Consider the following 576,716-nt stretch of genomic DNA (forward strand, 5'->3'; position numbering starts at 1 on the left):
AAAAACTTAAATTAAATATAATAATAATAAATACAAAAACTTAAATTAAATATCATAATAAAGAATATTTTATAGATTTTTTCCTGTGTCCCAGAGATTATGTTCCTTATTATTTCACCTATCCCTACTAATATTATAAATGTCAATGTAAGTTTGTTTGTTACGCTTTCACGCAAAAACTACATAACCGATCCTCTTGAAACTTTGTACACATATTCTAGGAAGTGTTAGAATTAATATATACTTTTTATCCCGACATTAAGCTCGGTTCCTTTGGTAGAGGGGATGAGAGTGATTGACGATTTTACACCATAACTCAGACAAATTATAACCGATTTAAATAATTATTTTTGTACCATAGAGGTTATAATATGTGTTTAATTTTGCCAAATTTTGTGCAGATCTGATGAATGTGGTTGGAGATAGAGGACAGAACTCCTCAGCGGACTAGCAAACCCCTCATTTAAGGCTTAGCGATACTGAATACTTGAATGCCACATCAAGAAACAAAATCAAACGCAGACGAAGTCGCGGGCAACAGCTAGTATAATATACTTACAGGGTGGTAATAATAGAAGACCGACTCTAGTTTTCTTCAGACGGTAGATCATTTTTAACTAGATTGACTGCGGCCAATGGGCATTCGTGTACAACTGTAGGCTCGAAAAGTAAGCTCCGCCATTGGCTAGACCAGATTACCCAAAGAAAAATATAAGTACTAATAAACAATACTGTTTCCCAGTATCATACAAATCGTAGGTAAAAAATCATGCAAGTAGACTAATTTATTTGTTTTATTTTAATCCACTACAAGTTAGCCCTTGACTGCAATCTCACCTGGAAGTAAGTGATGATGCAGTCTAAGATGGTAGCGGGCTAACCTGTTAATGTAGTCATATTCGATTTCTACGCGAGATCGCACCAGAACACATCATCGCTTATAGCGGCACGTCTTTGTCGGTAGGGTGGTAACTAGCCACGGCCAAAGCCTCCCACCAGGCCAGACCAGAGAAAATTCGAAATTGGAAATTATAAATTCCCCTGCCGGGAATCGAACCTGGGATCTCCTACATAAATTCACAGCGCTTACCGTTGCGCCAGGATGGTCGTCAACGTCTTCGTCGTCAAGACGTCGGTAGACATACATAACAAAAGATTAACGTCCGTTTTCAATTAGTATTCAATCAATCTGTAATCTATTGATAATTTGCCTAGCAATAATAAAATAATAAATAAAAAAAAAAAAAAAAAACATTTTATTTCAGGTCGGGGCCCATATACAAAATTTAACACAAAATAAATATACATATAAGACAGATTTTAAAAATAAACACAAAATAAATATAAGACCGATTTTAAAAATAAATAAATAAAGAGAAAAAAAAAATTAATTAAAACCTACAATTAAAAATGACAATAAATTAAATTTCAATTAAAAAATAAATTAAATTTCAATTAAAATTAAAATTAAAATCCAACTATTTTAACTATTTTATATCATTATAATGTTATTTGTTACAAGTTGTATAGATATTTTTTGACAATAACAACGTTGCTAAGTAATCGTCATCATCAACCCATTACCGGCCCACTACAGAGCACGGGTCTCCTCCCACAATGAGAAGGGGTTAAGGCCGTAGTCCACCACGCTTCCCCAATGCGGATTGGTGGACTCCACACACCTTTGGGAACATTATGGATAACTCTCAGGCATACAGGTTTCTTCACTATGTCTTCTTTCACAGTTGAAGTAAGTTATATTTAAATTGCTAAAAACGCTAAGAAAAGTTTGTGTTACAGTAATTTTATAAAGATGGTAAATAATTAAACATTTGATTACTAACCAATGTTCATGACATGGAATTGGTGGGTACTTTGATATAAATACGACTTCATTATCGATATACTGCAGTCCTACATGGACTCGAAAGATGTAAAGATACCTCCAGGTGTCTTAGTCGTTTATCATTTGAGTTGCGTACCGGGATTCGAACTCGCCCTCGAAGGTGAAGACAAAGTCCTACTCACTGGGCTATCACCGCTCTAAGTAATACATCTGTAGATAACGGATAGATTCAATATTGAAAATGGACGTAGGACATTTACAATAGCACCATTCGTTTTCGCGTCAGGATTTAAAATAATTGCTTGTCATTGCGGTGGTACGTGTGCAACCACACCGCAGATATTTAGCGTTTAGATCCAACGTGTTGCGACAAGGCGTATGCCAAGTTACTTGACGGATACTCTGTACTGCTGAGTTTAACTATGCATTTACTGCCTAGAAATGGTCTGTTACTATGTGAGAAGGAATACATATAGTGCTTTTTGAGTCAAGCTCGTCCGGGATTGAATGAATGAATGAGTACACTTTCATTGTACACCGCAGAGAAAGTTCATAGAGATACAAATACAGAAGGTACAATTTGGCGGCCTTATATACCTAAGCTATCTCTTCAAGGCAGGCAAAGGCGTACGAGAAAGTGCTAAAGACAATTGGTAGATAACATAAAAAAAATAAAAAAGGGTTCAAAAGCGGTTCATCCGTTCACGAAATATGAAGACACACACACACACACACGTCAAACTTAAACACCTCGTTGTTTTTGCGTCGGGTGTTATAAAGGCCATTACAGAAAACAAGATAAATAAGCAAATAAACATAGCAAACAAAAAATTTCTGGAATTTCTGTGAAGAAATAACGAGTAAAAATGAAATATTGGTACGAAGTATTTCGGGATATCACCTTGAAGAATAGTAGATAAATATAGAAAAGAAATGGATATATATATTTTTTTTTTACGACAATACACACATCGCCATCTAGCCCCAAAGTAAGCGTAGCTTGTGTTATAGGTACTAAGATGACTGATGAAAATGTTTATGAATAATATACATACATTCTTATAATATAAAGATAAACACTCAGACACTGAAAAACAATCATGTTCATCACACAAACGTTTTCCAGTTGTGGGAATCGAACCCACGGGCTTGGACTCAGAAAGCGGGGTCGCTGACCACTGCGCCAGTCGGCCGTCAAAATCTACTTTAATCATGTTGAAATTCCCCATTTATCTAATTATTTACCAAGACAGCTACAGATTCAAATTCAAATTATTGACAAGTCAAAATACGAGAAAAGTTAACTACTACAAACTTAAATTACTTCATGTTTAAAAATAAAAATATTCTCAAAGTTAATTCGTTTAACGGCTAGCCCACCCACAAGAAGATACGGTTATGTGAACCGCCATTTTGTGAGCGAAGCAAATGGCCGACATTTATGGCGGGAAAATATATTTGCTTTAGAAATTAAAAGTCAGGGAATTTTATAATGTGAATATAAACGAAACGTGTTGCTCGGATTATTTTATACGGGAACGCATATTTACAATTTATAAAAAGCCGAATTAGGAAAATAAATGGTAGGTAGTTTGTTAATCGAGGGTGAAAAGTACGGGGGGGGGGGTGGGTGAGTTCAAATCCCTCTAACTTTTCTAAGTTATGTGCATTTTAAGCAATAAAAATATCACTTGCGGTGAAGGAAAACATCGCGAGGAAACCTGCATACCTGAGAGTTCTCCATAATGTTCTCAAAGGTGTGTGAAGTCCACCAATCACTGGACCAGCTTGGTGGACTACGGCCTTAACCCCTTCTCATTGTGGGATGAGACCCGTGCTCTGTAGTGGGCCAGTAATGGGTTGATATGATGATGATGATTAAGTGAGAAATCCGAATTCAAAATTCATTTATTTCAAGTACTTAGGCCTAATATAAGCACTTTTGAAACGTCAAGTCTGTCTGTTTGTAGTGACTACCAACGGTTCGGAAGGCAGATTCTACCGAGAAGAAGCCGGCAAGTAAATCACATAACTACATACTCTCCTTTTTATGTGGGTGGTTAAAAAGGGAACTAATTAAAGCATCACAAGTAAACGGTAGCAGGAGGCATTATTGCGTAGCTTCATTAAGCAGCTACGCCTTTGTTTTATATTGGGTCATTAAAAGGCTATTAACTGTAGAACAGCTCCCAAACAAAAGGCGAGCTTAATCCAGCCGAATCAAAGATCCCTTATCTTAAGAAACGAGAGTAAACAAGTGCAATGAACTTTGTAGAAAACTGTCTAGGTACCGCTCTTGTCTGTACACTTAGTACTGGATTTGCACGCTCGCAATTGAGTAGTCGTTATCGAGTATCGAAACACTTGAACTTCAGAGTAAAATGGATCTTACCAACATTGAATTAAAGTCCATCCTTTCTCAGAACTATGTGCCCTGCCAATTGCCACTACAGCTTGAGGCCCGTTGAGCTACGTCGGTAACTGTGGTTCTTCGAATCTGCACATTTCTGATTTGATCACGTAGAGATACTCCGAGCATAGCTTTCTCCATCGCCCGCTGAGTGACTTTGAGCCTTCTTATGAGGCCCACAGTAAGCGACCACGTCTCAGATCCGTAAGTCGTCACTAGCAACTCGCACTGTTCGCAGGCTCTAGTCTTCAGGCACTGAGGGATTTTGGAAGAGAAGATGTCACGAAGCTTTCCGAACGCTGCCCATCCGAGTAGGATTCGGCGGTTCACCTCCTTCTCAAAATTGGACTTACCTAACTGGACCGTGTGTCCTAGGTACACGTATTCGACGACAATTTCGAGTGCAGTGCTCTCAACGATTACTGGTTGAAGCGGAATATGAGCATTTACATAACAATCTTACTTGGAATATAAATAATAACTTTTTAATACATGAAACATATTTTTCAGTAAATAAATACAATACTTTACCGATTCTTTGTTACTATCACCATGCTTATTCTGTGACGAAGCCACTAAGTCTACTCTTTGGAGTGAATCAATCAACAAGTGACAAATCACAATGTAGATTGATTAACTGTGATCCAATTCGTCGACGGATCCGATTTGCCGGCTATTACTGATTAAACGCCGAGCTTAGTGTTATAGTGTAGTGTAGTGTGCATACACTTACATTGATTGACTACACAACCACTGACATATATATACAGTACGAATATTATAAATCTGAAGAGTTTGTTCTCTTGAACGCTCTAATCTCAGGAACTAAAGATTAAAAACAACTTTTTGTGTTGGATATCTATCACTATTCCTTTTATCGAGAAAGGCTTTAGGATATATAACATTACGCTACGCTCAATAGGAGCGGAGCTACAATGATAATTTTGCTATATTAAACAAATTCAAAATTACAACCCTTACAAACCCTTGACTTATGTATCTTTTGTAAGTACTTAAATTATTCTACCACCATGTTGAAAAAATAGAATTTGCCAATATGCGGTGGCGGCCATATTGGAATTAAAAATTTGTCATATTATGGTAAGATGAAATAAACCAGCTCACGAACTAATTAATTTTAGTCAATTTATTATTTCCATCATTATGTATTACTAGATTTACTTATAACACTTATAAACTTGTTCTAATCGGAATACCTTTCTCAATCAAGCTCTTAGAATGCCCCATCTTTCTCTTTCCCCCCATTTACGACTCCCCCAGCAATCCCACCGCCAACTCACGTTTACCAATCAGAAGAGAGTTAGGAAATAGCGGTCAACTGACTTGACTAAAATTATACAATAAAACTAAAATTATTTCCGTTTTAAGTCAATACACCATATTAATATTATTTACAAAATAATTACGAAATTAAAGAAATCATTACAATATTATACTTTGATACTAGCTAAGCCCTTTATTTGAAACTCATATAGAGGGAACAACACACACACACACAGAGAGAGAGAGAGAGAGAGAGAGAGACACACAAACACACAGACACGTTAAACGTTTTTGAGTCGGAGAATAAAAAAAATCCGCCAAAAATTATTGCTCTTTTCTATTTTTCTCTCAGAATAACAACAGAATGCCTAATGTGTCTATCTTTTAAAGTTGATCATACGCGGACGTAGGTAGTCGCGGCCCGGGGGGGGGGGGGGGGGGGGCAGCATATTTATGTCTCGGAAAACAATAATCCATCTCAAACATCTATCCGATTGATTAACCGTAAAAGCAAACTATCCCTCCGTCTCAAGGTAACCTTTTATAAAACGTGCCTACGTCCCATAATGACATACGCCAGCGTCGTATTCGCCCATCGCCCTCACAGCTCTTACAAGAGCTTTCAAATCCTACAGAACAGTCCGTGGTTCGTGCGCAACGTAGATCTCCACCGGGACCTCGATCTTCCCACCATAGCCCAGTATATGAAATTATTATCAAAGACCTACTTTGAAAACGCAGTCCGTAACCCCAACCCCCTAGTGCTCGAGGGAGGCGTCCACTTATACCCCCGTCCCCGACGTCGAGGTTAAGCGGCGACGTCCGAGCATGTCCTTGAAGACTCTGACGATAAAATAACTACCAACAACGTGTCCCAACAACACTCACACACACGCAACAAACACAGCGTCACCGAGTCCTGGGGCTCTTCTCATGGCGAGCACTCGCCGTGGTTGGGTGGCGCCGTAGCAACCCCTCAGGTGGTTAGCGGCAAGTGTCCATACGAAAAAGAAAATACAATGATCGAATAATTCAATCACACTAAAATGAATAAAAAAGCTGGCTACATTAATTTTATCCTTTAAGAGCCGAGCCGAGAGGAATGTCCAACAGTCCACTGTTGGACATTCCGATAACACCACAACGCCATCTGTCGGTGGGTCATTAAAAGAAAAGTATATATACGTAAGCGGATCAAAGTTTGTATAGAAAAACATCACTTAAAAGAAGCTCTATACAGACGGAGACGCGGTGAACGGCCAGTATTCAATAAACAAACCTAATCAAAATCAGCCCGACCTTTCAAAGAGCTACAATGCCATCGACAAACTAATAAAAGAACTATTCCATCAAACTTTTACTATAAAATCTCGCCTATTGCGTCAAACGAAAATAGTGAGGATCCTACGTGTTATACTAATAAATGTATATCGATAGAACGATACGAGCTTAGTCAAGTCGATATCTAAACAGTCAATTTCTATGCATCTTCACAGCGCATTTATTATAGAGATGGGATTATATCGAATATCGATGCATAGTAATTTCTCTTGATGTTATTGCAACTGTGTTGTACTGAATAGTTTAAGTAGGGTAATTTCAGTTTTTTTATGGATTTATTTTTATTAAAAAAATATTTGAAGTGAAACTACGACTTTTCTTTAACCGAGATTTGAGAGTGGGGTTTCGTTACTTGTGCGACAAGAAATATATTACTTAGAGAGAAGGAAAAGTATGAAACCTACTTAACGTATATCTACTGTAATTACTCACGAAAGAGATTTAAGTGTGATTTAATTACAGGCATTCACAGAGCGTTTATACATATATGTTACCATTTACGTAGCTGAAAGCTACATTCGTTAAATTCAAACTAAAGCTAGGAGAGTTCCCTAGTCTAAGAAGAGCCCAAAACAAACTTAACCGCCTATTTTTTTTGTTATAACCATTTCACAATCAATTCATATTTAGCTATGAAGTTAGAGCAATTCATACCGAAGCCTTTTATCATTTAAATAGTACTAGTCAATGCAATGTTCAGCGAGAGTTCAATTTCATTATTAAATTAAATTAAAAAAAAACATGCAAGTTGGTTACTAAAAAAACAAAAATAATACCGGTAATTTATTATGGACTTAGTGACTCACAAACTCTATAATTATTAATCATCGATAGTCTCAGATATGCCATCACTAGCCACCTCAAGAAAACAGTCGACAAATAAGCGGATGCAGACGGGTCGAGACAGGGCAGTTAGCATAATTGACTCGCTCGAGGCGCTACTAACTCTTTTGTTTTACACCATAGCCAACTGTGCAGCGATCCGCGCGTTTAGTAGCATTTTAGAACGTGGTGTTTATATCCTCATTGACATATAACTATAGCCAAAAGTGCTACCTTTTTGGGTTGAACACGAATTTCCCTACACCTACAAATTGAAGGTCTCCTATTCATCAATCATAAATATATCAGTCCACTGCTGGACCAAATGCCTCTCCCAACGGGGGGTTTCCCCATAATCACCATTATTCCTATGACATCCCAACGTGGACAGGGTGGTGATCCCAGTAGATGGTAGTATAACAGAGGAAGCTTCAATTTTAATTTCAATTTCAAGCTGCTGCCCGTTCTTCGTTTTATTCCCTAAGTCACCTCGTACGACGCCAAAGAGGAGTTGTGTTGACAACTGTATACTGATCTACTGTCACCACATGGCAATTCCTGCTGCCTACATTTATTATGACTGCTGGTAAGTACTGTTGTTTATAAGTGGGTGATACCGCGTTCGATACTCGGCTGGGCAATTTGGGAATTTAATTGGGAAATAATTTTTGAATTTTCTCTGATCTGATCTGGTTTCAGCTTTGGGCTGTGACTAGTTACAACCCCAATAAGTTATTTTTATTTTTAATAGAATTTTATATATTACACTTCTTCAATGGACTTTATGAATTAGAAAAGCGACACTTAATATAAGCATATTACACCATGTACGCCTGTGATAAGTCCACATGAATAAAATATATTTGAAATTGAGTTTGAATTCTTTTAATTAGTAACCCGTTCCAATGGATGTATTTTTAATGGCTCAACGGATAAGACAATTTTAATGCTATTATATATGCTGCAACTTTAATTGCTGCAAAGACGAGCGTAATGTTACTTTAAAATTAACAAATAAATGCAACTGACGGTATTTCCAATTTATTTGCAGATACTTACTACCACTATTGATTTTTTCTACCAGCAGTTAGCATTAAATCATATTCAAAATTTTTTTCCTAATAAAAATATTATCGAATCGCCGCGCGCCGCCGCTTATGAAGTATTACAACAAAAAGATGAAGACATACTTGTAATTTTAATAATATTATTTTCTTATTTGTCCGAAGTAGTATTATACATGTGAGTGTGTTTGTTTGTCTGTCTTTCTTTCACGCATTTATCAAGCAGACAATGAATTTGATATTGCCATAGAGTTAATTAATAGGACGGAGAGTAACATTACACTGCTTTTTATCCCAGCTAAAAACGGGCTAGTTAATAATAATGATAACTAATAGAACAGTTCGCGCAGACCGTTTCATAACATTCCTATAGCTACTTAAGTTTTACTTCTTTTGTTTTGCCCGTTCTTTAGTACGCTGCTAGATTCCCATTGAAACTAAACTATTGTACGATGAGGGTCCGACTTTAAACGTTCAAGTTGCTCGGGAATAAATGATTTTACGATTTCCAATATCGATGTCTCGCATATTGCATTTGTAATTAGAGTCTCGATAAAGCTTTTTTAGTGCCAAGGAATATCCAGGATGTATAATGGTAATATTTTTTTTGTTTTTTTGTCTGTAGCCTGCAAGCGGTTTTGGATTCGGAGTTTTCGATTTTAAATTGGAGAAAAATAATTCTCAAAATAAATGTGAACTCTTTCTTGTAGTAGTCAAGTCAAACAGACTAACAAGAGCAAATTACTAGTAAATGAAATCTGTCAATTCTTTGTCGCGCTTAAAAATTCTGATGAAGCTGTTCGGTAGGGTAGTCCGTTAGAAGGATGAATAGATGTAATGTTACTTTACATAAAAAGTTACTCTGATGCCCGTTTTAACTACCTAACCTAAGAATCGCCTTAATCGGATGCCTAGAAATTTAGGTGATTCCTTTTAAAACTTTTTACTGTCAAAATTTACTACACCGATCTTGAAAGGTGGAAAAAATAATTCTTTTTTTTAAGGTTATTAAATCATACGAAAAAACGACAACGTTAGGCTTTATTAATTGCCTAGTATAAATCGATTGATGAAAGGTAAATTTAGGCTTTACTTATTATTTAGGCATTGCCTTGTTCTTCGTTACTGAAAAATGGGCATAGGACGGATTACTAAAGAACCTCAGATACAACGAATATTTTGCATAATTTTTGCTATTATCAGTATACTCATATACTCATAGAATTTTACAATCAATATATTTTCTGAACTTTAACGTCAAAACCCAGTGACATTGACAACTTCAACTTATTTGTCAATTCTCAAATTCACTAGCGCGGGGTCTCTCAAAACTTTCTGTAATAGAACAGTCTTGTGAAAAGTTGTGAATAATTACATAAATAAACAAGTGCAATGAACTACCAGATGTCTCCTGTAAAGCTTTACATACAAGATGTATTTAGAGCGAAGCAAACTGAAGAGAACCGTTATATTTACGAAATGTTCGGCTTGCAGTTCAAGAATATCATGATACACGGTGTAGTAACCGCTGTATACAATAAAACTAGTGAAACTACGAATTTCGAGCTAAGTGACCCAACAGGCTGCATCCAAATTTACTATGATACTAAAAAAAACAACTACAAATTGCCTGATGGCACTATGAATGACCTAGTAAAATCTTTTGCGCTTAAATCTCAATCTGCACATGATAAAATACTTACAATGTCTGCAATGCTGAATTCTATAGAAAATAATTATAAAAACAAGTTTAATTTTGATAGTGGTTCGCATGTTTGTGTTGTTGGTGATATTTTTGTGGATGATTTTAGGAATGCAAGAATGATTTGTGCCTATAGCTGTAAAACTACTTCTGTTGAAAGAGACATAGTATGGTTAGAAGAACTAAGATATATATATGATAGGTATTATCTTCAAACTAAAGGAATCAGTACCTAGGGATATGTTATCATAGTCGTTATCAATATATATGTATGTTGCTGGGCTAGGTCTCTATAGTCTTAAACTATTCAACTATTCAATTTTTATATTTATTTTTTCTGGCTATATTAGAATGGATTTTCCAGTTCAGTGTTAAGTTTGCACCATCTTAAGACCCTATTTATCTTTTGAGTGAGCTACTCCATATTTAGCCACTTAAGCTTCAAAAGCACTTGGCAACAAATAAAAACTCTATTTTCTGTGTGTTTGTATTATTTATTTATAATATTTTAACTCTGTTTAACAGATATAAAGTAATGGGTTGAAGTAACAAACTCACAATTAACTATTCTGAGTTTATTGCTTTAACCACATATTAAAAAGGAATAAAACTTCAAGTTTTGCCATAATACAGAAATCTATTTTTGCTGCTTTACAAAATAAAAACATTTCTTACCTATCAATCCAAAGCATTCATTTAAGTAATTGCTTTAAGACATACTAGGTATGTATAATGTAATTGCTATTTTTAATGCGATTATAATAATGATAGTCGTCACATAAAACGATTAATAAATACTGAAATAATAATTATATTCGTGATTATGAAGAAGTATAAATAATTTCATTTTTTTTTATAAAACCGTTGTTCCTTAAAACAACGATAAATGAGAAGTTCCAAATACCCTTCTATCGTAGTGTTTATATTCTCATTGCAGCTGAGAAAAAATACTGTCAATGTCAAATTCAAAAAGTTTGGTTGTATCATAGTTGTATCTAATCGTAATACCTATCATGTTAGTCTGTGGCAAAAATTTTCCCTATTGTTTTCATCGTCGTTTCCTCCGGTAGAAAGGTAATTTATTTATCAGATTATACATAACAGAGCTGTTATCCTTCCCGCATTGACTTAATAAAAGCTGTACTGACTTGTCCAGCTTATAGGTAAATTTTACTCATTGTTAATTGTAATACGCCAAGCTTAAGATTTTGATGAAAGGTTATTAAGTGCTCATAAAAAATAAATGTGGGGAAATAGATGCTCATAAAACATTAATACTTAAAAAATATTTATTATTTTCAGCAACATGGCTAATGAAGGGATTTCTCCTCAAGAAATTGAGGCGTTATGCCAAACACCAGGCCCGTCCACGAAGGCAAGTATTTTTTTCTGTAATTGTTATTGACCTTTGTCATTCGATAAGAAAATTCGACCGTACCGATATAAATCACTTGCTGAACCGTTATCTCGTTTATAAAGATTCAGCTTTTAATTAAAAGTAAATCATCATTAATTTTCAACAATGTGTTGAAGTTATAGGCAGCTAACCTGCATCGCAGCAGTATGTTGGGTCTATGCTCTAAAACCTTCTCCTATCAGAGAAGAAACAAGCCCAGCACTGGTACATTAAAAGGCTAAGAATGGCTGATGTTGTTATAATAATTATTTAGATGTTTAGTTGTGAAATCTAGAACAATCAAAAAACAACAAAATGCAACAACCAGTGCAGCCTATTAACGTCATACTACTGGGAAACTGCCCTCCACTTTCATAGAAGAGATGGTTTTAGCCCACCAGGCTGTTCCAATGCATGTTGGTGGGCTCTAACAACTAGTGCCACAAGTCAGTGATTATACTTTTAAAGAACACTGTGGCAATGTTGGTGTCAGTAATTTCAAAATGTTGGTCATAAGCAATAAGAAATATAAGAAATAAAAATAATAAGTCACTACTATACTATTTATTTTTACAATAACGTAACTTTCTTTTTCAAATGTGTAGCCCTATTTATTCAATATAAGTAAAATCATTTTTGGACAATAATGTGAATAAGTCAATTCTGTTATTTTTATGCATTACTGTTTGTTGTCTGTAATAAATAAAAGATACAACTGGGATTGACTGCTTAATGTGCTCTCCAATTTGGCTGGCTGGCATGGCTTTTACTTAAAATTCTTTAATAGAAAAAAACCTTACAAATTTTGGTGCAACTCAGATTTGAACCCAGGAAGTAACCAGTAGCCAGCTTGTCTCTATGCCAGTTTATATTTTATGGGATATACTTTGGAAAGTGTGCTCGGGAACTAATAAACCTCATCCCCTCCTCACCATTCTACCAACACGCTGCAAGATACCCAGCATGTTTTCTTCCCTATGTTGTCGATATCCCAAGAACTCGCACAAAGCAATTTGCATCTTCTTTAGCACACCCTTCCGAGTTCTGTGTTTCCTTATTCTTACAACCTTGGTATCTTTAAAGCAAGTGTGAATAGGCATCATCCAGGCCACCGCACTCCATCTGCACTTTCCATCAGGTGAGATTGTGGTCAAGTGCTTGTTTATTAATTTAAAAAAAAAAAACAAGTTAATGTATATAAAAAAGTCAAAAATATCTTTATTCAAGTAGGCCTATAGGTGGCACTTTTGAGGCGTACATTACAAGAGAAGTACACGGTAGTGAGATGATGGCGATAGCCATATTCGTAACTTAAAAAGTAAAGGTACGAGGGTTCCAAACGCATGTTTTTTTTTTGTTATCACCATCTCACATTGTCATTTTAAATTATTAGCAGAGCAACCTGGTTAGATTGACACCCAAGCTTTTTAATCGATTCCGTAGTCCTTTATACTATAGTAGGACATTATAGATAAGCTTATTTTTTATTACAAACCTTAGTATTTAAGAGATATTTCCATACAATGTTAAGCATGCTGTTCTATTAAAGGACTCTCATATTATAAAAATGATTTCTCCTTTTTCCAGGACTTCATGTTCCAACAAACGATGTACAGGATCAAAGACCCACGCAAATCCATCCCATTCTACACAGGTGTCCTCGGAATGACTCTATTGAAACAACTTCACTTCCCGGAAATGAAGTTTTCACTATTCTTCATGGGTTACGAAGACCCCTCTGAAGTGCCTAAGGATGAAGCCCAAAGATCAACCTGGGCTATGACGAGAAAAGCTACTTTGGAATTAACACAGTAAGTTCACCTATTTTGTCTCTAAATCGACCTTAACTAATTTAAATTATAAGTTTCAAAATTATTACGGTTCTATTGTCAAATAATATTGTACTTCTATAACCACAGGTATCGCCTGGGCTAGACTATCGATTTGCCTGTTTTTTTTTCAAACAATACACATATACACTTATATATAGATATAAGCGTTAGGCAGGCACATAGATGGCACTTTTGATGCGTTATTATATACAAAATGTGTACATAGCAGTGAGTAGTTATGGCGATAACTACAATCGTAAACTTAAAACTAAAGCTACGAGGGTTCCAAACGCGCCTTGGTCTAACAAGAAGCCCACAACAAACTTAGCCGGGTGTTCTTTTTGTTATCACCATCACATTGTCATTAGAAAATATTTATAAAAATAAATATAAATGTATATAATATATAGATTATTATTTTTATTATTCATAATAGAATAAGAAGTTTTCACTCATGATCCTACCACATTTCTTAAGCGTATCGTCCTTTTGATGTTTACACAGTCTATCCTTGAACTTATTCAGTGTTACTGCAGTCACTTATACCTCTGGCAATCTTGATATATGTTTTAAACTACCAGTTCTATTAGAAGTTAGATGTAGAATTCTTTTATATTTCAATATTAATGGTAATTTATTCTACTAATTACAGCAACTGGGGCACGGAGAGTGACGATTCAAGCTACCACAACGGGAACTCTGAACCACGAGGGTTTGGTCACATTGGCATACTCGTGCCCGACGTCGATGAGGCTTGTGCTAGGTAAGAGACCAAATACCGGCCAAGTGCGAGTCGGACCCGCGCAAGAAGGGTTCCTCGTACCATAGTCTATAAAAACTGCAACAAATTCATCATATCTGTTGTACCGGAGCACGCTTGAATATTTATTTTGTTCAGTTTTTTAAGTATTTGTCGATATAGTGGTAACAGAAATACATCACGTGTCTTAACTATCACGGTTTATGAGTTTATAGCTTGGTAACAGATATAGACAGATAGACAGAATGCTGTTTGGGTACGGAACCCTAAACATAATTATCACCCTGTTGCTGACTCCCTACGGAGTACAGGTATCCTCTCAGAATGAGAAAGGTTAAGGCTGTAGTTCACCACTCTAGCGTAGTTCGGATCGATGGACTTAACACTGCTTTGAGAACATTATGGAGAACTCTCAGGCATGCAGGTTTCCTCACAATGTTTTCCTTCACCGTTGGAGCAAGTGTTATTTTAATTACATAAAATGCTTAGTAAAGTGAGAGGTGCGTGCTGGGATACGAACTCAGCCCCCCGAAAGTAAAGCCGAAGTCCTAACCACTGGGCTATCAACTTAAAATCTAATTTGCTTTAACTGTGAACGAAAACATCGCGAGGAAACCTGCATGCCTGAGAGTTTTACATGATGTTCTCAAAGGTTTGTGGAGTCCACCGATCCGCACTGGGCCAGCGTTGTGGACAACGGTCTTAACCCCTCTTCACTGTGGGAGCCCGTGCTCTGTAGCGGGCCGGTAATGGGTTGATATGTCAAAGTCAAAGTCAAAAATATCTTAATTCAAGTAGGCCCATAGGTGGCACTTTTGATGCGTACATTACATGAGAATTACACGGTAGTGAGATGATGGCGATAACCATATTCGTAAACTTAAAACTAAAGCTACGAGGGTTCCAAATGCGTCCTGGTCAAAGAACAAGCCCACAACAAACTTAGCCGGGTGTTTTTGTTATCACCATCTGACATTGTCATTTAAAGCTATTAGAAGAGCAACCTGGTTAGAGAAATCATTCACATCTGAGCTTTTTTTATCGATTACGTAGTTCTTTATACTATAATAGGACTTTTCTATAAGCTCACGTTTAATACAAACTTTAAACTTTTTAAGAGACATCTCCAAGATGTCAATGGGTAGTTTATTGTAGAATTGTATGCAATTTCCTTTAAAAGAATTACCAATTTTATGTAACCTAGTATATTGTACTGTAAGTTTATTCCTACTTCTAATGTTTAAATTATTGCAGTCACATTATTTCTGATTATTGAACATGACTCCCGTATCATTGAGATTATTAATTAATAGTGAAAACTTTATTAATAGTCTTTACTAATATTATACATTGTGACAATTAATTTATAGCCGTTTGATTCAAAAAAAAAAACATGCGTTTACAATCTCATCACGTCAGTCCAGCGCTGGACTGTTATAGACTATTCTATAATGCCATTTGCTTCGCCCTTAAATAATTATTTGTACATTAAAAAAAAACTAACTTCTTTGTTAATTATTTTACAGATTTGAGCAGCAAGACGTCAAGTTCATCAAACGCCCTCAAGACGGCAAAATGAAGGGACTTGCTTTCATCCAAGACCCCGATGGTTATTGGATCGAGATTTTCACCTCCAAAGTGGTCTCCTAACCAAAAAAAAAAGCAAACGTGTATAATGTTGAATATTTTCTGTAAAAACCCAAGGTGCCTTGTTAATAACGTGGCATAACGTCTGAAACGTTACGCAGTGTTTATGGCATATGAAAGGTGCTGTCAAACTGGCAACACTGCATAACGATTCCGAGGTTATGCACATGTATAAAATGTGAAAAACCTAAAGTCGCGGCGCTAAGTGCGTTTTTGTATTTAAAGTTGTATAAAAAAATATGTGGAAATATATGTGAGTAAGAAATTCTTATAAAAACCCGTTATTATAGTGTTTATAATTTTATTATTATATTGTTGCCATTTATTGTTGTTTTTTTTTTGTTTTAATACTGAATGGAAGCTGGCGTTACCTTGCGTAATTCCTACTTATACAATAAACATTAAATTTATTTGCCTAATATTTTTAGCCGCATAAAACCTGTTTGTTGGTTAAAAAAGAGAATTTTATTTCCCGGTTAAATTAAAAATGTTATATCTTCATAACTTGTAGTAAGTAACTTGATCGGGATATCATAAATAAAGCACAAGTACAGAAATTAAAAAAAAAAACGTGCGTGTCTAATTATCAGACTAATATATTGGATTATGAGCCTTAAATCAATGGAATAAGGTACACGTTACGAGCAAGTGTGATGAAATAGTAGATTATGAATCAAGTAATGTTACATTGATATGAGCTAAAAGCGAATACGCTAAGAAAGCAGAGTGTAACAACCAGCAGTAGGCAGCCACTCTGCTTTCCGAGTCCAAGGCCGTGGGTTCGATTCCCACTACTGGAAAAATGTTTGTGTGATGAGCATTAAATATTTTCATTTTCATTTCATTTATTCAGAATATTGGTAAGGGTACTGAATTGATACAATAAACATGGTGCCACGATAACTGTTGCAGTAGTATAAACTGTGTCGCAACAATTAACGCCCACCTCCAGCAATAAATGTATAGGTACCAATAAGACAAAAATAGAACATAGTAAATGCCAATAAAAAAAAGAGAATAAGAGTCAATTAAATTAATAAAAACATGCAGCACTTATTTAGTGCGGGTGTGTGTGTGTGTGTGCAATTGTGTGTGAGTGTGTGTGTGTGTATATGCATGTGTGTTATGTGAATGTCTATTGTTTGGGCCTATTTTAAAAAATCTGTTGAACTAGGAAGAATCATTTTATTATCTTTTCTACATCACTGTAGGATAGATTCCTAAGCCAATGTATAATAGCACTTCTACATTTATGGACTAACTGTCCATAAATGTAGAAGTGCTTGCGTGAAAAGGATATATTTAATGTAAAATTAATTTTGTTATAAAGGGTACAGCTAGCATTGTGAAATTGTCTTTTAGCAAGCATAGTGCGGCATGGTTTAATCTGACAGACGCGATCAGATCTTCTCCTTTCTGTATAGACACTTGGATTAAAATGCAATTCACGGTGTTTCCTTAAAATGACATGAAGGATATATATTTTCCTGACTGAAAGTACTTCAGTAATGTTGTATAGTTCGACCGATGGGAACCTAACCGGCTTACCTAACATAACTTTTAGAACAGCTTTCTGTGTTCTTTCTAGTCTCAGCAGTAAGGTTTTGCTACAATTACCACACAAAGTGATACAGTAAGATAAGATTGATTGGGCCAGAGAATAGTACACCATTTTTAGAGTTTTGTAATCAAGAATTGATCGCAGATTCCTAAACACGAAGATCAATTTTCTGACTTGACCAACGAGGGATTCTATTTGTGGCATCCAAGAGAGTGTACTATCTATTTTAACTCCTAAATACTTTATGACATCAACACGATCCAGGATACAACACCCGCAAGCAATGTTTTGTATATTCTAAGTATTTATGTATATTATTCATAAAATTATTCATCAGTCATCTTAGTACCCATAACACAAGGTACGCTTACTTTGCGGCTAGATGGCGATGTGTGTATTGTCGTAGTATATTTATTATTATTTATTAATGTAAAACACGCGTTTCATACGACGATTTTCATTACACTTGCGATTAAAATAACAGGATAAACACACATTTTAAAATTATTATCAACACAACACACCCAAACGGAAATATTAACAAAATATGAATTACGGAAAATAATATAGAATAAATAATTGAGGTCAAAATATTTGGCTATTTAAGGAAATGCCTATTATTTACATAAGGTTTTATGTAAAATTGGTTAAAAAAGAACCTGTATTACCCGGCGAAATTTATAATGGTCCATCTGTGTACATATAACTTGCAGTGAGGTACAAACCAAACTTAATCGGGTCTTCATAAATAAAGCACAAGTAATTGTAAATAAAACACGTGTGTCGCAATATTATCTTATATTAGGTTGGGGAAAAAGTTTCTTCGCATTTTTTAAGAAAATTCAAAACATTTTTTAATATAGTTTAACTAGAGTATGTAGGTACCATTTTGTTCGATAACTTTTTGCTATCTTGTAGGTAGGGACGTAATCCCTTTGATATATAAATTTTGACGCTTCTGATCAAAAAACCCCGAAAAGTAGTTTTGGCAGTCCTCTCGTGATGACACTGCTAAAGAATTCTGAAGAGACCGAAACAGGTGGAAATTTGAAGGTCAGAACTATACGGCGGATGTATTAACACCTCCCAGCCAAACTATCTCAATTTTTGCTGAGTGGCTAAAGATGTGTGAGGTTTAGCGTTATCATGATGAAAAACCACAACCCTTCTGTTGATTAATTCCGGCCGCTTTCTCTCAACTTCTTGCTTTAATCTCATCAGTTGTTCGCAGTAGAGTTCAGAATCGATAGTCCTGCCTGGCGGTAACAGCTCATAATGAATAATGCCCTTCCGATCTCACCACACACTCAGCATCACCTTGTTGCGAGTTAACCCGGGTTTCCCCACAGTCTGTGAAGCCTGACCGGCCTTTGACCACTACCTTTTTCGCACGTTCTTGTTGTACATGATCCACTTCTCATCACCAGCTATCAGTTTCTTCAGAAGTAGTTCGGTTTCATTACGTCGTAATAAAGAATCACAAATGAGTACACGGTTCATTAGGTTTCTTTCAGTGAGCTCGTGAGGTACCCAAATATCCAGCTTTTTTGTGTACCGTTTTTTTTAAATGCGCCAAAACTGTTTTGTGGTCAATTCCCAGTTCTTCAGCTACGTTGTAACTACTGATATGCCGATCTTGCTCCACTTCAAAAATGGCATCCATTTTATCCATAATAGGGTGACCAGAGTGAGGTGCATCTTTGACATCAAAATTTCCGGATTGAAAACGCTTAAACCAAATTTGTGCTACTCTTACAGACGCTGAACTACGACTAGGTCCATCATCAAACATCAAACATCCCAAACTTTTTTTTCGCGGATTACTTTGCATTTTTACCTTCTTTGTAGTAAAATTTTAAAATGTATCGAATTTCTTTATTAGGTTAATCTAATCATCTTCACAGTACGAAAAACAAATAAAAATCACACATTTTACTAATTTGAATTTGGAATTATCTTCTTTAAAATTTAAACTTTTAATGAAACCAAAACCAGCCAGATACAAATAGTATAGCCATAGAGATTTTATTACAAGTTCATACATACTATAATGCGAAAAGACTTTTTCCCCAACCTATTATTGTGAGCCTTATATAGGGACCACGTTACGAGCAAGTGTGATGAAAAAATGTAAAAATATCAAGTATAATAAAATAAATAAAAAAAAAAAATTGTTTATGTAAGTGTTTTTATTATTTTCTTCTTCTTTGTTACCTTAATGTTAAATAGTTATTTTTAAACATTAAGGTAACGAAAAGATTAATTTGAAACATTATAAGACAGTTTAGAAAAAATAGACATTTGATTGCATATGATACACGATTTTTTTACATAGTAGCTTATAATAATATTTTTGAATGAAATTAAATAAATGAAAAATTAATCAATTTCCTACTTACCTAATTATATTAATGCAACAATTTCACACCTTCTAATTGGACACCATCTTGGTTGGAAAGCAGTTAGGTATTTACCTAGTCATTTGCAGCTGAACCGATTTGAAGAATGTTGGCGATATGGATTTTATGTTCCGGCTTCTCGTTTATGGTTTCAGGTGCTATGGTAATTATGTAGTTTTGTTTAAAAATCCAATACAAATCAACCCTTGCCTGCAAATATAAAAAAAAAAATGGAATGCTGGTGTATCAGCAGAATATGATGGAACTTTATATCCTAAACACCCGTATTTAACAAAATAAATATTTAATTTCATTTCAAACAACCCAGTGGTATTTTCAACTGCTTAAAAAAAAAAAGAAGACGTTCTCAATTAGACAAAGGTTTTTTTTACTCGATTTTGATGATTCTTTTTTTATACTTCAGAGATGTTTTAATTTATACTCGTCACAATAAAATCGCTGATGGTGAAGTGCTGGGAGAACCCAACCCACCCCGGCCTCGGGAATAGCAATATTCATAAGGGTTATGAGCAGTCACAAAAAAGCGGGAAAGTTTTTTTTTTTTTTTTTAAAAAAACGACTTTGTTAATCAACTAATGAATAAAAAAAAGGCTGCTTCAATTGTGTTTTTATTTTTTACTATTTTTCTGAATACTAGTGGCCAGTGGAATTCACTGGGTTTTTACCAGGGTATGCATAAAGAAGGAAAATGGCATAAAATGGAAAAATCCTTCCCCTTTACGAGTAATACAAAATTTTTAGGATATGCAGTGCTTTTGTGCATGTATGAAGTGCACGGCACTGCTAGTGGCTTGTTTTTGATGTGGTTGGTTGCCCCACCTATTTCTTGTTTTCGAGCAGGTTCCTAAATATAACTTTTTTTGCTATCATTTCATTAATGAATTGATTAACTGTTTCCTACAGATCAACGATTTAGTCCAGTCTGGACAGCAAGCAATGGTGCCGCAGAATCTTGTGCTACCTTTCCTGAATTACAATATGGGAAACAAAGGCACTCTAAATGACCCCGTAAGTAGTATGTAATAAATATAGCAAGGTTTCCTTGAATTGAGTAGGTAGCAACCGATATTTAGAATATAGACAAAAAAGGGTGTTCCAATTGTGTTTTTATTTAATTTTTACTATTTTCTGAAAACTTATGTGACTTTTTTGCAAAATTATTGGATCGAAGCAGGCGTTACTATGCGGAATTCTATGATATATAATCTGTATTTAAAGTTTATAATTTCTTCAATCCTTATACTCCACACCAAACAGGTCAGGCAATGTATCCTCTCCGCACGTTTCGCTCCGAAGCCCAAAACGAAACGAAGCGAAACTGCACAATGAATAATTGTTAAGTCAACATCTCCTTAGGATGCTGGATCGAAATTATCAATTACACCATACAGATTCTCCTGCTTTTCGCGGAGTATAGCAAATGAAGCTTAATTTTCATAATTAATAAATTATAATTAATAATTATAAGGGGGTTAAGGGGGTATATGACAACAACAGCTAGTCGACCTCAACTGTCAACCTCACCTGCTCGCGGTTTCCCCTGCTAGATAACGGACGAGGCTCTGGCGACCGACCAATGGCGGTATATCCATACACCCATCCGGACAACTGGGTGAAGAGGCTTCAGCCTTGGGGTTCTAAATGACTCCTTAAATGTCTGGTGTAGAAGGCAAGGGGAAACCACTACACTATTTTCCCAAGAAAGTCGTCATAATGGAAAAAAGTTATAAAGTAAAGAAGTGGCCATGCGATCCGCTTAGCAACCGGCGCCATACTGTGTCCCGGACAGATGGTGAGAAATTGGCTACGGGCCATGTGGGTGCAGGAAACCAGGCACCCCACGGAAATCATACTACTGGAATATCCGTAAAGATGCAGCAGATCCAGAAGATAGGAACATGGAATGTCCGCGGATTACTACAACCAGGGAACCGAGGAACACCGGCATTAACAGCCATGAGGTCAGAAGAGTGACCATCAACAACCACTCGAAAAGACCGTTCCCTCAAAAAATCAGATATCCAACTGCAAAGGCCAGCAGGTATTCCGTAAGCAGAAAGCTTACTGAGAAGGCCGCCGTGCCAGACCCGATCAAAAGCCTTGGAGATATCCAGAGAGACAGCAAGTGCCTCACCGTGTTTCTCAATGGCTTCGCCCCATGTATGAGTGGCATACACTAGAAGATCACCAGTAGACCGGTTCTTACGGAAACCATACTGTCGGTCTGATATAAGATCGTTTCCTTCTAGGTATGTGAGGAGCTTGTTATTGAGTACACGTTCCATAGTTTTACAGAGTATGGACGTGATGGCAATAGGTCTGTAATTGGCCGGGTCCGCACGACTCCCTTTCTTGGGTACTGGCTGCACATTCGCAATCTTCCAAGATTTTGGGACTTGAGCAGAATTTAGAGAGAGTCGAAACAAGCGTGTCAGCACAGGAGACAACTCAGGAGCACAGTTCCGCAGGACAACTGCAGATATACCATCTGGGCCACTGGCTTTACTCACGTCAAGGTTGCGAAGTGTTTTTAAGACCTCGTGCTGGTGTATATGGACCTCAGACATGACTGAGTCGCACGGTAGAAGGCGCGGTGGGGGGGTACTTCCAGCATCCAGTTTTCCGCAAACAGAGATGCAAGGAGATTTGCTTTTTCTGCTGCAGACACTGCCAATGACCCGTCAGGTTTCTGCAAGGGCGGCAGCGAAGAACGACAAAAGTTTGCCTCGACCGACTTCGCGAGTGAACAGAAAGCTTTACTACCACTGGGAAGTGTAGCTAGTTTACGTCCAATGCGATTGGTGCGGCCGAAGCGAGACTTTTTGAGGACCCGCTTGTAGGATTTGGCGGCAATATTGAATTCTTTTTTCTTTTCCTTGACGTCCAAAGCCTTATGAACACGAGCGTCCGCCCAAGCTACAAACGCAGACTGTTTTCGTGCCTCTGCACTGGCACATTCAGCGTTGTACCACGGGGGAGTTTTGCCAGCTAGTGATACGTCAGAGAATGGTATGAAGAACTCCATTGCCTGACGTATCACGCCTGATACAGCTTTCTCACAGCTCGAAGGGTCTTTGGAAGAGAAACAAATTTGCCGCCAAGGATAGGATGCAAAGAAATGACGCATCTCATCCCAATCTGCCAACCCGTATCGCCACACTCGTCTCTTAACAGTGGAATCAGAGGCGGGAGGGTAGTAGTTAGATACAGACTTCACCAGACAGTGGTCGGAAGTACCTAAGGGAGCTGAAACTGACACCGAAAAACTGTCTGGGTCGGTTGTTAGCAGAAGGTCCAAACAATTGGGTGTATGACCGTCAACATCAGGTATCCGCGTGGCTACGTGAACGAGCTGAGAGAGATCTAACGATAATGCAAATTTGCGCGCCTCTCTCCCAGCATGATCGGTTTTCTGGTACGGGTATAGCCACTCTTGGTGGTGGGCATTAAAATCCCCCAGAAATACAAGCCTAGCAGTCGGATACCGACGCTGAACGGTATCTGCCCTTTCGCAGAGATAGTTGAACAGCTGAGTGGTCTCCTGGTCGCCGCTATGCGAACGATAAACGCACGCATAAATCGTAAGCTCTAAACCCGTATCTACCAAGCACCACAGAACAAAGAAGTTTGGTACCTCCAAATTACGGAGACGTTGGCAGCAGATGTTGTCTCGAACGTACATGCAGACCCCTGCGCGAGTCTCTTGCAAAAGATGGAAAGCATCAGTCTAGAATTTGGCCTGAAGATCAACCGCGCTAAAACCAAAATGATGATTGTCGACCGTATCAACAACAACACGCCGGAAGTAACACAAATTGCGAACTGTGATGTAGTTCAATCGTACATCTATTTAGGTGCGCAGATCTCCAATAATGGTGGCTGCATTGACGAGATCAAGAGACGAATGGCAATGTCTAGATCGGCTATGGACAAGTTGCAAAGGATATGGAGGAATCGTAATATAACGAAAGCCACAAAGATCCGGCTAGTTAAAGCACTGATATTCCCCATATTTTTCTACGCTTCGGAGACGTTGACCCTGAGGGAGACTGAGAAGAAAAGAATAGATGCTCTTGAGATGTGGTGCTGGAGGAGAATGTTGGGAGTGACCTGGAACATGTTCCGTACTAATGAATCAATTCTTGACGAACTCAGCATCAAACAGTGCCTTTCTTCTGCAGTTCAAGTGCGAATTCTTAGTTTCTTCGGTCACGTGTCCAGGCGTAATGACGTATCCATTGAGCGACTTGTGGTTCAAGGTAAAGTAGAAGGTACCAGAGCACGCGGAAGATCACCGATGAGATGGACGGACCAAGTGAAGGCTACAATCGAGGCTCCTCTACATGAATGCGCAAGAAAGGCAACCGTTAGAGAAGAGTGGCGAAGTATTGTCAAGCGAGCCACAACACCGAGATGACGACCACGACCAGTCTGTCAAGACTGAAACGACTAAGAAGAAGAAGAATAATCTATATTTAATATAGATTCAAATTTTTTTTAAGAAGGCCCAACGTCAAATCATTCTGTTTGTAGTGACTCTACCAACGGTTCGGAAGGCAGAGACCACCGAGAAGAGCCGGCAAGGAACTCAGCAGATTGATCATTTTCACCATAATTTTAAAATTTTACAAACGTAATGTGCTTACAGTTTAACGGATGTAACATCATTAATAAATTAATTACCTGTCATCAACAGATCAATGATTTGATCGCGGCTGGACAACAAGCATGGGTACCACAGAATGTTGTGCCACTCTCACCAAATCACAAAATAGGAAACATAGTTACACCAAACAACCCTGTAAGTGCTCATAATGTACCATCTAAGTTTTTTATGGATATGGATATGAATAGAGAAAGGGTAGCTGCAATCGCGTTTCTGACATTGTATTGTTCCTATTTTTCAGTAGCTCTCTGGGAGAGTTCATGAAGGCAACTATGAACAGTATAGAATATAATAGTAAACTTGTCTATCGCATTAGGGTAACCTGTAAGATAGATTTTAGTAGTTTTATACTTAATTTTATGAATGTAATGGATTAATTACGATGAGATTTTTTAATTTAACAAATACTTAATCAATCAATCAATCAAAAATACTTTATTGCACACAAGAAAAAAAAAATAAAAGAGACAAAAACAACAAAGGTACAATTAAATGTGTGTAACAAAGGCGGCCTTATCACTTATAGTGATTTCTTCCAGGCAACCATTATGAGGAATTGGCTCACATATGAATCCTCATAGCGGTGCGCAAAACTCTAAGAATATACATACATATTAATAATTACAAAAATAACAAAAACAGTACATATATAAAATAAAATAAAATACTATATGGTAAAATAACTAATATTAAAACTATATATAATAATGTTATCGGGACAGAAAGTAAATGTGGAATATAATAATCAAACTTACAGTGTTAAATAATAATTCTTTAGAAGAGTCTTAAAAATACTGTGTGATTTAGCGTAACGAATGTCACGTGGAAGATCATTCCACAATTTAACTGCCTTGATAGTAAATGACTCATTGTAACAGTGCGTACGGCTGATTGCTGAACTTAGTTACAGGTTCTTAGATATGTTTTCGGCTATAACCTTCAAAAAGGCGCTGCAGTAAAGTTGTATTTCTTACTATTTTTTAAAGCTAATGTGTCGGATTTGATATAATATTTGCATATCATTAGATTTTTTGGTTTTCTTGATGGGTTTGTTTATATTCATAAATTTAATACCTGATGTCAACAGATCAATGGTTTAGCCGTGGCTGGACAACCAGCGATGCCACAGAATCTCGTGCACCCTTTTTTAAATAACAACATAGGGAACAGAGGAACTTCAAAGAACCCTGTAAGTGAGCAATAATATATCTTAACTCTTCTAAGTGTTCCACCTTAAAGCAAAAAGGTATTACGTGCAGGCGATCAAAATAACTAATATTAAAACCGAAAATTCATCATCAGAAGATGCTCTGGTAACACACCAAATCATCTTCTGATGACGAACACTCCAAATAAGTTACAGTTAATCTTTTACAGCCACTGCAAGCGACAGATACTCCGAAAAATCTAGAAAATTGTCCAAATGCAGCCATTTTGTTCAATATCCTTAACATACTGACCAACTCATTACCAAAAGATGGTAAATCGATGTCGGAACCCGAAAAATTCAAGTACGTATTAACAGTTGTTAAGAATTTTCTAGAAACAGCACCTTTTGATCCAGCAAATCTAGAATTATATACAAGATTCAGTAATATAGAAACAAAGGTGGATACAATTTATGGTACTTTAAAAAAATCAAGTTTACGAGCACAATATGATTTGCCACTGGCACAAAGTGATTTTAATTGTAAGGATATATTCCACAATCTTATCAATTTTATTAATACAGCTTATTCTCAAGTATTGAAATATTGTTTAGAAAATGAAAAATGTAATAATAAAAATGAAAATACTCATTTTCCATACATATCAACTGGAGTTAATCAATTAAATCCTAATATGCCACATCAAAGAAATTTAACGCATAATATTTGGTCAGAACATCACAATTTGCCACACTCGACTAAAGATGGGACTGGAAATAGTATTATGCCTAATCTTCAACATTACAGACTAAGTGGAGTTACTTATACACCCGGAAATAACTTGAAGAATCCCCATGGTATGCAATATCCTCTACTTTATGCTAATCCAGAAAGCATTCAAGTGCCAAGCTTTAAGCCGCCTATGGAAGTTATTAATGGAAAAAATCCGAATTTACAACCAAATATCAACTATATTAACACAATTGGACTTAAAGGATTGCCAGGAATTGCGTATGAAAATCAACAAAACGTAAAATTCTTAACGCAAAAGTTTTATGAAGGAAACAACCTAGCTGTATCGAATTCCATAAATCCCAGTGTCAAAAAGTCATTGTATTTTGCTAATGGAAATACAGTTCCATTTAACACTGGTGTGCCGAATGCAGATCCATATGAAATGATCAACAGTAACCCAAATATTATAAAGAACCCGAACCTTCTTATAGATCCTACAAAGCAAAACTTTAATCAGCAGAAAAATTTACTTGATACAAATATAAAGATAATCCAGACAGAAATGGCCAGCCCAATAAATAAAGTACCGAATTCTGTTGAGAACAATGGTATATCGAATATGCAAAATCTTCAAGATTTGCACAATCTAAAGATCCAATCTAGTTTGCAGCAGAATGTTCCGTATACAAACCCTAATTTTCCGCAACAATCATTTGATCTTAATCAGTACCGGCCTGCATTGCAAGTAAACAATCAATTCCATGGACAAGGTTTAGGTTTTAACCAAATTTCTCCATTTGTTTCTTACGATGCAAATTATAATAATGGACAAAGCATGATTACTGATAACACAAATTATGGTGGAATGTTTGATTTAAATAGCTTATTAGGTGTAACGAATTTAAGTAAATTGAATGCGATCCCACATAAAAACGGTGTTGTAGAACTGACTTACATGCTTAAAAAACCGAAGCCAGTTTATGAATCCCAATATTATGTCAAATATCGGCTGCCCTATCAGACTTTCCTTTATAACTTACAAAATATATTAGCAAAGAAGCCAAATTTGAGAAATGAACCTAGCAACCCAAACCAAGATTTATTAGTGGGATCTAATGTAACGGATGCATCAAAAGATTTGAAAGGGTTAAATTACGAGGACATACTTGAACTAACTGCAACTAATGGTACTTTGGTTACTGCGAAAATTTTGGAAAGTAATGACACTGAAGCTGACAAAACTCTGAAGCTTGTTCAGGAATTAAATTCTAAACTACCGGTGGAGAAAATTATTAGTTTGAACGTTAATGCCACTAGGAATCTACGTTTGGAAACTCAGAAAAATATAAATGGTAGTGAAAACAATTCAAAAGCTGGCAATAATTTATTGAATAATGTTAATCATATATCACCTGATGTACAAAGAAGGGGTGTTTATCCCCAATATCCGTTCAATACGTTTGTTCAAAATCCCTCGAGGCTTCAGATCAATCCATATACTGTTTATCAAAATAAACCAGTGGGATATCTTGGGATGCCACTTTTAAAATACGGCACTGGCTTAAGAGCAAACATTATGAATAATCCCATATTGAACCCCACATACATAGCTAATCGACAATTTGGAAGATAATTCTTTGGAAGTCTGCTGCTGCATATCTTACCATAATGTTTATTTTTTAATAAATAAAGTTTTGACGATAAGTTAACTCCTGCTTTAAGACCATAATAAAATTATTGACGAAATTTTTATTTTTTATTTTTTGCAAGATACCACGTCTTTTCTAGTTAGCGTGAAAGGAAGAATCAGCATAAAATTAAGAGAAATGCTTAGAATTTAAACTATCGGTAACAATACTTCAGGTTTCGTTCAAAAATATTAAAAAAAAAACTATCCCTAACAGCTATCGAGTCATCATCATCATCATCACAACATGATATCGCATTGGGTAGAAGCTCGACTTCACTTTCGGGCGGCTGAGTTCTAATCCCAGCACGCACCTCTAACTTTTCTAAGTTATGTTTGTTTTAAGTAATTAAAATATCACTTGCTTAAACGGTGAAGAAAAACATCGTGAGGAAACGTGCATGCATGAGAGTTCTACATAATGTTCTCAAAGGTGTGTGAGTCCACCAATCCACACTGGGCCAGCGCGGCGTGGAATGCCGTAGGGCCTTAACCTCTTCTCATTTAAGCAGGAAACCCGTGCTCTGTAGTGGGCCGGTTATAGGTTGATATGATGATGATTAAACACTAAAGACATAGCTTTATGCCCTACAATAAAAAATATATTTTTATCAAACACTGAAGACATGGCTGTACGGTGATATACCTTTGCCTAAAAATAAAAAATTAATACGATCCGCCGATTGTCACTGTCGAAAATCAAAATAAACTTTGTTTTCCCTAATTATTACGCGCTTAATTCCTACTTTTTCATAATTTTAAGTGTTATTAGTGTATTATAGTGACTTGATTTCAGAAACAAACTATGTATCGTTTTAAGGAACGCTTTAACTTACAAAAACAGTTGTATGTGTAGAAATACTGTTGATACGTACATTTCGGGTGCTTACAAAATATATTTTTCAAAATGTTTTCAAGGAAACCTGTGTTTATCAGACCGGGTAAGTAGCTAAACCAAGTTCTTAGTAAGGTGTTGAATTATATGCATTAGGTTGTAGTTACCTTTAAAGTCTGCATAAGAATATGGGCCCAATAAGTAGAAGTTTCCTAAGAAGCCGACAAGTCTAAACTGTGTATGGATACAACAACTAGGCCTTATATTCCGTAGTTTAGCAGTAGCATAAGTGTAGTACAAATAGTATACCTACTACCCATTAAAAGCAGATGTGAGCACTTCAAAGTGTTAATAAATCTTAAATAGTTTTTATAATAGTAAAGGTTACATAAACAATAAAAAACCTCAGGTTTGAATTTCTCTAGATATCAGACTAGTGTATTAAGCGACTCTGAGATGGTCATAACATTTAGGATACCAATATATGTTCATTGTGCACTTTGTCTTAAAACAGGTCACATTAAGAACCTGTAGCTTTTAATTTTTGATGACCTCCGTGGTGCAATGTTGAGTTCTTAATTTTTATGAGTCTGGGAATCTAGAAAAGTCCCGGCAGGGGAAAATCGAGAATTAAATTTTCTGTAATGTGATCTAGTGGGAGGCTTTGGTTGTGGATTGGCATTCCTGTACGATGCTGTCTAGAACCTGTTTAGGGTTATGGGTTTAAACATAACTGCTATAACCCAGAAGTGGTTAAAGCCCAGTGGGTAGGACTTCATTTTCGGTGGGGGCCAGTTAGAATATAACTTTTCAAAGTTATTCAAATTCAAATATCACTTGCTTCAACAGTGTAGGAAAACAACGTGAGTATCATGTATTAATAATACAATATTTGATAGCTAGATAGAGCTAGGTAGCAAAACATGACAGTATGTATACATGTAATAATTAAACTACCCACTTGGTTTTACTTTTGTTAAGAAAAGGTAAACAAATGGTATGTCATATAAATTAACTAAAGTTTAACAATTTAAATCAAGAAGTAAACAGCACATTATTAAAAATATAACAGTGAGGAACCTGCATGGCTGAGAGTTCTCCACAATGTTCTCAAATTTGTGAGGAGTCCAATAATAACCAATCCGCACTGGGCCAGCATAGTGGGGCCTTACCCCTTCTCATTGCGGGAGGAGACCCGTGCCCTGCAGTGGTCCAGTAATGGTTTGATATGATGATGATGATAACTCTTACAGGTTAGCCGGCCAACATCTTAAACTGCATCATTGCTTACCACCAGGTGAGGTGGCAATCTAGGGCTAACTTGTAGTGGCTAAATTGTAATCTCTATTAAATTGTTCTATTTTGTAGATGATGACTCATTATATCCAATCAAAAACAAAGATGGTGCCATAGAGACGCTTATCAACCCTAACATTGACACCGCATTAACCATAGACAAGGATGCACAGACAAACTTTGTGTACAACAGATACCACCATTTACCACTACAGGCCCAAAGGCAGAAGCTACCAGTGTTTCAATATAGAAATCACATTCTGTATCTGCTTGAAAAGTATCAGACTTTGATATTGATTGGTGAAACTGGATGCGGGAAGTCTACGCAAGTTCCTCAGGTGAGTGTTTGAAATTAATCTTATAACTTTCCCAGACAGACAGAGCACATTCTTAGATAGGAGGTATTGGAGGTGTTGGATAGAATTTATCTGTTAACAAACTATTGACAGGTAGCGCGGGAGCCCCAGCAATCGGTTGGGGTGGTTAGTAGACATCCTGTAGGTATGCAATGGGTTCCCCGGGCGTCTAACAAAGCCCACAAGAGGGACATGCCATGGTGGTTTTTAGTTTAGGTATACCCCTTTTAGAAGGGAGAGTCCCACATAACCTCTGTCCATCATGCCAAAAAAAAAAGGTTGTTCGCTTACTGAAGGGCAAACAACATTGTGGTCTTCTGTAAAAATTAAAAAAAAAAAATTGTTTACCCCTTTAACACTTAAACAAAGTAATCTAAAATGCACTAGGCAAACAAGCCGTCATTTGTTTGTTTACATTTCATCCGCGATAAATTGGCCGTACTTTATATTATCTGGTGGTCGATATACCGCGGACGCGTACGAAGCGCTTCGCATCTTCGTTTCTGATCCGCACCTGGATCTGGAATGCTCTTCCAGCTTCCATTTTTTCCAGTTCATACAATATGAGTACCTTCAAATCAAGAGTGAATAGGCATCTTCTAGGCAAGCGCGCTCCACCTTAGGCTGCATCATCGCTTAACATCTTGGTGATTGCAGACAAGCGCTCGAAAAAAAAAAAAAACAATAGCCTAGTTCACTGCTGGACTAATGGCCTCTCCCAACAAGAGGGTTTGCCCACAGTCACCATGCTGGGCAGACGGGTTATCCGTTATATTCCTATGGAGGAGATACTCTGGAGATGTTGACTTTACAATCAATAATTATTAAGTTGTTAGTTTTGTTGTTGTTGTTGTTGCACTTAACAATTATTCATTGTAAAGACAACATCTCCTGAGGATGTTCCGGTTTCGGAGAGAAACGTGCGTTAAGGTTACATTACCGAAGATTTGTTCGGTGTGGAGTATAAAGATTGAATATATTACAAATTAAACCGTACAGATTCTTCTGCTTTTCGCGGAGTATAGCAAATTAAGCTTGATTTTCATAATAAAGATAGAGATATGCAAACGCGCACTTCTCTATGGGACTTTAGAAAAACTACAACACTCTAGCACATTATTTTTAAGAACCTATTCAACATATAGATTTTACGGTGCTTTTGCTGCAACATATTCGTTTTTAACTCTCCACGTAAAAACTACGGGGTGTTAAAAGTTTGACGTGTGTTTTTGTGCGATATTGATTCTGTTTCTTTTTTGTTCGAAAAGTAAATTAGTCGGGAGTTTTCTGAGCTATACTTTTTAACAACAATAAATGGTTGTCTAATGAAAGGGCTTGACTAGTAAAACCGCCGCCACCCACAGAAACAGTGCCAAGTTTATCATTAACGCCTCGAAAAGATAAAATGATATTCGAAATTCGAAAGATAATTATTTTCAAAATTAACGTCTGCAAATTGTTGGTTAAGTTTAGCTTTGGACATATTCCAAAATTTCATCTATTATTATTGTAATGTTTGATTATACATGGTATACTTATTATTTAATTTAAATTAAATAATAAGTATACCACGACAATACACACATCGCCATCTAGCCCCAAAGTAAGCGTAGCTTTTGTTATGGGTACTAAGATGACTGATGAATATTTTTATGAATAATACACATAAATACTTATAATATACAGATATACACCCAGACACTGAAAAGCATTTGTTCAACACACAGGCATTTTCCAGTTGTGGGAATCGAACCCACGGCCTTGGACTCAGAAAGCCAGTCGGCCGTCATACCATTTAGCAGTTGAAAGTAATTATTTTACGTCTAATGTTCTAACCGTTTACCATATAATGGAATAATGAGAAAAAGTTTGTGGGCTAGCAACATTCCGCGGGTGTAAAGTGAGAGGTGCGCGGGGCGTTGTAAGCATTGTAAGGGTTGTACTCTTTAAATATAAATTCCTAGCGTACGCACAGCCCGCTTCGCCGGGCTAGATTTTGCTTTATTTTATTCAACATTAAATTTTTAATTTAAGTCTCATAATATATTAAATCATTTATTTCTCTCCGTATTCATTCTCTTCTATTCTCTTCTCGAGCCGGTGAAGATCATTATCTACACCCATGTACACCCAACAATGGAATATCATTATAGTAAATAAAAGCTGTATTTGACAGTTTGACAGTTCAAAAATAGGAGTGCTCCGATCATCACCAAACTTTACAAGATTACTCGCCAATTCAATCCGGAGATTCCCTGAAAGTTTCATTGAAATCGATGCAGCCGTTTCGGAGCCTATACGGAACATACCCACACACTTTCTCTTTTATATACAGTCAAAATCTGTTATAACGACATCGAAGGGACTACTCGTATTTAGTCGTAAAAACCGATAGTTGTAACAACCGGTGACAGGTTTTAATAGGAAAGATAATTGTAATATGCGATTTTTCTTCGATATTGATTTGTTTTCTTTTTTGCGACATGTTACAATTTTCAACAATACTACATACAACATAACTCAACAATATGTTTTGGTGCGTCTGGTGTAAAGATAAGTAACAAACTGACTTAAGAGATATGACAGAGCGGGCCTTGAGGATACGGCATGCGTGTGTTTTGTTTCTAAGAATTATAAAAGACCCTAAACTTAGTTTACTTTTACAATAATAGCCATTGACCATTATACTGTGCCAGATATGTTCAAATTCAAATTCAAATTCAAATTCAAATTCAAATTCAAATTCAAATTTTCTTTATTCATGTAGGCCTATCACAGGCACTTATGAAGCGTTCATACATATTTGTTTACATAATTGTAACGGGATGGTGATAACTTCGTTCGCCAACTTAAATCTAAAGCTACGAGGGTTCCAAACGCGCCCTGGTCTAAGAAGAGCCCACAACAAACTTAGCCGGGTAAATTTATTTTTTTGTTATCACCATCTTCCAGTAAATTTAAATTAAGCTATGAAGCTAGAGCAATTCACACCCAAGTTTTTTTATCGTTTAAATAATCCTTAATGTTATAATAGGATTTTTCTGTAAGCTTACGTTTTATATAAACTTTGAATACTGTGGATACTGTTACCTATTCAAATTGTTTACAATACAGCTTAACCGTTCGTTCTACAGATATAATTTTCCGAAAACATTAACCAAATGTGGTCGCTTAATGCGGTATGTCGTAGTAAACAATGTCGTAAAAACCAATGTTTTCCGATAAGGCGTTCATATAGCATTCAGCCAGGACCTTCGATTTTGGTCAATTTAACCGGTTTTGACTGTATATAGATATCTTTGTACGGGAGCTATGGTGAAACGCTCGACCGTAACAATCTGTGTAAACTTCAACCTTGTTACTAATCATAGTTCATGGGATACCCATTGGGAACCAAAAAAAAGAGACCTGTGTACCACCGCCGCTTTGACAAAGACCGCCACCCGATTTCTTAACAGTAGCTTCCACACTTCTATTGTTGTCTCGTAATTTTAAAGCGAATCTTTAAATTTATGTGGGTTAAGACTTTAATTTTTTTTTTCAAATTCAAGTCCTCTGTTATAAATAGTAAATGACTATTCTCGTTTATAAAGAATGCGTTACTCTAGCGACAGCATTCTTCAGGTAAATAAATAAGAAAAATAAAATTCCAAATTCAAAAATTCTTTATTCATACGCCTATCACTTATGAAGCGTTCATACAAATATGTTTACTAAATTGTAAAGGGATGGTGAGGGGATGGGAGGGGGTAGCTCTTGACTGCAATCTCACCTGATGGTAAGTGATGATGCAGTCTAAGATGGTAGCGGGCTGACCTGCTAGTGAGTATGCGAGATATATTTAAACCATACTCATAACTTTTAAGAGTCTTATTTTTTAATTATATAATAGTTTAAATTGTATTATTTTACCCATAGTTTTTAAGCGTCGCTCTGACAGTGCCTACCGTCCAAACATCACGTCTGGCTTCACGGAAGATCAGCGCTGTGTCTTAACAGGCACTGCAAACATGCTGAGTGAAGACCATTTTGGGATCACACCGTTCCTATAATTGTTGTGTAGACTATTAAGTTGTATTTTAATTCTAGTGTGTGTATATCCAAATAAAGTTTTCTTTCTTTCTTTCTTTTTAGAGTATGTTTTAAAAATATATAAATAAAGAGATTTTCTATATGTACTTAAGACCCCAAGTGTGTTTTCGTTATTTTTTAAACAATTTAAAATAAACTTGACACTAAAAAGTAAAGGTAATACGTATCTACTTCATATTATATAATATATTTTTAAAAATAATTAATTGTGCATAATTTCTTACATGCTTTATTAATAAGGTTTTAATCCCCGTTTTATTATGACTTCTTTTTTTTTTATTTCACTTAGTTTTATTTCTATTGAATGTCTTGTTTACTACTTCATAATATTGCCTTGAGATGTAGTATTATGGTTTCTGAGGGCCTATAAATATAATAATAATAATATTTAATCTTATTCAAGTGAGGAGGTTTACATTACGATTTTAGCAGCGATTGCTCGGCTTTCTTTTCGGGGGGACCGAGTTCGATTCACGGCACACACCCTCTAATTTTCCAGAGTAATGTGCGTTTTAAGCAATTAAATTTCCCGGTTGGAAGGCGACGGCCGTGGCTTGTTACCGACAAAAATTGTCCCGCTAAGCGATTTAGCGTTTTAGTACCATCTCGTGTCGAAACCGATTAGGAGTATGAGTTTTATAAAACTGCTATACCCTAAACTGGTTTGCCCTTTACCATCTTAGACTGCATCATCACTTACCAGAAGGTGAGATTGTAGTCGAGAGCCAACGACTTTTCCGACATCACTCACTTTGTGAATATATAGTTCATATCTGTGTACCTAATGCAAAATACTAATATTATAAATAGGGGAGATTTTTTGTTTCTTTGTACCCAATAGGCTCCAGAACAACTGGACCGAAATCTGAAAATGTCAATAGAAAGCCAAAGATATTAACTTTGAGATCCTTTAGAAAATTGCAATTATTTAATGTAAATTACCTAGCAAAACGTGCCTAAAACTTATGTACCTAAAAATCCTCGGGAAATATGACGATTCTCGCAGGATTCGTAAAAAAAACGTTAATTAACGCGGACGAAGTCGTTAACAACAGAAATATTTATATATAAAGATTTCACGGCTAAACCTGTGAGTCCTTACATTTATTGAAGCTCCGCAATTGAAGCAAATCAAGCAAAAAAATCTTATAATCGGTCCGGCAATTTTAGAATTAGACACGTGCATTCAAATTCATTTTTATATTATACTATCTGCACCCTGCCACGCTACGCTGTGGTACATTGTGATTGAATGGTTAGAAAAATAGATAAAAAACAATGCTTTATACGTATTATATATCATGCTAAAATTTCAGCCCGATCGGTGCAGAACTTTTTGAGTTTTTGAAGCGTACACAAACCAACATAACATTTTTATATCCCTACTAATATAAATGTCAATGTAAGTTTGTTTGTTACGCTTTCACTCAAAAACTACTTAACCGATCCTCATGAAACTTTGTACACATATTCTTGGAAGTGTTAGAAGTAATATAGGATACTTTTTATCCTGACATTAAGCTCGGTTCCTTTGGGAGAGGGGATGAGTGTGTGACGATTATACACCATAAATCCGACAAATTATAACCGATTTAAATAATTATTTTTGTACTATAGAGGTTATAATATGTGTTTAATTTTGCCCAACCTGTGGTTGGAGATAGAGGACAGAATTCCTCAGCGGATAGCAGCAAACCCCTCATTTAAGGTTTAGCGATACTGAATACGTAATTTTTTTTTAGATGAACAACTAAATTTAATGCCACATCAAAAAACAAAATCAAACGCAGACGAAATCGCGGGCAACAGCTAGTATATAGATAAGTATGGGAATCCCGTTACTTATTTTATTTAATTCGTCAACGCACCTTGAATAAAGCAATGGCTTCAGAGTCGAACAGTTTATAAGTACAAGGTTGGTTGTACAGCTGATGTGGGCTCCGTTACGCCGTTCACGATACATTGGTCGGGACAACTCCGCAGTCTCATTCAGTCAGAATGACGTCTGGGAGAAATGCGCACGCATCCGGTCGCTCCGCAAACTAAATCGCGACAAAGTTATGTAAACATTGGTGTTTACAATCGCTGTTATCAAAGAAAAAAGTGCTAAACAATATTATAAATTTTAACAGCGCCTTTGTTAACTCAAAACCCTCGTCGGTAGCAGTGCGTTGACTGTTTTGATACCGGTATCCGTTCTACAAAATCGCTGCATCGATTTTATCAAGTCGCCAACACTTTTATGTGCTGCGAGTCCAAAACAAGTTTTTACGAGAGCATTCGGAATAACTTAAAGTGATGTGACACTGTCGTTGAGTGGAGTGAACTAAAAACAATGGATTTATTTGTCTGCATCTGGTTGAATAGCAAGTTTCGTTAACTGTTTATGTTTACACACAAGCCCGCGTGTGATAATTATAACTTTCATAGTTTGAGGACGTCGCGATTGCCGTTAAAATTGTTGTATAGTGGGAAGCGTGATCCCATGGAGTTATAAATAGAAGGGCGTCGTAGATTCAAAACCCCCGACCCACGCATTAACACACATACGTTTTGGGGATTACGAGATGTTGTAAACGTCCCGCGCGATGTTTGTGTACTGATTTTCGAAGCCCCACCGATCCGTGGATACTCTGGGTATCACCGCGCACGCTTAATCCCTATATTGAATCAAGATGATGTGGCCTTCGTCTCAAGCGAGTAAAATTCTCACATTTCTACTGTTCATAGTGGTGGTTTACTGCATATACATGGACACTTTCCTGTTCCTACGTATACAGAATTACAGAATCGACATATACGAGAGTGTAGAGAATGCCACCCAAGAATCCTCGACACACAAGTCGATAAAACAGCAGAATTACGAAGATGTGGTATGGGTGCCCTGCACAATAAATCCACTCTGCCATCCAACTGTGAAAGCTTTAATGGTTGACCACATTAATCATTACATTTATGGCCCGCTGTGCGCGATACTCGATATAGGATTAGGTATATCCGAGAGAATGCTATTTCTAACGCCGAATATGATTTCTTTCTTCCACGTGCTCATAGCTTGTTTGGGAGCGAAACTGTTAACGTGTCAGAGTTTAGTGGCCCGTCGATCAGCTATCGTCCTATTCCAGATACGAATGTTTTTGGACGACTTGGACGGTCACGTCGCTAGAGAAAGGAAGCATATTAAAGGTGAGAGATCAGAGGTCGGCAGCCTCGGTTATTGGGTCGATGGAATATGTGATTTGCTAGGCGTCACTGCTATGATTATAGGAATACTGTTCTATTTGAAAAACAATCCGCCGAGACGAGGTTACAAAGGAACTCCAGTCAGCACTTTGCCCTATCATCAATTAAAGGAAATCAATTCGAGCGAGGATATAGAGAAGGAGCACACCGATGTGGGTATATCTTACAAAACTAAAGTGACATTTCAAAGGATCGTCCAGGTCCTTGGATTGTTCTCCGGCCAAATGGTGCTATCTTCGTTAGCTTGGAATAGATATATAGATATGTATCAAGATATGTTAGAGAACTGCACTGGATACGATGCGTGGAGAAGGGAGGATACCTTCAGATCTGGGACGTTTTTCTTCGCCACCAGTTTGTGGAGGATAGTCAATCCGCACAGTTATTTGCATTTGCTGTCACTTGCGGTGTTCTGTGATAAGATGTGGGTGTTCTTGAAGACTGTTCATTATAGCGGTTACGTGGGTTTAGTTATAACGGTGGGTGCGTCTGAGTATTTGGTCGAGAGCATTAGAGCGTTCGTTGTCAACGGCTGAAGTTTTGTGCCATGGGTGCTGGTGACAATTGCGGTATTACTTCATCCTAACGAGTGTGGGTGATGACTGATTGGGTATTGAAGATTGCGAATAGGTTGAACGCAGTGACACAATAGTGGCCTTCGTAAACCATATCGACTCGGCTGGGATTAAAGCTTTGGAATATGATCTTTATGTTTTGTGACATATAGCAAACTTTTCATCAATTTGTGAACAACGAATGGTCCACTTATTTCAAACAAACCCTTTATGTGACATGACATAAAGTGCATATTTCAATGCACTAATGATATGTGACATATAGCAAACTGGTCAATATTTTTATGTCAGTACTATGATAGGTCCGTCACGTCCAGGTCCAGTCGTCGCACATTTAATGTCACATAATATGTGAACCAACATTTCAATACTTTAATGGAGTCTGTGTCGAGTCGATACGATCTTAGCCTGTTTAGTTACTTTTCTGGTGCCTATCTGTGGCGATCTGTTATTTTAGTGTATAACCGGCGCTGTCATATATTGCGTTTTGTTTAAAGACGGCCGGTAAGTAACTTGTTGGATAAGTTCCTGAGGTTTCAGAGTCTTTTCTGATAGTTAAATAACAGCCCGCCACTGGTAAACAACCAGTGACGGGTTGTAATTTTAGTGAACAACTGGCATTTGCATATTATCTAGAGACGACCGGTTGGTATCTTGGAAAAGTTACTGAAACGGTGTAAAATTAAAAAAAAAAAAATGGTGGCCTTATTTTAGTCGTTCGTGCTTGGAATTTGGATATAATAACTGCGATTTATTTTAATGTTATATATCCATTACCCGTCCATGACTTGCTTTTGCTCAGTCTTCTTAAATGTAAATGAATATTATGGAAAGCGTGTTTGGTACTTTAACGTGTAACAGAGTTTAGATATAGCCTATTCTATTAACGTCCCACTGCTGGGGAGAGGTTTTCTCTCTCATAGGAGATAGGGTTTTTTAGAGTATAGACCCAATACGCTGCTCCAATGTGGATTGGTGGGCTATCAAATTAAAATAAAAAGCAGATTTTTTTTTTTGACGGCCACTGCCAAAGCCGGACCGGACCAGGCCAAAGAAAATTCTGAAATTATAAATTCCCGAAAGGCCCCTGCCAGGAATCCAACCCGGGACCTCCTACTTAAATTCAAAGCGCTCACCGTTGCGCCATGGAGGTCGTCAAAAGGGAAAGAACGAGAGAAGAGTTTTTTAAATTAAATCAAAGGGGTTCTAACTTTCTATATTAAGACACTCTTATCATATTGTTTGAAATTGATCCATTGAAAGACACTTTACTTTGTATAAAGATTCATCCAAATTGTTTTATTACCCAAAATCATAAATATTAATGCAGTGCGATAGAAGTTTCTAAACCAGATTAATTTAGAAATCTTTTTGAGTAGTTTGACCAGTTGTGGACTTAGCGCCAGATGTTAGAGGTTTAGCTGTTATGTAGCTTTTGCCCGCGACTTTGTCCGCGTAGACTTAGCAATTAATCGTTGTAAAGTCAACATTTGAGGATGCTCCGTGAGAGAGAGTTTATGTTTATTTTGTTTATTGTTCAATAAAACATAGGTACAATTTACATTACATCTGCACAATAGGTATAACTTATATTAATGTTAAAATTAACACGGATAGACAGAAATCAACTGTCCCTAAGCTAGGTATAAACCTGTGTTATAGGCGACAGTGCTCTCCTTATAAATATGGCTCGTTTAAAACAAAAAGTAAAAAAATAAAGATATCAATTCGCAGGTAACGCTGGTAATCATATTTGTACTATGTTTTGAACATATGTGTGTGTGTGTGTGCGTGCGTGAGGGTATATTGCGGAAGATCTGTTTGGCGTACAAAAATTAAAAAGAATTGTAATTTGCAGTGTAGGTACAGATTATCCTGCTTTTCGCGGATTATAGCAAATTCAACTTAATGTTCATTTTATATCCCGCGAGAATTAATAAATTTTCCGGGATTTGAAGTTTCGGTCGCGAATATTTCGGAACGCACGAAAAACTAAAGCACGGGAACAGGCAATCGGAGAAGTTCACCCCCGTTTATTATTACACATATATTATTTGGATATTAAATAAATAAATAAATATACTTCGACATTACACACATCGCCGCCCAGCCCCAAATTATGTGTGTTATGGGTACTAAGATGACTGATGAATATTTTTATGAATAATATACATAAATACTTAGAATATACATATAAACACCCAGACACTGAAAAACATTCATGCTCATCACACAAACATTTTCCAGTAGTGGGAATCGAACCCACGGTCGTGGACTCAGAAAGCAGGGTCGCTGCAAACTGCGCCAATCGGCCGTCCATTATAATATTATTGTTAATATTATTTCCAATTGTGCGGCCAGTGCTCTGAGAGTTGATAAAGCTGTAGGAGAAGATAAATTTTCATTCTGTCCCCGGGGATATAATTGTCTTCTGCCCATGTTAGCCGTGGTTGATGGGTCTGGGACCTGGTCTTGTTTGATGGGAGGCATCGACTGAAGTTGGGTACGACCCAACTGAAAGCCTAGCGATAAGAAACTCATTTATATCGGGCGGGTTCTACTTCCCTTGTTGTCAATTCAGTCAATATCCCAAAAACTCTCACGAAACCATTTGCATCTTTTCTTATACGCTGGGGTTTTGAACGCCCTTCCGAGTTCTCTGTTTCCTAACTCTTACAACTTGAGTATCTTTAAAACAAGAGTGAATAGGCATCTTCTAGGCAAGCGCGTCCCAACTTAGGCCGCATCTACACTTTCCATTAGGCGAGATGGCGGTCAAGCGCTAGTCGCTATTATAGCTAAAAAATAAATACGACCCTACTGAAAACCTAGCGACAAAAAACTCATTTATACCGGGCGGGTTCTCATCCTTATTGTCAATATCTATAAAACTCGCACGAAGCGATTTAGATCTCATTTTCTTATGCGCATTTCTAAGGTTTGCAACGCCCGTCAGAGTTCTTTGTTTTTCCTAATTCTCACAACCTGGTTATCTTAAAAAAAAAAAAAAACAAAAAAATTCAAAATTAATTTATTTCAAGTAGGCCCAGTTTATAAGCACTTTGAAACGTCAAGTCATCTTAGACCACATGTACACTTTCCATCAGGTGACATGATGGTCAATGCCTAGTCTATTAAAGTAAAAAAAAAATTGGATTAGGTGGAGTGAAGTGATTGAGGAAAAATGAGCGGGAATGTCAAAAATATGCCCAATTTCTGCAAACATAGCATACTTTTTCCCTGTTTCGGAAACCATTCGACATACATACCTATGGCTACGATAAGATTAAATTGTTACAAATTCAATTTGCCTACCACATACATAAACGGTAATAATTTTGAAAAGTGAGTTCACCAGTTATGAAACAACGACTGTTTTTTTTTCCACTACAAGTTAGCCCTTGACTGCAATCTCACCTGGTGGTAAGTGACGATGCAGTCTAAGATGGTAGCGGGCTAACCTGTTAGGGAGTATGGTAGTCATACATATCCCTAATCGGTTTCCACGCGACATCGCACCGGAACACTAAATCGCTTAGCGGCACGTCTTTGTCGGTAGGGTAACTAGCAAACCAGACCAGAGAGAATTCAGAAAGTATAAATTCCCAAATTTCCCCTGCCGGCAATCGAACCCGGAACCTCCTACTTAAATTCACAGCGCTTTAATAATAATTATTGTTATTTTATATACTAAGTAATAAAAATACTACTCTATCTGCGGTTATTCACAAAATGGTTTTTAGATTTGTTAAACTGTTAATGTTATACGAAAAATTTTTGGTAAGTTGTAAATGAAGAATAAAAAGCTGACGTTTCTACGTCCGTCTTATTTATACTTTATCTATTGATATGATGATAGTATTTAACACATGTTTTATGGATTTGTCGAGGCAGTTTCTGAAAGCGCTGTCAAATTAATTCGTAGTTTAATCGATGATTAACAAAAATACATAAAGTGGTAAAAAATTCAAATTCAAAAATTCTTTATTCATGTAGGCCTATCACAGGCACTTATGACGCGTTTATACATATATGTTTACATAATTTTGAGGTGCTATTTACGTCCGCCAACTTAAACCCAGAACTACGAAGTTTCCAAACGCGCTCTTGTCTGAGGAGAGCCCACAAAAAACTTAGCATGGTATTTTTTTTGTTATCACCATAACATATCTGAAATTCCTGTTGTTCGGTTATTTAAGAAGTGATACTCTAATTATCAAATTAGTAAGCAAGTCAAATGATTACTATATTAACGAATTCATCGATAGGAAACACAATTTCCCGAAAAACTTAACGATTAATATCGTAGGCTGATACTAAAGCGAATTTAGCAGACACCTTTGACGGCCGATTGGCGCAGTTTGCAGCGGCCCGGCTTTCTGAGTCCAAGGCCGTGGGTTCGATTCCCACAGCTGTTTGTGTGATGAGCATGAATGTTTTTCGTTGTCTGGGTGTTAATATTGTATATTCTAAGTATTTATGTATATTATTTATAAAAATAATCAACAGTCATCTTAGTGCCCATAACACCAGCTACGCTTACTTGTCGTAATATGTTTATTTATACCTTGGGGACCAAGTGGGTTAAAAATGCAGATCAGTACCTGTGTTGGAGAATTTGGCGTTTCTGATACACCGTGCTTAAGTCTCGGCTAAACGTGTCAATACTCGTTGAAGTCCAAGTTCCAAGTTGGAAGGTCTGAGCTACCTCCCTCTTATACATGTGCCTATGAGAGAGGACGCGTATTTACAGCAGTGGGAGAGTCGTTGGATGATACTGATAATGTTAGTATATTGATCATTGATTAGCGAGTCAGAAACTGACCGATAATGCGTTAAAACTGAATTTATTGTTAATACTTCCATAAATATAAAAGAATATAATGTCTTTGACTAAAGATTTCAATCGCAGATATTTTCGCATTTTAGACCGAATTTCAAAAGTGAAATCGAATGCGAGCGGTCAATCAACTCAATCAATGGTCACACTCAAATCCGTTCACTAACCCGTTAATTGAATTCGTTTCCAAATATTAAAACATTAAATTATATTAAAGATTATTCAGCTATAATATATCTACGAATGAAATCTTTGGTTTTGATTGTATAAATGTAAAATTACGAAGAAAACAGGTTAAATTACCTCGTGATATATAGGATCCAATGTGCCAATGAAAAAGTTATTCGTATTAGTAAATCGAATCAGTATTTTTCTATAGTAACTAAAAATTAAATCGAATAATAGTATATAAAGAAAGTTTTACTGTATATATATCCAGATCCATAGTACAAAGTTAATCAACCATTCCCTCCGAAATGCTTCTTTAATATACGTGTGCTGAATTAATGTAATTATTTTATATTTGAATTATACTATAAGTAGATATTAAAATCTATTTTGTGTATGCTGCAAATATCCTGTGAGTCGCAAAATATTTGTAATTGTAAAAAATATTTACGTAGGTACATTCCATGTTTTGCAAACAAAATAGGTATTAATAAATCGATCATCGTACATTTTATAATATGTTAGTTCACAATATTGTTCACTTATTGTTAACAAATTGTTGTCATTCATAAATTCTTTAATTTTTATCGAAATAAATTATTTATTCACAGTTTTTACATAATAGATTTTACTTATAAAATTTAGCTGCAAATTATTTTTTACACAAATAATTACGTATATTCAGTGGCGTGCATATAGGGTATGCACATGATATAAAATGAAGATAATCTCGATTACGAGATATAAATACAAAAGGGTAGGCTTTTTATACCTCCAGGGTAGGCTCCATCGTACTGGAGATTTTATTCATTTCATATCATCTGCATACCCTGTGCATACCCTCTAAAGTCAAAGTCAAAGTCAAAAATATCTTTATTCAAGTAGGCCCATAGGTGGCACTTTTGATGCGTACATAAGAATTACACGGTAGTGAGATGATGGCGATAACCACATTCGTAAACTTAAAACTAAAGCTACGAGGGTTCCAAACGCGTCCTGGTCTAAGAAGAAGCCCACAACAAACTTAGCCGGTTGTTTTTTTTGCTATCACCATCTCACAATGTAATTTTAAACTATTAGAAAAGCAACCTGGTTAGGGCAATAATTTACACCTAAGCTTTTTTATCGACTCTATGCACGCCACTGCGTATATTACAATCACATTGGTATCTGTATTCTCAAGCCAACTCGTGGGGGGCATTATTAATCGTTAACGTAACCTAGTCATCACCAACATCATCATCATCATCACCACCTCAGCCGATTGATGTCCACAGCTGGTATGACGTATCATGTTGCAGTTCCAAAACCCACGATCCTGGGCCGCTTGTTTCCAGCGGCACCCAGCGACTCGCTTGGTGTGGATTGCATCGAATACATTTGTCGTCCACAAATCCATTAGTTGACAAAAATAAAAATAATTTATCAAATCAATCGATTTAATTCATAAGAACGCCCGCTAAACAAATGCAATGAATATTAAAAAAAAATATATGTCTAATAAAATAAGAATATATAGAACGTAATCGCTAGAACCTTGACTGATTTTCGCATAGCTTGGAATACGAATGTTAAGAGAGATAAAAATAACTATTTTGTGTATGATAACATCGAAACATGTTGTATGTCTTGTAACTGTTGAGAGTAGTTTATTGTTAAAAAATGATCTTATGTATTTGAAGTCGAGTACCTGCAGTCAGTGGCAGGTAGGTTTTGACTGCCGATTGGCGCAGTAGGCAGTGATTCTGCTCTCTGAGTCTATGGCTGTGGGTTCGAATGTTTGTGTGATAAACATGAATGTTTTTCAGTGTCTGGATGTTCATCTGTATATTATAAGTATTTATGTATCTTATTCATAAAGAATATTTGTCATGTTAGTACACATATATAACAAGCAACGCTTATTTTGGAGCTACATGGCGATGTGTGTATTGTCGATATATATTTATTAGTTATTTATTTTGAGTGCTGTACTTTTAGTACGAGTTTTGCCCGCTCGCAATCGAGGAGTCGTTTTCGAGTATCAAAATACATGAAACTCAGGTTAAAATGCAATTCTTCAGCGGGTGTTTTTGGAAGCACGTACAATCAGAAGTCTAGGATTTTTATTCCACTACACGTTAGCCCTCGACTGCAATCTCACCTGGTGGTAAGTGATAATGCAGTCTAAGATGGTAGCGGGCTAACCTTTTAGAGACTATGGTAGTCATACCCATAATCGGTTTCTACGCCACATCGCAGCGGTACACTAATTCGCTTCTTTCTAGCTCTGAACTCCCAGAACCCCTATATCCTTCTGAACTCCATCACTCCAAGGGCCCCTAGGTCGTCCTCTTCCTCTACGCTCCTCCAAAGTGCCCTCCATCAACCTCTTTGGGGCTCTCGTGCCTTCCATGCGTTGCACATGCCCTGCCCATTGCATTCTTAACAGTTTAATAGTCTTGACGACATTTGGTTCTTTATTAATTTCGTATAGTTCGTGATTATACCGAATGCGCCAAAAACCATTATCCTGCAGAGCACCAAATACTTTGACAATGCATAGTTAAATACTCGAAAACGGCTCCTCGGTTGTGAGAGATGAAATTTTGTACTAAGGCTACTTACTGGTATTGAAATCATACATCGTCTGGTGTTTAAGCGACATAATTATATTACAGATACTTAATCTGATCGAAGTTTTTTTTAATTGCTCCAATCCTAATTTCAATATGTTGCTAATTAGGTATAATTTTAATATGTTAACCGTTATTTGTTTACGTAGCTAAAGATTTTAGATATCAGTTTTAAAATCTCAGGTACGTTAAAAAATAATCCCATAAGATAATAATATTATCTATTATATACGTATGTTTTTTTTTAAATTTTTTTTTATTTTTTTTATACGTATGTTTGCATTCGATTATAAGATTTATTTATTTTACGAGAAAATTGAAATTATAATTTTTAACATGCCATACCAAACAAATACTGAAATTCTTTTAATTAAAATAAAAGGCATTTTAAATTTTAACGTGTTTTTGACGTTGAACATGTTACTGTAACTTAAATAAAATAAAATGCAATAATAGTTCAGAATCATAATTTATTTATTTGCTTGAAATATTAGATTACATTTACAGTTCGATTAACTATTTATTGATATAAAGTAGGTATGTACTGTCTCTAAAAGATATATGGACGTAAGCAGATATGTATATTTAAGAACAAATTAATTTCATAACAAAAATTTATAATTATTTACACCGTTGTTTCCTTGATTTATTTCATTTACAATTTACAAGATTTTATATGTTTCATATTTGTAAAAGTCACTTAATATCTTTAATATTTATGGACAGATAGAAAAAATATCCGGTAACAATTACGTACGACTTAACGTACTTGCGTTATGAGAGCGTTTTTTTATTAAGAGTTTTAATTATGTTTAATAACCAACATATTTAATTATATATGTACGCATATTTTGTTATACTTTAAAGTATTTTTTACATTGAGGCAAGGTTCATTAAAGATAATAAATTATATTAATATTATACAATGCCATATTTTTATGAATAACATTCACCCATGATTGTTTGTGATTGGATTATTTATTATGTGTTGTAACTGAAAACATAAATTGCGAAGTAAGAAAACTATTTTTTATGTTTTCCCAACTTAATTGCACACCTCTAATCCACTATCCAAGATTGAAATCAATCCAGTATTATGGCTTGAAGCAAGCCATATCAGAATCACCACGTCTGTGCCATAGCCATCTCAATTAGGTCAGAGAAATCTTTAGATCTAAAGACAGAAGACTTTTGACACCTACGCATGCCCTGCGATATGCCCATGTTTATAGGCAATGGTATTTAACTTACCATCGGATGAATAATCTCTGGTTGGTCAGTTAACGAGTACAAAAAACAAATTAATAAAAGTCGTACAAAACGATTAAAATTCAATAATTTTATCGGACTCACTGCCGTCAACTAATGACAGAACTATTTAACACTAGCTGTCCCGGCGAACTTCGTACCGCGTCACATTATTTTTTTTAATAATGCAGGTACTCATAATATAATAATTGTGATTACCCGCTAATCTTAACTAGTAGTAAATGCAAATAGTTGGTAGAGTAGAGAGAGAAAAAAAATCGATTGTCTGTAAATTCGGTTTACTGACGATAGTTAAACGTGACAACGTCATAAGATAATACTGATGGAATGGTTGCATTTTTCAAAAGAAAATTTAAATTTTATTTGTATGATAGATATATTGTATGGATATAGAAAGTAGATAGATCGAAATCACAATTGAATTGATCAAGTTACATTTATTTGTACGCATGAATACAATTATGTAATTTTTTTTACAATGTACATAGTTTCTATCATCATCGTTGCTATAAACAATTGACACCACATTCACTTTTCACTGCACTTCATACTTGACGAAAACATGTAAATGTATTATTGTATAGCAGCTGTCCACGCGGACGCATCGCACACTCAAGTAAGAGAGAGACAGATGTCGAACGCTACCGAGCGCGGAGGCCGATTGTGCCTCTTTGTCGCTCGTTCCGCGCTCTCGCTCTGCGCACTTCAAGTCTTAAATGGAACGCCTCAGAGCGAGGTAACGCCGCATACGTCATGTTTTTTTCGTGCGTGCAGCCGGCTCCATCGAATTATAAGACGTTGTCACGTCAAAAAGTAGAATAACTTATTAGTATAGTCATGTAAAATGACTTAGCTAATAAAACTATGTACCGTATTTGATAACTAAAAATTGTAATCTAAGATCTTAATAGTTAGGATATTGTAGTAGGTACCCGGTCGTAGACTCTGCTCAATGTAGAAGTTGTTGAATGAATTATAAATACTCATTATCCTATTCCGGTCTAAGAGGAATCCAAAAAATCTAATATAAAAATTGCTCAAGCCGTCTTTGAGTTATAAATGGTGTAACGAACACAACTTTCTTTTATATATAGATTGACGGCCGACTAGCGCAGTGGGCAGCGACCCAGCTTTCTGAGTTCAAGGCCGCGGGTTCGATTCCCACAACGGGAAAATGCTTGTGTGATGAACATGAATGTTTTTCAGTGTCTGGGTGTTTATCTGTATATTATAAGTATTTATGTGTATAATATTCATTAAAAAAAAATCATCAGCTATCTTAGTACCCATAACACAAGCTACGCTTACTTTGGGGCTAGATGGCGATGTGTGTATTGTCGTAGTATATTTATTAAAAAAAAAAAAAGATTGTAGGATTAATTAACAGGTTTAGGTCGTAGTCCACCACGCTGGCCAAGTGCGGATTGGTAGATTTCAAACGCCTTCGAGAACTCTCGAGCATGCGGGTATCCCACGTTATCACCTTTACCGTGATATTTTAATTGCTTCAATTAAATGCGCATATACTTAACTCCGAAAAGTAAGCTACCAGCGATCGAATTAGGTCCCCGGCTGCTCACAGTTCATCGTCATCATAATATCAACCGATGGGAGTTCCACAATCCATGGTTCTCGGCCGCTTGCCTCCAGTGGCTTCCAGAGACTCGCTTGATGTCGTCTGTCCACCTCGTCGGGGGTGAACCGACGCTGCGTTTACCGTTGCGAGGTCGCCATTCCAGTACCTTGACCCCAGCATTCATCGTTTCTACGAGCTATGTGCCCCACCCATTGCCTTCCTCACTTCAGCTTCGCGACTCGTTGAGGATTTCCTCATTCCTGATTTGATCACGTAGAGATACTTCTAACATTGCTCTCTCCATCGCCCGCTTTGTGAAGTCGTCTTATGAGACCTATAGTAGCGACCACGTTTCGGAGCCATAAGTCAGAGACTTTGGTCTTCAGACACAGAAGAATTTCTGATACAAAAAACGTCACGGAGTTTCCCGAACGCTGTCCATCCGATCGCACAGGTGCAATGGAGATACTAATGTGGGGCAGTTTGGAGTGGGTAATAATAAAATTCATTTGTTCATTGTAAATTAATTAATCTCGTAAAATATTATGAAAAATAAGCTTAATTTGCTATACTCCGCGTCCAGCAGGAGAATCTGTATGGTGTAATTTATAATTTCTTCAATCCGTATTTCCACACCAAACATATACTCGGCAATGTACCCTCTACGCACGTTATAAATAGCAAATTAAGCTTAATTTTCATAATATACTAGCGTACCCAGCCCGCTTCGCCGGGCTAGATTTTGCTTTATTTTATTAAAACAATAAATACATCATTAAATTTTTAATTTAAGTCTCATAATATATTAAAACATTTATTTCCCTCCGTATTCATTCTCTTCTATTCTATTCTCGAGCGGGTGAAGATCATTATCTATACCCATGTACACCCAACAATAGAATATCATCATAGTAAATATAAGCTGTATTTGACGGTTTGATAGTGCAAAAATAGGAGTGCTCAGATCGTCACCAAACTTTACAGGATTACTCGCCAGGTCAATCCGGAGATTCCCTGAAAGTTTAATTGAAATCGGTCCAACCGTTTCGGGGCCTATACGGAACATACCCACACACTTTCTCTTTTATATATATATAGATTATGGATTTCCACAAAGTAACGCCTGCTTCTATCCAATATTTAATCTCGTAAAGTTTAGGCATTGTTTGCTACGTAAGCGCTGTAGTTTTAAAACTCGCATAATAAGCATGTATACTACATATCTGAACCGATGGGGTCTTGAGGTGCTGGAATGGCGATCCTGCACTGGTCCCCGCACTGTCCACCTCCTTGGGGGCCGACCCACAACGAGGTGGACCGACGACATCAGGCGAGTTGCTTGGAGCCGCTGGAAGGAAGCTGCCCAGCACGGCTAGCACGGGTGGGAGATAAAAATTATATCCCCCGATTGTATCCCCTGACAAGTAACTAGGGGTATAATTAACGTGCCCACCTGCTAAAACACTGGAACATCTAATAGGAGAAGTTTACCCCCGTTTATAAATACACATATACTATTTTGATATTATTTCCACTTGTGCGCCAGTGCTATGAGAGTTGATAAAGCTGTGGGAGAAGGTAAATTTTTATCCTTTCCCCGCGGAGTTAATTGTCTCCTGCCCATGCAGGACCGTGAATTGTGGAACTCCCTACGAAATACCCTATGTCTAGTTTTAGTTAAATTGATGACGATGAAATAAAATAAATAAATATACTACGACAATACACACATCGCCATCTAGCCCCAAAGTAAGCGTAGCTTGTGTTATGGGTACTAAGATGACTGATAATTATTTTTATAAATAAATTACTTTTAATATAAAGATAAACACCCACTGGAAAACACTTATGTTCATCACACAAACACACACATCACAATTTTCCAGTTGTGGGAATCGAACCCACGGTCTTGGACTCAGAAAGCAGGGTCGCTGCCCACTGCGCCAGTCGGCCGTCAAACGATGATGATGATACTACATATAAACCTTCCTCTTGAATCACTATCTATTTCCGATTACTGCATTAAAATCGGTTGCGTAGTTCAAATGATCTAAGAGTACAAACAGCGGGAGCGACTTTGATTTATGCTATGTAAATATTTTTGAATAAGCATACCATACAAAATCCTTGCCGTGTCCCATAAAAATTCGTGGCAACACGTTATTCATAAAACATCATTTGTTCGTGTTGGTAGGTGAAGTATTTATAAGTCAGGCGCTCGTTAATTCCGTGGGTCTCGTTTCGTGTCGCAATCAAAAGAATTCCAGCAAATCGTTAAAATAACTGCTGAGAAATTCTAGGTGTGACTCCGATTCCCAAAATGGACTGGTACCTTTGCTATAGGCATTTTGTCTATATAAAAACAAGGTGTGTACCAACATACTATTTAGTGCAGAGAGAGCTCGACCGGGCAAGTACTACTGCGATGTTCTTTTTTTATTCCTATGCAAGTTAGCCCTTGACTGCAATCTCACTCCTGGTAGATTGTAACGGGCTAACATGTTAAGGGTATGGCAGTTATATGCTCGTAAGTGATGTTGCAGTTTAAGATGGTAACGGGCTAACATTTTAGGGGTGTTGCAGTGATATAACCCCTAATCGGTTTCTACGCGACATCGCACCGGAACTCTAAATTGTAGGGTGATAGCTAGTCACGACAGAAGCCAGGCCAGACCAGAGTAAATTCATAAATTATAAATTCCAAAATTTCCTCTGACGGCGATCGAATCCGGGACCTAACCTAACCCTGGTGGTTAGGTTAGGTCCCGGATTCGACAGCCTACACTTCCACAGCCAAACATCAAAATAAACAAAATGAAAATAATCGAAATAGTCGACTGAATATAACAAAAAGTCATCAATTTTACTGTATGGAATAATAAATTTATAAACATGGAATCTCAATTAAAAAATAACATATAAATTACATTAGTACCTAAATAAATTATATTTTATTGTCCAAGAACTCCCTTACCGAGTTATAGATATACCGATAGCATTTATCAACCAACCAGTCAGATTTTTGTACAATTTTGAAGGCCGACTGGCGCAGTGGGCAGCGACCCTGCTTTCTGAGTCCAAGGCCGTGGGTTCGATTCCCACAACTGGAAAATGTTTGTGTGATGAGCATAAGTGTTTTTCAGTGGCTGGGTGTTTATATGTATTTTCTAAGTATTTATGTATATAATGCATAAAAATATTCATCAGTCATCTTGGTACCCATAACACAAGCTACGCTTACTTTGGGGCTAGATGGCGATGTGTGTATTGTCGTAGTATATAAGTATATATAAAAAATTTAATATAATGCAATTTAACTTTGAGAATTGAAAGTGTACACTGTCAAACCTTATAGCTAACTTCAGGCTGTCGGTTTTTTTGAGAGGGCGTGCGCGCGGGCATCGTAAAAATTTACTCTTATAATTTTTCTCTAACGCGCCAAAAAAAGGACAACAATAGAGTAATACAATAATACAGTACAATATTGGAAACCTAGGCTTTTTCTCTAAGTCGGTTTCCACCTAATTGAGAATATAAACAAACCTCTAAGATGTTAGCATTGACAATTGACCTTGTTTCATAAAAAGTGATTTGCTTGACTGGTTTTGTCGTGACTCTTCGATTGTTTTTTTTACCTACCGTTTTAACTGGTTTGTTTGGTTTTAGCTGATTATCACATCATCAGCATGATGCTGGAGATAGGACTTGGGTTCCAAACTCCGCGATACTGGGCCGCTTGTTTCCAGCGGCCCCCCGCGACTCGTTTGATGTCACCTGGTTGGGGGTCGACCAACGCTGCATTTCACGGTGCGGAGCCGCCACTCCAACACCTTGGGACCCCGACCTCCCTACGAGCTATGTGCACCGCCCATTGCCACTTCAGCATCGCGACTCGTTGAGCTATGTCGGTAACTGTAGTTCTTCTACGGATCTCCTTATTTCTGATTTGATCACGTGGAGATACTCCGAACATAGTTCTTTCAATCGCTCGCTGAGTCACTCTGAGCCTTCTTATTATGTACTCAGTGGCGTGCACAGGGTTTTCGACCAGAGTATGCATAAAGCAGGTACATGGCATAAAATGTGAAAATTCCCCTCTAATACGTGTTATATAAAATAATTTGGGTATGCAGTGCTTTTGTGCATGTATAAAGTGCACGCCACTGTATGTACTAGCTGACTCGCGCAACTTCGTCTGCACTAAATCGTTTTAATATCTTAAAAAAACCTAGAATGTAATTGCATTACCGATCCAGTTTTATTTCCAAACTATGTTATTCGCGGCCCGTCGTCGCCGTAAGTGTTGTTCTATACCCGTCGCAGAATTTACAGGTAAGTATATAATTAAACTTGATATTTATATTATTTTATTTATCTCGCATTTACATTATAATATTAGTAGGATGGTACGCATGCATTCGATCGTTGTCCCAAATGCCGTTCGACCTTCTGTTATCTGTGAAGTGTTATGTCCTTTATCTCCGACAATATTTATCAGATCTCCATTAAAATTAGACAATACAGGCTTGATAGTATACACTTTGAAATAAATTATTAAAGTCGGTTCAAATTTAACGGATCTATGAAGTAAAATTGATAAAATTTTAATCCCGTCCCAGACAGACAAAAATGAAATAAAAATCTGTTTTGGACTCGGTATCGATTGTAAAGCATCCCCCGGTTAAAATTTTCAAAATATATTAAATTACAGAAATCTTCCAGTTACAGTTATAAGTATAGATTACTTTATTTTACATCGCACCGGAAAACTCAATCGCTTTGCGGCACGTCTTTGTATGTAGGGTGGTAACCAGCCACGGCCGAAGCCTCCCACCTGACCAGAGAAGAAAAGTTCTGAAATAATAAATTTCCAAATTGCACCGGCCGGGAATCGAACCCGGGACCTCCTAATGAAATTCACAGCGCTCACCGTTGCGCCAGGGAGGTCGTCGATTATTATGACTTTAAAACACATACTAACAATGAGTCATATTACGATCTTTACAATGTTAGTATATGATTGACATATTAATATAATATGGACTAACATTTGGAATAAATATAAATAAATAAAACATCCAAACAAACAAATTGTAATAAACAGCACTAAGAATCAGTTAGGATTCCCGATTCCTGAACGAAAGCTGTAGGTCTTGGTAGGCGGAATGTCAATGTCAGGGGAAAAAAGGGGGAATTAACCGGTGATGGTGGAAAAACAAGCATGGTTAAAACTAAAAAGTACAGTTGATAGAAGTTTAAAAGGTCATTCTGTTCTCTTACACCTAATTATGAGAAGAAGTAATTGTTAATAAAGGAAAGTAAAACGAACAACCACTTTAATTGCGAGTCATTGAAACGTGCTTTCTTACAAACCACAAGTTGCTGACGAGATTGGAGATGAGTATTAACACATTTACATTAAACTTAGTTGCTAGAAGCCGTTATAAGCACCATTGTGACAAAATAATAATCGATTATAGTTTAGGCATGATAATTAAACTTAATAAAACTATTTAAACCTATTAAGTCGGTAGGTACGATGATAAATTATAAGTACCTGCTTTAAATAAAGCGAAAGCAAAGTATTAGTATGCAAAATGTTTACCAAGTAGGTAACTAAAATAAATCTCGAAGTACAAAGTAAATATGTGCACTGTATTTTATTTATGAGAGCCTAACCCAATATTTCTAACAATATATAAAGGACCGGGCGACCGTGAAAATTTCGATTTATAAATGTGTCCGAAATATTGTATTTTGATTCAAGTGAAACTCACGCGGGCGATTATCAAAGGCGGTTGTGATTTATCTTTTTATTTTGCAAACAAAATATAATGTTGTATCGCAGATGGTCTTATTAACTGTAGCAACATGCGTTTGATGGCCGATTGGCGCAGTGGGCAGCGACACGGCTTTCTGAGTCTAAGGCAGTGGGTTCGATTCCCACAACTGGAAATAGTTTGTGTGGTGAAATTGGTTTTTCAGTGTCAGGGTCTTTAAACTATATATTATAAGTTTTATTTATATTATTTATTAGAAGCTTCATCAGTCATCTCAGTACCTTTAACACCAGCTACGCTTACTTTGGGGTTAGATGGCAATGTGTGTATTGTTGTAATATATTTATGATTTATTTTTATTTAAGAGTCAGCGGTCAGTCGGTCAGCTTGGCTTCGATAGTTAACATCCTATTGAAAAAGTCGTGTCGCCATGCGATTGAGCGTTCCTGTACGCAATGCGGATGCCGTGGCGTGTAGGTTAGGTTAGGTTAGGTTACAGTAATTTTATAAAGTGGGTAAATAATTAAACATTTTATTAAAAACCAATGTTCATGCCATGGAGTTGGTGGGTATTTTGATATAAATACGACTGCATTATCGATATACTGCAGTCCTACATGGACTCGAACGATTCAAAGATACCTCCCGGTGTCTTAGTCGTTTATCATAATATAGTTTTACTTCTGCCGTTTTTCTTGTTTCAATAGGGCTTCTTCTCGGTAGAATCTGCCTTCCGAACCGGCGCTGTGGTAGTCACTAAAACAAACATACTTGAAGTTTCAAAAGTGCTTATTTTAGGCCTACTTGTAATTAATGAAATTTGAATTTGTAATGTTTTGAATATAATTTTTATGACACCCGATATTTTTTAAAGTCGGTTGCAAATGGCGGACTCTTTTAGGCTAAATACACGCGTGCTATTTAATGTGATAATTAATAAGTTAGTATTGTATTAATTATAATTACAACGGCTTATCACTAACGGCCGAAAACATACGATCACCGCCCAAAATTTACCTACCAAATCGCGCACTGACCAATAATATACTACGCTCTAGAGTTTCTCCTCATACTTACATACTCCTTACGTAATCATCAAACGATGCCTATTAACGTCCCACTGATGTGCGCAGGCCTCCTTCTCATAGGCGAGTAGGTTTTAGAGCATAGTTCCAACACGCGGCGCTGCTGCAATGCGGGTGGGCTTAAAAACAGTGGCGTGCACAGGGCTTTTGACCAGGGTATGCATAAAGAAGGAAGTTGCCATAAAATGGAAAAATCCTTTACATTTATGAGTCATACAAAAAATTTAGGGTATGCAGTGCTTTTGTGCATGTATGAAGTGCACGCCACTGCTTAAAAACTATTACCACAATTAAGTGATAATAACCGGTACAGCCGGTTTTTTCGTGCTCCCAGAAGCACGGGATCTGACACCGCCCTCCTAACTCTGGGTTGGTACCGAAAATCGAACCGAACCCGAACCTCGTGATCCGTAGATGAACATGCTAACCACTAGACCAACGAGGCAGACTCGATTGCTGCAATGGTACCTATCAAAATTGAATAGGTATTCATGAATAAAACAAGTAACCGAGTTTTTACATTAGTTAAAAAGCACATTATTCATTATCTGCGTAAAGAATAGTGTTAGTAAAGAAACTATTTAATGTGTTTTGTTTTTTTTAAACCCTTCAATAACGAGGCCTGTGTAAAGTTAGGGGCCGATATTGAGCTAAAGATGGTCATGCTCGTCGTCTCTAGAATATTTTACATTATTGGTTACACAGATCGCGTGATATCTCGCCACAATCCCCTCTACATTTCATAGCGCCATTTTCCGTGGTGCGATACGCATAGCAATGAACCAGAAATACGTTTGTGACCGCTGACCCGTCTGGTTACAACACTTGTGTTACACAGCGACTTCCGGACTTTTAGGGTTCCGCGGGCGAACAAATAACCCTGATAAAAGAGATATATGCTTAAATTTTTTCGTTTTTTTTACTTAAAAATTGACCCAGTTTATCTGTCCAATGTCTTTTATTCATTGGTTATCTATATCAATATTATAAAGAGGAAAGATTTTTTGCTTGTTCGTTTGTACGTTGGTTTCTACGAAATAGGTCCGAAAGTATTGAACCGATTTTAACCATTTCTTAGCTAAATGAAAGCTAAACTCTCAAGAAGTAACATAGGCTACAATTTATTTTAAAAAAAATGCGATCCTTAAGAAAGTTGCAATAATGTAATCAAAAGTAGCAAATTTTGGTCCATGAAATTCATTACTTTGCGTGCGCTGGGAAAAATATTCTATAAGACATAAAAATTATGTATTACTTGTTAAAAGTACTCATTATTACGTATAAAAAAGTCCAAGAGGGAACATAGCTAACTATCAAAGTTAATTCGTCTTAGCAGCTTTTATTTCTGAAATTTTATTAAAGTGCCGGTAGAAACGAAAGTGTCTCTCTTTGCAGTATTCTTTTTTATTCCAATAACTGGTTTTATCATCAAGGGTAATTTCTCAAACTTCATAGCTTAATATGAATTTACTGTGAGATGGTGATAACAAAAAAAAATCCAGTGTTTTTTGTGGGCTTTTCTTAGACCAGGGCGCCTTTGGAACCCTCATAGCTTCAGGTTTAAGTTGGTGAACGAAGTTATCACCATCCCCTTACAATTATGTATGCATATATGTATGAACGCTTCATAAGTGTCTGTGATAGGCGTACCTACATGAATAAAGACATTTTGAATTTGATTTTTTTTGGAATTTGGGTATTTATAACAGTAAAATACTTTATCTCTCCTTAGACGTTCCTTCATCACTGAAGATCGTTGTCCTGGTGAGATCTGTACTTCGCGCTGGTAAACTGTCTCCATCGGCTTCTGCTGGAGGCCATTTTGGCGATTTGATAAAAGCAAACTTAGCCGGGTGTTTTTTTTTGTTATCACCATCTTACATTGTCATTTAAAATGATTAGCAGAGCAACCTGATTAGAGAAATAATTCACACCCAAGCTTTTTTAACGATGACGTAGTCCTTTATACTATAATAGGACTTTTCTATAAGCTTACTTTTAATACTGACTTTGAACTTTTTAAGAGATCTTCAAGATGTAAACGAACGAACGAATTATGAATTTTATGTTACCTAGTATATTGCACTGTAAGTTTATTCTAACTTCTAATGTTCAAATTATTGCAGTCACATTTATTCTTAAAGTTAGAAATGTTTTGTTGTTGTTGCATAAATAGCTACGAGTTAATATTATAAATTGTACATTACGGATTGTGTGTTATAAATAAGTTCAGTTGTTTAGCCGGCTATTTTTGGTTTTTTGGGTTTGAGGGCATGCTCTGCCTCGTTGACCCCAATTTGGAATAAACTAATAACAATCTGGACGGGTTTCCAATTGATCTCCAGACACGGGGGCAATACTCTAAAGGTCGAAGGCCCCAATTAATGAAACCTGGCTGATTCTTCGTCCGCGTTTATTCCGATTTTTTACATATCCCGGGCTCACCTACGTGCATCCCTACGTGGTTGATAAACCGCAGACGCGTACGAAGCGCGCACAAGAAATACGTATATATATATATATATATATATATATATATAAATATATATATATTATTTTTGATTTATTATTTCTTGTTTTTACTTTTGTGCTAGCCATGCTGACAGGTAAAGCCTCTACCATCTTAGACTGCATCGTCACTTGTTATCGGATGAGATTTCGGACAAGATTTAACATGTAGACAGTTTGTCACCTGACTTGGCTGAGAAGGCGGTGTGCTGTGTAGCGTGCGCCTACCTGGAGGATTCCGCAGTGACCAGGCCACGGACGATGGCGGTAAAAACCTTGGTGAGAGTGCGGTAAACACGCAAGTGAGTCCCGTACTCTCACTTATACACTGGCGTGCATAGAGGGTATGCACAGGGTATGTAGATGATATAAAATGAAGAAAATCTCCAGTGCGAGTTATAAATACTTAAGGGTAGGCTTTTTATAACTCTTATAATGTCTATTCTTAAGTTTTTTAGAACTCGTACTGGAGATTTTCTTCATTTTATATCATCTACATACCCTGTGCATACCCTCTATGCACGCCAGTACTTATACTCGTAGGTCTGTCGAGGGACACACAGAGTTTTGAGTGGGTGCAAGTTTCTCAGCTTCTCTTGGGATGCGGCGGGTAGCTATTGGGCTAGCTACCCGTTACTACACAAGCCTCTATACGGTGTGAGGGGGGGTTCAAGCTTTCCTGAACCCCCTCCTCGATAGCGCGGGAGCCTCGTTACAACGGGTTCGTGGTGGTTTTTAGTTTGGGTATACTCCTTTAGAGGGGGGAGTCCCACATAACCTCCGTTTTGCCCAAGGGTCTGAGGTATATATATATATATATATATATATATAAAGCTTTTCAACCACGCCAAAACAAAAAGGCATTTTCTCTGTTACAAAAAAAAAAAGGGTAAACATGCTTAAAAAAAAATGTGAATACACTTTAATGCACCAATGGACATTTTAAATAGATCGTTTGGCTGAAAACGCTAGTGGGACAAAATCCGTTTGCCAAATGGTATTACTTCAATCGTGCAATAAAATCTTTGGCAAGCGCTTCCATTAAATAATCTTATCCGACTATGGAAACGTTATGGTATTAGTAGCATCTATTTTAACATAACTGGCGGTATGGCAGTCAGTTAAAATTTTAACACTGCATCGCTACTTACCACCAGGTGAAATTACCCCCAGGTAAACGGATAACTAGCGATAAGGCCGCCTTTTGTATTTTGCTACTATTTTTATGTTTCTTTTTTTCTTCTATAATACTCTTACTTTATGCGGTGTACAAATATAGAGTTAAAATAATAATAATAAAATGTAGTGAAATAACGAAAAAAATAATTACGGGGACATTGAGTGTGTATTATATTTGGTTGGCGTACACATGTTAAAATGACATCATTTATGCGCCTGCGCCGCTTTGAGCGCGTATGCGTGGACCTTAAGGCCGGGTACACATCTGACGGGATTTACGTCGCCGATGTAGGAACCAAAACGGTGGTGATATCTCAGTGGCTTGGGCTTCCTCGGCACGCACCTTCAACTTTTTAGAGTTATGTGCGTTTTCCATTTAAGCTTTTAAAATATCACTGGTGATGGAAACATCGCGAGGAAACCTGCATGCCTGAGAGTTGTCCATAATGCTCTCAAAGGCTTGTGGTGTACCAATCCGCACTGGGCCGGCGTGGGCTCATTGTGGGAGGAGACCCGTGCTCTGTAGTGGGCCCGTAATGGTTTTATGCTGATGATGTAGCGACTCATGTACGACGCAAAAAGGCGTCTTTTTCAAATCTTGCTAAAAACCTGATACTCTTTTTGTGTGATTTGTCCTTCAACTGCAAAAGGAGGTCTACATACAAACGTATGTACTTTCATGTGATATCCATATTGAGGGACTTGTAAGAAAAAAAAAACTTGTAACATCGCCTTCTAGCCCCAAAGTAAGCGTAGTTTGTGTTATGGGTACTAAGATGACTGTTGAATAGTTTTATGAATAATATACATAAATACTTAGAATATACGTATAAACACCCAGACACTGAAAAACATTCATGCTCATCACACAAACATTTTCCAGTAGTGGGAATCGAACCCACGGCCTTGGGCTCAGAAAGCAGGGTCGCTGCAATCTGCGCCAATCGGCCGTCAAAGGTTGTAATTCGCCATTTTTTTGGCGAGCTTGGATTTGAAATTTCTCAGGGTGTATTCCACTGGTCGATCCCTTTCATTTGATACCCATATTGAAGTAGTTCTTGAAAAAAATATGTCATCTGACATCTTGTGGCGGCGGCCATCTTGAACCGGTTTTCCTCAAAGAACACACTCCCAACTAATTCACCTTTCAAACTAAAAAAAAACAATTATTAAAACCGGTATTTCAATAGAATTAACTTTATAAATTAATAGTGTAAAATCAAAATTTGTTTTTACTTTAAAACTATGTAGCTACGCATAAGTATTATGTAAGATCGTCGATAGTACAAGTTCTAAGTATAGTATAATTTGTTTGAATAAGTGTGAATAATGTGCTTGCGTTCGGAAGCAGCACGTTTATTTTATAACAAAAAAAAAATAGAATTAACATAATAATTAATGTGTCCATAGTGGATGCCAAATTGTATTATTTTCTATTCATACTTACATTTGATTATTTTCTATAAAAAAAAAAAAAATTAAAATCGGTTCATCCGTTTTTACCTACTCGTGCATTTATATGTGCAATGGAAATTCAGAGAAAAAAAACGAATAATATAATTTATCAAGAGTTATTGCTAGTCAGTAATGAACACGACCGTCACTATTCTACGTACTCCGTAATCCTAATTATCCTAAAGGATATTATAAATGCGACAGTGTGTTTGTTTGTCCTACTTCTACACCCTAACTAAGAACAAATCAACATGATTTTTGGCGAAGTGTTAGTTAAAAGGGCGGAGAGTAACAACGGTTACCAGGGGATTAGTTAAAAAACAAGAATAAACTCGGACAAAGAACGGGGGCAATAGCTAGTTCGTAATGTAAAATTGGAAGTGTTGCTCTGTTCATTCCAGTACCTACACAACGACGGCGTTAATACTGTCACATCCATGTCGGCCCTAAACCGTTATGAAAGTATAAGTTTGTGTGACTAATACCAAATGTTATAAGACCATTGTAGCGCTGACGTCATGTAATACGAGTATAACATGGCAAGATGTGAACAAGAAAGTACGAAAGTAAAATCGTCACTTGCAATACCGCGCAAGTCAATTAAACATAGTATTAGCAGACACAATTATTAGACGGCCGATTGGCGCAGTGGGCAACGACCCCGCTTTCTGAGTCCAAGGCCGTGGTTCGATTCCCACAACTGGAATATGTTTGTGTGATGAACATGAATGTTTTTCAGTGTCTGGATGTTTATCAATATACTATAAGTATTTATGTATATTATTCATAAAAATTATTCATCAGTTATCTTAGTACCCATAACACAAGCTACGCTTACTTTGGGGCTAGGTGGCGATGTGTGTATTGTCGTAGTATATTTATTTATTTACAATACAGTTATCTTATCAATTATCATCATCACCACATAAAGCGTTTACGGGTCCACTACAGGGCACGGGTCTCCCAGAATGAGAAGGGTTTAGGCCGTAGTCCACCACGCTGGCCCACTGCGGATTGGTGGACTTAACATGCCTCAGACATGGATGTTTCCTCACGATGTTGTTAAAGGAGAAATGAAACATTAATGCGGGTATTTCTATAGAATTATATTTATTAACTAGCTGTTGCCCGCGACTTTGTCTGCGTTTGATTTTGTTTTTAAATTATTCAGTATCGCTAAGACTTAAATGAGGGCGTAGCTGCTGTCCGCTGATGAGTTCTGTCCTCTATCTCCAACCTCTATAGTACAAAAATTATTATATAAATCGGTTTTAATTTGTCGGAGTTATGGTATAAAATCGTCAAACACTTTCATCCCCTCTGCCAAAGGAACCGAGCTTAATGTCGGGATATAAAGTATCCTATATTACTTCTAACACTTCCAAGAATATGTATGTGTACAAAGTTTCATGAGGATCGGTTTAGTAGTTTTTGCGTGAAAGCGTAACAAACAAACATACATTGGAATTTATAATATTAGTAGGGATAGGGATAGGGATTAGTAGGGATATGTCCATACTTCATAGTGGTCCGCCAAATTGTGTTATTTTTATTTCATACCTACATTTGATTCATTGTCTATAAAAAATGCAAAGATAATGATACTCGTAAGTTTCCGTTCCAAGCCTAATAATTAAAATAGAGAGAGTTAAAAATAATTTTATACAAATAAGAAAACAAACTAACTATTATATTCGAAGCGAAATGCAGAATGTCTGAGTCAATAGACCTATTTCATCTTTTAAACAGACTTAAAAAAAGGAGGAGCTTTGCCATTCTACAGAATGTTTTTTTTTGGTATGATTGTTTTGCGATTACTCCGCCGATTATCCACTGATTTTGATGATTTGTGTTTGCTACGTCATATCTTAGAGGTCGTCCCATTTTAATGTGAATATCCTGATATATATATTATTCATCCTCGATGTAACTCTGAAACACAACTGGAAAATGTTTGTGTGATGAGCATGAATGTTTTTCAGTGTCTGGGTGTTCATATGTAGATATATTATTCATAAAAATATTCATCAGTCATCTCAGTACCCATAACACAAGCTACGCTTTCTTTGGGGCTAGATTGCGATGTGTGTATTGTCGTAGTATATAAATTATTAAAATTATTAACTCTTCATATGTTATAGGAACACCTATAGCGGTTTATGTAACTTGACTAAGTACCATTTAGTCACGTCAAACTGATGGTGAAGACCAAGGGCGGCCATCTAAACCATACAATAATAAGTATTACACGAGTTGCGCTTGCGATAATGGTACAATTTATGCTCGTGACAATAGAGGAGCTGATGGTCGTGGTGGCCCGATTTCTGACGTTATCCGGACTTGGACCCTTACCACGGTTTCGTGGCCGTTCAGTCTGAACAATGATTAGTCCAAAAGTCCACCAACAGTCCGATTAACATCGAACCGAGCCGAGGTCCGAGTCCTCGTAGGAGGCACCCTCGGGTCGAGGTTTCCCACCTTCCCCCCGATGTCGTCGAGCCCTGGGGCTCTTCTCATGGCGAGCTCTCGCGCTCGCCCCACTCCCCCGGTGGCGCCGTAGCAACCCCTCAGGTGGTTATCGGCAAGTGTCAATCAGAAAAAAAACTGTGAGTACTTAAGTACACGCGTTACAAGTTATACTTCTTTGGCGTAACAAGATGAAAATCGTATCAAAAATTTTATCTTTCGCTTTATTAGAAACTTTTTTCGTACGACGCGACGGTACGAAAACGTTTCTAATAAAAAAGTTTCTAATAATTGTAGCAAAAAACTACACTAACAATATCGGTATTGAAAATATAGAAAGTTTTATTATGATGCATTATCTAGTTAGGTATCTCATTATCGGACCAAGTTCACTTAACATTTAAATTTGAGATTTTTATACAAATGAATCAATCGGAATGAGCCCGCAGACTTTGTCAATTAAAAGTGTAAACTGTCAAACCTTTTTAAAGTCGAAACTAAAATGATGACTTTAGCTAACTTCAGGGTGACGGTTTTTTGTGACGGTGTGCGCATCGTAAAAATTAACAAAGAAGTGTAAGTTCAAAAGTAAAGTAATTCGAACTCTTTTCAGTATCTCTACGAAATCGGACACAAGGTGTGCGTGACCCAGCCGCGCGTCGCCGCGGCGTTTACACTAGCGAGCCGCGTAGCAGACGAGCGCGGCGAACTGCTCGGCGAGCAAGTCGGGTATGCGGCGGCTATGACTTCTATGCGTACTGTGGACACTGGTATAGTGGTGAGTTACTTATTTTTACGTTTATGTAGCTTAACTATGTTAGTTAGATATATTCCGTTGCCGATTTTTGGTGGGTAATCATGAGTACTTTAATCATGTAGTACATAGTTACTATGTATTATTAATAAAATTAACCTTTAGTACTCTGAGTCTTCTGAGCACATTTTTATTGAAGTGCTATTTGGGCGTTTAAAACTTTTACTAGGCGTATTCTATAGTCCATCACTCTCTATAAATTATTTTGATAACTTTGAAAATCTCCTCGAACAATATGTTGCTACTGTTGATCACACCATCATTATGGGTGACTTTAATACTTGTTTAATTAAGGATGACTCTCGAGCAAAGCGACTCCTTAGCATAATAAATAGCGCTAATCTACATTTACTTCCATCTCAGGCTACTCACTTTTTTCCTAATTGCTCTCCATCTAAATTAGATTTAATGATTACCTCGTCCACTGAACACGTGTCCACTCACGGGCAGTTCTCAGCAGAGGCGTTTTCATATCATGACCTAATATATTTATCGTACAGAATTCGGCCTCCAAAAAATAAACCTTCTATTGTTATGCGGCGTAGTTTTAAGAATTTTAATAACGACTGTTTCATGTCTGATTTGTGCAACGTTGATTGGGATTCCATCCTTAGCGCTGTGACAGTCGATAACAAGATCTCAATTTTCAATTCTATCTTAACTATACTTTTTGACAAGCACGCTCCGCTCCGTCCAATTAAATTGAAGCATCTCCCTGCTCCATGGTTGACGGAAGATATCCGAGCACTAATGGCGAAGCGAAATGCCGCCAAGTCCAAGTTCAAACGTAATCCTACATACTGTAATCTAAATAAATATAAACACCTGCGTAACCGCTGCAATAAAATTTGTAGAAATGCGCAGCGGAGCTATATTTACTCCTCTATTGAGAATAGTAGCGGGTCTGGGGTCTGGAGATTTTTGGAGACTCTTGGTATTGGCCGGCAACGCTACAGTGCTCCCTGTAATTTGGATATAGACGCCCTAAATCGTCATTTTACTTCGGTGTCGCCTATGGATCTCCAGGTTAAATGCAGCACTTTATTTCGTATCAACACTCTATCTCCTTTAAACTGTCCCTCATTTGGGTTTCAACCTGTTACTGCGGCTGAGGTCAAAAAGCACATTCTGGCCATTAAGTCTAATGCTTCCGGGTGTGATGGAATTAACCGTAAAATGATTATGCTGAGTCTAGATACTGTAGTGCCTGTACTTACACATATTTTCAACTTCTCCTTGTTTTCTGGCGAGTTTCCTATAGTTTGGCGTAAAGCTCACGTTATTCCCTTGCCTAAGTCTAAAAATCCTGTTTCTTTCTCTCAATATCGCCCTATCTCTATACTTCCCTTTTTATCAAAGGTCTTGGAACGTATTGTACATGACCAGCTTAATTCTTACCTGGTAAGCAACAGTATCCTAAGCCCGTACCAGTCTGGCTTTAGGCGCTGCCACAGCACTGTTACCGCTCTTGTAAAAGTTTGCGACGATATTCGGGCTAACATGGACAATCAACTTGTCACAGTTCTTGCTCTATTAGATTTCAGTAACGCTTTCAACACTGTGGATTTTGATATCCTTCTTGCTATCATGAAATCACTTAACATTTCTCGGGGTGCTATTGAATGGTTCCGTAGCTATTTGTTTGGGCGTCAACAGTGTGTGCATAGTGACAATAAATTCTCCACTCTTTCCTCACTTACTGCTGGTGTTCCACAAGGCGGCGTACTTTCTCCTCTGCTCTTTGCCATTTTTATAAACTCTGTTTCTAAGCTCCTCACTTCTAGCTTTCATCTTTATGCTGATGATTTGCAAGTTTATGTCGCTGCCCCTGCTCTCAATGTTTCTGAAGCAATCTTTCAGTTAAATAATGACCTGCGCAGTATCTACACATGGAGCAATTCATATGGACTTTGCGTAAATCCGCATAAGTCTCAGGTTATTATAATAGGCAGCCGTCAGCAGTTAGCTAAGGTGAATTTCTGTACCTTGCCCTCTGTCCAGTTTAACAACACAAATTTGATTCCGAGTACTTTTGTAAAAAATCTTGGCCTCGTCATAGACAATAATCTGTCGTGGTCCCCACAGGTAGCTGAGGTGAGTCGAAAAATCTTTGCTTCGATTGGGTACTTAAATCGTTGGAAAAATTTCCTTCCTATTAAAACTAAAATTTCTCTTGCCCAATCTCTTCTTCTTCCTATACTGGATTATGCAGACTCATGCTATCCTAACCTTACCGAAGAACTTCTTAATAAGCTCGAGCGCCTTCAAAATTTATGCATCCGGTTTGTGTTTGGACTGCGTAAATTTGATCACATATCGGAGTACCGAGCTAGACTAAAATGGTTGCCTATCCGTTTACGCCGTGAAGTTCATCTACTTTCCTTTTTTTATTCTATTCTTAATAGTCATTTATCTCCCTCTTATTTAAGGGATCGTTTTCGCTTTATTTCTGACTCATCTTCTCATTCCAACCTTCGATCCCGCCTTGGTAACCGTCTGGTACTCCCTTTTAGTAAAACGAAGTTCTTCAGTAATTCTTTCACCTTTAAAGCAGTTATGCTCTGGAACAATCTGCCTGCTGAAATCCGTGGAAGTAGTTCCCTTCCGATATTTAAGAGTCGTCTGAAGGACTACTACCTCTCTTTGAGTGATGAAATTTGAAGTAGATTCTTTATAATTTTTTTTTTTTTTTTTTTTAACTGTGTTAAAATCTACTTATATATATTATGTTTGTTATATATTTATATATATTATGTATATTTTCTATTTATATATCATGTAGGTATATTTTATATATTACGTATATTTATTTAAATTATATATGTATTTGTATCTTTACATTTTGGTATTTATGTATATATATATATCCTTATAGTCCGCGATAAGCAGCAGAATCTTTATGGTGTAATTTATAATTTCTTCAATTCTTATACTCCACACCAAACAAATCTTCGGCAATGTACCCTCTACGTACATACGGAGTATAAGGATTGAAGAAATTATAAATTACACCATACAGATTCTCCTGCTGTTCGTGGACTATAGCAAATTAAGGTTATTTTAATAATATATCATGGAATTCCGCAAAGTAACGCCTGCTTCTATCCAGTATTATTAATAGTTTTCTTGGCGCACGCCAAGTAATGACTTTAATAGGAAAAATTTTACTACTTTGCATTTAATTTATATATAGGTAAATAAATTTACTACGACAATACACACATCGCCATCTAGCCCCAAAGTAAGCGTAGCTTGTGTTATGGGTACTAAGATGACTGATGAATATTTTTTATGAATAATATACAAAAATACTTATAATATACAAATAAACAACCAGACACTGAAAAACATACATGTTCATCACACAAACATTTTCCAGTTGTGGGAATCGAACCCACAGCCTTGACTCAGAAAGCAGGGTCGCTGCCCTCTGCGCCAATCGGTCGTCAAAAATAATCTATGTCAATTCGTGATAGTTTAGCTTTCTTTTAGTGAAGAAACGGTTTAAATCGGTCCTGTACTTACGGAGCCTATTCGGTACAAAAAACAAACAAACCAAAAAAATCTGTTCTCTTTATAATATTGAGTATAGAAGACATTGTATTTCGTGCGTGCTAACTTCAAGCATAAACTAAGTAGGTAGACTCAATTTGTTTTTCCAATAAAGAACTTATTGCTTGTAGAACAGAGTATACAATTGATTATCAAGGGCTTTCCAAGGACACGGTTTATTATATGTAAGGGCATTAATGACGTGAGAGGTTTTGGTATTTTGACCTCGAAATCACCGTTCGGTTACTGTTATTGAAACTTTAGGCTGACTGTGCGACGCAAAGAATAGTTATGTGCTAATCAGTTACTCTAAAAGGCATTGTCCTGTCTGACTGACAGACAAACCTACAAAAAAACGGCTGAAAATTTCAATAAAAAAAAATTGGTTGTCTGTAAAGTCGGCTTACTGACGATAGTTGAACGTGACAACGTCGTAAGAAAATACTGATGGAATGGTTGCATTTTTCAAAAGAAAATTTTAATTTTATTTATTTGATAGATATTATCGTTGCTATAAAAAATTGACACCACATTCACTTTTCACTGCACTTTATCCTTGCCGAAAACATATAAATGTATTATTGTATAGAAGCTGTCCACGCGGACGCATCGCTCACTCAAGTAGGAGAGAGACAGATGTCGAACGCGGAGGCCGACTGTGCCTCTTTGTCGCTCGTTCCGCGCTCTCGCTTGCACTTCAAGCCTTGAATGGAACGCCTCAGAGCGTGGTAACGCCGCATACGTCATGTTTTTTCGTGCCAGCAGCCGGCTTCTTTTTATGCACAGGATTTTTAATTTACCCTTTCATATGGTATTAATCTTTATTCAGTTAAGTAAACTCTTTTTGTGTATGTTTCGACAATCCTACTTAAGGAGTAAACTCCAGTCGTGCGTCGGAGCTGACACACACTTTTTATTTCTCTTTTCTATTTTTTGCACCCAAATTTTAAATAAATATATATTGTTCGTGTAGTCATATACATAAGTATAATGAGAAAAGTTATGTTATTGTTACTAAGTGTCAGTGGATTTGTTACTAGCTCACAAACTTTTTCCCATTTTATGGTAAACGTTTAGAACATTAGAGGTAAATTAATTATAATAATAATTCTTTATTTTCAGGCAATAGTCTCATAGAATAGATTTGTTTTATAGTACAATAATTACAATAATAATAAAAAAAATATTCAACACAACACTAAATTGGAGTTATTATTGATGCTTCAATATTTGCGGTGTACACGGTTTCTGTGTGTTCTTAAATCTATTCATATTAAAAACATTGAAGAAATCGTAATAACTACACGATTGATGAATTTCTTGTCTAGGCTAAGTCTTTAATGTATAAAAAAATCTGTGAGCCTTCACGAGACGCCTTGCAGCTGTGAAACATCGAAATTTATACAAGAACAGATTACGACAGGAAAATTATGACTTTCTATGCATTTTTATTAAATACAAAAATATCTAAATTTAAAAATTTATTTTAAATCTAAAACTAAACTACGTACAGTAAATATATTCCATCATATATCGTGGCGATGCGTCGCCACGTCCTGTTTCACCACGCCAACAATCAGGTTTACCCTACGCCTATAGATGTTCCACTTCAAAGAATAACGTTTTTCTTTTCAGTTCATGACGGAAGGTGTTCTTCTAAGGGAGATGTTCGCTTCGCCATTGCTTATGCAGTACTCCTGTATCGTTTTAGATGAGGTAAGTGACTAACAGCGGGCGATGGAGAGAGCTAGGCTAGGAGTGTCTACGTGATCAAATCAGAAATGAGGAGATCCGTAGGAGAACTAGAGTCACCGATATAGCTCAGCGAGTCACGTAGCTGAAGTGGCAATGCGCAGGGCACATAGCTCGGAGAACCGATGGACGTTGGGTAGGACCCAGGTGCTGGAATGGCAGCGTAGGTCGGTCCCCAACGAGATGGACAGATGACATCAGGCGAGTCGCTGGGAGCCGCTGGAGGCAAGCGGCCCAGGACCGTGAATTGTGGAACTCCTAAAGACCTATGTCCAGCAGTGGACGTCCATTGGTTGACATGATGATGATTATGATAAATATACTGCGACAACACACACAGCGCCATCTAGCCCCAAAGTAAGCGTAGCTTGTGTTATGGGTACTAAGATGACTGGTGAATATTTCTCTGAATAATATACAATACTTATAATATACAGAAAAACACCCAGCCACTGAAAAGCATTCATGTTCATCACACAAACATTTTCCAGTTGTGGGAACCGAACCCACGGCCTTGGACTCAGAAAGCGGGGTCGCTGCCCACTGCGCCAGTCGGTCGTCAAATTTATTTATCTATCAATTATCATGATTATACTTAGCATTTTCTGGTTTAGGATCTTTTCCTTAAATGCCCCGACGCAAAAACGACAGCGTTTCTCTGTGTGTGAGTGTCTGTCTGTGGCGTCATATTACCCGAACGGATGAATCGATTTTGATTTAGCTTTTTTTGCTTGAAAGATTATTAAGTCGGGAATGTTCCTAGCCCAATTTGATGAAAATCGGTCCAAGATGGCCGCCGCAACAAAATGGCTAGTAACATTATTTTTTGCCACTCCTACAATATGGGTATATCGAAGGTGCATTTAATACAATATTTGAACTTTTTAAGAGACATCTCCAAGATGTCTATGGGTGGTTTAGTGTAGAATTGTAATTTCCTTTAAACGAATCATGAATTTTATGTAACCTAGTATATTGCACTGAAAATTAAAAAAAATCTAAATTCGTTTATTTATAAGCAATTTTGAAACGTCAAGTCTGTTTGTGTACAGTGACTCTACCACTTTGTAAGTTTATTCTTACTTGTTATGTTTAAACGCGAGCGAAGTCGCGAGGAACCGCTAGTAATAATATAAATAGAATCGATTTGTTCGACAGATACTCGTATGACCGTTTCCGTCGGTCTCCCAGATAAAGTACATATCGGATGTTGAAATAGTGGGCGTTTGTATTTAGTTGACCATATCACTTTTACGTATATACCTAATTTGCTTGTATCTCATTTAAAACCTACTTCGCAAAAGAGCTGTAATGAAGTGCACTAGTTATATCGCCACTCTTCAATACCCAGATTAAGCAGTTAATACAATAAAAATCTTGTTAAGTCAACCCGTAGGTTAAATATATTAATTACTTCTTTTTATAAATAAATAAATATAATACGACAATACACACATCGCCATCTAGACCCAAAGTAAGCGTAGCTTATGGGTACTAAGATAGCTGTTGAATATTTTTATGAATTTAATACATATAAATACTTGTAATATACAGTTAAACATCCAGACACTGAAAAACAATCATGTTCATCACACAAACATTTTCCAGTTGTGGGAATCGAACCAACGCAGAAAGCAGGGTCGCTGCTCACTGCGCCAGTCGACCGTCGAATTAACTTGGACATTCGATTTTTAATAATTTCAGTAATTTTATAATTCTTATTAGTGTTATTGCCTACACTTTGAGCAATTTTCTAAATTTAAAATGTGCATAAAAATTTTCGGAACCGTCGTGATTTGAAACTGCGACTGGCAATCGCTTCCTGGGCGCTGTAATCGACTAAGTTACCGTTCTCCTACCGTGGATTCTAAAATTAGTATTTTATATGCCCTTTAAATCAGTCTTATAGCGACTTAGATATTTGACTAACTTTATATAGTCATGTCACCTATGCTTTATTGACTTTATATTGGTTGCCTTTATGAAATCGTTATGTAGCGATAAGGCCACCAAATTGTACTCTCTTGCTCTGTATTTATATCTCTGTAACTAATTTTTTCTTTGGTGTACAATAAAAGTGTATTCATTCATTCATTCATTATTTTAGAAAGATTTATTATTATAAGTATTTTCTTAATTATCTATCTATAACATAGACTTTTTTAATAATTAAACTTTTTAATTTGACGTTGTAGTGCAACTTTATATCTATTTATATTTTGTACAAGTCTGACATTCGTAAGTGCTTAATCCTAGCCTAAATCAAATAATAAAATTAAATAAAAAAAGAAAGCGATATATTTTAGGACAAACAGTCCAATTGCAAAATATAACTTACTAAAAATATTGCCGCTTAAGAATATATTTACAAAAGGCAGCCGATTATATATAATATATATATAAGGATTATATATAGAACTATATTTTCACTATATTCGCTTCCTTTAATGGCGCGGGTTTTTCGACTGGCGCAGTGGGCAGCGACCCTGCTTGCTGAGTCTAAGGCCTTCGGTTCGATTTCCATAACTGAAAAATGTTTGTGTGATGAACATGAATATTTTTCAGTATCATAAAAATATTCATCAGTCATCTTAGTACCTATAACACAAGCTACGCTTACTTTGGGGCTAGATGGCGATGTGTGTATTGTCGTAGTATATTTATTTATTTATCTATACTGATTTTGAAGGAACGCTACCGCTTGGATAAAAAAACTGGTTTGCAAGGCATGTTTCTAGAACCTATATATCGCGGGAAATGAAATCGACGTCCATTGCTGGTCAGTTGAAATCCACAGGTTTTCAGTAAGCAGTTCCAAAATCTACCGTCTCGGGCCGCTGGTGTAGTCCCAGCCACTCCCTTAAGGTGGTCTGTCCACCTCGCTGGGGGCCGACCAACGCTGCGTTTATCAGTGCCGGGATGCGATTCCAGCATCTTTGAGCCCCAACGTCCAACGTTTCTTCGAACTACGTGCGGATAAATTTACAAAAAGTTTAATGGTTTTTTACAGGTCCACGAAAGATCTCAATTGACAGATGTCCTGATGGGACTGTTGAAAAAAATTGCAAAGGTGAGTACGATTTTTTGATATAATACTGATGTCATTCTACGAATATTGTAAATGTGAAAGTGTGGATGTTTGTTACTCAATCACGCAAAAACGGCCGAACGGATTTAAATGAAATTTGGCATGCATGCAGCCCTTGACATGAAAACGAACATAGGTTACCTTTCATCCCGTTTCCTGTAGTAGTTCCCGTTGAAATGAATTTTTTTTACGAGCTAAGCCGCGAGAAATCTCTGAAATTTGTTATGTCACCTATGCTATGGAAAAGGTCATGTACTTTCTATACCAATCTCTAAATTAGTTCCCGTGTTAGGATTAAAAGCGAATCTTTAGACTCAATTCTGAAGTCCACGCAGACAAAGTCGCGGGCAGAAGCTACTACTACTACTTTTAATCCCGATCTCACAAACTGTTCCTGTGGGAGAAGCATAAATAATTGATACACACCAATAATTTGTTAGTAATATAATTGTTCTGTTATAACATTCTAGCTTTCCGGCCGCGACTTCGTCCGCGTGTTATTCGGTTATCACGCCCTAAACGTGTTTTCCCGCAGAAAAAGATAACTTTCCGGGATAAAATCTAACCTATACCGTTTTTCTGCAAATATCTTTTTCCTGCAGGAAAACAAGTTTAGAGCGAATCGAAATACACGTGGATTAAATTAAAATATGTGCTTTATACAAAAATAGTAATTTTGGTGCTCTACCTATATATTAAATAAGTTCTAGCTGAATCGAAGAACTGAAGCTATTATTCCTATTAAAAAAGCCTGGCTAAGTTCGTTGTGGGCTCTTCTTAGACCAGGGCGCTTTTGGAACCCTCCTAGCTTTAGTTTTAATTTAACCAATGCAGTTATAACCACCAATAACATTAGAGTAACATGTTAAATGTATGAACGCTTCAGAAGTGCCCGTGATAAGGTCTACATGAATAAAACATATTTGAAGTTGAATTTGAATTTCATTACAGCGCTAGTGACGTGTAAATTTCATTCCATTTTTTATTACTTTCTCATTTTTCATTTCTTTTTTGACCTAATTCTGAAGTTCACGCAACGAAGTCGCGAGCAGAAGCTAGAGTATAATAATAGAGAAAGTTTGTATATTTCTTACTCAATCACGTGGCAACGATTGAACCAATTTGGCTGAAGTTTGTTACAGAGATAGACTGTAGTCTGCAATAGCACATAAATTAAAAACTCTTATCAACGCGGACGAAGTCGCGGGTATCAGCTAGTTTATTAATATACTTATTGTGTACTAGCAGCGCCCCGCGGTGCTACGCTGTACACGTATGTAATCTATATATATAAAAGTCAAAGGTGACTGACTGACTGACTGATCTATCGACGCACAGCTCTAACCACGTGACGGATCGGGCTGAAATTTTGCACACAGATAGTTATTACAACGTAGGCATCCGTTAAGAAAGGATTATTAAAAATTCCAACCCTAAGAAGGTTAAATGGGGAATGATAGTTTGTATAATTTATTTTTCAAGTTACAGAAACTTTGATTTTAGGTTTTTGATTAAATATAAAGTACTGAAGTTGAAAGTTTTTAAAAAAATTGAAAAAAAAATTAACTACCAAGGCATCAAATAGGGGATGAAAATTTGAAAGATTCTGATTTGTTTGCGTTCATCTTTTTCTATTAGCAGCAAGACTTTTTTTCAAACCTTTGTAGTTAAAATTTAGCCGGGTGGTCTTTTTTGTTATCACCATTTCACATTTTCATTCAAAATTATTAGAAAAGGAATTCCAAGCAGTAGTTCACTCAAACTTTTTTGTAAGCTTTTACGTATAGTATGATAGAAAAAGATGTTTTTTTTTTTCAGAAAAGAAAAAACCTCAAGATTGTTGTATCATCAGCAACTATGGACGCAGATTTCCTGAAAGACTTCTTCAATTTAAACGACAAAAAAGAAAAGGGCAGGAGTACGTCTGTCGTGATGGCCATGCAGGGCAGGACACATCCTATCGAAGTGTTTTATGTTGAAGGTACTTATACACATTAGGAAACGTGAATGCTTGGAGTTCTCCAGAATAGGATTGGATCGGAGACTTACGAGTATCATCATTTTTGCGTTTTTGAAGTGAAACATCTTTAGAATCGTTGTGCCTTCAAACTCGATGAAACGAAAAAATAAGTCCATTGAGACACAAACACATAAATGTATAGGATTCAGCCGGCGAGAGAATGAGATAGAACACATTACACACTTTGTTTCCTATTTAAGTTACCAAGGAAACCGAATAATATCTAGACAAAGAAACAAACACATAAATGAGAGAGTAAACACAGAGTGAGATAGAAAACATTATACATTTTATTGTCTATTATAGTTACAATGGAAATAATAAACCTTACATTTATCCTAATAGTTCTGATACATCCACCTCAATCTCTCGTACTACTTTTCAGAAGTTACACTTCTGCCGTGTGTGAATAAATTGCATAGGATTTTTTTTATAGAAATTGAATTAAAAAAATACCATTGGCAAACCACTATGAAGTATGGGCACAAACGTTTAAACGTTTAATTTCACCTTAAACAGCATCGTGAGGAAACCTGCATGCCTGAGAGTTCTCCATAATGTTCCCAAAGGCGTGTCGAGTCCAGTTTGAGGAGACCAGGGCCCTTTAATAGGTTTATATGACGATGATAATGAATATATTGTAGGTATATTAACCGATTAGGGCTTTGAAAATCTTTGCTGAGCTACTTGTACGCCTTTTTCAATTATCATCTTAAGATAGCAGGTTATTTATAGAACGCTAAAAAAAAAATTCTATTTCACTACAAGTTAGCCTTCGACTATATCCTCATCTGGTAGAATATATATATATATATATATATATATATATATATATATATATATTTTATTGAAATAAATAAATATACTACGACAATACACACATCGCCATCTAGTCCCAAAGTAAGCATAGCTTGTGTTATGGGTACTGAGATGACTGATGAATATTTTTATGAATAGTATACATAAATTCGACGGCCATTTGGCGCAGTTTGCAGCAACCCGGCTTTCTGAGTCCAGCGCCGTGGGTTCGATTCCCACAACTGGAAAATGTTTGTGTGATGAGCATGAATGTTTTTCAGTGTCTGGGTGTATATGTATATTCTATGTATTTATGTATATTATTCATAAAAAAAATATTCATCAGTCGTCTTAGTACCCATAACACAAGCTACGCTTTCTTTGGGGCTAGATGGCGATGTGTGTATTGTCGTAATAAAAAAAAAAATCCTTATAAAATACGGGTAAACACCCAAACCATGTTCATTATATTTTCCAGTTGTGGGAATCGAACCCAGGGTCAGTAAACAGGGTCGCTGCCCACTGCGCCAATCGGCCGCCATGTTCATCATCAAAACGACCGATTGAGGTCCACTGCTGGACATAGGTGTTTTGTAGGGAGTTCCAAATGTAGTTCTTCACGATTCTGGGCCGCCTGTATCCAGCGGCTCCCCGCGACTCGTCTGATGTCGTGTGTCCACCTGGTCGGGGGTCGACCAACGATGCGTTTACCGGTGCGGGGCTGCCACTCCAGCACCTTGGAAAGTCCCAACGTCCCAACGTCCTTCGGCTACTTATTCGATTGCGTGAACGTTAGTTTCGATTATATGGTATCAAATTCAAAATTTCTTTATTCATGTAGGCCTTTCACAGGCACTTATAAAGCGTTCATACATATTTGTTTACATAAGCATCCGGCTCCGCTTTCATCTCTCTCAAGATAGAAAAATGAATGTTAAAATATAAAATGTAAATTTTTGATGTTGGAAAAGAGCAACTGCTGAGTTTCTTGCCGGCTTCTTCTCGGTAGAATCTGCCTTCCGAACCGGTGGTAGAGTCACTACACACGGACAGACTTGACGTTTCAAAAGTGCTTGTATTATTGAATAATTGTAACGGGATGGTGATAGCTTCGTTCGCCAACTTAAAACTAAAGCTACGAGGGTTCCAAACGCGCCCTGGTCTAAGAAGAGCCCACAACAAACTTAGCCGGGTAAATTTTTTTTTTGTTATCACCATCTTCCAGTAAATTTATATTGAGCTATGAAGCTAGAGCAATTCACACCCAAGCTTTTTTTTCGTTTAAATAATCCTTAATATTATAATGGGATTTTTCTGTAAGCTTACGTTTTATATAAACTTTGAACTTATTGAGAGACATCTCAAATATTTCATTTGGTAATTTGTTATAAAATAATATACAATTGCCCTTGAATGAATTTGCAATTTTGTGTAGCCTAGTAAACTGCACAAATCTAAATAGCGACATATAGTGAAATTACGGTGTCCCAGTATCGCCACTAGATGGCGCACCTGCGATACCATGTAAATCTTAGCTATTCTCTTAGCTTGGTATTCTGATTCATACATGTTTCTACAGAACCAGTTCCGGATTTCGTGAAAGCCACAGTCGATACAGTTATAAAGATCCACGAAAACGAGCCTTTCGGAGATGTGCTGGCGTTCTTGACTTCGCAAGTAAGTTTAGGTGGTACAAATTTTTGATATGAAGTTGTTCTTGCCGTCACGGTAAATGGCATGACGCATACTCTACTCCGGATACTATAGAGACATGACCATACAGTCACGTCTCCACTACGTCAGCGCTGTCGAGTCCTTTGCGTCCTCATTTTATGCAATATTTTTATTTGTTTTTGTTAATTATAAATTTTAAAATGTACTTAAATCAATGACAGTAAACACATAGTCATCAAGTCCTAAAGAAAGCGTAGCTTGTGTTATGGGCAACGCCTAACCTGACTTAGGGGGAACCTCACAGAGTATTTCTTTATTCTAGGAAGAAATACTATCGGCCATGGACACCCTAGAGGCTTACGCTTCGGATAACAACGAGAAGAACAAGTTCAGGAAGATTTTCCCCAGCGGTATATCCGCATCTAACCTCAATATAGTGGCCATGTATGGAAGCTTACCGCACTACAAGCAGGTCAAAGCCTTCCAGATGTGCGACAGGAATGTGCGGAAAGTGGTGCTGGCCACCAACATCGCGGAGACCAGCGTCACCATCCCGGGAGTTGTCTATGGTAAGTCTGACTGCATCCTTGTCTAGCGGACAGTGTCATCAGCGGATCTCGAGTTTCTCGCCGCCTGATGGCCACCCAGAAGGTGAGAGTTTTCCTCATGAGCGACAGGAGTCTGTGGAAGGTGGTGCTGGCCACCAACATCGCGGAGACCAGCGTCACCATCCCGGGAGTTGTCTATGGTAAGTCTGACTGCATCCTTGTGTAGCGGTCAGTGTCATCGACGGTTCTCGAGTGTCTCGCCGCCTGATGGCCACCCAGAAGGTCAGGGTATGCCTGATGAGCGACAGGAATGTGCGGAAAGTGGTGATGGCCACCAACATTGCGGAAAACAGCGTCACCATCCCGGGAGTTGTCTATGGTGAGGTTGACTGCATCATTGTCTAGCGGTCAGTGTCTCGACGCCTTATGGCTACCCAGAAGTTCAGGGTCTTCCTGGTGAGCGACAAGAATATGCGGAAGGTGGTGCTGGCCACTAACATCGCGGAGACTAGCGTCACCATCCCGGGAGTTGTTTAGTTTAGTGTGACTGCATTCTTGTGTAGCGGTTAGTGTCATCAACGGATCTCGAGTGTCTCGCCGCATGATGGCCACCCAGAAGGTGAAGGTCTTCCTGGTGTGCAACAGGAATCTGCGGGAAGTGGCCACCAACATCGCGGAGACCAGCGTCACCATCCAAGGTGACGCTGGTCTCTGCAAGGTCTATGGTGGTAAGTCAGACTGCATTATTGCCAAGCGGTCAGTGTGTTTGACGGAGCTTGATTTCTTCCATAAGATAGTGAGATCAAATAATTGTAGTAGTTGAGCTTTTGCAGTATTGGAGCTTCTGTAGTAGTAGAGTTTTTCTCGACAGAGTGTGTTCAAGTCCAATAAGCTGTAATAAAGCAGCATGGTGGATCTTAGCTCCTTATCCCTATCATAATGTTGATAATCACAAAACTGTATTTTTGTCCTCCAGTGATAGACTGCGGTTTCCACAAGCTTCCACACTTCGACCCAGCGGTGGGCGTGGAGTGTGTGTCCGTGTGTCCCGTCTCCAAACACAACGCGACACAACGCGCGGGCCGATCGGGCAGGACCAGTCGGGGGAAATGCTATAGGTAATTCACATCATTATCATCAATTCAACATTCAAAGCAAAAAATTAAGAAAAAATCATCGTCATCATCCTATCAACCCATTACATACCCACTACAAGGCACGGGTCTCCTCCCACAATGAGAAGGGTTTTGGCTGTAGTCCACCACGCTGGCCCAGTGCGGATTGGTGTGCTTTACACGCCTTTGAGAAAATAAAAGAGAATTTTCAGGCATGCAGGTTTCCTCAATGTTTTCGGTTACCGCTAATTGAAGCAAGTGTTATTCTTAAAGTTTTAAACGCACATGACTTGGACAAGTTAAATGCGCTCTGGGATTGGAACACGCCACTAGGCTATCAAGTTTGTGGTTACGTGGATTTTAGGGCAAAATTCAAAATTCATTTATTTCAAGTAGGCCTAATATAAGCACTTTTGAAACGTCAAGTCTGTCTGTGTGTAGTGACTCTACCACCGGTTCGGAAGGCAGATTCTACCGAGAAGAAGCCGGCAAGAAACTCAGCAGTTGCTCTTTTCCAAAATCAACAATTTACATTTTACAATTTAACATTAATTTTTCTATCTTGTAAGAGATGAAAGCGGAGCCGGATGCTTCCAAGCAACCTTGTCATTAAGACAATTATAATATTATCAGCATAGGTACTCATAGTCGTAAACTTCCCTCATGGAACGTTTTAATTTTAAATATTTCTTGTTACTATGTTTACGGACTGGAATACAGCATTGCATATTATGAAAATGAAGCTTTATTTGCTATACTCCGCGAACAGCAGAAGAATCTGTATGGTGTAATTTATAATTTCTTCAATCCTTATACTCCACACCAAACAGATCTTCGGCAATGTACCCTCTACGCACGTTTCGCTCCGAAACAGGAGCATCAGAGTTTGGGTGGGAGGTGTTAATTCATCCGCCGTATACTCCTGACCTTGAACCTTCAGATTTTCACCTGTTTCGGTCTCTTCAGTATTCTTTTCGCAGTGCCAGGTTAACATCACTAGTCAGCCAATACTACTTGTCGCGGTTTTTTAATCAGAAGCCCCAAAATTTCTGTTTCTAAATGGGATTATGTCCCTACCGACGAGATGGCAAAAGGTTATCAAACAAAATTGTACCTACGTACTCTAGTTAAATGTAAAAAAACTATACTTAGAAAATGTTTTGAATTTTCTTAAAAAATACGAAGAAACTTTTTCCCCGACCTAATATTATGGATTTCCGCAAAGTAACGCCCGCTTCTATCCAGTACATAGCATTGCAACTTAAACTGGCGGTAGAAATAAGTGTAGTACTTTCCCAGACAAGCTCTGACACAAAAAAAAAACCAAAATACTGTTAATACTAAAATACACTTCGTAAAATCCCTTTCGTGTTTCACAGATTGTACACTGAATCAGATTATGACAACTTACCACCGAGTGTGCCTCCGGAGATGTGCAGAAGTGATTTATCAGCTATATTACTACAACTGAAAGCGCTCGGAATACATAATTTGTTAAGGTACTGACGTTTTACACACACAGACCGATTTTGACCAGACCACCCTCGCACATACACACGCACGCACACGAGTACTGTCTAGAGTAATTTTCAAGTTTTTAGTTTTCATTACGTTAGTTAATTTTCACATTTTCTTTAAATATAGCAAGGGTCTCTAGGCTGAGATTCTCTAGGATGAGCTTAAACATAACATAGGAACAAAATGAAGTATCTGACTGCTACAAATGTATTTTATGGGTGTAGCAATGGGTTTGGCATTGGTTGTGGCAATTGGTGTGACAGTGGGCGTGGCTGCGGGTGTGGCAGTGGGCGTGGCTGCGGGTGTGGCAGTGGTTTTAGGTGTGGGTGTATTTATGGGTGTGGCTGTAGTTGTGGGTGATGGTGTGGGTGTGGTTTTAGACGTGGCTGTGGGTGGTGAAGTGGGTGTTGTTATGGGTGTTGCTGTGGGTGTGGCAACGGGAACTAACTTATCAAGAAGTAACTAAGGAGGGCAATAAAATATTTAAAAAAGTAAAGAGATCCCTATGAAAACTATCTAACATATATGTATATGTTAATTTTCAGATTCACATTCCCAACCCCTCCACCCGCTAAAAGTCTTCTCGCGGGGCTGGAGACACTGTATGCGTTGCAAGCGATAGACAAAGAAGGGGATTTGACAGAGGACCTGGGAGTCAAAATGGCCGAAATACCTTTGAAGCCGATGTGCGCTAAAATGCTATGCAGTAGTGGTAAGTCTATAACATATAACACATATAAATGTTAAGACGGAATTTAAGATTACATCACAAACAAAAAGTCGATGTCCGCACATCGTCTGATAAAAGCACAGAAATCCTTTGTGGGGATGGGCATATGATTTTATAACAGGATACCGAAGGTAATATTAGATCTAACTTTTATTTGATTTTATATTAAAATTCTGGCCGGCTTTTTCGCAATAGAATCTACCTTCCGAATCGGTGCTAGAGTAACTGCAAACACTTGACGTTTCAAAAGTACTTATATTATGGCTTACTTGAAATAAATGAATTTTGAATTTTTCTTGGCGCTAGATGGCGATGTGTGTATTGTCGTAGTATATTTATTATTTATTTATTATAGCGTGTGAAACCTCGGGTGGTTATATAATTACAGCAAACGAATTGTCAGTAGCGGGACGTCAAAAAGACTAACGATTATATTATAATTAACTTAGCTACACTGAATTAGTAATATTGTCTCTTTAAAATATAAATATAACCTAAAATAAACTATTTAAAACTAAATAAAATCTAAAACGTCCTCGAAATCACCGCAGCGAGGCACAGTTCCAGCTTTGGATGGCCAAACTAATTCGTTGGCCAAGGTTTTTTTTTATTTATTTATTTTAGACAACATATAATAATAATATAATATACAGTGTACATTTACTGAATTTCAATAGAAATAATGAATTATTCCCAGGACTTAAAATAGCATAATATGTTGCTCAACGTCCTTCCAACTAACTCTATGCCAAAATTAAAGTTGATTGTTTCCTCAGTTAGGGCGTGAGGAACGGACAAACAAACATACCCACTTTCGTATTTATAATATTACTACAATATCGCTTTTTTACAAATCCTTTGGGAAATAAAGTTTTCCTGAAATAAAAAGTAGCCAAAGTAAATAAGTCGAATGGCTAAATTACTCTGTGTCTTTTCGAGTAAGTTCTTGCCAAAAATGAAGTTGACTGGTTTCTTAGTAAAGACTCGAAGAAAGGATAAACAAACAAACTCGTAATTTTCGTATTTAAAATTAATAATTAATAGTTTTACTAATTATTTCCAGGTGATTATGGATGCATAGATGAGATACTATCCATAGTGGCCATGCTACAAGTGGATGGTATTTTTACCAAGCGTGCTACCGGTAAAGAGAATATCGCCGCGAGAATATCTAGGAGGAATAACTTTGAGGTGAGTCACGCTGGGACAAACTCACAAGAAGTGAAACGAGCGAGCGAGTTATAAAATTCCAAGAATCTTATAGGAGAAAAACATAACATACAAACGACCTTTATGCAATGCATTTTTAAAACTTATAATTGACGGAACAAACAAATGGTCCACCTGATAGTAAGTGGATAACTATCGCCTATATTTCTTGCCGGCTTCTTCTCGGTAGAGTCTACCTTCCGAACCGGTGGTAGAGTCACTACAAACAGTCTGTCTAGACTTGACGTTTCAAAAGTGCTTATATTAGGCCTACTTGAAATAAATGAATTTTGAACTCACACGCACCCTTATACGCACCCTCACACGCACACACGTACACGTGTAGATGTATAGATGAATTATTCTCTAACTGTAAAATCATGCCAATACACGATAAAATTAAATATAAGGTATATTTATGGAGAAATTTTTCAAGAAAAATCTCAAAAAACAGATTAAACTACCTTTTCGCGGAGTATAGCAAATTAAGCTTAATTTTGATTATATATCATGGATTTCCGCAAAGTAACGCCTGCTTCTATCCAATAGACCCTGGATTGTCTAGTGCCGACTTTGCTGAACAGCTTGCCTTATAAACTAAAGCAGGAAATAAACGCTAAAAACATAAAGGAGAATTTTAAGACATTTTTCTTTCAAACTAATAAATTTAATAATAAATAGCTGGAGCATCCATCCTGTGTAAAGTTTACTCAAACGATAAAGTGCGATATGTGGAACTGGTTGAAACGCGATCATTATTTTTTATATTTTTTTAGAACTACCCCTCATATTTTGTATGTAGCTTTAAAATACTTTACCTACTTATAATTCCGAGCGCTTAACGATGAATTCCGGTGTACGGATAAACCCGACTGGGTTTTTGTTACGCCGTAACAGATATTATTATGTTAACATAAAAAATGTATATTTTTCATTAAAATAAAAAATAAATAAATAAATGTGATTTCAAGTCATTACGATTTTTTTAGGGAATATTTATATTGATAACTAAATTAAGTATAAATGCTTCTTCTTTATATGTGATGTCCTAAAAAACGTATCAGAATTAATCCCATCAACCCACATTGGAGCATGGTGGGACATTGTCCCATAACAGAGGATCCCTTTGCCCAGCAGTGGGACATTTATGAGCTCTAGATGATGATATTTATTTGTATTTCAGGTAGCCGAAGGTGATATAATAATGTATTTAAATATATTCGACTCGTATTCAAAAGTGAGATCGAGTGGAGATGAAAGGAGATCGAAGAAGCTATGCAAAGACTGGTGTCAGAAGAAGTATATAAATTATAGAGTTATGGAAAAGGTGCGTGATTTTGCTTATTATATAATTGTCTATTTTTTTATTTCAGTACAAGTTAGCAATTGAGTCTCGCGTGTTTTTATCAAATAAAGAAATATCATTATTCAAGTAGGCCCATAGATGGTACTTTTTATGCGTACATTACATGAGAAATGTGTACACGGTAGTAAGATGATGGCGATAACCATATTCATAAACTTAAAACTAAAGCTAGGGGGGGTTTCAAACGCTTATTGTTCTAAGAAGAAGCCCACAACAAACTAAGCCGGTGTATTTTTGTTATCACCATCTCACATTGTCACTTAAAATTATTAGAAGAGTAACCTGGTTAGAGCAATAATTCACACATAAGTTTTTTTATAGATCACGTAGTCCTTCATACTATTATAGGACTTTTCTAGAAACTAATAAAAAATGGAGAATATCGTTAATAAGCGTTAACAATATTCTCCACAACAATAATAAACCACAATATGCGTATAAATAGGTAAGGTAGGGTGTGTAAATAGTTTTAGTATAACGTATTTTATATGCAATAAAATATTATGATAAAATTAACTTATTCTACTAATATTGTTGCAGGCGGTGGAGATAAGGAACAGTTTAGAGAAACTGGTCAAAAATAAATTCGGCTTGACGAATGCAACGTTTGAAGGACTGGACTTAGGAACAGGTTATTATTGGATTGTTATTTGAATATACAATTATTTTAAACAACGTAAGTGTGCAGGAAAGCTCATAATAAGGCTCAGAGTCACTCAGCCAAGTTTTTTTTTGTTTTCACCATCTCACAGTCTAGTTAATGTTGAGCTATGAAGTAAGAGCGATTTATACCCAAGCTTTTTTATCATACATATAATCCTTAATAGTATAATAGGATTTTTCTATAAGCTTACGTTTTATACAAACTTTGAACTGATTGAGAGACATCTCAAGGATTTCATCTTGTAATTTGTTACAAAAAGATATACAATTACCCTTAAATGAATTATTAATTTTATGCAGCCTAGTAAACTGCACTAAAAGTTTATTTTTACTTCCAATATTAATATAGTTACAGTCCACTTTCTTTTTAAATTTTCTTATAATTTTATGTACATAAATTAAATTTTCAAATATGTATCGATTATGCACCGTCATAAATATATATATTTTATATTCGAGGAGATAGCTTAGTTTTACAGTAACAACAGATTAATGTATTATCGTTAGAGCGTCGTCTGCTCTTGGAGTTCAGTAATAACTATTAACTGTCATTTATGAAGTGTCAAGTGTCAAAATAGAAATAACCTACAAAAGTTCAAAGCTGAATAACTTTAATTCTCGGCCTCATAAAAACAATATTCCTGCTTAAACGAACTCATACGGAAATTCGCCATTGTTCTTTATATTGTGACGGCGGCCTGGCGCAGTGGGCAGCGATCCTGCTTTCTGAGTCAAAGGCCGTGGGTTCGATTCCCACAACTTTAAAATGTTTGTGTGTTGAACATGAATGTTTTTCAGTGTCTGCGTGCTTATATGTATATTCTAAGTATTTATGTATATTATTCATAAAAATATTCATCAGTCATCTTAGTACCCATAACACAAGCTACGCTTACTTTGGGGCTAGATGGCGATGTGTATATTGTCGTAGTATATATTTATTTTATTTATTTATTTATATATTGTCGTAGTTTTTAAGAAGAAAAAACACTTCATTGCATGTAAACACACAGGAAAAGAAACATTAAGGAGTATACAGTAAAGAATGTAGACATGCAAAGGTGGCCTTATTGCTGCAAGGAATCTCTTACAGGCAACCTTTGTAGATATGACTTACAGCAAGAGAACGGTATAGTGCCGATAGTGTTTTAATATATAATACTTAAATACCAAAAATGTATATTGTATAGATAATTTAAATAAATAAACGAAATATATAAATATAAAATAAACATAACAATAATATGGAATATATAATTGTAGTTACTTATTTATTTATTTGTCTTTAGTTACAAATATTGTTTTTTATATGGGTATATGTATATATGCACCACCTAACTATTTTCTGTAACAGTTTTTTATCTACGCTATTGGTTGCCTAGACGAAATCGCTATGTAGCGATAAAGCCGCCAAATTGTATACTTTGTTGTGTTATAATTTTCTTTCTCTAATTTTTGTGGTGTGCAATTAAAGTATATTCATTCATTCATTCATTCATTCATTCATAATATATATATACGCTTTTCCCGACGTCGTAAGCCCTCGAAACCTCCCTTATTTTCTGGAACAAAATTGGATACATTATTACGACGTTATTATTAAAATTGCATACAAAAGTATAACTTGAGGTTGAGGTTACATATGTGATATATAACAGACATAATATATAGTTTATTCTTTTATCTTTACCGTTTTTTTTTTATCTCTGTTACATTATGGATATTTGGCTTCAAATGGAATCGTTTATTATTATAGCCAAGTGCGTCCGCGTGATGAAAGCAGTGCTCTCGGGACTGTTCCCGCAGGCCGCGTACCTGTCTCCCGACAACACGTACCGCGGCATCCGCGGGGCGGTACTCCACATCGGCCCGGACTCCTGCCTGTACCACGTCCAACAACCCAAGTGGTAACAAACTCAAAAGTCAAAATCAAAAATATCTTTATTCAAGTAGGCCCATAGATGGCACTTTTGATGCGTACATTACATAAGAATTACACGGTAGTGAGATGATGGCGATAACCATAATCGTAAACTTAAAACTAGAGCTACGAGGGTTCCAAACGCGTCCTGGTCTAAGAAGAAGCCCACAACAAACTTAGCCGGGTGTTTTATTTTTGTTATCACCATCTCACAATGTAATTTAAAATTATTAGAAAAGCAACCTGGTTAGAGCAATGATTCACACCCAAGCTTTTTTATCGATTACGTAGTCCTTTATACTATAATATAAGCTAATTTAACTAAACTTTTCTATAAGCTTACGTTTAATACAAGTTTAATACAATAACTTCTCTGTAACCACCCATTACCGGGCCACTACAGGGCGCGGGTCTACTCCCACAATGAGAAGGGGTTAAGGCCGTAGTCCACCACGCTGGCCCAGTGCGGATTGGTGGACTCCACACACCAAATTCAAAATTCAAAAATGTTTTTTTCATGTAGACCTTATCACAGGCACTTATGAAACTTTCATTCATTTAACATGTTACACTAATGTTAGTGATGGTGATAGCATTCGTTAACTTAAAACTAAAGCTAGGATGGTTCCAAACGCGCCCTGGTCTAAGAAGGGCCCACGACCAACGTAGTCAGGTTTTTTTTTTGTTATCACCATCTCACAGCTGTATTAATGTTGAGCTATGAAGTTGGAGCAATTCATAACCAAGCTTTTTTATCAAACATACAATACCGCCTTTGAGAAGATTACGCGAAACACACAGACATGCAGGTTTCAAATCAACCGACCTCCCTGACGCAACGGTGAGCGCTGTGAATCTAAGTAGGAGTTCCCGGGTTCCATTTTGGAATTTATAATTTCTAAATTTTCTCGTCTGGTGGGAGGCTTTAGCCGTGGCTAGTTACCACCCTACCGACAAGGACGTGCCGCTAAGCGATTTAGTGTTATGACTACCATGCTCCCTAACAGGTTAGCTTGCTACCATTTTAGACTGCATCATCACTTACCACCACGTGAGATTGCAGTCAAGGGTTAACTTGTAGTGGAATAAAAAAAAAATCCAATCAAATGCACTTTATTGTACAGAAATTTAAAATTAACCTACAATAGGCGACGTTTATTCAAATTCAAATTCAATTCAAAATTCATTTATTTCAAGTAGGCCTAATATAAGCACTTTTGAAACGTCAAGTCTGTCTGTGTGTAGTGACTCTACCACCGGTTCGGAAGGCAGATTCTACCGAGAAGAAGCCGGCAAGAAACTCAGCAGTTGCTCTTTTCCAAAATCAACAATTTACATTTTACAATTTAACATTAATTTTTCTATCTTGTGAGAGATGAAAGCGGAGCCGGATGCTTCCAAGCAACCTTGTCATTAAAAAATTCATCAATTGTATAGTAACCTCGCTGTAATAAATGTGTTTTAACAAATTCCTTAAACTTGTGCATTGGCAGGTCCAAAATCACCTTAGGAATCATATTATAAAAGCGTATACTCAATCCCACAAATGATCCCTGTACCTTACGCAGACGATATGCAGATGACACTAATTTATGACCATTTCTTGTAAGTCGACTGTTTATGTCCACTTTTTGTTTATAAAGACTAATATGTTGTCTTACAAATACTATATTGTTATAAATATATTGGGAAGCTATCAAAGGACATGACGTACTCACGATGTTTTCCTTCACCGTGAATGTGAACGGTAAAGGGTAACATCATCCTCAGTATATTTACAACATCCCACTGCTGGGCTCAGAGAATCCGAATCCGCTCCTATAGACTAGTTTCCTCTAGTTTCCTCTTTTCTGTGTGATACCTACGTTTACTTATTCAATTCACAGAGCGCAATATAGTTACAATGATGGGAAACCGGCTTTATTCTCTTTCGATACAATATAAATCGTAGTTAACTTTCACGGAATCGAATAAGTAAACGCACGTAGAAAATCTCTCGGAAAGACGGGAAATAGAGCAGAGACCCACCATGCTGCTACAATGTGATCGGAGAGAATACGCATATAGGAGTGGATTTGACCAAAAAACCAGAAAAAGTGCAATTGTATAGATTGTTTACATATTTGCTGGAATCCCTACTTCCCTATCCCTATACCTGCTAATATTTTAAATGTCAATGTAAGTTTGTTTGTTACGCTTTCACGCAAAACTTTGTACGCATATTCTTGGAAGTGTTAGAAGTAATTTAGGATACTTTTTATCCCGACATTAAGCTCGGTTCCTTTGGGCGAGGGGATGAAAGTGTTTGACGATTTTACGAGTATTTAAATAATTATTATCGTACTATAGAGGTTAAAATATGCGTTTAATTTGCCCAAACTGTGGTTGGAGATAGAGGACAGAACACCTCAACGGACAGCAGCAAACCCCAGATTTAATTTAAAAAAATAAAAGTATTCAGTATCGCTAAGATACTGAATACTTTAAATTTTAATTAAGTTTTTTTTTTAGATCTACAACTAAATTTAATGTCACATCAAAAAACAAAATCAAACGCAGACGAAGTCGCGAGCAACAACTAGTACTTTATATGTGAGATAGATTTGTAATTGTGTTTTAGATGGCAAGAGATCAAGGTTTCTTGTTTAGTTACGGTTTAGAGAATTGAAGTTGGGAACGGTTATTGGCAGTGTATATCTTTTCCACCTAGCCTTATATATATATATATATATATATATATATATATATATCATCAATCTTCTTCTACCATTTGTGCACTTGTAGACAGTGATCAAAGTTTTTTCGCAGGGTGGTGTTCGCGAGCGTGCAGAGTGCGGGCGAGAAGACATACATGCGAGAAATGATGACCATAGACAAGCAGTGGCTCGTGGAAATCGCCCCGCACTACTACAGAGAGTCTTGATTTAAATAAACGTATTTTATAAACATATGTTTTGTTTTTATTACGTCGAGAAGGTCGTTAAGCTTATTAACAATCTTCTCCATTTTTTTAAATTTAAATCTTTACAATATGCTTGATGATTTCGACAAGCTGTGGCTCGTATTTAGCTATAGGGACCCTTGATTTAATAAACTTATTTTTTATACGCATATCCATGGTTTTATTATTGTGGAGAAGATCGTTAAACTATAAACAATCTTCTCCATTATTGAAATTGTTTCTATACTTGTGAGACATGACAGACAACCAGTGTGTATATGTTCCCCGGACTACAGGTAGGGAATCTTAATATAAAATTATAATAAAAACATTTATTTGCCAGAATGGTTGAACAAAGGTATTGCAATTTTTTTATAAATATACCGAAACTTTCAACTAAATTTATTGTGTGCAAATCACATATTTCATGATAACGAATTATAATTAAAAGAATCGTTAAATCACAAAATAAGTCACACTAAAAATGTTAGAGAAATACAAATTAATCATAGCAAGTGTCGTTTATGCAAATTTAGTACGTCTTCGTATACAGAAAATAAGGGTTGTTTATGCAAGTTTAGTACGTCTCGTATACAGGAAATGTGTCTTTTATTCAAGTTTAGTACGTCTCGCATACAGATCACAAGTGTCTTTTAATCAAGTTTAGTACGTCTTCGTATACAGAAAATAAGGGTTGTTTATGCAAGTTTAGTACGTCTCGTATACAGATCACAAGTGTTATTTTTGCAAGTTAAGTACGTCTAGTATACAGGAAATAAGTGTAATTTATGGAGGTTTAGTACATCTCGTATACAGGTCGCAAGTGTCGCTTTTGCAAGTTAAGTACGTCTCGTATACAGGAAATAAGTGTCTTTTATTCAAGTTTAGTACGTCTTCGTATACAGAAAATAAGGGTCGTTTATGCTAGTTTAGTACGTCTCGTATGCAGGTCACAAGTGTGACGTGAACTAGCTTTTGACGACGTAAACAACTCTCTCGCTAAAGTGGTCCAGTGGTTTGAAGCTAATAATTTGGTTCTTAACGGAATAAAAACCAAGTGTATAAAATTCACTTTACCTAATGTTAAACACGTGAAAACCACTGTACTACTTAATAATGAGGAACTGAAACTGTAGGATACGACAGTTTTTCTAGGAATAACGTTAGATTCTAAACTTCAATGGGGCCCTCATGTAAATAATTTATCGAACAGGCTTAGTTCTGCTGCCTATGCGGTAAAGACGATACGCCATATGACCTACGTAGAAACTGCGAGACTGGTATATTTTAGTTACTTTCACAGCATTATGTCATATGGAATTTTGCTTTGGGGTAATGCTGCTGATATTAGCACTATTTTCGTGCTGCAGAAGAGGGCTGTTCGTTCTATCTACAAAATGGGTCCGAGAGAGTCATTGAGAGATAAATTGAAAGATTTTAAAATAATGACAGTGTATAGTCAGTACATATTTGAAAATTTAATGTACGTTCATAAAAACATTTCTAAATTTAAGAAAAAATGTGACTGCAAAAATTTAAACATTAGAAGTAAGAATAAACTTACAGTGCAATATACTAGGTTACATAAAATTCATAATTCGTTTAAAGGAAATTGCATACAATTCTACAATAAACTACCAATTGACATCTTGGAGATGTCTCTTAAAAAGTTCAAAGTTTGTATTAAACGTAAGCTAATAGAAAAGTCCTATTATAGTATAAAGAACTACGTAAACGATAAAAAAGCTTGGGTGTAAATTATTGCTGTAACCAGGTTGCTCTTTTAATAATTTAAAATGGCATTGTGAGATGGTGATAACAAAAAAAAAAAAAAAACACTCGGCTAAGTTTGTTGTGGGCTTCTTCTTAGACCGGGACGCGTTTGGAACCCTCGTAGCTTTAGTGTTAAGTTTACGAATGTGGTTATCGCCATCATCTCACTACCGTGTAATTCTTATGTACGCATCAAAAGTGCCACCTGTGGGCCTACTTGAATAAAGATATTTTTGACTTTGACTTTGACTTTGACAAGTTTAGTACGTCTTCGTATACAGAAAATAAGGGTCGTTTATGCAAGTTTAGTACGTCTTCGTATACAGGAAATAAGTGTCGTTTATGCAAGTTTAGTACGTCTCGTATACAGGTCGCAAGTGTCGTTTTTGCAAGTTAAGTACGTCTCGTATGCAGGTCACAAGTGTCTTTTATTCAAGTTCAGTAAGTCTCGTATACAGATCACAAGTGTCTTTTATTCAAGTTTAGTACGTTTCGTATACAGATCACAAGTGTCGTTTATTCAAGTTTAGTACGTCTTCGTATACAGAAAATAAGGGTCGTTTATGCAAGTTTAGTACGTCTCGTATGCAGGTCACAAGTGTCTTTTATTCAAGTTTAGTCCGTTTCGTATACAGATCACAAGTGTCTTTTAATCAAGTTTAGTACGTCTTCGTATACAGAAAATAAGTGTCGTTTATGCAAGTTTAGTACGTCTCGTATACAGATCACAAGTGTCTTTTATTCAAGTTTAGTACGTCTCGTATACAGATCACAAGTGTCTTTTATTCAAGTTTAGTACGTCTCGTATACAGATCACAAGTGTCTTTTATTCAAGTTTAGTACGTCTCGTATACAGATCACAAGCGTCTTTTATTCAAGTTTAGTACGTCTCGTATGCAGGTCGCAAGTGTATTTTATTCATGTTTAGTACGTCTTCGTATACAGGAAATAAGTGTCGTTTATTCAAGTTTAGTACGTCTCGTATACAGATCACAAGTGTCTTTTATTCAAGTTTAGCACGTCTTCGTATACAGAAAATAAGGGTTGTTTATGCAAGTTTAGTACGTCTCGTATACAGATCACAAGCGTCTTTTATTCAAGTTTAGTACGTCTCCTATAAAGATCACAAGCGTCTTTTATTCAAGTTTAGTACGTCTCGTATGCAGGTCGCAAGTGTATTTTATTCATGTTTAGTACGTCTTCGTATACAGGAAATAAGTGTCGTTTATTCAAGTTTAGTACGTCTCGTATACAGATCACAAGTGTCTTTTATTCAAGTTTAGTACGTCTCGTATACAGATCACAAGTGTCTTTTATTCAAGTTTAGTACGTCTCGTATACAGATCACAAGTGTCGTTTATTCAAGTTTAGTACGTCTTCGTATACAGAAAATAAGGGTCGTTTATGCAAGTTTAGTACGTCTCGTATGCATGTCACAAGTGTCTTTTATTAAAGTTTAGTCCGTTTCGTATACAGATCACAAGTGTCTTTTAATCAAGTTTAGTACGTCTTCGTATACAGAAAATAAGTGTCGTTTATGCAAGTTTAGTACGTCTCGTATACAGATCACAAGCGTCTTTTATTCAAGTTTAGTACGTCTCGTATGCAGGTCGCAAGTGTATTTTATTCAGGTTTAGTACGTCTTCGTATACAGGAAATAAGTGTCGTTTATTCAAGTTTAGTACGTCTCGTATACAGATCACAAGTGTCTTTTATTCAAGTTTAGTACGTCTCCTATAAAGATCACAAGCGTCTTTTATTCAAGTTTAGTACGTCTCGTATGCAGGTTGCAAGTGTATTTTATTCATGTTTAGTACGTCTTCGTATACAGGAAATAAGTGTCGTTTATGCAAGTTTAGTACGTCTCGTATACAGGTCGCAAGTGTCGTTTTTGCAAGTTAAGTACGTCTCGTATGCAGGTCACAAGTGTCTTTTATTCAAGTTTAGTACGTCTTGTATACAGATCACAAGCGTCTTTTATTCAAGTTTAATACGTCTCGTATGCAGATCACAAGTGTCTTTTAATCAAGTTTAGTACGTCTTCGCATACAGAAAATAAGGGTCGTTTATGCAAGTTTAGTACGTCTCGTATGCAGGTCTCAAGTGTATTTTATTCATGTTTAGTACGTCTCCTATAAAGATCACAAGCGTCTTTTATTCAAGTTTAGTACGTCTCGTATGCAGGTCGCAAGTGTATTTTATTCATGTTTAGTACGTCTTCGTATACAGGAAATAAGTGTCGTTTATTCAAGTTTAGTACGTCTCGTATACAGATCACAAGTGTCTTTTATTCAAGTTTAGTACGTCTCCTATAAAGATCACAAGCGTCTTTTATTCAAGTTTAGTACGTCTCGTATGCAGGTTGCAAGTGTATTTTATTCATGTTTAGTACGTCTTCGTATACAGGAAATAAGTGTCGTTTATGCAAGTTTAGTACGTCTCGTATACAGGTCGCAAGTGTCGTTTTTGCAAGTTAAGTACGTCTCGTATGCAGGTCACAAGTGTCTTTTATTCAAGTTTAGTACGTCTTGTATACAGATCACAAGCGTCTTTTATTCAAGTTTAATACGTCTCGTATGCAGATCACAAGTGTCTTTTAATCAAGTTTAGTACGTCTTCGCATACAGAAAATAAGGGTCGTTTATGCAAGTTTAGTACGTCTCGTATGCAGGTCTCAAGTGTATTTTATTCATGTTTAGTACGTCTTCGTATACAGGAAATAAGTGGCGTTTATGCAAGTTTAGTACGTCTCGTATACAGATCACAAGCGTCTTTTATTCAAGTTTAGTACGTCTCCTATAAAGATCACAAGCGTCTTTTATTCAAGTTTAGTACGTCTCGTATGCAGGTCGCAAGTGTATTTTATTCATGTTTAGTACGTCTTCGTATACAGGAAATAAGTGTCGTTTATTCAAGTTTAGTACGTCTCGTATACAGATCACAAGTGTCTTTTATTCAAGTTTAGTACGTCTCGTATACAGATCACAAGTGTCTTTTATTCAAGTTTAGTACGTCTCGTATATAGATCACAAGTGTCTTTTATTCAAGTTTAGTACGTCTCGTATACAGATCACAAGTGTCGTTTATTCAAGTTTAGTACGTCTTTTTATACAGAAAATAAGGGTCGTTTATGCAAGTTTTGTACGTCTCGTATGCAGGTCACAAGTGTCTTTTATTCAAGTTTAGTCCGTTTCGTATACAGATCACAAGTGTCTTTTAATCAAGTTTAGTACGTCTTTTTATACAGAAAATAAGTGTCGTTTATGCAAGTTTAGTACGTCTCGTATACAGATCACAAGTGTCTTTTATTCAAGTTTAGTACGTCTCGTATACAGATCACAAGTGTCTTTTATTCAAGTTTAGTACGTCTCGTATACAGATCACAAGTGTCTTTTATTCAAGTTTAGTACGTCTCGTATACAGATCACAAGCGTCTTTTATTCAAGTTTAGTACGTCTCGTATGCAGGTCGCAAGTGTATTTTATTCATGTTTAGTACGTCTTCGTATACAGGAAATAAGTGTCGTTTATTCAAGTTTAGTACGTCTCGTATACAGATCACAAGTGTCTTTTATTCAAGTTTAGTACGTCTTCGTATACAGAAAATAAGGGTTGTTTATGCAAGTTTAGTACGTCTCGTATACAGATCACAAGCGTCTTTTATTCAAGTTTAGTACGTCTCCTATAAAGATCACAAGCGTCTTTTATTCAAGTTTAGTACGTCTCGTATGCAGGTCGCAAGTGTATTTTATTCATGTTTAGTACGTCTTCGTATACAGGAAATAAGTGTCGTTTATTCAAGTTTAGTACGTCTCGTATACAGATCACAAGTGTCTTTTATTCAAGTTTAGTACGTCTCGTATACAGATCACAAGTGTCTTTTATTCAAGTTTAGTACGTCTCGTATACAGATCACAAGTGTCGTTTATTCAAGTTTAGTACGTCTTCGTATACAGAAAATAAGGGTCGTTTATGCAAGTTTAGTACGTCTCGTATGCATGTCACAAGTGTCTTTTATTCAAGTTTAGTCCGTTTCGTATACAGATCACAAGTGTCTTTTAATCAAGTTTAGTACGTCTTCGGTTACAGAAAATAAGTGTCGTTTATGCAAGTTTAGTACGTCTCGTATACAGATCACAAGCGTCTTTTATTCAAGTTTAGTACGTCTCGTATGCAGGTCGCAAGTGTATTTTATTCAGGTTTAGTACGTCTTCGTATACAGGAAATAAGTGTCGTTTATTCAAGTTTAGTACGTCTCGTATACAGATCACAAGTGTCTTTTATTCAAGTTTAGTACGTCTCCTATAAAGATCACAAGCGTCTTTTATTCAAGTTTAGTACGTCTCGTATGCAGGTCACAAGTGTATTTTATTCATGTTTAGTACGTCTTCGTATACAGGAAATAAGTGTCGTTTATGCAAGTTTAGTACGTCTCGTATACAGGTCGCAAGTGTCGTTTTTGCAAGTTAAGTACGTCTCGTATGCAGGTCACAAGTGTCTTTTATTCAAGTTTAGTACGTCTTGTATACAGATCACAAGCGTCTTTTATTCAAGTTTAATACGTCTCGTATGCAGATCATAAGTGTCTTTTAATCAAGTTTAGTATGTCTTCGCATACAGAAAATAAGGGTCGTTTATGCAAGTTTAGTACGTCTCGTATGCAGGTCTCAAGTGTATTTTATTCATGTTTAGTACGTCTTCGTATACAGGAAATAAGTGGCGTTTATGCAAGTTTAGTACGTCTCGTATACAGATCACAAGCGTCTTTTATTCAAGTTTAGTACGTCTCCTATAAAGATCACAAGCGTCTTCTATTCAAGTTTAGTACGTCTCGTATGCAGGTCGCAAGTGTATTTTGTTCATGTTTAGTACGTCTTCGTATACAGGAAATAAGTGGCGTTTATGCAAGTTTAGTACGTCTCGTATACAGATCACAAGCGTCTTTTATTCAAGTTTAGTACGTCTCCTATAAAGATCACAAGCGTCTTTTATTCAAGTTTAGTACGTCTCGTATGCAGGTCGCAAGTGTATTTTATTCATGTTTAGTACGTCTTCGTATACAGGAAATAAGTGTCGTTTATTCAAGTTTAGTACGTCTCGTATACAGATCACAAGTGTCTTTTATTCAAGTTTAGTACGTCTCCTATAAAGATCACAAGCGTCTTTTATTCAAGTTTAGTACGTCTCGTATGCAGGTTGCAAGTGTATTTTATTCATGTTTAGTACGTCTTCGTATACAGGAAATAAGTGTCGTTTATGCAAGTTTAGTACGTCTCGTATACAGGTCGCAAGTGTCGTTTTTGCAAGTTAAGTACGTCTCGTATGCAGGTCACAAGTGTCTTTTATTCAAGTTTAGTACGTCTTGTATACAGATCACAAGCGTCTTTTATTCAAGTTTAATACGTCTCGTATGCAGATCACAAGTGTCTTTTAATCAAGTTTAGTACGTCTTCGCATACAGAAAATAAGGGTCGTTTATGCAAGTTTAGTACGTCTCGTATGCAGGTCTCAAGTGTATTTTATTCATGTTTAGTACGTCTTCGTATACAGGAAATAAGTGGCGTTTATGCAAGTTTAGTACGTCTCGTATACAGATCACAAGCGTCTTTTATTCAAGTTTAGTACGTCTCCTATAAAGATCACAAGCGTCTTTTATTCAAGTTTAGTACGTCTCGTATGCAGGTCGCAAGTGTATTTTGTTCATGTTTAGTACGTCTTCGTATACAGGAAATAAGTGGCGTTTATGCAAGTTTAGTACGTCTCGTATACAGATCACAAGCGTCTTTTATTCAAGTTTAGTACGTCTCCTATAAAGATCACAAGCGTCTTTTATTCAAGTTTAGTACGTCTCGTATGCAGGTCGCAAGTGTATTTTATTCATGTTTAGTACGTCTTCGTATACAGGAAATAAGTGTCGTTTATTCAAGTTTAGTACGTCTCGTATACAGATCACAAGTGTCTTTTATTCAAGTTTAGTACGTCTCCTATAAAGATCACAAGCGTCTTTTATTCAAGTTTAGTACGTCTCGTATGCAGGTTGCAAGTGTATTTTATTCATGTTTAGTACGTCTTCGTATACAGGAAATAAGTGTCGTTTATGCAAGTTTAGTACGTCTCGTATACAGGTCGCAAGTGTCGTTTTTGCAAGTTAAGTACGTCTCGTATACAGATCACAAGCGTCTTTTATTCAAGTTTAGTACGTCTCCTATAAAGATCACAAGCGTCTTTTATTCAAGTTTAGTACGTCTCGTATGCAGGTCGCAAGTGTATTTTATTCATGTTTAGTACGTCTTCGTATACAGGAAATAAGTGTCGTTTATTCAAGTTTAGTACGTCTCGTATACAGATCACAAGTGTCTTTTATTCAAGTTTAGTACGTCTCGTATACAGATCACAAGTGTCTTTTATTCAAGTTTAGTACGTCTCGTATATAGATCACAAGTGTCTTTTATTCAAGTTTAGTACGTCTCGTATACAGATCACAAGTGTCGTTTATTCAAGTTTAGTACGTCTTCGTATACAGAAAATAAGGGTCGTTTATGCAAGTTTAGTACGTCTTGTATGCAGGTCACAAGTGTCTTTTATTCAAGTTTAGTCCGTTTCGTATACAGATCACAAGTGTCTTTTAATCAAGTTTAGTACGTCTTTTTATACAGAAAATAAGTGTCGTTTATGCAAGTTTAGTACGTCTCGTATACAGATCACAAGTGTCTTTTATTCAAGTTTAGTACGTCTCGTATACAGATCACAAGTGTCTTTTATTCAAGTTTAGTACGTCTCGTATACAGATAACAAGTGTCTTTTATTCAAGTTTAGTACGTCTCGTATACAGATCACAAGTGTCTCTAATTCAAGTTTAGTACGTCTCGTATGCAGATCACAAGTGTCTTTTATTCAAGTTTAGTACGTCTCGTATACAGATCACAAGTGTCTCTTATTCAAGTTTAGTACGTCTCGTATGCAGATCACAAGTGTATTTTATTCATGTTTAGTACGTCTTCGTATACAGGAAATAAGTGTCGTTTATTCAAGTTTAGTACGTCTCGTATACAGATCACAAGTGTCTTTTATTCAAGTTTAGTACGTCTCGTATATAGATCACAAGTGTCTTTTATTCAAGTTTAGTACGTCTCGTATACAGATCACAAGTGTCGTTTATTCAAGTTTAGTACGTCTTCGTATACAGAAAATAAGGGTCGTTTATGCAAGTTTAGTACGTCTTGTATGCAGGTCACAAGTGTCTTTTATTCAAGTTTAGTCCGTTTCGTATACAGATCACAAGTGTCTTTTAATCAAGTTTAGTACGTCATCGTATACAGAAAATAAGTGTCGTTTATGCAAGTTAAGTACGTCTCGTATACAGATCACAAGTGTCTTTTATTCAAGTTTAGTACGTCTCGTATACAGATCACAAGTGTCTTTTATTCAAGTTTAGTACGTCTCGTATACAGATAACAAGTGTCTTTTATTCAAGTTTAGTACGTCTCGTATACAGATCACAAGTGTCTCTTATTCAAGTTTAGTACGTCTCGTATGCAGATCACAAGTGTCTTTTATTCAAGTTTAGTACGTCTCGTATACAGATCACAAGTGTCTCTTATTCAAGTTTAGTACGTCTCGTATGCAGATCACAAGTTTCTTTTATTCAAGTTTAGTACGTCTTGTATACAGATCACAAGCGTCTTATATTCAAGTTTAGTACGTCTCTTATACAGATCACAAGTGTCTTTTATTCAAGTTTAGTACGTCTTGTATACAGATCACAAGCGTCTTTTATTCAAGTTTAGTACGTCTTGTATAAAGATCACAAGTGTCTTTTAATCAAGTTTAGTACGTCTTCGTATACAGAAAATAAGGGTCGTTTATGCAAGTTTAGTATGTCTCGTATGCAGGTCGCAAGCGTATTTTTTTCATGTTTAGTACGTCTTCGTATACAGGAAATAAGTGTCGTTTATGCAAGTTTAGTACGTCTCGTATACAGATCACAATCGTCTTTTATTCAAGTTTAGTACGTCTCGTATGCAGGTCGCAAGTGTATTTTATTCAGGTTTAGTACGTCTTCGTATACAGGAAATAAGTGTCGTTTATTCAAGTTTAGTACGTCTCGTATACAGATCGAAAGTGTCTTTTATTCAAGTTTAGTACGTCTCGTATACAGATCACAAGTTTCTTTTATTCAAGTTTAGTACGTCTCGTATACAGATCACAAGTGTCTTTTATTCAAGTTTAGTACGTCTCGTATACAGATTACAAGTGTCTCTTATTTAAGTTTAGTACGTCTCGTATGCAGATCACAAGCGTCTTTTATTCAAGTTTAGTACGTCTCGTATACAGATCACAAGTGTCTCTTATTCATGTTTAGTACGTCTCGTATGCAGATCACAAGTGTCTTTTATTCAAGTTTAGTACGTCTTGTATACAGATCACAAGCGTCTTTTATTCAAGTTTAGTACGTCTTGTATAAAGATCACAAGTGTCTTTTAATCAAGTTTAGTACGTCTTCGTATACAGAAAATAAGGGTCGTTTATGCAAGTTTAGTATGTCTCGTATGCAGGTCGCAAGCGTATTTTTTTCATGTTTAGTACGTCTTCGTATACAGGAAATAAGTGTCGTTTATGCAAGTTTAGTACGTCTCGTATACAGATCACAATCGTCTTTTATTCAAGTTTAGTACGTCTCGTATGCAGGTCGCAAGTGTATTTTATTCAGGTTTAGTACGTCTTCGTATACAGATCACAAGCGTCTTTTATTCAAGTTTAGTACGTCTCCTATAAAGATCACAAGCGTCTTTTATTCAAGTTTAGTACGTCTCGTATGCAGGTCGCAAGTGTATTTTATTCATGTTTAGTACGTCTTCGTATACAGGAAATAAGTGTCGTTTATTCAAGTTTAGTACGTCTCGTATACAGATCACAAGTGTCTTTTATTCAAGTTTAGTACGTCTCCTATAAAGATCACAAGCGTCTTTTATTCAAGTTTAGTACGTCTCGTATGCAGGTCACAAGTGTATTTTATTCATGTTTAGTACGTCTTCGTATACAGGAAATAAGTGTCGTTTATGCAAGTTTAGTACGTCTCGTATACAGGTCGCAAGTGTCGTTTTTGCAAGTTAAGTACGTCTCGTATGCAGGTCACAAGTGTCTTTTATTCAAGTTTAGTACGTCTCCTATACAGATCACAAGCGTCTTTTATTCAAGTTTAATACGTCTCGTATGCAGATCACAAGTGTCTTTTTTTTCAAGTTTAGTACGTCTTCGTATACAGAAAATAAGGGTCGTTTATGCAAGTTTAGTACGTCTCGTATGCAGGTCTCAAGTGTATTTTATTCATGTTTAGTACGTCTTCGTATACAGGAAATAAGTGGCGTTTATGCAAGTTTAGTACGTCTCGTATACAGGTCTCAAGTGTATTTTATTCATGTTTAGTACATCTTCGTATACAGGAAATAAGTGGCGTTTATGCAAGTTTAGTAGGTCTCGTATACAGATCACAAGCGTCTTTTATTCAAGTTTAGTACGTCTCCTATAAAGATCACAAGCGTCTTTTATTCAAGTTTAGTACGTCTCGTATGCAGGTCGCAAGTGTATTTTATTCATGTTTAGTACGTCTTCGTATACAGGAAATAAGTGTCGTTTATTCAAGTTTAGTACGTCTCGTATACAGATCACAAGTGTCTTTTATTCAAGTTTAGTACGTCTCGTATACAGATCACAAGTGTCTTTTATTCAAGTTTAGTACGTCTCGTATACAGATCACAAGTGTCTTTAATTCAAGTTTAGTACGTCTCGTATACAGATCACGCGTCTCTTATTCAAGTTTAGTACGTCTCGTATGCAAATTCAAATTCAAATTCAAATTCATTTATTTCAAGTAGGCCTACTTTATAAACACTTTTGAAACGTCAAGTATGTATGTTTGTGTGACTCTACCACCGTTTCGGAAAGCAGATTCTACCGAGAAGAGCCGGCAAGAAACTCAGTAGTTGCTCTTTGCAGATCTCAAGTGTCTTTTATTCAAGTTTAGTACGTCTCGTATGCAGATCACAAGTGTCTTTTATTCAAGTTTAGTACGTCTCGTATACAGATCACAAGTGTCTCTTATTCAAGTTTAGTACGTCTCGTATGCAGATCACAAGTGTCTTTTATTCAAGTTTAGTACGTCTTGTATACAGATCACAAGCGTCTTTTATTCAAGTTTAGTACGTCTCGTATACAGATCACAAGTGTCTTTTATTCAAGTTTAGTACGTCTCGTATACAGATCACAAGTGTCTTTTATTCAAATTTAGTACGTCGCGTATAGAGATCACAAGTGTCTTTTATTCAAGTTTAGTACGTCTCGTATACAGATCACAAGTGTCTTTTATTCAAGTTTAGTACGTCTCGTATACAGATCGCAAGTGTCTTTTATTCAAGTTTAGTACGTCTCGTATACAGATCGCAAGTGTCTTTTATTCAAGTTTAGTACGTCTCGTATACAGGTCGCAAGAGTCGTTTTTGCAAGTAAAGTACGTCTTCGTATACAGGAAATAAGTGTATTTTATGGAAGTTTAGTACATCTCGTATAAAGGTGGATTAATCTCGTATAATAAATCTGTCCTGACGATTCAATTCATTCATTTGTTTTTTTCTTTTTTCTGCCCCGTAGGGAAAATGCAAAGGTATTCCTACGCCCCGCAAGTTCCCACCCTTTTTCCGCCTATTTGCATCTTGTAGTGTTATTTTCAGTAAAAAAATAATAAAAAAAAAATTGTTATTACACCTGCGAGTTTGTTTAAATGATATACTTACAGACCTTTGTTTGTACATCGTACTTAAAAGTTGTCGACCATTGCGCGTCTGTTTTTTAATTTGTCTGATCGTACGTACTATACTTACCTACTTACGACCCCCCCCCCCCGATGTCGTCGAGCCCTGGGGCTCTTCTCATGGCGAGCTTTCGCGCTCGCCCCACTCCCCCGTTGACGCCGTAGCAAGAGCAACCCCTCAGGTGGTTAGCGGCAAGTGTCCTTCCGAAAAATGAATACTTACGATCGAAAATATCGCAAGCAGAAACTATTAGGTGTCTACCGAGATAAATAAATGGCTTAAACAAAACAAAAGTTTCATTTCCGATTAATCTGCGAATATTTTCGCAACTGGTAAAGGCCAGGTAGATAAATAATCAGGTCGGTAATTAAGTATGTCTCATGAAGCAGCGAATAAATAAAACGCTACAACAAACACCTTCGCAAAACAATAATTAACCCCTTGCCTACTTATATTTAAATGATAAGAGATGATTTCAATTATTTATTTGTTATTGTATGCTAATATCTATTATTAGCGTGTAATAACAAATAAATAATTGGTAGGTACATGATAAACAAAAACTAACGGAAAAACACAACTTTTTAATAAACAATCCGATTTTATAAGTATACAAACCAACGTATATATTTTGCTATGTAGTTATTAGTATCTGATCGTTCGAAGTAGCTGAGTAGTCCATTTACTACAAATACAAAAAAAAAAATAAAGTAATTAAAATCTTTAAATTACGATCAATTCATAACAATTCATATTGACAGCCGACTGGCGCAGTGGGCGACCCTGCTTTATGAGTCCTAGGCCGTGGGTTCGATTTCCACAAGTGGAAAATGTTTGTGTGATGAGCATGATTGTTTTTCAGTGTCTGGGTGTTTATCTGTATATTATAAGTATTTATATGTAAAAAAAAATATTCAACAGCTATCTTAGTACCAATAACACAAGCTACGCTTACTTTGGGGCTAGATGGCGATGTGTGTATTGTCGTAGTATATTTATTTATTTATATATCATATTTTATTAAATTAAATATTACTCGCTTTAAACGGTGAAGGAAAACATCGTGAGGAAACCTGCATGGCTGAGAGTTCTCCATGTTCTCATGGACGTGTGAAGACGAGCAACCCGCAGTTGGTCACCGTGTTGGACTACGGTCTCGTTCTGAGATGAGACCCGTGGCCTGTACTGGGCCTGTAATGGGTTGAAGATGCTGATGAAATTATTATCAGCGGTATGAAATAACAAAATTCGAACCCTGAAGATGATAAACAATTTAAAAAATATAGTATATAGTAATATATAGTATATTCAAATGTTATTGTATTAGTATGTAGAATTTTGTTATTATTTAGATATATTAAATATACTTAGTAGCAGTGGCGTGCACAGGTTCTTTGGCCAGGGTATGCATAAAGGAGATATATAGCATAAAATAGAAACATTCCCCTCCAATACGAGCTATATAAAATAATTTGGGTATGCAGTGCTTTTGTGCTTGTATGTAATGCACGCCACTGCTTAGTAGTTATTATAAAGTATATTGTACCTTTATTTGACCTATACCACAATTAAATCATCTTGCTCACATCCTGGGGTAGCTGAAAGAGATCTCTTATAGAGATAAGCTTTCCTTTGCACACGTCATGTATCTTATGTTCACAATCACAGTTTATGGTACATAAATAATAAATAAAATAAATAAGTAAAATAAGAACAGTCGACATATCCACTCATATGTTCACTTTTCTTTTCAATAGATAATAGACGCCATAGACTAAATCGAGACAAGCATTTTTTGGTGAACCTACGTTTAATAAAAATAATATATATTTGTAGCTGCTGAAATCATCATAATTTATACTAGTTATTGACGTAAAACATCCATAGGCGCAGGGTAAACCTGATTTTTGGCGTGGCGACACAAGTCGTGGCGACGCATCGCCACGCTATATGATTGAATTTTTGTATTTCGTATGCAACAATAAAAATGAATATTAATTTTGTAATAAAACAGTCATTTTTTACCAACTTCCAAAAAGGAGTGGTTATAAATTTGGTTGTATTTTTTTTTAATGTGTGGAACACATTTGTTATGCTGTATCTTTTCATTATGCAATATCTGCAATAACTTACAGAAAGCAATTTCGATGTTTCACATCTGCCAGGCGTCCTGCGACGGCTCACACGTATTTTTTTTTAATTGCAAATAACTATTTGTAAGATTAAAAATCAAAGAGTCCATAATGTTCTCAACGGTTTTTTTTAGTATTTTACTTTTTTAATTATTTTATTTTTTTTTAGCAGTCGTTCAGCAGATTTGCATACTATGTTCGCATTAAGAAAGACAATTGTATACACATGCCCAATAGTGCTGTGGTTTATATTAGAGTTAAGCAGTTGATGGTCAGTTTTGCGAACTAAATATAAAAAAAAACCGGCGTCTGGAGTCCACCAATCCGCACTTATCCAGCGTGGTGGAGTACGGCCTAAACCTTCTCTTTCTAAGAGGAGACCCGCAGGGTCATTAGGTATCTCGCGACAGCAATGCGACAGGCGTAAATCTTGCAATAACTGCTGTCAAACGTCACTTTTCTTTATTTATTGTATGGAAAAGTAACGTTTGACAGCATTGATTGCAAGATTTACGCCTGACGCATTGCTGTCGCGAGATACGTAACCACCCTGCCGTGATCTGTAGTGGGCCGGTTATTAGTTGATAGAATAAAATAGAATAGAAAAAAAATATTGCAACACAACACAATAGGAAAAATACAACGAAAATAGTAATAGTACTTACAAAAGGTGCAAAGGCAAATGATGTACCTAATTGTATGATTATTAATTCAAAACATACTAAATACTTGGTCTTAGAATAGATTGACATTCTAAATGGACCGATAATACTGGCCACTAATAACTAAGCTAAGTTGTATGTAAGTATCACACATTATGATGTATGTGTTAAAAACTGATGCCTAAACTCATTTATATATTGCGCTTGACGACAATGATGCCCATTATAAAGCAATGATGAGGTATATATAATATATATATATATATAAATACATATATATATTGTATATATATTTATATATATACAAATATATATATATTTGTATAATTTTAAATTTTATTTATTGCACCACCTACCTCTTTTCCTCGTTTTTTTCCTTTTACGCAATTGGTTGCCTGGAAGAAATCGCTATGTCGCGATAAGGCCACCAAATTGTACTCTCTTGATATGTATTGTATATATAATAAAAGTGTATTCATTCATTCATTCATTCACATATTTCACGCAAACACTAAATTTATTATTATACCTATATTTACTTTCATACTTCGCGTGTTAATAAATCAGAGGACCTATAAGGAGCTCGCATGGCAGAGGTGATCGATGTCCGAGTTACTAAAGTCCACGAAAATCCGGGTGAAATTCTTAACCTAAGAGATAAAACTATAAATATATAAGTATTCGTAATACGCTGACTGATTTAAGGCACAGCTTATCACTTTATAATAAATAAATAATAATAAATATGCTACGACAATACACGCATCGCCATCTAGCCCCAAAGTAAGCGTAGCTTGTGTTATGTGTACTGAGATGACTGATGAATATTTTTATCAATAATATTCATAAAATACTTATAATATACATATAAACACCCAGACACTGAAAAACTTTCATGCTCATCACACAAACGTTTTCCTGCTGTGGGAATCGGACCCACGGCCACGGGACTCAGAAAGCAGGGTCGCTGCCCGCTGCGCCAATCGGCCGTCAGACTTTAATTGTTTATCATTAAGAAACTATCCAAAATAACTTAGATATTTATTTTTTTATTATCAATTAATTAGTATGGACAAATCCACTTACACTAATTAAGAAATACATTATTATTGTTATTATATTTATGAACTACACGAACAATATGTATTTTTTTTTATTAGGGTACAAAATTTGAAAAGTGAGAAACACTAATAATAATGCTAACAACAATATAACGAAAAACAAACAAAAATTAATAAAAACAAAATTTATATACCTAATATATTTTTGACGACCTCCGAGGCGCAGTGCTGAGTGCTGTGGACTATAAGTGGGGGTACCGGCTTCCATCCTCGGCGAATGTCATCCTAGTAACGCCAGTGCGAAAGAAGGAAACGAAGAACTTAAAGAAAGTTAGTTTTAGTTGCGTATTTTTTCCGTCTGAAAGCTTAAACATATTATAGTATTCAAGTGTGATTTATACAAAAATTTGTCAACTTTTTAGTTGGTGTAACTTTTTTAAATTTTGTACCTGCTTTATACTTTTCCTGTCCATATCTTTTACAAATGTAGTGTATAAATAAATAAAATAGTGGTGTGTCTTATAATTGGAAGGTCTGTCTTGGGTTTGAACCGAAGATTGAACTCAAAATTTGTGAACTGATTTTTAAGCTAGGCTTTGACTGTCGCTAGTTAACATCCCATGGACGTTTTTTAACGTTAATACGATGCCGCGTAGGAACCTTCTCTTACTACTACTATACCTACCCATACCAGGTTAACCCGTTACTATCGCAGACTGTATCATCACATAATTTATCATATACATTATAGTTATATTTTTTTTTACAATACTTAGTAGATTAAAAATTTTTAGTAATAATTATTATAAGTGTGTAAATTTTATAGTTTTAGTTTATCTATGTGTATAGGAAGAACAGCCTGGCCGATGTATCAAATCGCAGAAGCAGGGCTGTACTTTCCTTTTTCAAAAATTGTATCTTACGAAATTGTTAATTATAAGCATATAAAATAAGATAATGTAAGAAAACTAAATTAATAAAAAAAAAAATTTTTTTTTTTTTTTTTTTTTATATTTATAGACGAGCGCTTGACTGCAATCACACCTGATGGTAAGCGATGATGCAGCCTAAGGTGGAGCGCGCTTGCCTAGAAGATGCCTATTCACTCTTGATTTGAAGGTACTAATGTTGTAAGAACTGGGGAAAATGGAAGCTGGAAGAGCATTCCAGATCCTAGCGGTGCGAATTAGAAACGAAGATGCGAAGCGCTTCGTACGCGTCCGCGGTATATCGACCACGTAGGGATGCAGATCCTTCCGGTGCCTCGCGGTTCGATGGTAAAAAGGCGAGGGGGGAACTAGAATTATAGTTATATATATTATTACAATTTACATAACATGCTGCATTGTCGTATTAGGATAACTTTTTCCTGTAATGACAAAAATGTAAGATGGGGAATAAATAAATAAATAATCACAGGCTTTGGCTTATTTGCATTGGAATTTAAAAAAAGTTGTATTAAGATAAAACGTAAAATAATAATAAACACGTTAAATAAAATACGTAAAATAAATAATTCGGCCAAGAAATGTTGGAAATGTCTGTGCACCTATCCTCAGAATCATAATCACATCTAAATCGGCCCACTACAGAGCATGGGTTTCCCACAATAAGAAGCGGTTAAGGCCGTAGTCCACCACCCTGGCCCAGTGCGGATTGGTGGACAGAACCTTTGAGAACATTACGAAGAACTTTAAGGAATGTAGGTTTCCTCACGATGTTTTCTTTTCATAACTTAGAAAAGATAGATAGATAGATAAATTATTTATTGCACACAATTAAGGGATAAAGATAACATATATTGAAAACATAAATACTAGAAAAACAAAAATGCGCAAAGGCGGTCTTATCGCTTTAAGCGATCTCATCCAGACAACCCTTAATGAAAGAAGAAAAGTTAGAGATGTGTGCTGGGATTCAAACTCGGCCCCCCGAAAGTGAACTCGAACTTGTACCTATTGCGCTATCACCGCTTCCCTACCTATATCATTAACCAATAATCGGGCAGGACACGGTTCTCCTCCCAGAATGAGAAAGGCCAGTGGTCCACCACGCTGGCCGAGTGCATATGGGTAGGTAGACTAAACACGCCTTTGAGCATGTTATGGAGATCTCAGAGGCAACGGGGTTACCGCACGATGTTTTCCATCACCGCTAAATAGTGATATTTAAATTGCACATAATTGGGAAAAGCTAAAGATGCGTCTCAGTGCCGTAACTACTCGTACTAAGTAAGTACTATTATCGCTTCAAAAACTGAAAAAAAAATCAAAATTCATTTATTTCAAGTAGGCCTAATATAAGCACTTTTGAAACGTCATGTCTGTCTGTGTGTAGTGACTCTACCACCGGTTCGGAAGGCAGATTCTACCGAGAAGAAGCCGGCAAGAAACTCAGCAGTTGCTCTTTTCCAACATCAAAATTTTACATTTTACATTTTAACATTCATTTTTCTATCTTGTGAGAGATGAAAGCGGAGCCGGATGCTTCCAAGCAACCTTGTCATTAAGAAACTCATCAATTGTATAATAACCTCGCTGTAATAAATGTGTTTTAACACATTCTTTAAACTTATGCATTGGTAGGTCCAAAATTAGTTTAGGTATCATATTATAAAAGCGTATACTCAATCCCCACCCAATCCCACTCAGCTTCATAATACATACAAACTTATTAAGAGTTTTTTTTTTTTCTACTATAAATTAGCCCTTGACTGCTATCTCACCTGGTGGTAAGTGATGATGCATTCTAAGATGGTAGTGGGCTAACCTGTCAGGGAGTATGGTAGTCATACCCCTAATCAGTTTCTACGCGACATCGCACCGGAACACTAAATCGCTAAGCGGCACGTTTTCCGGTAGGGTGGTAACTAGCCACGGCCAATGCCTTCCACCAGACCAGACCAGAGAAAATTAAAAAAATATATATTCCCAAATTGCCCCTGTCGGGAATCGAACCCGGGTCCTGCTACTTAAATTCACAGCGCTCACCGTTGCGCCAGGGAGGTCGTCAAAAACCAAAAAAGCATTTATTCAATAACAAACCTTCGCCTTTTATGAGGAACTGGTAAAAAAATATTTACCGTAAGGCGTAACAGCCGTTAAGATCAATAGGGCGACAATTAAATCATAAACGAGCGATTGTATGTGTGTAAACATAATAATTATAGTTACATTAGACTGGGTACTTCTTGATGTTTCTTTTTTCTTCGTGGCTAGAATAGGACAGAAATAAAAAATATATTATACATTTCGATTATTCAAAAATAAATCTAAAATGCTTTATTCATGTAGACCTTTTTACAGGCACTTATGAAGCGTTCATACAATTAACATGTTACACTAACGTTAGTGATGGTGATAACTGCATTCGTTAACTTAAAACTAAAACTATATCCCTAGACAAGGGATAAAAACGTGCCCAAAAAAAAATCAAAAATGCTTTATTCATGTAATGAACGCTTCATAAGTGCCTGTAATAAGGTCTACATGAATAAAACATTTTTGATTTTGAATTTGAATTAATGCAGGGGATGGAGATCTGGTGGGAGGCTTTGGCGGTGGCTAGTTACCGATAAAGACGTGCTGCTAAGCGATTTAGTGATTTCGTATCTCGCGACAGGCTTGCGGCAGGCGTTAATCTTGCAATACGTGCTGTCAAACGTCACTTTAAAGCCGTAGTCCACAAAGCTGACCAAATGTTTATCATCCTTCGAGAACATTATGTAGAACACTCAGGTATGCAGGTTTCCTTACGCTGATTTCCATCATCATTGAGGCTAGTGATATTTTAATTACTTAAAACGCACATAACTTAAAAAAGTTCGAGGTGCTGGGATTCGTACTCGGCGCTCCGAAGGTACAGTCGAGCTAACTAACTAGCTAATTAACTAGTTAATTCTCGAAGCCGAATAGAAAAGAGCTACCTAATGAGACCAATAAAAAACATTGCTCACCAATAAATAATGCTTTGTTTTGTCTGTGTCTGTGATGAATCATCGGGGAGCGTAAACAGACTTGAGATTTGAACGCATGAATTAATAATTACTACTTATTTATTAACCCACTACAAACGGAAAACACAACAGCCGGGCTGGCACGGCTCGGAGACAAAAATTATATCCCCCGATTATATCCTCCACATGCACGGGAACATGGAATAGGAGAAGTTTGCCCCCGTTTATTATGACACATATATTATTTGGATATTATTTCCACTGTAGTATGTACTGTGAGTATGGCTGTGGGAGAAGATAAACTTGCATCCTCTTCTCGGGGATATCCCTAAGTGTCTTCTGTTGATGCTAGCCGTGCTGGGTACAGATTCTCTAATAAGTAAGTTTTTTTTTTATCCATTTTGGCTTTACACAGATAAGCTAGTGCCAGATGTCTTTCTCTCATCCTATATTCCTTGAATGATTATTTGGAAAGGGAAAACTGGGGTTTTGTATAGTCGGTGATAACGTGCGTCCGAGTAGGGTAGATGGATAGATGCGTCTCATTCCGAACGCTTAGGCGGATCGTGCCTCTCAATCACTTCTCTCGCTTGCACGCTCGGCTCAGGTGGAACGTGACAATGAGTCATGCGTTTTCCTGCATGCAGCCTGCGTTTATCGATTTATAAGACGTTATCACGTTAAAAATCCAGTTAATTGGTCACTTTTGCACCAGCTCATCGAAGTTATGTGCATTTTAATCAATTAAAGATCACTTGTGTTACAGTAAATTTATAAAGTGGGTAAATAATTAAACTTTTGATATTCATGACATTGAGTTGGTGGGTATTTTGATATAAATACGACTGCATTATCGATGCACCTCAGTCCTATGGACTCGAACGATGCAAAGATACCTCACGGTGTCTTAGACGTTCATCAGTCAGAAGTGGTACGATACAAAAGTTTAGCCCACGTGGTGACCTTGTTCGATTTGACTGTCAGCTGGAATGACGATTGTTCTAAGTGACTATCGTTTTTCAGACTGTGGCCACCTTTAACGATTGTCTATTAAGCTATTGGCAAATGTGGTGATTGTGCTATTAATCATACGGTGTCAGCAATGTGTCTGTGTGACCTATTTACGAGAAAGTCTATGTGACCATCTACGATAACGTCTGTGTGACCGCGTAATTGCGAGCCGTGTCATATTAGCTGCATCGTAGTTGCCATGCCACTCACCTGCTAAAATATGTCTGTTTGTTATAAGTAAAAAGAGCAAGTATTGAGTTTCTTGCCGGTTCTTCTCAGTACAATCAGCATTCCGAATCGGTGGTAGATTCACAGCTTTAGCTTCTCGATTATAGGCATAGGTACGTTTGCGGGGTCGCAAACATTTGTCAGGATGGTCGAATGTTACAGTAAATTTATAAAGTTGGTAAATAATTAAACTTTTGATATTCATAACCATTGAGTTGTGGTTATTTTGATATAAATACGACTGCATTATCGATGCACCTACATGGACTCGAACGATGCAAAGATCCCCCGGTGTCTTAGTCGTTTATCACTTGCTTGAGCTTTGTAGGAAAACATCATGAGGAAGCCTGCATGCCTGAGTTCTCCATAATGTTCTCAAAGGCTTGTGGAGTCCACCAATCCGCACTCGGCCAGTATGCCACGTGCCCTGAAGTAGGCTGTTATTGGGTTGATAAAAATGAAGGTATTTCATCAGCCTAGTAAAAAAAAAATTACAACTTTGCTCGCTCTTATAATTTTAGTAGGCGCATGCACCTACGGCCTAAGCTCTTGACATTCTGAAGGGAGATCCGTGCCCTGTAGTTATCCGTGCCCGGTAATGCGTTCGTCTCTGATGGATGGTGCTCTTTTCGCCGGAAGATGCCTTCCGAACCTGTGGTAGAGTCACTACAAACAGGCTGACTCGACGTTTCTAAACTGCTCATAAACTAGGTCTTAGCGTAAATTAAAAAAAAAAAACCATTTATGCAAAGAATTAATAGCATACAGAAACCGTGTACGAGACTAATATCGAAGCTTCAAATACCACTAAAACCACTCCACTTTAGAATGGTTTGAAATGAAATGAAATGAAATTTTATATTTTACGTGTGGACTATTTGTGGGTTCCGCGTCAGCCACAGCGAGCTGCGGCGCCGGTTTTCAGGAGGACCCTGTGTGCTCACAGACGTGTTGGCGACTGCTTCATTCACGCCAAAACCTTAAGCCTATACATAATAAAAATAAAATAAAAATAAAACACGGTACGGAATATAAAATTTACAGAGCTAAACCAAGAAGCTTACCACAAAGTCGGGCAGTGTCCATGGTAACGCTAGATACGCCGTCTGTACAAACGCCAGAAATAAATTACGGCCCTGCTACTATAGTGTTTTTCACACACAAACGCATACGGAAAAATAACTGTTTCAAAGAAAAGCCTCATTAATGTTCATTTAAGAACTATACATTTTTTGCTGGCTTAGGTTTCTCGAACAAACTGCTAGTCACTCCATACCATTTAGCAGTTGACAGTATTTATTTTACCTCTAATGTTCTAACCGTTCACCATAAAATTTTAAAGATAAGTTAAACTGCATCTTTTATAAAATACTTTTGATGTATCCCTGTCTTTATCTTTAACTGTAACTATACACCGCGCGCACTCCGAACCCTCAATGTGATAGCCGAGAAGACGGATTTATTTTGTTGCACTCTGAGTGAACTCACAAATATAGCGATTTGGATTTTATCATATACACTATAGTTATATATATTGTTAAAATTTACATAACATGCTGCATTGTCGTATTAGGATAACTTTTTCCTGTATTGACAAAAATGTAAGATGGGATAAATAAATAAATAAATAATATTTGATTATTGTAATGGCAATTCAGACAGAATTTGTAATTCTAAGACATAATTTTTTTTCAATGATTTTATATACAATAAACTGCCGGTGTATCTTATGAATAAATACGATATTGCGTAATCCATAAAATACGATGTGTACGCCATGTACATTTCCTCACTTGCGCACATGACGGCCGCATGCCAGGTACTGTTTGCCAGCGCGGACAAACAGTCGTGTCTGATGGCTACATGATCTGTGGCAAATACAATGTATAGTCCGGGAGACCTCTTCCTATTTAGCTTATAACAGTTCACTGCTGGAAAAAAGCCTTTTCCAACAGGAGGGTTTGCCCGTAATCACCACGCTGGGGATGGATTGGCGATCGCAGTATGTCTTAGTCAAAAATATCTTTATTCAAGTAGTTTTGAGTGGCAGTTTTGATGCGTACATTACATGAGAATTACACGGTGGTTAGATGATGGCGATAACCACTTTCGTAAACTTAAAACTAAAGCTACGAGGGTTCCAGACGCGTTCTGGTCTAAGAAGAAGCCGACAATAAACATACCGGGTGTTTTTTTTTGTTATCACCATGTCACATTGTCATTTAAAATTATTAGAAGAGCTAACCTGGTTAGAGCAATGATTCACACCCAAGCTTTTTTATCGATTACGTAGTCCTTTATACTATAATAGGACTTTTCTATAAGCTTACGTTTAATACAAACTTTTTACTTTTAAGGAGACATCTCCAAGATGTCAATGGGATGGTAGTAGAAGCACGGAGGAAGCTGCTGCCCGTTTTCGGTTACGTTTACTTGTCGGCGCGTTAGACATCTACGGGAACAGGTCATAATACGAAATTGTAAGGATAAACTAATATTATAAATGTGAAAATGTTCTCGCTTGTTTGTCTTTTGTAATGTAAACAACATTTTATGTTGAAAAAGAGCATTCTGCTGAGTTTCTTGCCGGATCTTCTCGTCATAATCTGCCTTTCGAACCGGTGGTAGAGTCACTTAAAACAGATACAATATAATGCTAGGGTGCAAATAACTGCTCTAACCAGGGTGCCCCTTTAATAGTTTTAAATGTCAATGTGAGATGGTGATAACAAAAAAGCAACCGGCGGTTTTTTTGTTAACTACTACTTAGACCAGAGAGCATTTAGGACCCTCGTAGCTTTTGTTTTAGTTTACGAATTTAATTATCGCCATCAACTCACTTATATAACACCTTACAAATCTTCTGAATCAATGTTATTATGATGTAAGTGAATATTTAGGTTAATTTTAAAAATTATATAACATTAAGAAGAGTAATCAACTTGACTAAACATTTTCCAAATTGTATAATTGCGTTATCATCGTAATGTTATAATTATTATTAGTTTTAAAATAATGTTAATGATTTTGCACGCCAATTTTGGCTGAATATGAAGATTATGAATTATGCAAAACATCTATTTTTTTGTACCATGTTCAAGCAAATTTAATAAATAAATAAATAAAATTTACATGTAATATAAAATAGTTAAGACGGCCGATTTGTGCAGTGGGCACTGGGCACGACCCTGCTTTCTGAGTCCAAGGCCGTGGGTTCGATTCCCACAACTAGAAAATGTTTGTGTGATGAACATGAATGTTTTCCAAGGTCTGGGTGTTTATCTGTATTTTATAAGTATATTATTCATTCAACAGTCATCGAAGTACCCATAACACAAGCTACGCTTACTATAGGGCTAGATGGCGATGTGTGTATTGTCGTAGTATATTTATTTATTTTATTTAATGTACGCATGAAAAGTGCCATCTATGTGCCTACTTGAACAAAGATATATTTTACTTTGACTGGACAGACTGACCCGACGTTTCAAAAGTGCTTATAAACTAGGTTATTTTAGGTTAAAAACAAAATAAATAAAAACTTCATTTTAATTATAAAATTTTTTAGGACAACACTGGGAAAATACGATGTGAATTATGATAAACTTGAAGTCATAATATTAATTATGATACCAAAAGATCAAAGACTGCCCTTTCACTTTGAGATTAAATGCGTAAATATTGTACGCGTAAGTACAAAAAGTTTGAACTACTTTAGCATACATAGAAAAGTGGCGGAAGGCAGGTGTTTTTTTTTTCAATATTAATAGCGGGCAAACGAGCAAGTGGGTCACCTGATGGTAAGTTATCACCGCCGCCCATAAATATCTGCAACACCAGAGGAGCCACCGATTCGTTGCCGGCTTTTAAGGAATTTGTTTATCCGCATATTTATTATGTGCATTTTAAGTAATTAAAATATGACTTGCTTTAACGGTGAAGAAAACATTGTGATGAAACTTGCATACCTGAGAGTTCTCCATGTTTTTTTTTACCTTAAAACATCTTGCTTTTATAGTGCAACATCTTTTTTACACTTTTTTTAATATCTATTTATTTTTTATATATTAATTACATGCTAATCGTTTGAGTTCTCCATGTTCTCAAAGGTGTGTGGAGTCCACCAATCAGCACTGGGCCAGCGTGGTGGACTACACCCCAGTGGCGTGCACTAGGTTTCTTACCAGGGTATGCATACAGCAGGAAAGTTACATAAAATAGCAAAAATCCTCCTTGTAGACTAGCTATATTTCCATTTTAGGGTAAGCAGTGCTTTTGTGCATGTATGAAGTGCACGCCACTGCTACACCCTTAACCCGTTCTCTTTGAGGGAGGAGACGTTCTCTGTGTGTGATGATTAAGTGAAGATGCAGTCTAAGATGGAAGCGGGCTAACCCGTTTGACACCCCCAATCGGTTTCTACGCGTCATCGCACCGGAACGCTAAATCGCCTCGCAGGTATTTGTCGGAGAGGTGGGAACTAAGTAGCCTTATCTGTTATTGTAATATATATATATATATATATATGACGGCCTAGTGGCGCAGTGGGCAGCGACCCTGCTTTCTGAGTCCAAGGTCGTGGGTTCGATTCCCACAACTGGAAAATGTTTGTGTGATGAACATGAATGTTTTTCAGTGTCTGGGTGTTTATCTGTATATTATAAGTGTATTTCATTCATAAAAAAAAAATATTCATCAGCTATCTTAGTACCCATAACACAAGCTACGCTTACTTTGGGGCTAGATGGCGTTGTGTGTATTGTCGTAGTATATTTATTAGTATATTTATATATATATATATAAAAAATTGTCATTTTAAAATAGCCTCCTAACAGAGGAGACAAGAGACGATTTGGAAATTATAAATTCCCAAATTGCCACGGGCCGGGATCGAACACGGGGTATCCACTTATAAGACCACAGCACCCACCACTGCGCCAGGAAGCCGTTAAAAAAAACTGCAAATAAACGGCGTTTAACTTGACGAGCAGTTATCACATTGCCTGTTTGCATTCCGCTTGGCTAGATAAATCACGAAAAGACCAGTTTTATACAACGTACTCGTAACATAACAACGTCAACGTTAACGATAAAACTAGGGGTGATCCTTGCCTTTAGTAATCAATTCAATAATAACCTTTATTTAAAGGTATAAACCCAGTTATTTAAATACAAAGAGACAAATTTAAGTTTAAATAAATAATATTTAAATTTAAAATAAAAAAGGATTTGAACCTGCTACAGTCTTCTGCTACTGCTACAGTCGCTGTGAAAGGCATATACTAATTTCGGCATCGACGGTAGGAGAGCCGTAGCTTAATTGGAGAAAGCGCTCAGGCCGCGATTGCTAGAGAGCCGCAGGTTCAAATCCTGTCGGTTCCGAAAAAAAATTTATATGCATTTTGAATTTATAAAATTGATAATTCCTCCAAGTGTAGGTAAAAACACAAAAAAAAAAATTGCAAACGCACGTCCTTTACAATAACAACTCTTTCAAATATCAAGCGTCGTACTTTATGTGTTATCTTATACCTATTCCCAAAAACACTGCAGTTTATTTTCTATTCGCCTTATGGTGCAGCGAAAGTCAGTGCTTGAAAATCTAACAGGCCAGACCCTCTGCCTCTGACAATGGTTTTCCACTTACCATCAGGTGAGCCATCTGGTTGGTCCGTCAATTATTGCGAGATTGCAGACAAGGGCTAGCTTGTAATGAAATAAAGTGCAATTAGAACCGTTGGCTCTTAACCTACGTCACACTGACTTGAAAATCTTTGCTTGATAAACACTAGTGTGATAAGGAGATAGGATTTCTTAACATCTGCAGAATATTACGTTATGGCACGTGTCACAATAATAAACAATGATTTATTGCTATCTACGAGTATGTTTGTTTGTTCGTGGCGCGATCAAGTGACGAAACAAATCACTCGATTGCACTGGTTCGGTTTCATAACCCATCGATTGCACTGGTTCGGTTTCATAACCCATCGATTGCACTGGTTCGGTTTCGTAGCCCAAGTCGACGATTGACGATATACATTTGCGTTATCTCATTTTCACTGCGGAATTAATTGTAATTTTTTTACTGGAATTTTTTTTTTGATTTTCCTTTGTTTTTGTTTTACTGTTTGGTGAAGACAAATCGGAATTCTGTCACCACCCTATTCTAATGGGTGTCGTACGAGGCGACTAAGTAAATGAAACGGAGAACGGACTTTTGTAGGCTATTAATGATGCGAATCTTTGCCTTTACTCCTAATAAGTTTTGATACATTGATAGAATAAACAAATTGGTTACATTTACATATCAGTGGATGAAGCTGCACCTGCGAAAGTCTCTAGCTAGCTTTGATAAACACAAAAAAAGAAACAAATACAAAAATTAAAAAAACCACAAACTTAGTGGAATTCCACCAATACCCAGATAGATTTCCTTAAGCCACAGGGCATTTACGCATACCACCGGAACGAGTACCTGGGACTCCACTTACGATATACCCAGTGCGTGGACGAGTGTCATGGCATCCAGCTTCTGGTCTAGGGAGCAAGATTTTTTTAGGTCAGATTGCCTGCGTATTTTGTGAAAATATTGTAAGTTAATATTAATCTATATTCGGTGCTGAAGCCAAACTGTATTTCTTTTAAATTTTTGTCCGTCTGTCTGCCTGTGTGTATCTTGACCGCCATACATTATTTAATTTAGTTCATACATTTTCTGAGGTACGCCCATGTTGGTATCCCAGCGCTGAGGGTTAACTCTGGTAAGGTGGGATTTGAAACCGTTGTCATGATCACCATCATCGTTAACCCGTTACCGGCCCACTACTGGACATGGGTCTCCTCTCAGGCTGAGAAAGGTTTAGGCCGTAACCCACCACGCTGGCCTAATCCGGATTGGTAGGCTTCACACGCGACACTATTGTGAACTTCGGACATGTGGTTTCTCACGAAGTTTCCTATACTACGGTAACGGCCCTGTAGTGGACCGTTAAATATTTGATGATAATAAACATTATAAGAGATGTTATAAGAGGAGGTAAGGCAATTAAAGGAAGATTATTAGATTTAAATTTTATTTCTTTGTATAAAATACTAATACTACGACAATACACACATCGCCATCTAGCCCCAAAGTAAGCGTAGCTTGTGTTTTGGGTACTAAGATGACTGATAAATATACATAAATACTTATAGTGTACAGATAAACACCTAGACACTGGAAAATATTCATGTTCATCACACAAACATGTTCCAGTTGTGGGAATCGAATCCATGGGCTTGGATTCAGAAAGCAGGGTCGCTGCCGACTGTGCCAGTCGTCAGTATGAATCTTGGATATCAGGAAATGTGATCAAAGTGTGTTAGTATGGTTAGCAACGCGTGTTGTAAAAATCTGTCTGTTGATCTTTGAACTGATAACGTTTATTGATAATGACGATAGCACAATGTACCTGCAGCGTGGGTGTTATCAGATCACACCTCGCAGGGGTGTGAACTGGCAACACCCACGTGCTCATAGGGTTGGCAGCCATGCGTAGCTGAGCTTTTTTGCTTTAGAAACAAAGATAGAATAAAATCTATTCATAAATCCTGCGTATCACAATACATGAATATACTCAGTATTCCAAAATGAGGTTCGAACAACAAATAGGTACTATTAGTAGCAGACCTGACAGACAGCTAAATATATATTATGATATTTTAATCAAGGTCACATACAGACAAAAGCGTTATGGGTCAAATGTATTTAGAGATACATATTTATTGAAAAAAAAACAAATCTGGATTGGCACATTAATCAATCTAATATTTTTCAAGTAGACATGGAATCGAGGAATGAACTAAAGTATTACGTGTGGTCACGCATGACTTCATTGCATAGGTATGAAAATAAGAACTTCTTCAGAGCAAATAGGAAAACAGATATCAATTTTTATTTTGTTTGAATATGGCACATGCAACATGTTTACATAGGTGTTAATTATTTTTTAGTGTCACATATCCTGCCAAGATCGCCGTTAATTTGTCATTAATCATGTTAACAATTCTTAACATTAAATAACAATACAAGTCACATTTAAATTAATTACAAGTAAAAACAAAAAAAAAACAAAGTAAATACCGAAATGGAAATCACAGATTAAATAAAAGTAAACACTTAAAATACACAATGAGTTAATGAATGTCTATAATTATGACAATTTACCATTTTATCAGTCATTGATAAGATGATAAAGTCTATCTAAAAGTTGGTCATATAACACAGGTTTGAAACGTGTAGAAGTTTCAGCGCACCTGGCATTATATGGATATGTCATTTTTGATCATATTTCTATCTAAAACAAGAACTCAACTACAAAGCTGTTAATCGAAACGCCAGTGACAACCCTATTCATGCCGCTAATATCAAAATGTGATATTGAGGTGGTTTACCTTTTATTTTCAGTAAGCGTATCATATAGGGACCTTAGAAACTTCGAGTCTGTCTTTTTTTAGTGTCACTGTCAGTTTGTAGTGACTCTACCACCGGCTTCGAAAACAGATTCTGTCAAGAAGACGCCAGCTTGCTCTCATTTCAACATCTACGTTTTATTACCAAATATTATGCTATCTTGACAAGCGGAATGGTGATAGTAGGTAACGCATCGGCTTCTCTTTCCGGGGGACTGAGTTCGACCCCGGCATGCACCTCTTACATTTCGGAGTTATATGCGTTTTGCGTGCACTTAAATATCACTTGCTTCGACGGTGAAGGAAAACATCGTGAACCTGCATGCTTAAGAGTTCTCAATAATGTTCTCAAAGGTGTGTAGAGTCCACCAATCCGCACTGGGCCAGCGTGGTGTACTACGGCCTTACCCCTTCTCATTGTAGGGGGAGACCCGTGCTCTATAGTGGGTTGATGAACCTTGTCTTTAAGAAAGTCATCAATTGTAGGTATAGTTACTTGAAATAATAATGCTTTATAACCCATTGTAAATGTTTTCCTAATCCAAATGTTGCCTGGCAGAAATCGATACTAGGCGATAATGCTGCCTTTTGTATTCTTTAAATTTTTTTTCTATTCTTCTTTTGTTTCTTCAACTAGTAGTTTGTTAATAGTATAAATAAATAAATACTGTATCATCATTTTTAACCTAATGACGAAGATATTTTAATTACTCAAAACGCACATAACATAGGAAAGTTAGAGGCGCGTGCTGGGATTCGAACTCGGAACCCCGAAAGTTAAGTCGAGCTCCTACCCAATGCGCTATCACCGTTTCAATTATGTATACTATTCATCAAAGAATGACTATCTAAGCTTACTCTGGGGCTAGGTAGCTTTGTGTGTATTGTACTACATTTAATATATTTATTTAAAAAAATTCGCTTGTCCACCAATCCGCACTGGGCCAGCGTGGTGGACTACGGCCTTATCCTCCTCATTGTGGGAGGAAACCCGTGCCGTGTAGTGGGCCGGTAATTGGTTGATATGATGATGATGGTTTAAAAAGATAATATATAATGGTGGGTCACGTGGGCTCCGTCGCCGGGCTCCGACCTGCAGTGTCCAAGCGGAACTGCTCGCTATCTTATCTCGCAGCAGCAAATCTCAAACACGCCTTCCCAGGTGCGTGTCAGCGCCGCTAGACGCTTCAAAAATTATCTAAGTCACAACATCAACACGCGGGACCTATGTGTTTCGGTGATAACAGCCAGGGTTGCCACCTTTACCAAAAAACAAGTTTATCAAGACACGCGAAGCGTGTCAGCCAAGTTACAGCAAAGTATATGGGACTGGCGACGCAACTGTCGTGTGTAATTTTACACTTTCTGCCAATTTTGCTTTCATAATAACTCAAAATCTATTCAACATAAACACATGAAATTTGGTATATTTATAGAAACCTCTTAGATTAACTAGAACCCAAAATTTCATAAGTAATGCTCAAAAAGGTATTGAGATATTATTATCGTCTTAAAATCAGTATTTTTTCTATTGACTGATATATCATATACATTACCTGCTTTCAGATGACATTGAAAGTTGAAATTTGGCGTACAGCTTGGTAGTTGTGTGTCTACAAAGCAGTGTGTTTCGGGACGCCCGACAGAAGTGATAACTTAAACTAATCTATGTTGAACAATTTAATATTGAAATTTTTTATCTTGAGAGAAGCTTAGTTTATCACTTAAATTTTATGAAGATTAATATTATATTGTAAGAAAAGGTTATTTATTAATAAAATGATTAAAAAAAATATTGTGCGTTAGACGGAGAGAGGACGACTCTGCCTAACGGCGCTGTAACGTTAACGAAGCGTTAACGCAGCGTTTTACGCTCCCATAAGAAATCATCACTACAAAAACTATAAGGTGTCAACCCTAGCATAAGGACAAACACTCATAATGATCGCCGCATCTCTTGCCCCAACATATTTATTGAAACCACACCGCTCGACGGACTGTCGCCAAGGAAAACGTACCGTTTCTTTATCGTGCTATTCTGTGTACGGAAGTGAAATTATACCTTTTAAATGGCCGGCTTCAGTTTAACAATGGTGAGTTAAATCTAATTGAATTATTTAACTCGCTTTTCTACCTTAAAAAATATTTGTAGTGTATCAAATTGGATTTATTTAATAAATACAGAATTTAACAATAAAATAATAATAAACAAAAATAACCTATGTACCAAAGTGAAAGTAAATAAAATCTTTTCTTCACCGCAGCGCCTAAGATTTGGTAGAATTGTCGCTTTGAATATCACAACTTATTATTTGGACTTGTGCAGCACTGGAATCAATTAATGAATATTTTACATAATCAAAATTAGAAAATATGGAGTATTTAAAGAAAACCCTGCCTAGAGACATCTTAATTATCTATATATTATAATAAAGCTCTATATATAATAATAAAGTTTTATTTACATTCCTTACAATTAATTACCTTACTGGCTAAATATAAAAGAGTCCTTAATCCTAATTTCTTATTTTCTATTTATAATGTTTTCTTAACTAAGTAATATATTGCCTTTATTGTACTTATACTTTCTAATTTAGAACATGTATGTAAGGACCGCCAGCGGCGGTAAAAGCCTCCTCCATATTTTTCCATTTGCACCTGTCCCTTGCAAGAGTACTCCATGTCTTACCCGCAACTTTCGCGATGTCGTCCTCCCATCTTTTCAATGGCCTACCGGGTCTTCTCTTCCAATCCATGGGATGCCAGTTGGTAACAATTTTTGTCCATCTACTATCTGACATCTTTGAATATACATTCATTAAAAAAAATAGTAATTAATCGCGCCATTTAGGAAGAGTGCGACCGTAAATACCGTGATACGAAATTTGTTTATATAATTTATTGGATTTATCTTTTTTTTTTTGTAACATTTGCCTCAGAACTGAGTTTGTAAATTTGATAATTTAAGTTACGAGTACTAGGCCCTGGGTTTAAATTGTATCAAAAAATATCAAACTTACTCTACCTTTTTATATCACATATCTTATTAATAGTTTCAAAAAATCTGTTAAATTTTAATATTTGTATTCGCAAAACTATGAAAATTTTAAGGTTTACTACATAGAATTAAGAACATACAGAATCCTCATTCAGCCATTATTGTATGGAGTTCATTGTGTCCAAAGACAGAGAAATCGTCCCGCGCTTAACACCCGCGGAATGTGCCTAGCTCACAAACTTTTTCTCATTTTCCCATGTATGTATGGTACGTTTAGAACATTAAAGGTAAAATAATTACTTTTTACTGCTAAATGGCATAAAGTGGCTAACCGTTTGGTTGAGAAACAGCTGTAAAATGGAGTGGTTTTTGATGCTTCAATATTAGTCGTGTACACGGTTTCTGTATATTCATAATTCTGTGGTTTCTTCTCGTGGTTAAATAATATCAGTTGAGCAACAATTTATTCTGAAAAACGAAACAGTTTCACTAAATGTGAAATTTAAAATTAACATAAATAAGTGGTAATACGTTATTTATTTTTTAAGCGGCATGGTGGGTCAATTCTACAAAACCATCTTATGAAAAGAGGCCTGTGCCCAGCACTGGGACGGCTGTAAGTTGAGAATAATAATGGTGGACTTTGCACCTACTTAAGTTTATCTAACCCGTCAATTTTTAAAGGTTATTTAAATCGACGGTCAACTAAAATAGCTGGCTAAGTTGATAAGCTGTCAACCTTGTTTGGGTTGCAGTAAAGCCAATGATCGTGTTATTAACGAGAGAAATTAAAATGAAAACCCAATTTTATAATTAAATTTTCGACGGCCGACTGGCGCAGTGGGCAGTGACCCTGCTTTCTGAGTCCAAGGCCGTGGGTTCGATTTCCACAACTGGAAAATGTTAGTATGATGAACATGGGTGTTTATCTGTATATTACGGATATTATTTACAAAAATGTTCATCAGCTATCTTAGTACCCATAACACAAGCTACACTTACTTTGGGGCTAGCTGGCGATGTGTGTATTGTCGTAGTATATTTATTCATTTTTAAATTTAATACCAACTAAATAGTTAATACATTTTTGTATTAATAAATCTCGAATACGTTGTGCTATAACTAGGTCTCAGTCGTGAAACATTTCGCGACTACTACAAACTTTGATAGAAAATGTAGGTGTATCCCGATAAACCGAATAGGGGAAAGGGTTACGCAGATGAACCCTTCCGAGTGTGATGTTATGTTATGTTATGTCATATGTATGAAACTAGCGGTCTCTTGCGACTTCTTCGGCGTATAAGTAACCGTTAAATGGAAAACTATATCATGCATAAGATTTCCGAAACTTTAACCGTTTACGCAGCGCACGCAGCCGAAGCTCTCAAAAGAAAAAAAAACCCACATTTCAAAAATTCTACAAAGATATAGAGATATTATATATTATCACGCTAAGAGACCCTATAGCTTTATGAGATAGCCTTCCTATTTATGGGATAGCTTTCCTCAATAAATGGGCTCTCCAACACTGAAATAATTTTTCAAATCAAACTATCGCGTTTAAGTAAACAAACAAAATCATTCTCAAAAAAAAAAAACAAAACGGCAGATTCCACTCAGCAGAGCCGGCAAGAAACTCAGCAGATTGCTCTTTTCCAACATCATATTAAAGTTTAACAATCTTTAGAATTTTTCTGTTTTGTGAGAGATGAGAGCGAAGTGGCCTGCTTCCAAGCAGCCTTGTCGTTTAGTTACATTTCATCAATCGTGTAGTAACCACGATTTATTAAATGTGTTTTAATATACTGTTTAAACTTCTGCTTTATATAATAGAATAAGATTTTAACGGAACAACTTAGGTTAGATTCCATGCCTCGGAGAGCACGTTGAGCCGTCGGTCCCGGCAATTATCACTTAATTGTAATAATAAATGTTAAAGCCCACCAACCCGCATTGGAGCAGCGTGGCGGGTTATGCTCTAAAACCGCCCTCTTATAAGTGCTGCTGGGCCCAGCATTGGGACGTGAATAGGCTACGGCTGTGATATGATGCGAAGATTAAGATCCCCGTCTTGCACGTGCATTGATTAACTTAACAGTAATCAGCGTTTCAGGAACTGAGGATATGTTAGTAAAAAAAAAAAAAGACGGCATAAAAATTAATTGAGTCGATAACCTTTCGCAGCGCGACGGTGTCAAATGGTTTTAAAGTTCTCAATAAATTTATCGCACGCTCGTTACTGGGTCTAATTAACAAGATAAAGTTGAAAAACAATAGGAATGAAAAAATTTGCGCGTGCAGTACCTACCCTATAATATAATACATATTATACAAATATAACTACCTTATGATTTTATGAAAATTAAGCTTAATTTGCTACAGTCTGATCGCGTTTAAGTGGTAACACTGGTGTGGGATCACCGGTCCATCAACCTGGGCCCTAACGTCCATCGGTTCAAGCTATGTGGCCCTCTTCAGCTTTGTGGCTCGTTGAGCTATGCCGGTAACTCTAGTTCTTCTACGGATCTCCTTATTTCTGATGTGATATAGTAGCATAGCTAGCATAAAATAACACAATTATACTAATAACTTGATCACAAGACTCAGTCTTGCGATGGTTATTCGACGCAGTCAGCAAATTTCACCGATAAAACGCAACATTATCAATAAAACTAGATATTTCTAGTCGTGCGATAATCCAGCGATCATAGAGTTAATTGGTTTAATTAGAGGTTAAAGTTAACGGTCCGTTAGTAATTAGAGATGTTTATTTAATTTTGTCGCGTGTTGTTTGTTTTGCATTCTGTTGTCACAGTAGGGGCGAATGACTTACTTGGTCTATTGATCCACTGGACAGGACACAGGCACCGGACTCCATTATCTCATGTTGCTTGGTGGGCATTTACAATTATAATCACGTTTGGGATAAAACGTGGGGCCGAACGCTTAGCGTTTTAATAGAAGAGATTTTAATGCAAGAGTTCGTCCGGGGTAGTTCTACCGCCATGCTCTTTTCTGCCGCTCAGCAGCATTGGTGTTCCTGTCTGAAGGGTGGGTTCGCCATGATTACAGGCCCCAAGGTCTTGGCTTGTGTAGGTACACATTAGGTTGATGGGTATTTCGTAGGTTTGTAAACCCTTCAAAGTGTTGCTGTTTATGAAAAAAGTGCCCACGAACGCACGGGGTTAATACTGCCATTTTTCAAACACCAGCTAGGTACTAATAATTTTGCCTGACACTCATATATAATAGGTATATTTTAAGGGATATCGCGTTTTAGTTTTAATCGAATGCATCGTCACGTTCTGAGGATTTATTAGCCAAAAAATTGCCATCATAAATATTATTTTATAGTTTTAGTTAATTGTTTTTGCCTACTTACTTGGAAACACCAGTATATATTAATAATTAAAGTTAATTAAAACCACCAAAAAAATCAGTAAGAGTCATACTTAAAAAAATACGATGTAATATGAAGAATATATAACATCGTATTTTTTAAAGTATGCCAAATTTCCAAAAAGATTATTGTTTTCGTATCGAGAATTTTTTTTGAAGAATGAAAAGCGAACACCGATTTATTTACGAATATTTAAATTAGGTCAAGAAAAACATATCTATATTTCGCTACCAAGACGTATATAAAATCAACCCATTACCGAATCCCCAGAATAAGAAGGGCTTATTCCGCAATCTTTGTGCGCTTTACATGCCTGCGAACATGGAGAGCTCCCAGGCAAGCGGGTTTCACGACGTTTTCCTTCACCGCTAAAACTTATACAGCTTTGAATGCTTAAAGGCACAAAAGTTAAATATACTACGACAATACACACATCGCCATATAGCCCCAAAGTAAGCGTAGCTTGTGTTATGGGTACTGAGAGGACTGATGAATTATTTTTATGAATAATATACGTAAATACTTCACTGGAAGACATTCATGTTCATCACACAAACATTTTCCAGTTGTGGGAATCGAACCCATGGCCTTGAACACAGAAAGCAAGGTCGAATAAGAAGAAGAACTGCATAGAATACTAATAGTTTAAGTTAAATAAACCTCACTTAGCAGCACTCAGCGTCTTAAGGTTTCTATCAGTTAGTGTCCATCAGAAATAATGCATGGTAGTCAGTTATACGCGGACAAAACCACGAGGAAACGCTAGTTACAATCATTACCGAAGGGGCGATACATAATCAGGCCAAAGTTGTTTTCAACTTCGATGTATATACCATTGTGCGAAGTGCTGATTTGGGTCAGCGATGACGTTTTAATGATTGTGCAACTGACAACAAACTCTCAAGATCTTATTGTACTCGCTTATCAAGAGTTGCTTGTGGGACCTCCAGTTATTTATTCATGTGGTACTTGGAGATGATAACATCAAGGGACATACCTCCAGAAGTTATCTTTCGGTGCCCTCTATGTGTATTTTACGTCAGATTATTTTTGTTACTATGCATTAAAAATAATAAATAAACAATAAAAATATACTACGACAATACACACATCGCCATCTAGTCCCAAGAAAAGCGTAGCTTGTTTTAGAAGTACTAAGAAAACTATTTTTATGAATACACTCAGATACTGAAAAACTGAATGTTACTTGTTGAAAACTAAAACGAAAACAAAAGTAACATCGTCGTGTCCGTCGTAAGCTCATAGAATCCTATATATAGAATAGAATAATGTTAAGGATTACTTAAACGAAAAAAAGGTCGGGTGTGAATTGCTCTAGCTTCATAGCTTAATATTAATTTACTGTGAGATGGTGATAACAGGAAAAATTACCCGACTAAGTTTTCTGTGGGCTCTTCTTAGACCAGGGTGCGTTTGGAACCCTCCTAGCTTTAGATTTAAGTTGGAGACCGAAGTTATCACCATGCCTTACTTACTGTACATAAAAGTATGAACGCTACATTCATACATATGAATTTACACTTTTAAAACATACTTATAAATAACGTCGTACTAATACATAAACCAGACTACGCACATAATACAATACTAACAATAAATAATCATATATATATTTATACTAAGCACATACCAAATACTTAAATAAAATACGTATAGGTATAATTGTAGCTGTATATTATAAGTATTCATGTATCTTCTATATATATTTCTTGCGTGCGTGTCACTGAACACCTCCTAAACGGCTGGACCGATTTGAATGATTTTTTGGTATGTGTTTGGGTGGCACCCTGGATGGTTTAGATTCACAAATCAGCCCGACAGATGGCGCTGGGGTCCGCTAGTATTACTATAAAAATATTCAACAGTCATCCTAGTACCCATAACACAAGCAAGGCTTACGTTTGGGCTGGATGGTGATGTGTTTATTGTCGTAGTATATATATTACTTATTTTATTTATTTAATTTGTAGATCATTGAGAAGGTTCATACAATCTCGTTAATTGATGTACCCACCCACTTAAAATAGGTCAACTGCGCTAGGTTTCTAGTCTTTATCGTTTAGACTTCTATGTACCTACGCCCTGTAGTACGCACTGTGTTATCATGTGACCTTTGTAGTACTTGTAGTAGATCCAAGTTGTAAACTATAAAGTTCTAGATGAATGCGTGAGTAGGTGTCTCCATACTTACCTACATTTGACGACCGATTGGCGCAGTTTGCAGCGACCCTGCTTTCTGAGTACAAGGCCTCGGGTTCGATTCCCACAGGTGGAAAATGTTTGTGTGATGAGCATGAATGTTTTTCAGTGTCTGGGTGTTTATATGTCTATTATAAGTATTTATGTATATTATTCATAAAAATAATTTATCAGACGAAAAATCGATGCCCTAGATATGTGGTGCTGGAGACGCCTTTTAAAGATCCCTTGGACTGCATTCCGCACCAACAATTCAATTTTAAAAGACCTGAATATCAAGGAACGACTTTCGTCTACGGTGCAATTACGCATATTCAAGTTTTTTGGCCACATCTCAAGGAATGAGGGGTCGATTGAACGTTTGGTGGTGCAAGGACAGGTTAAAAAAAAAGGGCAAGAGAGCGGTCACCTACTCGGTGGATAGATACGGTGAAATCGCTGACCCAGACAACTGTGGTAGAATGTTTTCGACAGTCGTGCAATCCAATGATGCCTAGCGCCATAAAATTCTTCTCAGCAGCCACGACCACTCTGCCAAGAGTGCACGACTAAGAAGAATTTATCAGACATCTCAGTACACAAGCTACGCTTACTTTGGGGCTAGATGGCGATGTGTGCGTTGTCGTAGTATATAAATGATTTTTTTAATTATTTATTTATCTGCTGCCCGTTTTCATTAAACCTATGGAACGCCTAAATAGGATGCGTAGGTAAAATCTAGAGAAAAAAAAGTTTCACCAACTATTATGTGATGACTAACGTCGCTAGGCGCCTTTTAAAGTAACGACACCGATTCCCTTGTACGTAATGGTTCGGGCACTCATAAAGTGCACTCACTTGATAGAAAAAAAAAACTATAATTTTTTTTTAAATTTAAATCTTTTTTTTTTAAGTATTGGGACTAGGTATTTCGGCTTCCAAAAATCTGGTTCACATTACTAACAGTCAAAAAAGTTGTTAATAATGTTGTCATAGCTTACGTGTTAATTTTTAATGCCCTTTTTTTTCTATAGACATCGCCTTAATCATTAGACATTCGATTTAGGATTTAGGATTTAGGCCTAGGTTTCGTAAAACGATTGTAAGTGCTAAGTGAAAATCAATTGGTGAAACATGACTATATGAATCTCCATCGACTGGGCGTTATTTACAAAGGCATTTTTTATTCGACATAATAAAACGGGCACATTGCATAATATTATCTGTTTTTTTTTTGCATTATAAGTTTTTTTTTGTCCACAGAAATACACCATAGCATGTGCCCTAGTACTCCTGTGCATATCAGCGCTGATACAGGAATCAAACGCACGACCCCCCTGGCTGTCACACGGCAGCGGAATTTTCACTGAGTCAGCGGAGTGTCACACAGATGTAAGCACTACAGAGATAAATATCATCATCAGCATATCAACCCATTACCGTTCCAATACTGGACACGGGTCTCCTCCCACAATGAAGAAGGGGTTAAGACCGTAGTCCACCACGCTGGCCCAGTGCGGATTAGTTGTGTTCTCAGGCATGCACCTGCATGCCCACGCTGCATCCCCACGCTGTTTGCCTTCACCGTTAAAACAAGAGATAATTTAATTGCTTAAAACGTTTACTGATTGGTAGACTTCATACGACTGTGAAAACATTCTGGAGAACTTTTAAGCGTGTAGGTTTTTCCAATTTAATTTTACAATTTAACAATCATTGTTCTATATTGTCTTGTCGGTTAGAAATTAAAAAGACAATCACAAATTATTCGTGTCCCTTCCTGTAACACTGTTGCACGAAGCATGGCACCTATACCGCGTTCATTGTCGTCATTCTATGGGATCTATTCCATGAGGGGTGAACAGTATTGTTCTGTGAATTGTTGAGATACTCTGAGCATTTCTTTCATACTTTCTTTCTTCTTTGTTTTCAAATTATGTAGTTCCATCTAGTTAGTGTAAGTGGCCCTGCCGTGCTAACAAGATGTAAAATAAATAAATAGATAAATTAGTATAGAAAAAATACTTCAGACTTCTTTTTTCTGCAGGATGAACTCCTGGACCTATGCCAGCGATGTGCCAAACTGACAAAGTCCCGGCTGGCATACCCCGCGTGCTGCTCAACCGACTTGCAAGCAAGGAAATGGTGCTCCGACTACGTTTACTTCGGTAGGGGGGCGTATGACTTTTATCTCATTTGAGGGTACATTATTACTAATAGTTTTAGTGCGATGATGAACTTTGACTCCAAAGACGCGAACAAAGTAATGCCTACTTTGTCTGTTACGATAAGTTGTTTAAGTATATGATATTCTTATAATTATTTTTACTTGTACATAATGAGTTTAAGTATCTATATGATTTTCTAAGCGGTTTGTTTGTAATTTGCGTCGAACAAGAAGTTTAGTAAATGTATCAAATTACTAATAATTTGGCAAAAAAAAAGCTAATATTATTGGAAATAATGTAGAAAGGAAGTGTAGTAAGAAACATCCTACAGCAAGTGCGAGCGACGCGCTGCGACTGCGGTATTTATTTACCCAGTGTCTTACCGACTAAACATCGACTCTGATTATAACAATGAAATGCAAGCTTTATAATATATGACATAAAGGATATTTAAAAAAAAAATATGCTAGGCGTAAATGACAAATGGACCGCGCGTCGCCACATGCTTCAACTTTAAACAACACTACGTCGTAGGCTTACATTAATGTTCGGGATTCACTATTACTTTAAGCTACATGTGTTTAGAAAGTTAAACTAAAGTTAGTTACTTTAAGTTTAAATTTGAAAAGTTTACTGTATGTGGCAAGCTATAAAGCTCAAATTTCACTGTTAGGTTAGGTGTAGAGTCGGTGATCATTTGATATACAATGATTTAAATGTCTACTAATAATACTTAATAGGTCAGATAGATAAAGAAAATATTATTGTTAAAGGAATTTATGGGCATTATGAAACACCCTGTAGCGAGTGCAAGTGTCACAGTGTGCTATCTATTCGTGTTCCGAACGCAGATTCTGTATCTCGATTGACACTAAATTATATACTCTTTTTTTATTTTGGCGTGGTGGGAAAGCTTTATTGCTACCTCCGACCCTTGGGCAGGACGGAGGTTATGTGGGACTCCCCCCTCTAAATAGGGTGTATAAGGTACCACCACGGCGTGTCTCTCTTGTCAGCTCAGCTTTGCATACCTCCCGGACGACCATTGTGTACCCTGTAAATCAATATTTTGCATTCTGAAACCTGAGTTTACAACTAAGTACATTGCTTCGGTTGGCAGATAGAACAACGTAATGTACAAAATGGTTTGGGTGTTGTTTAAAGGCAACTTTTCAAGCTAAATTTGATGTCAACTGAGATACAGATTCGTCCTGCAGTTCACACACTCTAGATAAAAATATTGGAATACATTTTTAGACCAGCTATTTCAAAATTGCATAGAAAGTGATATTAACCTTTTATCAGTAGTGTTTTCAACTCGAAGTTCTATATCTCAGTTCATTGTGTTTTTTATTATTTATCTATGTCACATAGTATGTAGTGTACTAAAGAAATATGTTGTTTGTTTTTGTACTTAGAAAATCAGGTACAATTTAAAATATTAATATTTGAATGAACTAAAATAAATATTGGATAGAAGCAGGCGCTCCTTTTCGGAAATCCATGATATATTATCAAAATTAAGCTTAATTTGCTATACTCCGCGAAAAGCAGGAGAATCTCCTCAGGAGATGTTAACTTTACAATTACTTAACAATTATTCATTGTAAAGTCAACATTTGAGGATGTTCCGGTTTCGGAGCGAAACGTGCGTAGAGGGTATTTTGACGAGGATCTGTTTGGTGTGGAGTATAAGGATTGAAGAATTATAAATTACACCACACAAATTCTCCTGCTTTTCGCGGAGTATAGCAAATTAAGCTTAATTTTGATAACTAAAATAAAACTAAATAAAATCTTAAGATACCGGTAATCACCGGTTGATATTTCGCTTACCCTTTTTTATTGACTTCCTAATTATCTAATGTCAAAGTCAAATATTTTTTTATTCAAATAGACATATAGATGGCACTTTTGATGTGTTGATGGCGATAACTACATTCGTAAACTTAGAACTAAAGCTACGAGGGTTCCAAAGGCGCCAAATGAAAGGTCTAAGAAGAAGCCCACAACAAACTTAGCCGGGAGTTCTTTTTGTTATGACGATCTCACATTGTCATTTGAAGATATTTAAGAAGCAACCTAATTATATATTGTGTAGTATTTGGAGTCTATTGCCTTATAAAGTATATTTTAAAGATGCCGCACAAACTTGTCCCTTCGGTAGCGGTTGGCAATCTTATCGCTTTAACGATAAGACCGCCTTTGAACGTTCAAACAGCTAGTTTTTTCTATTTCCTTAATTTAGTGTTCCAAAGCAAAGTTTTAACACAAAACGGCTCGTTTATAATCATTAGGCCACATAATTTTATACATTTTTATGTTTACTTTATTTAGTTTTAACGTTATTTTATACATTTCTGAATATATTTCTAGTTACAATTATAAAGGAACATTTTGTTAAGTACCAACATTGATAATCTTTTGACAGATGGCAGAACTTTCACCATCAATATAACTTGTGACACACGACACGCTGGTATCTTGGCGATTCTGTGTAAAGTTAGTGTAAGTTCAAAGTAGTTGACAACGTTTTAGCACTAGCGTTGGTCACGTCCTACGGTTTGGCACATACCCCTTATACAGAGGGGTTAAAGATCTTAGACCCACCACGCTGCTGCAATGCGGGTTGTTTGGCTTTAACGAATATTATCAGAAATTAATAATAATAACCAAGAGATAAACAATTTTGGTGGCAGCTCTGAGTAATTAAGTTATTGGCCACTACACACGTACGTACGTAAAATTATAACAAACATGTGACAATGTTTTAAAACTCGTCCATCTGTGTATTATTGGGGCCAAAAATGTTGCAATTCTAAGAAGAAATAGCGTCGTGCATTGGAGAGCACGTAAAGCTGACCACATTATAAATTTGTTAGCCCGTCAAACCGCATTAGTGCAAGGTGGTAGGCATATGGTCTAAAACCTCTCTTACTCGGCTGAAAATGATGAGCGACACGTTTGTTAACCTTCAAACCTAAACGGCGTTCTATTTTATAGACATATCATAAGTTTGGAACAGTTATGCATTTTTGAACTGTGAAAAAATTTTATAAATTTAAAATGCATATAAAAATTTTCAGAACCGACAGGATTTGAACCTGCGACTCGCAAGGCGATCGCGGCCTGAGCGCTTTTTCCAATTAAGCTACGGCTCTCCTACCGTCTATACCGAAATTAGTATATATGCCTTTCACATCAGTCTTATAGCGACTGTGAAAAAATACTGAATTATCCCGTTATATTCATTATTAAGGTCCTAGGAAAGGGGGAAAGTTGTATAGTTCCCCACTCGACGCAGTAAACTTAAGTTTGCTTTCCCAAAGACATGGCTGTGATATATGTAGTTGAGATTGTGTTGAAAATAAACATTTTAAATAATTTGTATATTCTATTTTTATGTCTTATAATGTAAACAATCTATGTTACATCTCGTGTAAAGTTTATTTTCATATTTTAAGAAAATAATAAAATCACAACTTTATTTTGTTTGCGTTTTATTTATTCTATCGCCCTTATCTATACTAATATTATAAAGAGGAAAGATTTTTTTGTTTCCAATTTTAAAATTATCTTTGCCAAAATAAAGCTAAACCGTTGGACACCAAAATTGAAAATCTATGAGAAAATTGCAATATTGTAAATAGCAGTGTTAATAAATTCTTATTAAAATAAATAGTTTTATCTGTATCCCATTCGGACTTTGTCCTAGGCAAAATCTGTTCAAGAGTTTCTGATATTATCGCCCACAATATTAAAAGAGTGATTTTTTTTTTTTTTTTTCTTTCATATAATCGCAATACAAGGAAGTTATTGATAAACCACAGACAAACACCTTTGCATTATTTCATGCGCTTTAGAAAATATACCAAAATGGTCATTACAAAAAATTATGTCGAAGAATCTGGCAACTGACCACCGAATTTGTACAAGATGGGACCTGGAGAACCTCGGGTGTGCGAAATACTTTGGTGCAACATGACATGGTGGTTGGTTGCCTCATCTGTTGACTTATTTTTTAAGCAAAGAATAAGCCTGGCTGTTCGGCGCATTGCAGCCAGTATTCTTAGCACCATTTTGCGCGGGCATGACTTCAACAGTAATTAGTTTACTTATAAATTGTATCGCAACATTATCAAAATATAAGACATATATAAGGCAATGAGTAGCGAAAAATAAAACAACATAAGAAAATCCATAAATTATTTTATTAATACTATTTTGACAATATTTTAACAAGTTACAATATGTACAAATTTTTTTGTTACGTTCACAATTCGCCTAGAATCCCTCTTTTTTTACTTTTTTTAAACGGATTGAATTAAACATGCGCAAAACGGAATAAGTCCTATGATACTTTTAAATAATATGTAACTTAAATTATGTTCAATTGTTAAAGGATTTTAGATAAATTAATTTAATTTAGCTAGGACCTATTTACTATTTAGTATTTTTTTTAAACTCTAAAATGGACTTTCAAACGGTCAAACTATTATTTTATGAGGTTTCATATTTACATTTATATTAATTTGAAGTGTTAAATTGTTAAATTCAATCCGTGTAACATTTCTTTTTACTAAATACTTAATGTGCTTGGTTTTATCAAAAATTTAAAACATAAGCAATTTTTATTTTTGATAAAAAATGGGAAACCATTAGTTGTATTTAGTTAAAACATTAACAAATACTCAGAATTACTTATAGTTTAAATCTTCTTTTCGTATTTACATTAGTATAATGTACTTATGATAATATTAAAAATGTTAAGTCTCACAAAATTGTTCAAAATGAACGTGTAAAATAAAAAATTAGTCTAAGTAAATTAAACTGAGTAATGTTCGATTGTTTACTCTTCTATCAGAAATACTCCACAAAAAAAAATGAATAACTTAAGTTGACCAATTTACTTAAGAAACATGCGTATCGTATGTATCCTTCAATCTAACAACAAATAATAAATTCAGATTTTATTATGTGATTTTTATTTTTTATAGACAAATAAAACTGATAGAGGGATAAATGTTATTTGAAAAAAAAAGAGCAATAAGTAAATAAAAAATAATAATAATGACAAAAAACACATCACAACTTATGAAGAAAGTACAAAAAAATAAATGCCGATTACACTACGGGCCAAGAAAATGTTTAAACCAAGCTTGAACCTTTTTCGCTATGACATTCAAGGCATTCAATAACTCTGATTTATCAACGTCAAAGTTAGGTCAATATTGACGTTGATTGTATTTTGATTTAATAAATTATATATTTTTCGTATAATATAATTGCCTCTTGAATCATGGGCATCGGTTAACGAACTATGGTACGTGTTTTGCCCCTTCAAATGAGCAAAAAAACAAAAAAAACCAGTTACATCCTCGAGTATGGGTTTATTTGTGAGAAAATAAAACTGGCTAGTTGTCAACTAGTCAAATGCTAATTAAAAATAAACTGCATTTTTGAAGCAACGGTGTTTAAAATATTACATTCGAGGCTTTTTCCTAGAAGATTTGAAAGTTATAACAGTTTTGTGAACACTTCTACTTAGTTGCGCGTCTATCGCACCACTTTTTGGCTACTACAATTCATTTGATAGTCAACTATAGTACATTATAAATTTATACTAAATTTCTTTACAGATATTGGGTTTAGCTAAACTCAACTAGGTTTCTTAGATTCCCCGTTTGGACGGACGGACATAAAACTAGCGGTGTTTACTCTACTTGAAGCTTTGCTTTTATTTAATATCAATTTCTTTCGAAGTCAACCATATTTTATCAGTTTCTATTATCAAAAACAATACTGTAATTTAAAAAGCAGTTTTTTAAATTACAGTATTTATATGTATATTGTAATATTCTCCAGAAAATTTAATTTCGAGAATTTTAGCCTACTTGAATATTGAAATTCAATGTATTAAGTTTGAAGATATAAAAGTTTAAAGTATCATTGAGTTAAAAAGAAATTGATAAAGTGTAATACTTATAGAGAAACCAAAACCACGATAAAAATTAAACTTCATTAACTCATTAACCTAGAATTAAATGATTGTTTATAAATCGGAATACAGAAAATATTTTATAAATATAACATAACATGAAGTCAGTTATGTAACCTATCTCGTAATTGAAGTTTATTTTATTAAACTTGATACATATTATAACACTAAAGTGTCAAAACAGACCCAAAAAACAAATAACGCGTACTTACAATAACAGTCATAGTTAGGCCGTAAAAAGTACTTGTAACACACTATTGAAAGCCACGTAAGAAGATGAGATGAGAGAGATGAGATTTTCCATACTGTGAAGTAAATCAAACAATCTTTACAAAATATTTTTCAGTATCCCGAGCTATCTGTACTTATCTGTCCATAAGAAAACTACATTTTATTTACAAAACTACTTTAACTGTACAGTGAGTTGTTTTTTGGGGGTACATGCTTCTCTGCTTTTGGAAATTTTCGTTTTTGAACAGTCTTATTTTAATAATTTACGGTAGTCACTTTTTTTGCAAAGCTGTATACGATTTCCGGTTTGCTATAATAATTCATGTCCTTCCAGGCGCTTGTTTTCTGGAGGATATATCTATAAAGTACGAAAGTAAGAAAGAATTCGCGAGGTAGTTGCCTGTGTTGAGAATCCCCATCGCACCAATTCTGAATTTTGTATTGGCATCATTATTCACAGCTTTGATATTTTTGAGATAGCTATTAGCATGAAATAGATTAATCATTCGTTAGAGAATACAGGAAATACACGACTAAGAGCTTTTTCATTTTTAAAAACCTTGAACATTTTATAGTTTATATATTCTGTCAGTATCTATGTATCATTTGAACTTTGTAAATAAAGATAAAGGAAACCCCTATCTATCTATACGTTGTTGTGGAAGTACATTCGACATAAATCACTAAACCATTATAAAATAGCTTCATTAAGGACAAAAAATGTGTAAAACAAATCTTTGTAGATAATGCAAGCTATTTATCTATACAAATAAATAACGTAAAAAGTGTTATTCTGAAATTACTTATTCTTATCAAACTCGACATAGATTTATTTACGGAAAATCCAGTAAAAAATTTCTTTCAACAAAAAAGAACGATTTTCTGCTTTAAGACGACGAGTGACGTGATGATATAGTTTAGTGGTTTATGTACAATACAATTATTCTTCGGTAGATATAAAAGTTGTAAATGAAAAAAAAATGGAATTATATATGGAAAATATTTAAGTTTTTAAATATTAAAAGTTATACAATTATGAATGTTGTGAAATCATAAAAGTTTTGTTTGAAATGAATTTTGAACAAAATGAAAACATAAGTTTTGAATTATCATTATATATAGACGCGAATTTGTATCAATATTCACAGCATATCGTCATCGGGGTGATCTTTCTCGTATATTTCCTGTAGTTTCTGTTGATTTTTGACTTTCTTCATCTTGGCGTATATAGAGGCCGCCTTGTAGTTGATTGGCCCGTAATCTTTGAGGTCAGCATCCGCGTAAATGAACTGGTCGTCTGGTCTGAAGGCCTGGGAAAAACATCAACATTACTATAACTGTATTATAACCATGCTACTGCTCTTGTTTTAATATAACAATTACTTCAATGTTTGTTTGTTTTTTCCATACTATGAAAATAGTAAAACTTATAAATTTTTTATTTTATCTATTGGTCGCTAATAATATATTTAATTATTCTTAAAATAAACTAAAATCTCTATAATGTATACTGCGTTAAATAGTAATGAATGCCACGCGGAAATGAGTAAACTCTATCTATTATAAAATAAGAAAATTTTAAACCGAATCTGAAAATACGAGAATAAAAATTGAAAGTTAAAATAAAAATTGTTCATACGTTACTCATTTATAAAGCACATAAAATTAAATAACAATTATTAAAGTTATATGTTAAATCTTTTAAACATTACAATATACTCTGGCTAATATAAAATTAGATAAAGAAAGAAATGTAAATTATACGTAATATTACTTAGGTACCTACTACGAACTTTTCGCAAAAAAAATTAGACATTGTTAAATTTAATATGCCAAGCAGTTAGATTAACAAAAATAATAAGCATAATCATTGCGAAGCGTTAGGGTGCTCTTTAGAAAAATTTGGAAAATTACCTTTTTTAAAAAATGTACGTGTCGCTCTTGGCAAAGCGTCCCTAAAAACAGAAAGACAAACGTCACGACACTTATTTTACCATGCTTTTTGAAAAACAAGTATTGTATTCAGGGATATCAGGAACAAAAGGTAAATTTTACACATGTTGGTCGAATTCAATAAATATATTTTTTGTTAATTTAATATTTATTGTAATTATTTCATGTCTTCCACGTCTTTAATTAATTATATCATAAAACCTTATTAAGGTTGTATTTAATAAAAGAGATTTACAACAAAATTTTGGGCTTTTATGACGGCGTTTGTTTATTTAATCTATACTTACTAATATTATAAAGAGGAAAGACTTTTTATTTGATTGTTTGTTTGTATTCGATATACCCGATTCCGGGCATAGCTATATTTTATATCGATAAACGAGCAATTCTTGTATATACATAATATATATATAATTGGAATCGCGGACTCCCAACGATTTTCATAAAATTTAGTATACCAACAGGGAGTTTCAGGGGCGATAAATCGATCTAGCTAGGATTCATTTATATTGGAATCTCGGAATCATTTATATTGGACATATTTTTAAATCGACTCATTCGCGGACGAAGTCGCGCGGGTCCGCTAGTAGTATTAATACGAGTGTTAATAGTCATTCAAAATTATAAACTAAATATTATTTAATTAGTGATTCTTTACTTTCAAGATGTACTTATAGGTGTGAAACAAAAAGTTTATATGAATAATATTATTTATTTTAAATAAAACCAGAGTGAAATATAAATTTCACATTTTGTTCCGTTAGTATTTAGTTATTATATTATGTTGCTGAAACAGTTGTTTATAATTGTAAATTGTATAGTACAAAATAACTTAACCTTAGCGCGTGCTAACCGTGCAATCGTAATCTAAACTAATCGCAATTTTTGACTTCATAAGAGACTTCGTACCGAATTTAATAAAAAGTTACAAAAAAAAATTTATGCGCAGTTATGTCATAGCTTGGTGGCTCGTCTTAGTCAGTAGGGTGGTAACTAGCCACGGCCGCAGCCTCTCCCCAGACAATACTAGAGAAAATTCAAAAACTATAAATTTTCCACGTATCGAATTTAAGACCTCCCACTTATAAAACTACAGCGCTCAGCATAGCGCTAGGGAGATTGACAAACAGCAGAATTATTCATTTAGCATAGTCATCTGCACCACTTTTTATATGTAAGCACTGGTTAAGAGGAGATATAGTTAACAAGTGTCGACATTAAAAGAACCCAAGACTCCAACATCTTTTGGAAACCAACCTCTAAAGTATTGTTTTCTTTTAAATAACAATAAATTTAATAGAAAAAAAAACAAGTATGGTTTGTTATGTGGACGTAATAATTATGGTTCAAAAGTAGATTGATTTCAATAATTAAGATAAATGTGTGAATTCCGTTGTATATCAAGATATTCATGAAATCCTCAGAAAATGGGACTAACTAGGCACATAATAGGTAATAGACATGATATGTAAAACCGCGGAACCTTAATTGTCCACATGCTTACTGTTCTTATTTTTGTTAGTAATATTTTTGTATACAATTGTAATCAATTATGTTGGAAAATATAAAATTTATTTCTATATGTCAAAAGAAAAACACAATTTTTTTCGAAATATGGTTAAAAATGCCATAATAATGACTTCAGTTGTATATATTTTATGGCATATAAAATAAATCATAGCATGTAGGAAATTGATTCTTGATGAATGAGGTAAAAAGTTCCGCATTGTGGACTGAAAAACCAATTATATTAATGCCTCGAAAGAAATAAAATTTGTCTTGCATGTTAAGTATTCTTCTAACGGCGTGACAGTCTTAGGTTTATTAAATCAACGTTTAGGAATAGTTATTTACTCACCTCTAAACATCTATTTCATTAAACTTCAGAGTCGCGTAGTCACTTCTCTGCTGACTACTTTTTCTTTGGCTACTGGATACGTTATTTTTATAACTAGTATTACTTTCTTTAGCACTATCACTTCCTATAGTATACGTATCGTATAAATGTCTATTCGAATTGACTGTGTTCTTAAATTTTAAATTATGATTACCTAACGCTAAATCTGCGTACACTAATTTTTTATGTTTAGGCCGATCTTCTTTCGTGCCCATTGTATTAAAATTTGAGTTATAACTATTATGCTCTGGGCCTAAGTTTCTTGTTGAATTTGATATGTAGTTCCCTTTTAGTAGTTGCAAGTAGGATTTTCTTTCTGAATCGTTGTATTCTGGTTCCGGGTAGTTAGGTTTCTCATAGTTTTCGTACACACCCACGCAGGATAGTTTTTCTCTTAAGCTTTCGGATTTCTTCAATCGATTCAGTTTTTGGCTGTTCTTTTCTCTCGTTCTGTTTAATGTTTTTGTATAATACTGCGTTTCTGGCGGTTGGTATATCATTGGACCTATCGTGTTGTTGTAAGACCTCTCTTGGTCTACTGGAATTCTTTTGTCTACTCTAATTGGTTGGAAATAACAGAAACTGTGATGCTTTTGGAGTGGTATTTGGAAGTTTTTCTTATTCTTCCCTTTTGAACTTATATTAGTAAAGTGGTTTCTTTTTTGAAGATATTGCTGCTGTAGTATATTAGTATTCTGAAAAGGGAGAAGTTAGTTTTGTTAGTAATGTTAAAAACACCAAAATGATGAATGATAAGAAAAAAATGAGTAAAGAAAACATACAAAGCGCTTATACCTGTGTGGTTTCACTATCATTAGGTAAACTTATTAGTACGGAATTACTACGTTGTACTACAGTTTTTTTTGGTACTGGTTTCTCAGCTAATTTTGGTATTTGTAAGGTTTTTGGTACTATTACTTGTTTCTTTGCTAGGGTTACACGGTTTTTTCCTTGGTCATTTAGTTGGTTAACCACAGATCTAACTAGTGAAGTTGACGGTAAAGTTATAGATGTAGTTCTTTTAGGTGTAGCGCCAATTATATTAGGTTTTGTAATCTCTTTTTTTTCATTTGCATTGTTTTCATTTTCACCATCAGAATTTTCATTATGAATATTCTTTAGGCTTGTGGTCCTCATTGGTACACTTACTTTATTCTTGTTTTCATTTCTTTGGCTTCTAGAAACGTTTTCTTCTGACTTCGATGATCTGACTGGTGCATCAACCGTGTCAAATGCTTTGAGATAACCAGTGTTTATTAATGGCATTGATAAATTTACGTAAACGTGATCAGTTTTATAGGGTGGTGCCACTGGAGATATTTTAGTTCTCGGAGCTGGTATCGGTCTATTCAAAGAAGTAGTAGATGCATTAATTTGGTTGTTGCGCTCTTCACAAATTTGTATAGAGTCAGTTAGGTTTTCAAATTCTTCAACACCGCTAATATTTGATTTCAAATTAAGCGATGACGGATAATTCTCATAAATATTGTCCTCTGAATCAATTTTATCATTATCAGAATCTGATGTATTCTTATTATTGTTAATTTCATTGAAATTTTCACCATATTCTGTGTTAGGATAAAATCTTTCAATGTTTCTCTTTCTAACTATTCTCATTGACTGAAATTTTGGTGGTTTCGCCCTTACGTTTCTCGTGTTTAATGAACTGAATTTTCTCGATTCTGGGTCAACTATTTCTTCGTCGATGGTTGGAAATTGTTTGAGAAATGATGCTTGCATTTGCGGTAAGTAATGATTTAGTAGTACCGTTTGATGTAATGGGTACATTTGCTGTATTGGTGATAAGACTGGTATTCCATACGTTGGATATTGTGAATTTGAAGTAGGCATTGGATAGCTTATAGCATTCTGCACAAACGGTGGACATACAATCCTCGGTGTGAACGAGGGATTTGTCGTCAATTGTTTTTGTAAAGCGTCAATACCTTTAGACGCTTTGTGGTTAGTTTCTACGATTCTAGGTTGTATCGCTTGTATGGGCTGTTATGTCATGCCAAAACAAAACATGAAAAGAAATAATACAAAATTAATAAAAAAAAGCAAACAAAATACAACAGTATGATAAGAATTGTTCAATAAAAAGGCCAAAAAATGGTTAAAAAATAAGATGCTTTAGTATAAAAACAATGGTTCATAGAATGAAAATTTTCATACATTGTTATCCTATCGCTCACCCACAGAATTTTTACTAGATCGCGGTACAATCCACATATAGTAGTAATCTACTACTACTACGATAATAAAATTTTATTATGTTTACAAAATATTTGGTACATAATTTATGAAAATGTTCATTCTCTTATCAGTTTCTTTGATGAAGCCACATTCATTTTTCTAAACATAGTTATCATTTACCTTATTAGGAGGTTGTTGTAAGCCGTGGAACGGAAGGTTCTCGTAGAGACCAGGGTTGTCCGCTCCAAGATTCCCATTCGCTGCATTATCTACGCCATTCGTAGGTGGGCCTGTGAATATAAGTTTTTCTATTATTTTATTTACTTCATAATGTAAGTTTAGTGTATCCATACAGTTTGCTTAAGTTAATACCTTGCCTATCCTAAAGCATATTGCTCTAACCAGCTTGTTTCTTTAATACTTTTAAGTGACGATGTGAAATGGTGATAACAAAAAAAAAAAACAACCGGTGTGGGCTTCTTCTTAAACCAGGGCGCGTTTGTAACCCTCGTAGCTTTAGTTTTAAGTTGACGTAGTTATGGCCATCAACTCACTTCTATGTTATATTTTACATGTAATGTACGCATCAAAGTGCCATAAATGTGCCTATTTGAATAAAGAAATATTTGATTTTGACTTGGAAAGTTGAATTTACAATATAAGCTAAATATTAATAATTATTAATAAATCAAAGTAAATTAACTTCTTTTAACTCACTTACAGTATACGCAATTATTTTCATAAAAGTTCTTAACTATTTCAGAAAAATAATATACTATTTTATAAGTAATATTTTATTCGATGTATTTATTTAGATATGAGTTAAAAATAAATCGAATGGAAAAAAAATATTTTTGATCTTGTTTCTGTACTGTACACAAACTAGTGCACAAAGCTTTTAAGTTAATAGTTTAGAACTATATAGCTTATAATACTTGATGTTCGGTAAACATAAATTACGTGCAAGTGTAGTAATAATAATTAATAGTTATGACGTAACTGCACTTTTATTAGGTGTATGCGAAAATGTGACAAAAGTCAATGCAAGCTAAGATATAAAATAGCATGCTGTACTTACTGTCACCGGGTTTTTTTCTTTTCCTAGTGTTTCTTGAGTGTGGCTTAATCGATTCAACATTAACATTCCCAGTGTTCATTCTATCAGGCCTTTTAAACGATACAACTAAAAACATGCCAGTAGTCAAACAAAATGCAAAATGACGTCGGTTAAAAACATGCAAATTAGACTATAGAAAAAAATATAGCAATATTAATTGCAAAGTTATTAACGAATGAGCATTCAAATGCAAAGTTTATAACTATCCCAATTCAGTTGGACACAAAACAAATGAAACTAAATTTAACAAAAATGATGTGTTACTTTCAAAATATTTTAAACTTTTTAGTTTTGAAACACTAGATTATATAATTTTTGTCATAGTTCTGATGTGATACATTGATTAGTATGATATATCAGTTCTTGAAGTTTTGGTATCCATAATGATGCCACGGAACACACCAGATAAACCAAAACTTACAACGGTAGTACATTGTAGCGAATGGGTTGTTTGTCTTGGAATTAAAGAGCGTTGCATCGCGTTTAAGAAATCCACCAAAAGTATTGGATACAACGGAATTGGTACAATATAACGAGTTTAAAACTAGCCACATGTGCAAGATAAAAGCTAAACTTAAAATATCTTGTATGTATATGGCTGGTTTAGTAAAATAAACAACATAATCGTGCAGCAAAATTTTAAGATATGTTTTTGAAGAGTGATGTGTAAAGTAGCTATGTATGAGATGATATTTGTATGAAAGAAATAAAAACAAAAGTAATAATTAAAAAAAAAACTAAAAATTTAAATTCGTAATCTAATAATGTTTATAAAATAAAATTAACTGACGAAACTTGCTGCCACAAGAACTACTGAAATATAATCTCACACTTTGTACAATAGTACAATTTCTTAGAAGTTGTGCTTTTTAAACAAAAATAACTACCTCCTTCAGTGACAATCACGTTTGGAGCTTCACTTTGAAAAAAAGAACGCAGTCTTTTTCTCGGTCCATAGCTTTTACTCAACGTCACTAAAGAAACAGCTCTTTCATTAGACTTATTAATCTTCTTATATTTACCACTACTGTCATCAGATGAGTCACTTTTACGTCTAAAATTTTTCAAAATACCCGAAACACTTTTTTGATGCTTTCTAGGCTTTCCATTCTTCTTTGAATATTCAATTTTAGGTGATATTTTGGGTTCTTCGACATGCCTATTTCTTTCGAGCAATCCCAGATTGCTCTCTTCTTGGCTATCAATTTGAGTTCTGTTTTGTAATCTTGCTTGATTCTTTGGACTAAGCGTGTGATTAGAATTAATATGTACTAAAACACCAGGCTTCAGGGGCCATTTATTAGGTGTCACTACAGTTTGTACCTTTTCACTTTCATTTTTAGGTTGAGCCTTTGGCGTCTGTGCAGTATTTTCGTTTTGACTAACTTGATTACTGTTTATAGTAGTTTCTAATTGCGTTAAGCTCATTTGTAAGCTGCTGGCCGATTTTTCTTTCAAGGTCATTTCTAAACTATGCGGGTAGCTTTGTGAATCGACGAGTCTAGTTCTATCCGAGGATTTTGGGCTGAATGATAAGTTAATGCGAGGCGACAAAGCAGGTAAAGCTTGCGATATTATAGATTGAGCTATGGACACTTCGTTTAGACAGCTACCATCCGGACTGTTTAAGAAAACATGAAAAACGGACTTTAGGGGTTGCAGATGATTTGTAAGTTGAGGTCATACTTCAAATAAAAAAAAACATTTGTCTCATTCTGATTATGTAATCTCAATCCATATATTAGATACAAAAGTGATGGCTAAAGTTAAAAAGAATTGATTAATTATGTTTACAAATTAGTTTATCATTATTACAAAATTTAGTAGAATAATATGAATAACGACGATTGTGAAATTTTTGTGACACTAAATCAGAATGTAGACAAATACTGAAATGAGGATAACAATATAGTTAATAATTATAGTGTAGCAAACATAGTATAGATAACAATAATAGATAAACAATAAAAAGTTACGTACCATACATAGTATAAAATATACTTTAAAATAGAATAAACAAATACTAGAAGAATGCTTTCCTAAATGTCCATGCAGTGAGTAAAGAACACTCCATTTCAAAATCACTACAAAATTTTTTATCATCTACGAGTAAACGGTAGTCACACACAAAGTCCCCTTCAAATGGTAAATGCATAAGATTCAAATGATAGCAGTAAAAACACAAGAAAGCATTCCCCATTCTATGAAGAATAAACAAGAATGTTAATTATTTTGTTAGTATGTATACCTGAAGTGTTTATAGTTGTCAGTCGCAAAACATCTGGTGTTAGAGCGGTTAGGAACCTACGCAGGAATATATAATTAACGGCCTAGTACTTAAAATTGTTATTAACATTTAGCACATCAAATATTAAATATGCTTTTATATACTAAATAAGCGTTTCAATATTTGAGGTTATAAAATATCAAAATAACTGTGTTAGATTGTTAAGAGGATGCCAAAAGTTAACATGCTAAGAAAAATAGGGGATTAAGTAAGCCCTATTTGTTTCTATGGCTAAGAGGCCTTTGGTCCAAGCATTTAGCAAAATCACAGCCGAAAACTCAAACTATACTCACACAATTCAATATTTGGCCAATTTTATTAATTAATCGTTTGGTCTAGTTATTATGACAATAAACGTATTATAATGAACATTATTTTGTTCGCTTATAGAAATAAATCATATGCCTTCTTTCCATTCACTTTCAGATATTTAACAAGAGTATTATAAAATCTGTTTTACAATAATTTGGCATTATTTACAAGCACTCCATTGAATGTAATGTGGTCAGTGAAAATTTGTATTGGCTAAAAATGAATTGTGTGGATGGCCAAATAAATTAATTGGCATCTTGGGACCTTGAATTCTTTGTTGACCACGCTTAAGACCTCTTGGGTACAATTAGTGGTGACCTGGTCGGAGGCATGGACAAGGTATGCCAAGAGTCTGCTCGGACCAAGGGCGTAGCTGAAAATATTAATAAGAAAAAGGAAGAGATACAATAACTATTGTCTAATTTAGGTACTCAAAATAAAGTTCTATATTTTAAAAATAAATAATTAATAAGATAAAATAAATGATATATAAAATCGACTGATAAAGTACTAGGAATCATAAAAATAAATAACATATAAAAAATAATAGTCTAATAAAAAAAAATGGAAGGCTAATGAGATAAATTATAAATATTTCTGTAAAAATAAAGATAAATAACAAAAAAATGTTGGGATTAATTTATTGAACATGCAACGATTTTCATTTTCATCATACTCGTATGTTGTGTTAGAATATCAAATTTAATAATTTACCAATTGGATTCAATTACAAATTGTGCTGTATCATCACTTGCATGTAGAATAAAATTAATTAACATTATAACTATTTGGGGACTTAATAAATATAATTAATCATTCTCATGAAAGATTAAATAAAAATAAACAATACATTATTTTACTTACTTCTCACGCTCCTCCAATTCAACTGGGTTATTGTCTATATTTTATTATGTTAGTCCATTTAAGTCCATTTTAGTGTTAAGAAGGCGGCAATCACGAAAACAAAAACAAAACAAAATCAAATTAATTAGTAACAGTAAAATAAAAAATCATAGGTGTAATTGAATTTATGATTGTAATGATGATATATGAGCTATTTTAAACGTAAGGTGAGTTTTATAACATACATTAATGTTTATCTTAAACAAATTCTTCACTCTATTTTGCTACGGCCAAACCAAAGTGTCCAACCAGTGTTTGCGGTGGCATGCTGATTTATAACGAATCAAAACACACGGTTTAAAAGAAAGACCTGTGATTGGTCGCAAATAGGCGCTAACTTAGGTTTAGACGTGAGAGTATAGAGTTGCTTCTAAACTGATCATACATTACAAGATGGTATGCAAGCAATGCCACCATCAGTAACCTACTAGAACTGCGTCTTGATGACATCATCGGCGATTCATTGGCTGGTTATATAATTGAGTCATACAAATCACTTTAGCTCACTTGTAATGTAAAATCAGCAGGATGGTGTTGGATCACCAAAGATTACAAACGAAGATGTGGTTTGACGGAGGTAAATTATAGCAGTGTTTTAATTTTTAATATCATCAGTGTACGATCTCTACGATAGCGTTATTTTAAAAACTGCGTGTAGAAACGCGTTCAGTTCACATCTGAACTTATGGCAATTGCGATTCGAATTCAATTGATTATTAATTTCGTATGTGAGATAGCAAAATATTGTGGATTGATATTAAATATGAAAACAATGCTAAAGTTGTGTGTGTCAGGTTACACCTACGATTGAAATCTTCGACATAAAATGTAGAATCATCAACACTGCGTGTGATATACAAACTTACATTTGGACTTGGCCCGCATCCGCCGGCAGATGCATATGATGATGATGCACAGGATCACGGTGATCACCAGGATGGCCAGCGCAATACCTCCGATAAGCAGGAGCTTCTGACGGTCACGCCACCATACTTTATTACCTGAGAAGTAAAGTATTATTTTGATGTAGGAAGCTGTGAATGTCCAAAATTTATTTATTATAAGCTAGCTTTTACCCGCGAAACTTTGCATTTTTTCGGGATAAAAGTCATGCCACAGACTATGTCACCCATAAAATATCTCTATGCAAAAATTCACATCAATCCGTTGCTCTGTTACTGAGTTATTGATGGACAAACAAACACACTTTCGCATTTATAATATTAGTAGCTTCTGCCCGCGACTTCGGCTGCGTGGATTTCAGAATTAAGTCTAACGTTTCGCTCGTTAACAATTTTCAATTTCTCCTCGGGAACTACTTAAGGAATCGGGATAAAAGTTTGCCTATGTTCTTTTCCATGTCAAAGGCTACCTGCGTGCCAAATTTTAACCAAATCCGTTCAGACGTTTTTGCGTGATTGAGTAACAAGCATCAACACTTACTCATTTATCATATTAGTAGTACTTATAGTATGGACGTGTGGATAGGTCTACATTATAAGCGCTATTGTAGCTTTAACTATGTTCATTTTTAGTGACTTTACCACAGCTTTAGAAGGTAGATTCTACAAAGAAGAAGCCAACAAGAAACTCTTTTCAAATATTAACATTTTACAATTATTTTTTTATTTTGTAAACGGAGCTGACTGCTTCCAAGCAACCTGGTCATTCAGAATTTCATCAGTTGTATGGTAACCTCGCCGAAAATTTTATCACATTGATCCCGAGTGACCTGCGGAATCGTGTTATAAAAGCTGCTCAACCCTGCAAATGAGTTCTGCACATTTCACCGACGATATATAGATATAACTTTTATGTCCATTTCTCGTTAGTTGATTGATTATATCAGCTTCTATCCAGTAGGTTATGTTAATGCTACCATCATCATCATGAACCCAAACCCATTACCAGTCCACTTCAGGACACGGGTCTACTCTAAGAATGAGAAGGGTGTATATGGCCGTAGTCTCCCACGCTGGCCAAGTGCGGATTGGCAAACATCACACGACGTTGAGAACATGATGTAAAACTTTCATTTCCTGAAAATAATTCCTTCAATGCTTAAAGCAAATAATATTTAAATTTCTTAAATTAAAACGCACATAGCTCTGAAAAGTCAGTGGTGCGTGCCGGGGCACGAACTCGGTCTCCCCGAAAAGAAGGCTGAAGCCTTACCCACTACGATATCACCGCTTCTGCTACCATTATATAAGCCGAAATCTCATCGTTTAAGATACAGCAGTAAACTTAGACTGGGGTCAAGTACATATGAACACAAACGTGATCAAATTGGTCAAAAACCTAATAATTGTAATTGCATATGAGATTTATTTGATTTTTTTTATATTATTACTGATTGAAGTAAGTATTTATATAACAAAAATAACCTTTGTACGAAAATAAAAATAAAAAAAATCTATAACGTCTGTTGCCATTTTTATATTTTGTTTTATTTTTATTTATACTTACTGTAACTCTCCAGGTTAGCTAGGAAGAAAAATGAACGTTTATCAACCATTGTTATATTCATTTACAGAACAAAAAAAAAATACTTAATTTTTGTTGCGGTATAGTCTTACAGCCATGAAAGCTTAGCAACCACTTAGGACGACGTAGCAAGAATGAAGATAAGAGGTTAAAAACAGCGCTTAGAGTTAAATTGAGAAGTTGAGTCGTACTCAACTAAAGAAAAATTATTCAAGATAATTATGAATCAACATGTTCAACTATCTTATTTATCAAAAACAACTGATGTCAGCACAGAAGCAATAGAAAGCGATAAGGCCGCCTTTTGTATACTGCTTCTGTCTGTGTTTTTTATACTCATTCTGTATTTTTGGCGTGCAAATAAAGTGTATAAATAAATAATAGTAACTCACCGATAACATCTCTCTCGCACTCCCTGGACTTGCCAACACTGTTGTTGGCGTAGCACAGGTAGGTTCTGTACACGTCAACGCTGGAGCTCAGCTTCAGATAACTCTGGGCGCCATCTTGCCATATCTCCTCGGTTGTCAGACTGTCGTTGTCGTTCTTGAGTTTCCACGTGAAGGACACCTGGAAGCAAGAAATTCTCATACTCAGCAAATTCAAATTCAAATTCAAAAATGTTTGGTTCATATATCACAGGCACTTATTAAGCGTTCATACATTTAACCTCCTCCATTTAGGCTCCAAACGCGCCCTGGTCTAAGAAGAGCCCACAACAAACTTAACCAGGTTTTTTTTGGTATTACCATCTCACAGTCGAGTTAACATTGTTACCAAAGTTATGATGGTAAACACAACTTCTTATTTATTTATATCGGTATTTGTGTAGTTAATATGTAAATGTAGTATGTATGTAAGTTTATATTATTTTTTTGTAACATACTTTATGCACCATCCATTTTCCACTTTTTTATCGGCTTCGTACGCTCAGGTTGCCTTTAAAAGATCACTTTTAGTGATAATGTCACCTTTGCACCCTAGCACTAAGTACTATTACTGTTTTCCTTGTATTTTTCCTATTGTGTTGTGTTGCAATAAAGTTTTTCTATTCTATTCTATTCTGTTTTAGTCAGCGCTTGACGACAAACATGCCCGTGAGAAAGCAATGATGAGGCACAACAGAAAAGTTACTCAAGTTATACGTTGCAGAAAACACAGTTTGGAGGGTGTTCCACATAGGATGTGGATCACCCTCCAAACTGGCGGTACGTACCAGAAACGTGGATAAAAAACGTTGCAGTTGATTTATTACAAATTTTTAAATTAAGTTGGAGTTTGTAGTTTGAGAATGGAAAATTTTTCATTAATTCAAAATTGAAAAACAAAAAAAAACAAAGTTGTATGAATGCACTTACTCCAGATGGATTGGCGGTTGCTGTGCACAGAAGATGAGGCTGACCATCCAACTCCACTTGCTTGATGCCGCACTCTGGTATAACTGGAACAAAAATATGTTTGGTAAATTATTGTCGCATTTAAGGTACTGTTAAAATGGAAAACTTTATCAAAACAGATGCTTTATATAATAAATATAGATGGCATAACATGCAAAAATACATAGGTATTATTGGTTCCAGAGACACTCGCCTGTGGCGCTTCAAATGGGAGCAATGTTGAAGCTGACATTTGTAAGTGCTATAGATGTGGGAACATTAAAATTCTAAATGAATTTATTTCAAGTAGGCCTAGTCTGAAATCACTTTTTAAACGTCAGTTTGTACACCTACAACCGGTTCGGAAGGAATATTTTACGGAGAAGAAGCCGGTAAGTGATAAATGAGAGCGTTAAAATATCCATCAATAGTGTAACGACTTTTTGAATTTTTAAAAATTTTATGGTAGGTCCTAAATTACCTATTTTTTTTTTTTTTTAAATCTTTATTTGTTTGGGACTTTTATCCAACACGGATATGCCAGCCCCATCATCCCTTAAGTAACTAGTAAATAAAAAACCTAATAATTATATTAATATAAGGGAAATGTAACAGATACTGCCTATGCACAAATATCTCAACAACAGACCTGAAACCTTCTGTGGTCGGTTGAGAGAGAAGGCTCGTTAGAGCACCCACGTCAAATCTGTTGATTTTGTACCGCCGCATAACATCTAGTCGCTCCAAATTGTATCTGCTACATTCCACCAGTATATGCTGGACATCATCCATCGTAAATTACCGTAGGAATATATGAAAGCATATATCCCACAAATTATTTCTGTAACATTCGCAGACGATATGACACGACAAATGTCACTAATATATGTCCATTTCGAGTCAGTCGGTTAGTATATCAACTTTATATACTATATCTAGCAATGTTGAGTCCCAGAAATATATTCTGAAGATAAAGTAAGTAAGCCGTTATACGTGGGATTTCGCGTGATTAAAGTTTATATATTGACCCCACAGCTCTTTTCTACAATATCTGCAAATACATAGAAATGTTGAGAGTCGGTTGTCAAGGGCCCGAGTTAGAATCCCAGCAAGTTACGTGCGTTTCAAGTAATTAAAATACCACTTGCTTCAATGGAGAAGGAAAACATCGTGAGGACACCTGCATGCCTGAGAGTTCTACATAATGGTCTCAGACGTGTGTTAAGTCCACCAATCCGGACTGGGCTACCACCACGTGGTGGACTACGACGTCAACCCCTTCTCATTGTGGGAGGAGACCCGTGCCCTCTAATGGGCCGGTAATTGGTTGATATGATGATGATGATGATATAGATATAGTTTGGTGGGAGGCTTTGGCCGTGGCTAGTTAGTATCCAACCGACAAAGACGTGCTGCTAAGCGATTTAGCGTTCCGGTACAATGTCGCGTAAAACCGATTAGGGTTCAAGGTTAAATATAACTGCCATACTCCCTAACAGGTTAGCCCACTCCCATCTTAGAGTGAGTCAGGTGGGATTGCAGTAAGAGCTAACTTGTAGTGGAATAAAAAATAAGATGGCTTACACATCACATCCAAGAATACAGTGGTGTTGATAGATCCATGTCTGTTGTACGCCTCGCAGACGTAGTTCCCGCCGTCCTTCCTCGCCACTCGCCCCAACATCAGTGTGTTCGACGACGACAATATCAGAGAGCTGTTGCTGTGCTCTCTCGCGCTACTCTTCGACGCGTTCTCTCTCTTCCACGAGTAACTTGGCTTCGGGAATCCCCTGGAACACAAGAGAGAGAAGGTAATTTTATCACTATTTGATAGCCGATTGGCGCAGTGGGCAGATACCCTGCTTCCTGAAACCAAGGCTGTGGGTTAGATTTCTCCTACAGCTGGAAAATGTATGTGTAATGAACATCAACGCTTTTCAGTATCAAGGTGTTTCAAAATTCAAAATTCATTTATTTCAAGTAGGCCTAATATAAGCACTTTTGAAACGTCAACGTCTGTCTGTTTGTAGTGATTCTACCACCGGTTCGGATGGCAGATTCTACCGAGAAAAAGCCGTCAATAAACTCAGCAGTTGCTCTTTTCCAACATCAACAATTTACATTTTAACATTCATTTTTCTATCTTGTGAGAGCTGAAAGCGGAGCCGGATGCTTCCAAGCAACTTTGTTATTAAAAAATTCATCAATTGTATAGTAACCTCGCTGTAATAAATGTGTTTTAACAAATTCTTTAAACTTGTGCATTGGCAGGTCCAAAATCACCTCAGGAATCATATTATAAAAGCGTATACTCAATCCCACAAATGACCTCTGTACCTTACGCAGACGATATGCAGATGACATTAATTTATGACCATTTCTTGTAAGTAGACTGTTTATGTCCACTTTTTGTTTATAAAGACTAATATGTTCTCTTACAAATACTATATTGTTATAAATATATCGTGAAGCTACAGTAAGTATGCCTATTTCTTTAAACTTCTCACGGAGGGATTCGCGTGATTTAAGTTTATACAGGATGTTTGGTGCATCGTGTGCCAAATCGAATCTGATGATTGGAGGGGTCTTTGGCTATCTCTTCAGCCCTCGTAAAAAAATCTTGCTCAAACGGTTTTTTTTATACTGATTTTAAATTGTTTTTTTAAAAATTGTAAAAATTCTACATTTAAATTTTAATAAAAAATAAAGTTGTTAAGTATTAATTAATTTTCTTTTTAATCTTTAATTTGTAACGTTTTACGCTTCTTTTGAAACTAGAATTACACGCCAGCAACATCTAGTTTTTGTTTTACAGCCCCGCAAAGTTTTTTTTACGTAAAAAAATAAGCTTGAACGTCAACTTTCGGTTTTAATAAAAAAAAAACTAAAAGTGATCATGTTCTTCCAATTTTTTTAAAACATCTCTGGACTGTCCCCTTTCTAATGGTGTGCAATATGCCATGAAAAGTAATTAGTAACATCACTAATTTTCAAATTTTCTAAACTTGGTCGCAATTTTCTAATATTCAACAGGTGAAAGAAAAACAAGGGTTTGCGTAAATAACACTCACAATTCACAAGGCAGATGACATTTTCTGTCTCTTTCATAAAGTTATACGCCCGTTGTTCGTTTAAACAGGCAAAAATAGTTTTTTCACTCTAGTGAAGCGAAATCTATCTTCTATTCCTTTCTTGCATAGTGCAAACCTGTTTGAACCAATCGCGAACGGGCCCCGCGTCGCGTCGACACGGCGGCCATCTTATTTTTTAGTCGAGACATCACTGCCTCTGCTGCCTAACGTGTGTGCTAGCTTACTGTACTCCACGATTCTTTTATTTAGTTTTCGTTAAGTTTTGTTGTTTTTTGTTACGTTTTATTTACTTTTGGTGTTATTGTTAAACTTTGTTGACTTTTTTGTTGTTGCAATGACGACATACTCTAACGAGGAATATGCGGACATCATAATGGTTTATGGTGCAGCCCGTGGTGTCGCTCGTGCAGCGCAACGACTTTACCAGGAACGCTTTCCTGGTCGACGATTACCTGGCCGCAGAGTCTTCCAAGACACATACCGACGTTTACGCGAGACTTTGTAAATTGAATTTGAGCAGAATTTGTAAAAATTATGAAATAAATGTTTCAAATGCAATGTATTATTTTTATTTCAAGTAAAACCTACGAAATTTAAAAATTTTACCTGCTTGTGAGTTTTATTTACGCAAAAACTTGTTTTTCTTTCACCTGTTGAATATTAGAAAATTGTGACTAAGTTTAGAAAATTTGAAAATTAGTGATGTTACTAATTACTTTTCATGGCATATTGCACACCATTAGAAAGGGGACAGTCCAGAGATGTTTTAAAAAAATTGGAAGAACATGATCACTTTTAGTTTTTTTTTTATTAAAACCGAAAGTTGACGTTCAAGCTTATTTTTTTACGTAAAAAAAACTTTGCGGGGCTGTAAAACAAAAACTAGATGTTGCTGGCGTGTAATTCTAGTTTCAAAAGAAGCGTAAAACGTTACAAATTAAAGATTAAAAAGAAAATTAATTAATACTTAACAACTTTATTTTTTATTAAAATTTAAATGTAGAATTTTTACAATTTTTAAAAAAACAATTTAAAATCAGTATAAAAAAAACCGTTTGAGCAAGATTTTTTTACGAGGGCTGAAGAGATAGCCAAAGACCCCTCCAATCATCAGATTCGATTTGGCACACGATGCACCAAACATCCTGTATATTGACCGTACAGCTCTTTTCTGCAATATAAATATAGTTTCGATATCAGCTGCTTTACCCCATAACAAGATTCCATAGAACATAATACTACTATGATACATAGAACATAATAAACTATGAAAGTACGCAAAATAAACTAGCCTAGCTATTTCATTATCTGTATATTAACCTAAGTATTTATGTATATTAATCATAACGGTGAATGAAAACATCGTGAGGAAACCTGCATGCCTCAGAGTTCTACTTCATTTCTCAAAGGAGTGCGGAGTCCACCAAACCGAACTGGGCCAGCGTGGTTGACTACGGCCTTACCCCTCTTCATTGTGGGAGGAGACTCGTGCTTTGTAGTGGTTTTTTTCATTAAAAAAAAATCAGTAATCTTAGTTCCCATAACACAAGCTACGCTTACTTTGGGGCTCGATGGCGATGTGTGTATTGTCGTAGTATATTTATTCATTGTTTGAAGAGCCTGTCTGTAACATAGTTATTGAAGATGTATATATGTATGTAATAAATATATCTTATTAGTGTAATTTTTGTTTATGTATTCGTATGTAGTTATTTGAATTTAGGTTTATAACAATTTAGCACCACCTATTTTTTCTCGCTCTTGTGGTCCTAATCCTAATGTTGCCTGACAGAGATCGCTTCTAAGCGTGAAGGCCGCCTTTTGTATTCTACTCCAGTCTTTGTGTTTCTCTCTATTCGTCCTTTATTTTCCTAACTGTGTGTCACAAATAAAGAGTTTAAATAAATATGTGGAAAACCATCGTCTATAAACAGAGCAATACTATGTCGGGTACGCGTGGGAGACTTCCCGCAAACTGTCGCTCTGTCCATAAATCTGAGGTCTATATGTAAAGCGTCATTCCTGTGCCTCGTCAAACCGAAACACAGCAATGCAGCAGCAGCAGCAGCAGCAGCAGTCGCTTAGCAGCAACAATGCTGCTTAGCGGCACTTTGCAGGGACACATCAGCACAATGTGCCGCCCTGTTTCCATCTATCTGAGGCGTAGGTGTTAAGCCACATATGCCAGTAATGACACTGGTAACCACAACCTTCAAACCGGAACACAGCAATGATGCTTTGCAGCAGAAATGAACATGGTAGTACATAGTAGTATTTGTCCCCTGATGAGCTCAGTCCCAAAAAGCTCGACTATTACTGAAGAGGTTTTGAAATCGAGCTTGCTTTGTATCCATTGTTTAAAATATCATCAAAATCTATTAAAACATTGATTAGATAAGCGGTTAGGAAAATTAATAGGTCTAATAAGTTACTTAATCTAAGAGGCACTGAGATGGCGATAACAGAATGAATACCCAACAGAATTAGTTATAGGTTCGTTGGTAAACCGTAATAATAAATATTTCGACAACACACACATGGTGATGTGTGTATTGTCGAAATATTAGTCTAGTTTGGGGCTAGATGGTGATTTAGCCCTAAAGTGTGCGTAGCTTGTGAGTTGTGTTATGGCTACTAAGATAACTCATGTTATCTCATGTAACAAATATTCATATATTTGTGAATAATATACAGAAATACTTATGATAAACCGAACACCCAGACGGCGAAAAATATTCATGTTCCTCACATTTTGGAACCCACAGCCTCGGACTCAGAAAGAAGGGTCAAAGTAACAAACCTTATTTTTCTTTGGTGCTATTTTTTATTATCTCATTGTTTAATAAAAGAACGGTATTGCACAATTAAAAGCTATAAATACAATTCTCGGAATATTAACAAATATCACATTACGATAGAATGGGAACTGTTAACATATCGATAAAAAAAAACCATCGTACCATTCCTTTTAATAGACAATGAGAGAGCGGTCAAGATAAAAATTCTAACTTTTAACGGATGACCTAGGCATATAACAAGGCATCTAATCGATTATTACAACAGCCTGGGTGACCCACCTTGACATTGATATCTTTAAAGATACTCTAAATTACTTCAAAAACAAATTGTATCACTATGTGGCATTTCCTTTTAGAATTACTGTGTTGCTGCCAGGTTAAATCATTTTTTAGGGTTCTGTACCCAAAGGGTAAAATGGGACCGGGTCTAAGACTCGGCTTTCCATCCGTCCGTCTGTCTGTGACCAGCCTGTATCTCATGATGCTAACCTAAAAATAATATCTATCTATATATCTTTGTAGATATACCCTATCCCGAATTATCTAAAAAATATATATAATATATGAAAATTATCTAAATACAACATGTTACCGAATTACGAAATACTGTTGAAAGGTGTATACGTATATTTCATAAGGAATCACCCTGTAAGAATATAAAACCAAAATTTGCATATTTATTTTTCCATACAAACGAATTCAAAACATTCTAAGTGTTCACTTATGACAACCCTATTGAAGATATAAGACATGCGACACGCGCATAGTACCTACGCTACACGACGCGTACCTAATAAAGTGACAGGAGTCACATGATTTTGCATGTGATGTTAGGGCTGTATAGGATTTCTTTCAGTAAAAGATATGGCATTGGCAAGCCTGTAAAGTATTATTTCGGTTTTTATTTACGTTGTAAATTCACTTGAAGAATGAGCGGTGATCCTATAGCGGGCAGTTACCTTGGCTAAAGAATTAGTTTGGCCATCCAAAGGGGCAATGTTGCCAGCATCTTAGGAACTGTACCTCGCTGCGGTGGTTTCGAAGTTTTAGATTTTATTTAGTTTTACATAGTTTATTTTAGGTTACATTTATAAAACAAATGTGAAAGTTATAAATTATATTTAAATTCGGTACCATGGTGGCTTTATCTAGAAATAAAAACCCTTCAAGAATAAATAATTAAATTAAAATAAAACAGATATTTAAGGGGGCTCGTATACACGGACGTGGTTTTATTGATATTGACAGGTACGGAATCTTCGTGCGTGAGTGCGTCTGGCACGTGGCCGGTTATTTTTAATTGCTCTCGCTGGCTGTCTGGCCATTAGTTTATTGTTTACAAAATCAGAACTGTTATTATTTATACAAGTTCATTTAAATCAGTGAGTCAATTGTATGAGCAGTGCTTATCGACCCATTACCAACCCACTACAGAGCACGTGTCTTGTCTCGCAGTGAGAAGGGTTAAAACAGAAGTCCACCACGCTGGCCCAGTGCGGATTGGTAGACTTCATACGCATTAGAGAAAATTGCCTATCGAAAATTTACAGGCATGCAGGTTTCCCTTTTATAAAACGCAAGTAAAATCTGAAAATTCAGTGGTATGTGATCGAACTCCGTCCCCCCAAAACTTAGTTTTTGACGACCTTTTTTATCCACGTTTCTGATACGTGCCGCTAAGATGTGGAACACCCTCCCGGTAACTGTGTTTCCTGCCACTTATAATTTAAGTACCTTCAAGGCTAGAGTGAATAGGCTTTTTCTAGGCAAGCGTGCTCCAACCTAGACCTCATCATTGCTTTCTAACGGGCATGATTGTCGTCAAAAGCTGGCCTATCGTTAATAATAAATTAAAAGAAAAAAAAACCTCCCCGGCACAGCGATGGGTGGGTGGGTGGTTCGATTTCCGGCAGGGGCAATTTGGGAACTTATAATGTATACCCTACCGATAAAGACGAGCTGCTAAGCGATTGAGTGTTCTGGAGCGGTGTCGCGAAAACGATTAGGGGTACATAAATTAGTGATATCTGCATATCGTCTGCGAAAGGTGCAGCACTCCTTTGTGGGGTTGAGTATACGCTTTTGCAACATGATTCCTAAGAAAATCTTTAACCTACCAATGTATACGTTTAAACAATGTGTAAAAACGCATCTAGTACAGCGAGGTTATTATACATTTGATGAATTCCTCAATGACAACGTAGATTTCGCCAGCCTCGCTCTCATCTCCCGCAGGTTAGAAAAATGATTGTAAATGTTGATGTTGGAGAAGAGCAACTACTGAGTTTCTTGCCAGCTCTTCTCGGTAGAATCTGCTTTCCGAACCGGTGGTAGAGTCACTACAAACATACATACTTGACGTTTCAAAAGTGCTTATAAAGTAGGCCTACTTGAAATAAATGAATTTGAATTTGAATTTGGGTATACTACCTTACTCGTTTACAGGTTAGCCCGCTACCATGTTAGATCACTTGTGGTATTGCATAACCTGATGTTGATGATGATAAGGCTGGGGATTGTGATGATGGCAGTTATGATGATACGAAGCTACCACTTACTCAGCGTGGCACACAACTTTAGCTGGTATCTCGTTCTGAATGACAGACACAACACGTGGCTGGACCGTTATGTTCTCTGGTTCATCTGGAAAAAATATACTTATATATATTAAATATATTTGACGGCCGAGTGGCGCAGTAGGCAGCGACCCTGCTTTCTGAGTCCAAGGTCGTGGGTTCGATTCCCACAACTAGAAAATGTTTGTGTTATGAACATGAATGTTTTTCAGTGTCTGGGTGTTTATCTGTATATTATAAGTATTTATGTGTATTATATTCATTAAAAAATATTCATCAGCTATCTTAGTAACCATAACACAAGCTACGCTTACTTTGGGGCTAGATGGCGATGTGTGTATTATCGTTGTATATATACACTGAAACACATACTTGTTCATCACACAAACATTTTCCAGTTGTAGGAAAACCCGAACCCACAGACTCAAAACTTACAAAGCACGGTCTGCACTGCTGTCAAAATTAACATTACAAATGGTTTACAACTGCTATAAATAAAAAAAAAACTTCATATTTCCTATATAATATATTGAAGATACACAAAAATACTATTTCCTTTGAATTAAGAACCTACAGCATCCTCATTCAGTCATTATTGTATGCAGTATACAATAATCGCTGAATGGCATTGTGTCCAAAAACAGTGAAAACGCCCTGCGTACTTTACACCAACGGAAGGTTGCTAGCTCACAAACTACTGTATAATAATTACTGTCGTCTGCTAAATGGTATGAAGTGACGAACCGTTTGTTCGAGAAACCATTCTAATGTGACGTGGTTTTTGATGCTTCATTCTAAGTTGTGTACTCGGTTTAATTCTGTGACTACTTCATACGCCTCTCAGGAAATTACCTATTGAGAAATTACCGGCATGCAGGTTCGATGTTTTAATGTGTCATTAAAGCAAGTGATATTATAAAACGCACATAACTCCGAAAAGTTACAGGTGCAGCGGAGTGGCTTTTGATACTTCAATATAAGTCGTTTACACGGTTTCTGTAAGTTCTTAGTTCTGTGATTACTTTATACTTTAAACTTAAACGAGTTTAAACTCGATGCCCCCGAAAGTGCTAAGGGAAATTGCCGTGACTTGTAGTGGAATAATATTAAAAAAAAAACTTACACTCGACAGCAAATGTGGTGGTGCTGTTGACGGCAGGGCCAGCCGCGTTGATTGAGGAGCGGCACGTGTAGCGTACAGAGTCGCCCCGGGACAAAACGCCTCCCGGCCAAGCTGACATGTTCCAGTGCTGGTGGAGACAGAAAACAGTTTAGTAACTATGATATTTTATTTGCTCAAAATAAAAACGCACATAACCTCAAAAAGTTACCGGTACGTGCCAAGATTGAACTCTGTCCCTCCTAGAGGGAAGCCGAAGCCTTATCACTAGATTATCACCGTAATTATTTAGCAAGGCATTATCTTTTTTTTTCTTTTGTTGGAAAAGCTTTATGGCTACCTTAGTCCTTTTGAGCAGGACAGAGGTTATGTGGAACTCGTTTCACCAAACTAAAACCACCACGGCATGTCTTGGCTTTAGTTTATAGTTTTCAAGGATCCCGAATTCAAATTATCCTACTAGATAAGACCTTTGATACCCGACATTAAGGGGATTGGGAAAAATAAATGCAATCCACCATTTTGCACCATTATCATCAAACATAGCTAAGAATCCATCCGACTAATTCACCTTTCAAACACAAAAAACTAAATCGAAATCGGTTCATCCGTTCGGGAGATACGATAAAAAAGCTTGGCTGCTCTAGCTTCATAGCTTAATATTAATTTACTGTGAGATGGTGATAACTAAAAAAAATTACCCCGATCAGTTTGTTGTGGGCTCTTCTTAGACCAGGGCGCGTTTTGAACTCTCGTAGGTTTAAGTTGGCGAACGAAGTTATCACCATCCCCTTACAACTATGTAAATATGTATGTATGAACGCTTCATAAGTGCCTGTGATAGGCCTTCGTGAATAAAGAATGCTATGTCATCTGTAGAGTATCTCTGCCTAGGTACCAGCTGAAAGATTTCGACTCGATGGATCGACGTCCATCTTAGTTATTCTTTTATCGGCTCTTACCAACGTAGATTCAGTGGCCTCGAAGTCGTTTCTGTTGACCTGCGGCTCGATCTTGCGTTCCACCACGTAGTATTTATCAGTCTTCTCCGGGTTGATCACCTGGCCGTCCTTCAGCCAGTCCACGCTGCAGAGCGGAGCGCATTCCACAGTGCATGAGAGGGATATGTTCTGGAACATTGTAATTAATTTTATTTATCATCATCATAATTTTAACCAATCGACGTCCACTGTTGGACATAGGTCTTTTGTAGGGAGTTCCACAATATAAGATCCTGGGCCTCTTTCCTCCAGGGGGCCCGAGCGACTCGCCTGATGCCATCTGTCGATCTCGTTGGGGGCGACCTTCGTTTACCGGTGACAGGTCGCCATTCTAGCACCTTAAGACCCCAATGTCCATCGGTTCTTCGAGCTATGTGCCCTGTTCATTGCCTGTCTGTACAGGTCACACTCCCTTGAGAACATTATGGAGAACTTGGGGGTAGATTTTCTAAAAATCCATTGTTAATGCGCGTTTACGCCATACAATAAACCTTTTTTTTTCAAATCCCAGTACAAGTTAGTTGTTTGGAAGCGATTTTCTAAAGGGTTAGAATATTTAAGAATGATCATTAAGTATGATTATTGTTACCTGTGATTTATACAACGCCCCACTGTAATGATTCATGGCATATTTGAAACTTGGCGGAGCTGAAAAATAAATAATTTTGTTAATAATAATGTAAATTTTATAGTAGTTTGCGATACCTTCATAACCTCTATTTCATGCCTCTTGATACTAATCTGATGTCACCATATTTTTGTCTATGAAAGCTGGAGAGTTTCGAAGGTGGTATAATATTTGGAGTATCTAACTATATGGCAAAGATCAATAGACTTTGATCTTTGGCATAATATAGTTTAAAGGACTGAGGTATTTGGAATGTATCCATCAACATTCTATAACACTCCACTGCTGGACTAAAGGCGAGGGTTAACCACAATCACCACGCTGGGGTTTGTCTTACAAATACTATGTTATTATAAATATATTGCGAAGCTACTGTAAGTATACCTATTTGTTTAAATTTTTCGCGTGATCCAAGTTTAAATATTGATCGTACAGCTCTTTTCTGTAGTATAAATATACTTGCAATAACAGCAGCTTTTCCCCACAACAAGATCCCATAGGACATAATACTGTAAAAGTATGCGAAATCAACAAGCCTAGCTGTTTCAACATCGGTAAGCTAACTAATTTTCCTGATTGCATATGCGGCTGAGCTGAGTTTACACGCTAGGCTTTCTATATGGGCACCCGATTGTAACTTACAATCTAAGGTGACCTATAGTTAGAAAAACAGTGGAGTTTTCTATTTTAATTGTTTCTCCATTTATTATGACGTTTTAACCGGTTTTACGAACTTTAATTTCAGTTCATTTTGTGACTTGTTGCACGCGCTGCTATTAGTACGAGTAATAAGACAATGGTCACAAATTATTCTATGCACAACGTTTTTTTTTTAAATTGCTTGCTTTTTCTTTGGATTTAGCCAAAAGTTTCGTTATATTATGGGTACCTAAGTAATTTTTATTCGTAAAATTAACCTATTCCTATAGCAAAGTAAGAATTAGGCTAGGCATTTGTATTTGCCTAGCACATCTTGGACAAACCGGTTAATTTTTGTTTAATATACGTTATACAATCGTCCCCTCATTTAGAACGGTGACCTACATTCTATTCATTATTTCTGTTCTCTTTCTATCATTTACCGGTATAATTCAGAACATTCAAATAAACCGGTTATTAACCAAGATTATTAGGTAATTTTAAACCGGTTTCGAGCCCTGTTTTTTATGTCAGGAAAACAAATGGTTTCCAAGAGATTTGTGAAAAACACTAGTATAAAAAGCTTGTACTCCAGTCATCTTATGGTGGAGATGAAATTGGTTTATTACCTAACACGTCGATATTAACAAAAGCAGCCTCCCCCTCTCCCCCGGTGTTGATCCCGCGGCACGAGAAGTTGGTGCGATGGTCCAAGGTCACAGGGTCTATGGTCCAGTTCTGGGATACGATGTCCGTCACCACGCGGTTGCCGCGGTACCACCGGAACCTAGAACAACAAGTGGTATAATTAATAGAACATGTATGTAGTTTGATTTGCAATATTTTTATGTAGGTAGAAATTTTTATTGCCGCACCAACACGTTTCTTACAAAAACTACTATCGCCAAAGGTTGTCTGGGAGAGATCGCTTTAGCGATAAGACCGCCTTTGCACACCTAAACTAGTTTTTTTTTTTTGTAAATGTGTTTCTTTGTATTTTGTTTTTGTGTGTGCAATAAAGAATTTAATAATAATAATAATAATAACTTGTTAGGTTCGATGTCCGTATACAACTTTGCAATTTGGATTCATGAACCATGATTTTTTTAAGGGATAATAAATAGCTTATGTGGTAGTCTTGAGTGAAATCTATAATATTGGTTCAGCATTTTTGGCGTGAAGGAGCTTCAGAATATTGGTGTGATTATGTAAAACTACTATTTGTACAACATATTTGTTTGAAATCAGCACTGCATCCTTCTTTCTAAAATTACTAATCGTGAGAAACTTATTTAGGACAGGCATTCATGCTTTAGGCACATTAATAATTGTATAGTGTGAATAAACATTTTTTGATTAGTTTATGAAACGCATAATTTTATTTTATTTAAAAATTTTGGCAGGATTTGAACCTGTATCTCTCCGGCAATGGCGGCCTGAATGTTTTGCCAAGAAAGCTTTGGTTCTCACACCAGTCATTTTTTTATTCCACTACAGGTTAACCCTTGACTGCAATCTTACCTGGTGTTCCGTGACGATTTAGTCTAAGATGGTAGCGGGCCAACCTGTTGAGGAGTATGGTAACTTGATTGGTTTCTACATCGCACTGGAACACTAAATCGCTTAGCGGCACGTGTTTGTCAGTTACTAGGCACGACAAAACCAGACCAGAGAAAAATCAGATATAATAAATTCCCTCTGCAAAAATTGAGCCCTGCGCTTCCTACTTAAATTCCTCCTGCTCTCATCGTTTACCAGGTAAGTCGTAAAAAAATTATGTGCATTTTTATTAGTCATAGCGTCTGTACTTTTTTATTAGTATTTTTAGTCGATCAACCACTGAGACGCAAAATATTGTTATTTTAGATTTAGGGGTTTTACACCACTCGCTGTCTCTTATACAAAAACATTGCGACCCACCTGTGTGCTTCAGGTCTGCCTCTTTCTTGGATGCTGCAACTTAGTACCAGAGATTTCCCTTTGATGACGCGCCAAGGTGAGTAGGTCATTTTTGCAGGACCGGGGGGATCTGTTGATGTAACGAAATAGTGATAGATTTTTTTTTGACAGAGTTCGTGACAAGATCTACCGCCATGATTATTTGTGCCACGAAGTCGCATTGTTGCAGTGTTCCGCTCTGAATGGCTCGATTGCCGGTGTAATTGCAGGCAAATGGTGCTTAGTGAAGTTTAATAATAAAGCTTACGCCTCAGGCTGATGGACACGCAACCGCTGGCTTAACCTTACAAGATAGGTTAAATTAATACTGATCCCTCCAAACTGCCCAAAATTAGTACCTACATTGCACCCATGCTACAGTGTTTAGCTAGTAGCACAATTAAATGTTTGCACAATGTTACTTTAAGTTTGCTGCTTCTCAACTGACAGAGCTCGTCCGAGGAAGAACTACAAAAATGCTTATTTCTTCAAAGCAGCATTGTTGTGTTGCTGGACTTGATGGACAAAAAGCTAGTCGTAGAACGTGTTCCTTCCACGACCCTGCGCTGGTGTTCTGAATCAATTGGACCATCTCTTTCCATTAGAGAAAGAAACCATAATTTTGCACAATATATAAATACATCATCATCATCAGCCGCAAAGGCCTGGAATGCCCTCCCATCTGCGGTCTTCCCCGATACCTACAATCTGGGTACCTTCAAATCAAGAGTGAATAGGCATCTTCTAGGCAAGCGCGCTCCATCTAAGCCTGCATCATCATTTACCATCAGGTGTAATTACAGTCAAGCACTTGTCTATATATTAAAAAAAAAACGTGCGTTCACTGCATCGGCGTTCAAGACATATTCTTTTATCAAGCAGCGCAAACTTTTCCTACGAATCAGTTGGACCATCTCTTTCAATTAATGAAAGAAACCGTAATTTTGCACATTATTAAAATTCATCATCATCAGCCAATGTGGGTCAACTGCTGGATATAGGCCTCTTTCAAGCAGCGCCAACTTGTCCGGTTTCGGCTGTCGGCTTTCCCCAATCGCTGCCAGTGGCGTACAAAGAGGGAGATGCACAAGGTATGCACATGGTATAAAATATTGAAAATATCCGGTATGAGTTATAAATAATGGAGGGTAGGCTTTTAATAACTTTACAAAGTCTATCCTCAAGTTTTTTATCGCACTGGAGATTTTCTTCATTTTATATCACCTGCATGCCTGCCACTTTTCGGAGATCGTCGCTCCACTTAGTTGGGGGGCGTCCGACACTCCGTTTACCGACACGCGGTCTCCTCTCGAGGACCTTTCGACTCCATCGTCGTATGTTTTAATAGGTACTTATAAAAGATAAAAACAACTTACAGTTCACGATCAGTTCTGTCTTCTCGCTCTCGTTTCCCCAGCCGGCGTAGTTCTTTCCCTTACAGGAGTAGTTGCCGTGGAAGCTCTTCGTAGTGTCCTGGAGTAACAGCATCGAGGGGTCCACCTCGTTGCAGAGGTTATCTAAAACAAATAATAAATAAAAAAATAAATATGCTACGACAATACACACATCGCCATCTAGTCCCTGAGTAAGCGTAGTTTGCGTTATGGGTACTAATGTGACTGATGTATAATTGTATGAATAATATACATCAAGACTTATATATAGATAAACTCACGGACACTGAAAAACATTGTCCAAAATAGGGAATCGAACCCACGGCCTTGGTCTCAAAAAGCAGGGTTGCTGACCACAGCGCGAATCGGCCGTCTAACAAAAACAAGCTCTCGATACATTCCTTTTATTATACCGTTGTTACCATCTGGGTCGTATCGTCATAGATATTTTTTGCAATCAGTGAAACTCATGCCCACTAGCCCTAAATATTGAATGAGCTCTTTACCCAGTTATGTCATTAACCCAATCGTAGGGAGAAACTACTAGGGAATCCTTACGAAATACATACGTTTGTGTTTTTTACATTTCCATCTAGACCCAAAGTAAGCGTACCTTGTGGTATGGGTACTAAAAATAACTGATAAATATTTTTATGAATTATATACATAAATACATATAATATACAAATAAACACCCAGACATGAAAAAACTTTCATGTTCATCACACAAATATTTCTGGGAAAGTTGTGGGACCGAACACACAGCCTTGAATTATAAAGCAGGGTCGCTGAATTAATATTTTAAATTACTATTTCATAAGTGTTTCTTTTCCTTTACCTTTGTTGGTTTATCGATTTTAAGCGTTAAGGCTGCCCATTCATTCTGTGAGGTGTAAAATAAAGTGTATTTTTATATGGCAGGTTGTCCATTCTTCGCTCTCTTACTAAGGAAACAATTAACTTCATTTAAGACTTAGAGAAAGTGGAAAGGACGTAGATTAACAGACGCTTCTTCTGGTCGCAGGAATACCATCGGTTTTGGATTAACAGAGGTTACTTCTTAATAGGGAAGCCAACGGTTCCACGGGATTTGCAAAAAACCGTATTAAACGCGGGCGGTTTTAAAAAGTTATTGTCAAAAGAGCAAATAACTATTACGGAAAACGAACCAAGACTGATTCATTAGCTGTCTTTACCACTTGAGGATTCAATCACCGAAAATGTTTTCAAAAAGCATTTCCAGAAATTGGAAGAATATTGAAATCGTACTTGTCAGCTGGCGGTGGGATTGCATTATGTCATGCGGTATCTCGACCTGCCGGCGGCATATTTGTTCACCTACCCGCTTAAATTTTAAAATTTTGTTTAACATTAGAGGATTGTGCAATGTCCATACAAACTCAATGGATTTTCTGGACATCAAGTCACCTATTTATACCTACTTATGATTGTAAGAAATAAATAATAATAATAAAGTAGCTAGCTAACAAAATATTTAGCGTGCTTACCATCAGTTCCGTTGCATTCAGGTAGATGCTTCAGTATCTCTCCGTCCAGATACCAGATGACTTCGTCAAGTATCGAAGGATTCCCGGTGACCACTTCACACGTGAGGGTCACGTTCTTGTGATCATTCTCCAGTATTGGGCTTGGTGAACTCATTGTTAAACGCACTTGCGGTTTGACTGTAAAGAAATACATACATAAAGGGTAAATCTCTGACACAATCTCTGAAACTATTGCAGCTTCCATTTTTTCTAACAACTATGGTAGGGTTGACAGCATAGTGGTTAGGATTTAAGCTTCACTTCGGGGGTCCAAGTTCAATCCCCAGCACTTCCAACTTGTAGAAGTTATTTACGTTATAAATACCGGAGCATCCTCAGGAGATGTTGACTTTACAATGCATAAATTCCAATCCAAATTCAAAATTCATTAATTTCAAGTAGGCCTAATTAATAAGCACTTTTGAAACGTCAAGTCAGTCTGTTTGTAATGACTCTACCACCGGTTTCGAAGGCAGATTCCACTGAGAACAGCCGTCAAGAAACTCAGCTGATTGCTCTTTTCCAACATCATTTTAAAGTTTAACAATCTTTAGAATTTTTTTGTTATGTGGGAGATGAGAGCAAAGTGGCCTGCTTCCAAGCAGCCTTGTCGTTAAGGAATTCATCAATCGTGTAGTAACCACGATTTGTTAAATGTGTTTTAATATATTGTTTAGACTTAGGTAAAGGTAGATCTAATATTATCTTCGGTATCATGTTATGAAAGCATGTACCCATCCCCACTGTATTATATCTGTACTTCTCTCAGACGATATGCAGATATCACTAATTTATGTCCGTTTCTAGTTATTCGGCTGTTTATGTCGACTTTTTGTTTATAATTACTTATGTTTTGTTCAACAAAAATTATATTATTATAAATATATTGCGAGGCTACTGTAAGTGTACCTATTTCTTTAATTTTTTTACGAAGGGATTCGCAATAATTGTAGCTTTCAATTATTCATTGTAAAGATTATAGCAAATTAAGCTTAATTTTCTCCAATAAACAAAGATCTAAGTGCGTATGAAGTAAGTCTACAAGAAATAGATTTGATTGATGATTTTGATGGTGGTATACTCACATAGAACGTTAACACTGATGGTGTCATTTGTGGTACCATTGCCTTCACTGTTGGCCATCACCACGGTGTAGTTGCCCATGTCTTTACCGCTGGCGTCGAGGATGATTAGGGAGTGCTGGTCCGGAGTACCACCTTGGTAATTGCTGTTGTTAAGGTTTACTCGTTTGCCATCACGGTACCTGGAAGGTAGATAGAGAGATATAAGTCGCGTACAAAAATATAGCAAGGTTTAAAAAAGAAATGAATTAGTTGATTTGATTGGTGTATTGATTAAGTATTCCGGTACGATACAACGTAGAGACTGTTTACTTCATACATACACAAAATCACTGCCAACTTTGTTCATATTATAGCTCGTTATGAGCAGAACTTCTATTTTACGCGATCTTACTGCTTTATGTCTACCTTGGTGAAAAACCCTGTGCACGCCACTCGCGGTAAGGGTGTAATATAATTGCAATACCAAGAGGTACCACCAGGTGAGATTGCAGTCAAGGGCTACTGTCTTGTGACTATTCTAGTGATAGCTTCATTACCTACGTGAGCTGTAAGTGTTGATAAGAATGACGTGAAGTCGCCTAGCCGATATTTTAGTTTGCAAAATCGAGTTTTTGTTCGAAATTTCATATAGATTAGATGAAGAGTTTCGGAAACAGGTAACCGAAATCTTCAAAAAATTAAGCAACATACTATACTATACTAATTTAGTATAGATGATATAAAGCTTACATTTCAATGCTTTAATTTAAGTGAAGTCTAAGGTGTTCAAAGGTTTGTATTCAGCTTGGTTCTAAGACAGTAAAGCCACCAAGTATGACTTAATCCGAAGATAAAGCAAGGCACCCGACCTTGTATAGTAAATGCACGGTATTATGTCTTACGTATGAAACTCGCATTATCTCCCAACTTGAGTAATACGTTCAAGGCTTCGCGAGCCGCTTATGAGGGTGGCTAAGCGTGAGACTTTGGCGTGTGGTTCGGTATAATTAAACATGTTTTTTTTGAAGTCACTGTTTATTATTGTACGGGAGCTATGGTGATACGCTCGACCGTAATAACAGGAAGATCTTCCTCCGAGCGGGTGATCGTGCTCGGGGACCGAGGTCCGAACATTCATCTTTGGAAGTTGGATATATAGTCAATTTTTGTGAACATTTCTTTCTTTTTGAGACGCCATCTAGTTCGGTAATGTGGAGACCGCTACAATTTTCATCGTCATATCGATGCCTATTCCCTATCGAAGGGTAAAACCCTATCATTTAATATCCACGATCCGTCCGTCCGCCCGTCTGTTTGTCTGTACCCATACTGTATCTCATGAACCGTGAAATTTTCACAGATGATCTATTACTGTTACCGCTATAATATATATATATATTGTAACGGTTGTTGCGGGGAGCGGGAAGATGCTGTGGTAAATGAGACGCCGTAGTCTGAGGGTAACGTCCGTATTTTAACAATTACAACAATAGATGCGAGAGAAACCCGATATCAGGGCACCAAATGCAGGGTGGGATAGTCGGCCTCAAACACCTATGAGTGCTTGATGCTGGGTTTAGTAAGTCTCAGGAGTGCCGGAAGAGTCGGCTGCACCTAGTACTTCGACATCGAATATTGTGTTACGCCCGGTACTTATACTTTTGGCGAGGGACAAACGGTAGTGCGAGGTAGAGGACTAGTGGTGCCATCTGTTGTCACTATCCTACACTAATCCGTTGCACTTGGTCTTATATGGAGTGCATATCGGGTTGCTCCCTCGTTACAATATATTTAATTGCTCCAATACAATAAACATGATTTTGTTTCCCGATTTCTAAAGATTATCGTCTGACTCGCATTTGGCCGATTTTTGTACCTTCATTTCTGCCGTTACTCTTCTAAATCTTATCTCTCTCATCTGCGATCTCGAGAGCGTGCGAATTAATCGGAACTCAGTGTGACAATCATCTGGTTATTTTGACTCACCCGGTTTGTCAATTACACTGTTGCAACCAATTTACGGTATTTTTCCATCGCCTATGAACAGAGCAAAATTTCACAGGGCATACAAGAAGCACATTCTTCAACATGCCGCCCTGGCGTCCATCAATTGAGGCAGGGAGGCCTCATGAGCCTGTAATTACACCGGCAACCACGCCCTTCACACCGGAACACAGCATTACAACAATGCTGCTTAGCGGCAGAAATAAGCATTGCGATAGTATTTCCCCGGACGAGCTCTGCCACAAAAAGCTCTGCTACTGCTCACCGTTAGCATTTATACAATCGCGATCAAAAGTATAATAAATAGATTTATTGATATGTAATATTTTATCAACATTAATACAGTTATTGAGACAACCATCGGTTACAAACTAAGAAACAAACAGCTTTCGCATTAACAATGTTAGAAGCTGTTCCCGCTATCTTCGTCCGCGGTTTTTAAGGTTTTAAACTAGTCCCGTGGGACCTAATGGTTTTTCTGGAATAAAAAGTAGCCTATGCCACTCTCAATCCTTTCAACTACGCAAAAGATCAAGTTGATTATTTTATTAGTTAGGGCGTAAAGAGAGGACAAAGAAACAAACAAACTTTCGCATTTATAATATTAGTATAGTGATCGAGTCAAACATCGGTGGATAACTAAGAAACAAACGACATACTTTAGTGTTGCAAACTTACATTGCAAAATTATATCTTCAGCTCTCTTTGTATAAGCTAATGTTTTTTTTTTCCACTATATACATCTACAATCTGTCGATAGACTATAAGTACATTTTTTGTATTACTTATTGTATTTGCAGTTATGAGGGCCAGTATCCTCTGTACAGTTCTGCCTGCTTCAGACGTCTGATTCTTTCCACAGTCAGTAGGCACACAGCCAGTGGATTGGGGTGTTTTACCAAGCGTTCCCTATATTCAGGGCTATATCTATTAATTTCATCGATTACTGTTGGATGTTGATAAGTAATGATGGATCGTAGTGTTGCGTGTATCCCTTAGCTAATGTAAAAGGATTAATTAGTATGAATCTTTATTCTAGTGTTGCCGTTTTTGTATCACCCTCGCGGAACCCAAAAACATAATAACTTTACATATTACACTTCAACCGAGCGCGAAATAGGATTCTTTATTCGCATACACATTTAAGCAGATTACTTTCGGAATTTATCTCTAACCACTGGGCTTAAAAGGTATATCAATTTCGAACCTACCAGGAGTTACATTGTAAATGTCTTTATAAACTTTAATAATATTTTTAGCCTGAAAAGAGAATATGTAGAATATTGTTAAACTGGTTTTTAAGTTTGCGTTTGATGAGGTATTCCTTATTTATAATAATATACCTGGGGGATTACTACCATCGGTTAGATCCGTATTATTTTGATATTCTTGACGTTTTGTTTCATATAAGTATAATCTTTATTTTAAGACGTCAAGGTACATCGAAATTTAAGTGGCTTTATTTAAAATTATTAGTTTTTGATAAACATCAAAAATGTAATTGAAGACTTGGGCATTTTTTAGTTTCTTTATTATAATATTTTAAGCGTTTATTGACACGATTTTTACAATAAACCTAAGGGTAGGAAATATTTTAATGATTTGCTGCTAAACCTGTAAATATTACTAATATGAACGAGTGTTTAAAGATTTTTAACTAAGATTTTCGTGGTTAATCAACATTTCTTAAATTTAGCTCAACGGGTACATACAACGATAATATTATGAGATTTGTCGATATTTAGACCCAGCTGCTTGGATCGTTGTCACAACAGAACTTCTCATACCTCCGCTATGACAAGTCAAGTTGGATGTCACGGGGAATCTGAATACCCGCTTTCGTGTTCTTTTCGTTGGTATTTTACAAACTGTTCGACATACTACACTGACAACGTCACTTTTAGATTGAGAAGCTGTACAATGCTTTCTTGGTTTGCATAATTCTACTACTGGATTCCACACGCTTGCTAATTTAACCCGTCCTCACGATTGAAGTTTTTGTGCTTCCGAATTTTAATCGCCACCAACCGTCTGTATATTCTAAGACTAGTTGTCTTGGAATATAGTGGAATAAAAAAAAGAAAATGATAAAACTTACCAAGTAACCTCAATCAAGGCAGAGGGGTTACTTTCATATTCGCTTTTGAGTAGAATTTTGGAGCCTTCTATCACGGTGATGTTTGGTGGACCGACATGCACGATTGGAGGATCTGAAAAATAGCATATGCAGTAATTTTATGTGGGCATACTTTAAGTACTTCTGTCATATTTGCATTTTCTTTAAGATATATACATAGCAACAATTTAAAAAATACAAAGATTGTGTGCATATTTTCAACTTTAAGATTGGTTTGTAAAAAGATAAATTGGTGAAGTGGAGCATCTAACAATATTATGAAAGACTATAAATATGTAGCCAGACTAAGTAATTTAGCTGCATATTAGGCTTAAAAAAAGATATATTGTTGAAGTTTAGAATCTTACGATATGAAAAAACTTGTATTCAACAGATGCAATTCCTCATTATTTAGTTGAACAGTTGTTTTAATTTAATATTTAGCAATTTTTTTAACAGCCTAATTATTTTACTCAGTGTAGTTCATCTAAAAGCTAAAAAAATAATAGTATCATGAAAAGCTAATCGACGTTATATTGCTATGATATTCAAGTCGATTACATTTAAAACTAGAATAAATATCATCGGCAACAGTAATAACCAGTGATTGTCCCTGGCAAGATAGGGATTAGGTAAGGTCATTAATGTAAATGAGGAACGGAAAGGGTCCCATCATAAACCCCTGGGAGACTACTTTTACAACTTTATTTCTATCTCTTCTTTTCTTTAACTGAAGTCAAAATGTAGTCAGTTTCCTTAAAAAATAATGTATACAATATATAGAGGTGTCGTCGCAAATTTTTTTCTTTCTTTAAGAAATGAACTTAATGTTAAAGCATTTTCTATCAGCCGGCTTTCGGATGTGCCAGAAAAACGACTGAAGAAGTTTTTAATGCAGTTAAGATTTTAATCTTATGCTATTCATCTTATGCTATATATGTTATGCTATATATATTAGGCCTCGGAGTGGACCCTAATATGGCACCTGGTTATGGAGTGGACTGGAGTTTTGTAGTGAGCACTAGAGTTTTGTAGATTTAAGTAAGCAATGTTATCCTTACACCAAACTTCTAGTTCACGAGTAGCGTGTATAGGATGGCCGTTAGTTTCTCGCATCATTATGTTGATGTCTTTACAAATAAACTTCCTTTAGAGTGCAAAAGTGTCTCGTAGTGAGATATTGATTCAAGTAGGCAAAGTTATACTTACACCAAACTTCTAGTTCACGAGTAGCGTGTATGGGATGGTCGTTTGTTTCTTGCATCACTTTGTTGATAGCTTTACAGATGAACTTCCTACCGTTTTCAAACCGCGTCGCCTCGATAGTGAGATTTGATACAGTTTCGAACGTTGTGTCGCTCTGAAACAAATAGTATTATTAACAATCTAAGTGGGTACGAACTCTTAGAAGAAGTTTCTTACACGATATTTTAATGCTTTAACGTTGTCTTAAAATCAGTTCGATTAAATTCACTATGCACAAAACATAATAATATTATTTAGGTACAAACTACGTGTTATGCATATCTTAATTTAGATTAATTCAGTTAGTTGATACAGTAGGTAGGATAGGTAACCTAAACCTGACATTATAAAAGAATTGTATAATCAAATGTCCAATTTAAAATGATTTATGAAATAATTATTATGACGGAATATCTATATATGTATGAGCTTCAGAATTGTAATACTTTGTGGAATTCTATGAATTTTCTATAAAATCTGTAAACTAATAAATATTATGTCTTGCTCTAAGACCGGAGTATACTCGTAAGACTTCACTTGTTTATTACAAAACCTATAGCAAATTTAGCTTCATTGCATTTTCGCAAAATTTAACCTGCATTCAATCCTTTATGCATTCAAATATTAAATGGGCTAGTTTAATATTTATTATCTTTTCTCTTGTATTGATGTAATCAGCGGAGAAGCAACAGTGCAGAGTGGCTGAATTATAATACATTCTACCTTTATTTGCCGTATCACTTTTTTCATGACTACCATTTTTACCTTCGCACACATTTCGTAGCACGTAGCAATGCATCTACAACACGGTAGTTATGCGTCTACGAAACGGTATACGGTGCATCTGCCGTATTACTGCAGCAAGTTGTCAAACATTCTTGAACGTTTCTGTGCTTTGGATCTTCCCTTACGGTATGTTTATGACATGTTGCCTGGAAGCATACCACGTCATCTCTCGCGAGGCAATAAGAATTGTAAAATTGTGAATGCTGATGTTAGAAAAGAGCAATTGTCGAGTTTCCTGTCGGCTTCTTTTCAGTGGTATCTGCCTTCCAAACGGGTGGAAGAGTCACTACAAACAGACTTGACGGCTCTTAAATGTTTATACTAGGCCTACTTTATTAAACATATTTGTATTTTGCAATATCTTAACAAAATTTATTTATTTAACTCTTTATTTGTACACCACTAAGAAGTCAGGAAAATAAAAGAACAATGACGGAAGTAGAATACAAAAGGCGGCCTTATCGCTTAGTAGCGATCTCTGTCAGGCAACCTTTGATAAAATAACGTTAATAGCCAGGTGTTTAGGACTTTAGCCTTCTTTTTATGGGAGCCTAGTTCGATCCTAGGTACGAAACCTCTAACTTTGCGGAGTTATTGCGTTTTAAGCAATTTAATATCACTTACACGGAATTTTGGATTGCCTTCCTCTTATTCAGCAATTATTTAAGAATACTAGCTCTGGCCGTTTATTAAGGTTTTTACAAATCCCGTGGGAACCCAATGTTTTCCAGGTATAAAAAGTAGCCTTTGTAACCAACCTTTCAAATTCAAATTTAAATCTTTATTTGCGTGATTGCAGGTTAACAAATTTGATCTTATACTAAAACGTAACAAGTTACGTGCTACAATCTGCCATTCTATGGCATGCAAATTATAATAAAACCTTAATTATAAAATTATTTTTCCAATTTATACAAAATTTCAGAATATTAAGGTATCAAAAATTATGAAATTAAATTACAATGTCAACTTAAAATTAAATAATGTAAAATAAACCAAAATAACTTTATGCCAAAAATCAGGTCGTTTTGTTGTTTAATTAGGGCGTAAAGTAAGGACATACAAATAAACACATTCGCATTTATAATAATTGGATTGGACATACGCTAATTTCAATCCCAATAAAATTAACAGTTCATGTTTGAAATTATAATTGGACTCAAATGTCAGTTAACTGAACCATTGGAAGTCTCCGACATTAAAACACGCGAAGCACATAAAACAGTTCAAAAGTTGGGATTTAGACAGTTTCGTGGTGAGTTGTTGCTTTGGCGGGAAATTTTAATTACACTCCCTCAAGAGGCCTCTAACAATCTCGGGGTCTCAGGAGTTACCAAGTTTTAAGGCTGCCATAGAGTTCATGGAAGGGACTCTGTTATTTAATAACAAGTAGATTTTCACTCAACTCGGCTATGAATATATTTCAAAACTGAAAGCTATAACTTTTAAGCGTATGTAATATATTTTTTTTATCGAGGGCACTAGATCACGCGGAAGATCGCCAATGAGATGAGCTGACCAAATAAAGGCTGTAGTGGCTGTCACCTTACATGAGTGTGCTAGACAGGCGTGCCACAACCCTTAAATGACGACCACGACCGCTCTGACAAGAACGAACCGACTGAGAAGAGAAGAAGAATATATTTTTTTGGGATTTTAGTAGCGAAAGTGAACCCGAAGTTCTAGTGATAGCCGAGTGCTACGCACAAACGGTTATCCTACTATCCTACTAATCCTACTATCCTACTAATATTATATATGTGAAAATCGAGTTTTTGTAACTCAGTCACGCAAAAACGGCTGAACAGATTTGTATGAAAATAAGCATGCATGTAACCTTTGACATGGATAAGAACGTAAGCTACTTTTTATCCTAATTCCTTAAGTAATTCCTGAGGGAAAATTGAAAATTGTTTACGAGCTAAGCGGCGATCAGACAGCTTTGGTATGCATGTCACCTATACTATGGAATAGGTAATGTACTCTATATACCGATCTCTCAAATAGTGGAAGGATTAAAAATTGTTAACTAGCGAAACTTTAGACCCAATTCTGAAGTACACACAAACGAAGTCGCGGGCAGAAGCTAGTAGTCTATAAATATCAGTATCTTTATAGTCAAAGAGCTACCGGCAGTGGAGTGCACTGCATATATGCGCAAAAGCTCTGCCTACCCTAAAAAATTGTATAACTCATAAATGAGAAGGATTTTTCCATTTAATAGCATCTATATTATTTGTGAATAACCTGTGCACGCCACTGGCTATCGGCCAGCGTGATCTTAAGTCTCTTCCAGTTACATTTTACATGTGGAAGTTTCAAACGTTTCCAAGTATTAGCACTGTGGATGACTTATAATTAAGTGCGCGTACACACTGGCGCAGCGCGCTATTTAATTGCCCTGGATGCCTGTGTACGGAGCATTAGCGAGGCAATAATTGTTTTCGGAGAAGGATGATAACATTTATTTTTAGAACTAAATATTCTTGGTTAATTTAAATTCAATTCAAAATTCATTTATTTCAAATAGGTCTAATTTCGAGACGTCAAGTATGTCTGTTTGTAGTGACTCTACCACCGGTTCGGAAGGCAGATTCTACCGAGAAGAAGCCGGCATGAAACTCAGCAGTTGCTCTTTTCCAACATCATTTTACAACTTAACAATCATTGTTCTGCCTACTGTGAGATGAGAGGAGCGGCTTGCTTCCAAGCAACCTTGTCGTCAAGAAATTATGATATACTAGTATAATAATTGCGAATGTATGTTTGTCACTCAGTCAGTCAAGTGAAGTCTAAACAGATCTGGATGATTATTACGAAAATCAAGCTTAATTTGCTATACTCCGCGAAAGGCAGTACAATCTGAAGGGTGTAATTTATAATTTCTTCAATCCTTGTATTCCACACCAAACAGATTTTCGGCAACTCTACACACGTTTCGCTTCGTAGCATCCTCAGAAGATCAACATCTTCTGAGGATCTTCTTCACAATGAATCTACAGTTTATTGTGATTTATATTGCAATGGGCGGACGGTGGGCAACGTCATCGCCATCAGAATTTTTAACAGAAAAATCGGATATCTAACTATTCGGACCGATCCGGGAATCAAACCCAAGCCTTCTTGATCCGTAGCATGCTAACTACTCGACCAAGTTGGCACCTCAATGTTTAACAATAAAACAAAAAAAAAAAAAAAAAAATTATGAAACTTACCTCCTGTGTCTCCCTCTGCTGCTCATCCGGACATGAAACAAAAGAAATATACAATTAGGTATAATTTTACTTCATATTTCATACAGTATATTTATTATACTTAATACCCACAATGCTAACTCAATGCTGGTTGATGGGCTTAGATATTTACACTTGACTCAACATTATGAATCCAAAAACGATCCATTTCAGAGCACAGGTCACCCTTTCTTGAAGGCAAGGGTTGTAGCCCACCACACTGTTAAAGTTCGGATTCGTAGACTTAGCACGCCTTTGAGAACATAAAAAAAAAAAAACTAAATTCATTTATTTCAAGTAGGCCTAATTAATAAGCACTTTTGAAACGTCAAGTCAGTCTGTTTGTAATGACTCTACCACCGGTATGGAAGACAGATTCCACTGAGAAGAGCCGGCAAGAAACTCGGCAGATTGCTCTTTTTCAACATCATTTTAAAGTTTAATAATCTTTAGAATTTTTCTGTTTTGTGAGAGATGAGAGCGGAGTGGCCTGCTTCCAAGCAGCCTTGTCGTCATCATGGAGAACTTTCCGGTACGCAGGTTTCGAAGTAAAGTAAGTTATATTTAAATGCTTATAACTCGGAACAGTTGGAGACAATAAACTCACAGTTCGCCACACTTATTAAATAATCTATTAGATCTCAAGTCTCTTAACTCAAATAAAAACATAAATTGATTAAATAAATATAAACGTTTGTAATTTTCTAAAAAATTATATTATTTTAAATTGTTACACTTAATAGTTATAAATTATTATGTGCAATAACGGATACCTTCTATCAGGAAGAGATCCAAAAGCTATACCAAAAAATCGCAAGATTTTAGCTTAGTTTTTGGTTCAACCATTTTAAATTAATTTATTATATTTTGCATCATTTGTAAAAGAAAACTGTATCTTAGATAAATTATGTAAAATTGGTATTTGTAATGTTTTCACGACAATGAATTAAATAAATTTATTATTGTTATTATTATTAAACTAAATCATCATATCAACCTATTATCGGCCCGGGTCTCTTCTATCCCAATGCGGATTGGTGGACTTCACACGCCTCTTAGAATATTATGGAGAACTCTCAGGCATGACGCGCTTGACGTTTCGTCGGAGGCCAACCTACGCTGCGTTTACCCGTGCGACGTCGCCATTCCAGCAACTTAGGACCCCATCTTCCATCAGTTCTCTAAATTATATGTCCCGCCCAGTTCCACTTCAGCTTCGCGACTCTCTGAGCTATTTCGGTAACTCTATTTCTTATACGTATGGGTTTTCTTACGTCAAGATAATTTCAATTTTATTATGTTTCTTACGTCAAGTTAATTTTAAATTAGCTTTCTCAACATGTTACGTCAAGATGTGTTCTTAACTTGTTCGAGGCTTGGGAGGTGTTAAATAATCTCGCAAGTTCAAACGAAACAAAATTGGGTTCACTTTCCCAGAAATCTCTCTCACTTTTGTGTATAGACATTTAATTCCTTTAGAATGCTCTAAATTAATAGATCAAGATAGCTTTTACACGCGGCTTCGTTCGCAGTAATTTGATTTTTTTCTAACAAAAGGAATAAGACAGCAAATATGCAATAATTAAGAACGCTTTATAACTCTTACCATACTGTTTTTACTTACACTCGGAGGAAATATCAAGTTTATAAATATAGACTAGTTGGCGCTATAGTCGCTATGTGGCTAATAGAGAGGGCATCTATAAATATAGGAATCGATGAATGAGTGCTGTAGCTTATACGTACAGTGCTCAGGCTGCGATTGTCAGAGAGTCGCAGGTTCTAATTATGTCGGTTGAAAAAAATATATATATACAACTAGCTGACCCCAGCGCCATCTGTCGGGCTGATTTGTGAAACTAAACCATGCAGGGTGCCACCCAAACGCATACCGAAAAATTCATTCAAATCGGTCCAGCCGTCTAGGTGGAGTTCAGTGACATACACACGCACACAAGAAATATATATATAAAGATGTTATGCGCCTTTCCAGTGACCGGTTGTAGCCTAGGTTACTCTCCGTCCTTTCTACTAACTCCATGACAAAAATCAAGTCGATTAGCTTCTGAGTTAGGGCGTGAAGGCAGGGTAAACAGACAAACAACAAACACACATTCGCATTTATATTACTAGTTTGGGTTAAGACGTCTTTTAGTAGCCAATGTTACATTACCTCCTTTCAATTAACTGTATGATAAAATGCAGGTACTGTTTACGTCAGTAAGTAGATACTGTATAGAAGTAGAATGGTTCTCGTATCTATTTAGAAAGTCCCCGCACCGGCAGTTGTCATCGGCAAAACGTATAAAAGTATAAAAGAAAAGAAACGAGAGAAGTACTTCACTCGGCCAGTTTTTCATTGGAAAATTTTTCAACTTTTTAGGGAATTAATTGAGCGGAATTTCACTTTGCCCAAGTTTTTTAACGTATTTCTATTTAAAAGGATGGGTATAGTTCGATAGATTTTTTATCGATATCTTCCTAAGTTTCCATACTTAAATAATATACCGGGTATTATATTTATAGATCTTAATTGTGCACTTCGAATGAATGAAATAGTACTAGTATTCAGTTCGGTTATTAAACAACGACATAAGAAAAAAATAAAACTAAAAAAAGTAAGGTTTGTTACTGAAGACAGTCGACTGGCACAGTGGTCAGTAACCCTGCTTTCTGAGTCCAAGGCTGAGGGTTCGATTCCCACAACTGGAAATGTTTTGTGATAAACATGTTTTTTTTTTATCGTCTGGTTATTTATCTGTATATTGTTCATATTCATTAATATTTATCTGTCATATAAGTACCCATAACACAAGATACGCTTATTTTGGGGTTAGGTGTGTGTGTATTGTCGTATTATATTTATTTACTTGTATATTTTTTAAGTGGTTAAATAAAATTATAGACATTTGATAACTACGATTCGATAGCATTTAGCATTTTTCCAAATATGCTAATAATTCTTATTTAACTTAGTGAATATTTTTCTAGAAAAATAAAAATATATCATGTTGTTGGTCGCAAAGCATTGCATGTAAAGCAATTATAAATAATATTTATACTATTGCGCAAATTGTTTCTGTATATTAATGCATAAATACTCATATTAAACTGGTTCAGGATGGCATCAGCGATGTAGATTTACTAAAATGTACAAATTAATTTACATAAATTTAAAAAATGCAAATGACCGATTGTTGAAAAACAGAACAGTTTAATAAATAATTCCCCATCATGTTTCTCCATTTTTTATTTAACACACCAAGTCGCCACAAAAGCCACAGAAACTCGTGGCAGGGTACTGCTTATAAGTATATGACAACATATTCAATACACAACCGTGTCAATATTGGTTTATATCGATATCAGTAAAAACCAGCCCTACGCCATCACTATAATCCGATTACAGTAGTAGGCTGCATTTCAAGGTATTTTCAAGTCGCAAATGTTTTCCCTGTTCATATTGTGTTACTTTTGCAACGTTATTTCTTTTGAAAACGTTCATTCCTGTACTCGTATAGTATGAGACCCGGTGGCAGAAATGAGTATGAGTTTCATAAAATCAGCCTTTTCTTCATTTATTTATTTAGAGCACTAAAAACATACAAATCACACGCTTTTGAATTCACTGCAATGAATGTCAATTACAAGTGCATAGTTACAAACCGTCATATGATAAGTTTAGATTAATTGTTAAAAAAATAAAATTTGGTGACTTAAAATAAGAGTAATTACACATTACATTAGCACTGGTTCCACTGCTGGGTATATGGCTTGTGCAGTATTTTTTTCATCTATGTTGGTCTTGAGCTCTTAAAGTAGCTTGGGACCCCAACTTCCATCGTATAATCCTTACTCATATTATTAATGCGAGTGTTAGTTTATTTTTTGGCATAGTTTTAGTAGAAAACAAAGGCTATATTTTATCCCCGTAAAACCTATAATTCCTACGGGATTTAAAAAAAATACTGTAATAAAGGCGAATGAAAGACGCGGGAAACAGCTTGTTATAGTTATTTTATATTTTTCTTCAAGTTAGCTTAGTTAGGCAGCTATCCGACGAGCGAGCGATGATGCAGCCTAAGATGATACCGGGCTAACCTGTTAGGTGTATGGCGGTTTCAGTAACCCATACATCCAATTGGTTAGTACGTAACATAGTACCGGAACGAATCTCTTTACTCTGTACCGGACAGATTATTAGATAGATTTTCTGTACAGCAGAAGTACAATCATCATCATCATATAAACCCATTATCGGCCCACTACAGGGCACGGGTCTCCTCCCACAATGAGAAGGGGTTAAGGCCGTAGTCCACCATACTGGCCCAGTGCGGATTGGCGGACTCCACACACCTTTGGGATCATTATGCGTGCTGGGATTCGAACTCGGCCCCCCGAAAGAGAAGTCGAAGTCCATTGGGCTTTAACCGCTATGAAGTACAATCACAAACCACGAGACCCTTGGAGACCCATCTTTGTCGGTAGGGTGGTAAAAAAGGCGGCTTCAGCCGTGACTAGTTACCACCCGGTCCCACCAGACCAAAAACTAAGCTATCACGAAAATTAATACTAATTTGCTATACTCCGCGAAAAGCAGGAGAATCTGTATTGTGTAATTTATAATTTCTTCAACCCTTATACTCCAGACAAAGCAGATCATCGGCAATGTATCCTCTACACACGTTTCGCTTCGAAACTGGAGCATCCTCAGGAGTGAATGAACCTTACAATGAATAAACAAGTCAACATCTCCTGTAAGTGTAAGTAAGTAGAGTTAAGTTATTTTCTTCATACATCATGGATTTCCGCAAAGTAATGCTTAAAAGCTTTAAAACTAACTTATTATGCTGTCCCTTCTATACATATTGAGTGTCCCCGAGGGGACTGCTGGGGGGTTACTGCTGGAAATACCTATTGGGCGGACAAATTTATTAAAAGAGGCACCAATGACGCGCGCCCTCCGCATCCTCAATGTCATATCAGAGCAATATGATTTGTACTGCGCTCTGAGTGAATTCACTAGGATCGCAATGTGGGTTATTTGTTACAGGAATAGGTAATTCAATATTATAATGTTAAAAAAAGTACACTATCGCATTAAGTTTAAGTGTTCTGTAATTATGGTGTTAGAATAAGAATATAAATAACTAAATTAATTATAATTCATATCAAACAGATAACTGAAACAATCTAGAACATTTCTACTGCCTTATTAATAAACATGTGAATAGAGATAATAAAAATGTTATGTTAAAATACTATGTCACTTCAGCTCAGTGCTCACTGCCTTTGACGATTCCTCACAATTTTTAATTACTATTCTCGAATTATTTTAGTTATTATGAACTAGAGCGTTAATGTGAACTGCTTCGTTAGTGAAGTAGTTCATGGTTACTGCGTTTAACTATGAATTAGAAGATAAATTAAATTGTTGGATAGATAATGTTTTCAAAGTTATTGTTTAGCTTCGCAACTTGTTCAGCTGTGATGGTTTTTACGATCAAATTGCGAACTAATGGTCCTATATCATTGAATACTTATGCACGGTGGTATCCCAAGGCGTTACCCCGAAGGTGGTGACCCCGAACTTGAACGCGCAGTGTCTGTAGATCTCCACGTTAACTGGGCAGCAGTTAACGTGGAGAAACATAAAGTGAGTCAGAGGGAGACACTGGCATCGGGTTGAGGTTATATTTATACTCTTTTATTGAACTTTTATCAATTGTGATTACCGTTGTGACAATTAAAGTAGCGTGGTGGGTCTATGCTCTAAAACGTATGATGTATTTTTATCCAAAAAAACCCAATATCCTTATGATTCTTGGTCCCACTGGGAAATGCAAACCAGGATCTCGTTATCCCTAGTTGAACGCGCTAACCACAAAACCAACCAAATATGTAAATTGAATTAAAAAAGAAGCACCGACTTTCAATAAAGTGTACATTGTTCTACTAGTCAAGCCATTATTGACAGCCGGTTGGAGTAGTGGGTAGCGACCCTGCTTTCTGTGTCCAAGGACGTGGGCTCGATTCCCACATCTGAAAAATGTTTTTGTGATGAACATGAATGTTTGTCAGTGTCGGGGTGTTTATCTGTATATTAAAAGTATTTATGTGTATTATATTCATAAAAACATCCATCAGCTTTCTTAGTACCCATAACACAAGCAACGCTTACTTTGGGGCTAGATGACACTGTGTGTTTGTTATCGTAGTATATTTATTATTTCGATTACTAAGGGAGTTGTAAAAAAAATGTTTTCCGCCAAAAATCGGAAATTCCGGTGTGTCAGACGGACACACTGACACGTGAAACTTGTAACACCCAGTTGTTTTAGCGTCAGGATTTAAAAAAAGAAGCAACCGGCTCCTAGACTATACGGTTTCACAGTCATTAGCGTCCATTCGTTCACTTTTTACTCTTACAACAGAACCGTTCACCTTTCATGGTATTGTGTTTCCAACTGAATGCGAAATCAATTTGTTAAGACCTCTTGTATCAGAACAACTTAACTTAGATCAGAGGAAGGTCTTTTGTTAACAGAATTTAAAATTTAACTCAAACTTTCTTTATTCATCACTAGCGACCGGCCCCGGTTTCGCGCGGGTGCAGTATATGTATATATTTTTAGTCGGAGTTTGACTTTTGGGCCCGCGAGTCTCTCTACCCCCTCTTTTAGATCTTTGATAGCCTCTAAGTTATTCATTTTAATTATTGGATAAAAGCAGGCGTTACTTTGTTGAAAACCACGATATATTATGAAAATTAAGCTTAATTTGCTATACTCAGCGAAAAGCAGGAGGATCTGTGCGGTGTAATTTATAATCTGCAATCTTTATGACGGCCGATTGGCGCAGTGGGCAGCGACCCTGCTTTCTGAGTCCAAGGCCGTGGGCTCGATTCCCACAAATAGACAATATTTGTGTGATCATCATGCATGTTTTTCAGTGTCTAAGTGTTATCTATATATTATTAGTATTCATGTATATTATTCATTAAAAAAACTCATCAGTTATCTTAGTACCCATAACACAAGCTGCGCTTACTTTGGAACTAGTTGGCGATGTGTGTATCGTAGTATATTTATTTACTTTATTTTGTTTATACTTCACGCCAAACATATCTTCGGCAATGTAGTCTCTATACACGATTCGCTCCGAAACCGAAGCATCCTCAGGAGAGTTGTTAATGAATTTGTTGTCCTAACATTTATTCATTTAAAGCGAACATGCTGAAGTGCTGAAGTGACGATGGGCGGGGCACATAGCTCGGAGAACCGATGGACGTTGCGGTCCTAGGTGCTAGCGACCTCGCACTGGTAAATGCAGCGTTTCTTGACCCCCAACCAGGTGGGCAGATAACATCAATAGAAAACAAGCGGCCCAGAATCGTGGCGTTTGGAACGCCCTAAAAAGAATGACGATGATCTGTGTATCGACGGTCTGACGATGTTACTGTGTGCAGTGACTTTTAAAAGCAGCAGCAGTGGACGTCAATCGGTTGATTTGATGGCGAAAGTAAACATTTCCTGACCAGGGTAAGCATAAAGAAGAAAAATGGCATAAAATGGCAAAATATTCCTCCGTTGCCAGTTATATAAAAATGTTAGGGTAGGCAGCGCTTTTGTGCATGTATGAAGTGCATGCCACTGGTCCTGAGGATGCTACACGTTATACGTAAAAAAAAATTTGCATATTATAAATCTGCGCTATTTTATAACTTAGTCCAAGTTTTTTATTTACTACAGTCTTTATGCATGCGAGCAATGCTCATACTGACGCTTTTTAAAAACCAAACACGGAAACACCCGTGGAGCCTTCAATAGCTGTTTTTTGAATTTGCACCGCAAAGGTACATTGAGTAAATGCTTTTATGTCTTTCGTCGTCAACTCATCAAAGTGGCACGAAAAGAGTGATGGAGTAGAGAATTTTTATTTAGGGTTATCCTTTTAATTAATGTTTTTCAGCTCTAATTGGGGTTCACCCCTCTTCATTGATGTTGAGTTTGAAATATTGTTTCTCTGTTTTTGAACGACTAGAAATAAAATATAAAATTACGACTAGCTTTTGCCGCACTTTATAACTAACCAAAACAGAAACACGCAAGAAATCGGGCCTAATATCATAAAAAAAAAAATAACATTTATTTATTTCAATTAGTCCTAATATAAGCACTTTAGTGACTCTAACAACGGTTCTAAAGGCAGATTCTAAGAAACTGGCAAGCAACTAAGTAGTTGCTCTTTTCCAACATCATTTTATAATTTAACAATCATTGTCCAATCAATCAGGATCTCCTCCTTGAATTTGGAGAGTTTAGACGTAGTCCACCACACTGGCCAATTGCGGATTGGTAGATTTCGCACGCTTTTGAGATTTTATGGACAACTCTCAGACATTCAGGTTTCCTCATGAAGGTTTCCTTCATCGATAAAGCAAGTTATATTCTTCGTTTAAATGTTGTATTAAAATTTGTATTTAAATTGAAAATTAAAATGGTAAAATTCATATTTTATCATTGAATGATCAATCTTACCACTTACCAAGAAGAAGAAGAAAAAAAACTTTAATGCACAAAAACATCAAAATATACATAAAATATAGAATAAGCAAAAAAACAAAGAATTGTAGGCATGCAAAGGCGGCCTTATTGCTGCAAGTGAAACCATTTAACCAACCATTGTACCAAACTATGTGTAACCATTTGAATAGTTTTTGGAGATTGAAGTTTATTTGTCAGAACCCCGGGAATTACCAGTCAGTTTTGTTTAATAGCATTTTATGGCTCAATTCGACAAAATTCTGATATTCATTTATTTCAAGTAGGTCTAATATAATCACTTTTGAAACGTCCAGTATGTCTTATAAATGCTTATATTAGGCCTACTTAATAGAAATGAATACTTCTTAACATCACGCTAAAATTCATAGGACTCGAGCAACTGGCGGGCGATACGAGGTGGCGTGTCGTAATATATTTGTATCAACGGGATATTTACTATAACAGCATTTGAACGCGGGCGAAGTCACGATGAATCGCGAGTACACTATAAATATAACTTTAGATACCAACAGTTAGTAATGGTGACAAACTTCTCACTCACTGAAGTTTTTTCGAATGGAATATCAGTTTTCGCGGCAAAGTATAAAAAAGTTGACACGTAAAAACGCTGGAGCTACTGCTAGTGATGAGAAAAGTTTATCGATAAAGTCAGTGCGAATACCAGAACCGACATGAAGTTTATCGACCCCCCTGGCGCAATGGTGGGCGGTGTGTCACATTCAAAGTCGAAGCAAAATATTTCTTTATTTAAATAGTTCCATTGACTGCATTCTTAATAAGTACATTTGAAACTTGTCTTCAGCCTCTGGGTCTTAGAAGAGACAACAAACTTCGCTGGGTTTTATATAACTGGCAAGTCAGCGGGAATAATTTTTGAATGATTTCTTAAATTTCACAGGTCCTGTTCTGGTGGGAGGTCCCCTTGTGGAGGCTGGGGCTCCTTAACACCATACTGACAAAAGAATTAGGGTTTCGGAACGATTTCGCATAGAAACCGATTGCGGTAATATAACTACCAATTATGTAAAAATGATGATAAAATTGTCACAAATTAAAATCCCCCGAATTTCAATGCAGTGTTCATTTTAATACCAGTCAATTCGCGATAAGTCGTCAATTGGACTAATTTTATAAAACATAGCTAATAACAATTGCGACTAATTCGATCAAATCAAAATGTAAGTCGGTTCAACCGTTCGAGAAATACGATGCCACAGACAGTGGCATAAATTAATAATAAATAATAAATAAAAATAGTACGACAATATACACATAGCCAATTTCTAAAACAATTTATTTCTGTACAAAGTAAAGTGAATATAATTATTGATATATACTCCCATACCTATACAACCAAATGCGTACTTCACCTCCTTAATTGATGAGTATTAAATTAATGTATTCTATGGTGCAATTTAAAATCTACTTTCCTGATTAGATAAAATCATTATAGGGAATCATTTAGCCCCAAAGTAAGCGTAGCTTGTGATATAAGTAGGTCATAAGATAACTGATGAATATTTTTTTGAATAATATACATAAATACTTATAATTTACAGATAAACACTAGGTTTTCTGTAAATTATACTGAAAACATTAATGTTCACCACACAAACATTTTTCAGTTTTGGGAATCGAACCCACACACAGCCTTGGACTCAGAAAGCAGGGCTGCTACCCACTGCGCCCATCGGCCGTCAAATATCTCAAAGAATCATTGCTTGGTTGCTGCGTGAAAGAAGGTGTTCTCGCCCGAAGCTGATATTATCGACAAACGAACTTAGCTTCAAAAACCAAGAAGCAAAATTTTTCTGAATAATCATTTAGTGTATTATAATGTCACATCAATATTCCCCACTACCGCTAATGGGGTAGTAGGGGGTGAATTGGGTCGCTGCAATTTTTCATTCTGTCACCGACCAGCTTCTTTGCGATGAACTGATCGATGTGTGCTAATTTACCCCCCGTCCCTCCTCCGCGCGTCTTCCCCCATCCACCCCCCAAGTCTAGGAAACCCCGTTCATTAATCACGTAGTAAAAAATTAATATTCCCGTATGGAAAAGGGATTATATTAAGGTAATATATGACCTGGATGAGGCAATTTGTTAAATGGATAGCTGACTTTTGTATTCCTCTACACTTTAGCCAAGCAATATCACCTGGTAAAATTTGTTTACAGTCTAAGATGGTAGCGGGCTAACCTGTTATGGGTATAGCAGATATATTCAATTCAAATTCAAAAATTCTTTCAAAGTTTTTTTTATTCAAGTTGGCCCAAAGGTGGCACTTTTGATGCATACATAACATGAGAATTACACGGTAGTGAGATGCTAGTGATAACCAACTTAAAACTTAAAACTAACGCTACGAGGGTTTAAAACGCGTCCTGGTCTAAGAAGAAGCCCACTACGAACTTATCACAGGCACTTATGAAATTGCACGTACAGACAGACAGTAACAAAGACGGCAGCCGTAAATTAAGACACAATGATCAGCCAGTCGCGGGGAAGATGTTAGGTGACAGCATGAAAAATTGCATTGACCCATTTCTGTAGCCCTCGAAGACTTAGGGAATATTGATGAGGCATTATCATAGTCGTAAAAAGATTGAGTGAAGCATTTAGAATATGGCACTGTGTTCTACCAATTTTACGCTCACTTTGGGGTTAGATAGCGTGTATTGTCGTAGTATCATCATCATTACCGGCCGACTACAGAGCACGGGTCTCCTCCCACAATGAGAAGGGCTTAAGGCCGTAGTCCACCACGCTGGCCCAGTGCGGATTGGTGGACTCCGCACACCTTTGAGAACATTATTTAGAACTCTCAGACATGCAGGTTTCCTCACGATGTTTTCCTTCACCGTTGAAGCAAGTGATATTTTAATTACTTATAACGCACATAACTTAGAAAAGTTGGAGGTGCTGGGATTCGAATTCGGCCCCCAAAAGTGAAGTCGAGCTCTTGCCCGCTGGGCTATCACCGCTTCATACTATATCGTAGTATGTTTATTTATTATTTAGACAGGAAAATTAGACAGATTACTGACGTAGAAACAGCAAGACTTGTTTACTTCGCGTACTTTCATAGTGTGATGTCTTACGGGATCTTATTATGGGGCAAAGCTGCTGATATTGAAACTATATTCATATTGCAGAAAAGAGCTGTACGGTCAATATATAAACTTAAATCACGTGAATCCCTCCGTGAAAAATTTAAAGAAATTGGTATACTTACGGTAGCCTCACAATACATTTATAACAATATAGTATTTGTAAGACAACATATTAGTCTTTATAAACAAAAAGTGGATATAAACAGTCGACTTACAAGAAATGGTCATAAATTAGTGACATCTGCATATCGTCTGCGAAAGGTGCAGAAGTCATTTGTGGGATTGAGTATACGCTTTTATAATATGATTCCTAAGGAAATTTTGGACCTACCAATGCATAAGTTTAAAGAATGTGTTAAAACACATTTATTACAGCGAGGTTATTATACTATTGATGAGTTTCTTAATGACAAGGTTGCTTGGAAGCATCCGGCTCCGCTTTCATCTCTCACAAGATAGAAAAATGAATGTTAAAATATAAAATGTAAATTTTTGATGTTGGAAAAGAGCAACTGCTGAGTTTCTTGCCGGCTTCTTCTCGGTAGAATCTGCCTTCCGAACCGGTGGTAGAGTTGACTTGACGCACACGCACACACGGACAGACTTGACGTTTCAAAAGTGCTTATATTAGGCCTACTTGAAATAAATGAATTTTGAATTTAAATGTCAGCATCATGTCAACCAATACCACAGTCTTGTGCCGCTTGGGTACAGTAACTACAAACGCTTCGTTTACCTCGGTTCGCAATTCCAGCACATTGGGACCAAGCCCAACCAATTGCCACTTCAGCTTTGCGATTCGCTGAGCTATGTCGGTAACTCTGGTTCTTTTACGGATCTGAAAGTAGTCGAACCTACGTTTTTTTTTTTTTTTTATAAATGTACTACGACAATACACACATCGCCACCTAGCCCCAAAGTAAGCGAAGCTTGTGTTATGGGTACTAAGATGACTGATGAATATTTTTATGAATAATATACATAAATACTTAGAATATATATATAAACACCCAGACACTGAAAAACATTCATGATCATCACACAAACATTTTCCAGTTGTGGGAATCGAACCCACGGCCTTGGACTCAGAAAGCAGGGTCGCTGCAAACTGCGCCAATCGGCTGTCAGATTTGAGACGATACGTTATTACTCTTAATTTTGATTTTGTTTATTTTGTTGTTTTTTTAGTTATTATATAAATGAATTTGTTCAAATTAAGATTTGCATGTCATAATATGACTAAACATGTATACCTACATTGTTTTATATATTAGCAAGTAAAATAATTGAATTGAAATCAGCTTGTAGAAATGACTCAGCAGCGGGATGTAATTCTTTAGCAAGGTGTTGTCACCTTTTTTGAAGAACAGAACCACCACGCCCCTGCGCCATTCCTGATGTTGCGACTTAGTAAATGACGGATTCAATTTCAGTGTCGGTTTTCAAACTGCCGTCAGTAGTTCTGCTGCTATCCCAACATCACCCATCGCCTTGCTGTTCTTGAGCTGATTGAAAGCCACAATAATCCCGCATAGGCTGATCTAGTTGGCTGAAGATACGGAAAGACGTATCATAAAATGTAGTTGATATTAAAACCTTGTCATTTCCAGCAAACATTTATGCGTGAAATTCAATTTCCCGCTGCTCCCCCCACCCCCTCTCGTGTTTAATTAAAGACACCACGATGCGACGTGTCAGATTAATGTGCTCATATTGAGAATGAACTAGTTGAAGCACGCGGTTTCGTTTATATTTATGAACGGAAGATAATCTGAGTAGAATTTCAGGAAGAAGTTTAATTTAAATCGGTTAGAATTTTTAAAAGTCACTGCGCACAGTCACATCGTCAGACAGTCGATACACAGATCATTATCATCATCATCATCAATTCAACCAAATGACGTAAAATGCTGGACATCATAGGTCCAGCATTTTAAGTCAATTGTAGGGAGTTCCACAATCCATGGTCCTGGGCGACTTGCCTCCAGCGGCTTCCCGTGACTTGTTTGACAGCTCGTTGGGGGCTGACCTACGCTGCGTTTACCGGTGCGGAGTCGCCATTCCAGCACCTTAAGACCCCAACGTCCATCGGTTCTCCGAGCTATATGCCCTGCCCATTGCAACTTCAGCTTCGCGTCTCGCTGAGCTATGTTTGTAACTCTAGTTATCTTACGGATCTCCTCGTTTCTGATTTGATCACGTAGAGATACTCCTAGCATAGCTCTCTCCATCGCCCGCTGAGTGACTCTAAGCCTTCTTATGAGGACAATAGTAAGCGACTACGTTTCAGGTACACAGATAGACGAATAAAACTATGATTATCATTATCATCATATTACCAGCCTACTAAAGTTCGCGGGACTAGATTAAGAAGGGCTTAGGACGTAGTTCACCACTCCAAGTGCAGGTTAATAGACTTCACGTACTTGAGAACATTATGAAGAACTCTAAGGCACGCTGGATTCCTAGAGATGTTTTTCTGACCGTTCAAAAATGCAAAATTGATTTATTTTAATTAGGCCTAATATAAGCGTATTGAAACGTCAAGTATCTCTGGTTATAGTGACTTTACCACTGGCTCGGAAGGCAGATTGTACCGAGAAGAAGCCGGCAAGAATCTCAGCACTTGCTTCTACCGAAATGAGAACGGCAAATGATATTTAATTGCTTCCAACGCATATTGAATATTGGATAGAAGCAGGCGTTGCTTTGCGGAAATCCATGATATATTATCAAAATTAAGCTTAATTTGCTATACTCCGCAAAAAACAGGAGAATCTGCGTGGTGTCAGATCTTCGGCAATATACCCATTTAAGTTCGAAAAGTTATTTATTTATTTATTTATACACTTCACTTGTTCACCACACTACAAAAAGGAAAAATGGACCGTACAAGACAAAACTTAAAAAGTAGGATACAAAAGGCGGCCTTATCGCTTAGTAGCGATCTCACTGAGGCAACCTTAGGATTAGGAAAACCAAGAGAAACAGATTGGTGGGTTGTATTATTATAACATACACACTTAAGAAAAATTACACACCAATACTTATCCTGATTCCACACATAAAATAATAATAATATTAACTAATATATACTATACATACTTAGATATGAGTAAGAATAAATCACCTAATATCTCTTTATTGCTCAAGATAATGGGATTTAACAGCATTTTTCAATATGTCTAGTGATCTTGACTATCGTATGCTTATTAAAGTGTATCGAACTCGGTATTTCCGAGAGTTAGACGATACTTCTCACCAATACGCTATTGCGGGCTAACTTGGTTATAGGTTTGGCAGTCATATATCACATATATCATCCATACCCCTCGATTTCTATACGCCATCGTACCGACACGCTAAATCACTTGGCAGCATGTCCTTTTCGATAGGGTCTACACAAAGATAAACGTCACATACAATACGGTAATTAGTGAAACTGAGTACCCGTTTGATCTGATGATTCAAATCAAGCGGTAATTTTTGAGAGTCTGTAATAAAGTGCCGGGCTGACGGTTGGAACAACAAAAACTGGAAGCGCGCAATTTTCTCTCATCTCACACAAAAAACCGTTTTTTGATGCGGTACAAGATGTAAGAGATTTTTGCTCCAAAAAAAAAAATGTTTGTAGAACAATAATTGTTTGTATACAGTAACAAAATAGATGAAAAAAATCCTTAGCAAGTTAGATAGAGAGTACAGAGGGTAAGTATTTTATTTGACTCAATAGATATATATTTATTTTAGTGACACTAACCAATTAAAATTCACCTAATCAGTATCAGCCGAAGCAAGCTGCCACAATTTCAGTGAGAGTCTTTCTATTTTTAATGAATGTTTTGATGGTTCTACTCGTAAAGACAGTTTCGGCCCAGAAGAAACAAGAAATTCAAGAATTGCTCGATAAACACTTTGCTGCATAGCCATAATTTGGGAGTTTTATACTCCTTGTACAGGCTGTTAAGTGACAAATAACAGATTTTATTCATTATCAGCGATATAAATTACCTTCCCTTGCATTTTTTTCAAATGATAAAGCTTAATATAATATCCGCTCCATCTCCTGCTTTGAGACGGAAACATTAAGTTCGCAGCTTGAAGTAAATGAAAGAATGAAAAACGGCCCACACTTCCCGCGATGTCCTCTATTAAAATAATTGCACGAAACTTTAGCGGATACGGCTACTCTATTCTTCCTCTGTTCCTGATGGCCAGTCGTAGAATAAATGTAAGTATAAACTTTCATCTGGTAAATAAAATTTATCCTTCTTAGTAAAACATCAGGTAAAAGATATCTTATCGTATCTTATCTTAGATATTTTCTATCGATATTTTATCTTTTATATATAAGACTTGTTGGAAAGGCGGTAGGTTAGTAGGTACTAGGACACCATAAAGACTAATTAATTGCCTGCCTTTACCACTTAGGGATTCAATCACCGAAAAAAATATAAAAAATGTTGTCAAAAAGTATTTCAGAAATTGGATGAATATTGAAATCGTGTTCTGGGAGCAACCTGTATATGCCCATGTGCCGCTTGTCGGCTGGCTGTGGGATTGCATTATGTGATGCGGTATCTCGACATGCTGGCGGCGTATTTGTTCACCTACCCGCTTAAATTTTAAAATTTTGTATAACATTAGAGGATTGTGCAATGTCCATACAAACTCAATGGAGTTTCAGGACATCAAGTCACCTATGTATACCTATCTACTTATGATTGTAAGAAAATAAAATAAAAATAAATAAATACAAAAACTACCTCGAATACTTTATGTCAGTTTTCATGAAAAAGTTACCTTGCATTTATGGAGGGTAGAGGTAAGGAGAGTCATCTTATATGGGAGAAAAGTTGAAAAAGTGTCCAGTTGTTGCGCTCAATAACAGTTCAAAAATCCTCCACAATGGCGCTGGTGGATGCACAGGGTATGGTATGAATGTAGCAATCGTAGATGAATTAAAGTATGCCGAGTTACAAAATTTAATGTCATTATAGACTAAAGTAGTTAATTATTCAGAATTTCAACAACTTACGTCGTACAAAATATTGTGGTAAATATAACCTTACTTCCTTGTATCTCCATACTTCCTTGTTTATTTTTCAAGCCTACTCTAACAATATTTATATTTGACTTCTTTTAAGAGTTACCCTGATGCAAATGTGGCGCCATCCTAATTTAATACATTTTGACGACACTTTTTCATATACACAGATGACTCTCCTTACCTCTACCCTCCATACTTGCATTGTAGTGACGGCAGATCAGAATACAACAGTCACCACCTCTCCTCTTTGCGATCACCTCTCCGCGCCTCTTCAGGTCTACCCCCACTTTTCGGGTGTCGTACGAGGTGACTTAGGAATATAATGTAGAGCAGGCAGCAGAGTTTTCTATGTTATAACCACCATATACTGCGACCACCGTCTACCCAGTGTGATGTTTATGAAAAAAACCTCCAGTCGTGAGCAGTGGCGTGCACTTCATGCACAAAAGCACTGCCTACCCTAAAATTGATATATAACTGGTATAGGAGGAGATTATGCTTCACAAGCTTCATTCTAGCGATTTGGGGTTTTACTTATTGTAGCAACACTCTCTAGCTATCAGCCTTCACGTTATTCATAGTAGGGAAAAAACAATTTTTCGTATGGTATCACTATATTTTTCCCACCCTCACGTAGACATCCCTACCATCAATCATTAACATTTTCGTGCTCAGGGCCTTCGCACGTTGTATTTTTTATTTTATTTGTTACATTTTGGTATTAAAATAAAAGTGAAACTATATAATACACGATGGGCAAAAGGAAGACAGAGGCGAGGGAAGCGAAGATTCTTAGAAAGATAAGGAAACTGGAAGAAAAATTGTCGAACACACCGGCGAGGAAACGTATAATGCGTCTACCTTCTAGTAGTTCGAGTGACGAGAATAATAGTAAGTTTATATTTTATATGATGTGAGTCTCCGTTTTTGGGATTCTTCCTTCATATTTACGCTATGAAAGCGAATATAACCCAAACATATGATGTGAGTCTCCGCTTTTTGGGATTCTTCCTTCATATTTACGCAACCAGAGTACCTATATAAGAACTATATACATGATGTGAGTCTCCGTTTTTGGGATTCTTCCTTCATAATTATCTTATTGAGGAATATTTGGTAGATGTTATAATGATGTGAGACTCCGCTAATTGGTTTACTCCTTCATAATAATTATGCTATGCTATACTATGCACAGTATGGGTTTTATTTTTTATTTTTTATTTATTTTTTCCTACCTACCTACTTTTACAGTAGAAGTGATCTTGTAACCTATGTTAAAGTCTAAACGTGGGGACGTTTACAGATGTCAGCCAGACGAAGAATGACATATTATACCAGGCTTTACCGGATTCGTTCGACGCTCTTGATGATGTCACCGAGCGACGTCCAGACATCGTGTTATCAATGGAGGACATAACACGGCCTGAGGCGGCTGTTGAGATACCAGCAGTTTCGCAGATCGGCGGTGCCGATTCAGCAGTCTCTGAAATCGAGGGGAATAATGACCTCGAGTTGGATGGGTCAATACTTTCATTGTTAGGTGATGTTCCCGAACTTGTTACTGAACTCGGACCTCCTATCCATAAGGATATTGCCACAAGATGGCAAGACATTTTGAAAAGAGGGCTTAAAGAGGATATCAAAAGAGACTTGGTAAAGTTATATCCTATACCTAATAATTTAGAAACACTGGTACCACCAATTCTAAATCCTGAAGTAAAAGTAGCACTAGCAGAAAGTTTAGTAAAACGAGACTCTTCTATTTTTCATAAACAAAAACAGATCGGGTTGGCATTGTCAGCACTTAGTAAATCTGTCGACTCTATAATAAGTGACCCAGCCAAAAAGTTACATATCGACACAAAATCGAAATTATTAAGACCTTTAAGTGATGCTTGTCGCATTTTATGTGATGTATACCAGCTCGAAACGAAAAGACGAAGAATGCTTATTTTAAGTTCGATAAACCAGAAGTTGAAAGACATCGTTATGGATACATTACCTGAAAAATATCTCTTTGGTGACAACATGTCGGAGAAGTTAAAGACAGCTCAAGGTATTAATAGATCGGGACAAATTTTAAAAGTCATACCGAAGACAAGTTTTTTGAGTAAAAATGCTACGTCAACTACATCAGTCCCAAAGTCTTTAAACCAACGGACCCCATATCGGAAAATAGCAGCACGTTCTTATATGGGGAAACAACGACTGCAGGACCGTGCAGCGCCAGCGCCAACTCCAGCGCCAGCTCAGGGCCGCCAGCGGCACTACCGCCGCAGCCCTCCACCTCCTCCGCGGCGTCAGAGACAGCAGCGGTTTTGAGCATTGACCACGAGGTACGTTATGCGGGGCGACTGTCATATTTCTTTCAACAATGGGGGAATATAACTAGTGACCCGCTTATATTAGACTGGTTAAAGGGCTATAAGATTCCTTTTGTTTCACAACCCATTCGCAGTGATTGGGCTTGTACTATTGTAAGATCTAAAAAGGAATTATTTGCATTTAATAAATGTATACAGAAATTATTAGATATCGACGCCATTTCAGAATCGAATCACGAGGACAGGGAATTTATTTCTACGGTTTTTCTGGTGCCTAAACCAAACGGAGAGAATAGATTTATTTTAAATTTAAAATGTTTAAATAAGTTTATAAAGATTTTAAATTAGAGGATTACCGTACTGCCACCAAATTAATGTTTCCCAAATGTTTTATGGCTTCTATGGATCTGAAGGATGCATACTATTTACTACCAATTCATAGATTGCACAGAAAATATTTAAAGTTTAAATTTAATGAGACTCTTTATGCATATAATTGCCTACCGTTTGGCTTAACGACAGCACCGTACGTTTTTACAAAAATATTAAAACCAGTAATGGAATACTGCAGGTCAAATAATATATTAACAGTTATATATTTAGATGATATAATAATATTTGGCAGTTCATATGTGGAGTGCCTTAAAAACATTATATTTATCAAGAACCTTCTCGAAGGTCTGGGATTTCTAATAAATTATGATAAGAGTTGTTTAACACCTTCAAAGGAGTGCAAATATTTAGGTTATATATTTAATTCAGAAGACATGATATTGGAGCTACCCTTTGAAAAGAGAACTAAAATTCAACAATTAATTTTAAAGTTCTTAAATACAAAGACTTGTAGTTTACGGGATTATTCTAGTTTTCTTGGTAATTTAATATCAGCTTGCCCTGCTATAGATTACTCTTGGTTATATACTAAGCGTTTTGAAAGATTTAAATTTTTATGTTTATTATCTAATTCGTCGTACGATCAAATTATACAAATTCCAGCAAGATTGAATGAAGATATGTTATGGTGGTTGAGACATATTAAAGCCGATTATGCTAAGCTACGCAGTCATAATTTTACCTTTGAGATTTTCTCAGACGCTTCTCTTACGGGTTGGGGAGCATATTGTAACGGAAACGGATCGCATGGTTTTTGGACCAACGCAGAAAGGACGAAACACATAAATTTATTAGAGCTTAAAGCAGCTTTTTTTGCTTTAAAAGTTTATGCTAAACATATTACTAATACAGAGATTCTTTTGAGAATCGATAACACTACTGCTATAGCATGTATTAATAAAATGGGTAGTATACAATATCCACACCTTGAAGAAATTACACGACAAATTTGGCAATGGTGTGAAAATAGGGAAATTTTTATATTTGCATCTTATATCAAATCCAAGGATAATGTGGAAGCTGATACCAGGTCTAGAATTAAATTTCAGGAGACAGAATGGGAACTTGCAGACTATGCCTTTCAAGCAATCATTCTGTCGCTAGGACAACCTACAGTAGACTTGTTCGCATCTAGAAATAATAAGAAATGTTCTACTTATGTATCTTGGAAACAGGATCCTGATGCTTGGACAATTGATGCTTTCACAATATCTTGGACTCATCTTAATTTTTATGCTTTTCCTCCATTTGCATTAGTACTAAAGATGATTCGTAAAATTATAGATGATAGGGCGGAGGGCATTGTTGTAATACCAAATTGGCCTACCCAACCGTGGTATCCATTATACCAAAAGATTAAAATTTCTAAGGAGGTATTTTTTCATCCAGATAAGCGATTGCTCGTATCTCCTTTCAGACTTCATCACAATCTGCACAGCTCGCTAGAATTGATTGCCGTGCGATTGTCAGGAAAACGCTAATAGAACGAAATCTTTCCTCAAGATCTGTGGATATCATCTTATCGTCTTTAGCTGACAGTACCTATAAGCAATATGATGGATGTATTAGGTCTTGGATAACATATTGCGAGAATAAAGAACTAAGCTATTGCTCTGCATCGATTCCAGAAATTATACATTATTTAAGTCAGCTTTTTGATCAGGGAGCAAAGTATGGGACTATTAACTCTCATAAATCAGCAATAAGTTTATTAATGGGAAATTCTATTGATGATACCAGAGTTAAGAGATTTATGAAGGGAGTGTATAGGTTACGGCCTCCCGCGCCTAAATATGATATAACTTGGGAACCTAATATAGTTTTGAATTATTTAAGCAAGTTATGGCCCAACCATACGTTGAGCTTAGAGGACCTTTCAAAGAAAGCTGTTACACTTATTGCCTTGGTGACGGCTCATCGTGTCCAGACGATATCTCTCATAAAGACTAGAAACGTGTTTGTAAATCAGGGTAGTGAAGTGATTATCAAAATACCCGATTTTATAAAGACTTCTAGGTTAGATGCACATCAACCTTTGTTAAAACTCCCCTTCTTCACTCCCCGGCCTGAAATCTGCCCAGCATTATGCGTCTTAGCTTATTTAAATAGAACTGAGAATTTGCGGGTAAATAATCAAGACAGATTATTTTTAAGTTACAAGAAACCTTATAAAGAGATATCGAGGCAGACATTAAGTCGCTGGATAAAGACTATTTTGGCTAACAGTGGCTTGGATACTACAATATTTAGTGCCCATAGCACTCGCCATGCATCAACTTCGTCGGCTTATAGGCTGGGAGTCAATCTTGACATTATAAGGAGAACGGCTGGTTGGAGTGAAGCATCTGGAGTTTTTGCTAAATTTTATAATAAGGAAGTTATTGTTAACGATAAAAGCTCATTTGCTCAATCCATTCTTAGCAACCATTGTAACTAAGATAATTAGATTAATAAGAGTTTATTACATTCTATTAAAGAAAAAAGACTTCTTAAATGGTAAACGAAAGAATTTTAAATTTAATATGATTGTTAATTTTTTTTTGTTTTATCTACCTGTGAATTAAAAGTAGGTAACTTAATGTTTTTTGTTAACTTTATTAGAATAAAAATTCAATTTAAAAAGTTTTTGATGTGTTATTTTAAGAAGAATACCTGTTTTATGTATTATTTTTACAAATACAGCTATAAACATCTACAATAAGTAAAACCCCAAATCGCTAGAATGAAGCTTGTGAAGCATAATTTATGATCAAACGAACTTACCTGTAAGTGAAGTTCGATCCAAATTATGCGAGCAAGCTTCATTCGACGCGATTTGGGGTGGACCCACCCTAAGGTAATAACTATTTTTAAGTGTAAAAAAAAAAAAAAAAAAGACCCTCCCAGTATAGTGATAAAAATAATACATCTGATAAAAAAAAAAAAATAAAATGGAAAAAAAGATAAATAAAGTTTAATTTAGAATAGATTGCTTTAAACTAATGATTGATGGTAGGGATGTCTACGTGAGGGTGGGAAAAATATAGTGATACCATACGAAAAATTGTTTTTTCCCTACTATGAATAACGTGAAGGCTGATAGCTAGAGAGTGTTGCTACAATAAGTAAAACCCCAAATCGCGTCGAATGAAGCTTGCTCGCATAATTTGGATCGAACTTCACTTACAGGTAAGTTCGTTTGATCATAAATTTTTTGCCATTTTATGTAGTTTACCTGCTGCATGCACACCCCGATAAGCAACCCAGTGAACGCCACTGGTCGTGAGAGGCCTTTAGTCCATTAGTGGAATTTTAAAGGCTATTTATAATAATAAATGTATCCTAAAACAAAATTTGTCAACACTAACTTATTATAACTACTTGATATCCATTTCGCAGTGTACGTGTGCGCGTATAAACGTGTGTTTGAATCTATGTTTTAAAATTCTCTACTATCATAAACTTTTTAGTGTTCTTATAATAATCCCACCAGTGGCGTGCACAGGGCATTCGGCCGGGGTATGCACAAAGCAGATATTTAGCATAAAATAGAAATATTCCCCACCAATACGAGCTATATAAAATTATTTGGGTATGCAGTGCTTTTGTGCATGTATGAAGTGCACGCCACTGAATGCCACCTAATCTTAAATATAAGCTCAGTTAACTTTATGGTTGTCACGACGTAACCTCTTATGAAAACTTTGTAAAGTTATTTCTCTAAAAGTTTTTATCTCAGAACAAAGTTTTTTTTTTTTACTGATCACTGTGAATACTGTAGTATCCCATTAAGGAGTAGTGGTTTATTTACTCTAAACTTACTATGAGGGCAGCCACCTGAGCCAAGCCGTGGTAGGTTATAAGGTTAATAACGGTGGGGGTGGTATCTCCGTACCCTTTAGGAACCTTATAGACCCTTATAGAAAAATCAGTTTTATAGTATAAGGAATTAGTTAAACGATAAAATATCTTAAGTATTAATAACATAGTAGCCTGTAGGCTGGCCGGTAGTTTTGTACGGTAGTGAATCTTGGACTCTAAAAGCCGATACTCAGAAACGTCTCGAAGCCTTTGAGATGTGGTTCTATCGTAGAATGCTCCGCATTAGCTGGACACGGAAAGTTTCTAACGTGAGAGTACTCCAACGCGTCGCCAGAAGCCGGGAGTTACTGCTTATCATTAAGAAGCGTAAGGTCGAGTATCTGGGCCACGTTCTGAGACATGAGCGATACCAGCTGCTCCGGCTCATAATGATGGGCAAAGTAGAGGGCAAACGACGTGTTGGAAGGAGGAAGAAGTCGTGGTTGTGCAACATCCGTGAATGGACCAATGTTGAAAGCGTGGAAGTATTGTTTCGCTTGGCGCAAGACCGCGAGAAGTTCGCTGAGCTGACGTCCAACCTCCAGTAGTGGAGAGGCACAAAAAGAGAGAGAGAGAGAGATTAATAACATGAATTTAAAAAAAAAACCTGGCTAGGTTTGTTGTGGGCTGTTCTTAGACGACGTTTGGATACCTCCTAGCTGTAGTTTTAAGTTAACTTAGTTATCACCATCACCTAAGATTAGTGTTAACATGTTAAATGTATGAACGCTTCATAAGTGCCTATGAATAAAACATTTTTGAATTTCAGTTTTGAATGTGAATTACTCTAACTTCATAGCTAATTTGATTGATTATAAGATGGTTATAACAAAAATACGCGTTGCATGAGATTACTTCAAGCCTATCATGGATAAAAAAACCTGGACAGTGAAATCTCTTTGGAACGTAACAAGAAAAATTCCGACAATTTAATTAAAATCATCCCTTAAACAAGAGGACAGCATCCATCTCTCACTGTCAACTTCGTTTTACATAAAAACAGAAAATTTAAGCTGACTTCCTTTTATTACCATTTCGGGAAAGGAAGACTTTTTGTTACAAAAACTTCAGGTAGATCAAATTTGTGTTTGTAATAGATCTTCTTTAAGTTGCTTTTTTTTGTGTTCGTACACCCTTTTACAATTGCTTGGTAGGAAGGTATTTCAAATTGCTATTTAATTGGTAGTATTTAAAATTCTAAATTCAAAATCAGAAAAAAGTCATTTGCACTGCATATGCTGCCCATAGCCTGTAATATATACCGCAAAAGTACATACATAACACATGAATGAAGAAAGATTTGACTTTGATATTTTCTTTTTTTATAATAAATAAATATACTACGACACACATCACCATCTAGCCCCAAAGTAAGCGTAGCTTGTGTTATGGGTACTAAGATAGCTGTTGAATATCTTTATGAATATAATACATATAAATACTTATAATATACAGATAAATACCCAGACACTGAAAAACAATCATGTTAATCACACAAACATTTTCCAGTTGTGGGAATCGAACCCACGGCCTTGGAATCAGAAAGCAGGGTCGCTGCCCACTGCGCCAATCGGCCGTCTAGACCGATTATACCTTATTAACCTTTTACCGTTATACATAACTTAGAAAAGTAAGAGGTGCGTTTCGGGGTTTGAACCCGAAAGTGAAGCCGGAATATAACCTATCACCGCTCAAAGAGTTTGTTTTCTTGAGGTGCATGCTGGGATTCGAACTCGGCCTTCCTTAAGTGAAGTCCATCACCGCTATCAAGTAGAAAGTCTAAGTGACGTCACGTAAATAATAAAAATAACTTGGAGCGCACTCTCAACGTGGAAAATATTAAATTCACTAAAGTGAGTAAGTAAGTGGTAAAGTTAAAAGGGTTATTGTTGCTAGGCCACAGACAGTAGACTTAGGAAGAGTAAAAGCTGTTTCAATATGAAGAACATAGTGGGGTGGAGTTGCTTAGTGTTACAAAAATATTGGTAATCATCATCATCATACTACTATATAATAAAAAAAAGTAAATTTATATACTACCTGTTGCCCGCGAAATTCGATCGCATCTATAACGGCCTTCTACAAATCCAGTGAGAACCGTTAGGTTTTCCTAGCAGCCTACAAGCAAGTTGATTAATTGCTTAGTTAGCACACACTAACACATTTATATAATTATATTAATAGCGCCATCCATTGGATACTTCGTCAATCCACTGAACTAACTACAACTTAAAATATTATCGAACTAACAGATAATTGTGACTCAATGTGAGACAATAAACATATAATTTGCAATAAAATCATATCCCAATTATAAATTGAGATATACACTGACCTATCTCTTCAGTAGGGATACAAAATTAAAAAAAAAGATAAAATCGGTTCAGTAGTTACGGACAAAGATGGAATTATATATATATAATTCCATCTTTGTCCGTTATGAACTCCGTATAATAGATAGATATATAAATTAACTGTCAGGGCTCGAGTTTTTCAAATTCAAATTCAAAATTTATTTATTCATGTATGCCTATCACAAGCACTTATGAAGCGTTGATAGATATATGTTTACATAATTGTAAGGGGATGGTGATAACTTCGTTGGCCAACTTAAAACTAAAAGCTAAGAGGGTTCAAAACGCGCCCTAGTCTAAGAAGAGCCCACTTAGCCGGGTATTTTTTTTTGTTATCACCATCGCACAGTAAATTGCTATTAAGCTATGAAGTTAGAGCAATTCACACTCAAGCTTTTTTATCGTTAAGTAATTTTTAATAATAGCATAGTAAATTTTGATAAGAATGGCGTCTCCATGCTCCTCTGTCCAACTGGCCGCACCGCAGTCCGCTTCAATAAGTCAAATTCAATAATGTTCACAAATGAAACGTCACACTTCGTTCCTTGGCGCAGGAAATTTTATATTTTCCGCTTTTGCGCTGCGAACTCTCACTTTATTGTCTGGATTTCCTTTTTACTTGATTTCTTGGTTTTCTCCGGTCCGATTGTTAAAGTTTATTTTTCAATATTTTCTCTCCGCACACTCATTGGTATTGTAATGTTGTAATGTTCGATGTTACTTATTTTGTTTGCGGAGCACGGAATGAATGGAGCCTCACTTTTTTTTTTTAATTTTTTTCCGTATTAAAGCGTACAAACAAACATAACCGAAAATAATGTTATATATTTTGTCATTAGCTATATATTTATTTTATTTATTCATTTATTAAAGGAACACCAACAGCTTGTTCACAGTGTGACTAGTCGCTTAAAGCATTTACTACAAAATTACCGATATTAAAACTACAAACTTTAATAAAAATACAAAAAGTTAAACAAAAGAAAAAATAACAAAAGAAAACTAAAATTTATAATCCAAAAATCTGTCTGGATTGCTTGACAAAGCAGAAATAATATAATTTTTAAAATCAGAACAGAATAATAGAACATAGTAGAACAGAAAAGAAATGAACAGGAAAACAGTATGGAATAAAACAGAATAAAATTCAAAATTCAAATTCAAAATTCAAAATTCATTTATTTCAAGTAGGCCTAATATAAGCACTTTTGAAACGTCAAGTCTGTCTGTTTGTAGTGATTCTACCACCGGTTCGGAAGGCAGTTTCTACCGAGAAGAAGCCGGCAAGAAACTCAGCAGTTGCTCTTTTCCAACATCAACAATTTACATTTTGTATTTTAACATTCATTTTTCTATCTTGTGAGAGCTGAAAGCGGAGCCGGATGCTTCCAAGCAACCTTGTCATTAAAAAATTCATCAATTGTATAGTAACCTCGCTCTAATAAATGTGTTTTAACAAATTCTTTAAACTTGTGCATTGGCAGGTCCAAAATCACCTTAGGAATCATATTATAAAAGCGTATACTCAATCCCACAAATGATCCCTGTACCTTACGCAGACGATATGCAGATGACACTAATTTATGACCATTTCTTGTAAGTCGACTGTTTATGTCCACTATATATACACACACACACACTATAATAGAATAGAACTGTACAGAATAGAATAGAATATAAAATAACAACATAGAATAAAATATAATAGAATGGAACAGAACCGAACATAATAGAATAGAATTGAACAGAACTGAAAAGAATAGAACAGAACAGAACAGAAAACAGAACTTAACACATTTAATTAATGCGATATTAGGTTTTTGATACCAATTCATAGACTATTCTCTTAATGTTCCTATTACGAGTACGAAATATTGTATTTTTGGATATGGTAAGTCTGTATTTTAGTTTGTTATAAAAAGTAGATTTTTACTGTTGTTTAACAATATAAAACTGTATTTTTTAAAGTTCTTGAATGTCCTTTTAAACGGCAAAAGTTTTGAAAATAGTTAAAGTATTGCTACCGTCATTTACACCAAAATAAAAGACTTTACTTTCGGATTTTAATTGCTCCTTCAATTGTTGTAGTTACCGTCCCTTTTATTAAAAAGCCTCAAATTTTTATAATCAATTGCTGACCTTAAACGTCGGTTTCGTTGAATCATCTGCAATATGCCACATTTTAGTTTAGCTTTACTCCCCAAAAAACACTACTGTAAACCTACCTGTTTCTATTGTCTAGACTACAATGTGTTTAAATAACAAGAGCCGCATTTAACAGTAATGTTTTTAAGAATTTTAAGAATCATAACCTAACCTTTACAATTTTAGAAGTCTCTAGATTCATTATAGTTTATATTTTTATATTATCTTTAATGTTTCGTAAAAAGCTAAAACAATTAAATGCTATCGAAGCCAAAAACGTCTTAAAGGGTAATCTAACGATATTAAAGTTATGTACATACAAGTTGTTATCAGAAAAATTCTAGACTAAAAAACCAATAATCTCCTGCTTTCATTATTATTTACCCTAGAAACTTTGAAATAGCGTTATTTGAAAGTGTTCTGTTAGCTCTACATTTTCATAGTTTTAGTTTTGTATATGTTTATAAGTTATCAAATGGCATCGTTTCTTTATATTTTCGCGCTTTTTCGATCATATCTAGAAACTTGGTTTTTGTATTTAACGACACTTTTTTAGGACGGCTATAGGACGGCAGTTTAGTTATATACCCCTGGTACCTTCTATAAGACTATGGTCTCGTATAAGTGAAACCACCATTCCAACCGAAATAGTTATATACCCTAGTATTAGGGTCTGGTCTTGTAAAAGTTAAAAAACCCTATTCCCGCTGAATATTATTGAAAAAAATAAAAGGCACAGAAAAAAAATAAAGGATATCATCTAATTGCAAAAAGGAAAAGTGCCAGAGTTTGCTCTTAATTAATTAATCGATCCAAATTAAATTTCACGGTTCCGTAGCTCTTAGGAATATTCAACAAAAGGGGCCGAAGGGACCCTAAATTAATTATTTCAAATGCGTTTGTCTCATTCCCGAAAGTTTCACGATTTAAAGTAATAGGCTAGGAGCGAGTGCACGATTTGTTTCAAGCAGTTAATGCACACTAGTTAAATCAAAATATACTCAAAGGTTCATGAAGAAAAAATAGAAAACAATTAATATTAGATCTATTTTTTTACTACTGTAAGAATTATCATTCATCATCATAAACAAATTACCGGCCCACTACAGTGAACGAGTCTTCTCTGAGAATAGAAACGGGCATAGTTGTTCACGCTGACCAAGCAGATTAATAAATTTCACGCACCTTGGAGTATGTGCCGATGCTTCCCTTTACCATTAGAATAACTTATATTTTAAATGTATGGAATTAAAAATGCACATGAAAAAGTTACATTAAGGCTTCGATCTCGGTTCCGCTGAAAATATAGCTGAAGCTCCACCCACAAGGCTATCACAGCTTCAAATAATGTAAATATCGCCTTGTCATGACGTCATGTGTTATATGCCATGGTTTGAACGAAGTTTGAACGAAAGAGATAGCTATGTAGTGACAGTTAGCCATAAAATTGTACCTTCTATCTCACTTGCTCTATACCTGCTGTTTACTATATTTTTAACTATTTTAAGAAATATTGTATATTGTGTATTAATGTGTGAGTAGTAATTATAAAGTGTTTTTTAGTCCAAAACAAGTTAGTCTTTTTCTGCAATCTCACCTGGCAGTAAGTGATGATTCAGTCTAAGATGGTAGCAGGCTAACCTGGTAATTAATCCCCAATTAGATATTAGTGGAATGTGTGGCATCCAAAACGCATGTAAGGTTACAGGAAACAAAGAATCAATTTGAATAAACAATAAAATAATGATAAATAAATAACAAATGTCAATGAATTACATTTTCTCGCCCGTTTTCATCAACTCTATAATATTCCATTGCGCACCTTTCAAAGTAACAGAAAATAGAGCAACAAATGCAATAAAGCGTGTGTACAGCGATTTTTCCAGGAAAATGGCAATATTGTAATGGATAATGTTTAAACACTTAGTATAAATAATTCATTAACTCTTTGACTAAAACCTGCGATGTAATGGCTGATTTGTACTAAGTTTCTATATTAATTAGGAAGTTTAACTTTTCCAAATTATTTTAATTTGAATGTTTCAGTGAAAGGTACATATTTGCCCCGTTTTAGGGGGTTTTGAGGATACTCTGGAATAAGGAAGCGTGATCTAGTTATGCCAGGTGTTACTGATTCTGTCAGTATATTTGGCTACAGATGACGAAGTCTTGTGCTAGTATTGGGGTTTTCTGTTAAAAATATTTTTTGTTTAGTGGAATACAAGTAAGCGTTGATGGGTAGACCAAGTTCGGTCCCCGGAACGCATCGCCGACTTTTCGGAGTTATGCGCGTTTTTTATTTAAGCAATTTAAATATCACTTGCTTTAGAGCTGAATGAAAACATCGAGAGGAAACCTGCATGTTTTCTCTATAACATTCTCAACCGCGTGTGAAGTATACAATGTATACAAATGATCCAGGCATCAAAACATTATCTTTCCTATGTTTATTACGACATAACATCAAATGATTCCAACTTAATTTTTTTTTTATTTATTTAATGTAAATGGTATGGTTGATAAAAAAAAAAACAAAAAAAAAATATATTCTCAATTCCACGGAAACCAAATTAAAAAAAAAACACCATATACTACATACATATATCAACGTATGCTATTTACCAAATATATTAATTATATAATTAATTGAATTTAACTATAGATAAGTTACTACTGCTAACTTGTAATAAATATGTCTATTTGTTATTTGTTATAGGTTGCCTTTATAAGAACACTTTCAGTGATAAGGCCGCCTTTGCAACCCAACAAGTCCGAATAAGCGTGGAGTAGGTGCTGTAGGTACTCTGCTAAGTACCAGCTCAAACCTTTAGATTCGGTGGATCATGGAGCCATGAGTGACAAATCGATGACACAGACGAAACTAAATAGTTAACACAGACGCAATATAAATAGTAAAATAAATAAATATACTACGAAAATACACACATCGCCATCTAGCCCCAAAGTAAGCGTAGTTTGTGTTATGGGTACTAAGATAGCTGATGAATATCTTTATGAATATAATACACACAAATACCATAATAATATACAGATAAACACCCAGGCACTGAAAAACATTCATGTTTATCACACAAACATTTTCCAGTTGTGGGAACCGAACTCCGGTCTTGGACTCAGAGAGCAGGGTTGCTACCCACTGCGCCAGTCAGCCGTCAAAGATTGTCTGTTCATCGGTTTTTCTACCGGATCTTGTTCCTCCTACCCCGCTCTACAGAACAGCGAGACACCGTGAGCGGTGGCATCTTCATGTGGTTGTATTCCATCAACACGCTCGAAACTTTTCTGATGCGTATATTAAATGAACGAATGAATGATTTATTTATTTCTCCACATCCCTATCCCTATCCCTATCCCTACTATAATATTATGTGGGGACTGATGCTTGAACTAGGTAAAACCTGTGTCTCAAGCCACCAGGCCCTTTCCCCAGGATAAAATATACAAGGAAATATGTCTATTTGTTATTTATTATACTATTGTGTTTAATATAAACTGTATGACCAAGTATTCCTTATATATTTATGAGTGGGGAGTCAGATGGGGGGTAATTTTTGGTAACTGCTAAGCATGAATATAATATCGGGACCAATATCCGGGGAGTAGTTATATTACGAGAATAGTGGTTTGGCAACTCACATGGGGTCATTACGCACTGAGGTTTTCATTTCCGTATGTTTAGGTTTCTCATTGTGGGAGGATACCCGTGCTCTGTGCTGGGCCGGTGATTGGTTGATACGATATCATGATGTTTAGATTTTATTAACAAAACAACGCTATGTTAATAATATGAGGGGAAAGTTTAAGGTGCAAAATGGAGTTTGCAACCTCCCTGGGTGAGCTCTGACCTAAGACCACTAATCCAGGGGTTCCAAACCTTTTTAAGCCACGGTTCCGAACCTTTTAAACCATGCAAATAGATAGGTACATGATAGTCATAATAAAATCCTGATAATGAAAATAATAAAACCATAAAAAATATATTTTTTTAACAAAGAATTAAGAAGAAAAAAGTTATGAGATGTGTACATCCTCAGGAAATGTTGACTTCACAATGAATTAACAAATATGTGATGTTGCGGTTTCGGAACAAAAATTGCCAAAGTTCAGTTTGGTGTGGTGTACAAGGATTGAAGAAATTACAAATTACAGATTCACCTACTTTTCGCGCAGTATAGAAAATTAAGCTTAATGTTCATAATATATAATGGAATTCTGCAAAGTAACGTCTGCATCTATCCATCGTTTCTTTGTGTTTTGCAAACATTTTCCCACAACTGGAATCGAACCCACGGCCTTGGCCTCAGAAAGCAGGATCGCTGCAAACTGCGCCAATTGGCCGTCCAAAATAAATACTTATAATATATAGATACCAGACACCCGGACCCAGAAAACATTTTTTGTTAGTCACACAAACATTTTCCAGATGTGGGAATCGAACCCACAGCCTTTGGCTCAGAAAACGGGTCACTGCCCACTGCGCCAATCCGCAGTTCGATGGTATATCAGTCCCAATTCCCGACCTTACAAATTCTACTCTACGTTATAGACTTCTAGATACCACAGTGTGCGTCGACCGCAAACTTCATCCAGTACAGTCGGATCGTAATTTGCGGCGATGAAGACTACGTGAGTTAGTTAGGGGTCGGTAATATTTAACGAGCTGGACTGTACCCGGCTTGGTTACTTCGGTGAGAAGGGCAATATGTTGGCTTTGATATCATTGCGTGTACTCAATGGCCTAGCTCCAGGTTTTGGCTGCAGCCCCATTTGGGAGACACACTTCGATCCTGGTGTGCACCCCTAAATTTACAAAGTTATGTATATTTTAATGTATGCTATTAAGTATCGATAGGAAGCGGTAATAGCCCAGTGGGTAGGACTTCGACTTCACTTTCGTGGGACTGTGTTCGAATCTCAGCACGCACCTCTAACTTTTTTATGTCATGTGCGTTATATGCAATTGAAATATCACATGTTTCAACGGTGAAGGAAAACATCGTGAGGAAACCTGCATGCCTGAGAGTTTTCCATAATGTTCTCAAAGGTGTGTAAATAACAGTGTAGCGGTCTCCGCATTACCAAACTAGATGGCACCACTAATACCCTGCATCGCGTTAACGAAGTGTTAACAAAAATTTACCACATATGATTCCAAAGATGAACGGTCGGACTTCGGTTTCCGAGCACGATCACCCGCTAGGAGGATAACCTTCCTATTGATATATTGTTATATACTGTTATTGTATCACCTTAGCTGACCCCGTCGTGACTCCCGTTCAAACACCAATTCGCAATACCTTTACCTCTTCTCATTGTGGGAGGAGACCTGGCCCTGTAATGGGCGGTGATGGTGATGATGATGATGATGTTCGCATCAAAAGGGCCATGTATGCTTATTTGAATAAAGAAATTTTTGACGTTGAATCTGTCAAAAAAGCTGGTCTACTACTATGATATTATTGTTACAGTACGTACGTGTATATTTTGGTCAGCAGCCGTCAGCTTCTGCGTACCGTTAAACCACTCGATGGTAGCAGCCGGCCTCGCTCCGGACACCGTGCACATCAGAGTCAGCAGCGTGCTCTGGGTTGCGTGCTCTCCCATGCCCTGGATGGAGATCTTGTTTGGTGGCACTGCAACAATAACAGTTCAGTATTAATGTGGTGATAGCGATTTGGGCAGGAGTTCGACTTCTTTCATGGGAATCCCAGCACGCACCTCCATTTCTAAGTTATTTGCGTTTTAAATAATTAAAATATCACTTGCTTCGACGGTGAAGGAAAACATTGCGAGGAAACCTGCATGCCTGAGAGTTCTACATAATGTTCTCAAAGAGTCCACCAATCCGCACTAGGCCAGCGTGGTGGATTACCGCCTTAACCTCTTCCCATTGTGGGAGGAGACCCGTGCTCTGTATTGGGCTGTTAATGGGTTGATGTGATAATGATTAATGTGGTCGTTAACTACATCGCCCGAAGGTCCTCATCAAGGAGTTAGGCGGCGTTCGTGAGCAAAATGCCATCTAGTCGTGGTTCTGCGGCGTAGCTTGTTCGCAGAACGAGACCTGTCGCTGCCTGCCATAACCTTGACAACGGCTGGCATAAAAAAGTCTTGCCCAGTAATTGTATAAAACTTGATTAAGTAATCGATTAGTAACAAAGGACATTGTTACACCGCGTGTAAAGCGATACTATATGCCCTAAGGACTGCAGACTGGCGTAAGTTCACAGACACCGAGCGAGTTTAACAATTCGTCATAATTCATTTACATTGCAGCTTTGTTTGTGTTATGATATTACGAAACCGTGTTCACGCCGCAATGAATAATGCATGGAACTTGTTAAACTGTTAAGTAATATGAATAAAATTATACCAAAGCTATAAGCTTTCGAGATGAACCTAATTTTAGATAGATTGGTTCAAATTGCATTCTGCTGTAGCAACTTATATTATTAACACGCCCTGCCAATCCCACGTTACCCACCACGTTGCTTTAATGAGGGTTGGTGGGCTTTAATGACAATTATAACAAGTAAGTGATAATAACTGGAATTGACGGCCTAATCTGCTCTCCGAGGCCACCAATTCCTCACGCTTGGTTAGTAATGAGTATTCCCCAATAACTCAACGCGCCTCCCGAAAGTGTCGACGAAGTCCTACCCACTGCGCTATCACCGCTTAAAAACGCCAGTCCGCCAAGCTAGTCTAAGTTCGCAAATCATTCAGATGAGACTTTGCAGTAATAAATACACTTGTATTAAGTTAGATTATCTACAGGTAAACAATAGTATAAGTCAATAAACAAACGAATTGACCCCAGATATGTTACAATACCGACAAACCAAGCGTTATCGAAAAGGAATATCGCCGATAAAAATCCTAATTTGGCGGGCTCACTCGCAATATTTGTCTCATAAAGTCCAATAAAGCCTCTCTGGACGATTGCTTATTAACAGTGTGGTCATGATGGGGATATAATATCATTATTTTTCTATTTATTGTATTCCGTATTGTATCGATGGAGATGATAGTAAAATAATAAGGTTAGTGTAACAAATTCGAACGTTTTTTCCTGGCAATAAATGTCATAATTCTTTGTCAAGTACATTTAGGTTCCAGGAAAATCCAGATAATGAATAGAACATGGTGGTTGTCGATATTAAAATGACATGAAATCGGTTGTGCGTAAAATACCTAATCTATTACTATACTTATAATAACCAGTTACAGTAACTGGAAGATTTCTGTACAATTAATATATTTTGAAAATTTTGACCGGGGGATGCTTCATAATCGACACTGAGTCCAAAACAGAATTTTATTTAATTTTTGTATGTCTGTCTGTCTGGCCGGGCATCACGTGAAAATTACTGAACGGATTTTAATAAAATTTGGGATAGTGGTAGCTGATACACCGGATCAACATATAGAATACTTTTTATCCCGATAAACAATAAGTTTCCTCCGGGAAATGAGATGAAGTTTTTTATCAATTTTACTTCATAGCTCCGTTTAATTTCGACCAAATTTTATAATTCTTTTTTTATTTGAAAGTGTATACTATCAAGCATGTTCTGTCTAATTTTAATGAAGATCCGATAAATATTGTCGGAGATAAAGACATAACTCTTCACAGATAACAGCAAGTCGAGGCATATGGGACAACTACTAAATACTAATATTATAAATGCGAAAGAAATAAAGTATAATAAATATTAAGTTTGATTATATACCTGCAAATTCAGTTTTAAAATATTCAAATTGAACTTATCGCTTAAAAGTTGCGACGGGTATACAGTGACCTACGGCCCCGAATAACATAGTTTGGAAATAAAACAGGTCCACCTGGTAGATAGCGCTGCAATCAGTTTCTAGGTGCAGACGAAGTTGCGCGGGTCAGCTAGTATTTTATAAAATTGATTATGGACCTGATTGCAACTCTAATTCTAATTAAATTTATTATGCGGTTCACTATAATTAATTAAAATTATATCCGGCTTGTCCTAGCCGCAAGTGCTTATGACAAGTTGTGTCAGTGGTTATTTGGTTTTAAATACCGGTTTATTTGGTACATAATCCAGAATGATATTAATGCGAAAGTGTGTTTGTCTGTCCTTCCTTAACGCCCTAACTAAGCAAACAATCAGCTTGGTTTTTGGCAAAGAATTAGCCAAAGGATGGACGGAATGGACGGATGGCAGTACATAGGCTACTTTTTATCCTAAAAAAGCAAACGGTTCCCACGGTTCGGTTTTATAATTAATTTTTGTAAATTAAAAATTCAAATTAAAAATTATTTAATTAAAAATTATTTACTTCAAGTAGTCTGTTTGTAGTGACTCTACCACTTGTTCGGAAGGCAGATTCCACCGAGAAGAGCCGGCAAGAAAATCAGCAGATTGCTCTTTTTCAACATCATTTTACAGTTTGCAATGAAAAAATATATGTATATAATAAATTTTAGTTTATATCCACTTTTTGTTTATACCTACTCGTAAAGAGCAATGTTTAGGCGCTAGACATAATTTTTAATTCTAACACTGTATAATTTAACATGAATATTGTTACAATAAATTGCTGGTTTTTCATAAATATAAATATAAATAAAATAAATACACGAAGTCTGTCATCCACACACTAAAATACATGTGAACGAAGTCGCAGACTAGTAGGAGTCGAAGAGTGAGAGATGTAACGAATATGCAATAACTTACGCCGTATTGAGTTCCGAGCACGTACGGAATCAAAGCCAATCAGCCAGTAATTGACACGCCTAGGCTATTATTTACGTTAGGTCTACTTGAAGCGCCTACGGGTCTAATACTTATGAAATAAACGATGGTACAAGTCATAAGAGTGTTCCATTAATATATTGCTTCGAAACGAATCCAAACGTCAAACCAGTGTCAAAGGAATAGGAGTGAAGTTTATTATAGGTAGGTAAGGTATAATATATAATATATATTATATATTATATATATTATGTATTATATATTATATATTATATATTATACCTTAAAAAGAAGTGGAAGGATTTTTTACAAGGTATTCCCGAAGTGGCAGCTTTGCACGATGTTTAGATCGCGCTTTTTCCTTGCTTACAAGGAACTGAAGGAAGTTCGTATATATCAACATGTAGTAGGGCTAGCAGGCCTTCAGACTTAGGAAAACAGCAGTTACAGTGAGAGTACGCCTGACAAGGTAGAGAAAGAAGTACTGAGAGAGCGGTGCAGTCAGGCGATCAGATAGGATCGAGGGTGTTCAGCTGAGAGCCGAAGCGCCGTCTATGCGATATCTGATTCTATGATCCGATAAAAACGAAATGTTAGGCAAGGTCTTATACATTTGTTGATAGCGTGATCTTAAAATCTACCAACAACTACTAATGCCATCCAGCGGTATATTTGGGAATTAATTGTAGCCTTTGGTTGTTACAATTTTTTTTTATTCCAGTTTAAGTTACCCTTGACTGCAATCTCACCTGGTAGTAAGTAATGATGCAGTCTAAGATGTAGCGGGCTAACATATTACGGTGTTAAAAGTTATAATAGATCCATACTCCCAACGTTTCGTTACGTTTTCGAAATTGCAAATTGCTTCATGACAATTATTTGTTGAAAACGACCAGCCCACTTCTTGAGCTGATAGTAAAAGGGTTAAGGCCGTTGCCCACCACGCTCATCAAGTGCGGATTCGTAGACTTCACACGTCTTTCATAACATTATGGAGAACTCTCAGGCGTACAGGTTTCGTTAAGATTTTTCCATCATATTTAAAGCAAGTTATATTTAATTGCTCGAAACATATTACACATATATACATTGGCCTGTACCTCTTGAGACACACTGTCTAAGCGACACTTTTTTGTGTGTCGCGAGCGACATTTACGGCCGCAAATACGGCAGTTGAACCCTTCGCCGCAATCTGAAGATCCCGTAATACATCTGTTATATATGTTGATATGTATTTATATCTCTGTAACTACTTTTTTTCTTTGGTGTACAATAAAAGTGTATTCATTCATTAATTCATTCCTCCCGTGGTATGCCTTCGTATCCTCGTTTGAGCAATAACTCCAAGCCAAGCTTCGTCATACATACGGCATCCTTCATTAGTAGCTTAAATGAATTAATGAATATACTTTTATGGCACACCACAAAAAGCACATAAAAAAAGAAAAGTATAACAAAACAACGTATACAATTTGACTAGCTTTATAGTATTGTTACATTAAACTTTAATACTGTGAAATAGTGACTTCGGCTGTCATTATGGACAACAACAACCTTTTTTTTGGCATGGTAGGACTCTGTACTGCTATTTAGCTTAGTATCCAAATTGACGAGTCCTAGTACGTAACAGTATTTTTTTTTTGATTGTTTAATTTGTTATCTAACCGCGATGAGCTAGTAACTTGGGCCACACACAAATCCATTGAATGTGGTGATTGGCCCATTACTTACACGACGAGGGGTCTGACCTTCCCATATATCTTGCTGCAGGGACGAAATTGACGAGATGCCGCTTGGTTAAAACTTAACAAATTTTGATGATCCTTTCTAATTACTATTTTAAAAATGAGAAGCTTTTTCTTGTCCCCATACATAGAATTTCCCGATAATGACCACCTTGGGAAGGCGGGATGGTCATCGCAGGGCTAGACTGATCTGACCGGCGTCCGACACGTCAAACGTTCTCATGTCCCATGTCCAGCTTGGTTTTCCTTTCGATCTAAATTCGATTAAGAGGGTGTTAACTTCTCCTAATCCCTGTTGCAGGTGGACACGTAAATGTATCCCTCGTCAGGAGATGTAATAAATATATTTATTATCTCCTGGCCATCTGCTTGGTCAAAATAATGGATTTCCGGAAAACCTAAAGTTTGACGTTATTAGGTACCTCGCGTCGTCGTCGGACTTAAACATACATACTATAAATACATAATAGAATTATAATAATCGGATGAATAAAAATTAAAACAAATAGATTACGAGTGATCATTCCCATCAATGCCCACCCGATACACCTATGAACTTACGTCATTTAACCTACCTACCTATGTTTAGAACACCCACATTTAATAATGTTTATGAAAAGAGGGTATGGGAGTACCTCCTGCCTAGTGTTTTAAATAAATTACCTAGACCTTTACTAGAAGAAATTGAAAATAAAAACCTGAAGCAAATCAAAAACAAATTGAATCGTTATAACATTCAGGGTACGTGCTAAAAACTACAAGTTCATCCAGAGCATTCCTACAACTTCCATTAGTTAACACTATAGAAATATTTCTTTTCCTTACATTGAACATTAATTAATATATAATAATTAATATATATTTGTGGAACCCTCTCGAGCGCAAACATCTTTCATAATGAAGATTAGCGTAATGTAATTGAGTTTTAAACAACAATGTATTTTTTATTTATAATAAACAGATTTCAATTTAATTTTTTTTTTTACACACATATAGTGACCCTTCTCTGGTTTCTTAAAGGTGCATAGTCGGTTCAACTCACACACTTTCTAATTTATAATATTTGTTAGGATTACTAAGGCGAAAGTGTTTGTTTATATAAGTATATACATGTGGCAATTTCCCAAGTCCGTCCCTGTATTACAAATAGTTTGGTCAGCTTATAAATCGACAATGCGATATATCGATGTTTGTATTACAAGTAATCGGTTTAACTCGCTAATACGTCTTGTGTGCTTGGAAATGTATTGCTATTTATGTTTTATGTATTTAGGACTAACTCCAATAACATAACAGTTCGTTGGCTCAGTCCAGCAGGACAATTCTGTATCTCAGTAGACGCCAAATTTAGCTAACTCTGGCAAGCACCCCGACCAAAATGTGTGTATGCAAAAAGTGTTTCGTTAGTAAGGAAACTGTCGTCGCATCCACCCTTTGCGGCCCTTTATAGGGCACGAGTCATCTTCCACAATGAGAAGGGTTTAAGGCTGTAGTCCACCACGCTGGCCTAGTGCGGGTTGGGGGGCTCCACATGGCTTTGAGGATATTATGGAGAACTCTCAGGTTTGTAATCAGGTAGGTATGTATGTTTTCCTTCACCGTTGAAGCTAGTAATATTTTATTTTTAAAACGCACATAACTTAGAAAAGTAAAAGGTAAAGGGCTATCGCCGCAAGGAAACTGTGTTAGCATGTAATAGCATACTCGCTTAATAATTTTATTTACTTAATTTTTTATCAACACATATATTGAAGCGGTTATAGCCCAGTGGGCAGGGTCCAGTTCGGATCCCAGCACCTCTCCGTGCGCGATGGAGGTGGTCTATAAAAATAAAGGCAACTTTCTTTTTTCTTGTCGCAGTCGGGTAAAAGGGTACAAAGGTATCATACTTTACATACATGGGTGCATTAAACCATCACTTAACTGTTCACAGGCGGCAATTTTCTGGGCGCACGCGATAAATTGCCAACCGTATTGCTAATAAGTGGCAGGATAGTTGCTAGGGATGTGCTATTTCTTTTGGTTATCGATACGTTTTTGAAGTTATATATCTTTTGGCGATTTAAGAAAAAATGGTGAAAGTAAATTTCGCCGTCACAAAAAACCGACACCATGTAGTTAACTATAGTGAACAAATAAATAATAATAATAATATACTACGACAATACACACATCACCATCTAGCCCCAAAGTAAGCGTAGCTTGTGTTATGGGTACTGAGATAGCTGATGAATATTTTTTATGAAGAAAATACTTATAATATACAGATATACACCCAGACACTGAAAAACATTCATGTTCATCACACAAACATTTTCCAGTTGTGGGAATCAAACCCACGGCCTTGGACGCAGAAAACAGGGTCGCTGCCCACTGCGCTACTCGGCCGTCAAACATGGAACATTTTAGTTTTTCTAAAAAAGGTTTGACAGTTGACTTTCAATAATACCCTTTTTTTCTATTGTTAGTGTAATTTTTACTGCAAACGTAGAATAAGGCGAAAGATCAAATTTTTGAAAAGAATTTTATCTTGTTACGTCATGCAAGTACAAATTCTAATGCGTGTACAAGAGTACACACACGATTTTTCATTTTTTTAACTTAATATCGTGGCATGACCGAATTCATTTTTTTGTTTGCAATATTCGATAGATTCTAAGAGTCGACTTTATCAGAAATTAAATTTGATATTTTATTAGTGTTCTTGGAGTAAGTATCAGTATAAATAACAAATAAAAAAAAATAGTCAGACATATAATGGTAAAAATAACATATATTTTCTCGTGTTTGCGAAGAGCGACTTAGATCTTTCAACATAATTTAGCAGCACTCAGCACCTTAAGAGGTTTCTCTGAAGTGTCATGGAGTGGCACTCAAGTATCAAATTGGAAATATCGGTAAAAAAATATAAAATCTGGCATTTTCTTCCATCTTAGATGAGAAAATTTGTCATAATATTTATTATTTGTAATCTTAAAAAGATTTTATAAAATTTTATCTTATTTTCATTTTAAGCTTATCTTTATTGTATTTTTTGTTTGATTTTTGTCTACGATATTTGATCGGAATTATAATTAACAGTATTAACATTAACAGTATTCTACTAGCGAAGACCTTTTATTTGATACACAAAAATATGTATACCGCCATTTTGTAGCAGCGGCCATCTTGTATTTACAATTAAACTGAATATATTATATTGTTTTTGTTAGAAAAAAAAGAAATATATTAAGTGTCATAGAAATAAAGACATAAAGGTGTGCTTCAAATAATAACAGAAAAGGACTGAAGTTTTAACTAGTAAATTTTAACCAAAGAACGAGTGTCTAAGTGAAATTATTTAATAAAAGATATTATTGTAGATCGTAATCGGATAAAACATATTATGGACAACACTAGTAGAACAAGGGTCGGAAATTTTACCACCTTGCAATATCGACAAGGGTCGATTGGCGGCGAAACGCGAGTTCGACACCCTTAGCGATGTGGAGTGATAAATGAATTGGGAGTTACAAGAACTTCCTTATTTTATAACTATTACTAGTTGACCCGCACGACTTTGTCTGCGCCAATTTTTTTTTCTCTTTATTTAAAGAGCGTAGTCACATAATGTGACTCTGTCGTTCTGATAGTTATAAAGAGATAGATAGAAAGTCTTTATTGCACATACAGAAATAAAACAAATTGAACAAGACAAAAGGTAAATAAATATTTAAGGCGGCCTTATCGCTTGAAGCGATCTCCTCCAAACAACCTTTGGTTGATGAAGCATGTTTAGTGCGGAAAACGGGATAGTGCAACATTCAATTTAAAAAGAGATGATAATCTTAACCTAAATTATGTTCCCATTTATAAAACAGTTTTTGATAGAGGTAACGCTAAATGCTAATTGAATCTACTATACTTAAATAACTATCTAACCAACTTACTATTAGTCGTTCATAAACACACAACGTGATAAATATCCACAATTACCACACATGTGGGGCAATAAGGATTTTAATTTTTCCAATGACGTAGGCAAATTTATTTCTTGGAATATGTCTGCAACGAAGCCTTAACGCTGTAATTGTATCAGAGTGATTTATATAACAACTAGCGGACCCCAGCGCCATCTGTCGGGCTGATTTGTGAATCTAAACTATTCAGGGTGCCACCCAAACGCATACCAAAAAATTCATTCAAATCGGTCTAGCCGTTTAGGAGGAGTTCAGTGACATACACACGCACACAAGAAATATATATATAAAGATTATCGAACCTATAATACCATCATGGCTGGTGTTCGACATCACGTATCATCATGATTATCATGTCAACCCATTACCAGCCCACTTCAGGGCACGGTTCTCCTCCCACAATGGGTTAAGGTAGTATCGCCATGCATAGTCCACCACGCTGGCCCAGTGCGGATTGGTGGACTTCACACACCTTTGAGAACTACTACTACTAGGATGCTCTAGGTTTGCTCTTCTAATAATTTAATAATTTAAAATGACATTGTGAGATGGTGATAACAAAAAAACAAAAAACACCCGGCTAAGTTTGTTCTGGGCTTCTTCTTAGACCAGGACGCGTTTGGAACGCTCGTAGCTTTAGTTTTAAGTTTACGAATGTGGTTATCGCCATCATCTCACTACCGTGTAATTCTTATGTAAGCATCAAAAGTGCCACCTATGGGCCTACTTGAATAAATATATTTTTGACTTTGACTTTGACTTTGACTTTGATGACGGATATACTTTTATGAATAATATACATAAATACTGAAGAATTATTATTGTAAATATACAGATAAATACCTAGACGCTTGAAAAACAATCATGTTCATGACACAAATATTCGGTTTGGGGAATCAAACCCACGGCCTTGGACTCAGAAAGCAGGGTCACTTCCCACTGCGCTATTCGGCCTTCAAATATGATGTACAATGTCAAGCTTCGAAACACTAAGCATAATCGACTAGAATAAATAAAACCGCAGGTAGCAACTAGCTTGAAAACAAAATAAATTAGATTTATGAAATTAACAATTAATTCCAAAAATCTTTAGTCGCCATTTTATAATCCCCTCAAAAGTTTTCGCTCAATTCGTCGCCTCGTCCGAAATCGGGTGACACTTTACGTTTTTCGAGTTTAATTTCGCGAAGGAATAAATTTTCATTAGAAGCATTCCTTGATACCGGGGTAATTAATGGGTGTAATTATCCCGGACGAAGGCCGAGATAAGAAAAACTCTGTAGCTCTGTTTTAGCTAATGCTCTTTTCGGAATAATATTACGATTGTGAGTAGCTGTTTTTGGCGCAAAAAAGGTATGTCATGAAAATGAAGCTTATTTTATTTTTATTTTTTACTTATTTGGGACAGAAAACAATTACATATTACAACAATAGCTCTTAAATTTAACAAAAAGAAAAGAATGGGGTTACTATGTAATCCACAACACTATCCACACAATATTGTAAGGAGCAGTAGGGCGATACGATGTAGATACAAGTAACACTTACTATGACAGATAATATTAACAGTAGGTACCTAAAGTACCTAATCAAAAATTAGCTGAGTTTGCTATACTCCGCAAAAAACAGGAGAATCTGCACCAAACAGAAGTTAGTCAACATTTTAGTTTTTCAAAAAAAGGCTTCACACCGTACACTTTCAATTGTCAAAATCTGCGGGCTCGTTCAGGCGATTCAATTGATTCAATTGTACTAAAATCTCAAATTTTAATGTTGAGGGAAACTTGATTATCTGATATTGAGAGAACTAAATAATAAGTTATAATAAAACTTTCAATGTATTAAATACCTTTTTTTCCATTGTTAGGGTCGTTTTTTCTACATACCTAAAATAAGGCGAATGTTAAAACAAACAAAAAGTTCTCTAACGCCAAAGATTTTTGGATAGAAACAGGCGTTAATCCATGATATATTACGAAAATTAAGCTTAATTTTCTACATTCCGCGAGAAGCAGGAGAATCTGTATGATGTTATTTATAATTTCTTAAATCCTTATACTCCACACCAAACAGATCTTCGGCAGTGTACCCTCTACGCACGTTTCGCTCCGAAACCTCAGCATCCTCAGGAGATGTTGAATTTACAATGAATAATAAGTTCATAAATGATTCACAATGAACTTATCATTCAGTGTAAAGACTATAGCAAATTAAGCTTAATTTTCATAACGCCTAATAAGTATAACTTCTAACGCGTGTACACATACGGTTATCTTGATATTACAAGAGTATTTCTGGTGTAAGCATAAATGGTCACATACCTTCAACATTAAGTTTGATATGCTTCAGTATCGGCCGGTCGAGGGCAGCGGACGACACGTTGCACATAAGCTCGCCCCCCAACTCCGATCGGGTTATCGTCAACGGTAGCACGTGCTTCACTTGATTTTGCTCGGTGATGGTTTGTGCTGGAACAAAAATAACCAATTTAATATAATTCTACCTGAGCAGAGGAAATATGTAGAAGGAAAGCAACCTTTATTTATTGCATAGAATTAGGAACATACGGAACCCTCATTCTGCCACTATTACAGTGTAGTGTATAAACAGTGGAAAAAAAAGTGGACTATTGTCTAAACCCAGCTTATTCTTAAGGGAGACTGTTTTGGTCCGGCATTGGGTTTATTACATACTAGCTGATACCCGCAACTTCGTTCGCGTGGATTTAGGTTTATTCCCGCGCGCTCGTTAACAAATACGATTATTTTAGTCTTACTACGGAAACTATGTCAGAGATGGGTTTAGAAAGTACGTGTCCTTTTCCATAGCATAGGTGACATGCATACCAAATTTCAAAGCTGGTTGCCCGCGGCTTAGCTCGGTGACAATTATCAATTTTCCCTCGGGAACTACTTGAGGAATCGGGTTGAAAGGTAGCATATGGATTTTCCATGTCAAAGGCTACATGCATGCCAAATGGCATCCAAATCCGTTCAGCCGTTTTTGTGTGATTAAGTTACAAACATCCACAATTTCACATTTATAACATTAAGTAGGATATACCTCGTACTCACATCTACATTTCTATACTTTATTGAGGCTTTCACCGCTTAATGGGAATAAAATCAATACTATTATAAATTTGACGGTAGCTTGGCGCAGTGGGCAGCGACCCTGCTATCTGAGTCAAAGGCCGTGGGTTCGATTCCCACAACTGGAAAATGTGTGTGTCATGAATATGAATGTTTTTCAGTGTCTGGGCGTTTATATTATATATGCATATTATTCATTAAAATATTTATCAGTCATCTAAGTACTCATAACACAAGCTACGCTTACTTTGGGGCTAGATGGCGATGTATGTATTTTCCTGGTATATTTATTTAATATCTCTAGATAGTTTGCCCATATATTCTGAGCTTCATAATACAATATCGGTAAACTTCAGATAGCTAACTAATATTTCTAATCTAGACAGTTAAATACATAATACAGTATCAATAAACCTTACGATAGTTTGCCATTATTACTAAATCATCTCATACCTATTCATTAGCCGAGTCAACAGCCGCGCGGTTACCAAATGTCTAACAATCGCTCAACAACAATGCTGACGTCACACTCAACAAATAAGGGGGTTAGATAACGATTTGTAAATATAACTTGAGCCTTTTGGCTATCATAGTTGAGAAGTTGTAGGGCTGTCAAAATTTGGATATTCATAAAGGGAAGGTGAGCAAGTGAGTGAATGACTGACTGAAATAACACAGCTCAGACCAACGGCTTGGCTTTGTGTCGCCGCGGAAGTTACCTGCGAGTTTAGCTTCGCGGAGGTAGTCCAAGGATTTTTTTTTTCTGATTAACCCTAATGATTTTAATAGCGTAACTCGGGCTTTTGGCGAGCCTCGGAATGGGGCTCTGCCAGAAAGAGTTTGAACCCTAGGGCTCGAAGAAGCGAAGGGATCGTCGACCTGAGGGCGCCTCATGTGAGGCCGAACCTCGGCTCAGACGACGATTGGAGTGAAAGACGGACGGTGATTAGTCCGCACGCTTCCGAGAACGTGCCGTCCGGATGACGTCAGAAGTCGGGGACCTCGTCTTCGCTGCCGAAGACGCTATGCAGAGGTTGATTGTGTTCTTGTGTTCTGATAGGGAGCATTGTCAGTATCTGATCGTCAGGGTCGTGAAGTATATGTTTAGGCATCCTCTTGTTAAGAGTGGCGCTAAGGTAGGGCGAGTAAAAAGAAGCCGCAACTATGAGAGGGTTGGGATGTCGGATAGAAAGTAAATTTTCGAGAGTTTTTTGAAATATTGAGCAATAGTGGGGAGTTTGAGATCTCTGTGTAATAATAATTAAAATTTTGAGTTCAATCACGCGTACACACTTTTTTACTCTGAAAAGCGTTTGATAAAACTATTTTTGAAAATTGAATACAGAATATCCCTATCGCTATCCCTATCTCTACTAATATTATAAATGTCAATGTAAGTTTGTTTGTTACGCTTTCACGCAAAAACTACTCAACCGATCCTCATGAAACTTTGTACACATATTCTTGAAAGTGTTTTGAAGTAATATAGGATACTTTTTATCCCGACATTAAGCTCAGTTCCTTTAGGAGAGGGGATGAAAGTGATTGACGATTTTACACCGTAACTCCGACAAATTATTACCGATTTAAATAATTATTTTTGTACTATAGAGGTTGTATTATGTGTTTAATTTCGCCCAAACTTTGTGGAGATCTGATGAATGTGGTTGGAGATACAGAGGACAGAACTCCTCAGCGGACAGCAGCAAACCTCTCATTTTAAGGCTTAGCGACACTGAATACTTTAATTTTTTTTAGAACTACAACAAAATCAAACGCAGACGAAGCCGCGGGCAACAGCTAGTATTATCATAAAGCAGGATATAAAATATGTACTTAAATCAAACTTAGCGTGAGCGAAACTGGGTATAAGTTATACTAGAGAATACTATACATCTACATCTATATCATCTATATCATCTACACTATACATCATATCAACCCATTACCAACCCACTACAGGGCACCGGTCTCCCTCCCACAATGTGAAGGGGTTAAGGCCGGGGTCCACCACGCTGGCCAAGTGCGGATTGGTAGACTTCACACGCCGTTGAGAACATTATGGATAACTCTCAGGCATGCAGGTTTCCTCACGATGTTTTCCCTTCACCGTTAAAAGCAAGTGATATTTAAATGGCTTAGATTAAAAACGCACATAACTCCGAAAAGTTAGTGGTGCGTGCCGGGGCTCGAACTCGGTCTCCACGAAAGGAAATCCGAAGACTCACCCACTTGGCTATCACTGCTTTTTCAGGATAATAATAATAAATATGAAGCGTTTCTTTGAAATAAGAAAAATATTTCATTTAGAACGTGTGACGACCCTAAGATAATACGATGACTTCGCTTAAATTCACGCCTCTAACAGTTAGATGCCAAATCGTTTGTTTAAGTTGTTCATTGAGGTACGGAAATAAACTTCAGGAATTCATATTTCAGAGGATTTATTGAACTTGCAGTGTTCCGTGTTTATGTATGTTTGTATGAGTTTTGCTTGAGGGAGACCACTCGGAAATTAAAACCTTGGTTGGTTTAAATGTAAATTTAAACACAAACAAAATTTAGCCATTGTGACTTAATAAATTATAATTGTAATTTAATAATGTCGTCGCAATTTCTTTTGTAGAATATCTACTTAACTATCTATGAGTACTTAACTTTTTAACCTCCGACGCAAAAACGACGGAGTGTTAAAGTATGATGTGTTTGTGTGAACGGATGAACCGATTTAGATTTTTTTTTTTTAATTTGAAATGCGAGTTAGTCGGGACTGCTCTTGACTATGTTTGATAAAAATCGGTCCAAGAAGGAGGCTTAATTGTATACCCTCAAAATGGGTATCAAATAAATTTAAAATTTAAAATAAGTTGTGAATTTGAAAGAAAGAAAGAAAGAAAGAAAAACTTTATTTGGATACACACACTAGAATTAAAATACAACTTAATAGTCTACACAACAATTATTATAGGAACGGTGTGATCCCAAAATGGTCTTCACTCAGCATGTTTGCAGTGCCTGTTAAGACACAGCGCTGATCTTCCGTGAAGCCAGACGTGACGTTTGGACGGTAGGCACTGTCAGAGCGACGCTTAAAAACTATGGGTACAATAATACAATTTAAAAGTAATATAAAATTAAAAAATAAGAAGTGTAATAATAATAAATAAAAAATAATATAAAAGATTTGTATACATATATAATATTTTGTTACGCTCGAATTTCGAATTTTTGAACGGGTTTAACTAGTAGAAAAATAATGTACACTATATTGAAAGTCAGGGGTGTTTTTAATTTATATTTTACTAGCGGAACCGTCCGCGAATGAGTCAACTTCAAAAAGTAGTCGTATGTTCTCCGTAGAAGAACTAGAGTTACCGACATAGCTCAGCGAGTTGCGAAGCTGAAGTGGCAATGGGCGGGGCACATAGCTCGGAGAACCGATGGATGTTGGGGTCTTAAGGTGCTGGAATGGCGACCCCGCACCGGTAAACGCAGCGTAGGTCGGCCCCAAACGAGGTGGACAGATGACATCAGGCGAGTAGCTGGGAGCCGTTGGAGGCAAGCGGCCCAGGACCGTGCATTGTGGAACTCCCTACAAAAGACCTATGTCCAGCAGTGGACGTCAATTGGTTGAGATGATGATGATGATGATGATGTTCTCACGCTCTCAAAAAGAATATTTTTTACAGTTTTCATTTTAACATTTCTCAATAATAATGGTAGCCATTGGTCGTAGCGTGATGATAGCCTTAATTGATACTACCAATCCCAAAAAAATCGAAATAGAAACAGCATTTACTGAGCGTTCAACCAAAAAAACTCAGAAACTTGATAATATTTCAAAAAAAAAAAAAAAAAACCAAGTTATCTAAAAACCACGTCAATGTAAGACTCCGTTGCGCGGATTTTGAAAGACAAATGCGGAAAAAATAACGATGCTATCCTGTAGGAGCTATATGCCTGTTAGCTATTCCAAGATATGTGTCATCAGTATTTTTCTCAATGCACGTCAAATAATGATATTTATTGGCAAATTTTGCTACTTTGGGTTATAAAGATTATATTATAATTATTATAGAACTATGCGCCGCGTGCATCGCCGCGTTAGCTTAGCGACTCGTTGAGCTACGTCGATAGTTCTGGTTCTTCCACAGATATCCTCACTCCTTATTTGGATAACGTAGAAGTACTTCAAGTATAGGTCTCTCCATCGCTTGCTGAGTGACCCTGAGCCTTTTGACGAAACCCATAGTTAGCGACCACTTTTCAAGGACATAAGTCTTCACTGGCAACACGCACTGTTCGAAGACTTTGGTCTTCAGGCACTGGCATAATAATTTTAATATGTAATAGGTGTTTATTTTCTAATTAGACCGTAATAAGTCAAATGTAATGTATACGGTATAAAGGGTGTGTTAATGACCGAATAAACTAATTACATCCGACATTGGTATCAAATATCGCTTTTGGAATCTACCCAATGTGGGAGTGAATATCAAAATTTTATAATGTAAATTAGTCATTAGTTTCAACTTATTTATTATTTATTGGTAATGCTGGTAATTCGGGTTTCGGGTTTCGGCACATAGGTGGCACTTTTTATGCGTACATTGCATGTAAAATATGACATTGAGTTGATGGCGATAACTAAATTTGTCAACTTAAAACTAAAGCTACGAGAGTTCCAAACGCGCCCAGATCTAAGAAGAAGCCCACAACAAACTTAGCCGGTCGTTTTTTTTATGTTATCACCATCTAACATTGTCATTTAAAACTATTAAAGAAGCAACCTGGTTAGAGCAATAATTTACACCCAAGAATTTTTATCATTGACGAAGATACCAACTGATAGTTTATTGTATATAGGTAAGTATATTCTCAATTGATTAACAAGCGGCTAAACGCGTCGTTACTCGCTGTTTTCTGTTCCCCTCACGGAAGTTTTTGTAAGGGATTTTATAAATCAATTAGGTAAGTCTGCTGTACAACATTTGAAAGTTGTTAGACCTGTTAACTTTATTCCGGAAGATTCCATTTGTTAATTTAATCTACGTGATCAAATTAGAAATGAGGAGATCCGTAGAAGAACTGGAGTTACCGACATAGCTCAGCGAGCGCGAAGCTGAAGTGGCAATGGGCAGGGCACATAGCTCGGAGAACCGATGGACGTTGGGGTCTTAAGGTGCTGGAATGGCGACCCCGCACCGGTAAACGCAGCGTAGATTGCCCACCAACGAGGTGGACGGATGACGTCAGGCGAGTCGCTGGGAGCCGCTGGAGGCAAGCGGCCCAGGACCGTGGATAGTGGAACTCCCTACAAAAGGCCTATGTCCAGCATTTTGAATACTAGCTGTTGTCTGCGTTTATTATGGTTTCTACAAATCCGTGTTTACATTGCAGTCATTCTGAAAGACTCAGATGGCGCAAAGATACATCCTGTCTTGGTCGTTTTCTCCCCTAAAGCTCTATAGACAAGGTAGTTTGTTCCCAACTTTCATTCGAAACTCGTCACGTCGCCATGATGTATGGCCGCAGGAAATTAATGCGTCGTTTCACAATATTCTTTACCTTATGTGACAGCCGCGAACGATGAATCTCCGTACATTGAAGTATAAAAGTGTTATTTTGTGTTAAAACCACGACCGGATAAGAATCCATACTAATATTATACACATAATCCTACCAACCCACTAACGGTTAATGGGTTCTAAACTATTAACACTACTAAATTATTAAGCAACCAAAATAAACAGAAACCAATTTATTTCCTTGGTAATTTTTTTTTTGATGAATATTATTATTTTGTATCAAATAAAAATTCTACTGTAGAATATTTACTGAATATTTAAGTTGAAAGAACATGATTTTGTAAACTTTGACATGCGTAGATGTGTATGATAATGTTCTCAAAGGTGTGTGAAGTCCACCAATCCGCACTAGGTCATCGTGGTGGACAACAGCTTTAAGAGAAGGGAGTTCTCATTGTGGGAGACCCGTGCCCTGCAGTTGACCGGTAATGGATTTATGCGATTATGATGAGTGTCAGTGCTTAGCTATTCACATAGATATTGCCATAGGCGTTCTTTGCAGAGTTGAGTTGAGTTCTTCCGATTGACTCTAAGGAACCATTATTTATCTGGGCCTTAATAACGCGTGGTCGTCACAAAAAGTATTACTTTCTTAGAAAAGTAGCACTTTCTAGTTAGATTCGGAAATTATCAGTAAAAAATATATCCACTGTTTCTCTACCCTTAGCAACTGAGATAAAATCTCCTCATTAAAAACGATTCACAATAATTGGCGGAGATATCAAGTAACGTACACACATGAAAATACAGCTGTATTAAAAACCGTATTATTTTTGGTAGCCGGTTGACAAATAGGTACCTATTCACTACTTACCTACTGGTTTTAGGTAAAATTCGTCCGCGGAATAAGCTGGAGAATTCCATTCGTATTTTTTGAACAAGGCATCAAGTGTTATTGGACCGAGAGAGAGTCGATGGTTTCCAAGTGGACGGCTTTATGCAAATCAGCCGTTTTTTCTTCATAAAATAATAGTTTTATCTTTACTCGTAATATCTTAAAACCCTAATTGTTAATTTTAAAAGTGTCAATCATGTTAACTAACGCTTCGTTAGTGAAATAATGCTTCCGTAAAACAATACCTCATTTTCCCTCATCTGGCCGTGGCTATTTACTTTGTAGATTAAGCGTTCCGGTACGATGCTTTATAGAAACAGAGTAGGAGTATAGGTTTAATACAACTGCCGTAACCTAACAGGTTAGTCCGAGACTATCTTAGACTGCTTAATCATAGATAGGTGATATGTCGGCCAAATGCTAACTTGTAGCGGAAAAAACGAATTACATGGAATAATGTTTTTTAAGCTATCTAATGATTGTTTTTCATTTAACATCAAGTGGGATAACTGCTTGGTCAAAAAAACGTGTGTGTACTTATGTACACGCGTTAAAAGTTATACTGATTTGGAATGAAATACCACACTAACAATAAATAAATAAATATACAACGACAATACACACATTGCCATCTAGCCCCAAAATAAGTGTAGCTTGTGTTATGGGTACTAAGATGCCTGATAAATATTTTTATGAATTATATACATAAATACTTAAAATACATACATAATATAAGCACCCAGACACTGAAAAACATTCATACTCATCACACAAACACTTTCCGGTTGTGGGAATCGAACCCACGGGCTTGGACTCAGAAAGCAGGGTCGCTGCAAACTGCGCCAATCGGCCGTCTAATAAATATATTTAGTATTTAATACATTGAAAGTTTTATTATAACGCATTATCTAGTTATCTCATTATCGTAAAACAGAGTTTAACACATATTCAAATTTGAGATTTTGGAATGAGCCCGCAGACTTTGACAATTGAAAGTGTAAGTACACGGTCAAAACTTTTTTTGAAAAACTAAAATGTTGACTATAGCTAACTTCATGGTGTCGGTTTTTTGTGACGGTGTGCGCGCACATCTTAAAAATTTACTATCATCATTTTTCCCTAACGCGTCAAAAGAAGTATAACTTCAAAAAAGATTTTTTGTATTATTTATTAAAGAAGGCCACACTTCCACCTGTAAAGCTGATAAACGGTTGATTGAAAAGTCTTGAATGAATCACCTTCTGCATAAAGCCGTCCATCCGTAAAGAAAAGTCGAGGTAACGCAAGTCCTTTAGAACCGAATTCCCCCGAAGTGGCAAGTTTGTGTGCATTATTGCGAGAAATCTAAGTTTTCACACTCGAAATAGGTTTAAATTCAATAATTCAGGGACCCATGAAGAGCTTTTTCAAAGTTACAACTTTGTTTTGCGATTTGAAAAATTTTGAGAGAAATTTCACTTTAACGCGTTCCTTGGTATTTTAAACGTGGTATAAGTATGTTCTCGTAAATTTTTGATAGAAATTACGTGTACTTACTTATCTTTACTTATAATAAAACTGTTACTGGAAGATTTCTGTACATTTAATATATTTTGAAAATTTTGATTGGGGTATGCTTTAAAATCGATACTGAGTCCAAAACAGATTTTTATTTTATTTTTGTCTGTCTGTCTGTCCGGTCATCACGTGAAAACTACAGAACGGATTTAAATAAAATTTGATATAGCAGTAGCTGGTATTCCTGGCCAACATATAGAATAATTTTTATCCCGATAAACAATAAGTTTCCTCCGGGAAACGGGATGATTTTTTGACGTGACAACGTCTTATAAATTGGTTTGCCGGGTGACACTTCAAGAAACTGCGTTACGCTCCGCTCACGTTATGCGCTCACAATGAGAGCGAGTGAGAGGCACGCGTCCCTTCCACTCGGGCATGGTTAGCCCGCCTAAGAGCGAGAGAGACAGACATAAAAAGTGAAAGGCACGCGTCCCTTTGTAGTAAACGCTGTTTCATTGTACGCAAATGTATTGCAAGTTATTGTATGTATATTTGTATATAAATACGTATGTATGTGTAAAGGTAAAAATAAAATTTTGTTAATATGAAATTCAGTGCGAGATTCTTTGTATAAATTAATGTTTTAAATATAATTCTTTGTATAAATAAATGTTTTAAATTGTTACTATTATTTCATCCTTCTTCCTACTATACGAATGAATATTCACATTAAAATTATTTTACCACTCAAAGTCGTTGTCACGTAAAACTTTCGCCCGTATACCGACTTTACAGGCAACCAATTTTGTTTTTTTATAAATTTATTTCATAGCTTCGTTAAATTTGAACCGATTTAATAATTCTTTTTTTATTTGAAAGTGTCAAACGTGTATTGTCTAATTTTATAGAAGATCTGATAAATATTGTCGGAGATGAAGGACATAACTCTTCGCGCAACGCAAAGTAAGTCGCAAGGTACAACGATCGAATGCATGGGTACCATCTTACTAATATTATAAATGCGAATGTTTTTTAGGATGGATGTATGTATGGATTTATTGACTCTTTATTTGTACACCACTCAGAAAAACGAGACAAAAAAAAGAACAAACACATGAAGAATGAAGCAGGATACAAAAGGCGGCCTTATCGCTAAGTAGCGATCTCTGCCAGGCAACCTTAGGATTAGGAAAACTAAAAAGAAAACGAATAGGTGGGGTACACTATTTTATACATACATACGAATATCTACATAGTAATACATAAACCAGACTACACAAATACAAAAATACTATTGATAAATATAAAAAATTTATATACTAATACATATCTTAATATAACATAAATACTTAAATATGAGTTTGAGTAGATAAATAAATAATAAAATTCAAAGATATGGATGGATGGTTTTAGTGTATATTTTACTATGGTTTTCTGTAAACTGGCTGAAATATAACGATGTTTTCTAAAGGTGTCATACCGACTTAGATTGAGACCAGGTAGCGCTGTAATTAGTTTTTAGGTTTTTTTTAGATATATTAAACACTAGTTGCGCGTGCTAAAAAAATATAGAAATGAGTGGACCAGGTATTCCGATATTAACTATAATACCCACAATGTTCAGGATGGCACTTAGATCTTTCATTAATTAACAGTATTATTGAAGCTAAATACCTAGTTTCTTAGCAGTAATCATTTATTCTCATGACATTCTCTTCCTTCCTATTAAAGTATTCATTTTATAAGAGAAATCTTTAAAGCCCACCAACCTGCTTTAGAGCAGTGTTGTGGGTCCGTACTCTATAAACCTAACTTCCCAAGGAGTGAAATAAAACAATTGGACTGACTCTAATACTGTATATTAAGCTTCTCTATAATTCATATTACTTGTTACCTTCAAATGACTCTACTACCAGTTCGGAATGTCGTCTCTGTCTTCGGCAGAGAAGACCACTGGCAAGAAACTCTACCGTTGCTCTTTTATTCAATCAATTAAAACAAGACTTATAAACACAATTACAACATTATCATATGTTATAACGCTAGGCCCTTTGATACAAGACATATAAGACAGGTCAAACATAACTACTATGATCACTTATAACATCAGGACTTTTGAAACAAATTGTTTGTATAGAGCAACCTCTGCTACATAAGCTATCTGTATGAAATAATGCTAGGGCTCCATATATGATACCTAAATAACCCAAAGGATATAAGAGATATACTTATCTGATGCAACATCAGGTACAACCATAGTACCAACAACTTTTAACAACTTATCTCAACATCATCACCAGTATATACGACTCTTGTTCCGCCACAACAATATTTCGTTACGTTTATCGTTTCCATTATAAATCATCTATTCACAATTGGTAAAGTTCTATCCACAATAAAAGTATTGTATATATAAGTAAAGTACTTAATCTCCTTTTCTCAATTCATTTTTAAATCCGTGCTAACTTTTCTTTCCCGCCAATCGAACTTGTCAAACTCGCGTCTCCCGCCATAGATCCTATACTTTTATTTGACAGTCTACTAAAGTCCATTATTCTATTTTCAATACATTATCAATGAGTATACAAACTATGATTTGTTGATATATTTAATATAATCATCGGGTTTATCATAGATAAAGTGCTGTAATTCCCTATTTCCTAACACGCGCGTCAGTAAGTACTCGTAACTATAATTTGAGGAAGTTAGTTACGGTGAACTATTACTGTAGTGTGTTCCCGTGAAATCAGATTTTCATACAACTTGCTCGAGAACCATGGATTCCTTCGAAGCAAATAGTAGCTTATGTGTTAATCTTTTTTTTTATGAATGTTGAGTTTAGAATTTTTTTTTTAAATACTCCGAGCATAGCTCTATCCATCGCCCGCTGAGAGATTCTAAGCCTTTTTATGAGACCCATAGTTAGCGACTGGCAACACGCACTCGAAGACATTGATTGGTCTTTAGACACTGAGATATTTTGGAAGAAAAGATGTCACGAAGTTTTCTTAATGGAGTTTTTGGGAAACTGGACACAGATAATATTGTATTAATTGCAATGTTTTTTGAAAATAAATTATTTAATATCATAATACCTGTTTATTATCCCCGTAAACCTATAACTCCACTCTCTCCCCCGTTGCGTACAATTGTTCTTGGTGCCAATTCCCCTGTTCCAAGATTATGTAAGACCCTAAACCACATTAGCACTGAATTTGATATTTACTCTGACTCGTTGTATAAGTTCAGAGATAAGATATTTTCATCATGGACCAATTGACCCTTATTTGCTGTTTCCTTGATTTATTTTTTTAGTATGTGATGTATTTCTTTATTATATTCTCATTCACGATACCTTTTCTTTTCATGATATGGTGTTATTATATATTTTCATATGCTGTGTTTACTTTTAAGAAAACATTACACTTAAATAGAATAGTTAAAATTTTAAAAACGGTTATATTAGTGTAAGTGTTTGTAAGTAAACCTAATAAATAAAAAAAAAAATATATATTTAAATAATAATATTTATTTTGTAACGTTATTTAAATTGCTATTAAAACAATACGGAAGCTGTTAGAAAGTTGTGAGACCTCATTGTAATATGCAACATGCAGCGCTACAGTCACGCTTTTTATTCATAACGAAACTTACAAATTGGGACGCAGTTTCGGACTGAATTTCACATTCTAATTTACAAAGTTCTTATTAATAGTCACAGACTAGGATAAATATAGATGGTACGAAAGTAAATAGCAATTGAACCGTGAAATGTCTAGTTATCGCTAACGAATGAAAATACACATAACATAGGTAACATATGGTAACATACGGTACGGTTTTTATACTCCCCGGTAAAATATAATAATAATAATATAATACTACGACAATACACACATCGCCACCCAGCCCCAAAGTAAACATAGCTTGTGTTATGGGTACTAAGATGACTGATGAATAATAATATGAATAATATACATAAATACTTATAATTTATAGATAAACACCCAGACACTGAAAAACATTCATGTTCATCACACAAATATTGTCCAGTTGTGGGAATCGAACCCACGGCCTTGGCTCAGAAAGCAGGGTCGATGCCCACTGCGCCAATCGGCCGTCCAAATTATGAACAACAAATGAAACGCAAGAACCACCAAACGATTAAGCGTTCAAGTACTATGTCGCGAATTGTCACGTTCTAATAAGATGTCGCGTGTTGTAAGTAACGTTCCAATAAGATGTCGCGTGTTGTAAGTAACGTTCCAATAAGATGCGCGTGTTGTAAGCCACGGCCAAAGCCTCCAGACCAGACCAAGTTCTATAATTATCATCCGGTCATCTTACAGCACCAGGGAGGCCTTGGTCGCACACTGTATGCAAGCGATATTATTTTTACCACACAGGGTCCCCCCCCCCTGAAAACCGGCGCCACAGCCCCGGCGCGGAAACCTATTTGTCCACATGCTTTCTGATAAAATTTTATTTTTTTTGTTGTAAATATTTTTGTATACAATTGTAAGCAATTTTGTGGGCAAATATATAAAATTTCATTTCATTTCATTTATTACCCGGCTAAGTTTGTTATACCCAGCTAAGTTTGTTGTGTGCTTCTTCTTAGGCCAGAGAGCTGAGTGGAAGATTTTTCATCTATTCGATCGCGTAAAAGTTAACAATGATTTGTATGGAGTCGAAAGAGTGCCATCTCTTTTTCTATGTTTATAGACGAGCCCTTGACTGCAATCACACCTGATGGTAAGTGATGGCGATCTCTGGTCCCTAGATGGCGCTCTTTCGACGTCATACAAATCATAGTTAACTTTTGTGCTGACACAGGACGCGTTTGGAACCCTCGTACGCGTAGCTTTAGTTTTAATTTTACGAATATGGTTATCGCCATAATCTCACTACCATGTAATTCTCATGTACGCATCAAAAGTGCGCCTACATGAATAAAGATATTTTTGACTTTGACTTTGAATTTTATTAATAATAGACTAAGCAGCTTTCGCTAACACGCCTGTATCATTTCTTATGTTTTTGGTCCTTCTGATGTTTTTCCAATCTATTTTTGTATTTATTCAGTGATACTGCAGTCACTACATAATCGGGCAAGGTTTTCTACAGGCCACTATTTCGGCTCTTGAAAGAAAGTTTACAGAGAGTGTCCGTCTAAGTTTTTTCATTAGTCTGCGTTAATAGTGCAGCGGGACTGGCAGTGTAATAATAACCGTGAGTCGGCTAAGACAACTTCGCGCCAAGTTTCCGTCAACACGGCTAAAATCTGCTGAACTACCCGCTTGAAGTGTGGTGCAAGTGATAAGCGGATAGCAAGATGTAATAGTAGTAGTTTTTTGTGACATAGCTCGTCCGGAGAAGTACTACCATGATACTAATCTCTATCGCCAAGCAGCAATGGGGTGTTTATCTGTATATTATATGTATGTATGTATATTATTCATAAAAACATTTTCGTCAGTCATCTTAGCACCCATAACACTGAGCTACGCTTACTTAAATAATGTGTAAGCCGTCACGGGAAATATTGAACTGTTTATTAAAACTTTATTAAAAAACGGATTAAGTTAAACAAAATAATTTCAAATTTAAAAATGTATTCGAAACCGCGATCACTTAACTTAAAGTTCAAATATTCCATCTTATAAAGTGTATGTGTAAATGATAAACAAACATACATACTAGCATATTAATAATATTAATAGCTAGGTTTGTTTATCGCCAGCGTGAAAAATAACAAAAGAACAAACCACCTATTTCATTTTTAATATTAGTAAGTCGCTACATCTCACTGTTTGGACTGGACGCCAATCTCCAACTATCCGTTACCTATTACAAGTTTGGTCTCTCTCGCAACTTGAGTCGGAGTCTCAATCTTCTATTAGGAGCGGAATCTTGGGACAAAGCTCGCGGTCCGCAACTCAATTACACGACCCAACATGCATATTGCTGTTGCGTGAGGAGAATATCTAGTGTGTCTCTGATCTTACAGTGTTAAAGTTAAGTTTTCTGAACGCATGGGTTTTGGGCGTTCGGGAGTTTTGTTCCGAATTATGTGATAGAGCGAGCGAGGTAACTTTTACCCTAATTTCGTAACAAAAACCAAATCGTTGTGTACATGGTTAACACTAATTACTAAATACATTAATCGTTTAAAAGCCCTGATCCAGGCATACATTCCAGGTGGTCCCATTTAAATTTTATCGAAATCGGTCCAGCTGTTATCAAAAATGTGTGTGTCAGCTCCGACGCACGACTGGAGTTTACTCCTTAAGTACGATTGTCGAAACATACACAAAAAAAAATTATTTAGCTAAATAAAGATTACTATTATACCATATGAAAGGGTAAATTAAAAATCCTGTGCAATTTATTCACACACGGCGGGAGTGTAACTTCTTAAAAGTAGCCTACGGGAGATTGAGGTGGATGTAGAGTATCAGAACTATTAGTATAAATGTAATATTTATTATTTAGTTTCCATGGTACCAAGAATAGGAAAAAAAAAATATAATGTTTTCTATCTTACTCTGTCCCATATATTTATGTGTTTAATGTATATTTATATTGTTTTCCTTGGTAACTTAAATAGGAAAAATAAGTTAATTAAAAGAAAGCGACGTTGCATGTTCGCGCATCACAGTTGCCGGGCATGCAACGTCGCAAGGCGAAGACGTAACGAGGTCATTCATTAGTAGATTTTATTTCTCGCATTTTTCTAATACCGGGTGCCTTATATATGAAAATCGATTCTTAAGGAGTAAACTCCAAAAATCAACAATAATGTAACCCAAAGTAGCATTTTTTTTTTTCTTTAAAGTTCCTGGGCGTATGTTTAAGTCAGTTTGTTTTCTAATTTATAAATAATTAATATATTATATTCATGTAGTTCGATAATATATGTAAATTACCACGTACCACATATAACCTATTTCCCTTCTAGCTCCGAGTCAAGTTCGCACCGCTGTCCGACCAAGGCGTTCAATAAGGAAACACAGTGAAACTAAATCTAAGTTGGCGACAAGGGAAATCATTGTCCACGTTTAATTAAAATTAATTAAATTCCGTAATTGAATCGCTGCGCTACTTTTGTCAGCTCAGTTTGTTGCAATGTTAATAATAGTCTGGGAGCTTAACGCTTAAACTGTCGTGATATTTACTAATTTAGCAACAGCTTGCAGGCGCATTATCAAACCCCAATTAGGTGGGCAAGTTGCAGGTTGCAGAATTTGGCAAAATAGGGCTTGGAGTGCTTGCCTTGATTATCACACCTAATCTGCCTAGTCAGCGTCCTTGACACACCTCTAAGCGCTAATACAGAAACACAACACAACTCTGAAATGTTTAATGTTTGAACACAAAAAAGGATACTGAATGGTGTACTTTGAAAATTAGAAAAATCCAGTATTTTCCGAGGCTCTTGCGCAAATAAAATTAAAATAAATAATCCATTAAAAGATAACAAGTGCTACAGCATTAGGTTAAACGAAATTAGCAATAAAACTAATGCCTTACGCGCGAGGACTTTTCGCCATTGACTGTAAACAGCCCGGTATATAAATCCATTGTTGAGACATAGCGAAGATCATCACTATTAGGTTAGGGCAACCTTATTAATTATCATAAAAACCCATTACCGGCCCACTACAGGGCACGAGTCTCCTCCCACAATGTGGAAGGGTTAAGGCCGTAAATCCCCACGCTGGCCCAGTTCGGATTTGTGGACTCAACACACCTATGAGAACGGTATGGAGAACTCTCAGGCAGGGTTCCTCGAGATGTTTTCCTTCACCGTTGAAGCAAGTGATATTTTAATTGCTTAAAACGCACATTACTTAGAAAAGTTACAGATGCGAGCTGGGATTCGAACTCTGCCCCCCGAAAATTAAGACAAAGTCCTAGCCGCCCTGGGTTATCACCGCTTCATAATTAATGCAAGTATCAAATTAGGACTAAAAACCAATGAACAAATTTATAAACAGTCAAAGTCCAAGTCAAAGTCAAAAATATTTTTATGCAAGTATTCATCACCTATGGGCCGGGCCGCCCATAGGTGATGAATACCTACATTACATGAGAATAACACGGTAGTGAGATGATGGCGCTAACCATATTCGTAAACTTAAAACTATAGCTACGAGGGTTTCAAACGCGTCCTGGTCTAAGAATAAGCCCACAACAAACTTAGCCAGGTGTTTTTTTTTTGTTATCACCATCTCACATTGTCATTTATAATTATTAGAAGAACATCGTGGTTAGAGCAATAATGCACACCCAAGCTTTTTTATCGATTACGTTGTCCTTTTTACTAAAATAGGACTTTTCTATAAGCTTACGAGTCAGTAGTAATCGTTCACCGGCTCTTAGTGTAGATAGCATATTGCAGTATAAGTATCTTCAATGTAACAATTGCATTTGAATGTTTAATTGGACGCAAAATGAGACACAGTTTTGTGTGCTGAGGTTTGGTGGTTTTCCTAAATTAAAATACACCAGCGTTTACTCTGAACAAATACTATAACATTATAGAAGTTTCCAATAGTTTCTACAACCAAGAAGCTATATATACTCCATATATCGTACCCCATTTTACTCTTTTAGTAACAAGTTATTAACTCATTACTGGCTCACTACAGTCATGCGTTTCCTACCAGAATAATAAAGATTTTGACTGTCAGTCCACCGTGCTGACCTAGTGCGGATCGATGGACTTAACACACCTTCAATGTTTTGGAAAACTCTAAACCATGCAAGTTGCCTCACCGTTAAAGCAAGTGATACTATATTTCCTTAAATTAAAGAAAAGTTCCTTAAAGATTCGTGTCCGGAATTAAACTCAGTCACCCCGAAAGACACACAGAAGTTCTAACCACTAAGCTATAACAGTGTACTCGGCTAACACTTTATCTAAAAAACGTGCCATCAAACTATTAAGTGTTCTGATACGATGCCAGTAAAAAGGGGGAGTACGCGTTTAATATTATTGCATTACACGTTATCCCGCTACCATCTTAGACTGCATCATTGGACGGCCGAGTGGCGCAGTGGGCAGCGATCCTGTTTTCTGAGGCCGTGGGTTCGATTCCCACAACTGGAAAATGTTTGTGTGATGAACATTAATGTTTTTCAGTGTCTGGGTGTTCTGTATATTATTATTTATGAATATAATTCATAAAAAATATTTTACAGTCATCTTAGTACCCATACCACAAGCTACGCTTACTTTGGGGCTAGATGGCGATATGTGCATTATCGTAGTATATTTATTTATTAATTATTTATTTATTACATACAGCCAGGCAAAATTGCAGTCTAAGGATATGTTTTATACGAAATATAAACAATAGTTATATACGTAAAATATTAGGGACTACGCGTCGATCACTATTTTATTAGTGACCGATGGGACCAGCGGTATCTCGCGGCTTCGTCCGCTTATAATTAAACCTTGAAAGATAGACATACGCTGCCGCGAACAACTTTGTGATACAAAGCGCACACAGCGGAAGCTCTCAAAAGGAAAGACTATTCATTGCTGCTACGCTCTTTTTGGTCTTAGCGTTTTTATATACAGCCTTTAGCTTCCCTCGATAAATGGGCTACTTAACACTAAAATAGTTTTTCAAATCGGACCAGTAGTTTTCGAGATATTCGCGTTCAACACAGACAAAGATACTAACAGTTCAACTATTAATATAAGAAATTATTCAAATTCAAAATTTCTTTTTTCACGTTGGCCTATCACAGGCACTTATGAAGCGTTCATACATATATTATTACATAAATGTAAGGGTATGGTGATAACTTCGTTCGCCGATTAAACCTAATGCTACGCGGGTTCCAAACGCGCCCTGGTCTAGGAAGAGCCCAGAACAAACTTAGGCGGGTAAATTTTTTTTTGTTATCATCATGATAACTCACAGTAAATTAATATTAAGCTATGAAGTTAGAGCAAATCACACCCAAAGCTTTTTTATCGTTTAAGTAATCGCTCACATTATAAGATATAAGATTTCCTTTCTGCGCTAACTTTGTAGCTAGAAAAATATAGACTTTGATATGATACCAATAAAACCCCTTTTAAGGGCCTGGGTGCGTATGGCGTAAGGCGTAAACGTGAACGCGATTTCTCATAGCTTTAGTTTTAATTTATAGTTTTTTCCATATTATAATTAGGTAATATATAACACTGTAATAAAATTGTAGCAAAATAAGTAAATCCCATGCCATGCCGCCCCGAGGCCAAGACTTTACTCTGTCAATAAAGATATATGATGTACGTAATAGGTACCTATGTGAACATATAATATGCATATTCAGCACTTCAGATGAGAGTCACTTGAGACGTTTTAATTAAAATTGTAAATTAAATCGCCGATGCCGTCCCTGCCCTCTCCTTTATGATTTTAATGAAGATATAAAAAAAATTGAAGCTTCATTTTACATAACTATTGAATGTTCACTTTTTTAACCGATTCATTTGAAAGTATTAATTAATACTCCAAGATTTACGATAGCCAAATAACATGATTTAAAAAACAAATAAATATGAAAACCTGGATAGCAGCTTCATTTTTGTGCCTTTTGGAGTAGAGACTTTGGGACCGTGGGGTCCGGAGGTTCCTTTTCAAAGAATTATCGAAAAGGGTTATCGAGTCTACCGGTGATCCTAGAGCGGGCAGTTACCTTGGCCAACGAATTAGTTTGGCCATCCAAAGGGAAGAAGGGTTCCTAAGATGCCAACATCTTAGGAACTGTGCCTCGCTGCGGTGGTTTCGAGGACGTTTTAGATTTTAATTAGTTTTTAAATAGTTTATTTAGGTTATAGTTATGTATTAATGAAAATTATATTTTACATGATTTAAAAATATATATATTTTTAGAATATATTCAGAGGCATTAATGAGGTGGAAGGGATGATAAGGTAGGGTAGGGGGTAGGTGTAAAAGAGGTTTAAACAGCGACACATTTGGCTAATTTTTCACTTTCTCTTGAGGATGCTCCGGTCTCCGGTTAGAGTTACAGTGCCGAAGATCTGTTTGGTGTGGAGTATAAGAATTGAAGAAATTATAAATTTCACCATACAGATTCTCCTGCTTTTCGCGGAGTATAGCAAATTAAGCTTAATTATCATAATCTATCTATCTACGAGTATATATATAAAAGAGAAAGTGTGTGGGTATGTTCCGTATAGACTCCGAAACGGCTGGAGCGATTTCAATGAAACTTCCAGGGAATCTCCGGATTGACCTGGTGAGTAATCTTGTAAAGTTTGCTGACGATCGGAGCACTCCTATTTTTGAACTGTCAAGCTGTCAAATACAGCTTTTATTTACTATGATGATATTCTATTGTTGGGTGTACATGGGTGTAGATAATGATCTTCACCCGCTCGAGCAGAGAATAGAAGAGAATGAATACGGAGAGAAATAAATGATTTAATATATTATGAGACTTAAATTAAAAATTTAATGATGTATGTTTATTGTTTAAATAAAATAAAGCAAAATCTAGCCCGGCGAAGCGGGCTGGGTACGCTAGTATATCATAGATTTACACAAAGTAACGGCTGCTTCTATCCAATATTTAAAAGTTCAGGCAATAACTTGGCAAGTCTCATTTCCATTCTCAAAAACCTCCCTGGCGCAGTGGTATGCGTTGTAGTTTTATAAGTTGACGTGCCGCGTTCATTCCCCGGCGGTATGAAATTTGAAATTTCCGATTTCTTCTGGTTTCGGCCGTGACTCTACCGGCAAAAACATGTCGCCATGCGATTAAGAGTCACGATATACAACGTTTAACCGATTTAAGAAAAACTTTTGAAAGGTGAATAAGTTCATACTGTAAAAAATATATCAACTGACTGCCATATTTTACATAATGTTCGCATCAAAACTGCCATCTACGTGCCTATTTAAATAGATAAATATTTAACTTTGACTTTGATATAGATGAAAAAATCTTTGAGTCAATTCAACTAAGCACGCCAGGGTCTTTACAAGCTTTTGTCTTTTCAAATGTGATAACGTTCAAAAATAGTTACAAAATCGTTGGACATCGAGCGTCCATATTGAATCTGGGAGCGTTTTAAATTCATACTCCCCACATGTCAGTCCGCGGATGAACACTGGGAGCCCGTCTATGCTTTCAGATTGAATATTTTGTTATTCATGCTGACATGTCAAATCGAATCGTTTCATACATAGAGAACAATTGTTATTTTTTATAGGCCGTACGAAATATATTTAAAAGCTTGGTAGTCAATGGGACCTGAAAATATTAATAAAAATAATTAAGAACAATATTTATTATGTGGTCGGACGATATCCGTCACCTCTACTATTAGGTGCTTAAAGCAATATTAAGAATATTAAATCAAAAGAAGCATTTATATTGTTCCAATTCAAAGCAACCGTTTACTTATGACAGCCCTATTGAAGATAAAAGACCAACACGCGCATAGTACCTGCGCTACGCGACGCGTACCTAAATAAAGTGACAAGAGTCACATGATTTTGCATGTGATGTTAGGGCTGTATGTGATTTCTTTCAGTAAAAGCTATGGCAATGGTTTTAAAAAAACTATTAGCATTTCGGTTTCACAGATAAGTAGCAGATAAAGTAAATAATTTACCTCAAAATCATCTGAAGTATTATTTCGGTTTTCATTTACACGTTGTGTATTTTACAAAGTGTCTATAACTTTGAAGAACTCCTTGTAAAAGTACATCCCTATCCCTACTAATATTATCAATGTAAGTTTGTTTGTGACGCTTTAACGCGAACCGTGAACTACTTTACCGAATCGAAACTACTGAACCGATCTTCATGAAACTTTTTTTTACATATTCTTGGAGGTATTAAAAATTTAAAAATAATATAGTAACTTTTCCTTGAAAAAAAAAATACGTAAGATAAAAAAATGTTTGTGAAAAAATCTCATATATGACTATAGGTGTAAACTATGTAGCAAGCAGTACGCTGCCTCAAAATTACGCGGGCGAAGCGGCAGGGCACTTCTAGTTACACTATAAAAGTACGCACAAGCCTAGCTGTTTCAACTAGTGTTGCCCAAATGCAAGAACAAGACGAGACTTAGCCAGTCTTGGTCTTGGTCTTGCGCCAATACACCTGGTCTTGGTCTTGGTCTTGGTCTTGCGCTCCCAGTCTTGGTCTTGGTCTTGGTCTTGCAGCAAGAGTCTTGCAAGTCTTGCAATTACCTATTAGTCTATTACTATTTATTAAAGTTTACTTTAAAAATCTTAGAAAAACGTATTAGAATTGGAACATTGTGAGCTTGAATTAACATAGCCATAGTAAAGATCAAGCAGATTAATAAATAACTGAAGATTTGATAAGAAATTCGAAAAATCAACTGACCTATATGTCGTTTTCCATGGAAGTAACTGTTTCTTAATAAACATTTATGATTTATAAGCTTACATTTGCTAAAACATGTAAAAAAACAAATTAATTACAATAACTTGACTGTATTTTAAAGAACAATACTTATCTGTCTAGAAAGAGATTGAACCCTCAACTTATAAGAAATTTAATAAAAGAGTTTTACGATTTATCATTTATTTGAATAAAAAATAAAATACAACACAAATCAACAGCTTTATCATTAGGTTATGATACTTTATATCAATTCTTTTGACCAAGAATTAATACAAAGTAACCATCTGGCTGACTCATCACTTAACCTATTTCTATGTTTTCTAATTACTAATGATGCTTTAGAAAATAACCTCTCAGCAGGTACTGAAGTTGCAGGTATTGAGAGAAAATCACGGGCCATTTTCGATAAAATCGGATACTCTGTCTCATGCGTCCTCCACCAATCTAAAATCACCAATCTGAAACTTATTTATTCTTTGGAACACCTGTAGGTACTCTTAAAATTCGAAATTATTTTGCATGAATAGTGTCAAATGTTATGATTTCGGCGCGGCGGCAACGATTGTTTTAGATTTCAAAAGAAGCCGCCGGCGCGTGTATCATAACCATGTACTTCCGAAAAGCGGCAAATTTCTTTGAGAAGTAAGTACAAAACCTTTGATGCCGCATTATCAAAGTGCCGATGGTTAAAACATAACTATGCATGCACTCAGTTTGATTTTAATAGATATTTTTTTATTCGCTATGTTTATGGTATTAGTCGTAATGCGCATAGGTCCAGTTTTTCATATTCTTTGATATAGTTTTTTGCGTCTCATAGAATTCCTAAGCGTACCTACCTACCTATACACCGAACTGTTACACCTAACTACTCCGTGAAATAGCGCTAAGTCCTAGCTGCAAGACGCAAGAGTCTTGCAGGCTATGTCTTGTTCTTGCTCAAGTCTTGCACGGTCAGTCTTGGTCTTGGTCTTGCTAAAAATACGCGGTCTTGTTCTTGGTCTTGGTCTTGCAAAAACGCAAGAACAAGACCAAGACTGCAAGACCAAGACTGAATTTGGGCAACACTAGTTTCAACGTTGGTAAAGTGTCTAATTTTACTAACTACATATGCTGCTGAGCTTAGTTTACTCGCCAGCGCCTCCATAATGGCCGACGAGCAAAAAAAGTAGCTTTGAAAGTGATGCAGCTTTCGCATACCGTTCCCAAATAATGTAACCCTCACGGCGGGACTTTGTCCGGTCAAAATTGACAAAATCCGATTTAAATAAAAACACTTCCCAAACTCCATTTCAATGAGGCAACTTTCCGTCAAAGCTTTGAAGAGAGAGTTGCTGAAATCTGCATTTTAGTTAACACCTCGTATAAAGGGAACTTTTTAAATTTTCGTCCCGCACCGGCCTGTGACGTCCTCGGAGTTGTTTGCAACTTTGTTTAGTTCAGTTTCGCAAATTAATTTAATTTTGATCGTCGTGCATAATGAACCGGCTTGTTTACTTTAACCGTGCATCGAGTAACGTCAAGTCTGTCTGTTTGTAGTGAGTCAATAACTGGTTCATAAAGCAGATTTATTTATTGCTATTTTTATGGTAATAATTGATGAAATCTTACCCGATGGTTTTATTTTTTATTACACTTATAGATTTTGACAACCTCCCCGGCGCAACGGCGAGCGCTGCGAATTTAATTAGGAGTTCCCGGGTTCAATTCCTGGCAGAGGCAATTCCGGAAATTATTATTTCTGAATTTTCTCTGGTCTGGTCTGGTGGGTGGCTGGTTACCACACTACAGCCAAAGACGTGCCGCTACGCGATTTAGTGTTCCGGTGCGATGTCGTTTATGACTACAATGCTCCCAAAATAAAATTAAATCTCACCTGGTGATGATGCAGTCGAGATGGTGAGGTATAATCGGTTTCTACACGACATCGTACCGAAACGCTAAATAGTTTAGCGGCACGTCTTTGTTGGTTGGGCGGTTCGGCCACGGTCGAACTAAATATCCCAATGGGGGGGTTTCCCCATAATCACCACGCTGGACAGACGGGTTGGTGATCGCAGAAGATGGTAGTTGTAGCACAGAGCACGCTGCTGGCCGTACTCCACCATATTCCCTTAGTCACCTCGTACGACACCCGAGGGAAGAGGACGAGTAGGGACAACTATATTCTGATCTTCCAAATAGGTCTAATATTCTAAAGGTTCAAGAACTATTTGATCTGGTACCCCCCTCTCCTGCATCCGTACTTGGTAGATATACCGCCGACGCGTGCGAAGCGCTTCGCATCTTCGTTTCTGATCCGCACCGCTAGGATCTGAAATGCCATTCCAGCTTCCATTTACCCCAGTGCCTACAATATGAGTACCTTCAAATCAAGTCAAATCGTCATTAATTTGTATTATTTGTATTATCTTCTTTAATTATATATATATATATATATTTATTTTTTATCTATGTTTATGTAGTGTGTCTATTTATTTTCGAATATATATGTATATATAATTTCACTATCCCGCTCTCTTGCAGCTTTTCTTTCTGCCAGAGGTTGCCTGTAAGAGATTGTTGCAGCAATAAGGCCGCCTTTGCATAAATACAATCCTTGTTCTTTTGTTTATTCTTTATTTTATGTATATTTTGTCGTTTGTGTGCAATAAAGTATTTCTTCTTCTTCTTCAAGAGTGAATAGGCATCATCTAGCGCACCATCTGTCGCTTTAAGTTTGACTTTACTGTTTAACTAATCCGACGTCATGCCACTGGTAATAACCAGGCCCACATAGTTTAGAATCACGTGAATAGCTGATAAGCATTCCTGGCACCAGCCAACAATAGTTATCTCATTACCTAACTAGGTCGCGAGTAATGCCTAGGTACATCGACCGAGCTGTCTGATAAATTACAAATCAGTACAATCCTGAATGCGCGAGTGAATTTGATTAGAATTTAACCCAATTTAGAGATTAGAGGGAATCTATAGGAAGGGATATTGGGTTATTAGATATTAATTACGCATTGCTGTACCTAAATTATTATTGCGCCTTTGGTCTAGTGGTTCGCATGTTTTTTCTATACTAAAATCCAAGGATCGATCTCGTGAAGTTGTTATTTTTTATAAACCCTTTTTTTTCGTTAGAAAGCAACGATAAGGTATAGATTGGAGTACGCTTGCCTAAAAAAAGCCTATTCACTCTTGCCTTGAAGGAACTCAACTTATATCTAGCAGGTAACACAGTTGCCGGTACGTATCAGAAACGTGGATAAAAAATGTTTCGTGCCACTCAACACGTCCACTTTCGGAGGGTCAAGTTCGAATCCTAGCACGCTCCCCTTCCTCCACTTTTCTAAGTTACGAGTATGTGTGTTTTAAGTAATTAAAATATCACTTCTTCAACGGTGAAGGAAAACATCGTGAGGCAACCTGCATGCCTGAGAGGTCTACATAAAGTTCTCAAAGATGTGTGGAGTCCACCAATCCGCCCTGCGCCAGCGTGGTGGACTTCGGCCTTAAACATTTTCATTTTCGGCCTGTAATGGGTTGATATGATGATGATATAAATATAGATCCGTAGATGAAGACGAACGTTTCGTTCATGTGAACTTGATATTACACGAGTACTATTCGTTATGCAGATGATAAGAATTCCGCCAGCGATCTCTTATATTGCCTCTATGAATAGATAAGGAGGGTTAGGTTGTTAGTCTGTGGACGATGCCATTTACTTAATACAATTTTTATCTTTGCAAGCCATTTTCTTATGTTGTTAGTATGGCCAAAGGATAAATAAACTAGTGGTTGCTCGGAACTAATCTTGCCTTTCAAGGCTGGTTTCTAAAAATATCTTTGAAAATTGAAGTAGCTTTTTATCAGTACTTAAGAATCATAATATCTTCAGCGTCCGTACAGAACATAATAAACCATAAAAAAGAGCCGTCTCGATCACGTCAACTTTCGAACAAAAGAAATTAATTAATTTGTTTTGGAGCCACGTATACTACGATAATACACTAGCCCCAAAGTAAGCGTAGCTTGTGTCATGGGTACTAAGATGACTGATGAATATTTTTACTAATAATATACATAAATAATTATAGTACAGGTAAAACATTCATGTTAATCACTCAAAGATTCAATGATTTGTTTATGTTATTATAATAATTTGTTTGAATATAGAGAGAAGCAAAGAGATTTTTGTATAGCATTGATGACATCGTAGGAAATAGAGAAAAATATGCCTCACATAGAAATTTTGAAAACATCACGGACTCATCGTTATTTCTGGCATATTGTTTGGATTTCGTTACATGGGTGTAGGATTTCGTCCTTTTATATTTCCGTTTTTTTTCAAAATAAACCGGGCGGAACATTCGATTGGACACCGGAATTTTTCCTGATATTTGATATTGGAAGCCGGAACAAATTTTATATAGTTTTTTCGTCTGATATTTACTATGGACGAATATTATGTAGGGTTGAATCAATTTTCCAGTTATTATGAAAGAGCTTTTACCTGCGACTTTGCCCGCGTTTTTTCTTATTTTAAAAGCATCCCAAGGAACAGTTATGTGGTAGTTAGAGCAACAGCAAGAGTCCAATCCTAATTAAGTTCAGTAACTTGATGCATCGATACTAAAGTAACCAACGTTTTTTCTTGCGATCTAGTTATTTTGATATTTGTTCATAATAATATAACGTAATTTAAAAAGAAAAACAATACAAATACTAGAAGCAAAAATAAACTCACTGTACAGTTAACTAGGCTACATAAAATAGCTAATTCATTCAAGGGACATTGCATATTATTTAATCACAAATTACCGAAAAAAATCTTTGAGATGTCTCTCAATAATTGGATAGAAGCAGTCGTTACTTTGCAGAAATCCATGATATATGAATAACTGATTAAGTCAATTAGTCATTGTAAAGTCAACATCTCCTGAGGATGCTCCGGTTTTGGAGAGAAACGTGCGTAGAGGGTACATTGCCGAAGATCTGTTTGGTTAGGAGTATAAGGATTGAAGAAATTATAATTTTTTTTTATAAACTTTTTGCGGATATAGCAAATTAAGCTTAATTTTCATAATATCTCTCAATAAGTTCAAAGTTCATATAAAACGTAAGCTTACATAAAAATCCTATTACAATGTTATTATTTTACTGTGGGCGATATCAAAAAAAATTACCCGGCTAAGTTTGTTGTGGGTACTTATGAATCGTTCATATATATGTCGGCAGGGGGGCCGGACATGATAAATAAAAGAAGCGGATAGGTCAGGAAAATAGTCTTTGTAATTCTATGAAATGAAGTGAAGTTATAATCACTTAGTTAATAATAACTAACCACTACTTTAATCGAGATAGGAATTATGCGAGATGGTTATCAAATATAAATTGTGGCTACTAATCCACATTTATAGTTGAGAATAATAATTAATTAGTTTTCCACAAATTAATTATCCAAAGCGTCTAGGATAAGCTAAGCTGTGCTACGCCAGAGGCAAGGCTGCCTCGCCACTGTAGTTTCGGTCCTTATATACGGATCGAAACGACTTGAGTAGTAAGTGAGTGGGGATAATGAACAATGCGCCAGGTGGCGAGAGCGGTGCACGTGTTGTTTACAGATTTCTGGCCAACTGCGTACGCCGGCGCAGGCGCCGTCATATATATATATATATGCTTATATAATTGTACGGGCATCGTGATTTTTTTTGTTATCACCATAGTCAATTAATATTTAGCTATGAAGAGCATATCCAAGTTTTTTTATATATGTTTAATTAATCTTTAATATTACAATAGGAGTTTTCTATAAGCTTACGTTTTTAATCAATATTTAATAACCTATTTTAATTATTTACCTATTTTAATTATTAATCACGAGGTCTTAATCGAAGTCCAGGTCGCGCCAATAATGGTAAGGTGACCTACCTTTATTGGCGCGACCTGGACTGTTACTATTGTGTCTTTTCTGTTAAATATTTTTCCCGGCTCAGTATGTTGACAACAGGAAAACAGGAAATGACTGAACAGAGTTAGTAAATGGGCGGTTTCAACCCCGTGCCTCGGTGAGCACGGAAAGCCGTCGGTCCCGGTTATTCTCACTTGTTGTAATAGTCGTGCATGTAAAGTGATTAATTAAGTAAGGTAATCTACGCTATGTAAGCATAAAAACTGTCATCGATGCATCATGAAATACATTGACGACAATACATTCCGATGAACACAAATGTTTTTCAGTGTCTGGGTGTTTACCTGTATATTCAAAATTCATTTATTTCGAGTAGGCCTAATATGAACAATTTTGAAACGTCAAGTCTGTTTGTTTGTACCACCGGTTTGGAAGGCAGTTTCTACCGAGAAGAAGCCGGCATGAAACGCAGTTGCTCTTTTCCAACATCAACAATTTACATTTTACATTATTATAAGTATCTCTGTGTATTATATTCATAAAGATATTCATCAGCTATCTAGATGGCGATGTGTGTATTGTCGTAGTATATTTATTTATTATTATTTTTAATGGCAGTAGTGATAATATATCATGGAATTCTGTAAAGTAACGTCTGCTTCTATCCAATATGCCATTGATTTGCTGTGCGTTTATGAATACAGAAAAGTTTGTCTTTGACTTTATTGTTAAAGCCCACCATCTCGCATTGGAGAAGCGTGGTGGATTTATCCTCTAAAACCGTCTCTCCTATGGGAGACGAGACCTGTGCTCGGTAGTGGGACTTTTATAGGCTGCAGATAATCTATGATATGACATATATAACAAGACTGTAACATGTAATAAATTTGACAAAAAATATTGTTTATTGTGGTCCAATTTAAAGTAGACCATTGCATGCCATTGTACATTGCATAATTTAAAGTGACTAAACTACACCTTGTATACTTACTTGTTGATTTTAATTTTTTTTTTAATTTTTACAATGCTTGAAAAAAAAAACACTATTAAAAATTTATAAGAAAAAACACCCACCCTCCGCTTGCGGGGCTTTTGAATGCCCAAGCAACCGGCGGTCAGGGCTCCAGAGTGAGGAACCTCCTCACAATACGCGCGTTTTCAAGGACTACTGCCTTCTGTATCCGACCCTAGGTCCAACAACCAAGCGAAAGCTTCTTAAGATGTTGGTCAAAGACTTGAAAGATTGAAAAGACGTCGGAACAATAACGGTCGACTTAACATTACATTGTATTATTATTATAATATATGTTTTACTTAAAATCCTCTAACTTTTATTTTACTTTAACTCGTTGTCGAAATAATTCATGTTTTGCATCGCTGAAAGCATCCGAAACCTCTCAAAGCTGCAAACGGCCACAAAGTGAGCTGTCAATAAGTTAGAGTAAAGCATAAAGTACGAAACAACTGTGGGAGGGGTGCGGCGAAAAATGCTTGAAGATTGAGCACTTTATATTTCACGTCGAGAACCCGGGCAATGCACGTCAAACAAAAACAGTGCTATTCTGTGAACAAACAGCTTAGCTTTCATCGGCTACGCAGCGAAGAAACATCCTGCCTTAGGTTGCCTGGCAGAGATCGCTACTTAGCGATAAGGCCGCCTTTTGTATCCTGCTTCATTCTTCATGTGTTTGTTCTTTTTTTGTCTCGTTTTTCTGAGTGGTGTACAAATAAAGAGTATAAATAAAAATCCTCCGGTTGTTGATATAAGCAATTATGATTTTACTCTCTGTTGCTTACGATATTGTTCGCTTTTATTCAATTTGAGAATGTACTGTTTTCCTAATGTGAAAAGGAGTTATACTTTGTTCTTTTCTTATCCTTCGCGATACAATCATCATCATCATCATCATCTCAACCAATTGACGTCCACTGCTGGACATAGGTCTTTTGTAGGGAGTTCCACAATGCACGGTCCTGGGCCGCTTGCCTCCAACGGCTCCCAGCTACTCGCCTGATGTCATCTGTCCACCTCGTTTGGGGCCGACCTACGCTGCGTTTACCGGTGCGGGGTCGCCATTCCAGCACCTTAAGACCCCAACGTCCATCGGTTCTCCGAGCTATGTGCCCCGCCCATTGCCACTTCAGCTTCGCAACTCGCTGAGCTATGTCGGTAACTCTAGTTCTTCTACGGATCTCCTCATTTCTGATTTGATCACGTAGAGATACTCCTAACATAGCTCTCTCCATCGCCCGCTGAGTGACTCTGAGCCTTCTTATGAGGCCCATAGTTAGCGACCATGTCTCTGATCCGTAAGTCATCACTGGCAACACGCACTGTTCGAAGACTTTAGTCTTCAGGCACTGGGGGATTTTGGACGAGAAGATGTCACGAAGTTTCCCGAACGCTGCCCATCCGAGTTGGATTCGGCGGTTTACCTCTTTCTCGAAATTGGACCTACCTAACTGGATCGTGTGTCCTAGGTATATATACTCGTCTACAATTTCGAGTGCAGAGTTCCCAACAATTATTGGGTGGAGCGCAACATGAGCGTTAGACATAATTTTCGTCTTGCTCATGTTCATACGAAGGCCCACCTGTTGAGAAACTCTGCTGAGGTCATTGAGCATCGCATTAAGGTCTTCCAGAGTCTCTGCCATTATGACTACATCGTCGGCAAACCGAAGTTGAGTGATGTACTCGCCGTTAATGTTGATGCCAAGCCCGTTCCAATCCAGAAGCTTAAAAACGTCCTCCAACGCAGCGGTAAACAGCTTCGGGGAGATAACATCTCCCTGTCGCACTCCTCGCTGCAGTTGGATCGGTTTCGTAGTCTGGTCCTGTATACGGACTGACATAGTGGCGTTTTTGTACAAACACTTCAAAACTTCGATGTACCGGTAGTCAATTCGGCATCTCTGCAGTGACCTTAACACAGCCCAGGTTTCCACCGAATCAAAGGCTTTCTCATAGTCCACAAACGCTAAGCAAAGTGGCCGGTTATACTCTTGAGTCTTCTGTATAACCTGCCGCAGCGTATGTATGTGGTCTATGGTACTGAAGCCCTTTCGGAAACCGGCTTGTTCAGGAGGCTGGAAGTCGTCGAACCTATTCGCGAGACGATTCGTAATGACTCTTGAGAACAACTTGTAGACATGGCTCAACAGCGAGATAGGTCTGTAGTTCTTCAGCAAGGTATTATCACCTTTTTTGAAGAACAGAACAACCACGCTCCTGTGCCATGCCTCTGGCGTTGTGCCCTGATGAATGACGGAATTGAACAACCGCTGAAGGACTTTAAGTATCGGTTTTCCACCCGCTTTCAGGAGTTCTGCTGTGATTCCGTCATCACCCGGTGCCTTGTTGTTCTTAAGTTGTTTGAGAGCCATACTAATCTCGTAAAGGCTGACGTCCGGGATATCTTCAGTGAAGTGTCGGGTCAATTTGGCTCTAGGGTCTTTAGCCAAACTTTCAACAGGCTTTTGTGTTGAGGTGTATAACTGTCCATAGAATTTCTCAACCTCACTCAGGATCTCTGGTTTAGAAGATATGAGACTACCATTGTCAGTCTTCAGGCGAGTCAACAGGCTCTGTCCGATAGACAGATCTCTTGCGAACACTTTCGAGCCTTTGTTGCGCTCAATGGCGACTTTAATTTTCTCAGTGTTAAAGTGTCGCAAGTCTTTCGTCTGCAACTTCGAGATCTGTCTATTAATACGCCGATATTCAGACGCATCTTTTGAAGACTGTAGTCTCATTTCTTGTCTCTTCTCCATAAGCCCGAGTGTATGGGCTGAGAACTTTTTGGTTCTATGTTTACGGTGGGTCTTAAAGAACTTGGACCCAACCGTATGGACAGTTTCCACAAGCCTGTTGTTAAGATCGTTCACAGAATCGCAGTCCAGGCAATCAAACCGGTTTTGCAGCTCCAGTTGAAAGCTCTCGGGGTTTTGGATATGAGCACGAGTAGGCCGGAGCGTAGACTTTACCAGTCTGACCCTTTCCAGCTTTACATTTATATTCAATGTGCCTCTTACCATACGGTGATCGCTCCCGGTTTTCACCCTGTTGATCACAGAGACATCATTGAATATATGCCGTTTGGTCGACATGATAAAGTCGATCTCATTTCTCGTCGAACCATCGGGGCTCAGCCAGGTCCATTTCCTGTGCGGCCGCTTTTCGAAAAAGGAGTTCATCATAAAGAGGCCCTCCTTCTCCATAAAGTCGGCCAGCATTTGGCCCCGTTCGTTCCGTTGCCCATATCCAAATTGCCCCACTCTCAGCTCTGCACCGCTTCGCTTGCCCAGCCTCGCGTTGAAATCCCCCATCACAACACTGTAGTAGGTTTTCGAGGCATGTATGGCTTTCGAAATATCCTCATACAATGCCTCTACTTCCTCGTCGGAGTGCGCAGTTGTGGGTGCGTAGACCTGTATAACCTTCAGGGAATACCGTTTGGTTATTCTGAGTACAAGGTACGCTACCCTGCTCGACACGCTTTCGACTCGAACAATGTTGTTGACAAGGGATTTGTGGACGATGAATCCGACACCACCTTGGGACTGTTGTTCGCCCTCCCGGTAGTAGAACAAGTTGCCGGATTTTAGGATTATCGTATCCTCCCCCTCTCTACGGATTTCAGATAAACCCATGATACTCCAGCGCAACTTGCTCACTGCTTCTTCCAGCTCGACTAACTTCTCATCGGTCCTCAACGTGCGTGCGTTATACGTTGCCAGGTCCAGTCGTCGGGTTTGGCAGCGGAATCTCTTCCGGAGATTCTTGACACCCCTTGCCCCGCCGTTACCATAACCGCTGCCAGAGCCAGGAATAGCGGGGCTGCCGGGGACTAGGGGCTGTGGCTTTCTTTTCTCCATTCATACAAAGATTTGCCCGGTAATGACCACGCTGGGCAGGCGGGTTGGTCATCGCAGGGCTAGACTGATCGCACCGGCGTCGCTGCTGCCCGACACCGGTCTGTGCCATTTATTCAGTCTAGCCAATTTGAAGTAGTTATACCGCCACTTGTCGGTCGCCAGAGCCTCGTCGGTTAGACGGCAGGGTGCACCACGTGCAGGTGAGGTTGGCATTTTGGGAGGCTGACTGGTACTAGCCTCCCCCTTACACCCCTTAACTCTTAAATTAGTAACCTGTCAAAGACTTTTTTTCATACCAAGTATGTTTCGACGGCGAGCTCGACGACTAACGCAGTGTTTTACAGAATACACGGCATTCTGCCGGAATTTAGGGATTCTGTTAGCAAAAGCAGCATAGAAGAAGAAAATGTACGGTTTGGAACAATAAAAGATTGCTTGTTTGAATGAAATGAAAATAAATCTGTTTATATTTGATTTTTTGTGTTGGTTGAACTTTTATAAGAACTATACGCACGGCTATTTGGGAATTTATAATTTAAGAATTTTCTCTTGTCCGTTCTGGTGGGAGGCTTCGGCCGCGGCTAGTTACTCCTAAACACTTTAGCGGTTTACTATAACTGGCTTACCCCTAACATCTTAGTCTGCTTCATCACTTACAAGCGCGTGAAATTAAATAAATAAATAAATATACTACGACAATACACACATCGCCATCTAGCCCCAAAGTAAGCGTATAAATATAGGCATAATAAGTCGTAGTCGTCGCTTTAGTCAATGGTCTTCTCGCGAAAACCTTCGACCAACACTTGCGTTAGAAGTTATACTTGTATTTGGCTTAACAAGATAAGAAACTTTTCAAAAAATTTATCTTACCCTTTATTCTACGTAGAGTGAACGACACTAACAATAGAAAAAGGTATTGTTTAAATTATTGAGAGTCAAATGTGAAACCTTTAGAAACCTGTTTAGAAAAACTAAAACGTTGACTATAGCTAACTTCATGGTGTCGGTTTTTTGTGACGTTGTGCGCGCGCATTTAAAATGTACTCTCACCATTTTTCCCTAACGGGCCAAAAGAAGTATGTATAACTTCAAAAATTACATGTTAAAGGTCGTTTCAATATGCTAAAATCTTTGGATTTGGAGAGCTCACGTTTAGCCCTCGCATAAAGGTACATAAACAATAGTCGGGCTATCTCATTAGCTATCTAGGTCACTTCTAATGCCTAAATCGAATGCACTAGCTGCCAATAAATTACAAATCGCTGCAATTCCGAATGTGCCAGTAAATTTGATGGGAATTAACCTATTAGTGAGGATTTTAGGTGAATTCGGTGCGGAATATTAAAATAGTTAATTAGTTTTGGAATATTGACCACTGAAATGTTTGAGTTGATATACTACACTATGTTGCGTAACCGTGCAGTGAATATGAATGAGATTTATATCGTTTTTGAAGTAAAACGTCTTTAGGCGCGATTGGGGAATAATTCAGATCTTTTTTCCGACGGAAGTATATCTCCAAGATATCAACTGGTAGTTTATTGTTTAAAAATTTCGACAGAATGCACTGCATACTAATGGCTGAATGAGGGTTCTGCATGTTCTTAAATCTGTTCCGTGCAGGTGTTTTTATTTTCTATACACGAACAAAAAACAAAATCTTAAAAATATTCACCGCGAGAGAGCTCAGATTCGATTTCTGTTTATTATACGGAAAGATCCAGAATACTGAGTGCTTGTTGTGTGAACAAGAAGGTATGGGGCTGGTTTATGTATTCGGTACAGTTTACTTTAAAGTAAATGCCGCTTTGACGTTCGAAAGCCTTTCAAAATATATACCAAATGCATGCTATTAAATTTATATAACATGCTGCATTGTCGCATTAGGATAAATTTATCCTGCAGAGCTAGCACGGGAAGAAGATAAAAATTTATCCCCAAACGAGGCATATAATTACCATGTCCACCTCCTAAATCCCGGGAACATGGAATAGGAGAAATTTTATTTCCGTTCAGTCATATCTATCATTTATTCTTTTTCTTTTTAAATTCTTAACAATGCTTATGAATAAAATGAAAAACACTATTACGAATTTACAAAAAAAAAAAAACATCCACCCTCCGCTTGCGGGGCTTTTGAATGCCCAAGCAACCGGCGGTCAGGGCGGCAGGGTGAGGAACCTCCTCACAATACGCGCCGTTTCAAGGTTACTGCCCTCTGTATCCGACCCTGCATCCAACAACCAAATAAAAAAAAAAACCGTTAATTATTGCACATATATTATTTGGATATTATTTCCACTTGTGCACCAGTGCTCTAAGATTTGATAAAGCTGTGGGAGAATATAATTTTTTATCCTTTCCCCAGGGATATAATTGTCTCCTGCCCATGCTAGCCGTGCTGTAATGACAAAATGTAAAATAGGAAATAAATAAATACATGTTTTTCGATGCAAAGAATACTGTTTAGTTTATAAAGAACTAGCTGTTGCCCGCGGCTTCGTCTGCTTTTTATTTTGTTTTTTGATGTGGCATTAAATTAAGTTGTAGATCTTAAAAAAAATTAAAGGATTCAGTGTCGCTAAGCCTTAAATGAGGCTGATGTCCGCTGAGGAGTCCTGTTCTCTATCTCCAACCACAGTTTGGGCAAAATTTAAAAACATATTAAAACCTCTATAGTACAAAAATAATTATTTAAATCGGTTATAATCCGTCGGAGTTATTGTGTAAAATCGTCAAACACTCATCCGCTCTCCTAAAGGAACCGAGCTTAATGACGGGATAAAAAGTATCCTATATTACTTCTAACATTTCCAAGAATATGTGTACAAAGTTTCATGAGGATCGGTTCAGTAGTTTTTGCGTGAAAGCGTAACAAAAAAACTTACATGGACATTTATAATATTAGTAGGGATAGAGACTCACTCACTCGTGACTTTGTCCGCGTTTAAGTCAATCTTAAAAGGTAGATGTATGCTGTCCGAGACTTTTTTTAGAACTATTAAAGGGGAACATCTTTGTGATACATGATTTTATTGAAACTGCAACCGTTTACGCAGCGCACGCACTGAAAGCTCTCAAAAGTAAAAAAAAAAACTTCATTTTGAAACATTACTCATCCGTGCTATGCTCTTATTGGTCTTAGCGTGACGATGTATAGCCTAGTCTAGTCTAGCCTAGTCTTCCTCGATAAACGGGCTATCCTACATTGAAAGAATTTTTCAAAGCGGCGTAGTAGTTCCTGGGATTTTCGCGTTCTAGTAAGCAAACGAACCAACTCTTTAGCTTAATATATTAGTTTTTTTTATCAAAAGGTTTCGGTTAGGTTTGATTTTTTTTTTAATATTACTAGCTGACCTGTGCAACTGTGTTGCACCAAATCGGTTATTACTGGAAAACACAAATAAAATGACATTTTCTAAAAATCAATCCTAGCTAGATCGATTTATCACCCCCGAAACCCCCTGTATATTAAATTTCATGAAAATCGTTGGAGCCAATTCTGAAATTCCAATTGTATTACTCACCTTCGAGTTTCTCCTTCCCGTTGAAGTACCAGGTGACCTTGGGCTGCGGCTTGCCTCCAGCGACCTGGCACGTAAGGTTGACCCGCGCGCGTTCCGCCAGTGGCCCGAACGTGCCGCCTTCAGACATTGTCGTGCCGTCACTTGTGATCACTTCCACCGATTTCGGTTTAACTGTAAACAAAGAAAATTGGTAATTAGTACTGATTTACTGAGTCGCGCCGGCAGGAGAAAATAGTTTAATGTTAATTTATTTATTCAGCCTAATCCGTAATGTTGCACTTATAATCATCAAAATATCAGCACAACGGGTCACCTCAGGATTATGAGGGTATATATATAAAAAGTTCAAAGTTTGTATTAAACGTAAGCTTATAGAAAAGTCCTATTATAGTATAAAGGACTACGTAAACGATAAAAAAGCTTGGGTATAAATTATTGCTCTAACCAGGTTGCTCTTCTATAATTTTAAATGACATTGTGAGATGGTAATAACAAAAAAAAAACACCCGGCTAAGTTTGTTGTGGGCTTCTTCTTAGACCAGGACGCGTTTGGAACCCTCGTAGCTTTAGGTTTAAGTTTACGAATATGGTTATCGCGCATCATCTCACTACCGTGTAATTCTTATGTACGCATCAAAAGTGCCATCTATGGGCATACTTGAATAAAGATATTTTTGACTTTGACTTTATATGAGGGTTTAGCATTTATAACCACATAATAATATATAAAGAGGATTCACTTTCGAATAAGCAATTATTATCCAAATTTCTTTTCAGAAGAAAATACTATTGCAATAAAGAATATCATTTTAAAATATCTAACCAATTATTTTACCCTTACTTCATAAAAACCTGCCCCTATTAGCGCCACCCTCTCTGGTATTACCCCCGTTACTCCGTCTTCCCCTTTACCTCTTGTAGCTTCTTATTATTAGCATTTTAATAATATTAAAAAAAAATACGCTAACGAGCTTAAGCTTCAAGTGCGCCTTGTCATTATTGCCATCGTTCGATAAGTACTGGCGCGTACTAAAGTGTTACGAGAAAAAAAAGAGTAAATTTGTACTATAGGATTATCTTGGAGATATCCCTCAATATGTTTTATGTTTTAATAAAATTGTAGGCCAATAATTTTGTTTTAACATAATAGACTTATATAAGAGCTTTCTGTTGCAGTCCAGGTAAGTACTCGTACTCGTAAAATCCAAAGCTTTTTTTAAATATATATTTTACGACAATACACCCATCGCCATCTAGCTCGAAAGTATGCGAAGCTTGCGTTATGGGTACTAAGATGGCTGATGAATATTTTCATAAATGTAATACTCATAAACACTTATAATATATAGATAAACACTGAAAGACTTCCATGTTCATCACACAAACATTTTCCACCTGTGGGAATCGAACCCACGGCCTCGGGCTCAGATAGCAGGGACGCTGCCCACTGCGCTCACCGGCTGTCATTATAGTATCATTAGTAGTTTTATACTAGTGTTATTAGTAGTTTTATATATCCTTACTTTGGCGTTATAGTCCTTACTTTGGCCACTAAGTCTCCACACCGTTAGAACCTTCCAGTTTATTCAGGGATAATGGCAAGAGGCCAAAAGAGATGACCATACCGTGGTCTATGAGGCGGGTTATGTTGTGGAATCTGCGTTGATGCGTTGGCAGCGTCCCATTTATCAGGCATGAGCCAAAATACTGGGAGAACTGCGAAAACTGCTTAAACTCCTTAACACCGTAATATCGAAGGACTATGTATTTTTGGCGCTGACGTTTGAGTCCTTGGGACGATGGTCATAAGTTTTTGCAGTAAAACTTCTCTAGGCGCTACTAGGGAGTAACTTAGATCTTTTTCTGACGGAAGTAACGCTTACATCTAGCATCTAGCCCCAAAGTAAGCGAAGCTTGCGTTATGGGTACTACTAGATGGCTGATGAATATTTTTATTAATATAATATACATAAATCCTAATGATATATAGATAAACACCCAGACACTGAAAAACATTCATGTTTATCACGCAAGTATTTTCCAGTTGTGGGATTCGAACCTGCGGCCTTGGACTCAGAAAGCAGCGCCGCTACCCACTGTGCCAGCTGGCCGTCTGAAATCGCTTTCTACCAACCATCCATCCATTTGTTTTGCAATAAATAGAATAAAAATAATACATACATAATATGTATATGACTTATGTATTGTGTAGTAGTACCACAGTTGAGTAGTCGTTTGTATAAGTACATATATACTATTTTGTCTTCTTTATATATTTTTACCGAGTGATGAAATTTTGATTCGCTCGGATCAGACATGCAAATAATTTCGAATAATTTTGGTTTAAAATTATTGTTTTGTAATAAAAAAACAATTGCACTTAATATATGGACTATAATTTTTAATCATAACTTTCCTTTTTTTTCGAAATTGTTTTCATATTATAGCGCACAATGGCTTAGCAATGTTAAAAACAATGAAGAAAAAAAATGTCTAACTGCAATTCTGCGTTACAGGTAACTTTGAACTGTTTTCTGTTTAGAATCTTTTACTTAATCGTGTATTCATTTTCATTTTTAAATAAAAAAACTACGACAATATCGCCATCTAGTCCCAAAGTAAGTGTAGCTTGTGTTATGGGTACTAAGATGACTGATGAATAATTTTATGAATAATATACATAAATACTTATAAAATATAGATAAACACCCAGAAACTAACAATTAAATTAACAAAAAATTTGCTATATACCAAAAAACGTTACATGAATGTAACAAAACTTTGACAGCCTGGCTGAAGACACTAACCTATGAAGAAACTGAGGCGCTTCTTCAGTTTATTTCTATTTAAAATTTAATGGATATAGACGCACTTAATAACATGTACACACACTCACACACAAACACACACGCACACACGCAAAACACCATGCAAACCATGACACACTACTCAATCGTTTAATTTTTTTACTTTGTCTTGTCTTTGCTATGGAAAAGTGAGGCCTTCTGACACAGGTATTTTGATGCTTACTAGGAGGTCTCCACAACATATATATCATTTACAATGTAAGAAACGAAATAAACGATTTTTATTATTTAATTATTATTATATGTTGTTTATACATTATGAGATACAAACATCCGCTTGCTGATTGTAAACGTTTACGTAAATAATTCTGGAAGTTGTTTAAATTACAAATAATGTAACGAACTCTATAACGACTTGTGTACACGCTATTCCTTCTACGCCCAATCAGGACGAATGTACTTAATGTCATTACTTGATTGCTCTGATTTTGTACAGTGTAATTTTCTTATAAACATACTGGTATTACGTTCATTTTTTAATAATGCATTATGTTAACAGTATTAACATTTTCCATTAAGGATGTTTTTTTTAAATAATCTTTTGTCTGGTGGAAAAACAAAGGTACATTACGTTATTACGGTAATGATTTATTCAGATTTTAAACCATACTTATATCCAGTAGTTACATATTAAATTAATGCTTATACTCAACAATATATTCCCGCTGCTTTAATATATAAAATCAAATTCATGTAGACTTTATCACAGGCACTTATTAAGCGTTTATACATTTAACATGTTAACTAATGTTAGGTGATGGTGATAACTGCATTCGTTAACTAAACCTAAAGTTACGAGGGTTCCAAACGCGCCCTGGTCTAAGAAGAACCCACAACCAACTTAGCCAAGTTTTTTCGTTATCACTGATCAAATTTTCCATCCGAAACAAAGTCACGGGCAATAAGTAGACTACTTGTTGTAGGTACTACTTGTTGCCCGTGACTCAGTTCAGATTGTATCCGAGAAAAAAATCCACGCCATTAAGACAAACGTGGTTGAGCCTATTTATTTTTAGCCTATTTATATGTGATCCATGTTTAATGCAATAAAAACAACTGCTATTACTATACGTAGTAGTAAAATATGAAGCTCATTTTCTAATCAGAAAATTCGTTAACGATTTACAACTCAAAAATCTATGAAATATTCATCAAGTCAACAGAAAAAACAACTGAGCGATGTATCAAAAAGAAAGGAAAAAGGCATTTTTTCATATTTTCCGTTTATTTACGTCCTTCGTCACTGCATTCATAAAAAACAAGTTTGACAGGTATTGGCGGCCATGACAGATTCGCGAATGGCGCGAGTTTTGATAGATACGAAATTAAATGTTTTTTTTCGATGTGCCAAAAGTGAGATATTCGTTTATAACATTCGTCACTTCCTCGTTTTGATAGTTAGTTCTTTTGTTTTTTTTGTAGACAAACTAGTTCTCCTGTCATTCAGATTAATTAGTTATGCATGCGAAATATGTTTGTTGGTCTGCCCGTCATTAATGTAGCAACGGAGCAATGAATTGTTGGAATACAGATAGTAAAAGTGCCGTAGACATGGGATTCGAGGTGGCATTTTTTAAATGAATGTGTAGAGTTCACTTAGATCTATGCAATGTAGTATATAGATGAAATAGACAATATAGTATTTAGAGTGATTATTATATAATATGCAATATTATACAATGCTACATGCTCTCCCTTCAGCTAACCTGGGCACTATGTTAGACCACACCACTCTATCGGTGGTGATTGGTCTTAGGCATGGCGCATCTATAATTCAGCCTCATCGATGCCACTGCGGTGACAGCGTTGACACCTACGGTCACCATGGACTCTCCTGTTCAAGAAGCGCTGGTCGCTTCTCTCGCCATAGCACCATCAACGACATCATCCGACGATCTCTTGCTACCGCTCACGTACCAGCTGTATTAGAACCTATTGGTTTGGCGCGGAGCGATGGCAAGAGACCTGATGGTATGACGCTCATACCTTGGAGGCTTGGAAGGTCACTTCTGTGGGATGCAACTTGTGTTGATACCCTAGCTGCATCACACATCCAGGCCACCTCGTCAATGGTGGGTGCGGCTGCTACCAGTGCCGAGCAGGCCAAGAGGTGGAAATATGAAAACCTGGATAGCAGCTTCATTTCTGTGCCTTTTGGAGTAAAGACTTTGGGACCGTGGGGTCCGGAGGCAAGAGCTCTTTTCAAAGAATTATCGAAAAGGGTTATCGAGTCTACCGGTGATCCTAGAGCGGGCAGTTACCTTGGCCAACGAATTAGTTTGGCCATCCAAAGGGGCAATGCGGCCATCATCTTAGCAACTGTGCCTCGCTGCGGTGGTTTCGAGGACGTTTTAGATTTTATTTAGTTTTAAATACTTTATTTTAGGTTATATTTATATAAATGTTAAAAATTTTCTCCAAGTGATAATATATCAAATTAATAAAACACCATGTCACAAAGCACCAAGTTCAACGGCCGATTGGCGCTGTGGGCAGCGACCCTGCATTCTGAATCCATCGCCGTGGGTTCGATTCCCACAACTGGAACATGTTTGTGTGATAAACATGAATGTTTTTCAGTGTCTGGGTGTCTTTCTGTATATTATAAGAATTTAAGTACATTATTTATCAAAATATTCTTCAGTCATCTTAGTACCCATAACACAAGCTATTTGGGTAGCTTACTTTGGGGCTAGATGGCGATCTGTGTATTGTCGTAGTATATTTATATATTTATTTTATTTGTCGTAAAATAATTTGAAGAATACGTTTCAATTAAATCTATATCATGTTTATCTTTTGAGCCGATTATTCAAGTCTAACTTTTAGTCTTTTGAGGTCTCACTGCTGAGCTCAGACCTCTAATAGGAGAGAGGGTATAAAGCGTCGACCCACTATGCTGCTGGAATGCAGGTTGGCAGGATTAAAATATTTCTATCACGTGTTTAATTGCAAGGACATGTTTCTTAGTTCGGACTTATGACTTTTCGCATTGCCTACTGTTGCTATAGGGAAGCGAGCACAATTTATAGTTAATTTAATTTTAATATTGATGTATAGTATTTATATTACTGTCCATAGTTTTTATCCTTGAATTAAAAACATACAGGATCCTCATTCAGCCATAATTGTATGTGCATTGTGCCCAAAAACACATCGGACGTCTCATTTTACACCCGCGGAGTTTTGCTGGGTCTTTTGGTCAACGCTTAGAACAGCAGAGGTAAAATAATTACTGTCAACTGCTAAATGGTTACTTACAGTTTGTTCGAGAAACCAATCTAAAGTGGAGTGGTTTTTGATGCTTCAATATAAGTCTTGTACACGGTTTCTGGATGTTCTTAATTCCGTAGTGTTTAAATCGTAATTTGTTTTGCAATGTAGATACTAATGTGTGGCAGTTTGGAGTGATAAACAATATAATAGTATATTAATATAATATATACATGTAAGAGCACAAAAATGTCTGTTGTGATCTAATTACAAATCTTTGAATTTCTTTGCTTTTTTAATATGCATGTTTACTACACATGAGCCTTCATCTTGAACCACTCTATTTACTGCTGAAAACTAGATTTACATACGTTCTGTATTCCAAAAGATATAAGCGTACAAAAAGCAGGAGAAACTTTGATAAGAATTAAAATAATATTTTTTAATGGACATGGACGTAGTTGCTTGAAACAAATTCAACTTCAAAAATTCTTTATTCATGTAGGTTATCACAGGCACTTATAAAGCGTTCATACATATATGTTTACATAATTGTAAGCGGATGGTGATAACTCCGTTCACCACCTCACAACTAAAGCTACGACGGTTCCAAACGCGCCCTGATTTAAGAAGAGCCCACAACCAACTTATTCGGGTATTTTTTATCACCTTCTCACAGTAAACTCAAGCTTTTTTATTGTTTAAGTAATCCTTAACATTAAAATGAGATTTTTCCGTAAGCTTACGTTTTACATAAACTACGAACTTATTAAGAGACATCTCAATGATCTAATTCGACAATAAACAATAATAATTAAAACACACAATCTAAATTAACTTCATATAACTAAGCGTATCTAAGTATTCATTTAATTTCAATCTTGTGGCGATAACGTTTCATTTCGAACGTTGTGGCAATAATACAAAACATTTATGGCCGCCATGATGAGCTAAATTGGCGCGAAATCCGCCAACGCGTGACAGCTGTCAGTTGTTCACGTTTCCCGCCGCATAATAGTTTGTTTGTGTTTGATAAACGTGTGACGTTTGAAATTAATTCCGGTCGACGGATTTAAGTATGAATTACAATAAAACGATTTAAGAGAACCTAAAACGCGGCTTTTGCGAAAAGTCAGTGGGCGTGTGGAGAGCATTTTGACACTCCTTTGTATTGATCGTTGTGAGTGGGACAGCAATGAAATTAAATGATTTCCTCACGATTTAAATCAACACTAATAAGTTAATGTTACGAATATTTGTTGAACTATTTTTCAGTAAACAAACAAACTTGTAGTAGTCGACAAAGACGGTAAGCGATTTAGCGTTCCGGTACGATGTCGTGTAGAAACCGATTAGGTTTAATTATAACTGGTATTCTTTCTAACAGGTTCACCCGCTAGCATATTAGACTTCACCATCACTTAACATCAGGTGAGATTGCAGTCGATGGCATGCAGTGAAATAAAGAACAATACAAACTTTGGCTTTGGAAAAAGTAATATTTCTTAAATTATCCCAAATAATTGTCTTAAATGAAGAAATAACTACAATTTTTATATTTTTCACACATACTTCTTCTTTCTTCGTGCTTTATGTGAGTCAATCACTTTCAGCAAAGATCAAGGCATGTAAGAGATTGCTTTAGCAATAAGACCGCCTTTGCACACAACTGTATTTTTTTTCTCGTGTATCTTGTATCGTTTCCATGTATGTGTTAGTTTTCTAAATAAAAATAGTTCAACTAATCTACAGCTAAACAATCTTCAAAAAAGTTACACTTGTGTCAAAAGCATGTTTTTTTCAAAGTTGAACTGTAAACTGAATAGCAACTGACAGCCTTCTCTCTGATCACGGCCTGGCTGCGCACGAAAGTAGGCCAGCTTCTAAAAACGCATTAATGGATTTACGTATTATTAACGTTATTTTGGTGAGGGTGGCAAAATGCCGACACCACGCCCTACAGTGAGGTTAAACCTGCTGGACGTCAAAACCTGAATCCTCCTGACACTGAAAAGAAGCAAGAGCAGACCAGAAATAGTGCGATAATAATGATGTTTATGACATTAGAGATAATCACTGGGACTAACAGCTTGCTCTCCGAGGCACGGGGATGGACTCCGGAAACCTATCGTCGTAGAGGCACTCTACGTGTTAGAGTCACTACGAATAGACTGGCTAGACGTTTCAAAAGTGCTTATAAACTAGGCCTTGAATTTCCCACGAAACATGAATACCTAGTGAGGGTACCATCGGATACATCGAATCTGTAAATGTTGGTTTTGATATATTTTTTTTTCCATAAAACCAGCCAGCTACGTTAGAGGGCAGCGCCGTGCCAAATTTCTTAATTTGTAATTGCGTCACTGGCTTAAAAGGTTCAGAAACCCTGCTCTATACTGATTATAGTTGGAAGTTCGCTTTTATTAGGCACATATAAGAGTTTCTAGTCTTTTTTTTACTATAATATGCATGTATGTAAAGTCTTGAACATCGACGCAAGGTTGCCTGTCTTGCTGTATTCTACAAGATACATTTCGGAGAGTGTGTTTGTCGATTTGGCCAAACCATCTCCACATGCGAGGCACCGAAGGAATCTGCACCGTTACGTTGTTGAAATACCATCGTAGGAAGTACACGTACGAAGCGTTTTGCTTCTTGCTTTCTGATCCGCACCGCAAAGGTTAAGAACGAACTCTCATCTTTCGCCTTCTCCGATACCGATTACCGATCTATAATAATCTGGGATAATCTGTGTACCTTCAAATCAACAGTGAGTAGGCATCTACTAGGCAAGCACGCCCAATCTTAGGCTACATCATCACTTACTATCAGGTGCGATTGAAGTCGAGCACTTGTCTATATATAAAAAAAAAATGTATGCTAAATATATACTTTCCTCCTATCTCCGGACTGATGCTTTAATAGAAAAATACCTTTAAACTACTACTCCGTTATTAAAACTTTCACATTTATAAAGTTTGTAGGGATACTATGAAACTTAGATAAAATAATAAGTAAAGTCAAAATAAAATCCTATGCGACATAAATTGAAGGAACTGAAAACGAAACTTCGCCAAAAAGAGCTTCATAAATCTTAAGAGGTGTATCACTAAAATGTTGACAGTAAACACTTGCAAAGCAACTCCCAATAATAATGGCGGAGCGACAAAAGTTGTTTAACGAATTGTGCCATCCAATATACGTAACTTTATTCACTAAATCATTCAAAACTCGATGCTGCGAGTCCAAATATTTCGAGTTTCGATAAAATTTCAACTTTTCACAACTTTCCAAAAGGAATGAGTTATGGAGATTTCACATTGCATCGGACAATGGAAAATAAATCTTATTCTGTAAGCACTTAAAGTTACACTCGCTTGGGTGGTCGCGGCGATAGAATATTGCCTTGGGAGAAAACAAATTTGCAAACGTTCGGATGGCATATTTGGAGCTGCGTACTTTTTTGCTTCATAGAGCGCTGATAGCCTAGTGGGAAAGAAATCAGGTTTGATCACCGGTATCCACCTCTAACTTTTCCGGGTGTTTAATTTAAGCAATAAAATATAGTTCAAATTCAAATTCAAAATTTCTTTATTCATGTGGGCCTATCACAGGCACTTATAAAGCGTTCATACATATTTGTTTACATAATTGTAACGGGATGGTGATAACTTCGTTTGCCAACTTAAATCTAAAGCTACGAGGGTTCCAAACGCGCCCTGGTCTAAGAAGAGCCCACAACAAACTTAGCCGGTTATCACCATCTTCCAGTAAATTTAAATTAAGCTATGAAGCTAGAGCAATTCACACCCAAGCTTTTTTATCGCTTAAATAATCCTTAATATTATAATAGGATTTTTCTGTAAGCTTACGTTTTATATAAACTTTGAACTTATTGAGAGACATCTCAAAGATTTCATTTGGTAATTTGTTATGTCAATTGCCCTTGAATGAATTTGCAATTTTGTGTAGCCTGGTAAACTGCACAACGAGTTTATTTTTGCTTCTAATATTTATATTGTTACAGTGCATTTTCTTTTTAAATTTTGATATATTTTTACATACACATACTTACGTTTTACATAAACTACGAACTTATTAAGAGACATCTCAAAGATCTAATTCGACAATAAACAATAATAATTAAAACACACAATCTAAATTAACTTCATATAACTAAGCTTATCTAAGTATTCATTTAATTTCAATCTTGTGGCGATAACGTTTCATTTCGAACGTTGTGGCAATAATACAAAACATTAATGGCCGCCATGATGAGCTAAATTGGCGCAAAATCCGCCAACGCGTGACAGCTGTCAGTTGTTCACGTTTCCCGCCGCATAATAGTTTGTTTGTGTTTGATAAACGTGTGACGTTTGAAATTAATTCCGGTCGACGGATTTAAGTATGAATTATAATAAAACGATTTAAGAGAACCTAAAATCGCACGAACAGCCCTTTTCTGCAAGACGAAAATAGAATCTATATCAGCAGCATTACCCCATAATAAAATGCCATAGGACATAATGCTGTGAAAATAACTAAAAAAAACAAGCCTAGCAGTTTCTATGTTTGTCATATGACGAATCTTTTTTACCGCGTATGCTGCAGAACTAAGTCTGTTCGCTAAATTATTTATATGTGGGCCCCATTGAAGCTTAGCATCTAAAGTTATTCCTAAAAAGATTGTTGTAGGAATAGGAAGGGTCCTAATATAGATCCCGGGGGACACCAATTTGCACATAGACCGCTTTCCGTTCACGTCAACTTTTTGAATTCTATCATTAAGATAGGAAATCATTAAATCTAGAGCTATGCCCCGAATTCCATAGTGGTGTAGTTTCCTGATTAATGTTTCATTTTGTACACAGTCAAAAGCCTTGGACAAGTCACAGAAGACGCCAAGTACGTCCCGTGATTTCTCCCAGGCTTCAAATATATTTTTTACTAACTCAACACCAGCATCGGTTGTTGAGCGACTCCGTGTAAAACCAAATTGCTGCCCGTGCAATAAATCGTTCTTATTAAAAAAGTGAAGTAATTGATTTAATATAAGTTTTTCAAAGATTTTACTGAGAATAGGTAGTACAGATATTGGTCTAAAGTTAGAGGGGTCGGTAGTACTACCCGATTTGAACAACGGAACTAGTTTACTATGTTTCATTAAATCAGGAAACACACCACAGTCAATACAATTATTAAATATGAAGGCTATGTAAATATTAAGCTTAGTTCCGAACCCGTAGCATCCTCAGGAGATCTTGGCTCCGGTTTCGGAGTGAAACGTGCGTAGAGGGTACATTGCCGAAGATCTTTTTGGTAAGGAGTATAAGGATTGAAGAAATTATAAATTACACCATACAGATTCTCCTGCTTTTCGCGGACTATAGCAAACGACTAAGGTTAATTTTCATGACCTCAGTCGCGATGAGCTCTACTTATGCTAAATGAATTAATTTTTAATACTAATCAACCAATGGTAGAATCACAGCATACCGACCGATTTGAATTTTAAAATCTATTAAGAAGGTATTTCCAGCATTTAGAAACTGAAACTAGGTCATATAATCTAAGTTATCAGCAAAGCCTAGACCTAATATATTTGGGGCATGTGTTTTGGCGGGCCGCCTGAAAACCCTAACGTTTGTTGTATGCTCTAGCCTCTAGGTATTATGTGCTTACATGATACAACTATGATATATGAAAACATAGATATACATTTTGTTAATATATGTTTTTTTAAATTTACTACGTGCATTTTTAAGCATAGAGTTGGACACTGCCGATTTTCTAACTCCGGCTGGTACTGATAATTATTTTTAGAAACACCCAGGAGGTACTTTTGACCTGACTGTCTCGACTGAAAATCAATTCTTGGACCTCGTTATCTGTAGTTAAATATCTAACCACTAGACCAACAGGGCAATTTTGCGTATCATGAAGTAGTTTTTAAATGATTTGTTGGTTTGTTGGTATACCCCTCACTTTGTGAGCAGACAATGCCGTGGGTTCGATTCCCACTACTGGTAAATGTTTTTCAGTGTCTGGGTGTTTATATGTATATTCTAAGTATTTATGTGTATTAGTACCCATAACACAAGCTACGCTTACTTTACACAGGGCGCTGAAAGAAGGTCATTAGAATACCTAATATATCCAGGACTTGACGTACATTAATATGATGATATGATGATGAAAATATATTTTTCATGTTTTTCATTATTGCTGATAGTAAGTGATGATGCAGTCTAAGGTGGTAAGGGCTAACCTGTTTGAGGTAGGTTTGACAGTTATATTAAACCCATTTCACCATCTCACACTTCACATAACTTACTGGCTCCATTCGCATAAATAACTTGGAAGAGATCACTATCCCGTTCGTGATACAGACGCCTTTTTTAGGTATTTTGTTACTTTGAACTTTGTTTTCACTGTACAAAAAAATTTTATAAGTCAAAATAAATAATATTCATTTAAATACAGACTAGCCTAGTGGCTAAGGCTTCGGCTTTTCTTTCGTTGGGACTGAGTTTGAGCCCTGGCACGCGCCAATAAGTTTTCGGAGATTTGTGCGATTTTAATTTAAGCAATTATGCTTTAAACGGTGAAGGAAGGTGGATTAAAACAGCGTGAGGAAACCTGCATGTCTGAGAGTTCTCCATAACGTTCTCAACGGCGTGTGAAGTCAACCAATCCGCACTTGACAAGCGCGGTAGACTAAGGGTTTAGCCCTTATCATTCTGAGATATCCGTGCCCTGTAGTGGGCCGGGAATGGGTTGATGTTGATATACAAAGCAATGTTTACTATAGAACTATGAAGAGCTTCGGCAATGTATATCAATGTAGTAACATGAATATTCAGTGTTTAGCTTGACCGGGAACTTGCCTTGGCATTTCGTGCTCCGCGTTGCTCCAAAGTTAACAGATAAATGCAAATTGATAACAATACTGCAGTGCGAAAGCCGCCAATGGGTTTCTTTAACGTGCTGCTAAATGTAAGAGATAGATTCTTTATATCATCATCATCATCATATCAACCATGGGTTACAAGGCATGGGTTTTCTCCAACAATGACAAGGGTCTAGGCCGTAGTCAGTGGCGTGCACTTCATACATACACAAAAGCACTGCATACCCAAATTATTTTATATAGCTCGTATTGTAGGGGAATTTTTACATTTTATGCCATGTACCTGCTTAATGCATACCCTTGTCAAAAAACCTGCGCACGCCACTGGCCGTAGTCCACCAGGCTGGCTTAGTGCGGATCGGTGGAAGCCATCTTTATAATATATACATTTGAAAAAAAAAAACTCTTTTATTTTGATACCCTTTTTGGGGGACATCCGAAAAATCTTCACTTTGTGCCGGTGGCCATCTTGTATTTGAAATTTGTCATAGTGTATATTATTTACTAGCCAAGCCTTTTCATTGTATACCATATTGAGGGTGTTGTGGAAAAGTATGTAATACGAGTAGGCTTTTTTTGGTGGCCATCTTGGAATGACTTTTATCAAAAATAACTAAAAACAGTCCCGACTAATTTTAGTTTACGGCCCACGACCTTTCAAAATAAAAATAAATAGTATTTTTTTTAAGAGTCCCGCTGACTGTCTCCAAAACTTATCAGATCTACATGAATTTTAAATGAGACTATTTCGGTATAAACCTTTCGAATAATAATAAAATATTCGCAGATCCGTCTATGTGTGACGGACTTATTCCCGAACATACATCAAGAAAAAGAACTGATAAAATCTTTATGATTGAAGTCGGTTAGCGAGAAATAAAATCTATATAATATGTATATTTAGGTATATATTTGACGGCCGACTGGCGCAGTGGGCAGCGACCATGCTTTCTGAGTCCATGGCCGTGGGTTCGATTCCCACTACTGGTAAATGTTTGTGTGATGAGCATGAATGTTTTTCAGTGCTGGGTGTTTATATGTATATTCTAAGTATTTATGTGTATTATTTATAAAAATATTCATAGTACCCATAACACAAGCTACGCTTACTTTGGGGCTAGATGGCGATGTGTGTATTGTCGTAGTTTATTTATTCATATTTAGCCTGCCATTGCCAGACGGGTGATCAGTCCTCTGTAAGGACTATTCCACCCTATTCCCCATGTTTGAGAGACAGGTTTACTTATGTCACGGCAGCATCCCCCCCTGAAACCTACCAGTCCCTTTGGGGAACCTCACGATACCTCCTATAGAGAGGTTTGATAGGTCTTCTTCACTTATTCTATCCTCTAATAAAATCCATAGTAAAATCCATACTAAAGGTGACCCTGGTTGCTGAAAAGGGAGCCCGAAGCTCGAACCGTGAGGCGATCGCTTCTAAATACTGGTTTTATATCATTTAAAGTAACATATAACTAAAGTAAAGCTACAGGCATAGGAAACTAAAACTCAGAATGTAATTAGGGCCGTTCCGAGCATGTGGCGAGAATTTATGGAAATATTCTCACTGCGCGGGTATTAGAATCTAAATTTGAATACTTAATGACAGTAAACAAAAAGTAGTTTAGGTAAATTATTACAAAAGTTAGCGTTCTAAGCATGTGGGATAGTGAAAAAAAACAGGATTCTTTTATTTCCTTTGCTTTTTCTATGTGGATTAATGAATTTAAGATGTTTATTTTCATGTATAAATAAATATACTACGGCCGTCCGTCGGCCGTATTCTATGGCATCATTTTTTATATATTTAAAGCTGATATTTTTCATCACTACCGATTGTTGTTTAATATATTTTTGTTTTATTTTAGAAGGGAAGTAAAAGAAAAAAAACTCTTTAAGTATTTATTTTACCACTTAGGCAGCTTCGAACCCCTGCTAAATTACAGCTTACGACGCTAAAACCCATTTTTGATGCATGTGGCATAAAGTTGGAATAAATAATTTTAAAAACTAAAGTTTCCGTACGAGCTTGTTAGGAAATAGGGAATTACAGCACTTTATCTATGATAAACCCGATGATTATATTAAATATATCAACAAAGCATAGTTTGTATACTCATTGATAATGTATTGAAAATAGAATAATGGACTTTAGTAGACTGTCAAATAAAAGTATAGGATCTATGGCGGGAGACGCGAGTTTGACAAGTTAGATTGGCGGCAAAGAAAAGTGAGGACGGATTTAAAATGAATTAATTAAGAAAAGAAGATTAAGTAAAGTATTGTGGATAGAACGTTACAAATTGGGAATAGATGATTTATAATGGAAACGACATACTTAACGAAATATTGTTGTGGCAAAACAAGAGTCGTATATACTGGTGATGGAGTTGAGATAAGTTGTTAAAAGTTGTTGGTACTATGGTTGTACCTGATGTAGCATCAGATAAGTATATCTCTTATATCCTTTGGGTTATTCAGGTATCATATATGGAGCCCTAGCATTATTTCATACAGATAGCTTATGTAGCATACGTTGCTCTATACAAACAATTTGTTTAAAAAGTCCTGATGTTATAAGTGATAATAGTAGTTATGTTTGACCTGTCTTATATGTCTTGTATCAAAGGGCCTAGCGTTATAACATATGATAATGTTGTAATTGTGTTTATAAGTCTTGTTTTAATTGATTGAATAAAAGAGCAACGGTAGAGTTTCTTGCCAGTGGTCTTCTCTGCCGAAGACAGCATTCCGAACTGGTAGTAGAGTCATTTGAAGGTAATAAGTAATATGAATTATAGAGAAGCCTAATATACAGTATTAGAGTCAGTCTAGTTGTTTTATTTCACTCCTTGGGAAGTCAGGTTTATAGAGTACAGACCCACAACACTGCTCTAAAGCAGGTTGGTGGGCTTTAATGATTTCTTTTATAAAATGAATACTTTAATAGGAAGGAAGAATAATAGTCATGAGAATAAATGATTACTGCTAAGAAACTAGTTATTTAGCTTCAATAATACTGTTAATTAATGAAAGATCTAAGTGCCATCCTGAACATTGTTGGTATTGAAGTGAATAAGTGAATACCTTGGCCTTCCATTTCTTTATATTTTTTAGCAAGCTCTGTTACTAAAATCACTACTGCCCTAAAAGCATAGATTGAATTATTTCTAGTAGACCTATAAGAAGGGTAATAGGCACTTTTGAAACGGCAAGTATGTGTGTTTGTCTCTCTACCTACCATCGGTTTGGAAGGCAGATTCTACCGAAGCCTGTGAAAAATTCAGCAATACCACTTTTCATGCATAAATAATTTTACAATTTAACATTAAACACGTTTCCCATAACTGTGCGGTAAGTATTAAAATGTCCAATCGAAATTCCCGAGCATTGCAACAGTAGGTACTTATCATACAAACTAAAAGCTTGTTACAAAATTTTATCGCGATTCGGCAAACAACTGGTTATGAACTGAAAATTCTCACACACAGCTTAGTAATGGCGCGAAAATTAAACAATGGCCGAACAAACTGCCCCAACTGTTCGGCGGAGAGGCGACCTAATTAGACAGGAATATCACGACGTAATCACCCGGGCGCATTGTTTTATCATGTCAGGGGCATACTACAATCTGTTTAAGCAGTATTATTTTAACACTAGCTGTTGACCACGTCGTATATTTTTTAACATATCCTGTGGGAACTTTTAGTTCGTCTGGAAAAAACGTTGCCCATATTACTCTCCGTTCTTTCAACTGACTCTATGCCAAGAATCTAAAACATTGGCTAGGGCAGAAAGTAGTAACAAACAAACAACCAAAATCGCTTTTATGATATAACTAACTGATACGCTTTACTAGCGGGATCCTCCGGACTACGTCCGCGTTTTAGTTATCCTTAAAAGTCAGACATATTGGATAGAAGCAGGCGTTATCTAGCGGAGTTTTCTGATATATTTTGAATATAAAGCTTAATTTGCTATAATAATTATTCATTGTAAAGTCAACATCTCTTAAGGATGCTCCGGTGTCGGAGAGAAACGTGCGTAACGTAACTACAATAAATTAAATTTTAAAAAAATGTTGAAAAACAAAACAAGTATGTATAAATATAATTATTTTAAAAATAAAGGATCAACTTTTTTAAATTGCTTACAATAGTTGCATAGATGTCAACTTTGTCAAAGTGTTCGCTATATTTATAAAGATCCTAAGATATGAAAAACACTGAACACATGGCTGTACGGTGATACACCTTTGCCTTTCCCCTACGGAAAATTATAAAGATTACTACTGTCAAATTCATAATCAATTAGAACTATGGAGGGTAGAGGTAAGGAGAGTCATCTGTGTATATGAAAAAGTGTCGTCAAAATGTATTAAATTAGGATGGCGCCACATTTGCATCAGGGTAACTCTTAAAAGAAGCGCCAATAAAAATATTGTTAGAGTAGGCTTGAAAAATAAACAAGGAAGTAAGGTTATATTTACCACAATATTTTGAACAACGTAAGTTGTTGAAATTCTCAATAATTAACTAGGTACTTTAGTCGATAATGACATTAAATTTTTAAACTCGGCATACTTCAATTCATCTACGATTGCTACATTCATACCATACCCTGTGCATTCACCAGCGCCATTGTGGAGGATTTTTGAACTGTTATTTAGCGCATACACTGGACACTTTTTCAACTTTTCTACCATATAAGATTACTCTCCTTACCTCTACCCTCCATAATTAGAACATTTCGTTGCGAAAGTAAATAAAGCATTTATTAAAGGTGCATCTAGACAGTATTTTACATCATTATAAATTCACTGTTAATTTCGATACTATCTGCACAGCTGCAGCCATTGCTAATAAATACATACACAATGCAGGTCAGGGTGGCACGGACACTAAATTTATTTGTTTATAGCACCCATTGTATCTACTGAACTGTAGGTGCGAAGATAGCGAATGGAAATTGCCATGTTGGAATTATAACCGGACAATATTGTTTCGGTGCTGTTTTAAGCGATTGTTTTGCATATTTTAGGTTATTTCGAGCTTTGTTTAGTGTATTTGGTTTCACGTAACATTTGTAGTATTTGAATGTGTGGTTGTTTTAATAGATTTTTGTGATCCATTATAAAATATCAATTAGTAAATGTTGTGAACGGGAGAAGCGGTGATAGCGCAGTGGGTAGGATCTCGACCTCACTTTGGGTGGGCCGAGTTCGTATCCCTCTACCTTTTCTAAGTTATTTACGTTTTAAGTAATGGAAATATTACTTGCTTCAACGGTGAAGGAAAACATCGTGAGGAAACATAATGTCGTCAAAGTGTGACAGCCGATTGGCGCAGTTTGCAGCGACCATGCTTTCTGAGTCCAAGGCCGTGGGTTCGATTCCCACAACAGGAAAATGTTTGTGTGATAAGCAAGAATGTTTTTAGTGTCTGGGTGTTTATATGTATATTGTTATTTATTTATGTATATTAGTCATAAAATATTCATCAGACATCTTAATACAAGCTACGCTTACTTTGGGGATAGGTGGCAATGTGTGTATTGTCGCAGTATATTTATTTTATTTATTTTTATTTTTAAAGGTACGTGGAGTTCACCAATGCGCACTGGGCCAGCGTGGTGGACTACGGCCTCAACCCCTTCACATCGTGGAAGGAGACCCGTTCCCTGTAGTTAGCCGGTAATAGGTTATACGCTGAATGTATATTATTTTAATGATAACCATCCGCAGCCTATTATCGTCCTATTTATGGGCACTGCCCTTCTCTCTCATAGGAGAGAGTCTATCTTCTTAATATATATAAATCTCCTGTCACGATGTTTGTCCGCGATGGACTCCTAAACTACTTAACCGATTTAAAATTAAATTAGCTCACCGTGAGAAGTCTGGTCCAACTTAAGAGATAGGTTAGCTTAGATCTTTAATCATAGTCGCAATTTTATTTTATTGCAAATTATTTGTTATATATACTACTATACTCATTTAAGGCTTAGCGATACCGAACACTTTAAAAATAAAATCAAACGTAGGCGAAGTCGCGGGCAAAAGCTAGTATATATATATTATATATATATATATAATATATATATATATATATATATATATATATATAATATATATATATATATATAATATATATATAATATATATATATATATATCAAAATCCAAGACAGAAATCGTGTATTTGTAATAATTATCACGGGTCAAACTGTTTCTTATTGCTACGCCCTGACATGGCCCCATGATTGTGTTAAGGCATGGATGCAAGTAAATAAATAAATTATTACATGACCAAAATGATGGATATGGACGTTGTATATTACACTATGCAATAAGTTACAGATGTGCTCTTTTACTGAATCCTTTTAAATATTACGCAAAGAGAAAAATTATCTGTAGCAATTAAACAGAACAATCAAATAAAAGTACTTTATTAGTCTCGGAGGGGAGTTTTACTGAAAGACCCCAATTAAACTCTTTACGTACCTACGGGTCTTTACGCAACGGCCCTGAAATAAGAAATTAAAATCTTATTCGAAATTAAACTCCCATTTGAACAAGCAGAACGTTCCTGGGTTCTCAGTTGCCAAGCTACCAGACCACCGGGTCTCATTTTGCCACTACAAGTTAAGCCGTTATCTGCAACCTGGTTTCATCTCGTAGTAAGTGTTTGTAGTTTAATATGGCAGCGGGAATAGCAACCTGTTAAGGTACGTGGCAGTTATAATAAACCCGAAGCGGTTAGATAGAAGCTTGCGGTTCTTTGCGGAATTCCATGATATAATATTGACGGCCCATTGGCGCAGTTTGCAGCGACCCTGCTTTCTCAGCCAAAGGCCGTGGGTTCGATTCCCACGACTGGAAAATGTTTGTGTGATGAACATGAATGTTTTTCAGTGTCTGGTTGTTTATCTGCATATTATAAGTATTTTATATATATTATTCATAAAAATATTCATCAGTCATCGTTGTACCCATAACACAAGCTACGCTTACTTTGGGGCTAGATGGCGATGTGTGTATTGTCGTAGTATATTTATTTATTTATTTATTTATAATATGATAATCAACCTTAATCGGCTATACTCTGCGAAAAGCAAGAGAATCTGTATGGTGTAATTTATAATTTCTTCTAAAATCGAACTTTAATTTATATTCAGAATTAGTATGATATGTTCCCATCAATAATCATCACTGAACGTAACATCACTATTACAGTAAATGTAACCACAATAACTGTCAGTTTACTCCAGTGAATTAAAAATCCGACTTTACTGCGATGCTTTGCGATTCTAAGGTAGAAAAGTCATGAAATACCTAATAGTTTAGGAGTTTCCCAAAAGTGTCCATTCTATTCCCGGCCAGGACAATTTCTGAATTTTCTCTGATCGGGGCTGGTGGGATGATTTGGCTGTGGCTAGTTACCACAATACCGACAAAGACGTGCCGCTAAGCGAGTTAGTGTTCCGGTGCGAATTAGGGGTATGAATTCCGAACTCCCTAAAAGGTTAGCCCGCTACCATCTTAAACTATATCATCATTTACCATCAGGTGAGATTGTAGTCCGCGAATAACTTTTAGATGAATAAAAAATTGAATGTCTGTAAAGTAGGCTTACTGACGATAGTTGAACGTGACAACGTCGTAAGAAAATACTGATGGAATGGTTGCATTTTTCAATAGAAAATTTTAATTTTATTTGTTTGACAGATATTAACGTTGCTATAAACAATTGACACCACATTCACTTTTCACTGCACTTCATCCTTGCCGAAAACATGTGAATGTATTATTGTATAGAATCTGTCCACGCGGACGCATCGCTCACTAAAGTAGGAGAGAGACAGATGTCGAACGCGGAGGCCGACTGTGCCTCTTTGTCGCTCGTTCGGCGCTCTCGCTTGCACTTCAAGCCTTGAATGGAACGCCTCAGTGCGAGGTAACGCCGCATACATCATGTTTTTTCGTGCGTGCAGCCGGTTCCATCGAATTATAAGACGTTGTCACGTCAAAAAATGCTATGGTTAAAATGGTACCCCTAACATCTCTTAACCATCTTACTCAATGAGGCCATTATAACACGGCGTGACGTGAGAGCAGCTTTACCTGCTTTACGAAGGTATAATTGGAAATAAAAAGATAATTCCCGAGGAGTTAATTCGCCAGCTTTTTATGTATAGCTCGATTATGAGCACTTATCCTTTTTAAGTGTTCCTGAAAGGCGGAGGGTAGCTTTTTAGATTTAGTGTCGCGAATGGCAGCGTGGAAGCTTAGCAAGTAATAAATGAGAGTTAAACGTTAAAAGAATCTTAAACAAAAATCACTGAAATAGTACATTTTGATGGAAGTGCGGAAATTATAAATTATCATTTCACGTGAGTCCGTCCGAGTACGTTATTTTTTTTTTTTTATTTATTAACTCATTACACATAATATACATCATAGGTCTTAATTTAAAGGTGTAAGCATAAACTCAAAATAATTTTTCCGTACACCCAGCCGTTGACAAATTTTTGCTTTGTTAGTCTAATAGATTAATATATTAACATTCACAATTAATGCTACAAAATCGTTACTTATTCACATTACCATTTAGTATGCGGGTAGGTCGACAATGATAAATTTAAAAACTGACACAAATGAAACAATGATTGAATGAATGAATGATTGAATGAGAAACAATTCATCATCATCATATCATCAGCTGGACATAGATCTTTTGATTTAAACAAGCATTTGTGTCGTTAACGTAGTCCTAAATATATACTTACTTTATTACTACTGTACTTACTGCAGCTATAATACTTTAAAATTAAGCATAAAATATATGCCGAATTCACATGCCCTCTGGAAGTATTTCATACTTGGCGCTCGCGAAACCTATTTCCAATATATTTTTAAAATAACTCCAAGGTGACTAGCCGGCTAATCATATTAGCCTGATTTATGCTTGGTGGCCATAAAGAAGGACGCGCTCGTAAAAAATCTCTAGCAAATTACTTTCGTAATTTACGAGCAATGCCCGTTTTTAATATTGCGTCATTATTTTTATCAGCAACATGGTGCACTAGGATTATGTTAATAGATTTAGGCTCTAAGCTTCCAAGCGTTTTTTCAATGAAATCAATCAATAGCCTAAAAGTCCACTGTTGGGATAAAGAACTCTCCAAACAGGTAGGTTTGATCATAAACACCAGTATGGGCAGACAAGTTGGTGATCGCAGTAGACGAATAAATATACTATGACAATACACACATCACCATCTAGCCCCAAAGTAAGCGTAGCTTGTGTTATGGGTACTAAGATGACTGAGGAATATTCAATGAATAAAAGATACATAAATACGCATAATATACATATAAACATCCAGGCACAGAAGATATTCATGTTCATCACACCATTATTTTCCAGTTGTAGGAATGGAACCTCTGACTTTGACTCGCTGCCCACTGCGCCAGTCGGCCATCAATGTCTATTACCTCTATAACTCTGTCTATTACCAGATTGTAATAGACAGAGGACGCTGCTGTCCGTTCTGCGTTATATTCTCTTAGTCGCCTCGTACGACACGGCTCACCACAAGGCAGACGTAAATTAGCGCTTAATCGTTTCTAACGACTCTCAAACCTGTTCGCGAAATGGCAGTTATATTAATCACATGCATTAATAAGATTAACCGACATGGTACTGAAACGCTAAATAGCTTGGCAGCACGTCTGTATCGATAGGGTGGTGACCAGCCACGGCCGAAAACTCCCTCAAACATTAATATCTTTTAACTACGTACTGGCGATGGCGCACGTCGTTTTTAAAGTATCTCACCTCCATCATTAGGTATTCAAATTTGGATGCTAATGCAAATTTATGTCGGCCGTGAATATTTACATAAATTCCCAACATGTGTCCCGAACGTTCCTAATTACATTCCGAGTTCCGCGTGCCGTATGCCACGTGCCAACTTATAGTTATCTGTGACTTCCTACTTCCCTTCACTATCACTACTATCACTATCACTACTATAGTAAAAGAAAGTTGCTTCCTACATATTATGAAAATTAAGATTAATTGCCTATACTCTGCGAAAAGCAGGAAATCTGTGCGGTGTAATTTATAATTTCTTCAATCCTTATACTCCACACCAAACAGATCTTCGGCAATGTACCCTCTACGCATGTTTCGCTCCGAAACCAGAGCATCCTCAGATGTTGACTTTACAATTGATTTGATTTCCGCAAAGTAACGCCTGCTTCTATCCAATATCCTACAGTCTGTCCGTACTATAATCTTCTGATAGATATATCCGCGCAACTTCGTCTGCATCAAATCGGTTATTATCGGATTTGATATCTTAAAAAAACCAAGAACCTAATTGCAGCGCCACCAGGTCCAGTTTTATTTCCAAATTATATAATACGCGGCCGGGCGGCCCTCTGCATTTTTCTTGCTTTTAGCATTTCTATACCCGTCGTAACTTCTAAATGATAGGTAACATTTGAATAATTTAAAGAGGAATATGCAGGTACATAATCAATTGAAATTATAAAACTGTTTATTTGAATAAGGATCATGTACCAATCTTTATATTGTACCCGTGTTTTGATTGAAAAATTACAACAAAAAGCGGTTATTGTGACTTAAAAGTGTATATGTGACATATACACTTTTGTAGGTAATAATGATTACTTTGAACATGTCCATCCATCCATACATTTATCCATCTATGCATCCACCCTAACCAACTTTTGCATTTATAATTTTAGTAGGATGGTACGCATGCATTCGATCGTTGTCCCATATGCCTTGCGATTTGCTACCCACTCTCCCACGTACTAAACGTAAGTTCTATTGTAACGTTTATCTTGAAAAGAGATGATGAAAGCTATCGCTTCTAATTTTTTATAACTTGGCTTAAAATAAGTGTCGTCAAGCTACATTTAAAAAGCTGAAGAAGAAAATTAATTCAAAAAGAAAAGTAACGGAGAAATGGCACAAACTAGTTTTTTCTTTCTCTCTTTCCTACATTTCAATTTGAAATTGGAACGTAGTGAATCCATAACGGAAAACTAGTTTGAAATTCAATAACAGGAAGCCAGTGTAAAGTTTGACGTTTCCGCCCCATGGCCGGATGTAGGCGACGCGCCATCTTACTTCCGGATTCGAATGTCAGCTATGAAGATTTACTGAAAAATCCCGATAGAATTTGAATTGTATGCCTGAATGTATTTTTGGTCTGGACAGATGAATTCATCAACAATCAAATGTTGAAGACCGATTGGCGCAGTGGGCAGCGACCCTGCTTTCTGAGACAAGGCCCTGGTTTCGATTCCCGCAACTGGACAATATTTGTGTGTTTATCTATATATTTTAAGTATTTACGTATATTATTCATATAATTATTCATTAGTCATCTTAGTACCCATAACACAAGCTACGCTTACTTTGGAGCCTGATGGCGATGTGTGTATTGTCGTAGTATATTTATTATTTATTTATTTATTAATATTAAAAAAGCAGAATGGAGGATTTCAGGCCTTTAATACGAGTACTAATAACAAAATTTGTCAATTTAGAGATACATTTTTCCTATCTATAAGTTGACACTTCAATTCATTAATAAATCATTATCGCCTAAGAATTTTATGGAGAACTCTCAGACATGCAGGTTTCCTTACGGTGATTTTCTGCACAGTTGAAGCAGGTGATATTTAAATTGCTTAAAACTCATCCAATCTAGAAAAGTTAGGGGTGCTGGGATTCGAACTCGGCCCGCAAAAGTGCAGCCGAAGTCCTAACCACTCGGCTATCATAATAGTGTATATATATATATAGATGTACTATTATAAATGCTTATTATGTCATGGTTTATTGCAAAATACCATCTTTCCTTCATGTCTTTATAAAGCAACCAAACGACCTTTCCCGCGCAGGTAACACCGCTGCACAGCTAGTCATTTATTACTAAGTAAGAATGTATTTAAAGGCTACCTTTCAGATGAACAAAAGAAAAATTAAAATAAATAAAAGACATTTGAGATATTTGAACTTGAAATCCATAAAAATCTAGGAGAATTTTACAGGACCGCCAAGAATTGACTCCAGTAAAATAACAGAATACAAATTCCCCGCAAAATTCCTGGAATTCCCGTAATTGTGGGGAAAATTTCGGTATTTTTCCCGCCATATTTTGCGGTGCAAAGCTCGTAAGGTACCTGTCGATACCAAGAGCTTGTAGCTGACATATGTAGTGATGTGACGGCAATTTACGAGAAATATCGATGAATGATTTTGATACGTCATGATGTAAAGATATCTTTAAATTTATGATTACATGCTCGAATTCATACATATTTCTATGATTTTGACGTAATTGCCTCTTATATTTTTCGAACCTAAAAAAGTCCACTGCTAGACTAAAGGCCTCTCCGAACGAGAGGGATTTCCCATAATCACAACGCTTAGCAGATGGTGTGTGATCACAGTAGATGGAATAAATAGCACAAAAGACGCTACATCCACTCTCTGTTATATTCGGTTTGTACTACACCCTAAATGTTTAACAATTTTTTATCTGTATTTTTATTTGTGACTGGCTGTTAACTTTGCAAGGAGTAATCTAGTTAACACAGGCGAAACTACATAGTCTCCAGCACCAACACAATGTTGCCTGTTTCGGTGTGCTCGGAAATTTCACAATCTTGTTCCTCCTTCCCCGTTCTACCACAGAACAGCGAGACACCGTGAGCGGTGGCATCTTTACGTGGTTGAAATTCCATCATCACGCACGAAACGTATTTTATCCACGTTTCTGATACGTGCCGCTAAGATGTGGAACGCCCTCCCTGCAACTTTTTTTCCTGCCACGTATAATTTGAGTACCTTCAAGGTTATAGTGAATAGGCTTTTTCTAGGCAAGCGTGCTCCAACCTAGACCTCATCATTGCTTTCTAACGGGCATGATTGTCGTCAAGCGCTGGCCTATCGTTCATATAAAAAAAAGTATTTTACCGGAAAAAAATCGCTGATTTATACAGTTATTGTTTGTCGAACATTACAGCCCCTACCTATCATATATCCAGTAACTCTAAGTATAATCAAAATGATTGCAGTTTTTGCATCTAGAAATTTGGAAGTAGCTGATCAAAATAAATTTAAAGAATATGTTAAAACACATTTATTACAGCGAAGTTACTATACAATTGATGTATTTCTTAATGACAAGGTTGCTTGAAAGCATCCGGCTTCACTTTCATCTCTCACAAGATAGAAAAATGAATTGAAATATAAAATGTAAATTGTTGATGTTGGAAAAGAGCAACTGCAGAGTTTCTTGCCGGCTTTTTCTCGGTAGAATATGCCTTCCGAACCGGTGGTAGAGTCACTACAAACAGACAGACTTGACGTTTCAAAAGTGCTTATATTAGACCTACTTGAAATAAATTATGATTTTTTTAAAGAACCTACTCGAATACCTTACCCAAACTTACTACCTAATATTTTTTCTGCTGCATCATACAGAATACATCTTCATCTTAAGCACCAATCTATTTTTAATTCCTAACTGAGTTACTATTATAAGAAGAAAAATAAAAATTTGCAGTGGTTGTCAGAAATACTAAAACAAACTTACGCACACACACAAACGTTACAATCATAAATTCCATTAACGTTCAGCCGCAGGTATACAAAAGAAAATCCACATAATAAATAGAGTCATATATTTCGATAGGTACCAAGAACCTCGAATATACCTCACAGAGACAATATAGATATTGAAACGCTTCTCTTGCAATATTCTAAACACCCGATAATTCACTGAAGCAATATCAATAAACTTTACAAGTGAAGGTTGTCGCCTACTCCACATCGTGGTATAGTTGTAATATTTAGTGCTCTTCAGCCTCCATTTCGATGGAAATCAGTTCGATCCCCGGCATGCTCCTCTTACTTATCGGGGTTTGATAGATTAGATCATAACGTATCAAAAACATAAGTACAACAACGCATGCCTGTAAAAATGCAGCCATTATATGTGAAGAACTTAAGAGTTTTTTTTTCCCTGGATTTAGTTTAAGCAAGTTAAATATCACTTGCTTTAAGTTGAAATATATGGAGTGGAAATCTGCACTTTTCATAACTTCACTTGATCACAGTGCTAGTCAAAGGCCTAAATCCTTCACACTTTGAGAGGAGACTATCTACTGTAATAATGTTGGTGCTTGATGATGTTACCGACAAAACTAAAAGATATTCAAAGTCTGATGTCGTTAGTTATAATTTTATATCTGTTATTTTATATAAGTGCTTTGAATGGTCTTCATTTGTATGATGATTTTAACCACCTATATATTTTTTGTATGTCGTTAGTCAGATTTAGGAGTAGAATTTAAAAAAAAACTTTGTTAGGGTCTTGAACACCACTAGGGTACCAAGAACATATTTTCTTTAAATTTCATATTGCTAGGTTGAGCCGATTGTAGTTATTGATTAGTAAGATATATTTATGAATATATATTAAAATTTTTATTGGTATTGAAGTGACAAAAGGGGTTGCTTTCCTAAAATGCTAGATTGGTGACTGGTAAGTGCAGTGTTGATCGCCAGACGTCATCAAACGAGTCAAAACGCTCTAATGAACGGACCAAGACAGTTGTCTTTGGAACTCTTTTTAAAAATCCTATGTCCAGCGGTGGATGTCAATCGGTTGTCATGATGATTATACAATAAAACTTTACTTGGCTAAAACGAAAAGATGTCTTGTGCGTATCACGTTGCCTTAAGTGATTGTTGAAATGAAATGAAAATAAATAAATAAATATACTACGACAATACCACATCGCCATCTAGTCCAAAAGTAAGCGTAGCTTGTATTATTGGTACTAAGATAAGTGATGAATTATTTTTGTGAATAATATACATTAATACTTATAATATATAGATGGACACCCAGCACTGAAAACTCTTTATCACACAGATATTTTCCAGTTGTGGGAATCGAACCCATGGCCTTGGACTCAGAAAGCGGGGTCGCTGCCCACTGCACCAATCGGCCGTCTACAAAATATAAAAAAAAATACATGTACAATACACAATGTAAAATACACTTTATTATACAGCTAAAAATAAATTATAAACAATAACACAATATATGCTCATAATTACAATGGGCCTTATCGCTAAAAAGCGATCTTTGGCAACCCAACGAAGGAAAAGAAAAAAAACACAGATTATATTATTATTTTATAACCAAGCCTGTGTAGTTTGCGGTTACCTCTACTTGGAATCGCGTCCAAATCGATATCGACACATCGCATCACTAATGCGTTGCGATTTGCGATGTCGGGATTTATCGCGACTGAGCTGCATTTAGTCGCGTTCCAGATACGGCTAGATATCTTTATTGGCTCAGTAGATACACTTAAGACACTTAAGTATTTCTTACTTTAAAAAAGAGGATAACAGAAAAGTACTTGCTTTCTTATATAGGATTGTCCAGGAGTTTTTACAACGTACAATACATTATTTTCAAAAAATGGTACTTTTTTCGGTATATCGTTGGGATAGTTGAGTTTTTAACAATGCACTAGTCTTTCACTTTTCTTTTTTTGTATCACCGACGCAAAAAATACGGGGTGTTATAAGTTTGACGTGTCTGTGTGTGTGTGCCTTTGACATCGTATTTCCCGAACGTATGAACCGATTTTGATTTTGTTGTTTTTTTGTTTAATAATAGTAGTAGGTCGGGAGTGTTCTTAGTTTTTTGGACGGCCGAGTGGCGCAGTAAGCAGCAACCCTGCTTTCTGACTCCAAGGCCGTGGGTTCGATTTTGGGTTATGAACATGAATGTTTTTCAGTGTCTGGGTGTTTATTTGTATATTATAAGTATTTATGTATATTACTCATAAAAATATTCATCAGTCATCTTAGTACCCATAACACAAGCTACGCTTAATTTAGCGCTTAATAGTATAGAAAATTAAGCTTAATTTTCATAATATACCGACTAAGTTTGTTGTGTGCTGTTCTTAGACCCTGCTATATGTAATTAACGCGTCCTGGCGCGTTTCACCCTTGTAGCTTTAGGTTTAAGTTGGCAAACGAAGTTATCACCATCTCCTTACAATCATATAAACATATATATGTATGAACGCTCCATAAGTGCCTGTTATAGGCCTACATGAACAAAGATTTTTTGAATTTGAATTTGAATTTGCAGGTCATTCCATAGATTAACCATCTCAAGCCAAGAAGAACTGCTATGTGCCAATGAACACATTATTATGTTTGACTAAACGATTGACCTCTGTTGATTAACCCGTGAAAATATTTTCGGAAGAAAATTTAATTCCTTCAACTTACGATTCACATTTACGCTATTCGCAATTGAAAGTTTTGCAAGTTTTATAAAAAACTTTTCAGATCAACTTAAACAAGTTTTGATTAAAATTTTAAAATTTCCGAGAAGTGGTATTAAATACAACGTGTTACCGAATTGTAAGTTGTAATTGAAAGTGTTTACTTATAATTGTATTTTTTTTGCTATCACCATGTCACAGTAAATTAAGTTATTGCAATTCACACCTAAGCTTTTTTATCGTTTAATTAATCCTTAACACTGTAATAGGATTTTTCTGTAAGCTAACGTTTTATATAAACTTTGAATTTATTGAGGGCCATCTCAAAAGTTCCATTCGGTATTTTGTTATAATATAATATACAAATACCCTTGAATGAATTAACGATTTTATGTAGCCTAGTAAACTTAGTAATAAGTACAGTATAAATCATTAACTTCTTTCAGTCGCGAGTAAAATACTATTTCCTGTCTAATGTGTTGTGAAATATCTATGTAAGGGGTTCGAATTTCGTACGGAAGTTGGCATAACGACCGCCGCCATTTCGATTTTTTTTTTCGAAATCGCGGCGCATGCTGAGAATGTTTTATATAGATAGACATAATAGGTACCACAAAGTGTCACGTTACCGAGATATTTTGATGACCTTCCTGGCGCAACACTGAGCGCTATGAGTTTAAATAGGAGGTCCTGGGTGCGATTCCAGACTGGGGACATTTGGAAATTTATTATTTCTGAATTTTCTCTGGTCTGGTCTAGTGGGAGCTTTGGCCGTGGGTAGTTACCAACCACAAAGCCGTGGTTGGTAACTACCCACCGCCCCTAAGCATTTCTGTGTTCCGTCGCGATGTCGCATAAGAACCAGGTATGACTCTAATACTCACTCACAGGATAGCTCGCTACCATTTTCCGGGTGAGATTGCAGTGAAGGGCTAGCTTTAGTAGAATAAAGCGGACGAAGAACGCGGGCAACAGCTGTTAATTATATCATTATCGATTTTCTAACTAAATAAATTCAACTGTATTTCATTCATAAAATTTACCTTGCTTTTTGTAAGTCGAAAATCTCTCATTAATCGTCTAGACAGATACTTGAGGGGACCACCAAGAAAAAGCCAAATCAATTACTCTAGCCTAAGCTCTCACAAACCAAAACACTTGAAATACAAAAGCGGTCGTGTCGTCCACGTCTCGTTACGGTAAAAAAACTGATCTGTAATGAGATGCTACTAGCCTTTTAGCACAGCTTAGCAATCATACAGATCGGAGCACTCCTATTTTTGAACTGTCAAACTGTCAAATACAGCTTTTATTTACTATGATGGTATTCTATTGTTGGGTGTACATGGGTGTAGATAATGATCTTCACCCGCTAGAGAAGAGAATAGAAGAGAATAAATACGGAGAGAAATAAATGATTTCATATATTATGAGACTTAAATTAAAAATTTAATGATGTAAGTTTATTGTTTGAATAAAATAAAGCAAAATCTAGCCCGGCGAAGCGGGCTGAGTACTCTAGTAAAATATAAAAAATAAATATACTACGACAATAAGCACATCGCCATCTAGCCCCTTAAGTAAGCGTAGCTTGTGTTATGGGAACTAATAATATGAGTGATGAATAATATACATAAATACTTATTATATACTGATACATTATACTCATACATCCCAGAAACATTTTCCAGTTGTGGGAATCGAACCCACGGCCTTAGTCTCAGAGAGCAAGAAAAAAAAAGCATGTTCCCTTATTATAATTTAGTAATCAGTACTAAGTAAGTTGGAAATTTTAAGAGGAGGCTGGGCTACCAGTTGATGTTTACACATTTATTGTTGTGATAGTTTTTAAAGATAAGTTTAAAAATATTCCAATCTTGTTATGGGAGTTTACTCCTTAAGAATCGATTTTCATATATAAGGCGCCCGGGATTAGAACAATGTTAGGAGTAAAATCTACTGATGAATGATCTCGTTACATTTTCGCTTTGCGACGTTGCATGCCCGGTAACTGTGATGCGCAAACATGCAACGTCGCTTTCGTTTAATTAACTTATTATTCCTATTTAAGTTACCAAGGAAACCGAATATTATCTAGGTAAAGAAACAAACATATAAATATATGGGACAGAGTGAGATAGAAAACATTATACATTTTTTTCCTATTCTTGTTACCATGGAAACTAAATAATAAACATTAACTAAATAATTATCCTAATAGTTCTGATACTCTACATCCACCTCAATCTCCCGTAGGCTACTTTTAAGAAGTTACACTTCCGCCGTGTGTGAATAAATTGCACAGGATTTTTAATTTACCCTTTCATATGGTATTAATCTTTATTCAGTTAAGTAAACTCTTTTTGTGTATGTTTCGACAATCGTACTTAAGGAGCAGACTCCAGTCGTGCGTCGGAGCTGACACACACTTTTTATATTATAATTTATTCTTTCTACAAATTAAATCTCAGATTTTTGCAAATTATTATACTTTGGTTACCAGGAAGAGACCGCTATGTAGCGCTAAGCGATTCTATCTTACCCTTCTATTTCATTTGCATTTTTTAATGATCTCTTTATTGTGTACAATAAAAGTGTATTAATGTATTGATTTATTCATTCTCATAATATTATTACACAAAAAGTTTTTAAATCAAGATATTTTGATGTTCGGTGCATAATTTGTTATTCTTAATGTATTATTCATTGTACAGTCAACATCTCCTGAGGATGCTTCGGTTCCAGAGCGAAACGTGCGTAGAGGGTAAATTGCCGACTGTTTGGTGTGGAGTATAAGGATTGAAGAAATTATAAATAACACATACAGATTCTCCTGCTTTTCGCGGAGTATAGCAAATTAAGCTTAATGTTCATAGTATGTCATGGATTTCCGCAAAGGAACGCCTGCTTCTGTACTGTACGATCGCTATACTGCGTGCATTTCTATGTCGGATGCGCCATCATTATGTCTCAGGAAGTTTTTGTCAAAGTATCATAATCCTGGACCTCCAGCGGCGAAGTTTCAATCGTGAATGAAGAAAGAAGCTAGCTCGCCTTTTTCTTTCAACGAATTATTAATGCTTTTGTTTGGTAAATAAAGGTGTTTTCTAAAAAGCCCCCCCTCGGAGGCATGCTTGTTAAAATCTCTTGGTCATGAAACTTTTCACAATGAGCTTACGGTGAAATGCTAAAGTGATTATACAGTCTAATGCCGGAGTTCGCTGACATCGCTATGAAGTCTCACAGTGCATTTAAATCATTGCAGAACATTTCTACCGCGCACTTGCAAATTATGGAATAATCTCCCATATGATGTGTTTCCTCAAAAATAAAACCTAGGGTTACTCAGGGGGCGGATATACAAATTCCTTAAAAGCCGGCAACGCATCGGTGGCTTGTCTGGTGCTGCAGATGTTTATGGGCGGCGGTGATCACTTATCATCAGGTGACCCACTTGCTTGTTTGGCCGCTATAATATAAAAAAAAAAACACGGTAGTGCTAAGATAATTGTTTGTGAAAATGGTGGAAACAAATATCTTAGCTTCCATCATCATAATATACAACCGATTACCGGCAAACTACAGGACACCGGTCTCATCTAGAATGAGAAGGGTTTAGGCTTTTGTCCACCACGCTGGCCAAGAGCTGATTGGTGGACTTGACACGCTTTTTAGAACATTATGGAAACTCTGAGGCATGTCGGTTTCTTTGCGATGTCTTCCTACACCGTTAAAGCAAGTGTTAAAGCTATTGATGATAATAACTTTTTAATTTTTGATCTGTGGGTTTGTACTGACTCTTCCACCACAACACTTTAGATACCAACCTTTTGTGTTGGAAAAAACAACTGCTGAAACTAAAAAAAAAAACAAAAAGCAACGGCTCGGTTCGAAACCGAGACTCGGAAGTAGACGAGGCAAAACTCAGCAGTTGTTCTTTTTCAACATAAAAGATTTTTATCTATAAGCTAGGTAAACCCCGCGATGTTACGCGCGGCGAATAGGTCGCCCGATTGCTTTGTTAGGTCGCTTAGGAAGGACGACTTAGGTGTAAAAATACGAATGTTCGTACTAACCACCATTAGGGATTTTATGTTTTTTTAGGATCAGAAGTAGCCCATGTTATTTTCCGTTCTTTTAAATAATTCTATGCCAAAAATCAAGTCGATTTGTTACTAAGTTAGGGAATAAAGTAAGGACATATAAACAAAAAACACAAGATTTCGCGGTTATAATATTAGGACGAATTGTCTAAATTTTTTTTTAACGTTAAAGCTTCTAACAGTCCACTGTTCTAGAAGCATTCGTAATGGGAAGGTTTGCCAACCACGCTGCTGATCAGAAGGGTAAGATAAGTAAATGAGGAAAGAAAACCTTTCTGAGGACCTTCCTAGAGCAGCGGTTGTTTTAAGTGAGAGGTCGATCCCACGGAAGAGGATTTTGAAATTTTATTAATTTTTGATTTTTCTCTGGTCTGGTTTGGTGAGAGGCTTCGGCCGTGGCTAGCTACCGCCTTACCAATAAAGATGTGCTGTTAATCGATTTTAGCGTTCCTGTAAGATAAGACTGCATCATCACTTATCGTTAGGTGGAAATGCTGTCAAGAGCTAACGTTTAGTGGAATAAAAAATAAGAAAAAAAGATTCACATTTTCACATTTATAATATTACTATAGAAGTATGTTTTTTTTATAAATACTGTCGTAGTACTTTCTAAACCACATCGTAATGGCAAAAAAAATACTTTGAAAGTTTTTTAGAACATCACAGTTAATACAGTCTTGCTATAACTTAAGAGTATTAATTTTGGTACAATCATAAACCATAGATAAGGAAACCAGCGACAAAATATCATCCATTTCCATAAAGCCGAGATGGAGAATCTTAATTAAAACGCGACAAAACTTGAAACGAACCCAAATAGCTGTGGAAATCGGCCACGAGCTTTCCTAAAAACGTGGGATTTGCGTGATATTTGCTGATGAGTACAGGGTTCCGTATAGCTAATAATTCACCTAGTAAAACATTAATATTAATCAATATAGTCCACTTTCGGTATCCACACCAATATATATCATGAAAATTAAGTTTAATTTGCTGTACTCCGCGAAAAGCAGGAGAATCTATATGGTGTAATTTATAATTTCTTAAATCCTTTTACTCCACACAAACAGATCTTCGGTACCCTCTACGCACGTTTCGCTCCGAAACCGGAGCATCCTTAGGAGATGTTGACTTGACCATGAATAATTTTTAAGTCTTAACAATCTTAACATGGAATTCCGCAAAGTAACGCCTGCTTCTATCCTATATTGTACACACCACACAATCTATTGTACAAAACAAAAGTGAATAGGTATTTTCATTCGCTCCACCTTAGGCTGCATTTAAACTTAATATCAGGTTTTTTTTAAATAAATAAATATACTTAGACAATACACACATCGCCATCTAGCCCCAAAGTAAGCGTAGCTTGTGTTTTGGGTACTAGATGACTAAGAATATTTTTATGAATAATTCTTACTTTCAAAGTCAAATATTTCTTTATTCAAAAAGGCACATAGCTGGCCCGTTTGATGCATACATCACATGTAAAATAGGACATAGGAGTGAGTTTATGACAATAACTAAAAACTAAACCTAGAAGTGATCCAAAAAAGAAACCCACAACAAACTTAGCCGGTTGTTTTTAATCACCATATCACATTGCCATTTAAAACTATTAAAGAAGCAACCTGGTTAGAGCATTAAATACAATATCAGGTAAGTACCCAGACACTGAAAAACATTTATGTTTGTCACCCAAACATTTACCAGCTGTGGGAACCGAACCCACAGCCTTGGACTAGAAAAGCACAGTCGCTGTTCACTGCATTTATTTATTAATTAATTTATTTATTTGTGAACAATAACATAACTTAGCCGCTAATGAATGAAACGATGATCACTGTAAAAGTAAGAAACTGCGTATCAGTGATCATAGCTGCGTAGCATTAATCGGCCGTTCCGGTTTTATTGCAGTCAAGCTCAGTCGAGGCACGGTTGCTTGGAAGCAATATATAGCTTGGAATATGTTCAAAGAGTGTGCGTTTTTATTTTTAAACACTTATTTGGTTACGGATCCCCAAAAACCGTTATGCACTGCTGAAAGTGCTGCATATCTTGTGAGAGCAAACAAATAGAATGACTAGCGACGCCTCTCCTGGAGGCAGGCCAGGCGGGGATAAATAATATGTATGGAAGCCACACCCTTCAATGCGGAATGTAAAATACGTTGAATAAAGGAATCTCGAATAGATATTTTCAATGGTTCTCGCAATATTGCCTTCAGATTTAGAACTCAAACGTTTTAAACAGGTTGCATTCAGCATACCTAAATATCTTTTTATTTTATAATATTAACTGACGCTTCTGAAGAGAAGTGGTGATAGCGCAGTGGGTAGCAGCTCAACTTCACTTTCGCGGGGCCGAGTTCGAATCCCATCACGCATCTCAAACTTTTCTTAGTTATGTGCGTTTCAAGTAATTAAAAATATCACTTGCTTCGACGGTGAAGGGAAACATTGTGAGGAAACCTGCACGCCTGAGAGTTCCACCTAAAGTTTTCAAAGGTATGTGGAGTCCACCGATCCGCACTCGGCCAGCGTGGTGGATTACGGCCTTAACCCCTTCTCATTGTGGGAGGAGACTCGTGTCCTGTAGTGGGCCGGTAATGAGTTTATGTGATGAAGCTAAAATTTTGGATTCGTTCCGGTACGATGTCACTTGTGGAAGGAAAAGGGGGTACAATCAATAAAACTGCTATTCACCTAGACTACTGACGCAATGTGAAATGTAAAATACGTTAAATAAAAGAATCTGAAATAGGTATTTTCAATACTTCTGGTCGGAAAACTGCGATATTGCATTCAGGTTGAACTTGGTCTATAAATTTATAGCTCGCCAATCCGCATTGAAACAGTCTAAGCTATTTTTCTTAAGGCAAGTCATAATCAGTTGATGTTGAAAAGAGCAACTGCTGAGTTTTTTGCCGGCTTCAAAGTCAAAGTCAAATATTCCTCTATTCAAATAGGTCCATAGATGGCACTTTTGATGCGTACATTACATGCAAAATACGACATAGAAGTGAGTTGATGGCGATAACTAATTTCGTCAACTTAAAACTAAAGCTACGAGGGTTCCAAACGCGCCCTGGTCTAAGAAGAAGCCCACAGCAAACCGCCGGTTGTTTTTTTTTTTGTTGTCTCATTGTCTCGCATTGTCATTTAAAACAATTATTAAAGCTGCAACCTGGTTAGAGAAATTTACATCCAAGCATCTTTATCGTTGACGAAGTCCATGAAACTATAATTAATAGGACTTTTCTATAAGCCTACGTTTAATACTAAAATAATAACTGAACTTTTTCACAGACATCTCCAAGATATCAACTAGTAGTTTATTGTAAAATTGTATACAATTTCCTTTAAATAAATTACTCATTTTATGTAGTTTAGTACTGTCTGTCTGTACTGTCACGTTATAGACAACTCACAGGCTTGCAGGTTTCATCACGATGTCACTGAAGAAAGTGGATATTTATTTCCTTGAATCAAAAACTCACATAACTCTGAAAATTTTAAGGTCCGTGCCCAGAAATTACTATTATTAGTTATTTTTTTTGACAAAGTTCGATGACAAAGGCGTGTGGAGTCCACCAATCCGGAATCAGACTGCGTGGTGGACGAAGGCTTTATCCTGAACCTAACCTTCTCATCCTGCAAGGAGGTCCGCTATAATGAGCCAGAAATGGGTTAGATGATGATTTATATTGATTGAATCCAATTCAGAACTTTATACTTTTTAGCGGCGATAGCCCGGCCCAGTAGGTAGGAAGGACTTTGACTAAAATTTCGGGGGGCCGAGTTCGAATCCCAGCCTACATCTCTAACTTTTATAAGTTATGCGCGTTTTAAGTAACTAAAATGTAACTTGCTTCAACGGTGAAGGAAAACATTTTAACACTGTAAGTATTATTATTATATTCCACATTAACTTTCTGTACCGTTAACATTATTATATATAGTTAGTTTTAGTTATATTTTATATATGTTATGTTGTTGTTTTGTAATTATTAATCTTAATATATATAAATCTCCTGTCACGATGTTTGTCCGCGATGGACTCCTAAACTACTTAACCGATTTTAAATTAAATTGACACACCGTGAGCAGTCTGGTCCAACTTAAGAGATAGGATAGCTTAGGTCTTTAATTATAGTGGCAATTTTATTTTATTGCAAATTATTTGTCTATAATTAATTGACAGTCACATGTTATATATATATATATATATATATACTCATTTAAGGCTTAGCGATACTGAATACTTTAAAAACAAAATCAAACGCAGACGAAGTCGCGGGCAACAGCTAGTATGTATATATATTCTTAGAGTTTTGCGCACCGCTATAATGTTTGCCTGAAAGAAATCACTATAAGTGATAAGGCCGATTTTGTTACACAAATTTAATTGACTTGGACCTTTGTTCTCTTTTATGTTATTTTTTTGTGTGCAATAAAGTATTTTTGACTGATTGATTGGTTGATTGATCGTGAGGAAATGCCTGAGAACCTCATTCATGTTTCTCAAAGGTATGTAGAGTCCACCAATCCGCACTGGGCCAACAAGGTGCTCAATGTGGTGGTGGGCAACGGCCTTCTCATTGTGGGACCGGTAATAGGTTGATATGATGATTATGATAGTACTTTCCAACGGAAAGCCGTGGCTAGTTGACTCATGACACATGTTTTTCAGTGTCTTGTTGTTTATCTGTATATTATAAGTATTTTTATATATCATTTATAAAAATATTCATCAGTCATCTTAGTACCCATAACGCAAGCTACGTTTACTTTGGGACTAGATTGCGATGTTTGTGTTGTCGTAGTATATTTATTTATTTATTATTACTGTTATAAGCTTATTCTTTTTTTTTTTATTCCACTGTTACCTCGTGGAAGTGGTGGTCTAGTCACGGTTTTACGCTTAAATGGTTAAAGCAGGTTCGAATGCACTCCTTTCGCAAGATACAAACAAGAGAATGGCGTCAAAATTATAACATTCCCCTTCTTACAAGTTGGATACAAAAGCAAACAGATTTGGCGCGCCTCCAGATTGCAGTGCAAGACATTTTTCCGTGCCGCCTGATAGATAATCACCAAAATGGAGTGAAATAAATCTTATACAGAGTTTTTGGCTCGCGGTGTATTCGTACGGGAGTTTGTTGTTCTTTTCAATGGATTATGGGTTGAGCTAAATAAATGTGCACTCAATCTGTTACTCTTATTTAGTACTGTTGTTTGACGGCCGATTGGCGCAGTGGACAGCGACCCTGCTTTCTGAGCCCAAGGCCGTGGGTCCGATTCCCACTACTGCATAATGTTTGTGTGATGAGCATGAATGTTTTCCAGTGTCTGGGTGTTATATGTATATTCTAAGTATTTATGTATGTTATTAATAAAAATATTCATCAGTCATCTTAGTACCCATAACACAAGCTACGCTTACTATGGTGCTAGGTGGCGATGTGTGTGTTGTCGTAGTATATTTATTTATTTATCTTCTTTATATATATAAATCTCCTGTCACGATGTTTGTCCGCGATGGACTCCTAAACTACTTAACCGATTTTAAATTAAATTGGCACACCGTGAACAGTCTGATCCAACTTAAGAGATAGGATAGCTTAGATCTTTAATTATAGACGCAATTTTATTTTTTTGCAAATTATTTGTCTATAATTAATTGACAGTCACATGAATTACATATATATATCATACTCATTTAAGGCTTAGTGATACTGAATTCTTTAAAAACAAAATCAAACGCAGACGAAGTCGCGGGCATCAGCTAGTTAATTATATTATAGAATTGAATGCAAGATAGGTGAATCAAATTTTCCCGCTAACATATTTAGGACACTGTTAATCGGGGCCCTCGTCTCCGCCGCCGAAGACGCTGTGTTTGTGTGTGTTGTTGCGTGTGTGTGTGTTGTTGGGACACGTTGTCGGTTGTTATTTTATCGGGAACCGCAACCTTGTCAGAAAGGACGCCGTCTTTTTCCTTGTAATGTTATATTTTCAAATTTTTGCACAATTTGATTTGAAAATTGAAGTCTAGTATCTTAAAGAAACTACACGACCTACCAAGAAAACGTCCATCCAAGTTTATTCCGAAACCACTACGGTGATTATCTGTCAGACGGACCGGAAAAATGTCCAGCAATCTTATCAGCTGGGTGGATGCCAAGTCTGTACCCCTTTTATGCCACGCGTTGTAAATAGATTATCGAGTATATGATATTGATGATCGCGCATTATCTACGTTTGGCACGACGAATGATAAATGAGTTAAGTCTTTGAAAATTTTTCTCCACAAAATTTTCATATTGGTAATATTTTTGGCCCATTGTGTACTGGGTTTCAAGTGCTTTCAAGTATCAATAATTCCGAGAAAGACGTTATCTAATCATTTTAATCTGACTGCGGAAGGGTGAAATATATTAAATAAAATATATTAAAGAAATGTTTTTGCGACAGAGCTTGACCGGGGAAGTACTGTCGCCATGCTTATTTCTTTATTCGGACGGCCGATTGGAGCAGTGGGCAGCGAACCTGTTTTGAGAGTCTAAGGCTGTGGGTTCAATTTCCACAACTGGATTTTTTTTGTGTGATGAACATGACTGTTTTTCAGTGTCTGGGTTATGGTATTTGTTACTAGCGTACCCAGCCCGCTTCGCCGGGCTAGATTTTGCTTTATTTTATCTAAACAATAAACTTACATCATTAAATTTTTAATTTAAGTCTCATAATATATTAAATCATTTATTTATCTCCGTATTCATTCTCTTCTATTCTCGTCTCGAGCGGGTGAAGGTCACCCATGTACACCCAACAATAGAATATCATCATAGTAAATAAAAGCTGTATTTGACAGTTAAAAAATAGGAGTGCTCCGATCGTCACCAAACTTTACAGGATTACTCGCCAGGTCAATCCGGGATTCCCTAAAAGTTTCATTGAAATTGGTCCAGCCGTTTCGGAGCCTATACGGAACATACCCACACACTTTCTCTTTTATATATATAGAAGATATTATAAGTATTTATGTATATTATTCATTAAAATATTGATCAGTCATCTTAGTACCCATAACACAAGCTACGTATACTTTGGGGATAGATGACGTTGTATGTATTGTCGTAGTATATTTATTTATTTATTTATTCAATTACAAGTCCATTACAATATCATATAGACTACATAATTGTATATTTTTTCAAAAAAGAATATTAATCTAATGTTTACATTTGAAATGAAACCCTGTGAGGGCGCTGTAACCAGATTGAGAGACGGACATATTATTGTCAATATATTTATGTTTATATATTATTTGTGACGCTAAGCAGCATTGTTGCAATGCTGTGTTCCGGTCTGAAGGGCGTGGTTGCCGCTGTGATTACAGACACATGAGGCTAAACGCCTACGACTCAAATTGATGGACACAGGGCGGCATGTTGCAGAACTATCCACTTGCATGCCCTTTGAAGTATTGCCAGTATTGGCAATGGTTTTCCACTTACCATCAGATGGTACAAACATAAATAACGATTTGGATCTGTTAGCCATGCCATTACATGTATCTTAGTAATTCACAATTATTTGCTCGCGTAATATTATGTCAAGATGGTTATATCAAACAAAAAAGAATCATCAGAATCGGTGTATAATTGGCGAACGACAGTTACAGTGAATTGAGAACCTCCTCCTTCTTTTTAAGTCGGTTAAAAAACCAAAAACGTGCCATGAATCATTCTCTGTATCCTTCACGCCAAAATTTAAATTCCCTTTCGTGTTTTAGCGAAATACCGCTTGAATAAGCAAACAAGTTGGCTGGTGAGACGAATATTCTTGCGCAAGACAAATGGCGGGACGCGGGTAGTGGAACAACAAAATATTACTACATTTAGAAGCGGTGATAGCCCAGTGGTTATGACTTTGACTTTACATCCGGACGGCCGTTTTCGAATCCCAGAACGCACATCTAACGCAATGTCCATTTTAAGCAATTAAAATATCACTTGCTTCAACGGTGAAGGAAAACATCGTGAGGAGACCTGCCTGCCTGAGAGTTCTCCATAATGTTCTCAAAGGTATGTGGAGTCCACCAATCCGCACTAGGCCGGCGTGGCGGACTACAGCCTTAACCCCTTCTCATTGTAGGAGGATATCCGAGTCCTGTAGTGAACCGGGAATGGGTTTGTATGATGACGATGATGTGTATTTCATTTCAGTTCAATAGCTAGCTGTTTCACCCGTGTTAAATAAGAGTTAACCCGTGTTAACTAAACAAGACGTTCATAGAATTTGGCATGTTTAGATAAACAGTAACTTGTACAATCTTGGTAAAACATACTGTTCCTCAGTATTAATAACAACGAAACACTTGGAGGAGTCTTGGAACTAGCCTGGGAGAGTGCTAGTGCAAAATAGTAGTAGTTTTAGTTAGTAGACGTTTTCGAGACAGAGCTCCGCTTCCCGGGGTAGTATCCCAATGATTTCTGCCGCTAAGCACCTTGACATAAATGGTATGAGGGAGTGGACTCCAAACGTCTTTGAGAACATTATGGCAAACTCTCAGGCATTCAGGTTTCCTCATTATGTTTACCTTTACCGTCGTAGCTAATGACATCTTAATTTTTCCAAACGCACATAACTTAGGAAAGTTAGAGGGGCGTGCAGTGAAGCCGAAGTCCAATTAGCTAGCACGGCAACCAAACCAGATAAATATCAAAATGTAAATTCCCAAACTGGTATTGAATCCAAAACCTTTCACTTATAATACCAGAGAACTCACCACTGCGCCAGTTAAAAAACTGTTTGTTAATTTTAAACGCTTCTCATGTTCGGCGGTGAGAAACCAACGTTCAAGTTAACGCAAAACGTAATAATTCTTTGCTATTTAAAAGCCAACATCGAAGTTCCTACTCGCCAGTGTTATTCCGCGAACATTTTTCAAGATTCCCTGCCCCTCTTCCCCCTTACCTCCCCCTGCCCCACTCGAGATAAGGCTGAGTACCTTTCTATTGCCCCGCAAATCGCTTTACATTTGTCTGTTTTAAATAAAATGACATTTTAATAGAGGCACCGTTTCCTTCCTGTGGTGATTTTACTTTAAACGGTACGCAGATAGTGAGATTTTTAAATATACAAAACCGACTTCATATTGTACAAGATATACACTATGAAGTCGGTTTTGTATATTGTCTAATCCAAAAGAGATACCTTGAGTGTTGGCATCCTTATATTATGGTTGATATTCCATCAACACGCACGAAACGTTTTTATTATAGAATATATCCTTGTACGGGAGCTATGGTGAAACGCTCGACCGTAACAATAGGAAGATCTTCCTGCGAGCGGGTAATCGTGCTCGGGGACCGAGGTGCGAACATTCTTTTTTTTTTTTTTTTTTCGGAAGATCACTTGACGCTATCCTCGGTTGCTACGGTGTCACCGGGGGAGTGGGGCGAGCGCGAGAGCTCGCCATGAGAAGAGTCCCAGGGCTCGACCACATCGGGGGGAAGGAGGGAGACGTCGACTCGGACCTCGGCTCGGTTCGACGTTAATCTGACTGTTGGTGGACTTATGGACTAATCATTGTTTATAATAATTTCATGTGCTGGGCTATGGTGGGAAGATCGAGGTCTCGGTGGAGATACGTTGCGCACGAACCACGGACTGTCCGTGGTCATGCGCATAAACTTGTTCTGCAGGACTTGAAAGCTCTTGTAAGAGCTGTGAGGGCGATGGGCGAATACGACGCTGACGTACGTCATAATGGAACGTATGCACGTCTTATATAAGGTTACTTAGTGACGGAGCGATAATTTGCCTTTACGGCCAATCATCGAATAGAATGTCCGAAAATTCATCTTTGGAAGTTGTATATATAGTCATCTTTGGAAGTTCTAGTATAATTTTGGTGAACAATTCGCTAGCGCGATGCAGGATTTTGTGGCGCCATCTAGTTCGGTAATGTGGAGACCGCTATATCTTTATTTGCAAAATACACGTTTTACGATTTGTAAGAGTTATAAAAAGCCTAACCTTACGTATTTATAACTCGTACTGGTGATTTTCTTAATTTTATATCATCTGCATACCCTGTGCATACCCTCTATGCACGCCACTACTAATAGTAGTAGATAATAAATAATAAATAAATATACTACGACAATACACATATCGTCTTCTAGCCCCAAAGTAAGCGTAGCTTGTGTTATGGGTACTAAGATGACTGATGAATATTTTTATAAATTATATATACATAAATACTTAGAAAATACATATAAACACCCAGACACTGAAAAACACTTATGCTCATCAGACAAACATTTTCCAGTTGTAGGAATCGAACCCACGGCCTTGGACTCAGAAAGCAGGGTCTTGCTTTTTTTAAATTTGCTCATAGGCCTCCCTGTTAAAGTAGCTATTCAAAGGCTGAGAATGGAAAAGAATGGAAGTTTTAACTTAAATGCGGAGCTGCAAACGACGAAGTGTTTTTAAAGTCCAACTTTTTTATGACGTTTTGAGAGATTTTTGGTATGGAAAAAACTTGTGGGTTCGTGTCACCTTAGAATTTGAGTTTCTAATTTTCAAAAATAAAGTATCAATTTTATAAATTTAGAACGCATATAAAAAGACCGTCAGGATTTGAACCTGCGACGCCGTAATTAGTATTTGCATTTATATCAGTCTTATAGCGACTGTAAAATAAAGTATTTACTGGCGAAATACATTTATTATAAGTATTCTATATATTATAAGTATTTATGTATATTATTAATAAAAATTATTCATCAGTCATCTTAGTACCCGTAACACAAGCTACGCTTACTTTGGGACTAGATGGCGATGTGTGTATTGTCGTAGTATATCTATATCTATACTATCTATATCTATTTATTCCATTATTTTGAGTGTTCACTTCCGTTGACAGATATTTTTGCATTTTTTTTTTATGAATATCTGAAAAGCCGTCGGGAACTATAGCGTAAAATAAAATAATAAATGCATTATGTGATGGTATATAGAGCCATGATAAAAAATAAGAAGAGAATCAGGTGAAATACCACAATAATGAACCGAAAGAAGGAAATTCACCAATATTAAGGGCCTCATTACGGGTAATGGGGGTTTCTTCCATTTTTGGTGAATGTGAGACATTAGAAAAAGCCGCACATTATGGATGTAATCAGTACAATAACCCGGTTTGGTCTGCCGCCCAAACTACAAGATGTAGCGAGCCGAATTTCAACCAATAAACTCAATACAAAATTCATGTCGAGCAGGCCTAATATAAACAGTTACAAAACGTTCAGTCTGTCTGTTTGTAACCACTCCACAATCCGGCAAGAAGCTGGCAAGAAACTCTGTTGCTCTTTTCCAACAAAACATTTTTGTATTATATGACCAGTGACATGCATAGAGGGTAAGCACATTGTATGCAGATTATTTAAAATGAAGGAAATTGCGAGGTATAAATACTTAAGAGTAGGCTTTTTATAACTCTTACAATGCATAGGCATTGTAAGAGTTATAAGTTTTTTTATAAATCGCACTGGAGATTTTCTTCATTTCATATCATCTACATACTCGGTGCTTATCCTCTCTGCACGCCACTGTATATGACAATACTGAATTATTTTTCGATTTAATTTAGTATGGCTTATCATTCTGCCCGGGGGAGGTCCCGGATTCGTTTCCCGGCGAAGAGTAAGTTGGGAATTTATATTTTTCTGGAAGGCTGCTGCCATGGCTAGTTACCTTACCTACAAAGCCGAGCCGCCAAATGATTTAACGTAGTGTTTTTTTTTGTAATTAGGGAGTAGGTTTAATAAAACTGCCGTACACCTAACGGGTTATCCCGCTGCCATCTTATACTTAGCATTAGAGTTTAGTGAACAGGTGGCCACCGACTACATCTATTTGTTAAATTATTCAAATTAGAATATTAAATTTTTATACGTACTTGTTCGCAGCTTTTTCTTGCCCAGCTTTAGTTTTATTTTTGGTATTTGGACTTCATTTTCATAAGTTGTATATAACAATTATGAATGATATTTTCATGATGTCATTATGTATGTACCATTATATTTATATATACTTAATTGTCAATACACTCGTCGTCATCTAGCCCCAAAATATGGCAGTTATGTTAAACCCAAACCCCCCACGGGTTACGCAACATCGTACAGGAACGCTACATCGCTTGGTATTGCGGATTTCTCGGTAGAGTGGTCACTAAGCACGACCGAAGCCTCCTACCAGACATAAGCATTCATTGTTTAAAACGGTTTATATATAAATATTGTACCATTCGCGGACGGTACACTGATTGCGTGGGTCAACCCGTGTAATGTCACGTGAAATGAGAAGTTCCTTTCAATAGTAGTGATGTTAGTGACGTCGATGTAAATTATATCGATGTTGAATTTTTTTTTCAAACATAATCATTTTGACATTCTCGCTTGAACTGTTCATAGAAGATATTTTGAAGTACTGTAAAGCAATTAGTTTGTATACATACATTATGATTGCCGCATTGTTTAAATATGAAAGTTTTGGCACGTATTGATTATGTCAAAATTAACCTTAAAGCCTAACAAATATTATAAATGTGAAAGAGCGTTTGTTTTTTGTTAATTTTTGGCAAAGTATTAGTGGAAAGGACGTTAAGTTACTTAAGCTAGGATCTGGAATGCCCTTCCAGCTTCCATTTTCCCCAGTACCTACAATATGAGTACCTTCGAGACAAGAGTGAATAGGCATCTTAAGGACAAGCGCGTTCCACCTTAGGCTGCATCATCACTTAACATCTGGTGTGATTGCGGTCAAGCGCTCGTCTATATACATAAAAAAAAAACTTAAACAACTCCTTATTCCAGGAAAACAAACGGACGCGTACGAGAAACGTGAGTATTCGGTAGTAAGGAGGATAACTCTAAATCAAGAGACAACCGTATTTAAATTATACTGCTGTAGCGATGGTAGTAATCCAACCTGGTCTGAGAAGATACATACAGACACTCAGGCGTGTATTTCTTTTATTATATCGCTATATCAAATTGAAATAGCTTTTAAAGACGATTCAAAGAGTCATTCAATAAGTCACAGTGCGGGTTTACAGATAGTGATGTACTTGCTATCGTTATATTATATCGATAAAGTATACTCATTAAATTTTCGAATTAAAAGAACCATGTATCGATTTATGCGAACACATAAATATTTAATAAGTCTATGATCTAAGCATACAATTATATTTAAATTAAGTTAAATAATAGATGACACCAAATTTATTTTACTGTGTTAGTACTACTTTAAATCTTCTAAGTTAGACGTTGTACCCAGTGCTATACTGTGAAATAAAACATAAAAAACATAAAAACAAAATTATTCTCAATGAAGACAAAATTTATCCTGCGGGAGGAACAGCTCATGTTATACACGCTTTACATATTTGACGGCCGAGTGGCGCAGTGGGCAGCGACCCTGCTTTCTGAGTTCAAGGTCGTGGGTTCGATTCCCACAACTGGAAAATGTTTGTGTGATGAACATGAATGTTTTTCAGTGTATGGGTGTTTATCTGTATATAATAAGTATTTATGTGTATTATATTTATAAAAAATATTCACCAGCTATCTTAGTACCCATAACACAAGCTACGCTTACTTTGGGGCTAGATGGTGATGTGTGTATTGTCGTAATATATATATATATATATATTACGACAATACAAGCTTCACCTGTATGTATGCTTGTAACCGACTCCTTTGGACTTGATTTTGACCCTCTTCAAACAGTCTGATTTCATTCAAACTTTGTAGATATATCGATAACCGATGACAACACACTAATTTGATTAGATTATTCAAATCTTTTAACTTGCAAATAAGTTTCTGGTTAATTAATATAATTTTCATCAGTCGATAAGCTAGGAATAATGATAACTTTAATTTCTAACCATAATCTTTAATATTAACAAATTTGATGGTGAATTAATGTGAAAGTGAATTAACCGATAAATTTTGCTATAATTTTTTAGTAGTTGTAGAAAAACTAAATATCAAGCTTTTATAAATATACTAAACTAAAACGTAGAAATAAGTTTGGGTTTTTACACGAAGCGTGCTTTTTGGTTTTTCCATTAATCATTTATAAAAAAAAAAAGAATGTTAAAAAGTAATATGTAAATTGATGTTGGAAAAGAGCAACTGCTGAGTTTCTTGCCGGCTTCTTCTTGGTAGAATCTGCCTTCCGAACCGGTTGTAGAGTCACTACAAACAGACTTGACGTTTCAAAAGTGCTTATATTAGGCATACTTGTAATAAATGAATTTTGTTTAATTTAAATTTTAAACACAACGTACCAAAAGGATTTTTAACTCAAAAAAAAAAATTTAAAGCTACAAAACTGAGCTTCGTCCGTTATCTCTGGCTTCCTGATGCAAGAAAAACTTATTTACAAAGTAAATAATGTTTAAAAGAACTTGACGGGTACCCAAGTTTGCATTGAAATGCAGAAACTATTCTACAAAAAGAAACATTGAAGATAGCATTCAAAAATGTCTCAATGGACATACTTTTTGCCGTTGCCAAAGAATTTATGTAGTAGTAGAGGTTTTTGTGACAGAGCTCGCTCGGGACGACCGCCATGCTTATTTCTGCCGCTAAGCAGCATTGTTGCAATTCTGTATTCCGGTCTGAAGGGCGTGGTTGCCGGTGTAGTTACAGGCTCATGAGGCTTAACACCTACGCCACAAATTGATGGTCACAGGGCGGCATGTTGCAGGACGTGCTCCTTGCATGCCCTGTGTAGTTTGGTCTGTTTATAGGCAATGGTTTCCACTAACCACCAGGTGGGCCATCAATTTTTTTTTCTACGACAATACACACATCGCCATCTAGCCCCAAAGTAGGCGTAGCTTGTGTTATGGGAATATAATACACATAAATACTTATAATATACAGATAAACACCCAGACACTGAAAAACATTCATGTTCACAAACACTCTCCAGTAGTCGGAATCGAACCCACGGCCTTGGACTCAGAAAGCAGGGTCGCTGGCCACTGCACCACTCGGCCGTCAATTTTATTATCAACGACATAAAAAAAAACACCGTAAAATCCATAGTTAAATTTTTATATCAGAATATTATCGCTCTTACTTTATTATAATTATTTTAAAAAAAAGTTGAGATGAAGATGACAACTAAATTCGTAGATGGAATTCTAAGAAGAAACCCATACAACGGGTATGCTTTTTGTTATAACCATCGCACATTGTCATTATAAGATCAGCCTTCTATTAGCAATAACTCAAGCTTTAGCGTAATTTTTTATATAGTGATAGTAAAAGCATAGACACAAAAGCAGGTTGCATACTTTTATCACAAAATAAAACGGGAGTTGTGCCGAGACCCTAAAATTCCTAGTCTTGCCAACCCCTAGACAGAAGTGTCCTTTTTTAAAATTCGCGATTCCGCATAAATGCTTTCTTAAAAGTTGCTTACGTCATCATCGAAAATTAAATAGCACAAAATGATTTTATCGTTTAGGTATTTTTAGCCCTTTCATAAATAAAATACAAAATTTCTTTACTTTCCCTCCTTTGAAGTTTACGTAATCACAGTCGGATATCTTTTTTTCTTTATCAAAACAAAATTATGACATTACATAAACAAAACAAACGAGCTTCATCATGTTTTAGTTATAATTTCTTAGATTTTTTTTTATTCCACAACAAGTTAGCCCTTGACTGCAATCACACCTGATGGTAAGTGATGATGCAGTCTAAAATGGTAGCGGCTAACCTGTTAGGGAGTATGGTAGTCATACCCCTAATCAATTTCCACGCGACATGACACAACACTAAATGGCTTAGCAACACGTCTTTGTCGGTAGGGTAACTAGCCACGGCCAAAGCCTCCATCCAGACCGGACCAGAGAAAATTGACAAGTAATAAATTCTCAAATCTCCACTACCAGGCATCGAACCCGGGAACAACTTAAAACCACAGCGCCCACTAAAGGTCGACAAAAAGGTCAACTGATTATATGCAATGCAAATAAAAAAATGAGAAAATCCAATAGTCTTTGTTTATTTCTAACGCATTTATCTAACGCATGTTAAATTTACTGTCTGCCTCTGACACAAATTTTCTGTTCCTTCCTGCTGGAACCCAAGGCACGACATCAAGATGCCCAAGGTTAGTCATTAGTCGCAATAAAACACCATTTCTTAGTTTAGTTTAAATTGCATTATATATTTTATGACAGGCGTCGACTTGCATTTTGTAGGGTTCACCTGGAACTAACAGTTAACATCTTTCATTGCACGAAACAACATTAACAGTTCGTTATGTAACTGTTATCAGTGGTATGCACAGGATATGCAGATGATATAGAATGAAGAAAATCATGAGTTTGAGTTATAAAAAACTTAATAATTGGGTTTGTAAGAGTTATAAAAGCCTAATCTTAAGTATTTATAGCTCGTACTGCAGATTTTCTACTTTTTATTTTGTTGTATAATAAGGCTGTTGTATAATAATGTTGGGTATTAAGACACGAGTGTGATAATAGTATCACATGAGTGTTTTAATATCTAGTTATCAAAAGTTGCATACAAGACTTTAAATACTCATAAGACATAATATGAAACCCCGAAAAGATTCTGAAACAGTTAGCTTACTGTATACATGAAAACAGCCAGTCATTTAAACTATATCATCCATAACTGACAATGTTCTTTTTTTGAAATTCATACACATACCAAGCATTGAGCAATAAGAAAATGGCTGTCTGTGAGAAACCCTTTGCGCTGAAGGGTTCGGAAAAAAACAAAGGAGTTTCATAATTAAATTTGATGATTTAATGGTTATTAGAACATTGGGTGTTTTAATGTTGGCAATAAGTTAACTGTTTGAGAATCATCTGTGGTGGATTTAAAGCATGGGAGTAGATAAAGCTATTAATTTCATAAGTTAGTCATATTTCTGCCGTGAACGTTTTAACATTTCATCACAGTCGCAAGATTATAATTCACCCAATTTCCGTATTTCGTTCAAAAACAGTGGAAACTAATTGGAAGCGCGAAAGATCTGTAGAACAATAGGACTCTGTGCACGACCTACATTCGCACAATACCTACGAGCAACTAAGATCTGTCTAGAAATGTCCAACGTTTGTCGTGTGAAACAGTTCAGCTTCACGAGTTATGCAATGTCTGCTTGCAGGGATTTATAGGCAGGAAATTGCCGAGCTATTTCAGGGTAGCCTCAAATTACAAGACAATTTCCAAACAATATCTTATAATACAACGTGTAACCGAATTACGAAATACTGTTGAAGATTGCATAAGTATATTCCATAAGGAATCACCATGTAAAAATATTAAATCAAAAGAAGCATATCTATTTTTCCACACAAACTAATTTAAAACATTCTAAGTTTTTACCTGTGACAACCCTATTGAAGATAAAAGACCAACACACGCATAGTACTTATCTAATAAACTGACTGAAACACTTGATTTAAATTTTTGCATGTGGTGTTATGTATCTGATTTCTTACAGTACAAACTATTAGCGTTTCGGGGTCTCAGAGACAGTAAATAATGTACCTCTAGCCTTTGAAGTAATATTTCGGTTTTTATTGTGCAAAGCTTAAGAGTTTGTTTGTTTACGAGGTTACGAGGCCGTAGCAAGCCTTGCTGGCCCAGTGCGGATTGGTGAACTCCACACGTTTTTGGGAACATTATGGAGAACTCTCAGGCGTGCAGGTTTTCTCACGATGTTGTCCTTCACCGTCGGAGTAAAAAAAAGTTAGCGGTAAAGTAAAGCTGTCATTGATTTAATATGTTACTATATATGTAAGTTCACTGGAAGTGATAAAAATTGTATATAGTAGTGAATAGTGATGGCGATAACTACATTTTCGTAAACTTAAAAAAACGCGGGTCTCCAAGCGCACTGGTCTAATAAGACGCCGACAGCAAATTTATCTGGGTTCTCTTTTTGTTCTCAACCTCTCACATTGTCAATTGAAAATATTTAAGAAGAAACCTGGTTAAAGCAATAATTCACACCCAAGTTTTTTATCGTTTACGTGATCCTTAATACTATAATAGGACTCTTCTATAAGCTTCCACTAAAAACAAACTTTGAACTTTTTAAGAGACATCTTCAAGATATCAACCGGTAATTTGTAAAGTTGTATACAATTTCCTTTAAATGAATTACTTATTTGATGGGGGGTCCAGGATATTTTCGCGTAGAAACCGATTACCGGGGTATGAGTTTCATATAACTGCCATAGTCCCTCACAGGTCAGCCCGCTACCATCTTAGATGCATCGTCTACCACCAGGCGAGATTGCAGTCAGGGGCTAACTTGTAGGAGAATAAAAAAAATATATCAAATTGAGAATGCTTGGAACACTTCTTATAAAGTTCCGCACTGAGTCATAAGCTTCATTTGCCTGTAAATACTTAGAAATGCTGCTTGGCGGTCGAATTAAACATGGCAGACTTAAACTGACTAACTGTGTAAAAATCAGTTTCGTCCAGTGTAGGTACAACCATTTTATCACTTTAAAATGAGTATATAAATTTTCGGAACAGACATGATTTGAAGCCGCAACTCTCGGCAATCGCGGCCTGGGCACTTTAACCAAATAAGCTACGGCTCTCCTACCGTCGATGCCCAAATTAGTAGATGCGTTTTCCAACAGTCTAATAGCTTATTTGGTTAAAGCGCTCAGGCCGCGATTGCTATTGATCGCAGGTTCAAATCCTGTCGGTTCCGAAAATTTTCAACAGGTGTAATTAAATTTATAAAATTGATAATTCCTCCAACGGTAGGTAAAACACTACTAAAAATTATAAAAATATAAAGTTGGTAAAACACTTTAATGAATGTAAATTTTATATAACAAATCGTGGGTGTTATTCACGATTAGAATGTAGTGCAGAGTCAGTCCCCGGCGTGCAGTCAGCTTCAGGAGTTATGTAATGTCTGCTGTGCGGAATTTATAGGCTTCTATACGATTATCCTGAGATTTGCACGAAATTACTCAAATATTCTGACGTGCTCGTGTAACCGCTATTAATTAAAAATTCTTGCAATGTTGGATAGCCTATTTATCGAGAAATGCAAAAGGCTATATAACATCACGCTTAGACCAATATGAGCATAGCACCAATGATCAAAATTGGGGTTTATTCACCTTTTCAGAGCTTCCCCTGCGTGCGTAAACGGTTAAAGTATCGATAAAATCATGTATGTAAAAGCGAATCGCGAGTGTATAAGAAAATGCACAATCGATAGCCTATAACAGTCCAATGGAATAAAGGCCTCTGACAACACATATGGATTCTCCCATCACTACACCGGGCAGACGGGATAGTGATCATAGTAGATAAAAAAAAAAAAAAAAAAAAATATACTACGACAATACACACATCGCCATCCATCCCCAAATTAAGCGTAGCTTGTGTTATGGTACTAAGATAGCTGTTGAATATAATACACATAAACACTTATAATATACAGATAAACATCCAGACACTGAAAAACAATCATGATCATCACACAAACATTCCAGCTGTGGGAATCGAACCCACGGCCTAGGACTCGAAAAGCCGGGTCACTGCTCACTGCGCCAGTCAGCCGTCAGAGGACGCTGCTGCCCCTTCTTCGCATATATATATATTTTTTTTTGTAATAATTGAGAGACCAAGCAAGTCTTATCAACGCCTATAAACAAATCAATAAATTCGCAACGCACGTAAGACACGTCCTACAAATTGCTGCCCAGTAGGTGTTAAGCCTCATGAGCCTTCAATTACACCGGCAACCTCTCCCTTAAGACCGGACACAGCAATGATGCTTAGCAGCATAAATAGTGGTAGTACTTCCCCGGACGGGCTGTCTCGGAATCCTCTACTATTACTAATATATTCTATTAATCGCCTCGTACGACATCCGAAGAAGAGAAGTGGTGGTGACAACTGTATTCTGATCTGCCTTTAACACACGGCTATAGGATCAGTGCATTAGATGGTGCAGTCTAGCAGTATACCAGTTTTTTTTTGGCGTGTTGGAAAAGCTTTTGCTACCTCCAACCCTTGGGCAGAACGGAGGTTATCTGGGACTCCCCCCTCTAAAGGGGTGTACTCAAACTAAAAACCACCACGGCATATCCCTCATAGCAGTCAACTTACCGGTTTTGACGCACCAACGTACCGGGTCGCTCGTTTCCGCTGGTATTTGTCAGTATCTTACCAAACTAGCCACAGTTACCAAATTAGCCACAGTTACCAAACTAGCCACAGTTACCAAACTAGCCACAGTTACCACGGCTAAAGCTTCCAAAGGTGGACGTATGATACGGTTTCATCCCGGAAAAGCATTTGGGTACCAATCGAAATTAATGGATTTTTACTAATACAGAAAGACGATTCCCGCCGAGTTTAAATATTTTAGTGTATTAGGGAAATTCCGCAAGCTATAACACTATACTCTGACATATTAATATTTATCCATAAACCAATATTATACATATTTGTAGGAATCCATTCCCTATTATTAACAGACGTGCATTTTACTTGATATGAAATGCCACTTTTACTTTAAAGCTAATCGCATATCGCCTCATGTGTCGCTGTAGAAGAAAGCACCAAAGACAATTACAATTAATGCGCTAGAAGAATCACCTTCCTCAAGCGATTTGAATTGGATCCAAACAGCTCAATGTCACGAGAAGTGCAAGACGCAAAAGGTCACCTACATCAATAAGGTCGAAAAAGGCTAAGGAAGGAGAAGAATCGCTGAATCCAAGAAGCTATCATATCTAAAGAATTAAAGGAGAATGTCATATAGTTAAGGACCACGTTCACGAATAAAGGAGGGAGAAAAAAAAATTCATATTATGAAGAAGAAAGTGAAGTTATGTTTACATTTTATCTTGACAAAGCGTAAGAGCCATTATTGATTATCAGACTACTTATGCCAAAGAGAACAATATAATTGAACGATTGGATAGAAGCAAGCGTTACTTTGCGGAAATCCACAATATAACTTAATTGAACGATGATTTTTAGGTAAGTCAAAATAGATACAGTGATTTTATTAATTAATGTTTAGCTATCGAAACGTGTTATGGTAATTATGTATTATATCATGAATAATTATGTATTAGTAGGTGAAGTAGACATACCTTTTATAGTATAAAGGATTAAGTAAACGATAAAACAGCTTGGGTGTGAATTATTGCTCTAACCAGGCTGCTTCCTAAATATTTTCAAATGACAATGTGAGATGGTGATAACAAAAAGAACACCCGGCTATGTTTGTTGTGGGCTTCTTCTTAGACCAGGGCGCGTGGCTTTAGTTTTAAGTTGACGAATGTAGTTATTGCAATCACTACTCATCAAACATAACAAAAGTGCGATTTTTGTGCCTATTTGAATAATAAAATATAGAAATATATGATATTGACTGGACTTTAAGTGTGTATTAGCCTGTATACCTTTCACACATTATTAATTTTGATACATCATAGATGACTTTTTAATTTCATTAAAATATACTTGTATTTTGACTTCACTGTTTATTTCCATTTCATTAGAATATTTTTACTATCGATATTATAATTTATATATTTTTGCGTTCAAATTGTGGTTGTAATTTCTTTTTTAATGTTTTTTTTTTATGTTTTTATTTCATATGATATGATTGTAAGGCACGCCAATACACTGGTTCAATAACAAAAGCCAAATTTTTAACATCTGATTATCTTCGTGTATTTATGCAATAAATCTAATTATTATTATTATTATTATTAAAAAAGGCGCTATGCTACTCAAAGCGCTGGGCTAGTAACTAAGTAGTAGTTGAGCATTTCGTGATAGAGCTCGTCCGGGGAAGTACTACCACCATGTTTACTTCTGCCGCCAAGCATCATTGTTTCAATGCTGTGTAACTACAAGCACATTAGATAACTTAACACCAATACGTTTTATATTGTTATGTTAATAGGAGATGTTTTCCATTTACCACTCGGTAACTTGGTCCATCTGATATTTAAAAGAAAAAAACCAGCGAATCTTTAATAGCTGCTGCGTTTCTTGCAGCGATGTGCGATCAACTTATCGGTCTTAAACGTCAACATTTTTCGTCCGGAATGACGGCATAGCGGATATTTTATTCACGAGTGGACTGTATCGGACTTTAAATTCGATTTACTATTTCCACTTGATTTATTTTCTTTTTGACGGTAAAGAGAATTATTTATGGTGGATTGAACTATTTGTGAGGGTACGGGTGGGTCCCCACTGTAACTACCCCTTTTATCATATTCAGCCTTTTCTTATATACCAGTGTAGGGGTCCACTTTTAGAGAAATGTGGAATTTAGACCTTAGAGTTAAGCCGTTCAGGCTAGAGTCATAAATATCCATGTAATTATCCTCATCAACCTATTTACTAGCCTTCACCTATCACGGGTCTTCTCTCAGAATGAGAAGAGTTTAGGCCGTAGTAGAAGTATAGGTGAGAAAGCTGTAACCAGCTGTGGGACTCTAACCGGTTGATATTTTTTTTTATTCCACTACAAGTTAGCCCTAGACCGCAATCTCACCTGGTAGTGATGATGCAGTCTAAGATGATAGCGGGCCAACCTGTTTATTTATTTATCAAGGGAACACCAACAGCTTGTTCACAATACACGGTAAAGGAAAATTACAAATATTTTGTTTCTAATCAGTTATTCAATTTCTACGCGACATCCCACCGGAACACAATAAATCGCTTAGCTGCACGTCTTTGTCGGTAGTGTGGTAACAAGCTACGCCCAAAGCCTCCCACCAGACAAGTCCAGAGAAAATTCATAAATCAGAAATTAAGCCGGGAATCGAACCCGGGATATTAATCACGGCGATCTTATAATCACAGCGCTGACCGTTGCGCCAAGGATGCTGTCAAAATGATGACAATTTAGATGAATACCTATGTTTATCAATAGGTTACGATCTATCTTGGCTAACTCAGACAAATGTAACTTATAGTAATTTCTCAACCTTTGACTAAGTTGAGTAAATTCGCAGCTTAGTCCAACTAAGCCAACTCTCAGCCTAATCTTGATTTTTACTAGATTTAGTTCGCTCTAAATCTAGTCAAAATCAGTAAACCGAAGCTAAGTCTTCAAAAAAAGGCTGTTGTAGGTATATCTTAAACCTAAACAAAGCCTCGTGTCAACCCTTCGCTCCGTAAATAACATAATTACCGGCAGTCATGTCAAATGGGGTGTAAAATACCCCACCTACAGCCTGTCGTACTTTGATGGGACGTCTTGCTAATAAAGGGCTGTCGTTAAACGGAATTTTTCATATCAGAGACTAAATATAGTAGAGACACGTACAACAGAATAAAAACACTACTAACTTGCAAATAAATAGTTTTTTTTTTTCACTGTAACTTTAACTGCAGTTTGACTGTGGTAAGTGTTGGTGCAGTCTAAGTTAGTCGCGGTTTATGTTAGGCAAATATATGTTTAATAGCATTGTGCTGGAAACAGCTGTGATATATAGTTGTAGGGAGCTTACTAGCCCCGGCCGAAGCTCCCCACCAGATTTTATTTTTGAAAATCTTTTTTTTTACAACCAAACAAACGGTTTATACTGCTGAAGCGTTTTCTACCAGCCAACCTTTGGTTGTGCAAGAGAAATGAGTGGGTGGAGATGAGATAAGGGAAATTACTAAAGTGATAAATTTTAAATTTTTTCAAACCAGTACCTTCCATTTAAGACATATGTATAAGACATAGTGCTCACGACTGGGCCAGAGAGCGATGGTGTTTGTTTCATGCAGCAACGGCGCAATGGATTGACGTGATTTTCAAAATTCAGGCGTTCTTTAAAAAGCAATTTCAAATTTAATCTACTAGAAGATTTTTAACGTATTGAACGCATATATGTTGCATATGACAGCCCAGTTCTTGAGGAAGGTAAGGCTATTAAACACAACTTTACAACCCAAAATTTCTATGCAAACCACTGCCCACAAAAAACTAAAATATCAAGAAAACTCATATCAAAAACAATCTTTAACAGATTAAATCTTGTAACACATTATTATTGATTTTTTATCCATATCAATAAAATCCTTTGTACGAAACGGAACATCGGAACATCGGAAAATCGGAAGAACCTACGACTGAGTAGCTGCCGTAAGCTACAGAATTTCAACAATAAATTAATGCTAGCTATACATAACTGTATATGTTGCACGGAAGCGGACTTCCGGGTACAAAGCGCGCGATGTATATGATGTATTGTGTTTCGCGCAATAACGCTAAAGTGATGTAGATTCTCGGGATACGAGCAGCTGTGTAGCTTTTAGTGATGCGCGTCATGTGAAATATTTATACTGTGATGTTCTGAATCCATTTTTCGTAGCAGATTCCAATAAGAAAGATTTTGAAGTTATACTTCTTTCGCAGCGTTGGGAAAAAAAAAATGGGAGTGAAATTATACGATGTAACGAAATGAAGGATGGATTTATGGAACCGAGTGAGAGGGGAATACATCGTAAGCCTATGAGAGCCAAGTTTGCTTACGATATTTACTTTCACTAACCAGTGATATTTTTTTGCTTATAACGCAGATAGCTCCGAAAAATTAAAGATGAAAGCTGGGGATCGAACTCGATTCCTCCAAAAGATAGGCTGAAGTTTTAGCCACTAGGCTATCGCCGTTTTTCCAAATCATCATCATCATATCAACCAATTACCAGCCCACTATAGAACACGAGTCTCCTCCCACAATGAGAAGGGGATAAGGGCGTAGTCCACCACGCTGGCCCAGTGGTGGACTTCACACACCCTGGGGAACATTATGGAGAAGCTCTCAGGTATGCAGATTTCCTCACGATGTTTTCCTTCACCGTTCAAGTAAGTGATATTTTAATTGCTTAAAACGCACATTACTTAGAAAAGTTAGAGGTGCGATTGGGATTTGAACTCGGCTCCCAGAAAGTGTAGTTGAAGTTCTACCCATTGGGCTGTCACCGCTTTATTTGTTGTTATTTAACAAGAAAGGGTCAAGCCCTATCACACTAATTAAATCAGTTGATTGCAATATTCAATTGCTAACAATGCACATAAATTAGAAAAGTTAGAGGTGCGTGCTGGGATTCGAACTCGCCCCCCCGAAAGTTTACCAAATACTTTTACAAATTTAAAACTCTAATCTTCAATCTCTCAAAAATATTTATAAATAAGTTACCCCTAAAATACCTACGTACGCAATAATCTGAAGATTACCGCCCGCGGGTCCCTTCCACCCCGTCTTATTTTAACAACTATAATTTAGCTTGCGGTAACAAATTCCACATTTATATGTAAATCTAGTAAAACGCTCAATCTGCTCAATCAACTTTGAACACCAAATGGCGCCTTAAATTTGCTTAAACGGAGATTTTAATGTATTTTGTAGAACGCTTTAGCATTATTCAATAACGATTGAATTAATTTACATGAATAAATTGTTATTGGGATTTCCTTTAAGGGCTTGATTTCGAGATGGAAGGGTTAAATAGACGGCTTTTTAATGTTAACATCATAAAATGTCGACAGGGTATTTTAAAATACCTCTTCTAAGTAAGCTGCCGCCTATAAAATATAAAACACCTTTAAGAAAAGTATTTGAAATAGGTATTTTATAAATAGTTCTCGTAGAGAAATTGCAATTTCCCTTCAAATTGTCTTGAGATTTAAATTTAAACATTATTTAGAGAACTATTTATTTATTATTTATATATTATAAACTATTTATTTGTACAATAAATTAAAATTTATATAAAAAGGACAGGATGTGCACAAGGACAACTTATCTTTAAAGAGATTTCTTAGAGGAGCCTTCGAATGTGAGAAAGATTGAACGAAATTGAAAGTGGGTACTTGCAGAAATAACTGATACTTATATGAATACAGATATACAATAAATATACAATATACATGCACAGATATAGTATAAATACCAATAAATATATATATACATTTAATAGTGATAGCGCATTGGTTATAGGATCGGGGGGGGCGGGTTCGAATCCCAGCAAACACCTCTAAGTTATGTGCATTTTAAGTAATTGAAATACTGCTTGCTTCAGCTGTGAAGGAAAACGTCGTGAGGAAACCTGCATGCCTCGAAGTTCTACATAATGTAATGAGTCCACTTATCCGCACTGGGCCATGATGATACATATGATAATACATACATTTAGAATGAAAGATATATATTAGTAAACTAATTATATAGAGAAACCAGCTATTGACTTAACACATTGAAGGATGGGTTATCATACAGAACATGTGAAATATAATTCCAAGGTCGCGTGGCAAGAACTGCCAGTGAAAAGCTGTGCAAAAAAAAAACTGTGTTATAAGTGAGCACATCCAACGATATAGCACTGACACTGGCACGGTTTATCTCTAGATGGGGCTACCTGAATGTAGGTATTGGACACTTAGTTAATTCATTGTGCTATTGAATCAGCGTTTTGCTAAGTCGGTTATTAAATAGGTAATCCATATCCTACCTACCTTTGTCTTTTGGGTATCAGAGAGCACGTCAAGCCGTCAGTTTTAGTTATTATATATAACTTGATGGTAATCGATAAGACGTACGGTCAAGAGATTTTGCGTTCAGATACGATGTCACGTAAAAAATGATTAGGTGTTAACATAATTTCTACAGACGTAATAGTACGTAACGTGCCTGCACGTAGAAGTTAGCTTCGCTAAGCGGTACGTCTTTGTCGGTAGGGCCACTTGTAACTAGCCACGGACAAATCCTCCAGAGCAAACCAGAGAAAATTATAAATTATAAAATCCCATATTGCCTCTGCCAGGAATCAAACCCGTGACCTTGTGAAATTCACAGCGCTCACCGTTGCGCCAGAGAGGTTGTCGAACCATCAATACGTTCCAGCCGCTATTTCGTGCCAATAGTGGAATAGTTCATTCAAGACCATTATCCGAACCCAATCTATCCTTAACCTCAGTGATTAATTACATTAATTGCCTCGTTTCGGGTAACAAAGGGACCCGTGGACCACGAAATTCATTTAAGGGTTAGACTGTATTACACTGCTACAGTATTACTCAGACTTAATTATTTTATATTTCACTGAATGGATGAACGAATGAATGACTTTATATGCGGACTGCATGGGTGTTCTAAGTTAAAGATAAACATCTCATTTTATTCCAATCTGTGTCGCTTTTATAAAGATCAGTTTTAGTGTGAGCCATTGTTATATATGCTTAATCTCTTCCCATTTCTACACTCCTGGTATTGAGATTCGCGAAACGTTACAAAAGACTTAATTGCTTTATATTTTACAGAATGGATGAACGAATGAATATTGCAGACTGTATGGGAGTTATATGTTTTTCAAAGTTAAAGATAAACTTCTCATATTTTTCCAATCTTAGTAGCTTTGATAAATATCGGCTTAAGAATGAGCCATTGCTCTACAAACGCAATCCCTTCCCATTTCTACACGCCTGGTATTGGGATTAGCGAAACCTTACAAAAATTGCATTCCCATGTCTCCAGAGTGTCCCCTACACTTGCTTAAACAAAAGTCAAACTTCGTAATTTTCTGCCCAATATCCTATTAAAGTTCTCATAAGTCACGCCTCTTCGAGGATTTAATGTCAATATCAGCAGTGATATTACTGATAAAGGTGATCCGAAGAGTGCTACTTTCAGTTTGAGCGTACGTTTTTACGCCAGCATGCACACAGTTTTAAATAAACTAGCCCAAAAGTCGAACTTCCAATTTTTTTTTCCTACTATTTCTTTTGCTGCGGGTATTTAGTTTTAATATCAGAATATTAAACATTTTCCCATCTGAGTTGCCTTAATAACATCAGCAGAAGCCATTCTACGTAATCTCTTCCCATTTCTACATTCCTGGTATTAGGATTCGCAAAACGTTACAAAAATGGCATCTCTGTGCCTACTTTCTTGTTCAACCCATTTCCGGCCCACAACAAGGCATGGGTCTCCCCCCAGAGTAAGGAGAGTTTAGGCCGTAGTCCACCATGTTGATCAAATTCAATTTGGGAGTCGATAAGTTATTGAGATGATGAGAATGATTTCGGATTATAATAATGCCATAACAAAAATAATATGTAACAAGCGTGTTTTAGAACCAGCTTACGTTAAAGTTTCCTAGTTAAACTAAAATCAGAAATTGTTGGGAACTAAATTGGTATTGCGGTTCTATTTGTTTTGTATTATTTGTATTCATATTTTTGGTAGTGATGATATTTTCAACCAACTTAAAAAAGGAGGTGGTTCACAATACGACTGTTTGTAATTTTTTTGTATATTTGTTACGCGATTATACAAAATTCCGACTTAAAAATGTAGTAGAAAATATGTTATTTCTTGCTTTTTAGTTATTAAACAAACTCGGTTTTTTTTGGTCAAGTAATTTTTTGTTTAATATTTTGTGAATGCTGTTATTAAGTTTATTTGAGTTAAGATTTTCATGTATCAAACACTCGTTACCTAAGTTATTTAAATAAGAATATTTATTTATTATTAGAATATTATTATATTATTAGTTAAATAAGAATATCGGCATCATCAAAATTCTGGTCTTAAGTTTAATTTAAAATGAATGTCATTAAAATGTTCTTTACCTTAGGGTCATTTAATATATATAGCTTGGATAATCTTTGGAATCTATGTCCCAAGATGCTGGAATGTCAACCAGAAAACAAAGCGGTGGTCAACCCCCAACGAGGTGGACATACACATCAAGCAATTCGCTGGGAGCCGCTGGAAACAAGCGCCCCAAGACCCTGGGTTTTGAGAATCTGTACAAAAGCTTTTCGTCCAGCAGCAGATGTCAGTGGATTGAAGTGAAGATATCATTATAAGAAGGACAAACAAAACAAATCCTTATTATATCAAACATAATTTAAAAATATTACAGCAATAGTATATGGCGATAAGAAACACCTACAATATTGTCCAGGAACAAAATAATCTTCGCGCGAAGTAACAAAACTCCAAACAAGGGCCGAATGTATCAAATAAAATACCGTCGTCCATTTCTCTTCATAGAAAATCAGGGTGGGAGGAAGAGGGGTATATACAAGAGGAAATGGGTGGGAAAGAGACAATAAAACTGAGGTGCTCGATGAAATGGTATCGCCTCGGGTGGGATGAACGCAATATCCTAGCGGGAACGAAACGGTTGTTGAAAATAGTGTCGTGATATTGTCGATATCTATCATATCGAAGCGTTTTATTTGTTTCGGAAGGTTATATTTTATGGCTTGGGGCGTGAAATATTGCAGCTGTTTGAAGTGTCTTTACGTTTCGGATGCATGAATTACACCATTTTGGTGTAGTGCTGATAAAATCTTATGATTGAAATCATTGAAATCATTTTGTTACAAAGGTAATTGTGAAAACTGTTTATTACTACTTCAATTACAGTATTTTAACAAAAAAAAAACTTCACACAATCAACAACATCTATTATTTTATACTTTTAAACTAAGCTTTTTTTATCCATGCCACCTAGTTTATTAAAGCTTTGATTAAACCAATAAAAGATGAAAATATGGCTTTCTTTAAAGGTTAATGTTAGTTATGTTTGTGTAAATATGTCTTAAAAAACTAATTTTTTAGATTAAAAAAAAACTTAGTATGTTTTACTTAAACCTACCAGTAACAACAGTTGCGATTTATTATAATTTTCAATACAATTTAAACAATATCAAAACGGACATATGTAACATAATTGAGCTACTCCAGTGCGACAAGTTTAACTTACAAATCCATACTTTTTAAACTGAGAAAATTTGTTTTACCGATTTTATCAAATATACAAATGCATGTTTATCGACAGCATCAAGAAACATTTATTGTTCTATACCAAAAATCGTTTTAATGACAGCGAGCACATCACTAGCTGGATTTGGCTCATTGAGATTGACTCTACTACTTATGATACGTGCTAGGAATTATCCACTGCGATATAAAATATTGGATTTGTTTCTGTATTGAGGGTAAATAAATATGAAATAACTTACCCTCGACTGTTAGTATTGATAACATGGTATTAGTTTTAGCCTTAGCAATATCGATGCTTTAGTTTAGGTTATTTTTTTAATCAACTAATCAACTTGTTATCTGTGTTGTATCAACTTGTTAACTGTTATATATTTTATTTGTATTTATATGTAAAATATTTATATATATATATATATATATCTTAATATATATAAATCTCCTGTCACGATGTTTGTCCGCGATGGACTCCTAAACTACTGAACCGATTTTAAATTAAATTGGCACACCGTGAGCAGTCTGGTCCGACTTAAGAGATAGGGTAGCTTAGATCTTTAAGTAAAGTCACAATTTTATTTTATTGCAAATTATTTGTCTATAATTAATTGACAGTCACATGTTATATGTATATACCATTATACTCATTTAAGGCTTAGCTATACTGAATACTTTTAAAACAAAATCAAACGCAGACGAAGTCGCGGGCAACAGCTAGTATATATATATATTATAGTTATATTTATATATATATATATTTTATTTATATATTTGTATAATTTTATATCTTATTTATTGCACCACCTACCTCTTTTCTATGTTTTTTCCTTTTACGCCATTGGTTGCCTGGAAGAAATCGCTATGTAGCGATAAGGCCACCAAATTGTACTCTCTTTATATGTATCTTTATTCTTATTTATATTATATCTTTGTAACTACTTTTTTTTCTTTGGTGTACAATAAAAGTGTATTCATTCATTCATTCATTCAACTTGATTTTTGGCATAGAGTAGTTAGTGAAAGGAGGACGATAAAAAGGACTTCTTCCCTCCAAAAAATAAACCCTAAAAGACGCTGCTAAAACCATGGTCACAGCTAGTTTGCTATAATACAAAAAAAGAAGGAGAATCTGTAGGGTGTTATTTATAGTTTCTTCAATCTTTATTCTCCAAACCAAAAAGATCTTTCAAAAAGTACGGATCATCCTCAGATGTAATCAGTAAATAGCTAAGACATTTTTTTGTTAAGGATTGGCCAGCGCTTGACGACTGTCATGCCCGTCAGAAAGCAATGATAAGGTCTAGGTTGGAGCACCTTGCCTAGAAGAAGCCTACTGACTGTAGCCTAGCCTAGTTACTCAAGGTGTACGTGGCAGGAAACACAGTTTCCGAGACTTATCAACTATTCATTGTAAAAAAGTCACAACAATAATTCAATGCGAAAGATCTGTTTAGATAATTATATGATGGTATGATTGTAAAACAGAATTATTTCGTGTCAAAAACCGTAGCTTAGTGGTAAAGTACTTTACGATGATACTTAAAATTCTACTTATCCTACTAATATTATAAATGCGAAAGTTTGTATGGATAGAATAACAAACGTCCATCCAGGACGTTTGTTATTCTTTCACACAAAAACTACTTAACCATTTTAACTGAATTTTGGAATGGAGATATATTATATCCTTAATTATACCAAAAGCTGCTTTTTATGAAAAATCAAAAATCCGTGTGCGGGCAACAGCTGGTAATATCAAATAGTACTTTACCACTAAGCTACGGTTCTCATAACGCCGCTAAACTATTAATATATGCCCTTTTAAAGTGATAATACGCGCTTAGACCATAGTAACCAGAGAGTCGCCGTTTCAAATCCTGCCGGCTTCGAAAATTTTATATAAATCCAGAAGTATGTATAAAAATAAATTCACTTACTGTATGTATGAAAATCGGTCACTTGGACCGTGTTGCAGTCTTCCCCCACCTGCAGGTACGTGATCTCGCAACGGTACACTCCTTCATCATCAGGCTGCACGTTGGTGATCACCAGCTCCGCGTACGTAGCGTTCGGCTCGTGGGAGATTGACATTCTGTAAAAAAAGAACAAAATTCAAACTCGCATTTCTATCGGTATTTTAGACCTCAACATGTATTTTAAGGTTCAATAATAGTCGCTTGAGACTTTTTACGTGAATTATTCAAATTTAAAAGATAGACATATGGTGTCCCGGACTTTTTCTTAGAACTTTTAGACGGAAACAACTTTGTGATTTTATCGACACTTTAACCGTTTGTTCCTATTGGTCTAAGCGTAATGATATATAGCCTTCCTCAATAAACTGACTATCTAAGACTGAAAGTTTTTTTTATACAAAACCAGTAGTTTCTGTGATCATCACGTTAAAGTAAACAAACAAACCCTCAGCTGTATATGCGACCCTGCATTCTGAGTCCAAGGCTGTGGGTTCGATTCCCACAACTGGATAATGTTTGTGTGATGAACATGAATGTTTTTCAGTGTCTGGGTGTATCTATATGTTATAAGTATTTAGGTATATTAATCATTAAATTATTCATCAGTTATCTTAGTACCCATAACACAAGCTACGCTTACTTTGGGACTAGATGGCGATGTGTGTATTGTCGTAGTATGTTTATTTATTTCATTTTATTTATTTATGACTCCATTGAACGTTGTTCCCAAGTTATCTAAGGAAGAATCGAAGGCACCAGATAATGCGGTAGATCGACCGTGTAATGTGCCAACCAAATAAAAGCTGCAGTGGCTGTCCCCCTACATGAGTGTGCAAGAAAGGCAGCTGCCAAAGAGGAGTGGCGAGTGGAGAAGAAGTAATTCCCCGGACGAGCTCTGTCACAAAAAGTGCTATAGGTTCTCCTTACTTCTAATTTAACTAAGCAGGGATACTCCGAGCATGGCTCTCTGTCCACTGAGAGAGAAAGCTGGTGTCTATCAAAACAATACTAGTTCCAGTTGAGCCGGCGAGCTAAACGAGTGGTTAAATAACAAAACAAACTCGTTTCAACTGCGCGAAACTTAATTAAGTAACGTCAGACACAGATTTATCAATCACGTTAAGTTTTCGGTGGAAAACTTCCAACTTGTATTATTTGTTGTTTTACGTCGACGATTACTTTTTGGCCGATACGATGGAGCAGAGAAGGATACATAAACCGTATTTAATATCGTGCTGGAACCTGTGGTTGTTTTCTCCTTTCCATTAAAGTTTTGCGCAATAAGATGGCCGTTCGATAGAGCTATGCTTGGAGTATCGTTACGTCATCAAATCAGGAATATGAGTCGCAGGGAGTTGCTGGACCAAAGCAGCACAAGATCCCTATTTCACCCATGAACATGTACGTTACATCATCATTATATTGACCCATTACCGGCCAACTACAGGGCACGGGTCTCCTCCCACAATGAGAAGGGGTTAAGACCGTGGTCCACCACGCTGGCCCAGTGCGGATTAGTGGACTCCACACACCTTTGAGAACATTATGTAGAACTCTCAGGCATGCAGATTTCCTCACGATGTTTTCCTTCCCCGTTTAACCAAATGGTATTTTAATTACTTAAAACGCACATAACTTAGAAAAGTTAGAGACGTGCTGGGATTCAAACTAGGCCTTCCGAAAGTGAAAGCGAGCTGCTACATACTGGGCTATCAACGCTTCTACGTTACAAACAATAATTATTTCTATTTCACTTCCTATTAAGTTTTCGCGCAGCTTGCGCTTTCAACAGAACTGCAATCGCTCAACATTCGTGAACTGAACTTACGACCTTTTGAATTCAGTCCGTCCTGTAAACCCTTGGGCAATGGATGCTATAAAAATTACAGTGTTGCATGTCTACTAACAGCGAGGATCTACAAGTTTTAAGGAAGTTTCCTTCAAAGTTAAAAGATGTCCGACATGGCTTTATAGACGGAGAGAGCGTGGTAAATGTTAACCAGCGGTTTTTAAAAGCTTCCTTACTAATTTAATACTCTGGGCCTTTAGTAAAAAAATCTAACACAGTATGTTAACTTTTGAACGAAAAGAATTGTGACGGAAGCTATGTGCTATTTAGGATTACTCTTTTGGAAACGAAAAAAGCTATTTCGAAGTATTCATATACTTCTATAATGCTTTTAGACTAGAAAAGTGATCGGATCCATCTTTGGTACTCCTAGATAGCTGTAAAGTGGAACTAAACTAAATTAGAGGATTTTAGTGTACTACGTAAGATGCATGCAGTCGAATAAACGTTGTTACTAGTTAACGAGGTGTATTCCCTTATGCGCAACCCGAATATGTATCACAGTGTTCAAAAATTAAGAACATGTGAACAGAATAGTATAGTTTAAGAATCACCAGACGGCTCATGTACGGCAAACTGAAAGTTGAGGATTCTGAGGAAGACCTAGAATCTGGAATTATGGAGTCGAGACGATTTGCGTTATTTGGTGCAGACATAATGTTGCCTGCATTGCCTAATAAAGCCAGGGCCCATCTAGGTCTGTAGACATTTTATGATGATGATGATTTGCATGGTGACATATTTGACATTTGTATTTAATTTTAACATTGAACACGAATTCATAATAAATGTTTCAGATTTTTAATTTTTTTTAAATCTTATTATTATTACCGCTATTGTATTCAAAATTCAAACTTTATTTATTTTAAGTAGGCATAAAATAAGCACTTTTGAAACGTCAAGTCTGTGTGTTTGTAGTAACTCTACCACCGGTTCGGAAGGCAGATTCTACCGAGAAGATGCCGACAAGAAAATCAGCAGTTTCTCTTTTCCAACATCAACTATTTACATTTTACATTTTAATATTCATTTTTTTATATTGTGAGAGATGAAAGCGGAGCCGGATGCTTCCAAGCAACCTTCATTAAGAAATTCATCAATTGTATAATAACCTCGCTGTAATAAATTTGTTTTAACATATTCTTTCTATTTTCTTATTGTATTATTGTTTAAATTGATTCTGTGTTACTTGCTTGTGTTAAGTTCAAGGTTTATATAAAACGTAAGCTTACAGAAAAATCCTATTATAATATTAAGGATTATTTAAACGATAAAAAAACTGGGTGGGGGTGGGTGTGAATTGCTCTAGCTGCATAGCTTAATTTAAATTTACTGGAAGATGGTGATAACAAAAAAATAATTTACCCGGCTAAGTTTGTTGTGGGCTCTTCTTAGACCAGGGCGCGTTTGGAACCCGCCTAGCTTTAGATTTAAGTCGGCGAACGAAGTTATCACCATCCTGTTACAATTATGTAAACAAATATGTATGAACGCTTCATAAGTGCTTGTGATAGGCCTACATGAATAAAGAAATTTTGAATTTGCTACCAATGGTTTGTAATATTTGCACGCCAACTAATGGCAATACACTGTCACTTTGTAATTGATTTTTAAATTACATCTATGTAAACGTGCGGTGTATTATGCAAATAAAGATCTATCTATCTATCTATGGTTAATATTTTAAATTTTATATTTGGGTCTGCAGGTAACAAGGAAAAGGCAAATGTTACAAACACCCCCTCAAATATTTCACGCGCTCTTAGAATATGAAGCTGCGAGCTACAAGCTACGAGTAGATATCGTGGCATCGTAGAGCGGGCGAAGTTTTTCAGCTGAAAGCTGTGTAACTTTTGATTAGTAGAGATGTGGTTGGGATAGTCTATTTTCTCCTTAGTGCTGTGTACATAATTTTGAGGTTTTCGTATCTAGACAAGAAATAATATCTATCAGTTTTAATAATAACTAAAAATGACTTGAATTGAAGTTGATATTCTTTTTTTACACGCCAGCAAGAAAACACCTGTTTTTTATTTTCATATATACATTCACTGTCCTTGTCTTCATCTTATTATTACATCAGAGGTTATAAAAATCGAAAAAAGTTTGCCGAAGGAGTCGCGAGCATTAGCTGGTATTACATATTAACCTATAATATAATAAATACCTATAATGTAAGGTAGGTTAGGTAAGGTTTTCTTCTTTTTATTACACTACAAGTTAGCCCTTGACTGCAATCTCACCTGGTGGTAAATGATGATGCAGTCTAAGATGGTAGCGGGCTAACCTGTTAGGGAGTATGGTAGCCATACCCCTAATAGGTTACTACCAGACATCGCACCGAAACACTCAATCGCTAAGCGGCACGTCTTTGTCGGTAGCGTGATAACTAGCCACGGCCAAAGCTTCCATCCAGACCAGACCAGAAAAAATCCATAAATTATAAATTCCCAAATTGCCTCTGCCGGCAATCGAAACCGGGACCTCCTACTTAAATTCACAGCGCTCACCGCTACGCCAGGTAGGTCGTCAAAAAATATTATTTTATTGGTATTATATGTATTAAGTTACTACTATGTAATTACTGGTTTTGTCAAAAAAAACACTATAAACAGTCTGTCAGTGCCAATTTTGAAATTGTCGCAGCTCTCAGGAAGCACCTGAAGACGAAGGTTACTTTAATACCGGAAAAGCAAGTTCATATATGGAATTTTAAGTTAATAACATTTTTAACTTATATTGACAAACCTGTTTCAGCAATAGGACATCGAAACGGGCATAGTACTCGCACGGTTAAAAAAAACAGAAACTAAGGTAGACGAAGTCACAGGCATAATAATCATCACCAATTGATGTCCACTGCTGGACATAGGTCTTCTGTAGGGAGTTCCACAATACACGGTCCTGGGCCGCTTGCCTCCAGCGGCAACGTTGGGGGCCGACCCACGCTGTGTTTACCGTTGCGGGGTCGCAATTCTAGTACCTTAAGACCCCAACGTCCATTGGGTCTCCGAGCTATGTGCCCCGCCCATTTCCACTTCAGCTTTGCGACTCGCTGAGCTATGTCGGTAACTCTAGTTCTTCTACGGATCTCCTCATTCCTGATTTGATCACGTAGACATACTCCCAACATTGCTCTCTCCATCGCTTGCTGGGCAATTCTGAGGCTTCTTATGATGCCCCTAGTAAGCGACCACGATCCGTAAGTCATCACTGGCAACACGAACTGTTCGAATATTTTGGCATAATAATCAAATACAGCTAATAGCATGTTAAATTAAGTAAAAGCTAGGTAATATGCAAAAAACAAAGTGATTCAACCATCTGAAACAAAAGATCCACTAACCGGTTTTTTTCCGGCAAAAGGTATGTTATTCTTCATGTAATTTTCAAGAGTTGTTTATCAAAAAGTTTTCAAATACAGAATGAATTTTGCCGGAGGCCGTTTTACCTTTTACCTTTTTTCGCGAATTCGTACAAACTAGAAATGGCCTGCGGTTGCGCCCACGTCGGAATACAAAAGAAAAACTTTTGGAAAATTTGAAAAACCTTTTACCTTCTAGTTACGCACTGAGGTAACTCGCAGAAAGTAATGTTTTTCTCGACTTGGATAGGTTAGGTTGTCTAGAGTTTTTCGATTTTTTTACCTTATACCTCCGAAACAATATGTTAGTTTGGGACAAATGTACGAACAGTTACCGTCGTGGCTGTCGAAGTTAGAGAAATTTCTATATCTTTTTTCGTTTTTATAAAAACTACTTAGATAAACATCTTTTACTTAATAAATAAAAAGTAATAATAATAAATATAATAGATTTAGTTAAAACTTTATGTTCCTTCAACCTCATTTGTCTGCACTCGTCAGCATAAGTGCTGCCATCTCTGACAAAATATTAAAAGACAAGACAATCTCAATAAAAGTGTAAACTTAAAACTTATCTTACTCCACGAACACAAATAATAATTATCAAAGCAATATTATTCTCTTTTCTATCAGCCACTTAAAAGCCGTCATAAAACGTCGGTATTTATGTTAAGTCGCGTAAAACTTTTAAATTCTCCGCGCTTAGAAGAATAAAGTTCCCGAGTTTACTGCGATCGATAAAACAAAATGGCGGCCGGCGTTAACTTGAAATAATGCGTTGGAATTTTTTAATATTGGTACTTAATTATTTTTTAATGGATGCCATCAAATTGCGATGTGCTAATGATTATAAAAGTGGTGATAGCTTATTTATGTGCAGTTTAAAAAAAAAATATCGTTTTCTTTAACGGTGAATAAAAATCATCGTCACCATATCAACCCATTACCAGGCCACCTCGGGGCACGGGTCTTTTCCTACAATGAGAAGGGGTTAAGGTAGTAGCCCACCACGCTGGTCCAGTGCGGATTCGTGGACTCCACACGTCTTTGAGAACATTATAGAAATGCGACTTTTGCTCTGAATAACTGGCTATCGCTCGGCTTCAACTCCATGTTTAAAAAAAAACTCGCCAGTATTTTGCCGAAATATGTCGAAGTCAAGCAAAAGCGAATTTTATACTAATACATAATAATGACTTGAATGCGATGTTCTCAAGAACTTCTGGTCCGATTTGAAAAATTATTTCTATGTTGAATAGCCCACTTATCGAGGAAGATATATGTAGCTATCATCACGCTAAGACTAATAGGAGCTCAGCACCAAAAAATAATTTTTCAAAATCGGTCTTAAAGTTTCGCAAAAATCATGTAGGACAAAGTTGTTCCCCTTTAAGAGTTCTAAAAAAAGTCCGCGACTGACTTGTAAGCAGACAAAGTCACGAGGGACCGCTAGTGTTCATATATTTCGGATATATTTCCGGATAGTAATATTTCATGAATCCTGCTGCTCATTTGCATTGTAATTGGTCAATTAGTCACAAACGCATCGGATCCCTTCATTAAGCACGCGATTACTATAAGTGCTGTTATTATGTTATGTAATCCTGGTATACGGGAATTTAGTATGAAAATAAATTGTATGGACCTACATATTTTATGATATCATTGATACTACCAAACATATAATATGTACCTTCAGACAGGATATCACGTTCTGGAACCGAGTCTTAATAATTTTGACATCAGCATCAGGTTGTTGCCATAAAATAAGAGCAGGTTTTCAAAACGGTATGACAAAAGAAACTGTACCAAGCCTTATCCGGATACGCAATTTTCCTCTCGATGTTTTCCTTCACCGTTAATTCAAGTGATATTTTTATTGCATAATTGACTGAAGTTAAAGGATCGTGTCAGAAATCGAACTCGATTCCCTTGATAAAGAAGCCGAAGACTGCCCCACTGAGCTATAACCGTCGGTAATATAACACTTTATTATATACACAAAGTCTTAGCCTTTTTAAACCCCAGACGCAAAAATGACGAGTACTATCTCTCTCTCTCTCTCTCTCTCTCTCTCTCTCTCTCTCTCTCTCTCTCTCTCTGTGTGTGTGTGTGTGTGTGTCTGTGGCATTGTTACGACTGAATGAATCTATTTGATTTTGTTTATTTGTTTGAAAGGTGAATTAGTATGGAGTGCTCTTAGCTATGTTTGATAAAAGTCCAAGATGGCCGCCACCGCAAAATGGTTATTAACATTTCTTTACAAAAATCTGTATTCTTTTGCTTTGCTGTGGTAGGGTAAACAGAAATACCATCAGCTGAGAGAACCGACTATAAATCTCATAACGGGACACCTCTCGCAGCACGAGTCTTAAAGATGTCTTGAGCTAGCCCGCGATGCATATTTCAAGCTTAACATGCCACCTGGTTGAGAGCCGTTTGAAATTATATAAAACTATCTGTTGCCCGCGACTTCGTCTGCGTTTGATTTTGTTTTTTGATGTGGCATTCAATTTAGTTGTAGTTCTAAAAAAATTTAAGTATTCAGTATCGCTAAGCCTTAAATGAGGGGTTTGCTGCTGTCCGCTGAGGATATCTGTCCTCTATCTCCAACCACATTCATCAGATCTACAAAAAGTTTGGGCAAAATTGAACACATATTACAACCTCTATAGTACAAAAATAATTATTTAAATCGGTTATAATTTGTCGGAGTTATGGTGTAAAATCGTCAAAGATTTTCATCCCCTCTTCCAAAGGAACCGAGCTTAATGTCGGGATAAAAAGTATCCTATATTACTTTTAACACTTCCAAGAATATGTGTCCAAAGTTTCATGAGGATCGGTTACGTAGTTTTTGCGTAAAAGTGTAACAAACAAACTTACATTGTCATTTATAATATTACTAGGGATTAGTAGGGATAGTGCTACCGACAATCTATCTAATGATCAAGTTTTTTAGTAAATTGCACCAGTATTTTGTGGAGCTACTAAATAACTAATATATAAAATTTATATGTCACAGAGCTTTTAACAAAACTCCTCTGAAACCGCTTGAGCGATTGTTATGAAATTTTGTGTTTATATTCAGTAGGTCTGAGGATAGGACGTCAAATATTTTTCATACTCATAGTTTGGTGGTCCAGCCCAAATGTTTTAGGATAGAATATGGAAAGACACAAAGAGTACAGTAGTGCGGCGCCCTTATTCCTAATATTGATCTTTTAAAAGCAAACTCTAACGTACGCAGGCGATATATAGGTGGAAAGTGAATCGATAAATCGAGAAGTAATAAAATAAACTTTAATAAATTAACTTTTTAAATTTTTTATTCATTTGACATCCCAAAATAATATAAACCAAAATAAGAACAGACGTTGTTGCGGGCAACAGATACTAAAATTGTAAAAATAATGCGATACAAATATTTGTGCTCATTTCTAGTATCCAGGTCATAAAGGGGTACAGGGGAATGAAAAGTTGTTAAATAAAAAAAAAACGGTCAAGCGCAAGTTGGATTCGCGCACGAAAGGTTTTGTATCAGTATAGTCTATTAAAACGGCAATTTTTTTTTCTTCTATATTTGTTTTTTATTAAATTTAAATATATTTATTTTAATTGTGACTAGAATATTACTAAATATTGTGTATATATTCAGCGTCTCTGTTGCCGTTATAAAAGTCGAGAAAACACGAAGATAAAAGTCAAGTAACTTTTTTGGGAGCCCGTTTAAAAATTTATTCACCGTCTCTAAAAATCACAACCGTCTAATTATCACGGTTCATGGCATACAGCATTGTGACAGACGGACCAACAGACGGGAGGACAGCAAAGTCCTAGTTATTACTATGTAGGGGTACTGGACTCTGAAAACCGTTGCCCCATTTCATTTTTCCCTTAATTAAGTAATGCGATTCGATAAAGTCTTACTCGGATGAAACCATATTGGAAATTGCATGCAAAGCCATTTCATTACCCCCCACAGACATAAAACTAGAAATAAAATCGCAAATGCACAGCACGATATAACGGTCGTTTATGTGTGTTTTAACGTCCTCCCGTTAGACCGGAAGTGCGCGCGGCGCCATTTTATTGCTGAATGTGCGCGTGTCATAAAATTTGTATATCAACTGATTGCTATCGGCACAATGGGTGGTTTCAAACGGGGTTTCTTATTGGTCTCACTTGAAACTCAGCTCTGAAACTGTTTTATATACAAAGTGTACAAAAAACCGAAATATTTTAAAGCCGGCAACGCATCGTTGGCTCCTCTAGTGTTCCAGATGTTTATGGGCGCCGGTGAACACTTAACATCAGGTGACCAACTTGCTCGTTTGCCCGCTATTAATATTAAAAAAAAAAAATTACTTTATAGGCTTTAGATGCAGTGATAGCCCAGTGGGAAGGACTTCGACTTAATTTCGGTGGAGTGAGTTCGAATCCCAGCACGCACCTCAAACTTTTCTAAGTTATGTGCGTTTTTAGCAATTAAAATATCGCTTGCTTCAACGGTGAATGAAAGCATCGCGAGGAAAACCAGGATGGCCCACAGTAACCATTTTTATCATTAACATTTTACAAAAAAAAATGGGTTATTTACCATTCCTTAAACGACTAAATACATTAGATACGTTGTACATTTCTTGTGGATCAAAATTGTCCTTTATAGCATATCTTTAAACTGTATATGTTAGAGGATATTACACATTTAAGAATGTTGAAATACCATCAACGAACGACGTACGAAGCGTTTAGCTTCTTCCTTTCTGATTCGCACCGCCATGCTCCCATCTTCCGTCTTCCCCGTTACCTATAATTTGGGTACCTTCAAATCAAGAGTGAATAGGCATCTTCTAGGCAAGCGCGCCCCATCTTAGGCTGCATCATTACTGACCATCAGGCGTGGTTACAGTCAAGCACTAAGTCAACAATATAGACAATATTAAAAAAAAAAGAGAAGGTGGCGGGTGACATTCAAACTCCCGCTAAATGTATGCATACATACATAAAAACATTTTATTTATATTTTATTTATGTACCGTAAATTTGTATTTATGAACATGAGGTGTGCAAAGGAAAGCTTATCTCAGTAAGAGATCTCTTCCAGCTACCCCAGGATGTGAGTAAGACGATTTAATTGTGGTATAGGTCAAATAAAAGTACAATATACTACATAATAATAAAACTCTACATACTAATAAATATTATATTATATACAAAATACATAAAAATAATATAATAAATATTTATATAATATAAATGTAATTATATATCTAAATATAAATATAAAAAAATGCACCCGAGCGAAGCCGGGGCGGGTCGCTACTTTACAGAGTAGATTATAAGACTCTGTATTCATGTCTCCGTGTTCACAAATATATTCTATTCTATTCTATATTGTAACGCATACCGTCTCCGTTCTGAAGTGGATAATAAAAACTTCCCTGCAAGCGTGTTGCAGAGGTGAGCAATTTTTAAGGATTTCGCCAGCGCCCGTGCGGCAGATTATTTAACGCTGGCGGGGCCACGAGAAACACTACGTCATTGTTGGCACTGCGGAAAAAAGAGAGGTACCTGGATGATACTGTGAAATTTAAAAATGCTTTTTGTTGTGCCTATTAGGAAGTCAAGGAAGGAAGGAAATTAATCTCAAATGTCTATGAGTGTGGATGAACCTCAAAAAAATCAATGTTAACGAATCTGATCTGAGTAAGTCGCACTAATATTATTAAGACGAAAGTTTGTGTGTGTATGTTTGTTACTCTTTCACCAAAATCTACTGGATGGTTTTGGCTAAAATTTGTTTGTGATCGGAATACAGTTGTCAGTGCACCACCTTATCCTACGGGTGTCGTACGAGGCGACTCAGATAATATACAAATTTAAAATTAAATAAACCAAAAATATCGTCCTGCAGTCTATTCTCCCCTTCTTTTTACCTTTTTATTTTAATTTTTTTAGTACACTACAAGTTAGTTCTTGACTGAATTCTCACCTGGTGGTAAAAAAAGTGTTAGGGAGTATGGTAGTCATACCCCTGATCGGTTTCTACGCGAAATCGCACAGGATCACTAAATCGCTTAGCGACACGTCTTTGTCGGTAGGGTGGTAACTAGACTCGGCCAAGGCCTCGCACCAAATCAGACCAGAGAAAATTCTGGAACTATAAATTCCCAAATTGCCCCGGCAGGGGGTACCGAACCCGTAACCTCCAACTTGAATTCACAGCGCTAACCGTTGCGCCAGGGAGGTCAACTCAATCATTAATAATCATAATAAACCCATCACCGGCCCACTACCGGGCAGAGCTATCACAAAAAGAGAAGGGTTTATGCCGTAATCCACGTCGCTTGCAGAATGCGGCTTGGTAGACTTCACATGTCTTTGAGAATGAGAGAAAATATCATAACGTTAAGATATTTTCCTTCACCATTAAAGCAAGTGATATTTTAATTGCTTACATTAAAAACGCGCCGGGATCAAACTCGGTCCCGCTATTACCCCTTAATTAAATTTAAGTTATAACAAATACTAATACGCTGTTCGTGTGGCCCAGCAAAATAAACAAACGGCTTTGAAAGGATTATCGTCTTAAGAATTACGTGTGTTTTTGGGAGGGAGGTTTTTTGTTTTTTAAGTAAATAAAGCACTTGTCACCCGGGAAAGCCTTCCCGAGTGCGACGGGCTTCTATTTATTCATGTTATCCTTAGGGATATGTTGATTTTTTATTTTGACGACCTGCTTGATGTAGGTGTACAGTTTCCTTGAAATATGCGATAAAGAAGTTTTATGGTAAAAGTAAGGGCGGAATGAATCATACAATTTTGTGTGTGTGAGTGTGTATGTGTATGTGTGTGTGTGTTTGATTTAGTTCATTATGAACCAATTTTAATTTAGTTTATTTTACTGAAAAGGGAACCAAGTTTTCTCAGCTATATTTCTATCGGTCCAAGATAACCTCCACGAATTAGCGCATAAATATATTTTTTACAACTCCCTCAAGGTCGGTATCTAGCAACCTTAGAAATTTGACCTCACTGCGCAACGGCGAGCGCTTTGAATTTAATAAGAAGTTCCCGGGTTTGATTCCCGTCAGGGGCGATTTGGGAATTTTACTTACCACCAGGTAAGTTGCAAACAATGGATAACTTGTAGTGTAACAAAAAAAAAAAAGGAAAAAAAGAAGAGTAGATAAGACTGCAGGTAGGAGAAAAGACTGCAGGACGATATTCTTTTTTTTATTTAATTTTTAATAAAAAAAAAGTTGTGTTAGTATTATGTGAGTTTCTAGTAATTAAAATATCACTTGCTTCGACGGTGAAGGAAAACATCGTGAGGAAACCTGCATGCCTGAGAGTTTTACGTAATATTCTCAAAGGTGTGTGGAGTCCACCACTCCGCACTGGGCCAGCGTGGTGGACTACGGCCTTAACCCCTCCTCGTTGTGGTAGGTAGTGGGTTGATGTGATGATGATTATTATATTCCACATTTACTTTCTCTACTGTTAAAGTTATTTATAGGTTTATTTTATATGTGTACTGTTTTTGTAAATATAAATATGTATATATACTTTAGTACTTTGCGCACCGCTATTACGATATGAACCGTTGAGTCAATTTCTCATAATGGTGGCCTGGAAGAAATCACTTTAAGTGATATGCGCCTGTTACACAAATTTAAATTACTTGTACCCTTGTTCTTTTTTATTCATTTCTGTTTTGTTCTTGTGCGCAATAAAGTATTTTTGATTGATAGATTGACACCCGCAGGATGACGTGGGGCAATGACAACTGTATTCCGATCTACCGTCACCACACGGCACAGCGCTACAGCTCAAAAACGATAAAAAAAACGATAAAAAAGCTTGGGTGTGAACAATTGCTCTAACCAGTAAATGACAATGTGAGATGGTGATAATAAAAAGAACATCCGGCTAAGTTTGTTGCTGGCTCGTTCTTAGACCAGGGCGCGTTTGGAAACCTCGTAGCTTTAGTTTTAAGTTTACGAATGTAGTTATCGCCATCACTACTCACTGCTATGTACACATTTTTATAATCATCGCATCAAAATTGCCGTCTATATGCCTATTTGAATAAAGAAATATTTGTCTTTGACATTGACTTTGACAATGTATTTATTAAGTGAAGCTACTTCCAACGCAAACAATAACGCGTTCGACTCACCTAACGCAATAAACTTTGATCGATGTGCGAGCCAGCTGCGCCGCGTAACTGTATTATTTATTTATAACACTAACAACGCTCCACACAATCGAATTAATTATCGTGTATGAGGAACACTATCCATCAGGGTAGTTTCCTTTTTATTCGATTCACATGTAATAACGCAGTTTAGTTATATACGCTTCTTAAGTTATCTCTACCACACGGGTTATTCCCAATAATCTTCTACATACTTTATAATTAATAGGTGTCGAAGAGAGTAAAAAAGCTGCAAAAAGCTGCCATTTTATTAGTAGAATAGTAAGGAAGTTCTTGCAGGTTGACGAAAGCATAGATTTAACATAAAAATACAATATAAAATACACCATACGCTGCATTTACTTGTTTAAGGCCCGTAAATACGGTTAAAACCAGCTAAGAGCTGAGAAATGCAAACACTTTCCAAATAATAATTATAATTTAATTTAATTTTTTAATACTTTTTTTAATAAAAATTGTTAGGAATTGTTAAAAAAATTAAAATCAATAAATAATAATAATCAGATAGTCGTTTCCATCAATGGTCTTCGACCAACATCTTAAGAAGCTTTCGCTTGGTTCTTGGATCAAGGGTCGGATACAGAAGGTCCTTGAAACGGCGCGTATTGTGAGGAGGTTCCTCACTCTGGAGCCCTGACCGCCGGATGCTTGTTCATTCAAAAGTCCCGTAAGCGGAAAACTGACTGCTTTTGTGTATTCATTCTTAATAGTGTTGTTTTTATTTAAATAATTAAGCATTGTTAATCAAATCAATAAATGATAGAAAATAAAACAAATAATGAAAAAAACGTCACCTGCCACCCGTCGAACATGTCAGATTTTTTTGATATAACTTCTAACAACATTAAATACTAATTATGTGAATATTCATGAAAACAAAGATCGAGCCATGAGTCGTCGTCGTCGTCGTCGTCGTCATCGTCGTTGAACGAGTTTAAAACCCCACCGACATCTGCAGAGGACGTGACGGCTCCTCCAGCCTGAAGGACACTGTGAAATACAGGCACCTACGCCTGAACTTGATGGACACAGGGCGGTATATTGCAGGACGTGCTTCTTGCATGCCCTGTGAAGTGTTTCTCTGTTTATAGGCGATGGTTTTTCACTTACCATCAGGTGTTCTGTGTTCTTGGTCCGTCAATTATTACTATAAAAAAACCTGTCTGTAGAGGCAAGCCCTCCCGATGGCAGAGGGCTTTAGGCCAGTAGTCCAGCAATTAGGCTATTGCAGGCTATTGATGATTTATCTGGTTTGAGGCTTTAGCCGTGGCTAGTTACCAACCTACCGACAAAGACGTGTCGCTAAGTGATTTAGTCTTCCTATGCGAAGTCGCATAGAAGCCTATTAGGAGTATGAACACCACACTCCCTAACAGGTTAGCTCGCTGCAATCTAAGACTCTATCATCATTTACCAGTAGGTGAGATTGCAGTCAAGAGATACGTTGTTGTGAAAAAAAACACTTTAGACGCAGATGCGTGGCACAACGATCGGGTATTTAGATAATGGGTAATTTTTCAGGTAAGATATTCTTTGTCAGCCAGATATATTTGACATTTCCTTGAACTATGACATAAGTCAATATGCGTAGGAGTCCATAAAAATTTAATTTGAATAGGAAACCTCCACCTTTTTAGATAGTCGGTTAGAAACTACCATACAATTTCCATATCCATAATTCCACATACGTTGATAACTCTCACCGTGTTAAGTAAATACGGATAGATTGCGTTGTAAACTTTCCCCCTTTACAGAGGGGGAAGTTTTTACACTACTGTAAATTACCTTTACCTTCGAAGTTGAACATGTTTGAGTTGCCGGCATGTATTATGTTTATTAGTTAAACACAGTGGAAGCGAGTTTAGTTTAGACACGAGAGTCTGAAATTAATTTACTTACTTGCTTTTGGAGTAGCTCTTTGGCTGTTAACGTAGTATGTCTCTTCTTTACATAGTATAAATATTTTCTACACTTCTAAGTAAAACAAGTTACTATTGGTCATATACTTCGTATACCTTTTTATGTAGAAGCAAGGAAAGTACCAATAGTTTCTACATTTGTCTTGGCATCGACATAAAAATAAAGAAAATATTTATTTCTTGCTTTTTAGTTGTAGAACGAAGTCGGTTCTTTTTGTAAATAAAAAAAATCACGTTTTAGCGGGTAGGTTTGGGATCTAATTTAATTCATAATATAACATTGAGATTGACACGATGTTAATTAATTCCTCAGCTATTTACAGCATTGATCTGTAAATCGTTGAGGAATTACTTCGACTGTCTATGGTTTCCACCATCAGATCTACTACAGAGCTTCATTTTAACACATATGGGTACAAAGTTCTCATCAGAATAAAATACTTTTTGGAAAACTTACAACCGCACTAGTCGCCCCTACGATAATCGGAAGGTCCCTTAGCTGTCTTCTCAAATAATTCATTTTTTGTGGCTATTACTTTGTACAGTAAACTTCCGGACTGCAAAAATTTACCACTAGTAAAATTCAAGCGAGCAATTTTTGATACTCTCAACCAAAAAACTATTATAGTATAAAATAATACCTTAGTGACAGTAATATAGTTATTTAGTTTACTTTTGTAACCGTACCATTTGTAAGTTTAAACATTTGTAATTGTAATTAATATTTTATTTTTATTTCTAAAAACAATTGCACACTGTCTGTGACAGTCGATTGTGAAGGGTCTGTTTAATGAAATGTGTACTTGTTAAGTTCCCACAATTTGGCAAATAAATAAATATTATTATAATATGATTCCCAAGGTAACTTTGGACCTGCATCAGTTTAAACAACGTGTTGAAACCTATATAATAAATCACGGTTACTTTACAATTAATGATTTTTTTAACTCAAGGCTTCTTGGAAACAGGCTCCGCTCTCATCTCTCACAAGATAGAAAATTTAAAACTGAACCTACTTGAAATAAATGAATTTTGATTTTTTTTAATTTTTTTTTTACTTCATCATGAAGGCTTTGGCTTTGTCATTTAGCTAAGTTTTTGAATATTGTGGCGATCTCCACATTATCTAACTAGATGATGCCACAAAGATCCTACGTCGTAACCAACGTGTTCACAAATAATGACCATATATACAACTTCCAAAGATAAATGGTCGGACCTCAACTCAGAGGAATATATTTCTATTGTTACACATCAAGCGGTGGTGGTCAAGCACATCACCTTAGCTCCCGATTATCGCCATTATCATGTCCCAAAGTCAAAGTCAATTTTTTTTTTCTTCATGAATAAAAATATTTTTGACTTTGTCTTGTTTGACTTGGAGAAGTTCGATGTACAAAAAGTAAAGTGGTTACGTTTTGAAAATGGCCCCGACAAAGTAGATGTATAAGACGACATCAATAGATTCACAGGTACAGATTCGATATCTCTAGTCAAGCAATAAACGACCTTCGGGTGAAACGAAATATGACGGTGAATATTATTACCGACAATATTTTCGAGAGTAAAAAACTAATTCCATCCAACTCTCGTGGGAAGTGAGAAAAATACGATCGTATCAATTAGGAAGTATTCCGGGAGCAAATAAATCAATTCGCGCCGAGACATTGAGAAACTGTCACATGCGGGGAAAAATAAAAATTTCCCCATTTATGTGCGAAAACTGGGCTGTTATGTATGGATTAAGTGATAAGATGTAGCGTGTGGACACGGTTATTTTTTTTTGCGAAGTTGCAGTTAATTATATGCAAGAAGCCGAGATAGCCTTGTGGGTAGGACATCGACTTCAATTTTGTGTGGCCGAGTTCGAATACCAGCCCGCACCTGTAACTTCTTAGAGTTACGTGTCTTTTAAGCAATTAAAATATCACTTGCAATGAAGGGAAATTGGGCCGCACTGGGCCAGCGTAAACGACGGTCTAACCCCATCCCATTGTGGAAATAGACCCGCGCCGGGACGACGGGTTGATATGAAAAGATGCAACTTATTGCAGGATTAAATACGAACAGTTACGATTCGGTGTTATTTAAATCACTCTATTAATACTTTTTCATATACATCTCAACGGATTTGTGATATTTTTCACTGTTTAATTCTACGCTTCCGTGAGTATTTCGTGCAATAAGTTTCTAAATGTGTAATTGAACATTTTTTGCTATATTTTCATACGACACACATTAATATCTTAATGTAACTGTATACTGTTCGATTTCAGTATTCTGATTGCTAGATTCCACTGTGCTTTGAATTATAATGCGGTATATGTTTATTCCTGCCTTGGGTTGATATGATGATAATGAAGACGTGTGTGTGTATTCTAATAATAAGGGTAAGACCTTGAAACCCCCATTAGTCCTCTTGGCTTTGTGTCCCTTCCTGTGCCAGCTTTGCAACACTGTCAATCACTGTAGGTCTTCGATGGCTCTCCTTATTCCTAATTTTATCATATTGATACAGTCTCCAATCGCTAGGGACCTGTGAGTTTTCTAATTCAACTCATATTAAGCGATCACGTTGACAGTTGTGAATGGTTTAATTGTATAAATCGCTTTCGCTTATAATTTGGAGCACCTTATCATCTCAAGACAGGGGCGACGCGGCATAAATCAGCCGTCCGCTGGGTAGGTAGCGGGAGGGGTGAAATGTGGTATGTAAATCCGAGGCCTAGCTTAAGGCTTCGTGCAAATAGTTAGCGTTTTATAATTCTACAGTAAACTTCCTTTTGAGAATGTTTAAAGAAAGTTTTCTTTAATTACATACTCCACAAAAATAAATATAATGTTAGTCTATCTTCGATTTTAATATATGTGTGTTTCAGTAGGCATCTGTCATTATGTATATGTATATAACAATCCTACGGAAAACTTTACCTTTGATATCTGATTTATTCAGGTAGGTGTGTGACTATATAGCTTTTCGCTGCGTCCAGATTACGCGGGCGAAGCAGCAGGGCACATCTAGTATTATTACAATTTTGTCGTCATCGATTCGTATATGTACCATCAATGAGTATTTGAATGCTTGCACCTCATAAGCGGATCTCACCCGCTACTAGTTCGGTCGCACCTTGCAGTTTACGATAGGAAGAATTATGAGGCTGTTATCTCTTAGAAGGACGCTGAGGGCTCTCGATTTGTCCGGATCCTGATTTATTCTATATGCTATCCTTTTTTAACTGATTCACTGTTATTGCTGCGGTCTGTCGGGACACTTGTAGTAACGATTCAAGTAACGATCTACTATAAACCGGTGAATGACTTTATAGCTTGACGAACTCAAGGACCGTAGGTGTTGTAGTGGCGACCCCGCGCAAGAAAGCAAAGTGTTGGCACACGCCGCGAGTAAGTCGCAAGCAGAAGTCCGTATAAAAGACCTATGTCCAGCAATGGATGTGCTATGGTTTAGATGATGATATAATTGTTTTTTTCCTTCTTTAAACACCAAAATTCATTCTTAGCTCCCTATATATATATATAACAAGATCAATAAAAAATTAAATATCTATCCTATGACTAAATACCTAGATAAAACGAAAATTACTACATGGCTACTGCAAATGAGCTATGATCAAACGGAAGAGTTCATTCTATCAAATATATGACATCCCTAGCCATCCTGTAGTACGTACGAGTATCTATAATATAAACGTACACACACACACACACCACACACACACACACACACACACACACACACACACACACACACACACACACACACACACAAAATCTAACGGCACATTTGTATAATTACTGTACTATAACTCGGAGGTGGGCGGTGGTACATGCAGCACAGTTTTTACTATTGCAGTGCCACCCTTGCTAGTATTTTAAGTGCCATTGTAACTGTTCCAAATAAAGATTTATTATTATTATTATTATTATTTGTAACAAACATTTCATGTGGAATAAAGGTTCGAAATGTGATTTAAGGCAAGGCCAAAATTCCCTTGAGAACACTAGCTCAATGACCACAGGTTTTCACGTTAGTGTTCTCAAAGGCGTGTGGAGTCTACCAATCTGAAGCCTGAACCCTTCTCATTCTTAGAGGCAAAACCATGCCCTGTAGTGAGCCGCTGATGGTTTAGTAATGATAATGATTATTTTTTTCTACCATAAAGCATATTACATGCTTTATTGCCTATTACGATCTAGATTATTAGCTTGACTTATGAGTGCTTGGCACTACAGGCTAGTTTTACCCATTACCGGCCAACTATAGAGCACAGGTCTCCCCCACAATTAGAAGGGTTTAGGCCGTAGTCCACCACGTTGGCTCAGAACGGGTTAGTGGATTCACACGCCTCTGAGACTATTATGGTGAAATCTTTGGCATAGTAATAATAATATAATAATTTATTTATTTCATATATAATAATAATAATAATAAAATTTTATTTCAGGGATAGCCCATATACAGTGCACTTAAATTTTTTTTTAAATAACATAAAAAGAAGCACAGAAAATAAAATAAAATGAATGTTAACAAAAAACCACTATCCCATGTTAGACAACTTATACACTAAACTATACCGGCCCAACAAACCAGGCTCTTGATGTGGCCCTCCTATAGCCCGTGTGTGCACCATTCCAGCACCGCCAGAGGGGGCTATCCAGCTTATTGGCCCATGTGTTAAGGAGGGTGTTGGTACTGCTCAAAAGCCTGCACATCATAGACGCCGCACGCCTGCGCATGATCGCGAAGAAATCGTCCACACTATATATAGATACAGAAGGAATCTCCTAATGGACACAGTGATACTCTATTGATTTGTGCACAAAGGAGTGCTTAAACACTGGCACTAAGGTAACTTGTGTTACTAGTGTTGCCAACTTCCTCCGGACCCATTACAACCACTTGAAATTAGGAAAATACAATCATCGCAATACATAATAGATAAAAAACAAAAATATATATATTAAATTAATTACAATGATTTGATTGTTTTTTTTAATTACATTGCGGTGTGTGTGTGTGGCATTGGCAAAGGCATTCAAGTTTCCTCACGATTTTTTGTAGAAGCAGGCGTTACTTTGCAGAAATCCTTAATTTGCTGAAAAGCAGGAGAATCTGTACGGTGTAATTTATAATTTCTCCAATTCTTATACTCACACCAAACAGATCTTCGGCAACGCACGTTTCGCTCCGAGCATCCTCAGGAGATGTTGACTTTACAATGAATAATTGTTTAACAATTAGTCGGAGTACAGCAAATTAAGCTTAATTTTCATAATTTCCTCACGATGTTTTCCTTCAACGTTGAAGCAAGTGATACTTTAATTAATTATAACAAAACGCACATAACTTAGAAATGTTACAGGTGCATGCTGGGATTCGAACTCGGCCCCCCAAAATGTAACCCGATGTCCTAACCAGCAGGCTATCATCACAATGATGAATACCACACAGAAAATATTTAATTATAGTTTGAGATACAACAGCAATGCGCATGTTTTAATGATTAAAATAACAGTAAAATAGAAGCAAACAAAGAACCGTAACTTAAACAGTGCGCTTTGAGAATTAAACTCGCCCTGAACTTCACAAAGTGAGAATTTTAACACTGTTTTCTTCAATAAATCAAACAAAGGACACGGTTTTCATCTTAAAACGGCGCCGAGCTTAGTTCTTATATAAACAACAATACTAAGCGAGAAAAAACTCGAAAAAACTTTAAAAATACCGACGCGTTGAGTGTAAAAAATCAAAAAGTTATGACGCGATGCCAAGTTTCGCCTTCTTTATGCATTGTGTCGTTTGGGCTGCCGTTGCACCGTACTGTAACACTTGTTAATCTAACACGAACATACTTAATTTATTGCAACCTGGGATAATCGGAGTCATCTGTACGGTGTAACTTATGGTCATTTTAACTTATTTACATTAAACTGGTGGCGGCAAGTCTTTCCCCGATATCGTCGAGCCCAATGGTCGCAATATTCTATACGGTGTATTGCATTTATATTTTTTATTGTTTAAATTTAAAGACATTGGGTATGAGATCTATTTCACTTTCCGGGGCCCGAGTTCGAATCCCAACTCGCACTTTTCTAAATTATATGCGTTTTAAAATATTGCTTGCTTGAACGGTGAAGGAAAACATCGTGAGGAACCCTGCATCCCTGAGAGTACTACATTATCTTCTCAAAGTTGTGTGGAGTCCACCAAACCGCACTGGGCCAGCGTGGTGGACCACGGCCTGAACCCCTTCTCATTGTGGGAGGAGACCCGTGCTGTGGGCTGGTAGTGGATTGATGTGATGATGATGATGATGATAAAAAAATAACAGTGTCTTAACAACTTTTTCGTAGTTCGTAAAAAGTTTGTCTTCTCAAATAAAACCATATAGTTGTTTTAACCTGATCTCCATCAGAAAACATACCGTATACATAAGAACATAATTTCATACGTACAACTGAGTAGTTACATACAGCCAACCTTGGCTCTAACATGAAAGTTATTTGCCTCCTATGAATATTATTACACTCCGGTGTGACAGCCGCCCACCACAGCTAAATAATATTCAGGCGACGTACTTAAAGAGGGGGGGTGAACTTGGGCTCCAACTTTTCTTTCACTTTATTTGGAATCACTTAAACGCTCTTATTATTCCCTCTTTCACGTTAATTGCAGCTGATTGGGGGATTTTGAACTGCTTCTCTTTTGTGTAATTATTTTGTGAATTAAACTATTAAAGTAGTTAATGTGAAGAATATAATAATTATTGTGTAATTGCTTCAAAAAGGAACTTTTGACGACCCCACTTATAAGACCAAATTTATTATCTTCTCACTATTTTTTTTTATGAACTCATTGACGGGCAAGAACGTTGCCAACAATGGCGATATATGCCGTGGCGATGCAGCGCCACGTTATATGTTATATACGTAGTCCATACGTAGTAGTGTGTATAGTGTATACAGTATTGTTTACTTATTGTTAACCCTCTTGTAAACCGTATTTTAAACCTTTCTCCCCTTCTTTCATTCTTTTTTTCTTACTTAAATTTTTGTATCTGCCCGGAAAACGTTCTAATTGGCCGGAAAAACAGTAGTTTTACATTGACCAATCAGAAACGAGTTGGTATTCATTCGAATAAAGATAAAATTATTGCCAATATCGTGTCACTGATTATAAATTGATATTTTTCGTCCATCTAACCACTATATTGACGGAACACAAGTCAAGCAATTCAAGCATCTGTTACACGAGTTTTATACATACGCGTCACAAGTCTATGGGACTTTGAATAGTTTGTTTTTTTTTTTCGAAATAGCGGTCGCGGAAAAAAAGTACACATGCGTATGTAATAATAGCCTGTGATTTACTGAAAAAATATTTTTAACAATAAAATATCTCTGACAGCGATTAATCAGTGCAAACCTCCTACAAATAAATAAATAAATAAATAAATATACTACGACAATACACACATCGCCATCTAGCCCCAAAGTAAGCGTAGCTTGTGTTATAGGTACTAAGATGACTGATGAATATTTTTTATTAATAATATACATAAATACTTATAATATACATATAAACACCCAGACACTGAAAAACATTCATGCTCATCACACAAACATTTTCCAGTTGTGGGAATCGAACCCACGGCCTTGGACACAGAAAGCAGGGTCGCTGCAAACTGCGCCAATCGGCCGTCAAAGAAAGCAAAGTCACACTATGATTGTAATGCTTTATCTTTTCAGTATGCGACATCTGACTCCTGTTTTATGCATTTAAATAATACAAAACCATTTCAATGTTTCACATCGGCGATTCATATATTTTTTGAGTTAATACAGTTTTGTTGATTCATTTTATTTATGGCCAGATTTTAATATCTCTAATCTAGAGTATTTATATGAACGCGGTCAGCCGGGGTGTTGCAAGTTGTTATCATTCGGGGAATGAATTCAAACTTTGGCAATTCCTCGCTGATATCAGATGGAACAACGCTCAACTGTTAATTAGTTTGTTAAACAACTTTTTTCCCTTTGATCTCTCTTACTTATTCCTTTGGTTACTTAAATTGTGTTTTATTAATAAGTGCTTTTATTTTTTTTTAATGGGCGTATCCAAATGAAGTTCCTGGATAGAAGCAGGCGTAACTTTGCGTAATTCTCTGATATATTATTTTGATATACCTACTCAGCGAAAAACATGAACAAATAAATAAATATACTACGCAATACACAAATCGCCATCTAGCCCCAAAGTAAGCGTAGCTTGTGTTATGGGTACTTAGATAGCTGATGAATATTTATACGAATACAATACAAAGATTTTAAAGTAAGATTTTCGTGGTTAATCATAGTTCAACGGTTACATACCATGATAATATTTTTGGATTTGTCGATATTTGGACCCAGTTGCATGGATCGCGTCACGACGGGACTCAAATCGACAAATCCAAAAATATTATGGTGGTATGTACCCGTTGAACTATATTTAAGGAATATAATACACATTAATACTTATAATATGCAGACAAACACCCAGACACTGAAAAAGATGCAGAAAGCAGGGTCGTTGCCAGTGGCGTGCACTTCATACATGCACAAAAGCACTGCATACCCAAATTATTTTATATCACTCGTATTGGAGGAGAATTTTGCCATTTTATGCCATGTACCTGCTTTATGCATACCCTGGTCAAAAACCCTATGCACGCCACTGTTCGTTGTCCACTGCGCCAACCGGCGGACCGGCGGATTGGTGTAATTTAAAATTTATTCAATCTTTATACTCCACACCAAACAGATCTTCAGCAATATATACTCTACGCATGTAGCTCTAAAACCGGAAAATCCTCAGGAGATGTTGACTTTACAATGAATAATTGTTTCATCTATTATTCGTATTATACATACAGATTCTCCAGCTTTTGGCGTATAGAAAATTAAGCTTAATTTTTATAATAAATGAAGATAGTTCTCCTTTCATCAAACGTGGATAATAATAACTCGGATTTTATTGAATAGGCTCATAATTTAGGATATTAAACAAGTGTTTTCGCATAACATAATTGCATTTCTATATTATTTCTGCCTTATTTTTTTTTATTGTTCAACATGAAAAAAAACAAATATTAATAAATTAAGGTAGCTTACCTCGTCTCAAACCCCACAGTTATTATGTGCCGGGTTAAACTGGATTATAGATTATAGTCTTTAAAAAGAATGGACAAATATATTTGTACTTTCTTAGTATTTTAAAATTAAATTTTTCATTTTTAAAAGTGTGTTTTTTTTGTAATCTGGTTTCGCTGGCCATGCCATAGTAGTAAGTATTTTTTTTATTTTTAAACCTATAATAATAGGGTTTTCAATTCGATGTAACTTTTGCTAGTTGTTTCTGGCAGTTATTTGTATTTTTTTTAATCAGAGGATATTTCTTTTTCAGGCAACATTAGGTCTGCGACCAATGGAAATCATCCATTTTCGAGTAGCGCTGATTTTTGTTATCAATAATAATTAATATGTCTGATTCCACTTTATAAGACTTAAAATCAGTTTCGTATGATATACCGTATTTTTATCGTGATAATTGGTACAGAAACCCACCAATCCGCACTGGGCCAGCGTGGTGGACTACAGCCTTAACCCCTTATTGTGGGGAAAGACCTGTGCTCTGTAGTCGGCCGGTAATGGGTTGATATTTTGATGATGATGAATTGGTACAAAAAGCTCTCATTCTACTACTTAAAGAAAATAAGGTCGAAAAAATAATAAAACAATAGTAACTTTCCAGAAGTTGAATCGTAAGTTGCCGCGGGCAGCTTGTTAGCACTTCCGGTCAGAGTGTGACACCCACAGAAGTACGAACGAGTCGGGACTTTGTGATACAGCGGTACGGCCTTTACTACTGGTACATTTCGGCTTGAAGATATAATAATAAAAAATTAGAAACCTCCGACCTTCAATATACTGGACATCATTCTTTTACAATTAAAGTCCTTTTATTTGATACCCATATCGAGGTTCCGGAGGAGTTTTGAAAATGTATGTAAGCCGCAATTTTGTGGCGGTAGCCATCTTGGACTGATTTTCATTAAATATAGCTAAGAAAACTCCCGGCGCAGCCATTTTTTTTAAATAAAATAATTTTATGAATCTCAAAACATAAGTAAGACATCGTCGGGAAAACGGTTTTATTAGGGATGCTCAAAAAATATATATTTACTGATTAAAAACATTGCTTTATGAGGGATGCTGTTTAAATTAAAGTAAATTAAATTTTACTTTCAGTGTTCTAATAAAATCTGGCAGATAGTTAAATATTTTTATTGATAAATGTCCCATTTCACGTGCCTTATATTTATATAGACCGAAAATGTATAATTGACTCCATAATTATTATACAATGATTTCTTAATTTTATTATACTTAGTTAGTTATTATCTAATTTTTAAAAAATTATAAAAATTAAGCCTAATTTGCTTCGGAGCATCCATAGGAGATGTTGACTTTACAATTATTAATTATAAAGTCAACATCTTCTCAGAATGCTCATGTTTTGGAGCGAAGCGTGCGTAGAGGGTACATTGCCAATTAAGCAAATATGTAATAGCAAATTAAGCTTAATTTTCTTATCATATTTTCGCAAAGTAACGCCTGCTTCTATTCAATAATTTATAATTCCAATTCAAAAATGTTTTATTTATGTAGACCTTATTACAGGCACTTATGAAGCGTTCATACATTTAACATGTTATACTAATGTTAGTGACAAAGAACTCGATCTCTCCTTTGAGGATTTTCATTTCCATAGGGATGTCTATCAAAGAACTGCTAACTACATCCCAACTTTTACGTATTACGTATAAGTTTAAGCAACTTGATCAGAACTGTTATAATGCTTAATTGCTTACGTAATCATGTTATTGATTCCATATTACGTGGATTGTGGAAGTTATATGAATAGCAGCTTTTAATAAGTTTTTAAGGTAACAATCGCGAAGCTGAACTTACGTTAAGCTACGAAATCTCGAGGTGTTAAAGTAACACGGGGCAATATTATATATAAGCGGTGATAGCCCAGTGGGTAGGACTTCGACTTTACTTTAGAGGGAACAAGTTCGAATACCAGCTCGCAGCTCTAACTTTTCTAAGTTACGTGCGTTTTAAGCAATTCAAATATCATTGCTTCAACGGTAAAGGAAAACATCGTGAGGAAACCTGCATGCCTGAGAGTTCTGTTCTCAAAGGCATGAGAAGTCCACCAATCCGCACTGGGCCAGCGTGATGGACTACGGCGTTAATCCCTTCTCATTGTTGGTGGAGACCCGTGCTCTGTAGTGGGCGGGTAATCGGTCGATGTGATGACGATGATAATTTTCTTTTAACGTAAAAATATATCTATCTTCGAAAAGTTGAACAAAGTATTAAGCATAATTGACAGCATAAAGATAATGAAGCAAAAAAAGTATATAGATAGTGAAAAGTGCTATCCCGAATTTCGAATCGCCAATTTGCATAAATCGATACATCAACTAATTGGCGAGCGAGAGAATCGATTACTATTGTTAGAGAGCATCCTAATTCGAGCATTCGTATTTTTTGCTCGTTTTCTATTCGATTCTCGGAATGATGCTCGAAAAATCGGACTTAGATTTATTGCTAGTGCCTTTGCAAACACAGTTCCGATGTTGCCCAATTAAAATGATATTCTCTTATTTACATTGGAAATACTGTTTTCAAATATTTAAAGCAGACAGGCTTTAAATATTTCATCTAATGGCAATACAATTTAAAAAAAACTCTGTGATAGATCTATTGCTTAACACTAATTATATGTTATAGGAAATCAAGTTATACCAATTTTCCTTTCAGCACAAAGAAAGGAAAAAAGCTTATAATGTAAGATTGAAGCGGTGTGTAGGACTTCGAGTTCGAATCCCAGCACGCACCGTTAACATTTCTAAGTTATGTGCGTTTTAACCAATTAAATATTATACAACGGTGAAGGAAAACATCGTGGGGAAACCTGCATGCCTACAAGTTCTCCATAATGATCTCAAAGCTGTGTGGAGTCCACCAACCCGCACCATGGTCTAATATCTTCTCACTGTGGGAGGAGTCCCTGGAGGATGGAGGAGAATAGGTTGAAGGTAATGAAGATGAATGTAAGATTGCATCAAGGCCAAGGGTTATCTTGTAGTGGAATAAATCTATATCACTCTTGTCTATGAGACATGAGGTCATTTTCCAGCAGTTTGACATTGTTGGATCGTAGGTTTAAAATAATCTCTAGTTTGTCTCTGGTTCATAATCGTCATATCATTACCGGAACCCTGCAGGGAACGGGTCTCCCACACAAGATAATATATAAGAACGTAGTCCACCAGCGTGGTGACTTGGAGATGAACTCCAGACGCCTTTGAGAACATTATTAAGACAGCTAAGGAATACTAGTTTCCTCACGATATTTTCCTTAACTGTTAAAGCGAGTGATATTTTAAAATAAATAAATAAACAAACATACTACGACAATACACACATCGCCATGTAGCCCCAAAGTAAATGTAGCTTGGGCTATGGGTACTAAGATGACTGATGAATATTTCTATGCACAATATACATAAATACTTATACAGATAAACACGCAGACACTGAAACACATTCATCAACACATAAATATTTTCCAGTTGTGGGAATCGAACCCACGGCCTTGGACTCAGAAAGGAGGGTCGCTGCCCACTGCGCCAGTCGGCTGTCTAAATATTGTCTATTTTAATTGCATAAAACGCACATAACTTAGATAAGTTAATGGTGCGTGCTGGGAATCGAACTCGGCCCCCGAAAGTGATGCTGAAGTCCTAACCAGTACGCAATCACCGCTTCATCTCAGGCTTTATCTCTCGTTGGAAGGGGGTAAAGAATAATAAGCACATATATCACCTCAGTGCCGCCGGGTACACGTGCCCTGAATCCCTGGTAGGTTTCATTTTATTTTTCCAAAAATACCTTTTCCATACGTTTACACGTATACACGGGTAGAACAAGACAAGATAAAGGGCAGCGCATAAATCTTCATACAGAGTTATATCAGATCTGTCCCTTGAGGTGTAGACTAGTTTGTAGCAGAGGTTCTTAGAAACTTCGTCTACTTTATTGGCATAGACTTAGCAAATGTATGTTTAAAGTCAACATCGCCTGAGTATGCAACGGTGTCGGAGGGAAACATGCGTAGATAATGCATTATATAAAAAATTAAAAAATATAAATATATTACCACAATACACATATCGCCATCTAGCCCCAAAGTAAGGGCAGCTTGTTTCACGGGTACTAAGATGACTGACTGATGCATATATATACCTAAATTGATCGCCGATCGGCACAGTAGGCAGCAATCCTGCTTTCTGAGTCCAAGGCCGTGGGTTCGATTTCCACAACTGGAAAATCTTACTGTTATGTACATGAAAGTTTTTCAGTGTCTGGATGTTTATATGCATATTATTAGTATTTATTTATATTATTCAGCAGTCATCATGTTATAAAAATATACATCAGTGTTCTTAGTACCCATATCACAAGCTACGCTTACTTTGGGTCTAGATGGTGAAGCGTGTATTGTCGTAGTATAAAAAAATAAAACACTGCAAATTGTGTATGTTCATCAAACAATCACTTTCCAGTTATGGGAATCGAAAACACAGCGTTAGACTCAGAAAGCACGAATAAATTTATTGAAATATTCGACATACTGATGAACTATAATATAACATAGAAACGTACGTGAAATATTAGTTATATATGGTGAAAGGTTGGGAATATAGCCTTCTTTCAGAGGGTCCGAGTTTGATCCTCAGCACGCACCATTTCATTATTAATGTGGGTTTAAAAAATGAAATATCTCTTGTTTTACCGGCGAAGGAAAGCATCGTGAGGTAACTATAGCTAATATTATACTTGTGAAAGTGTGTTTGTTTGTTTGTGCCTTTCTTCGCGCCACCAAGCAAATAACTTGACTTTTGAGTTAGTAAAAATATAATGACTATTTTTATCCCAAGAGATTTTTATAAAACCGTAACCGCAACTGCAACATCTAGTTATATAATTTATTAACAACGCATGGACAACCTTACACAACCACACTCGTTACTGATATCATTAAGAAATTATAAATTTGAGCCCCGAATTTCCACAAACACAGCCACAGCATTTACCAGTGAACCTTTCGTCACTAACACATTTAACAGCAAACCAGTAAAAAAATACGAAACCGTATTTCTAATTCACCACGAACGTTTCTGGACAATTAAAATTCTTCGCCAAAGAGAAATCCTTTGAATTCCTAAACATTTCCTCTGCGCACACATTACTCTGCGGTGTTGTTGGTCACGTTTACTTTTTATGTTGTTCCGGTCCTGAGCCCCGGTGGGGTTAAGGTGGGCTCACATCACACTGATTACGTACTTATCAAATAAATAAATAATTCTAACTCTTAGTTATAATAATAACGCAACGGGCGACGCGGTTCTTTGCTCAGTTAAATACTGGAGCAGCTAATCCTGTACTGACCACATTTACCATTATTTAACTGTTTTTTTTTTTAAATTATATCATTTGCTTCAACGGTGAGAGAGACTGAGAGTTTTACATAATGTTCTCAGTGGTGTGTGGTGTCCAGAAATCCGCACTGGGCCAGCGTAGTGGACTACAGCCTTCAACTCTTCTCATCGTGGGATAATCTGGTGATTAGATGTTATCACTTTTCGGAGTTATATGCTTTATAAGCACTTTTGAAACAGTCAGTCTGTTTGTACTGACTCTAGAGTTTTCTCGCCAGGGGCAATTTGGGAATGTATAATTTCAAATTTTCTCTGGTCTGGTCAGGAGGCTTTGGCCGTGGCTAGTTACGACCCTTTCCACAAAGACGTGCCGCTAAGCGATTCAGTGTTCCGGTGCGATGTCGCGTAAAAACCGATTAGGGGGTATGACTACCATACTAACTAATAGTTTAGCCCTCTACCATCTTAGACTGTATATGATGCATACTTACATACTTACTACCAGGTGAAATTGCAGTCAAGACGCACAATCTCAAAGGGCAGATTCTACCGAGAAGAAGCTAACACGAGTCACTAAAACAAGACAGACTTGTTTCAAATAGCTTAAAAATTCTCGCTCACAAATTAATTTTTAATTTGAATTAAATCTACCAAAAAATACTGAGTATTGTGATGATAAATTTTGTAGTAGTAAAAAAGTGTGATTCGACTTCTAATACTTTTATAGGTAGCAACTCTCTTAGCAACTCGGAAACCTTGGCTAGTTTATGAATTTATCGGGTCAGATGGCCGGGTCCGCTACTTACGTCGTTCATAAATTCGATACGTATCCGCCACGTTTATGTGGCACTCAGCACTTTGTTATGTAAATGAAGCCAAAAATGTTGATAGTACATGTAAATGATATTGAAGTGAGTGCCTTGTTTTATTATCAGGGTGGTAACTAGCCTCGGCCGAAGCTTCCTATCAAGCCAAACCAGAGAAAATTAAGAAATTATACACTCCAAAACTGCCGAGGATTAAACCGGGATTTCTATAAAAGCTATCACCATTGATTGCAACATGTGGCAACGGCATAGCAGAATACAGTGGTCACCAACCCTCCTCTACACACTGGTGTCGTACGAGGCGACTCAGAGAATATAATTGCAGAGAGCGGACAGCAGAGTTCTCTACCACTTCATCTTTTATTGTGATCACCAACCCGTCTGCCCAGCATGGTGATTATGGGCAAACCCTTGTGAGAGACCATAAGCCCAACAGTGGACTATCTATTATATGCTATTGATGATGATTGTTTGTCCATTGCCTTGTTGGTTGGCTACAACGGACGGAGGTTTGATTCTCAGGTCGGTTTTTGTAAAAAAATTTAGAACGACATTCTTGAGTTTGGACATTGGCTGTGTCCATCTCTGCACCTTGGTGATTAACATGTGATAAAAATCGTCAAGCCAAGCCAACTCACTTTGAAGCAATGTAGACGGTGTAGACTCCTGATGATGTAGAAACCTCTCTCCCTTTCAAATTTCATTTATTTCAAGTAGGCCTAATATGACCATTAACCTCAAGTCTTACTATTTGTAGTAACTCTACCACCGGTTCGGAACGCGGATTCTACCGAAAAGAAGCCGGCAAGAAACACAACAGTTGCTCTTTTCCAACATCAAAAATTTACATTTTACATTTTAGCATTCATTTTTCTATCTTGTGAGAGTTAAAAGCGGAGCCGAATGCTTCCAAGCAACCTTGTCATTAAGAAATTCATCAATTGTATAGTAACCTCGCTATAATAAATGTGTTTTAACATAATCTTTAAACTTATGCATTGGTAGATCCAAAATTACCTTAGGTACCTTAGGTACCTTTCGGGTTGTGCTTCGCCGTTGGAGTTATTAGCTAATAAAGATATTTGTAGGTCTGTCTATATGTTTGTTTGGTTTTCTGTGGAACAGCTAAACTGATTTTTAAGTAGGTACCCATTTAGAGGTAGGTGTGCCATGTAGAGAGTTATAAAGCCTTTTTTTCATCCTAAAAAAACATCTTCAAAGAGGCAAATAGAAGTTGGAATATTTTGTGAAAGTCTAAAAATATTATAATGTTAAAAACAGTAAGAGCTACAAGTTATTGTTCAAGAAATAGTTTTACACGCCATACTTAAGCAACTCATATAAGCATGAATGTTTCTATTGGTAAATTACACTTATCAGTAATCTTACGCAAATTAAATTAAGCGCAATCTCAAGTACATTTATAAAAATAAAAGAACAATCCTTATAATATAATCTTCCTTGGAAATCAGTTAAACAAAGATTCTGAATTCGGAACGTACTTTTGGTATGTATTTCTGACGTTACTTTGCCGACTCGTGGGCTTGGAACTGTTTTCCCGCGAGGATACGAAGTTTTTCTCGTAAAAGGCAGATTTATGTAAGTAAAGATTCGAGGAAACCCGTCAGAAATCTGATGAAATATTTTACCCACTTAGGGATGATATTGAGGAAATTCTGAAATCCATTATTATCGTATTATTTTTGTGGTAGTAGTAACACGAGTAGGGTACATCTAGAAATTATAAAGTAGCCTTAAAAAGGAGTTGCCTTTAAGTCATGCATGCCTGAAGTCACTCTCTCTACGTCGTGTTCCTCATTGCCGAGGGTCCTTCCACTTACAACTTTTCGGACAGTTTTGAGACATTTAACTCGGCTTTCAGTAACATGAGAGCAGTGCGGATTTGATCCGACCGACGAATCGGGCTACGTCCTCGAGGTCTCTTTCCTTCCACTTTGACAGTGACCACTGTCTTTCAAGATTGACTCACTTTCTTCTGGCAATGTGACCGAATTACCCGAGAATCCTCTGAAGATAGATGGTTGATAGCCTTCTAGTAGTTTTAGGCTGTCTCAATATCTCGATGCGTTGGTCCTGTGCCGTACACGGGATTCACAGCATTCACCTCCAGCACCACTTGTAGACAGCATACATTTTTTTTATTAAATAAATAAATAAATATACTACGACGGCCTACGACGGAAATATATTGACGGCCGATTGGCGCAGTTTGCACTGACCCTGCTTCCTGAGTCCAAGGCCGTGGGTTCGATTCCCGCGACTGGAAAATGTTTGTGTGATGAGCATGAATGTTTTTCATTGTCTGGGTGTTTATATGTATATTCTAAGTATTTATGTATATTATTCATAAAAATATTCAGTAGTCATCTTAGTACCCATAACACAAGCTATGCTTACTTTGGGGCTAGGTGGCGATGTGTGTATTGTCGTAGTATATATATTTTTTTTTTATTATCAACCCTCTACAGGGCGCCCTCTCATAACGAGTAGAGTGATCCACCACGCTGGCCAGATGACAAGCCAATATTATGTATGTTATATTTATATATATTACTTTTATTTATTTAAATTATCTATGTATTAGTATCTATACATTTTGGTATTTATGTATGTACTAGCTGTTGACCGCGACTTCGTCTGCGTTTGATTTTGTTTTTTGATAGTAGTTGTAGCTCTTAAAAAAAAAATTAAAGTATTCAGTATTGCTAAGCCTTAAATAAGGGGTTTGCTACTATCCGCTGAGAAGTTCTGTCCTCTATCTATAAAAACCTCTATAGTACAAAATAATTATTTAAATCGGTCATAATTCGTCGTAGTTATGGTATAAAATCGTCAAACACTTTCATCCCCTCTCCCAAAGGAACCGAGCTTAATGTCGAGATAAAAAGTAACCTATATTACTTCTAACACTTCCAATAATATGTGTACAAAGTTTCATGAGGATCGGTTAAGTAGTTTTTGCGTGAAAGCGTAACAAACAAACTTACATTGACATTTATAATATTAGTAGGGATTACAAAACTCTTCGCACTATCCCGTTCTCTTGCTGTAAGTCCTTTTTACAAAGGTTGCTTGTAAGAGATTGCTTGCAGCGATAAGGCCGCCTTTGCATGACTACAATGTAACTTTGCATGTATGTTATATGTGCAATAAAATGTTTCTTCTTTTTCTGCAATCGTAGTCAATTGATCAAACTAGCGTTAATTTATATAACACATACTGAACCTTTCTAAGCTATTCAGCTGATTTATTTAGTCTCTTATTCATTCAACAGATGCACGGACGACAATGTTAGCCCATCGGTCCGTGTATGCATATGCGTGCATGCAAACATGGCCGGTGCGCCGCCGTAGTGTACATGACTATTCGTGCATACATGCTCCTTTGTGAATTATGCTAAATTCGACACAAAGAAAACAAATTTCTGACCCATACCGAAGCAGAAAATAGTTACTGGTTCTGGACCTACCTATCTTTGCCCGTAACTTTCTCGGAATTTAAAATAGATTATTGACAGTTTTTACTAAATCTAGGATACAAATAAATCGGATTCTTAACCATTTAGGTGATGCTTGGAGTTTTCACCAACTCTTAGATAATGATTAAGGACGTAAGGCACCATCTTAAGTAACGATACCGATTCGCCGGTGCGTAATGTCTAAGGAACTCGTAAAGTGACATTTAACAGATGAAAAAAAAAATATTATATATTTAATAACCTTGAATCCATACAAAAAAATAAAAGTATGAGAGTACAAACAGAAAATATGGTAAGAATCATGGAGAAGTTATAACAATATATCAATATAACCTATGAGTTGCCTAGTGAAATCGATTGGTGAAAGGTAAAAACACACTCTTGCATAAACAATAAACATACATATACACACACGCACAAAATCCTAAGCGCCTAACGCATTCACCGTGTACTCTCCAACGATGATAAAACCCGAGTAAAATACGGGTATATCCAAATAAAGAGTCGAATGAAACCTACCTACTTTGGCAATATTTGTCACATATAAAAGGTAGCGTGGTCCATTTTAAGGGTCGCAAAATCGGACCCGAATTTTGCGGCCAAGGTGAAGGTTTTGTAAAAGGAAAAAAATGGCCTCTTAATGCGATTACCGCGTTATTAGTTTGGACGCGTTAAAGTGGGCTCTTTGATCGGAATATTTATTATGATTTCAGCATACTTTATGCTACATACTGCATACATATTATAATTTAATTCTCTACCTCACTACCCACTTTTTGTCGCAATAAACCTACTTAATGCTGCTTATGTTATGATGTAGATAGTAGAAATCGTCACGTAGGGAAAAAGCATTATGCCCCTCGTTGCGATTTTTTTTCGTGGGCTATCGGTTAGCGGTGGCCTACATACTTGTTTAAATCATGACGTGTTAGTTAAAGGTGATTTTTTTTGTAAGTCAGCGTAGAGTACAGAACTTACACCCTTACATAGTCCACCGACCAAACATGTTTTTTAAGAGATTATCATGTCGTACTACGAATATCAAGATTCTGTAAGCTAGATTTCTAAGTTGGGCCAGGCATTTTAATAAATTGTGTTGCCGTCAAGAACAGAGTACCGGCCCGGAGCGACTTAAATATGCTTTATTTTATTCTCACGTCTCTGAGAAAACGTAATCCATCGGTCTCGTTTATTTTCACTTATACCTAAAAGTAATTATTTAGAAAGAAAGAAAAAGTATATATTTTTGAACCACATACACACTTTAAGTTTAAAAACCAGGGAAACTTTGTATATTGTCTTGAAGCAACATAAACTAATTGTAAACTCAAGCATCATACAATTGGTACACCATAATCTCATTGATATATTTTCATTTCGCCCCAAACTCTTTTGAATTCCTACTAATTTTGGCTACTACATCTTAAGGTCCGTCTTTAAAAAAACAATTGCTAACACATTCTGTACACACGCATTCGGCTCGGTCCGACAATTATTACAATAAAAAAAGTGTGTGCGTGTAACCTTTACGCGCGATTGAAGTAAAACTTTTATTATTTTTTATTGATGAAAGAGTCAAATGTTCCTGGGACACCACCATTTCATATAATATTCACTATTTCTTTTTATATTCAATAATATCACTTTCACATTTCATAAATATTTTCATTTGTTAAATAGAATAATTGAGAATAGAAAAATTGAAGATTAGATCAGCACATGTCAATATAACCTTGTCATTGAATATAATAGAATGTCGTAACCGTCAGAAAATTTATTAATAATTTATTTACAAAAGTAATAACAAAACAAGTTTATTTAGAGATTTCAAAAAACTTTGCAATTTAAAATATATTTTTTTTAACGGTTGTATTATTTCATTTTTTTTTTATAAACTTAAAATGCATATAAAAATGGTTGAATTTTTAATTACTTTGCCATTCACAATTGATCCGTTTAAAAATATTGGAAATAAATAATCCTAATTGATGATGACATTTGCCACTAGCTATACGGTTTTGGCAAAATCGGTAATATACGTATAAGTCAAGAAGCCAAGAAGTATATGACATATACTTACGACCAATCCAAATTATTATTTTAAATAGCGGAAACTACACATCGTCTGACGTAAGCGTTACTTCCGTCAGAAAAAATCTGAGTTACTTCCTAGTCGCGCTTAAAGAAAAACTATTCCAATGAACCCGAACAGTTAAAATTGTTGAATCTTACGGATGCTCGAAGAATGGGAATGATAGCTATTTCGTTTTCTACGTAATCAATAGTAAAGTCGCAATCGAGTGCCTTAAAATTAAAACTGCAATATATCTTCAACAAATATGGCTGCCGAGCTCGAAATTACTCGAGTGTCAATAGCAATATGATATCTGAGATACAATGTGGAGCTAATATCAAAATGGTCGACTGCGAGAAAGATGCTCGTATTTTTCTTGGCATTTTTTGTCTCAGAGTAATTTTATATGGGTCCGACAATAATAATGAATCGTGAACTTAGTGATATTCGAGATCCGATTTTGGGGACTCTTGTCTTCGGATCATGTTGAATAACCGTTACTTAAGTTATATACATATGTGCCAAATTTCACCATTTCAGTTTCACAACAAACCAACACTTTTGCATTAATAATGTTACTATGAATACGTATCAATCTTCAATAAGCAGGAAAACGAATTGATGGCGGTTGATGCGACGCGGAGTGTCAGGGTATTTTATGTGAAAAAGCGGATAAAAGTTTGTATAGGATAACAGATACTTTGAAAGTAAAGAAACACAAGCGGTAAATGTATTTAAATACGCAATAAACAATAGATTTGTATCAAATGCGATTAGGTCATTGATAAGGGTAAAATAAAAATCTCCTATCACCACCCTTAAATATAATGTCAGTTTTGTATTCATATTATATATCGTTTATGCAAAGCACCCCGCAAATGTGATAGCAAATGTACTTTCTTAGTAAATCTCGGAGCTCAGTATTCGTATCGCGGGTAGATATTTATTTAGGGTCGGTTTCTGGGGTGCGGCTTAAATCACAAGAAGTAGCGAGCACAGCGTCACTCAGCGGACGATGGAGAGAGCTATGCTCGGAGTATCTCTACGCGATCAAATCAGAAATGTGGAGATTCGTATAAGAACCAGGGTTACCGACATAGGTCAACGAGTCGCGAAGCTGAAGTAGCAATGGGCCAGGCACATTGTTCGGAGAAAAGATGGACGTTGGGGTCCCAAGGTGCTGGAATGGCAGCCCCGAACTGGTAAGCGCGGCGTTGGTCGACCTTCAACGAGGTGGACAGACGACATTAAGCGCGTCGCAGGCAGCCGCTGGATCCGCGGCACTGAACCGTGGAATTTGGAACTCCCTACAAAAGACCTACGTCCAGCAGTGGACGTCTCTCGGTTGATATGATGATGATGATGACCTAATCAAGAGTTAACAATAGACACGCTTAGACAAAACTAGTAACAAGGTTAAGACTTATATCTTGGGAGTTGGGCCAAATCCGAATTTATTCCGGCTTGCCCTTAGGGCGACAATAAACAGTACTGTCCACGCCTGACAAAACTGTTTGGTCAACGCGACTCGAATACAACTACGTGTTTACCCGCGGAGCGATTTAAACGGATTTTTTTATAATCCGGAAGTCGACTGTGTTTTTGTCTATCGCTTTATGCCGAGGGGTCGGATATCTAAAGAGGATTTGGAGATAAGGCGGACAATAAGTCGGTAAAATACTCCTTGCACCAATCCTCCTTCATTTTCCTTCTTACCTTAAGCGAAGGGTTACGTATGTGAGAAGATAATATTTATTAAGTACTAGCAGTGGTGATAGTCCTGCAGTGGGTAGGACTTACACTTCAATTTCGGGGGGCCGAGTTCGAATCCCAGCACACACCTCTACTTTTCAAAGTTTTGTGCTTTTTTAAAACCATTAAAATATCACTTGCTTGATAAAGGAAAACATCGTGAAGAAACTTGTACGTCTAAGAGTTCTCGATAATGTTGTCAAAGGAGAGTGGATTCTAACAAACCGCACTAGGCCAGCCATGTGGACTACGGCCTTATTCCCTTTTCATTGTGGGAGGAGACCCGTGCTATGCAAGCAGCCTATTTATTTATGTAATTGATATTAGTAATGGTTAAAACTTGTTATTTGTGTTTACTTTTCGTATTTCTTTACCATACCTATTTTTTGTGTACACCCTAACTCCATACTGTACTTTTCTCTTCTGTCTGTGATAGGTTGCCTGGTAGAGATCGCTTATTAGCGATAAGGTCTCCTATTAATATTCTAGTAATCATATCACTACAGGTACAGGACACAGGTCTCCTCCCACGATGAGAAGGGTTTAGGGCGTATTCCACGACCCTGGCCCAGTGCGGATGCGTGGACTCCACACACCTTTGAGAACTCTCAGGCATCAGGTTTCCTTACGATGTTTTCCTGCACCGTTGTAGCAAGTGACGTTTTAATTGCTCAAAACGCACATAACATAGAATAGTTAGAGGTGCCTGCCGCGTTTTTGTATTTTTGAAGCGTACACAAACCAACATAACATTTATATATATATAGATATGTGTTTTAGCACTAAAGATATCCCTCCTACTTCCAGAGGCAAACAGTATTATTTGGAAATTATAGATAGTTGCAATCATTGACTGCAAATCTTACATAGACTCTTCCGCACTTAAAGTTTTAGTAGTATATTGTGGCCAAGCTTGTCCAGGGAAGTCCCTACTACCCCCATGTCTATTTAAGCTGCTAAGCTGCGTTCTAGTCCGAAGGGTGCCATTTCATAGGATGTGTTCCTTGCATGGCATTCAAAGTGTTCCTCTGTTTATGTAACAAATTATGGTTTTTCACTAACCATTAGGTTACCAAAGCTTGGTCTATCATTTATTACTATAAAAAACTCTTTAGGATGTTATCAACAATTATAATTATATAAATAATTTTAACGCCCCCACAATCTTCTCTAGAGCTGAAATTTTTCGAAATCTGATAGTAAGTGACCTTAATTTAACAAACATGAAACTTTTATTAAATTTTAAGTCTGTGGGAATTTTAGTATAAAATTTTCATTTTGTGATTTAATCTTCATTTAATACATTCTTGTTTGCTCGTGACATAGCCCAAAACAATTCTGTCCAAATTTCATGCCTAAAAGAGTTAAAATTCAAAATTTAGTTTTTTATGATTTTTTATAATCATTAACGCCCCCGCTATACACTTCGGAGATTTAACAATGATAAAAAAGTTAGTCTATCCATTAAGCCAATATATCCTCTACATGGATGCAAAATTTCAATTCAATCGGATGTATAGTTTAATAGTTTTAACGGAACAACCGTAAAAAACTCTATAGATTTATATATTAGTATAGATATAGATTGTGAAGCTACAGTAAGTATACCTATTTCTTTAAACTTCTCACGGAGGGATTCGCGTGATTTAAGTTTATATATTGTTCGTACAGCTCTTTTCTGCAATATAAATATAGTTTCCATATCAGCAGCTTTACCCCATAACAAGATTCCGTAGGACATAACACTATGAAAGTACGCAAAATAAACAAGCCTAGCTATTCCAACGTCAGTAATCTGTCTAACTTTTCTGACTGCGAAGGCAGGCGAGCTTAGTTTACCCGCTAGTGTATCTATATGGGCACCCCACTGAAGCTTATTGTCCAAGGTGACGCCCAGAAAAGCCCAGAAAAACTGTGGAGGTCTCCATTTTCAGTGATTCACCATTAATCATTATATTTTTATTAATTTTCTTTACATTTGGTAAGATAAATTCGACACACTTTGTTTTTTTTGCATTTAAAAGTAAGTTGTTAACTGTAAACCAGTGTGAAACATTTAGATTACATAAATGTCCGTTTTCCTATTGTGAACCGTTTTACCTGTTAAAATTAAAAACAGTTGGTGCTCGTAATAAAACGATGACAGTATTTTATTCCCGTACACTACAGTATTTAATCAAAGAGTAAAACAAACTGTTTGTCCGTTAATAGAGTAGTACGTTGGAAATGTAAATGCATGTGTCCCACTTGGGTTTAAAAACGTCCGAATCCGCCCGTTGGAATTCACCAAAAAGGAAGTAACTGAACTAAATTAAACGAACTGTTTTCGGAAAACTTTCATGAACACATCTACTAATTTGTAACAGACATGATCAAAGTTAAATACTCAAGTTAGCCAAATTCACAGGCTGTTATACCAATAGTGTGTGGTTTTGTGCCTATAAGCGGTGAAAGTCTAGTGCTTCAGCCTCTTTTTCAGGGAAAATGAGTTTGATTCCTTTCACGCATCTCTGTCTTTTTACAGTTGTGCGTTTATAATTCATGGATTATAATTGGATGGGCGCCTGGGATTTTTCGATAATGTTCTCAAAGGAAATAGTTAAGAAATAAGTGTTAATTTTTGATTTTTTTACATTTTTAATTACTTTCATTTTTTTTAGCTGTTTACAGCAGCCGTATGTAGCAGCATTTGCATGCTATGTTCGTATTGAGAAACGTATTTCAACTGGGTATTCTATATATGGTTCCAGGATATGAAGTCATCAAAATGTTAATTTAAAATGAACGTTCATCCCTCTCTCTATCCCTACTAATATTATAAATAAAGTTTGTTTGTTACGCTTTCACGCAAAATCATATTCTTGGAAGTGTTAGAAGTAATATAGGGTTCTTTTTATCCCGACATTAAGCTCGGTTCCTTCGGGAGAGGGGATGAAAGTGTTTGGCGATTTTACACCATAACTCCGACAAATTATAATCGATTTAAATAATTATTTTTGAAGTTATAATATGAGTTTAATTTTGCCCAAACTGTGGTTGGAGATAGAGGACAGAACTCCGAGACTCCGGACAGCAGCAAACCCCTCGTTTAAGGCTTAGCGATACTGAATAGTTTAAATTTTTTTAGAGCTACTACAAAAATTAAATGCCACATCAAAAAATCAAACGCAGACGAAGCCTCGGGCAACAGCTAGTTTAGTATAAATTTAAAAGTGCTTCAAAAGTAATTTCAAAATTTCTTATAAACTAGGGCTAGTTGAAATAAATGAATTTTGATTATTATATAAAGTAGATTAGCTCTAAAATTTTGTCGTACCGATAATTTATAGCACGTAGGTAGGTTGGTAGGCATAGATAAAAACCGGCCTATTCGTTTATTATAATGGACGTATTTTAGATAAAACTCAAAACTATTAACTGATGCAAACGCCCGAACTCATCATTCATCGTTACCATGGATAGCAAATTGACATACAATTTCATGTTATTGATACAATAATCAAAGATACAGTATCCCTAGGCAGCTCTTTGGATTAGCGGTAAGCATGTTCAACAACGGGGTCCCGGGTTGGCGTACTGGTTTAAGAAACTGCTGTGGTTCGTGACTGGTAGAATATGTCTAGCCATCGATCCGGTTTTATCGTTAAAGCCCGCCAATATGGCCGCTAAAACGGTATCTCTGATGCGCAAAGAGACCAATGCCTAACAATGGGAAATCAATAGACTGAATATAATGATGATGGAGGCCAATATAACGTTTAAAAGAGAACAACAATAATTGAATTTGTTCATCTGGCCTTCACAGCGACTTCAATGAAATCAATTTTAAAACTAAAAAAATTACAAGTAGTCTGAACATTTTGCTATCTTGTATATTGGGTAATATTGTCAAAAGGTAGCACTTATTTTTGACGTGTTAGTTTTGTTTAGTTTAAACATTTCGGTACAGTAGAATTGGAACCAAAGTCTGACTTTAACTGGATATTAATTGTAAATAACTATAATATGAGTAGAAATGGATGCAGGAATATCTATTGCGTGTTGTATATCAATGGTCATTTCATCAAATGATTTCCGAATATATTGTGAATATACAAAACATGCTACGCTTTTCATAGAATAGGGCGTCCTGTCAAAAGCATTGCTTGATTTGTATCGTACTATACTGATTTGTACTGTACGATAAATATACCATTAATTTGGGCAGGACTACAAATGGCGAGATAAGAACCGCTTTTGAAATGAAAACTGGCTTAAAATAAATATTATACGTTTTTACAATAATTTCACTTTATTTACTTGAAACTTACGCAATGAAAAAGCGGTTATGGCTTCGGCTTCACTTTCGTGGGGCCGGGTCGATACCCGGCACGTACCTCTAACTTTAATCATTATTTTAACATCTTTAAATGTATGTCTAAAGGTACTTCTCTATGGTAAAATATTGTTACTGACAGAGTCAAAAAAATATTTTTGCGATACCTTTTATCATAAAAAAGTTATATAATATCATGATATGGTTCAAAGTTTAACTTAGGTGACACCTTAGTGAAAGGATATTAGCGAGAAGATGGCATATTTGAGCATTCGTTACATGAGACCATCCTCATATTTCGAAAAGCAGTTTTTCGGACACCTTATGCAATATGAAACTTACTTTATCTAGTACAAGCGTACCAAGCCCGCTTCGCCGGGCTAGATTTTGCTTTATTTTATTTAAACAATAAACTTACATCATTAAATTTTTAATTTAAGTCTCATAATATATGAAATCATTGATTTCTTTCCGTATTCATTCTTTTCTATTCTCTTCTCGAGCGGGTGAAGATCATTATCTACACCCATGTACACCCAACAAAAGAAAATCATCATAGTAAATAAAAGCTGTATTTGACAGTTTGACAGTTCAAAAATTGGAGTGCCCCGATCGTCACCAAACTTTACAGGATTACTCGCCAAGTGAATCTGGAGATTCCCTGAAAGTGATGATTGGCGTGCAAAAAAGTTTAACGTTAGATACCCTGTTTATATATCAAATCGAATCCTGCCAAACCACTTGACTATGTTATTGCACGCCTCATAAGCGAAGCGTTGAGGTAGGTATTACTGTCAGTTTACGCACACCGAGTGATTCTCCAAATGCCACTTTTTTATTCTTTATTGCTTTTATAGGTCTATATAAATAGACAAATGTTGAGAAAAAACACTATTTTAACACTCATGATATTTTTAAATCTCTTTTTATTATTTAAACTAATTAAAAAATTGTTTAAAAAAAGTTCTGTCTTGGACGTCCGTGTGTCTGTACGTGCGGATCCCGTATCTTGTGGTCACGATAACGAGAGAAATACTTCACTTATCAAGTTGGTTTTTTGTATAGGCTTCAATATTTTGAGGAATAGAAGCCTATTACTTTTCACGGTATACTTAGATGTAGGTTAATTATTATTTACAAATAATCTCAATTTTATTGCAATGAATGAGATTATGAGGCGTGCACTTTTGGATTTTCCAACTATTTTAGGTATTATGAGCATTTTCAGTGAATAGAAATTAGTGATATTGGAGGGTTCATAAAAGTATTCAACGCTTAGTAAATCTAGGTATTAATTCCGTGAAGGAAAAGCATTTAATCTTCCTCTAGGGGTGCTGGGGCGACCATAAATTCTAATAAATGCGGATTTGTCCTACTGAAAAGCGACTATAATTAATTGAGTTAACTTAGAAAAAGTTAACGTAACTATGTCGTCTACAGAACGAATTTGAATATTGGTTGACACTAGTCTTCTAGTCGTCCAAGCCGTACTGGGCCAGCATGGTGGTGGCCTGTGCTGTGAAGACCTGTGGAGACCTGTGCCCAATAGTGGGCCGGTAATAAAAGAAATATACTACGACAATACACACATCGTCATCTAGCTCCAAAGTAAGCGTAGTTTGTGTTATGGGTACTAAGATGACTGATGAAAACTTTTATGAATGATATACATAAATACTTCTAATATACAGATATTGAAAAACATTCATGTTTATCACACAAACATGTTTAAGTTTTGGCAATCGAACCCACTGCCATGGACTAAGAAAGCAGGGTCACTGCCCACTGCGCCAGTCGGTCGTCAGGTAGTGGTTTGATATGATGACGATGAGATTATTCTAAGACTAGAAAAACAAATAAAATGCTTGTTATTAGTTACTTATATATCACATACAAGATTTTTCCGCGTCTTTGTCCACATTCATTCTGGTTTTTTAAATCACTTTGAAAACCGTTAGCTTTTCCGGAATAAAAAGAACTTTAAATCAAACATATATTAAACTAGCGGACCCGCGCGACTTCGTCCGCGAATGAGTCAGCTTCAAAAAGTAGTCGTATGTTGTCGAGGACTGTTTTATAGAAATTTAATGAAACAATTCCGATATACTTACTACATATTTCCGTCGTTTTGCGTAACGTTTACCGTTCACTCATCGCACGCATCGGAATCTCTTCAAATAATACTTTTTGCAGTTTTTGCAACATTTCTCATTAATGGAACATTGGTCGTAGTGTGATGTTATGCCTTAATTGATACTAACAATCAAAAAAAAATCGAAAAAGCATTTTCTGAGATTAGCGCGTTCAACCAAACAAACTCAAAAGCTTGGTAATATTTCAACTATGCCTATCTAAAAAATACGTGTCAATCTAAAAGTCCGTTGCGCGGATTTTGAAAGACAAATGCGAAAAAATTACGAAAATTGCTATCCTGTAGGAGCTGTTTGCTTTTCCGGGATAAAAAGAAGCCTATGAGCTATTCCAGGATGGTACGCATGCATTCGATCTTTGTCGCACATGCCTTGCAACGTGCTGTTATCTGTGAAGAGTTATTTTCTTTATCTCCGACAATATTTATCAGATCCTCATTAAAATTAGACTATACATGCTTAATAGTATACACTTTCAAATAAAAAAAGAATTATTAAAATCGATTCAAATTTAACGATGGTATAAAGTAAAATTGATAAAAATTTTCGTCCCATTTCCCAGAGGAAACTTACTGTTTATCGGGATAAAAAGTATCCTATATGTTGACCCGAAATATCAGCTACAACTATACTAAATTTTATTTAAACCCGTTCAGTAGTTTTCACGTGATGCCAAAATTTTTTGATTGTTTTTTAATAATCAGTATGTATTTAGTTAAACTACACTACGCAGCGATATTCTACTGGTTAGGACTGTCGGGGTTCCGAGTTCGACTCCACACATCAATAACTTTTTTAAGTTATTTGCGTTTCACGCTTTTGAGAACATTATGGAGAACTCTAAGTCATGCAGGTTTTCTTACGATAATTTCCTTCACCGTTGAAGCAAGTGATATTTTAATTGCTTTAATCGCACATAACTTAGAAAAGTTGTAGGTGCGTGCTAGAATTCGAACTCGGCCACCCCGAAAGTGAAGCTGAAGTCCGAACCACTAGGCTATCACCGCTTCTCCAATCCTGAATCCAATATTGATTCAGTGTACATGGTGTCACCATTTTACCTTTTCCGACTAAATTACTGCTCCATTTCGTAACGAATACCGAGACGGACCTGTACAATTAAGCCCCTAAACACAACCGGGGAAGAATGGCACATGTACAAATAAAACGTACACTATTTTAACACTTATAGATATAGAATACAGCTTGAAGTCGAATGGTGAAATAATATAGTGGTGAAATGCGAAAAGTTTTGTGTAATGGTTGATATAGAGAACCTAAATTGGAACTACTAGTATTTCTTGGATAAAGGCATTCATTCGCTTTGAACGCTATATGACTGTTTACGCTCCGAACATGTTATGATTTTAGCGGATCATGTTCGTTCGCTTTTTGAAGCATACACCAAATCGGTTTCTACGCTTTATCGAACCGGTACGGTAAATCGCTTGACGGCTGGAATTAGTCAACAGGATGGTAGCTAGCCACGGCCGAAAACTTCCACCAGATCGGACCAAGAAAAAATCAGAAGGGATAGAACCTGGGACCTTCTATTTATAAGACCACAGCGCTAAACACTGCGCCAGGGAGGTCGTCAAAACCTCAAGACCACTGGCGACATAAACTGTATGTAATCAAAAAACATATGGTATGTATCAAGAGAAGTAAATAAAACCTACGTGTTATCTTTATATATATATATTTCTTGTGTGCGTGTGTATGTCACTGAACTTCTCCCAGATGGCTGGACCAATTTGAATGAATTTTTCGGTATGGGTTTGGGTGGCACCCTGGATGGTTTAGATTCACAAATCAGCCCAACAGATGGCGCTGGGGTCCGCTAGTATCTAAATATAAGACGTAGGTATGCAGTAAAGGAAACTCTACCTTATACACAACCAAAACAAACAATAAAAAACTTATGTTTTATATGTTTAATAGTTAAGCTATGCGAAATCTAATTTGAAAAAATTTAAAGTTCAATTTGGAACGTCTCGTTTGCCTCTACCACCGTAAGGCAGATTCCTCAGAGAAGAAACTACTTCTTTTACTTGAATATCCACATTTTATCCACATTTTTGTAACAAAACTGTTTGTTTGTTTGCGTTTCAATTATTCTGATTGTATCCCCAACGAGGTGGACAGACGCCATAAGGCAACTCGCTGGTAGGCGCTAGAGACAAGCGGCCCAGAACAGTGGATTGTGGAACTCCCAAAAGAAATATATCAAGCAATAGACGTCAATTAATGAAATTGATGATGATGATGATGATGATGATGGAGAAGAAGAAAATGATGAAGATGACGATGAAGAAAAAGAAGAAGAAAATGATGATGATGATGACAGGATATCGTGATATCGACGGCAGTTGAGACTATCTTAGTAACCATGGGCAAGCAACTACTGCTTTGATCACCGGCCCGTCTGCCTGTCTGTCCAGTGGTAATTTTGGGCAAACGGTCTAGTCGGGTGAGGCCTTCAATCCAACAGTGGACTATTTTAGATGATGTTGATTTAAAATAAATAAAACAGTATAAGAAAGACGTTGATAGATTTTTTTGCCACTTTGTTTACAGTATCGAGAACAAAGGTTACGTAAAAAGCTAAGGTAATCGTGAAAGAGGCTTGTGATAAATTTTCCACTTAACCGTGAATAAAACAAGCGGTAAGAGCCCGCATTAGCCACGCTGCGGTGCGGGAACCCGGCTAATGTATGCAAGTGGCTATTCAGAACGTGTTTTATGAATTTACGTGGAAAACCGCTGCGAAAAATTTTGGTTTATCTTATAATGAAGTTTATTATAAATAATGTAAGACAATGTTATTTCGTAAAGGGATATAAAAAATATGACGACTCCAGCTGAGATACTGTTATATTTAACTAAGCAGTATTCGGTTATGTTTGCAATCAAATTATTAAACTATTACAGTGGCTGTTCAATCAAGCCTAGTATAAGCTCCTACATACACATAGTGTCCTAGTACCTCCAAGTTGAAAGATAGTTATCAAGTAGTCCCAAGTTAGCTTGTCTGACTACCAGTTTTTTACAAGATACATTTCAAAGTATCTGAGATAACTAAATTAATACATCTTGGTAGTTTTTTTTTATTTACCTCAAAAAATTACCAATTTCAGACATAAAAACAAAAGAATAATAACAGATAAAAATATTAAAAAAAAAATAGAAAATACCTTCTTATTGTTATAATGAACGTTGACACGGAATTGTATATTTACGCAATGTTTTGAATTCCTCTGTCGAATTTCAAATTACTAATGACAGATAGGGAGAAAACATTGCTTAACTTACTAATCACAGACTTTATACTTATTAGTAACATATTTAAATACTCCAACAAGGATTTTCATTCATCAGCATATTAAGCTTTATCATCCTATTTACCAGCCCTCTAAAAAGTACGGCTCTCCTCTCAGAATGAGAAGGGTTTAGCCCATAGTCCACCACGCTGGCCAAGTGCCAGGCATGCAGTCCTCAAGAGACTTTCCTTTACCGTTAAAGCGAGTTATATAAAGCAATATCATTTAGAAAATCCACGAAAAAACTCTATAGGTTATTATAAGCATACATCGATTATATCTGCATTATATTGAAAAATCTTCTGGGAAAAAAAAATCCACACTTTCACTTTCACAAAAAAAACAAACTCGTCTAGCCAGTTCCCTCACTTTACTTAAAACTAAAACAAATTGCGGTAAAAAATCTCTTACCTATGAAGGTTTATAACAAAATAACAAAAACTCTTTCCCTGTAATCAAAACTTTTTTTTTGAGCAATACACACACCGCCATCTAGCCTCAAAGTAAGCGTAGCTTGTGTTATGGGTACTAAGATGGCTGATGAATATTTTTATGAATGATATACATAAATACTTATAATATACAGATAAACACCCAGACACTGAAAAACATGCATTGTTCACAAACATTTTCCAGTTGTGGGAATCGAACCCACGGCCTTGGACTCAAAAAGCAGGGTCGCTGCCCACTGCGACAATCGGCCGCTTACTTGGCTGCATACTTGACATTGCATTGACTGAGTAACCGGGGAAAAAGGAAAATAAAATAAAATATAACTATATCTAATAGCCTAGAACTATATATAAGTATTTTATTTGAATACTGCGGTAATAATTAGGCGGAAAATTTTTATTAGGGACAGAAAAATGACAATAAGTATCGAATAAGCACATAATCGCACATATATCTCTAACGCATATCCGTTCCGACGTGGTTAAAAAAGTGTAAAGATATTTTAAAGTGTAAATTGGGGCATGGCGCATAGCCTGCAGCCAGTGTCGATCGCGGAGCCTTCGGATATTACCGATACAGCGACCGGTAATGTGCACTAATTAGCCCAAACGTATTGCGAGCACAATTTGGCTAGCACTTGCAATAAAATTTAAAGTCGTTATCTTTAAATTTAATTTTAAATGCAGTTTTAAAAATTGAACTTCATTCCTCATAAAAAGTTCTTAATCGTTCAGGAACTATTCGATGCTTGAGATTTGTTGCGTCCTAGTACGGACTTCTATGAACCTATAACGCCCTGGTACCTCGAAGTGAAAATTTTACCGATCAGTTTTATTATTAGGAACGAAAACAAAATTAAAAGACTCCAGTTTTTTGGAGCTCCTTAAGAATCGATTTTCATATATAAGGCGCCCGGTATGAGAGAAGTGTGAGGAGTAAAATCTACTGATGAATGACCTCGTTACGTTTTCGCTTTGCGACGTTGCATGCTAACTGTGCATTGGTAACTGTGATTAGTTTGTTTCTACCAGTGTCGATGTACATGTCTACTGTTTCTTGATAGCTCAACAATCCAAGAACTGACATCTTGAAGGTCGTATCCACTTGTAGCTTAGAGACTACGATTAGTTGTGGGGGAAAAAGGATTATAAGCCATGTTTAAACATGCCTGACAAACAATTTAATATTATTACAAACAGAATGTTTCACGGATATATTTCTATTAAGCTTAAAATTGTTACGCATTGCTGTTTTTGTTATAAATATCTATAACTAAAATTGTTATTATGAAGTTGTGTAACCAACTCTACGTGACGGAGCAAAAGGGACAGGGCGACGGAATTATAAGACACGTGTGAAGAACAAACTTATATTTAGAGTTCTCTTAGAATTACTTGAGAGTCAAGAAAAGTGTCCCTGGCTAACGTCCCACGCAGTGGAAGCAATAGCTGGAAGCAAGTCCTGTAGGTTTCACTAGTAAGGTTCCTAACTACAGCGTTTGCTGAAGCACTGCAGGCAGGTACAACTACGTATAGACAATGGTTTGCCGCGGCACCGTCTTCCTTAATGCAGGGTCCTCTCAAATCATGTGACTTCTGTCACTTTATTTAGTACGCGTCGCGTAGCTTAGATACTATGCGCGTGTCGGTGATTTATCTTCAATAGGGTTGTCACTTGTTAACGCGGTGTGGTAGGGTGTAAACGCTTAGAATGTTTCGAATTCGTTTGTATGGAAAAATAAATATGTTTATTTTGATTTAATATTTTTACAGCGTGATTACTTATGGGATGATCCTCCAGGAAGACTTTACTGTCACTTGGTTGCCATATTTCATTGTTCTAGTAGTTAATATATAAATCAAACAGTACAAATACATTAAAATCCGAAATTGCTAGATACGAATTGCAATACAAATCAAAGTGAGGGCCGAAACGAATCCGTAATGGAGGCTGGATTTACGACTGATTTATCTAGCTTGGCTTGTGTTCCACTGATCTACTGCATCTACTGTTGGCGGGTAATGTGAAACTCCATTAGATATTTTGTGCGTGGCTTTAAGACGAAATTGAGACAACAATTTTATACAGATAACAAGCTTGACACTATTTTTTTTTTCTATATTCCACTACAAGTTAGCCCATGAGGTCCGGCAGGGCCAGTTTTTCTCTGGTCTGACCTTCTGGGAGGCTTTGGCCGTGGCTAGTTACCACCCTACCGGCAAAAACGTGCCGCTAAGCTATTCAGTTCCGGTGCAATGTCGCGTGGAAACCGATTAGGGATATGAATACCATACTTTGAGATGTCTCTCAATAGGTCCAAAGTTTATATAAAACGTAAGCTTACAGAAAAATCCTATTATTGTGTTAAGGATTACTTAAAAGATAAAAAAGTTGGGATGTGAAGTGCTCTAGCTTCATAGCTTAATATTAATTTACAGTGAGATGGTGATAAAAAAAAAACAATTTAACAGTCTAAGTTTGTTGTGACCAGGGCGCGTTTGGAACCATCGTAGCTTCAGGTTTAAGTTGGTAAACGAAGTTATCACCATCCCCTTACAATTATGTAAACATATATGTATGAACGCTTTATAAGTGCCTGTGACAGGCCTACATGAATAAAGTAATTTTGAATTTGAATTTAGAATTACTCCCAAACAGGTTAACCCGCTGCCATCTTAGACTGCATTATCAATTACCACCAGGTGAGATTGCAGTCAAGCGCTGGCTTGTAGTGGAATGAAAAAGAAGGTCTACATGAAATTTAAATGGGGCCATTTAATAATAAAACAAAAAAGGATTGCGCAAATTCGTCTATATATTACGGTGATATGCCCGAACATACATTAATACAAACAAAACATACGAAATTATAACAATAATAAAACAAGGCAATAATATGGCAAGGTTTTTTAAACATCTTCAAAGAGGGCGTCTCTTTGAAGATATTTAGAAAAACCGAGCCGATACCTATTCTATTTTTTACCTAATCTAGTGAAAGAATGGCTGGCTCATTAATGCGCGAAGGATCAACCTGGCTGTTCGGCGCAGAAATGCAGCCAGCATTCTTCAGCCTCAAAATGGCAGATTACATATTGCTTCACAATTCCCACAATATAGATATCAAATGAAAGAGGTTGACTAGAAGAATACTATACTATGAACAATTTCAAATCCAAGGTGGCCGCCAATACAACATGGCAAATTATTTTCACAACTTCCTTAGTCAAATTTAAGGGCTTGACTAGTAGAACAATGTACTCAATATTGAAAGTCAGGGGTTTTTTTTGAATTGTGAATTTATAAAATTTTTGTTTTAGTAAAATTAGTAAAGTAAGACCCAACAAACTACAGTAAAGTGCATTTAAAATCTGTACAACCGTTTGGCTCGATATATCTCGGCGTACAAACGGACGGTACAATTAGGCTAGTAAATGCCCGCTAGCCGGCTGCCGGGCTGAATCGGCCGAATCGGCTAAATCGGCTAAACGTCGCAACGGTATTACTGGCGCAGCGATTTAACCCGCGATATACGATATACCTACTCTGTTCTTGTCACAGTGTAACGTCCATTTAGATGTTTGATGATGCTTTGCCTTTCATAATATTAAGCCACTACCGGTTTTTAAGCCACACTGCTTTTTGGCCGTTATTTGAAGTTGAATTTCTCTTGAAGCGCTATGAAAATCAGATTAGAGACGATTTTTCCGAAGAAACACAGTTACGGTCGTAGTAGAGGTTTTTGTGACACTACATTTTATTGTTAAGGCTTTTAACCCGAAATTTATAACATTAATAGAGTTTATGAATTTAAAATTATCTGTGAGTAGAACACGTTTATTTTTTCTATAATCTTCTATAATCTATTTTCTCATTAAATTTCTTGTCGTAGGAAAACGTTTTGTGATAGAGTCCTGGGGAAGTCCAATAGAATTTATGGTCTATAAACAGAGCAACATGCAAATAACATATCGTCTGCGAAAGGTGCAGAACTCCTTTGTGGGGTTGAGTATACAACATTATTCTGAAGATAATTCTGGACCTACCCTTACATACATTTAAAAATGTGTAAAAACACACCTAATACAGCAAGGTTATTACACATGTGATGAATTTCTTAATGACAAGGTAGCTTAGAAGCAGACAGATTTGCTCTCATCTCCCGCAAGCTATAAAAATGATTGTAAATGTTGATGTTGGAAAAGTGCAACTACTGAGTTTCTTGCCGCCACTTCTCGTTGGTACAGTCACTAGAAACAGACATACGTGGCGTTTCCAAAGTGATTATAAAGATGGCCTACTTGAAATAAATGAATTTAGAATTTTTGAATTTTAACACGTCCTGCAAAATGACGCCCTGTTTCCTTAAACCTGACGCATAGCTATTAAGACTCACGTGCCTGTGACACCGGAAACCACGCCCTTCAGACCGGGTCACAGCAACTCTGCTTGGTGGCAAAAATAAGGATGTCGGTGTAACTTCCCCGGATGAACTCGGTAACAATAAGCTACTACAACGGAATACTCAATTTGAATTGAAACTACAATAATTCGCCAATGCAATACCCTGGGATATATTTATTTATTTATTTATTAGTAACCAAACAGCATTACAAACTATTTTGGTTAAGGGTTTATCTTATTAGTAAAATAAGGCCAAATCTAGATTACACATATATATAAAGCAATAGGTACAAGGACAACATATACAAAATAATCAGTTACGATGTTCACAACAGCATGAATGAGTGAGAGTGGGTGCGAGTGAGTGATATATAAAGTTATAGCTGAGCTCTTTTACGGCCCAACGACAAAAATAAGATTTCCGAATTTCAATTGAGAAAAAAAGGAAAAAAGATAATTAGCAACGATATTGGATAGAAGCAGGCGTTGTTTTGGCGAATTCCATGATATATTATGAAATTTAAGCTTAATTTGCTTTATTCCGCGACAAGCAGGAGAATCTTTGTGGTTGTTAAATTTAAAGAACAATTAGTTATTCATTGTAAAGTCAACATCTCCTGAAGATGCTCCGGTTTCGGAGCGAAACGTGCGTAGAGGGTACATTGCCAGATCTACTGTGTGGAGTATAGGGATTAAAGAAATTATTAAATTATTATTGAAATTATAATATTTGGTGGACCAAGACAATTGCCCAACTTTGGGTTAGTGCCTGAGGTCAAGAAATATGTTCTGGAAAGTGACGCCCAGTGTCCATTACCTCATGTCTCTGTAATCACACTGGCAACCACGCCATTGAAACCGGAACACAGCACTGATGGTTGGCGGCCGAATTAAAGATTCAAGCATGGCGGTAGTACTTTTCCGGTCGAGCACTGCCACAACAAAACTCTCCTACGACGAAACATTTGATGATTTAATACACTTGTTATACGCAAAGTTAACCATATTCTGACTGTGTTAAATTTCGGATTAAAGAACTTAACAATAAAATGTAAAATTAAGGAATACTTAAACGATAAAAAGATTGAGTGTGAATTGCTCTAGCTTCATAGCTAAATACATTTACTGATGGTGATAACAAAAAAAAAATTACGTGGCTAAGTTTGTTGTTGGCTCTTCTTAGAGCAGGGCGCGTTTGGAACCCTCGTAGCTTTAGGTTTAAGTAGGCGAACGAAGTTATCAACCTCCCCTTACAATTATGTAAACATATATGTATGAACGCTTCATAAGTGCCTGTGATAGGCCTACATGAATAAAGAAATTTTGAATTTGAATTTGAATGTATACGACATGCATACAGACCTCAACTATGCGGTTCAGTATTAGACTACGTAACCCTAAAAAGGGAAATTAAACTTAATACTTCCCGGCTCATAAACTTTTAGTTGCCATCTTAGCTGTAATAGTTAAATTGCAATTATACTTCAGAGTAGCCAGTTACAATTGCGGGTCAAAATGACCCCATTGGAGCTAAACTAGAGTAATTAGTGAGAAACACGGTTAAAACTAAATTTGAACTTTAACTGCTAAGGAAATAACGGTGTCCACCACTTTTGAGTTTAATTTCATAGATCAGGACTAGGTGATATAACTAATATATTTTATTTGTATGAAGCTGTGATCACGCACTGGGTAGAAGCTCGACTTCACTTTCGGGGGGCCGAGTTCGAATCCAAACACGAACCTCTAATCTCCAATTTATGTGCGTTTTAACTAATTAAAATATCAATTGCTTCAGCGGTGAAGGAAAACATTGTGACAAGGTGTGTGGAGTCCACCATTCGCCCTGTGCCAACGTATTGGCCTTAACCCCTTCTCATTGTGGGAGTAGACCCGTGCTCTATAGTGTACCTATACATATTTAAACACATCATACATTAATATATCATAATATAGTATGATCTATAGAAATAATTACCAAAACAATGATTATTAGAAATTAAAAAGACCTGTATAAAAATATATTCTTATATCTATATATATATAAAATGCAAAGGTGACTGACTGACTGATCTATCAACGCACAGCTCTAAACAATTGACGGATCGGGCTGAAATTTTGCACACAGATAGTTATTACAACGTAGGCATCCGTTAAGAAAGGATTATTTAAAATTTCAACCCTAAGGGTTTTTGATTAAAAATAAAGAAATACGTGTTTTAGAAAATTTAAAAATTCCAACTCCAAATAGGGGATGAAAATTAGTATGAAAGTCTCTGATTTTCTAAGTAATTTACGTCCATATTTTTCTAATTGCAGCAAGACATTTTTTTAGACCTTTGTAGTTAAAGTTTACCGAATCAAAAATATATCTTAACCTGAGCAAAGCCGGTGAATAACTCCCGGTGTGTTAGTCGGTATGTCAGATGTCTTAATATAGTGATATCCTTCACTACAGATACAGAGTAAAAAGGACAGCACTACTTGGAGTCCGGCCAATTTAGCTTTAGTTAACAGATTTGCTTCAACAGTCAGCACCGTTCTCTTGCTTTAAAGCTACCTAACTCGCTAAGCTCCAGTAGTCAGGCGACTTTACACTAACAATGGTACTTACGTGATGCTTTCGGTGAAGGGAAATGCAAATTTGAGAGCTATTACGTAATCGTGAAGCGGTGATAGCCCAGTAGGACTTTGACTTCACTTTCGGGGCGCCGAGTTTGAATCCCAGCACGCACCTCTAACTTTTCAAATGCGCGTTTTAAGCAATTAACTTCAACGGTGGCGGAAAATATCGTATCGAAATGTCGAGTTCCCCATACTGTTCCCAAAGGTGTGTGGAGTCCACCAATCCACACTGGGCAAGCGTGGTGGACTACGGCCTTAGCCCCTCCTCATTGTGGGAGGAGACCCGTGCCCTGTAGTGGGCAGGTAATAGATTGATATGATGATTAATATTGACTTTGTCCGCGTATAAGTCAACCCTCAGAAAAAGAAAGACTTTATGTAAATATGATGACGTCATCATGAAGCGTTAATAGCCAAGATATAATGTTTTTCTTCATAGGGTTATAGGGGAACGAGTTTGATCGCCGGCACGTATCTATAGCTCTTAACATTTTTTTAGCGTTTTTTTATTAAATCAATTAAAATATCACTTGCTATAACGGTGAAGGAAGATGTCGTGAGGGAACTTGCATGCCTGAGAGTTCTCTATATTGTTTTGGACGGCGTTTGGAGTCCACCAATCCGCACTTGGCCAAGGTGGTGGACAGCCTTAACCGACGAGAGGAGACCTGTGGCATATACTGGGTCGGTTATAGGTTGATGATGATGATGATGAGGAACAGATTTAGCTCAACAGAATCAGCACAATCTCTCTTGCTATAGAACTATCTATCTGGCTAAGCTCTGGTGATCTAGACTTAACACTAACAAAGGTAATTACGTGATGGCTTCGCTAACGAGAAATGCAAAATTGAGAGCTATTACGTCATCATAACAAGCTTAAGAGGAATTAAGCAAGCCTCTTATCCTCATAACTCGGAGGACTAGAGTTATATCAATTTAAATTCCAAGCAGTTTTAATGTGTGGTACAAGACACGTGCTTTTTGCTTCCCTTACCCAATTTTAATATTTTGTTTTGTATATCTGTTTTGTATTATACAGTTCAATATTTTTAGGGTAGTACCACATGAAACAAAAGATAATGTGATAAAATATTTCTTTAGCGTTTCACACATAACGTTGTGTAATATCCATTGAAAATGTATCGCAATAGAATAATCATTACTGTCGTTACGTTACTGTCCTTATAGTAAATATAAAATCTAACTTACAACAACTATAGTTACTAAGCAACTAAATAAGTAAAGTAAAGTCGAAGACAAATATTTCTTCGTTCAAGTATTTTTTGATGCGTTAATTACAGAAAAAATGTGTACATTGTAGAGAGATGATGGCGATATTTACATTTATAAATCTAAAACTAAAGCTATGTTGGTTCCTCATGCGCCCTGGTCTAAAAAGAAGCCTATATCAAAATAAGCCGGTTCTCTTTTGTTATCACCAACTCACATTCTCATTTGAACGTATACAAAATAATATTTTAATAATTATTGAAAACCTTCTCATTCTAAAGAGTTCCGTGGGTTTTGGCTGGCCATAAATGGGATTACGACTGTTCCAGTCTGTGCGTGTGTGTGAAGTAAACGCGCCCGCTCCCGCTATCTCTCATGTCATAGAGCAGACATTTTACGTGACCGTTGGACGATCACGTAGTGACATTATCAGCGAGTTAGTTAATCAAGTTACTGGTGTAGCGGCGCGCGGGCAAATACTGGTTTGCAGTTACCGTCACTGACTTACTGTAGTTAATAAATACGAACTATTATTAACTAAAGTAACTTAAACAGTGGAGTAATTAATAGAAACTTACTGTGCTTTTGTTAACTTATAATTATCTTACAGTAAGCTAATAAAGGTAGAAGTTTTGTTAAGTAACTTATAGCCCAAGAGCTTGTGGGAAATCGGCAACACGAGCTAGACAATAGATGTAAATGTAATTTTTTTTCGATCTATATGATGTTCGGTTTATTCTGTTGCTTCATTAAATGTATTTAGATCTACAAATTTAATCACATCTGATGAATACACTTTCACATCAGCAATATTTATTATTTTATTCCACTACACGTTAGCGACGGCAATCTCACCTGGTGGTAAGATGATACAGCCTAAGATGCCGGCGGGCTTAGCTGACATGACTCTAGTAGTAAAGTAAAACAACTATCCCCAATCGCGATCGTAACGGAACGCTAATTTACTGGCCGAAGTCTCCCAGCAGGTCAGACCAGAGAGGACTTAGAACATAAAAAAAAATAGTATATTTTCCAAACGGTTTTAATAACAATTTGTACTTAATGTATTCATGTAATAAAAAGTCTAAAATTAGTTAGAAATCTGAATCTCTTGAGTAATTAAACAAAACGGAACATTTCACTTATTTTTACGTAATTTCCACTTATTACTAAGAAATTAACAGAGACTTAACTGTTACCTATTATTGTAAGGCAAAATTTAATTACATTAAGAGAAAAACAAAAGATTCTCATCTCTTGAAATATCTTGAAACGAAATTAAATACCAAGTTTAAAGAAAAGACTAATGAAATAAAAGCAGGTATGTATAAAAAGTGAGCATTTAAAAAATAAATCCTGCAGAGTCTTCTCTACTTACCCGTATAATAGATGTCATGTAAACTGAGCACTGATGGACCGATCATCATTAACAACACATTACCAGCCTACTTTAGGGCAAGGTCACCTATCAGCTTGAAAAAGGTTTAGTCCGTAGTCCAACATGTCCGTCCGTGGCTAAATGCGTATTGGTAGACTTTTTTTATCGTAATAATTGACGGGCCAAGCAGATGGCCTACTTGATGTAAGTAAAAAACCAATGCCTATAAATAGAGCAACACTTAACAGGACACGCAAGGAACTCTTCCTGCAAAGTGCCTCTGTGTCCATCCACCTGAGGTGTAGGTCTTAACTCGTGTGAGTACATCGGCAACCGAGCCCTTTAGGCCGGAACCTAGCAATGCGGCTTGTTAGCAGAAATAAACGTAGCGGTGACAAAGCAGGTTTCCTAAGGATCTTATTTTATTACTTAAAATGCACAAAACGCACAGAAACTTCGATGTTTGTGCCGAAGATCAGAGAAGAACTGTGCCAACCCGAAAGGAAGGCCGAAGCACTCGGCTAAGAAATATAGACGTATGCTGAATACAATAATATTTATACTTACTACAAGCGGATGTATGATATAATATTTAGCAACCTAATTAAAGTAATTAATATTCCATTGTTGTGCTCATATTTCTCCAAATATTATTGAGTAGAGTAGAGTATCAATACTAATATTATTAATGTGAAAGTCTGTCTGTTTGTTTTTTCTTTGGCTCAACCGCAGCACTGGTTAAGTTGTAATTAAAAAAATCTTTGACACGGACATTGGATACTGCTTATCCCTGGGATTAAAAAAAAAACTAAATAACTTTTTTCATTTGCCACTACTTACAAACGCGGAAGAAAGCACACGCAACGGCTAGCTAACTATAAAGCTCGAATAAGGTAATTCAAAATATCACTCATTCGCATTTAAAGCGCTCTGGCGCTCTTTTTATTTTCCACCAATTATATATTCTCGTAGTTGTAGGTTTGAGGTACAATAATAATAATTTATTCAAACGTGACAGTCGAGTACTTTTTGAAGGGTTCCGTCTAATATTCTTACGTTAATTATGCCCTAGCTGTTCTTGCGGTTTTACCCGCTTTAACTAAGCGACCAAACAGATGGCTTCATATGCCTGTGATTACCGGCAACCGAGTCTAGAATCTAGAAGGAAGACAGACTGGCGCCGTAACGCGTAACGTTCTATACGTAGCGAAATACAAAAAAGTTGTCTTCAAAAAAGTAAACTTCTGCCTATTTTAAGGACCACCGGAAGTACCATGAAAAATTTCCACTGCAGAATCCTAGTTTATAATTGAAGTGTACTGGGTTCGGACACCTTCATGAATACTTTAGTGGGCGGCGCAAGTGAAAATCTTAAAACGGAACGTGGAAATGGAAAAATAATACACATGATATTTGGGTACAATTCCACCGACTCATTTGTGAAACTGAATTATTTTTGTGTCAAAACATAATATGATGTAAATTAAGCTTAATTTGCTATACTCCGCGAAAAGCAGGAAACCTGTAAAGTGAAGTTATAATTTCTTCAACCCTTATACTCCGCACCAAAGATCTTCGGCAATATACCCTCTATACACGTTTCGCTCCGAAACCGGAGCATCCTCAGATGTTGACTTTACAATTATTCACTGCCGAAGATCTGTTTTGTGTGTAGCATAAGGATTGAAGAAATTATAAATTACACCACACAGATTCTCCTGCTTTTCGCGGAGTATAGCAAATTAAGCTTAATTTTCATAATTTATTCTGGAATTTCGCAAAGTACCGCCTGCTTCTATCCTATATGAAAACATAATTTTATTTCATATTTATTATATTATCTTGAGTGAAAAGTATCGGACAATGTATTTTTTATTAAGAACCTTTTTGCTAGGAGCTTAAAGCTTATAATTGCGCTTAACAACATGATCATTATCAAGCAACTACGGGGTACGAGTCTCCTCTCAGAATGAAAAGGGTATAGGCCGCAGTGTACCACGCTGGCTAAGTGCGCATTGGTAGACTTCACATGCCTTTGAGAACGTTATGGAGAACTCTCAGGCATGCAGGTTTCCTCACGATATGTTTCACACTAAAGCAAGTGATATTTAAATTGCTTAATTTTTTTATTTCAATATGCGATTATTTAAGGGGCAAATAAATATGTATCTCAAAGTCCAGCGACATATTGGCGGTTACTCAGGCGATGTTCACTTAACATCAGGTGACCAGCTTGCGCGTTTGCTTGCTATTTATTTGATGGAGAAATTAAATAAATAAATATACTATGACAATACACGTATCGCCATCTAGGCCAAAGTAAGCGTAGCTTGTGTTATGGGTACTAAGTAATAGTTAAGATGACTGATGAATATTTTTATGAATATATATAGTAGACAGATAAACGCCCAGACATTGAAAATCATTCATTTTCATGACACAAAACAACAACAACATTGTACAGTTGTGAGAATCGAATCCTCGGCCTTAGACTCAGAATAAGGGGTCGCTGCCTACTTCGCCAATCGGCCTTCAAACTATTATTTATTTATTTAAAAAAAAACCCGAGAATCGGCCTCGTGATCCTTGAACATGGTAGCCACTACCCCAAAAATGAAGTTAACTCTGTAATACCGAGGACAAAATTCCACTAGAGTGAAATTACTTAATTTTAAACACACAAAAGTTACAGAAGTGAGCTTAAAAAATATATTCATTAGCATAAAATTCGTAAGAGCAGAAAATTTGCGTCTGTATGAGATTACGCTTGTGCTGCTTTATTTATTTACATCTATTATCACTCGCTCTTGCGTCCGTATTAACGCTAGTATTGACGGCGTGAAGGTCTGTTTAGGCGCAAAACTGTAGGAGCGGGGAAAAGTTGGCTTTGGGAACTGCGATTTAAACAAAGCGAAACAAGCCAGCGGCTTGCGCTTGACAACTATGAATCCTGATAGAATGCAATGATGCTAAGTTATTATACGTTGGGGCCCTAGAAGATGCCTATTAAGTTGTATGCATCAGGAAACACCGATACTGGAAGAGCGTTCCAAACCTTAGCGTCACGTATCAGAAACTTAGATGAATCTTAGTTGAGTAAGTGTTAAGCAGATAGGGATGCCACCATGTATGGCACTGTTCTGTGGTAAAATGGTGCTGGAAGAACAACATTATGTAGTTCCTGAGCACACTCGTCAAAGTATGTCCTGTAAAAATCACCAGCTAGTGCACATTACGTCGGTGCTGTAAGCTGTATACTTTCACCTGAGTTAGCGATTCGTTACGATGATACTTCTCGCGCGACGATTTTGACAAAATGGCGATCATAACTACTCAAAGTCTTGCTAGGTTTTACCTTGCTCTGCTTTTTGTACGCTTCATGTGGTGCGGGCCTAAAGCTTTCAATGCTTATTCCCCACCGCCAGCTTCCATTATCACTCGTTAATAAATCCTACACCCGGTTGGATTCACTTCTTCTTAGCGCTAGACATTTTCCCGTTATTTAATCTCGGCCCAGTAAGTCTGGGCTAGATTTGATTATTGATCTGATATGGCTGAATTTTGTTATTGGTTTCATCTGATATTTGTTGTTTTTTATGACTTAACCTCGATAAATGAAATTATGTTAGCCATTTTCTTGATTTATTTTTATCTGGCAATTAGATTACACGGTGAGTTTTTTTCTGGATATGTCATTCTTAGGCCCAAAACCAATAGGCAAAGAATAGCATCTGTCTGTTTTCGTTTTGCGAATAAAGGACAAAACAATAAACATAGTGTCGTGTCTGAAATATTGTGATAGTAGAAATTAGCAAAGATTTCTAAACTTCCAGCGATTAAATTACAGCACTTAACTAATAATGTAACCTAAGCCTTCTGGCATAAAGTTTAATTTTATACAGTGTATTAGTAAAGAGACGAAAGTTTCTTCCAGACTACACAAACTTGTTAGTACAAGTTTAGACTTTCAAAAGTCATTATTATAAGCCATATGCAAAGCTACGTATGAGCTATGCTAAGAATCCGTAGATGTGCTACGAAATTACTACGACGCTTCGACTAAGTTTATATCTTCAAACTCCTAATAATATTTAGCTAGGAACTATTACTTCTATTCCTAACTATATACATACACATAAATAAAAACGTGTGTGTACTTATGTACACGCGTTAGAAGTTATACTCCTTGGCGTAACGAGATAAAAATTTAAAATCTTTTCAAACTTTCATCTTTCGCCTTATTGTACGTTTTAAGAAAAAGGTATTTAATACATTGAAAGTTTTATTATAACGCATTATCAGTTAGTTCAATAAAGTTTCTTTGAATATAAAAAAAAAATCTTTATAATTAAAGAAATGGACATAATAAACATAATTAAATTTTGAATATTATTTGACTCATTATCGGATAACCGACATTAAAATTTGTGATTTGTGTCCCCTATATCCAACCACAGTTTGGGAAAAATTAAACACATAGTATAACCACTAGAGTACAAAAATAATTATTTAAATCGGTTATAATTCGTCGTAGTTATGGTATCAAATCGTCAAACACTTTCATTCCCTCTCCCAAAAGATAAGAGCTTAATGTGGGGATAAAAAGTATATATCCTATATTACTTCTTACACTTTCAAGAATATGTGTACAAAGTTTCATGAGGATCGGTTAAGTAGTTTTTGCGTGAAAGCGTAACAAACAAACTAACATTGCCATTTATAGTATTAGTAGGGATTAATAAAATTAAATTTTAAAATATTTGTTTGTCTATCCATAGGTTTACTCCCTGCTTATCTCTTAATTGGAAGATTAAATTTGTATGGACTCTCAGATGGCTACTTTTTATTTTATTACACATATCTACTATTTTTAGGCATCGATAGCCCAGTGGGTAGGACGAAGACTTCACTTTCGGGGGCCGAGTTCGAACCCCAGCAAGCACCTCTTTTCTATGTTATTTGCGTTTTAACCAATTAATAACACTTGCTTCAATAGTGAAGTAAAACATCGTGGGGAAACCTGCATGCCTGAGACTTCTACATAATGTTCTCAAAGGTGTGTGGTGTCCACCGATCCACATTGGGCCGGAGTGATGGACTACGTGTGGGATGTAACCTGTGCCCTTTAGTAGGAATTAATGATATACTACTTTTATCTATTTTAAACGACAGATAAAGCGGTGAAATACACGATAAAGACCTTATACAGTCACCCATTTTTTTTAAATGGCTTAGTCGATATTGGAATTGTTTTAACTTCAATATTAATTAGTTTATGGGAAGTAGTTAAACGAGCAAACAGAGTGTGTGATAAAGTATCGTAATTACTGAAATGAAATTCAAGATCTTGAAAACTGCTTATACTAACTACCCAATTCCAGTGGCGTGCACTGGGTTTCTTACCAGAATATGCATACAGCAAGAAAATTGCATAAATTGCAAAAATCATCCTCTTACAAGAGTTATATGTCAATTTTAGGGTATGCTTTTGTGCATGTATGAAGTGCACGCCACTGCCCAATTCTGACCTAACCAAACTATCAGTTAATATTATATTAAAGTAGCACGGGGAGCAACAAACAACGCTTTTAGGAGCACTTTATTTACCGCTCGAATTAAATAGTCGCTCACATAATATAAATTAACCATTATTTCTATAAATTTGTATAAGCATTTGAAAGGATATCCCCATCAAGCCCTTACCAAATTTAAACGGAATAAGGTATATTCCTTTAAAGTAAAAAGACCAGTAACCTGTCCAAATGAGAATTGCAGCAAAAAAATTAAAGTAGAAATGTACACGTCGATTTAAAGCCTCCACCATTATTGGAAGCAAAAATCTTGTAAGTGCTATGTTGACAGCCGGTTTTTAGCTATTCTAGTCGAAACCCTCGCTTCACACTACCCTTTTCAATCATGGCATTTAGCAATAGTCCCCATTAATATCCAATCGCAATCACACGTAATAGACACGCTATTTGGATATTACTCTGATTCACCTCAAATATAGAGCGGCTATATTATGATTTAAGGCTAATTAAACATTGCTTAAGCTACCCAAGAAACTCGGTATTTAATAATCCTTACTAATAATTTTAATGTGAAAGTGCGTTTGTTTGTTTGCCCTTGCTCAACACCTCAACTAAGCAACCAATCAACTTGAGTTTTGGCATAGAGTTAGTTAAAAAGGGTGATATAGGCTACTTTTTACCCCAGGAAAAAAAATGGTTCACACGGGATTTGTGAAAAGCCATAATGAACGCTGACCGAGAACGCGGATCACAACTAGTTATATTTAAAAATGTTGTTGCTCTTGCATTCGTATTATAAGCCTTATTTATGGGTATGAAATATAAAATTGTCATTTTAAATAAAATACCCATACACTTTTGTAAAATATAGGCTAAACTACTTCATGCATATTTTAGATGCATATTGCTTTATGTCAATTATGAAATATCACTTGTAATTATTGAACTGAGTGAACAGCTATAAAAAAGGTATAAGTAGCCAAATGTCCCCTTCTTTCAGGTGCATTTACCACTTTATCCCCTCTGTCACTATGATACCGTTTAAATATCCATGCTCATAACAAATTCTATTAGTTTTACAACGAACGTCGGCTGAGAGTTTAAAATCTGCATCTACATTAGCTCGTATTACTGCGGATTAGAGTTTATTTTCGTTTTACTTAAGGCTATTCGCGTTGTTCTGTTCCTGACATTTCCAGTAACTCGCACATATTTGGATATAACTTTTGAGTTGTTGAGTACCGCAGACTGTACATTAGATAAACCACAGTAGTTTTACGGTTTAGGTGATAGACGAAAATCTAAAAGTCCTTTGTTTCTAATTGCAATCCTTTTAATAATGCCGTAACATCTAATTAATAAAACTAATATCGTAAAATCTAAATAATAACATCATTTGACGGCCGACTAGCGCAGTAGGAACGACCCTGCTTTCTGAGTTCATGGCCGTGGGTTCGATTCCCACAACTGGAAAATGTTTGTGTGATGAACATGAATGTTTTTCAGTGTCTCGTTGTTTATCGGTATATTATAAGTATTTATGTATATTATTCATAAAAATATTCATCAGTCCTCTTAGTACTCATAACACAAGCTGCGCTTAGTTTGGGGCTAGATGGCGACGTGTGTATTGTAATATATTTGTAGTAGTAGCATATTTATTTATTATTTGTTTTATTTATCTTCTAGGGCCAAAGTCTGCTTTTGCATTACTTTGTCTCAGTGGTCAATAACAAGAAGTACTGAGCAAAAATAACGTTTCATAATCGCATTAACAACTCATTCAAGGTCCTGAAACGAACACGGGTCTTCTCCAGAATGAGGGGGGCCTAGGCCGTAGTTTTCAGTGTTATGTGCATTTTAATGAATTTAATAGCCCAGTCTATAGTAGTCTCTGAAATGGTCTCACCTATGAGGGAGAAGTCCTTTTTTTTGGCATGTTGGAAAAGCTTTATGGCTACCTCCGATTCATGGGCAGGACGGAGGTTATGTGGGACTCCCCACTCTAAAGAGGGTATACATAAACTAAAAACCACCAAGGTATGTCCTTCCTTCTTGTTGGGTCTCTTAGTAACCTGTTGTATACCACCCGAAGTTATTGCACTAATAAAGAAGGGAAGAGGACAGCTTGACCCCCCCCCCCCACCCTCCCGCAAGTTCAATAGCTACCCGATAGATGAGGGATTTACGCTGGAGTGAAAGCGCCTGGAGCCTCTTTACGCACACGCTCCGCGGCCTCTTTGCGCAATGTGTCTTCGCAGAAGTCGGCCACGGCTTCCCAAGAGTACTCTCGCTACTCAGCATCGTAACATTACGCTGAGCAGATGGCTGTGGATGATGATGATGATACTCACTTTGCAGCTCGAAAAGCCTTCCCCTTCGGTGGACTAAGTTCAAGCCCCGGTACACATGTCTAACTTTTTGGACCTACGTGCGTTTTTTATGTAATTAAATTTGACTTGTTTAACGCTGAAGGAAAACATCGTGAGGAATCGTGCCTGAGAGTTCTTCTCATGGGCGTGTGAAGTCTGGGTTCTGATTTTTACGTGTTAAGGGTACCAATAATTGTTATCACACTTATCAGAGACTGCTGTAATGGCTCTAAAAGATAAACCCTACCGCGTAAATAGTTAAACAACCGAAATTCCGAAAGCAAAACAGTTGCAAGCATCCCTTTGTACAACAAGTGTATAAGTGGCCCTATCGCCCGCAGCTTGCCCGCAGCATCAAATATTCACGACCACCTGACCTGGAATTATAGGCGTACCACGTTGTACACGTACGCTAGTTACATGTTTATTAAGATTATATTCCAAAACTAAAACCCAACAATATCTGATTCTTTGCTATTAAAACGGCATATAGGAACTCAGTAAGCAATCGTATTAGCGAGGCTATGTTACTGAAATTGAATTGTTATATAATAATTAATTATAGAAATCCCACTGAATATTATAAATGTTAAAGTGTGGATGTTTGTTACTTAATTAATCACGCAATAATTTGACGGCCGAGTGGCGCAGTGGGCAGCGACCCTGCTTTCTGAGTCCAAGGCCGTGGGTTCGATTCCCACAACTGGAGAGTGTTTGTGTGATGAACATGAATGTTTTTCAGTGTCTGGGTGTTTATCTGTATATTATAAGTATTTATGTGTATTATATTCATAAAAAAATATTCATCAGCTGTCTCAGTACCCATAACACAAGCTACGCTTACTTTGGGGCTAGATGGCGATGTGTGTATCGTCGTAGTATATTTATTTATTTTTTTTTTTTTAATGGCGGAACGTATTTGGACGAAATTTGGCACGCATGGAGCATTTGACATGGAAAGAATGCTACCTTATATCCCAATTCCTTAAGTAGAAGGGAAAATTTAAAGCTGTTTTCGAGCTAAGCCGCGGGCAGACAGCTTTGAAATTTCGTATGCATGTCTCCTGAGCTATGGAAAAGGACATGTACTTTCTATACCGATCTCTCAAATAGTTTCCGTTGTAGGACTAAAAATTGTTAACGAGCAAAGCTTTAGACTCAGATGAAGTCGCGGGTAGAAGCTAGTTAAAATATAAAAATAAAACAGATATTTAAAAGAGTGTACATTATTCTACAAGTCAAGCCGTTTTATATAAGCCCTTGAAGAAGAATTGAGGGAGCTGTAAAAAAATGTAATAAATTCCTCTTAGTGTATAGTATTCTACTATTCGAACTCTGCCTTTTGATATCCATGTTGTAAGAGTTTTGAAAAATTTGAATTCCGCCATTTTGTGTCGATGGCCATCTAGGACTGATTGTAATCAAACATTCCAACTTATTCACCTTTCAAACAAAAAAAAAAAAAATCCCTTCATCAGTTCGGGAAATACGATGCCACAGACACACACACACACACACACACACATTTACCGGATTTTGTTATCTGTTATCGGATAAATACCCGTTTGCGTTCAAAACCAAACGCTTGTTTTTATATACTACACGGGCCCTGAAGAGCAACTATGAAGAAACCATATGAAGAAGAAAAAGAAAACTAAGATACCTACTGCTGGTTTCCCCGCGTAAATGGGAACATCGGAAAAATAGTAAGAGCGATGTACCTATCAAGTTGTATCGTACTACAAGAAGTAATAAAACTACATAATATTTGAATAAGAATGAATACCACGATACGAATTCATTGTGTATTCGAAATCACAGCAAGGCAAAGTGCCTAAGATGCTGGCAGCATTGATTTTTTAACTAGCCAAAAGAATTCTTTGGCCAATATAACTGATGATTATTTTTGGGACCTCTGCTGTGTTGACTTACCTGTTCATCATATCCCCTTCTGGTCGGTTGATGGCAGCGTCCTTGGACGCGGAGTACACGTAGACCCGCGTGTCAGTCTTATACCACTTGATGCTGTGCATTTCCCCGCAGGACTTGCCGTCTATCCGACATCGGAGACGCGCGGTGTTGCCGACCAGTGCCGATGCGTGGTCTGTGAACATAAAAACACAATAATTACTTTAAAGAATTACTTTTCACTGTTTAACACTAAAAATTCAAAGTACAACATTTAAATTCAAAATTCCGGATACAAGAGACTATAAAAATTAGATGAGAGAGGTTGTCAAATTCAAATTTCAAATGTTTTAATATCATTAATTTTATGAACTAGCTGTTCCTGGGATAAAAAACAGCTAGCGCAGCGTTGGTCGACCCCCAACAAGACGGACAGACGACATTACTCGCGTCGCAGGTAGCCGCTGGATCCGAGCGGCAGAGAACCGTGGAATTCGGAACTGCCTACATAAGACCTATGTCCAGCAGTGGACGTCTATCGGTTGATATGATGATGATGATAAAAAAACAGCCTACGCTACTATCATTCTTTCCAACAACTCTATGCCAAATCACGTTGATTGCTTGCCCTAAGTAATTTGGGCAAGAAATGTGCGTCTTGCCCGTATAAAATAAACACACACACTTTCGTATTTATTATATGAGTTAGGATTGCTTATCTTAATAATGTATTTATTTCAAGTAATCCCTATAAAAGCACGTATAAAACGCCAAGTTTGGCTTTGTGTATTTACTATAGCACCGCTGGTTGAAAAGCCATATTCTATTGAGAAGAAGCTGCTTTCGTTTAAATCAATGTTATAATCTATATCTCCATTCCAAAATTCAGTCAAATTGGTTCAGTAGTTTTTGCGCGACAGAAACAAACCTCTATCCATGCATCCATCTATACAAACTTTCATATACATTTACTCGCTTTTGCCCGCGGTTTCGCTCACATTAAGTTAAATTTTTCATTTGGTAAATTTTAACTACAAAAAATGACTTGCTGCAGAAAGAAAAATATGAACGTAAATTACTTAAAAAATCAGAAACGTTCATATAAATTTTCATCCCCTAATTGATGGCTTTGGAGTTGGAATTTTTAAAATTTGTGGAACACTTATCAACACGTATCTCTTTATTATTAATCGAAACCTAAAATCAAAGTTTCTTGAATGTATCTTCAAAAAAAAATTGATAAATGAAGGATTTTATACAAACTTTCATCCACATTTAACCTTCTTAGGGTTAGAATTTTCAAAAATCCTTTTGTAGCGGATGCCTACGTTGTGATAACTATCTGTGTGCAAAATTTCAGCCCGATCCGTCAAGTGGTTAGAGCTGTGCGTTGATAGATCAGTCAGTCAGTCAGTCACCTTTGACTTTTATATATATAGAGATAAAATTAATATGATTAAAACCCACCATGGAATAGGCATTGTGCAGCCTGGTGGGTTTGCGCTCTGAATCACTCTTTCCTATAAAGGAATGAGGCCAATGTTGAGTATATGGAAATTAATAACTTCCAAATTAACATCGTCGCAAGATGAAAGCTTATCAAAAAAACTAAGTCCGATTTAAAAACTATTGTATTTCTATTTCACCTTTATCTGCAAAGTAACTTGGAATAAACAATGATATATCGGAACACGCCGGGTAGTTTAAACCGATTATCCCAACATTGACCTATATTAATCCCCGGTATCCCGGTATCAACCCAGCCCCGTGTCCCGTTCAATTAAAATCGGAGTGGTGTTATTTAAAACGACAGTATTTGTTTTGTATCTGTTAACTTTAAAAAATTGAGTATTTATTACTGCGAATTCATGCAGAGAGTTTTTTCCGGCTTTAACTGAATGGCAGAGATAAGTATTTTATTTATTCGATTACGATTTACCGCTTGGTTGCGAGCTTGCATCCTTAGGGTGCTATCTCACTACCGCACAATTGGCGGCGTGACTAGTCACGCTACCAACTAAAGTATACAGTTCATGAGTAGAAACTCCAGACCAATAGGCTACCTGCTTTTCCTTCAAACAGTACCAATTAATATAAATTAACTACGAAAATACACACATTGCCATCTAGCCCTAAAGTAAGCGTAGCTAGTGTTATGGGCACTAAGATGACTGACGAATATTTTTATTAACAATATAAATAACATACCCTGATACTGAAAAATATTCATGTTCATCACACAATCATTTAACAGTTGTGGGAATCGAACCCATAGCCTTGGATTCTGAACAGAGTCACTGCCCAATGCGCCAATCAGCCGTCGTATAAATTTAAATTTTGTTAAATTTTTTTATTGAAAGTTATAATACAAAACAGAAATATAATTTTAGGGGTGTGAAGATATTCTTACTTAAATTATATTTGTGAGTATGTGCGTTTGACAGCCTAACTAAGCAGCTAATCAACTTGAGTTTTGGCAGAAAGTAACATCGACTACTATCTATCCCAGGAAAACAATTATATAATAAAAAACTGTAATTTCTTGGTGACATTTGCTTGCCGGGAATCGAACTCTGTCCTGCCTAAAAGTAGACTAAGCTTAATTTTAAGCTATCGTCGCTTATAACTGTAAAAATAATAGTTATTTATAAGATTTTGGTATTTTTTTTTTTAATTATTGACTTAATATTGCACTATTGTGAAGCGGTGATAGTATAGTTAAGACTTTGGTTTCACTTTCGGTGGGCCGAATCAGAATACCAGCACGCACCTCTTACTTTTTTGATTTATGTGCGTTTCAAGCAATCAAAATATCACTTGTGAAGGAAAACATTTTTAAGGAAAACTGCATACTTGAAAATTCACCGTAATATTCTCAAAGGCGTGCGAAGTCTACCAATCCGCACTTGGCCGCAGGTGGACTACAACCTTAACGCTATCTATGCAACTCTTACCCTGTAGTATGCTAGTAATAATTGTGTATGAAACAATATGATACTATAATATAAATAAAAAATCTTAATTCTGGGTAAGTAATTACACACGGTACACACACGCGCGGTCAGTTGCACTCGCAAATTTGCGGTGCAACTATTAGTTGCATAATCCCAATCTCACTTGTCACATATGTCACGTGCACGACCAAACATTGTTATGGTTGTGTCTCATTTCATGAGAGAAAGCGTATAGTGGTTCGATTAATCGTTTTATTTCAATCCCGATCGATGCTCGGGATCAATACACGCTGCACAGGCATTTCGATCTGGAAGGTAAAACGTGAAGCTAGAGTCTATTAGTGCTCCGACTGTAAGCTAAGGTCGATACAACTTGAGTGTGTAAAATTAGAGATATCTTACTCGTAGTTTACACTTCCTACTAGCTTTTTTACTCTTTTGTACACGTCTGTGGATATTTAAAAGCTTTATACAACTTGTGTTTATTTTTTCTCGTAGCTGTAGCTCCATTTCCAAGATAGGATAGTGTATCTCTTCGTAATAAAATTAGGAAAGAGATCCGTAGCGAAAGACCTCAAAAAGTTGCAAAGCTGAATTGGCAATGGGTGGAGCACATAGCTCGGACATCCAATGGAACCTGCTGGAATGGCAATCTTGTATTAGTAAACATAGCGTTGATATATTTTCGACTACATGGACATAATGATATTGAAACGCAGGGAGCCGCTTGACGTAAGCGGCACAATCCACTGAAATTTAGAAATGAAGTCTCATGTCCAGACTAGATGTGATTGACATGAAAATGATGGTGATAAATCTAAAGACGTTTTGCTCCAACATCCAAGTAACCTAAAGAGATGTTCACCTAGAAACGCACAATTACTGAGTTTACCGAAATTGCAAAGCGCAAAATTTCGGTGATATGCATAGTATTGCGTATAAAGAGTAAATTATTGTTATATTTAATTGTACCAATTCGTCTAGTTTTCGCGGCTTTAGCTTTATGTAGTAACCCAACCAACAATTTGGAATGCAATTTCTGTAGCAAAGAAGCCTGCAAAAATCTTAACAGTTCCTCTTTCCGAGGTCAAAATTATTCAATTTCTGTGATGAACACGAATGCTTTTCAGTGTTTGGGTGTTTATCTGTATATTGTAAGTATTCATGTCAATATTCATAAAAATATTCATCAGCTATCTTAGTATCCATAACACAAGCTACGCTAACTTTGGGACTAGATGGCGGCGATGTGTGTATTGTCGTATATTTATATTTTAATTTATCAACAGCTTGCATACAGATGGGATAAAGGTGCTCAGTTTGTTAATAATAGAACTACAACATCACATAATGCAATATCGACAAACTGTATTCTGAGTCACGTTCCTTTAAAACGAAAGCCATTTTATGTTTACTCCAAATCGCTGCAGTATAATACTTTAAACCAATCGCCATTCCGCCATGCTGTTAACACAGCGGTGATTTTATTCTGAGAAAAAGCGTAATCCTGTTGCGGGGGAATTTTCTTGTTGATTTTGTAAAATGGAATTTTACGCGCAACAGCTTAAACGTAATTTCATTGGCGCTGTAACTTTATCTGGGGCGAATTAGACGATGTACACTTTGCCTAATGTGTTTGGATTGGTTTGATACAATTTACCCGGCTCCCTTTTACACAGGAATTATGATTTACAATCCATGTTTGTTTATGTACACGTTGTCTATACTAATGCTATTTATTTGCCTGTATTTCAATTTGAACCATTTCTTTACCAAAAGAAAGCTAAACTATTATGAAGTAACATTGACTATCATTTATTTTTGAAAAAATGAAGCCCCTAAATAAATTGCAATAATGTAAAAAAATAGCAAAATGTTGCCAATGAAATTCATTTCTTGGCGTGCGCTGAGTTACACTACAAATCAGCCCTTGACTGCAATCTCATCTGGTGGTAAGTGATCATGCAGTCTAAGATGGTAGCGGGCTGAGTAGTGGCATGGCAGTTATATTTAACCTAATCGATTTCTACGCGACATTGTATCGGAACGTCTTTGTCGGGAAGCCTCCCACCGGACACATGCGAAATATGTTAGTACCTATATGATATTAATAATTTGGTAGTGTTTAGATGAAGTCAAAATTCAACAACTCAACTTGCTCTACACGAGGAGTAGCTCGAAATTTCGCAGAAGTGGGATTAAGACTCAGGAGTACTTAGTTGCTGAGATTGTAAGCTTTGACTCGCCACCCGGAGCACGTTTCTTAGAAGTTCGTATTAGAGCATGTTAGTACAATGTTATAGTTAAGTAATAGGGCTTCGCCCTCGTAAAATAGGGAAAATTCACGGGTGATAACAAATTCCGGGAAAGTATTGCCGCCATGTTTATGTCTGCCGCCAAGCCGTATATTTCAGTGTTTCGGCTGAAAGGTGTGGTTGCAGGCACATGAGACCTAATCATAAGGGTTGATGGACAAAGGACGGCACTTTGTACGTGCTCCTTGCACGCCCTTAGAAGTATTGCTCTGTCGATAGTTTTGTCCTTCGGGTAGGGCATCTGTTTTTTTTTTGCCATATTTTTCGACGGTGTTTTTCTGTTTTTTTTTATTGAGCAATGTGGTCTTAAAAATGAGAGATTCCGTTTTCGAGCCCCACAAGAGTGATTTGGGAATTTATCTGAGTCTTATTCTGAGTCGCCGACGATGTGAGTGGTTCTATGTTTTGGCGACTTCAAGTACTTCGCTTTTTTTCTAATATTCACCGCAGATGTAGAACGCCATGTCGGTTGCTGTCATTTTTGCTATTTTCCAATAGAGGTTTCTTGTAATGAAGTCTTAGTTCTGCTCCCTGTGCAGTAAAGCAGATACGCCATACGCTAGTCTATTTAAGTTACTTTTACAGCATTATGTCATATGGAATTTTACCATGGCAAAACTGCTGATATTGACACTATTTTCGTGCTGCAGAAGTTGGCTTTTCGTGCGATCTGTAAAATGGTTCTGTGAGAGACATTGAGAAACAAATTAAATGGTGTTAAAATAATGACAGTCTATTGCCAATACATGTTCAAAAAACAAATATGCAAAATGTAAAATAAACAAAGTTCAAAGCAAGGTGACAGATGTAACGGAACGTGTGGCGCATCTTTGATGGAAGTGGGCCGAATAGCTCAAAAGGAGAACTCTTGGTGCAAACAACTCCTTGAATGGAGAAGATATACGCCCTCAAAGAAAGCCACAAATGCGATAGAAGGTCGACGTGATGAAAGTAGCCGGTTCGAATGGAATCCAGACAGCTGAATGCCACGAGAAGTGAGATGTTGCAGGAGAGCTACACTAAAATTGTCGAGGAGGGCTAAAGAAGAAGATAAATAAAAGTAAAGAATTCCACAATTAAGTATGCTTCAACTATTTCTTTACCGAATGTATGTAGATGATAATCTTTCAGAAGTGGGATTAAGACTTAGGAGAGTACTAAGTTGCTGAGACTGTAAGCTATGCTTTGCTACCCGAGTCACGTCTCCTGCAAGTTCATAATAGTTCACGTGACTACAACGTAGCCATAAAACGTAAAAGTTAACAAAGATTTTAGAAAGTTACTAGCTTTTTTTCCCTCAATGTGAATCAACTATCATAGTAAGAAATTTCCTCATTGTTTTTTTTTGTAGGGTATAATGAGTACTTTAGTCATGTATAGTTTGGGTATCTCAGCGCACGCCAGATATTGAAAGTTATATACAAAATTCTGCTGTGGGCAGACGGGTTACATTATTGTAATTTTTTTAAGGATCTCTAATTGTTTACAAAATATATTATAGCCTATGTTGCTGAATATAATTAAATTTTCTGCTTATAAAGAAATGGTTAGAAGAAATTTAAGAGCCTTTTCGGTATAGTCAAAGAAACAAACAAAAACTATTTTTATAATATTAGCGTGGTATATTTGTAATATTGGCACAGATTAACTGGCTTAACCTCCCTTATTTTCCATGTCCCAGTGCGGATTGGTGGACTCTACACACCTAAAAGAACAGTATGGAGAACTCTGAGGCAAGCCTGTTTTGTTGTTTCTGTTGTTCTTCTCACGATGTTTTCCTTCTCCGTTGAAGCAAGTGATATTCAAATTGCTTAGAGCGCACATAACTTAGTAAAGCTAGAGGTGCCAGCTGGGATTCGAACTTGGCACCCCGAAAGTAAAGTCGAGGTCCTACCCACTGAGCTATCACCGCTTCCAAACATTGTCTACGGTAAAGATAATTAAATAATAAATAAATAAATATACTACGATCTACACATCACCATCTATCCCCAAATTAAGCGTAGCTTATGTTATGGGTACTAAGACGACTAATGAATATTTTTATAAATAATATACATAAATACTTATAATATACATGTAAACACCCAGGCACTGAAAAACATTCATATTCATCACACCAACATTTTCCAGTTATGGGAATCAAACCCACGGACTTGGACTGAGAGAGCAGGGTCGCTGCCCACAGCACCAATCGGCCGTCAATTCAAAGTAAAAAAATAAAAACAGCTTTATTAGCACTTATATCTTACACGCCCTCCAACTCCGATATAACCTCAAACTAGATAGAATTCCGAGGCCACTTTGCGTTGATAAATCTCCGAACTTAGAAATTCTTTACGTGTCCAAACTCATGATTTATTGCCAAAAGTCACGCACTTCATAAAATTTGTACAAAAACATAACGCTTAGCATGTTTCGCCCTTATTTGGTTGTGTTTATGTACCATTAAGTAGTTAAAACGACTGAAGTTCAGCCGCCGGCGATAAAACTTGTAATCTTCTGCTAATGTAGTGTCAGAAACAAAATTTTAAACATTCGTTGCGGGGGCTTCGGAGAGACGTGTTCGCTTTAGGTACTGTCGACAAAACATAACTTTATTTATAAGCAATATAATAATCTGATAATCATCCGAAAAGCTACTTTTTATCCGGATGACGTTCGCGACTAGTGGCTTCCATCTGTGACTAGTGGCTTCCAGATCCTCTTCTGATGTCTTCGTCTACTCGGAACCCCAACTTTCATAGATACTCCGAACTATATATACGAGTGCAATATGATTAATTTTTTTTTATGTTTTAGGGTTTCGTAGGCCAACGAATACGATGTTATATATTTATTTTTTTAGTCTACCACAGATTAGCTCTTGGGAGTATGGTAGTCATAACCCTAATCGGTTTCTACACGACAGCGCACAGGAACACTAAATCACATAGCGGCACGTCTTTGTCAATAGGGTGGTGACTAGCCACGGCCAAAGCCTCCCACCACACAATTAAAGATACATTAAGCTCTGACCAGGTTGTTTTATAAATTGATTTAAATGCCAAGGAATTAGAAATTTGAAAAACTTATTATTAGTAGCAGTAGAGCTTTTTTTGACAGAGCTCTTATAGAGAAGTATCGCCATGCTTATTCTGCCGCTAAGCAGCATTGTTGCAATGCTGTGTTCTTGTCTGAAGGGCGTGGTTGCCGGTGTAATTACAGGCACATGAGGTTTAACACCTACGCCTTTGAAGGTCACAGAGCGGCATGTTGCAGGCTGCGTTCCTTGCATGCTCTGTGAAGTGTCTTTTTCTATTTATATACGATTGGGCTCCACTAACCATCAGGTAGCCATCTGCTTCATCTGATAATTATTATTACTATAAAAAATACTACAATTTTTTTTTAATAATTAAAAAAAATCTTTTTTTGCTATCCCTCTATACAAAAGGCAAAAGTTATCATTTTCAATAAAATATAGCAGGATGTAATGATTAATACGAGTTGTTTGAAAGTTGTACCCGCGAACGGTACAGATTTTTAAAGTCATCTGTAGATACGATGATTTCGAGTAACAAGGTTTCGCCAGGCTTCGAAAAATTTCTACATCATGTAAGGTAATTTAACTTTACCTTATATTCCTATAGTTTTAAAATGGTTTCGGCCGTAGTCCACCACGCTGGCCCAGTGCGAGACTTCCCACGACCTTAAGAATGTTATGGCGACTCAGGCGTGCAGGTTTCAGAACGATATTTTCCTTTACCGTTAAAGCAAGTGTTAATTGCATACATTAAAAGCCCATAAGACACTGAAAAGTAATAAGCGCGTGCTTGAACTCGATTCTCTCGGAAATTAGACGGAAGTAGACGTAAAAATAAACTTATAGTGCAGTTTACTGGGCTGCAAAAAACTCATTTAAGGGTAGTATATAATTTTATAACAAATTACCAGAAATCCTTAAGATGCCTCTCAATAAGTCCAAAGTATAAATAAAACGTAAACTTATAGAAAAATCGTATTAGAATATATAGGATTACATGTATGATAAAAAAGCTCTTTTTAAACCAGGGCGCGTTTTAAAACCCTTCTAGCTTTGGTTTTAAGTTAACGAATGTAGTTATCACCATCATTAGTGTAAATATGTTAAATGTATGAACGCTTCATAAGTGCCTGTGAAGGTCTACATGAATAAACCATTTTTGAATTCAATTTGAATTGAATTAACCACCACCACCTGTTTTTCTCTTACAACAATGCAAAAATTATATCTACGCATCAATTGACGGCCAATTTTTTTTGGCAGGGTAGAAAAGCGTTTGGTCTACCTCCAACCCTTTGTCAGGACGGAGGTTATAAAGGAATGGGCAGCGTCCCTGCTTTCTGAGTCCATATCCAAGTCTTTATCCAAGTCTGTGGGTTCGATTCCCACAACTGAAAAATGTTTGTCTGATGATTATCGTCTTGTTATGAAAAATGGGCATATACGACATAACTTAAAAAAAAAATTAATTCTAGTTATCTGTTGAGTACCCAAGCCCGATTCGGATTGTTAAGCTACAGTACAACATCATCTCAAAGATTAGTGTCCAACAAAATGCAAATTGAATATCACCCGTTTATCGGAACGGGCGAACTGGAAATGTAATACAAATGTAATTGTGAAGGGTTTAACGATATTACCGCTGTAATCCGTAATCCTCCGGGCCCGGGCCGGACCGGAGAAGAGGTCAAGTGACCTCAGTTTATTTAATTTGCCCCGGTAACCCGGCTGTAAACTGTGTGTTTGGAATTGTACAGAATTGTTTATGTAGTAATACGGCACTCGCAACATTCTCAGTTCGCTTGAAAATTTAAACTAATCGGGTTTAATTTTTTTTTTATTGTAATAATTGACGGACCAAGAAGATGATCCACCTGATGCTAAACGTGGCACCCTGTGTCTATCAACTTGAGGCGTAGGTGTTAAGCATCTTGAGCTGGTAACGACACCGGTTACTACGCCCCTCAAACACATTAGGCCTTACTGTGTTCCGATCTGGAGTTTATAGACGAGCTCTGTCACAAAAAGGTCTACTACTGCAAATTAAAACGGTCAAAAATACAACCTACAGCAAAAACGACTAAAAGTGTACATTTGAAATATTTGAGAGTATATTCTTTGAGTTACATTTTTTGAAGTAAATAAAATATCACTTACTTTAACGGTAAAGGAAAATATCGTGAGGAAACCTGCATGGCTGAGAGTTCTAGATAATATTTTCAAAGATGTGAGGTGTCCACCTATCCGCACTGGGACAGCGTGGTGGACTACGGACGGCCTAGACACCTACTAATTGTGGGAAGAGACCCATACCCGGTAGTGGGCTGGAAACGGGTTTATATGATGATTCTGTGAGCACTGTAAAGATACTAAATAAAATAATTTTTGGTAAAATTCCCCTATGGTAAAAACGAAAATAATGTTTGTATGAAAGTCGGTAGTATTTCCTGTCATTTAAATTGGTTTCTGGGGCTTTTGGTTACATAATAAGAAACGCATGTTTTACAGTTTTTGAAAATACTACCTCAAACGGATTACCCTTAGGAATAAGTAAAGTCAACAAAAATTTGTATTTTGGCTTTCGTTTGAAAATAAAGACTTTGACTTTAATTAGCTTATATTTGCATGTTGCTTACTTTCTGGAGACAGACATGGACACAGCGGGAAAATCAAATCATCCAATTACGTTATGGGAGCACTCAATCATATTTTAATAATATTTTTATCCAAAATTCAACAAAATAATTACATTACCGAAAAATTTAAATTAAGTAACGTTATTGCAAAGTTTATGAAAATTGGATTACGTCCAATTAGGTGACTCAGAAAGATTTAAATTCTTTTTCCCTCCAAAAATAATAATATTACCTACTCATCTTATCATTCAAGTGCAAAATTAGCTTCAATTTGATACTACTGTTTCTATCAACTGCCACTTTGGTTTAGTAGTTAGCATAATTAACTTCTTATCGCTAGGTCCTAGGTTTGATTTCTTCATTGGACCAATAACATTATGTATTTTCAACCGACTTAAAAAAAGGAGGAGGTGGTAATATATCCTAACATAAGAACTGTTTTTTTTTCTCTAGGAAGCTTCTAAACGCCAATAGCAATTTTTCCGGGATTTTTTCTATCAACATATCATAGTCAAAAATGTTATTAGATACCAGCTGTTGCCCGCGGCTTGGTACGCATTTTTCGGTTATATGAATCCTGCAGGAACCGTACATTTTGCCGTGATAAAAAGCAGCTTTTGTGTTAATTCAGAGTACAATCTATCTCCATTCCGAAATTCAGTCAAATTGGTTTAGTAGTTTTTGCATGAAAAAGTAACAAACATCGAATCATCCATACAAAATTTCGCATTTATAATATTAGTACGATGAAGTAGAAAAAACAGACAGAAAATATCAAGTACCACTGGACCGTGGAATTTGGAACTATCTACAAAAGACCTATGTCCAGCAGTAGACGTCAATCGGTTTGTGGGTTGGTATAGAGGACTACGCGTATATAGAATTTATACATTTATCAAACTTGCGCTCTGAAGAAACCTCTTTAGACAATTGGAGTCCATAAATTTGAAAGGCGACAAACTTCCCATATCGGAATTGCCGAATACCTCCGAGTCTCGCCGAAAAACGCCGAACGCGCCATAAATTTTCGGCGAATCGTCAGCCAATTACAGACTTGCGATTTTATGGGTGAACTTGTAAGATATAATTCTTTTTTATCGCTATAGTTTTAAAAAGGTTAAATGTGAAGTTAATTTATAGAAGAGGTTCAGGTGAAAAGTAACTATAATTAGTGACCTATTTTTTCCTGCGTTTGGGCTTAAGGTGGCTTAAATCCGTTTGAAGGCTCGAGGTTAAAAGCTTGGTGCTTATGGTCAAGTCCTTCTGTTGGGAGAGTCCAGTGGACTGTTAAATTAATTTCTGAAGGAGCGGTCGTAGCACAGTGGGTAGGACTTCGACTTCACTTTCGGGGAGCCGAGTTTGAGTCCCAGAACGCACCTCTAACTTTTCTTAAATATGTGCGTTTTAAAAATTGAAATATGACTTGCTTCAATGGTGGAGGAAAACATCGTGAGTGAACCTGCATGCCTGAGAGTTCTCCATAATATTCTCAAAGGTGTGTTGAGTTTACCCATCCTCACTGGGTTAGCGTGATTACTGCCTTAACCCTTTCTCATTGTGGGAGGAGACCTGTGCCTTAGTAGGCCCTAATAAGTTAATATGATGATGGTGAACTATTAACTCTTGCCCACTTTCTTCATCCACTATTATTACGGTTTTTAACATCCTGTGGGAACCGTGGGTTGCTTTGTGTAAAAAGTAGCCTATCTTCTTTTAACTAACTCTATGCCACAAATCAAGTCGATTGGTTGCGTAGTTAGAACGTAAAGTAAGGAAAATAAACACACTTTTGCGTATGCTATGTTAGTATGGATGTTAAAAAAACTTAGTTGACACACCCCAGCAAATTGTTAGTTATAAGAAAAACGTATCAAACTTGAAAGGTCTCTTTGCCCGATTCCATACAATTATATAGTTAGCTAACATTTAATTAACTAGTATGAACTCTCGTGTTTTGTTCGGGGTCCAGGTTGCTGAACAACTTGTGTGTGAGCAAATGAACAAAGTTATCCAATAAAAAACTCGTTCAATATAAAGGGATTTGTATCTGATTTAAAAAGTTTGCATATTATTTTTGTACTTTCTAAACTAAATTAGTTTATACATACGATACACTACATTGTGGAAAAGGTATGAAACAAAGAATCGCATAAATAATATCATGTGTATCAATAAATATATCTATCTAATAATGATATATTATGTTCTAGGGATCCGCCATGACAGGTGAAACGCCGAATTATAACTTATGACGTCACTGCTATATAAACATAGTTGTATACCGCTTGAACTTCAAAAATTTCTGCATGTATCAAATATTTTGTGATTTCAAAATCTGTTGCTAAGTTTTTTGTTATCAATACCAAAATTCAATAATCTTTGGCTATGGAACAAGGTCTTTTTAAAGTTCTATTTTGCCGACTACGTAACGAATACGGCCATGACACCAATTTCGCGGGAAATAATTTCTTTAAATATTATTTGCAATTTTTATCAACAACATCTTTCATTTCTCCACCACGTCAAAGAGGCAGCACCTTCGAAGGTACTCTTCACATCATTATCACTTCAACCCATTAAAGTCCACGGCTGGATTCATAATTCGTTTAAAGGAAATTGCATACAATTCTACAATAAACTACCCGTTGACATCTTGGAGATGTCTCTTAAAAAGTTCAAAGTTTGTATTAAACGTAAGCTTATAGAAAAGTCCTATTATAGTATAAAAAACTACGCAATCGATAAAAAAGCTTGGGTGTGAAATATTGCTCTAACCAAGTTGCACTTTTAATAATTTTAAATGTAAACAAAAAAAAACACCCGGCTAAGTTTGTTGAGGGCTTCTTCTTAGACCAGGACGCGTTTGTAACTCTCGTAGCTTTAGTTTTTAGTTTACGAATGTGGTTATCGCCATCATCTCACTACCGTGTTATTCTTATGTACGCATCAAAAGTGCCACCTATGGGTCTAGTCGAATAAAGATATTTTTGACTTTGACTTTGGACATACATCTTTTCAAGGGAGTGCCAAAATCCACTGTCCATAGCTCTGCGACTTGCTTGCTCTGTATCTCCGGTTCTTCTACGGGCCCACTCATTCCTGATGTGATCACGTAAAGATTATCCTAACATTGCTCTCCATATCGGCCACTGAGTGACTCTGAGCTTTCTTATGAGGCCACGTTTCTTACGAGGCATAGTAAGCGACCACGTTTCCGATCCGTATCGCCAACCCGCATGTCAAGCGTGGTGATTATTGGCATTACTTTGTCATGGAAAGTCGAGACCAACTCCACACATATTCCATAATATATAAGATTCCTCAAGGCCAATGACAATAATTCCCCGTTATACGGGCAGACCGCAAAATCCGTCAGAGAAGTGTCACAGCACCATTCCGCCGATATTCAATTCGTGCGTTTGACAATATCGAAATATCGGGGAATTTAGAAACCGTCGGGAACACCGCCGATCTGTCCCGCTCCGTCCAATATAGGCTTTGCGATTTGCGGTTCCCGTGTTCACACTGAATTTCTAACATATTGTGTACGAGATATACACGTTTGCACTGATTCTGCAGCATTTAAAGCTTGTTATTAAGCAAATTGCGCTTAAGGGTTCGACAAGATTCGATTCCAGAATGTTGCACATCTAAATGCGATTCCGTGCCCTTTTCCATTTTTGAGATTTTTCAAGATATACTTCTTCAGGCGCATTAGGTAAATATCACGAGAGTAAATTTTTACGTTGCGTGCGCACTTTGTCACAAAAAAACGACACCCTGAATTTAGCTCAATTCAATTCAATTTAAATCAATTCAGTTTATGGCTGAAGTTAGCTATGGTCAACATTTTAGTTGTACTTGGTTTGACAGTGTACACTTTCAATTTTCAAAGTCCCCTGGCTCATTCTGGAGATTTAATTGATTCAATTTTACAAAATTCTCAATTTTAAATGTTCACTGAAACTTGGTTGTCCGATAATGAGATAACTAGATCATGCGTTTTAATAAAACTTTCAATATATTAAATACCTTTTTTCTATTGTCAGTGTCGTTTTTTCTACAAACGCAGAATAAGGCGAACGATAAACTTTTTGTAAAGATTTTTATTTTGTTACGCCAAAGAAGTATAACATCTAATGCGTGTACAGAAGTACACACCTGTTTTTTATAAATCATTATTCTGGTTACTGCTAGTCATAACATTATTATTATCAATCATTGAGCGGCCCACTACAAAATTCGTGTCTCCTTTCAGAAAGCGAACTCTCCATTTTTTGGATTTATTTATTTATTTATTCGTAATCAACAGCGTTACAATAAAAATATATTTATAAATATTTTCACTTAAAACTAAGGCCACAAAGATTACATAAACATAGCATTTTGAAATAGCACGGTTTCAGATTTAACATAAAAATAATTAAATATTTTGAATTAATAAAATTTATAAGAGTTAATAACATAAAAGTGTAAACAAGACGTAAAGAAACAAAGAAAATTATTAAGACTAATCGATCAAAAACAATCAAATAAAAAATTATTCGTCGCAGCATGTGAAAAAGCACAAATTTGTGGGTGCGTGCGTGTTTGTTTGTGTGCGTGCATGCGTGTGTGTGTATATGTGTCTGTGGATTAAATGAGATAGGACTGATTATGGAGGAAAATTATAGGCATAGACAATAACAAGACAGTCCAGCACTTTATATAAACCATTGTCGCTCAACGAAGGCTCCCAGCAGCCAAACCACAAGTTCCCAGTGGAAATACTATGCACTGGGATTCATATATTTCTGATCATAACAGAGTACACTAGCTTTTTTAGAGCATAAGAGGAAATGTTTTATAATGAAAATTAAGCTAAATTTGCTATAGTTAGCGAAAAGCAGGAGAATCTGTATGGTGTAATTCATAATTTCTTCAATCCTTATACTCCACACCAAACAGATTTTAACTTTACAATGAATAAATGTATACTAAACAATTATTCATCGTAAAATTAAAATCTGTTTGGTGTGGAGTATAAGGATTGAAGAAATTATAAATTATACTATACAGATGCTCCAGCTTTTCGCGGGTTAATGCAAATTAAGCTTAATTTTCATAATATATCATGGATTTCCGCAATGTAACGCCTGCTTCTATCCAATAGGAAATGTTTTGTTGAAATTCGAGTGCACGGACACAACAAATGGTTATAGGGTATTTTAAATCACGCTACGGACTTTAGGAGTAAACGTAGTAAAATCGCAGGCGGGCGATGCGACTCAGTGGGCTGGATATATAGTGTAAAACAACGGATGAAAAATAAACTTATAGTTATAAGTGGTAGTGACCTTGGATGCGTGCGGCGGTCGGACGAGATACCCATCTTGTTGGAAGAACGAGAACCGGTGCCGCTTAGGAGAACTCTGAGGCACACCGTATCCTCACAATGTTTTCCTTCACCATAGAAGCCGGCCATATTTTTAATTAATTAAATTACAAAAGTCACATAACTACGATAAATTAGACGTGCTGGATTTGGCCACCTCAAAACAATCACCGCTAGTGATAATATCACAATAAAATCATCATCATCATAATCACATCAACCCATTACTGACCCACTACAGAGCACGGGTCTCCTCCCACAGTGAGAAGGGGTTAAGGCCGTAATCCACCACGCTAGCCCAGGGCGGATTGGTGGACAACAAAACCTTCACTAAACTCGTATGGCATAAAAACATTCTTTCATATGTGAAATTACATCGTCCCACTTCCTTATTACCATCGTTTGGGGCATAATGGCGGCGGTGACGTCACCACTTACGTCATGATTCCCGCGTCGAGGAGGTTAACAAGGTCGTATATTTGCGTTTAGGAAAACGGTCGGTTGTGTACGATTATGAAGAAAGTTTCGTGGTTTATTAACGTCGGTATGGGGTGGTAACTGAGTTCGCGTTTTGAGTTACGTCGATGGCTTTGGTTACCCGTGAGGTTTATGTATATATAATCACGATAATCTTTACAGCTTGTACACCGAGATCTTTCATATTACGCAACGTATTTTAATGCAGTTTTCAGCAATAGACAGAATAATTCAAGAAGAAGGTTACTATTTAATAAACATGCCTATCAAAGCAGAGAAAAGTAAAGAAGAAGAAAGATTTGTAATCACTGGACTCGCATTAAGAACAATGTCCCTAATTCTTTTTTTTTTAAATGGATGTTGTATTAAACCTAAGATTTGAAGGCCGACTGGCGCAGTGAGCAGCGACCCTACTTTCTGAGTCCGTGGCCGTGGGTTCCGCAACTGGAACATGTTTGTGATGAATAACAATGTTTTTAGTATGTGGGGTGTTTATATTATAAGTAAATAAATAAAATAAATATACTGCGTCAATATTGACATAGAAGTGTCGTGCCGCTAAGCGTCTTTGGACAAGAGAAAATTCAGAAATTATAAATTCTCAAATATCCCCTTTCGGGAATGAAAGCCGGGACCTTCTATTCAAATTGTTGTTTCAATTCTTGGTCTGGTGGGAGGCTTTAGCCGGTGGCAAATTACCATCTTGGTCGGTAGGGTGGATTTAGTGTTCCGGTGCGATATCGCGTAGAAACCGATTAGGGATTAGTATGACTACCACTCCCTAAGGTTAGCCCGCTACCATCTTAGACTGCATCGTTACTTACCACCAGCTGAGATTGTAGCCAAGGGCTAACTGGTAGTTGAATAAAAAAAAGGAAAAATCCATGGTTCCACACATCCCGCATATCGAGGGATGGGTCGGTATCACATAAGTGCACGTTCTTAGATATTATATTTCGCAGGACACTATAGGGATTCTACCACCGGTCTGGTTGGCGATTGACAAATCCCCTTCCTTTCCTATGAGAGATTTAGATAAAATATTTATCATCACAAAAAAAAGCTCAAAATAAATATCACACATTCATTCGAAACGTTCCCAAATGTCCTTTTCAGGTAAATAAATCTCTTTGATACACAACAAACAATATCCCGGACATGTTACGGGTCAAAATATATCATTGTGTTGCTCGGACGTCGCTCTGTCTGTTTGTTTGCACGACCCTAGTTAGCCGGAGCTTTCATATAACGGTACGTACAACCTTCAATTTGTCGTTGAAGCCTTTGGAACACCTGGTTCCTTATAAATTTGATATGTTGAAGGCGAAGTGATTAATGTGAACATTATTAATGATGCTCAGACGCCCGTTCCACGAATAATAAAGCATGAGTCTGCATTCAGAATGCCACAGGTTCGAGTCACAGTCCACCACGCTGACCAAGCGTGGACCGGTAGTCTTCACATACAAGAAGAATTTTCAGTCGTGGTTTCCTTCACTGTAAAAGAAGGTGACATTTTCTGAGTCCAAGGCCGTGGATTCGATTCCCACAACTGGAAATTGTTTGTGTGATGAGCATGAATGTTTGTCAGTGTCTGGGTGTTTATACGTATATTATAAGTATTTATGTATATTATTCATCAGTCATCTCAGTACCCATAACACAAGCTACGCTTACTTTGGGGCTCGATGGCGATGTGTGCGAGGTGGACGTTAAACTGTTAAGGTGATTCTGATGATGAGTCTAATACAATTACCTGAACCCTTCAACTCGGATTAATGCATGGTGGGTCTTAGCTCTATATTCGTCACCTATATATTGATACGGGAAACCAAAACTCAGTGCCTCTTTTTCAAAAATTGCGTGGACGGAGGAGTAAAATTTCCTTCCATTTAATGTAGAGAAGGAGTGCTGAATTCTCATATTTTTTAAAAATAATGCATTAAATGAACAAAAAATACATTATACACATTATATATTATTATCATCATCACATCAACCGATTGTCCACTGCCCGACATAGGTCTTTTGTTTTTCATTTTGGCATTTCAAACTCCACGATTCTGAGCCGCCAGCGGCTCCCCGCGACTCTTTTGATGTCGTCTGGCCACCCAGGTTGTAGGGGGTCCACCAATGCTGCGTTTACCGCTGCGAGGTTGCCACACAATACCTTGGGACCCCGACGTACATCAGATCTCCGAGCTATGTGCCCCGCCCATTGCCACTTCAGCTTCGCGACTCGTTAAGCCATGTCGGTAACTCTGGTTCTTCTACGGATCAGCTCATTCCTGATTCGATCACATAGCTATATACTCTTTTTTAATAATTTATTGGATTATAATTTGATTGAAGAAATCAGGGAAATCAATAGTGTAGCCCTGTCTAAATTTGTATTTAAAGAAGTACAGAATTTCCACTAGAATGATGTTCTTTTTCCCATTAAATATCATGTCAACGGCATTTTACCTCAAATTTAAACGATATTTCGTACAACAATGCAATATATTCTACAATGTAGACCCATCTGGTCGGGATGGCGATTTTTCCGAATTTTTTCCGATTCGTCCTGTACTCTAAGTGTATATACGTGTTTGGATCCGAAACCTTTACGCTTTACGGGCTATTGTACATTGATTCCATTGTTACATTGATGCAGAGTAAATAAAATTACTCTCAAATAGAATTTAACGTATATTCGTGCAGATTTATTGTAGTTACTTAATAAATAGTTTTTGTACTGAACTGACTTATTTTGTTTTACAATCAAAAAGCAATAAATAAATATTTTCTACAGCATTTTTTAGTCTGTGCCAAGTAACTATGTTTAGATGATATTATACTTTAATATTTCATTTTATATAGCAAGGAAAGTGCCAGTACCAGATTCCAGCAACTGGGTCACACGAACATCATACGACCCAAATGTTATCGTCAAGACCAATCCTATAATATTATCGTGGTATGTACCTGTTGAACTATTTTTAAGACATATAAATAAGTTCTTAAAACTGTCCCTGCCCTAAAACTTTCTACTTGTATAAGACAATCGTTCAAGCCTCATCGTCTGTGTCAGACGTTGTTGTGCAAAAACAGCAAACCATGAGGTATTATTCCGCACACTTCCCCTAAAGAACCCCTCTAGCTACTCTTGTTGATCGCGAGCTTCTCCCAATCCCATATCTCTCTTAGCGTCATGGGCGTACCTAGGGAGGGGCAGGGGAGAGCAACTGAATTTTCAAAATCTCGCAGAAAACGAATGAACTCTCTAAAAAAAATTATGACGGCCTAGATATAGAAAAATTCATGTTCATCACCATCACACAAACATTTTCCAGTTGTGGGAATCGAAACCATGGCCTTGGACTTGGAAGCAAGGACGCTGCCCACTGCGCTAGTTGGCCGTCCAACAAAAAAAAAAAAAAAAAAAATACAGTTTTGGCTTTCTATAATTGATACTGAATCAATTATAGAAACCCCTCTAAAAATGTTTTCCCAAACAGCCGCGGACAATCTGACCCAAAAAAACCTCACTCCCCAAGCTTGGCGCAGTCTTTAAAGCATAGCCGAGGTCTACCCTCATTACTCTGTGCGTGAACTACTGCGCCAAGAAGGACCTGCGACGGTAAACGATCATCACCGTGCCAGGAAGGTCAACAAAACAGACAGATGTAGATAAAATAAAAAAAATCTTAAATGTTTTACTAACAGTTATTTGCGTGCCCATCTCTGTTATATATCGTAGAACGTCAAAGTTGTCAGGAAACTTGCACCATAACATTCAGCGGTCGGAGACGAGTGCCAAGAACTTGGCAACTTCTCGAATTAGCCGTTTATTTATGTGGCGATGGTAATGCGCCGGGTAATGTCCCGCTTCCCGGATATTTCGCGGAACGATTGGTCTCCCTCGCATTATTGTTTTGACATTTTTATTGGCTTTCAAATAGAAATTTCTTGAATATAATAATACAATTGATAAAATATTGTTGACAAAGGGTCACCTTCTTAGCTCTTTGCTGTAGTTAAGTCCAAGCACTTCAACGCTGATTAATTATCAGTCATAATCACATCAACCCATTAGCGGCCCACGACAGAGCACGGGTCTCCTCCCACAAAGAGAAGGCCGTAACCACGCTGACCCAGTGCGGATTGGTTGACTCTAGACACGTTTGAGGGAATTATGTAGGACTCTCATGTAGGTTTCCTCATCATGTTTTCCTTCACCGTTGAGAAAGCGATATTTTAATTACTTAAAACGCACATAACTTAGAATAGTTACAGGTGCGTGCTGGGATTCGAACTCGGCACCAAAAGTGAAGGCAATCTCCAAAGCACTGGACCATCGCGAAATCTTTTAAAATAAACTCAAACATCCCTTGTCTTCTATCTAGAGTATCTTCAGGATTCACAATGCGCTACCTTACAAACTCGTAGCTCCAGTTTTTGCCATCACCTCCAGCCTCTGGTAGCCTGGTCTTAAGAGACCGAAATGTAGTGATAAAACCGCCAAATGTTTTGTCACTTTGTTATGACGCTAGTGATATTTTAATTAAAAACGCACATAACTTAAAAAAGTTAGTGGCGAGTGCTGGGATTCGAACTCATCCCCCCGAAACTGAAGTCGAGCTCCTACCCGATGCTCTATCACCGCTTCCAGATTTTCAGAACGGACCCAAAAACACATAATTTGGGTAGAAGCGTTGAACATTTTTGACAGAGCCTGTCCGAGGAAGTACTAACGCCATTCTTTTTACTGCTACCAAGGAGCATTCCCGTGTTCCGGTCTGAAGGGCGTGGTTGCTGGTGTTTTAACAGGTACATGAGGCTTAACACCGAAGCCGCAGATTGATGATTCATAACAATTTAATCTTTGTAAATCAAAACATTAATATTTATAAAAAAAGTGGATACGAAAAATCGACTTACTTGAAACGGTCATAAATTAGTGATGTCAGCATATCGTCTTAGGAAAGTACAGAAAACCTTAGTGGGGCTGAGTATGAGCATGCTTTTATAATATGATACCGAAGGTAATATTTTTTTTTTTTTAATAAATATATAAATAAATACACTACGACAATACACACATCGCCATCTAGGCCCAAAGTAAGCGTAGCTTGTGTTATGGGTACTGAGATAGCTGATGAATATTCTTATGAATAATATATATAAGTACTTATTATATATAGATAAACACCCAGACACTGAAAAACATTCATGTTCATTACACAAATATTGTCCAGTTGTGGGAATCGAACCCACGGCCTTGAACTCTGAAAGCAGGGTCGCTGTCCACTGCGCCAATCGGCCGTCTAAATTAATAAGGTAATATTAAATTTGCCATTACATAAATTCAAAGAATGTATAAAAACACATTTAATACATCGAGGTTACTACACTTTTGATAAATTTCTTAACGACAAGGTTGCTTGGAAGCAAGCCGCTCCGCTCCGCTTCATCTCACACAAGATAGAACAATGATTGTAAAATTGCAAAAGAACCCTTCTTCTCGGTAGAATCTGCCTGCCTAACCGGTGGTAGAGCCACTACAAATAGACATACTTGACGTTTCAAAAGTACTGATATTAGGCCTTCCTTAGGACGCGTTCCTTGCATGGTCGGCGTGTTGCTGTGTTAACGGCAATCTTTTTACACGAATTTTGACCGAATCTAAGCAAAAAGAAAAATAATAAGAGCACAAACCTCAAAGGCTTATAACAGAACGCTATCTCTTTCAAACGGAAAGGAAAAAGAGACGAAAACTTGAATTAGCGTCATACACCGCCGCAAAAGTTTCCTTTTATACACCGTTGATATGAAAGCACGGCTAAGATAAACAGACATTTTTTCAGTGATATGATATACTCGTGTATATCATATCATATTGTTCATTTGTACAAACATAAGTTTAATTGCATTTATTATAGTGACAATATAGAAGACAAGATGGTACGTGGAAAACCATTTTATTTATTTATTTATTTAAACAACTTTATAGCATATAAACGAAATACACACAGGAACACTTACATTAACATAAATTATATGCAAAAGGCTCTTCCAGGCTACCTTAACTATTGGAATAAGGCATTATGGAGGACTCTCAGACATGCAGGTTTCCTCACGATGTTTTCCTTCACCGTTGAAGCAAGAGATATTTTAATAACTTAAAACGCACATACTCGTAACTTAGAAAAGTTAGAAGTTCGCGATAGGCTGAACCCGGCCTTTCGAAAATGAAGCCAAACTCCTAACTACTGAACTATAGCTCAATCTTTCAAAATAAACTCAAACACCCCTGGTCTCCTATTTTGAGCATATTCAGGATTCACAATGTGCTACCTTACAAATTCGTAGCTCCAGTTCTGAGAAATAAATCATGGAGAGTTTTTACCATCGCCTCAAGTTTCTGGTGGTCTGGTCTTAAGAGTACCGATATGTAGTCATAAAACCACTTCAGTGTTTTCCCCTTTTAACTTTCTCATTTTTTAATAATTCACTCATTCATTCATTCATACAATGTCATAATAGCAAGCTCTTTCTATATTTGAATAAAAAAAGTTTAATTGACTATATTGGAAGCGGCCATTAGAAACCTGCTTCAAAAACTCACTACTCAAATAAAAACTTCAAGTTTATCTTTGTTTTTTATATCAGTGATAAAAGACAGAAATCCTCGGAATAAAAAGTTCCCTCTCACGCTACACAAAAAGTTTTTTCGACAATTTTTACCCCTTATTTTATATTGAGGGAGAAATGTGGAGTTGTATACATTATCTAATTTTTAATGTGTTTGCGGAAAATTTGTATAAGATACGGTAGCGGATAATTACTTTGGGGCCTTATAAAAAGGCGATGGAAGGAGATCGTAGTACTCTACGTGGTAAAATCAGAAATGCGGACCAACATAGGCCAACGAGTCGCGAAGCTGAGGTGGCAATGTGGGGCACATAGCTCGGAGAACAGATCCCAAGGTGGTGAAATGGTAGCGTAGCGCTGGTCAACCTCCAACGCGCCTCTCAGGTTGCCTCTGGACGCAAGCGGTATAAAACCTGGACGTCTATCGGTTAATATGATGGTGATGACTTCTAGAGTAGTTCTTAGCTGCAATCCCAATCGATAAAAATGGATTGGAAAACCGTTGCGTATAAACAGAGCTACATTTTGCAGGACGAGCAAAGGCCACATCATATAAAGTGCCGCCATTTTTCCATTAATCTGAGGTGTTATAGTTACAGCAGCATCAACGCCCCTAAACCGGAACACAACAATGCTGCTTGGCGGAAGAAAGAAGCATATTATGAAAACTTACTTAAGTAACAATTATTCATTGTAAAGTCGACATCGTCTGAGGATGCTCCGGTTTCGGAGCGAAACGTGCGTAGAGGGTACATTGCCGAAGATCTGCTCGGTGTGGAGTATACGGATTAAAGAAATTATAAATTACACTATACAGATTCTCCGGCTTTTCGCGGAGTATAGCAAATTATGCTTAATTTTCATAATATACCATGGATTTCCGCAAAGTAACGCCTCCAAGAAAGTCAAGTCCGGGGAAGTCCTACCGCGATGCTTACATCGCGGAAGGACTTCCCCGGACTATCATGCCAAAATTCCACTAAAGGTACGTTACTGAGCTTTTTTTTTAGCGCTATTTAGTGTTAGTGGCAATTCGGAAATTTGTAATTTCAAAATTTTCTCTAGTCTGGTCCAGTAGGAAGCTTCCCTACGTAGCAGATATACCAGTGACGCGTACAAAGCTCTTTCCATCTTCGTTTCTGATTCGCACCGCAAGGATCTGGAATCCACCTTCCATTTCCCCAGTACAATATCAGTAGCTTCAAATCAAGAGTGAATAGACATCTTTTAGGCAAACGCGTTCCACGGGCTGCATCATCACTTACCATCAGCTGCGATTGCAGTCAAGCGCTCGTCTAAATACATAAAAACGCTTCGCCCGGAGTTAATTACCACCCTACATTTGTAGAGTAAAAAAATAGTAGTTTATTTCTAAAAATAAAACCTATTATATTATTCTAACGATACATAAAAAAACATAAATCGCGAGCCCACCGACCGTGCGGAATGCGAATAAAAACCATTATTTACTCTCCAAAATGGCGGACGGATAGTGTGTCATTTTTCCGCTGCCACTCCACTTCCGGCGTCGTGAATGATGGACTTTAATCCGGGCGGAGGCATCGGGTTGTTTATCTCTTGTTTTTAATGGCTTCTGGTATAATACAGCAAAGTTATCTGGTTTGGCATCCAAAAAAGTAGCTAATTGACACCAAAATAGAAATATGTTGCGAACTGATTCATAATTCATAAAGCCCCACATTGCAATATGGTTGAAATAATTTCAAACAATTTTTTTACAACCATTTTAAAGTTATTTTGTTTAGGTCAGAAACAAAAATCCAGTTAAATTTGTAATTATTTTAAATTGGAGTGACAATTTACGATTTTGAATTTGCCAAGGACATAGCAGTTTTATCTTAAAATGTCCGACAGTTTGCGGTCAAGATTATTGGCAGCAGATCATGTCATTTTAGTGTTTAAATTATAAAAGGATAGTAAATTAAAAAATAAAATCTAATTTAATTTTAGTCGTTTTCCAGCTAAGGAATAATTTATTGAATAAAAACATTGGTTTAATAAGTGATGTTTAAGTTTCCGATACGATATAATATCTTTAGTCGTTGTAGTTTCGCACTGTTATTTAATTTCTCGCACTCTCAAGTACTGTGGGTTCCAAAAATTTTTTAGCTCAAGGGTTATCCCTTTGTTGGGAAATTCGTATGAAGCGTTCATCTTGCCCTGCGAAGTGTTGCTCTGTGTATTGCGCGATAACCCTTAATGGGACACTGGCTTGGTCTGTTATTTGTGACTATAAAAAAGGACTTTCTATTGAAAGTCTCTACACAATATTAACGAGCAAAAAACCGCAAAAAAACATACTTGCATCCCTTGGGTAGTTAGTTAGTTACTCCTTGACTGCAATCTCACCTGGTGGTAAGTGATGCTGCAGTCTAAGATGGTTATAGGCTAACCTGTTAGAGACATGGGTTTATTATAACTGTCAGTTTCTATGAAACCGTTGTACTTAGCACGTCTTTGTCGGTTGCCACCAGACCAGAGAAAATTTGGAAATAATAAATTCCCAAATCTCCCCTGCCGGGAATCGAACCCGGGACCTGCAACTTACAACGGGGTCTATATAGTAGTTTCATAAAAATATAATTTAAAAAATGCAGGCCCCTCGTTGTGCAATGTATAGCTCGTAGGGTAGAATAATCGATGGGCTCTTCGACACCACGGAAATGACACTCATACGAAACGTGCTGACAGAGCGGGGCGGGGTCTGAAATATGGCGCCTGTGTTTCCCCAATGGTATTTACGGCTCGCGGAAATCTCAACTTTATCTCGTTTCCTATGTTATCGATGATTTTTAACAGAATTCCCAAAAAAAAGAGGCTCTCAGTTGAATACATTTCTTATTTATGTATATTAAACTGGATACTGAAATAAGTGAATATAAAACATTTATCTTTATTATTCTTTTTATTGTGTTTACATGCCAATATATATTTTTGCGAATGTCATGGTCGCTTTTTACAGATATACATATAAGTGAATGTGTAAAATATTGTACAAGTTTATTACTGTATATGGTATATGCTGTAATAAACTTATATACATATTTTTAATGTATTTAATAATAAAATAAATTAGAACGCAAAGCGTTTTTTTTTGTTCACTACAAATTAGTCCTTAATTAAAAACTCGGTTGGTGATGATGCAGTCTAAATCGGTAATGAGCTAATGCACTCGATAATGAGCTAATCAGTTAAAGGATCATCATCATTAATATTTACGGGTCCCTGAGGTTAAAAGAGATTTGCATCATGATAAAAAATTTCATCCCATTTCCCGCAGGAAACTTATTGTTTAACGAGATAAAAAGTATCCTATGTGTTGACCCGGAATATCAGCTACCGCTATACAAAATTTTATTTAAATCCGTTCAGTAGTTTTCCCTTTATGCCCAGACAGACACAAATATATTATAGAGATTATAAAGCATCCCCCCGTCAAAATTTTCAAAATATATTAAATGTACAGAAGTCTTCCAGTTACAGTTTTAATATAAAAAAAAGTATAAAGATATGGCCCGCGACGGTCTGGCCTTTATCTCATTACGCCTATCATCTTGTTCTGAGCGTGTTTTAACTTCAAACTCCGATCCTTTTTTGTTTACGGAGTGTCTCCATCGCAGCCGAACTTCTGCCTAAAATTTCCACAGATATACAACAATACACCCAGCCGAACACACCTTTTGTAAATATTAATATTAGTTTGTAATTAATATTTCTTTGTGAATTGGCAAAGAAAAAAGCAGATAAATCGCACCCTTCAGACAGAAGTATGCAAAAGAATATGTCTTTAATGCGATTGAAATATGTTGGAATTAGATTCAGCCGATATTGTGGGCGATGTTCAATAATTTATCTCAGCGATCGAGGGGTGTATAGTGGATGGGAGTATGGAGCAAAAAGTCGACAAATCACCACTCGGCGGGGCTGAGTGGGTGATTTCTCACCACGATTGCCTCATAATAGTCTTGGCTAGTTTATATCACCAGCATTAAGCTGTTACAGAATAAAGTAAATTTATAACGATGCGAGTTTGGTTATTTTAACTAACTTCTTATCATCTGTTAATATATTTTTTTTTTCTACGACAATACACATCGTCCACTAGCCTCAAAGTAAGCGTAGCTTGTGTTATGGGTACTAAGATGACTGATGAATATTTAAATGAACAATATACACAAATACTTATAATGTACAAATAAACACCCAGACACTGAAAAACATTCATGTTCATCACACAAATATTTTCCAATAGTAGTAATCGAACCCACGACCTTGGACACAGAAAGCAGGGTCGCTGTCCACTGCGCCAATTGATCGTCATTGGTTAATATGTACCGTTCTGCAAAAGTTGGTACAATTGCGGTTGTTGGTATTGCGTAGACTACGATAAGTATGTTTTTTTACGACTCCAAAGGATCTTAGATAAGATATCTTCATGCATTACTGAGAATAATGGTCTCTACAGATAATCAGAAGGTCAACGATTCGATAAGAAGTTTTTTTACTATTCAAAGTACATCATATTCAATACAACCGATTGATGATCACTGCTGGACAATGGTCTTTTATAGAGAATTCCAAAATCAACGGTCCTGGACCGCTTGTATCCAGCGGCTCCCAGCGACTCGATGCCGTCTGCCCACCTCGTTGGGGCCCAACCAACGCTGCATTACCAGTGCGGGGTCGCCACTCCAGAACCTAAGGACCCCAACGTCCATCGGTTCTCCGAGCTATGTGCCTCGCCCATTGTCACTTCAGCATCGCGACTCGCTGAGCTACATCGATAACTCAAGTTCTTCTATGGGTCTTCTCATTTGAAGATATACTCCTAGAATAGTTCTTTCCATCACAAGCTGATTGACTGAACTTTGTTACGTCATCTTCGTAGACTATGGTCTTCTGGCACTGAGGGATTTTGGTAGAAAAGATGTCACGAAATTTCCCGAACGCACATCCGAGTATGATCCGACTGTTAAATCAATTTAAGGTACAAAACCCTCAAACTGCAACAACCCCTAAAGATCAGCTTATTTCTTTCTCAGTAAGCCCTCCAGGCATTATAGTCTGACACGGTTGTTCTCGGTTCGAATCTTATCTTGTCTAGTCTAAAACAAAAGAAATATGCTAACAATTTTTAACTTCAGTGTCTAGACTGATAAAAAAAATCTATTATTACTGATATTATCTTAAATACTATAATTCTAGGGAATTTTAAGTAAAATCCTGTCGAATTACTTAGTTAAAGTTAATCATTTTCTTTATTTGCCGTGTGGTGACACCTCTAACTAACTTTGAACACCACCCTGGCGCAGCGGTTAGAGCTGTGGTCTTTAAGGTAAAAGGACACGAATTTGATCCACGACAGGGGTTATTTGGAAATCATGTAAGGCGGTACATAAGCATATTGGTAGTGGTTCCCAAAACGAGCTTTGACATCTAGCATATCCTTTTGGAATGTGTACGTAACGAGGTGGAAAGAACAAATTTATTTAATAAGTTTAATTTTGAACGTATGAATATTGGTATTTTTAATAGCATTCTGGCTTCTCCGTTTTCACGAGAGGCTAGAATGCTATACAAAATGATTTATATAACAATGCGGCGTAGAGAGTAGTTGTGTGGATACAACAAAGTGTAAACCTATGAGAGTGATTTGTTCAGTGTTGAACAAACACTTTAATAAAAAAAATAAAAAAAAAGAGGTTTGCGACAAAAAGCTCTACTTCTCCTATAAATAGTTTTGATTTGATTTGTTTTTATTATGACTCGAAGATTTGACTGTCACGGAGTGCCAGTGTTAGTAACTCTTAAGTAATCAATGAGAGGCTCGCGTTGTTCCGGAACATTAATTTAATATGCAAATAGCTCGGTGGGCGAAGTATGCGAGTTGTACCGAGTTGGCGCGCTTATGTTATAGTGTAAGAGCTGGTGGGAACGTAAGAATAGGTTCCTGAGTATAAGTATTGCTCGCTCGCAATACTGGATTCATTTTCACATATCAGTTCTATACTTTTAAGGTAAAATGGGCCTTGTTATGACGGTTTAAAGTCGCAAATCTCGTACTTCTGATTTTTATTTTTACAAACGTTTAGTCAAAATTCAGACCTAAAGAATTGTAGGCAAAATTGAGCTTAAACACAATTGATATAAGATCTATTCTACTTCGATATTCAAGTACTTCAATATGCGAAAACGACTCCTCGATTGCAATCGTATAAGAAAATCTTGTACTAAAGCTAAAAATATTTCCTTCATTTATTACAAATGCTAAATATCCTACTAACTTGTATTGATGGATAAATGCACTTGCACTTGTCTTGCACGCAAAAACTACTGAACCAAATTGACCGAATATTTTTGGTGCTTGTGATTTTTTTCTAGAAGGTTTAAATGATTTTAACTTTTTCATTTAATGAGTGCTATTGATACTTTTACCAGTATTAAGATGGAATAAAAAATAAATAATATCACTACATGTCCAAATCAAAAATGATGAGATCCGCACGAGATCCAGAGATGACGATATAGCTCAATGAGTCGCAAAGCTGAAGTGGCAATGGGCGGGTCAGCATCGTTAACGACTGGACGTTCGGGTCCCAATCCCTTTCTTAAGGACCTCCTGAGTATGTATCACCAGCTCTCTGACTAGTTGCTAGGCGTTCGACACAACACACAACTTCCTGTTTGTACACACTGCGTCAATGATTAAACTAACTTGGGCAATTGGATTAATGGGAGCAAATTTGGGGGGGAAATGGGTAATACAATGTGGGAAGTAGTTGTGTATGGTTTTGGAATTGCTTTTTAACCAACTCCAGAAAAGAGGGGAGGTTCTCAATTGAAAGCGTATGTTTTTTAACTGATTGTTTATACTGCTACAGGATGCCCTTGATTGTAATATCACCTGATGATAAATGAAGATGGTACCGCGCTAACCTGTTTGAGGTTAGGCAGTTATATTAAACTGATACCCCTACGGTTTACGGTACTGCAACGCTAATGACCTTTTTCTTAGGCATTGCCTAAATAAGTAACGCCTTATCTAAGGAGATTCCTAGGCTATAAATAGTTTTCACCAAAGAGTTGGTGAAGCCATTTTTTTCAATAGGCATCGCCTAATGCATTATGCATTCGATTCAGGCGATGCCTTGGTTTAGTCAAAACGGGCGTAAGTTGCTTAGCTATGGACAAAGCCTCGCACCAGACCAGACTAGCGATCAGAAATAATAAATTCCCAATTTCCCTTCCGGAGATTGTACCTAGAACTACAACGAATCAAAAACTACAACGTTAGATCTAAATCGGTCCAAGATTGATTGGTCCGCCTCTAAAAATGGCAGATTCCCGTTTTTTTGGATAGCAGATTCAGTTTACAGAGTGGGATATTTTTAATTCAATTATTTACTTACGTTATTATGTGTGGGTAAAGGAAAAAAAATGTAGATATAAATAAAATAATGTCAATTTATACGCGTATCAAATTTTTTGTCAAGATAAACAAAGAAAAAAGAGAAAAAAAAGTTATTATCAGTATAAACAAAGAAAAGTTCAAAGTTTGTATTAAATGTAAGCTAATAGAAAGGTCCTATTATAGCATAAAGGACTACGTAATCGATAAAAAAGCTTGGGTGTGAATTAATGCTCTTCTAATAATTTTAAATGACAATGTGAGATGATGATAAGAACAAAAAAACACCCGGCTAAGTTGTAGGCTTCTTCTCAGACCACGACGCGTTTGGAACCCTCGTAGATTTAGTTTTAAGTTTACGAATATTATGGTTATAGCCATCATCTCACTACCGTGTAATTCTCATGTAATGTACGAATCTAAAGTGCCACCTATGGGCCTACTTGAAAAAAGATATTTTCGATTTTGACTTTGACTTTGACATTTTAGTATTTATTACCAAGCATCACCGGTTATATAAGCGGTTACCTTTATTAAATATATACATTTACCTTTTCCTACATGAATGCAATATACACAGTCATATCACCTGGGTATCGAAATCAAAACCGTGTATTAATTGAATCGGTGTACCTCCCTTGTAATCCCGTCCGCGCTGTTAGAGGGATTAATTTAGAAACTGAAATGGTATTTCAAGTGTCTCTAATTATAATGGGAATATGTGAATGTATCCTTTATGTCACAGTGACGAGCTCTGACATATAGTTGGTGGATACATCTCATAGTGATTTAATTGGATATTAGTTAAGTTATAACTTTTTTAGGCTCGTTGAAAACTTTTTCGTTAACCATAAAATATGGAACTCGCATCAACTTTCATGCTTTCCATGAGCTTTAAAATGTACGCTGAGTTATTATATGTATACGTATTTTTGTCACTTACTATGGGCCCCATAAGAAGGCTCAGAGTCACTTAGATGGCGATTGAGAGAGCAATGTTGGGAGTATCTACGTGATCAAATCGGGAATGAGGAGATCCGTAGAATAACCAGAGTTACCGATATAGCTCAGTGAGTCGCAAAGCTGGAGTGGAAATAGGCGGGGCACATAGCTCGGAGAACCGATGGACGTTGGGGTTCCAAGGTGCTGTAATGGCGACCTCGCACAGGTAAACGCAGCGTTGGTCAGCCTCCTACGAGGTGGAAAGACGACATCAAACGAACATTATGTAGAGCTCTCAGGCATGCAGGTTTCCTCACGATGTTTTCCTTTACCGAAGCCAGTGATATTTTTTAATTACTTAAAACGCACGTAGCATATATAAGTTAGAGAGGGTTCGAACTCGGCCTCCAAAGGAAAGTGAAGTCGGCTTACCTACTGCGCTACACCGCTTATATGTAAGTACAAAAAACTAAATCAAAGTTACAATAATTATAGCAGCATAAATTTATTACTAGAGCTTAAAACTACTTTTATCGGAAATAGTAATTGAATTTTCGTAAACAAAAACACGGTAATGCATGTTGCAAACAGCGCTGACTTGTGCCGACATGTCCAGACGTGTCTATAATTAGCAGGAATCAGACCGATGTTTTCTGAAATTGCTAAAGTTGGTGAACCGTTTTGGCAGGTGGCATGCACCTGTAGAAAGTGGCTAGACAAATTGAAAGTTTATTACACAGCTTCGGTTTTAAAATTCTAGCTGAATTTAGATTTGAAAAAGGTTTTAAAGGGTTTAGTATAGCAATAATATAATTTTATTGCCAGAGTGTTTGTCATCATCACTTCAACCGAAGGACGTCCACTGCTGGACATAGGTTTTTTTGTAGAGAGTTCCAAAATCCACGGTCCTAGGCCGCTTGTTTGCAGCGTCTCCCAACGACTAGCTTGATGACGTCTGTCCACCGAATAAAGAATACCACCTCGTTTGTCTTTCCAGAACCATAATACCCCAACGTCCATAGGTGCTCCGAGCTATGTGCTCCGCCCATTACCGCTTAAGCTTCGTGGCTCACTGAGCTATGTCGGTAGCCCCTTCAAAAGAAAAAAAAGTAAGAATTATCTTTTTTGAAATATTTTTCCTGTTTTTTATCACTTGCAAATGATAACATTACAGCACGATAAGAGTTCCACTCTTTATCTGTGGAGTCTTTTTTTATACTTTATTCTGTGGGACACAAATGATGGTAAAAATAATGATAAAAAAGATTCAAAAATTTGATAAAAGGGAGTCAATTCAAAATAGATACTTCCTATTTTAAAATTACTAAAATGTCTATGGAACGGAAATCGAAAAGTTTTCGCGTTATTTTTGCGTGAGTTTAGCCGGTATAATGTACTAAGTACCAAACTGCAAAACTGTAGCCGGTACTAGGTCCTCTTAGTTACAAATACCATCCACCAAATACCATATCGAATATAGTTATTCGATATCGAGTTCATAAGCTCATGCTTGTGAGATACAAATTAAATATACAAATTTAATATATTTTTATTGAAAAAACTGGTATTACTGACTCCCTACTAATTTATTGATGCAACATTCAATGTTAATGACAAGGTTGCTTGGAAGCATCCGGTTCCGCTTTCATCTCTCACAAGATAGAAAAATGAATGTTAAAATGTAAATTGTAAATAGTTGATACTGGAAAAGAGCAACAGCTAAATTTCTTGCCGGCTTCTCCTCGGTAGAATCTGCCTTCCAGACCACTACAGACAGAGTCACTACACATAGACATACTTGATGCTCGAGTGCTTAGGCCTACTTCAAATAAATGAATTTTCTATTTTAAAATTTTTAATAAATCTGTGAGACAATAGACTAAAAAAAATAGATGCACAAGACCGGGCAACGTTTAGTTGAAGAAGAAAGAGTATATTATTTCAACGATATTGTAATCGAAAGAGTATAATCGGAACATTCGAAAACAAGCAATACTTTCGAATATAAACTCACACTAGGTCCAGCTTTCCTTTTAGTTTTCAACGAATAGAAAATGTTACCTATTTTAAAATTGACAGGTTGGCAACAGAATGTGCTGCGAATATGTAGTTTGCGATCAGACATGTCTATAATTAACTAAAATTCAACTCGTTGGTGAGAGCTTTATGAAAACGGACGTGTTCATGAGTGGTTCTAGTTCACTAATTGACTGACTAGTTTGTTTTTAAATTCATCGCTTATCTGGCAAAACAGGAGAGGAAAAGCATATGAAACAGTTTCAGCTTTAAGTCTCGTATTTTTTTTAATAGATAGCCTTTTTAATTTTTATTGACGAGCGTTTAACTATAGTCACACCAATCAGAAACGAAGATGCAAAGCGCTTCGTACGCGTCCGCGGTATATCGACCACGTAGGTATGCAGATCCTTACGGTGCCTCGCGGTTCGATGGTAAAAAGGTGAGGGGGGAACTGGATTAAACAACATAGAACACACTCTTCGAAATGTATCTTAAAAAATACAAAAAGGCAGGCAAACTTGTCTAAGTCGCCAATGAGCCATCTAGCACGGCGATCCACTGAATCCAAGGCATCAAGCTGATACTTGGCATCCTATAAATGGGTGAACTATATGCACGATCCTGAGCTTGGACATCCATTGCTAGACAATTATAATGAAGTAACTGAGGTTTTTCAAACTTTACAACCTTGTAACCAATTTAAAAACCTCTTTGGAGCAGTGGTGAGATATATCAAGCTACGCTTACTTTGGGGCGATGTGTGTATTGCCGTAGTATAAATAAATATACTACGCAATACACACATCGCCATCTAGCCACAAAGTAAGCGTAGCTTGTGTTATGGGTACTGAGATAGCTGATGAATATTTTTTTATGAATATAATACTTATAATATACAGATAAACACCCAGACACTGAAAAACATTCATGTTCATCACACAAACATTTTCAATTTGTGGGAATCGAACCCACGACCTTGGACTCGAAAGCAGGGTCGCTGCCCACTGCAGCACTCGGCCGTTAGTATATAAAAAAAGGTATTTTAAGCAGTAGTAGTAGTAGAACATTTTATGACACGGCTCTCCAGGGAAGTACTACTGCCATGCTTTGTTTTGTCACAAATGCATTGTACAACACTTCGCAACGGCCTGCAACAAGGAGCCCAGTTCCCATCAGCCTGAAGCATTGAGGTTAAGCCTCATCATCATCATCGTCAACCCATTAATAGCCCACTTCAGGGTACAAGTCTCCTATCAGAATGGGTTTAGGTCGCAGTTTACCACGCTCGCCCAGTGATGGTAGACTTCAAACGCCGTTGTAAACATTATGAAGAACTCTCAGACATGCAGGTTTCCTTACGATGTTTACCTTTACCGTTAAAGCAAGTGATATTAAAATTGCTTAAATTAAAAACGCACGTAACTCCGAAAAGTCAGTGGTGTTTGCGGGGGCTAGAACTCGGGCTCCACGAAAAATTCAAAATTCAAAATTCATTTATTTCAAGGCCTAATATAAGCACTTTTGAAACGTCAAGTCTGTATGTGTGTAGTGACTCTACCACCGGTTCGGAAGGCAGATTCTACCGAGAAGAAGCCGGCAAGAAACTCAGCAGTTGCTCTTTTCCAACATTAACAATTTACATTTTACATTTCAAAATTCATTTTTCTATCTTGTGAGAGATGAAAGCGGAGCCGGATGCTTCCAAGCAACCTTGTCATTAAGAAATTCATCAATTGTATAATAACCTCGCTGTAATAAATGTGTTTTAACACATTCTTTAAACTTATGCATTGGTAGGTCCAAAATTACCTTAGGAATCATATTATAAAAGCGTATACTCAGTCCCACAAATGAGTTCTGCACCTTTCGCAGACGATATGCAGATGTCACTAATTTATGACCATTTCTTGGAAGTCGACTGTTTATATCCACTTTTTGTTTATGAAGACTAATATGTTGTCTTACAAATACTATATTGTTATAAGGGAAAGGAAAGCGGAAGCCTTACCCACTAGGCTATCACCGGTGTTAAGCCACGTGTGCCAGTACAACAGGTGTGGAACACAGCATTGCACCAATGGAGGCAGAAATAAGCATGGTGGCTGTATTCCCCTGGACGAGCTCTTTTACATAAAATTAGTACTACAGTCTAGATTCCAGCACAGCTGACTGACTACACTGTATATCAGTTAAACGGACAGACAAAAAGGCATAACGAAAATAATATTAAGTAGGAGGATAAAATTTTGGGAATATATGATTTCGGAATTTTCTCTGGTCTGGTCTGGTGGAAGGCTTTTGGCCGTGGCTAGTTTCCACCCTACCGACAAAGACGTGCCGCTCAGCGATTTAGTGTTGCGGTGCGATGTCGCGTGGAAAACGATTAGTAATATGACTACCATACTGCCTAACAGGTTACCATCTTAGGCTGCATCATCACTTCCCACCAGGTGAGATTGCAGTAAAGGGCTAACTTGTAGGAAAAAAAATAAAAATATATAACATAGTATTCATTTGCCTACGAAACTCTAAAACATAAGTGCTGTTTCAAACCATACAATCTACATTAAAGTCATCACGCAGTTACGAGTATCAAAGTATAACAATGTAAACATTTTCGTTGAAATAAAACTGGGTTTAACATAAACAAAATAACAAAAATGATAACAGTGTCAGTTCATTAAAACTGATAAACAGTCCGATAGCGTGCAAGCTCACATTTTGATGGCGTCCAACGATTTATTCGGTTCGATACAGTTTAATTATATACTCTGTATTATTATTTCGCTTTTCGTTATTAATTTAAAACATTAATTGTACGTTTGAACTCTGAACACATATATTAAGCGAGCAGGGAAAATGTATCAAATTACATTAGAAGTACAGTGTTTGTTTTGTTCAAGTACAAGTTAGCCCTCAACTGCAATCTTACCTGGTGGGCAATGATGATGCAGTCTAAGATGGTAGCGGGCTAACCTGTTAGGGAGTATGATAGTCATACCTCTACTTGGTTTCCACGCGACATCGCATCGGAACACTAAATCCCTTTGCGGCACGTCTTTGTCGAAAGGGAGGTATCTAGCCACGGCCAAAGCCTTCCACCGACCAAGAATTGAAACAACAATTTAAGTACAAGGTTCGATTCCCGGTAGGGCAATTTGGGTAGCAAAATTTATAATTTCTGAATTTTCTCTGGTCTGGTCTGGTGGAAGGCTTTTGGCCGTGGCTAGTTTCCACCCTACCGACAAAGACGTGCCGCTAAGCGATTTAGTGTTCCGGTGCGATGTCGCGTAGAAAACGATTAGTGATATGACTACCATACTTCCTAACAGGTTAGTCTGCTACCATCTTAGGCTGCACCATCACTTCCCACCAGGTGAGATTGCAGTCAGGGGCGAACTTGTAGTGGAATAATGGAATAAAAAAATCTTGCGAAGTACGTTGTGTTTTTCTTATACCAAAGCGTTTAACTCATGATGGAATAATGAAAAATTCGTCATTAATATCTTCAATGTGTACTGTGAATAAAAAGGGTATTGAATTAGACCTATTATTTCGCATCTAACCAAATTTCTATTAACAATTATTCATTGTAAAGTCAACATCTCCTGAAAATGCTCTGGTTTTGGAGCGAAACCTGCGTAGAGGGGTACATTGCCGAGGATCTGTTTGGTGTGGAGTATACGGATAGAATAAATTATAAATTACACCATACAGATTCTCTTGCTGTTCGCGGAGTATAGCAAATTAAGCTTAATTTTCATAATATATTATGGATTTCCGCAAAGTAACGCCTGCTTCTATCCAATATTTAAAACTCTATTAACTATTGATTATAGTTTACAGTTGAAAGTTATTTATTGGTTCACGGCACTCAACATAATGTTCTTATGACCACTTTTTCTTTAGTGTCATTCTCACCTATAACTTGTGGTGAAAACAACATGGCGAGTTAACAAACTAGCCTTAAGGGAGGTCGAAGAAATGCGAACTACAAACTAACAGCTCCCAGCTGCCATGTTGTGGAGGGAAAATAAAATTAGCGGACCAAATTTTTTATTACTTTACGTCCGTTTTGTAAGGTATGAAAAACTTTGTGTGCCCACATCGAAGTTTGACCACAATTACTGGCCAGAGATTTTATTCAGCCATAAGGTAAAACTTAAATAATTGGTAACTGACTTCTGCTTCGTTCGATTTGAATTCGATTTTGTTTCATCATCATCATCATATCGACCTATATATCCCATAATGAGAAGTGGTTAAGGCTGTCCACCACGCTGGTCCAGTGCGGATCGGTGGACTCCACATACCTTTGAGAACATTATGTAGAACTCTCAGGCATTCGGTTTTCCTCACGATGTTTTCCTTCACCGTTTAGGCAAGTGGTATTTTTAATTGCTTAAAAAACGCATTAACTTTGAAAAATTAGAGGTGCGTGCTGAGATTCAAACTCGGCCCCCAGAAAGAAAAGTCGATCTCCTACCCATCGCGCTATCACCGCTTCTGGATTTTGCTTAAAATGTTAATTATTCATTCAGAATTTACACACCTTTTCTGACTTATGAGTTATCAAAATCTTAGCAGACGTTACAATAGCCATATCTATACTACTTCCGTCAAAAAGAAAAAAAAACAAGAATCATGTATACGCGTTAGAAGTTATGCTTCTTTGGCGTAATAAGATAAAAATCTTTTTAAAAATGTTATCTTTTAGAGAAACGAAAAAGTTTTATTATAACAAATTATTTAGTTAAATAAACAAAAATATATTTCTCAGAATTAAAGAAATAGGCGTAATAAACCTAGTTAAATTTGGAATACTAATAAACTCTTTATCACACAACCTGAAACTTGATTGTGTGATAAAGTGTCTATTAGTATACAAAATTTAAATATATTTGTTACGTCTATTTCTTTAATTATGAAGAAATAAATTTTTGTAATATTTAAATTTAGCTTTATTTAACTAGATAAAGCGTCCTTTGTATTAAATAACTTTTATTCATTGTGAATGTCGTTTTTTCTACAAACGTAGAATTAAGCGAAAGATAAAATTTTTAAAAGATTGTTATCTTGTTACGCCAAATAAGTGTAACTTCTTACGCGTGTACATAAGTAGACACACGTTTTTTTTATTTTTAATAATAAGCAAATTAAATAGATTGAGCTATGCGTTGATAGCTTTAACTTAAACACCAATAACTTATGTGTGTTTTAAGTAATTAAAATATCACTTGTTTCAACGGTGAAGGAAACATTGCGAGGAAACCTGCATGTCTAGGAGTTCTCCATAATGTTCTCAAAGTTAAAGTTGGCGCACTGGTCCAGCGTGGTGGACTACGGCCTTAACCGCTTCTCATTCATTGTGGGAGAAGACCCCTGTAGCCGGTAATAGGTGGATATGATGTTGATTATGATCAGATATTAGTGATAATAAATCGGAACCGATGGCTTAACGTGCTCTCCGGAGCAAGGGTTCATAACTTATGGCAGGTTAAGGGTAATAATTGTCAAACCAAGTGAAAAAACATCGCATATAAACAGGGCATGCAAGGTCCACGTTCTGCAACATGCCGCCCTGTGTCCGTCAATTTGAGACGTAGGTGTTAAACTTTATGTGCCGTTATTGTACCGGCAACAACGTTCTTCAGACCGGACACAGCATTGCAATAATTCTGCTTAGCGGCAGAATTAAATATGGCGATAGTACTTCCCCGGACGAGCTCTAAGGGTTAATTTAGGCTTTACCTGGTTGTGTGCGAAAGCGTTCTCATGACCCAGTCACCAGGCGATGAGTTGGAACACCACGGTTTTTTAGTCGGTAAGAGTCATGGATACCACTGCACCCTCGTAGTGTAGTGGTATCCATTAGGATTTCCCCACGAGAAAAAAAAGGCTTTACCTGGGAATCCAATCAAGTAATTCGTGTCAGTTATAAACATGCTTACTACTAAACCAGCGAGGCATAGTGGTATAAATAGAATTAAATCCGGGAAAACTCTTCAGTAAGCTACCCATTGTATTTGAAGAGTTCAACAAAGCTGGTAAGTAAGTGTTTGAAATTTAATAAACCAGCCCCCAGTACTTAGCGTGCCGTGTTTAGAACGCAGATGTAGAGTGCTGAGAAGAGGCCCTTATATCTATATCCAAAAAGTTTCAGATTATATTTAGATTGCATCTAATTTGAAAATTACAAGTAAGTATAAACTTACAGTGTAATATACTAGGTTACGTAAAATTCATTGTTCGTTTAAAGGAGATGGCATACAATTATCTATACTTATAATTAAACTGTAACTGGAAGATTTCTGTACATTTAATATATTAAATCGATACTGAGTCCAAAACAGATTTTTATTTAATTTTTGTCTGTCTGTCTGTCCGGGCATCACGCGAAAACTACTGAGCGGATTGAAATAAAATTTGGTATAGTGGTAGCTGATATTCCGGGTCAACATATAGGATACTTTTTATCCCGATAAACAATAAGTTTCCTCCGGGAAACGGGATGAAATTTTTTACCAATTTTACTTTATAGCTCCGTTAAATTTGAACCGATTTTAATAATCATTTTTTTATTTTAAAGTGTATACTATAAAAAATGTAGTGTCTTATTTTAATGAAGATCTGATAAATATTGTCCGAGATAAAGGACATAACTCTTCACAAATAACAGCAAGTAGCAAGGCATATGGTACAACGATTGAATACATGCGTACCATACTACTTTATATTAAAAATGCAAAAGTTTGTGAGGGTGTATGTATGGGTGTATTTGTGTAACAACTAAAATAATGACAACTTACTAACTCAGTATACCACGTAACATAATAGTAGGTACATATCCAGCCAAGATGATTATGATGTGAGCATCACATATATTCTAGCTTCTCGATTGTATACGCGGACGAAGTCGCGAGGGTCCGCTAGTACAATAATAAAAACCTCTTAAAAACTGCAAAGTTTGCATTAAACGTAAGGTTATAGGAAAGTGTTGTTATAGTATAAATGACTAAATATTCGATGACAAAGCTTGGGTGTGAATTATTCCTCTAACCAGGTTACTCTTCTAAGAATTTCAAATGACAATGTGAGATGATATGATATATATGATGTGAGGTGATAGCAAAAAAACACTAGCCTAAGTTTTTGTGGGCTGCTTCTTAGACCAGGAAGCGTTTGGAGCCCACGTAGCTTTAGTTTTAAGTTAAGGAATATGGTTATCGCCATTATCTCACTACTGTGTACACATTTCTCATGTAATGTACGCATCAAAAGTGCCATCTATACTAAAGTTAATATAATATATAATATAAATAATAAAGAAATTTTTGACTTTGACTTTATATTTCACTCACACTGACTTATTTCTTATAATCCCAATGGATAATGTCGGACTTCTACCGACTAAAAACCACTCCTGCCTTCTAAACGTCATAGTGTTGCTATAAGGCATTTTCGATCGCTATGAAGCCAAATTGTACCTTCTTTCTTTCTTTTGTATTTGCATTGTTTTATTCATTCATTCATTATGGGTCAACTGGTGAGCTCTAGCGTATAAAACAAAGGCTGGGTTGGTTAGGTTGAAGAAAACAGAGAGAAGAGACCAACGTCGTTACTTATGGCTTCACAGCTGAACTGATTTGAAAAAAAATTATTGAAAAATTAATAATAAAATTACAAAAAATCTAAAATTCACATAAAAATCTAAATTTCAAAATTCATTTATTTCAAGTATATATAAATAAATAAGCAGACTACAAAAATACACACATCGCCATCTAGCCCCAAAGTAAGGGTAGCTTGTGTTATGGCTACAAAGATAACTGATGAATATTTTTATGAAAATACATAAATAATTATAAGATACAGATAAACACCCAACACTGAAAAACCTTCATGTTCATCACACAAACATTTTCCAGTTGTGGGTATCGAACCCACGGCTTGGACTAAGAAAGCAGGGTCGCTGCCCACGGCGACAATCAGTGTCAGTATGCCTAATATAAGCATACCGACACTAATTTTGAAACGTCAAGTATGTCTGTTTGTAGTGAAGGAAGGCAGATTCTACTGAGAAGAAACTCAACAGTTGCTTTTTTCCAACATCATTTTACAATTTAATAATCATTGTTCTTCTATCTTGTGTAATATGAAAGCGAAGCGGCTTGCTTCCAAGCAATCTTATTATTTATACAGCCTATTTTTCCTTACTTATCCTAAAAGATAAACAATCTTTTTTTTTATTGTTAAGAGTGTTAAGAAGGCAGTACAGCAAAAATCAAACACTATAGGCATACACACGGGCGCGCGGGAGGAGAGTGTGCGGGGAGAGAGGAACTCCGCCGCCCGGCCGGTCTAACTACGTACCTACACTACTCATTAAGCGACAAGACATCTATCACATTGCAATGTTCATCAAATTCTAGTTCCAACCAAAATTGTAACTATACCTTAAATTATACGCATCAATCATTATCATCAGTGAGTTGTTATTACCCATGGAGGGTTAGAACCCAGCCACCCAACAACAAGAAACCCAAACAAAGAGTATTGTTTACTTTCAAACCACTATGAAAATAGTGATATAAACGAAATCTCTTTTTAAGTTTCTCAATTTTTTTTTTATGTTTGTAAGCTCAGCTTCTTATTAATTCATGTACACCTTATTACAGTTACTTATGAAGAGTTCATACATTTAACATGTTAACACTAATGTTAGGTGATGGTGATAACTGCATTCGTTAACTTAAAACTAAAGCTAGGAGGGTTTCAAACGCGCCCTGGTCTAAGAAGAGCCCACGACCAACTTAGACGGGTTTTTTTTTTGTTTTCACAGTCGAGTTAATGTTTAGCTATGAAGTTAGAGTAATTCATGCCCAAACTTTTTTAACATACATGTTATTTTATATTTTAATAGGAAATGTTAACTTAATTTTGAAAGGATCCTGGAGAAATTGAAGTTTCTATATTTTACTTTGCACGTTCAATATGATGTAGAAAATATTAATTTTTTGCTTTTAAGTTCTATAACAAAGTCGTTTCTTTTTTTATCAAATAATTATTATATTGTGTTTTTTTTATTTCATCTCAGTTGTTTTGTTGATCTAATTGTTCTTCTGTACTTTTTGTTATGTACAATAAAAGATTATTCATTTTTTAATCACTTTTCGATTCTACTTTATGTTATTTATTTGATGTGTATGGTAAAATCCAGTAGAAGTTATTAAAACCTATTCAGTTTTGCGCCGAGCCCGTAATCCTTGACCAATACCACTGTCCCGGGCACCCGGTAATCTGGTAAACGGTAAGCTAGCTTATGGCGTTTTAATCTGCCTGCAATCGAATAGGTCTTTATTAATAGTCGTACTACCCGATAGTTCTGCCTTTAATAACCGTTATATCGCTTAGCGAACCAGTCAAAGCCGTTTAGCAGATACTAAAGAATTATCGGTTCGTATTATGAATACAGAGCGGTGATAGCCCAGTGGGCAGGACTCCGACTTCTCTTTCGGAGGGGGCGAATTCGAATCAGCACGCACCTCTAACTATCCGAAGTTATGTGCGCTTTAAGAAATTAAAATATCACTTGCTTCAACGGTGAAGGAAAATATCGTTTGGAATCCTGCATATCTGAGAGTTCTCCGTAATGTTCTCAAAGGTGTGTTGAGTCCACCAATCCGCACTGGGCCGGCGTGGTGGACTATGGCCTTAACCCCTTCTTACTGTAGTGGGCCGCTAATGGGTTGAAATGAAACATAGACAAACAAAAATATAATATTCCAATAGAATATAGATTTACCGAACTCGGAGAATGAGATTTCGAGCAAGAAATTTTACTCGTCGAAATTTTACAGTACATTATTTCCTGGTACTTTTTTTAAAAATCACTTTAAAAGTATGCAAGTAGGTGCACCGAAATTAAAGTTAAACAAATTTTAGATGAACTCAAAATTTAATTTTCCTTTACCAAGTCTTGCATGAATTGAAATTAAATTTACTCGTTCCTTGGGCAAATCTGCATAGGATTTGCAGCCTTATTGTCGTAGTTGTAGAGTCGATTTTCAAGTGGTTTTATGCTACTGCAGTGTTGCATGAATCGATTAACTGGCTAAACCTCATGATTATGTACTCCTAACCTAGATTAGATTAAATTATGAGAGCACTGTTTTGTATTGTGAATATTAAATTATACGATGTTACAGCTTGATGTGAACAGCTGATAGCTCAGTGTTTAGGACTTCAGCTTCACTTTCGAGGGGCCGAGTTCGAATCCCAGCACGCATCTCTAACTTTTGTAATTAAAATATCACTTGCTTCAACGGTGAAGGAAAAAATTGTTAGGAAACCTGCATGCCTGAGAGTTCTACATAATGTTCTCAAAGGCGTGTGGAGTCCACCAATCCACACTGGGCCAGTTTGGTGGACTACGGCCTTAAATCCTACTCATTGTATGAGGAGACCCTGTAATGGCCCGGTAATGGGTCTATATGATGAATATTTGACTTTGACTTTCTATATCGGTACATGCATTAGAAAGCCTATTTGTTGCGAAAGACTTTTAGAGGAAAGAAAGGATATTTTATTAAAACAAAAAAACATAACACATAATTGTCAAACATTGCTTTAAACAATCTAATTTATCTGCTGTGGAAGGTTCATTACTGGCCGTCACGCTGGGAATCAAGTCGTGCTACGATAACCCGCGATATAGCGTTCGTGTTATGACTTGCTGAATATCCAATATCAGCTTGTGGTATTAAACATCATCATAAATGAACTAACTGATGCCCGCGGCCTTTCAACTCACTCTATGCCAGTTTTGAGATAACTTAGGGCATAGAGGAAGGACAAACAAACTTTCACATTTATTTATTCCACTACAAGATAACCCTTGACTGCAATCTCATCTGGATGTAGTCTAAGATGAAGAAAGAATTTCCAAACTGGCCCTGCCGGAAATCGAAACCGGGACCACCTGATTAAATTCGCAGCGCACACCGTTGCGCCAGTGAGGTCGTTAAATATTTGGACTGATTTCTGTTCTTTTCTCAGATCGCAGAAGGAGGCAGCGGAGCGAAGAAGCTCCAGACGCACTATTGGGCTTACTACCCGTCACTATACGAGTCTCCCTGCTGGCTAAGGGGGGTCAAGCTGTCCTGATCCCCTCTTTAGCGTGGTAGCCCTGGCACTCGATTGGGTACCTGTACACCGCAAAGTATACGACCGGTTCCCCGGGCGTCTCGTAAAGCCGACGAGACGGACATGCCGTGATGGTTTTTAAATTGGGTATACGAGTCCAACAATATGTCCTAGCCATAAGGAAAGAGGTAGCCATATAGTTTTTCCACCACGACAAAAAAAACACGATGATCAGATCATCATAATCACCATCACTTCAACCGATTTAAGTCGACTGCTGGACATAGGTCTTTTGTAGGAAGTTCCAAAATCCACGGTCCTGGGCCGCTTGCTTCCAGCGGCTCCCGGCGACTCGTTTAATGTCGTCTTCCCACCTCGTTGTGGGCCGACCAACGTTCTGTTACCCTGTGCGGGGTCGCCATTCCAGCACCTTGGAACCCCAACGTCCATCGGTTCTCCAAGATATGTGCCCGTCCATTTCCACTCCAGCTTTGCGACTCGCTGAGCTATGTCGGTAACTCTGGTTCTTCTACGGATCTCCTCATTCCTGATTTGATCACGTAGAGATACTCCCAATATTGCCCTCTCTATCACCCGCTGAGTGATTCTGAGCCTTCTTATATGCAGATGTCATGTACATTTCTAGGTACATAAATTAGTGATAGGGGTAGGTTGGTTTATATTCCCTTATTGGAACCTCCTTTTCGTGATGTTTGTCTCCATCACAGCTTGCATCAAAGACACTAACGTCGGTTGTTGACTGTTGGTTTAGGTAAGATGTAGGTAGTGTCTTTACTTAATTAATGTATGCCGCTCTGTACATGAACAGATATTTACATTGTTTAGCATATTATTAAAGATTAATTACTGTTTACTTATAATATATTTGGAAGTGGATATATTTCGGTGGGTAGAGCGGCCAACTTCACTTTTGGGGGGCCGAGTTCGTATCCCGCACCTCTTGCACCTCTTACTTTTTTACCTCTAACACCACTAACAAATATTTCTTTATTCAAATAGGCACATAGAAGGCACTTTTGATGCGTACATTATTGTTGGGTAGTTCCATAAGTAATTATGTGTGTACCTACATTTGGTCTCATATTAAATCAGTCTGTTATCCACTGCCTGGTTTTATTGCGTCATACGTAACTGGCGACGAGTTTTAACGATATTTCACTAATAGTTTCAAAGTCTTTATTACGGAAAAATTTAAAGTTTCGATTTGTCATCGCGAAAGTGGACGATATACGTAAATCGTGTAAAACAATTTATCGCCTTGAACAAAATTAAAAATTCTCTGCATGTTGCCACGTTAATAACCGTAGTTGGAGAACCAACCTACGATTTGATCTGTGACTTGTGCGCTCCCGATAAACCGGAGGATAAAACGTTCGACGTACTGGTTGAAATACTAAAGAAGCATCTAGAACCCAGGCGTTCGGAAATCGCAGAACGGCATATCTTTCGTCAGCGGCGCCAGAAGCCGGGTGAAGATTTGAGTTTGTATTTACAAACCCTTAAACATCTGGCTAGTACGTGCATGCTGAAAAATTGGAAGAAAATTTAAGAGACCAGTTCGTCTCGGGGCTTGTTAACGACGAGATGCGAAGTCGTATATTCGCGGAAACGGACTTGAACTACAAGAGGGCAGTGGAATTGGCGCTGGCGCTGGAGGCGGCGGAGCGGCACGCGGAGGCGAGCGGCTCGGCCGGCACGGCGCCGGGCGCGGGCCCGCACGGCGCGGCGGTCGTGGGTGGCGCCGGCGCGGCGCCGGTACAGGTGCATAAACTGGACGCGGCGGACAGCGGTGGGCCGCGCGGCGCGCGTCAGCGGCATTGCTGTAGGTGCGGGAGGCAACCCGGCCGAAAGGTGCAAGTTTCGGCAATAAACTTAACCACGTATAAGTTGATTATTAAACCTGCTAGGGCCTCTAAGCGCTACTCGCTCACATGCACCTCCAAAGACACCAATGGTGACATGACGTCAGACTTTGATATTTTACCCGAGCAACCTGTGACGGCACAGAATTCAGAAATAATATCGGGACCGGAGAGGAAGGATCGCAGTTCTGACGTTCAGTCTGTTGTTAAAGATCAGGTAGAGGATGATAAGTACGAACTAGCGGCCACCTCCCCAGTGCCGGTAACGGTAGAGAGAAAATGTCATGGTCTGAGACCCCTTCGTCATAGATTAAATTAAGTTCATATTTATCTCTTAATATTAATATTATTTTTTGTATTACAAAAACACCATTGTAATTAAGTAAGGAGGTGTTGGGTAGTTCCATAAGTAATTATGTGTGTACCTACATTTGGTCTCATATTAAATCAGTCTGTTATCCACTGCCTGGTTTTATTGCGTCATACGTAACTATTATATGTAAAGTATGACATATAAGTGAGTTGATGGCGATAACCAAATTCGTCAACTTAAAACTAAAGCTATGAGGGTTCCAAACGCGCCCTGGTCTAAGAAGAAGCCCACTAAAAGTTCTCCATTATGTTCTACATGGTGTGTGGAGTCAACCATTGCGTCCTGGGCCTTAGATTCATATTATACTCTATAGCCCAGAATGGATACATTCGCAAATAAATAACACTTTATTCTAACGGCGATCCACGTCACAAAATGTCGATACACGTCACGGCTGTCAACGCCGGTGTGACATGTTGACTCACGTCGTCACGTCAGCGGCAATATAACGCGATCGTCGCCCGCCGTGACAAGCAATTGACACTTTGAAATTGCGGCTACATACAGCCGAGAACAGGCTTTCCTACTTCTTCGTACTTTGTTACGTTGCCATAATAAGCCTAAAGTGTAAAGCTATATTATGCCATATTTGGCGTGCTTTATTTACTTTTTTTTATAGCGGTGGCATCCTACTGGTTTGGGTTGCGGTAGCAAGGGCCAAAGCTTCCCACGAGACAAAAGTGTGGTCAGTTTCGTGCGTAGAGGGTATGCACAGGGTATGCGGACAGTATTAAATGAAGAAAATCTCCAGTACAAGTTATAGAAACTTTAGGCTAGGCTTTTTATAACGCTTACAATGCCTATCCTTATGTTTTTATTAACCCGTCCTGGAGATTTTTTATAGTTGATATCATCTGTTCGCTTAGTGCATACCCTGTATGCACGCCACTGAGTGTGGTATCCATAAACCCGCAGTTGGCGAGCGTGGTGGACTTAGGCCTAAACTCTTCTCGTTTTGAGAGGTGATCCGTGCATTGTAGTGGGCGGGTAATGGATTGATAATGATGATGATTCACTTTTTAACTCCCTCGTTAGTCTGAGGTCGGACCAGGAATTGGTAGGTTAAGTTAAAACTCTCAGTATCTAGGACTGAAATAAATAAAGCTGTAAAGCTTTCGCTTTTTTGTGGAATTAGGGTCGGATACAAAAGCTTGGACCAACATCTTAAGAAGCTTTTGCTTGGTTGTTGTATCAAAGGTCGGATACGTAAGGTCCTTGAAACGGCGCGTATTGTGAGTTCCTCACTCTGGAGCCCTGACCGCCGGTTGCTTGGGTACTCAAAAGCCCCGAAAGTGGAGGAGTGGTTTTTTTTTATAAATTTTTAATAGTGTTTTTTTTTTCTTTTATAATTTCACTCACATCGCCATCTAGCCCCAAAGTAAGCGTAGCTTGTGTTGTCGGTAATAGCTTGACCGATCAATATTTTTATAATAATATACATGAATACTTATAATATACAGATAAACATCCAGACAATGGAAAACATTCATCACACAAACATTCGTGGTCCAGTTGTGGGAATCGAACCCACAGCTATAAACTCAGAAAGCAGGGTCGCTACACACTGCGCCAATTGGTCAATTACTTAAGAAAATCCTGGTACCTATGATTCCGGTTACTAGAGATAAAACTCGAAAAATATAGTGGTAGTAGATAAGACTCGGGTTTAAAACATAATAATTTGCTATAAAGCATTTACTAGTAGGAGAGTATATCGGTTTCAAACGAAAGCTTCATTTCTCGCTGGCACGTTGTTAATCAACTCGTATACGGCATCACGTCTGACGGACGTGCGTCACGCCGCGATTGTATGTCACGCTATAGCTTCAAGCGTTATGAATTACATCCATGAAGCGTTAGGTCATGAATGTATTAACAAGAAGCTTAGTCTGCGATTTCTTGAATTTAAGAGCTGGAAGTGTAGATGCCAGTTTTTAATGTGGTGACCACCTTGGCGCATTGGTGAGCACTGTGGGCTCAGAAGTGGGAGGATCCGGGTTTTATTGGGGTATCGAGTCGCGTTATGGGTGTAACATATCTGCCATACCGCTAACAGGTTAGCGAACTACGATAATGTGAGGTTTCAATCAAGGCTAAATGAAAATTTTAACGTGAAATAACTACGTGAAGTAACTTTTCTGCTTGTCCTTATGCTATCCATCATAATATAAATAAATAAGTTAACGGCTACTCTACATAAATGTTATAAATATCGTTACGTTTTATCAGCAAATTAACACAACGAAAACTAGGTTTTTTACTCCACAATAAACAAATACTCCGCAATGTACTCTCTACGCAAGCTTGATGTTGACTTATTAATGAATAATCGATAAGTCTAAGCAATTGTTCACTGTCATTTATTGTATGATATCTACCTATTACCAGCCACGGGTACAGGGCACGGGTCTCTTCTCAGAATGAGAACTGTTTATATGCCGTAGTCCATCACGCTGGCCAAGTGCAGATTGGTAGTCTTCAGATGCCTTTGCGAACTTTATGGAAAACTTGCAAACATGCAGGTTTCCTCAAGATTTTTAACTTCACCGTTAAAGCAAGAGGTGTTTAAAACTCACATAACTCCGTAAAGTTGACGGTGCGTGGCGAGGTTCGAACTCGGTCCCCCGAAAGGGAAGCCGAAGCCACTAGGCTGTCACCACATACAGTGGCGCGCATAGAGGGTATGCACAGGGTATACAGATAAAAAAAATATATACTACGACAATACACAAATCGCCATCTAGCCCCAAAGTAAGCGTAGCTTATGTTATGGGTACTAAGATCGCTGATGAATATTTTTTTTTTTATGAACATAATACATATAAATACTTATAATATACAGATGAACACTCAGACACTGAAAAACATTAATTTTCATCACACAAACATTTGCCAGTTGTGGGAATCGAACCCACGGCCTTGGACTGAGTCCAAAAAGCGGGGTCGCTGCCCACTGCGACACTCGGCCGTCGTCGATGATATAAAATGAAGGAAATCTTCAGTACCTGTTATAAATGCTTAAGGGTAGGCTTTTTATAACTCTTACAATGCTTATCCTTAAGTTTTTATAACTCGAAAATAGAAATTAGTTAAATAAATTACCTAGTCAAAACACATCAACGTCAAACGCAAAATGGCGTGACTAAAGCGGTTCTCACAGGGCGAGTGTTTACGTTGAGGGTAATTAATATTCACACTAGATGGGTTTTTGCGTTCTATTGTCTCTGTTCTACTAATTTATAGTTTAAGGATTTTCCTCGGGCCGAATAAATTACGTCGCTTTGAGAATTTGCGCGTGTATTGTAATTGTTTGAGACGAGTGGTTCAGTTGTGTTAATTAGGAATGTAGCCTTAACTTCGAAGGTAACTTTTCCTTTGTGTTCTTAATTATAACTCTATATACACACTGCTTAGTGGGTGGGGCAAGTTCGATCACGCACCTCTAACATTACGGAGTTATGTTCGTTTTAAGTTAAGAAATAAATTTTACTTTGTTTATTTGTTGAGGTTATGATGATGATGATGATACATTAAAAAATAACCGAATATATAACCTCCTCCTCTTTGGAGTATGCTGGCTAAAACAGGATCACTGTTTATACCGAGGCATTTTCTAAAACACTTGTACACGTCTACATAGGGAATTTTAAAAGACTTGAGTCTCGATATAAGTTATGTATCATATTAAACGAACATCGCTCTTCGCGAGCGTGTATGATAAGTCAATTTGAAGGTAAACAACCTCACATGGTACCCAAAGGCGCTGCGCGTCTGGATTTACATTTCCTACGTAGAACAACATTTCTGTTAAAGCAGAGACGGTTCTAGCACGTTTACGTGGGAAAAATCTTTTATACTTCACGTAGGTATATTTACTTTGAACGGTTTACGTTTATATTTTATGTATTATTCAATCAGGTGATCTTGTTTATTTTTATTTTCAATAGCTCTTTCCCGCGGTTTCACGCCTTAAAACGGCTGTTCTGGCTTAGCTTTGATAATGTATTATAATAATTATATAATATTTTTTTGAGGATGTGTTACAAGTGATAATGAGTTTTTTAGTCATGTAGTACCTACACAATTTTGTGGTATCATCAATAGCTGTCCCAGCGCACGCCAAACAATGATTTTTATAGGCATTATAAGGAAGTAACATAGACATTTTATGTGCCTTTATCCCTTCCTGATAACTGAATTATCTATTGGTACAGAAATGATTAAAAATGGTTCATTAGCTGCAGAGCCTATTCGGTACAAAAACATAGACAAACAAAGAAATCTTTCGTGTTTGTAATATCAGTTTAGATAGAAGGTTTAATGTCTATATAAAACACAATGCTTTATCCTAATTGCATGACTGAATTCTGTGTTCGATTCCAGGGCCAGAGCAAATTTTTTTTTCTATGAAAATACACACATCGCCATACACATACGCATACTCAAAGTAGGCGTAGCTTGTGTTATGGGAGTGGATCTGTATAATATAATGGCAAACACCCAGACACTGTAAAACATCACACAAACATTTTACAGTTTTCCACTAAGTTTCAGAAAGCTCGCTTCAATCGATCGCCAAACAATTTGGTGCCCACCAAACGATATCGGACCAGTGGCCAGTGGGGTGGGTCCATAGTGTAAATCATCCTCTCCTATTTCTATTTCTCCCTTATCTTTTTTATTTTCAACCCAATGTGTTCCATTGTTGGATAAAGACTCACCCTTTTCTCTTTTCACTTACTCTAGTATTTCCTATTTGCTGCAAAACGTCTAGAACTTTTGTAAGATCCATTGTAAGGTAACATTCGCCTAAAGATCCCAAGAGGCTTCGAAGACTAGACACTGCAAGAGAGTTCTCGAAAGATAATAATCTATATCTATTATTTTCATTGATGGAAACTCTGGAAAGCATCTTGAAAAGTTTACCTCCCCTGTGGTCGTGCGACCTTGGCTCTAGGTCATAGTTCAGGAGCTAGCGGAGTTATTACTAAATAAACACCTGTCTTTATATCCCAGGGGTAAGCAAATCAATGTTCGGTATAATGCTTCTTGTTTTTTGTATGGTGGAAGCGTCATTGAGCATACCACATTGATTATACCACATCATCGGCATATTGAAGTTTAGTGCACATCACTCACTCGCCGTTTATTTTGGTGACAAGCTTACTTAAAACTCTCTCCGTTAATAATTACTATTTAAAACATCTCAAAAACATTGCCTAAGTAGGTAATCAACTTATATTTTATGAACAAATATTCTCACGTCGCTATGTCGCCAGATGTTAATCTATATTTGTTATCTTGATAGATGGAAGTTTCCACAGAAGCACTTGAGAATTTTTTCTATTGTGACTTGCGACCTTGCTAGCTTGTAGGTCAAAGCTGACTTTTATATATTTTCTTTTGTCGCTTAACAAGTTTTATATTTATTGAACGTGTCACCTTATAGATAAAATATTGTTTTACTAGCTGTTGCCAGCTGTCTGTATTTTACCATCCGCAGCCTATTAACGGCCCACGGCTGGGCCTCGTCTCACAGGAGAGAATTCGGGTTTGTTGGCTTAAACGACTATTACCACAACTAAGTCATAGAAACCGGGACGCGCTTTATGCGATCTCCGAGGCACAGGGCCTGTTACCACCGACTTCCTAACTTTTCGTTTTGGTTGTGCAGTAAAGTGAATAAGTAAATAAATAGGTTATTTGTAGGGAGATGTCATCTGTCCACCAATGCTGCGTTTACCGGTCACCATTCCAGCACTTTGGGACCCCAACGTCCATCGGTTCTCCGAGCTCTGTGCCATGCCCATACCACTTTAGCTGCGCGACTCTTTGAGCTATATATCTCCTCATTCCTGATTTGATCACGTTGAGATACTCCGAGCATAGCTCTCTCCATCACTCGTAGTGTGACTCAGAGCCTTCTTGATGAAACCCAAAGTCAACTACCACATTTCGTAGCCATAAGTCAACACGCACTGTTCGAAGACTTTGGTCTTCAGGCACTGACATAGTGGGTTCCTTCTCATTCTGGGAGGAGTTTCCTTTAATGTATCAGCAATGGGTTGAATATATAAAGCTGAAGAGTTTGTTTGTTTACTTGAACGCGATGATCTCAGGAATGGCTGTTCCGATTAAAAAATATTTTCAGTACTGTATAGCCTATTTATCGAGGAAGGCTGACACTAAAAACACCATAGCACCAATGAAGAATGTTCCAGAATCAGGGGTTTTTCTTCTTTTGAGAGCTTCCGATGCGTAAACGGTGTAAGTTTCGATAAAGCATGTAAGACAAAGTTGTTCATTAAAACATTTGTCAACAAGTCTTTGTCAGTAGGTTGGTAACTAAACACTTGTCCAAAGCCTCCCAGAGTTAAGTACTGTACTAACTCTGTAGTATATTATTGTTGCTATCCAATGCCTGAATTGCTTCTGTTACATTAATTTAATAAAGTGTGTATATAATTCATATTTGCCACATATTTTATTAAATTGATTAGGATTTTTATTATTTGATTATTAGTTTTCAAGAAACAATTCAAATCATATTTGATTCACAACCGATGTTTATGAAATGAGTTGGTAGGTATTTTGATACAAATACGAATAGACTTCGATACATTTCAGTCTTGTATTAGACTCTAGACTATGCAGATATACCTCCCGGTGAAGTCTTTATCTCTTGTGACACTATTTTTACTTTATACTAGACATTCGACTATCAAAAAGTCTTTGGTCTACGGGGAACCTTAAAGTAATTAATAGTTTAATGATTTTCCTTGGAACAATATAAATTAAGTTCTGAAGTCGGCACGCTTTGAAGTTAAGCTCGGATGGAAATTCAAGACGAGTATTTTAACTGTATTAATGAGGGTTTTCCTTCTGCGGCCGCCATTTTGTTATTTTAGCATGTAAATAGATAAAATACAAACGAAAAGGTTTAAATGAAGAAATATATACGTAACGGAAAACGGTTTCACTATTTATTCGGCCAAATAAATTCAAACCGATATCTTAAAAAGTTAGAATCAAATATTGCTTTATTTAAATAGAGCTTATATTAAATAACAAATGTGTAGTGAGAGAGTGAGTAACAAGAAACCCACAACGAACTAAGACGGGTGTCCTTTTGTCATCACCATACCTTGGGTGTGAATAGTTCACACCCAAAACTCGTTATCCTGTTTTGACTATAATAGAACTTTTGTCGAATGTATTAATGAACACACTTTTATTGCACATTACTGGTCCACAGACGACTTTTCTATAAGCTTATTTTTCTTATTCAAGGTTACAAGGTTGCTTGGAAGCATCCGGCTCCGCTTTCAGCTCTCACAAGATAGAAAAATGAATGTTAAAATGTAAAATGTAAATTGTTGATGTTGGAAAAGATCAACTGCTGAGTTTCTCGGTAGAATCTGCCTTCCGAACCGGTGGTAGAGTCAATACAAACAGACAGACTTGACGTTTCAAACGTGCTTATATTTGGCCTACTTGAAATAAATGAATATTGAATTTTGAATTTAGAATTTTATTCCACTACAGGGTTAGCTCTTGACTGCAATCTCACCTGATGATCAGCGATGATGCAGTCTTAGAGGGATTTATATATGCCCCTGTGATCGGTTTCATCTAGACATCGAACTGGAACTATAAGTCGCTTGGCGGTGAGTCTTTGTCCGTAGAGAGATATCTAGACATCCCATTTTTATAGTTATAATTGATGCACCAAACGAAGCGCGAAGCAAACACTGCCGTACCATCCTATACTGGAACAATTTCGCCGCATTTTCAGGCCCCTATTTGAGGACCTCTGGATAACACCAAAACGCAGAAATTGTCGTCATCCAGTAAGCTAGAATCACATACTTAAAATCCAAAATTTCAAGTCTGTAAGTCTCCGAAGTTAAGCGAAAGCAAAGTTTCAGCTCATGATCATCAAAATAGAACTAGTACTTCCCATAAACTCAGAGAGCTGAAATTTGGTACAGAGTTAGGGTTTAATGGCCATATAAAAAAACTATAAAAACTGGGATCAGCTTTCCTAATGGTAAGTGGAATACCATCGTCTAAAAACAGAGCTAAACTTCACAGAGTATGCAAGGAGCATGTTCTGCAACATGCCGCCCTGTTTCCATCAACCTTAGGCGCAGTTGTTAAGCCACATGAGCCTGTAATCACAAAGGCAACCACGCCCTTCAGACCAGAACACAGCATTGCAACAATGCTGTTTAGCGGCAGAAATAAGCATGGTGACAGGACTTCCCCGGATGAGTCAGTGTCTGCTGAAGGGACAAAATAGGATAGAAAAGTTGTTTAGGTCAATCCATAAAAATTCACTTTTTAGAAAAAATGCAAAAATCACACCAATCCGTTGCTCTGTTTCTCTTTTGTGATCGTAAGACAAACTAACACTCCCTGTCGCATTTATAATATAAAGTAAGCATTTAACAAAACACTATACCCGAAACACCTAATCGGAAATTCTCCTTTTCAACTTATCATGATCTTTGAATACGAAAATGGATGTCAAAATACAGAAGCCTCAAAAGCATCAAAAGTCATATTAATTAACCCCAAACCCGAGAACACGGGGAAATCAAAACTCCAATTTCCTAATTAAAACCAGAGCGTCGGCTCTTAGACTACAATGGGGCTTGAGATGAAGTGAAATTGGGCGGCAAATCGCTGTCAAACACAGCCATTGTGAAAAGAACTGAAACGGTTCTCAATTCAGGGCAAAATTCACGCAAAGTAGGTATTTAACTGTTATCCAAATTCTGGAAGAATAGATTTATTTTTCACTTGTCATGCTTCTTTCTTTCTGATGTTCTTTTTAATAAAAGTTTTTAGAAAAAACCAGAATGTCATGGAAAAACAAAATAAAAACTTTGTGTCGACTTTAATATCTTTTGTATTGATATCTACTTGTGTTATCCTAATCCCAAGGTACTAATATTCTGCTCATGTTTTCGTTTTTCTATTTTTCCTTTACATCCTCAACTTGTAGTGGTATGCAAATCATCATGTCAACCCATTACTGACCTACTACAGGGCACTCATTGTGGGAGGAGCCCGTGCCCTCAGTGGCGTGCACTTCATACATGCACAAAAGCACTGCATACCCAAACATTTTCATATAACTGGCAACGGTGGAGGATTTTGCCATTTTATGCCATTTTTACGGCCAGTGGGCCGGTATTGGGTTGATATGATGGTGATGATTAATACAAACCAATTTTCTGAGCGTCGAGCATTAGCTTTTTAGTCAACAAGGACATTTCGGATGGAGTGAATTAATTAATTTCTATGCAGAACAAAGTTTCAAAGACACTTCTAATCGCAGGTCAATCGTTTTCCATAATGTTAGCCGAGGTCATTATATTCCACATTTCACACTTGTGTCACTAAAGTATAACTTCGATTTTACTTCACTTAGTTCTTAAAGAAGACTAACTTGGTCGCGTCGAACATTTACCATTCTGGACTAAGATTGACTTGCGATTGGAAGTGTGTTCTGGAACTTTTCTGCATAGAAGTTTAGAGTCTTACATCAGATGTTCTTATTCCAAATTAACGAGCCCTAGCAATTAAAAATATTCAAACCGTTGATAATTTTTTTTTTTTATATTAATAAAAGCTTTGCAATTTTATTTTTTTTTAAACCAACGAAAAATATATATTTTGTAGGGAAATAGTATTACAAACAAAAATTAATATTTAAAATAAATATAAGCCGTCTAACTGTTCACTTATGGGCATGGTACCCAAAATGCTGGCGCTATTGCCCCTTTGAATTGCTAGACTTAGCCGTTGGGCTAAATAAGCGCCAGCTCTTGGGTCACCAGACGTAAGGACCAATTTTTGTGACACAATGTTAATAAATTTTTTCGTGTCTGAAGACCATGGCCCCAGAGTCTCCAACGCAAGCGCCGCAAAAACGTAGTCATTACAAATAACGGAGTATTTACGGCGCTTAAGCATTTGAGTAGATTCGGCAGCTGCTGCCGCTTTTTGGGACGAACTCGGCAAATGAGAAGCTGCCAACGGATCAACGCAGGTCGCATCCCACACCAGCGCACGCCCCATCGACCACGGTACTATAGTCATACCGTCTGGTCTCTTGCCATCATCCCTGAACAAACTGGGAGGTTCCAATTGTGCAGGAATACCGCAGAGGCCAGAGCGCGACGGACTATATCATGCAATTTATGATTAATAACATATTTTCTCTAATTTCTTGTGAATTTGATTTGAATATTATATTGATTAAAAGGTATATGACTCAAAATGCAAATTTGAGAATCTACTGAACTGAGCGACTTCACTTCGTCCGGTTTAATTAAACACGATAAATAACATTGGAACCCGTTTTCCATTTCGAAATGACAGCTCTCGGTCTACAATGGTCCTTGAGATGAAGTGAAATTGGGCGACAACTCTCTGTCGAACGCAAACCAGTGTAAAAAGGACTGGACGGTTTTTGAAAATCCTAAATTCCATGATAATATTAATTTAAGCGGTATCCCAGCATGCACCTCTAAATTTTCTAAGTTTTAGGTAATTAAAATATCACTTGCTTCAACGATGAAGACAAACGACGTGAGGAAATGTGCATGAATGAGAGTTCTACGTAATGTTCTCAAAGGTGTGTTTGTGGAGTCCACCAACCCCTTCTCCTTGTGGGAGGAGACCCGTGCCCTGTAGTTGGTCGGTAATGGGTTGATATTGCAGCAGCCAACGAAGCAGTTATGTCATGATGATCATTAATATAACTGCTTCGTTGGGTCTACTGGTAAGCACGTTCAAGCTCTTATACAATTCAAGATAGGACCATTTAGAACAAAAAAAAGATTTGGAAATAAAATGTTACACCAACTAAAAACAATTTTTTTTTTGTATATTTGCAACAAGTAGCTTTCAGACGCGAAATAATATGCAACTTCTACTAACTTCAATAGAAAATGTGTGTGCACCCGGATATACTGAATACCAGATATATTCAGTATATCCAGATGCATACACATTTTAACCCGTTGTAACCCTCGTGAGTATGTCGGTGTGATTGTGATGTTGCCTTATTGCGTAAACACTGTATACATAACGCGATCGCGGTTAGTTTACTGTTATCTTTAGAATATTTTCGTTGTCTGTCCTTATGAACAAAAATCCATCTATTAATGACGGAGTTAGGCCCGAACAAATAAAAAAAAAATATTTGAGCAGTCATGGGACGCCTGGCCGATGTGAAACACCGAAATGGTCTTGTATAAGTTATAAGCAAAAAATAACAGATCACATAAAGAATCAGATGTGACATTACGAAAAGATAAAGCATTACAATGGAGCTGCACACTTTCACTTCCTGTTAAAAATAGTTTGTTAAATAAAACACAGACTATCCTCACAAGTGTAACGTAGTAAAGAGTACTGTATAGACTATACACACAACTACGTATGGACTACCTAAATAACATATAGCGCCTGTATCGCACGCACGCACGCCACGCCAACAATCGGGTCTACCCTCACCTATAGATGTTTCTCATCAAAAACATCCAAATTGATAACTTCCTGTTTCTCTCTCTGAAAGTAAAGGAACTCTGTTAAGAACTGTAACAAGACTCTTTTCCACACATATGCCACATATTATGTGATGGCATGACCAGAAACAATTTTATAAAAAAAAATCGCTTGTCTGTAAAGTCGGTTTACTAATGATAGTTGAAAACGTCATAAGAAAATACTGATGGAATGGTTGCATTTTTCAAAAGAAAGTTTTCATTTTATTTTTTTGATAGATAGATTTTGTATGGATATAGAGAAGAAGGTAAATGGAAATCACAATTTAATTGATCAAGTTAAAGGGTTATCGAGTCTACCGGTGATCCTATAGCGGGCAGTTGGCTTGACCAACAAATTAGTTTGGCTATCCAAAGGGACAATGCTGCCAGCAACTTAGGAACTGTGCCTCGCTGCGGTGGTTTCGAAGACTTTTTAGATTATATTTAGTTTGACATAGTTTATTTTAGGTTATATTTATAAAACAAATGTGAAAGAAATATGAATATAATTAAATTGATCAAGTTACATTTATTTGCACGCATAAATACAATTATGTTTTTCACACTTTTCACTGCACTTCATACTTGACGAAAACATGTAAATGTTATTGTATAGCAGCTGTCCGAGCGGACGCATCGCTCACTCAAGTAGGAGAGAGACAGATGTCGAACGCTGCCGGACGCGGAGGCCGATTGTGCCTCTTTGTCGCTCGTTCCGCGTTCTCGCTTGCACTTCAAGCCTTAAACGGGACGCCGTAGAGCGAGGTAACGGCGCATGAGTCATGTTTTTACGTGCGTGCAGCCGGCTCCATCGAACTATTAGACGTTGTCACGTCAAAAAAGAGTCTATACACTCTTTATTTTTATAGTAATTATTGACGGATCAAGCAGATGACGAACCTGATGGACAGTGGAAACCCCCCCTATAAACGGAGCCACATTCTGGGCTCACAAACGGGCATGCAAGGAGCACGTCCTGCAACATGCCGCCCTGTGTCTATTAATTTGGGACGTAGGTGTTAAGCCTCATGAGCCTGTAACCACACCGGCAACCACGCCCTTCAGACCGGAATACAGAATTGCAACAATGCTGCTTAGCGGCAGAAATGAACACGACGATAGGACTTCCCCGGACGAGCTCTTTTTCAGAAAGCTCTATTTGTACTACTACATAGATTTAGGTACCTTAATAACGATTGTAACTTTAAAAATAGTAACAGAAAGTGCTTTTGATAGAAAAGTCAAGTGGGTACTTACGTATACGCGGGGCGAAACTCCCAGATTAAGTTTTTGAGTTACGGCACTAGTTCAGAAACTTGCTTAAAGTAATAGTTGAACTACCAAACGTATTTTACCTGCAAAAGAAAGAGAAAATATTTTTTAAATTACTTTTCCTTTATAAAGAGCACGAATTTAATTACCAACTGTAAAAAACACTCTCAAAGTTAGCAGAGTGAAGCGGTTATAGCCAAGTGACTAAGACTTTCTACATTATGTGCGTTGTAAACAATTAAAACATTGCTTGCTTCAACGGTGAAGGAAAACTATGTGAGGAAACCTGCGTGCCTAAGAGTTCTCCATAATGTTCTTGAAGGTGTGTGGAGTCCACCAATCTGCATAGAGCCAGCGTGGCGGACTACGGACTTAACCCCCTGTAGTGGCCGGTAGTGGGTTTATATGATGATGATGTTCATGAATAATAAACCCTGCCAGATTATTTAAATGTGCCTCACAGCTTTTTTATACCATTTTATAGCCTTAGACTGCAATATCACCGGTCTCAATTGGTGGTAAGCGATGATGCAGTCTAAGATGTTAGCGGGCTAACCTATTTGTGGCATAGTAACCCCCCCCCCCTCCCCCAGTATTGGGTACTACGCTAAAATAGCTTGGTGGCATGTTTTTGTCGGATTGTAACTCCACAGCCGAAGCCTCGTAACAGACCAGACCAGAGAAAATTCAGCAATCATAAATTTCAAAACTTGCCCCGTAGGGATCAAACCTCTACCAATAAGAACACAGACTTTACCACTGCGCTAGGTAGAACGTCATAAGCTTTTGTGAAGTTATTCGGCATAATTCTATAAAGTTAACTTTTATGTACTATTTTGTTGTTTTTAATATCTTGCGTTTCTTCTAAATTCAGTTTTCCGCATCTTTATTTTTGAATTCTTTAAAAAAAAAACAAAAATAAAGCATTATTAAGCAAGCATTTTAATGAGTCACTTAACACTTAATAAATTTTTTTGACTTAATTTTTTTCCAAAATTCTTAAAGAAAGGCTCATGTAAGAAAATCAATTTTAAAATTTTATATAGTTTATTATTTAACGCTAAGGCGTAGCAAAATCCTTTCTTAGCGTTGCCCATTATTTGTAAATTGATGTGTACTAAACACGTCAATGTACAAATAATAAAAAACTGGGCCAAAAAGTATTATCCGTCAGTCAGTTAGGACAACGACTTATCTTATACTAATATATGAAGCTGTAGAGTTTGTTTGTTTGTTTACTTGAACACGATGGTATCAGGAACTACAAATCCGATTTGAAAAATTTTATCAGTGTTGGATAGCCTATTTATCGAGGAAGGCTATAAATTATATATCATCGCGCTAAGACCAATAGAAGCATAGCATCAATGAAGTGTTTTAAAATCGGGGTTTTTTTTCATATTGAGAGCTTCCGCTGCGTGCGCTGCGTAACCGGTGAAAGTTTTTCCTCTTAGAAATTGCTTGGTAAAAGTTCCTACTTATACGCGAACGAAGTCGCAAGGGACTGCTAGTAAAATTTTTAAAGAAAGATAAATAAATATACTACGACAATACACACATCGCCATCTAGTCCCAAAGTAAGCGTAGCTTGTTAAATGGGTACTAAGATAACTGATGAATCATTTACATAGATACTTATAATAAACAGAAAAACACCAAGACACTGAAGAATATTTTATGTTCATCACACAAACATTTTCCAGTTGTGGGAATCGAACCCACGGCATTTAGCTCAGAAAGCAGGGTCACTGCCCACTGCGCCAGTCAGCCGTCATAGATAGATTATACTTGTGTTCTAAATGTTCACTGTATCTTTATCATCCACGTCTGCAAAGTAGCGCATACTTCTATCTACTACCTGTTTAAAAGCAATATGTAAGAAATTTAGCAAATATAATAGTCTCCAGCTTCAAAATAAAACGCCCTGCGAATGCTAATACAGACAACGCAATAAAATATATCACAACCACATCTCAGAGCTCCCAGAGGGTGCCGAGAGAGAAACGACACTATCAAAAATGTTATTCCGGGGAGACTGACGTTCCAGCCCCGGGGCCTCGCGAGATAAGGGGACGTTTGACGACGAAGCCCGAATAAATTCGTGTGAAAGTCCCCAAAAAATTTGTACAACCATTTTATAAAACAGTTTTTTTAAAACTAAAGTGGTCACTGCCCGCGGGTTCTCTCAGTCTTGAGTTCGCGGATCCTGTTTCTTTCTGATTCCTGTTTTATCTTGATCTTACCCGAACCAGTTAAAACAGCCGGTAGCAACCCTGCTTCACGTACTGTAGCGTTGCCAATAATTATGTGATCAATCCAATCCAGGGCAAAATAAGGGTCTACATGTACCGGGTGGCTATGCCAGTGCGTGTCGTCATTTGTTTGCTTTATCATGCCGCAGAACTAAGTTGACTACGCACGCCGCACTGACTCGTGCGCTGCGCTTGCTCAATGACCTAACTCAGAAAAAATACATATACTACGATAGTACACACATCGCCATCTAGCCCCAAATTATGCATAGCTTGTGTTATGGGTACTAAGATGACTGATGAATATTTTATAAATAATATACATCAATATTTTGAATATATATAAACACCCAGACACTGAAAAACATTCATGCGCATCACACCAACATTTTCCGGTAGTGGGAGTCGAACCCACGGCCTTGGACTCAGAAAGCACGGTTGCTGCCCACTGCGCCCAAGTCGGCCGTCAAAAATAATTAACGATATTTATGAATGATTTGTTTTTACTTCTTTTTTTTCGATTATTGTTATTATTTGAGTTGTTGCATCTTGTACTTCTTCCTTTTATATATCTATTTATATCATTTGTTTGATTATTTGTAATTCGCTGAATTATTTTTCCAACGCCACCCCTAATTACGGCTAGCCCAAACCTTTGGGCTTAAAATGCTGAAGTTTTCAGAGGTTCCAATCATAGTGTAGACAAGTATAACTTACTTAATGATGTAGATTAGGTCAGATTTTTGGATAGGAGGATAGGGTAGGATTTTTAAAAGGAGTCAAACCTTAGCATGTCTGTACACAAATATAATCACTGACATCTAGTTTCAGGATCATTTTGGAGTATATGTATAAGTCTTATTACAGTAAATCGTGAAATTTAGTTATTTCATACATACTCTAATAAATAAAAAAAGTGCACGCGTTAGAAGTTATACTTCTTTGGCGTAACATGATAAAATCTTTTAAAAAATTCTATCTTTCGCCTTATTCTACGTTTGTAGAAAATCTTTTCAATAGAACAAAGGTATTAAATACATTGAAAGTGTTATTATAACGCATTATCTAATTAAATAACACAAAAAAAAAACTTTTACATAATTAAAGAAATGGAAGTAATAAACATAATTAAATTTGGAATACTAACTGACTTATTATCGGACAACAAAGTTTTACTCAACATTAAAATTTGAGAATGTTGTGCAATTGAATTAATTAAAATCACCCGAATGAGTCCGCAGACTTTAACAATTGAAAGTGAAGTACACAACCTTATAGCTAACTTCAGGGTGTCGGTTTTTTGTGACGATATGCGAGCGCATCGTAAAAATTTACTCTCATGATTTTTCCCTAATGCGCAAAAAGAAGTATAACTTCAAAAAGTTTCTGTTTCAGTTTTGAAAGTAGATCATTACGAGAAAAAGCCGGCATATAACTCAGCAGTTGTTGCAAATTCCAACATCAACATTTTAACAAGTGAATAAAACAAGTAATATAATATTAAAATGTTTCCTATGTTATTTGTGCACCGCACTCCGATACCAAATGAGCGGGGCGCAAGTTTTACGGGAATCCTTCAAAGTTTAAAATGAAACTGTTGCCTTCTCTAACAAAGGAGTTTACAAGCAACTTAGCGAAGTTTGCGCAAGTAAATGGAATTATACGCTATCTCTCTCGCAGACAACGTCCTTATTTTCAATGGGATGCAGCTAATTGGAACCGACAATTAATATAAAGTTTAGATATCAGCACCATTGTTATATTAATAAACGTCAGTGTAAACCATCGCAGCTTTAGTTAAGTTTACGAATATTGTTACCGCCATCACGACTCTCAATTTGGTTACGGAGCCCTCATCATCATCATCATTTCAACCAATGGACGTCCACTGCTGGACAAAGGTCTTTTGTAGGGAGTTCCACTATCCACGGTCCGGGACCACTTGCCTCCAGCGGCTCCAAGCGACTCGCCTGATGTCATCTGTCCACCTCGTTGGGGCCGACCTACGCTGCGTGTACCGGTGCGGGGTCGCCATTCCAGCACCTTAAGACCCCAACGTCCATTGGTGCTCCGAGCTATGTGCCCTGCCCATTGCCACTTCAGCTTCGCGACTCGCTGAGCTATGTCGGTAAATCTTAGTTCTCTTACGGATCTCCTCGTTTCTGATTTGATCACGTAGAGATACTCCTAGCATAGCTCTCTCCATCGCCCGCTGAGTGACTCTGAGCCTTCTTTTTAGACCCATAGTAAGCAACCACGTCTCAGATTCCTATGTCATCACTGGCAACACGCACTGTTCAAAGACTTTAGTGTTCAGGCACTGAGGGATTTTAGACGAGATGTCATGAAGTTTCCCGAATGCTGCCCATCCGAGTTGGATTCGGGGGTTCAGCTCTTTCTCGAAATTGGACTTACCTAACCTTTATCAGCGCCCTCACAGGGTTCCATTTCAAATGGAAACATCAGATTGTCATTCTCTTTTGAAAATATAACAATTACGTAATCTATATGACATTGTAATGGAATTGTAATTAAATAAATAACATATTTTGTATGTAGTGAATGCATCAAAAGTGCCATCTATGTGCCTACTTGAATAAAGCAATATTTGGAAATGAGTTAAGTTAAGATGTCAAATCTTAACTTAACTCATTTCCAGTCCTAATTACTTGACATCAGAAAATACTCTATTCTATACATAAAACTAAAATTCAAGTGTCTGTTTGTAATGTCAAAATAACAGCTTTTTACTGTAAGGGCTTAACAAGTAATAACACAACATAAAAGTCGTCTGTCTGTATGTTACGGATAATCTCCGAAATAATCTCCCGGAGTCTGTCACTGTATCTGTTACTATGTTAATGTTTAAACACAGTAACAAAGGCTACTTTTTATTTGAGATTCGACCACTAAAGGGGTGAAATGGGGATTGGAAGTTGGTTTAAAAGTCCTATGTATTTGCAGTAAGGACGTTAAAAGTCTGTAAGTAAAGTTTTAAACAAAATATATCTAAAAGTGTTTTTTTTCAAGTTTAAAATGGGGGAATAAAGTAAAAGTTTGTATGGAAAAACTTTACGTATTACAAATTTTACTCATACAAAGTAGTGGGTAACTGCCAGTTATTAAAAAACTGCTTCGTTAGTATATTGGTTAGTATGTTGTCTAGGGATTATGAGGTTTGTTTAGAAATCCGGTACGAAGGTATAAAAATATAGGTATCGCTTAAAAGTTTGTAAAAAACTGCTTCGTTAGTATATTGGTTAGAATATTATGAGGTTTGTTTAGAAATCCGGTACGAAGGTATACAAATATAGGTATCGCTTAAAAGTTTGTAAAAAACTGCTTCGTTAGTATATTGGTTAGAATATTATGAGGTTTGTTTAGAAATCCGGTACGAAGGTATAAAAATATAGGTATCGCTTAAAACCCTCCTCCCGCAGTGAGCACTACTAAATCGAGGCAGTCCCAGCATGCGACATTATTCTGTTGACGTTGATGAACGTCTGTTTGTTTGTTTGTTTAAATCTACCAATGTACAGCTTACCCGCTAAACCGATATGAACGATGTCACAGCTTTGGCGTACACCCTTGAGACAAACACAGAATTCTATTGTATGAAAACAATAATAGAATCCAGCACCAATGTTTTTTCGAAGATAGTTCATGAAAGTAAAGTAGGTACTTATGACAGATGTGTGCTTAATTTGAGGCCGGAAGAATATTTTATATTCTTTTTTTTGACCATTTAGGTCGCCCCGAAGAAATCGCCATGTAGCGATTAGGTCACCAAATTGTATCAATAAAACAGTAAATAATAAATATACTACGAAAATACGTACATCACCATCTAGCCCGAAGTAGGCGTAGCTTGTGTTATGGGTACTTAGATGGATATTTTAATGAATAATATACATAAATACTTATAACATACATATAAATACCCAGACACTGAAAAATATTCATGTTCATCACCCAAACATTATTCCAGTTGTGGTAATCGAACTCACGGCCTTGGACTCAGAAAGCTGGGTCTCTGCCCACTGCGCTAATCAGCCGTATACTCTGTTGTTTTCTGTTTTCTGTCCAAAGCCAAAATCAAAGTCAAAAATATATTTATTCAAGACAGATGACACGTAGCTAACATGAGGAATGTGAAAACGGTAGTGAGTTGATGACGATAACCATATTCGTAAATTTATGACTTAAGCCACGACGGTTCCAAACGCGTCCTGGTCTAAGAAGAAGCCCACAAAAAACTTAGCCGGGAGTTCTTTTCTGTTATCACCATATCCTTTTTGTGGCGTACAATAGAAGTGTATTATTTTTTAGAACATGTAAAGGTTGACCCAAAGAGGACCCGAAATTGAACGAGACTGGTCATTGGTCTTTTGAAGATAGTCAAAAATTCAAGTCATTCGGTGGCTCCCTGAGATTAGTTAAATTTCACCCGTCCACCTATTCGGGTCGACCAATGACCAGACCAATGATCAGTCTTTTGAAGACAGTAAAAATTCAAGTCATTCAGACAAGCAGTTTATTCGGTCATCAGTTAATATTATGATGCGAGGGGAAGTGTAATCAACAGTAACAAGTTGCCACAGATGTTGATAATGATGAAAAAAGAAACTGTTAACAATTCTTTCTGGTATTTGCAAGAAGCACCTACAAGTCGGGTTATTGTTTTCGAAATTTATTTTGTTTAAGAAGTACCTACATTGAAACAAGATGCTTTGAGCGGAGCGCTGCGAAATGAGCGAGCCAAGTTCACTATATTGTTGGAAAAGTTCGAAATGAAACAGTTGCCTGCAACAAACAAGCGAACGACGAACTTTGAGCTGTATACACGTTAATGGAATTATATTTTTGGAGTTAAACTCCTTTTCCTGGAATAGTTAATTTAAAAGAGTATTGTTCAAGCACAGCGGGGGATAAAACTTTTAAACATGAAACATGTGACTTTGAACATATCACGCAGAAAACCTCCCGGAGTATATTTCGCATCATGAATGTGATGTATAGTCCATAGATGGGGTCAATTCTTTGTCACTTATTTAAGAGCACTGAAACAGACGTTACTTGAAATTATAATTACTTATCTTCATCTAGGGTTTTTTTTATGATAGAGCTCGTCCGTGGATATATCTTCCGGTTAGTAGCAGTGTTGCAATGCCGTGTTCAATGCGATTAAAATTGATAAGGATGCACCGGTGTCGTACGTTGAGGGTACATTGCCGAAGATCTGTTTGGTGTGGAGTATAAAGATTTATGAAATTATAAATTACACCACACAGTTTCTCCTTGTTTTTACGGAGTTTAGCAAGATTGATAGTTTATTATTGATCATCAGGAGGGCTATCGGCTTACTAAATTATTACTAAAATTAAAATATAATAAATAACTACATTCGTGAGTTACCGACATAGCGCAACGAGGCGCGGAGCTCAAGTGGCAATAGGTGGGGGTCATAGCTCGGAGAACGGATTTTGGAGTTCCAAGGAGCTCGAATGATGACCCCGCATCGGCACTCGTAGTATTGTTTGGCCTCCAACGAGGTGGACAAACGACATCAAACGAGTCACTGGGAGCTACTGCACACGAGCGGCCCAGGACTATGGAATTTAAAACTCTGTACAAAAGAACTATGTATTTATATGGACATCGCATTGTTTGGCCTCCAACGAAGTGTACTGACGACATCAGTACCGTAGATTTTAGAGTTTCATACAAAAGACAATATGCCTATCAATGGATGTCAATCAGTTTTAGTGAGGATGATGTCAACAGATATACTTCAGGCATCTAAGTCCTTCCAAAATGACCTTGTATATTTTGTTACACGGATGATAAATACCTTAAGCGTGACTATGGTGAAATAGAAAAAAGTCGTAAATTACCTGGATCCAGCATGTAACGCACATACTCATTGTATATATTGTATGTGAGAGTCAATCAGCTAAGTACAGTGAATTTCAGTTGCCCAGTGTGGCCACCTATAAATCTTTCGTAGAGGAAAGATGGTTGATATGTGGTGTTTGGTGGACAGTACAAACTGGAAGCGTTTTTCTTATTCGAGAAAAGGTTTTGAGGTTATAAGTGATTCAGTCTAAGCTGAATGGTGATATTTTTAGTTTGTGATACAAATTAGCAATTCTGGTTGAGATTAACACATTTTCACACATAAGGTGCGTATGTGTATGTGTGTGTGTGTGTACACACGCACGCACGCATAACATAATCGCACTCACACTGCATTTTTTACTCGCATGTCAGAAATAAAAAAAATGTGTTATATAAATAAATAAAAATAAAAATTAATTTTGTTATGGAAGAGCGAGATCTTCTGGCACAGGTTTTAAACTTAACAGAAATCCTCCGCCTCATCTGCTATTTTTTTATGTGAAAAAATAAATTTTCATTTCATCATTTCATTTCCCTTCATTAGATTCACCTTCACAGAAACACACTTGTGTTTCAAAAAAATTGGCCTATTCAAAAATTAGGCCTAGTTTATTAGCACTTTTGAAACGTCAAGTTAGTCTGTTTGTAGTGACTCCACCTTTACAAGCTACAAAGACTACAAATCAGTCTGTCTAAAGCATCATGATTTAACCCATTAAAGGCCCACTTTATTGCATGGGCTTCCTCTCAGGATGCGAAGGGTACAGGCCACCACGCTGGAAAGTGCAGTTTCATAACTTCACACGCATTTGGAAACATTATAATGGGGTCTCATGCAGGTACCCTCACAATGGTTTTCATTAAAGGTGTTGATATTTAGTAAGATATTTTCATTATTAAAATCAAGATCATAAGGAAACCAACTCGTTATAATAGCGGAAAATTTTGACTAACCGATTTAAGAAAGACGCATTTATATATATAGCTGAAAATTCATAAAGATATGTACTTGCAAACCCGCCATCCTCACCATAAACGCATAGTTTCTAAGGGGATGGCTAATTTTATGTTGGAAAATGATTATTACAATTTATTATAAACAAAAAAAAAAAAAATATCATTATATTTCTTGATTTCCATGGGATTTGCAAAAGTTTCAAAAGTGCTTATAAAGTAGGACTACTTGAAATAAATGAATTTAGAATTTTTGAATTTTGTAAATAAGCATTTATCCCAAAATATAAGCCTTACTATCCAAAGGAGAAATAGTGCCAGTGTCTTAGACACCTTGCTTTTGAAGATTTTAACTGCACTGCTGGACATAGGTCTTTTGTAGGGAGTTCCAAATTCCGAGGTTTCGTGCCGCTTGGATCCAGCGGCTGCCTGCGACGCAGATAATGTCGTCTGTCCACCTCGACCAACGCTGCGCTTACCAGTATTTCTGTAATATATAAGATAATAAATTCGGAGCATATAATTCCAGTATATACCGTTCAAATTCAAGGTAGAAAAAATTCTCAAAATTTCGACTATTTGCCCCTTTGAGAACAGCTCTCACTAAAATTAATTCCAAATTGGATTTCTCTTGTGTTTTCTTTTGATGTTTCTGTCAAACACGCGCTTGGAATATTTTGAGTTATTTCGCACACATGAGTTAAAGGATAATAAAATTAAATGATTTGTAATATGTGGAAATCAAATTGCTTTATAAGTGTTATGCTTAAAATGTTTAGCTTGGATTATTTCATTAAATTCTATGTACTAGAATTAGTGATGTTTTTCTACTACAATTAATCCTTTGCCTTTAGTCTCAACCATTTTTCACCCATTCTGTCGGTAGGGTGGTAACTAGCCACGCCGGAAGCCACCCACCAGACCACCATAGAAGGTTCAGAAATTGCAATCATAACTAGTGACGACTGTACATCTTCTGTGGAAGATACAGAAGTCATTTATGGGGTTGAGTATACTTTTTATAACTTGATGCCTCACGTAACTTTGGACCTCTAATACATATTGTATACAGTATAAACAATGTTAGACGGCCGACTGGCGCAGTTGGCAGCGACCCTGCTTTCTGAGTCCAAGGCCGTGGGTTCGATTCCCACAACTGGAAAATGTTTGTGTGATGGGCATTAAGTGTTTTCAGTGTCTGGGTGTTTATATGTATTTTCTAAGTATTTATGTATATATAATTCATAAAAATATTCATCAGTCATCTTAGTACCCATAACACAAGCTACGCTTACTTTGGGGCTAGATGGCGATGTGTGTATTGTCGTAGTATATTTATTTATTCATTTAATGTATTATGAAAATAATGCTTAACGTGCTTAACTCCGCGAAAAGCAGGAGAATCTGTATGTTGTAATTCATAGTTTCTTCAGTCTTAACACCCCACACCAAACAGATCTTCGGCCTGTGTCCCGTGTCCTCTACGCACGTTTTACCCCGACACCGCAGCATGTCCGACTCAGGAGATGTTGACTTTACAATTAATAATTAATAAAAGTGCGATGGATTCATGTGTTGTCTGGCCCACGAAATCACTGATAACTTTTTAAACTCTGGTTTTAGGTATACTAAGAATCTCTTGATAGAATAACCTTCATTGGTCCGACTCGGGAATCGAACCCAGGACGAATATGCTCACAGTAGACCTATGATGCTCACAATCGCACCAAATCTTCCACCGACCGAATAGTCTACTATTCTATTCTAGGCCATCACGACACGCTTTGTAAGATACCGAACGTTTAAATTTTATTTCTACCCCACATTGTTACTAAGATATTTATGGTACACGGTACGGTACGGTCCGGATGCACCGCCGCAATCTAAAGCTTTGATGGTACGATTTTACGACCGGTAACAAAACTGCTCATTTTGCTTGCATTTACGAGTGGCCGCGTTGAACTGGTATAGATAGGAAACTCATTGATTTCCTCTCGAAGCTTTATTTCATAAAATTGGTAATAAAATATTGGTATACTTGCGAATTCGCCATCCTCACCATAAACGCAAAGTTTCTAAGAGGATGGCTAACGTTATTGGAAAATGTTTGTTACAATTTAATTTGAACATTAAAAAAATAAAAATTACACAATCTATCTACACCATTGGAAAACTCAAAAGACTACCTCACAGCATTGCTATCTTTGATCCTCAGATTAAGCAGTTCACAAAAATATTATATAGTGAAGCATAATTCAATCGATATATTTAAAGACAAACTAGCCAACATCAAAAATAAGCTACTAAATATATTAATTTATATATACTCTTTATTTGCACACTACAAGTTACAAAAACAGAAGTAGAATAAAAAAAAACACACAGAAGCAGTATATAAAAGTCGGCCTTATCGCTTAGCGATCTTTGCCAGACAACCTTAGTATAAGGAAAACGAGAGGATAACAGAGTGCAGGTGGTAAAATCCTTGGCTAGTCAGATTTTGTTTGTGGAGAAAAAAAAGAACAATATTGCTTTTTAAAATAATGAATATAGGATTAGTTTTCTTTTTTTTCCTTTTGTGTAATTTTGTATTTTTAGTTTATCTTTTATTTTTTATTTATTTTTTATATTTTCTCTTCGTGTTATAGTGTCCATCTTCATTTAGCGTCGACTTGAATAGTTATTAAGCATCTTAAAGCTTCCTATAATTTCAATGTTTGAATCAAATGTTTTTCTAATACTTTAGTCTATTACCATATATCCATGTATTAACATGTGATTCTATTCATGGTGCTTTAAATAAACAAATAAATAAAATCAAGTAGCTGGCAACATTTACAATCATTTTCTGACTTGCGGTAGATACAACCGGTTCCAATAGGATTTGTAAAAAAAAAAAAAAAAAATACACACATAATTGAAAAGTTGGAGATGCGTGCTGGGATTCGAACTCGGCCCCCCAAAAGCGAAGTCGAGCTCCTACCCACTGGGCTATTACCGCTGCAAATTCTCAAGTTGAATTTACACGAAAATTATTGCTAAGTTTCGTAAAGAGATTGCACGGTAAGAAGGTTTAATACGAGAAGCACGGAAAGCAGTACATAGGTTGTATAAAGGTTGTATAAGAGGCGAGGCGCTAAGTGAAGTTGAAATGAGGGTAATTTGTATAAAACGTAGAGTGACTGAGGACTCACACGAAATGCGCCATTTGTATCTTTCTTGCTATTTTGTACCGGGCTGTATGTTTCATATACACGGGAAATAGTTGTAGAGGTTTTTAGACAGAAGGAACGAAGGTAAAAGTTTTACTATGGAACCACAGATTTTTTAAAAATTAGAAAATAATGTGTGTTGACCCAAATTATTGGTCCCCACTCAGCATGTACTACGTACTCAATATATACATGTAAATATATATATTTAAAAACTGAGGGGGTGAAATTTCATCCCATCCTCATTTCATCCCCCGCAGGGTTAGATTTCCGAATGATGTTTTTATTATGTTACCCGCTGGATTATCTCTAGCTACCCCACTTGTGGAGGATCGTAGACGAGTCCAATCCATAGTAGTGAAATAAAACAACAAGGTGTAGTCGTTTTACCGGAGATGCGTTCGCTTCAGAGTCAGCGAGTGAAGTGCGTGATTTGACCGCGTGAGGCGGGGTTTTATGCTCACAGAAGCGCGCGCATATCGGTATCTTTATTAGAGTATGAGACAAGGATGCAAAATACAGGTAAAAGAGATAGCAATATTAGTAGACAGAGATAGTGATACATAAAGAGTGAAGCGGTTGTTTACAAATTGGTCAGCTTCAGTATGGTTGGTGACGGGGAAGCATCGACCGCTTAATTTAAATAAATCTTATGTTTAATTTTACAGCTATAAATCGTCTATATTTATTACTAATAAAATATACTCTAAATAGACTTATCGGAGATTAGGTCTCGCAACTAACTTATATTTTTCATACAAATAACCAATATATCTACCTTATCAACTATTAAAACATAACTTCCTTATTATAATAATCAACTGTTTGATACAAGGTCTCGCAAAAGTATTTGTTAATTTACTTAATCAATTTAGGTATCGTGAATCTTCAACAGTCTCCCCTCCGTGCGAAGATGACATCTGGAGCACTTCATGTTGAGGAAGAAGATTGCGCGATTTTCACTAGGCGGGAAACCGGTCGCTTTAGTATTCCGGCGGTAGTGCGCACGTCTACTATACTTGTTTTTCCGTCTGGTCCGGGGTAGGTTTTGATGATTTCACCTCTTGGCCAGGTGCCTCGGGGAAGAGAATTATCGATTATTATTACAATGTCGCCGATGGTTGGGTTAATGAATCCATTTTGATTGTTGTTGTATCGCGGTGTTATCGTGGGTAGATATTCATTGAGCCAGCGTTTCCAGAAGTGATCCGTGAGGCGTTGTAATGTTTTCCATGTTGGGGGGCCGATGAGTTCGTCGTCCGTGAAATCTCCCATGCGAAGGTGCCCGCTTGATCTTCCAATCAGAAAGTGGTTTGGAGTTAAACCTTCTTGGTCATCTGGATCTAGGGATACCTCTGTTATAGGGCTTGAATTTATGAGGTGTTCTGCTTCTAGAAGTAATGTATGTAATATTTCTTCTTGAGGATGTCGTGTATTAAGGGTTGCGGTTAGTGCGGTTTTAACTGATCGCACTAGTCTCTCCCATGCTCCTCCCATGTGTGGAGCTCCTGGAGGTATGAATTTCCATTGAATTCCTTTTTCTTTGGATTTATCTATCATTTTTTCAAACGCTGTCTTGATTTCTTTATTTGCTCCGATGAAATTTGTTCCATTGTCGCTAAACATCGTTTTAGGTGTCCCTCGACGTGCTATCATTCTTCGCAGTGTGAGTATCATGTTATCTGCTGACAAGGATGTAGCAATCTCCAGATGAACTGCTCGCGTTGTGAGGCATGTATATAAAGCCACCCAGCGTTTATCTGTTTTTCTGCCAATTTTTATGGTTATTGGTCCGAAATAATCTACAGCAGTGCAGGTGAACGGGTATTGTTTGTGTTGCAGGCGTTCCACCGGTAAGTCTCCCAAAGGTGTTGTGATAGGAACGGCTTTGTGTATTCTACACCATTGGCATTCTCTTGCTATACTTTTGACGGTGTTTCGAAGAGATATCACATAGTATTTCTGTCGAATCTCGTTCATAATCGTGTTGTGATTACCGTGATTGTATTCTTGATGGTAATGGTTCACGATTAGTCGTGTAATCGGGTGTTTTCCATCGAGTATTATGGGTTTTTTGTAGGAAATCGCTATGTTGTTGGCAGCGGATAGGCGAGTTTCGAGATGCATTATATCATCTTCTATAACGGCGGTGAGTCTTCTAAGGCGGGATCCTTTGGCGAACTTCTTGTGATCTTTAAGGTTTTGAATTTATTCTTAAAACTGTCATTTTGAATTCGTTGTATCAACATTGTTTCAGCTTGCTTGATGTATTTTCTTGATAATGGTATTAGTTTGTTCACGGTTTTTATAGTTGGTTCTTGATTCGTGGGTGTTTGTTGAGTCATCTGTTTTTTATACGGTTTCCAGGCTTTATCCTTGACGATTCGTTTAGTGGCGGTGACTTTGTCGGGTTTATTTATTAATGTTTTAAAAACTTCGACGCTTTGTATGAAGCGTGCTGAGGCTCGTAGGTAACGTGTCCATGATGAGAAACGACTGACGTCTGGTATAGGTGGTTGAACGAGACGCGCCGTGGCTACTGTCTGTGTTTTTTCTTCGCCCGTAACTTGTAGTGAGCGATCACTGTGATCTTGAGGCCATTCGTTGCAGTCAAGTTTTAGGAATTCTGGACCGTTGAACCATCGATGGTTGCTGTCGAAATTTCGGGGTGCCGATCTAGTTGCGTCGTCAGCTACGTTTTGTTTAGTGGGTACGTATCTCCATTCTGATGTTTTTGAGAGTTCTTCTATTTCAGCTAGTCTGTGTGCGACGAAGGTTTTGAACGTGCGTGGGTCGGATTTGATCCATGCTAATACCGTTCGAGAGTCTGACCAGTAATACTTCTTCTTAATATTGGTGTCCATTTCTTGGTGAATGCTGTTTGCTAGACGGCAGCCAAGCACTGCGGCTTGTAATTCTAATCGTGGTATAGAGGTAGGTTTGAGTGGGGCCACCTTGGCTTTTGCTGCTATTAGTTTTATGCTGACCTGGTTGTTCATAGTAGTTTTCCAGTATGTTGCAGCGGCATAGATGGTTTCACTGGCGTCTACGAAGGTATGTAGTTCCCCCTCGTTACAGGAATCTGTACATCGTGGAACGTTGAGATCCTTTAGACATGCTAGGTTGTTGAGCCATTTTGACCAATGGTCTCTAAGCGTGTCGGGTATGTGGTCGTCCCAATTTATTCCGGTGCGCCATAGTTGCTGTATAAGTGTTTTTCCTTGTATTAAAACTGGAGTGGCTAAACCTAGCGGGTCGAATACTGACATGACAGCGCTTGCGACTTCGCGTTTAGTTGGTGGTCTCGTTTCTTTAGTGACGTCATCGGGCGTGTTGCGAAGGCTGACAGTAAATCGTAATGCGTCGTTGTTGGTTTGCCATATCATGCCCAATGTCTTCCCATATTTATCGTGGTCTCCCAAATTAATGTGGTCGGGATAGTTGATTTCCATTGTGTTAATAGTGGATGGATAATTCGATGTCCATCCTCTTAGTTCGAAACCTCCACTTTTGTGTATGAGGTCCACTTCTTTACTTGTTCTTTTTGCTTCTTCGACTGTTGGGAAGCTTTGTAAATAGTCGTCCATATAATGACAACGTTGAATGGCATTCACAGCCTCGGGATATTTTTCTTGGAAGTCTTGAGCATTTCGATTCTTAACGTATATAGCTGAACAGGGTGATGACGTTGCTCCGAATATTAGCGACTTCATTCTGTATTCTTTAGGTTCTGCGTCTGTTTCGTTCTCTTTCCAGAGGAATCGTAAGCTGTCTCTGTCTTCTTCTCGTATTACGATTCTGAGAAACATTTCCTTGATGTCGGCTGCGACGGCTACCGGGCCTTGGCGGAACCTTATCAGCACGCCGAAGAGGGATTGTAGTAAATCAGGACCGGATAGTAAGGCATCGTTTAGACTTTTGCCATTTGTGCGTTCGGCGGCGTCGAACACGACTCTTAATTTTTCCTTTTGTGGATGTATTACTGCGAAATGTGGCAGGTACCAGGTTCTTGGCGAGGTGGGTTTTGTGGTGGCTAGTTCGGCATATCCATTGGATATTAGATTTTGTATTTGGTGAGTATATTTTAATTTGAAGTCTTCATTTTTATTTAGTTTTCTTTCTATGCCTTGTAGGCGGCGTAAGGCACTGTTTCTATTTTGTGGCATAGTTTCATCGTCGGATTTCCAAAGTAATCCGCATTCGAATCTTCCTTCGGGCAATCTATGAGTTGTTTTTTCTAAAATTGCCATGGCTCGTTGTTCGGGATCTTTTAGTGGTTTTCTTTCTGTTATTCCCAACGAGTCGAGACTGAAATGGTTTTTAATTAGTTTATCTATGTCTTCAGTTTCTTTTTCATGAATGTGATTTATGAAGAGGACTGGTTTTGAGGTTTCAGTCTTCAAGCCGTGAAGTATCCATCCTAGGCTGGTTAGGGATGCCACGGGCTTTGATGCGCTACCAGTCTTCAAGTCTCTTGTAACTATTAAGTGCCAGTTGTCTTGGCCTATTAACAGTGATGGTGGCGTTCCATCGTATATCAGCTGATCTTCTATATCTTTAAGATGGGGGCAATCTTCTATGTCTTCTTTCTTTACGGATTGTGCTATAAGGTTGAGTTGTCCGATTGTATGTGCCTGAAGATCTTCGTATGTCCTTGAGAATAAACCTTTGATACGAATTTTAATATGTCTTGATTCTTCCGTTTTCATTTGATGACCGCTTATGCCTTCGATAACTAGGCTCTTTGCAGGTCCGGAGGCTCCTATGTGGTGGGCGACTTTGTCTACCAGCAGAGTGACTGTTGACCCCTCATCTAGTAAGGCCATGACGGTCTCAGTGCCATTTGGTCCGCACAGCTCTACAGGTACTATTTTTAAGTAGGCTTTTGAAGTGCCTATGTGATTTACTGAAACTATCTTATTAGAGTCTGGTTTTAATCTTTCTTGATGCAGTAGCTCATGATGCTTTCTGATGCAACCATCCTTGCCACAAGGTTGAGTTTTGCATTGAAAGTGTCTGTGATTCGTTTTGAGACATTTGAAACACATCTTTAGTCTTTTGACTATTTCCCAACGTTCTTTGGTGGGTTCCTTTGTGAATTTGTCGCATTTGATAATATCGTGTGATTGTTCGCATAGGGGACATCTTTCTTCTTCTATTGCCGAGGCGGTAAGGACGATTCTCATTTCTTCTTCGAACTCGCTGTCGTAGTTTGAATCTTCGTCACTTTCGTAGGTTGATTCGTGATTTGCCGTATTAACTCTGGCTCTTCTTATTGGTCGTGATTTGTTATTTTCTATTTTAACCTTCTGTTCGAGACGTAAACCGGGCTCATCAAATTGATCCGATATCATATTTAAAAACTCAGACAGCACACTGAGTATGGGTTCCTTTGTCCGGTGGCATTTGTATTCTTGCCATCGAAATCTTACTATGGTGCTCATTTTTCCCACGATTCTATCCGATATATCGGTAGAGTAAAGATATTCCTTTCGGTCTAATTGTTTTATTGTATTTACGCTGTTAAATACTGCGCTAGCAAATGTGCCTATGCCCTTAATGTCTTCAGTCATTTTGGGCAATTTGTCGAGTTCTGCGATTTCGCTTTTTATTATATATGAAGGTTGTCCGAATCTTCTTTCTAATTCTGTTAATATTATTTCTGGGTTCGTGCTGGTGTATAGAAGAGATTTTACTGTTTGTCTTGCAAGTCCTTTGAGGGACTTCCTGATGCGAGCGGTGTTTTCGATGTCGCTAAAAAATGATGCCGTGTCCTTGTAGTGGCTGATGAATGGTATCCAGTTGATGGGATCTCCGTCAAATAGGTACAGATCGTTAATATATATTGGTGGTTTCTTTGGTGCGGTATCCGTTCTGTGTTCGTGACTACTGTTGGTTTGTTGAACTGCCTTTGCTACTAGGTTTGATAGGATGTTCATACTGCGGTTAAATTCGGTATCTTGTGGCGGCGGAGTTTTGTCTATCCAATCGTTGACTAGGTCGTTTTCATCGTCCGGTTCTTGGTCGGAGTTCTCTGCTAGTTGCAATAGCTCCAATTTAGTACGAGCGAGTGCAGCTGCGGCGTCCGCCTGTTCTTTTTCTCTGTGCTGGAGTTCTAAACGGGCTTCTAGTTCTGCGCGTTTGCTCTGCGATGTCCGTGATCCCGTCGCTTTTCTTTGCACGTCTTGTGGTGTGTTTTTCGCTGTGCTGCTTGAGTCTGTTGTGGTCGTAGTTTGATTGGTGCTAGTTGTTTGTTCTGTACAGGTGGTTCGCTCTGTACCTGACGTTTCGCCTGTTCTAGACGAATCTCCCGATTCGTCGCTTCCGACTTCCTTTTCCTTCGGTTGTGACTTCTTGCTTCGCGTTTCGATGGTACTCATCTTGGCGCAGGTCTTCAGTCTTCTTGACCCTAACAGCCCTAACGCCCTATCAGTCCTGGCAGAGGGTCCCAAAGGAAGAACACACTCTGACAGGGATGGAAATAAAGGTAGGGTGGTGAGGAATCGCCCGACAGAGGGTAACGCGTGAGAGTCGCGCGCTCGGGTACCGGGGGGAACGCCCGATACCGTCGTGCGTGCCTTCCAGGAGGGCGCTATCCCACGCGAACCGTACCGGCGCGATCAGACTGTTACAGACTTACTGCCCGTTAAGGCAAGCTGGCAGTACCGTCTGGTATACTGCTCCCGCCGTTAGGCGTTAACTCACTGTTCACCGTTTGACACCGTTAGGTGGTGAACAGATGAGGCGCGGTAAACCGCTTTGAGTCTTCTCTTCTACGTTGCGAAGCGATCTTCCCAACAGGCCTCGCGGTCTTCGGCAGCTATGCAGAGCTTCGCCTCAATGCACCCGCAGCGATGGTGGATTCCTCTTCGTATGTTGAAGGTAAGACTTCTTGTAGGTCTTCTCTGCAGCGCGGCAAAACGATCTTCCCAACAGCCTCGCGGTCTTCAGCAGCTACTCCAGAGCTTCGCTTCAATGCACCCGCAGCGATGGTGGATTCCTTTTTGCCAATGCGTTGTAGGTGGGACTTCTTGTGTCTGTAGCGCGAGAAACGATCTTCCCCACAGGCTTCGCGGTCTTCGGCAGCTATGCAGAGCTTCGCCTCAATGCACCCGCAGCGAAGGGTTGATGCCTTTTCCGTTGCTAGACAGACTTCTTGTACGTTGACTTCGGTCTGCAGCCTGACTTGAACGATCTTCCAAGCCCGCGGAACCCGTTCCGCAGCGATAGATTGATTCCTTTCAGTCTTGCTTCGCAGAAATGTTCACTGACTTGAGCTCGTCTCCTTTTCTTATTTTGCCGGTTTCTTGGATCCGGCTCGAAGGACCATGCACTGTGGAGGATCGTAGACGAGTCCAATCCACAGTAGTGAAATAAAACAACAAGGTGTAGTCGTTTTACCGGAGATGCGTTCGCTTCAGAGTCAGCGAGTGAAGTGCGTGATTTGACCGCGTGAGGCGGGGTTTTATGCTCACAGAAGCGCGCGCATATCGGTATCTTTATTAGAGTATGAGACAAGGATGCAAAATACAGGTAAAAGAGATAGCAATATTAGTAGACAGAGATAGTGATACATAAAGAGTGAAGCGGTTGTTTACAAATTGGTCAGCTTCAGTATGGTTGGTGACGGGGAAGCATCGACCGCTTAATTTAAATAAATCTTATGTTTAATTTTACAGCTATAAATCGTCTATATTTATTACTAATAAAATATACTCTAAATAGACTTATCGGAGATTAGGTCTCGCAACTAACTTATATTTTTCATACAAATAACCAATATATCTACCTTATCAACTATTAAAACATAACTTCCTTATTATAATAATCAACTGTTTGATACAAGGTCTCGCAAAAGTATTTGTTAATTTACTTAATCAATTTAGGTATCGTGAATCTTCAACACCACTGTTAAAGTCCTGTCAAAATCGGTTCAGCAGAAGATAGTTTTAACCGAAAGATTTTCTTAGCGGCTCAATATCCTAAAAATAACAGTGTATATAGGCTTTGTAGACCAGTTTATTTGTTTGTTTCACACAGCCATTTTCGCATTACATAGGGTAGGGATTTTGACTAGTACACGCAGGTGAAACCGCGCGCAGAGCTAGTCATTGATTCTTTTACCAAAATCCATCCAAATTCAGTGGCACAAATGATGACGTCATCAACAGTTTATATGTAACATCCATCTCGCGACAATACAAATCGTTGCTTTTAGTCAAATCGCATTCGCGGTTCGTTCACTTAACTGAGCGAGACGAAAGATTGGAAAGGGATAGAAAATATCGGGATTTCGCCTATCAAATAGCAATACGTAGTTATAATGTAGGAATTACGCTTGCCCGAGAAATAATTTCCCCTACAAACTTTTGTACCTTATATACCTTATTCTACACCCATGAGGGTTGTTTATAAGCGGTAATAGCCTAGTGGTTAAGGGCTTCGGGCTCCCTTTCGGGGTACCGAGATCGATTCCCGGCACGTACCTCTAACTTTTCAGAGTAAAGTGCGTCTTTAATTAATGTTATTGCATTACAATGACATAATTTAAAGACGCTCGATTGATTTAATGGTGAAGGAACCATTTTTCTGTAATATTCCAGGTCTACAGCATCACTTTGCCATATTGGACTACTGTCTCGTTCTGAGAGGAGACCCTTATCTTGTTGTAATCGATACTTCAAAACTAATATTATAAATGGGAAAGTCGGTTTGTTTGTTTTTCAATTTTCAATTAACCTACAAAGACAAATTGACTGAAGCAAATTAAATTGTTCATCTAAGATAAAAAACCACTGTTAAAATATTACCAATAATCAAAAAGCCTTAAATAAATTTCACTCGCTTTTTTGTATATTCTGATTAACATGCAAAAAATTTCAATGCATTATGTTTATTTCCCGCGAGCACAATAAATACGAGTGAAAAATATGTCGATAAAAAATTACGTTACTTCACAATATAGCTCTACGTTACGTAAACGAATGTCAGTAATAAATATTTGTTTTAATTGACCGTACGATGCGAGGTTATAGTAACTTTTTTGCGTGTGTCCGTGCATCCGTATAATATTATATTTTGTGTATTATTTCTTCGATAGTATTTCCAAGACTTGACCCTTTTAGCTGATGCTGCCGACTAAGACGTGACGCAAAGTGATTAACCAGTCCAGTACGAGGTCGCGTACAGCGTAAAAGCCTATTGGAAGTACGGGTTAAATATAACTACTATACCCCAAACAGTTTAGCATGCTCTTAGGCTAACTTTGTCACACAAACTTTGTTTGCTTTTTTTTAAATTCTTTAACAAATTTATGACACAAATGTAACATTTTACACAAATGTGTGACAATAAACACGATTTTTCTTTCTTTCTTTCTAACTTGTACGTAGCGGAATGAAAAAAAAATGTTTGATTTACTGAACGCTGCGAGGTTTTAGAGTTAACTTAGGCAACTACAATTATTCGGTCCGTTGGTGCGTCTGTCAATAGCCCTGTATTTGAACAATCGATTTTAAAAATGAGTACCTATAAATAGGGCAAGAGCTGTCACCTACTCGTTGGACAGATACGGTGAAATCATTGACCCAGGCAACTGTGGTGGAATGCTTCCGACATGCTACCAACCGCCAAAAGTGGCGACAATTCGCGCGGGAAGCCGTGTGTTCCAATGATGCCTAACGCCATGGAATTCATCTCAGCAGCCACGACCACTTTGCCAAGACTGCACGACTAAGAAGAGACACCTATAATTAAAAAGTACAGCTTTCTTAAATTTGAGTTCCAGAACTCAGCAAGTACTCAATGCGTTGCCTAATTTCTCACTTGCCGAGAATTTCTTTCACATGATATCTGATTGAATTTAATTCTTACCAATATTGTAAATATTGTACATATGTTTATTTATTTGTCTTTCCTTCACAGCCTTACTCAGTAAACAAACAACTTGATTTTTGGCATAGATTTATTTGAAAGGACATTGAAAGGACTATTTATCCCAGAGAAACCAATGGAACCGTTACGGATTTGTAAAAACCGTGATAAACGCGGGTAACCAGTGACGTCACAGGTCAGTGCGGGCAACAATAAAACTTATAACTAACTTCCATCATGATCATCATCATTTCAACCAATGGACGTCCACTGCTGGACATAAGTCTTTTGTAGGGAGTTCCACAATCCACGGTCCTGGGCCGCTTGTTTCCATAGGCTCCCAGGGACTCCCCTGATGTCATCTGTCCACCGCATTGGGAGCCGACCTACGCTGCGTTTATCGGTGCGGGGTCGCAATTCCAGCACCTTAAAACCCCAACGTCCATCGATCCTCCGAACCCTGCCCTTCAGCTTCGCGACTCGCTGATCTATGTCGGGAACTCTAGTTCTCCTACGGATCTCCTCATTTCTGATTTGATCATGTAGAGTTACTCGTAGCATAGCGCTCTCCATCGCCCGCTGGGTAACTTTCAGCCTTCTTTAACCATCTTTTACTTATCTTTTATATATCTATATAAACATATAGGCCATCTGTTATTTATCTATCTTTTTATACATTTCGCAACGAACGTCCACTAGAAGAGACTCTATTTGACATAACGTGCAAATTGGAAACGGATTCAGGTGCCGATGTTCAAATATAAAAGGATATTTCAAACGCTATTTCAAGTATGTTCCCATTCGAGCCGGCGCACTCCATCATACACTGAATACATGGACGTTGCCTTTTGAAATTTTGATTGAAGGATTTATAACAAAAAAAAAGGAAATACCCAATTCAGGTATACCCAAAAATCTAATGTTATTTTTTTCACCACCATACAGCGTGTAACCCAATTACGAAATGTTGAAGGATGCATTAGTATATTTCGTAAGGAATTATCCTGTAAAAAGATTAAATTAAAAGAAGCATATTTAATGCCCCATAAAAACGAATTCAAAACATTTGAAGTGTTTACTTGTGACAACCCTATTAAAGATAAAAGACCGACACACGCTTAGTACCTGCGCTACGCGACGCGTACCTAATAAATTTAGAGGAGTCACATGATTTTAATTTTGCATGAGATGTAAGAGCTGCATCTGATTTATTTCAATAAAACTATAGCAGTAATTTACCCAAAAACTATTAGATTTACGGTTTCACAGATATGTCTCAGAGACAGTACGTACATCACATACCTCTAAAGATATTAATTGTATTATACAAAACACAGCGCTTTTAGCTGCTTTGTAAAGTATGGCCTTCATTTAACGGATTCAGCGCTGAAGCGATTATTTTTTTTAATAACGGGACCGTGTCAAAAAATTAACAAAACGAATATTTGATTGTTAATAATCAGAAGTGTCTGTTATATTCTAGTATTTGCAATTAAGGTCCTAAAATAATCTAAGAATTAAAGTGTATGTTAATTGTTTTTGTTACATAATCCTTATAATAATTTGTGGCTAGTACCATAAAACGATTTCCAAGTATTTACCTAAATAAATTGTACGCGTAAGAAAATTTGACAATCACTTACAACTTGGTATTTTATGTAGGTTGATCAGTCTTTTTAGCACATAACACATTCCGAACCTAGTGTACTCACTATTACAGTCTTTTTTTCTAAACAAAAATATAACAATAATACTGTAATAGTAAAACTACTAAAAATAAAAATTTCTAGTCAATTTAAATTTTATTTTTCTAACAATATTTCAGAATCGGCGGTGTTTTAAACCGTTATATATGTTTGACAGTTATATATTTTGTATTATATTTTACATCTATCCTCCATAATTTCCAAGCTTAGCATCTAAAATAACATACATCGCTCTATATTAAAACACTTAAACTAAAACGAGGGTATTAATCTTAAAATGCAAACGAAAATAACCTTTATTCCATCAGATTTAAATACTGGATTTCACGCCTTTTCTTTGCAGTATAAGGAAAGAACAGAGAGGTTTTATTGCTAGCAACGCGTTATTAAAAGACATCATTCCAAACTGCCTACAATAAACAACCCATTTCAGGCGCCCTCTGGAAGATTTACAACCGCAACAACAGTTATAGCTGCGTCCCTCTCCCACATGTGAGGATATAGTTAATCTCTCTCGCTCTATCTAAGAGAGAATTTAATTCCACTAAAAGCAACAATTTATAACATTGCGGATGTCATACTCAAAGTTGCCAAATGTTCTGAAACTCAGTTTTCAGCAAATTGGTGCATTAGGTATTTTTTATAGTCGTCGTTCTTTGTTGAAACGATTCTTTTTTAAGTAGACTCTTATTTTTAGATACTAAGTGACGGTATCTTACTAAGTGATGTTAATTTGGTAAATCACCAAAGAATCTAGGACGACTATTTAACTATTTGTTGTACTACTAACAAAAAGGTTGTTAATATAAGAGGTTCTCAAATAGTGATAGACATTCATCTTCATCATCATCATCTTCATCAGTCTATTGGCATCTGGCATCAGTCCCAAAGCTGGGCCTTTAACAATTTAACGGCCCGAGATACAGGGATGGAAAAAAATCTACACTAGTATTTATTGTTCAGTTTAAATAACGTAGGTTTAATTAAAATGTTGACTCTTGAGTGATCGAACCACAAATGACCACCTCTCTGGCGCAACGGTGAGCGCTATGAATTCAAGTAGGAGGTCCCAGGTTTGAGTCCCGGCAGTGTGAGTTTGGGAATCCATAATTTCAGAATTTTCTCTAGTTCCTTCTGGTGGGAACCGTTGGCCGTGGCTAGTTACCACCCTAACGACAAAGACGTGCCGCTAAGCGATTTAGTGTTCCGGTGTGATGTCGCTTGGAAACCAATTAGGGGTATGACTACTGTACTCCTTAACAGGTTAGCCCGCTACTTATCTATTTATTTATAAGTGGACAATACACACATCGCCATCTAGCCCCAAAGTAAGCGTAGCTTGTGTTATGGGTACTAAGATAGCTGTTGAATATTGTTATGAATATAATACACATAAATACTTATACACAGATAAACACCCAGACCCTGAAAAACAACCATGTTCATCAAACAAATATTTTCCAGTTGTAGGAATCGAACCCACGGCTTAGGACTCGAAAAGCAGGGTCGCTGCCCCCTGTGTCAGTCGGCCGTCAACCTGAATGAATCTTTACTTACCACCAGGTGAGATTGCAGTTAAAGGCTAACTCGTAGTGGAAAAAAAAATGAAATCTCTTGCATTTGTTATATTAGTTGGGATAGGAGGCACTGAAAAAAATGAATTTTACAGCTGTTTCTATTAGTTTCAGTTTTCAGACAAGTACCCGTCTCGAGCTCAGTTCCCAGATCCATTTTCTAGTTTTGAAACTGCACAACCCGCCACGTTTGATCGAACAAGGCGCCTGTGCCAAAAGCTACCCCCAAAAGTGTCACGTACGGAAAATAAAATTTTACGGCAAATTGATTTTATTACGTTAATAATTTTTCCGTTAAAATTTACAATTTGAACAGGCTGCCTCGATCGTGATTTGTGTTTAAAAAACGTACGTCACGATTTTCATTTTTTTAAACCACGCCGTTTTTTGATTGAATTTTAATTTTTTTATGAAGCATGCGACCCATTATTTTATTGTTATTTCATGATCTGAAATTTTGCGTTGATGAATTGAATTTTTTATGCTTTTTACGGCCTTTCGAAAGAAATTAATCTTAAAAATCATTTTTCTGTTCCATCATAATATATATCCTGGTAGAGTTAATATAAACCGACAGACTTGACGTTTCAAAAGTATTTATGTTAGGCCTGATATAGATAAGCTATAACCCAGTGGGTAGGACTTCGACTTCACTTTCGTGGCGAGTTCGAATCCCGACACGCACCTCTAACTTGTATGTACTAAAGTTATGTGCGTTTTTAACAATTAAAATATCACTTGCTTCAAACATCGTGAGGAAACCTGCATGGTTTGAGTTCTCAATAATTTTTCAAAGGTGTGTAAAGTCGAACAATCCGCACTGGGCCAGCGTGGTGGCCTTCAACCCTTCTCATTGTGGGAGGAGATGCGTGCCCTGGAGTGGGTCGGTAATAAGTGGATGATAATGATGGCATATAAGAATTTAGATTTTTTTATTGGCAAAGATGTCAGCCATTAAACTAAATAAACCATGATACTCTCACTCCTTCCCCCTACCTATAAACAAAGCCTCTATTTGAGCCTGTTCCGTGTTCTCAAATACCCGTCAATGTCAGATAAATCCTACTTTGTACGAGTAGAAACTTTTCCCAAGTCGATATAACTTTCCCCTCTTACCTACACGTAACTGCGTACATATTATACTCTGTGGAACTTTTGGAAACATTGATATACGAACTGCTTCGAGCGTCTAGAAGTCAGCATGGCTGACTACAGATAACGAAGATATTGGGTTTTATTTGACGGCCGATTGGCACAGTGGGCAGCGAACCTGCTATCTGCATAAAGGCTGTGGGTACGAATCCCAAAAATATAAATGTTCGTGTGATGAACATAAAATTACATATTTATATTATTCATAAATGTATTCATCAGTCATCTGAGTACCCATAACACAAGCCACGCTTACTTTGGGGCTAGATGGTGATGTGTGTTTTTGAGAAAAATTATGACAAACATTTATGGTCATCACACAAACATTTTGCAGTTGTGGGAATCGAACCCACGGCCTTGGATTCAGAAAGCAGGGTCGCTGCCCACTGCGCAAATCGGTTATCAGTATCAAAATATGCTGAAACTTGTAAAGGTACTTTTGCTTGCTTTTACTTTTTTTTTTTGTATTGATAATTTTCAGTACCAACCTGAAGTTAAAAAATGTACGTTTTTAATCCGCGTGCTTCGCAGTGCACGTTATTAATGCAGTGCAATCATGCACCCCGCGTTAGAATACCCATGCTAAGTTTGTATTAGGCTTGTAAGAACGGGGTGCGTTTGAAACCTACGTAGATTTCGTTTTCAACCGACTTAAAAAAAGGAGGAGGTTAATTCGACGGAGTGTTTTTTTTTTGTATATTTTCTACGCGATTACTCCGCTAATTATACACGGTATTTGATGATTCTTTTTTTGCATGGTATGTCTTATCTCAGCACGGCTAGCATGCGCAGGAGAGAATTATATCCTCAGGGAACGGATAAAAATTTCTCTTCTCCTACAGCTTTATCAGCTCTCAGAGCACTGGCGCATAAGCGGAAATAATCTCTAAATAATATATGTGTAAACGGGGACTTCTCCTATTCCACGTTCCCGTGATTTAGCAGGTGGACACGTTCATAATATCTCACATCAGGGGGTATAACCGGGGGATATAAAAGAAGAGAAGTTATAGAAAGCTATTTATTAGGATAGAAGCTAATCCAAATAGGTAAACATTTTAAAGTCTGACGTTGCCATTTTTCATAAGGAAAAGTTCATATTAAACACGAGTGGCTTAAGATGGGGACCGTGCATAGCCAATGTGTCCCTGGTTTTATACAGGCCTCTATAAAATAAAGTTGCTCCTGAAAAATCTACTTGAGAACCCGAGTTACGTCATTAAAATCTAATATAAAGTTTATTAGATGTTGGATTGACTTTAACAAGCCAGTTACCTTCAAACTTTTTTATATTTATTCTTGTAAGTAGCACAGTTGTGAAGTACGCACTTCGGAAGAGATTGTTTGAGTTGAGGCCTTTCTTAAGGGCGATAAAGCACTGCCTACCCAAGGCTTCGACTCCACTACGAAGGTCCAAAAGATCATCAATGCTTTTTTTTGAGGATAAGTACGTTTTGTTGATTTGCTTTTAAAGCTTATTATTTTAGAAATTAGCAGTTGACTGCGGTCTTCGTCCGTGCTTATATCCGTTTTTCGATTAACTCTTTGCCAAAATTTAAGTTACCGGTTGCTTAGTTAGGGCTTGAAGGAAGAACAAACTAAAATACTTTTGCATTTATACTATATAAATTTATATTATATAGTAGTTCGAATAAGGATCAGTAAGTTATTAAACGACAATCCTATCTCTACTATTTGTGTGTAAGTATAGTATAACATAGTGCTAACCTATTATAGCAGTTAAATAAAACCTATACCTATACCCTTAATCGGCTTCTTAAATCGATTGGCGTGGTAACTAGTCACAGCCAAAGCCAAAGCCTGCCACTACACAAAAAATAGTACCTACAAAAGGAAATCGAACCTGAAACCTTATGAGCCTACAACGATTGAGGTTATAGTAGTAGGTATAACTAACGGTAATTTAATTTGCTTGTGATGAATGATTTGAAAACATTTCATATATTAAAAATGGATGTAAAAAAAATCGACAGGATGTGAATCTGCGACCTCTGGCAATCGCTTTAAGCACGAAGCTACGGCTCTTTTACCACCGATGCCAAAATTAGTATCAACATCAATCTTATCATATCAACCCATTAACGGCCCTAAAGGGCACGGGTCTCATCCCACAATGGGAAGGGGTTCAGGCTGTAGTCCAACGTGCTGGCCCAGCGCGGATTGGTGGACTCCACACACCTTTGAGAACAATATGTAGAACTCTTAGACATGCAGGTTTCCTCACGATGTTTTCCTTCATCGTTGAAGCAAGGTTAATTTTAATTACTTAAACTTTTCCTAAGTTTAAGTAATTAAAATAAACCTTGCTTGAGGTGCGTGCTGGGATCCGAACTCGGCCCCCCGAAAGTGAAGTCGAGCTCTTCCCACTGGATTATCACTGCTTCTAAAATGCATGAAAGTAGTATATATGTCTTTTATATTGCGATCTTATATTTACTGAACGACTGTTGGTTTCGTTTCTTTGTTATTGCTACCGTCACTTCTAATTAATTCAAATCCTAGACTAAAACTAAGACACTTTAAAACTAAAAATTTGCTGCTTCAGTCGATGCTATTGCATGCTGTATTCTACGCTTCAAAGTATCCGTTTTCATGCTAAATTCACACCAGCAAATCACAGAAATAATTCTACAAATCATCTTAAATGAAGCAAGTAAAATAAAACCGTGCAAGAATGTTTATGAATTAAGTTAGGATGAAATGAAAAGTTCTGGTACTCGTAACAAAATTCAAAATTCCTTTTTTTCAGGTAGGCCTAGTTTATAAGCACTTTTAAAATGTCACGTCTGTCTGTTTGTAGCTACCCTCATCATCTTCGTCATATCAACCCATTAGGGCCAACTACAGGGTCTAATCCCACAATGGGAATGGTAAGGGTAAGCTTAGTCCACCACGGTGGCCCAGTGCAGATTGGTGGACTCCAAACACCTTTGAGAGAACTCTGAGGCATGCAGGTTTTCTCACTATGTTTTCCTTCACCGTTGAAGCAAGTGATATTTTATTTGCTAAAAACGCTCATAACTTAGAGTTACTGAAAGCTGGTATTTGTAGTCGAAGTCCTACGCACTGGACTGTCACTTCTTAATTTAAAAGAAGCGTCGGTTGTAGTGACTCTACCATAAAAAAAACAAATCAGAATTACTAATAAAACCGCGGAGACATTAAACCGCGAACGACATATTTTATATGCCACCAAACAAATCCATGGTGCCTTTATTCGCGATACAATAGTAGCTTTTACATCTACCCCCACGAACAAAATTCAACCTTAACTTCATTGATATACAGCATACCGTTAGGAAGTTATGATAAGTGGGAATATGTGGAAGTTTTTATTGGTTTTGACGCTTATTTTCGTTTTCGATTTGATGGGCTCGCGAAGGTTGAATCGATATAAGTGCCGCTACCTAGCGTTTAGTATCTACCCGCGATACGGAAATATGTGCGGCAGTTAAGAAGTTGGAATGGGCTGTCGAAAGTTTATCTGCGTTCCTTACATAAAATACTGTTTTTTATACCCGTCATAAACTACTTACTATAGAGTGCCATAGGGATAGAACGTTTATCAATCACATTCACTATAATGAGAGAAAAAATCTGTAGTAGCAGAGTGACAGAGCTCGTTCCATAAAGTAAAATCGTCATGCTTATTTCTGCCGCTAAGCAGCAATGTTGCAATACTGTGAGGGCGTGGTTGCCGGTGTGATTACAGGCCAATGAGGCTTAACACCTAAGCCTCAAATTGATGGACACAGGGCGGCATGTTGCGTGACGTGCTCCTTGCATGTCCTGCGAAGTGTTGCTCTGTGATTCTCTCTTTTTCTAGGTTTCTACCAACCATCAGGTTGGTCCGTCCACTGAGTACTCGAACACTGAGGGTTCCGTACTCCAATAGAAAAGTATAACTGTTAAAACATAATATCATCAACCTCAAAAACTCCTTTTCGGGATACTACAGGGCACGGGTCTTCTCTCAGTGTGAAGGGGAAGCCGTAATTCTAAATTAAAAATTAATTTATTTCAAGTTCTCCTGCTTTTCGCGGAGTATAGCAAATTAAGCTTAGTGTTCATAATATTTTTCAAAAGCGCATATATATGATGGATTTCCGCAAAGTAACGCCTGCTTCTATCTAACAATTTTGAAACGTCAAGTCAGTCTGTTTGTAGTGACGCTACAACCGGTTTAGAAGCCAGATTTCACCGAAGGGGCAGGCAAGTAGTTACTTGCCTGCTCTTCTCGGTTCCCTGCAATCTGCTGAGTTCAGCAGATTGCTCTTTTCAAACATAATTTTAAAGTTTAAAAATCTTTTAAAAATTTCTGTTTTGTGAAAGATGAGAGCGGAGTAGCCTGCTTCCAAGCAGCCTTGTCGTTAAGGAATTCATCAGTCGTGTAATAAACACGATTGGTGAAATGTTTTTTAATATTCTAAGAAATAAGTGATGTGTTTTAACAGTTCACTCTATCAGTACATTACATTACAGTATTCAAAATATTAATTCTGTTCTGTAAAAAACAAAGATATCACAAATTTATGTCCGTTTCTAGTAAGTCGTAGGTGGGAAGTTCGATTCCCAGCATGCCCCGGTTACTTTAGTGGGTTATATGCGTTGTTAATTCTAGCAAAAAAAAAACCGAGATATAATTCATATCTAACAGTCAGGCATTAATAACAACGATGAACTCTAAGCTTTAAGCTCAAAAGCTCAAAAACAAAATATCAAAATTCCACAAACACCTTGAGCGGCTTAGAAAACTTAAAAACGATTTTAAGTTTCGCCTCAGCATGAAAGATTCAAGATCTCTCTTAAACCCTCAAAGCTTTTCTGATCAGAAATTCTTCGAAGCTTTACCGAAGTTGGGACTATTACAAACTGTGTGCATACAAAGTAATACACTGAATATGTTTTACATCGATAACATAAAATTTAAGAGGCGGTGATAGCCCAGTCGGTAAGAGCTCGACTTACCTTTCGGGGGGCCGAGTTCGTATCCCTGCACGCCCCTCTAACTTTTCTAAGTTACGTACGTTTTTAATAATTAAATATCACTTGCTTCAACGGTGAAAAAAACATAGTGACGAAACCTGCATGCTTAGAAGTTCTCGATAATGTTCCCAAAGATGTATAGAGTCCACCAATCCGCACTGGACCAGCGTGGTGGACCACGGCCTTAACACGTAAAATAATTACTGTCAACTGTTAAATAGTACGAACTAACCGTTTGTAATAGAAGCCAATCTAAAGTGGAGTGGTTTTTGACGCTTCAATACTAGTCGTGTAAACTGTGTCTGTATGTTCTTAGTTCTGTGAGTAATATATACAGCTAAACAAAACAAACTTTTTAACTGGGTCGCAGTTAGGTAAAAAATCGAACAATTTAACGTAATACGAGCACTTAGGTTACGGTATGAAGGAAAAGATTGTAAAAACTTCGCGAGCTGACTTTAGTATTACAATATGCATGCTAAGTAGCAAAGCTTAGTTTACACTGACGCGGGCGCTGGGATAAGAAGGAAAGAAATATAAAACCCTCTTCTAGGGTAGACGGGTAAAAAGAAATATTCTTCTTGTCCTTATCCCTTGAGACTATCGAATTGTGGAATGCTCTCCCTACGAGCTTACGACAGGCAAAATCGCTTGATATGTTTAAAAATGCAGTTAAAGCTTTTTATCTTGCGCAATAAGACTACTGATTTTTATTTTTATATCATCTATTCATTAATATAGCTTATCATAATATATATTAGTTTATTATTTTTATATTTATTTTGTATATATTTTGTTTATGTATTCGTATTTAGTTACGTCTTTTGGTATGGTTACTAGCCACGGCCGAAGCTAGAATAACGAGAAATAATTATCCTTTTATTAGTTCCTACACCGATGAAGCGGTGACAGTGGGTAGGAGCTCGACTTCACTTTCCGGGGGCCCGAGTTCGAATCGTATGTGCGTTTTAAGCAATTGAAAAATATCTTGCTTCAACGGTAAGGAAAAACCTCTTGAGTAAACCAGCATGCCTTAGAGTTTTATATATTGTCAGAAAGGCTATGAAATCACCAATCCGCACTGGGCCAGCGTGGTGGACTAGGGTCTAAACCCTTCTCACCGTGAGAAGAGACCCGTGACCAGTAGTCGGCTCGCAATGGGTATCATAATATGATTTGACAGCCGAATGGCTCAGTGAGCAACTGGCTTGCTTTCTGAGTCGGCTGAAGTGTGGGTTCGATTCCTATAACTGGATACTGTTTTACGAACCGGAAATGTTATTCAGTGTCTGGGTGTTTATCTGTATATTATATGTATTCATGTATATTATTCATAAAAATATTCATCAGTTATCTTAGTATGAATACGCTTACTATGGGGCTAGATGGCGATGAGTGTATCGTCGTTGTATATTTATTTATTTATTATTTGTATGATGATGATGAAGAAAGTAAAGAATAGGGGGTTTTAGGGTAGTGGGGAGTCATATTTGTAGTATGGGGAGTGTTATCCCATTAAGTCGTAAAGCAACAATCGCTCGCCATTACCGGGTTTATGGGGCAGCCGTAACGTATTTAATTTGTACGAATTGCAATAAAATGAACTTTTATTACAATAACTGGAGCGATATAGATCGTGAAAACAACTGCATGTTGTTTTTGATGACTTTTCCTATCGAAGTTTAACCTCGTTGGCCTAGGGATTTCGACTTCGTATCAAAAGGGCGTGGGTTAGATTCTCAGGTCGGACCAAAAATTGGGTTTTGAGATTTGATTTTTAACTATAGAAGGTAGGTTAGGCTAGGAAGTTTAGGATGACTTCCAAGACACAATGCAAAGCACTGTGTTTTATATATACAACAAAAATGTCTTTCTAGTTTTCAGGTTATTTATAGGTATATTAGCATATAACAATTAACAGATTAAATAATTGAAATATCTCTCAATAATTTAGTAGTTTATATTAAACGTTTTTTTTTTCTAAACGCAAGCTTGTAGAAAAATCCTATTATAAACAATGAATATAGAAATTACCCTTTACAACCTCGCAAACTCAAAAAACATTACCTTTTCATAATATTAGTAAAGATTTGTACAGATACTTTAGATTAGGAATCAATTCTATAGTAGTTCAATAGTAGCAAAGTCGGTGCATTTGCCTATAAAAGGCAGCTGTCAGTTTTGTTTAGGGATTGTGATCAGTTCTTAAAATATTTCTTTTGTATATTTATTTGATGATTGTTAGCCGTGTGCCGTATATATATTAAAGTAGCCAATTAAAGTTATTACCAAAAAAACTACAGCTTAGTACTGCTTAATACAAATCTAGCACTTAAAAGTACGCGTTAATTCAAAACTCCCGTGTCACTAAGTTGTTACCGAAACTCTATCTAGCGAGGCGGCTGTTTACATCTGAGGTTAACTGCACGTTTAATTACGAACGCCGCAGGTTCAACATTTTACTGCTTAACTGCATCTACCACCGGAATAACTTACTGTTTTAGAATCTAACTTATCTCATCTATTCTGAGTCATATAATAGAATAACTTATTTTGCTTAAACCACTAATATTATAAATTGCGAAAGCGTGTTTGTTTGTTGTTGGTCCTTCCTTAACGCACTTTTTAGCACAGAGTTCGTTGGAAGGACGGAGAGTAACATAGGTCAGTTTGTGTCCCAGGAAAACAGACGGTTCCCACGGGATTTGTAAAAACCGTAATAAATAATGATTGGAACGTAGTTATAACATGACATATTGCTGCTAGATAATAACAAATAAAAAAAGAAATAATAACAATGAAGCGTTAAAATCTTAGTAGTTAAGACCTTGGTCTCGAAACCAGGTAACGGTGTTAACCCCCGGCACTCATCTCTAACTTAACGGAGTTGTTGTGTGTTCAAAGAAATTCAAATATCACTTGCTTTAATCATCATCATCTGAGCAATCCGGCCCTCTACAGTCCTCAAGTTTCCTCCCACATTGAGAGTGGGTCAAGGCAATAGTCCACCACGGTGGCCCAGTGCGGATTGATGGACTCTCAGGCATGCAGGTTTCCTCACGATGTTTTCTTTCACCGTTGAAGCAAGTGATATTTTAAACAATAAATCACATTCGCACTTAGCCAGTGGGGTAAACGCGACCTCAGCCTTTTTATTCTGAGAGGAGACCTAGATGGGGTTGGATCCTAGATGACCTTATACTTCGCCCTTTATTTATTTTAGTAATTTGTAAATCTATATACACCGACTTGTTTGTAAGAAATAGTTGAAAATAAAAATGTTTTTTAACGCTTTATAATAAACCTTAAATGTTTTAAAATTATTAATTTTAAAATTAATATTTTTAACTTTAGATTGTGGAGGCTATTCAGATAGTTAAGTGCTTATTAAATTATTTAAAAGTCTGGAGAACTAAAATGGAAGACTGACAAATTTACAATCCTACGCAATTATAAAGTTTTGACGAGAATCTGACAAAGTGGCCTGGATATTTGTCCTCATCAACATTAGTTAAAATGCTGGACTGAGGCCTTTAGATTGTTTCTTAGTGTTTGTGCAAGTCGAAAGGAATATAGGAAACCTTCTAGGATAATTTCTTTGTCCATCTATCTTTCTGTCTGCAATCCCTTAGAGCTTTTTCTGGTGCAAAAAGCTATATGTCGTTTGGCGGAAAAATCGGAAAAACGCAATTTTGTAGATAAATCACAGAAAAGAAGACTACATTTGCACACAAATTGTGTAGGCAAAAATTTTACACCACACAAAAGTCTACTTTATTTATAGAGTCATGTAGAATAACCCACTCAATCGTGGTTGCTGCAACCATGTTTGTGTGTCAACCAAGTGAGGCTGTCCCATGGTCATCATTATCAACTCATTATTGGCCACTACCCCTGTAGTGGCCGATAATGACGGGTCACGGGTCTCCTTTCAGAATGAGAAGAGTTAAGGCGCGCTACAGCTGGTCCACCAAGCGGGCCCAGTCCAGATAGATGGACTTTACTTGCCTTTAAGAATAATATGGGGTACCCTCAGGTAAACAGGACTCCTTACGATATTTTCTTTCGCCGTAAAAGCATGACGTCCACTTCTGAACATAGGTCTTTTGTAGGGCGTTCAAAACACCACGATTCTGGGCCGCTTATTTCCAGGCTCCCCGCGACTCGTTTGATGTCTATCCACCTCGTTGGCCATGGGCCGACCAACGCTGCGTTTATCGGTGAGGGTCGCCATTCCAGTCCCTTAAGACACCATTGTCTATAGGTTCTCCGAGCTATGTGCCCCGCCCATTGCCACTTCAACTTCTCGACTTGCTAGAGATATATAATATAGCTCTCTCCATCGCCCGCTGAGTAGCTCTGACCCTTCTTAAGGCCCATAATAAGCCTCCACGTTTCATTGGCAACACAGATTGTTCGAAGACTTTGGCTAGGCCATTATCGGGTAATAGTGAATTAAAATACTATTAAGATATAAGACATCATAACTAGCCTAATATACTGCTGGACTAAAGGCCTCTGTCAACAGGAGGGTATGCCAATAATTACTCAGTAGAAGAAGAGCTTTTTGTGACAGAGCTCGTCCGAGGAAGTACTATCGCCATGCAGGCATGTTGCAGGACTAATCCTTGCATACCATGTGAAGTTTCACTATGTTTTTAGGCCAAGGTGGCATTGGTCCGTCAATAATTACTATAAAAATCCCCACAGACGGCAGACGTTTTGGTGATCGAAGTAAAGGGTAGTAGTAGCATAGAGGACGCTACTACTCATTCTCCGTTATATTGCCTAAGTCGCCTCGTACGACACCCGCGGGAAGGGGGTGGTGACAACTGTATTCTGATCTGACGTCACCACACGCCATACATATATTAAACATGCTTACCAATAAAACGCTACGACCATAAAACCGTCATATTAAAGTTAAATATAAAGTATGTCGACTAAACGTAATTATTATGCTATCAAATTAAGTTAAAAGTATAATAACACCACTCAGTTATTATAACGACAAATTATCACGCACTCCGTTCGAGCGCCGTCATTTATTGAACACGTCAACTTAATGAAATATACAAGCATTTATAAATTTAAAATGCATATACAAATTTTAGAACCGACAGATTTGGCTACAGACTCATAAGACTGATATAAAAAGGCCATGATTGCCAGAGAGTCTCAGGTTCAAATTCTGTCGAAATATGTGGTTTAAATTCTGCCCGCTGCTATCCGATTTCAAATTCTGTCGGTTGCTAACATTTATATATGCATTTTAAATTTATAAAATTCATAATTTCTCATAATTCAAGTGTAGGTAATGAAAATTATAAAAGCGATGAATATAATACAACGAAGCATACCGTCGAGTCGGTGATAGCCTAGTGATTAGGAATTCAGCTACACTTTCTGGGGGCCGAGTTTGAATCCCTGCGCGCACCTTTTCACTCTAACTTTTCTAAGTTATGTGCATTTTAAGCGAATAAAATATCACTTGTTTTTTTTGAAAGGACGTTTGGGTTTGTACAAAACCTAAAAAAACGCGGACGAAGACATACAACAGATAAGTATACTCTTCCTGTGAATACAGAACTGAAGTAACTATGTTACAGTTAGGGGATTCTGTCAAAAGTCTGTCTGTTATAATATAAGTACGTGTAATACAAAGTACAAAGTTATGACTCCGATAAATGCAATTCGTACAATCCTGTACATAAAACTGCGAACTGCTCAAATACAGTGTTTGCTCGTTTTACTGCAAACTTCTGCGGCCCCAACTCAGCGTAAGTCTAGTTTCGCGTTGTTTTGAGCACTAACTGTATACTGTGTTGTTTTAGTTTTATTTACTCACGTTTTATACAGCTTTAGCGGTGCGGTGGGAAACTGAGATGTTTATTTATTTTTAAGGCTCTTTCTGCAGGGCGTCTGGGTAAATAAGCCACGAGGTTCGACAGGTATTGCAGCGTTATGGATAAGATAACCCAAATACACGTATGGATTGTTTCCCTTCCTTGTTTCTAAAGATCATCTTCATTATGATCACATCAATCAAATTGACGCCTACTGGTGGAGATGTCTTTTGTGGGAGTTCACAAAATCCACGTTCCTGGGCCGCTGTTTTCTCGCGGCTCCCAGTGACTAGTTTGATGTCGTCTGTCCACTTTTCTGGGTCAGCCAACGTTTACCGTTGTGGGTCGCCATTCCAGCACCTTGGGACCCCAATGTCCCACGGTTCTCAAAGCTATTTACCCCGCCTATTGTCACTTGAGTTTCTTCGAATCTCCTAATTTCTGTTGTGATCACGTAGAGATACTCAAAGAATCGCTCTCGCTATCACCCGCTGAGTGACTCTGATTCTTTCCAGGCTTCCAGCTTCCCCACAACCTTGCCTTATTGATATTAGTTTTAAAATTTATAGGCCCACTTCAGGGCACGAGTCCTCTCGTAACGAGAGGAGTTTAAGCCGTAGCCTTTAGATGCCTATTTTAAAACGTTATGCAGAACTCTCAGGCATGCAGGTTTCCTCATGAAACCCTTACCGTTGAAGCAAGTTATAAGATATTTTAATGGCTTAAGTTAAAATTAACTTAAGCCATTAAAATATCTTATAACTTGCTTAACATTTTTAAATGTAAACTCCGGGAATCGAACTATCACCGCTTTATGTTTACCCTTGTACAGCCTTTACAATAATATTAATAATAGGGTTTTCATTCCAGCAGCATATCTAATAATCCCTTCAGGATGCTACAGGCTGTTCCAAGACATCCCGCCGGTATATCATCGCGTTAGTATAAGTGGTATGCATCCGACATCACTTGATTGTATGTAGAGATGACATCCGGTTAATTAGTTAATCCGCTACGTAGGTAATGGGAAAATACAGAGTTAATGGATTCAAACTGTGACATGGAAGGAACAAAACATTGTATACCAACCAGATAGTTCTTCTTCTTCTTCTAGTTTCGCCTGGCTTTTATCCCAATTCATTTGGGGTCAGCCCTCGTAGTATTTCTGCGCCACACCGTGCGGTTGTGGGTTGTCTCTTCTTTTGTGTTTCTCGCGATTATGTCGTTTTTAATGGTTCTTAGCCAGGTTATTGGCGGTCGTCCACGGCCTCTTTTTCCGTCCTCTAGATTCATGACTTTTTTTGTCATATTGTCATCATCTCGCCTCATCTCATGACCGTACCAGCGTAAGCGGCTTTCGGTAAGTAGGAAGTGACAGGTCGTGGGGAGCAGTGGTCTCTTTCTGTGAGGATATGATGATGCAGCAGAGTTGGCCGAGCGGTTGAAAGAGGACTAGACTGTAATCCGCTCCGCCGCTGAAGAGTCGGGCGTAGACAGCTGGCGCAAAACCGACGTCTGCCCCCTTGAGAAGAATAAATACGGGGATTCTGTCGCCCGTCGGAGTTAAGACCTCGTGTTTAAAGGCATACCCCGTGTTCAGGTGTGCCTTCGATGGTGTTGAGGGGTTACCGATGTTTTCACAGAGGAGTGCTTGCGGTTGTGTGCGAAAGCGTTCCCATGACCACTGGGTCATGGGAACGCTTTCGCACACAACGATGAGTTGGAACGATGAGTTGGAACACCGTGGGGTTTTAGTCGTTAAGAGCCCGGCATAACCACTGCACCTCCCCGTGGTGTAGTGGTATCCATGAGGATTACGCCATAATGCTTTTAGTATGTATTTGTATGCGTCTGTCTCTAAGTTTATCGTTTGGACGGCTGTCAGCTGTCTATTTTAAGTAAATCCATATCCCAAAACTACATTATAAATAATTTACAAAAATGCGTCCAAAATGATCGTAAAGTAAGCAAGTTAAAGTCAAAAATATCTTTGTTCAAGTAGGCCGATAGATGGGACTTTTATTGCATACGTTACATGAGAAATACATTTTACACGGTAGTAAGATGATGGCGATAAATTAACATATTTGTTAACTTTAAACTAAAGTTACGAGGGTTTCAAACGCTCCTGTCTAAGAAGAAGCCCACAACAAACTTAGCTGGCTTTTTTGTTATCACCATATAACATTGTCATTTAAAATGATTAGTAAAGCAACCCGGTTAAAGCAATAATTCACACCCAAGCTTTTTTATCGATCGAGTCCTTAGGACTTTCTATAAGCGTACGTTAATAAAGCTTTGAACTTTTTAAGAGACATCTCCAATATGTCAACGGGTAGTTTATTGCGAAATTGTCTGCAATTTCCTTTTTTAGTTTAATCAAACAGTGGTATTAAAAGTTGTTTTTTATTAAATCTTTGATATGACATGATAGGCTCGTAAATGTTTTCCAAAACGGTAGATAGACCTACTCATCGAACAAAAAAAACCATCAAAGAAACGGTAAATATACACTTATTCGATATTAAGCAAAATGAAATATTACATCTGTTTTTGTAAACCTGTTAATCCCTACTAATATTATAAATGTCAATGTAAGTTTGTTTGTTACGCTTTCACGCAAAAGTACTTAGCCGATCATGGAACTTTGTACACATATTCTTGGAAGTGTTAGAAGTAATATAGGATAGGTACTTTTTATCCCGACATTAAGCTCGGTTCCTTTGGGAGAGGGGATGAAAGTGTTTGACGATTTTACACCATATCTCCGACAAATTATAACCCATTAAAATAATTATTTTAATCTACACTTACAACTAAATTGAATGCCACATCAATAAACAAAATCAAACGCAGACGAAGTCGCGGGAAACAGCTAGTATTAATATAATTATATCTCCACAAACGTCTCGCTGTGAAATTAATGTGACCTTATTGTTCGGGCGACTCAGTTTGAATAATATTAATATTAGGGTGACAGCCACGTGAGTTAATTGTTATTTGTATTGAGTCGTTTGTTTGTTTTGTTAACGACGAGTTGATGTGTTGTTTACGACGCACACAGCAAGTTTCCTTTCCACAAGTTGATCACAAGGTCGTGTTTTGGAGTAAAGAGCTTAATGGCTCTCAACTGCTGAGTGTTTTAGACGTATGTGTTGTTTGTTTTGGCGATTACGTTTAAATTAAAGTTAAAAAAAAAAATTATTGTAATACGGTAGTGTTACTATTTGAAAAAGAGAACTGCGTTGTATTTTGCCGGCGACTTCTTCGTAGAATCTGCCTTCCGAACCGGTGGTAGAGTCCTTACAAACAGATAGACTTGATGTTTGAAAATGCTTATATTGATTAAAAAAACATCAAAGAAACGACGAATATACACTTATTTGATGTTTTAAAAAAATGAAATATTACGTCTAGTAAAATTCTAATTTCAAAATTCATTTATTTCAAGTAGGCCATACTTGAAATAAATGAATTTTGAAATTAGAATTTTATTTATTTTGGATCACTTATAAGTGTCGTTGTGACACGTTGATTCGTTGTTTACGATACACACAAATATACTTTGATATAAGTTGATAATAAGGGAGAGCAAGTACAATTTATTGTCTCTTAGCTGTATTTTTACACATAACTAAGAAAAATTAGAGATGCGGCGCTGGGATTCGAACACGGCCTCCCGGAAGTGAAGTTAAACTCCTACCCAACGCGCTATCACAGCTTCATCTATTGATCAAGTAGCACCATTTAATTTAAATCGCTGTCCAGCATAAAAAAATCTGTAAAAATTCCAACTCGAACGGAAATTTGTATGCCGCTTTAAAATTTCATTTTAATTTAAAGCAAACACGAAAGTTGCAAGTTAAATAAAAGCTTGTGAAATGAATATAAAAACCAAAAACATCTCCAATTACATCAAATGAATGTCAAACCGTTGTTTATTACGATTCGGAATTGATTCCGCAAATTTCCACCGCATTCCTGAACAGGCGGGCGGACGAAAAATGTTCATCGTTTTTAATTCAAATGTAAATTCGGTACATTTAAATTCAAATGAGTACGAAATGCTCGGAGAATTGTTTATTATTGTCACTTCAGTTGGAAATGTTTCAGTCAGAAGATGCCCTAATAACGTCCTATGCGATTTCAACGAGAGGACAGAACCGGACAGTTCTAGTTCTAGTATTCAATCTATCCGTAATCTGTAGATTATTTGCTTCGCAACGTTGTTATTGTTATAAACATATATTTTCTCTAACTCTTTGTTTGTATACCACAACATTAACATATACCTACCAACATAAAATAAAAAAAGAAACATGAAGAAAGAAGTAGAATACAAAAGGCGGCCTTATCGCCTAATAGCGATCTCTGCCAGGCATACAATTTTTAACAAATAACAACTTAGCTAAGCGGCTTATCAGCGGATTGCGGATGGATTGAGTAGGTATACATTTATTTATTTATTTATTTATTTATTTATTAGCTTTTCAAGGGAAACAAACAGTATAATTATACATAAAAGTAATGCCGTATTTTTGTATCACATAGACCAATGAAGTTTCCACAACTTGGTTATACATATAACACGATAACATTAACCACAATTGCTTAGGAGTAAGTACCTAGCAAGCAATTATTATACAAAAAAAAAAAAAGAAAAAATAATAATAATGTAATTAAAACAAAAATGAAAAACAAAAATTTAAAAGCTATATACTATATAGTACTTATATAGTAATTATTTTGTCATAATAAATTTTCTAAACGTGCCAATTTTGACATGAAAAATGTCCGTCTCACAATATTTGTTGTTAATAGCATTGCACGCAGGAGATAAAAAGTTATTTGCCGAATACCTTGTCTTCCATCTAGCCCACGCAAAGGGAGGTATACGCCTTGCATTTAACCTACGACATGCAAAATCGATATTACTTAGAAGAAGTGGGGAGTTTTGTATATATTACATAATAACTTCTACTATCTATTACTTATTTTTCTATTTGTATCTATTACATAATTAAGCTAATGAATATTGGTACTGGTCGCATGTGTGACACCTGTAATCAACAAACATACAGTACATTTTATATTAAGATTATTTGATAAACAGTGTACATAAGTTTTTGGTGTAAACAAATAAAACATACACAGTAAAAAACTAGAGTAAACACATATTTCATCTGGCATGATGCAGTTATTTGAACTGGAAACTCACTTGTCTGGCTCAACTGATGATGCGGTCCCGACCAGACCAAATTTTGACTGAGATACTATGCGCGCTGGAGCTGGTCGTAGTATAGGCACTTTTTGTCTTGGGTAATCAATCAGCAATAGTCAGTGTGTGTGCATGACGTGATTATTATTCGCTTTTCTGTATTTTAAAATAGACTAAGACAGACGGATTACGGATTACAACGAATTAGTGCAGGATAGTGACAACAGATGGCACCACTAGTTTTTTACCTTGCGCTATCGTTTGTCTTCCGCCAAAGGTACCGGGCGTTACACAATATTCGATGTCTATCCGGCCCTGCCCTTTGGTGCCCTGATATGGGGTTTTCTCTCACAATTTTTGTTGTATTGTTAATATACGGACTTTACCCTCCGACTACGGCTTCTCATTTACCGCAGCAACTCCCCGCTCCCCGCAACAACCGTTACAGTTGTTTATACAACGCATAGCTAGTTTTATAAATTAACTAAATGTTTGTACTTTTCTAAAGTGTTACGCCTTTTAAAATTTAAATCTTCTTGTAATGACCTATGTAGTAGAGAAGTGGCATTTTCAGTTTAACTAATTCACAAATTCTACGTCACGCATCCCGAATGGAGTGAGCTATGTTAGGTTAATTCTTTGGGACAACATTTCCAATAAGTAGAGTTGACTGATAAACGCAGCGGTCAGGTGCACTGTGTTCTGAGTCCAAGGCCGTGGATTCGATTCTTACAAAAAAAGTTTGTGTGTTGTACATGAATGTTTTTCTGTGACTGGTAATGGCCATTGAAGCAGATGCGTTCTAGACTGGAGATCGCGATTTCGTAAACGCAGGACAGATGATCTTAAGAACGTGGCTGGGAGCGTCTTGATGAGAAAGACATAAGAAAACGTGTATGGTGGCGCACCCGTAAGGCTTTTGGTTGCCCACATTGGGAGAAATCTCTTGAGTGATCAATTGTCCTTATGCAAGTCCTGACCTTTTAAAGTTAATTGTAAAATTTCTGGAACTAAATAAAATAAATATAAAAAATATGTATAGCAGTGGACGCTTGCAGGATGTTGATGATGAAGATGATGAGGTAATAGGGCATGTATGTGCAGAAGAAAATATTTGTGATACTGCTCAGATAACACTATATGCCACTGACTATTCGAGCACTAGAAAAAACGTTCCTCAAACTGACTCAACAATAACACAAACACAAACTCACAAGAACACACGCACACGCATATTCTCGCGCGAGAGGCAGCCCACTCTGTACATTTAAGATCACGAAATCGTGATCAACTGAAAGCAAAGAAAACTTGTTGTATGCGTGATAAACAACGAATCAACTCGTTACTAACAACACAAACAAAGGACCCAATATAAATAACAATTAACACACAACCCGTGGCTGTCGCTATCACATTAATATTATTCAAACGGAGCCGCCGGAACAAAAAGGTAAAATTAATTTGATGGTGAGATGTTTGTGGGGAGATTGTTATATTGTTTACGGCCGATTGGTGCAGTGCGCAGCGACCCTGCTTTCTGAGTCCAATGCCGTGGGTTCGATTCCCACAACTGGAAAATTTCAGTGTCTGGGTGTTTATACATGTATATTATAAGTAATTATGTATATTATTCATAGATAATTATTCATCAGCCGTCTTAGTACACACAAGCTACGCTTACTTTGGGGATAGCGGTGTGTATCTTGAAGAACACACTAGCACAGTGGTGAGCGCTGTGGATTCAAGTGAGAGGTCCTAGGTTCCTCCTCCGAGGATGTTCTGCCGCCATGCATATTTCTGCCGCTAACCAGCATTGTTGCAATGCTGTGTTCCGGTCTGAAGGGCGTGGTTGCTGGTGTAGTAACAGGTACATGAGTCTTAAAACGTACGGCTCAGGTTGATGGACCCCAAGCGGTATGTAGCAGCACGAGTTCCTACGACAAGTGGTGGTAAGTGATGATGCAGTCTAAGATAGTAGGTAGCGGGCTAACCTGTTAGGGAGTATGCTAGTCATACCCCCGGATTAAGCGTTCCGGTACGACATCGCATAGGAACTGACTAAGGGTCTGGGTTTAATATAACTGCCGGGCAGTTATATTAAACCACGTGATCACCTTAGACTCAAGTGGTCAGAAAATATTATGAAATAAACGATAGAAAGCATGTTTATAAATATTTATTCTAGTTAATAATTTAGCTGGTAGAAGCCCCAACACAAACTTGTACGCGAAAAACAAAAAAAAACAAGCATGTCTGTATGTAAACAAGTAAAGAAATGTCAACATATCCAAACGTCAAACATGTTCGAACAAGTACCAACGCGTTTCAGTGTTGACATCACTCGATTTCCTTTTAACACGCATTCCGTTCGTCCACCTAGTACAAATTGCGATACGAAATTCTACTTCGACGTCAATACAAGATATAAAGCGATTGCCAGTGAAAACAACATAAAGTACTTTCATTTATTTTTTACTCATATTAATGTGTTTTACAGAAATATTATTATAAATTATTTGTGTGTGCTATATTTAATATATATTAGTTATATTGTATAGTAAATATATCCTAATTATATCATAATTATTACTGCAACAGTCCTCTGACACAACTTTTTAGGCTTCATTATTGTTATATATTTTTTAACTATTTATTAAATATTGATTATTTATTTTATATTAAAAAAAAAAAATCAAATTCATTTATTTCAAGTAGGCCTACTTTATAAGCACTTTTGAAACGTCAAGTATGTATGTTTGTGTGACTCTACCACCGATTCGGAAAGCAGATTCTACCGAGAAGAGCCGGCAAGAAACTCAGTAGTTGCTCTTTTCCAACATCGACATTTACAATCATTTTGCTATCTTGCGGGAGATGAGATCGAGGCTGGCTGCTTCCATTCTACCTTGTCATTCTCGAGGTTACATTTGAGGAATTCATCAAATGTATAGTAACCTCGCTGTACTAGATGCGTTTTTACACATTTTTTAAATGTATGCATTGGTAGGTCAAGATTATTCCTTTGGAATCATGTTATAAAAGCGTTGTATTTAATATGTACCTATGTTGTTAGTGCTGTTAATAAATAAATAATCCACAAATCCACAATGGGCCACCGTTGGGGGACTACGGCCTAACTGTGGGAGGAGACCTGTGCCCTGTAGTTGGACGGAATGTGATGTGATAACATGTGTCGATGATGACTTTGAATATATAATATGCCATCAAATGAAAACATGTTTCGTGAACAATTAGTGCTCCAGACAGAATTTATTCGACATTGCGAAATGTATGCAATTTCGAATAACGATGTCGCGTAGAGACCGATTAGGGTTATAACTAACATACTCGCTAACAGGTTATCCCGCTACCATTTTAGACTGCATAATCACTTGAGACTGCAGACAAGGGCTAAACTTTTAGTTGAATAAAAAAAAAGTGTATGTCTTACATTTCGAGATGTCAAAACTTGTACTAGGGCTAAAGTTTACCAACTGTCACCGGCAGAGCGGATCCGATTGGCGATTTGGTCATCGTTTTTCGGATTTCCTAGGCTCAGTTAGGTCCCAGTAATAGCTTTTCTCGCTTGTCCGTCATGGAAATTTATTGCATCGCCCAACGACTCGGCTTGACATGCAATTATTGTACGGCTCTTTTATTTCATCCAGGGCAAGTTAGCTTGGATAGCAATATGGTATAGGATTTTTTTTATTATTCGTCTATGGGGCATAATGTAGAAAGAAAAAACTTTTATTCTGGTAAATGGTAGTAAATACTAGTTTGAAATTTCACTAAATTAATAAATCTTTTCCAGGGTTCTACCACTGGGGATAAAAAAAAAAAATATCGTTCTATGAAAGCTCCCTAACTGAATTAAAAAGAACTGTGGAAATAGTTGGTATTTCCCGCAGCAAAAACTAGCCTAGATCTTTCTTTGAGGGGAAAATCCTTTCAATTTTACCATTACAAATATCAGGAAGACAGACACACAACTTTTTTGGGGCTATCAAACAGCATTTGGAGGAGAATGAGGTAGGGATAATTATGATGATTTCATATATCTATATACATATATAAGAAAGTCGTGTTAGTTACACTATTTATAACTCAAGAACGGCTGTACCGATATGGCAGAAAATTGGTGGGTAAGTTAGCTTGGTTTGTTAACGAGCCTAAGACCTGATTCTTATAACACGGGTGTAAATTTTATTCCGTATTTTATTACTTTCATATCTTTTATTACAACCCACTTCTGAAGTCCACGCAGACGAAGTCGCGGTCAGAAGCTGGTTTATAATAAGCCATGAATAAAAAACTATGATTGTTTTGTACCTACATGTTCACAAGCGGTTTCGAGTTGTTATTTAAAGTGAATCTGCAAATAACTAACAACTGTATTTCTATCCAAAACCTTAATTGCATGCTCGAAATAGTTTTCTAAAACGTTCAGCAGTTTAATTGGACGCTATCTCTTAATGCCATCAAATTAAAATAAAACCGTACGGCTACAGTTGGAGTAAAATGAGAAATTATCACGAACGCCATAATTTATCCGCAGACCGTGCCATGGTTAAGGTAGCCTTCCGCCGGAGTTTTGTGAGGCTGCATTGATCGAAATGTTATAAACAGTAGATTAGGAATATTATGAAAAAATAAGCTTCATTTGGTACACTCCGCGAAAAGCAGGAGAATCTATATGGTGTTTAGAATTTCTTCAATCTTTGTACTCCACACCAAACAGATCTTCGGCAATGTACCCTCTACGCACGTTTTTCTCCGACACCGGAGCATCCTCAGGACTCGTGACTTTACAATTAATTGTTGTGAACTATACAAGTATTATTACATATATACTATATTTACATATAGTAGGTATAGCAAATTAAGCTTAGTTTTCATAATGTATCATGGAATTCCGCAAAGTAACGCGTGCTCAAGGGCGGATCCAGCTTTGGCGCCAGGAGGGGGTCACATAGTCGTGGTCAAGTCGAGAACTTATAATTTAATTTTGATGCCAATAGATAGAAGTAAAAAGTAGGTATTTTAATAATGTACCTAAGTACTGTACTTAAATTTTTTTATTCTTTATTTTACACTTGCAAAACTTAATCTAAATAACTTGTACATATACACGTACATAATGCCATCTTCTCTTGAAGACATCCGGAGAAGAATTATCACTCACGGAATGAGGCAGCCTATTTATATTCCATAACCGTGATGAATGATTTGCCATAACAGCTAGAGGTATGTCGAGGGGTATGACGCAAAACTCCGCAAGAGTGAAGGGTTCAACAAGCTCAGGGGGGGGTCATGACCCCCATGACCCCCCCCCCCCCCCCCCTGGATCCGCCGTTGCGCGTGCTTCGCATGCGAGGAATATTTAATTCTTTTAGCTTAACACTTTTAAGCAGTACTATTTGTTTGATTCGTTTTAGTTTAATTATGAACTTATTTAATTTAAAGTTTTAATTTAAATTTTTAGCTTTCCTCCATTTTGTTGCCAATTTTATATCGGTTTCGTGGCCCTACTACCTATTGGAATCATTTCGGTCAAAGCTTTGATTAGCTTTTAATCAGGCAAACTCTTTTTCGTAAACTTATCTGTCTATCTATAAGAAAAATCAGCAAATTTTGTCATTTTCACCGCTGAGATTGAAGCAATATTAATGAAACATTCGGACATTTGAAACTATTCTTTATTTTTTAAATTGTGGCACCGGTTTTATATTTCCCCAACAATATCATTCAAGTTTGGTATAAACAAGAAACAAATTTTTTAGCCAATTACGTACCAAAATCCGACCGGTGACCCTGCTTTCTGAGTCCAAGACTGTGGGTTCGATTCCCACAACTGGAAAATGTTTGTGTGATGAACAGGAATGTTTTTCAGTGTCTGGGTGTATGTATATGTATTTTATAAGTATTTATGTATATTATTCATAAAAAAATCTTCATCAGTCATTTTAGCACCCATAGCACAAGCTACGCTTACATTGGGGTTAAATGACGATGTCTGTATTGTCGTAGTATATTTATTTATTTATTTATTATTTATAAAAAATTACCAAAAACCAGTTAAAACAAGTTCTGTCCTATTGGATATCGCTACAGTGGGAAGGCACTTTTACGCTCAGTGAAAATACGCTGCATTTTAGCTCATTCGGAATGTTTATTATATACCCGTATTCATTATAAGTATAAGGTTTCATAAACAAAATCCACTTGCATAATCATTATCTGTCATCCAATGGTCCATAGGTCTTTTCTAGGGAGTTCGAAATACCACGGACTTGTGCCGCTTGGGTCCAGCGGTTCCCTGCGACTTTGGCCATCCGTTAACCGAGTTTGGGCGTCACCTCTACCAACGTTTCGTTTACCAGTGCAAGATTGCCATACCGGCACCCTGGGACCCAGTGTGACGTCTATTGATTGCTTAGGTTGCTTTTTTTAACAAATCAAGATGGTTATAGCAAAAAAAAACACTTGGCTAAGTATGTTGTAGGCTTATTATTAGACCAGGACAAGTTTGGAAACTTCGTAGCTTTGAGATAGCGGAGTAGTTATAGCTTTCATATCACAACCATGTCAACATTTTTTACGTTATCTACACGCCTAAAGTGCTAAAATAAGTCCATTTTAAATATCTTTTTGACGTTCGACTTCTAAAAGTTTCCTGGTAAGATTTGAATTCAGGAAAAGACTTATTATTTTCATTTGTAAGATGCAAATACTAAATCCATTAAGAACTCTTATTTGTACGGTCCTCACAGAGTAAGTAATGCACAAACATGCATTAGCGAATGTGCTCCGGGGGGCACGTAAGATGTGTTAATATGTGAAGATTTTTAAAATCCTTAAAATATTTACCCTGTGCATTTCGCTTTAACGTTTGAGTTTTGTAGAACCGGTTTCTTAAGAGTGCTTGCTTTAGTGAAGACAAGCTAAGTGTATTTAAACAAGGTTTTTTTAATGCCATTTTAGCGCAAAAGCTACGGAGATTGACTGAAACCCCGTAGGTCAAAGTTTAAACCTTTTACACGTACATGTGTTTAATATGATTGTGATTTAAAATATTTATTCTAGTGTAAGATGACTTCTGCTGAACTCCACGGACAGACGGATAGTAGATTCGTAGTAGATGGTAGTATCAGTACAGAGGAAGCCTTAGTCGCCTCGTACGACACCCGCCCGGAAGAGGAGTTTTTTTTTTTATGTTGCACTGATGCTCCAAACTGAAGTTTTTATTGCCTAGGTCACCGATGAGTCTTCTAGCACGGCGCTCCACTGAATCCAAGGCATCAAGCTGATACTTGGCAGAGCCATCTCATAATGGGAGCAGTACAAGGTGAGGTGATGTGGTGCTGACTTGATTTATAAAAGAAATATGTTTAATACATCAGTTTGAATGAAGCTACCAAATGAAGTATCCATTTATAACTTTTACTTTTTACTAGTAGAAACAAATAATTAAAATTCGAAATTGATTTTAAGATTTGGCGCAAATTTTCTCTGGTCTGGTCTGGTGTGAGGCCTTGGCCTACCCTACCGATAAAGACGTGCCGCTAAGCGATTTAGCGTTCCGGTATAAGTATGAATTTAATATATATACAATACTTCTTTCACACGTTGACATCTTCATTCTGTCTGATGGTAGCTACAAAAAAAGTTCTTCAGGCTAATTTATTATTTAAGCTTAGTATTTATGTATATTATTCATGAAAATATTCATCAGTCAGCTTAGTAGCAATAACACAAGCTACGCTTACTTTGGGGCTAGATGGCGATGTGTGTATTGCCGTAGTATATTATATATAACCTCTGATTAGTAATTTAGTCTCCTAAGTTAAATATGTGTTTTCTTTTATATCAATCATTTAATTAGTTTTCCTATGCCTTTGTTTTTTTTTCTTCTGTTATATTAGCGCTAGAGATTTTTGCATTAACTTTCTATGACAGCGAGTTTATTTTTTTATTAGGTACTTTAGGTACCTACAGTTCAGATTATCTGTCATAGTAAGGGTTACTTGTATCTACTTCGTATCGCCCTACTGCTCATTACAATATTATGTGGATAGTGTTGTGGATTACACAATAACCCCCTGTTTTTTGTTAAAATTTAAGAGCCATTGTTATAGTATGCGGCGGGGGAATGATGTCTGGAAAAAAATATAGTTACGGGCAACACCGAAGGCAAAAGACCTAGAGGCCGGTCCCCAACAAGATGGGCAGACCAGCTGAAAAAATCAAATTCAGACCGCTTCTATTAAATCGCAAAAATGGCCTCCAACAGAAGTCGATGGAGACAGTTTACCAACGCGAAGTTGAGATCTCACCAGGACCACGATCTTCAGTCATGAAGGAACGACCATGGAGAGAGAGAGTTATAATATGTAATTTTTTTGTGTCCCAAATAAATAAAATAAAATAAGTTAGCCCGTACCATCTTACACTGTCTTAGAACTGACCACCAACAGGGCTAGCACGGGCAGGAGATAAAAATTATATCACCCGATTGTATCACCTAATAAGGTATATTATTAACGTGTCCATCTCCTAAAGCCCGGGAACATGGAATAGGTGAAGTTTTCCTATTATTACACATATATTATTTGCATATTATTACGACTTGTGCACCATTGCTTTGAGATTTGATAAAGCTGTGGGAGAAGACAAATTTTTATCCTTTCCCCGGGAATATAATTGTCTCCTGCCCATGCTAGCCAGGTAGGTGATATCAGTCAAGGTATACTGAAAACTTTCCGCAAGGTTTTTGCGGAATACAAAAAACAGTTAAACACTTTTGAATTTAATAAATTTTACATTTTAATGTACAAAGTATTTCAGTGAATAAAGTTAACTGAATAATTTACCGTGAAGCTATTACAGTGTACGGCTTAGCATCACACCATCTGGTCGTTTCAGAATTCCTAGCTTCCATTTGAAACGCTTTTTGTAAAACCTATTTAAATATATCGTTAGCACGAAGCTGGTAAGTAATCGTTTTTAACTACATCATAAAGAAAAAACTACGGTTGGAACTGTTTAAAAAAAAAAACGCCAAATTCCCAATCTTTCAAATATATCTTTATAGTATCTTTTGTGACAAAGCTCGTATGGGGAAGTACTGCTACCGTGCTTATTACTGCCGCTCTAAGCAGCATTGTTGCAATTCTGTATTCCGGTTTGAAGGGTGTGGTTGCCGGTGTTATTACAGGCACTTGAGGCTTAACAACTACGCTGGGTTGATGATGGAATCATAGCGGCACTTTGCAGGATGTGTCCTTGCATGCTCTGCAAAGTGTTGCTCTGTTTATTATTTCCGCTGGTATATAATTTCCGCTATAAAGCACTCCTCAACGGACAGCAATTAATCACGATGAATTGATGAAATTATTCAGGAAGATGACGATGATCCTTGAGAGACAAAGTGAAAAACGATACAGTATTGCAGTGGAATGGATGAAACGGGAGATTAGTAATACTGTAAAGAACTACTCAAAGGACAGCAGTAAATAACTAGTTAGTGCAATAATTCAGTAAGATAATGACGAACCTAGAGAGACAAAGTAAGAGAAAGTATTACAGCATGCTGGATAAAACAGAAGAATATTTCTACTGTAAAGAACTCCTCAATGGACAGCAGTAAATTAGAAGGAGTTAATGCAATCTATCAGGAAGACGACAATGATCCTGGAAGAGCAAAGTAAGTGACAGTATTTATAGCGTGGTGGATAAAAAAGAAGATTATTTGTAATGTAAGGAAGTCCTCAACGGACAGTAGTAAATAACTAGGAGTTAATTAAATGAATCAGGAAGATGACGATGACACTGGAGAGATAAAGTAAGAGACAGTATTACAGCGTGCTGGATAAAACGGCAGATTAGATATACTGTAAAGAACTCCTCAAAGGACAGCGGTAAATCACTAGAAATTAGTGCAATAATTCAGGACGATGTTGATGAACCTGGAGAGACAAAGTAATAGACGATGATGTTTTGCCGCGCTAGATAAAACAAGAGAATATTTCTACTGTAAAGAATTCTTCAATGGATAGCAATAAATACCTCGGAGTTAATTCAATAGTTCAGGAAGATGACGATGATCCTAGAGAGACAAAGTAAGAGACAGTATTACAGCATGCTGGATAAAACAGAAGATTATTTCTAATGTAAGGATGTCCTCAACGGATAGCAGTAAATCACTAAGGAATTAGTGCAATAATTCGGTAAACAGTTCACCGAACCATTAGTAGTTTGTAACATGAAGCATTTCAATACCTCGTTTGAAGAGAAATTTCTGAAAACGATCTATCCCATTAAGCCGTCCGGGAAAATAGTTTTAATGTAGTGCAAAATAGGTTTCCCTGAAGCGAACTAAACTAAGCCGCTCTAAACGGTCTCGTGTCACACCATTCACCAATTTCTGAATTCCGCGCTTCCATTTGGTGCACTTGTGCATAAACACTGGCGTAGTTAGGCGCAGATTTTAAATACGTAATCAGTTGTGTGATGTGATGCTATCAAAATTTTAACTGATATTACAAATAAGAAAACATCAGGATTTCGGGATTCATCATCATCATCACATCAACCCATTACCGGCCCACTACAGTGCACGGGTCTCCTCCCCCAATGAGAAGGGGTTGAGTCCACTGGCCCAGTGCGGACTGGTGGACTCCACACACCTTTGAGAAAATTATGTAGGCATGCAGGTTTCCTCACGAATTCTTCCTACACCGTTGAATCGTGAAGTGATATTTTAATAACTTAAAACGCACATAACTTAGTAAAATAATACGTGAGTGCTGGGATTCAAACTCGCCTCATACAGTTAAATTCAGGATAGTCTTTGGAATGTAATGTTAATGGAAAGTGGTAACAAAAAGACAATCAAACTAGCAAACATTTCTTTTATTTATCTTTTAGCTATGTAAGGACATAGAATAATCATCATAGGACAACATGTAAGAGTTAAGTTTGACGGCCGACTGGCGCAGTGGGCAGCGACCCTGCTTACTGAGTCAAAGGCCGTGGGTTCGATTCCCACAACTTTGAAATGTTGGTGTGAACATGAATGTTTTTCAGTCTGTATGTTATAAGTATTTGGATATATTATTCCTGTGTATTGCCGTAGTATATTTATTTATACATTTATTTATAATTGTAAGAAATGTAAAGCTTTATTATTACTATTATGATTATTATTACAAGTTTGTAGCAGCAAGATAACAAACGAACACTCAACAATTACCACACATTGTAATAACAGATTGTTAGACATTAATAATGTGTTAAACTCGCGTAGAGTTCGAGTGTTATCGCGTCGCATAGTTGAACTAAACCGCCCAGCTAATATAATGAAACACAGTTATTATATTTCCTAAAATAGAATTTGCCCTTCAGCTTTGCCAACGCCAGACTGTATTGGGTTATATTAATTATTAATATGTAAAAAGAAATATACTTTCATTTCTTTAGAGTTTCATTATTCTCTAATTTAAATTTTCCCGCACTCCAAGCCGTCGGCAAAGCAGTTCAGAAGTTGTGATAAAACAGTAACAAAATTTGTTTTTCCATATATAATATGGATGTCAAAAAGATAATTTGATATGTCATTGTGCGTGACTTATAATAATGTTCATAACGGAATAAATCATAAACTATTTGTGAATTTACTTAAGAAATAAACTTTAAATGTCGTTTCTTTGTTGTTACAGGTAGAAGTGTTTTTATATATTTGTGTATGTGCTTAGTATTAGTAGACCTTTTTGTGACAGAGCTTGTCCGATCGATGAGCCCTCTCGTAAAATAGATATTACATACAAGACACCGATTCCTTCCTATGTTTACGATTATTTTTGCTGTGTTTACATGTCATTATTATTATTAGAATATTATACAAGTTTACTAGCTGTTGCCCGCGACTTCGTCTGCGGTTGATTTTGTTTTTAAATTATTCAGTATCGCTAAGCCTTAAATGAGTATAGTAGTATATATGTATAAAACATGTGACTGTCAATTATAGACAAATAATTTGCAATAAAATAAAATTGCGACTATAATTAAAGATCTAAGCTATCCTATCTCTTAAGTTGGAACAGACTGCTTACGGTGTGCCAATTTAATTTAAAATCGGTTAAGTAGTTTAGGAGTCCATCGCGGACAAACATCGTGACAGGAGATTTATATATATTAAGATTACTGTACTAGCTGTTGCCCGCGACTTCGTCGGTTGATGTGGCATTCAATGTAGTTGTAGTTCTAAAAAAAGTTAAAGTATTTAGTATCGCTAAGCCTTAAATGAGGGGTCTGCTGCTATCCGCTGAGGAGTTCTGTCCTCTATCTCCAACCGAATTTATCAGATCTGCACAAAGTTTAGGGAAAATTAAACACATATTATAACCTCTATAGTACAAAAATAATTATTTAAATCGGTTATAATTTGTCGGAGTTATGGTGTAAAATCGTCAATCACTTTCATCCCCCTCTCCCAAAGGAACCCCTTTGGGAGAGGGGACGAACTATAGAGATTATAATATGTGTTTAATGTCGGGATAAAAATTATCTTATATTACTTCTAACACTTCCAAGAATATGTGTACAAAGTTTCATGAGGATCGGTTAAGTAGTTTTTGCGTGAAAGTGTAACAAACAAACTTACATTGACATTTATAATATTATTATTATTACTGTATGTATAAGGTGCACGGGAAAAATGTAAAAAAAAAAAAAATCACGTATCACGTATTTTTTTTGATCCATTCCTTGCATGCTCTGCAAAGTGTTTTTAAGTGCAATTATTCGTTAAAAAAAGTATTACATAAACAGCAAACTATGTATTTGACGGCCGACTGGCGCTGTGGGTAGCGACCCTGCTTTCGGATTCCTATGGTCCGTTTCCCACGACTGGAAAATGTTTGTGGGAAGAGCATGATTGTTTTTTAAGTGTCTGGGTGTTTATCTGTATATTAAAAGTATTCCCGTAAATATATTCATAAAAATATTCAACAGCTATCTTAGTACACATAACATTAGCTACGTTTACTTTGGGGCTAGGTAGCTATGTGTGTATTTTCATAGTATATTTATTAGTTTTAGTTTTAGATTCGAAATTTTGAACATGTTTTTAGCCAGTCGTGTAGCATTGATAAAAAGATTTTATCAAAAAATATATGGGATATTAAGTGTATTGTTTCATAAATAACTCTCTGACCATACAACATTGCCATGACACTATCGGTTCGTAGTTCTATAAAAATAATAATTGATAAACAAATTGGTTCATTTACGATTAAACAAAAGTCAAAATTGTCATCCTAAAATAAACAAAGTATAATTTCATTGTAACGCTCATTGTATATCATGGGACTATATAAACAGGTGACGTTCAGACGTTCACAATCTGAAATTTACACGTTAGCGCATCCGCATTTTAAATCTCCATCTACAAGTCATAATAGATTATTCTTCTTGCAAAATTGTGACATTTTATTTAAAAACACAGTTTAAAAAACAAAGTAAGCACAATAAATCTCAATGCATAACAACTAGAAAACATTTCCCACAGAAGTGACAATAATAATTCGCGAGGCATTTTGTTCTCATTTGAATTCAAATGTACCGAAATTTACATTTGAATTAAGAAGTGCAAACATTTTTCAACGTTTTCATTTGCCGGTTCGTTATGGGAACCCCTAACGGTCGAAATTGGGCCAACCCTGTCCGGGACAGCTTTAACATTCATTTGATATAATCAATATGATTTCGGGTGGGATCTAGTTTAACAGATTGATATCATCAGCTCAAACTAATGTTAATATTGAAAGTAGACATTAACTTTTAGTTAAGTTTAGTGAATTATCAATACATACATTAATTCACCGAGAGAAAAAAAAACATTTAAAATTAAAAATTATGATAAAAAACTAGTTGTGGCCGTATATTTTCCGCGTATATTACGGTTTTTTACAAATCCCGTGGGAACCAATTGTATTCCTGGGATAAAAAATATCCTTTGTTACTATCCGTTTTTTCAACTAACTAAATTTATATTAACTAACTGACCCACTAATGATGCAACTATTTTCAAAGTCAAGGTCAAAAATATCTTTATTCAATTTGGCCCATAGGTGGTACTTTTGATATGTACCACATCACCATTAGAACTACACGGTACTGAGATGATGCCATTTACCATATTCATAAACTGAAAACTAAAGCTACGAGGGTTCCAAACGCATCCTGGTCCAAGAAGAAGCCCACAACAAACTTAGCCGGATATTTCTTGTTTGTTATCACCATCAACCTTGCTCAGGATTATATTGAAACATTATATTAATATTTATAACAGAATTCTAAAATAACTTCACCATCAACACTAACTGAAACAATTTTAAAGCTTTCGCGACAACAAAATATAAAGTTGGATTGGTCGCAGCATGCACCTTTGACAACTGTAATTTGCCCAACTCTGTCTATAAAGTCTGCAACTACATCGTAATGCACGCTTTTAAAAAGCGCTCGGCGAACTTTTGCGTAAATTTGCAGTAAAAACTTGCAGTATAAGTCGTGTTCCGTATTATTTAACAGTGTTTTAAGCCACGTATTTATTGGGATACATTCTGTTTACGACGCAACTTTTCTGTGTTCATATACTGAAGTTTATGGTAAAAGAAAATCTTTTCCTGAAATATGTCTTTTGACAACTTCCCTAGCGGCACTGAGTGCTATGGTTTTTTAGTGGGAGGATATGGCGATAACAAAAATAAACAACTGGCTAAGTTTGTTGTGGGCTTCTTCTTAGTCCAGGGCGCGTTTGGAACCCTCGTAGATTTAGTTTTAAGTTTACGAATATGGTTATCGCCATCATATCAGTACCGTGTAACTCACATGTAATGTACGCATCAAAAGTGCCACCTACGTCGTGTACCGTTACGAGTCCCTTAAACTTTGGGATCCGCCGAATCGGTGTCATAACTTAAGACGGCGCCTAAAGTCGTAAGACATCAGATAAGAGTTTGTGAAACTTTTCTTCTCATGAAATCACCATAATCACACTAGGCATCCGATTAAGGCGATTCCTAGGTTACTGAAATCGGATCACGATGTTTTCCTTCAACGTTAAATCAAGCGATATTTTATTGCCTAAATTAAAAACACACGTAACTGAGTAAAGTTAGAGGTGCGGCCGGGAATCGAACTCGGTCCCCCCGAAAGGAGAATCAAAACCTTACCAACTAAGCTATTACCGGTAAAATAACAGCGAAATATTCTCTACGACTTGATTACGCGCTCAAAGCCTTCAGTGCATTTTCAAAAACTGTATGACAACATTATATGAGTCTTGTTTGATATAGCGTACCGAAACATTTGCAGACCAGTAAATACGAGGCGTACGAATTATTAAACACTGTTTTTATATTGAGTCTTTTTTTTATTTTTACTAAGGTTTACTCGAAACTTTTCCGCGGGAGTTTAATTAAATAACGCTTTGCGATCTAAAGCTGCTTCTCTTACTTTGTATGAGGTAATGAGGATGCTGATAAAGTGGAAAAGACGAAACCCTTACAATATTTAAATGGAAGATTAATCCAAACCATTTAAAACAACATAAGAATATGTATGAAATTGTATCTATATGTTATAAGTATTTATGTATTTCATAAAATTATGCATCAATTATCTTAGTACAATTATGATTATGTATCGATCGTTTTGAAGTCAAAGTCAAAGTCAAATATTTCTTTATTCACATAGGCACATATACGGCACTTTTGATGCGTACATTACATGTAAAATATAACATAGAAGTGAGTTGATGGCGATAACTACATTCGTCAACTTAAAACTAAAGCTAGGAGGGTTCCAAACGCACCTTGATCTAAGAAGAAGCCCACAACAAACTTAGCCGGTTGTAATTTTTTTTGTTATCACTATCTCACGTTGTTTCTTGAAACTATTAAAGTTAACTAGTTACGTGTAAAACGAAGTTCTTCGGTAATTCTTTCGCCTTTAAGGCTCTGGAACAATCTGCCTGTTGGATTCCGTGAAAGTAATTCCCTTCCTATATTTAAGAGTCGTCTGAAGGACTACTACCTCTATTTGTGTGATGGCATATGAAGTTGTTGCTTTGTTATTGTTTGTAAATTATGTATTAAAATCTACTTTTATATATAACTAGATATGCCCTGTGGCTCCGCCCGCGTAAAGTTCGGTACGCAGCGTACTGCTATATAGTTTACACCTATAGTAATACATGAGATTTTTGACAAACATTTTTATCTTTCGTAAAAAATATATTTTTTTAAACGTTTTTATCTTTCGTAAAAAATATTTTTTTTTTTACGAATACAAAGTATCCTATGTTACGTCTGATACCTCGAAGAATACGTGTACAAAGTTTCATGATGATCGGTTAAGTAATTTTCGCGCGAAAGCGTAACAAGTAAACTAACAGTCACATTTATAATATTAGGTAGTTGTATGTTATATATAATGTATATTTATATATTACGTTTAGTTATTTAAATTATCTATGTATTTGTATACAATACATATTTTTTGGTATTTATGTATATATATTAAAACACTCTTGGCAGTATCCCGTTCTCTTGCTGTAAGTCAATCTACTAAGGTTGCCTGTTAGAGATTATTTGCAGCAATAAGGCCGCCTTTGCATGTCTATATTGTTTACTGTATACTCCTTAATGTTTCTTTTCCTGTGTGTTTACGTGCAATAAAGTGTTTCTTCTTCTTCATCTTAGTACCCATAACACAAGCTTTTACTTGGGGACTAGGTGTCGATATGTGTATTGTCGCAGTACACTTATTTATGTGTATGTAAGATGCAAAATGTTATGCAGTATGGTGTTGGCAGATCAGATCAGATCATTTGTCACCAACCCTCGTCTTACCGTGAGTGTCGTACGAGGCGACTAAGCCAAGACTGAGGGCGGGCTGCCAAATCCTCTGTGCTACCTTCTACTGCGATCCAGCAGTGGAATGTAGCAGGCTATAGACTATTGATGATTATGTTAAAAATAAAAAGTTACAAGCTACAAGCATTTGGTATAATTACCTGGTAACTCAAAACTTTATAACTTTAGAATAAGTTTGATGGCATAGGTTGCTGATATATAACGTTTGGGAAACGCGTGACAATTTTTTAGATTTTATAAATATAGGTACTACAACACACGGTGCTAAGATGACTGATGAATATTTTTAACAATAATATACATAAAATTCTCAAATTCATTTGTTTCAAGTAGGCTTATATAAACACTTTTGAAACGTCAAGTCTGTCTGTTTGTAGTGACTCTACCACCGGTTCGGAAGGCACATTCTACTGAGAAGAAGCGAGCAAGAAACTCAGCAGATTCTCTATTCCAAGATCAACAATTTACATTTAACATTTTAAATATATAAATAAATACTTATAATATACAGAAAAACTCCCAAACACTGTAAAACATTCATGTTCATCACACAAACATTTTCCAGTTGTGGGAATCGAACCCACGACCTTGGACTCAGAAAGCTCTGCCCACTGCGCCAGTCGGCTAAAGTTTCAACCAGCTAATACCAAATGCAAGTCACGTAAAAGAGTTTAAAATTGACGGGAGCGGACTATAAACGAGCACACTATTTTTTTTTAAAGACATAAAACATACTTTTAGCCGTATAGCCTTTTTTAAAGTGGGGAATCCTCAAGGATACCAAAGCACCCAAAGAGCTTCTGTTTCCCTCCCAAATGACCCTTGATCGATCTTCAGCGCCTCTAACTTTTCGGACTTATGTGCAATTAAATATTACCAGCTTTTATGGTGACGGAAAGGTGTGCAAAGTCTACCAATCCATGGTGGACTAAGGCATAAACCCTTCTCAACGTGAATATAGACCCGTACTCTGTAATTTGCCGGTAATGGGTTGATTTTGATTCATCATATAATCTTTTTTTTTTTTTTTTCATTACCGGCCCATTAGAGCACACGGGTCTACTCGCACAATGAGAAGGGATTAATGCCGTAGTCCACCACGCTGGCCCAGTGTGGATTGGTGGACTCTATATACCTTTGAGAACATTATGTAGAACTCTCAGGCATGCAGGTTTCCGCACGATGTTTTCCTTCACCGTCAAAGCAAGTGATATTTTTATTTACTTAAAACGCATGCGTGCTGCGATTCGAACTCAGACCCCCAAAAGTGAAGTCGAGCTCCTACCCACTGTACTAAAACGGCTGCTTCTAAATGAAAACTGCTAAGAAATTGTAATAGTTATTAAACCTTTGCTTCACGAGCAATGCTATCAAATTTTAATCTTACAACCAACTAGAAAGTTCTACATTACTTAAGTATAGCATAGTTTAGCATAAGTGTCACTTAAATCAAACTACTTGCTACTTTAACATTAAGAATTCATAGCATAACATATCAACGTAAAAATAAACAGTATAAACGATGTAACCCCTCCAGTGCAGGTGGGGTACAATTTACCCGCGGGCGAACTAAAATATTATTCATCTAAACTGCAGACAGGTTTAAATCTCGGCGAGCAGAAATGTGCACACTTTTATTAAAAAATCGCGCTGAATAGGACGAAAAGCACCACCCGGAGTTCTATAAAACACGATAATAAATCTTTCAGAGTCGATAATATTTGCTTGCGTTTATTGAAAATACGGACCGAAATAAAAGTGAGATCAGTGTGTGTTACTTTGATTCCCAGTTCACAATTTAATAAATCGTTGATTATTTATTAGTTATTTTGTTTTTACAAAATAAAAAAGGCACCTTTTTGTATCATATTTATAAATATTAAAAGGTCCTTTTTTTAGTTCAGTCCACGATAGGGAACTGGTTACCTCTCAGAATTAAAAGGGTTAAGGCCACAGTCCACCACGCTGTTCCAGTGCGGATTGGTGGAATTCAGACGTCTTTAACTTCCAGGCATGAAAACGTAAAATTTATTTGTGTGCAAATAAAGAGTATAATTTTATAAATATCCACGATGTTTTCATTCACCGTTAAAACCGTTAAGCATTTTGTGGTTTATTTTTAAAGGCCATGTTATTTCTTTACCGTTCTCTCAAATAGTTCCCGTGGTAGGATTTAAAATTGTTAACAAGCTAAGCTTCAGACCCAATTCTGAAGTCCACGCAGACATTGTCGCGTGCAGAAACTAGTAACATATAAGTTTATTACTACAAATCAACAAAATATATAACGGGTTGAAATAAGTACCCCATGAATGTTGATTCTGCGTACACTAATGTACATTATGCACTAGTTTCCACAACCCGATCGAATTAAAAAAGTATCAAATTGATATATCGAGTGATAAACCTTGACATCTCATTTAGTTGATCGTTGATTTGTTCAGCCTTTCTTGATCCGTGGGTTACACTATTGCATCAGTTTGCAGTTTATTTGTTAAGATAAGCTTGTTGTGAGATTTTCTAAGAGGAGGGCACGTTTGGAACCCTTTATAACTTTTTTTTTTTAACCCTTTAAAGTTAACGCATGTAGTTATCACAATCATCTCACAATATATTTGTTTATAAATACGTATGTTCTAAATATACCTACTACGACAATACGCACATGGCCATCCAGCCCCAAAGCAAGCTCAGCTTGTGCTTTGGGTACTAAGATAACTGATGATTATTTTTACGAATAATATACATAAATACTTATAAAATACAGATAAACCCAAAACCCATGAAAAACATTCATGTACGTCACACGAACATTTTCCAGTTGTAGGAATCGAATCCACAGCCTGAGTCCACTCACGAAGCAGGGTCGCTGCCCACTGCGTTAATCGACATTAATCGTCATTAATTGTAACATTAATTGTATGAACGCGTCATAAGTGCTTATGATAGGTCTCCGCGAATAAAACGTATTTGAATTTATTGTATTGGGGCGAACAGTCGCAGAAGCCTTTACAATGCTTTGGTAAACACGTAATTGACCTCTGTAAATAAAGCAAACACAATAGGAGTTTTTCGCAGCGACGTTAACAAACTACTGACTTCCACCACTTCCAATTCAGGGGCTGAATTCACGGAACTCTATTTACCGCTATAAAAGTAAAAACGCAGCTCCACCTGGATCTATTCAGGCTTATAAAAGCCACTTTTGAGCCGCGCGGCATAGCAGCATTGTGAGATGAGACATGATTATTTGTTCATCTGTCCGGAATGCTTCCTCAAAAGTACAAGAATACAAAAATGTTGATGTAAAAAACTCCAAGCCTTCTTTTTAGGAGTTCGGGAAATGATTTTTTGACGTTAAATTTAGGTATAAAAGATTATTGTATTCCTAAATGTTTTGGTCTCTCTGTTTCATAACAATCGGCGACCAAATGCTGTGTATTCGAAAAAGGCTGTGGGTTCGGTTCCTACAACTGGAAAATGTTTTGGTTTTGAACATAAATGTGTGTGGGGCTGGGTGTTTATCTGTATATTATAAATATTTATGTATATGTATTATGTAACGATACATATTGTTACATTAAGGCATTGTCTAGCGAGTTGTGTCAAAAGGCTATTTTTTATCCCATTGGCACTTCCCCGTAGCGGGTTCATTTGTTAGCGGTATGGCAGTTACAAGCGCCTCGAAGGTTTCTAAGCGACTACGTACTAGAACGCTAACGCACGTCTTTGTCGGTAGGGGTAGCGACGGCCTAAGAGCTTCCCACTAGAACGGACCGGAGAAACTACTGAAATTCTAAATTCCCAATATCAAAGTAACTAAACGGTGATAGCCCAGTCGTTAGGATTTCACATTCGGAAGCAGAGTTCGAATCCCAGCAGCACTTGTAACTTTTCTAATTTATGTGCGTTTTAAGCAATTAAAATATAACGCAAAACCTGCATACCTGATGATTCTCCATAATATTTCCATCAATCCGCATTAGGCCAGCGTGGTAGACTACGGCCTTAACTCCTTCCCATTATGAGAGGAAATCCGTGCCCTGCATTAACCCGGTAAAGGATCGATATTATGATGATGATGTAGAATATCAATCTTAGACCTTCATTATAGAACTGCGGTTTCCACTGCGCCAAGGAGGTCGTCATCGATAATGACTGTAACGAAATTCTGCGCAGGCTAAATTAACACCTTACGTAGCGTATATTGAATGAAGGCGCGGTCATTTCAACTTAGCGTATTCAGTACATTTATTTATACACGTACGTAGACGAGGGGCGACAGAGTCCTATTACATAAGCCCGCGTTTACATTGGTACAGTAAATAGCCGCTAGCTAAGTATATACCAAATATATTTTCCACTGGATGCACCAGCAGCAGTTGTGCTTTTTGTGACCGAGATCGTCCGTGCTGCTGCCAGGCTTATTTCTGCTGCTAACCAGTGTTGCGCTATGTGATGCGATCCGGGTGTGGTGGCCACAGTAATTACCGGCGTATGAGTCTTTATATTGAGCCTCAAGTCGATGTACACAGAGCGGCACGAAATATTGTTCATAGGTATAGTTCATAGGTTTTCCACTTACCCCCAATTGGCCATAAGCTCGGTCCTTCAATAGTTACTTTAAAAAAAAGATGAACCGGTTAATAACTAATTAAATAAGTTCAAGCCAATTTCAATTCCCAATCACATTCAGCATATTAACCTGCTGTGAAAGGGGTTAAGGCCGTAATCCACCACGCTGACCCAGATTGGTGGACTCCACATACCTTTGAGAACATTACGTAAAACTCTCAGGTATGCAGGTTTCCCCACGATGTTTTCCTTCACCTTTGCAGCAAGTGATATTAAATCACTTAAAACGCACATAACTTAGAAAAGTTAGAGGTGGGATTCGAACTCGGCCACCCAAAAGTGAAGTCGAGCTTTTACCCACGGGGCTACGCTGCTCTTATAATAATAGCAAACCTAACCCCTTTTCCGGTAGTGGATTGATATGAGGATGATGAATAATAACCGCGCTCGACGTCTTAACATGCCCTTGAAAATTCAAACCTAAAACTAGTAAAATTAGGTCCGTTTTACTTTGACTTCAAATTGTTTTTATACTCAAGACGGACTCCACGTTTGCGAGCCTGAAAACATTTTGACATGGTTCCTTACCACGGTGACCAGGGCGTTCCAACTAAATCCTTGTCTAAAAGCCCACTCAGTCGAAACATCGACTTAAGCCGAGGTCCGAGCGTTCCCAGGAGTCAACCTTAGGACGCCCCCCCTTTAGCCAAATGCCCGCTGCATTTGGCTAAAGGGGGGAAGAAAAGAAGTAGAAAATCTCCAGTACGGGCTATAAAATCTAAAGGGTTGGCTTTTTTCAACTCTTACAATGCCTATCCTTAAGTTTTTTATTACTCGTACTGGAGATTTTTTCATTTTATATCCTGTGCATACCCTCTATGAACGCCACTGGCCCAACGTCATAGAGCCCTAGGGCTCTTGTCATTGCGAGCTTTCTCATTACCGAACATAGCAACGTAAGATTCCTAAAATAGTGTCCCAGTCGTTAAAAGTGTCGTTAGCAAAAAGTGTCTACGTTTGCGCAACGCCTAAAGTGCGACCAATTTATCTAAAGCGACGAAACATGTAAATATATGGATGAAATTCCGAATCTACAATCATATAACGGGATGAAACGGTATGGCTTTCAAAGGCTTGTCATGTGTCAGTCTGTCAAGGTAGTTTTGAATTTTGATAAGTGATATTTTCGACGGTTTTATGCATGAGACGAAATTAACTTGATCTAAAACTAAGCTTGCCTAATTCATAAATGGGAATAATAAGTCATCATCACAGAGCGCGGGTCTTCTCCCACAGTGAGAAGGGGCTAAGGCTGTAGTCCACCACGCTGGCCTAGCGCGGATTGGTGGACCTTTGAGAACATTATGTAGAACTCTCAGGGATGCAGGTTTCCTTGCGATGTTTTCCTCCACCGTTGAAGCAAGTGATATTTTAATTACATAAAACGCACATAACTTGGAAAATTTAGAGGTGCGTGCTGGGATTCGAACTCGGCCCCCCGGAAAGGAAGTCGAGCTCCTGCCCAATGCGGCTATCACTGTTTCTAAAGCAAATAAATATAAAAAAATATACCAGTATGTAAGCATCAAAATACCTGTATCATTTGATATTTGCTTGTATGCATGATTTAAATAAAAACCGACCGGGGTTTTGAAAAAACTACATGAATTTTGACAGCGTCTACGGAGTTTAACATAAGCTACTTTTTATCCTAGGACACTGACAGTCTCCACAATTTTTGAAAAACCGTAAAATATGCAGAACAAGTCGGGCAACAGCTAGTATTTTTTTTTTATTTCATACAAATTATCCCGTGACAGCAATCTCAACTGGTGTAAGTGATGATGCAGTCTGAGATCCCTAATCGGTTTCTACGCGACATCGCTCAAACTAAATCGCTTTGCGGTACGCCTTGTCTGTATGGTGGTAACACGGTCAAAGCCTCCCACCAGACAAAATCTACTATTAAAAAATCTAAGTTTACAAAAAAAATCGCTTTCCCAACTTGACCCAACAGGAAATCGAAGCCGAGACCTCGGGCCATTGTCTAATATTTGTAGAATGGAAATGCTATTTACATTAATGTTAGCGACAGAAACACTTAAGCGTCCCCTAACTTGTGTAAACAAGCCCTTAGGGTCGTTTGGACCCATTTTTATGTGCATACCTATATAAGTGTTTGATTTTGGGCCTCTACTTGACGATATTGACTGACAAGGGAGTGATGTTTCGGCATTTTTGGAAAATACCTTCAAAAACCACTTCGAAAAGGAGGAGCTTGCCAACCGACATGTTATCATTTTCACGTCTTTTAAAAATCTTTATGATTTTTAAATTAATACACTTTACAAAAAAGACAAAGCAATAAAAAAAACACAATTAAAAGGCCTTATCGCTTAATAGCGATCTCTACAAGGCAACCTACCAAAGTACCTGAAGTTATGAAGAAGTGTTAGGATGAAAACAAAATAATATTTAAATGATAAAGATAAATTACACAAATAGCAAATAATATAAAATATACTATCTTCATATGCGTACACATATAATATAAAGAATATAATAGAATTTACTTATAATATAGAATATAATAGAATAGAATAGAAAATCTTTATTGCAACACAACACAATGGGAAAAATACAAGGAAAACAATATATATACAATATATATTTATATGTATGATTTTCCCTGGATGAAAAAAAATCCTATGTCCGTCAAACTCGTGATTTCCTCGAATAAAAATATCCTATATCCATCACCAGCATGCAAGCTATATTCTCGTACATGCTAAATATCATTATTGCAATATTGAGTCAAACATAGGTAACAAAGAAACAAACAGATACACTTTCACATTTATAATATTAGTATTAATATGTATAATATAATACATAATCTTTACATAATATATTATAAAGGCGAATTTGTTGTAAGTTTATTTGTTTGTTTGTCTTTCCTTGCCCCAACTTACCAACAACCAATTTGGTTTTTAGTTACACAAGCTACTTTACATCCCAGTTACGATTCCCACTTTTGTAAAAAAACTCAAAAAAACGCGGACATAGAACGTGGGCGACATATAGTCAACTTAAAAATGCCCCATTGCTAAGCTCAAACCTAAAATTTCAGGGAGGGATTGAGAGCTTAAACACTCCACGATGCTAATACTTAGGTTTTGTTAAGTTCTGCATGTATGAGGTGATTCAAAGACAAAGTCAAATATTTATTTATTAAAATAGGCATTACATGTAAAATATGACATAGAAGTGAGTTGATGGCGATAACTAAATTTGTCAACTTAAAACTAAAGCTACGAGGGTTCCAAACGCGCCGTGGCCTAAGAAGAAGCCCGCAACAAACTTAGCCGGTAGTTTTTTTTTTAACACGCAAAATCATTAGATGGACCTAGATTTGCAATCATTTATTACAGAGTTGCTTTGGTAATGATTATAAAACGAACTAAACATGAACGACGCTTAAGTTTATCCTACTGAAGTATATAAAAACATAAATTCAAAGAAGAAGTTATAGATAATTGATTTGACATAAGTTAAGAAATAAACTATATAAAAAAAAAAAAAAAAATTTCTTTGCGCACGTAAGCGATGCGCATTTGCAAGACTCTTAAGTTGACGTACTTTAAGCGAGGAAATAAAGCTGTGTTATATGTTGACATAGCATTGAATAATTATACTAAAAAAGTACTTTGTCCAAGATTTTCAATAGAAACGACTCTGAAATTAAATTCGTTAACGTATTCACAAAAATAAATTCAAAAGAACTTTATTTATATACGTTAAGAAATAATGTTTACATCAGAATATAATTAATGCTTCAATGTAAAAAAGTAACATTCAATTCAAGAATAACAAATTACTAACTACTCAAAAATACGTAGAAAAATACCTGAGTACTTTCATAATTAATGGATACAGAGCACTAAGAATGGCAACCAAAACGAGCGAAGCATTTTTCTTATTTTTTTCCAAGTCTTGAAATTGTAAAAGCCCCTTCTAAAATAATAGAGAGGGGGTCGAAAGTACCACTTATGATAGAAGCCCGGTTGAATGCAGAGGGCCCTCAAAGCACGGGTAGGTATTTACGGGTTGATAGACGCCATTTTGTACAAAATTCAAATCTTGAGTCATCTTAATTAGCGAAGCTCGGATGTCATGTTGGATCTTGGAATTTTCATATTGAAATAACTTTCTCGTCTAGGAGGGAATAAAATATGAATGTTATATTATGAATAACGAGTACCCACTCGGGAAGTTGTAAAATTAGATTTTTTTCACCGTTAATAGTACTCGTACCTCGTAAGTTTTGATAGTTTTCGAGTATAATAACGTTAGACAATAATAGATAGAAAATAGTTACACTTTGTATCACAAAACACATTCCCAACTGTACATAATATACAGCTAAAATAAAATTTACACAAAATTTGGTATGCAAAAGCGGTCTTATAAAGGCGGCTAAAGCAAACAGACAACCAATGGTGCAATTTCAAATTCAAAAATGTTTTATTCATGTAGACCTTATCACAGGCACTTATGAAGCGTTCATACATTTAACATGTTAACACTAATGTTAGCAGATTTAACTTAAAACTAAAGCTAGGAGGTTTCCAAACGCACCCTGGCCTAAGAGGAGCCCACAACAAACATAGCGAGTTTTTTGTTATCACCATCTCACAGTCGAGTTATTGTTTAGCTATGAAGTCAGAGTAATTCATGCCCAAGCTTTTTTGTCATACATGTAATCCTTAATATTAGTGGCGTGCATAGAGGGTATGCACAGGGTATGCAGATGATATGAAATGAAGAATATCTATGCTTATTTCTGCCGCTCAGCAGCATTACTTTGCTCTGGTCAGCAGGGTTGTCGATGTAATTTCAGGCACATTAGGTTTAACACTGACATCTCAGATTTATGAACACTGGGTGAGGAGGGATTGAAGGTAAAGTAAAATATATTTATGAATTGCATCTCGTAAAAAAACCATGCTGCGAAGTCTCAGGCAAAAGTATTAAAAAAAAAGATTGCGGCCAATTACCGATTCCATCCTGTACAAGATTAAATTATAGTCTTAAACACTGCAGTGCTTGGTTAACGTTAAATACAAAATCAAATACTCGCCACTTAAATGCAAAGATTTCTTAAACATTTAACTGGCAATATTTTCCCAGCGACTTAGCAACTCGTAAAAGTTAAAGTTAAAATAAATCGGTTTTAAAAGTTATACGATTTTGTTCGAAATAAAAAGGAAGCGGATTTTTTTAAAACGGAAGTTAAATATTACTTTGGTTTTAGTTCCATGAACTCAATAATATGACTAACTAACTGTCTTTTAAAATAAAAAAATTATGATACTTGACGTTCGTATCATATTTTTTTATTCTCACTGACAAAAATAAAAATATCTTTATTCAAGTAGGCCAATAGATGGCACTTTTGATGCGTACATTACATGTGAAATGTGTAGCCCGATAACCATATTTGTAAACTTAAAACTAAAGCTACGAGGGTTCCAAACGCGTCTTGGGCTAAGAAGAACCGCACAACAAGCTGGTAGTAGTAGCAGAAGAGCTTTTTGTGACAGAGCTTTTCCGGGGAAGTACTACCGCCATGTTTTTTTCTGTCGCCAAACCGCATTGTTACAATGTTCCGAACTGAACTTGGATGCGTATCTACGACTCAGGTTGTTGGACACAGGGCGATACGTCGCGGGACGTGTATCAGCCATCAGCTTGGTCCGAAAAATAAACACAACAGACAACTAAGGCCCATTTGTTAGTAATACAAATTAAAAGACTATGTTAGTTTTCATTAATTATATTTTAGTTTGAAATTATATTATAAGAAACTTACAAGGCAGTTCAGTTCACCATTTAAACACCGAAATGAAGTGATTTAGGATAGGTGAGTCTAACTTTTCCGCTAACATATTTAAGATACCGTTTTAGATCGACCGCAACCTTGTCAGGCGGGATGCCGTCTTTTTCTTAAAAATCATCGATTCGCTCCTGAGCGAATATCCTTGACGTCGAACAGAACCTCAGCAATCCTAACAGTATCCCAAACCCATTGTTATACTGAAGTTAACATGTAAAACACGTAAGATATTTTTCAGTTATTTTCCATGTCTAACCAAGCCTCCAAGGCTCCTTTAAGGAAAGAAGAGAATGTCCTTCCACATATCTCGCTCCAGTGGGCAGGCAAATTAAATCACGGCGCAAGAAACAAAGTACATTTAGCGAAACTACACTCGTGGATTCAATTTCAGGGATCCCTTTACGCCGCTCTGGAGATTTGGAAATAGGAAAAATAGTAAGGATAAAATAAAAGCCGTCAATTTCCCTGATATACAAGATTATATTCGCTTACGGTTTGCAAAAGACTCGCATAACAACCAATTAAGAAGACGCTCGAGTGGTGCAGTGGGCAGTGACCCTGCTTTCTAAGTCCAGGCTGTGGATCCGAATTCCATAACTAGAAAATGTTTGTTTCATGGACATGAATGTTTTTCGGTGTCTGAGTGTTTATCGGTATATTATAAGAATTTATGTATATTATCCATAACAAAAGCAACGCTTACTTTGGGGCTAGATGGCGATGTGTGTATTGTCGTAGTATGGTTATTTATTTATATTTTTAATAGAAAACAAACGAGGCTTGTACTATAGTTTAGTAGCAGTAGATCTTTTTGTCACAGAGCTCGTCCGGGGAAGTACTAGCACCTCATATATGAAACCTGCAATGCCTATGAGTTCCCATTATTCTCAAAGGTGTGAGGAATCTGGGCCAGCGTGGTGGACTAGGGCCTTAACCCCTACTCATTGTGGGAGGCGACCCGTGCCCTGTAATGGGTTGATATGATGTTGAAAGAGGTAAATTAAAATTACAGCTATAAATTATACATAAAAGATGTTGAATGTACAGATTACTCATACAAATTGTTGGACGCATGGAGTCACATAGCAGGACGTGTCCCTTGAATGAACGAAGGAATACAATTAATAGCACACTAAGAAAAAAATGGGCCAAAGAATTTAAAAATTGACTAAATTGATAAAATTAATAAAAACTAAAAACATCGCGCGGTAACGTGATTATCATGGACTCATATTCACTGCATCACACATAATCAATCATTCATTCACTGGCTGACTCTTTCAATAATTTATGCTCATTCCCTCACTCAAACTCTCACTATTGGATCTTTGAATTATTTTCTAGAAAAGTAAATGCACATGAAATTTTATTACTGTTGAATTAAAACTGTAAATCAATATATTCTAATGGCACAGAATTCTAAAATACTAATTACACGCTTTGCAACGAGAACATCTTCTTTACGGAAACCAAAGCAATTCTTAATAAAAGCATTTTTCAACTAGAGTTGGGAAGTTTGCGAGCGAAAGATAAAAATGAACTACTTATGATCAAATTGTTTTTAGTTTATATTTTGCGCTCTTAGATTATTATTCTTATTTTTAGTTAATTTGATTTTAATTTGATTTAATTTAATTTTTAATTTATTTATTTTAGACATATATCTTTCCAAATTTATATATTTATTTTAATTGCGTTTAATTTAATTTTGTAAACTGTTAAGTTGATATACAATGTTTATTTTTTATGGGTAAAACCGTTTTTTTTTTATTTATTATTATTACTAGATGCTTTGTAATTCTACGGAATTTAACTCTGGACAACTTACTTATTATAAGACCTACGTACCTAATAAGTAAGTTGTCCAGAGTTTTTATCCCTGAAATATACACTCTTTCGGTTTTCGTCTGAATACAATAATTAGCGAAATGTCAGATCGCACTTTTCTATCACTCTTGCTTTAAAGGTAGTCAAGGTACCTGTCGTACGTTCGTGTCGGGAAATACCAATATCAGAAGTGCATTCGCGTCGCAGGTACTTGTTTGAAGTAAAGATACACCTGAATGATACGATCCTACAGACAAAAAGATACGTATCTCTCATTTCAGTGGAGAGTTTCGCACATCACTATTTCTAAGCTGTACAGAAATACTGTTGGTAAAATTGAATTTCCAAGCTGTAGGTAAATCTTATAGTAGTTTTCCATTAACTGAATGCTAAGTTCGCGGCAGTGTCAGAAGAAATGGAATGTTTTAACTTTGAAATGAGTTTTTGGTTATCTAGTTTTTTTATGTTATTTTATTTTTGTTAATGCTACGAATAACACAATATAATATCGCCATCGAAATGTCACAAAAGGCAATTTTTTAATGTATGATAACCTAATATAAATATGTCGTGTATCAAATGAACGGACTGACGTCCACTGAGAAATATAGTCTTATTGAAAGAAGTTCCAAAATTCACGTTTCTGGTCCGATTGTTCCCAGAGGCCCCTAGCGACTAGTTAGATATCATCTATCCACCTCGTTGCGGGTCATCCAACGCTGCGTGCACCGTTTAATACTACAAAAAAAATATTTTTATGAAAGGTCTAAAAACATCTTTAAATGGACGTGGCCCGGACATATAGCTCGAAAGTCGAACTCTTGGTGCAAACGTCTCCTCGAATGGAAGCCATGGGGAGAAAAGCGCCCTCAAGGACGACCACAAATGCGCTAGAAGGATGACGTGAAGAAGGTAGCTGGTTCGAATTGGATCCACACAGGTCAATGTCGCGAGAAATGGAAGATGTTGAAGGAGGCCTACACCAATTTGGTCGAAGAAAGCTGAAGAAGTAGAATGACAACATCGCGATCCCGGTAAAAACATACGGTGTAACGTGCTCTAAAATACAAGAAAGTGAGAATTGCTAATGTTTTAAATTTTTTTTGCATCGGAAAGAACTAGGACATAATGATTTAAAGCCGTACATGCTAACCACTTCACAAACGCAGCCAGTTCAGTCCATCCAAAATAATCCAAACATAAACATTTCCAAATCTATACACACGTAAAGGGTTAAAAATTGGGTCTGTGAAATTGAATCCACCATCCAATGGATTCGGAAGGGTCACAACACACTAAGCGTATCTTGCACCGCGTACTGCGTCTGGCGAAAACATTTGTAAAGAGGGTAATAGGACCTTACAATACTGAGCACATAATTTAAATAAATGACATCAATAAATGATTTAAGAATGAAACATGCACCGCTGATCGGTGCTGCAAACAAACTTCTTTAAGTATTTGTTGCGTATAATATTTTGATAACAATGTTTTCACCATTAGTTCTTTTTGTATTTGTTCTTGATTCATAGACCACTAAGAAACAATTGTCATAGCTATTATGGACCTCTGGTTGCCGAACGCACGTATTTTGTGTGGATTGTTATTTGAGTGCGATGTAGGCGCGTAACACGATGTAAAACGCCCCTCTCATTATCCGTTAAATTATTATGCCTTAAATTCCCTGCGTAGTTAACTATGCGATATAGATAACTATGCGCCTTATAACAAGGCTCAGAATCGCTCAGCAGGCGATGGAGAGAGCTATCCTCGAAGTATCTACTACGAGATCAAATGAAGAGATACACAGAAGCACTGGCGTAACCGACTTTAAGCTGAAGTGGCAATAGGCACATGGCTTAAAGAATCGATGGACGTTAAGTTCCCTGTTCCAAAATTCAAATTCATATAGACCTATCACAGGCACTTATGAAGCGTTTATACATACATGTTTATGACGATAACGCGCCCCGGTCTAAGAACAGCCCTCAATACTTCAATCGATTAAAGTAATGACGATGGTGATAAGGTCACGGCAGAACAGACAGTTGTCACCACCCCATTTTTCCCGCGGGTTTCTTACGAGGCAACTAAGAGAATATATTGGAGAGTGGGTAGTTGCATCCTCTGTACTAATACTACAACCAACCCTCCTGCCCAGGGTAGTGATTATGGGCAAATCCTCCAGTCGGTAGAGGCATTTATTCCGCCAGTGGCCTGTAATAGGCTGTTGATGATGATGACGTCACAAAGTTAATAATAAAAATTAAAAAAATAACCCTCCCACCGGGACAGGCTTTCAGTACTGCAACGGACTGTTATGTGATATTGATTGGATGATGATTATGATCGCGCGCAGTAAGCGGCGTAAGAATCGCTCAGCGCGTTTTGACCCTAATGTATTTTGTTTCTTGCGCCGCGTGATTTAATTTGCGTGCCCGGTGGAGCGTCCTGCGTGAAATGATTCTTCCAAGTCCCTTTTCAACTTACAAGTACCCATTTGTCGTTATTCTATGTAAGGAGTATTAAAGGGAATCTAAATATACATGTAAAGGGGCGACGCCGCCATTCTGGGCGTGTATTTGATACAATGGCTATTTATATATTGTATAGAAGCAGGCGTTACTTTGCGGTTAATAAATCCATGATATATTATCAAAATTAAGTTTAATTTGCTATACTCCGCGAAAAAAAAAAGAAAGAATTTTTCTTTTAACAATTATTAACACGTCCGTTAACTGAGTGTCGTACCTTGATGTTTTATTATGAAGCCAGTTACCTTATTTTCTTATAAAAGGCTACACCAAAAATATATATGAGATAAATATTTTGGGTTAAATAAAATTGTTCCTAATTTAATCAATTAAAATATCTTGTGAAAATGAAGCTTAATTTGCTATGTTCATAGTATATTATATTATCGCGGAATTACGCAAAGCAGCGCCTGCTTATATCCAAAAATTAAGATAACACTTGCTTTAATTGTATAGGAAAACATCGCGAGGAAATCTGCTTGCCTGAGAGTTCTCTAGAACGTTCTTAGAGGCGTGTGATCCAATACGCACTTGGCCAGCGTACTGGACTACAGCCTAAACCTTTCCACAGCCGACTGGCGCAGTGGACAGCGACCCTGCTCTCTGAGTCCCAGGCCGTGGGTTCTATTCCCACAACTGAAAAATGTTTGTGTGATGAACATGAATGTTTTTCAGTGCCTGGGTCTCTATCTGTGTATTATATTCATAAAAATATTCATCAGCTATCTTAGTACCCATAACACAAGCTACGCTTACTAAGGGGCTAGATGGCGTTGTGTGTATTGTCGTAGTATATCTATTTATTTATTACTATTAATTCTGAGAGAAGGCTAGTACCCAGTAGTGGGCCGATATTGGGTTGATGTTGAAAACTCGATTGCGAACGAGAAAATCTTGTTATAGGTTTTCTGACTGTGTTTTCCTCCGCCTTTTAAAGAAGTGGTATTCAATTGCTTAAAATGCACATAAACCCGAAAAGCTAGTGATGCGTGCTGGGGATAGAACATAGACCCCAAAGAAAATGAGGGCATCGTCCCAACCACCAGGCTATGACCTCTATTAGCCCCAGCAATCGGTTAGGGTGGTTGGTAGACGTCAGGGAGGCATACGACGGGTTCCCAGGGCCAGCAAAGCCAGCAAGAAGGACATGCCGTGGTGGTTTTTAGTTTGGGTATGCCCCCTTTAAAGGGGGGAGTCCTCCGCCTTGCCCAAGGGTCGAAGGTTTCTGGATAGACAGTAGCTGATAACCACCTTAAGGCCTGTAACGAAAGCTCGCCATGATTAGAGCCCCAGTAGCCTTGTAACAAGATTTGCTCGCAATCGAGAACTCATTTTTGAGTATCATACTTCATCGCCAATGTAAAATAGACCTAATGTGACTGGTTTTAGAGTCGAAAATCCTGTATCTATATTTTAATGTCTAAAGCCTGAGCTAAAGAGCTGTAGACAAATTTGAGCTTTAATGCATTGCGGATAAGATCCATTTTACTTTGACGTTCTAGTATTTCCATACTCAGAAACGACTCCTCAAATACGAGCAAGCAAATCTTATACTACAGACCTCGACAATATGGACCTCGACTATTCTGCTATAATTTTATAATATTCTGCCCTACGCCAGTATATAGTAACACAAAACTGCGGTAATAAAACACAGTTAAGTCACAACGTGCTCTCTACTAATTCCATCACTCCCACGTGACCTTGGGAGCAAGGGGACGCACCACCGCAGGATTTACGCTTCGCCGCGCATTCCTTGCGACACCTTTAACACCACACGATATATCGTTCCAGTATCGCAAAGAAGTAGTCGACCTTTTTGTGAGAGAGCTCGTCCGGGGAAGTGCTACCGCCATGCTCTGCCGCTCAGAAGCATTGCTGTGATCCAGTCATAAGGGGCTTGATAGCAAGTATAATTAGAAATACATGAAGCTTGAAGCCTTCGCTTTAAATTGATGGGCACAGGGCGGCATGGTTAGAGAAGTGTTGCTTTTTATAGGCGATGTTTTCAGCCAACTTACAAAAATGGCGGGGTTATCAATTCGGTTGTTTTTTTTTGTCATTTTGTACTCGAGAGTTCCGAGGTTTCAGAAAATTATTTTTTGTTTGAAACAGTATACTTCTCATGTGCTTCCATTTTCATCAGGCTAAGATCTATTAAAGGGATTTTGGAGAAATCGAGGTAACTCTTCCAATATTATAGGCACTCATATATGATGGTTTATTAAAATAGGATTATTCCTTTCTCTCATGCAGGCCTATCACAGGCACTTATGTATGAAACATATATGTTTACATAATTGTAAGGGGAGGGTGATAACTTCGTTCGCAAACTTAACGCTAAAGCTTCGAGGGTTCCAAACGCGCCCTGGTCTTAGACCATCCAAAAAAATATTTTTTTCTGAGCACACTCTCCAAAGTGAATCTATTCCTTTCTCGATACGATTTAACATCGTGTCGCTATCGTACGGTACACAACTGCTCCAAAACGGACGTGCGACAGCGGCAACTGTAGGATTCACGGACGGACGGGCACCCTTTGTGTTTTTTATTCCTTTTGCGCCTCCATCGCTTTATTGTTCCTTACGATTTCCTTGCGTACGCATCGGTGGCTCGATTGGTTTTCGTATTTTTTGTTATTTTACTAAAGCCTTTGACTTGTGTGTAACGGCTTTTTTTAATCCACTACAAGTTAGCAATTTCCCTCGTTGCTAAGATATGGTGCAGTATAAGATGGTACCGGGCTACCGGCAGTTATTTAACCCGAAATCCGTTTCTACGCGATATCGCATCGTAACGTTTAATATAGTAACTAGATGTGCCCTGCGACTTCGCTCACGTTTCAAATTACGCGACGTAGCGTACTGCTACTTCTTATTAAATCAGATACCAAACATAAAGGTTTTTCAATCGTACTGGAAGTGCCAAATATACAAACCTATGATATTAAGTACAGATAGTATTTCAACATATTTCAAGAAATGAATAACGGTGTGGGCGAATACTATTTATATGTTCTTGGATAACAATATATTTGATAAAGCAAGGCGATGTGCTGGGATATTCTGAAGGCTAAAGGTAGACAACGAGGCATTTTTCAAATTCAGCGTAATGAATTCGTTAAAGCTTTAGGAAGTCTGAAAAACAATCACAAACTCTTAAACACATTACCCTTCCGTATTCCCGTAAAAATATGTGAACCACTTGCGATACTTAAAAGACTAAAATTAACAAACATAACGATTTTGAAAATTAAGCTTAATTTTCATAATGTATCATAGATTTCCGCAAAGTAACGCCTGCTTCTATCCAAAAATAACGATATTAAAAGTTTCGGTACAGTCAAGAATTAATAATATATAACGTCAATGTGACATAACGTCGTTACAGCTGTTAGGTATGCTGTGTTTTTTCTTGCTCTGACATTTGACAGGTACTACCAGTTTTACACTGCATATAATATCCTTTTTTTTAAATATACGACAATACACACATCGCCATCTAGCACCAAAGTAAGCGTAGCTTGTGTTATCAGTACTAAGTAACTGAATGATGAAAAATGTACATAAATACTTATATTATGCAGATAAACATCCTGTAGAACATTATTGTTCATCGCAGCCTTCAACTCAGAAAGTATGGGACACACACACATACACAGCTGCCAGTAGCTGTTCCATGTTCCAACGTTATGCTACATTTAAAATGAGATCGTTATTGTTAAAATTAGAATTAACACCGTGTCGGTTTTGTCCTGTGTAAATACAGTGGGTGAGATTAGATTTGGTGTAGGAGTAAATTACGTAGGTCCCTTAACCTTGTACTAACTTTCTTGTTTATTGTTCAAGACCATTATTACAAGATTTCCGACAAAGTTAGAGGTTCTTATTTCGGAGTGTTTGTACACCGATTTCCTCGCCGTAACTAGACCGATTAGCGTTAATGTACATTTATTAGAAATACTATATAGGTCAGATTTAAATTCCATTAGCATTTAAGTCGATTGTTATTTCTCTTAAATATTTTGTTGAACAAATGTGTTGAAAACAAATGAATTATATAATTAATCAGCATCACAATTGTTACTTTATAATAAATAATAACAAATATACTACGACAATACACACATCACCATCTAGCCCCAAAGTAAGCGTAGCTTGTGTTATGGGTACCAAGATGACTGATGAATATTTTTATGAAAACATTGTCCAGTTGTGGGAATCGAACCCACGGCCTTATACGTAGAGAGCAGGGTCGATGCAAACTGCGCCAATCGGCCGTCAAAACTTACTTACTAGCATAAGAGTAGATATATTATCTATTGTTGGAAGGCAATAAATGCCTTGAGATAAACCTTATATAAACTTTACTTATTTAGTAACGGAGAGCTTTTTGTAATAGAGCTTCGGGGAAGTAGGTACTCCTATTATACAGAGGCAAGTTATTTTTGTTTGAACCTAATATGCTCTGAAAGTACCGGAATAAAACCTAAATTTTCGAGAAGACACATAAGCAATAGTTTAGTTTAAAAAAATAGAGCGTTTAAAAATAATTGCAATATTGCAAACCAAAAAAAAATTTGGTACAAAAAAAAATCGACTTTGTTATACAACTTCCAATCAATAAATAAACACTTTCTACAACGTTTTCAAGTCGGCGCCAAGTAGAATGTAGTTCTAAAATAACATTTTTTTAAATCGGTTTATAAATGACAGAGTTCTGAGCTAACAAACATAAAAAAATACAATACAACCGAATTGAGTACCTTGTACGTCGGTTAAAGATAGCAAAATTTACGTGAACAACTCCAATGAAGCTGAATAAGAGTAAGTAGTCCCTAACGTGTTCTCTGGGGCACGTGAGTGGATAACGATTATTTTGCGTAGTGGTGAGGGCTCATTACTATAAGAAACTAAAAAAACAATTCTTTCTTTGTTCGTCGTTAATGAAAACTGGTGTAAATAACTATTTTATTCTACAATAGTTCACAGTTGCTAACACCATACGTGCACCCAACGTGTCTTCGAGTAATTTTCCGTGCGAGTGGAGAATACAAGCAAAAACGCCAGCCGTTACCTGTCTCCGGGTTCCCACGGGACGCTCGTAACGCGACACGCTTCGCTGGCAAGCCGTTCGTTGACTGCTTCAACTTGATAGCTTATCTAACTTGATAGTCACATACTGGTACCTTCTTATAAGCATGTTAGTTACAGTCAAAAGCAGTGGCGTGCACTTCATACATGCAGAAAAGCACTGCACACCCTAAAAATTTTGTATTACTAATAAAGGAAAGGATTTTTCCATTTTTTGCCATTTTCCTTCTTTATGCATACCCTGTTCAAAAACCCTGTGCACGCCACTGGTCAAAAGGTATGTTTATCGCATCTTGAATGCCTGGGCTTAATATCCAGGCCAGCGGAAAAATATTAGGGTTGTGGTCCAGAAATTGTTAGTAATGTGGTATTGTATCAGACCCGTGTAACGTTGCACCCGTTAAACTGGGTTTCACAACTAAAATATTGTAACATTAAAACTCGCCAAGCCGTTATTGACCAGCGTGGTCCATGCACTATACCCATACACCTAATTCGTTTGTACGGGACATCATATCGGAACACTAAATCGCTTAGCGGTACGCCTTTGTCGGTAGAGTGGTTAGTAGCCATGGCCGAAGCCACCAGATAATACCGGAGAAAATTCGGAAATAATTAATTCAAAATCTCCCAGCCGGGAATCGAACTCGGGACCTCTAACTTAAAACCACAGCGCTGCAGCGGAGTAAATTAGACAATGATATAGATTTAGTCTGGAAAAGCACATAGGCTTATTTTTTATCCCGCAAAAATGTACCGATTCCGTGGGATAAACGTGTTTTTGTTTTACACAGACCCAGAGATCAAAATGTTTTCTTGCATAATCATTCATTTCTACGCGAACGACGTCGCGGGAAAAAACTAGTCTGAAAGTAAAGGATAACAGGTAAAATAAATAAATTTATCCGTAAGGTGAATACGTAACCCTAAAAATAGCAGGAACAGTTCAAAACCGCCAAAGCATATTAAACCTTCCTAAGGCTTCATATATCAAGTTTACGGCCAATATAAGTTGAACGGTGCATCTCATACCTGCAACATCTTAGCGACTTAATTACGAAATCTGATACTAACTGGGAGGTCTTTATGACTGGCCGATAACATGTGGTTAAAGATCCATTGGCATCCTGTTTGTTCAGGGATTGTGAGATAAAACCACAGTCCTGGTAAATCAAGGTAGCAAATTCGATGCTTGGTTCTGAACATTTTTAACTTATTCACAATCAATACCTAATTTATTCATGTAATATTCAATTTCATTCAACAATTTCCTCTAAATTGCATAGCAGTACGATCAAAACTTCTATGTCTTATTCACCTTAAGTTGCATTAAGGCTTAAATCTGTTTGCTCGTGAGCATTAGCATTAACCGATCTGGTGCAGGCAGTTATTTTCTCACGGATTTTGGGAGATTTCAGAAAATGATCAAATAAAGTGGGGGTTGTTATTATCCGAATTACTAAAGGGTTATTATTTTAACAATTCTATGTAGTAGTAGGGCGAGTCCGAATCCCAGCACGCCTCTAACTTTTCTAAGTTATGTGTTTCAAGCAATTAAAATATCACTTGCTTTAATTGTGAAAGTAACGTAATCGATAAAACACGAATAAAATGACATTTTCTAAAAATGAATCCAAGCTAGATCGATTTATCGCCCCCGAAACCCCCTGAATACTAAATTAACTAACTAAATTGGAGCCGATTCCGAGATTCCATTTATATATATTTCAATTTCAATGACAAGGTTATATTGACATGTGCTGATCTAACCTTCAATTTTCTACTCTCAATTATTCTATTTAACAAATGACAATATTTATAAAATGTGAAAGAGATATTAATGTATTTTAAGTGGAATATAAAATAAAATAGTGAATATTAAATAAAATGGCGGAGTCCCAGGAACATTTTTCTCTTTCATCAATAAATAATAATAAAAGTTTTACTTAAATCGCGCGTAAAGGATACTCGCACACACTTTTTTTTTGTCTTAAGTACGGCAACAAGAAAAATAACTAATTCCCATTTTCTTTTAACCTAGGTAACGCTTCGGCGGTTTCACCAACTCTTGCGTTAGTTGTAGTCCACGACGTTGAAAACGCACATAACTTAGAAAAGTTAGAGTTGCGTACTGGGATTCAAACTCGGCCCCCGAACGAGAAGCCGAAGCCCTAACCACTAGGCTATAAACGCTTCCATTACCATAAAAACATATCAAAATATTTATGTGTTTCATATCAAAAGTATCCGTTTTATACCCAATATAATATATTGAATAATATTTTAGCTTTGAATTTCATTAATTATAATTCTATCTCGACATCTGAATGCTGGGTTGATTACTTTCATGCATATGTATTATGCAAGTGTGCCTGAATTCTAGATGTTTAGTATCCAGACGTTGAACTCAAAGGATTATTTACCTACCGCTTGTGCTGTGAACCGATCTCAGGACCTTGTAGTATCAGATACGTAGTCGAATACGCTTTAACTAGACCAAAGAATAACGCTAAGCGATTTAGCGTGCCAGTACGATGCCACGTAGAAAAAGTTATTAGCGATATGGGTTAAATATAACTGCCATTTATCTCACACACACACACACAGTCACACACACACAAACAGAACACGCACACACACATTACTTTTTGCGTTGAGGGTTAAAAAAAGACTCATACGAAAAAGGTTTCCTTTATTTCATTTACATGTTTGGTTATAACAAACGTGGTCTTAATGCTTTTTTTTTAGTTTTGATGCTATGTCTGCTCTTCGTCTTGTGGCTTGTTGGTAGGGGGTAAGAAAGGGACGAAAAAACGACCTAAGTAATGTCAATCAAGCAAAGCAAGGGGGTCTATGTGCATTGATTGATGATGCCAAATGTCTGTAAATATAAATGGGCCGTAATTTTCCGGCGGAATATCTGAGGATATAAATGGTCTTTTCTTCTGGCTATTCCTTGTACTAATAATAATGTATTATGTATTTTATAGGACTGCTTCTAAGACCACACCCTTAAGATGACGTATCGTGAACACGTAAAGGGTTAACTTGTTAATTATTATTTTTATACTAGGTTTTTACAATTTTAGGTGATAGCTTGAAAAAAAATATATAAATTTTAAATTTCAAAAACCCCTGACTTTTTATATAATGTTCATTATTCTAGTATTTATTTTTACGGTCGATTGGCGCAGAGGGCAGCGATCCTGCTTTCTGAATCCAAGGCCGTGGGTTCGATTCCCACAAATGGAAAATGTTTGTGTGATGAACATGAATGGTTTTCAGTGTCTGGGTGTTTATATGTATTTATGTATATTATTCCTAAAATAATCATTAGTTATCTTAGTACCCGTGACACAAGCTACGCTTACTTTGGGGTTGGATGGCGATGTGTGTATTGTCGTAGTATATTAAAAAAAAGTAGTCAAGTCTTTTCATTTGATACCTACCCTTATTGAAGGAGTTGTGAAAAAATATGTAGTCCACCATTTTGTTGCAGCGGATATCTTGGATCGATTTTCATCACACATAGCTAAAAACACTCCCGACTTATTCACCTTCCTAAAACAACAGACATATAGACACACACACGCACAAACACCTCAAACTCATAGCAACCCGTGGTTTATGCGTGGGAAGGTTAACAAAAAAGTATGGCGCTTGGCGATCATATCCGAAACTACTTTTTTTTTGCAAAAACAGTCATAACAGAGAAGTAACTTAAAGCATATAATTTTTTATTTTTTTTCAATATTGAAATCTACAATCAGACTACAAGTAGATTTAGACAAGTGTTGCAAGTTTTGTATTAATACATTTAATAACAATTTATGTATTAATACATATTTATATGTTAATAATAGTGTTGTATTAATACATATAAAAACAATTTAACATAACACTTGCATGGACTGATGGCATAACGTTTTTTCCTTACGTGTTTTTTTTTACGCATTCCGCAAATAGCGGTACACATCAAGATACTTGTTACCTTTTTAGTTATGAACCCTTCCAATGAATCGCATTGCGAACGAAATATCATTTCAAGATTCCCCAAATTACCCAATATCATTTCCATTTGGAAATGCATCTGACACGAGCGCTATTATCAGGCGGCATTTGTCCATTTTATCAGAAATGTGGGTATTGTGATCGATTCCATGTGACCTATATAGACAGGGCTGCCACTCGCGGGAAATCGACTCTTTAATAAAGGCACGTATTCACTACTAGCCCAAATTCAAACAGTGTTTTAGGTATATTCCAATTCTAATAACATTTATTTAAAGTAAGTTTAATTAGCCTTAGTTATCCGTAAGGGCTTCGGCCATCGATTTCAGGTAGCAGAGCTTAAACCAGCTCTATATTTTTAGAGTTATGTGCGTTTTTAATTTACGCAATTAAATAACAAGTAAAAATAGGCAAAGTAAGCAAAGTCTTTCTGTTCGTACATCGGCATTCATAGGTTTATAAGATGTTATCACACAAAAAATACATTTCATAAATAATACAAAGTCTGGTCCAAAATATTGCAACAATAAAAACATAAATCTTCATTTGATTTTAAAACCTGTCATAATGTCGCTCGAAACATATCACGTGCATCGCAAAACACGGTTTGTATGATACATAACAAATTATGCTTCAGACACAAAAATGATTTTGTCTGAAACACGTACATTTGTTCCATATATCGTTCATTGTTCACTGTATCATATTATATGATTCTTGTCTTATACAAATGAATACGTGGCTTCATGCTTTATCTCTTGAACGTATTGAGAGACCATAATTGTAGCTGAATTAATTAATTTGGAAATTCAATTAATTTAAATGCCCTTTGACACCGCATAGGAGTCAATTGTTTTGTCATTTACCAAGAATTTTGTTAATTTATACTCAGCCATAGGGTTGAGCTCAGACGGAGAGAATATAACGTTTACTTCTTTGTATTCCTTTTCATCTCAAAAGGTCAACAGCTTATAGGAGTTTCCATTGTCTATGGCTTAAATATTCTTATAAGTCTTAAATAAGATCTAAATATTTTATTCTTATATTTTCAAGGAATGACGAAACTCGCCTTTGCTTTATAACTCTTTCTTCTATATCTTATTATTATTGTTTCCAATATCTGATCTGTTTATCTAAATATTGCTTATGATGATAAGGTTGCGGCTTTTCTTTCTGGAGTATCAAGTTCGATTTCCGGAACGTACCCCAAACTTTTTGGGAGTTATATACGTTTTAAGCAATTAAATATCACTTGCTTCAACGGTGTGTGAAAGTATCGTGCAAAATTATCTAGTACAATAAAATAATCATCACCATCTACCTTCGACTCAAAACTTTATGACAACCCTGTTTGTCGCGGTTTAGCACAGCGCTTCCCGCGTCACGGCAGCTGAAAACATTCACAATCCATTGCGTGTGTGCATGTCTGTATGCCTGTGTGCACGTATTGCATACGTCAAGGCTATCCGCGGGGATCATCTGATATAATTAGATACGCCGTCTCATATCGCATCACCATCCGCACTGTTGAATCATTTCACAATCATCTTTGAATTCAAGGTATTATATTTCAGCTTTCACGTAGCCAGGACCTCAAACTTAAAACACAGCACTGCGTCAGGAACTGGACTTGGAACTTAAACAAATAATTATTAAGATCGGTCAAGTAATTGCTTTGCCCATAATCACCACGCTGGGCAGACGAGCTGGCTATCGAAGATAATGGTGCTGGCTGAAAACTAGTGCTGCGCTTTTTATACTGAGCCAGCTCCTTTGTCACACGTTTTTATTACAACAACTAGCTGAACCGCGCATTTCATCTGCATCGAATCGGTTATTAGAGATTTCAATATCTTAAAAAAACCAAGAAACAAAATGCAACGCTACCAGGTCCAGTTTTATTTCCAAACTATGTTATTCGCGGCCGGGCGGCCTGCTGCATTTTGTGTCTTAAAAGTCGGCTTTAGAAAACATAGTTATATTTCAGCCAATTTACAGAAATAGGATGGTATGCATGCATTCAATCGTTGTGCCATAGGACTAGAGACAAGAAAGAACACAATTCGAAAGACAATTCTTCTTGCTTTCTTTCAAACTTGAGTTTCTTCCTAGAGAGACCCAGCAACCAATCAATAAATAATCTCCGGTATTCAGGATACATCTGAAAGTGTTGTTAAGCGCAAATCTCGAGAGCAGCTGAACCGATTTCGCTAATTCTTTTTTAGAATATTCCTTGAAGATGGAAAAGTCTAAAAAACACTTTTCTATCAAACGATTCGTAATAATACTTAAAAGTCAATTTGAACTTTAATACCATACCATGAAGTTTAAGTGTTAGTGGAGCGGTTCCGGAAAGGCAAAAAGTTACGACGGGTAAAGAAATACAAAATAGTTTGGAAATACACTGGACTCGATAGGTGGCGCTAAAATTAGGTTCTAGGCTTTTTTAAGATATTAAAACCGTTAGTAACCAATCAGGTGCAGACGAAGTTCCCTGGTCAACTAGTTATTTAATAATTGTCAGAAAGAAATGTCACAGTAGATTTTTGAACCGAATACCTTCTGCTTCTGATTTTTTATAATAAACCTTAACTACACTAAATAACAGAATAATCAAAATACAGTAATAATAAAAAAAAAAAATTAAAAAAAAATTGTTTATGTTACACGGTAACTTTACACCGTAGTGTGATGTTACTTACTCGATAAACTTCATCAATTAAAAGTCATCTAAAGCAAAAACATTTTACTAATCCATCTGGTAGTGACCGAGCATGCATTCAAAAAACTTTTCAGCTTTAAATTATAAACTTAAATGTATTACAAAATGGTGTTAGTATAAATTATAATTAAAATATTATAACTCCGCCTTATTTATGTATGTTATTAATGTAGATTGGCTTTCACACTTTGCCGATTAACTCGTATAATGTTTGGGCATTAACAAGTAAAGCTTTTTGTGACAGCTCGTCCGGGGAAGTACTACCGCCATTCTTATTTCTGCCGCTAAGCAGCATTTTTGTGCTGGGGTCTGAAGAGATCGTTAGCCGGAGTTATTACAGGCCCATAAGGTTTAACACCTACGCTTCACGTTGATGGACTCAGGGCGCCACCTTTACCGGACCATAATTAACTCCATATTCACTGATTACCCCTCAAAATTAAACAACATGTAAAACATACAATCTGATGCTGGTAAAGCCGATCGCAGAGATATATATATATATATATATATATACGTATATACACTAGTGGTCGCCCACTGGTCGAAATTCCATACTTAATAATTGATTTAAATTATAAGTTTCAACATTATTCTGGTTCTATTGTCAAAGATTTATAATTATATTTTATAAATTTAAAATGCATATAAAAAATTTCGGAACCGACAGGATTTGAACCTGTGACTCTCGGGCAATCGCGGCCTGAGCGCTTTCTCCAATTAAGCTACGGCTCTCCTACCGTCGATGCCGAAAGTAGTATATGCCTTTCAAAAATAAAATTGATAATTCCTCCAAAATTATAAAAATTTATAATCTTATTCTTTTATCACAAATTACGCTAAGGCAACATTGTCAAATTGCTGGTATTATTGAAATAAATTATAATACAAACAACGATTAAAAAGAGTCTATATGCGTAATTTAAAAAAAAATGAGAATTCTGTACTCCTTCTGTATATAAACTAAAATTTGGAAAATCCAAAAGTGCACGACTCATAATGCTCATTTAATTATCAAATATTGAAAAAAAAAAAAAAAAAAATTTTAAAACAGCTGTACTAGGAAAGTGATGCACAGGCGCCCCTGGTGGAATAAAATGTACATAATATCTATAGATATAGATATATCACCATCCATGTTAATTTTACATGGATAAATATAGATATGCAGTCTTGCAGTTTTCGTTTTTTATTAATTGCAATTAAACTACGCTGAATTAATTAATCATTCGCATTCAGTGACATACAATCGTCGATTAGAATTAAAAAAAAAAAAAATTAGCTCAAATAATGGATTTTTCCACAAGTTAGAGTGTTTTCGGGTTTCACACATGACGGACAGGAAAATTTTTTGACCTATTTTGGTGTTTATTTCCAATTGTATTGCAGTAAATCAATTATTTATAAGTATGGAATTAATCTCCATTAAATTATCTCGACAATAGTATGCAAAATATCTTGATTCCGAGAACTAACAAGGCTATAATAATAAAAATAGCCGCCGAAATGAGGCGAAAAAATTTTTTTCGCATCATTTCATCATGAGTCGTGCAATACTTAAGTGTGGGAAATTCTAATCCTCCTTCCGCGCAAATTTAGTAAAATCGATTATGATCTATATTTATATCGATTAAAATATCGATATCGATATTGATATCGATAACAGTAATAGATATTGATATCGATTACAATATCGATTAATATACCGTTAACAGTAACAGTTATCAAGTACAATATCGATATAAATATCACTTTAAAGCAAGGAAGGAAGGGTTTAAAGCGGAAATATCCACAAATATTTCGCAATTTACTCACAAGTGGTTTTATTTAACATAATAAGTTTAATATAAGATGTTGTGAGCTGCTTATTGTAATTAAGCTGTATATTTTAATAGGTGCTTTAAGTAATTTTATCTTAGGTTTTACTATTTGTGTCTTATGTATGCATATATGGTTCTGTAAAATTTTATTGATCAATAAAGAATATTTTAAATAAATAAAATAAAATAAGTAAAAATGGGTACAAAGTTTTTGCTTCACGTATTAATGTAATAAATTAACTCTTCATTATGACAGTAAAGCTTTAAATAATGGCCAAGCGTGAATATACTTAAAAAAAATAAAACTAAAAAGGAACAAAGTAATTGTATAGAAGTATCTCTACCTGAAAACAGGCGATTCTTTCATACAACATTATTACAACGTTAAAAAGTTTAAAAAATACATTGTCATGACATAAAAAGCGCCCAAACGTAAAGCAGAGCACATTAAACCCCCCATGTACGCTCGCCCGAAAAAGTGTTATCGCAGAACTGAATGAAGCACATCCGTCCGGTAAGTTATATTTTTTGGTCGTGTTTATGCAACTGAAATTTTTGGGGTCTTCTTAAGTTGATTGAGGGTACTGGGCCTTGCCACTGGGCCCCCTTGAACGGCAAAGCTGCGTGCTGCGCTAACCGGTCTTGAAGTCAATATTTGTAAATTTTATTTATTAATTTATTAGCTTTTTAATAGAAACAAACCGTACTTTTACACATACGAGTAATATGGTTTTTTTTCGTACATACCAATTAAGTTTCAACAACTTAGTTACACTATATTTGTCGTTGAAGGTATTGCACGCACGAGAAAAGGCTATTTGCGGAATACCAAAACTAAAGAGGTATACGTCAACATTTATAGTTTGTATTTTATATGTTTCCGACGTAACAGTTACGCTATTTGAAGTAAAATACCGATGCCACCCATTTAAGTTTAGTCGTCTTATTGTAGTTCTAATAGAGACGAAGAAGACTAAGATGTTTTATGTAAAATACAGTGTTTTAAAATTCACAGAGCCGCTTGACACATATACTGTACAAAATATTGAAGGAGTGTGCCTAGGTAAACTATATAAAATAAAGTAGCACCAATAAATCCAGTCTGATAGCAATCAGTATGCCAAGATAACAGTAGCAATAAATTTAAAAAAAACTTTCAACCTCCCTTATTAAGAAAAAGTTCCTAAATGAAACCTTAGGAGCTGCAGAAAAAACAGTGTAATTGCACGCTTTTAGGTGCACTACTAAGTTAAAGCAGTGTGGTTATGACATTTTTTTTTTAATTCACGGTACTGCCACAATGTACCATAAAACTATGAACCTGTCCATTAGTGATGCGTAATACACTATGGCATATTTTATTCGGTGTATCAGTTTAACACCATACCGAAAATACGCGACCGAAGTTCGTTGTGACTACGCCTGCAAGATATTTTATTACTGATGACACACTAAACCGAAATTAAGTCGCGTTATAGCGTACAATCGAACTTCGGTCGGGCGTAAGTTTGGCACCGATGCGGCGGCAATGTTTTGTATAACAACACATTATACGCGACCAAAGTTCGGTACGATTGTCGACAAAGATCTGGGGGTAGGGAGGCTCGAAGAAATCAATGGGTGCACCATTCTTCATTTCTTTTCTGTATTTATCCTCTTGTAAAGCCTCAGCAATTGCTATTACTGTAAAATAGTCAATTTTTCGGGTTTCGCACCTCAAAAGGAAAAACGGAACCTTAACAAGATCACTTTGTTTTACATGCTGTGTAGATAACACGCTCTAGACCCTGATTGCCCACACCTAGTTACACAACTGAATTTCTGCCGCGTAAATTCGGCTCTTATCGTGTGTCATATCAGCCGAATGCGTCGTAACGTAAAATCAGCCACGGAACTTCGGACGCGTATTTTCGGCATATTGGGTTTAAACACTTCAGACACATAAAGTGTGTCACTTTAAAAAACCCTCCTATTGCGTTGCTGGCTTAAAGTGAGGTATAGTTGCGAGTTGCATAACAAAGTCCTTTTTTATTCCGCGTTTTTACGACCGCCACGTCGCAGCGTCGGACATCAATTCCTCTTTGTACAACGGCAACGGCACAACAATGTATCGCGTACGATACATTGTTGCGCTTAAATGTACCTCAATGCCAATTGAAATTGTGTCGTTTTTCTCCTATATTGGGTTTTGATTTATTTGTGTGTACATGCATGCGATTTAATTAAGTGATTTTGAGTTTTTTAGTACGCTTTTTGTTACAGCATACAATGTGACCAAATTGAGGAATTACTTGAAATTTAATATATCTTGTACCAGCTCTGTTTGCTCACTATCACCTGTTGTTAATATAGGCAATAGTTTTCAATTTACTATAGCGGGCTATCTGCTTGCACTGATACGATACACGAGACGAGTTAAAAAAATTAGGATACGCAGTGCTTTGGTGCTTATATTAAGTGCACATCACGTTAATATCACAATATGTCATACGGACTGTCAGAGTTATATGTTCTTTGAGGGCATAGCAATTATTTATCCAACTCCGGACTAGTACTCGAAATTTCTTGTAAGAAAAACCACGTTCCTAGAAATATCTGGCCCGTTCCAGGAATTAATTCTATATTCGAGTAGAATATCGAACAGTTCGGAAGGCTCCAATCCTTCGTACTACTCGGTTCGGAATTATTATGATTTGATTTGCCTCGAATAATTTGTAGCATCGAGTATTCAGTACACAAAATACATTGTTGTGTGCGACGGTACTTCAATGTAAATTGAAATTGTGTCGTTATTCATCGCGACATCGAAAGGACCTTTTTATTTGAACCGCGGCTTGATTTAGGAGCCGCTACCTACAACTGTTTTGTTGTATTTTAATTGACTCTACCCATTTTCAAACAGCTACTAAAAAAAAGTGTGTGCGTGTAACCTTTACGCGCGATCGAAGTAAAACTTTTATTATTATTTATGAAAAATGTGATGTAAGAGTAAAATGTTCCTGGGACTCCGCTATCCGATTCTATTTAAAATTCATTAATATTACTTTCACATTTTATAAATATTTTCATTTGTTAAATAGAATAATTGAGAGTAGAAAATTAAAGGTTAGATCAGCATATTAAAAAAAAAAACTTAAACTGTTAAATTTTTATTCAATTTGCTTTCCGTTTGTAAACATTGGAAATAAATAATCCTAATTGATTATGATATTTGCCACTAGATGGCGTATATGCTTACGACTAATCTAAACTATTTTTAAATAGCGGAAACTACATAGACGTCTAACGTCTTTACTTCCGTCAGAAATAATCTGAGTTGCTCCCTAGTCGCGTCTAAAGAAGTTTTACTTCAAAAACACTTTTTACTGCATTAGTATGTGTATTTATTTATCATTTCTTATTATTTTATTTCATTTTTTTTCCTCTTTTTAGGCTTGTCTGTATAAATATATTTATATATATTTTTTGATTTATGTTTACTATTTAAGTATTATTTTGTGTACACCCTAACACCCTAACCCTTCTTAACTTCATGTACGTTCTAATATTCTAAGCGGTGATAGCCTAGTGTCAAAGTCAAAGTTAAAGTCAAAGTCAAAAATATCTTTATTCAAGTAGGCCCACAGGTGGCACTTTTGATGCGTACATAAGAATTACACGGTAGTGAGATGATGGCGATAACCACATTCGTAAACTTAAAACTAAAGCTACGAAATTTCCAAGGTTCCAAACGCGTCCCGGTCTAAGAAGAAGCCCACAACAAACTTAGCCGGATGTTTTTTTTTGTTATCACCATCTCACATTATGTCAATTGGTAGTTTATTGTAGAATTGTATGCAATTTCCTTTAAACGAATTATGAGTTTTATGTAACCTAGTATATTGCACTGTAAGTTTATTCTTACTTCTAATGTTTAAATTATTGCAGTTACAGTGGGTAAAGTTAACGGCTTTCTTTCGGTGGACTGAGTTCGAACCTCGGTACACCGTTGTTTTTCTCCGGTGTTATGTACTATGAACAATATCTGATGTATAGCTACGTTTGCATCGGGGGTGAAAAAAAACTCTCATAAGAAACTCCACCAATTAATGTAAGACACAGCATAAATATAATGCAGTCGTTAGTTAAAAAATGGCCGAGCAATCCGAATTTCACGTGTCCCGTGTTTAATTGGTGCCTTTGTATTGCAATGTGTATCGGACGGTTCCATACCGTAATAATTGAAAATTACACGCCCTGATATACTCCATCTGAGACAGACATACATCATGTTATTATTATTTATTGTTCCACACAACTAGAACGCATAAAATGTTGTAAAAAATAGGACTCAACAAAGAAACTATAAATGACAAATATAGCTTTAGTTTTAATTTTACGAATATGGTTATCGCCATCATCTCACTACCGTGTTATTCTCATGTAATGTACGCATCAAAAGTGCCATCTATTAGCCTCTTGGATAAATATATTTTTGACTTTGACTTTGAACTAGTAAACTACTAGACAATGCTTTTCATTTGATACTCATATTGAAGTAAATGTTGATAAATTTGTTATCCGCCATTTTGTGGTTTTGGACTGGTTTTTATCAAACATATTAAAGAACTCCCGACTAAATACACCATTGAAACAAAAAGAAAAAAAACCAAAATCGGTTTATACGTTTGAGGGCTAAGATGTACGTCGGTGGTTATAAAAGACAATCTCACAAATATCAAAATAATAACATAAACCTACACCTTCAATTACGATTCGGAGAGCTATGATCGGAGTATCTGCGAGATCAAATCAGGAACAAGGAGATCCGTAGAATAACCAGAGTTATGGACATAGCTCAAACGATGCTGAAGTGGCACACAGCTCGGGGAACCAATGGACGTTAGGAGTCCCAAGATGCTTGAACGGCGACCTCCGACGAGTTGGACAGATGACATCAAACGGAACAGTTGGCGCAAGACGTCCATTGGTTGCCTTTACGATGGTATTTCTAGCTTGCCTTGTATATCTTAAGTTATGCATATCATCGGTTACAAGCGACTCTGTAGGTATAACATCGCGAAGGCAGGTCAAATTAATTGCGATTAAACCATCACTACAGCCAAAATGCATATTTGAGTAACAATCTTTTGTGCTGTTACGAATGCTGATTAATTTGATTATACCAACTGCTTTACTGAATTACAGAAACTCGGATTGACTCGGCGGACGATGGAGGAGCTGCGGGAAATTACTATGCGATCTTTTTTATTGCGATTGGCGCAGTGGGTAGCGACCCTGCTTTCTGAGTCCAAGGGCGTGTGTTCGATTCCCACAGCTGGAAAATGATTGTGTGATGAAATTTATATTAATTACTAGCTGGTGCCCGCGACTTCGTCTGCGTTTGATTTTGTCTTTTGATGTGGCATTCAATTAAGTTAAATCAGGAGTTTGCTGCTGTCCGCTGAGGAGTTCTGTCCTCTATCTTCAACCTTATTCATCAGATCTACGCAAAATTAAGCACATTTTATAACCTCTATGTACAAAAATAATTATTTAAATGGGTTATAATTTGTCGAAAACTCGGAGTTATGGTGCAAAACCACACATCCCCCTTTACATCCCCTCTCCTAAAGGAACCGAGCTTAATGTCGGGATAAAAAGTATCCTTTATTTCTTCTAACACTTCCAAGAATATGTGTACAAAGTTTCATGAGGATCGGTTAAGTAGTTTTTGCGTGAAAGCGTAACCAACAAACTTACATTGTCATTTATAATATTAGTAGGGATTCATAAAATTATTCATCAGTCATCTTAGTACCCATCTTCTTTCTTTTTCTTCTTTTTCTGGGCTAGTTTCCGTACTTGGTCGGCTGGAACCTTCCGTTGTACGTAGTGCCACTGGTACGGCTCCCCGCTAGGTCACTCCAGCCAGCCGAGCTCACTCCAGAAGCTTAGCATGCCGCCCCGGTCGCCGAGTGTTTCAGGGAGTGATGCTGGGGAGCCAAGGATGCTGCGCGTTGCTCTGCTACTACTCTACATCTCTTAGTACCCATAACACAAGCTAAGCTTACTTTGGGGACTAGGTGGCGATGTGTGTATTGTCGAAGTATATTTGGTATCGGGCTAATCGCTTATAGGTATACCTATATATTAAACCCATACTCTTAATCGCTTTCTTCGTGATGTCGTACCGGAACGCTTAATTGCTTAGCGGCACCACAACAATGGATTAGCGCGTTACCATCTTAGACTGCACTTACCAACTTTTTTTTATTCCTTTACAAGTTGGCCCTTGATTGCAATTTCACGTGATGGTAAATTCTACGCGGGATCGCATTGGAACGCTGCATCGCTTTGTGGCAACTATTTATCGATAAGTTGGTAACTGGCCAACGCCGAAGCCAGACCAGACCAGAGGAAAATAAAAACCTGGGACCTTTCACAAAAATCCACAGCGCTCACCACGGCACCAAGGAGGTCGTCAAAACTTATTGTGGAATTTTAAAAAACCCACCAACCCACACTGAAGCAGCGTGGTGGGCTATAATCCGTAGCCCTTGCTCTTAAGAGTAGGCTTATGGGACTGCAACTATAAATCAACTAACTCTTCAAGCACGTACGCAGAAATCATCATCGAACAATGCAAATTACCTCCGCCAGGAGAAATTCCCTGACATTGATGTCCCAGTATCAAGTAACACGTAGAACGAGACACCTATCCCGGCCTACAATCAATCCAATCGCCCCAACGAAATTCAAACTCTATCTTTCCACCAATAAAGATAAATTTCCAACGGGCAAACTCACGGAAATCACACAATCGCCACAACGTAAAATATGCTTTAAATCCTTAAAAAATAAAGTTCAATTCACAATGTGTGAATGCATAACAGGCATACAAAGTTAATAATTTACGACCGTATAAAGGCTGTGGTGATTTGTTAGTGGGAACGTTATAAATCAAAGAGCTCGGGCCCACCTGGATTTGTGAACTGACTAACTAAACTGTGAAGGTAATTTTTCAGTAAGTTCAAGTATCAACCATGAAAAAAAATAAAAAAATTAGTCTGTCCATCTGCCCAACTAAAGAAAAAACTCAACTAAAATTAAACAGCGATTTTTTTTTTAAAGTGAACCGAGTTCAAAATTTCAAGCTTTGTTAGCAGTATCTTTATGTCACAGAGGTCGTCCGAAGTACGGCCGCCATATACAGAACTTAGAACTCACAGAAACCTTGTGCACGACTAATAGTAAAGCATCAAAAACCACTCCACTTTAGATTGGTTTCTCGAACAAACGGTACGAAGTGACTCTTCGTACTATTTAGCAATTGACAGTAATTATTTTTGTTCTAATTGAACAAAATTGTGAGCCAGCAATATTCTGCGGGTGTAAAGTGAGACGCGCGCGGGGCGTTTTCACTGTTCTTGGACACAATGCACTGCATACAATATTATGTATGTTCTTAATTCAATGGTTTTAGTACTAAGATAAGAAATCAGACTGTTCACCTGTGTAACTACAAAAAAACCTTAAGATTTACAAGTCAAACTTCTTAAATAGCGTTTCGTTTTTTTGGTAGAGAATAGAGAGGAAAATTTCAATGTTTATTAGGAGAGTTTTTTTTTGTGTTAGAGCTTTGATAGTTCTATAGTAACAGACTTTTATGTAACAGAGCTTGTACGAAGTACTGCCTTCTACTACTTACTTCTGCCGACAAGCAGCAGTTTACATTCCTTATGAGGGTTCCAAACGCGCGATCTAGGTTCTAAGTTCTTTTTAGTAGTAGCAGAGATTTTTGAGACAGAGCTCGTTTGGGATGTTCTAACAGCATGCTTATTTGCTGCCGTTAAGCGGAATGGTTGCAATGCTGTGTTCTGGTCTAAATGTCGTGGTTCCCGGTGTAGTTACAGGCTTATGGGGCTTAACAGGTTACACACACACAGGGCGGTACTTTGTACCACGTATTCCAGGACGTACAACCAGTGGCGTGCATAGAGGGTATGCACAGGGTATGCAGATGATATAAAATGAAGAAAATCGCCAGTACGAGTTATAAATACTCACGGGTAGGCTTTCTATAACTCTTACAATGCCTATCCTTAAATTTTTTATAACTCGCAGTGGAGTTTTTCTTCATTTTAAATCATCTGCATACCGAACTTATAGGTCTTTTGTAATGCCATCGTTTCCCATTCACTCTTTTTGACTCCTTAAAGGTCGTCTTTCTACGCTTATGCGCTTATCTCTCAAGGGACGGTCTATCAAAAGCCGGTAACGGGTTGATATGATTGACGGCCGATTGGCGCAGTGGGCAGCGAACCTGCTTTCTGAGCCAAGGCTGTGGTTTCGATTCCCACAACTGGACAATGTTTGTGTGAAGAACATGAATGTTTTTCAGTGTCTGGGTGTTTATCTATATATTATAAGTATTTACGTATATTATTCATATAATTATTCATCAGTCATCTTAGTACCCATAACACAAGCTACGCTTACTTTGGGGCTAGATGGCGATGTGTGTATTGTCGTAGTATATTTATTTATTTATTTATATCAACCCATTACCGTATCTCGAGGCACGGGTTTCCTTCCACAATGAAAAGGGGGGTAAGGCCGTAGTCCACAACGCTAGCCCAGTGCGGATTGGTGTACGCCACACACCTTTGAGAACATTGTGGGAACTCTCAGGCATGCAGGTTACCTAACAATGTTTTCCTTCACCGTTGCAGCAAGTGATATTTTTTAATTGCTCAAAACGCACTTAGCTTAGAAAAGGTAGAGGTGCGTGCTGGGATTCAAACTCGCTCCCCACTAGTTAAGTCCTCGTACTACGGGCTATCACCGCTTTTATAAGGTTATGTTAATTAAGGGACGATTGTAGTAAATCAATACCAGTTTAATTTACCTAGTATTGCCTAATGTTGTCTTCTAGTATATCAAATGTAATTGCATACACCTGGGATGCATCTATTGTGTCACAATTAAAGGAAAATGCCTTGAGCATTGTCATGTTAATAAACGTTAGTGTTTACTTCCCATCTCATGGCTACTCAGTGGCGTTCATAGGTAAGCATAGGGTATGCAGATGATAAAAAATGGGTTTATCCAGTAAGAGTTGTAAAAACTTCGCGGTATGCTTTTTATAACTCTTACAATGCCTACCGTTAAGTTTTATATAACTCGTACTAGAGATTTTTATCATTTTATGTAATCTGCATACCCTGTGCATACCCTCTATGCACGCCACTGTAGCTACTATGTTTTGGAAATGCCTCCCGCTTCGTTTAACTAGAATCATAGATTTTAAGTGACAAAGTGTGATTCAGCAGTGAAGCTTCTTACGACAAAAATCGTCCAGGAAGGCAAGATTGCTTGAGCCATGCTTCGATTGACTGTGTAATTACAGGCACAGTCCATTGGGTAGAAACTTCGACTTCACTTCCGAGGGGCCGAGTTCTAATACCAGCACGCACCTCCTACTTTTCTAAGCCATGTACCTTTTAAGTAATTAAAATTTCACTTGCTACAACGGTGAAGGGAAACATCGTGAGGAAACCTGCATGCCTGAGAGTTCTACATAATGTTCTCAGACGTGTGTGGAGTCCACCAAACCGTACTGGGTCAACGTGGTCGACTACGGCGTTAACCCTCTCATTGTGGGAGGAGACCCGTGGCCTGTAATGGGCCGGTAATCGGTTGATATGATGATATTGATGAAGCCTCAGGTTTCTGTAATTACATCGGTTAAGTTTAAATAATAAGTCGTATTAAGTAGTTAGTTAGTTAGTGCATTATAAGTGATGAATTATTTATTATTTTTGTAATAACTGTAATCTCTTTTAAAATCTTTATGTAGCCCTATTTTTTTAATATAAGTTTAGTAATTCGTGGACAATGATGTGGGTCTTGTGCTAATGCTATTTTATTTTTAGATGTATTTTTTTTGTTGATTTTTTTTGATGTTGTTCCTAATAAATAAATAAATAAGTAATCACTTCTGACCGGAACTCAGCATTGCAACAATGCTATTAAGCGGCGCAAAAAAGCACAATGGTAGTACTTCCCCGGACCAGCTCTGTCACTAAAAACTCTACTACTACTGGTCACGCAAACTGTTCGGATGGTTAAAGGCTTAACTTCCAGCTTTTAGATTCCAATCCGTAAACCTCAGACCGCAATATATTGCACGTCGGCCTTATTGCTGCCTCGAAGACATTCCAATCCCGAGGGGAATAGTTGACCGATATTGTTCAAAGTCAATCACGTGGTAACAAGCAATCTTGGATAATTGCTACAAGCTGTATACCGCGGCTATGGTCGTTAATTATCATAAGTGCCATCTTCAAATTCGGAGTTCGGAGATCAGCTGGTGGAAAGTCATACGATGATGTGCCATCTTCATGTGTTCTGAATGGATACGTCTCGTCCACTCTCCTATATCGTCGCACCCCTTCTTCCTCTGTCTCCCAGATGATCTTTTCCGAGAAAGAATTACGACCCTCAAAGATCAACCCTGGTAACTAGCATAGAGACCAAAAAACTCTTTGTGTGACGGTTGTCATCAGTATTCGTTGACATTTGGCCCTTTCTGATAATTGAGCGTTGATGCTCCAGTGGATAGGACTTCGACTTCACTTTCGGAGGGCCGAGTTCCAATTCCAGAACGCGCCTCTACATTTTCTAAGTTAAGAGTTCTCCATAATGTTCTTAAAAAGGTGTGTGGAGTTCACCAATCTACACCCAGTGTGGATTGGTGGACTATGGCCCTAACCCCTTCTCATTGTTGGAGGAGACTTGATTATGATTATGATGCATTATTTATTGCAATTTTTTTTTTATGTGCAATAAAGTATTTGTGATTGATTTGTTAACAAGTTACGGGAAAAAAAGTCTTTGCAGACTAAAGTTGTTAATTCCACTATTATGGTAATAATAAAATAGCTTAACTCGGTCTTCGAGGTTGAACAAGTTATTTTTTAAGTCATGCGATAGATGGCGCTGTTTTGGTTTTATTTAATATTGCATCGCGCTATGAAGATTATTTACTAATATTTAGTATAGGCCTCTTTAAATGTTACCAAGGTTGAGAATTACATTAAACAAAATCTTGCTCAGAGTTTCGTTTATCACTCGATGTATGTTACCATACATAGAATTTGAATAATAAGCAACAAAAGAGTCAACTAAAATCGTTAAATCGCCTCTATAGAAATAAATATTAAATACGGCTTTGCCCGTGTCGTTGCGTTGGTTAGCTTGCTCGAGTCTATCTGAGAACCCCGCAGTAGAGGCGCTGGCGCCGGTTTTCGGTCCCCGCGCCGTACTTCAAGCAGTCCATTTATACTAGGCGCGCGAACCCTCGGGTTTGGTGCGTTCATTGGTCCTTCGAGCCGGATAAAATAAAATGTGACATTATCGCTAAAACCGACACCCCGCTTCGAAGCAGCGTGTTGGAAAACCCCTTGTCTTATGAGAGAATAACTTTATCTAGAAGTGGCACATTAATCGGATGATTATGTTGATGATAAATCATGCCACAAACGTGTGCTTGATTCCATTATTTCGTCCTTACAACCATCTTAAAGTAGAAAAGCATTCGAAGAGTACCTGAAACAAAAACAAACACCTTAACAAAAAGAAAGAATTAGCATACTTTCCACATCCCTAGATTTATTTAAGAAGTGTTTTAAGTAAAAAGATGGATGCTAAATTATGTAGAAAAAAAAAATCTTAGCACCCTGCGTTTAAAATGATCGTAGATTTAGTTGAAAGTTAATAATAGAATCCAAATATACAATACATATACATGTACAGATATAGTATAAATACCAAGTGTAAACTATAAAATAAACATACAGTTATATATAGAATTCAGAGTGAAAGTTTTACTAATAAACTTATTATATAGAGAAGCCAGATAGTGCTGCTTCAGCCTTGAATTAACTTATTCGGGGCTGGGTTATCCACAGAATTAAGAACATACAGAAACCGTGTACACAATTAATAGTGAACCATTTAAACCACTCCAAGTTAGTAGAGTTTCTCGAACAGGCGGTTAGTCACTTCATACCATTTAGCAGTTGATAGTCATTATTTTGCCTCTATGGGCTTAATGAGCTTCATAAGAAGGCTCAGACTCACTCAGCAGGTGATGGAGAGAGCAATGTTAGTATCTCTACGTGATCAAATCAGAAATTAGTAGACCCGTAGTAGAACCAGAATTACCGATATAGCTCAGCGAGTCGTAAAGCTAAAGTGGAAATGGGCGGGGCACATAGCTCGGAGAACCGATGGACGTTGGGGTCCCAAGGTGCTGGCCACCCCGCACAGGTAATTGCAGCGTACGTCGGCCCCCAACAAGGTGGACAGATGCGGCGAGTCGCTGGGAGCTTCTGGAGGCAAGCGGCCCAGGACCGTGGATTGTGGAACTGCCTACAAAAGACTTATATCCAGCATTGGACTTCAATTGGTTAAAGTAATAATGATAATTTTCTAAAAGTTTACCAAAAATGGGAAAACGGGAAAAAGTTGAAGGAAAAGACTTTGAAGGAAGTGCGCGGAGCGTTTTCACTGTTCTTCGACACAATCCACAGCATTCAATAATGGCTAAATGAGGGTTCTATACGTTCTTAATTCTAAGGGATTAGCACACAGAATATTGTGTGGAAGATAATTTCTAAGTCGTGCAGCAAGAACTGCAAATGATTTTGCGAGAAAAAAAAGTGTTTTTTGTGGGCAATTGTAACACGGGTAGGTATCAAAAAGTGCCTACGTTAGCATCGCACCTCGTTTATGCTAACTCTGCATATTTACAGTGCAGCTTTTACTGTTTATTGTGGATTTATGAATTATTTATCGCGAAAAGCAATAATTTCGACCGCATTTCGCAACGAATTAGCGTAATGGGAATTTGTTAGCTTAATCGCGCGGCTGAGCGCTTTGCGGTGACAACCCTCGGTTATTGTCAACTGTTGATTTTAAATTTCCTATCATTTAGCCCAGAGTATCCCAACTTTTTCTAGAACCCTACCAATTTGGACGACCTCCATGACGCAACAGTGAGAGCTACAGTTTTTAAGTGGGAGGTCCCGGGGTGCATTTTATTGTCGCGTTAAATTTTAAGTACTGAATGTTTATGACGTTTTCTATAAACAATTTGCAACAATGAGATGCATTAGCGTCAGCTCTTAAGTATCCACTGCATACTTGGTTATACAGGCTTTTGATAATTAAAACAGGCCCTAAACATCATTTAACCCACCATTCAGTTTTTATAATTATTGATTTGCTTACTTGTTCAGACGTAGAGTTATTTTGTAAAATAACTCACTCTCACTCAATTCATTCACTGCTTCAAATTACAAAATTATTTAACCTGCCAAGAGATAAGAAGAAAAGAAAGAAGGACTGTATCTGTTAGCTTGACTGCAGTCTTACCAGATCGTACCTGATGAGGCAGTCTAAGATGGTAACGAGATAATGTGTTAGGGGTATCGGGTTATATTCCGTCCAAAACTTTAATTGGTTTCTATACGGTTTTGTATCAAAACTCTGTCGTCTAAGTTTGTCGTCAGAGTGTTAATTAGCCAATGCTTATAAGCCTTTTTTATATCTATATCTATTTTATTAAATGTTAACATAAATTAGATAACTCTAGAAATTGTTTTTATATTTCTATCGGCTGATTGGGGCACCCACTTGCGAGCACAGGCCACTTCTATTATTTGCCATTTAATTCTCTTTCACGGCTAACCGAGTCAAAGAGTGGCCTATGGTCTCCACAATGACGTCACTCCACCTCCCTCTTTCCAGAGTAATATAGAAATTATTAATAACCTAACTGCCTAATTGCACCTGCCAAACATCGAGCCTGGTACCTCAATTGTAAGACCACAACAAAAAAAACTCTTTTTCCATAAATTCCAAGTCAACATTTGCCCTACATACCAGAACCCTCACTCAACACAATTGAAATACTGACAACTGTTATTACCGTTTGAAACAATCGCTTTAAAAAAGGTAATTTAAATAAACAACTGTCATATTTCCTACGATTTCCATAAATATTTCTAGAAACTTGAGACTACGGCTAACTGAAAATCTAACAGCAACGGGTCACGCGAAACCGTGCTTTATCCTTTTGCCAATAGAGTTGACAGTGAAAAAATATTTTTAAATACATTTTAATTGAATATTTGCGTGCTGGAAACCATTAAGGATCGTTAATTGACTCTCGGGTTAATGATTTACCAATTGTTATTATTTTGGTTTAAGTTTTATCATTCAAAATTGATACTTAATTATTGCACCGCAAAATTGAATTTTGTTCGAATTATTTGCGGCAGTCGCCGCGCCGTGCCGTTTGTATGAATTGCATAAACGTTTGAGGTGGACAACAAAATACTTAATAAAGAATGAACTGAACAATTATTGTGGTAGTTTATATGATAAATTTGATATAATACGATATTATAACTGTTTTTTTTAAGTCTACATCATCCAATAAAACCGAAAAGATACTTCACAGGTTTTGTTAGATGTACATTATGTAATTTGTCTGAGACTTATCTGTGAAACCGCTTCAAAAGTGCCTGTGATAAGATCTACATGAATAAAATATTTTTGAATTTGACACAGGGTGGCACTTTGCAGGACGTATTCCTCACATGCAATGTTACTCTTTTTATAGGCAATGATTTCCCATTTACCGGTGGCCCGTGTGGTCAGTTAATTAATACAATTTTTTTTACATCGCTTGAGTAGTTCTGAGTTTATGGATAACAAACAAACATGCAAATTTTTCCTCTTCTTATTAGTAGGATTGAAGTAAAGATACGGGTAGGAATACGAGTATATACACGAGGATAAAGTCGTAAGCGACAGATTTTTACGTTACATTATAAAGGTAACTTTACCAATACTCTGCCTATAGTGATAGGTTTAACCGTAAATCATAGAAAAATCCCTTTAGCCGAATAAATCACAAATTATACCATCCCTTTTACGTCGTTTCTTGGTAACAGCTACTTTGCTAACATGAAAATAGTGTCACTATATTGATTTATTTCTTATTCTTTTTATTCCACTGCAAGTTAGCCCTTGACTGCAATCTCACCGTGTGGTAAGTGATGATGTAGTCTAAGATGGTAACGGACTAACCTGTTAGGGAGTATGGTAGTCGTACTCCTAATCGGTTTCTAGGCGACATCGCACCGGAACAACAATTAAAGTTATATTTGATTAATAACTAATGTTCATGACATTGAGTTGGTGGGCATTTTGATATAAATACGACTGCTTTATCGAAACACTTCAGTCCCACATGTACTCGATCGATGCAAAGATACCTCCCGGTGTCTTAGTCGCTTATCACTAGTGATTGATAGATAGACAGATGAAGTCTTGAAGTAATGAATAAAACAAAAGATGAAAACCAGAAATGACAAAATACAAAAAAATACACAAGGGCCTTAATCGATGTTTATGTTTTAACTAATTGAAAACAAAAATTTTAAAAAGTAAATTTCTTAATGAATGTAAGTGTATTTTTATTGTATTCTCAACAATTTGAAATTAACTTTGCACTAAAAAACAAAAATATTGTTTGCATTATAAGTCGAGTAAGAAAGAATGATAACGGCGATAAGTGCAATTTTCCTCTTCTGGGTTAAGCTATTCCTATTTTCGTCGGTCTCACAATAATATGTAAATGCTAATGCTTAAACCCCCGGAAAACCTTTTTTAAACAAATCCCGAAAATGCAAGCAATTTCCACTGAAGAGAAACGGGACTTAAATAACGAAATTGTTACATCCGGGCGTCCTTTGCAATTTACAAAAACAAGTGCTCAAAGAAAACTATATTACTGCGAAAGTAGTGCTACTTGTAGAAATTACTGCCCTAAGCTTCTGAGCACACTTGCTACTTTTTGTCGTCTCGCGTTTTTTTTATCATTATCATCATTGAGCTAAATGGCGCAGCGACTTATAAGCACTTTTGAAACGTCGATTATATCTGTTTGTAGTGACGAGCAGATTCTACCGAGAGGAGCCGACAAGAAACTTAGTAGTTTCTGTGTGTTCGATTCACACAACTGGATAATGTTTGTGTGATGAACATAAATGGTTTTCAGTGAGTGTCCATCTGTATAATATTTTAAGTATTTATGTATATTATTCATTTTAATATTCATCAGCTATCTTAGTACTCGTAACACAAGCTACGCTTACTTTGGGGCTAGATGGCGATGTGTGTATTGTCGTAGTATATTTATTTTCTTATTAATAATCCATTACTGGCCGAGGTCAGGGCTCAGGTCTCCTCTCACAATGGGAAGGGCTGACCCGAGTGCGAATTGATGGACTCTCGCATCATCTCGCGCGTCTTTGAGGACATTATGGAGAACTCTTAAGCATGCAGATTTCCTCACTTTATCCTTCACCGTGGAAGTGATATTGTGCAACTTTTTATAGTGGGCCATGTCGCTGGTGTGGCGAACTTTCCAAAAACTATCCCACATTTGCGAACGGAATAATTTCTGAAAGGTTAATTGTCAAAAATGGCTGCCAAATGTGAAAAGTTGAGCGTATAAAGTTTTATGGACAGTTTAAGAGATGTAAATGAGCGAAGTTTGAAGTTTTCTTGTTTTGTTCGGCAGCGGAGGGTTAAGCGGGCGGAATATCGAAGATTAATGATGCCCTCTGTTCTCTATTACTGTTATGAGGAACCGTTCAGCGATAAGTATGTAATACTGGCTTCTAGATGCGACTTGAACATGGGCTTAAGAATTGGGAGAGTGAGAAAAAATTATGTGTATTATATTTTTTTTTGTATTAATTGACTCTTACCATGTTATGGTTAATGGAATCTCCTATAAACAAAGTAACACTTCGCAGGGTATGCGAGGATCACATCCAGCAAAGTGCTTTATAGAGAGTTCCACAATACACGATCCTGGGCCGCTTGCCTCCTGCGACTCCCAGCATGTCATCTGTCCACCTCGTTGGGGGCCGACATACGCTGCGTTTACCGGTGCGGGGTCACCATTCTAGTAACTTAAGACCCCAACGTCCATCGGTTCTCTGAGCCCTGCCCATTGCCACTTCAACTACGCGACTCGCTGAGCTTTTTCGGTAACTCTAGTTCTCCTACGGATCTCCTCATTTCTAATTTGATCACGTAGAGATACTCGTAGCACAGCTCTCTCCATCGCCCGCTGAGTTACTCAGTTAGCGACCATGTCTCAGTTCCGTAAGTCATCCCTGGCAACACGCACTGGTCGCTGAGGGATTTTCGTTCATTTGTTTAGTACCGGAGCCTTATTTATATGCTTGTAATTTCACCGGAAACCACGCCTTTCAGATAGGAACGTTGGATAGCAATGTTGCATGGAAGCAGAAATAAACATAGCGGTACTTCGGACAAGCTCTGTCTAAATAAGCTCAACTACTACTCCAATTCGGATCTCTAAATTAAATGGTCTTGTGCAGCCCGTGACTTGTTTGATGGCATCTGGTTTGTGTGGATTATAAAGATTGTAGAAATTACAATATATATCGCAAAAAAGTGAGCTAGCGGACGATGTATTCTTCTCTCACTCTGTTTCGCAACTAATCCTGTTAAAATCGTGTAACCATCCATGTGTTACGACATTTCGTTTGTACGGGAGCTATCGTGATACGCTCGACCGTAACAATAGGAAGATCTTCCTCCGAGCGGGTGATCATGCTCGGGGACCGAGGTCCGAACATTCATTTTTGGAAGTTGTATATATAGGCATTCTTAGTGAACACTTCCCTAGCGCGATGTAGGATTTTAGTAGCGACATCTAGTTATGTAATGTGGAGACCGTCACACGTTTCATCGTATAACTTCACGCCCATGACGTTTTCCTATCGCCGCTTAAGAAGTATAACTTCAAAAAGTTCGGGACAGCATACGTCTATCTTTTAAAGTTGACTTGGACCCGGACGAAGTCGCAAGTGACCGCTAGTATTTAGATTAAGTCTATAAAATACATAGGCTGTTAATAAGAAACCAATCTTAAATATCACTACAGTCCCCAATTGTGTGGGCGAACCTATATTATACTATGTTAGCTTAGTTCGCTACACAGCCTTGATAATTAACTGTGACATCTATGACGCAGTTGAGATTGAGAAACTACGTCATGGTTTCAATTATTAAACATTACAAGGTATTTATTACAGACAGGCTGATGCCCGCGTTCTTCATCCGTCTTTGTTGTGGTTTTTTTTCTCTGTAGGTACTTCTAACTTTTGACAGAAATCTGGACCATTGGCTGTGTTCAATATGTTTCTATACAATATCCCAATATTTGATATCGAATTAAATATAATATTAATAAAATATTTGAATATTAATACAGGTAATTATATTAATTCGGACAGACAGACAGTACTCGGTGCGTCTCTGCTTGTGAAACACGGTGAATCAATTAAATATGTGAGTCGCATTAACATTTTTTATTCCGAGTACCCTCTGTGACATCCCAGGCTACCTAAGGATTACCGGGTACCTCAACAAACATATATATATAAGTACAATCCACATGTGTCCACAATATGATAACATTGACATTACCTGTATAATTCTTGCTCAACAAGATTTTGCACACATGTATACACACAATAAGAACAACTATTAAGTTGTTCTTATTGTGTACCTACTTTAAATTTCGCGTGCTTTACAGTATAGCAGAATATGTAGGAATGTTATATTATACTAAGACCCTATGAAAGCTCATGTTCAGTGAATAAATTTCATTTAATTTCATTTCAACTAACCTTATGCAAAAAAAATACTTGATTGGTTGCTAAGTTAGGACGTAAAGTGAGGACAAACCAACAAACAAACACACTTCCGCATTTATAATATTAGGAAGGGTTCAATTATTCGTTTATTGCGAAATATGTTGAAAATTTATTACTCTCCACTGCTTATATTTGATGAATTGCTGATCGTTAGCCTAACTTAAATTCGATAACGGCTGGACCAATTCAGCTAATTTAGGGATTGAAATATTCGTGGACGTCTAAGAAAGGTTTAAAACGTGATAAAACGAAAAGTCTTCTGTACGAGTGCTTGCTGCTGGACCGATTTTAATGATATTTTTTTGATTATATTTAAATTTATTGAAATTGGACCCATTAAAGTCTATTAGTAATCAAATAAAACCTAGTTATTCATAAAAATCGCAATAGGTACTTACGACTTTGTTTACGAAAACACAGTTGTTGCTTGACTGTTAGTTTACTGCCATTAGTTTGAGTAAACTGGAACACGAGCAATAAAATCGTTCTAAGGTTAAGTTATGTTTATAATGACGTATTAGTGTGCATAGGATGCCGGAGATCGAAAGCGGGACCTCTAACTTAGCAGACAAAATGGCAAAAGGCGCCAGTGGTCGTCCAATGTCCTATTGTTGGGAGGGGGGGATTCTCGGGCCAGATGCGTCTCTACCTTCTCTTTCTTCAACTTTTCTGTCTAATGGGAGGCTAGTTACAGCCCTACTGACAAAAAATGAGCCTCCTAGCGTTTTAGTACGATGCCGAGTAGATACGGTAAGGTTTTATTACCAAGTGATATTGTAGTTAAAAGATGCTTCTCTACTACTGGAGGTCAGCAGTGGCAGTCAGCTCAGCAAACTTCTCGCGGTCTTTCTCCACTCCCAGATGTTGCAAAACCAGGAGTGTTGACGCGCCTACACCATTTCTCGGAGCAAATGCTACTGAAAGCACTTTCGTTAATTTTTATATTAATTACCCATCTACCCGCAATATATTTTATTATGTCAATGTCTTTTACGTGTATATTTTCACTACTTCTTTGTCTTCCATTTTAATAAATACTAGAAAAGATACTATCAGTTTGTGCAACTAAAGCCTAACAAGAACTTTATCCTGCTTTCAACGCGTCATTTGCCCCCTAATTTGGCCATCATTATGAGTCAGGACGTGACCTCAAAAGCTTACTTTTATTAAAATAAAAAATAAAACTCATGTTTGCAAAGTAAAACCACTAAAGCCGAATGCCCGCTGCGCACCGCAAATTAAATAATTTTCAGATATCTCAACCAGATATGCTTATTTGAATAGAGCCACTCATAAAAGGGGTTGGGACCACATAAATCAACTCGCTAAAACTACTACCCCTTTCAGCCCTACCGCACTGAGATAATTAAGACATTATTAAAATGACAAACTCGTGCCCAACCCTCGCAGATTAATCATTCAATATCGGTATTTTGTACCTCCTGCTTAATATGAAATAATGCATGCTCTGAATAGAGGGTAGCTAATAATGATTGACGCTTTCGCTAACAAGATTAATTAAATTAACCCAATATCGCCTGTATTAACATGCGTTAAGGCTTACATTGCGACGGTATGGTATTATCAATGTAATCTAATTTGCATTATATTTCTTGTTTTATTGGCTTAAAGGGTGATTACGGCCCATCGGGTGGTATTACTAGTGTTAAGGTGTTTGCTTTGAATGTTACGTCAATGTTTAATCCTACAAAGGCATTTCCCTTGTTGTCAAGGATTATAAGTTAATATATTGTGACATGTGGTGGCAGATCAGTTATTACGGAGAATGCAGCAGCCGCGTCCTCTACTACCATCGACTGCAAACATCACCGTCTATCCAGCGTGGTGATTACGGGCAAAGCCTTCCGTTGGGTTGCTTTTTACACTGGACAACGATCCAATTACCAAGGGCTGTTTACAGGTTTCACATGAGCTATACGTGGCATTTTCTTGTGTGTCGACTGCTGTTAATATGTCTGCGATTAATGGACAAAATTGTATACCGTTCTGTATATAAATACAATCTATGGCCTGGAATCCTAGCAGATTGTAGCATCTGGTAAAAAGTAGTTAATAAAAATCAATGTAATTCAAAATCTTTAGATGGCAGATTGAATTTAGACAGCCGGTTGGAGCAGTGGGCAGCGATCCTGTCTTCTGTGTCCAAGGCCGTGGGTTCGATTCCCACCACTGGAAAAAAATGTTTCTGTGTTGAACATGAATGCATTTTAGTGTATGGGTGTTTATCTGTATATTATAAGTATTTATGTGTATTATATTTATAAAAAAATATTCACCACTTAGTACCCATAACATAAGCTAGACTTACTTTGGGGCTAGATAACGATGTGTTTAATGTCGTAGGATATTTATTCATTTCATTTTAATATAATAACTTGTCGTACTTTTCTATAGTTCTCTGTGGAAAAGGTACTAACCTGTAATATTAAATTAAATGTGCCAACTGAAGTTTTCGATTAAGCTTATTCAGATAAAACTTGTATTTGGACGTTTAATTATAACGAATTTCGGTACGTATGAGGCTTATGGGGGAGGGGGGGTTAATTCTACGAGCAAGGTATATCTGCTTAGGCAATATATTATTACATTTTACTTTACGGCCCTTAGTTAACGTAGGTAAAACTGTAGAAAACAGCCAGTCGCCCAACTTTAACGTAAACACCGTCTCCAAAATTCCAGAGAGGTCTTCGGAATACGTAATCATAATATTTCTTTTCCCATTGACCAAATAACCGCTCGGAATACTTTTGATGTGGCAGCCATTACGAACTTGGGTTTGTTTTGTGTGGTCCCGGAACCCGGTGAATGGTTGAAAGGGACATAAATTAGTTCACGCTTATGTTCCCTGTTTTCTTATTAATTAATAGTTTCCTTTGAGGCTTATTTTACTGTATTTATGCTCTATAATTACAGAAATACCTATAATATTCGTACCTCTTTTACTAATATATACTAATATTGTGTGTTCGTGTGTGTGTGTGTGTGGGTTTAATTATATATATATACAATACCCATTAATAGTCCTGTTTTGGACTAATGGCCTCTCCGAAGGGCAGTGATTGCGAAGAATCACCACGCGGGGTTAGTGATCGCATGAGATAGCAGTAAAGTCCAGAAGCTGTTCATCTCTGTTATATTCCCTTAGTCATCTCGTAAAATGCCCGCAGGAAGAGGGGGCGTGGTGACAACTGTTTTCTGATTTGCCGATTAAAAAATTAAAAAAAACTTTGTTTAAATCTTATTGTATATATATAATAGCAGATATAAAACTGCCTTACGATAATTATAGTAGATCTCATGTTAATGAATTAACGTTTTGTATCCAATATTTAGTTATATAAAAAAAAACTAACTTTCTCCCAAAATCACTACTAACTATACTTGAACTACAATTATTTAATATACAAAGGCATCTTCAACACAAACTTCATAAGCATAGAGTCCTTATTCCAATGCAAGGTAGCACTTATGCTTATCAGATTAAGTTTCGTAGCATACGTAGCCGTAGCTCGTAGACCGTGGTGATAAACCCGTAGCCAACCTACGAAATACGGTGCGAGATAAGACCGGTTTTTGTGAGTCTTGGAATTTGTGTAGCAAGATATTCTGGGGCATACGAAATGGATAAGTGAAAAGTAAATCTGGAATATTTAATACAATATTCAAAATAAAATTCGAAATTCTAAATTCATTTATTTCAAGTATGCCTAATATAATCACTTATGAAACGTAATGTATAATTGTATTTAGCGACTCTACCACCGGTTCGTAAAGCAGATTCTACCGAAATAAATATGTTGACCAATATGGATATAGTTCGCACATACATTATTTTTAGAATTATCAAAGTCAAAGTCAAGACAAATTCAAAAATATCTTTATTCAAGTAGAGCCCATAGGTGCCACTTTTAATGCGTACTTGAGAATTACACGGTAGTGAGGCAATGGCGATAACCATATTCGTAAACTTAAAACTAAAGCTACGAGGATTCCAAACGCGTCCTGGTCTAAGGAGAAGCCCACTACAAACTTAGCCGGGTATTTTTTTTTATTGTTATCAACACATTACTCACATTGTTACACAAAATTATAAGAAGAGCAACCTGGTTAGAGCAAGTATTCAAACGCAAGCTTTTTTATCGATTACGTAGTTTTTTATACTGTAATAGAACTTTTCTATAAGCTTACATTTAATAGAAACTTTGAACTTTTAGAGACATCTCCAAGATGTCAACGGGTAGTTTATTGTAGAATTGTATGCAATTTCCTTTAAACGAACTATGAATTTTATGTTACCTAGCATATTGCACTGTAAGTTCAATCTTACTTCTAATGTTTAAATTATTGCACACACATTTTTTCTTAAATTTAGAAATGTTTTCATGAATATACATTACATTTTGAAATATGTACTGACTATACACCGTCATTATTTGAAAATCTTTAAATTTATCTCTCAATGACTCTCTCCGACCCATTTTGATTATTATATGATCGAACAGCCTTCTTCTGCCGCACGAAAATAGTGCTAATAGCAGCAGCATTACCCCCCTCATAGTTACATTCCAAATGACATAATGCTGTGAAAGTAATAGACGAAATAGACCAGACTAGCAGTTTCTACATCGGTCATTTGGCTTATCTTCTTTTCCGCATAGGCAGCAGAACTATGTATTAATATAATCGCCCCATGGAAGAAATGATAAATTATTTATTTATCATTTCTTCCAATGGGCGTCCATTGCTGGACATAAGTTTTTGTGGAGCTTTCCGAAGTCTAGGTTTGTTTGCATCCAGTCGCTCCCTACTTTTGAGGTCTTCCATCCACATCTAACCACCATCGTCTTGTTTGAGCCTTTGCAGCACCTTCAGACTACAGCATCGATTCAGACTACAGCGGATTTCCGTGCCAATTATCACTTCGACTGTACAACTTGTTCGACTCTGGTTCTTCTCCGGGCCTCCTTGTGATGTGGTTACGTAGAGATACTCTGAGCATAGCTCTCTCCATTGATTATCTTTGAGCTTTCTTATGTAACTCATAGTGTTAATAACTAAATTTTTAAACCATCATGGCATCATTAGTAACACGCAAGTTAGGAAACTTCGATCATCAGTACTTCCCCGAACACAAAAAACCCTACAATTACTAACATAATAAAATGTTAGATATAATATATGATATAAACATCTATCAATCGATAAAGTATATAATCAAGTTAAGTGTAAATAAATATCACACTGTATACAATCACCAAATCCATTAGATTTCTTAGAGCATAGAATCGTAAAAGCTGGCACCCAGTTTTATGATGGGTAATAAAAAACCCATACAAAAACTAAGGCTTTAGGAAAAGTGAAAATGGCGTAGCATTTTCACCTACTTAACCTGTAATAATAAACTCCTTAAAGCTATGTGTGTATTACGATAATTAAAAATCCTTTTTTTTGTAAGGAAGAAGGAAATATTCCTGATGACGATTGAACAAACACACATTTTTAATAGCGAACCCCCCCCCCCCCCCCCCTACCGGAAATGTGGTAAATCTCGTAACCATTAGGCTGTCAGCACTTCCAAAAAAGAAATATTATGAAAATCGGTTATATGTTTTCGAGTTTATCACCTATATGTAAAATGACAAATCGTAAAAAAAATGTTATAGCTCCTCTATTTAAATAACATAAGTAGTACAAATAATGATGACGCAATTATTGTTATACAGTCAGTTAGTCAGTCAGGCTCCTAAATAGCCCGATGCGCGTTTACGGCACGATTTTATGTCGCACATAAAACACACATATACTGCCTCGCCGTACATCATGTTTATAGCGCATCCTACAATAAAATCCCGTTATCTTGTCCACCGATATTTTCAGGTAAATCGATTTATATATCCATTCTAAAAGCAACCCTTTGACATAGATAGTAGAGCACAAAGTTGAATGCTGGGATGAGACACCCTACTAAGTGGGACATCATGAGGTGAGTGTTACTAAAAAAATTACGCTTCACACCCTTTTAGGCGCAGTGCCAATGTTATCCTCTAAACAAATATTCCCAGGTTATATTTCCGCGTAAAAATGCGGTTTCTGGTATAGCGGTGATAGCCTAGAAAGTAAGGCTACTACATCCCTTTCAGGCGGACCGAGTTCAATCCCCGGCTGAACCTCTAACTTTTCGGAGTTGAAGTTTAAGTTTAAGTTGAGTCGGAGTCGCCCCTTGTATAACCCTAGATTGAATTTTTGAGGAAACACATCAGATGGGAGATTGTTGAACAGTAGAAGAATACCAGGCATCCAGATGATGAGGGTGGAATTTATTTCTACGACGTGAGGTGCGGTCAGAGAACAGGGAATCACTTGCTTAAAGCAAGTGATTTCCCTGTTCTTCCTTCAGAAGAAGGAAAATATCGCGAGGACACCTATATGCCTGAGAGTTCTTCATATAATGTTTTCAAGGCCGTGTGAAGTCTATCATTAAGGTTTTGGCCAGCGTGGTGGAATACGGTCTTAAACCATTAGTCTTTACGGGTAGTAGAGCTGTTTGTGACAGAACTCTTCCAAGGAAGTACTACCATACTGCTTATTTCTACTAAACATCGTTTAAACACCATCCCCTTACAATTATGTAAACATATTTGTATGAACGCTTCATAAGCTACACGCTACATGAATAAAGAAATTTTGAATTTGAAAATTTGAATTTTGGTTGATAATGAGGATAATGACTATTATGTTGCAGCCTTTTATACTATATATACATATATCTTTATATATATATTTATTGTGTGCGTGTTTATGTATGTCACTGAACTCCTCCTAAACGGCTGGACCGATTTGAATGAATTTTATGGTTGAAAATTAGCCCGACAGATGGCGCTGGGGTCCGCTAGTACATATATATATATATATATATATACATATATATATATATATACATATGTATATATATATATATACATATATATAAATATATATATATATGTATATACATATATATAAATATATATTTGACGGCCGATTGGCGCAGTTTGCAGTGACCCTGCTTTCTGAGCCGAAGGCCGTGGGTTCGATTCCCACAATTGGAAAATGTTTGTGTGATGAGCATGAATGTTTGCCAGTGTCTGGGTGTTTATATGTATATTCTAATTATTTATATATATTATTCATAAAGATATTCATCAGTCATCTTAGTACCCATAACACAAGCTACGCTTACTTTGGGGCTAGGTGGCGATACGTGTATTGTCGTAGTATATTTATATTTATTCGTATTTAAAAAAAAAATTAAAAAAAAAATATATAGTATATATATACTTTATTGGGCACAAAGAAACAAGTACAATTATAATTATATACAAAAAGACACATTAGTTTTCAGTTAAATGATTCTAAGCTTTTAATAATGTTAACTGAAAACTAAGCGAGAATATGCACTGACTAAACGGTTTAGGGTTAGTTTAAATATATGCACTACAATTTTTAGCAATGCGTTTAAAGTGTTTTAAATAAGCTGGTTTTAATGTTGAATGAAAACGTCGTCCGCATCCGCAATCCGCATCTCTGAGTGCTCCTCAGAATCCTCTCAGAATCAGAACAGGCTTAGGCAGTAGTCCACCACGCTGGTCAAGTTCAAATTGGACTTCACCCGCCTTTGATAACGTTATGGTGAATTCACAGACATGTAGATTTGGTCATGATATTTTCCTTCAGTTTTAAAGCCAGTGATATTCATCATCATCATCATCATAACATCCGATACACGTCCACTGCTAGACATAGGTCTTTTTTAAGGAGTTCCAAATGCCACGGTTCTGAGCCGCTTGGATCCAGCGGCTACCTGCGATGCGCTTAATGTCGTCTGTCCACCTCGTTGGGGGTCGACCAACGCTGCGCTCACCAGTTCGGGGCTGCCATTACACTCGTTGATCTATGTCGGTAACTCTGGTTCTTCTGGTTCTTCTCCACATTTCTGATTCGATCGCGTAGAGATACTCCGAGCATAGCTTTCTCCATCGCCCGCTGAGTGACTCTGAGCCTTCTTATGAGGCCCATAGTTAACGACCATGTTTCAGAGCCATAGGTCATCACTGGCAACACGGACTGTTCGAAGACTTTCGTCTTCAGGCACTGAGGGATTTTTGGCAGTGATATTAAATTGCTTAAATCGCACATAACTCAGACAAGTTTGAACGATGTTTATGTCTGTCGTGATGACAAAGTTCAATAACGATTGCCATTCTTAATTGCGTCAGTTCTCAAACAAAATCGTGAAACAATAGCAAACATTTCGGCGGAAGCGTCTCGAAATTTAATTTCAAATTTTTCCACTTTGGAAGATTAATGATTTGTCAAAGTTTGCTAATTTTCGTTCAGTTGTTATAATGAATTTCTTCCCGGGACGGAGCGTGTAGCTGATTTGCGTCGACTCCAATTTGTAAGTTTTATTCATTTCACGATCACTTGGAAGAGTTAATCAACTCGTACGCACGCCATTTTTAAACTTCATTGATTGAACATGAAGTCTTTAATCAAACTCAAAAATTCCTCTAAACAAACCTATCAAAACAGGTTATATATTTGTTTAATTTTTAGTATATTATGAAATGTAGTACATAGGACTAGGTTTTAATTTGACGGCCGACTGACGTAGTTTGCTGCAGCAACCCTGCTGAGTCCAAGGCCGTGGGTCTGATTCCCACAACTGGTAAACGTTTATGTGATGAACATGAATATTTTTCAGCGTCTGGTGTTTATCTGAATATTATAAGTATTTATGTATATTATTCATAAAAGTATTCAACAGTTATCTTAGTACCTATAATGCGATGTGTGTGTTGTCATAGTATATTTAATTATTAAAAAAAAAAGGATGTCCGTATCACTTTTGGACTGAGTTTGTCTGGCACGCCTGTCTCTTTTCCAATACAACATAGCCCTTGACTGCAATCTTAACTGATGTAAGTAAAGATGCATCTTGCGTCTAAGATGGTAGCGGGCTAAACTGTTAGGTATGTGGTAGTTGTATTAAGCCGGACGGAATCGTAACGGAAAGCTAAATCGCTTGGCGGTACGTCTTTGTTGGTGGAGTGGTCAGAAGCCTCGGCCAAAGCCTTCTACCAGGACAGAGCAAACAAAATTCCGAAATTATAAATTCTGAAAGAGAGAATTCTGAGACTGAATTTCATACCCAGGTACAATCCAGGGCGGGGTCGTCACTAACATATTGGAATTATAATTATTATTATAACACAACAATCAAGGATATATACAACAAACAAAAAATAAACCTGAAGAAAGAAATAAAATACAAAAGGCCGCCTTATCGCTCAGTAGCGATCACTGCCAGGCAAACTTAGAATTAGAAAAAAAGTGGAGACCAGACTGCAGGTGGTACAAAAATTTTAAAATACATACATGTATTTTCAGCAAATAAATAATCTGATTTATCCGTCAATTTTTACTAAAAAAAGGTGATGTTGCAGGATAATAAGATACACTGAGTCGAGCGAAGAATCGAGGGCAAAACAGGAATATATAATTGAAAACTCAGCTTTTTCTAAAACGTAGAAAAAAAAATACAGACGACGTCGCAGACAGAATAGCTAGTACTAAATAGTTTTATTATAAAGTTAGTTTTGTTAATATTCATATAAAGAAACGCTTGAAAACAAAATGGCTTTCAAGCGTTCTACTCAAAGGGCTTAATTGAAAAGGCTTTTTTAATCTAATAATTTCTTTATCTTTTAAAAGGCCTTCACATGAACAAACTTCGCTCGCAGGCTCCGAGGCTGACTCATTAAAATCTAGTCTTTGTTCAAAGACCAAGCCCACTAGAATGTACACAGCACAATAATTTGCAGGGAAACTCGTATGGAAAGATGAAAAACTGCGAATTAAAGATAAATTATGGTTTTTTTTTCCACTCGTTTAGCCCTTGACTGTAATATCAATTGTTTGGCAGCAAAAATGTGATTTAAGATGGTAGCCGGCTAACCTGTTAATATGATCTTACACCCATTATCAGCTTCTACACGGCATCGTATCGGAAGGCAAAATCACTGGCGGGACAAGTTCGGCGTTAGGGTGGTAGCCGAAGCCTCCAAGCAAACTAGGCCAGAGAAGATGCAGAAATAGTGAAGTTATTTTATATTCTCTGGAGGTAAGTTTTAATGCAGTCTAACTTCGTAGGGTTATGGCAGCTGTTGTTGGCTGATGGGCGCAGTGGGCAGCGACCCTGCTTTCTGAGTCCAATGCCGTGGGTTCGATTCCCACAACTGGACAATCTTTGTGTGATGAACATGAATGTTTTTCAGTAGCTGGGTGTTAATCTATATATTATAAGTATTTATGAATATGTATATAACATAACACAAGCTACGCTTACTTTGGGACTAGATGGCGATGTGTGTATTGTCGTAGTATATTTATTTAAAATAAAAATAAAAAAGTTATACTGAACCCATACCCGTCGTACTGAACCCAATCGGTTTCTACGCGTCATCGTACCTGTACGCTTAATCTTTGGTTTGGTGGTAGCCACGCTCCAATCCCTTCAGGAAGCAAAGTAGTTCCTGCCAGAGATCAAAATTAAGACCACCCACAGGGCTCGACACCCTGTCGAGCCCTGTGGGAGGTTCGAATACTAAGACGCATTGATTTAATATGTTACTATGTCAGAAGAATATATTTACCTTCAATCCTAATAATATTATAAATGTGAAAGTGTGGATGTTTGTTACTCAATCACGCAAAAACTGCTGATTTGATTTGGATGAAATTTGGATGCTTGTAGCCTTTGACACAAAAAAGAACATAGGCTACCTTTTATCCCGATACCTTAAGTAGTTCCCGAAGGAAAATTGATTATCGTTTACGAGTCGCGGGCAGACAGCTTTGTTATTTGGTGTGCCTCTCACCTATGCTGTGGAAAATAAACATGTACTTTGTATACCAATCCCTCAAATAGTTCCCGCGGTAAGATTAATAGTTGTTAACGAGCGAAGCTTTAGACCTTTCAGAATTGAAGTCCACGCAGACGAACTCGCGGGCAGAAGCTAGTAAGAAAATAATTTCTTATTCCCACGCATTCCGATTGTATACAATTTTCTATAATATAAAATGAATGGCCTATACAAATTCCATGTTATCAATCCATAAATTAATTAACTTCAAAAGCCTTGGCAGTTCTAATTTATCGATATAATAACCTTTAACTCAGTAAAGGTGAACAGCTGATGTACATTGGAAGCATTTGTTATGTTAGAGGTATTCATGATTTTAGGTGTGGTTTAGTTTAATAAATAATTTTATAAACATCATAAGCAACATAGTACTGAATTTCTTATAGAATCAGACCATAGATGTAAAATAAAAAAACATTATTCTTCAACTTACAGATTTTCATGGTGATATAGTATCAAGTGATTAGCTGGCATTAAAAAAATGGGTAATACAAACCAGTGAAAACGCACCGCACACATCTCATCTCATTTTACACGCGTGGAATGTAGCTAGCTCACAAACTTTATCTAATTTTCCCGTTTTATTTTAAACGTTTAGAATATAAAAGGAAAAATAATTACTTTTAACTGCTAAAGGGTAAGAAGTTTCTCGTTTGTTCGAGAAAAAACTCTAAAGTGGAATGGTTGATTCTTCAATATTAGTCGTGTGTTTCTGTATGTTATTAATTCTGTGGCTGCCTTATTTTTTGTGTTATTTAAAAGCATTGTGCTGTACCCTGACGAGTCGACTAGGCTTAAGTGTGAAAAACCTATAAAATATGTTATATTTTGTAACAATAAAAAAATAAATAAAGTTTTATTGTGTACATAGGTAATTTTCAAAATCCAAAAATTTTTATTCACAATTCATTTATTTCAAGTATTTCGAGTAGGCCAGATATAAGCACAAACTTGAATTGAATATTGAATTTATATTTTTTTTCGTTAACCTTGATAGTCATTTAGCATAAAGATTTGAAGACCATTTTTTTTAGTGCATAATTAAACATTTTTAATCCCAGCATCCATCTCCATTTGCAACTTTGCAACTCTCCAATCTTCAGTTTAATTCCGGACGCGAAGTCTCGAAGAAAATTTAAACAACACTCGAAAGAGAACTCCATTTTGCTGAAGTGCAGCGAGCGTTTGTTTGTCTTGGAAACTATTGCCAAAATTTTAATTCGGAACCTTCAGCCGCTTCAACTTATGATTCATCTTCACTTAAATATTGACCGATACTTTTCTTTTTGGTGACGTTTGCTTTGAAAATAAAGAGTAACCTTCTATCATCATTATCTTATCATCATCATCACATCAACCCTTTACCGGCCAACTACAGGGCACAGGTGTCCTCCCACAATGAAAACCGGTTAAAAGTTCTATAAACTTAATCCTAACAATCACAAAGAAACTAGCCAACAAAACTATGATGACCGTATAAAAGGAAAGGAAAATACAAGAAAAAAAAGTAAGAAGGTCTTATTACCGTAAGATTTGCATAGAATGAATTAATATGCAAATTCGGATTAAGGGGTGGGAGGACAAAAGTACCACACTTGTATCACATTTTCATATTAATTTATTAAGACTGTGATAAATGTATTTGGGCGGAACCCATCAACGAGAAACCACAAATCACTTCTCCTTATTATATAACAACACCCAGCTAAGTTTGTTTTGGGCTTCTTCTTAGATCAGGAAGCGTTTGGAACCCTCGTAGCTTTAGTTTTTACGAATATGGTTATGACCATAATCTCACTACCGTGTAGCACACATGTAATGTTCGTATCAAAAGTGCCATCTATGGACCTACTTGAATAAATATATTTTTGACCTTGACTTTGTCTTTATAGGAATAATTGCCTTACAAAATAGATGGTCCGAATGATGTTAACCCATCTCACTTCGCAAAGCAAGGAACGCGTGACTCAAAGTGTATGTCCATCAACCCGAGGCGTAAGCCTTTTGTGCCTTTACTTACACCGGAAACCACGCCCTCGAACCGGAACACATTAATGCTGATTGGAGGCAGAAATAACTATGTCGGCAGTTCCTACCCGGACGAGCTCTGTCACAAAAAACTCTACTAATACAAACTCTTGTAATTAATATTTTAGTACATAATTGCCTTTTTTAAACGGCTGAGTGCTGCAGTGGGCAGCGACCCTGCTTTCTGAGTCCAAGGCCGTGGGATCAATTCCCACAACTGGAAAATGTTTGTGTTATGAACATGAATGCTTTTCAGTGGCTGAGTGTTCATCAGTATATTATAAGTATTTATGTATATTATTCATAAAAATATTCAACAGTCGTCTTAGTACTCATAAAACAAGCTACGCTTACTTTGGCGCTAGGTGGCGATGTGTGCATTGTCGTAGTATATTTATTTGTATTTAATTTCTTATTTTTTACTCAACCTAGGAATTAAGTAAATCGGATGTATGATTTAAGTGATTCCTAGAGAAAAAAAAAGTTACTCTTCATAAATGTCTAACAACGTAAGGCACCGTCTAGAGTTACGAATCCGATTCGGCGGATCGTTAGGTTTAGAGGACCGGTAAACTGACACTTGACAGATGAAAAACTATGAAAATTAAGATTAATTTTCATAAGATATCATGGAACTCTGCAAATTAATGCCTGCGTCTATCCAATAGATGAAAAAAATATAACTTCGGTTTTTTTAGTAATATTCTTAAATCCACATCACAAATAAAAAATGGCAAGAACCATAGACAAGTTAGGTTATTTTAGTTGCCTAGTGAAAATCGATTGGCGAAAAGTAAATGTATGCTTAGGAATTTTCTTTGGTAAGCGTTTCTTACTAATTGTCTTAAGACGTCGTCGTCAGTGAAAACGGGCAAATATCCATTTCAATAACTACCAATTAACTGGTTTTACTAATCTAGTATCAGAACTAACTCAAAACTAGTATTTCATAAAATATATTATGAAAATCCGAAGTATACGAAACTAAACACGAGATAAATCGCAAGGATTTGAGACACAAAGAGTCAGCAAAAAGCATTACCCTTATTCTGGTGCAGTCGGGTAAAAAGGAAACTTACGACACATTGCCAAAGAAATATAAGTGCAATATCAACTCCAGTCGAATCCTCTGAAGCATCACATAAGACTGGGCCAGACCACTTTACGATGACACGTGATAAAGTAACTTTACTAGCTTATATGAAGGAAGCTAGAGTTCATTATAAAGTGGCGAGTTAACATCGCCCAGAAAGCCTTGACCCCGCCGACAGGAAGATCAAACCCCTATGAGTTTCAAAAGAGTACAAAGTTTAAGAGGCGAGGAAGGTCTTGCTATTGTGGCTAAGCGCACAGTATATCAAGAGAGAAAATTGTTCTCTGTGGACTTCGGATAGTTAAAAAAGAATAGTGGAATATTTTATATGGAATTGTATTTTGTGCGTTATTGTCTCGTTTATAGGGCTTAAATTTAAATGTGACCGAACGAATACCAACTCATTTAGTTGCAAGTTTTGTTCTTATTAAGCCGTATTCAAATACAATTCAAAAATCCTTTTTCGTGTTGTTTAAATACTCGCAAGGGTGGAAACAGTTATTTTGTGTCATATTAGTTTTTGTTACTTTTTTATCTTTTTAATGCTTTTGAAAGCTCAGATGCACTTTTATAAGAACTAGAATATTCATTATACTGTGATTTTTACGTTATCCTATTTTATAAGCTTTGAAATTGTTTCTCAAATTGCATAACCTATTTGTTTTTTTTACAAATGTCTTAAAAACGGGTGGAAATTCGACAATGTTTTTAATTATATATATATTACATTTATAGCCTAAATCAGGCTTTATTTGAAATATGGAACAATTTATAAAACTTAATTTTAACACCCAATTAAAAATATTTAAATTTTGAAACCTACATCGATATACTAATGACGACCGATTGGCGCAGTGGGCAGCGACCCTGCTTTATAAGTCCAAGGCCGTGGATTCGATTCCCACTACTGGACAATGTTTGTGTGATTGGTTTATTGTTGTTGTCATCTTAGTACCCATAACACAAGCTACGCTTACTTTGGGACTAGTTGGCGATGTGTGTATTGTCGTAGTATATTTATTTATTTATAATGTTTTTTAAGGAATCGGTTAAAAACATCAAAATGCTTGTTTGGGTAGGTATACATAAAAAATACCCTAATTAGTAAAACGATTTTAAGTCAAAAAAATCTCAAAATACTGCCATAACATTCAATTTGGAAAAGTTCAAAGCGGAAAAATTCCAAAGAAAATTTGCTAATTAATTCCGCCTGAAATTTCTTAAAGCACCCTTGATGTGAATTAGCCATCGATGGAAATTCATTTTATGATTATTTTTCCATATCAAAGAGTTTTATTTAAAAATATATACCGACGTATAATAATTATAACAAAAATATTATATTTGATCGATTTTTTTGTTCCTTTTATGTTTTTAACCCCCGCACGCCAAAACGACGGAGTTATATGTTTGATGTGTGTGTGTGTGTGTGTGAGTTTGTCTTTGTGTGTCTGTTTATGGCATCGTAGCGGCCTACTGGGTGAATCAATTTCTATTTTGTTATTTTTATCTGAAAGGTAGATTAGTCGGTGGATTCTTAGCTATGAAATCTTCGTGAAAATCTAAGATGGCCGCCGCAACGAATTTTAAGTTAGTCTTTAATGAAAAAAAGGTTTATAAGAAGCATCCTTTATCGAGTGTAACCAACGCGGCGCGGTACCGGTATTAAGCTAATCAATTGCAGTCGTTTCATGCTTCCTAATTTATAAATACGAAAGTAATATTTTAATTTTTGTCACTGAATACTGCTTGGTTACGGTATATCGGATAGACTAAAATTAATGACAATACAAACCAAAGTCCTAATATAGTATAAAGGACTACGTAATCGATACAAAAACTTGGGTTTGAACCAGGCTGCTCTTCTTATAATCTTAAATGACAATTTGTGATGAAGATAACAAAAAAAAACACACGGCTAAGTTTGTTGTGGGCTTCTTCTTAGACCAGTAGCTTTAGTTTTAAGTTCACGAATATGGTTGTCGCCATCATCTCACTACCGTGTAATGCGTACATTACATGAGAATGTAATGTACGCATCAAAAGTTCCACTTAGAGACCTACTTGAATAAAGGTATTTTGACTTTGACCTTGAATGCCTGTGTTTAAAAAATAAATCCTTGGAATAAATCTCACTCTCTTATGAGAGAGGAGAACTGTGGCCAGCAGTGGGTACCAATAGTTTGAGAAAAATTTTAACTTTATAAACCATATTCACAAAATATTTTACCGTATAAATATGATGCCCCATAAATTATCTGTAATGCAAAGTGTCGCAACTCCATTTTTAACAATTTCCTTCATCTCGTACCTTCATTAATAAAACTCGCTGCTATCTTTACCCATAAAATATAACCTGCCAACAACAAGTGACGGAATTTAATTATAACAGTATCCACAATGAGGTATTCCTTCCATTAGATATATAAAATAAAAATATCTCTCTCTTCTATGAGAAGAATATAGCGAAGAGGCACTACGCTTTTTTAATGTGAATTGATACACCTTGGTATTAAACTTCTAGTTCGATCAAGTATTTTTTTTTAAATTGAATAACTTCTAATTTATAAGACATACAAAACATATCTACTTAGTACTCTTATAGATTCCGAGACCAATACGTGTATAAATGAATCTACTTTAGTGGTGTTGAACATTTTGACAGTATAATATGATATCTCTGTAGCGTTTTTTTCTTGAATAAAGTTTAAGAGAGAGCGGTATCTAAAATCAAAGTAGCGCTTTGGTTTCAAAAAAACATATCCACTTCACACTGTTCACACTACACAATCAAGTAAATAATGTTATATAACCTGTCTTTAAGATAAAAACTTTTCAAAGCATTGAAATAAGTTTATTTTTAAATAAAAGCCTAATTTTTTTGGTTATCATAATTTTGATAAACGGTAAAACCCACTTTCGAAAACACTTATATGTTGTTTGCAGTAGTTTTTAGTACAGCGTTATCATTTCATATTTACATACAGTTGTGATTATAGACTAAAAGACTGACTGGTATAAAAGGCTTGTCAAAACAAAGGCATATAAATCAAGACATAACCTAGTTAGCAAAACTGTTAAAAGTAAACAATATAAATTTTAAATAGCACATCGAAACGACACAAACGGGGAAACCCAGTCAACCGTTAACCAAAATGGTTAAATAATACTGCACAAGCTTTGCCCCCCACTCCGCGCTGGCAGGTGTCGTTGAAACCGAAATTTATGCGAAAGATCGCACCCAGCCTTATTAATGAGGGCGACAGTTGAGCGGAATTGTTACAAAATGAGTTAGTACGCTTTTGAGAATTTGTTATAGATTTTATACCTAATGGATGCTAGGCATACCATATAAAATTAAAAAAATAAATCAAAATTTTAATAAATATAAGCACTTTGGAAACGGC

General features: G+C 36.7%; 8 protein-coding genes across 13 annotated transcripts; 6 read left to right on the forward strand and 2 right to left on the reverse strand.

Moving 5' to 3' along the window:
* The first annotated feature begins 10,097 nt into the window (after positions 1-10,097).
* LOC120634885 lies at positions 10,098-10,949 on the forward strand. The gene has a single exon (XM_039905736.1). The coding sequence runs from the start codon at positions 10,160-10,162 to the stop codon at positions 10,703-10,705; it is 546 nt and encodes a 181-aa protein (XP_039761670.1). The 5' UTR covers positions 10,098-10,159; the 3' UTR covers positions 10,706-10,949.
* Positions 10,950-11,454: 505 nt separating this feature from the next.
* Positions 11,455-16,429, forward strand: LOC120634843 (lactoylglutathione lyase). 2 transcript variants are annotated; one of them, XM_039905673.1, is made up of 5 exons: positions 11,455-11,543; positions 11,772-11,844; positions 13,453-13,676; positions 14,350-14,460; positions 15,984-16,429. In XM_039905673.1, the coding sequence occupies exons 2-5, from the start codon at positions 11,776-11,778 to the stop codon at positions 16,105-16,107; spliced, it is 528 nt and encodes a 175-aa protein (XP_039761607.1). In that variant the 5' UTR covers positions 11,455-11,543; positions 11,772-11,775; the 3' UTR covers positions 16,108-16,429. The 2 variants fall into 2 exon arrangements, with proteins under 2 accessions (XP_039761607.1, XP_039761608.1); XM_039905674.1 differs by having other exon boundaries at positions 11,482-11,632.
* A 3,686-nt stretch (positions 16,430-20,115) lies between these two features.
* Positions 20,116-28,287, forward strand: LOC120634954 (probable serine/threonine-protein kinase clkA). 3 transcript variants are annotated; one of them, XM_039905859.1, is made up of 6 exons: positions 20,118-20,227; positions 20,989-21,093; positions 24,782-24,886; positions 25,839-25,940; positions 26,129-26,262; positions 26,707-28,287. In XM_039905859.1, exons 1-6 carry the CDS (start codon positions 20,171-20,173, stop codon positions 28,265-28,267), a joined length of 2,064 nt encoding a protein of 687 aa, XP_039761793.1. In that variant the 5' UTR covers positions 20,118-20,170; the 3' UTR covers positions 28,268-28,287. The 3 variants fall into 3 exon arrangements, with proteins under 3 accessions (XP_039761791.1, XP_039761793.1, XP_039761792.1); XM_039905857.1 differs by having other exon boundaries at positions 20,116-20,227; positions 26,129-28,287; XM_039905858.1 differs by having other exon boundaries at positions 20,165-20,219; positions 26,129-28,287.
* Positions 28,288-29,011: 724 nt separating this feature from the next.
* LOC120634792 (probable ATP-dependent RNA helicase DHX35) lies at positions 29,012-89,377 on the forward strand. The gene is made up of 16 exons (XM_039905595.1): positions 29,012-29,262; positions 30,525-30,790; positions 64,273-64,437; positions 69,661-69,741; positions 72,788-72,847; positions 74,684-74,846; positions 77,263-77,360; positions 77,680-77,926; positions 78,882-79,023; positions 80,400-80,519; positions 81,084-81,250; positions 82,332-82,459; positions 83,661-83,804; positions 84,384-84,474; positions 86,263-86,413; positions 89,236-89,377. Exons 1-16 carry the CDS (start codon positions 29,229-29,231, stop codon positions 89,348-89,350), a joined length of 2,172 nt encoding a protein of 723 aa, XP_039761529.1. The 5' UTR covers positions 29,012-29,228; the 3' UTR covers positions 89,351-89,377.
* On the forward strand, positions 36,894-39,402 carry LOC120634793 (ceramide phosphoethanolamine synthase). The gene has a single exon (XM_039905596.1). The coding sequence runs from the start codon at positions 37,576-37,578 to the stop codon at positions 38,677-38,679; it is 1,104 nt and encodes a 367-aa protein (XP_039761530.1). The 5' UTR covers positions 36,894-37,575; the 3' UTR covers positions 38,680-39,402.
* A 32,070-nt stretch (positions 89,378-121,447) lies between the features above and the next one.
* LOC120634891 lies at positions 121,448-131,559 on the forward strand. The gene is made up of 3 exons (XM_039905762.1): positions 121,448-121,544; positions 129,312-129,440; positions 130,096-131,559. The coding sequence occupies exons 1-3, from the start codon at positions 121,521-121,523 to the stop codon at positions 130,246-130,248; spliced, it is 306 nt and encodes a 101-aa protein (XP_039761696.1). The 5' UTR covers positions 121,448-121,520; the 3' UTR covers positions 130,249-131,559.
* A 5,936-nt stretch (positions 131,560-137,495) lies between these two features.
* On the reverse strand, positions 137,496-392,419 carry LOC120634864 (hemicentin-1). Of its 3 annotated transcripts, XM_039905704.1 has the most exons (25): positions 392,256-392,419; positions 324,423-324,577; positions 259,148-259,318; positions 222,722-222,868; positions 211,440-211,597; positions 178,137-178,154; positions 174,100-174,250; positions 172,873-172,984; positions 168,792-168,970; positions 167,668-167,844; positions 166,142-166,282; positions 164,748-164,856; positions 163,457-163,614; positions 162,150-162,208; positions 161,522-161,689; positions 160,563-160,689; positions 159,422-159,506; positions 152,558-152,763; positions 150,956-151,038; positions 149,990-150,167; positions 147,977-148,111; positions 142,672-142,781; positions 141,091-142,296; positions 140,257-140,990; positions 137,702-137,755 (listed from the first exon to the last, which is right to left on the reverse strand). In XM_039905704.1, the coding sequence occupies exons 1-24, from the start codon at positions 392,354-392,356 to the stop codon at positions 140,259-140,261; spliced, it is 4,866 nt and encodes a 1,621-aa protein (XP_039761638.1). In that variant the 5' UTR covers positions 392,357-392,419; the 3' UTR covers positions 137,702-137,755; positions 140,257-140,258. The 3 variants fall into 3 exon arrangements, with proteins under 3 accessions (XP_039761639.1, XP_039761640.1, XP_039761638.1); XM_039905706.1 differs by lacking the exons at positions 140,257-140,990; positions 141,091-142,296 and adding an exon at positions 138,360-138,400 and having other exon boundaries at positions 137,696-137,755; XM_039905705.1 differs by lacking the exons at positions 140,257-140,990; positions 141,091-142,296 and having other exon boundaries at positions 137,496-137,755.
* Positions 392,420-466,729: 74,310 nt separating this feature from the next.
* On the reverse strand, positions 466,730-470,971 carry LOC120634771. Its single transcript, XM_039905546.1, has one exon. It carries the CDS (start codon positions 470,969-470,971, stop codon positions 466,730-466,732), a length of 4,242 nt encoding a protein of 1,413 aa, XP_039761480.1.
* Between the last annotated feature and the right edge of the window lie 105,745 nt (positions 470,972-576,716).

The sequence above is a fragment of the Pararge aegeria genome, chromosome 25, assembly GCF_905163445.1.
Source record: "Pararge aegeria chromosome 25, ilParAegt1.1, whole genome shotgun sequence".
Classification (NCBI taxonomy): Eukaryota; Metazoa; Arthropoda; class Insecta; order Lepidoptera; family Nymphalidae; genus Pararge; species Pararge aegeria.

Coding starts and splice junctions, on each gene's coding strand:
- LOC120634843 (XM_039905673.1), top strand. CDS start 11,776: ATGGCTAATGAAGGGATTTCTCCTCAAGAAATTGAGGCGTTATGCCAA. Junction 11,845..13,452: donor CACCAGGCCCGTCCACGAAG/GCAAGTATTTTT, acceptor TCCTTTTTCCAG/GACTTCATGTTCCAACAAAC. Junction 14,461..15,983: donor GTCGATGAGGCTTGTGCTAG/GTAAGAGACCAA, acceptor ATTATTTTACAG/ATTTGAGCAGCAAGACGTCA.
- LOC120634793 (XM_039905596.1), top strand. CDS start 37,576: ATGATGTGGCCTTCGTCTCAAGCGAGTAAAATTCTCACATTTCTACTG.
- LOC120634891 (XM_039905762.1), top strand. CDS start 121,521: ATGGCCGGCTTCAGTTTAACAATG. Junction 121,545..129,311: donor CCGGCTTCAGTTTAACAATG/GTGAGTTAAATC, acceptor TTTTGTCCACAG/AAATACACCATAGCATGTGC. Junction 129,441..130,095: donor CAGCGGAGTGTCACACAGAT/GTAAGCACTACA, acceptor TTTTTTCTGCAG/GATGAACTCCTGGACCTATG.
- LOC120634954 (XM_039905857.1), top strand. CDS start 20,171: ATGTTGGCGATATGGATTTTATGTTCCGGCTTCTCGTTTATGGTTTCA. Junction 21,094..24,781: donor AAGGCACTCTAAATGACCCC/GTAAGTAGTATG, acceptor TGTCATCAACAG/ATCAATGATTTGATCGCGGC. Junction 25,941..26,128: donor GAGGAACTTCAAAGAACCCT/GTAAGTGAGCAA, acceptor AATCTTTTACAG/CCACTGCAAGCGACAGATAC.
- LOC120634771 (XM_039905546.1), bottom strand. CDS start 470,971: ATGAGTACCATCGAAACGCGAAGCAAGAAGTCACAACCGAAGGAAAAG.
- LOC120634885 (XM_039905736.1), top strand. CDS start 10,160: ATGAACTACCAGATGTCTCCTGTAAAGCTTTACATACAAGATGTATTT.
- LOC120634864 (XM_039905704.1), bottom strand. CDS start 392,356: ATGCACAGCATCAAGTGGTATAAGACTGACACGCGGGTCTACGTGTAC. Junction 166,283..167,667: donor TGAATGCAACGGAACTGATG/GTAAGCACGCTA, acceptor TATTTGTTTTAG/ATAACCTCTGCAACGAGGTG. Junction 148,112..149,989: donor GTGCGAGAGAGATGTTATCG/GTGAGTTACTAT, acceptor TTTACTTCTCAG/GTAATAAAGTATGGTGGCGT.
- LOC120634792 (XM_039905595.1), top strand. CDS start 29,229: ATGTTTTCAAGGAAACCTGTGTTTATCAGACCGG. Junction 29,263..30,524: donor ACCTGTGTTTATCAGACCGG/GTAAGTAGCTAA, acceptor TCTATTTTGTAG/ATGATGACTCATTATATCCA. Junction 77,927..78,881: donor CATCCCGGGAGTTGTCTATG/GTAAGTCTGACT, acceptor TTTGTCCTCCAG/TGATAGACTGCGGTTTCCAC.